At 44.4% G+C, this 545,301-nt stretch overlaps 17 protein-coding genes, 1 long non-coding RNA gene and 3 pseudogenes across 52 annotated transcripts; 11 read left to right on the top strand and 10 right to left on the bottom strand.

The window, feature by feature from the left end:
- Window positions 1–6,817: 6,817 nt before the first annotated feature.
- On the top strand, window positions 6,818–31,221 carry LOC308605838 (uncharacterized protein; the record flags this gene model as incomplete). The annotated part of the gene is made up of 5 exons (XM_081216102.1): window positions 6,818–6,868; window positions 20,251–20,442; window positions 20,480–20,686; window positions 21,957–22,086; window positions 28,832–31,221. 5 exons carry the CDS (start codon window positions 6,818–6,820, stop codon window positions 30,883–30,885), a joined length of 2,634 nt encoding a protein of 877 aa, XP_081072228.1. The 3' UTR covers window positions 30,886–31,221.
- A 38,336-nt stretch (window positions 31,222–69,557) lies between these two features.
- Window positions 69,558–98,061, top strand: LOC308606599 (zinc finger protein 418-like). 2 transcript variants are annotated; one of them, XM_081217693.1, is made up of 6 exons: window positions 69,558–69,804; window positions 84,020–84,108; window positions 85,705–85,795; window positions 91,479–91,795; window positions 94,015–94,141; window positions 95,187–98,061. In XM_081217693.1, the coding sequence occupies exons 4-6, from the start codon at window positions 91,763–91,765 to the stop codon at window positions 96,482–96,484; spliced, it is 1,458 nt and encodes a 485-aa protein (XP_081073819.1). In that variant the 5' UTR covers window positions 69,558–69,804; window positions 84,020–84,108; window positions 85,705–85,795; window positions 91,479–91,762; the 3' UTR covers window positions 96,485–98,061. The 2 variants fall into 2 exon arrangements, with proteins under 2 accessions (XP_081073819.1, XP_081073818.1); XM_081217692.1 differs by lacking the exon at window positions 84,020–84,108.
- Window positions 98,062–118,019: 19,958 nt separating this feature from the next.
- On the bottom strand, window positions 118,020–127,690 carry LOC308606596 (zinc finger protein 552-like). 10 transcript variants are annotated; one of them, XR_014013844.1, is made up of 5 exons: window positions 127,232–127,603; window positions 125,773–125,899; window positions 124,316–124,386; window positions 121,726–121,818; window positions 118,020–118,090 (listed from the first exon to the last, which is right to left on the bottom strand). XR_014013844.1 is itself a non-coding variant. In XM_081217682.1 (4 exons), the coding sequence occupies exons 1-4, from the start codon at window positions 127,262–127,264 to the stop codon at window positions 122,994–122,996; spliced, it is 246 nt and encodes an 81-aa protein (XP_081073808.1). In that variant the 5' UTR covers window positions 127,265–127,603; the 3' UTR covers window positions 120,771–122,993. The 10 variants fall into 10 exon arrangements, 5 of the variants coding, with proteins under 5 accessions (XP_081073808.1, XP_081073812.1, XP_081073811.1 ...); XR_014013847.1 differs by lacking the exon at window positions 118,020–118,090 and adding an exon at window positions 122,600–122,682 and having other exon boundaries at window positions 120,771–121,818; XR_014013843.1 differs by having other exon boundaries at window positions 121,726–124,386.
- Window positions 127,691–127,933: 243 nt separating this feature from the next.
- Window positions 127,934–417,829, bottom strand: LOC308606583 (zinc finger protein 154-like). 6 transcript variants are annotated; one of them, XM_081217646.1, is made up of 5 exons: window positions 417,794–417,829; window positions 169,189–169,318; window positions 164,871–164,920; window positions 153,689–153,892; window positions 127,934–129,532 (listed from the first exon to the last, which is right to left on the bottom strand). In XM_081217646.1, exons 1-4 carry the CDS (start codon window positions 417,824–417,826, stop codon window positions 153,785–153,787), a joined length of 321 nt encoding a protein of 106 aa, XP_081073772.1. In that variant the 5' UTR covers window positions 417,827–417,829; the 3' UTR covers window positions 127,934–129,532; window positions 153,689–153,784. The 6 variants fall into 6 exon arrangements, with proteins under 6 accessions (XP_081073772.1, XP_081073768.1, XP_081073771.1 ...); XM_081217642.1 differs by lacking the exons at window positions 127,934–129,532; window positions 417,794–417,829 and adding exons at window positions 143,815–148,712; window positions 150,119–150,242 and having other exon boundaries at window positions 169,189–169,308; XM_081217645.1 differs by lacking the exons at window positions 127,934–129,532; window positions 417,794–417,829 and adding an exon at window positions 143,815–148,712 and having other exon boundaries at window positions 169,189–169,308.
- Window positions 190,743–192,590, bottom strand: ZSCAN4 (zinc finger and SCAN domain containing 4; the record flags this gene model as incomplete). The annotated part of the gene is made up of 3 exons (XM_081216611.1): window positions 190,743–191,812; window positions 191,905–192,070; window positions 192,195–192,590. The coding sequence occupies 3 exons, from the start codon at window positions 192,588–192,590 to the stop codon at window positions 191,055–191,057; spliced, it is 1,320 nt and encodes a 439-aa protein (XP_081072737.1). The 3' UTR covers window positions 190,743–191,054.
- On the bottom strand, window positions 209,273–218,240 carry LOC308606598 (uncharacterized protein). Of its 4 annotated transcripts, XM_081217691.1 has the most exons (5): window positions 217,976–218,240; window positions 217,312–217,350; window positions 217,034–217,134; window positions 216,583–216,709; window positions 209,282–211,552 (listed from the first exon to the last, which is right to left on the bottom strand). In XM_081217691.1, the coding sequence occupies exons 4-5, from the start codon at window positions 216,614–216,616 to the stop codon at window positions 210,237–210,239; spliced, it is 1,350 nt and encodes a 449-aa protein (XP_081073817.1). In that variant the 5' UTR covers window positions 216,617–216,709; window positions 217,034–217,134; window positions 217,312–217,350; window positions 217,976–218,240; the 3' UTR covers window positions 209,282–210,236. The 4 variants fall into 4 exon arrangements, with proteins under 4 accessions (XP_081073816.1, XP_081073814.1, XP_081073815.1 ...); XM_081217690.1 differs by lacking the exons at window positions 217,034–217,134; window positions 217,976–218,240 and adding an exon at window positions 217,599–217,622 and having other exon boundaries at window positions 209,273–211,534; XM_081217688.1 differs by lacking the exons at window positions 217,034–217,134; window positions 217,976–218,240 and adding an exon at window positions 217,599–217,622 and having other exon boundaries at window positions 209,275–211,552.
- LOC308606524 (vomeronasal type-1 receptor 1-like) lies at window positions 220,492–223,259 on the top strand (the record flags this gene model as incomplete). The annotated part of the gene is given in 4 exon segments (XM_081217462.1): window positions 220,492–220,534; window positions 222,353–222,474; window positions 222,478–222,505; window positions 222,508–223,259. Coding segments are annotated over 4 exon segments (945 nt in total).
- Window positions 224,994–543,206, top strand: LOC308606595 (zinc finger protein 154-like). Of its 8 annotated transcripts, none has more exons than XR_014013842.1 (5): window positions 224,994–225,332; window positions 225,958–225,996; window positions 226,174–226,274; window positions 226,599–226,725; window positions 236,618–237,866. XR_014013842.1 is itself a non-coding variant. In XM_081217679.1 (5 exons), the coding sequence occupies exons 3-5, from the start codon at window positions 537,991–537,993 to the stop codon at window positions 542,696–542,698; spliced, it is 1,491 nt and encodes a 496-aa protein (XP_081073805.1). In that variant the 5' UTR covers window positions 534,356–534,708; window positions 535,645–535,821; window positions 537,985–537,990; the 3' UTR covers window positions 542,699–543,206. The 8 variants fall into 8 exon arrangements, 6 of the variants coding, with proteins under 6 accessions (XP_081073803.1, XP_081073807.1, XP_081073806.1 ...); XM_081217679.1 differs by lacking the exons at window positions 224,994–225,332; window positions 225,958–225,996; window positions 226,174–226,274; window positions 226,599–226,725; window positions 236,618–237,866 and adding exons at window positions 534,356–534,708; window positions 535,645–535,821; window positions 537,985–538,023; window positions 539,955–540,081; window positions 541,368–543,206; XM_081217678.1 differs by lacking the exons at window positions 224,994–225,332; window positions 225,958–225,996; window positions 226,174–226,274; window positions 226,599–226,725; window positions 236,618–237,866 and adding exons at window positions 534,356–534,708; window positions 535,447–535,821; window positions 537,985–538,023; window positions 539,955–540,081; window positions 541,368–543,206.
- LOC308606587 (uncharacterized protein) lies at window positions 285,093–301,700 on the top strand. Of its 3 annotated transcripts, XM_081217658.1 has the most exons (3): window positions 285,093–285,498; window positions 286,740–286,866; window positions 297,566–301,700. In XM_081217658.1, exons 1-3 carry the CDS (start codon window positions 285,466–285,468, stop codon window positions 299,242–299,244), a joined length of 1,839 nt encoding a protein of 612 aa, XP_081073784.1. In that variant the 5' UTR covers window positions 285,093–285,465; the 3' UTR covers window positions 299,245–301,700. The 3 variants fall into 3 exon arrangements, with proteins under 3 accessions (XP_081073784.1, XP_081073785.1, XP_081073786.1); XM_081217659.1 differs by lacking the exon at window positions 286,740–286,866; XM_081217660.1 differs by lacking the exons at window positions 285,093–285,498; window positions 286,740–286,866 and adding an exon at window positions 295,801–296,048.
- On the top strand, window positions 306,993–323,499 carry LOC308606577 (uncharacterized protein). The gene is made up of 3 exons (XM_081217624.1): window positions 306,993–307,206; window positions 308,475–308,601; window positions 317,699–323,499. Exons 1-3 carry the CDS (start codon window positions 307,174–307,176, stop codon window positions 320,428–320,430), a joined length of 2,892 nt encoding a protein of 963 aa, XP_081073750.1. The 5' UTR covers window positions 306,993–307,173; the 3' UTR covers window positions 320,431–323,499.
- ZNF134 (zinc finger protein 134) lies at window positions 357,293–380,154 on the bottom strand. 3 transcript variants are annotated; one of them, XR_014013849.1, is made up of 4 exons: window positions 379,896–380,154; window positions 372,771–374,525; window positions 358,848–358,965; window positions 357,293–358,355 (listed from the first exon to the last, which is right to left on the bottom strand). XR_014013849.1 is itself a non-coding variant. In XM_081217700.1 (2 exons), exon 2 carries the CDS (start codon window positions 374,422–374,424, stop codon window positions 373,288–373,290), a length of 1,137 nt encoding a protein of 378 aa, XP_081073826.1. In that variant the 5' UTR covers window positions 374,425–374,525; window positions 379,896–380,154; the 3' UTR covers window positions 372,735–373,287. The 3 variants fall into 3 exon arrangements, 1 of the variants encoding a protein (XP_081073826.1); XR_014013850.1 differs by lacking the exon at window positions 372,771–374,525; XM_081217700.1 differs by lacking the exons at window positions 357,293–358,355; window positions 358,848–358,965 and having other exon boundaries at window positions 372,735–374,525.
- On the bottom strand, window positions 364,294–372,155 carry LOC308606523 (vomeronasal type-1 receptor 1-like; the record flags this gene model as incomplete). The annotated part of the gene is made up of 4 exons (XM_081217461.1): window positions 364,294–366,391; window positions 366,878–367,240; window positions 369,718–369,893; window positions 371,979–372,155. 4 exons carry the CDS (start codon window positions 372,153–372,155, stop codon window positions 366,121–366,123), a joined length of 987 nt encoding a protein of 328 aa, XP_081073587.1. The 3' UTR covers window positions 364,294–366,120.
- Window positions 384,461–385,728, top strand: LOC308606608 (nucleophosmin-like; annotated as a pseudogene). The gene has a single exon. The product of its transcript is annotated as a nucleophosmin-like (transcript).
- Window positions 423,649–424,486, top strand: LOC308606605 (large ribosomal subunit protein eL6-like; annotated as a pseudogene). Its single transcript has one exon. The product of its transcript is annotated as a large ribosomal subunit protein eL6-like (transcript).
- LOC308606522 (uncharacterized protein) lies at window positions 436,410–451,198 on the top strand (the record flags this gene model as incomplete). Its single annotated transcript, XM_081217460.1, has 4 exons — window positions 436,410–436,658; window positions 437,692–437,818; window positions 443,305–443,390; window positions 450,893–451,198. Exons 1-4 carry the CDS (start codon window positions 436,626–436,628, stop codon window positions 451,196–451,198), a joined length of 552 nt encoding a protein of 183 aa, XP_081073586.1. The 5' UTR covers window positions 436,410–436,625.
- On the bottom strand, window positions 455,345–463,529 carry LOC308606521 (uncharacterized protein; the record flags this gene model as incomplete). The annotated part of the gene is made up of 4 exons (XM_081217459.1): window positions 463,213–463,529; window positions 460,272–460,310; window positions 458,204–458,330; window positions 455,345–456,903 (listed from the first exon to the last, which is right to left on the bottom strand). Exons 1-4 carry the CDS (start codon window positions 463,513–463,515, stop codon window positions 455,345–455,347), a joined length of 2,028 nt encoding a protein of 675 aa, XP_081073585.1. The 5' UTR covers window positions 463,516–463,529.
- On the top strand, window positions 469,271–489,796 carry LOC308606070. Its single transcript, XR_014013769.1, has 3 exons — window positions 469,271–469,403; window positions 472,017–472,136; window positions 489,539–489,796. It is a non-coding gene; the product is annotated as an uncharacterized lncRNA (long non-coding RNA).
- LOC308605687 (mitochondrial import inner membrane translocase subunit Tim8 A-like) lies at window positions 478,016–478,321 on the bottom strand (the record flags this gene model as incomplete). Its single annotated transcript, XM_081215978.1, has 1 exon — window positions 478,016–478,321. The coding sequence occupies exon 1, from the start codon at window positions 478,259–478,261 to the stop codon at window positions 478,016–478,018; it is 246 nt and encodes an 81-aa protein (XP_081072104.1). The 5' UTR covers window positions 478,262–478,321.
- Window positions 493,895–502,594, bottom strand: LOC308606069 (uncharacterized protein). Of its 3 annotated transcripts, XM_081216549.1 has the most exons (6): window positions 502,356–502,594; window positions 501,685–501,721; window positions 501,244–501,347; window positions 499,437–499,475; window positions 497,376–497,502; window positions 493,895–496,079 (listed from the first exon to the last, which is right to left on the bottom strand). In XM_081216549.1, the coding sequence occupies exons 4-6, from the start codon at window positions 499,467–499,469 to the stop codon at window positions 494,563–494,565; spliced, it is 1,677 nt and encodes a 558-aa protein (XP_081072675.1). In that variant the 5' UTR covers window positions 499,470–499,475; window positions 501,244–501,347; window positions 501,685–501,721; window positions 502,356–502,594; the 3' UTR covers window positions 493,895–494,562. The 3 variants fall into 3 exon arrangements, with proteins under 3 accessions (XP_081072675.1, XP_081072674.1, XP_081072673.1); XM_081216548.1 differs by lacking the exon at window positions 501,685–501,721; XM_081216547.1 differs by lacking the exons at window positions 501,244–501,347; window positions 501,685–501,721.
- ZNF550 (zinc finger protein 550) lies at window positions 508,370–526,377 on the top strand. Its single transcript, XM_081216392.1, has 4 exons — window positions 508,370–508,586; window positions 514,963–515,089; window positions 516,155–516,250; window positions 522,821–526,377. Exons 1-4 carry the CDS (start codon window positions 508,560–508,562, stop codon window positions 523,810–523,812), a joined length of 1,242 nt encoding a protein of 413 aa, XP_081072518.1. The 5' UTR covers window positions 508,370–508,559; the 3' UTR covers window positions 523,813–526,377.
- LOC308605686 (atlastin-2-like) lies at window positions 512,031–513,305 on the bottom strand (annotated as a pseudogene). The gene has a single exon. The product of its transcript is annotated as an atlastin-2-like (transcript).
- Window positions 543,207–545,301: the final 2,095 nt, after the last annotated feature.

Below are 545,301 nucleotides of genomic sequence, written 5' to 3'. Positions count from 1 at the left end.
TAAATGAGGCGTCTCACAACCCACGATCTGGGTCAGCCCCCACGGACGTATATGCATCGAGGAGGGGGCTGCTGGTTACTGAGGTCTCCATGTGGATTCCCCAGTGGGAAATAATCTGGGCAACTTGCTAAAGCTCCTTGAGCCTCAGTTTGCTGACTTGGACATAGAGTTGTTAACTTTGGCCCCTGGGAGGATCAATGAAAGTAACAAAACACTGAGCACTTAACACCTGAATTCCAGGGTTTGTATTTTAAGCTTGTATGTGGCGTATTTATTTAAAATTTTAATAGAAAATATTTTCATAAGTTTCCTTTTCACAAGTCTCTTATTGTACTTAACTCTAATTTATTGGTATCTTTATTGTATTAGTAACATTCTCATTTTGTTCCATTTTTTAGAGTGCCATGTAAGTTAACATAAATGCCATGTAAATATACCGTGAAATTTTACTCAATCCATATGTGTATCATTGTTATAGCGTATTTCTCCTGAATCCGTTTACTCTGTGAGATTGAGAGCACACTCATCAATTGATGGATTATCACAGAAATAGTTTGATTCTTTTTCAAGTGTACTGAGAGATCTCTTACTTCTGTTTGCCCTGATAAATTAGTTCTCTTCAGATCCTCTTTAAACTTATTTCATTTATTATGCTGAAATGCAAAATGACCAATTCTATTAGAGTATGTTATTTCACATACCAGATAGTCTTTTCACGTAAGTTTTTTTTGTTCATTAGTTTTTTTTCCTTCCCCTGAAACTCAATGCAAGTTTTGTTTATTTAAAAATAGTTTATTTAATATGATGTAAACAACAGATAACTACTTAGAAAACATTCTTATTTCAATGAATATTCATTTGAATGTACTGGAAAGGTTGCAAGTAAGTTTTTAAAAAATCCAGTTCAGTGAAATGTGGCTGGTAAAAGTATGTGATAAAGTAAGAAATATATAATTCTATAAGTATTCTACAGTCAGAATGTTTTGGAAGCATTTAAAATTATCAGTCCACTTTAATTCTGGCTGGTTATGGGTAGATTTTGATATCAAAACAAAATTTTCACAAATTAGATTATTGTAAAGTAATTGGATAGTTTTCACAAAAATTGCCTGTTGCAAAATGTTGCCCAGTGTTTTTGTGGTTTTATGGATACTGAAAATATTACAGGCAATTTTTTTTACGTTATACACATTATTTTTGTCATTTAAATTTTTAGTTGTTACTGTATTTTGCCGCAGCAGTGAAAGCCCAGAATCCTAACCACTAGGCCATCAGGGAACTCCCCACTTGAATTTTTATTTACAAAAATCAAAAGTATATTTTGTGGCCTTAAATTGGGGCTTAGCTTGTAATGACTTGCACACCTCAGTTTATTAAAAAAGAAAAATCTTTTTTTACATTTTTAATTGAAGTATAGTTGCTGTACAGTATTATATAAGTTACAGGTGTACAATATAGTGATTCATAATTTTTTTTTTCTTTTTGCAGTATGCGGGCCTCTCACTGCCGCGGCCTTTCCCGTTGTGGAGCACAGGCTCTGGATGCGTGGGTCCAGCGGCCATGGCTCACGGGCCCAGCCACTCTGCGGCATGTAGGATCTTCCCGGACTGGGGCACGAACCCGTGTCCCCTGCATCGGCAGGCGGACTCTCAACCACTGCGCCACCAGGGAAGCCCCTGATTCATACTCCATTTGTAGTTATCAACTATTGGCTGTATTCCCCGTGTTGTTCACTATATCCTCATGGTTTAGTTTATACCTAATAGTTTGTACCTCTTACTCCTCTACCCCTCTATTGCCCCTTCCCCCTTCTGTCTCCCCTCTGGTAACCGTTAGTTCTCTATATTTGTGAGCCTGTTTCTTTTTTGTTATATTCACTAGTTTGTTGTATGTTTAATATTCCACATATAAGTGATATCATACAGTATTTGTCTTTCTCTATCTGACTTCACTTTGTTTGATAATCTCTAGGTCCATCCATGTTGCTGCAAATGGCAAATTTCCTTCTTTATGGCTAAGTAGTATCCCATCATACATTGCATTGGCCAAAAAGTTCGTTCGGGTTGTTTTGTAAGATGCTATGGAAAAACCCGAATGAACTTTTTGGCCAACACTATATATACCATATCTTTTTAAACCATTCATCTATTCATGGGCATTTAGGTTGCTTCCATATCTTGGCCATTGTAAATTATGCTGCTGCGAACATTGGGGTGCATGTATCTTTTTGAATTAGTGTTTTTGGTATTTTTGGATATATACCCCAGAGTGCAATTGCTGCATCATGTGGTAATTCTGTTTTTAGTTTTTTAAACCTCCATACTGTTTTCCACAATGGCTGCACGGATTTACGTTGCCACCAACAGTATGAAGGTTCCCCTTTTTCCACACCCTCTCCAGCATTTATTATTTAAAGGCTTTTTGCGTTTTTCTTTTGCCTTGCTGTGCGGCTTGTGGGATCTCAGTTTCCCGACCAGGGATTGAACCCAGGCCACGGCAGTGAAGCCTGGAATCCTAACCACTAGACCACCAGGGAACTCCCTATTTGTAGACTTTTTGATGATAGCCATTCTGACCTGTCAGCCTTTCTCTGTACACTTAACCCTCATTTGAAGCCCAGCCCCAGTGGCCCTTCATCTCAGGTCCAGTTGCTATATCAGAGAGCCACTGTGCCCATGAACTAATCTGCCAGCCTGGCTGAAGCACCCCAGGCACCACCAAGGTTCACAACAAAATCCTCGTGATTCTGTAGAGCAGTGAATAAACAGCAGGCTTCAATGTCATCTTGCCTCAGTTACAACTGTCTCCACACCCGTCTCATGTCCACACATTCCTCAGAAGCCTTGGCCACCTGACAAATTATCCTCTCTCCCACACCAGTGCTTATGATGCCCCCCACCTTCACCCAGGTACCCAAGCTCTCTATGCACTTGTGGCACCCACCCTCCTCTTTCTGATTTCCTATTGGCATTACCATCATGTTCAGGATTCCTCCTACTAATATTAACAAAAGCTCCCCCTGGTCCACAAACCGTCCACCACGTTTTGTAGATGTGTCCATCCAGAAACCCTTCCCATAGTTCCAGACCTGTGTGTCCAGCTGCCTGCTAAATAACTCCACTCTTTTGTTCTATGAAATATCTCATACCCTCAACTTGGCCAAAAAGGAAACTGCTGATATCCCTAATGAGAATTATTTCCACTATGGAACACCCAACACAGGTGATGGAGCTTCCATCCTTCCACCTCCCAACACGAAAAATCTTGGTGTCATACCTGACTCCTACCTTACTTTCTCTCAACATCACAATCCGAAAAACCATGCTGTCCCGTTTTAGAAATTTATTTATCTTTGGCTGCGTTGGATCTTTGTTGCTGCACGCAGGCCTTCTATAGTTGCGGTGGGCAGGGGCTACTCTTCGTTGCGGTGCTCAGGCTTCTCATTGCGGTGGCTTCTCGTTGCGGAGCACGGGCTCTAGGCGCGTGTCTAGATCACAGGCTCAGTATTTGTGGTGCATGGGCTTAGTTGCTCCACGGCATGTGGGATCTTCCTGGACCAGGGCTCGAACCCGTGTCCCCTGCATTGGCAGGTGGATTCTTAACCACCACACCACCAGGGAAGTCTGGCTGTCCTGTTTTTAAAAACTGATTCAAAAATTCATTAACTTCTCCCACCTCCACAACCACAACAATTGCCCACACCGACAGCACTCACCCCAATGTCTTGGAGGTGAAACCAGCTGGAACCCTGGATGTGGGATTTCCACCAGGCAGATTTCTGGGGGCAGCACCCATCCAGCACAGTTGCAGGGATAGGACCACTACTCCAGTGGGTCTGGAAGGCAGAGCATTAAGCCAAAAAGGATTATTTATGAGCCATAAGATCTCATGATGTTTGCCTTGCTAGGTTTTGGACTTGTTTAGGAACCCTCCTTTATTTCCCATTTCCCCCATTTGTAATGGAAATGTCTATCCTATGCCTGTCCCACTATTACATTTTGGAAGCATGGAACTTTTGGTTTCACAGCTGGAGAGCAGTTTTGCCTCAGGGTTGATTGTACTTTGAGTCTCATTCATATCTGACTTAGATGATATGTAGATGAGTCTTTGAACTTTCTAATATCACACTAAAACTTACTATAAAGTTACACTTTCTTTCATGTTTCCTTTCTGTGTTCATTGAAGAGTGTAAGCTGCATGAAAACAATAGGTTTTCGTCTGTCATGGTTCTCATGCACCTGAAACAGTGCCTGACGCTGAGTATTTTGTTCAATGAAAATTTATTAGAACCGTGAATAAACATGACACCCGAAATTCTTGTTCACTTTTACTAGTCTGACTACTCTTAACGTCCACTCCAATTCTTTCTCCAAGCCGGTATTAATGTTTTCAAGAATAAAAGCCCTACCAAAAGTTCTCTCAAGTGTTAACTGTCTTCAACATCATCTGCTATTTCCCCAGAGCGATATCTGCCCCTGTCTTTGAATAACTACATAAATATTAATAACTTTCCAACACCTGCATTTCAAAACTTCTTCTGATATTATCTCATTTCCCCATGAAAAACTCTACCTGCAATCACTGGAAAATGATAATCACTTACCAGCAAGGACACGAGATCATAAGCTTAAGATGTCCTCCTTTATATGAGTGTTCAGATACTCCCTTCCACACGTTCTGCGACTCTGAAAGTTGCAGCTATTGGCCCATACCAAAATGACATTAGTTAAGTTGCTCTCCGTTTGAGATAGATGTCTGTACACTAAAAGGAATTGAGTTTATGTTAGGAAATGGAATAAGATATATGGATGAAAGTGTTTCTTAATGGGTAGGACACAATCACCGACTCTATAGGCAAGAGAGAAGCTTTGTGTGGAACCAGAGGTAAAACTCCTGCTTGTCCACCTAATTTAAAATATCCATCTTCTTTCTTCACAGTCATGGCCCTGTACGGACTGATTTCTCTTGCTCATAGCCTATCATAATACCACTCAGAAAACTGACTATGGCTTCAGATACATGCACTTGAAGAACAGTTATATAATGTGTCCAGCTACGCGCTGAGTCATGTCTGAATGACTCTAATAATATGGCCATTTAGATCTGTACATTTGAGAGCATCTCAAATAATATTTTTACTTTCTGAGGGCTGACTGAGCATCACGAAGTCTGAAATTTTGTCACTTTGCTGCACTTAACAACGAACAGAGCCCCTCCCTTCCTCGAGGTAGGATGACTGCTTTCCAGCATCCCTCCCAGTGCCGCAAAAGTTCTGGTTGGTCAGAAAGGAGAACCCCCTTTGCGGCGACATCTAAAGCCCCGCGAACTACATTACCCGGAAGATCCTGCGCCGAGATGAGCCAAGGAACACCAGGATAAATGCATTTCCGGGAGAATTCTTCACGTCAGGCCGGGACTTCCGGCCTCCTCCTCGTGGCGGCCACTTTAACTGCCCTGGGTCTGTTCTGGCTACGCGGCAGCTGGGTGACGGGACTGAAAAAGCGCGAGAGGAGGCGCTGTCCGCGCGCCACAGAGGCGGGTCTGAGGTTCGGCGACACCGCCCGGAGTGCCCCACATCAGGCCCGGGAGACGGACTGCCGTGCCAGCGTCCCACCTCCTCTCTCGCCGCTCCCGGCCGCGCTCCGCCCACGGACTGCTATGGCGTCTGCGGCGGCGGCGCTGAGGGACCCTCCTCAGGTAGACGCTCGGCCTCCGGGCCCTCACCGCCCTCACCCCACCAGACACTAAAACCCCGAGAGCGGGGCGCCTGCTCATGTACCCTCAGCCCAGGCTGTGTCCAGGACTGTGAGGCGGTCTGGGTGGGGCCCTGTTTCCGACAGTGTGATGGCGCGTGGGAGAGGGTGGCAGGCGGAGGGACCGGCAGGTGCAAAGGCTTGGAGGTCGGGCTGAGGCGGGAGGATTCGGGAAACCTGGGGTCCATCTGATGTCTGCAGGAAACAGAGTGAGCCGGAGTGGCACCTGGACCGGCAGAGAGGTTGTTCCTTTTTCTGAGGGCCCTGGGGGCCGTGGAGGTTAGTGGACAGAAGAGGGACACATTATGTGTTAGGGTTTTAAAAGTTATCAAAATGCTGCTCAGAGAGGGAGCAGACTGGAATGTGGGTGACGAAGGCATTGAGACAGAGAGAATAGAGCCTTTGTCCAAGGTCAGAGATCTGGTAAGAGGCAGCTCTAGGATTGAGACACAGACGTTAGTAAGTTACCCGAGGTCCAGGTTCCGGGGTCGGGTGTGGATACAGGGGAGTCCTGCGCACATGGAGCCCAGCCATGGTTGCCTTTCACTTCCCACGTGTTCTGAACGTTGAAAAAGCACTTAGGGATCCTACACAAGACAGGAAAGGGTGTCCCAGTCCCTCACTGGTAATGACACCACCCGTAGGGTGGCTGGGTATTGTGTCTTGAGAGTCTTCCCTTGATATATTCTCAGCTCTTAGCTGTGCGGGCCCTGAGGATATTCTCAAGCTGGGGGTCCTGTGTGCAGGACAAGGGTAAATACAGGTGTTCACTTTCCTGACAACCTGTATAAACCGTTGGAACCTGTATGGAAGGTTATCCCAGGAACAGATACTAGCATGTGCAAGTGCTTGGAGGTGTGACTGAGTTGGGAACAGGGTACAGGAGGTCTTCGTTCTTTCAGTTAGGAACAAAGAGCAGGGGACCTGGTAATCAGGCCTGTGATGTGGCTGTCTGAGAAGTTGGGCATCATTTATGGAAGTAATGAGAGATTTGAATAAGAGGAAGTGTTGGTACTAATCAGAGTTCAGTAGGCTGCATTTGGCTGGAGAGAAGAGAAAAGACTATGGAGTTAAGGAGGCAGCGAGCCCAGGAAGAGGTTACTGTTGTAATCCAGGTGAGTGTTGAAGGAACAGAACTGTGGCCATGAATGTGGGAGGCAAGTTTGGATTCTAAGTACATTTTTTAAAAAGAGCCAAGTAGATTTTTGGATGTCGTAGGTAAGGGAGAAGTTAAGGATGACTCCAGGGTTTTTGGCCCTAGGAGCTGAAGGAATGGATCCTTCATCAACTTGGATATGACAGGTGCAGTATGTTTATTTCCTTGTGCGTATCAGAAATTTTGTTTTGGGCTTTTTATGGGTCTGGGGTGTTTCAGAGAACAGTGAGTGGAGCCATCAAATGGGCAGCTGGACATATATGTCTAAAATTTAGGGAAGGTCTCAGGATGGAGACTTACAAGAGTGGTGGCTATTATAAGGACCAGAGCAGAGATGTGGATGACATTTCGAAAGTAGAATGCAGGTTAGAGTGGTAATGCTATCAGTGGGTCAGAAAGACTAGGGTGCATGCCGAGGAGTGGGTCTCTCGCTTAGCACCTGGTTGAGGTTCCTGAGTATAACAAACACAGGTGAGAGAGAGAATGGCTCTGGTTGGTCTGGGAGAGAAAATGATCTGGCAGGTGGCCAAGGCTTCCATGGGATGAATGGGTGCAAAATACGTGGTTTGGGAGGCAGAGAAATAATTGAGACAGTTTGACACTGAGGCCAGGGCTCCTGCTAATTCACTACTGTCCAGATTCTCCAGAATCGTGTAGTGAGCCTTGTTGGGGTCAGGAGTGTTGTAGTCTTGCTGGTGGATAAGATCCAGGGTAAATGGAGTCATTTGTGAAAGTCGTTATGCCTGGCAGGGAGATTGTAAGGGCTGGGGTTGTGAGGAAGTTTGAGTAGAGAGAGGAGGGTTGTGACTGTTGAGGGGACAGGCAATCAGACAGCGCATCACAGAAGTAGAAGAATGTCATGGGTGTCTGTAATTCACATGTGGTTCTGAGTGGCTAATATTGAAGCAAGGATCAGAAGCAGGTGGAGAGCCCTTCAAAGCACCATGAGGGGCTTTCCCTGGTATGGGGATTCATCAGAGGTCTGGGATTGTACTGAATAGTTTTTGAGTGTCAAGCAGTCTCGAAGGAAACTATGGGCCAGGTATATGGTTAAGTCCAGGGAGATACCTGTATTGTAGAGCAGGAAGGTAGGCAGCTCTGTGGGAGTGTAAACCTGGAAAATGATGATGTTAGAGAGTGAGAGTCTACGGAATAATGTGCACATACATAGGTAATGTGAGCTTATGGCCCCACAGCCCTGGTATTGGGGACTTAATGGTGAAGCATGAGCCCGGGTTTGACAGTGTCTTGTATGTACAGTCTGGGAGACTCCAGGGGAATTGCTTGGCAGGAGGGATGGGGCTCTGCTTGCCAGGCCCAGAGCTTACATGGCATCTATATGTCCCCCTGTCTGTTATTGCTGAGGGCTGAACAGTGATTAATAGGACCTGAGGAGAGAGTGAGCATCAGTGGCACCAGGTCCTGGTATCTCCTCTGTGGTGGGGAGATTGGGAGGAGGATGATAGTGGGGTAGATGTGTGACGTGATGGACTGTGGGTTCTCAGAGTGTTCATTGTTTCATCCGTCCCCACGTTGACAGGACAGTATGACCTTTGAGGCCATTGCCCTGTACTTCTCGTGGGAGGAATGGAGGCTCCTTGATGAGGTTCAGGGCACTTGTACCACGATGTGATACTGGACAACTTTGCACTCATATGCTCCCTGGGTAAGACTCTCACAGCCTTCCCAGTGACCTGGAGGGAGCTCTGTATTCTGGTTCAACCCCCTTTTCTGCGGGGATGCTCTGTCTTTGTGACGTGTGGACGTCAGGCACTGCTTGTTTCCCCAGCTTTCTGAGTAGTTGCTGTGGTAGGTATGCCTGGGTTGTTCGCAATTCCTTCTTCTCTCCCCTGCAACCCCAATATTTGCTGTACCGGATCCTCACGGGGAAGAATTTGAGGTCTAGTTCTGCAGTGCGTTTAATGATCTGTACCATCTTGTAACTGAAGATTTGTGCTTCTCGAGCAACAACTTCCCACTTGTCCCATCCCACAGCCCCTGGCCTTCTACTCTCTGTTTCTGTGAGTTCAACGTTTTTGTTTGTTTTAAATTCTACATGTAAGTGATATCATACATTATTTGGCATAACGTCTGTCTGGTTCATCCATGTTGTCCCATATGGCAGGACTACCTTTGTTTTTAAGGCTAAATAATATTCAAGACGTTCATGTGTATGTGTGAGTATATCACACCTTGTTTATCCAACCCTACGTGGATGGACACTCAGGTTGTTTCCATATCTTGTGTATTATCCATAATGCTGCTGTGAACGTGAGAGTGCAGGTTATCTTTTCCCCTTTGGATTTCATTTCTTTTGGCTATATTCCACGCAGTGGGACTGCTGGATCATATGATAGTTCTGTTTTGAATTTTTGAGTAACTTCCATACTGTTTATTCATAATGCCTGTACCAGTTTATCTTGCTACCAAGTATACAAGGGTTCCCTTATCTGTATACCTTTGCCAACCCTTAACTCTTTCTTCCTCCCTCCCTCCTTCCCTCCTTCCCCTTCCCTTTTCTTTCTTCCTTCCTTCCTTTCTTTTCTTTCTTTCTTTCTCTCTCTCTCTCTCTCTCTTTCTTTCTTCCCTTCCTTCTTTCCTCTCTCTCTCTCTCTCTCTCTCTCTCTCTCTTTCTTTCTTTCCTGGAGTATCGTTGCTTTACAGTATTTTGTTAGTTTATACTGTATAGCAACGTGCATCCGCTATACATATACATATATCCCCTATTGTTTGGATTTCCTTCTCATTTAGGTCACCATAGAGCATTGAGTAGCATGACCTGTGCTATACAGTATGTTCTCATTAGTTACCTACTTTATACACAGTATCAATAGTGTATATATGTCAATCCCAATCTCCCAATTCATCCCACCCTCTTGTCTTTTTGATGATAGCCATCCTAACAGTTACATAGTAATATCTCATCGTGGTTTGGATTTACATTTCCCTGATAATTAGTCAGGAAGAATAATTTTTCATATACTTGTTAGCCATTTGTGTATCATCTTTGGAATAATGCCTAATCAGATCCTCTGCCTATATATATATATATATATGTATGTATGTATATTTTTTTGTAAAAACAGGTACAAAGTTTATTGCTAGAGACATAGCACAACAGCAAGTGGGAGAGCACACCAAGAATGAACTTTAGGATTCATGTTCTATTTCTGTGAAAAATTCCATTGTGATTTTGATAAGAATTGCATTGAATCTGTATATCGCATTGGGTAGTGTGGACATTGTAACATTATTAATTCTTCCTATACAAGGACATTGGATATCTTTTCATTTATTTGTGTCACTTGCTTTTATCAGTGTCTTATAATTTTCAGAGTCCAGATCTTTTACTTCCTTGGTTAAATTTATTCATATGTATTTTATTGGTTTTGGTATCGTAAATGTGATTGCTTTCCTAGTTTCTTATTCTGATATTTCATTCTTAGTTTATAAAAATGCAACTGATTTTTGCATATTGAATTTGTATCCTGTAAGTTAACTGAATTTGTTTAATATTTGTAACAGTTTTACGGGAGAGTCTTTAGGGTACGCTATATATAAGATCATGCCTTCTGCAGACACAGTTTTACTTCTTTTATGATTTTATTATTATTACTTTTTTCTCTTGACCAAGTGTTCTGGGTAGGCCTCCCAGAACAATACTGAATAGAAATGAGGACAGTGGGCATCTTTTTTTTTTTTTTAATAAATTTATTTATTTATTTTGGCTGCATTGGGTCTTCGTTGCTGTGTGCGGGTTTTCTCTAGTTGTGGCGAGCGGGGTCTACTCTTCATTGTGGTCAGCAGGCTTCTCATTGCAGTGACTTCTTTGTTTCAGAGCATGGGCTCTAGGCGCGTGGGCTTCTTCATTGCAGTGTGTGGGTGCAGTTGTTAAGAATCCACCTGCCAGTGCAGGGGATATGGGTTCAAGCCCAGGTCTGGGAAGATCCCACATGCTGCAGAGCAGCTAAGCCTGTGTGCCACAACTACTGAGCCTGTGCTCTAGAGCCCATGAGCCACAACTACTGAGCCCACATACCCCAACTACTGAAGCCCGTGTGCCTAGAGCCCGTGCTCCGCAACAAGAGAAGCCACCGCAATGAGAAGCCTGCACACTGCAACAAAGAGTAGCCTCCGCTTACCTGAACTAGAGAAAGCCCGCATGCAGCAATGAAGACCCAAGGAAGGGAGGGCGGGAGGAAGGAAGGCAAACGATGGCTGTATTTCTCTGTGCTGTAAAATATATCCTTGTTGCTTAGCTTCTTGGGAGATTTTTGATTAATGATTCAGTTTCCTTACTTGTTACTGACCTATTCAGATTTTTTTTCTTCATGATTTAGTGTTGCTAGGTTGTTTGTTTCAAAGAATTTCTTCTACTTTATCCAGTTTGTTGGCATTTAATTGTTCATTATAGTTTTTTATGATTTTTATGTATCTATAATATCAGTTGTAATATCTCCTCCATTTCTGATTTCATTTATTTGAGTCTCCTTTTCTAATTTAATGTAGCTGAAGGTTTGTCAATTTTGGTTCTTTTCAAAAACCAGCTCTTAGCTTTGTTAACCTTCCTATTGTTTCTTCAGTCTGTATTTTATTTCTGCTCTGACCCTTGTTATTTCCTTCCTTCTACATTTGAGCTTAGTTCTTTTTTTTCCTAGTTCCTTGTGGTGTAAAGTGAGTTTGTGTATTTGAGATTTTTCTTTTTCCTTAATATAGACATTTATTGCTATCAGGTTTACTTTTAGAAATTCTTCTGCTGCATCACATAAGTTTTGGCATGTTTTGATCCATTTTACTTTGTCTCAAGATAATTTTACTTTTCCTTCTGATGTTTTTTCTTCAACACATTAATGGTTCAGGAATGTGTTTTTTGTTTGTTTTTTGGGGGTTTTTTGTGGTACGTGGGCCTCTCACTGTTGTGGCCTCTCCCATTGCGGAGCACAGGCTCCGGACACGCAGGCTCAGTGGCCATGGCTCACGGGCCCAGCCGCTCCGCGGCATGTGGGATCCTCCCGGACCGGGGCACGAACCCACGTCCCCTGCATCGGCAGGTGGACTCTCAACCACTGCGCCACCAGGGAAGCCCTGTTTTTTTTTTTTTTTTTAAAATATTCATTATTTATTTATTTGGTTGCATGGGGTCTCAGTTGCAGCATGTGTGCTCCTTAGTTCAGGCTTGCCAGCTCCTTAGTTGCAGCACATGGGCTCCTTACTTGTGGCATGTGAACTCTTAGTTGCGGCAAGCATGTGGGATCTAGTTCCCTGACCAGGGATTGAACCCAGCCCCCCTGCATTGGGGGCGTGAAGTCTTATCCACTGTACCACCAGGGAAGTCCCAGGAATGTGTTGTTTAATGTTCATATATGTTTGAACTTCCCCACATTCACAAATATATTATGTTACTGATTTTTAGTTTCCAACCCTTATGGCTGGATAAGATTCTTGATATGATTTCAGTCTTCTTAAATGTGTTAAGACTTGTTTTGTGACCTAACATATGATCTCTCTTAGAGAGTGTTCTGTGTCCACTTGAATGTATTCTGCTGTAGTTGAATTGCATGTTCTGTGTATGTTTGTTAGGTTGAGGTGGTCTAAAGTTCCATTCAGTATTTGGTCAATGTTTGAGCTAAAATGTCATTAAATATTTCCTTATTGATTTTCTATGTGGTTAATTTACCCATTCTCAAAAGATGGGTATTGGAGTCTGCTAATAACTATTTCATTGCTTTCTTTTCTACTTTCCACTTTCTTAGTGTTTGCCTTATACATTTAAGTGCTCTGGTGTTAGATGCATATTACTTATAATATGTTCTGTTCTCTTGATGAGTCAAAACCTTTATCATTATTTAATGACTTTCTTTGTCTCTTGTGGTAGGTTTTGAGTTGAAGTTTATTTTTCTTGTCTAAATGTAGGCTATTTATAAGTAAAAGCTACTGTTTTTTGGTTTCCATTTGTATGGAGTTTTTTTCAATTCCTTCTCTTTCAGCCTATTTGTGTCCTTAAAGCTGAAGTGAGTCTCTTGAAGGCTTTATCCTCAGCCACTGTGTGTCTTCTGAATGGAGATAATTTTGTGAGGACTTTCTAATTGCCATATTGTTAATTTTTGTAGTTCCTTAGTTCCTTTTTTTCTTTCTCACTTTCTTCCTTTGTGATTTGATGGTTTTCGGTAGCAGTGTTCTTTGATTCCTTTCTCTTTCTCTTTTGTGTATCTACTGTAGGTTTTTGCTTTTGTGTTTACCATCAGGTTTGCATGAAACATAACAGTATTTTAAGCTGATAACAACTTAATGTCAGTTCTATACAGAAAGTCCTGTTTTAGAACCCTCCTACACTGTTGGTGGGAATGTAAGTTGGTGTAGCCACTGTGGAAAACAGTATGGAGGTTTCCCAGAAAACTAAAAGGATTACCATGTGATCCAGCAATCCCTCTCCTGGGCATATATCCAGATAAAACTATAATTCAAAAAGATATATGCACCCAAATGTTCATAGCAGCACTATTCACAATAGCCAAGACATGGAAACAACCTAAATGCCCATCAATAGATGAATGGTTTAAAAAGATGTGGTATATATTGGGTTGGACGAAAAGTTCATTTGGGTTTTTCCGTAACATCTTATAGAAAAACCCAAACGAACTTTTTGGCCAACCCAGCATATATGATGGAATACTACTCAGCCATAAAGAAGGAAGTTTGACATTTGCAGCAACATAGATGGACCTAGAGACTATCATACTAAGTAAGTCAGAAAGAGAAAGACAAATACCATATGATGTCACTTATATGTGGAGTCTAATATATGGCACAAATGAACCTATCTATGAAACAGTAACAGAATCACAGAGATAGAGAACAGACTGGCGGTTGCTAAGAGGGAGGGGGTTGGGGAAGGGATGGAGTGGGAGGTTGGGGTTAGCAGGTGTAAGCTGTTTTATTCCTTAAAATTTATTTATTTATTTGTTTATTTTGGCTGCGTTGGGTCTTAATGGCGACATGCGGGATCTTTGTTGTGGCGTGCAGGCTTCTCTCTAGTTGTGATTACGGGCTCCAGAGCGTGCGGGCTGTACAGTTGTGGCATGTGGACTACAGAGTGCATGGGCTCTATATTTTGCAGCATGCAGGTTCTCTAGTTGAGCCACGTGGTCTTAGTTGCCCCATGGCATGTGGGATCTTACTTCCCTGACCAGGGATCAAACCTGCGTCCCCTGCATTGGAGGTCAGATTCTTAACCGCTGCGCCACCAGGGAAGTCCCTGCATTTATGTTTTTGGTGTGACAGTATATATCTTTTTATACTTGTAGTCATTAAGAAATAATTGTGGCTGTAGTAATTTTTAATATTTTTGTCTTTTGTCATTTATGCTAGTATTAAATGATTACCACACCACCATGTTACAGTGTTAGCATATTCTGAACTTGAGTATATACTTAACCTTTACCACTGTGCTTCATATTTTTGTGTACCTTTCTGTTACTAATTAGTGTTCTCTTTTCAACTTGAGAAGCTCCGTTTAGCATTTCTGGTAAGGCAGGTTGAATGGTGATGAACTGTCTCAGCTTTTGTTTGTGCAGGAGAGTTTTTATCACTCCTTCATTTCTGAAGGACAGCTTTGCCAGATAAAGTATTTCTTAGTTGCTAGGTTTTTTTCTTCCGCATTTTGAATTTAATGTCCCACTCTCTCCTAGGTTGCATGGGTTCTTCTGAGAAATGTGCTTATAGCCTTACAGGGCTCCTCTTATATGTTATGAGGGTTTTTTTGCTGCTTTCAAAATTCTCTGTCTTTGACTTTTCAAGCTTTCATTTCACTGTATCTCAGTGAAGATCTTGTTGGATTGAATCTGGATGGGGACCTGTGCGCATCATGTACCTGCATGTCCACACCTCTCTCTTGATTTGGTTGATTGTTTCCACCACTTTTTATTTAAATAAGCTTTCTGCTCCTTTCTCTGTCACTTCTTCTTGTGGCACTTCCACAATGCGAATATTATTTCCCTTAATGGTATCCCATAATTTGCATAGGCTTTCTTCAGTCTTTTTTCCCTCTGGCTGGATAATTTCAAATCAACTGATTCAAGGTCACAGACTTTTCTCCTGCTTGATCAAGTTGGCTGGTCTCTGTTGTATTTTTCATTTCATTCATTGTGTTCTTCAGCTCCAAAATTTAATTCCTTTTTCTTTTTTTTTTCTCTATCTCAGAACTTCTTGGGGGTTTTTTGGTTTTTGTCTTGGCTGCACTGTGTGGCATGCGGGATCTTAGTTCCTTGACCAGGGATGGAACCTGTGCCCCCTGCAATGGGAGTGTGAAGCCCTAAGCACTGGACTGCCAGGGAACTACCATTCTTGGAACCTGTTGATTTGTTTGTGTATATTTCTCCTGCTTTCATTGAGTTTCTGTTTGTGTTCTCCTGGAGCTGGCTGAGCTTCCTTAAAACATTTATTTTGAAATCTTTGTCCAGTTGTTTATAGATATGCATTTCTTTGGGTTCATTTGCTGGAAACTTACGCTCCTTTGGTGATGTGTTGTTTCCTTGATATCCCATGTTTCTTAGAGGCTTTGGTTCATGTTTCTGCATTTGATGGATCAGTCACATCATCCGGATTTTCAGACTGGTTTTGGTAGGGAAAGACCTTAACTTGGGTTGGTTACAAGATCACTGGTTAGGTGGGGTGTGGCACTTTGGGCTGTCAGAAGGGACCAGTCGTGTAATGGCTCTGCAGCTGTCAGCTGAGGGCAGGGACACCAAAAATTATAGGGATTCTCAATAGCCAAGTCTGCAAGGTGAACTCATAGGTACCTTGCCCTGGTGACCTGGAGGGTGTGACGTCAGTACTGTGTTCAGAATCTCAGTGAATCGTCAAGGCAGGAGGTTAGTTTCTGCAACTTTTCCATTGCATTCAGTCTGGCTGACCTCGGATGTTACGTTGCCTGTGGGGTCTGCCTGCAGGATTGCTTAGGGAGCTGTTGAGGGTAGAGGGCTAGTCATTCTTTACTTAATTCTTTTAATCTAGGAAAACAATGAACAGGTCAGGCAAGGTGTGTGCATTCAGGAGAGCATAAGTCAGGAGTTAGTTTAAATTGTTTAGTGATCTCATTCCTTTAATTAGGTTCTTTCAAGGTGAGGGGGGACAGAAATGGGCAGACAGGAACGGGGCCAAAGAGCAGCTTTCAATTGACGTGATTATTATTTCCTTTGTGATTCCAGGGACTTTTCTACAGTTGAGAATTTGTATTGTCTGTGTTAGCATTCTCCGTAAAAACAGAAGCAGTAGGATATATAGATACAGTTCCATATCTGCGAGTTCTGCATCCCAGGATTCAGCCAACCCCAGATGCAGAACCCCGACATCCAGAGGGCCAACTGTGCTGGGCCATCTTATGTAAGGTAATTGAGCATCTGAGGATTCTGATATCCAAGTGGTGGAGGCTGGAACCAGGTCCCTGTGGATACATCCCCTGAGGGATGACTACGTTAAGAGGACGTTTATTGTAGGAATTGGTTATGGAAGTTGAGAAGTCCCACAACCTGCTCTCTGCAAACTCGAGAACCAGGAAAGCTGCTGGTGTCATTCAGTGCAAGTCCGAAGGCCTGAGAACCAAGGGCCTGCTGGTGTAAATCCCAGTGTGCAAAGGGCCAAGATCCATGAGCTCTCGTGTCTGAGGGCAGGGGAAGATGGGCTAGTTCTGCACAGACACTAACAGCGAGTCCAACACATTCATCACAACAGCCTTACCGTAGACTTTCCCATGAGACCAGAGTGCTGCTCTCATCCAGGTGAGACAAGCACCATAAGCACTGGCTCATTCTGGTGACTATGTGTGTCTCCTTTTCCTTGCTGTCTTCTATTCTTTTGGATAACTGATGATAAACCCACACCATCGTCTGATGAGCACCTGTGCTCTGGTGTCTTCAGGCTTCTGGCAATTCATCTGCTTCCTGCTCTTTGACAGTGACACACAAGTTTCTCAGTTCTGCTTTGTCTGTTGGGCAAGGAGAACAGAGGTTCCAAGTGTAGTCTCTGGGTTATAAGTTCATTCTGGAAGATCTCAATATTTAAATAATCAACTTTATATATTTGTAGGCTCACATTTTTTCCTGTTTACCCAACTGGGACATTTTGATTCAAAATTGAATAACGATGATGATAACTGCTTCATACTACATATAGTGTATAGAAACATGAATGGTACTAATAACTATTTAAACATAATTATGTAAATTGTATAGTGTTATTCACTAGAGGTTCAAAGAATTTTATAATATATATAGGAATGTTCAGGGTAGAAAACCACTGCTGATTTGAAATTTATGTTGACACCTAGAAGATTTAATTTACAAAGCATTGTAGGAAAAAATATGTTTCAATGGAGAGAAAAAGACTTGGGAATACTCTGAGTTGGAAAGGTACATGTGGAGTTCAAAGAACAGAAGGAGGACCTGTTTAGGGTATTGTGTGATGGGGACAGTGGGTAGCAAAGAAGCAGAGAAAGTAGGTATCTGAGGTTATCTCGAGGATCAGGATGAACACAGTTTTTTATCGGGGAGACAATGGCTTTGTGAGGGATTAATCAAGTAGGACAAATAATCATAATTGTTTAAGATAAAAGGTGCTAAGTATTGAATTTATTTTATTAAACTATATTTTAACACCTTTTAATGTTTGTTTCAGTTGAAAGCTTTCTATTTGTTTTAAAAAGTTAGTAGTGGTTATGCATTTATGGAATTTAGAGTATTCAGTGGGCAGCTTCTGGAAGTTATGTTTGGTTTTTTTTTGCGGTACGCGGGCCTCTCACTGTTGTGGCCTCTCCCGTTGTGGAGCACAGGCTCCGGACGCGCAGGCTCAGCGGCCATGGCTCATGGGCCCAGCCACTCCGCAGCATGTAGGACCCTCCCGGGCCGGGGCACAAACCCGTGTCCCCTGCATCGGTAGGCGGACTCCCAACTACAGTGCCACCAGGGAAGCCCCAGAGGATACTTTTAAAAGTTGAATATTCTTTTCCTCTTTATTACCCAGCTTTAGTAAGCTACTTGTCTTTTATTACCACTAACATATATTAACAGAATACTTGTCATAGGTTGAAGCCCTAACGTACAATGGGATTGTAGTTGGACATAGGTCATTTACAGAGGTAATTAAGGATAAGTGAGGTCATAAGAGTGTGGCTGTATTCCATTAAGACTGGTTTCCTTCTGTTGACAAAAACTCAATTAACAATCAAGTTAAGAAGAAAATAGTGAATTTTATTCAAGCCAAACTGAGAATTATCACCCAGGAGACAGACCCTCAGAATCTCTGAGATCTGTTCTGCCTTTTAGAAGTTGAAGGCACAAATATTTACATTTTTCAGACAAAGGATTGTACAACAGAATGACATACTGACATTTTACATAAAGTTCATAGGCCAAGTAAGCATGTACAAAGCGAGCAGTGAGTCACCATGACCCCCAACAGAGTTTGGAAAGAATGCTAATCTTTTAAGAAGTTCCATTGCTAGCATCAGAAGAAAGGGAAAAAAAATTGATCTTTACATTCAAGAAATCATTCCCATCTTTGAGGAAGACTAGTTAGTGTGTAATGTACATGCACACTGCACATTAAGGAGGTAGGGAGGCCAAAGAAGAAAATTTTATGTTTAAATTTTCTTGTCCTTCCTTAAAATGTAAATTTTATTTCATCACTTATAAGAAGAGGGATAGACATCAGGAGTATGCTCACAGGGAGAAAAGGCCATGTGAGGACACAGCACGAAGTGGACTACCCAAAAGCCAAAACAGAAGCCTCAGGAAAAATTAAACCTGTTGACACCTTCCTCTTAGACTTCCAGCATCCAGAGCTGCAAGAAAATAAATTTCTGTTATTTAAGCCACCCAGTCCATACTGTTACTGAACCAGTTTCATGTGACCTACGCACAGCAAGCCAAACGCTGAGACACTGTGGTTTGCAGCAGAGAAACTGTTTATTCACAAGGCAGCCAAGCAAGGAGAAGGAAGGACAGATCTCAAATTCATCTCCCCAAAGCTGAGGGGCTAGGAATATTTATGAGATAAAGCTTGGCAGGGGTGAGGATGGGGATTGAAGATATGGAAAAGGTGCAGTAATTGTCATTCTGCACAGGTAAAAGTAAGCTACAGACTTCTTCATGAGATACATGTTCAGAAAGTGGCAGGCTTAGCTTGTTCTGAGGGTGGGCTTTTGGTCCTCTGACATCAAAAATCATCTAGCTGGGGACTTCCCTGGTGGCATAGTGGTTAAGAATCCGCATGACAAAGCAGGGGGCACTGGTTTGAGCCCTGGTGTGGGGAGATCCCACATGCCGTGGAGCAACAAAGCCTGTGTGCCACAACTACTGCCTGCGCTCTAGAGCCTGTGAGCCACAGCTACTGAGCCCACATGCCACAACTACTGAAGCCCATGCACCTAGAGCCCGAGCTCTGCAACAAGAGAATCCATGGCCACAAGGAGCCCGCGCACCACATCGAAGAGTATCCCCCGCTCCGCTCGCCACAACTAGAGAAAGCATGTATGCAGCAATGAAGACCCAACACAGCCAAAAATAAATTAATTAATTAACTAAAAAAAAAAAGTCACCTAGCCAACACTTGCACTTGCCCAGTTGGGGAGTCAGTGGTCTTAGCAGTTTTAACCAACTTGAGCTCAAACTGGACACAGGTGACTCCAATTTCCTAAAAAGCAACTTGGCAAAGATCTTATTGTTTAGGCTATTTGATGCTTGGGAGTACGTGCACGTTTTTGTAAAAGCAAAGTGAGGTTGATCAGTGAAGGCAGGTTACAGTTTATTTTTTATTAATGGCTTATGACTACCCTCGGATTCAATAGTATTCAAATGTTATGGCAACCCTAGCAGACTAACACAGTTCTCATTCAATATTTTCTTGTCACCAAAAAAATAAATGAGCTCAACACCCAAAAAAATATAGTTAGGCCTAACTATATTTACAACACCACTCCTGCCGTCACAGTAAAATCGACCATCAGAAGATTGAAGGAATTGAAAGACCAGTAGAAACAGCACCATTTGAAACTCTGCTGCCCTTTAATAAATGGGTTCATTTTTGTAACAAAATTTAAATATATATATATATTTATATATATATATAGTTAGGGGACACAATTGTTAACAATTCTAAAAAGGCCACAAAACTAAAAATTAGCATACAATTTAGGACGTTTAGTTTGGCAGTTGCTATTTTACTTCCACTTCTGTTGATCCTGTTGATTTTTGTTTCCACTTCTGAAAATGACTGATAATACAAGCAAGGGAGCCGTTTTTATGGGAACCAGCAGAGGCTGAGCTCCTGCTGGTCCACCTGCTTCAGGGGGCTGCAAAACCAACGCTCGCGTTGAACAGTATCAACTCGCTTCGCTACGGGCCCCCAGAAGGCCCCTGGCCGAGAGGCCGCAGTTACAAACCCACGACCAATCAGGGTGAGGGGTTCCCGCGCGTGCGCATCGCGTCGGGGCGGGACTTCCGGCGTCGTCCTTTCGGCGGTCATTTTCGCTTCCTTCTGGTCGGTTTGGCCTCTGGAGTTTTGTGTCAGGTTCTAGGTGACGGGACGGAGACGGTCCGAGAGGAGGGTCTGTCCCCGCTACACAGAGGCGCGTCTGAGGCTCGGCGACGCAGCCCGGGGTGCCCTGCGCCAGGCCCGGGAGAGTGACCGCCGTGCCCGCGTCTCGCCTCCTCTCCCGCAGCTCCCGGCCCCGCTCCGTCCACCGAGTCCGATGGCGGCGGCGGCCCTGAGGGACCCGCCTGAGGTAAACGCTCGTCCTCCGGCCCCTCACCGCCCTCACTGCACCAGACACTAGAGCCCCGAGTGCAGGACGCCTGCTCACGTGCCCTTAGCCCAGGCCGCGGTGTCCAGGACGTGAGGCGGCCGTGGGTGGCGCGTGGGCGAGGGTGGCAGGCGGAGGGACCGGCAGGTACAAAGGCTTGGAGGTCGGACTGAGCCGGGAGGATTCGGGAAACCTGGGGTGCATCTGATGTCTGCAGTAAAGAGAGTGTGAGGGGGAATCACGCCTGGGCCGGCAGAGAGAGAGGTTGCTCCTTTATTCTGAGGGACCTGGGGGTCACGGAGGGCTGTGAACGGACGAGGAGCGGTGTGTGTGCGGGCTTTAAAGGTTTTCAAACAGCCGCTCAGAGAAGAGAACGAACGGCTTGGGTTGGAATGGGGGTGACGGAGAGGCACAGGGAGCTGAGTCCTCGTCCGAGGCCACAGGATCCGATGAGAGGCAGCCGAGGTTGGTCAGGCAGCCTGAGGTCGCTAGGTTCCAGGGCCGGGTGGGGGTGCGAGGGGGTCCTGCACACACGGCGCCCAGCCATGGTTGCCTGCCTTCTTCGCCCAGGTTCTGAAGGTTGAAGAGGCACGTCCGGAGCCTGTGTAAGGCAGGAGAGGGTGTCCCAGTCCCTCCCTGGTTCTGGGTGGCTAATACTGAAACAGGTCAGAAGCAAGGCAGGCAGGGCTTTCCCTGGCTCTGGGCTCCCTGGAGAACTGGGGTCGTACCGGATCACGTCGGATTTTGTTGAGCGCTCTGTGGGTGCCATGTTCCAAGTCCCGGGGTGGGTCCAGAGAGGTGCCTGTGACGTGGGGCAGGAAGGCGGTAGGGCCGTGGGAGGGCGGCTGTGAGGCCTGGAGATGTGAGAGAGGTTTGGTCGACCGAACGCCGTGCACAGCAAGGGCAGGTGTGAGCTGAGGGCCCGCAGGCCCTGGTGTGGGGGTTAGGGGTAAAGATGAGCCCATGTTTGGCCGTGTCTTGGAGGCACAGTGTGGGAGACCTCAGGGGAGTTACTTGGGGGAGGGAAGGGACCCTGCAGGCCAGGCCCCGAGTTTAGATGGCGTTTATCCCCCCGGCCACCGCCTTGTGTTGCTGAGGGCTGAACACAGGGAGGAGAGATCAGGCATCACGGGCACCAGGCCTGACGTGGGGAGCTCGGATGGAGGAGGACCGTGGAATACACGTGTGAGGAGATGCATTGTGGGTCCTCCGAGAGAGAATGTTGATGTTTCATCTATCTCATTCATGACAGGGTGGTGTGACCTTTGAGGACATTGCCCTGTACTTCTCCTGGGAGGAATGGAGGCTCCTCGATGAGGCTCAGAGACGCCTGTACCGGGATGTGATGCTGGAGAACTTGGCGCTCATATCTTCACTGGGTGGTAAGAGCCTCACCCTCCCCAGTGACCTGGGCTGGGCTCTGTATCCTGCCTCACCCTCTTTTCTCCAAGGTGTGCTCCGTCCTTCTCACATCTGGACCTTGGGCACTGCCTGTTTCCCCAGCTTTCGGGGTCGTTGCTGTGATAGGTAGGGCTGGGTTGTTTGCACTGCCCCCTTCTCTCCCCATAGCCCCAGTACAGTCCGTACTCAGCCCTCGTAGGGATGGATTTGAGGTCAGCAGTCTTGCAGTGAGGCTAATGGATTGCATCTTACTTGCCCTTTCCCTGGTCAGGTGGTGAATCCAGGTCCATGGCACTTCTGTGTCCCAGGTTTTGTTCTTTCTTATCATCTGACATTTCCTTCTGCCTCCATATGCCAGGAATTGAAGGTATTGTCATGACCATTACTTACTTGGATCATGGGCTGTTTTCCAAGGCTGTCCTTTATGGTTTTACTTGTAGTGTTTAGATCTCTTTTCTTTTTTCTTCTCCAGGTTATTGAGGTATAATTGACAAATAATACTGTATATATTTAAACTGTACAGGGAGTTCCCTGGTGGTCTAGTGGTTAGGATTCAGCGCTTTCACTGCCGTGGCCTGGGTTCAGTTCCTGGTAGGAGAACTGAGATCCCACAAGCCACGCGTTGTGACCAAAGAATAAAAAAAAAAAAGGTGAAATGTAAAAGTAAGTGTACAGTGTCATGATTATATATATACATACACACATTGTGAAATGATTATTACAGTCAAGTTACTTAACACATCCAGTACCTCACATATTATATTTACATTTCCTGTGTGTGTGAGAACCCTTAAGATCTACTTTGTTAGCGCATTTGAAGTATACCATACAGCATTATTAAGTATAGGCTCCATGCTGTATTAGATCCTCAGAGCTTTTTCATCTTATAACTGACCAGCATCTCCCCATTTCCCCTAGACCGCTCGGAGCCCCTGGCATTCCACTCTTTGTTGCTATGGGTTCAACTTTTTTTTTTTTCAAAATTCCATATATAAGTTTTAGCATACAGTATTTATCATTCTCTGGCTTACTTCACTTTGCATTATGCCCTCCAGGTTCATCAATGTTGTCACAAATGCACAATTTCCCTTTTTATGGCTAAATAATACCCCACTGCATATAAATACCAAGCTTTATTTACCCATGCATCTGTAGACAGATACAGGCATATTGCAGGTTTGGTTCCAGACTACTGCAGTAAAGTGAGTATCACAATAAAGCAAGTCACACAGACTTTTGGTTTCCCAGTGCATAGGAATGTTATGTTTACATTGTACAGTAGCCTGTTAGTGTTCAGTAGCCTTATGTCTAAAAAAACAACGTGTATAACTTAGTTAAAAAATACTTTATTGCTGGGCTTCCCTGGTGGTGCAGTGGTTGAGAGTCCACCTGCCGATTCAGGGGACACGAGTTCGTGCCCCGGTCCGGGAAGATCCCACATGCTGCGGAGCGGCTAGGCCCGTGAGCCATGGCCGCTGAGCCTGCGCGTCCAGAGCGTGTGCTCCGCAACGGGAGAGGCCACAACAGTGAGAGGCCCATGTACCGCAAAAAAAAAAAAAACACAGTAGAACTTCTTTCAAAATTGGAGTCAGGGGCCTCCCTGGTGGCGCAGTGGTTGAGAGTCCACCTGCCGATGCAGGGGATACGGGTTCGTGCCCCGGTCTGGGAGGATCCCATATGCCGCGGAGCGGCTGGGCCCGTGAGCCATGGCCGCTGGGCCTGCGCATCCGGAGCCTGTGCTCCGCAACGGGAGAGGCCACAACAGTGAGAGGCCCGCATACCGCAAAAAAAAAAAAAATTGGAGTCAATCTTCTCAAACCCTACTGTTGCTTTATGAATTAAGTTTATGTAATATTCTTTTTTTTTTTTTTTTTTTTCGGTACACAGGCCCCTCATTGTTGTGGCCTCTCCCGTTGCGGAGCACAGGCTCCGGACGTGCAGGCTCAGCGGCCATGGCTCACGGGTCCAGCCGCTCCACGGCATGTGGGATCTTCCCGGACCAGGGCACGAACCCGTGTCCCCTGCATCAGCAGGTGGACTCTCAACCACTGTGCCACCAGGGAAGCCCAATGTAATATTCTAAAGCATTTGTCATCATTTCAACAATCTGCACAACATCTTCACCAGGAGTACATTCCATCTCAAGAAACCACTTTCTTTTCTCATCCATAAGAAACAACTCCTCATCTGTTAAAGTTTTCTCCTGAGATTATAGCAATTCAGCCATCTTCCAGCTCCACTTCTAATTCTCTTGCTTTTTCCACATCTGCAGTTACTTCCTCCACTGAAGTCCTGAACCCCTCAAAGTCATCCAGAGAGTTGGAATCAAGTTTTTCCCAACTCCTGTTAATGTTGATATTTTGACCTCTTCCCATGATTCACAGCTGTTCTTAATGGCATCTAGAATGGTGAATCCTTTCCAGAAGGTTTTCAATTTACTTTGCCCCGATCCATTAGAGGAATTACTATCTATGGCAGCTGTAGCCTTGTGAAATGTATTTCTTAAGACTTGACAGTGTGAACTACTTGATCCATGGGCTACAGAATGGATGTTGTAGTAGTAGGCATGAAAACAACATTAATCTTGTACGTCTCCACCAGAGCTCTTGGCTGACCAGCTGCATTGTCAGTGAGCAGTAATATTTTGAGAACATTTTTTTTTTCAGAGCAGTGGGTCTCAACAGTAGTCTTAAAATATTCAGTAAACCATGTTATAAGGAGACGTGCTGACATCCAGGCTTTGTTCCATTTATAGAATGTATGCAGAGTAGATTTAGCATATTTGTTAAGGGCCTAAGATTTTCAGAATGATAAATGAGCATGGCTTCAACTTCCAGTCACCAGCCTCCTTACCCCTAATAAGAGAGTCAGCCTGTCCTTTGAACCTTTGAAGCCAGGCATTGACTTCTCCTGTCTAACTGTGAAAGTCCTAGATGCCATCTTCTTCCAGCATAAGACTGTTTCATCTACATTAAAAATGTGTTGTTTAGTGTAGCCACGTTCATTAATTATCTTAGCTAGATCATCTGGATAACTTTGGTACGGCTTCTACATCAGCACTTGTTGCTTCACTGTGTGCTTTTTTTTCACCTTGTACTTTTATTTTATGGAGATGGCTTCTTTCCTTAAATCTCATGAACCAACCTACGGTAGCTTCAGACTTTTTTTTTTTTTTTTTTTTTTTTGCAGCTTCTCACCTCTCTCAGCCATCACAGAATTGGAGAGAGTTAGGGCCAGACTCTGGATTAGGCTTTGGCTTAAGGGAATGTGTGGCTGGCTTGTTGTTGAATACAGATCACTAAAACTTTCTCCATATCAACAATAAGGCTCTTTTGCTTTCTTATTTGTGTGTTCACTAGAGTAGCACTTTTAATTTACTTCAAGACCTTTTCCTTTGTATTTATTGATACAACTTGGTTAATACTGTTTGGTCCAAGAAGCCTGGCTTTCAGCCTTTCTTGGCTTTTGACTTACCTTCCTCACTACGCTTAATCATTTCTGGCTTTTGATTTAAAGTGAAAGACGTGTGAACCTTCCTTTTACTTGAGCACTTAGAGTTGTAAGGTTATTAATTAGCTTAACTTCAATATTGTTACATCTCCGGTAAGAGGGAGGCTTGGGGACAGGGAGAGAGATGGATTGGCCAGTTGGTAGAGCAGCCAGAACACATATAATGTTTATCTATTAAGTTTCCTGTCTTATATGGGCCCAGTTTGTGGCACCCTGAAACAAAGATCACTGATCACAGATCACTATAACAAATGTAGTAATAATGAAAAAGTTTGAAATATCGCAAAAAATACCAAAATGTGATGCACAGACACAAAGTGAGCACATGCTGTTAGAAAACTTGGGCAAATAGGCTTGCTTGACACAGGGTTACTGCAAAGCTTCAATTTGTAAAAAAAAAATGAGTTATCTGTGAAGCGCAATAAAACAAGGTGTATGGCTGTACTTACTTAGGTTGTTTCTAAACCTGGGCTATTGTGAATAATGCTGAAATGAACATGGGGGTGCAGATACCTCTTTGAGATATGGATTTTGTTTCCTCTGGATATACACATAAAATTGGGATTGTTGGACCATATAGTAGTTCTATTTTCAATTTTTAAGAAATTCCATACAGTTTTCCCTAATGGCTGTACCGATTTACAGTCCTACCAACAATGTAGAAGGGTTTCCTTTTCTTCACATCCTCGTGAACACCTATCTCTTGTCTTTTTGATAGTAGTATTCCAAACAGGTGTGAGGTGATATCTCGTTGTGGTTTGGATTTGCATTTCCCTGATGTTAGTGATGTTGAGCACCTTTTCATGTACCTGATGACCATTTGTATGTCTTTGGATAAATATCTATTCAGGTCCTTTGCCCATTTTTAATTGGATTCTTTCATTTTTTATTGTTGAATTATATGAGTTCTTATATTTTGTAGATATTAACCCCTTATCAGATAAACCCTTTGCAGGTATTTTCTCCTTTTCCTTAGGTTGTGTTTTCATTTTGTTTCCCTTGCTGTGCAGAAGGTTTTTGGCTTGATATACTCCCACTTGTTTATTTTTACTTTCATTGCTTGTGCTATTGGTGTCATCCAAACAAATCATTGCCAACACCAGTGTAAAGGAGCTTTTTCTCTGTGTTTTCTCCTAAATGTTTTACAATTTCGGTCTTATATTTAAAAATTTTTAATCCAATTCAAGTTAATTTTTGTGAATGGTGTAAGATAAGGGTCAAGTTTTCATTTTTTTTTGCATGTGGATATCCAGTGTTCCCATCACCATTTATGGAGGAGACTGTCCTTTATCCATTGTGTGTTCTTGAGGTGCCTATCAAAGATGAGTTATATAAGTGTGCCTTTATTTCTGGGCTCTCTATTCTGTTCCATTGGTCTATGTGTCTTTTTATGCAAGTGCCATCATGTGCTAATTACCATAGCTTTGTAATATTTTGAAATCAGGAAGTGTGATGCCTCTAGCTTTGTCCTTCTTTCTCAAGATTGCTTTGACTATTTGGGATTTTTTGTGCTGCCATACAAATTTTAGGATTGTTTACTCTATTTCTGTGGAAAGTGTCATTGGACTTTCCATTTGGATTGTTTTCAGTCTGTAAGTTGCTCTTGGTAAAATTAACAATATTCTTCCAATTTAAGAACACTGGATGACTTTCCATTTATTTGTGTTTTCTTCAGTTTTTTCCATCGTTGTCTTATAGTTTTCAGAATACAGATATTTCATTGTTAGTTTATAGAAATGCAACTGCTTTTTGCATATTGATTTTGTATCCTGCAGCTTTACTGATATTGTTTAATAGTTCTAACAGATTTGGGTGGGAGGAGTCCCTAGGGTTTTCTATATGTAAGAGCATATCTTCTGCAAACACAGACAGTTTTACTTATTTTGTGATTTTGATGCCCTTTTTTTTTTTTTTTCCTGATAACTATGTGTTCTGGCTAGGCCTTCCAGAACTGTGTTGAATAGAAATGTGAACAGTGGGCATCTTTGGCTTGTTCTGGATTTTAGAGGAAAGGCTTTAAGTTTTTACACTTTGCGTATAATATTAGTGTGGGCTTATTGTATATGGGTTTATCGTATTGAGGTACATTCCTTCTATACCTAATTTGTTGAGAGTTTTTAACATGAAAGAATCCTCAATTTTGTTTATTGCTTTTTCTGCATTTTTTGAGACATTCATATGATTTTTATCCTTCATTCTGTTAATATGGTATGTCATGTTTTTTGATTTGTATATGAGGAACTATCCTTGCATCCCAGGGATAAATCACACTTGTTAATGATAATAGTGTAAGATTCTTCTTCTGCAGTAAAAGCGCCAAGCCTTAACCACTGGATGACTGCCAGGGAGTTACCTAAATTTTTTTTTTATTATTCAATAGTGTAAGATTCTTCTTTTTTTTTTTTTTTTTTTTTTTTTTGTGGTACGCAGGCCTCTCACTGTTGTGGCCTCTCCCGTTGCGGAGCACAGGCTCCAGACGCGCAGGTTCAGCAGCCATGGCTCACGGGCCCAGCTGCTCCACGGCATGTGGGATCTTCCTGGACCGGGGCACGAACCCGTGTCCCCTGCATCGGCAGGCGGACTCTCAACCACTGTGCCACCAGGGAAGCCCTAGTGTAAGATTCTTCAACGTGCTGTTGAGTATTTGTTAGGAATTTCTATGGTCACCAAGGATTTGGGCCCGTAATTTTCCTTTCTTGTAGTTTGCATATCTTGCTTTTGTATCAGGGTAATGCTAGCCTCAGAAATTGAGTTTTGAAATGTTTCTTCTTAAGTGTTTTGGAAGAGTTGAGGAAGGATTGACATTAATTCTTCTTAAAAATCTTGGGTAGAATTCACCAGTGAATCTATCTCATCCTGGACTTTTCTTTGTTGGAAGATTTTTTTTATTAATGATTCAGGTTCCTTACTTGTTATTGGTCTATTCAGGTTTTCTATTTCTTCATGACTCATTGTTGGTACGTTGTCTGTTTCAAAGAATTTATCCGTTTCTTCTAGTTTATCCAGTTTGTTGGCATTTAATTGTTCATAGTAGTTTCTTATGACCTTTTTATAAATAGCCACTTCCCCAATGGAATTTCAGATCTCTTGTGTGGACGAGCATCCCACCAACTCATTCTTAGATGTCACACATCACATTTACGATGATGTTGCCCCCTCCCTATAAGGTCAACCTGTTTATTTGCATGTGTTTCACCAGCATTTATTTGCATTCAGGCTGCTGCTGTGGAGCAGAGAATGCAGGAGCACCCTGTCAACGAAGCATTTCTATAAGCATGTCACAGGCCAGGACTCCCGGGGCACCTTCGTTTTCCCAGAAGAGCCACCCCTGTAAGAACTGTAGTCCGGTCTTGAGAGGTATTTTTCACTTGGCTGAGCATGAAGAAACACAACACAGCCAGAAAGTGTTCGGGTGTAGAATATGTATGAAACGATTTCATTTTAGTGCAAACCTCCAGAAACAGCATATGGAAGAAAATTCCTTCAGAAACGCTGTAGTCAGGGCCTTGTTTGTGAAGAGCTGCAAATACCATGTGTCAGGAAAGCCCTTTACCTGTGAGGAAGTTGGGAAAGACTTTCTGGCCACCTTGGGACATCTCCAGCAACAGACCACTTACACCAGGGAGAAGCCAAACAAGATTGCCCAGCGTGAGGCAACTTTACAAAGCAGAGAAAGTCATTACAGCCAGGGAGAATGCAAGAAAGCCTTCAGCCCGAAACATGCACTGGTTCAGGACCAGGGTGTCCACCCTGGAAGACATTGTTTTGTGTGCAGTGAATGTGGGAAGACATTCAGGTACAAATCCTCATTTGTTGTGCACCAGAGAGTGCATACTGGAGAAAGGTTTCATGTGTGTCGTGAATGTGGAAAATCTTTCAGGCGAACCTCAACCCTCAATCTGCATCGAAGGATTCATAGTGGGGCAAGGCAGTACAAGTGCAGCAAATGTGGGAAATCCTTTAACCAAAACTTTGTCCTTATTTATCCCTGGAGAAGACACATTGGAGAAAATTGTTACTTGTGCAGTGAATGTGCGCAGTTTCCTAGCTGTAGATCCATCCTAATTCGACAACGGACAGTTCATACTGGAGAAAGGCGTTATGAGTGTACTCAATGTGGGATATCTTTTAGACGAAAATTTTACCTCATTGTACACTGGAGGGTTCACACAGGAGAAAGGCCTTACGATTGCAGTGAGTGTGGGAACTCTTTTAACAATAGCTCGGTGCTCGTCCTACACCAGCGAGTACATAAAGGGGAAAGGCCTTTTGCTTGCAGTGAATGTGGGAAATCTTTTACCAATAGCTCGGTACTCATTCTCCACCGGAGAGTTCACACAGGAAAAAGGCCTTATGAGTGCAGTGAGTGTTGGAAGTCCTTTAGTCATCAATCTTACCTCACACAGCACTGGAAGGTTCATAGTGGAAAAAGGCCTTATGAATGCAGTGAATGTGGGAAATCTTTTATGTCTGGCCGTGGCCTCCATTATCATCAGAGGGTTCACACTGGATTAAGGCCTTATGAATGTAGTGAATGTGGGAAGTCTTTTACCTCTCACTCTGGCCTTCGTTATCATCAGAGAGTTCACACAGGAGAAAGGCCTTATGAGTGCAGTGAGTGTGGAAAATGTTTTACCTCCAGCTCTGCCCTGTGTTACCATCAGAGGACTCATGCTGGAGATAGGCCTTATGAGTGCACTGTATGTGGGAAATGTTTTTCCTCTGGTTCCACGCTCATTAATCATCAGAGAGTTCACACTGGAGAAAGGCCTTATGTGTGCAGTCAATGTGGGAAATCTTTTTTCTCTAATTCCAACCTCAGTAATCATCAGAGAATTCACACAGGAGAAAGGCCTTATGTGTGCAGTGAATGTGGGAAATCCTTTATACAAAGGTGTTCCCTTCTTAAACACCAGAGAGTTCACACAGGAGAAAGGCCTTATGTGTGCAGTGAATGTGGGAAATCCTTCACCCAAAGATGTCACTTTCTTATACACCAGAGAGTTCACACAGGAGAAAGGCCTTACAAGTGCAGTGAATGTGGGAAATCTTTTTCCACTAGTTACAACCTCAGGAATCATCAGAGAATTCACACAGGAGAAAGGCCTTATTTGTGCAGTGAATGTGGGAAATCGTTTATCCAAAGATCTTACCTTCTTATACACCAGAGAGTTCACACAGGAGAAAGGCCTTATAAGTGTAATGAATGTGGGAAATCTTTTACCACTAGGAGGAACCTTCGTTATCATCAGGGAGTTCACACTGGATAAAGGCCTTATGAGTGCAGTGAATGTGGGAAGTCTTATATCTATAGTTCCATCCTCCAGGATCATCAGAGAATTCATGTAATCAAAAGGTCTTATGGGGGCTTCCCTGGTGGCTCAGTGGTTAAGAATCCACCTGCCAATGCAGGGGACACGGGTTCGAACCCTGGTCTGGGAAGATCCAACATGCCGTGAAGCAACTAAGCCTGTGCATCACAACTACTGAGCCTGCGCTCTAGAGCCCACGAGCCACAACTACTGAAGCCCAGATGCCTAGAGCCCGTGCTCCGCAACGAAGAGTAGCCCGTACTCGCCGCAACTAGAGAAAGCCCACACCCAGCAACAAAGACCCAACTCAGCCATAAATTTTAAAAAATAATAAATAAATATTTTTAAAAGGTCTTATGAATGCACTGTATATGGAAAATCGTTTAGAGCAAATTCTTATCTCACTGAACACTGTAGAGTTCACAATGCAGCAAAGCCTTTATGCATGCAGTGAATGGGTAAGTCTTTTTCATCTAGGTCCAGACTCTATTATCATCAGAGTGTTATGATCAGAACAGGGTCAAGGCCTTATGAGTGTAACGAATGTGGGAAATCTTTTCTGAAGAGTTTTTCACTCATGGAATATCACAGAATTCACACAGGGGAAAGGCCTTATGAGTGCAGTGAATGTGGGAAATCTTTTCTAGATTTTACTTCATCTTCAGATGGTTCACACAGGAGAAAGTAGTTATGACTACAGTAAATGTGGGAAATCCTTTAGGGATAATTCTCAATTAAGTCAGTACTGCAGACTTCACACTGGAGAAGGCCATTATCAGTGCACTGTATTTGGGAAATTATTTAGCCATAAATCTCACCTTTCTCGATACTGGAGACTTTATAACTAGAAAAAGTTCTTATGAGTGCAATGAGTGAAGGAAATCTTTTACCTGTATTTCTAGTCTTCATTATCATTAGAGAGTTCATATAGGATGAAGACCTTATGAGTGTAAGGAATGTGGGAACTCTTTTTCCCATAGGTCAGCACTCATTTGACATGGGAGAGTTCACACAGGAGAAAGGCCTTATGAGTGCAGTGAATGTGGGAAATCTTTTATCCAAAGATGTCACCTAATACACCAGAGAGTTCACACAGGGGAAAGGCTTTGAGTGTAGTGACTGTGAGAAACCTTTTACTACTAGGTCTGGCCTCCATGATCATCTGAGAGTTCACACTGGAGAAAAGCCTTATGAGTGCAGTGAATGTGGGAAATCTTTTTCATCTAGGTCTGGTTTCCGTTAACATCAGAGTTCACAAAGGATCAAGACCATATGAGTGTAGTGAATGTGGTAAATCTTTTATCTGTAGTTCCATTCTCCATGAACATAAGAGAATTCACACTAACAAAAGGCCCTATGAATGCACTGAAAGTGGGGAGTCCTTTAGAGCAAATTCCTATCTCATTGAACACTGTAGAGTTCATACTGGAGAAAAGACTTATAAATGCAGTGAATGTGGGAAGACTTCTTCGTCTAGGTCCGGTCTCCGTTATCATCAGAGAGTTCACACAGGATCGAGCCCATATGAGGGTAGTGAATGAGGGAAATCTTTTCCCCAGAGCTCTGCAGTCCTTCACCATCAGTGTTCACAGAGGTGAAAGGCCTCAAGTGTCTGGTGAATGTGGGTAAATCCTTTACCTCTAGTTCCACCCTTTATTCATATCAGAGAGTTCACAGGAAAAACCCTATTTGTGCCAGGAATTTGGGAAATTCTTTCCTAAAGAATTTTCCTCATTATACATGGTAGAGTTTACACTGGAGAAAGGCCTTGAGCATGCAAGGAAATGTGCAATTTTCTAGTTCAGGGTAATGACGTTGGAAGAAACTGAGGAGCTGCCCATCTGAATTCAATCTCATATATCCAGTTGTCCACAGGGGGGGATACCCCTTAAGTTTCAGTTACATGGGAAGCATGTGTGGCTATATTGCACTTTGTAATCTGTCCAGGGCTTTTCCCAGATTTATGTCGCTGCCCGTTTCTGTGGCCATTTTACCTCTATCACCTGGCAGTTCCACACCATGGGCATCAGTCACCAGCCCAGTGCGCTCAGGGAAACTGAACTCTGTTCTTCCAAGTGTTGGAGCAAACCAGGAGTGGTAGCCCAGTCCCTTAGGGGTTGGTGTTCCCCTCTCTCTGACTACGTGTACAAAAGCCTGAAGGAATGTTGGCTCAGAGAACGTCATATGAATTCAGCTGACAATGTGCAGAGAAGGACAGCCTTTTCCAGGGACATTTTCTCACATGCTCAGTTTTTCCTTCTAGCAAGTCACCAGCCCTAACTGTGCCACACATTGTTTTGGTTTGTATAATATGGATGCCTTACTGTTTAAGTCCTATTTTGTTTTGGGAGTTCTTTGTACTGCTAGAGGGTTTTTATAAGGAGATTTGGGCTCCACAGGCATGGGCCTCAGGGAGGATAGTACGACGGCAAAAAGTGGCTTGCCATTTTTGGCCAAATTTGCATTGGTGCCAGTGAAGTCGTAGGAGAGAGGGCAGGGCTTTTTGGTCCTCATTTGAAGCATGGATGCTACGAGTTTTAGGAGACTCAGACATCACCCTGAAGAGGAGTAAGATGTGACAACCTCAAGTTCTTGGAGCAGCATGAATTTTTTCCCCGTTCACAGCGGGTATCACGAGAGATGTCAGCACTGTTGAGAGGCATCTCCCCTGGTCATGGAAAGAGCATGTGCCCTGATGTCCACAGTTCCATGGGTGACAGTCACTGGTTGTAAGTCTACAGGGGTCGGGGGAAACTGAAACTGCTACAGAAACTGGGTTAGTAGGGAGCGGAGAAGACAGCAGCCAGCTCATTGGAATGTGCCTCTTCTGAAAGTGCGTCCAGGGCTTCCCTGGTGGCGCAGTGGTGGAGAGTCCGCCTGCCGATGCAGGGGACGCGGGTTCGTGCCCCGGTCCGGGAAGATCCCACATACCGTGGAGCGGCTGGGCCCGTGAGCCATGGCTGCTGAGCCTGTGCGTCCGGAGTCTGTGCTCTGCAACGCGAGAGGCCACAACAGTGAGAGGCCCGTGTACTGCAAAAAAAAAAAAAAGTGCGTCCACAGATGTCTTTGTGACGATGACCGACGTGCAGGCTCAGCGTGTACACAAATCTCAGGACCTCCAGGCATGTGTATCTTTTGTAACTGAGGTCATTGTCAGAGAAGATAATTGGAAAGTTTTGTGGATTTTTGTAACCTTGTAATGTTCGCCTCAAGGCCGTTGCTACATAGGCAGAAAAAAGGTAGAGAAAAGTAGTCCAGGGATGTGGCTCTTGTGAGCCAGCCAACATTCCTGTTGACTGAAGTGGAAATGTCCTTTATTACTCGCCAGTGTTTGCTGAGGCAAGACTGACACCCAGAGGGCATGACAGAAAGATGGTGGAGTCAGTATAGGGCTGTCAAATCTATTTTCCAAAAAAGTGGGGCATACAGATTTTGTTTATCTTAAAGTGGTTTTTTTAAAGCTTTATTTGGGTGTAATTTACATGTAGTAAAGTACACATATTTAAAGTGAAGTATTTGGTAAATATTGACATACACATGATACCTGTGAAAACATCATCACAGTCATGGTAATGACCATATCTGTCACCATGTATTTGCCTGATGTCCTTTTACGGTCTCTGTGTCCCTGCCCTTTACAGCCCTCCAAGCCACCATTGATTTATTTTCCATTATAATAGATACCTTTACGTTTTCTATAATTTATATGATGGTATCCTTAAATGTTTACTCTCTTTTTTCTGGTTTCTTTTATATTTTGTAATTATTTTGTTATATGATGTTATATTTGTTATACAGATGTTATGTGAGTAGTTCATCCCTCCCTTTTATCTTCTTTTTTGGTTCAGTACTCTTATCTTTAGATATACTGCTATTTGTCCATTCACTTGTTTATGTACATTTTGGATATTTCCAGATTTTAACTGTAGAAAATAAACTGGTGCAAACATTTGTGTACAGTTCTTAATATTGATATTTGTTTCATTTATCTTTTGTTCAAAAAATTAGATTGTAGTGTCTGAATCATGAGGTAGGTGACTATTTAGCTTTTGAAGAAACTAACAAATTCTGACTAAATAATTGTGTTTTTTACATTTTTACCAGCACTGTATGAGGGTTCCATTTTCTCCATATCCTAGCGAATACTTATTTGGTCTGTCGTTTTTAATTTTAACCCTTTTAATAAGTTTGTTACTCTATCTCACTGTTGTTTTCATTGTATTTCCATAAGAATTCATGATTAGCATTTTTTCGGATGTTTGATCCCTTTTTTCATTTGCTCTCGTAAAATATCCATTTTTATCTTCTATTTTATGAACTTTGGCTATTTTTTTTTAAACAAGTAGGACATTGAAACAACAAAGATGTGTATTGGAGTGTCATCCACTTTCACTTGTTGAATAATGTGACTGTTTTATGGAAGAAATGCTTTCAGTACTGGAAGAACATGCCCTGAGTTTTTTCAGTTTTTTTGTTATGCATGTTGTAATGGACACATGTTACCATACACTTTTAAGATTAATTTGCCCTGGGAATTCCCTGACGGTCTAGTGGTTAGGACTCTGCTAGGGCCTGGGTTCAATCCCTGGTCAGGGAACTAAGATCCCACAAGCCACGCAGTGCAGCCAAGGGGAAAAGAAGAAAAAGATTAATCTGCCCTAATATGTTGTCCATCAGTTTCTGAAGTCCAGACAGTGAATAATGACCTTGTTTTGTAGGGTTTGTACATTTTCCTGCTCCATTATGGGGGTTGGTGGGTTGGAGCAGGACTCTTAGATAGACTAAATGACATCAGGATGAACAGTACATTCTTTGAGTCTCCAAAGCCCGATATGGAGGGAAATAGGAGGGCAGGGATCAGAATCTCCAAGCCTGGGTCAGGCAACCTGGGTTTGTAGCCCAGATGTTGGATTCACATCCTGGATCCCGTTGCCTTGGCTCACAGATAAATGAGTCACTTACCTTCTCCCCTCCCCCCACCCTCTGTAAACAGGGATGAGGAGCATCTTGTCCCCTGGCCTTTAGATGAGCTGCAGAGACAAAGCACCCATTCCCCGTGAGGTGGGTACGCCTGTGGTGACACACCGAGCCCAGCCACCCTGCACTCCTCCTGACTAGCAGTCCGAGCTGATGCCGTGGAGCCACCCTCAGGAGGCCAGTGCTGCAGGGCACTGAGGTCTCGAGTGGGTTTCCCACCAGAGAATCTTTAGGTGACTTGTTGGAACTCCTTCAGGTTCAGTTCCTGACAGGGATGTGCAGGCAATGATGGCATTCAACTTGTTCTTTGTGAGGATCAATAAAAGGAAGAGGCGGACTTCCCTGGAGGTCCAGTGGTTAAGACTCCGTGCTTCCACTGTAGGGCGCACGGGTTTGATCCCTGGTCAGGGAACTAAGATCCCACATGCAGTGCGATGTGGCCAAAAAAAAAAAAGGAGACCAAACAGAGGCAGACCACTCGAGATTGGTAGGTGGCAGTTTTAATGGACAAGGGAACTTATGAGCCTTGTCTTGGGTCTTGTCTTGGCTACAAGATGTGTGGCTTTCCCCATACACCCACCAAATCTTTTGTTTTTATTCTTCCTTTCGTTCCTTCCTCCCTTCCTTTCTTTTCTTTCATGCATGCTGTGCCGGGTCTTAGTTGTGGCATGCGGGATCTAGTTCCCTGACCAGGGATTGAACCCGGCCCGGTGCATTGGGAGCACAGAGTCTTAGCCACTGGACCACCAGGGAAGTCCCCACCCACCAAATCTTAAAAGTTAGTATGGACGCCCTAACTGGATTCAGCCACATACACTGTCTAGGTAGTCTCAACACCACATTTCTGTCTGAAGGCTGTATCCTTGGAGAAGCTTCTGGAAGTGGAGAAGGCAAGTGATTGCACATTCCAAGGACAGCAGAGTGACTGAGGGGCCTCCAATTGCCCAGGTCCAGCCTGGGGCTTACCCAGCAGTCACGTCTTCTCAATGACCTCCTCCGACACTACCCACCACCCCGTGACCGGCTCTGCAATCTCCCGAGCTCCCCTCTTCCGCAGCTTGCCCACATCCGTCGGCCATGGCTTTCTGTCACATGGAGGTGGCTCATTTGGCAGATACCTGGCTGTGCTGAAGGCAGATGCCTAAGCAGCAATAGAGGCACAGGCAAGAAGAAACAGACTGACAGTGTTCCCAAACTCAGTGTCAGTTTTTTCCACCAAGAACTCGTGAAAGTTGGCTTCTGTCATCGTGTGACTTCAATATGATGTTAGCCAACTCATGGGGTATGAACATGCCACATTCTGTAGTTAATGGTGCACACGCCTCCTTGAGTGGTAGTAATAACGTCCACGGCCTTCCTACTTTGGAGGACAGCTTTTCTATTTAGAGATATTTAAGTTTTCAATAAAGACAGGCTTTGTTGGCTGTCATTTGAGGCTGCCTGGGTGGATTTTCTAAGAGCTGCTATGTGTGCTTTAACACCCTCCAGTCCGATGGAGGGGGATCACACCAGTGGGAAACAGAATGTACCCACCTAGAACTGTGGAGAGGGAGGTTGGCAACTGTTCCTGTGGGGTGGATTCTCCCTGTGCCCAGGGAAAACCCAGGGTACAGCAGGCTGCCACCCAGGTGGAAGCCATGGCCAAAGATTAGTGCCACACGACCATCAGGTCCCATTTAGGGCCACCCAGTGAATACGTGACCAGTGCAACAAGTCAGTGACAAACTAGCTGCTGTACTTCAAAATGATGGAGTGACTGCACAGTTCCAGTGATGTCCATCCCCTATCCCTGGCCTCATTAGGTTGGTTCTGTTTAGATTTTTCTGTTCCAGCATAGGGCTGTCTGGGTGCTCAGATGTCCATAACCTGGGGTAAGTCACATAAACCCCTCCCATTCTGCACACAGCCACCCATGGCTCTAATAATGTTTTTGTTGTTGTTTTAAATGATACTTGCGGGCTTCCCTGGTGGTGGAGTGGTTGAGAGTCCGCCTGCCGATTCAGGGGACACGAGTTCGTGCCCCGGTCCGGGAAGATCCCACATGCCGCGAAGCGGCTGGACCTGTGAGCCATGGCCGCTGAGCCTGCGCGTCCGGAGCCTGTGCTCCGCAACGGGAGAGGCCACACAACAGTGAGAGGCCCGTGTACCACAAAACAAAACAAAACAAAAAATAAATGATACTTGCAGTCAGTTTGACAGGCTGCCTGGGTAGTTTGACAGAAAAAGAATACTCTTACCCATTGTTATGGGTCGTATGCCAAAGGCCAGGTCTCTGGATCAGTATTGATAATGTCAGATTGTTGACCTGAAACAAATAGACTGTCAGATATTTCTTCAATAAAGATGGGATTAGGGACTTCCCTGGTGGTCCAGTGGTTAAGAATCCACCTGCCAATGCAGGGGACACAGGTTCAATCCTGGTCAGGTAACTAAGATCCCACATGCCACGGGGCAACTAAGCCCACGCACTCTGGAGCCCCCATGCCACAATTAGGGAAGCCCTCATGCTGCAGTGAAGATCCTGCATGCCACAACTGAGACCTGACGCAGCCAAATAAATTTTAAAAAAGATGGGCTTATTTGGGATCAGCAGAGAGTTACAAATCAGGGTCCATAACTATGGCAAGGCACACGCTATTTCCTGCATGGCAAGGGCAGGGGAACACGTTTTTTTAAATTTATTTTATTTATTTTTGGCTGCATTGTGTCTTTGTTGCTGTGTGTGGGCTTTCTCTAGTTGTGGCGAGCGGGGGCTACTCTTCATTGCAGTGCGCGGGCTTCTCATTGCAGTGGCTTCTCTTGTTGTGGAGCACGGGTTCTAGGCACACAGGCTTCAGTGGTTGTGGCACCCGGGCTCAGTAGTTGTGGCTTGCGGGCTCTAGAGCGCAGGCTCAGTAGTTGTGGCGCACGGGCTTAGTTGCTCCGCAGCATGTGGGATCTTCCTGGACCAGGGCTCGAACCCGTGTCCCCTGCATTGGCAGGCGGATTCTTAGCCACTGAGCCACCAGGGTAGCCCTGGAACACTTTTATAGAGAGGAAAAGGGAGTTGGGAGGGCTGTAGTAAACAAAGAGTCCATGGCTGTTCATTGGCTGAGTCTTTGCCAGGAAAGGAGTCTTTCTTCTTCCTGTTGGACATTGCAGGGCATGAGAGCTCCCCTTTCTAGTCTCCAAACTGTATTTAATTGAGGCTTCCGTTTATTGTTTTACATTTACCTTTTTTTTATAAGTTAATTTTTTTATTGGAGTACAGTTGCTTTACAATGTTGTGTTCGTTTCTGCTGTACAGCAAAGTGAATCAGCCATACATATACATATAACCACTCTGTTCTAGACTCCATTCCCATATAGGTCATTATACAGCACCAAATAGAGTTCCCTGTGCTATACAGTAGGTTCTTATTAGTTATCTTTTATATATAGTAGTGTGTACACATCAATCCCAATCTCCCAGTTTATCCTCCCCCCCACCCCAGCCCTTTCCCCTTTGGTAATCATAAGTTTGTTTTCTACATCTGTGACTCAATTTCTGTTTTGTAAATAGGTTCATTTGTACCATTTTCTTCAATCCCACATATAAGCGACATCATATGATATTTGTCTTTCTCTTTCTGACTTACTGCACTCAGTGTGACAATCTCTAGTTCCATCCATGTTGCTTCAAATGGCATTTTTTCATTCCTTTTTATGGCTGAGTATTATTCCATGGTATATATGTACCACATCTTCTTTATACATTCATGTGTTGATGGACATTTAGGTTGCTTCCATGTCTTGGCTATTGTAAACAGTGCTGCTGTGAACATTGGATTGCATGTATCCTTTCGAATTACTGTTTTCTCCGGATATATCCCCAGGAGTGGGATCGCTGGATCGTATGGTAGCTCTAGTTCTAGTTTTTTAAGGGACCTCCATTCTATTTTTCACAGTGCCTGCACCAATTTACATTCCCACCAATAGTGTAGGAGCGGTCCTTTTTCTCCACACCCTCTCCACCATTTATTGTTTGTAGATTTTTTGATGATGGCTATTCTAATGGATGTGAGGTGATACCTCATTGTAGTTTCGATTTATGTTTCTCTAATAATTAGTGATGTTGAACATCTTTTCATGTACATTTACCCTTTAGAACAAGATCCTTGACGGCATCACCAAGCAAAAAGCAGATTTTCTAGTTTCAGTGGCTTTTTGTCCCTCAGTGTCAGGAAAGAGCTTTTTTGGCTGTAGTATCTCAAGTCATATGGAAACTGCACAGATTAAATACCTATTAAGGTCACACTTAAGTCTTAGGCACTTTTTTTTTTTTTTTTTGGCGGTACGCGGGCCTCTCACTGTTGTGGCCTCTCCCGTTGCGGAGCACAGGCCCCGGACGCGCAGGCCCAGTGGCCGTGGCTCACGGGCCCAGCTGCTCCACGGCATGTGGGATCCTCCCGGACCGGGGCACGAACCCGTGTCCCCTGCATCGGCAGGCGGACTCTCAACCACTGCGCCACCAGGGAAGCCCAAGTCTTAGGCACTTTTATCTCAAGTTGATATGTTATCAAGATCATAAACCTTGGAGATCTTATGAAGCATTATGCTATCACCAAAGGTTTGGTGACAAATTTCTAACAGGCCTGCTCCAGATACCTTGGGAAAGCTGCCTCATCATATGCCCTCTGTTTCAATTCTGGGAAATCTTTTGTTTTGTTTTGTTTTTTGGCTGTGCTGGGTCTTAGTTGCAGCATGCGGGATCTTTAGTTGTGGCAGGTGGGATGTACAGGCACTCCCACACCCAACAGTTGAATTGATGTTTTTTTGTCGGGCAAGTGAGTGGGCCCACTGTATAAAGGAATTTCCACTAGGTGCTCTTCCCATGACCAGATACCACGTGAGCAGCAGATGCCTTAGGTGAAAAAGGCAGATGTGTAGTAGCACCTTGCCTGGGGAGGTCTTCCTCTTCTGTAAGAATTACACTTGTGACCTGATCGATAAATGGTAACATGGCTGCAGCTTTAGGAATTTGACCTGGCTGTGCAAACCATATGTGTTGGCCCAGGGAGGGAGCTCTGGCAGGCGTGAGGAGATGGACTGGGGGTGGATACGCCCCGCCCTGCCTTCTTCTTTCTCTCAGCGGTGCACATTTCTTCCAGGTATGATGCATTTCCACAGGCCCAGCTTGCAGTAGGCTGACCCGGTCCCAGTGGAGTCTTAGAATAGTAGCTCCCATTCACCCAGGGGTGTTAAGTAACTCACCCACCCCAGCGGGACATGCCACTGCAAATCGCAGTAGATAACTCCTTTCCCAGGCGTGCTGGGGCACACTGATCCGTGGTGAGAGTTGGGGTCAGTGGCTGTTTCCCACGACTTCCACTCCTTGGCAGGGACCCCCAGTCTGGCACATGGGGCAACAGGCCCTACTGGTTGACCATTCAAACGTATTAAAGCCTGGGACAGTACTTTAGTTCACCCAGCCAGGTGGTCTCACCTGTTAGTGATTTCATCTGCTGCTTTAATACTCCAGTTTTCCTTTCTACCAACCCTGCTGCTTGCGGGTTACAGGGGAGATAGAACCTCCACTCAATGCCAAGTTCTTTTGCTCAGTCTTGCACGTCACGACCTTTGAGATGTGACTCCCGATCACCATCTGTTGGATGAGAGTATGCATGCATGTGACTCAGCCCCTCCAATTCCCTGCTAGTGGCCAGCTGGTTTCCCTGGCACCAGGAGGCAGCTTGGGTTAAACCCGACACAGTGTCCACCAAGGCGTATTTAGAACCTTCCCTCGCAGGGAGGAGGCCAGTGTAATCATTTGCCAGCCACTCCCTGGTCAGCAACTCCATAGATGGCCCCAGACTCCTTTGACAGTTGCCTTGGACGTCGTTGTTTAGAACACCCTGAGAAAGCCCTTCCTTTTTCCTTTCTGTTTCCTCCTGGTTGTTGTCAAGAGAAAGCCTCTGTGTGATGCTGTCTCTAATGCCCCTCCCCGCCCCCGTTACTAATTTCCCTTTTCAGCAGAGGGAGCAGGCCTAACAAGCCCCGTGAGCTCCCTGGGATGGTGGAGCATTATTTTGATTTCATGAGTGTATTTTCATGGTGAACTTCATTTGTGAGAAGTCAGGCTTGTTTTCCTAATTAGCAGAGAAGCAAATACGCTTCTTAGAATACAATCTAAAAAAAAAAAATACAATCTATTTAAGACGGTGTACATCAGTTTAAAGAGAATAAAATTAGTAACGATTATCACAGCTAAGGTCCCCTTTTCCTTTCAGCTGTCATACTGTAAACAGTGACCTTTCTGTGATCTATTTAGTACCACATTAGTGCTTTTTTTTTTTTTTTTTTTTGGTACACGGGCCTCTCACTGTTGTGGCCTCTCCCGTTGCGGAGTACAGGCTCTGGACACGCAGGCTCAGCGGCCATGGCTCACGGGCCTAGCCGCTCCGCGGCATGTGGGATCTTCCCGGACCGGGGCACGAACCCGTGTCCCCTGCATCGGCAGGCGGACTCTCAACCACTGAGCCACCAGGGAAGCCCCGACTGTACTTTTTTTTTGGCCTCACCACGTGGCATTGGGGATCTTAGTTCCCCGACCACCAGTCGAACCTGCACCCCCCGCAGTGAAAGCATGGAGTCCTAACCACTGGACCACCAGGGAAGTCCCTGACTGTACTTTAATACTGTTTTGTTTTTTTTTTGGCCACGCTGCTCAGCTGGTGGGAACCTTAGTTCCCTGACCAGGGATTGAACCTGGGGCCACAACAGTGAAAGTGCGGAGTCCTAACCACTGGACTGCCAGGGGATTCCTGCTAATACATTTATTTTTAAAGCACAGGTGATTCTCACCATTTCTCATTCCTAATCGTTATATTGTGTTTTACCATTATGTATGTTCCTGAGGTTTTGACTACCGAATTGGTGTTTTGGGAACAGAATACCAAGTTGTGTTTCTGCACATCTCTTTCCAATTCCATGTTGTGTGATGTTGTGACAGCTTGAGATGGGCCGTGGAGGGAGTATTTACATGAGAGATATTGACAAACACTACCAACCCAGGCTTGTTCTATTGACATTTAGACTTTAGAAAGTGATGAACAATATGTTAATAGAGCAGATTACACTAAAGTGTACAGTGTCTATGGCTGTTACATTATGAATAGCACAAAACATTGAGGATATAGTCTTCAGTTCTCAAAAACAATTGTTATTAAAAAAAAATGTTATAGGCTTGTGCCCCGTCGTCCAATTTATAGTTAAAGCTTTAACCCTAATCCAACTGTATCTGGAGTTAGGGCATTCAAAGAAGTAATTAAGGTTAAATGAGATCATTCGTGTGGGGCTCTAACACAACATAATTACTGTTTTTATAATGAAAGGGAAAGACACCAGGGAGGCAGTCACACAGAGAAAAGCCACGTAAGGACGCAGCAAGATGGCGGCCATCTGCAAGCCAAGGAGAGAGGCCTTAGGAGAAACCATCCTCGATGGCCCCTTGAACTCCGTCTTCTAGCTTCCAGACCCAGATCCAGATTCCTCTGTGCGTAGATGCATAGAGAGAGCGCCCTCTGCTGTCTCTTCCTCTTCTTACAAGGACACTAGTCCTGTCAGATCAGGCCTTATTTACCCTGAACTACCTCCTTAAAGGCCCTATCTCCAAATATAGTCAAATTGGGCATTAGGCCTTCAAATAAGAATGGTGGGGCTTCCCTGGTGGCGCAGTGGTTGAGAGTCCGCCTGCCGATGCAGGGGACACGGGTTCGTGCCCCGGTCCGGGAAGATCCCACATGCCGCGGAGCGGCTGGGCCCGTGAGCCATGGCCGCTGAGCCTGCATGTCTGGAGCCTGTGCTCTGCGACGGGAGAGGCCACAACAGTGAGAGGCCGGCGCCCTGCAAAAAAAAAAAAAAAAAAAAAAGAGTGGTGGCAGGGGGTAGGAGAGAGATAATTCAGTCTATAACACAGTACAGTACTAAGGTAAAGGCCTTGACCCCATGTGAACATTCTGATGTCTTAGGGGGAATTCCCTGGCAGTCCGGTTGTTAGGACTCTGGGCTTCCATTTTAGGGGGCACGGGTTCAATCCCTGGTCGGGGAACTAAGACCCCGCATGCCGTGTGGCATGGTTAAAAGAAAGACAGTTGATGTCTTAGGAAACTGGAGTTGGAAGCAAAGGATTTGCTACAATCCCTGCACTCATAGGACCCTTCTCCAGTGTGAAGCCTAGTGTTTAAAACAGATTTAGGCTCTGTTGGGACTTCCCTCATAGGGCCCTTCTCCAGTGTGAACCCTAGTGTTTAAAACAGATTTAGGCTCTGTTGGGACTTCCCTCATAGGGCCTTTCTCCAGTGTGAACCCTAGTGTTTAAAACAGATTTAGGCTCTGTTGGGACTTCCCTGGTAGTCTAGTGGGTAAGACTCTGTGCGCCCATGCAGGGGGCCCGGGTTTGATCCCTGGTCGGGAAACTAGATCCCACATGCCTGCCACAACTATTTGGTGCAGCCAAATAAGTAAATATTTTATTTTAATTTTTTCAAATAAATTTATTTATTGATGTATGGCCGCGTTGGGTCTTCGTTGCTGTGCGTGGGCTTTCTCTAGTTGCGGTGAGCGGAGGCTACTTTTCGTTGTGGTGTGCAGGCTTCTCATTGTGGTGGCTTCTCTTGTTGCAGAGCACGGGCTCTAGGCACATGGGCTTCAGTAGTTGTGGCATGCGGGCTCAGCAGTTGTGGCTCGCCGGCTCTAGAGTGCAGGCTCAGTAGTTGTGGCTCACGGGCTTAGTTGCTCTGTGGCATGTGGGATCTTCCCGGACCAGGGCTCGAACCTGTGTCCCCCGCATTGGCAGGTGGATTCCTAACCACTGTGACACCAAGGAAGTCCCTAAATAAATATTTTTTTAAATAATAAAATAAAACAGATTTAGGCTGTATAGGCAAGAAGGGCGAATGCCTTTCATATGGATTTCAAACTTTCTGTGCCTCAGAGGGGACAGTTTGATGGTGGAAAATAGGTTCCCAGTTTTGGCCAAGAATAGGTTGCTGTCCATGGGCCTCCTGGGAAAGAGGGCTGGGCTTTGTGGTCCTCATTCGGGACCTGGATGCCATGAGTTTTAGAAGACTCAGAGGAGGGGTCAGTGTGACAATCTCAAGTGCTTCTGGGAGCAGCATGAATCTCCCCCCCTGTTCACAGGGCCTATAAGCACTGATGAGGGGAATGTCTTCTTCAGGTCTTGCCAAGAGCCGTGTCCCCTGACGTCCAGAGTTCAGCAGGTGATGTTCACTGGTTCTACGATCACAGGCTCATGGGCAACCATAATTGGTACAGCAACAGGGGAATAATAGGGAGTGAAGGAAACTGCAGCCGGTTGGATATAATGAGGAAGATGTGGGTGAAGGTTTTCAAAAGATACAAATGTCCAGTTAGAAAATAAATAATTCCTGGGCTTGTAATGTACAGCCTTGTGGCTAGAGTTAGTAACACCATATGACCCAAATGTAAGACTGGAAACCAGAAAACTCCTAGAAGAGAACATAGGTGGAACACTTCGACATAAATCATAGCAATATTTTTTTTTGGATTTGTCTCCTAAAGCAAAGGAAATTTAAAAATAAATAAATAAATAAACAAGTGGGGCCTAATTAAACTTTAAAACGTTTGCACAGCAAGGGAAACCATTGACAAAACAAAAAGAAAACCTACTGAATGGAAGAACATATTTGCAAGTGATATGACCGATAAGGGGTTAATATCTAAAATATATAAACAGCTCATACATCCATTTCAACACCAAAAAAAAGCAAACAGCCCAATTAAAAAATGGGCAGAGGATCTGATTATGCATTTTTCCAAAGAAGACATACAGATGTCCAGGAGGCACACGAGAAGATGCTCAACATCACTAATTATTAGACAAATACAAATCAAAAGCACAATGAGGTATCACCTCACACAGGTCAGAATGGCCATCATCAAAAAGTCTATAAATAATAAAGGCTAGAGAGGGTGTGGAGAAAAGGGAACCCTCCTATACTTTTGGTGGGAATGCAAATTGGTGCAGTATGGAGGTTCCTTAAAAAACTAAAAATAGCACTACCAGACGACCCAGTAATTCTACCCCTGGGTATTTATCCTAAAAAAGGAGACACTCATTCAAAAAGATACATGCATCCCTTTGTTCGTTGCAGCACTATTTACAATAGCCAAGATATGGAAGCAGCCTAAGTGTCCATCAACAGATGAATGGATAAAGAAGGTGTGGTGCATATATACAATGGAATACTACTCAGCCACAAAAAGGAGTGAAATAATGCCATTTGCAACAATATGGATGGACTTAGAGGGTATTATGCTAAGACAAAGAAAGACAATATGTATGATACCACTTATATGTGGAATCTAAAATATAAAACTCAGGAATTCTGTGGCAGTCCGATGGTTAGGACTTGGTGCTTTCAATGCCAGGGGACCCTGCTTCAATCCCTGGTTGGGGACTAAGACCCCACAAGTCATGTGGTGGGGCCAATAAATAAATAAAATATAAAACTCACCCCCCTCTTGTTTTCCAGAGGTAATCTCTAGTCCCCATGCAGACAACATCATTGCTCTTACAGGTGAAATGATAATCGCTTCCCATCAAGGCAGTGATTGTGGAGTCCAAAACCTTAACCTCAGTATTCATGCGTCCACTTTCCACATCTGCACATATGCTAGCGCTGCAGCTACCATCCTGGCAGCAAATGTAAATTTGGGAAGTGACCACTTTTCCCAGGTAAGTATCACATTCTTGTAAGGATAGATCCTATCTCAGAAAATTAAATAATAAATGCTGTATCGAAAAACAATTCAGATTCTTGGATTTGGAACAGAAATACTGACAAAGAGAGGCAGAAGGGATGTATTCTGAGGGTCCCGGAGGCATGGCCACACCTCATCCACTTGCTTTAGGGCTGCCTAGTATCTCTCCTCCATGTTTCCTCTCATAACCTGTCTGTACTTTTCTGCCTCTTTTCACTGACTAAACACTGAACCTCATAACATCTATTATATTAGCTTAATTCCACATGAAGTGAAGAGCAAGACTGTTTTACTTGTAATTTTTTGTGGACATGCAGTGTCTTTTTAGTAATAGTTGGCTGTGCATATTGTAGTCTTTTGGGTGGATGATTTTCAAATGGATCCTTAGGAGAATTTTAGTAACATGTCTGAAGAATGCAAGAGCAAAAACTTCCTGCCCCATTTTGTGAAAGGAAGAATACACTTAAACATGTGAACAAAAGAATGTAAGTTAAAGTAGTAAGGTAAGCAGGGATGTAAGGAATCTCTAAATGTTACCATGTATGAAAACATATTTTATATGTGCATAGTATCTTCATTACTATTAATATTATGCTCCCTTCTCTCTAAAAATATTTCTGGTGACCCTGAATCAATATAGATTTTTATTTTTATTTTTTTATTTTTTATTTTTATTTTTTTATTTTTTGCTGTACACGGGCCTCTCACAGCTGTGGTCTCTCCCGCTGCGGAGCACAGGCTCCGGACGCGCAGGCTCAGTGGCCATGGCTCACGAGCCCAGCCGCTCCGCGGCACGTGGGATCCTCCCGGGCCGGGGCACGAACCCGCATCTCCCGCATCGGCAGGCGGACTCCCAACCACTGCGCCACCAGGGAAGCCCCAATATAGATTTTTAATGTGTCATCTAGAAATCATGAGATGGCTTATTCTAACCGTATTATGATCACTTTCACTCCCTAATGGGTATCTTCCTAATCCTTCTTGTGGAAATTGAAATTTTCTCGGGTACCTTAGAAAATAAAGCACAAATGTCCTAAGGAATCTGTTGTAGCCAATAAATTAATTTTATGTTTTATGCATCTTGACTGCAATTTTTTTTATCCCGTAAGGATAATAAGGACGATATTCACTCAGATTCGACCAAATACACAAAGCAACTAATTTCAGGCCTTGAACGGTGGATAGCACAGGGCCGTAACCTTGAGGGCTGTAATGAGAGGTCAGGTGCAGAGAGCCAGTGAATCCTAGCTTTCTCCTCCAGCAGAGGCATCCTCATCACTGGCCTCAGAGGCTGAGTCTCCACTCCTTCCTCCAGAGTTTGATACCCTCTGTGGCACCTGAACAGTGCCAACTCCAGTGTCAGGACAACCTCAGAGACCAGTCCAGGACAGAACACAACCAGGATGATAGGGCTTTTGTTGCTGCCTCCTGGACTTCATGGTGGGCTAGAAGGCCAAATGCAGCCCCAACCTGCATGACAAGATGGATCTGGATCCCAGGTCTTGGGACAGCTTCCTTATTCCCTGGACTTAATGCCAGCAATAACTTGTTCTGGGATTTGGCCTGGGGGACCTGGAATGCTGAGAAACTGGCCTAGGATGATGCCAGGTGCCTCAACAGAGTTTCCCATAGCCTAGAGGAGGGACCTTGCAGGGAGCAAGGGGAGATCAGTTCTGGCCTGGTTCCTGCCCTCTTGTAGAAGCCAGCCATGGAACATGCAGACAATGAAATGCAAAATAGGCAATTTGAGGTCTACTAAGTGTGGCAACAAGGAGGCATCAAGTGTGAAATGAGGAAGTAGGCTTAGGATGTCTAAGATATATTGCTAAGTGAGAAAAGGAAAGTACAGATCTGTATACAAAATACGTATGACTTCATTTTTCCTAAGCCAACAACTTTTATGGGAAAATATCTGAACACAGACCCACACAGAATGACACACATAAATGCAGACCCAATTCTAAAAGGATAATACTATAGTGCAAACCTCAGCTATTCCATTTATTTTTGCAATCCTCTCTACTCTGAATGTCCTCTTTAACTCTTCCTCCAACTGGGATGTGGTCAATGTTTTCAAGAATGAAGAAGGATCACAGTTTGGAGACAGACTCTTCGGAGTGACCGTTCTTGTTGGGTACTGAGCTTAATTCAATGTCTTCTCAGACATCACTGCTAAAACTTCTCGGAGATCTTAACTTTTTTCACCATTCACTGATGTTTCACCAGAACTATTTCTGCTACCATCTTTGAATCACTACTTAATTGTTATTAATAGCTTTCTATAATTTGCATTTTACAGCTGCTTTTCTGAGATAATTTCAATTCCACGTGGAGGTCAGTCCCAGTAATGACTAGAAAAATAATCATTATTTTCCAGCAAAAAGATGAAATCATCTGTTTAAGATATTCCCAATATTTCGGTTGTTAAACAAAAGTCAGCTGAGTAAATTTGAAGATCTAATTGGCTTTATTAGGTGATTCATGTATTGGATAGCATTCTAGCTAGCAATTAGAAGGATGCTCTAAGGGGCTGCACAAGATGGAAGGTTCTTATAGGCAGAAGTGGGGTGGGGCAAGGATGTTGCCAAAAAGAAAAGGATTATTTTAAGGCTGAAACATCTTTGGTGGGGAAGGGAATGGCACAGGTTTTGTCATGCTCACTGCCTCTGCTTCCTCAGGGGGAAGATAGAGAGGCCCACAGATTACCTCACTGGTGCCGGCCAAGAAATTCCAAACTGGTTGATGATGATTACGTTTCTCAGAAAGGTTGAAACTGCAATTAGGTTAGGTATTAAGTCTAGTTTTGGAATTATGGTCTTTAGCACAAGTGATGTCATTTTGGGCCTGTGGTTTTTCTCTTTAACAAGGTGTTGAGAGCATGTTTTGCTATATGTTCCACATTGTTTCCTTATTCTCTGTTTGAGATTGATTTCAGATTCCTGAAGGAATTGAATATGTGTCAGGATATGGATTAAGAGATATTCAGTAAATAAGTGTTTCATAATTGGATACAATTATGAATTATAATGGAGGAGAACTGTTTTATGCAGGAATCACTGATGGAGATCCATCTTTCCACTCCTGCTTCAGGCTGGTGAACATCCCTCTTCTATCCTCCATGCTCTGGCCCTATCTGGAGTTGTTTTTCTCTTGTCCCTGACCAAATGTACATGGACTGACAAAAAATGAATCTAAAGCTTGAGAGTGCATACCTTTGAACTACAAAACAATAATGTTTATTAGCTTCAGCTTCCAGTGGAGTCATTTTGTGTCTTAATTACTGTATGGAATGATACATGCCTTTAGATTTGTGACCACTGAGAGCATCTCAAATGATATTTTTAGACTCTGGGAACATGCTGAGCTGCTTCACTGAGTCTGAAATAATGTCTCCAAATGAAACTGAGTCCCCCTCAAACGGAGTTCCCTTACAAAGTTTATGATTAATCTCTGTATCCAAAACCGTATTCCCTTTCTTATCCCCTATAACCTCAATCCTGGGCTAACTGAACACTAATCAACCAGAATCAGATGACTAAAATTGCTGTTGTCAATAACATCACTGTAGGCACTAAAAATGCTCTTATAGATATCATTAACATACAAACTCAGGTTGTTTATGTAGAGCAAGATTAGCTAACAGACCCCGGAGCCATGGGCCACGTGGCCAGAGAATTATAAGCCAGAGACATCCTGATTCCCATATCCACGATTAAGAAGTGTCACAAGATAATTAATCCTTGCCTCTTCTTCTTCCCCTTTAAAAAATACCCCTAGGGGCCTCCCTGGTGGCGCAGTGGTTGAGAGTCCGCCTGCCGATGCAGGGGATACGGGTTCGTGCCCCGGTCTGGGAGGATCCCATATGCCGCGGAGCGGCTGGGCCCGTGAGCCATGGCCACTGGGCCTGCGCATCCGGAGCCTGTGCTCCGCAACGGGAGAGGCCACAACAGTGAGAGGCCCGCATACCGCAAAAAGGAAAAAAAAAAAAAAAAAAAAATACCCCTAAGTCAGGGGCTTCCTTGGTGGTCCAGTGGTAAAGACTCTGCGCTTCCAATGCAGGTGCGCTAACAATGCAGGGGGTGCAAGTTCGATCCCTGGTGGGGGAAGTAAAATCCCACATGCCGGGTGGCATGGACAAAAACAAACCAACAAACAAACAAAAACACCACCCCTAACTCAAAGACCGCATGGGAGTGGGTCTGACGCCTGTCTTCCGCTCCATTCCTTGGTGCCCTGCAGTAAGTGTTGTTCTTTCCTAACCACAACCAGGTGGCAGTAGACTGGCTTTGTGAAGCCAGCGGACCATTTGGTAACACACACAGCAGCACTCCCACAGATCTTAGTATGGTCCTTTTATGAAGAACAAAATCTGTCCTTAGAACTGGAGTCACTGTTTTCCTGTTTTCCGGCACCGCTCATTGTGGGGTTTAGCTTTTTCTCCTGAAAGTCTGGTAGGTTCGTGCATTTATGTGAACTACATTACCCAGAATGCTCAACGGAAAAGGGCAGTATGAGTAACCAATGAGTTCTCAGAAAATAGGCAGTTTCCGTTTGAGGCGCAACTTGTAGGGGCGGGACTTCCGGCCTCCTCCTCAAGGTGACCATTTTAACTGCTCTGCGTCAGTTCAGGTCCGGAGCTCCGTGTTAGAAACGGGGTGACGGAACCGGGAAGGTCCGAGTAGAGGCATAGTCCCCACTGCACAGAGGCGGGTCTGAGGCTCGGCGACGCCGCCCGTGGGTCCCGCGCCAGGCCCGGGAGAGGGGCCGCTGTGCCCTGGTCCCACTTCTGCCGCGGCTCCCGGCGCCGCTCCGCTCACAGAGTCTGATGGCGGCGGCGCTGAGGCACCAGCCTCAGGTAAACGGTCGTCCTTCGGGCCCTCACCCCACCAGGCACTAAAGCCCCGAATGCGGGGCACCTGCCCATGTGCCCGCAGGCTAGGCCGCGGTGTCCAGGACGGTGAGGCGGTCGTGGGTGGGGCTCTGTTTCCGACAGTGTGATGGCGCGTGGGAGAGGGTGACAGGCGGAGGGACCCGCAGGTGCAAAGGCTGGGAGGTCGGATTGAGCCGGGAGGATTCGGGAAACCTGTGGTCCATCTGATGTCTGCAGGACACAAAGAAGGTGAAGCGGAGTCATACCCGGACTGTCAGGCTGAGGGTTGTATTTTTATTGTGAGGACCTAAGAAGGCATGGAGAATTTTGAACAAAAGGGGAACAGGATTTACATTAGCGTTTTAAATGTTTCCTAAGGCCCTTCAAAGGAAAAACAGATTTGAGGGGAGTGGTGAGGACATTGAGGCACTCGGAGGTTGAATCTTTGTTCAAGGCCATACAGCTGGTAAAGGGTGATCCAGAGCACCGAGGAACAGGGGTCAGACGACCAACCTGACGTCGTCTGGCTCCAAGGCCAGGCAAGGAAGGATACAGGGTGGCATGAGCCTCAACGTTTCTAACCCACCGTTACATTCTTCTAAGGCCTGTCTCTTCCCACAGAGTCCAAAGGCTGCAGAAGTACTTATGGAAACAACAGGTATGGTAGTGGGTGTCCTAGTTCCTTCCTGGCTCCAACCCTCACTCAGATGCTTTCTGGTTTGTGGTGTCCTGGGACTCTTCTGTGCCATTTTCCCAGTCCTTGGGTCTGGGGACCCTAGAGAAACACCAATCCCAGGGTCCTAAGTCTATATCAGGGGTGATATGGAGGTGTTCTCATTTCTGGAGACTAGTGTAAACTAGTGTGGAAGGTTAACCCAGGAGCTGCTACCAGGATATGCAAATACTTAGTGTTAAAACTGAGCTGGGAGTGTTCAGGAACCACAGGTCTCCTTTTCTGGTATGAACAAAGAAAAGGAATATAGGATGACTGCCTGAGAAATTAGACATCTATTTTGGAGGTATTGGGAGGTTTGGATCAGAGGAGGGAGGTGATATTTCCAAGGTCTAAAAAGGCTCCATCTGACTGTAAAGTGGAGAACAGACTGTGGGAGTGAGGGAGGAGCAAGGTGGAGGCTACTGACATAGTCTAGGTGAGGGTTAATGGGCCAGGGCTGTGGTTTAGGAGATGTGGTTGGAGTCTGGATGCATGTTCTGAAAAGGGGCAACTAGATTTTATAGTATGGATGATGAGAGAGTGAAACAGAGAACTCAGGGATAACCCCAGGGTGTTTGGTCTTGGCAGCTGTAGGGATGGAAGCTCCAACTGAGATGAGGAAGTTGGTAGTAGGAGTAATAATCGCTGGGGGTATCAGGAGCTTTGTTTTGACCATGTTAAGAGTCTGAGGTATTTCAGAGACCAGTAAGTGGAGGCATCAGATTGTCAGCTGGACTCACAAGTTGGGAAATCAAAAGAGGGGTTCAAGTTGAAGACATTCAAAAAGTGGTAGCTACTATGTGGACCCAGGTAAGTGACCTGTGGTCACAGGAGGTATAATCTTCATGTTACCATCCTAAAGCTGTTCAGGAAGCAGGAAGTGGAGGATAGAGACTGACCACTGGTTCTCTTGCTTGAGTACCTGAGTGATGGTTTTGGGTTTCTTAAGTGCAATTGAGGGAGGTATGTGGCCATAAAGGTAGGGTGTATCAGACATAGAGAGCCTGGCAAGTGGCCAAGGCTTCCAAGAGAAGAGTAGATAGGAGATGGATGTCAAGGCATAGGAGTGTTTGAGGCAAGATGACATGCAGACCAGAGCTATTTCTTATTCACCACGCTATGGACTCACCAAGATTCTGTGAGGACTTTGCTGGGGCCTGGAATGTTTCAATTAGCCTGGTGGATATGGTCAGGGCAAGTATGGTCATTTGTGATAATTAATAGGACTGGGGTGGTTGGTAAGTGGGACTGGGCTTTGAATGAGGGTTAGATGGACAGAGAAGGCTGTCGTTGCTGAGGGACAGCAAGAGCAGCACAGAAATGGAAGAGGGCCATGGGCATCCAACATCGACAGGTGGTTCTGTGTGGCTTACTCTTAGGCAAGGAATAGCCATACAGGGAGGGAGGCCTTCATAGAAGGATTAGATGTTTCCACCCCCAGTGGGAGCCATGGGAGGTCTAAGCCAATATTGAATCTTGTTTGAATTTGCCAGGCAACTCTGGGTGCTTTCTGCAAAGTTGTATTTTTAAGGCCTAAAATAAAGGCCCATTATCATGTGCTGCCTTGACATCTAATAAAACCTAGAGTGGCTCAAATGGCCTGAGTGTAAGTTCCCCTCTCGAATTGGTGATCTTGGATAGGGTCTCCCATTTTATTAAGGAGACCAGAGCAGTTCCTGCTCTTAAGAAAAACTCAACTCACATTGGCGGAAATTCCCTGACGGTACAGTGGTTAGGACTCGGCACTCTCACTGCTGGGGCATGGGTTCGATCCTTGGCTGGGGAACTAAGATCCTGCAAGCTGTGTGGCAGACCCCCCCAAAAGGAAAGAAAGATCAAATTAGCTTTATTCAACAATTCATGCTTTGGGTAGCATCCCATCTAGCAAATAGAAAGGAGCTCCACTGAGCTGTAGGAAAGGAAAGGTTTTTAAATGTGGAAAGGGGGTGGAAAAGGGAAATTATTAGCAAAGAATGCATTGTCTCAGGCAAGGTTGCCCTCCAGTGGGGAACGAAAGGGGTCTATTGGGCGGATTACCTCACTAGTTCTGACCAGGAAATTCCAGGTTGATTAGTTAAAGGTTACTTTCCTGGAGGTTGAAACCGCAGTTAGGTTAGTTATTGAATATTAAGTCTTGGTTTGCTTATGTGGGGTTTAGCACAGTGACTCTGTTTTCACCTGCCATCTCCTTTTTAACATGGCTAATCTTTTTTAAGTGGGTTTCAGTTCTCTACTGGCCTGCAGAGTTTTTCAGACAAGCCACTTGCATCATCCTCTAGGAACCAGGTTGTACCCCGACCTCTTGATCCTACAAAACTTCCACTGCACAACCCCTCGTGGTTTTTTTCTTTTCCAGAGTACAACATGCATGTGTCCCTGTATGGTATGTGATGTCCTCCTCTCCCAGGCTGTATCTCTAATTAATAAACTGTTGTTGATCTCATCTGTCCAGTGTCAGGTGTCGTGTCTTCTGCATCGCCATAACCCTAGGACAGGAATTCCAGTGGGGTAAAGAGGAGGTGATTAAAACAAAAATAACATATAGAGAGGCCAGGGAGATGCCTGTGCTGTGGGGCAGTGAGGCGTGGTGGCCATGGGCGTGTGGCTCTGGTGTTGAGGGATGTGCAAGTCATGTGTACTTGGAGTGTGTCTGATGGCCCCAGGGCTCTGGTGTTGAGACTTTTGTGCCTTTGGTTGTGTTGGGAATAGCTTGACAGGAGTAGGTGGATGCGTCTTCGCCAGGCCCACAGCTTAGACACCTGTGTCTCCACCCGCCACTTGTTGCTGATTGTTGGACTTCATGACCAGTGAGCCCATAAGGAGAGGACAGCACAAGTTGCACCAGGGCCTGGTTTGTCCCCTGAGTTGGGGGGCTTGGGAGAAGGATGGGCGTGGGGTAGGTGTGTATGGGATGCATCGTGGGTACGCAGAGCAGAGCTGTTTATGGTTTTACCTGTTCACCACCATGACAAGGCACTGTGACCTTGGAAGATGTGGTTGTGTACTTCTTCTGAGAGGACTGGAGTCTCCCTTACGAGGTTCAGAGACATCTGCACCGTGATGTGATGCTGGAGAACCTTAAACTTAAAACTTCCCTGGGTAAGGTCCTCACACCCACCTCTGTACCGTGAGGTATTCCCTGCTCTCTCTTTTTTTCCTAGAGCCTGATCTGCCCTTCCTACATCAGAACCACAGAAACTGCTTCCTTCCTCAAGTCCTTAAGTAGGTGCTGTGGTTGGTTGGGATAAGGTGTGTGCACTGCCCTCTCCTCTCCTTGAAAAGCCGCAACGCCTTCCCTGCAGCTTCACAAAGAATGATTCAGGGTCAGGCATCTACTGGTCACTATAATTGATTCTATTTTGCTTGCCCTATCCCTGGCCTGGTAACTGTCCAGATCTAAGGTACTCCAGTACTCCAGATCCTATTTCTTTCCTCGAGCTGACATTTCCTCATGCCTGCTTATGCCAGGAATTGCCATCACTGATGTGGTTACTAATTACGTGGACCATAGTCTTTTCTTGCAAGACTCTCCAAAGTTTTCTGTAATAGTTTTCTTTCCTGTGGCCTGTTGTGTGCTGAGTTGTTCTGGCCTAGTACTGGCTGCACTTTTGTAATGTCTTTAAGTACTTGCATCACGTGGTTGCCATGTATATTTGCTCATCTTGGGAGTAGGATAGAGAGCCTTCAGTGGTTCACAAATGGCTATTAATCCAGCCACAACAAGATGGGTCAGGAGGCTGCTGGTTTTGAGTGGCGCCTTGGGGAGGGCATGATGTCAGGGCTGTGTTCAAATTATAGGAGAAACTCACTGTGTTTGATTAGTATTTTGTGCCAGTTCTAGTGGCCACACCTCATTTCTGGTGTTCCTTCCCCATTCTTGACACTTTGCTGACTTGTCAACTCTACTTGTCACTTCTACTTTTACATCCCATGCAGGAGTAATCCTCATCTCTCTGGACTGTTACCTGCTTTTCTTACTGCTCCATCTGCAGTGTCCTCCAACATTGACCTTTACATATTGTGTCATAGGTGAGGTGTGCATATACCTTTAAATAGTCCTTGAACACAGGCTACTCTATTGCAGTTGGATATTCTTGGTCCTGGACGTACTCTTCTATTTAGTGGTCATGTGTCACCAGCAAATAAGAGCCTGCTGGAAGTTATTTGCAGAGAAACCAGTTGTAGGCCCTGCTGTCCTCCAGATACCCCATCCCACAGTTGTGTCCTTCACCTTGTGAGACTTTCCCCATTCTGTGCTCTTTATTCCCTAGTACAGCAAAGCAGCCTGATTCTCAACCTGCATCACCTCCCTTGTCCTGAAAACAATCCCATGGACTTGTCCTGAGTTTGTTAAACACACTCTTGTGTTCCAGTGGCCCCCTCCAGCCATATACTGTGTTATCTGCCATCATCTACAAGAATGCATTATAAAAATATACATGGCTCTGCAGTGTGAAGAGGCAACATGAGGTTTTCAGAAGGCAGCTGGAAGAGCAGATGAAAGACAGAAATACAACTGCACTATAAATTTTAGGTTTCATAACTATATCAAAACACACATCCCTTCTTCTGGGTTCCACTAAATAATATGAAGTACAAAGAGAGAGAAAATGACATCTAGGACCTGTCTTGACTTCAGCTCAGTAACATTTCCTCTTCATTTTGCCAGGAGTAAATCCATATGGAGAAGATTCCAAGTCTGGGAAGCCACTCTAGATGGCTCATCATTCTCCTGTGTTCCCTTTTCATGGAAGTTTAGTACAAGGTCACTGCATACATTTAGTAAATTATCTGTGACCAGGTATGTTCTTGGATCAGAAAGATAGCGAACAAACACATGGGGTAAAGCCAAAGAGAGTAATATAGCAAACAAAGGAGAGAGAAGTGAGAGAGAGGAAATGAGCTATGAATTATGGTAGAAATCACACATAAATGTCAGGAAGTGGCACAATTCTGAAAATGAGAGACTGTTATAGAGTTATATATATGGTTTTTGAACATGGAAAGCAATGTATAATATTTTTTTTTTTTTTTTGCTGTACGCAGGCCTCTCACTGTGTGGCCTCTCCCGTTGCGGAGCACAGGCTCCGGGAGCACAGGCTCAGCGGCCATGGCTCACGGGCCCAGCCGCTCCACAGCATGTGGGATCTTCCCAGACCAGGGCACGAACCCGTGTCCCCTGCATCGGCAGGCGGACTCTCAACCACTGCGCCACCAGGGAAGCCCAATGTATAATATTTTAAGTCAATTACTTCCTCAAGGTGTAGAGAATGAGAAGCAGTTCATTAGCAACAATAGGGAGCAAGCTATAAAGAGTGAAACTACAATCTATGCTCATGAAAATCCAGATTCTTAGACAGATGGGACAGTATGATAAGTCTTCAGCAATGAAAATTAAGAACTGACATAACTGCAAGTCAGGAACTGAAGGAAAGTACATTTTCTAACACAATTGAAGTGAGATGGACTTCAAAGGAGAATAATCAAAATAGAATTCTAATAGAGGTTTATTTTGCTAAGCCAACAAACTCTCCCTGGGCCCTGATATTAGGAGAATTGATAGGAGCAGTGTTTGGAAGCAGTGTGGATTCACAAAGAGAAGAAAGTTCATTCAAAAACAGCAGTAATAGGAACGACCTGACACTGCTGTGCTCCGTGATGGGGTGTTACTCTCTGAATCCCAGTCCATGGGGGCTGTAAACCTGGCACTCCCCCTCCCATCAGGACATCTGAGGTTCTTTTACTATACAGAAGACATGGCAGGGCTATGCACTGGGGATCTGAATGTATGTGACTAGAATCCTCTTGCACCTTCTTTCTAGAATCATGAGCTTATATGCTAAAACTCTTCTTAGATTCAGCATACACTTGGATGACAATATTGCATCTTCCTGTCCATGAACATGGAATGTCTCTCCATTTATTTAGTTTTTCTTTGATATCTTTCATCAGAATTTTATAGTTTTTCCCAAATAGTTCTTGTATATGTTTTGTTAGGTTTATACCTGAGTATTTCATTTTGGAGAGGTGCCAATGTAAATGGTAATGTATTTTTAACTTCAAATTCCATTCATTCACTGCTGGTGTGTAGGAGCAACCTTGCTATATAATTGCGTACTGGATTGAGGATTTGTGTTGTTTTTGATTCTTTCAGATTTTATACATAGACATTCGTATCATTTGTTTACAGAGACAGTTTTATTTCTTCCTTCCCAATCTGTATACCTTTTTATTTTATTTTCTTATCTTACTGAATTAGCTAGGACTTCCAGGACAATGCTGAAAAGCAGTGGGTAGCAGGACATCCTTGCCTTCTTCCTGATCTTATTGGGGAAGTTTTGAACTTCTCATAAGTAATTATTATGTTAGCTGTTACATTTTTGTAGATTTTCTTCATCAAATTGAGAAAGTTCCCCTCTATTCCTAGTTTGCTGAGAATTTTTATCATAAATGACTGTTGGATTTTCTCAAATGTTTTTTCTGCATCTATTGATATGATCCTGTGATTTTTCTTCTTTTAGCCTATTGTTGTGGTGGATTACATTAATTTGTATTTGACTGTTAAACCAGCCTTGCATACCCAGAATAATCCCACTTGGTTGTGGTGTATAATTCTTTTTACACATTGTTGGATTTGCTTCTGTGCTCATGAGCGATATTGGTCTGTAGTTTTCTTGTAATGTTATTGTCTGGTTTTGGTATTAGAGTAATGCTAGCCTCATAGAATGAGTTAGGAAGTATTTCCTCAGCACTTTTCATCTGGAAGAGATTGTAGATAATTGGTATAATATCTTCTTTAATATCTGGTAGAATTCACCAGTGAACCCATCTGGGCCTGGTGCTTTGGAAGGTTATTAATTATTGATTCAATGTCTTCAATAGAAAGTAAGAATAGGGCTTCACTGGTGGTGCAGTGGTTGAGAGTCTGCCTGCCGATGCAGGGGACATGGGTTCGTGCCCCGGTCTGGGAGGATCCCACGTGCCGTGGAGCGGCTGGGCCCGTGAGCCATGGCCACTGAGCCTGCGTGTCCGGAGCCTGTGCTCCGCAATGGGAGAGGCCACAACAGTGAGAGGCCCGCTGACCACAAAAAAAAGAAAGTAAGAATAGACAATCTGAATAGGCCTTCTTATTTTATTTTTTAATTTATTTATTTCTCTCTTTTGGCTGCATCACACAGCATGTAGGATCTTAGTTCCCCGACCAGGGATTGAACCTGTGCATTGGGAACACAGAGTCTTAACCACTGGACCACCAGGGAAGTCCCCGGCCTATATCTTTTAAATAAGTTAATAAATGCCAAAAAAAAGCATTTGAGAAAATCCAACACCCATGCTCTCCTGTTTTCAATTTCATTAGTTTCTACTCTAATTTTTATTATTTCTTTTTCTGCTTTGGGTTTAATTTGCATTTCTTTTTAGAGTTTTCTAGGATGGAAGTTTAGACTAATGATTTTGTATCTTCTTTTTATGCTGTAACTTTTCCTCTAGGCACTGCTTTCACTGCAACCTACAAGTTTTGACAAGTTGTGTTTTCATTTAGTTCCAAATAGTTTGAAATTTCTCCTTGACGCATGTGTTATTTAAAAGTATTTTTTTAAATCTCCATGTATTTTGGGATTTTCCAGCTATCTTTTTCTTTTTGATTTCTACTTGAATTCCATTGTGGTCTGAGAGCAGACATTGTATGACTTCTATTCCTTTAAATTTGTTAAGGTGTATCTTATAGCCCAGAAAATGGCATAGTGAATGTTCCATGTGAGCTTGAGAAGAACATGTAATCTGCTCCTTTTGGATGAAGTAGTCCATAGATGTCAATTATGTTAAATTGATTGAAGGTGCTTTGAGTTTAAATATGTCCTTAACTGATTTTCTGACTGCTGGAGCTGTCCATTTCTGGTAGAGGGATGTTGAAGTCTCCCAAATATAATAGTGGATTCATTTATTTCTGTTCGTCTGCAACTCTAGGTCCGCTTTCACACTCACAAAGCAGAATTAATCTCCTTCTCATAGTTTCCATCTGACTTCCTCTATATTCAAGCCGCAACAGGAGATTGTCAGTTGGAGTCTTTCTTCTTTTTTTTTTTTTTTTTTGGAGTCTTTCTTCTTACACTTCAGATCTGCCTGACTTCCACTTCTGTCTTAGCCAGAACAAGTTCTCTACTTTTAAGAGCTCATGTGATTACATTAGGCCAACCTGAATAATCTCTATTTTAAAGTCAAACGATTAGCAACTTTAATTACATCTGTAAAGTTTTTTTACCATGTAACATAACATATTTATGGGAGTAACCCCAGGAGTCAAAGTTCACAGCCATCAAAACTCTGCCAACCACAGTCTCTTTTCCTAATTCACCTTTGGGTTTTATAGCAGATTTCCTACTTTATCTTCTCAATAGTAAGTCTGAAATTATTTTATTTATATAAATCTACTCCCAATTTATCCACACAACTCAGCCATGAGATAAATATCCACATATAACTGCAACCACCATTGTATGGCACAACTTGACTTAAATTCCAGGTTTTCCATGTTCAACACAATGTGATTAAGCAACAGTTTGCTTGTAAGTATATCTGATGATCTCTGCTTTTGTTTTTTTGAAATTAAATGCATCATTTTGGGTAAGATCTTTATTTTGCTTATTTATTTTCATTTTATAGACTAACCTTTTGCTCTTCTCATGATATTAACCTGGGTGCTCACTCTCTGGGTCTGTGAAGAATTGATACTGATGCTGCCTGTGTGTTTAGGTCTTACTCTTGTCCCTTATGACAGGGACCTCGTTAGGAAGAGACCTAGCACATACGCCTAATATCTACCAATGTTCTACACGATGAATACTTAGGCAATGATGATGATGACACAAAAAAGTCTCCTACGGTTCTTGCTCTACAGTTATTAGATTTTCACACAGACACACATACATACACAACAGCTAAGTTTATTAACTGTACAACATGATAATTGTTTACTATTCATTAAGTGGAAGTGGATTATCATAAAGGTCTTCATTCCTGATGTCTTCATGTTGAGTAGGGTGAGGAGGTGGAGGAAGAGGAGGGATCAGTCTTGCTGTCTTGGAGTGGCAGAGGTGATAGGGGTGGAGGAGATGGAAGGGGAGGCTGGAGAAGCAGGCACACTCAGTGGAACTTCACAGAAATACATTATTTCTGTCTGACAAATATTGTATGATTTATCATTTCACTTTACATGAGGTCCTGGGAGTCATCAGAAAATAGAATAGTGGTTGCCAACATCTAGGGATATGAGGAAATAGGAAGTTATTGTTTCATGGGTACAGAGTTTCAGTTTGGAATGATGTAAGAATTCTGGAGATGGATGGTCTTGATGGTCGCGCAGCAATGTTAATGTACTTTCTGCCACCAAATTGTATATTCAAAATCGTTAAAATGGTGCATTTTTCATTATATTTTACCATAATAAAAAATGTAAAAATAATAATTACTCAAAGATGACTTTCTAAAATGTGTGTGTTATTTACTAATGAAGTTCAGGGATTTCCTGATAATACCATTTAGGAAATTTTCAGTGTTTTGGAGTTCTGAGTTAGGAAGTGTTGTGGAAACATAATTATAAATAAAATGTCCTGTTAACCCAGAAAACCTCTGCACATGAAGAGAAAGAAAACATTTTTTTTCTGTTGAATAAGCATTAAAGCAGAATGTGATGTGCATTACAGGCAATCTAGTAAGAAGACTGTGAAGTAAGAAATCTCACCCTTTTATATAGCCAGGCAATACAATCTGTTACATAGGTGTTTTTGAGATAAATGAGAACTAGTTCTCAAGTTAGATGATTTTTGACAGTACCAGTTTTCATATAATTCATGATAAATTTACCATGTAATTGGGGTGGCCACTGGCATCTGCTAAGTGTCTTTATCTAAAAGAAAATTAAATTTCTTATACCTTTATGACAGGAGGTATTTTTATAAATTAGACCCAGGCACCTGCTGAAGTTAGGCTCCTACTCTTCCACAAAAACTGAAACATAAGGGTACTGTCTTCCGTGATGGTTGAATTTCGAAGAGCTGTCTCTCAGGGCCTGGAGAAAAAGATTCCCAGATTGTAAAACTGGCAAAAGGCATATATAGCCTTTAAAAATATTTTCTTATATCATAATGGGCAAAGGAAGAAAAAACAAGTTTTTTTCAAGTAAATGCCCTAAGAAAAAGTGGATGTGGTGATGAAACTCTCCTTTATTTTTATATAAAATATAAAATATAACTCTGCTTATAAAATATAAGCAGATTTATTATTCTTTTATAAATTTGTATTTACAGTTACAAAACTCAGTGCTAATTTGAACTTTAAGCTGATCCCCAAAAGATTTATTTGCATTTTCTTTTTTTTTAATTTATTTAAAAAAATTTTTTTGTGCATTGGGTGGTCTTTGTTGCTGCACGCGGGCTTTCTCTAGTTGCGGCGAGCAGGGGCTCTAGGGAGCGGGCTTCAGTAGTTGTGGCTCGCGAGCTCTAGAGCGCAGGCTCAGTAGTTGTGACACACAAGCTTAGTGGCTCCGCGGCATGTGGGATCTTCCAGGACCAGGGCTCAAACCTGTGTCCCCTGCATTGGCAGGTGGATTCTTAACCACTGCGACACCGCCGCCACCGGGGAAACCCCTATTTGCATTTTCTAAGCATGTTGGTTGGGTGAAGTTCCTTTCGAATGCAGAGGAAAAAGTCCTAGGGATATGTGGGCTTCTGGAGGCTCTTGAAGACTGGAAGAACTGAAGCGAGTTCAAGAATTGTGTGTGTCCCCATGTAACCCATTTTCTTTATTTTTGAAACTGCTACCTGGCCAAATGCTCAGTACTGTGAACTACAGTAGTAGTTGTAGTAGATGAAAGGTGAGAAAAATTTCAGAGGAGACATAATGGGTCACTTGAGTGTTTATTCATGTAGGAGAAATAAGATTCGTTAAAAAATTCAATGAAAATAAATTATTTTTTAAAGATTGTATTTTTTAACCATTTAACTTCAGTTTTAAGTACTAAATGAATATTTTTAATGAAATACAAGTAATTTTTAGCAAAATTTGACATCCATTAGCACCTAAAAGCAACTTTCAAAGACCTACATTTTCATGTAGTCTTTATTGTCCATATTTAATAATCATTTGTCTTTTGTTATGACTAACTTATAAACAATACTTGGTAATTGAAAAATAGTCTTACCTGTGGCTAAATGTGTAATTCTGCGGTTCTGTGGTGTCTGCTTTACTTCAAATTGATTGGAAAACTGTTTTAATCTTTTTATATTTAATCATGTAAAATGCTTTTTAATGTGTGCTGATATGAAGCACATAACTTGTCTAAATATTATTTCAATCCAGAATATTTAGGTAATGTGGTTGTTATTAATGATAACTTTTGCTGAAATAAGTTATATTTATTACCACCAATAGAGCATCATAGTAACATTACCTCCCAGAATGAGTTTTTCTTTTCAACTTTACTTTATATTCCTGTAGTAAATTAAGACTCTGCATGGATTTTTTTCAATAGTTTAATTTGACGGTTTCCTATTATTTACAGACTCAAAGTTTTTAGTAATTGCTCAGTGACTTATTCGATGGTCTCTTGAATGTGGTGCCATTACCTTGAAATTTGAGTCTTTTTATTCTTTTCACCAACAAATGTTGACTTTGAAATCTGTCCTAATTTAAGATCCTCAAAATTATCTGTTGTTCCCTTACCACATTTTTCAAAAGCATAAATATTATGTGAACTTTTTTATGCCTATTATAGTGCAGTGATCTGTGAGGAGCCTCATCCTCTCCTGCTCCCACAACTTTACATGGTATTTACATAGAGAAACTTGTGGTCACTTAAATATATGCAAATTAACAAATCAATGTCAAAACTTATTACTGCAGAGACTGAATATGATTTTGGTAATGATTCATTCTTCAAAATTGTTTTATGATTCTATATCTTAATAGATGTAAAAGACATCAGAAGAAAATAAAGCAATTTCCTTCACTCTTTGATCTGAACACACTCAATACTTCAGTATAGGAATGAACACAGCTCATAGTGCTTCTAACTCTCCATTCTCTGTTCTTTGCAATCCTTGCATGTGTTTCTTCTTACACTATCTGTCAGTGGGTTCTACATTAGCAACAAAATGAAAATTAAAAAGGTTCACCTTAGAGGATATGGCTGGCGTCCTGATCAGTGTCACTTGGGAAATCTCTCATAACTGTAAGTCAGCTTATTATTACATAACTATAAGGAAATTGGGTTTGGAGATGTATATTTTGTGATGCGTCTGTTAGAATCCAAAACCTAACTCCAATTTGTAAAAGTGTTAATAAAGTCCTACACTGAGTTTTAGTTTTTGAAACCCTCAGAACCACTTTGGGTTTTTTCAAGTGTGTTGTAGGTTCTGGTTGTGATACAGTAACAGACTGACCCACACCCCTACCATAAACGACTATAAAAGTGGCAAAATACGCGGAGTTCCTGCTTTGAGGCGTGGGATGGCACACAGCACAGGGCTGTGAGCTTGAGGGAAGGGCAGCACAGTGGGTGAGGTCACATCCTCCCATCCTCCTGCCAGGGCACTTTCTAAACCTGCACGGGGAAATGGAGCCCAGAAAGCAGAGGTGGAGGGACTAGAGCTCAGAGCCCAGGGCTGTAGAGGCACCTGGAAATTCTGTGGCTGCATCTTTTCAGGGGGCCCTACCCAGGCAGAGGTGTTCTGAAACCTCAGGCTGGATCTCCCAGGGGCAGAGACCCTTGCTCTTGCATCAGAGGTCAGGTGTGGACAGGTGCCACCAGTCACTGCATCCCAGCTTCCCCCTCCAGAGGCAATGTCCTCACCTCTGGCTCAAAAGCTGAGGCCCCATGTCCTCCTACTCCAGAAGCTGATTCCCCACCTGTGGCATCTGAGCAATGCTGGCCCCTCTCTTGCACACGTGTCCATGCCATCTCAGGGACCTGCCCTCTGGTCAGGAGGTGGCCTCTTGGACCCACATTTGTAACCTCAGCTGGATCTGACTCCTGGGACATGATTGTCAGCCTCTAGACCTTCAGGCCATCACTACTTGGTCTGATTTTTCTGCCCATGGGGAACATCATTGGGATTGGACTGGCACTTGAGGACTCTGGTCACCTCTGAAGAATTTTCTTTGGCCTTGGAGAAGGGCCCATACAGGGACTGAGAAGCGAGAGTAGCCATGAGCCATGAGCCCACAGCAGCTGGCCAGCCATGGTACATGCAGAAGATAAAATGCAAGGCAGTCTTTAAAAGGAGGTAGCTTTAGGTCTACAAGGTTTTGAGAGAAGGAAGTATCAGGAAATATTGGGTGTAAAATGAGAAACTAGCTTTACATTACATTAGTTCCAGATGTACAGCATAGTGATTCAGGGGGACTTCTGTTATTGCAAGAAACACAGTGACCTGGTCCACAGAAACTTCAATGGTGCCATGGAATATTCTTGAAAATGTATCAGAATCACCCGGAAGACTATTAAAGCACAGATTCTAGAGCCTGACCCACAAAATGTCTGCTTCACTAGGTTGGGTTTTGAAATGAAAATGAACGTTTCATGGTGAAGGTCCAGGGATCAGACTTGAAAACCAGGGTTCGATGAAAAATTACGCTTCCTGGTTCCAGGCCTTAATCCACCAGAGTGGAAGTCTGCAGACGCCCAGAGGCGGAGCCAAGGTTTCTCACACATCCCCTGAGTGTCTTTGAAGGTACATCTTTTTGTGTGTGTGTGTGGTACGTGGGCCTCTCACTGTTGTGGCCTCTCCCGTTGCGGAGCACAGGCTCCAGACGCGCAGGCTCAGCGGCCATGGCTCACGGGCCCAGCCGCTCTGCGGCATGTGGGATCTTCCCGGACTGGGGCACGAACCCATGTCCCCTGAATCGGCACGCGGACTCTCAACCACTGCGCCACCAGGGAAGCCCTCCCTGAGTGTCTTTGCAGTGAGCAAGTCCGGCTAATGGCCAACTTGGCTAAAGTCCTAGCCAGGCCCTCCACTGCCAAGGAGCCCTGTGAGGCTCCACCCACCAAAGCTATCTAGCCACGTGCTTATTCTGGCTAGAATTTATTCCCAAAATTCCCATATAGTTCTTCCTCATCTCCTTCACGTTTTTGCGCAGTGATTACTCAGCTCTGTAATCTGCATACCACACTCTACTTCTAAGTACATTCACCTTATGTTCTTTCCATTATGCCTCCTACATTGAACATACTATATGACTTAGCATTTCTTCTTTCATGATTCCTGTGTCCTCCTGAATATTATGTAACCTCTAGGAGGGCAGGAGTCTTTGTCCCAATGTCTCCCACGCGTCTGCAATAAGTTCTTGAAGCCAAATATTTACTCATTGATCATTTGTCAGAACAGTGACTAAACAAGACACTTTGGCTTCAGCTTCCCTGTGTATTTTTGCAATTCCATGTACTCTCAATGTCCGTTTAACTTTTCCTGAACGCTCATATTGCATAATGACTTCAAGCATGAAGAGGAATCACATTTTGGAGACAGTGTTCAGAGCGATTGTTCTAGTCACATGTTCAGCTTAATTGTACCTTTTCTCAGACATCACTGCTAAAACTTCTCTAAGATTTTCACCTTTTTACCATCCACTGATACTTTCTCTGAGACGTTTCTGACACAATCTCTGAATCACTACATAGTCACTAATAGCTTTCTGTAATTCGAATTTTATAACTTTTTCCCAGATAATATCAATTCCTCATGCAGAACAGTCTCTGTAATCACAGGGGAAATGATAACCACTTCCAAACAATGATATGAGATCATGTTTTAAGTTACCCTGTGCATTTTGGGGTTCAGAACATCTTTTTCATACATGCTCCACCTGTGAACACCGCACCCATTGTCCCATATCAATACAGCATATCTTTCATTGTTCTATTTTTGAGATTGATGTCAGATTCCCCAAAAGAAGTTAACTATCAAGCTATCCAAAAATTTACTAAATGGATAAAAATATTGCTTACTAAATTGGGCACAGTAATTTACTATGCTGTTAGAAGTATTTTCTGAAGTGACTACAGAGATCCACCTGTGTACTCCTGCTTTGAGTAGCCCAGCATCCCTCTACTGTCTTTCCTGTCATGGCCCATCTGGAGTGTTTTTTCTCTTCTCCCTGACCAAACATACAGAGACTGTTAAAACTGAGTCTAACACTTCATAGTGTATAGATTTAATTCCAACATGGTAATGTTTATTTTTCATTATTAATTTATTTTTATTGAAGTATAGTTGTTTTAAAATATTAGTTAGTTCCAGGTGTACAACATAGTGATTCAGTATTTTTATAGGGACTTCCCTGGGGCGCAGTGGTTAAGAATCCGCCTGCCAATTCAGGGGACGTGGGTTCAAGACCTGGTCCGGGAAGATACCACATGCCGTGGAGCAACTAAGCTCGGGCGCAACAACTACTGAGCCTGCACGCTAGAGCCCGCGAGCCACAACTACTGAGCCCATGTGCCACAAGTACTGAAGCCCGCGCACCTAGAGCCCGTGCTCTGCAATAAGAGAAGCCACTGCAATGAGAAGCCGGCGCACCACAACGAAGAGTAGCCCCTGCTCTCCGCAACTAGAGAAAGCCCGCACGCAGCAACGAAGACCCAATGCAGCCAAAAATAAATAATTAAACTTAAAAATATATATTTTTATAGATTATACTCCATTTAAAGTTATTAAAAACAGTGGCTATACTTCCCTGTGCTATACAATATATCCTGTTGCTCATCTATTTTATACATAGTGAAACTGAGCAGGACCCTATTGGGCCTTCCCCAGGACAGACACCCCCAATTCCCATGTCTCCTGACTTTCCCCCCCACCCTTCCTCCCGTCTTGCTGCACAGCTTGTGGGATCTTAGTTCCCCGACCAGGAATTGGACCGGGTCCCTCAGCAGTGAGAGCGTGGAGTCCTAACCCCTTGACCGCCAGGGAATTCCCGACCTGACTCTTGTTAATAGAAAAGTTTTAGCCTCCTAGGCCTTTCCCGAATTCCAAAAAGCAAAATCAGAGAAGTGAGAAAATGCAGAAACAAAGGAAAGCAGTCAAGCAGACAAAATAATAATAGTTTAGCCATAAAATAAGGCCAAGGACCTTTAGTTCCTCCTCAAGGGCTATAGATAATATCTTGAGTCATATCCTTGAGTTGTTTTGCAGAAACTAAAACCACCACCAGGTGGAAGAAGTTAACTGCGTGCTGACAACCAGCACATAGACCCCAGACCAGTTGGAGCCAGAAAACTGATAATTGAGCTTCCGAAAATATCACCATTACCTCATCATCAACCAGAGAATTGTGCACAAGCTGATCACACATCCTGCCACCCTCCCTCCTCACACTGCCTTTAAAAACCCTTCTTTGAAAGCCATTGGGGAGTTCAGGTCTTTTGAGCATGAGCTGCCTGTTCTCCTTGCTGGTGCCTGCAATAAGCCCTGTACTTTCCTTCACCACAACCGAGTGTGAATGGATTGGCTTTGCTATGCATCAGGTGAACAGCCCAAATTTGGTTTGGTAGCAATAGTAGTTTGTGTCTCTTAATCCCATACCCCTATTTTGCCCCTCCCCCATGAAATATTTATTAGCTTCTGCTACCAGTGGACACATTTTATCTATGAATGACTAGGAATGATATGTACATTTGGATCTCTGTCCTTTGGGAGCTTCTGCAATGATATGTTTAGTCTCAGGGAGCATGATTAAGTTCACAGGGTCTGAACTAATACATCTCCAACCTTGGATGAACGTCTGCAGGCAACACAACATCCCCCAGAAACCCTGGGTACTACCCCTTAAGCATGGACAAGTCTCTGGGACTTCCCTGGTGGCACAGTGGTTAAGAATCCACCTGCCAATGCAGGGGACATGGGATTAATCACTGGTCTGGGAAGATCCCACATGCTGCGGAGCAACTAAGCCCATGTGCCACAACTATTGAGCCTGCACTCTAGAGCCCGTGCTCCGCAGCAAGAGAAGCCCGCGCACCCAAAGGAAGACCCAAAGCAGCCAAAAATAAAAGTAAATAAATAAATTTTTTTTTTTTTTTTAAAAAAGGACAAGCGCCTTCTAAGTCCTTTGGCCCGCTGACTCCATTTCCCAGCGCCCCTCAGGGGTCTAAGATTGCCAGTAGTCCACGCGCGGGAACTACATTACCGAGAATGCTCTGCGTCGCTCAGCCGCCTTGCTGAGCCAATGAAGGCTCAGAACAGAGGCGTTTCCGTGAGGGTTGCCTAGCGTGGGGCGGGACTTCCGGCGTCCTCCTCCGGGCGGTCATTTTGGCTGCTCGGGTGTGTTCATACGGACACAAGTTCTGGAGCGTTTAGTGGGGCTGACGGGACAGGACCGAGAAAGCGAGGGGGCAGTCGTTGTTCCCGCTGCACAAAGGCGAGTCTGAGGCTCGGCCGCGGCGCCGCCCGAGATGATCCGCACCTGGGCCGGTTTAAGAACCGCCGGCCCGCTCCTGGCCCCGCTCCGCCCACAGGCCTGGATGGCTGCGGCCGCTCGGAGAGACCCGCCTCAGGTAAACGCTCGTCCTCGGGCCCTCACCCCACCAGACACTAAAGCCCCAAGTGCTCTCGTCCCTGCAGCCGAGGCTCCGATGTCCAGGACGGTGAGGCGCTAGTCTATGGGCTCCTGTTTCTGACAGTGGTCAGCACCTCAGCTTTCCTGTTTAATTTTACTGTCGGGGGTGTGCTTAGGTGTGGGAGAGGGTTACAGGCACAGGAACCGGCCTGTACAAAGGCTTGGAGTTGCGACTGAGCCGTGAGGATTCGGAGAACCTGGGCTCCGTTGTGCCTGGCGAGGAACAAAGTTTGAGGCGGAGTCGCGCCTGGAATAGCAGGCTGAGGCCTCTGCCTGTATTCTCAGAACTCTGAGCGCTGCGGCAGATTTTAAACCAAGGGGGGACACAAACTACATTAGGCTTTTAAAAGTTTCCCAAAGGCTGTTCAACGGAGGAACAGACTGAAGGAGGAGGATGAAGTATTAGGGCACCAGGAGGTTGAATCTTCGTTCAAGCACACAGAGCTAGGAAGGTGACACACTGAGGCACGGAGGTTAGGCATCCAGCCCTAGTTCACCAGGCTCAAGGGCCAGGCGTGGGCACACAGGGGCCTGAACCCACTGAAACCTGACATGGTTATATTCATTCATCTGTAATCTGTCTCTTAAAACCTGGCTGTAGAAGCGCTCATGGGACCTATACCGGTACGTGTAGAGTGTCCCAGTCCCTTACTGATCCCTACCCCCACCCATATATTCTCTGTATTGTGGTGTCGTGGTATTCGTTAAGGACCCAAGCTCAGGATCCCGAGTCTACGAAGGATTATATGGAGGTATTTCCATTTCTAGCACCGAATGTAAACGGATGTGGAAAGGTTATCCCAGTACCAGGATGTAGAAATGTTTAGAGGTGGAGCTGAGTTGGGATCGTTAAGGTCTCCTTTCCATCCGGTGGGAAGACGGAGCAGGAAGACAAGGTTCGGGACTGGAATGGTTGCCTGAGAAGTTGGGTATCTATTCTGGAGGAGACAGGAAGTTCGGATCAGAGGAGGGGAATGATCTTACCTAGGTCTTTTTTTTTTTTTAATAAATTTATTCATTTATTTATTTTTAGCTGCATTGGGTCTTCGTTGCTACGTGCGGGCTTTCTCTGGTTGTGGCGAGCAGGGGCTACTCTTCATTGTGGTCAGCAGGCTTCTCATTGCGGTGGCTTCTCTTTGTTGCGGAGCATGGGCTCTAGGCATGTGGGCTTAGTAGTGGCTCGTGGGCTCTAGAGCGCAGGCTCAGTAGTTGTGGCTCACGGGGTTTAGTTGCTCCGCAGCATGTGGGATCTTCCCGGACCAGGGCTCGAACCCATGTCCCCTGTATTGGCAGGCGGATTCTTAACCACTGCGCCACCAGGGAAGTCCCTTACCTAGGTCTTAACAGGCTGCATATGGCTGCATAGTGGAGAACAGATTGTGAGGCTGAGGGAAGAGGAAGGGAAACTAGGCTGGAGGCTGTTCTAGTAGAGGCCCCTTGAGGGTTCATGGAACGGAGTGGTAGCTTAGAAGTGGCTGGATTCTGGATGTGTTCTTATTAAGGGTTCACTAGATTTCTTAATGTGGAAGGGAAGGGATGGGTCTTGTTCTGCTTGGGTTGCTATAACAAAATACCATAAGCTAGATGACATATAAACACCAGGAGTTTATTTCTCACAGTTTTGGAGGCTAGAAGTCCAAGATCAGGATGCCTGCATGGTCAGGTTCAGATGAGGGCCTGCTTCCTGGTTCACGGACACCATCTTCTCACTGTGTCCTTACGTTGTGGAGAACGGAGAGAGGAGCAGGCTCTCCCATGACATTTACAAGGCTGCTGATCCCATTCACGCGGGGCCTGCCTTCACGACCTCATCCAGTCCTAATTTCCTCCCAAAGCCTCCGGCTCCTAATACCATGAAATTGGGAGGTTTTGTGTCAACTGTAAATTTTGGGGGGACATAAACATTCAGTTTTATAACAGTGAGAGAGTGAAACAGATTCAGAGATGAATCCAAGTGGGTTTTTTTCCCTGAAGTATTACATAATCGACTTCTATGAGTTTCAGGTGTACAGCATAGTAATTATTTTTGTACATTACAAAATGATGACCATGATAAGTCTTATTACTGTCACCATTCAAAGTTATTACAATATCATTGACTATGTTCCCTACTCTGTACATTACATCCCTGTGACTTACTTATTTTGTACCTGGAAGTTTGTTTTGCGGTTACCATGAGGTTTTGATACAGCAGTCTCTCTCTATATATTGTTTTAAGTTGCTGGTCTCTTAATGTCAAATGCATTTCCAATATCCTGCATTTGTACTCTCTGCTTCTCATGATTGCTGGTTTTGACATCATATTTGTGTGTGGATAATTTCCTACTTTGACTGTATGTTTACCTTTACCGGTGAGCTTTCCCATTTGTAATTTTCTTGTTTCTAGTCCTGGCCTTTTCTTCTAGAGAAGTTCCTTTAGCATTTGTTGTAAAGCTGGTTTGGTGGTGCTGAATTCTCTTAGCTTTTGCTTGTCTGTAAAGCTTTTGACTTCTCCATTGAATCTGAACGAGAGCCTTGCTGGGTAGAGTATTCTTGGTTGTAGGTTTTTCCCTTTTCGGGCCTGCAGAGTTTCTGCTGGAAAATCAGCTGATAACCTTATGGGGATTCCCTTGTATGTTATTTGTTGCTTTTCCCTTGTTGCTTTTTTTTTTTTTTTTTGGCTGCAGCTTGCAGGATCTAGTTCCCCGACCAGGGATTGAACCTGGGCCACAACCATGAAAGGGCTGAGTCCTAACCAAACCATTGGACCACCAGGGAATTCCCAAGTTCTGTATATTTTAGTGATGTATTTATTTTGCTCTCAAAAGATGCTGAGTTGGGGCTTCCCTGGTGGCGCAGTGGTTGAGAGTCCGCCTGCCGATGCAGGGGACACAGGTTCGTGCCCCGGTCCAGGAAGATCCCACATGCCGTGGAGCGGCTAGGCCCATGAGCCATGGCCGCTGAGCCTGCGTGTCCGGAGCCTGTGCTCCGCAACGGGAGAGGCCACAACAGTGAGAGGCCCGCGTACAAAAAAAAAAAAAAAAAAGATGCTGAATTGTACATTAGAAAGAGTACATTTTGCAGTATGTACTACAGAAAATTAAGACAAAGGTCAGAGAGCTATTATTATTATTATTATTTTAAATAGGGTTGTCATGAAAGGGCTCTAATGAAGACATTAGGCCAGTAACTTGAAAGGATTGAGCAGCAAGCACTCCATGTGGCTATTTGAGAACAAAGAAATTCAGGCAGAGAGATCTGAAATTATAAAGCTCTCTGGTGTTTGCTTAGGTAACATCAAAGTAGTCCCATTTGGTTTTGTTAAAAAACAATTCAACCAAGGAAATTTTAAAGATCTTATTGGCTTTATTCAGTAATTCATGAATTGGGTAGCATCCCATCTAACGAATGGAGCTCCGAAGAGCTATGAGAAAGTTACACTATAAAAGAGCTTATTGTTTGTGGTAAGGATACCTTTCTTTAGGCGACGGCAGGCAGGGGTGTATCAGGCAGATTACCTCACTAGTGCTGACCAGGTTAATTCCAGATTGACTGATTTAAGATTTGGTTTCTAGGGGAGGCTGAAACTGTAATTAAGTTAGGTGTTAATTCTTGGTTTGGTGAGTGAAGCTCAGTTCAAGTGACTCCATTTTGGGCCAGTTTTCTCTTTTTTTAAACAATTTTTAAAAATTTAATTTTTATTTTATTTTTTAATATTTTATTTATTTATTTATTTGGTTGTGCTGGGTCTTAGTTGTGGCAGGCAGGCTCGTTAGTTGTGGCTCACCAGCTCCTTAGTTGTGGTATGTGGGCTCCTTAGTTGCGGCAGGCGGGCTCCCTAGTTGCAATTCAAGGGCTCCTTAGTTGCAGCACGTGGGCTTTTTAGTTACAGCAGGCGGGCTCCTTAGTTGCAGCCATGGGCTTCTTAGTTGCAGCACGTGGGCTCCTTAGTCGTGGCATGCAAACTCTTAGTTGCAGCATGCATGTGGGATCTAGTTCCCTGACCAGGGATCGAACCCAGGCCCCCTGCATTGGGAGCATGTAGTCTTAACCACTGTGCCACCAGGGAAGTCCCTTTAATTTTTATTTTATATTGGGGTATAGTTGATTAACAATGTTGTGTTAGTTTCAGGTGTACAGCAAAGTGGCTCAGTTATACATACACATGTATCCATTCTTTTTCAGATTCTTTTCCCATATAGGTTATTATAGAATATTGAGTAGAGTTCCCTGTGCTATATAGTAGGTCCTTGTTGGTTATCTATTTTAAATATAGTAGTGTGTATATGTTAATCCCAAACTCCTAATTTATCCCTCCCCTCCCCCGCCCCCACCTTTCCCCTTTGGTAACCATAAGTTTGTTTTCAAAGTCTGTTTCTGTTTTGTAAATAAGTTCATTTGTATCATCTTTTTAGATTCCACACTTCAGTGATATCGTAGATATTTGTCTTTCTCTGTCTGACTTCACTTCGTGTGATAATCTCTGGGTCCATCCATGTTGCTGTAAATGGCTTTATTTTGTTCTTTTTTATGGCTGAGTAATATTCCATTATATATTTACCACATTTTCTGTATCCATTCCTCTGTCATGGACATTTAGGTTGCTTCCGTGTCTTGGCTATTGTAAACAGTGCTGCAGTGAACATTGGGGTGCGTGGGTGAATGTATCTTTTCTTTCTTCCTTCCTCCCTCCCTCCCTCCCTTCCTTTCTTCCTTCCTTCCTCGGCTTTCGTGATGTCACTTCCCCCACCAGGAATTGAACCCTTGCCACGGCAGGAATCCTAACCACTAGGCCACCAGGGAACTCCCCTGCATGTATCTTCTCGAATTACGGTTTTCTCCAGATATATGTCCAGGAGTGGGTTTTTAGACAATTTTAGGGAGAATACGTTTTGTGAAACAGAAGTAGTCTTCTCAAATTTACAATATTTTGATTTGACATCCATGATGCTAGGGCTTTGGGAGATCTTTCTTTTTTCTTTATACACAAACCACACTTCAATTTTAGATGGATGCAGTATCATCTCCATGGTATATCATAAGCTGTTTGCAGCAGATGTCATAATTCCTATTTATATTTCTAACTGAAACTCTCCTTATACCACAACCACCAGTTAGGGGAGTAGAATTGCATCCTACCCCAGTGACTGTTGGCACAGTTTCACTTACTGCCTGGAGCATATGCTGGCTTAAAGAGAGAAGACTTTCAGAATCACCAGCTTGGGTCTCAGATACATTCTCTGCTCTTTAGAGATGTAAAGTCCTGGGTTCGACCATCACTGTTCTAAGATTTCAGTGTTCCCATTGACTAAAAAGACTCCACATGGAGATTTCCTTTTTAGCCTTACCACCTTCACTTAGTTGGGGAACATTTGGAAAATCTAGGACATCTTCCCCTGAACTGTCTTAATAATTATCAATATTTCAGTACTTTCAGGGAAAAGAGCTCAGTCAGTATAGATCTGTCATTTAAAACTTCCCAAACCCTGTTTACAGATTTCACCTGAACTCCTGTGCACATACGTTGTCCCCTGGACCAGCAGCCTTTTTCCATCTCAGGTTCTTTTCCTCTCCAGATTGCAGTTCTTGGCTCACCATGTTTATTAAACTGTTGGCCAGGCCCGTGACCCTTCATCGTCAGCTCATTACGTTCCCCAGGGTTACTCCCCTCTGTCGTGCTAGTCTGCCCCCGCCCCCCTCAGAAAGAACACAGAAATCACCATCGGAAAACACTTTCTGCCTCCTAACCTAAAACCAATCATTTACCTCTAATGCCAGCTAAGGACCATGCCCCCATGTCTTAACTTCTCTGTGGACTGGTTCTTTATCAGATCTCATGACTGGTGACCTGTTTATTACTGCTCTCTCTCTCAGTCTCTTTTTAAACTAACATTATAAACACTTATACCTTCTAAAAATAGTTTTTTTCTGGGACTTCCCTGGTGGCACAGTGGTTAAGAGTCTGCTCCCAGTGCAGGGGGCCCAGGTTCAATCCCTGGCCAGGGAGCTAGATCCCATAGATCGGCTCAGCTAATGCAATGCTCAAATCCTAACTTTTAAAAAAAGTTGAGTAAAAGCAGAAAATTAAATCTCAAAATAAAATTTCAGAATTAACATTGAGCAATTACTTCTTAATAATGGAAGTGAAATAATTCACCCACACACATGCTGCAGCTAAGAGTTCGCGTGTCACAACTGGGGAGCCCCCCTGCTGCAGCTAAGACCCGGCACAACCAAATGAATGAATGAATGACTAATTTTAAAAACTAAAACTAGTTTTTTCTCTCTTCGTGATCCAGTACATTTCCTGATCTACCGTCTCTTTCACCGTTTACAACTGAACTTTTAAAGAGCATTTTTTTTCTCTCTTTCAATTACCTCAGCTATGTAGCTCTACTCATTCAGGTTTGGTTTATTAGCCTCACAGCTCCATCGTCATTAACAAACTCCTGAGTCCAGTGGTAACTTCCAAGGTTTTGTTTAAATGTCCTCTCAGAAGCTTTTGCCACAGTTGACATTTTTATTCTTAATTTGAATTTGTCGGGTCCCCTTTTTCTCCCATCCCTTTAATATGGGACTGCCCAAGAGCTCAGTCACGTCTAAATTCTCAGTCTTCACTCACAGTCTATTGTGATTTCATGCAGTGTCATGACTGTAAATAGCACTATAAGCCCCAAACTTGCAAGTGTACATGTCCGTAACATACCTCACTTTGAAGCTCCACAGTCATCTGTAGAATAGACCTTTTCTTTGAATTCTAGTAGACATCACCAACTCAACATGTTAAAAAACATTTCTCCTGAGCTTTCCAGTTCTTCCTGGTCATAGCTTTCCCTGTCTCAGTTGGTGCCGATTCCATTCTTCCATTTGCTGAGGCAAGCCAAACATCCAGATACTATCCTTGATGCAGTCTTTTTCTGAACCCCACATGCAGTCATAAGACATCCTGTTGGCCCTGCTCTCAAAACTTATCCAGAGTTTGACCACTTTCCATAACCACTTCTGCTACCAGCCTGGTCAGAGCCAACATCCTTTCTTACCTGGATTTCTTCAATAGTAGTCTCTATGCTCCCACCCTTATTCTTCTGCAGTCTTTTCTCAGCTTACCAGACAACATGGCCTTTCAGCGGATGAGATAGAAAATGTCAGTCTTTTGGTCAAAATTCTGTAATGACTACCATTTTCTTAAGAGAAAATTCAAAATCTTTACCAGGACCCTATGGAGCTTCATGTTCCTTTCTGACCTCTCTCTCTGTTTTGTTTATTTGTTTTTGTTGTTCTTGTTGTTTTGGCTGTGCCGCACTGCTTGTGGGATCTCAGTTCCCTGACCAGGGATTGAACCCAGGTCCCCTGAAGTGGAAGTGTGGAGTCCTACCCACTGGACCACCAGGGATTTCCCGCTGACCTCCTCTCTTAAACTTTCTGCCTCACTCAACTGGTTTCATGTACATGGGCACCTGAGTTTGCCTGGGACATGACATGACCCTGGCTGTTTCTTTTGCTTGGATCATATGCCCAAAATGTTCACATGGATTATTCCTTCACCTCTTTTCAAGTGTTGTCTGAAATATCCAACTGTCAATGAGGTCTCCCCTTACTAACATTTAATATTGCATCACTTCCACTAATTGGGCTCCTTTTTTCTCCTAAGGTACCTTTATCTTATTACATATTGTATAGTTTATTTTTTTAAGTACCTTTTAAAAAAATATTTAATTTATTTTGGCTGTGCTCGGTCTTAGTTGTGGCACACAGGATCTTTGTTGAGGCATGCGGACTTCTTAGTTGTGGCATGCGGACTTCTTAGTTGTGGCATGCAGACTCTTAGTTGCACATGCAGGCAGGATCTAGTTCTCCGACCAGGGATCGAACCCGAGCCCCCTGCATTGGGAGCACAGAGTCTTACCCACTGCACCACCATGGAAGTCCCTGTTTATTTATTTATTTTTTTTTTTTTTTGCGGTACGCGGGCCTCTCACTGTTGTGGCCTCTCCCGTTGTGGAGCACAGGCTCCAGATGCGCAGGCTCAGTGGCCATGGCTCACGGGCCCAGCCGCTCCACGGCATGTGGGATCTTCCCGGACCGGGGCACGAACCCGTGTCCCCTGCATCTGTTTATTTTAATTATTATCCAATGTCCACCTTTCTTAGCTATCTTGGTTCTCTAATTATGAGTCTCATTTCCTGACATAGCTCACCCACTGAGAATAATGTGACATACTTTAGGTGCTGAACACATATTTATTGAGGCAGCGAATATGGGTTTGACCCCCTTCTTCATGTTCATTTCTAAGACTCTGGCAGTTTTTACTTAAATGGTTTTTTCTTTTCCTCTCCCTTCCAGGCTATAATTTTGCAAGGTTTTCCAAAATGAAAACTGAATAATATTTAGGGAAAAAACTCCTCAGATTGGCCTTAAACAGAGCCAGACCTTTTGCACAGATTCCTTCTCTCACTACTCAGACCTCACCTGTCTTTTTCACCTGATCTTTTCAGGCATGTCATATTTGGTGGTACCCAGCATTATGTCTTATTTCTGAACAATTTGCACATGCTTCTAATATTTAACCATGATAATACTTTTTGAAAACCTGTAATTTTGGAAGGAACAAAAGTTGTACATGAGGTGCCATACTGCATGTTTATCCATGAATGATACCAGATATTGAGACAGTTTTGGTATATTGGAAGTCGGTAAGCTTCTCCTAATAATAGACATATATTTGCCTGCAAGGTGTTTTAATTGAACCTCTATTAAAAATTGTTATTTTAGATAAGTCTGAATTTTTAAAAAGTTTTTATTTTATATTAGAATATAGTTGATTAACAATGTTGTGTTAGTTTCAGGTGTACAGCAAAGTGATTCAGTTATACATAAACATGTATCTATTCTTTTTCAAATTCTTTTCCCATTTATGTTGTTACAGAATATTGAGCAGAGTTCCCTGTGCTATATAGTAGATCCTTGTTGGTTATCTATTTTTAAATATAGTAGTGTGTATATGTCAATCCCAAACACCCAGTTTATCACCACCACCCCCACCCCCCAGGCCACCTTTCCCCTTTAGTAACCATAAGTTAGTTTTCTTAATAGGTGAGTCTGTTTTCTATTTTGTAAATAAGTTCATTTGTATCTTTTTTTTTTTTAGATTCTGCATATGAGTGATATCCTATGATATTTGTCTTTCTCTCTCTGACTAACTTCACTTAGTATGGTAATCTCCAGGTCCATCTACGTTCTGTAAATGGCATTGTTTCATTCTTTTTAATGGCTGAGTAGTATTCTATTGTATATATGTACCATATCTTCTTTATGCATTCCTCTATCAATGGGCATTTAGGTTGCTTCCATGTCTTGGCTGTTGTAAACAATGCTGCAATGAACATTGGGGTGCATGTATCCTTTCAAACCATGGTTTTCTTCAGATATATGCCCAGGAGTGGAATTGCTGGATCATATGATAGCTCTATTTTTAGTTTTTTAAGGAACCTCCATACTGTTCTCCATAGTGGCTGTACCATTCTATTGGGTTGGCCAAAAAGTTCGTTCCGGTTTTACAGAAAAACCCTAACGAACTTTTTGGCCAACTCAATACATTCCCACCAACAGGGTAGGAGGGTTCAATAACAGTCTGAGTTTGATGACCTGGTGGTAATAGAAGTGAAAACTTGGTGAGAACTATGAAATAACCCACAGAATTGGGTCTTCTCTTCCCTATTTTACACCTCTGCTAGCATGGCTGACTAAGGTCAGCCTCTCCTGAGGTTGAAGGGATTCAGTATTTTTAATTTTGCTAAGGAAAAATGATGAGAAAGAATAATATTATTAGAATCCAATGTGATATTATCTGAATGTGAGAGGTTTTGAGATATGTTACACTCCAGAATAAACGGATAACATAGAAAATGGAAAACAAACTCAACGTGACTAATTATTAATATAAAAAAATTTTAAATAATAGTACAGAATATTTTAAAAAACCTAGAAAAGTGAGGAGGGTAATAGGAAAAAACCCACAAGAACTAATCAAACAGCTACAAATGGACTGACTCACAGCTGAAATCATTTCATCTATAATCCTGCTCCATTTCCCTCCAGCAACTGCTTATGCTAAGACAAACTCCAAAAGTTGTATCACTACATCCCTAAATACTTAAGTAAGGGAATTCCCTGGCAGTCCAATGGTTAGGACTTCACGCTTTCACTGCCGAGGGTGTGGGTTCAATCCCTGGTCAGGGAGCTAAGATCCCACAAAACATGTGGTGTGGCCCCCCCAAAAAAGAAAAAAAAAACCTTAAGTACGTGTACCTATAATAGACAAGGACTTTTTTTGTTTAACTCAATTGTAGTATTTTATCATATGTAACTATAAACAATAATTTTTCCATATTATCCAGTACCAAACAGTATTCAAATATTCCTGAATGTTTATATTTTGACAGGTTCCTTTAAAGAAACATGAAATCACTTCTTATCTGTTATTATATTTTATATCTTTTGATTTTATAATCTTCTATGGATAACTCCCTTTTTAAAATTATTTATTTATTTATTTATTGCTGTGTTGGGTCTTCATTGCTGTGCGCAGGCTTTCTTTTTAGTTGAGGCGAGCGGGGGATATTCTTTGTTGCTGTGTGCAGGCCTCTCATTAAGGTGGCTTCTCTTGTTGCAGAGCACAGGCTCTAGGTGCGCAGGCTTCAGTAGTTGTGGCTCGTGGGCTCTAGATCGCAGGCTCAGTAGTTGTGGCGCACAGGTTTAGTTGCTCCACGGCATGTGGGATCTTCCCAGACCAGGGCTCGAACCCATGTCCCCTGCATTGGCAAGCGGATTCTTAACCACTGCACCACCAGGGAAACCCAATAACTCCCTTTTATACATTAATTTTTTTTGTTTGAAAGAGATTATAATCCATGTAGAATTTTCTGATACTCTGATTTGGCTTACTGCCTTCTCATGATGTCTTTTAATGTGACGTCCCATGCTTAATATTTCCTGCAAAAAGGTAGTTATTTTAGAGATGAGATCAGATTCAGAATTATTCATTTTTCTCTTTTGTAAGATTATGATCAATGTAGTCAGTGTGTCAACTGCACCTGAGTCACTCTGTCATCTAAGGGCTTTAGCAGCCATTGATAATTATTTCCTGTACCATCAATGTAGGTGATGGTTCTCCCCTCCCTTTTCCTGTATTAGGTGGAACGTGTTTTTTACAGACAAGAAAGGTATTGGAGGAGAAGTCCAGATAGAAAAAAAATATGCAAAAATATCTGCATTCTTTTTATCTCTCCTTTCTCAGTGTGATGATTTGATCCTTTGCCATTCTCCAAATTGAGGGGTTTTTTTTTTTAGTAGTAGTAGTATTAGTAAACATAAAGGATTTTTACAAATTTATTCTTTAATCCATTGTAGATACAGTTGACCCTTAAACTGTGGGGATTAGGAGTGCCGAACCCCTACACAGTTAAAAATTTGTGTAACTTTTGATTCCCCCAAAACGTAATTACTAATAGCCTACTGTTGACCAACACATATTTTCTATGTTATATGTATTTTACACTTAAGGGTAGAGGAAAGAAAATGCCGTTGAGAAAATTATAAGGAAAAGAAAATGCATTTCCAGTATTGTACTGTATTTTTGGATGGCCGCCAGGCATGTGAAAAGATGCTCAACATTGTTAATCATCAGAGAAATGCAAATCAAAACCACAGTGAGATATCACTTCACACCTGTCAGAATGGCTATCATCAAAAAGACCACAGGATTTCCCTGGTGGTGCAGTGGTTAAGAATCTGCCTGCCAGTGCAGGGGACACAGCTTCGAACCCTGGTCCGAGAAGATCCCACATGCTGCGGAGCAGCTAAGCTGTGCACCACAACTACTGAGCCTGTGCTCTAGAGCACGCAAGCCACAACTATGGAGCCCATGTACCACAGCTACTGAAGCCCGAGCGCCTAGAGCCTGTGCTACACAACAAAGAGAAGTCACCAATGAGAAGACTGCACACCGCAACGAAGAGTAGCCCCTGCTCGCTGCAATTAGAGAAAGCTCATGTGCAGCAAGAAGACCCAATGTAGCCAAAAATAAATAAATAAATAAATAAACCACAAATAACAAGGATGTGGAGAAAAGGGAACCCTCCTACGCTGTTAGCGGGAATGTAAATTGGTGCAGCCACTGTGGAACAGAATATGGAGGTTCCTCAAAAGAACTAAAACTAGAACTACCATATGAACCAGCAATGCCACCCCTGGCTATTTATCCAAACAAACAAACAAAAACCCACTAATTTGAAAAGATACATGTACCCCAGTGTTCATAGCAGCATTATTTACAGTAGCCAATATATAGAAGCAACCTAAGTGTCCATCAATAGATGAGTGGATAAAGAAGATGTGGGATATATATAAATGTATATATCTTTGATATATGTATTATATATATTATGTGTATATATTTAATAGAATAGAATACTACTCAGCCCTAAAAATAGTGAAGTTTTGCATATGCAACAACATGAATGGACTTGGAGTGTATTATGCTTAGTGAAATAATTCAAAGAGAAGGGTAAATACTGTATGATACCACTTACATGTGGAATCTAAAAAAGAAGACAAACTGGTGAAGATAACAAAAAAGAAACAGGGACTTCTCTGGTGGTCCAATGGTTAAGAACCCGCCTTCCAATGCAGGGGACTCAGGTTTGATCCCTGGTTGGGGAACTAAGATCCCACATGCCGCAGGGCAACTAAGCCCGCTAATTGCAACTATTGAGCACTTGAGCCACAACTGGAGAGCTCGCGTGCCACAACTGCTGAGGCCTCAAGCCACAACTAGGACTCGATGCAGCCAAAAATTAAATAAATAAAAATATGTTAAAAAGACTCACAGATATAGAGTACAAACTAGTGGTTACTAGCGAGGAGAGCGAAGGGGAGGGGCAAGATAGAAGTAGGGGATTTAGACGTACAAATGACTACGTATAAAATAAGCAACAAGGATATATTGTACATAAGGGATATAGGCAATATTTTATAACTGTAAATGGAGTATAACCTTTAAAAAGTGTGAATCACTATGTTGTACACCTGAAGCTTATTGTAAATCAGCTCTACCTTAATTAAAAAATAAGATAATGTGAAAAAGAAATTGATATTTATAGGTATAATAATTCATGTGTTAATAATAAAGCAGCAGTATGATTGCTTCATGATAGCCTAGCCTATACACTAATGAATGAATGATCATAAAATTCTTATGGCATACAGTATTACAGTTATATTCATACGAGTTACCTGTGATGACAGGTTGATATGCAGTTTCTCCAATTAAGAGAAAAGGAGAGAGATACTATATAATAATATAATTATTTGAAAGCAAAGTTATAAAACAGTAAAAAACTAACACATTATTAATTTTATATTAAATATCACTCACCTTATTCCTATGTAAGGATGGGCTATCCACTTCAATACAAGTCTTTTTTTTTTTTTTTTTTTTTTTTGGCTGCCCCGCGCATCATGCGGGATCTTAGTTCCCTGACCAGCGATCGAACCCGTGCCCCCTGCAGTGGAAGCGTGGAGTCCTAACCGCTGGACCACCTGGGGATACCTCAATACAAGTCTTGCACACAGTGTTCTACATGATGAATACTTAGGCAATGATGATGATGACGCAAAAAAGGTCTCATACAGTTCTTACCGTACAGTTATTAGATTTTCACACAAAGACACACACACATACACAACAGATAAGTTTATTAACTGTAAGTCATGATGATTATTTACTGTTCACTAAGTGGAAGTGGATCATCATAAAGGTCTTCATCCTTGGTGTCTTCATGTTGAGTAGGCTGAGCTGGGGAGGAAGAGGAGGGATCGGTCTTGCCATCTGGGGGCGGCAGAGGTGATAGAGGTGGAGGCCGGAGAGGCAGGCACGCTTGGTCGAACTTCACAGAAATACATAATTTCTGTCCGACTTCTTTACTTTTTCATTTCTTTAAAAATGTTTCTGTAAAAAAAAAAAAAGTTTCTGTATGGTACCAATCCTTCTTCCATTGTTTGCCTTAGTTTCAGTGCCTGTATCATACAAGGGTCCATGTCATAAAAGAAGTCAAAAGAAGTCTTGAATACTCAGAACGCTTCTGCCAGATTGTCTAATGTCAATTTATTTTCAGGCCCTGATGCTTCTACATCACCTTCCTCATCGTCTGGCACTGGTTCGGAAGCACTCGTCTCCATCAAGTTGTCTTCGTGAATTCCCCTGGTGTGGTGTTCAGTTAGCTCTTGAATTTCTCCAAGATCCATATCTTGAAACCCTTCACCTTCACACCCTTTTTTTTTGTCATATCCACAACCTCTTTCATGATTTCCTTGATTGGCTTTGTTTTATTTATTTATTTAAACTTATTTATTTTATTTTGGCTGTGTTGGGTCTTCATTGCTGCATGCCGGCTTTCTCTAGTTGCAGCGAGTGGGGGCTACTCTTCATTGTGGTGCGCAGGCTTCTCATTGTAGTGGCTTCTCTTGTTGCAGAGCATGGGCTCTAGACACATGGGCTTCAGTTGTTGCAGCACATGGGCTCAGTAGTTGTGGCGCACGGACTTAGTTGCTGTGTGGCATGTGGGATCTTCCTGGAGCAGGGCTCGAACCTGTGTCCCCTGCATTGGCAGGTGGATTCTTAACCACTGCGCTACCAGGGAAGCCCGGTTGGCTTTGTTTTAAACCCTGTGAAGTCATCTGGACACAGTTTTCTCCAGTACGAATTTATTATTTCAGGCTTTATGGCTTTCACAGCTTTTTCTATAGCAACAATAGCATCTTCAATGGTGTAAACCTTCCCAACTTCCATGATGATTTCTTTATGGGGATTCTCTTCCATAGCATTGATAATCTTTCCATAGAGTACTGTATGTAATGGGGCTTACAGGTTGTTATGGTCCCCTGATCTAGAGGCTGAATTAGAGGCATGTGTTTGGGGGCAAGTAGACCACTTTAAGGCCTTTGGTGTTGAACTCATTGATTTCTGTGTGACCAGGGGCATTGTCCAATTTAAAAGAACTCTGGGGCTTCCCTGATTAGGAGGATGCAGCATGATTTATTCAGTCTCCCATTGATAGATACTACGTTGATTAATCTTTGTTATTATAAAATAATCGATACTAAATAGCTTTGTTATTACAAGACTTGCTCTTGTTAAATTAAAACAATTTGCTGTGTGAGCAAATCAATTTTCTGGTAGATTCAAATAAAATCAGTCTCTAACATACTTTCTAAATTGATGGAGTAGTTTCTACTAACATTACTTTGCATATTATCTTCATTCAGACTGGGTTGGGATCCTTGGAAATTCCTCATCTTTATAACTTTGTAACTCAAGTTGGGGCATGGGTTTAGACCTCTGTGGGTCAGTTGGTCTTTGCTGATAAGTTGGTTCTTTCTCTAAAGGGATCATCTACCAATGGCATGTTTTGGATTGAATGATGCTGGAAGTGAACATGTCTTCTGTTTCACAGAAAGGGCATGGAGCTTTCCCCCAGCATGACTTGCTTCCTGAGTACTTTCTAGGTCATTAACCTTTGTCCCAGTACCTCTTTGGGAATCAAATTCTTAGCTCCATCCACTGAGTACATTGGCTTCTCCTATTTCCTCGACTGTATCCTGAAACTCCTGGTATATATTAACATTCCTGTGAGAGTAGTGAGGAGCAGAAACAGAAGTATGGGGGGGGGAACATATGCATATCTTCCTGGGATATTCCAGATAGATTGAGAGGAAATATCGTCTGTATCTATGATATTGATGTAATGTGTTTGAGCCTTGAAGTCTGGGCTAATGACTCTATTGTCTTTGTTCTTTACAGATACAAGCAGTAAGTCCAATACATTCTCAGCAATAGACTTTCTTCTGGACCTTCCTATGAAGCCAGAACCACATGCACCATCCTGATCCTGGTGAGCATGTTTGGCTTTTTTACTTATTCACTTCTGTTTTGTCCTTTTAGATGGCCCTAGTTGTAAACCCAAGCTGTTGGCTGATGAAAACATTTCTTCACTTGTATCTTTGTTTCTCAACATTGTGTCCCTTTGTGCTGATTAGCAGTGACAACCCTGTCTCTAAGTTCTGTTTGTCTGCTGGGTAAGGCAAACATCGTTTTTTCCAAATATGGCCTCTGGGCTCTAAGTTCCCTCCAGGACATTCAATCGTGTATTTAATAAATTTTTCTTTTTATGTTTATAGTCTTATAAACTATGCCAGTTAATCTGTTGGGAATTTTGCATCCACTATTGAATAACAATTGAAATAACTCATAGTAGTTGTAGGATACAAAAGAAACTGTCGGGGAAAGGGGAACCCTTCCAAGGCCGAAGAGTGAGCTCTTGTCTTACACTAGGAAGTGAATTGTCCGAGGAGACACACGTGCTCACAAAGCAAGAGACTTTATTGGGAAGTGACGCCTGGGCAGAGAGCAGGAGGGTGAGGGACCCCAGGAGGACGGCTCTGCCACGTGGCTCACAGCCTCAGGTTTTATAGTGATGGGGTTAGCTTCCAGGTTGTCTCTGGCCAGTCATCTCACTTGGCCCATAGTCTGACTTAGGGTCCTTCCTGGTGGCTCACACATCTCAGCCAAGATGGATCCAGCGAGAAGGGCTCTGGGAGGTTGGTCATCTCCTCCCTCTTTTGGCCCCTCCAGGTTAGTTTTCGGGTTAGCTTTCTGCTGCCGCACCTTGTTCCTTATCGGAACCTCCTGTTGTGAGACAGCTCAGGCAAGCGGGCCTGGCCAAGGCAGGTGGTTTTGGTCACCAATTCCCTAACAAAACTATTGTGTTGTAAATAATTATTCAAAGATGTCGCTCTAAAGTAATGTATGGCTTTTTCAGGTTTTGGGAGTTTGATGGTAGAAATCCCATGCTGATTTGAAATTTTTTTTTTTTAAATAACCCCAGTTCTTTAAGGGAAGGGCTCTGATTCTGCTCCTTTATCTTTTTTTTTAATTGGAGTATAATTATTTTACAATGTTGTGTTTCTGCTGTACAAGAAAGTGAGTCAGCTGTATGTATACATATATCCCCTCCCTCCCTCCCTCCCTCCCTCCCAGGTCCCACCCATCTAGGTCATCACAGAGCACCGAGCTGAGCTCCCTGTGCTATACCGCTGGTTCCCACTAGCTATCTGTTTTACACATGGTAGTGTATTTATGTCAAACCTAATCTCCCAACTCATCCCACTGTCCCCTTCCCCTTCTGTGTTCACACATCCATTGTCTATGTCTGCATCTCTGTTTGTGCCCTGGAATTAGGTTCATCTGTACCATTTTTCTAGATTGCACATACATGCATTGATATACAGTATTTGTTTTTCTCTTTCTCATTTCACTCTGTATGACAGACTGTAGGTCCATCCACATCTGTACAAATGACCCACTTTCGTTCCTTGTTATGGCTGAGTAATATTCCATTATATATATATATATATATATATATATGTACCACATCTTCTTTATAGATTCATGGATAAAGTGTCAGTGGACACTTAGATTGTTTACATGTCCTGGCTATTGTAAATAGTGCTGCAGTGAACATTGGGGTACATGACTCTTTTTGAATTATGGTTTTGTCAGGGTATATGCCCAGTAGTGGGATTGCTGGGTCATAGGGTAGTTGTAGTTTTAGTATTTTAAGGGACCTCCATACTCTTCTCCATATAGTGTAGGCGGGTTCCCTTTTCTCCACACCCTCTCCAGCATTTATTGTTTGTAGATTTTTTGATGATGGCCATTCTGACCACTATGAGGTGATACCTCATTGTAGCTTTGATTTGCATTTCTCTAGTAATTAGTGATGTTGAGCATCTTTTCATGTGTTTGTTGGCCATCTGTATGTCTTCTTTGGAGAAATGTCTATTTAGGTCTTCCACCAATTTTTTTTTTCCCACCGATTTTTTGATTGGGTTTTTTTGATATTGAGCTGCTTGAGCTGTTTGTATATTTGGGAGATTAATCCTTTGTCAGTTGCTTCATTTGCAAATATTTTCTCCCATTCTGAGGGTTGTCTTTTTGTCTTGTTTATGGTTTCCTTTGCTGTGCAAAAGGTTTTAAGTTTTATTAGGTCCCATTTGTTTATTTTTGTTTTTATCCTCAGTACTCTAGGAGGTGGGTCAAAAATTTAGGTCTTTAATCCATTCTGAGTATATTTTTGTGTATGGTGTTGGGGAGTGTTCTAATTTCATTCTTTTACATGTAGCTGTTCAGTTTTCCCAGCAACTCTTATTGAAGGGGGCGTCTTTGCTCCATTGTATATTCTGGCCTCCTTTGTCATAGATTAGGTGACCATAGGTGTGTAGGTTTATCTCTGGGCTTTCTAACCTGTTCCATTGATCTATATTTCTGTTTTTGTGCCAGTACCATACTGCCTTGATTACCATAGTAGCCCTGTAGTGTAGCCTGAGGTCAGGGAGTCTGATTCATTTTTTGTTCTAATTCTGTGAAAAATGCCATTGGTAATTTGCTAGGGGTTGCATTGAATCTGTAGATTGTTTTGGCAAGTATAGTCATTTTTACAATATTGATTCTTCCAATCCAAGAACATGGTATATCTCCCCATCTGTTTGAGTCATCTTTGATTTCTTTCATCAGTGTCTTATAGTTTTCTGAGTACAGGTCTTTTACCTCCTTAGGTAGGTTTATTCCTAGGTCTTTTATTCTTTTCGTTGCAATGGTAAATGGGAGTGTTTCCTTAATTTCTATTTCTGTGCATTAATTTTGTATCCTGCTACTTTACCAAATTCATTGATTAGCTCTAGTAGTTTTCTGGTGGCATCTTTAGGACTCTCTATGTACAGTACCATGTTATCTGCAAACAATGACAGTTTTACTTCTTTTCCAACTTGTATTCCTTTTATTTCTTTTTCTTCTCTGATTTCTGTGGCTAGGACTTCCAAAACTATGTTGAATAATAGTGGCAAGAGTGGACATCCTTGTCTTGTTCCTGATCTTAGAGGAAATGCTTTCAGTTTTTCACCATTGAGAATGATGTTTGCTGTGGGTTTGTCATATATGATTGTTATTATGTTGAGGGAGGTTCCCTCTATGCCCACTTTCTGGAGAGTTTTTATCATAAATGAATTTTGAATTTGTCAAAAGCTCTTTTTGCATCTATTGAGAGGGTCTTATGGTTTTTATTCTTTAATTTGTTAATATGGTGTATCACATTGATTGATTTGTGTATATTGAAGAATCCTTGCATCCCTGGGATAAATCCCACTTGATCATGGTGTATGATCCTTTTAATGTGTTGTTGGATTCTGTTTACTAGTATTTTGTTGAGGATTTTTGTGATACCTTTGTCTAGTTTTGGTATCAGGGTGATGGTGGCCTCATAGAATGAGCTTGGGGAAGAGTTTGAAAAGGATAGGTGTTAACTCTTCTCTAAATGTTTGTTGGAATTAGCCTGTGCAGCCACCTGGTCCTGGACTTTTGTTTGTTGGAAGATTTTTAATTACAGTTTCAATTTCATTACTTGTGATTGGTCTGTTTATATTTTCTAATTCTTCATGGTTCAGTCTTGGAAAGTTGTATGTTTCCAAGAATTTGTCCGTTTGTTCCAGGTTGTCCATTTTATTGGCAGAGTTGCTTGTAGTAGTCTCTTATGATCCTTTGTATTTCTGCGGTGTCAGTTGTAATTTCTCCTTTCCATTTCTTTTTTTTTTTTTTTTTTTTTTTTTTTTTTTTTTTTTTTTTTTTTTTTTTTTTTTTTTTTTTGCTGTACGCGGGCCTCTCACTGTTGTGGCCTCTCCCGTTGCGGAGCACAGGCTCCGGACACACAGGCTCCGCGGCCATGGCTCGCGGGCCCAGCCGCTCCGCGGCATGTGGGATCTTCCGGGATAGGGGCACGAACCCGTGTCCCCTGCATCGGCAGGCGGACTCTCAACCACTGCGCCACCAGGGAAGCCCCCATTTCTTTTTTTAAAAATATTTATTTTTGGCACACAGCCTTCTCTCTAGTTGTGACACGCTGGCTTGAGTGTGTGGCTCAGTAGTTGCAGCGTGCGGGCTTAGTTGCCCCACGGCATGTGGGATCCTAGTTCTCCAACCAGGAATCAAACTAGCATCCCCTGCATTGCAAGACCATTTCTTTATTTTAAAAAAATTACTTACTTAATTTTTTTTTGGCTGCATTGGGTCTTTGTTGCTGTGTGCAGGCTTTTCCCTAGTTGCAGCGAACAGGGGCTACTCGTCGTTGCGGTGCTTGGGCTCTAGCGCACGGGCATCAGTAGTTGTGGCCTGGGGGTTAGTTGCTCCACGGCCTGTGGGATATTCCTGGACCAGGGATCGAATTCCTATCACCTGCATTGGCAGGCACATTCTAACCACTGTGCTGCCAGGGAATCCCGTTTGCTCTTTAGCTCTTCTAGGTCCTTGTTAAACATTTCTTCTATTTTCTCGATTCGTGATTTTGGATCATCTTTACTATCATTATTCTGAATTCTTTTTCACGTAGGTTGCCTATTTCGTCTTCATTTATTTGGTCTTGTAGGTTTTTACCTTGCTCCTTCGTCTGTAACATATTTTTTTTGTCTTTTTTTTTTTTTTTTTGATGAGTGGGGCTGTGTTCCTGTCTTGCTGGTTGTTTGGCCTGAGGTATCCAGCACTAGAGTTTGTAGGCTGTTGAGTAGAGCCAGGTCTTGGTGAGGAGCTCAGGTCTGACTCCTCATTCCTCACAAGTTTCTGCTTTTAATCAAATAAGGGATGTTCTGGGAAGGTTTCTTTCTTCATGTGTTGATTCTCATCTGCCTCCAGCTCAAGATAATCCCTATGCCAATGTGGCATATTTTGGTCCCCTGCCTTTGTATCTGATAAATTCAGCAGAAACACTCTTTCTCATAGTAAGAGTTGCCTCTTTGCAGGGAGGGTCTTATCAGCTAATCAACTGAGGATGTGAAAGTTTTCTCTGGGGGGTTTATCTAATGTATTCAGTCTTCAGAGGCTCTGTGTAAGCACTTAGTGGCTTACCTAGATGGTCCTTTGAATAGGGCTCCATTATGTGGAATATAAAACCTGTTGTTTCCCCAAGAAAATTATGAGCTTTGTAATGTTTTCTAAATCAAGATCCCAGAAGTTTTCCTTGGTGCAGTTATTATATTTTTTCAAGAATTCACATATTTTGGAAATGTTCTTAGTGCTGATGAAGTCACGCAATGGTTTGTGCATGCACATGCACTTGTAGGGAGTGCTTGTCCCTTGTCAGTTTACATGGTATTTTTAGCTAGAACTTCTTAGCGTCTTTCATACCAAATGATTTATATACATGTAGATTAGCAAATCACTGTCACTAACTCGTTCTCACAGAGAGTGGGTGTGATCTTTGGCAGCTCAATTCAAGAGTAAATACCTCAAGGGAGTTCCCTGGTGGTCCAATGGTTAGGACTCTGTGCTTTCAGTGCCAAGGGCGGGGGTTCCAGCCCTGGTTGGGGAACTAAGATCCCACAAGCTGCAAGCCATGGCCAAAAAAGTAAATACCTCAAAATATCCTTAAAGGTTTTATATCTTCATCCATTTAAACTCATTAAGTAGATAAAATATACAGCAGAGTTTTACCCACTGCTTTAATTCAGTGTCTTATTTACTCTTTAATTCAGTGTTTTATTCACTGCTGTGAGAACTACATTGCCCAGAGGACCCTGAGCCAGCAAATTCACGTCAATGAAGGTCCAGGACTGGGGCATTTCCATGCGTGCCATTGTGTCAGGACGGGATTTCCGGCATTTTCCTAGTGGCAGTCTGTTTCCTACTCAGAGGTTCCACAGCTCTGGGTCTGGTCCGAGGTGACCAAATTAAAGAGGAGACACGACCAAGAGGAATTGTTGTCCTTGCTGCACAGAGTCGGATCTGAAGCACTGGGTTGCTCCACCCACAGACTCCGATGGCGGCGGCTGTGCTGAGGGACCCGCCTCAGGTAAACAAACGCTCGTCCTCCGGGCCCTCACCACCCTCACTCCACCAGACACTAAAGCCCTGAGTGTGGGGCGCTTGCTCCCGTGCCCGCAGCCCAGGATGGTGAGGCGGCCATGGGTGGGGCCCTGTTTCTGACAGACTGTGTGATGGCACGTGGCAGAGGGACACAGGTGGAGGGACCGGCAGGTGCAAAGGCTGGGAGGTTGGAGGATTCAGGAAACCTGTTCCTTTAGGGAACAGAGCATTGAGATGGAGTGGCCCCTGGATTGGCAGGCTCAGGGGGTTGTTTCTTCATTCTGAAGGCCTTGGGAACTGTGGGGAATTTCAACAAAGAAGACAAATGAAGTTTTCCAAGAGGCTTTTTAAAGGAAGAACAGACTGGAGAGGTTTGATGACAGTGAAGCACAGGGCGACTGAGTCCTTGTGCAGGTCACATAGCTGCTAAGAGTCAGCACTGAAGCCTAAATCCCAGAGTTCAGACAGCCTGAGGTCTCTTTGCACCAGTGGTGAGCAGACCTATAATGGAGACCAGAGCCCACTGAGCTCCACCATGGTTGCCTGCCTCCACTGGCCTCTGCCCAGTGGTTCCCATAACAGTTGAAGTGCTTTTAGAATCTACACAAGTAAGGGGAGGGTGTCCCAGGGTCTCACTGATCATGACCCTATGAATGTGGTGTCTGGGGTTGTGGTATCCTGGGACCCTGGAGAAACGTCAACCGAGGCTGGAGGTTATATGGAGGTGTTCCCAATTCCAGAACTTAGTAAAGTCGTCAAGGGCATAGGTACCAGTATGTGCCAGATGCTTGAAGGTGAGGCCAAGCTGGGAATATTCAGGGAATGTAAGTCTCCTTCTGATGAGAACAGAGCAGGGAGGCAGGACTCAGGCCTGGAATGTCTCCCTGAGAAGTGGGTGTTGATTTTGGAGGTGGTAGGAGCAGTGGGGGGATTGGGTCCTAAGATGGAGGTGAACTTACACATGCCTTAACCTATCCCATCTAGCTGCAGAGAAGAAAGGTCTAGAAATTTGAGACAGTTCAGCATTAGACACACATGGGTGGGGCTTTCTGTCACATTCAGGAAGGGGAATGCTTGTCCTGGTGGTAATATTATTAACAGGTCAAGAAGAAGAAAGTAGGTGTCAATTCTGGGTCTCTTTCTTGGGCACCAGGTTGGAGGAAGTGGTCTCTCAGACCTAGGTAAAAGGTTTTAAGAGACGTAGCCATGGAGGAAGGAGAGGATAATCTAGCAGCCATGGTTTCCAAGGGAAGAGTAGACAGGAGGTGAATGCAGAGGCCCAGGAGTAACTGAGGCAGGAGGACCCTGAGGATGGGGCTGCTGCTTATTCACCATTCTTGACTCACCAGAATTTTGTGGTGACCTTCTGTGGATCCTCTGAGGCTGGTTGATGAGCTCAGGGATGAATAGGACACCCGTGAGTTACAGGCAGAATTATGACCCCCTAAAGTCTTATGTTGAAGTATTTATCCCCAGTAACTCAGCATGTGACTGTGTTTGGAGATAGGGTTTTTTATTAATATGAACCCTCATCCAACATGTCCAGTGTCCTTGTAATAACAGGAAATTTGGGCTCAGACACAGAAGGAAGACGAAGTGAAGTCAGAGGGAAATGATAGCCATCAATAAGCCAAGGATTGAGGCTGTAAACGCAACCAACCCTGCCAACACTTGAACTGTCAGAAAATAAATTTTTGTTGCTTAAGCTAGCCACCCTGTGGTACTTTGTTGTGGTAGCCTTAGCAGGAGGTGGGGTCCTGCAGAGGTCTGTAGTAGCAAGGCACTCTCAATGCTGTATGATGAGTAACAGGGAGAAAAATGGAATTCCTGTGGCTGTGGGGATGCACTTATGGGGTACACAGATGCCAGAGGTGCTAAGAAAGATGTGCACACAGCAAGGGAGCATGAGCTGATGATTCCACATCCTTGGTTTGAGGGACTTAAGAGTGCAGGTGGAGTCTACATTTGGTTGTACCTGGGAGGTACACTCTGCAGTATCCCAGGGATATGTCCTGGCTGGGGGCTAGTGGGGCCTTGCAGGCAGGACAATGAGGAGAGAGTGACATTAGCGGCACCAGGGCCTGGTGTCGCCTCCGAGTTGGAGAGCTTGGGAGGAGGGTAAGCATGGGATAGATGTGTGGGTGATGGGTTGTGGGTCCTTGGGAGAGAGGCTTTTTGTGATTTCATCTCTCCCCATCATGGCAGGGTAATGTGACCTTTGAAGACGTGGTTGTGTACTTCTCCTGGGAGGAGTGGGGGCTCCTTGATGAGGCTCAGAGATGCCTGTACCACGATGTCATGCTGGAGAACTTTGCACTTGTGACCTCACTGGGTAAGGCCCTTGCACCCACCCCAGTACCTTGGGCTAGACTGATCTTCTCACATTTGAACAGTAGGTCCTGTCTCCTTTCCCAGTTCCCTGGCTGGGTCCTGTGGTTGACAGGGCTGGGCTCTTGTCTGTGCCAGCAGTTGCCATTGCTAATATATTGACTACCTTTGGGGACGATGGGCTTTTTTTTGCCATGCCCTATGACTTGTGGGATCTTAGTTCCCCAACCAGGGATTGAACCTGGGCCCTCGGTAGTGAAAGTGCAGAATCCTAACCCCTGGACTGCAAGGGAATTCCCATGGGCTATTCTTATAATATGCAGAATTGCTCTGGGCCAATGCTAGTCCATCACCTGTCCTGTCGTTGCCTTAGGACTCAGGTCCCAGGCAGTTGTTCAACTGGGGTTCAGAAAGAAGAGTGCTGGGATGGACATGACTCCAGCCATGGCGAGATGGGCTCAGAGCAGGTCTCTCTTTGGTGAATGGCAGCTGACAGAGGGCATGACATCAAGATGGTGATGCCAGTGACCACACCTCATTTCTACCTTTCCTTCCTTACTGTGGACACTTCTATAACTTCTGATTCTTCTCTGGGTCCCTGGCTGTCCCCACCTTTCTACCTTCATGTGTCACCTTTTCTCTACTGTTCCCCCTACAATGTTCTCCAAGATTAAGTCCCACATAATGTGCTGCAAGGTATGCACATAACATTAAATAGACTTTGAATACCATGTAGTTGCAACCATATCTTCCTGGGCCTGGATACTTGAACACAGCACTCAAGGCCCTCCTGAAGGGTGTTGGCAGAGACGTGAATTGGAGATGTTTCTTCCTGTGCTGCACACCACCCTGACAGCCTCCATCTTGCAAGGGCTCCCTACTTCTTAGGGCTTTCAGAGACCCAGTACTGCAAAGCAGCTCTTTCATCAACCTCATATTGAAAACAATCCAGTGGCTTTATTCTTTGGTGTGTCTGACACATTCGTGTTGGGGCTGCCCCCCCACCATCAAAGACAACATGCATTTCACCAGCATTTCTGTGCTTTCAGGTTGTTGGTATGGAATGGAGGATGAGGAGGCATTTCCTGTGCAGAGTGTTTCTGTAGAACAAATGTCACTGGGCAAGACTCCAACTCCAGATCCATCCATTCAGAAGACTCACCCCTGTGAGAAGTGTGTCATGGCCGGGAGAGACATTTTGTATCTGCCTGAGTACCAAGGATTGCATCCTGGGCAGAAATCATACACCTGTGAGGCATGTGGAAAACAATTTTGGTTCAGTCCAAACAGTCACCAGCACCAGAAGCACAATGATGAGAAGCCATTCAAAAGGGACATAGATAGGGCCTCATTTGTGACGAGCTACAGGTTCCATGTTTCAGGGAAGACCTTTACCTGCGAGGAAGTTGGGAAGGATTTCCTGGCTATGTTGAATCTTCTTCAGCATCAGGCCACTCTCAAAGGGGCAAAGCCACACAGCAGCTTCAGGTGTGGGGAGTCCTTTCATAGTGGAAAAAGTCATTACAAGTACACTGAGTATGAGAAATTGTTCAGCTATGAATACACACTTTTTGAGGATGAGCAACCTCACACTAGAGAAAGTTACTATGACTGTGAGAAACCCTTTAACCAAAGCTCCATCCTTATTAATTGCCAGAGACCTGACACAGAAGCCAGGTCTTATGAGTGCAGTGAATGTGGGAAATCCTTTAGCCAAAGCTACAGACTCATTCAACACCACAGAAGTCACACTGCAGCAAGGCCTTATAAGTGCAATGAATGTGGGAAAGCCTTCAGCTACAAATTAAGACTTGTGCAGCACCTACAAATTCACACTAAAGTGAGGCCTTATGAGTGTGGCGAATGTGGGAAGTCCTTTAGCTACAGCTCCACTCTCATTAAACACCAGAGAGTTCACACTGGAGCAAGGCCTTATAAGTGTGGTGAGTGTGGGAATTCCTTTAGCCAAAGCTCCAACCTCATTCAGCACCAGAAGATTCACAGTGGAGCAAGGCCTTATAAATGTAGTGAATGTGGAAAATCCTTCAGCTACAAATGCAAACTTGTGCAGCACCTGCGAATTCACACTGGAGAAAGGCCTTACGAGTGTGGGGAATGTGGGAAATCCTTTAGCCACAGCTCCACTCTTAACCAACACCAGAGAATTCACACTGGAGCCAGACCATATAAGTGTGACGAGTGTGAGAAATCCTTTAGCCAAAAGTCCAACCTCATTCAGCACCGGAGAGTACACACAGGAGAAAAGCCTTATGAGTGTGGGGAATGTGGGAAGTCCTTTAGTCAAAGCTCCCACATCATTCAACACAGAAAACTTCACAGCAGATAACCTCATGAATACAGTGACTGGGAGAGAACCAGTTACAGCCAATGGTCTGTAATTAAACAGAAGTTCACAGCCTGGATAAATTTTATTCGTGCAGCAAAGTTGGGAAAACCTTCATCTAAGGGTCTCTGAGACCTACAGGGAACATGGGTTTTCAGTGTACTAGAGTGTCTTTGTGAGGGAGCCATCTGCTTGACATTGAACCTCATACAGCTGAGCATCCAGGGTGGGAAGTTTCCCCAGGAGTTGTAGGTTTGTGGAAAGCTTTTAGGATCCTCTTTGTATATTCTACTGCTGGCTCCATTGCCTGAATTATGTATGTCCCTTCCAGTTTCTGTGGCAGAAGCCTCACCTTTACCAGTTAGTAGTTTCCAGGTTCCAATAGTATGTATGTCCCTTGTCATGATCAGGGAAGGCAGGTGTCTCTGTCCCACTCTCTACAGAACAGTAGGAGGAGTTTTTTCAAGGGAGGAAGCACCTCTAGTGCCTCTCTGAGAAGTATAAATCAGTTCTTTTCCCACGGATATCTATCACATAATGCTGAGCACTACTGTGGGGAAGCTGTTCCCCAGGTACTGCAAAGGAACCACGTGCCTTCATGTCTAGAGCTGGGTTTTCTGGTGTTTGTAAGACGGGGGTGAGGCTGGAATGTAAATTCACACACAGTGGATGTGATTCATATGCACTGGAGGAGGCTGTGGCAGTGAGAGAGGTGTGCCTCTTCTAAGGTGCCTTCACAAATGTTCAGTGACTGTGGCTACATTGTGTTGGGTGAGGTGTACATGCCATAGCTGTGTTCTTCCTGTCATTGGCAGAGCTAATAAAGTGTATATTTGTGTAGCCTCCCGGCTGCGCACTCTTAAGGATACTGCTGCATGGAGACGAAAATGAGAAGAGACAGAGGGAGAGAGTTTTTGTGACCTAGCGGCTCCTGCCAACTCAGACATGATCTTTATGAATACTGTCTGCCCTTCCCCAGCTTTCTAAACCTCTGGTTATGAAAAAAATGGGGGGAATTAGATTTCTATTTAAACAAATCCTTACAAAGGTTTATTGACATATAATTGATTTCAGTTGTACAGTGTGGTCAGTTTTGACAGTGTAAAAACCATGAAACCATTAAAAATAATCCTGATGGTTGTCATCTGTAATTCAGTTACTTCCCTTTTATTTTTGGCCACACCACACAGCTTGTGGCATCAAGCCTGGGCTGTGGCAGTGAAAGCCCAGAATCCTAACCCCTCAGCTACCAGAGAATATACCCTTTTAAAATGTCTTTCTGCCCTCACATAAATTAGTTTGTTTCATAGAATTTTGTTTACTTTTTAAAAATTGTGTTTTCCCTCCATGCTGCCTAATTGTTTTCTGATTCATAAATGTTTGCTTATGTAAGGTACTTCATTCTTTTCATTCTTTTTATAGCTGAGTACATATCCTCTAGATGAACCACAATTTGTTTACCCACTTTTCTGTTAATGGCCATTTTGGCTTCCAATTTTCGGCTGTTACAAATAAAGCCTTATGTGTATACACAATGGAAAGGAATGGGCAATAAAGCCGCCTTTTTTTTTTTCATGTTAGGGGTATAACTTGTTTCATCTAGCCCCACTATATTAAATGAATTATGTAACACATAAACCTCTTCAGAGTCCATTTCTAAGATGTAAAAACCTTTCAATAGCTTCAATATCAGTGCTCAGACTTCCCACTATTAAAGCTTTTGTGTTTCATAAATCTCTTTAACCTATAGGTAGGTAGATAATTACATCTTTGAAGTTCCCCAATCATTCCACTGGAGTTTGCAATATGTTTGCAATATTCTATGTGGTTTGTTGGGTCTCTCAACTATTAACATGCTGACCACCCCACCAATTTGAAGAGATTAGGGTGGGCAAGTTGAAATTCTTGATGGTGCACAGCTGTTGCATTGTTTTTACTACCACAGCTCCACACAGCCAGGCAATTTTTTCAGGTACTGTAATGTGCAAGAATGTGAGGAACTCTCCTTCCTTCCTACACCCTAATTCCCAACCCTTGTGGTGTAAATTTGCAAAGGAAGCATGAACCCGTGGAACACCCCCATCCTTCCCTTGGACCCTAATAAAGGCAGCTTCAGGTCCATGCTCCCTCTCACCCACAACCTCACTGTGGCATGCCCCTAGGGGTGCCTTCTAGGATCTGTGAGTAATGTTCCTCAACTTTGATAGTTTTGAAGTGCTTCCTACCACCTCTTGTAGTTCTCTTATCATGATCAGAGGTAGGAAGCACTTCAAAAAACTAAGAGAACTGCAAGGGGTGGCCTAGCCACAGTGTTGGTTAGCCCTGGTGGAGGTATAAGTGTTTTCCAGGTGAGCCTTGGGCATCCCCAGCTGAGAGTCACTGCTGCCACTAGGCTGGGAACCAGAACATACTAGCCTCAAAGTGACTTGAAAGGAATGAAAACCTGTCAAAAAGTACCCCCCCCAGAGCACTCCACAGCTATAAGCAGAAAAAGAATCACAACCTGTAAGTACACCAAGGGAAATATTTGAGCCCTGACTTTTGCAAGACTTTAACTGTAGTGGTAAAGTGGAATAGAATACTACATAAAAACAGGGGCACTTCCCTGGTGGTGCAGTGTCCACCTGCATCACAGTTTACTCCAACTCCATCCAGTAATATCTTTGAATGAGGAGGAAGGGATTGGGAAAGTACTAGGGGAAAAAAAACGTACGTTTTTATATGTTTGCTTTAAAAAGTGCCCTGGGGATTTGATAGATGGACTTAAGTCAGCCAGGATTAGCTAGGAGAAAACATCTAAATCCGTGAAAACTACTTGGTGTCAGGGAAGAGTCATCAAAAGATGTTGAGATCTGAGAAGTAACCCCACACTGGCTGTGTTGAATTTGTCAGCCCTCAAAATTTCTTAACTTTCACAGTAGAAACTTGGAAGGGAGAATAAGAAAAAAGCCAGCTTCATGAAACTGGCCCAAAATGGGGGAAATGCATATCAAAGCACATTTGTCACTTTTGAACACACCTACTTAGAAATCCTTACTGTGTGTGCCACAACATTATTCTAAAAAATAATTTTAATTATGAAAATTAATAAAATTGTTAATAGGATGAAAGTTTCTAAGGAGAAATGCTGATTTAGAGTAACAAGTGCAGGGGATTGGGTTCTAAATTAAAGTTTGGGGGAAAAGAAAGCCTCATGGGTAGGGCTTCCCTGGTGACACAGTGGTTGAGAATCTGCCTGCCAATGCAGGGGAGAGAGGTTCAATCCCTGGTCCGGGAAGATCCCACCTGCCACAGAGCAACTAAGCCCGTGCACCACAACTATTGCACCCATGTGCCAACACCTACTGAAGCCTGTGCACTTACAGCCCCCCTGGCTCCACAGTGAGAGAAGCTACAGCAATGAGAAGCCTGTGCACTGCAAGGAAAAGTAGCCCACACTCACCACAACTAGAGAAAGCCCGAGCAAAACAACAAAGATCCAACACACACAGCCAAAAATAAATAAAATAAATTTATTTTTTTTAAAAAGCATCATGAGGTAAAGGATGTTCCAAATCCACATTTGATTAAGGTGAGGGCATGAGATTTGGGGGGGTGGGAGGAAACACCATGGTAACATGCTTGAGGCCAGAATATACTTTCAACTGTACAAGGAAAATAAGGCCAGTGCAGGTCAGAGATGTCACTGGGCCACAGATAAGAGACTATTCCACTGCAAGGATTCAGACCTTTGGAGCAGAGTTATATTTTTGGCTGGGGTCGTAGTACTTTGAGAGCACATCCTTTCAAAAGGGAAGCACACAATAGGGAGCCCAGCTTACGAACCGAACGCAGAAAGGAGCGAATTGTCAAGGGGAAGAGAGAGATGCCCCCTTAACCAGAGGTGGTGGAATAGGCCCTGTGAGAGCACCGCCAGCCGCGCACCCGGGAGGTACGCCCCCACAGCAACAGATCGTCAAGCAACACTCAGAGACGCATAGCCCCAGGAGAAAACCGGGCCCACGAGTGAGTTCAAGCTGTGAGTGTCCACCAGACCCCACAATTCACGTGAATTCTCGCAGTTAGCGGCGTTAGCGGCGTTATTCATAACTGCACCAGCAGAGGGACCCCACCGCCAAGAGTCAGACAAACTGCTGGTGGGGAACCCCCACCCGCACAACCCCAGAGGGTGCGGGTCAGGAGGCGCGAGGAGACCTCTAAGGAGTCATAGGGTTTGAAGCCAGGGTGTGCAGCACGACCTTAGGAACCAGCCGACCAGCCCACAGTCGCCCACGATTTTCCGCCTCACCCGCGGCGCAGAGCGCACACTGCCGGCCGGCCGCAGTGTCCTGGCTGCGGGAGGGAGAGGTGGGGCGGAGTCCACCTACCGGAACCTCACGCGAGCCCACTGCCCAGACCATGGGGCCCACCATGGGCCTCCCCGCACAGCTTGGTCTGGCCCGGTTCCCACCTCCAGAGCCTGGAGACCCGGCTCCAGCTCCCCCTTGGCAGCCGGAGCCCCGGCAGGGGCTGGTCGTTCTGGACGGGTGGCCGCGGCCTCTCCCCCATGAATCTGCAGGTACAACCTCCGGAGAAAGCACGAGGCGCGCCCGCCCGGGAAGATCCCGCCAGTCCCCCGGAACTCCGCTTCGGGCACCGCGGCCGAATCCCATCCCCTGAAGACGTTGCCCGAGCTCCAGAGAGGAAGAGAGAACATAAAACGTGGCTGCCAAATGGCGCCCGACAACCGGCACTAACGTCAGCGGGACGGATCCGGATCCCGGACCGACGAGGGCGCACCACCGGCCCCCTGGGGTGCTGGACCTAGTCCCGGCTTACCTCGGAGCATATCTCTCAGCCCGGGACCGTCACTCGTGTCCAGCTCCACTCGGCAGCAGGAGGAGCCCCGGCGGAGGCTGGTCGTTCTGGCAGGGCGGCCGCGGCCTCTTACCCCCGCCATGAAGCTGCAGGTACAACCTCCGGAGAAAGCACGAGGCGCGCCCGCCCGGCACGACCGGGACGATCCCGCCAGTCCCGCCGGGCTCCCGGAACTCCGCTTCGGGCACCGCGGCCGAATCCCATCCCCTGAAGACGTTGCCCGAGCTCCGGAAGGGAAGGGAGAATATAAACGTGGCTGCCAAATGGCACCCGACAACCGGCGCTAACGTCAGCAGGACGGATCCGGATACCGGACCGACGAGGGCGCACCGACGGCCCCCTGGGGTGCTGGACCTAGTCCCGACCTACCTCGGAGCGCATCTCTCAGAACTGGACCGTCACGCGGGTCCAGTTCCCCTCGGCAGCCGGAGGAGCCCCGGCGGAGGCTGGTCGTTCTGGCCGGGCGGCCGCGGCCTCTTCCCCCCCGCCATGAAGCTGCAGGTACAACCTCCGGAGAAAGCACGAGGCGCGCCCGCCCGGCACGACCGGGACGATCCCGCCAGTCCCGCCGGGCTCCCGGAACTCCGCTTCGGGCACCGCGGCCGAATCCCATCCCCTGAAGACGCTGCCGGAGCTCCGGAAGGGAAGGGAGAATATAAACGTGGCTGCCAAATGGCACCCGACAACCGGCGCTAACGTCAGCAGGACGGATCCGGATACCGGACCGACGAGGGCGCATCGCCGGCCCCCTGGGGTGCTGGACCTAGTCCCGACCTACCTCGGAGCGCATCTCTCAGAACTGGACCGTCACGCGGGTCCAGTTCCCCTCGGCAGCCGGAGGAGCCCCGGCGGAGGCTGGTCGTTCTGGCAGGGCGGCCGCGGCCTCTTACCCCCGCCATGAAGCTGCAGGTACAACCTCCGGAGAAAGCACGAGGCGCGCCCGCCCGGCACGACCGGGACGATCCCGCCAGTCCCGCCGGGCTCCCGGAACTCCGCTTCGGGCACCGCGGCCGAATCCCATCCCCTGAAGACGTTGCCCGAGCTCCGGAAGGGAAGGGAGAATATAAACGTGGCTGCCAAATGGCACCCGACAACCGGCGCTAACGTCAGCAGGACGGATCCGGATACCGGACCGACGAGGGCGCACCGACGGCCCCCTGGGGTGCTGGACCTAGTCCCGACCTACCTCGGAGCGCATCTCTCAGAACTGGACCGTCACGCGGGTCCAGTTCCCCTCGGCAGCCGGAGGAGCCCCGGCGGAGGCTGGTCGTTCTGGCCGGGCGGCCGCGGCCTCTTCCCCCCCGCCATGAAGCTGCAGGTACAACCTCCGGAGAAAGCACGAGGCGCGCCCGCCCGGCACGACCGGGACGATCCCGCCAGTCCCGCCGGGCTCCCGGAACTCCGCTTCGGGCACCGCGGCCGAATCCCATCCCCTGAAGACGCTGCCGGAGCTCCGGAAGGGAAGGGAGAATATAAACGTGGCTGCCAAATGGCGCCCGACAACCGGCGCTAACGTCAGCAGGACGGATCCGGATCCCGGACGGACGAGGGCGCATCGCCGGCCCCCTGGGGTGCTGGACCTAGTCCCGGCCTACCTCGGAGCGCATCTCTCAGCCAGGGACCGTCACTCGGGCTGCCCAGAATGGCACCAGCGAGTTCCCGGGAGGACTCAGAAAAATTTTGCAGCAGGCAGTGTACACCTAAAACCATACAAAGATTCATGAAGAACAACGGGTGAAATTTTTTTTTTGGCTGAGCCGTGTGGCTTTGCGATCTTAGTTCCTGAATCAGGGGGATGAACCCGCGTCCTTGGCAGTAAAAGTGCCGAGTCCTAACCACAGGACTGCCAGGGACTGCCCGGATATTTTAATTCTATCATTTTGAGCAGAGGTCTTTCTAAAGCAAAAAAAAAAAAAAAAAGCCCAGAAGACATGAAGGAAATAATTTATAACTTGACCACATAGAAGTTTAAACAAAATCTGTCTCTGCATCGACCATAACAAAGTTCAAAGACAAAAAATGGATGTGGGGAACACTGGTGCTGATGTACATGGAGTGATAAGAATACTGATTTCATCATTACTTACCATAAAAAATAGGGGAGGATTAATAGCCTTTTACTAAATAAACTTCCAGCATATCTGTACAATACAACAGTATGAAAGAGAGAGAATGTGTGTGTTTGAAGTGAGGTTAATGTTGATGGTTAACTGTTCCATGAAAAATTTTTTTAAGGTGCAGAATTTCCTTTGGTTTGGTTTTTTGTGTTTTTTTTTAAGTACATGTATTTATATTTTAAAAGGTAGATAGGCAAAGAAACTAGAATCGCTACAGCAATTTCAAAATCCAAGAATAACGTTGCCCATAATTTAAGGCTTATTTATAGAGCTGATAGAGACCATGTGATGTTTGCAGTCAGACACGTTGATCAATGGAACACAACAGAGAGTCAAACAAATATGCCTAAGCCCAAGTGATTTTTGGCAAATGTGCAAAAGCAATTCACTGGAGAAAAAATGGCTTCTCTATGGTATGGGCAATCGGACATCCACAGCAAAACACAAAAGCAAGCAAGCAAACAAAAAAACCTTAACCTAAACACCTTAACTTCACACCTCGTACAAATTCAAAATGGGTCACTCGGGCTTCCCTGGTGGCACAGTGGTTGAGAGTCCGCCTGCCGATGCAGGGGACATGGGTTCATGCCCCGGTCCGGAAAGATCCCACATGCCGCAGAGCGGCTGGGCCCGTGAGCCATGGCCGCTGAGCCTGAGCGTCCGGAGCCTGTGCTCCGCAACGGGAGAGGCCACAGCAGTGAGAGGCCCGCGTACCGGAAAAAAAAAAGGCTCACTCCCGTTAATGTAAAATTTAACACTAGAACACACTTAAGAGGAAAAAATTCCAAGGAAAAAAAAATGGGGATCTAGGGTCAGGCAAAGATATTTTAAAATCTGACACCAGAAGTGTGATCCATAAAAAGAAATAGAGACATTGGAAGTTTTCAAAATTTAAACCCTAGGCTGTGAAACACCTTCTGAAGAGGATGAAAGGACCAAGGACTGAAGCAGGGTGAAAACATGAGCAAACCACACATCAGATATGAATATGAAAGAACTCTCAAAACTATTATCTTTTTAAAAAAAATCCAAATACAAAATAGACAAAACACAGAACAGGCATTTCACCCAAGAGGAAGAGATACGATTGGATGGCAAATAAGCGCGTAAAAAGATATGAGGCATTTCCTGGGAATGCAAGTGAAAATCATAGCGAGATACCTGGACACATCCATCAGAATGCCTTAAACAACATACAGAATGGTAATAAAATACTGATGAGGTCGAGGAGAAACCCAGTCATTCACCCATCACTGGTGGTAATGTAAAGTGGTACAGCCACTGTGGAAAACACTGTGTCGGCTTCCAAACACACAAATAACAAAAAACAAAAAGCTTTGCAAGTACTGTACAATCCAGAAACTCAACCCCCAGTCAAATAAAAATAGATTGTCAAGTAAAGGATTGACTCAGAAGGTCTAGAATATTCAGAACCAGCACATTCCAAGGAAACGTTGGGCCTTGGCTGGCTCCTGGGAAGCCCTTGGAATGCCTGATGAATGTCCTTATTTAGTTGGGGACTTGGATAGTTGAGGCTAACAGTGTGATTTATGGCAGGGGCCTTGGGCCACGCGGTATCAGTTTGAGCTCCAGGAAGTCAGCTTTGTGGGGTCCTGTGAGTCCTTCTAGGGAGCGAAGCATCAAATCGGAGGGTGGTCTGGAGGACCCCACCTATTCCCCCGCCAGACAACACTTCATGAAAAATGAAAAATCCTAGACTTGAATGGTCTCAGCACCTCTGTTCATCAAAGCCCCAAACTGGAAACAACACGGATTCCTTCAAGGAGTGACTGGTTACAGAAATGGTTGCTGGCAGGGGTAGTCGTGGAAATAGAAGTGTTTGGATATACATAGCGAAGGAAGAATGGACAGGACTGGGCAATGGGTTGTCTATGACATGGGGACATACAGGATGAGGAAGCGCTTCTGGAGTTTGGAAAAGAGTCACTACGTGAACAGTGGTACAATCCATTCAGACAGGGGGAAGTCTGGGGCGTGGCCAGGGTAAAGAAGAAGCAGAACAAGATTTTAGGGTTGGACCACTTTTAATATATCATTTCTGTGAGGCATCCAAGTCAGAAAACCAACTAGATGGTTGTATATCTAATTCTGGAAAGAGTTGAAATCTGGGGTTTATAAACATAGAGTTCTTAATGCCTTAGAAATGGACTAGACCACTCAGAGGTTATTTATATTTTTAATCATATCGGTAATAGACTGTAGGGCCCAGCGTGGAGCAACAGATGCACTTCAAGTTTTAACACCCAGGCAGAGGAGCCTATGGCGGTAAACAGTGCTGTGGAGGAGCATCAAGAAAGGCAGTAGTGAAATGAGAAACCTCTGGTTGTCAGGAGCCAGAGATAACAGTATTCCAAGAAACCAAGATTAGTGAGCCACTTACCTGAACTGCTCTGAAGGAAACCAGGACATGTCACCCCAAAATATCACCCACTGTTTGGCACATCAATTATTTTGAATTCCAGGCACTTATGACACAGCAGATGCAGGAAGGATGCTCTGACACTCCTTTTTCTTCCTGAGAGCAGGAGATAAAACTCCCATGTGAAAGGTACCCTCCCTGTACCAGGAGGAAGACATTCTTAATCACCAGAGACAGGAAATATGAGTGGGAGAATTGGGGACTGAGCAGTTTGTACCAACAAAACTTTACTAATCTCATGCCTATCTTCCTAGTTCACTTCTTCACCATGAACTACCCACAGCCCAAACCCCTTTGTCTTGTCAAATCTTCACAAATTGATTCTTTGTCTAAAAGCTTCCTGTTCTTGTCACATCTTTGGGTCTTTGATCTCTCATGAAAGCTCCCATGTACATGTAAACATTTAATAAAATGTGTGTGCTCTATTAATCTGTCTTTTGTCAGTTTCAACCTTAGGCCCAGTCAGAGACCCTAAAAAGAGGGAAGAGAATTTTTCCTTCCCTACAGCTATTAGAATGTCCAGTAAGATGGTAAATGGAAAGTGAGCATTAGATGTTCACCAAAGAAGTCATTGGTGTCCATGGCAAAAGAGAGCAGTATTTGGAGTCATCTGGTGGGAAACTCTGTATACAGTGAAATAAAGAGCAGATGTCAGGTGAAGATATTGAAAGGTTATATGTTAAACAGGCAAGTGTTCACAAAAGTTCAACTCTTTATTGTTTTGTTTTTTTAAAGAGCAGTTTGGGTTCACAGCACAACTGGAGTACAGCTTGTTCCAATATGCCCCCTCCTCTGCCATCGCTGATTCCCACCACCCCCACAAATAAGAGAGAGAAAGGGACCTCAGAGCCTTCCCCTTCTCTACCATCCTATCAACATTCCGCATCAGTGTGTTGAGTCTACATGCATTAGGGTTCACTCTTGATGTACATTTTGTGGGTTTTGACCAATCTATCTCACCATTATAGTATCATAGAGAATAGCTTCCATCTTAAAAATCCTGTGCTCCCCCTATTCACCCCCACCCACAACCCCCGACCCCCTACAACGCCTTGCAACACACTGATCTCTCTACCCTCTCCAAACTTTTGCCTTTTCTGTAATGTCATACATAGTTGGAACCATAAGGTATGTAACCTCTTCAGATTGCCTTCTTTCAGTGAGTAATATGCATTTAAGGTTCTCCTCCCGTCGCCTCACTGTTCCATAGCTCGCTCACTTCTTTTTAGCACCAAATAATTCCTTTTTATGAATGTACCCATCTGTGTCCATTCAACTCCTGAGTGACATCTCGGTTGCCTCCCAGTCCTGGCAGTTATGAAAAAAGCCACTGTTAATGTCCACGTACAGGTTTCCGCTGTTTATGGTGGTGCGTGTGTGGGTGTGTATATATATATATATATATATTTTTTTAAGTGTCTAGCTCAAAACAAGACTAGTTCCTCCTACATTTATGTCTTTTACCTCACGTTTGGCTTTTGACAGAAAGAAGGACATTTTTCTGAAATGATGGGGCTGGGGAGGCTGAAGTATAAGATGGGTGCAGGCCCATGCATATTCCTTTCTTATGTGGTGGGAAGATGACTCTTGCTGTTTGGGATCTAATTTCTCTGTGAACGATCAGGGAAGATACCAGGCGTAAAGAGGAAAAGTGAAGGTTAGAAAAACATGGAGAAGATTAGTTATAGATGCCGGGGTCTCCAGCACATGAACCTAAAAGATTTCTGGATGTGTACGGTAGATTTGGTGTGTAGGACTTTGAATTTACAGTGCTACCAGCTAGCCACTTTTGGATGTCACACACCACCTCCTCACCACTAGAAAGAAGATGGATAAACATGATTGAACCCCACAAATGGCACCTCTGAATCAAGACGGGTGCTCTCTTTGGGCAAACTGTGACTCTAAGTTCTGATCCCAGGGTTGTTTTATTTTACTTTCTGTTTTGTTTTTGGGCCGCGCAGCTTTTGGGATCTTAGTTCCCCAACGAGGGATTGAACCTGGGCCTTCTGCAGTGAAAGCACCAAGTCCTAACCACTGGACCGCCAGGGAATTTCCCCCCCCCACCAAGGGTTGTTTTAAAGACTGAACTAATAAGAGTTTACACAAGGAGGATGTGAATGTACTTAATGCCACTTACAAATAACAAAATGATAAATTTTATATGATACTTTTTTTTTTTTTTTGCGGTACGCGGGCCTCTCACTGTTGTGGCCTCTCCCATTGCAGAGCACAGGCTCTGTGCAGAGCACAGGATGCGCAGGCTCAGCGGCCATGGCTCACGGGCCCAGCCGCTCTGCAGCATGTGGGATCTTCCCGGACCGGGGCATGAACCCGTGTCCCCTGCATCGGCAGGCGGACTCTCAACCACTGCACCACCAAGGAAGCCCTATATGATACATACTTTAAACCACAATTCAAAACAGAACACCCTCTCCCTGACTCAGACTAAGGGAGTTCCTGGGTCTATCAGAGTCATTGGCAGTGTGGAAAACCAGGGGTCAGCAAATATAAATATTTTCTTCCTCTTGAGGTGAATAAAAATTGTAAAAGACAGTAGTTGTGCATGCTGTAATTCAAAAAAAGGAAAGGTAGGGGTTAATTTTAGCATTTAAAAGCATACACTGTCCACCTTTCAAAGTATTTACACTACAAATTACATGTAATTTCTTGGTTCAAGCAGTGCTTGGAAACTTGCAGAGTAACTGAGCCTGCTGCCAAATCTTTTGTTGGTGTCCATGTCTGCAGACTGTGTGACCCAAATGGGGTTAAGACTGGGGTGGGGGAAGAATTTTGGAGTTTATGTCCATATTTAGTATGTGTAAGAGAGGAAAATGATGTTCCCTCTAGAACCTTCTGAGTTTTTGGCTGTAACAAAAAGACGGATCAAGAAGAGAAAAACAAGGGCTTCCCTGGTGGTGCAGTGGTTAAGAATCTGCCTGCCAATGCAGGGAACACGGGTTCAAGCCCTGGTCCGGGAAGATTCCCACATACCGTGGAGCAACTAAGCTTGGGCGCAACACCTACTGAGCCTGAGCTCTAGAGCCCGCAAGCCACAACTACTGAGCCCACGTGCCACAACTACTGAAGCCTGCGTGCCCAGAGCTTGTGCTATGCAACGAGAAGCCACAACGAGAAGCCTGCGCACCGCAATGAAGAGTAGCCCCCGCTCACCGCAACTAGAGAAAGCCCTCACACAGCAACAAAGACCCAACACAGCCATAAATAAATAAATAAATAAATTTATAAAAAAGAAAAGAAAAAAAAGCAATTTATGAATGAGTGCAGTGCACACCCTGTGGGAGAAACCTAAACCAGAAGTAACTCAAAATGGAGGCTCAGAACTCCAGCTTTTATAGCAACTTCAACAAAGAACAATAAAGTCGTAGAGAAATGACAGGAGAGAGGAAAGCAGTTTTAGGCTTCCACAGGGGGCAAACTGTGGGAAGCGAAATATATGGAGGAAAACTAATGGACTAAGGTATTGTTTGCAGATTCCTCTGGTGCCATCTCTGGGTTGATAAGAATGTCTTCTTTCCTTCTTCTCTAGGGAAGATAACATCCACGTGGGAGTTCTATGTCCTGCTTTAAGGAAGAAAAAGAGTCAGAGTGTCCTTGTGCCTGCTGTTTCTTAAGTGCCTTGAACTCAAAATAATCAATGTAAGGACTTCCCTGGTAGCCCAGTGGTTAAGACTCCTCGCTTCCACTGCAGGGGGTGCGGGTTCGATCTCTGGTCAGGGAATTAAGATTCCACATGCCGCGCCGCATGGCCAAAAATACATTAAAAAAGAAAAAAAAATCAATGTGCCAAATTGGGGTGACATATTTTGGTTCACCCCCTTCTCAGGGATAACTGTTCTCTCGTCACAATATAAAAATATAACGTGTGTTCACTGATGTGTGTCTGGGCCTTACGGCCTGGTCTAACGGCTCCACAGTGAGCATCTTCTACAGGCACAAGAGGCAAGTATGATATATTCACAGCACCCAGCACTGCCCCAGATTCTCCCGAGACCAGAGCCACCCAAACCATCCTGGTCCTGATGTGCACCTTTGTCACTTTCTACTTGCTTTCCTTCATCTTGGTTCTTTACATGGTGCTATTTGATAATCCAAGGGTATGTCTGATAAATACTGTTGCATTTGTGGAGACATGTTTCCCCAATGTTTTCCCTTTGTGCTCATCAATAACAACAACTCTGGCTCCAGGCTCTATTTCCTCTGCTGGGGCAAAAGGTAATTTTCTCTAAATCTGTCACAAGACCTGACGGTTTCTGTTCTTTACAAAATATTCATATGTCCATTCATCCATTAGGTAAGGCTAAGCCTCTACTATGGGCCAAGTACTATTAGGTAATTCAATTACCTAAATTAGACCAGTAGTTCCAGCCCTCGCAGGGATTGCAATATATTTCAATGATCTTAGGACACACATTTTTCTTCCTTCTAACAGCTCTAAAATTGGGAGATATCATATACTGAATAGCATCTTATACTTGTGGCTGAGCAGTTGTGATATTGAGTTCACAGGCTTCATCCTAGTCCTAGTGCTTCAACTGAGTGTGGCAAATCACAGCAGGAGAAGTTGCCAAATCCTTCAGAATGTAAGCAATTTGAAAGTAACAAAGGACTCCAGGACTGACTCCTGTATCATATAAAACTATCATTAAGGCACCTTATTACAGCATTTTTCTTTCTGAAATGCCTATAAAATAATGGTCTGTTTTACACTTGGTGGTATCTTAGCTTTGGTTTAAAAAAAAAAAAAGATAGTTTAGCCAGGACACAGTCTTTAAGCATACATCTATACAAATTATTACACAACTTAAATTACTGTAAATGCTGGGAGATCAAGTTTAGGTGACTATGACAAAATACAACTACTGGACTTGACCTAGTCTGAAGGCTCAAGAAAAGATACCTTGAGAATGTATTTCTGTGTATGAAAAAAATATTCTGCAATAATTTACTGTATGTTGAGTGTTGGGAAGAATATTCCAGTGAGAGAGAGAAGTGCCTGTGAAGGGTTGGTGCTGGGAAGCTGTGTGAACATTCAGGAAAGACAGAAGGGGCTGAGACACAATAAAGGATACTTCATGTCCAGACTCTGAACTAAGGAGACAGAATAATTTGTAGAGAGACTTCCCTGGTGGTACAGTGGTTAGGACTCCGCACTTCCAGCGCAGGGGGCATGGGTTCGATCCCTGGTTGGGGAACTAAGGTCCAGCATGCTGTGCGGCATGACCGAAAAACAAACAAGGAAAAAGAAACAATAATTTGTGGAAATAATAACTTAGCTGACCCATAAATCCAATGTATGCAATTTATAAATTTGAAATCATTAGAAATTAAATCTTAGGTCTTATTAAACTACAATATTGTGATGACATTTTTTACATGGTGATAAAATCAGCAAGAAGATGTAATTCCATTTCACAAATAAAATTATTCAATTTAATTTGTTCAAAAAGTCAAATTGACAAGGACATTGTACAAATTTTAAAAACATGTAATTTGTAAACATCTACATACACAAATCAAATGTCTAAAGCCTCTTGAAAGCAAATCTCTGAGGCTCTCCTGCTTCATCTTATCTAGTAACCTAAAAGTCAAGGCCATTATTCAAAATCACAGTTCAACAATTTTTCCTTCAAAAACACCTTTCACTTTTTTTTTTTTTTTTTTTGCGGTACACGGGCCTCTCACGTTGCGGAGCACAGGCTCCAGACGCACAGGCTCAGTGGCCATGGCTCACGGGCTCAGCCGCTCCGTGGCATGAGGGATCCTCCCGGACCAGGGCACAAACCCGTGTCCCCTACATCGGCAGGTGGACTCTCAACCACTGCGCCACCAGGGAAGCCCTCACCAAGATTTTATGTAGCAATATAAAGAGCGGAACCACACAACACTGTAAACTAACTGTACTTCAATAAAGGATAAATAAATAAATAAAAAGAGCCAAACCTCTGTAAAGCATTAGAAGATTAATGGTTATCTTTCTTTCATCCTATGTTAGGACAATTTTTTCCCAGATATTATCAATAAGTACTTTTCACAAGTATTTTTTTCTTTTTAAAATTTATTTATTTATCTTTTTTTTGGCTGCGTTGGGTCTTCGTTGCACACAGGCTTTCTCTAGTTGCAGCAAGCAGGGGCTACTCTTCCTTGCGGTGTGCGGGCTTCTCACTGTGGTGGCTTCTCTTGTTGCGGAGCACGGGCTCTAGGCGCACAGGCTTCAGTTGTTGTGGTGGGCTCAGTAGTTGTGGTTCGTGGGCTCTAGAGTGCAGGCTCAGTAGTTGTGGCACATGGGCTTAGTTGCTCCATGGCATGTGGTATCTTCCCGGACCAGGGCTCGAACCCATGTCTCCTGCATTGGCAGGCAGATTCTTAACCACTGTGCCACCAGGGAAGTCCCATTGTTTCCTTTTTAACTGAGTTTTGTTAACCTCCAAATGTATTTCAATCAGGTCTAGCAGACTTTTTCAAACCATGTTTTGCAACCCTTGGCTCAATCAAAAGATGGAGTGACTAATCCGTGGAACTGTGTATGCACAGGAGAAAAATGAATGATTTAACAGACTTTTCTTTTCCCATCTGGAATCTGAGAAGTCTTGACAGTGTCAGAGATTTGAACACGACCAGGCTAAACATCCATTATCCAGCAATGTGTCTCCTCCACAAGGAAGTTGCAAACTCAAGGGACACTGAGGTATTTCAGCCAACTCAGAATACTGTAGAGGGAAGCAAAAGAATGGAAGAGAGGGCTACAAACAGGACAAAGAGGGACAGGGTTTAGGTGGATTCCCTAGTGAGGACGTTTTAAGCTTATAAAGCCATAGTTCCCTAAGTGGGCCCTGTAATACTTTTTTCAAGACAAAAAAGAGATAAAAATCTGATTAACCAATGGCCCTCTCTCTATACTTGGTATGAAGAGGATTCCAAATGCCATTTGGACTCTGACTGCCTCCCTGATTTTTTAGCGAAGGGTATTTTGTTAGGCAGATCCATGTGTATTACACTGTTTCAATCCACATCTATTACACTGTAATGTCAATTACACTGTTTCCCCATGTGTGAAATACAAATTAAATATGAGACTTAATTCTCCCTGATACAAATTAAATATGAGGCTTAATTCTCCCTGTTGAAAATGGGGAGATTCTCCATTGTCTTTTGTCAGAGCATTTAGCTTAGAGAACTGCTAAGCACTTCCTTATCTCTTTAAAATGCATCCCTTTGAATACTAGATAGGACTTTTGTCAGTTGGGCTTTTTTGTTTTTCAGATTCATGACCCAGAATCGTCTTTCTTAAGAACCTAGGAGCCATTTCTTTAAAATGGAAACATCTTTAGACCCAGCTTCTTGAAATGCAAACATCAAGGGAGCTAGCTCACCTATCTCCCAGTCCCGAGGGAGGGTAGGAGCCTAACCTCGGTGGGTGCCTTGCTCCAATTTGAAAACACTTCCCGAAGTAGTTTGTCTTTCCTCTAGATAAAGCCGATTAGCTAACACAGATGGTCACCCCAAGCACCAGGTATAGTTCGGGTAAACCATCTGTGACAACGGATGCTGTCAACCAAAGAATGTTGAGGCAAAGTCAAGCAGAAGTGTTTATTGGGGTCCAAGAATTGCAACGCAGGATACACAGATTCGGGTAGCAACCCAAATAGTGTCCTACTAGGGAGTGAAAGTCAGGGGTTTTTAAAGACAAAAGGGGTAATGTCTACATAATTCAAAGTCTTGATTGGTGCTGGCGGCAGAAAGCTAGTCTTGGCTAAGCATGTTTGGTTGCTAAAGGTGTCACTAAGCAAAAATGTTACTGGAGCAAGGTACTTTTGCAGAGTTCTTGAAACACTTGTGGTTTGGCCCATTCCAGTTCATGTTTCACCTGGTGAGGACATGCGTTAAGGCCCACTTCTTTAATGGCCTCTCAGCTCCGTTTAAAAACCCCTTGACATTAAGCGACTCCATTTTATTTCATCTTTCACAAGGCTGTCAAGTCCTCTTACTTGGAGACTAGTTATATTTATCTTGAAAACATGTAAGTAATGGGTTCTATATGCTTGTCTATATAAGGGAGTAAGGTTTTTTCGGTTATTTTTCTGTCTTTGCAATTTCTTAGCAGATGGCTTCAGATGCACATCATCCTGCTTTAATACTGACCCAATAATGTGGTATAATGAGAAATTTATTTCGCCTTTGTTCCCAGATCCTGGCAGAGCTTCTAAAACCCTTGCAATTTCCTGAGTGACAGGAATATCTTTACTCACTCATAACAGGTCCCTTCTGTTGTTGTAGTTGCAGCACGTGGGCTCTCTAGCTGTGGCTTGCGTGCTCAAGTAGTTGTGGCACGTGGGCTTAGTTGCCCCACGGCAGTTGGGATCTTAGTTCCCCGACCAGGGATTGAACCCGTGTCCCCTGCATTGGAAGGCAGATTCTTTTTTTTTTTTAATTTTATTTATTTATTTTTGGCTGCCTTGGGTCTTTCTTGCTGCATGCAGGCTTTCTCTAGTTGCGGCGCGCGGGGGCTACTCTTCGTTGCTGTGCGTGGGCTTCTCATTGCAGTGGCTTCTCTTGCTGCAGAGCACAGGCTCTAGGCACGTGGGCTCTAGAGCGCAGGCTCAGTAGTTGTGGTGCATGGGCTTAGTCGCTCCGCGGCATGTGGGATATTCCTGGACCAGGGCTCGAACCTGTGTCCCCTGCATTGGCAGGCGGATTCGTAACCACTGCACCATCAGAAAAGCCCAGAAGGTGGACCACCAGGGAAGTCCCAAGAGGTCCCTTTTGAGCACAACTGAATTTATGCTTCAAGAGGTGATTTAGGTTGGGGGTCCTAAATAGCCCCACCCACTGACCTCCAGGAAGGGGGGTGTGAGGAGAGAGCTGGAGTTTAAAGTTCTATACAAACTCTTGAACAAGATTTAAGGAGCTTCCAAGTCTGTAAACGTACTGGGAGGGTGACAGACATCAGTTCCATGAGGACAGATGCTCTTGTGCTACAGACCCTTCCAGAACTCGCCCTATATACTTCTTCATCTGCCTATTAAATTTATGTACCTGTTTCCCTGAGTTCTGTGAGCTGCTCTAGCAAAATAATGAAAGTCCAGGAGGGTGTCATGGGAACCTCTGATTTATAGCCAGTCGCTCAGAAGCAGAGGTAACAACCTGGACTTTTGAAAGATATCTGCAGTGGAGGAAGACCTGTGGGACTGAGCCCTTCACCTGTGGGATCTCATGCTATCTCCAGGGAGATAATGTCAGAATTGATTGCTTGGTGAGGTTAGAAAACATGCACTGCAAACAAAGTGTTTTCTGTCTCTACCACCTTTGTGGACAGGATCTGTGGGTTGGGAGATTTAGTTTTTATTTCCCCAACAGTCACCATCACGATCTACCTGCTGGGACGAAATCTCAATCACTCATCTCATCAATATCTTGTGTACAGGAAATACGAGGAAAAGGTGATCACTAAACAGTATCAGAGATTCAACAAACCACACCTAGAATATGACAAATAACTCAGCAACTTCAACAAATAAATAAGAAGAATAAAAAAGGTAGGTGGAACTTATAGGTGAAGAGACTTATGAGACAGCTACTGAAAGCCATAATACATTTTGGATCCTAACTGCGATTAATCTGACTTAGGAAACACACAAACTTTTGAGATAATTAAGCAGTGATAACATACTTATCATATTTTAAAATATTTTTTGTGTGGTAGCAGCTATTGGGGTTATGAAATAGCCCTCACATTTAAAAAAATGCATTCTCAAGAAGTTATGCATTAAATGATGTAATGTCTGAGATCATAAATTAAATAATCCACTAGTGTATGTGAAGATGGACAAAACAAGAATGGCCATTAAATGATAAATAACGGTGGAAGATTGAGGAAGCCTTCATTGGGTGTCATGATATAGTTTTTCCTATTTCTGTATATATTTGAAAATAGCTGTAACAAAAGATAGAATGTGTCTTAGTCTGTTCTGGCTGTTATAACAAAATATCACAGCCTGGATGTTTTATAAACAATAGATAATTACTTCTCACAGTACTGGAGGCTGGAAGTCAGAGATCAGGGTGCTTAGCATGGTCAGCTGAGGGTCCTCTCCAATGTTCTGATTTTTTGCTCTGTCCTCACAAGGTGTAAGGGGTTAGGGATCTCTCTGGAGCCTCTATTATGAGCCACTAATCCATTCATGAGGGGTCCACTCTCATGATTTAAGCACCTCCAAAAAGCCCAGCCTCCCAATACCATCACCTATGTGGGTCAGGATTTCAACATATGAATTTGAAGGGAACACAAACATTCAGATCATAGCAGTGCCAGTGTATCAGAAATTTAATCTGTTCAGAAGGATGAAATAAAAAGGGCAGGAGGGTACCTCTGGTTTCTGGTCAAGCATATATAAAAAGCTGGCATTTGCCACTCCATCCTAACAAGCAAAAGGCTAAACAAGCTGAAAAAATAAACAATTCTTCTTAGATTCTTAAATGAAGTGTGGTCACAGGGCAAACCACCATCCCCAAATTGGAGAGACTGAAAAGGTAACACAGAGAATCACAAGTTACTGAAGCAGAAACCCACAAGCTGAAACCACTGTGGTAACCAATGCTAGGACAGGGAAACCTGAACTGTAATTGACAAATTCCTCTCAGTGGGGACAAATCTGAGAGAGAAGAACTCCAGGGGAACCCAGTCACGGGGAAAAAAAACCTACACTTCTGTTGAGTTTTATCTCCTAGAGTTCTACCTGTTTCTCGCAGTGAATATCCGAGAAAAATCCTGTCATACTCCCAGCAGGGAGAAAGGAAAAGGAACCATTTTCAAATATGCCAAAGCATTCTGTTCTTTATGCAAAGTCTGTTCCAGGAGAAAATTTTAAAGCAGAGCCTTAGGTTTTATCAGAGCCTAAATGACTGGGGGGAAGGAAAATACCCAACTCGAGCCCACTCTAGCCATCCTGTTCCACCTTAGAGGAGAGACTGAAAAGGCACATGTGACGTTCACAGTCCAGTAGGAAAACCTCACTAAAACACTGGGACCTACGTTGTGTGTCAAGTTAAAATATTTTTTTACAGAAAACTTAAACCCACAAACAAAACGTCCAAAGTTTGGAAATTTTTAAGAAAACATTTCTAAAGACCTAATAGGTTAAAGAGGAAGTTATAATGCAAAAAGAAAAAGAAATACTGAGACCTAATCATAGGACTCTAGAACACTTCTCCTCTCCCCATACCTTAAAATCATTTAAAAGACCTATTTACAGCAGTTCCTTTTACTGAGCACATCATACTTAGCTATCAAGAAAAAGCTGTACGGCATAATAAAAACGTTTTTAAAAGTTTGAAGAGAAAAAAGAAAAAAAAAGTTTGAAGAGACAGAGCAAGTATCAGAACCAAACTCAGAGAAGTCACAGATGTGGACTTGAGACCAGGAATTCAAACCAATTATGAGTAATACGCTTAGTGCTCTATTGGATCAAGTAGACAGCATGCAAGAACAGACATGCAATGTAAACTGAGATGGAAATTCTAAAACAGAACCAAAGAGAAATGCTAGTGAGCAAAAATTCTGTAACAAAAATGGTGAATGCTTTTGATGAGTTTAATTCGTAGACTGGATGCAGCTAAGAAAAGAATCTGACTTGAGGATATCTCAATAGAAACCCCCAAAACGGGGAGGGGCGGGGATTGAAAAACAAAACAGAATACTCAAGAATTGTCAGACAACTACAAAAGCTATAAATTATGAGTAACAGGAATAACAGAAAAAGATAAAGCAACTGAAGAAATTGAATCAGTAATTAATAACCTCCCCAAACAGAGTACACCATACTGAAATGGGTTCACTGGTGTATTCTAGTGAACATCTAAGGAAGAAATTATACCAATTCTCTACTACCTATTTCAGAGGCTAGAAGCAGAGGGAATAATTCCTAACTCATTTTCAGAGACTAGCATTACCCTAATACCAAAACAAAAGATACTACAAGAAAATTTCAGACCAATATTGCTCATGAACATTGATGCAAAAATCCTCAACAATGAACTACCACCACACATCTATTAGAATCCAAAATCTAGAACACTGAAAACACCAAATGCTGGTGAGGATGTGGAACAACAGAAACTCTCATTCATTGCTGGTGAGAATAGTGCAGACACTTTGGAAGACACATTGGCAGTTTCCTAGAAAACAAACATATGCTTATCAGCAATTGTGCTCCTTGGTATTTACCCAAAGGAGTCGAAAACTTATGTTCACACAAAAACCTGTACATAATCACAAAAAAACCTGAAGCAACCAAGATGTCTCCTTCAGTAGGTTAATGTATAAATGGTGGCATATCCAAACAATGGAATATCATTCGGTTTTAAAAAAGAAATGCACTATCAGGCCATAAGAAGACATGGAGGAACCTTAAGTGCATGTTACTAAGTGAAAACAGCCAATCTGAAAAAGCTATATACCGTATGATTCCAACTACATGGCATTCTGGAAAAGGCAAAACTATGGAGATAGTAAAAAAGATCAGTGGTTCCCAGGTAATGTGGGGACAAAGCAGGGATCAATACACAGAATAGAGGACTTTTAGGGCAGTGAATCTACTCTGTGTGACACTATAGTGATGCAACGTATCATTATAAATTTGCTCAAACTCAGAATATACACCACCAGCAGTAAATCCTAATATGAACTATATAGACTCTGGGTGATAAAAATGTATCAATGTAGGTTCATAGATTATAAGATTATAAGGTTCATCGATTATAAGATTATAACAAAAGAACCACTCTGGTGGGGGATGGTGATAATGAAGGAGGTGATGCATGTGTAAGGGCAGGGCACCTTCCTCTTAATTTTGTTATGAACCTAAAACTGCTCTTAAAAAATAAAGTCTTTAAGTAAAAAAATTTAAAATGTAAATATGAAACAAAACATTGGACCAAGGGGTTACTAAACGTGGGTTTACTTCCAATCCTGCTACTAACTAGCTGTGCAAGTCACTCACTTCCCCTTCCTGGGCCCTAATTTACTTATCTGCGAAAGAAGAAAAATGGGTCTCATGACATCTAACGTTTTTTTCTGTTCTAACTTTCTATGGATAATGCTAATTGTTCCTTTCTATTTTAAAGCTACAAATACCCTCAAAACCTACGTAGGATTTTGTATATCAGATCAAATAAAATGGAATATGGCCACACAGACACACACAAAAAAATATCTATGAAAATGAAAACAAAAAGATTAGGAAGTGAAAAGTTTTGAAGATTTGTTTTTTAAACAGTTTGGTTCAGACATGATTGATTTAAACTGCTCATATTTAAAATATCCATTTTGACATTTATACACTTAGAGTATCAAAACTAAGAGTTTCCTCCTGGCCTTTTAAATTTATCCTTCTCACCATATGAAATTACCCTACCTGCACATACTCTACCCTCTGTAATGGCTATTTTCAAATATATCCCAAAATGGAAAAGACTAGTAAGAAGTAATGATTCTGTCATTATTTATCATTTTATGGTTGTTCTTATTCTCTATATCCCAATGCACTTAGTGGTTTATTTCTAATCGCAGACATCATGTCACTTCATATATAACCCCTTCAGAATGTGTTTCTAAAATGTAAACGCCCTTATATAACTCCAATAACTTTGTTCCATAAAATCAAAATACTTAAAATTATGATAAACTGTTGTAAGTGCTGAATTTTGTCAACTGTATTCATTATTTAATGCAGACTGATTGCAATCTGGATACAAAATTTATCTTAGGCAATAACTAGGTGTGTCTTACATGTTTTTTAACCACTATGTACAACTTTCCTTTTTTTTTTTTTTTGCAGTACGCGGGCCTCTCATTGCTGTGGCCTCTCCCGTTGCGGAGCACAGGCTCCGGACACGCGGGCTCAGCGGCCATGACTCACGGGCCCAGCCGCTCCGCGGCATGTGGGATCTTCCCGGACCAGGGCACGAACCCGTGTCCCTTGCATCGGCAGGCGGACTCTCAACCACTGCGCCACCAGGGAAGCCCCAACTTACCATTTTTTAATTCATATTATTCACTTGATGAAGCTGCTAAGCCAATTGTTCATTAGAATTTGCCACAATCTAAATTTGGTTTATTGAGTCTTTCAAAATGTTTAACATGCTCACTCTTCTTCCATATTTCCTGTACACAAGCTATGTTCAACATTATGAAATATCAGGGAAATGCAACTAAAATGACAGTGACATAATGCTATATATTTACTAAAAAAGTCAAAAATTTAAAAGCTAACCATATCCATTTTAGCAAGAATATGGGAGAACTGGAACTCTCATACACAGCTAATAAGCATACAAAAGGAAACAATCATTTTAGAGAACAATTTGGTGTTTCTTAAAGTTTTATAGGGCCTTCCCTGGTGGTACAGTGGTTAAGAATCCACCTTCCAATGCAGGCGACACAGGTTTGAGCTCTGGTCCAGGAAGATCCCACATGCCGCAGAGCAACTAAGCCCGTGTGCCACAACTACTGGGCCTGCACTCTAGAGCCCACGAGCCACAACTACTGAGCCCGTGCGCCACAGCTACTGAAGCCCACGTGCCCTAGAGCCCGTGCTCTGCAACAAAAGGAAGCCACCGCAATGAGAAGTCCACTCACCACAAGGAAGAGTATCCCCCACTCGCCGCAACTAAAGTCTGCGCAGCAACGAAGGCCCAATGAAGCCAAAGAAAATAAACAAAATAAATTTTAAAATTATATATTCACCTACACTCTGATTCAGGTATTGCATTTTGACGTGTTAACACAAGAGAAAGGAAATATGTCAATATGAAGAACTGTATCCAATTTCTGTACCGCTTTTATTTGCAATAGTCAAAACTGGAAACAATTAAAATATCCATAAACAGATGAATAAATAAATAAATAGTGGTATAGCAATACAACACACTTTTCAATAACATAAAAAGGATGAACTACTCATGTAAGCACCATGAACTGCAAAATAAATATGCCACATGAGGGCACCCAAGGAAAAAAAAGACTAAACACTTTATGATTTCAATCATATAAAATTCTAGAAAATGCAAACTAATTTGTTATAACGAAAAGTAAATCACTGGCTGCTTGGAGGACAGAGATTATTAAAGGATTATTAAAGGTAAGTATGGGGGTGACAGAGACGTTTATTATCATGATTGATGGTTTCATGGATTTATATAGATATCAAAAATTATCAAATTGTATAGTTTAAATATAGATATTTACTGCATATAATTTATACCTTATTAAAACTTTAAAAATATGACTCAACTTAAAATTCTGGATTTCCTACTCTAGAAAATCAGTTTTGGCAACCATACTGACTCAATGGGCAGGCTCAGCACTTGCCCCAGTGGCAGCAAAAATAGGTGAGAAATTTTTGAAGTGGAAACAAAGACTATTTCCACTTCATTCAACAGGGATACTGGATGGGTCAAAAATACCATATCACTAGACTAAGAATCTCTCTTCTCTCGGTCCTTGTTTTCCTGTTTGCACAGCAATGGCCTTAGATGAACAGCCCATAGAAGCCACAGGAATCCACAAAACGTTTTGATTATTTTCTCTGACAAGGCCTTCAGCTACACAAGATATACAGTTCTGGACCTCTTGAGAATTTCTGTAGCTGCTCATCCTTCACAACCATAGTGACTAAACGCTGTGAGTGACCTTTTAAAAGAGGCACATTCTAACCATTATGTTGTAGTCTCCTCCACTCTCTATTAATCCAGTGTTTCTGTAACAATTATCACTTCCCTGGCCCCTTTAATCTTAAAATCATTGATGTTACCCTACAGAATTCAGGACATCAGGGCACATAGCTCCGCTGCAGGACCTGGGGAACAGATTTCCCTCAACAGTGCTGAGCAGGATGAAATATCGCCTGTGAACAAGAGAATAAGTTTATGTTGCTCTCAAAAGCACTAAAGGTTGTCACAGCAACCAAAAACAGCCCCCTCCTCAGTTTGAACTCTGAACCTACAAAACATCATGGCATGCCATCTAAAAATTAAGACCACAAAGCCCTGCAGTCTTTCCTTGAAGGTTTCGAGCAGCAATGCAACCTAGGCCAAAACTGGAGAGGCATATTCTGCCATCATACTGTCCCTGCTGAGGCACACAGTTTGGGATCCTGACCAGAGCAGTTCATCTCTTCAAGCCAGCAAACCCAGTTTACAACAAACCACCCCATACAGTGAACAGAACCCCTAAGATTAATGGTGACTTAAACAATAAGACCTTTATTATTATACAAACAAGAGCAATGGGAGGCAGACTGTTCCCCAGTCTTGGTGACTTGGAGGCTGGAAAATCCCATCACTAGAGTCTCATGAGATCAATAATATCCCTGAAAAATGTAGTCCATCTTTTCAAATCACCAACGGAGTCCTCTAGGCCAAAACTGGGTAAGGTCCATGATTTAACTCATGAGGGAGGAAAAAAACTGGGAAAGACTAAGTGTTCAAGCTACTCATGAATCATCCCACAAATGGGAGAGCACTGGGGTTTCCTTCCCTGAACACCCTAGGTTGGGTGAATGTTGCATACTATGGGCATCTCCCAGGTGGTTAGAGGTGAAATGACTTCTGCTACAGAACTGGCAGCGACATAAATCTGGCAAGGGCCCTGGACAGGTTAAAAAGTGCAATGCAGCTCCCACATACCTGGAATTTAAGTGGATGTTTGGATATATGTGGTTCAATACAGGCAAATGGCATCTTCATAAGGGATCTCCTCCTGTGTTACACTGAACAAAGAAATCATATATACCTGCACATTGAAGGTAGTTCTCCCATTTGAAATCTGTGGTATCCCATGAGGTAAGTTCTTCAGCAGAAGGCTTTCTCACATTCACTGTATTGTAAGTTATAAGGCCTTTCTCCACTGCGAATTCTCTGGAGTGTACCGAGGCTAGACTTTGGCCAAATGATTTTCCACATCTGCCATACTCATAAGGCTTTCCTCCAATGTGACACTATGGTGTTTTAGGAGCCTGGAGATGAATTTCCCACATTCAAATGCACGTAAAGCCTTTCTCCAGTGTGAACACTCTAGTGGTCACTGAAGTTGGACCTATGGGTAAAGGATTTCCCACATTCACTGCACTCATCAGGCCTTTAACCAGTGTGAACTCTTCGGTGTTTAATGAGGCTGGAGCTATGGCTAAAACATTTCCCACATTCGCTGCACTCATAAGGCTTTTCTCCAGTGTGAATTCTCCTGTGTTTAATCAGGCTGGAGTTTTGAGTAAAGGATTTCCCACATTCACTACACTCATAAGGCCTTGATCCAGTGTGAACTCTCTGGTGTTTCAAGAGACTGGAGTTGTAAGTAAAGAATTTCCCACACTCGCTGCACTCATAAGGCCTTTCTCCAGTGTGAACTCTCCGATGTTGCAGAAGTGCAGAGCTTTGGCTAAAAGATTTCCCACATTCGCTGCACTTATAAGGCCTTTCTCCACTATGAACTCTACGGTGCTCAATGAGGCTAGAGTTTTGAGTAAAGGATTTTCCGCATTCACTGCACTCATAGGGCCTTGATCCAGAGTGAACTCTCTGGTGTTTTATGAGACTGGAGTGGTAGGTAAAGAATTTCCCACACTCACTGCACTCATAAGGCCTTTCTCCAGTGTGAACACTCCGGTGTTGAAGGAGTGCAGAGCTTTCGCTAAAGGATTTCCCACATTCACTACACTCATATGGCCTTTCCCCAGTATGAATTCTCCGATGTTTAATGAGGTTGGATTTGTTGCTAAATAATTTTCCACATTCGTCACACTCATGAGGCCTTGCTCCAGTGTGAACTCTCCGGTGTTGAATGAGGCTAGAGCTCTGCCTAAAGGTTTTCCCACATTCCCCACACTCATAAGGCTTTTCCCCAGTATGAACTCTCCAATGGTCACTGAGGCTGTAGCTTTTGCTAAAAGATTTCCCACATTCGCTGCACATGTAGCATTTTTCTCTAGTGGGGACTCTTTGGTGCTGAAAAAGCATGTGTTTGCAACTAAAGTCTTCAGTACATTCTCCAGAGTTATAATGAGTTTTCCCCCTGTGAAAGGCAGCTCCACACTCAGTTCCCCTGTTTGACTTCTCCCTGGTGTATGTGGACTCCCCACGGGAAAGAGACTTCCCTGACACAAAAAATTTGCAGTCTTTCATAAATGAGGCTCTGTCCACGTTGCTTCTGAAGCATTTTTCTCCAATGTTCTGCTTTTGGTGCTGAAGTTTTGCACTGAAATACAATTGCTGCTCCCACGCCCCAATATCGTACAGTTTCTGCCTCTGGTGCTCAGTCAAGTGCAAAATGTCTCCCAAGTCCGGGCCGCATATCTCACAAAAATGGGCCTTTTGGGTAGACACACCTGCCTTGGGAGTACTGACCTGTGACATTCTATGTACAGAAATGCTCTGTTCAGGAGGTGCCTCTTCATCCTCCGCTCCATGCCAACAACCTGAAAGCAAGTAACGCTGGTGAAGTGCACATTGACTTTGGTCGGAGGGGACAGCTACTACTAAAGTGTATGTAACAAACCTAGGAACCTGTTCATGGGATTGTTTGCAGGAGCAAGGAGTTGGTTCCAGTTGAGGATGGGGCTGCTTAGCGCTACTGAGCTATAAAGATCACAGAATGGGAGAGGTCTCATGAGGTGAAGGACACAACCTTGTGGTGGACACAAAAAGAAGAGACAGGGTATGCAATTCCTTCTTCTACAAAGAACTTTGAAAAGGAACTTGTCTGCTGGTGACACATGAACACTGTATAAAAGGGTTGTGCCAAGACCCAAGAAAATACGACTATATCAGGGCAGCTGGTCTTTAAGGACTGTTTAAGAATGTGTGCACACCTCATGAAACAATACATAGGGGGACTTCCCTGGTGGTCCAGTGGTAAAGAATTGCCTTCCAATGCAGGGGACCCAGGTTCGATTCCTGGTCGGGGAACTAAGATACCACATGCCACGGAGCAAATAAGCTAGCACGCCACAACTACTGAGCTTGCACGCCTCAATGAGAGAGAGAAAACCCGCACGTCACAACTAGAGAGAAACCCACGTGCCGCCGCAACTAGAGAGAAGCCCGCGCACCACAATGAAGACCCGACACAGCCAAAAATAAATAAATACATAAAATTTTTAAAGTAAAAAAAAAAAAAAAAAAAGAATATATAGGGGCCAATGCAGAAAGCACTGCAGTTGTAGTAGTGAGAAAAACGGGTGAGAGAGGAGTCCAGAGATGTGAGGTTAACCTCAGGTTGGAAGTTAAAAGTAGCAGTGACAATAGAGATGACGAATTGGCCAAGTGTCAAGAAAAGGGAAGGAAGACAGAAATGAAGTGTGGCCACTGGCATCAAAATTCTGGTCAAACACAGTAAGTTTCTGGCATGATTTGAATACAGCATTGTCATCATGCCCTCTATGTGCTATTATGCAGGACCAGGCTCCCTCTGAGTCATCTTGCTTGATTCATATACATACTGTGAACCTCTGTGGGCTCTCCAACCCAACCCCACTCCCTCACTGATCAAATACATAACACCTTGACGATACAAGAAGCAAGGGATTTGATATCCTACGATAACCATAATGGAAAATAAAGAATTTTTTAAAAAGAATAATAATAAAAAAAGAACTGTAAGTCAACAGGGAAGCGAATGTTGGGCATGCTAAAGGAAGGAGAGGGCAGTGCACAAACCTCAGCCCAACGAACCACAGCACCAACCCAGGGAACTAAGGAAGGAAGCAGTGCCCATGGTCCTGATGTGAGGACAGACTGCTCCTGGGGAAAAAAGGAAGGGCAGAGACTAGTTCAAGGCACAGAGGTGGGTGTGACAGCCTTACCCAAGGAAGTTATAAGTGCCAAGTTCTCCAGCATCACGTTGTGGTACAGGCATCTCTGAGCATCATCAAGGAGATCCCATTCCTCCCAGGAGAAGTACACGGCCACATCCTTGAAGGTCACACTGCCCTGGCAAGATGGAGATAGATGAAACCACAAACAGCCCCTTTCTCAGGGACAACAATCCATGCCCCATGCCCATCCTCCTCCCAAGCTCTCCAACTCAGAGGAGAAACCAGTCCTTGGCACCATTGGTGCCACTGTCTTCAAACGGTCCCACTGATCACTGGAACCAGCCATCAACAAGAAGAGGTGGGTGGGCAAGTAGGTATCTAAGCTGTGGACCTGGCATAGAGGGATCCACACACTCATGCCAGGCTATTCCACTGGTGTGGCCAAGGTCACAGAAGTCTCAATACCAGGGCCCTGGGGTCATCAAGCATACTCCCTCTTCAAGTACACATAATCTTTGAGACTGGATCCCACAGCCCATGCCTATGGTGGTCACCACCTCACTGTCCCACACCCCAGACTTCCAGACCTGTGTATTTAGCTGCTCACTTAATTCCTCCACTTAATGCTCTAGGCAACATCTCAGAAGCTCCTGATATCTCTGGGGAATATTACTCCTACTACCAACTTCCTCATCTCAGTTGACAGAGCTTCTATTCCCACACCTGCTAAAAAAACAAAACAAAACAAAAAAACCAACCCTAGGAATATCCCTGAATCCTGTTTTACTCCCTCATGGTTCACATCAGAAAATATAGTTGTCACTTTTAAAAACACACATCCAGAATCCAATCATACCTCCTAAACCATGACTCTGGTCCACTGACCCTCACCTGGATTATAGCAGTAGCCTCCATACTGATATTTCTTACGCCTTCCTCCAACCCACAGTCTATATACTTCATGCAACAGCCAGATGTAGCCAGTTAAGACGTTGGTAATACTACCTTGCCAGAAACGGAAACACCTTCACATAACCCTGGCCTTAAGGTTTCTCCAGGGCTTCCAGACCCCAAACTGGGGGCACGGCACTTACGAGTCGCAAGAAACCACAATCCAGAGAACATGTGGGTGGAGGTCAGGGCCAGTGAGGGAATGGGGCACCCTCCACTTGGCTGTGCTGTTTCCAAAAAGCGCCTCTGCAGCCGTGGGAAACGCGGAAAAAGCCAAGTCTTGAGCAATGAGTCTATGGCGGGGTTCGATGGGCTCAGACCTCCCTATACCCCTGCCTGACCCTGAAAACTGGGACTCACGGTAGCTATTCAACCTCTGCTCCTCAGTGATCGGTTCTCCTTTTACCAGGTGTCCCTCCGCCTGTCACCCTTGCCCACGCCCCACCACCATCCCGGACACCGCGGCCTGGGCTTCGGGCACGTGAGCAAGCGCCCCGCACTCGGGGCTTTAGTCTGGTGCGGTGAGGGCGGTGAGGGCCGGAGGACGAGCGTTTACCTGAGGCAGGTTCCTCAGCGCCGCCGCCGCCATCGGACTCTGTGGGCGGACCGGGGCCGGGAGAGGCGGGACGCAGGCACGGCGGACCCTCTCCGGGGCCTGGCGCGGGGCCCCCGGGCGGCGTCGCCGAACTTCAGACCCGCCTCTATGCCGCGGGGACAGCCGCTCCTCTCGGACCTTCTCAATTCCGTCACCTCGAGATGGACCCACAATTCCCAAATCTCTCACACTGGTCAAACAAAACCAAGAGTAGCTAACATGGCCGCTGTGAAAAGGAAGCCAGAAGTTCCGCCCTGGCAGCCTACGGCCTCCTGTCTCTAAGCGTTCATTGGGTAGCGTTCCTGCCGCTCGATACTGGGCGTTCTGGGTAATGTAGTCCCAACAGATCCACACATTGAGGAGACTGGGCTTCCTGCTGGAAAGGATTAGCTCTGCCAGGAGGGGAGTTGGGAAAAGATATATCCAGGTGAGCTTCGCCCCGCCTTTAAAGGGATCTTAATCCTATTTTTGCCAAATGCTCTCTGCAGCTGATCACCCAAGTGTTTGGAGACATATCGTTTCGGACTCGGTGAAGATTGGCATGCTCCCAGAAGCTAAAAATACTATTTCAGGGAATTCCCTGGAGGTCCAGTGGTTAGGACTCTGGCTTTCACTGCTGAGGGCACGGGTTCAATCCCTGGTGGGGGAAATAAAATCCCGCAAGCCGCGGGGCACGGCCCGGGGGTGGGGGTGGGGTGGGGGAGGGTGGGGAAGAGAGGTTCAAACAAACAATTTCAGATGCCCCCAAAGACTACAAATCCAAACGAACATATTTTTATAGAGTTAGACACAAAATGTGTTTGTTAGCGGAAGCTAATAAACATTATCTTATTTCAATTCAAATGCATGCACTCCAAAGCATAAAGTTAGTTTTCCAGTCTATGTACATTAGGTCAGGGGCAAGAGAGAAAATACTCCAGATCGTGTTCTGTCAAGGAAGACAGAGGAAGGATATTGGGCCACCCTGAATCAGAAGTACAAAAATAGATCTAACAGCGCCTCTCCTTGACTAAACTTTAGTCAAGCCCCTTCTAAGCTTTTTTTCTTTATTTATTTTATTTTATTTTTTTATTTTATTAGACCCAGTCTTTAGGCCTTGTCCTCAAGAGCAAGAATTCTGCTAAGTTGGTTTGGCAAGAATTTCCCATCCTCAATGTCTGATAGCCACTGATATCTGATGAAATTTCCTCATCCCTCACCATCACACAGGCAATACCTGATCACACTGACCTACACCTTCTGCAAGAATTGTTTAGGTCAGTTTAGGAAGAATTTCCCTGCTCTCTTAGTAATTTTTTATCCACTGACACCACCCCCCTTCCTCCTTGGCTACAAATCCCAACTTTTTTACAAGCGTCTGAATAATTTTTCTTTAACAGATCTAACCAGAGTTGTAAAAATATACAGGGAAGCTGAGATGTCATATTTAGTCCCTGGTTTCACTAATGATCAATGAGCAAATAGTTGGTTTTAGGTATTTACTGTAGGGACATGGGAGACATTGGGTCATAACAGATAACAAGACCCCTGAATTCATAGGACTTACATTGTACTCAAGGAAGAAAGATCAGAAACAGAAAAGACTAATTGTATAATATGTTATAATGTGGCAGACAAATTGGGAGAAGGCAAGGTATCCCGAGAAGTACAGTATGGAGTATAATACTACACAGCACAGAAAGGGAGACCTTTTTAATAAGAGGGCCTTTGAGAAAACACTTGAAGGACGTAAGAGATGAGCCCTCTGGGTACTTTTGCAATAAATTTTGGGGAGAAGAAGTAGGTGACCACGTTGTTCAGTGGGTGGAGGCTTCACAGGTCTCCTCAGCAGTGCAGAGTGCAGGATACCAGCCCAGCTGGCCATTCCTCTCCTTTGCTCACTGCAGAGACACTCAGGGCATGTGGGTAACAAGTCTTGGCTCTGCTGCTCAGAGCCAAAATTGAAAATTTCCACTATGGTGAACTGGGGCCTGAAACCAGGCATGCTCACCTTTCCTAGAACCCTGATTTTCAGAGTTTGATCCCAGGACCTTCACCATCAGTGTCACCAGGAGACTCATTAAAAATGAACATGCTCGGGCTTCCCTGGTGGCACAGTGGTTGAGAGTCCGCCTGCCGATGCAGGGGACATGGGTTCGTGCCCCAGTCCGGGAGGATCCCACATGCTGTGGAGCGGCTGGGCCCGTGAGCCGTGGCTGCTGGGCCTGCGTGTCCGGAGCCTGTGTCCAACAGGAGAGGCCACAACAGTGAGAGGCCCGCGTACTGCAAAAAAAGAGAGAAAAAAAATGCACATGCTCAATTCTGAACCCAGACCTGAATGAGGCACTCTGTGGGCCAGGCCAAAGAATTTGTGTTTTAACAAGCTTCCAAGTGATAATGATACATGCTCAAGAAATATCCATCATTCCGCTCTGTATTCTGCAGAGACATATACCTGCATTTCTTGCAATTTACAGGTGTTCTGTCTAAATATGTAGGATTTTTTTAGCTGAAGTTGGAAAAAAAAACTGGATCAGTACATATTTGATTCCTAAATATAAGAGAAGTATAAAATGTTTTGTAGTGTTTATGAAGATGTTCTACACCATATACAATTATAAAATAGAATGTCAAAAGTGTCAGATAGGGCCTCCCTGGTGGCGCAGTGGTTGAGAGTCCGCCTGCCGATGCAGGGGATACGGGTTCGTGCCCCGGTCTGGGAGGATCCCATATGCCGCGGAGCGGCTGGGCCCGTGAGCCATGGCCGCTGGGCCTGCGCATCCGGAGCCTGTGCTCCGCAACGGGAGAGGCCACAACAGTGAGAGGCCCGCATACCGCAAAAAAAGAAAAAAAAAAAAAAAAAAAAAAAAAGTGTCAGATAATTAAACCTCCTGGAGGAAAAACAAAGCTTACAGTATAGGGTCACTTTAGGATTGCTTCTGCACATGGATTGCTATCTGTGTGTTATCTATATGTTAAACTATAGTCCTATACAAGCTGCTTTTCTTAGTAAAAATAAAGTCATATTTCATATACAGATATGCACTTTGCTTTTCTCACTTAACTATGTATCTTGGAGGAGTTACCTGGTAGCGCAGTGGTTAAGAATCCACCTGCCAATGCAGGGGACATGGGTTCGAGCCCTGGTCCGGGATGATCCCACATGCCATGGAGAAACTAAGCCTGTGTGCCACGACTACTGAGCCTGCTGTACTCTAGAGCCCGCGAGCCACAACTAATGAACCCGCATGCCACAACTGCTGAAGCCCGTGCGCCTAGAGCCCATGCTCCACAACAAGAGAAGCCATCACAATGAGAAGCCCACTCACTGCAAGGAAGAGTAGCCCCTGCTCGCTGCAACTAGAGAAAGCATGAGCGCAGCAACGAAGACCCAACGCAGTCAAAAGTAAATAAATAAATAAATTTATTTTTAAAAAAAGAGCAGGGAAAAGAGATGAGATTCCATATGTAAGAGCATTTATGCTATTAAAACAAAACCAAACAAAACTATGTATCTTGGAGCAATCCTTTGGTAAGAACTTGCTGTGAGGCATGATGCCCTTAATGTTCCTGCCCACCTCAGATTACTGATTTAGTCACAAACATGTAAGGGGCCTGGGACAATCTACTGTGTGGGATTTACTATATTTTGTAGCTTTGATAACAGAGTGAAGTGGAATTTGTCCTGTAATTGGAGGAGGTTTTCGTGTTGTTTTTGTCTCTTATGACCAGTGGTTCAAAACTGAGTGTGAGATAATCACATTGAGTGGCCTGGAGTTATGGTTTCCAAACTCTGGGCGGATAAGAATAACCTGATGACATTTTGAAAAGAACATTTCAAGCCTCTCATATTGGAGAATGCTAAAGAGGAGACCCCTTCAAAGGCCCCTAGAAAGCTCTGGTTGGTGACTGGTTGCTAGAGGAACCAATTTTGTGATTAGAGTTTAGAACTGTCAGCCCCCTCTCTCCCCACCTCCTGGAAGAGAACCTGGAGTTTCAGTTAAACTCCAATGGTCAGTGATTTAATCAATCATGACTAGATAACAAAGCCTCCATAAAACCCCTAAAGGATGGGGTTCAGAGAACTTCCTGGTTGGTAAGCAAGAAAGCATCAATGGGCTAGGAGGGTGCGCATACCAAGCTTCTCAGGGCAGAAGCTTCTGCTTTGGGACCTTCCTAGACATTGTCTTCTGTACTTCATCATCTGGCCTGTTCATTTGTATACTTTGAAATAGCCTTTGTAATAAACAGATTAGTAAGTAAAAATGTTTCCTTGGCGCTCTGTGAGCTATTCTAGCAGATTATCAAAGCTGAGCTAGGGTGGTCATGGGAACCCCCTGATTTGTGGTCAATTTGGACAGAAGTGTGGGTAACCTAGGGATCCACCTTGGATTGGGCAGTCTTGTAGGACTGAGCCCCTAAGCTGTGGGGTCCGTGCTAAGTCTGAGCGCCTAGTTTCAGAACTGAATTAAATTGTAGGACACCCAGTTGGTGTGTGCAGAGAATTGGTTGGTGTTAAAAACCCCACATATATGAAGCTCTGACTTCAGTGACCATCAGAGAGTTCACACAGGAGAAAGACCTTATAAGTGTGACCAATGTGGGAACGCCTTTAGCCACAGTTCCAACCTCACTCAACACCAGAGTTCATACAGGATTGGGCCTTATGGGTGTGTTAAATGTGAGGAAGCCATAAGCCAAAGGCCTTACCTTCTTGATTACCACAAAATTCACACAGGAAAAGCAACTTAGACATGCAGAAACGTCATATGTCCTCCTTCAGTATAACAACACTCAAGGAGGTGCCTTTTGAGGGTGCCATCTGCCTGAAGTGAACTTCATACATCCAAACATCAACATAAATTTCAGATATGTGGAAGGCACACTTTATGTTTTAACCTTCCAGATTACTGGAGTCCTTGCCAGATTACTGTCCTGTCAGATCTAAGGCAGAAGCCATTCACCTCCACCACCTGGCAGGTGCCCAGATTGTGCATCATGTACCCACCCCAGTGTGTTTGGGGCATGAAAACTCAGTGTCTTCTCATTCTCTCAGGGACTTCATGAGAAGCTAGAGTACTCTCCTTTCTCTCTGATTAGTTAGGGCAGGGACTTGACCCAGTTGTGACCAAGAGGACTCCATCTGAATTCTGCTGGTGACTTGTAAAGATGGACTACCTTTTCTGGGGATTTTGTTGGTCTCACATGACTCTTGTGATGGAATTCCCAGCCTCCAAGTCACTGACCCAGGAACAGCCTGCCTGCATTGTTTTGGTTTTCTGCTATAACAAAGGCCTTAAGGTTTCCGTCACCTTTAATCTCAATGGTTCTGTTCACTTTAAGGGGTAGTTTGAGAACAACTGGGTTCTGCCAGAATAAAAGAAACAGATTTTGTGGGATCCTGACCCTCGTGTGCCTCATGGGTGGATGGAATGGTGGCAGTGCTCCTGCAGGTCTGGGCCTGGTTTGCTTGCTTGGTCCTAATTTGGAGGCTGAATGCTAGTATTTTTTGTGGTGACAGAACTTATCCTGAGGAGGGAGCAGTTGTGACAACCTCCAGTACTTCTGGGAACAACATGAAATTGTTCTCTTATTCACAAGAGATACTGCATCCTGCTCAGCACTGGTGAGAGAAGTCTGTTCCCTAGATCCTGCAGCGGAGCCATGTGCCCTAACATCCAGAATTCTGTATGTGTGGTAGTATCCTTGGTTGAAAGATTATAGGGGGAATGATAATAATTACAGGAACAGCTGATTAGTAGAGATCACAGGAGACTGCAGAAACTGGCTGGAATATGCCTCTTTTAAAAGGGTATCCACAGTGTTCCAGGCACCATGGCTGTGAAGGATGAGCAACTGCAGAAATTCTCAGGACCTTCAGAACTGTGTATCTTGTATAGCTGAGGGCCTTCTCAGAAAATAATCTAATGGTTTTATGGATTCCTATAAACAGCCGGGCTTCTCTGGGCTGTTCACCTTAAGGCCATTGCTACACAGACAGGGAAACAGGGAGGGAATGACCAAAGATCTCTTAGTCCGATGATGTGGCCTTTGTGACCCAGCCTGCATTCCTACTGACTCAGCTGTAAATGGTCTTCATTGCTCACCAATATTTGCTACTACTGAGGCTAGGCACCGATCCCAGAGCATTACAAGGGATATGGTGGTGTTAACATAGGTTTGCTAAACTTTATTTTTCTAAAACAGTAAGAATTTTTTTGTTTCTTAGCGCTTTTTAGGTACAGTTAATAAACAATAAATTGGGACTTACCCGGTGGTGCAGTGGTTAAGAATCCGCCTGCCAATGCAGGGGAAACGGGTTCAAGCCCTGGTCTGGGAACATCCCACATGCCACGGAGCAGCTAAGCCCGTGCACCACAACTACTAAGACTGCACTCTAGAGCCCATGAGCCACAACTACTGAGCCCATGTGCCACAACTACTGAAGCCCGCACACCTAGAGCCCGTGCTCTGCAACAAGAGAAGCCACCGCAATGAGAAGCCCGTGCATTGCAACAAACAGTAGCCCCCACTCACAGCAACTAGAGAAAGCCCATGTGCAGCAACGAAGACTCAAAATAGCCACACACAAAAAATAATAATAAATTGTCCATATTTAAGCTGTACCATTTGATAAGTTTTGACATTCATATAAACCCATGAGACCATCGAACAATCAAGATAATTCACCTATGCATTACCCAGTATTTACCTCATGCCCTTTAATAATCTCTTTCTCTCTGCCATCCCTGGCCTTCCAGGCAAGCATTGATCTATTCTATAATAAAATATTTTGCATTTTCTATAACTTTATATGAATGGAATTATAAAATGTTTAGTCTTTTTTCCCCCGGGTGTCCTCCTCAGGCAGTGTATTTATTTTGAGATTCATCAGTGGTTCTTATGTGGGTAGTTCATTCCTTTTATGTTGTTGAGGAGTATATCACTATATACTTGGATATATCACTATTTGTTTATTCCTTCATCTGTTTTTTGGATATCTGAATTGTTTCCAGTTTTTGGCTATATCAAACAAAATTGCTATAGACATTTTAATACAATTCTTCAATACTGATATATTTCATTTCTCTTGTGCTAATACCTCAGAGCGCAACGCCTGAGTTACAGGTTAGATAAAGGTATAACTTTTCAAGAAGCATCAAACTGTGACCTGGCACAATTGTTCCCTTTTGTATTCCTGCCAGCAGTGAGAGACTTCTAGTTCTTCCGTATCTTTGCCAATGGTGTGTATGGCAGGACTTTTTAAATTTTGACGCTTTTTTTTTTATGCGTTGGGTCTTCATTGCTGTGCACAGGCTTTCTCTAGTTGTGGGACTACTCTTCATTGTGCGGGCTCCTCATTGCCGTGGCTTCTCATCTTTCTTTCTTTTTTTTTTTTTTTTGCGGTATGCGGGCCTCTCACTGTTGTGGCCTCTCCCGTCGCGGAGCACAGGCTCCAGATGCACAGGCTCAGCGGCCATGGCTCACGGGCCCAGCCGCTCCATGGCATGTGGGATCTTCCCGGACCGGGGCACAAACCCGCGTCCCCTGCATCGGCAGGCGGACTCTCAACCACTGCGCCACCAGGGAAGCCCCGCCATGGCTTCTCTTGCAGAGCACCAGCTCTAGGCACGCGGGCTTCAGCAGTTGTGGCACACAGGCTCAGTAGTTGTCACTCACAGGCTCTAGAGTGCAGGCTTAGTGTTGTGGCGCACGGCCTTAGTTGCTCCACGGCATGTGGGATCTTCCTGGACCAGGGATCGAACCTGCGTCCCCTGTATTGGTAGGTGGATTCTTAACCACTGCCCCACTAGGGAAGCCCCTTGATCCTTTTTTATAAAGCCTTTTTTAAAAAGTTAATTAATTTATTTATTTTTGGCTGCATTGGGTCTTCATAGCTGCACACGGGCTTTCTTTAGTTGCAGTGAGCTGGGGCTCCTCTTTGTTTCAGTGCGTGGGCTTCTCATTGCAGTGGCTTCTAGTTGAGAGCACGAGCTCTAGGCGCACGGGCTTCAGTAGTTGTGGCACACGGGCTCAGTAGTTGTGGCTTGCGGGCTCTAGAGTGCAGGCTCAGTAGCTGTGGCACACGGGCTTAGTTGCTCTGTGGCATGTGGGATCTTCCTGGACCAGGGCTCGAACCCGTGTCCCCTGCATTGGCAGGTGGATTCTTAACCACTGAGCCAAAGTTCAATTTTGACCCTGTTAATAAGTGTGTGTAACAGTATTTCACTGTCGTTTTAGTCCCACTTCCCTGATGTTTCAGGATGTTGAGCATTTTTCATTTGTTAATTTGCCACCTGTATGTCTGGTAAGAATGTTCATATCTTTGCCTGTTTTTTAAAAATGAATTTTGGATATTTTTCTTTTCATTAACCAATTAGAAGACAGTGAAACAATAAAGACTTATGTTGCAACTTCATTCATTCTTCAGTGATGTGACTTCTTAACGAAGGAATAATTGTATTTACTATTCTGGAATACTGGAAGATATCTACCCTACCTTATTTATTTATTTATTTATTTTGGGGGGTACGTTGCAATAACCACATATAACTTACAGCTAATTTTAAGTTTAATCTGCATTTTTAATATATTCTCCATTACTTTAAGTCTAAATATTCAACAATACAATAAATAAAAGGGAGTTCCCTGGCAGTCCAGTGGTTAGAACTCTGTGCTTTCACTATCGTGGCCCAGGTTCAATCCCTGGGCGGGGAATTGAGATCCTGCAAGCTGCACAGCAAAAACACAAAAAGCAAAAAACCAAAAACCCCAATAAATCAAGCCATACTTTGTAGTGTTGCCAGTTTCTCTGCTGTATATATTCCCATCAATGGCCAATTTAAAACTGTCAATATGAACTCACTGACCATGGAGCTGGAAAAAGTTCCCAGTAGCACACCAATGTAGTCTATTTCCACCATACTAATTCAGTAGCCACACATAACCTCAAGAATATAGAAAAAAATGAAATGTGAAATGATTAGGAAGTGAAAATTTTTCATATATATATTTTTGAACTATAGTTGATTTAAAAATTAGTTTCAGATGAGGGCCAGTGATGTGTTTGGGGTGACACTGATGACCCTGTTAGGGATACCAGGGTGATGGTGCTGCTGTCCATGAGAATACTATTCACAGGAGAGAAGCGAGTTTGCAGGGGAGGCACTGCATGCCCATGGGGAAGGGGCCGGGTTCCTCAGGTTGAAATGTCAGGGTGTGGTTACATGATGGTTCAGTGCTCAGCAGATGATCTCACAGAAGAGGTATCTGTGGGTCTGGCTGGAGTCCCCAGATGTTTCTGTCAGGGCGCGGATACAAGGTAAGTAGGTGAGGGCTTCCCTGGTGGCACAGTGGTTAAGAATCCGCCTGCCAATGCAAGGGACACGGGTTTGAGCCCTGGTCCAGGAAGATCCCACATGCCGCGGAGCAACTAAGCCCGTGCACCACAACTACTAAGCCTGTACACCACAACTATTGAGCCTGCGCTCCAAAGCCCGCGAGCCACAACTACTGAACCCGCATACCACAACTACTGAAGCCCATGCGCCTAGGGCCTGTGCTCTGCAACAAGAGAAGCCACCACAACGAGAAGCCCGTGCACCGCAATGAAGAGTAGCCCCCATTTGCCGCAACTAGAGAAAGCCCGCGTGCAGCAACGAAGACCCAATGCAACCAAAAATAAAAAAATAAAAAATTTTAAAAATTTAAAAATCTTTACAAAACCCAAAAAAACAAAGGAAGTAGGTGAGCTGAATCAGAGCAGTGTTGACTAAATCTTCCCTAACTCAGCCGCTTGGCAGATGTGTGCCCTTGTCAAAGTCATCCTCTCTGAGCTGCAGCTCCCTCCTTTGAGAAGTGGAATTAATAAATTGTTCCTCTGATGGATAATTTGGGGGCTGGTAAATGAGGTAATCCTCAAGAGAACTCCACAATGTTAGCTCCCTATGAAAAGAAGGGTGCAGGCAGTTATGGGCTGAATTGTATGTCCCCAAATCCATATGTTGAAGTCTTAACATCCAGTACCTCAGAATGTCATTGTATTTGGAAACAGGGTCTTTAAAAAGGTAAAATAAAGTCACTAGGGTGGACCCTAATCCAAGGTGACTGTTGTCCTTAAAGGAGGAGGAAGTTAAGGACTTCCCTGGTTGTCCAGTGGTTAAGAATCTGCCTTCCAATGCAAGGGACGTGGGTTCAATCCCTAGTAGGGGAACTAAGATCCCACATGCCTCAGGGCAACTACTGAGCCCACATGCCTCAACTAGAGAGAAGTCCGCGCACTGCAACTAGAGAAGCCTGTACGCCACAACCAAGAGCCCGCGTGCCACAACAAAAGATCCCGTGTGCCACAACTAAGACCCAGTGCAACCAAAGAAAGAAAGAAGAGGAAGTAAGGATACACACACAGAGAGGGAAGACAATGTAAAGACACAGGGGGAGGGGGCTTCCCTGGTGGTGCAGTGGTTGAGAGTCCGCCTGCTGATGCAGGGGATGCGGGTTCGTGCCCCGGTCTGGGAAGATCCCACATGCCACGGAGCGGCTAGGCCCATGAGCCATGGCCTCTGAGCCTGTGCGTCCGGAGCCTGTGCTCTGCAACGGGAGAGGCCACAACAGTGAGTGCGAGGCCTGCATACCCCCCCCAAAAAAAAAAAAAGACAGGGGGAAGATGGCCATCTACAGGCTAAGGAGAGCAGTATCAGGAGAAAATGATGCTGTTAACCCCTTGATCTCAGACTTCTAGCCTCCATGTTTGTGAGAAAATGTCTGTTGTTTAAGCTTCCCAGTCTGCGGTACTTTGCCATGGCAACCTTAGCAAACTATTACAGGGGCCATCAGCATCCAGGAAGGAGAAGGTTTGAGGGAACCCCAGGGAGGGGGGAGGCTGAGAAGGACACTGAGAGGAGCCTGAGGGAACCAGAGGGAGGGGCTTTCTTGGGGTGGAAACAGGCCAGGAGGGAAGGGGGACACAGTAGGTCAGACTCCGTGAGACACTGGGCTGTGGGCTTGGGAGTGATTCCTGGATCCCCACCCCTCGCTGGGGGTTGCAACAAGAGACTCTCCCTCTAACCCCCACCCCAGGTTCAGTTTCCCCCAGTACGAAATGGGGAGAAGGAGCAGACCTGCCTCAGGGGCTGCTGGAGGATGCTTAAGAGCTCGTGGGCCTAGGGAAGGGGCTCGGAGTGAGTCCTGATCGTCCTGAAGGGAGGGGGGAATAGGGGCAGCCGTGCCTTTGGAGAGAGGGGCCGAGTGCCACTGGGGCTGGGGGTTGGGGTGAGGGGGTGGATGGGGTTTACAGCTGGCTCTTACCGAAGCTCTGATCCCTAGTGGACAGTCCCCAGGTGGTGATGGGGGGATGCACCACCAAGAAGAATTTGAACACCTTCAGATGGATTGTATCCAGCTTCTACTCTCCATGCAATTTTACTATGTTTTAGTTATTGTCTGTTTTCAGGCTGGGTTAAACCATTTCTCTGCTGAAAAGCTACAGCCCTTGAAAAAAAAGCCGACTGATTTTGTTTCCAACCTGGGTTATCCCAATGTTTATATCAAGTGACTGTGTCACATGGGAACCATTGTAAAAGAACCCTGTAAGGTGTTTCCCCTGACTCAAAAACTACACTGTCCACGTTACCGACAATCTTCTGGAAAAGTCAAAAGGATCAATGGCATCCTCAAATTAAAATCAGCAAAACTTTCAGAAACTTCAGAAACTCGAGCTCCCTGACCACTAGCCCTTACACTCACATAGTCCATTGACAAATCAGTTATCCCCTATGAATTACTAACTGGAAGGCCCATGTGTCTAGGGATTTCATCTCCAATACTAGATTCTGCCCTGCTATATGCAGACATGGCAAAATATTCCAAGGAACTCATGTATCACACCCAGTCCCAATCACCAACTCGTTAAGGCCACCTCCTGAAATTTTTTTTTTTTTTTTTTTCCTGCGGTACGTGGGCCTCTCACTGTTGTGGCCTCTCCCGTTGCAGAGCACAGGCTCCGGACGCACAGGCTCAGTGGCCAAGGCTCACGGGCCCAGCCACTCCGCGGCATGGGGGATCTTCCTGGACCGGGGCACGAACCTGTGTCCCCTGCATCGGCAGGCGGACTCTCAACCACTGCGCCACCAGGGAAGCCCCTACTTTCTTTTTTATTTATTCATTTTTTTGGCTGCATTGGGTCTTCATTGCTGCGCACAGGCTTTCTCTAGTGCAGCGAGAAGGGGCTCCACTTTTTTACGATGCACAGGCTTCTCACTGCAGTGGCTTCTCCTGTTGTGGAGCATGGGCTCTAGGCACGCAGGCTTCAGTAGTTGTGGCACATGGGCTTCAGCAGTTGTGGCACATGGGCTTACCTGATCCACGGCATGTGGGATCTTCCCAGGCCAGGGATCAAACCCGTGTCCCCTGCACTGGCAGACGGATTCTTAACCACTGTGCCATCAGGGAAGTCCCTATAAAATGTTAATGTACTCTTAAGGGATAGAAAGTGCTGTTCTTCTGACAAATAACGTTACTCTCTCCTTGGAACCTTAGGGTGTGAAGATGGCTCCTGCCTGCTCACAACATGAGAATCAGCGAAGTGTTTAAAAACTGTTACATGACAACAAGACTCCAGTGGGGCAGTCAGTAGGGGAACACGTTCAGAGGGAAAATGTGTCCCACCAGAATTATACCAAAGTATATTTTCAGGATGAATTTCTTATTTCTGCCCTCTTTTGGAATAAATTATTTTTCTACTTTCTATGGAAAAAAAAAAGATGGATGGTATCAAGGAGAAGCTCTAGCAGCTTGTAGAAGGAACTGGGTTTGTACAGGGTGGGATGGGGTGGATATAGCACACTCTGCATCTAACAGGAAACAGCCCCTCACTTTATGTATAAATTTTTTTAGGGTCTCACTTCCAAAACCAGTAACAGAGTAATCGTCCCCTATCTTATCTATTCCTTAAATTTCTGTTTAACTCATATCTTGGTACAAAAGGAAAAGATACCCATCTCTGTCTGACACCACAAGGGTGAGCCCATGGTGACAAGTCGAGTCTGTCTTGTGATTTGGATGAGGAACTCAAGCCTTGAGCTATAGATTTATTATTCCCTAATCCCCTTTCCCACCAGGCCACTCATTTTCAAGTCATCTGCAAATGTATGACAGTGGCTGGATGGGGTACTGAGGATAACTTTTAAACAATATTTGCCCCAATTAACTGTCATTAAAAACAAGTACAACTCATGTGACAATACCCAAAGAAGCAATTGGGAGAACGTGGGAGAGCGACTTTTCCAAGAATCCTTGAAGTGCCCAGGGTTATCACAGGGAGGGAAGCAGAAGGCATGGAAGCCTGACAATTAGGAGAGTGGAAGCCATTTACTTGGCTCTGTTCCGATTTGGGATAACTCACAGGGGTTTCTCCAACACTTAATTCCCTGGGAGATGTCATAACTCAGAGGAACATCATTAGTAAGTGGCATGGAAGAGGGGGATCCATAGATATTATGTGTCTACCTTCATTCAAGCAATATTTTCTAAAAGCTTCATAGTTAAAAGAATCATACACATGTAGAGAGTGCAGATTTACACAAACCTCAACTAACAAGAAACTTAGGGCTTCCCTGGTGGCGCAGTGGTTAAGAATCTGCCTGACAATGCAGGGGACACAGATTCGAGCCCTGGTCTGGGAAGATCCCACATGCTGCAGAGCAACTAAGCCTGTGCGCCACAACTACTGAGCCTGTGCTCTAGAGCCTGCGAGCCACAACTTTTTTTTTTTTTTTTTTTTTTTTTTACGTTACGCGGGCCTCTCACTGTTGTGGCCTCTCCCGTTGCGGAGCACAGGCTCCGGACACACAGGCTCAGCAGCCATGGCTCACGGGCCCAGCCGCTCCGCGGCATGTGGGATGTGGGATGTGGGATCCTCCCGGACCGGGGCATGAACTCGTGTCCCCTGCATCGGCAGGTGGACTCTTAACCTCTGCGCCACCAGGGAAGCCCGAGCCACAACTATTGAAGCCTGCACGCCTAGAGCCCGTGCTCCGCAACAAGAGAAGCCACAGCAATGAGAAGCCCGCTCACCACAACGAAGAGTAGCCCCCGGTTGCCACAACTAGAGAAAGCCCACCCGCAGCAATGAAGACCCAACACAGCCAAAAATAAATAAATAAAATGAATACATTAGAAAACAAGGCAAAAAACTTATGATAAACATTGAATAAAATATAAGCTTTTAAAAAAAAAGAAACCATGTTAGAGAAAACTAGTTATGATGAATGAGGTGCAAATACGAATCCCCAGTAGACAGAAAGAACTAAATGTACGAACAATTCAGACATTTTAATGAGATCTGGATGACTGGCATAGAATATCACCTGCCTTGTGAAGAGTACATTTTCCTGAGTCACCACATCAATGGCGCTACTCACAGAAGCCTGAATCAAGCAGTGATGGGGATGAAGAGGGCTCCAAGACAGAGGAATAGACAGACACAAACAAGTGTCGATGATCAGGTGCCTGATGCATCCCTGAGGTGGGTTCAGGGCTGAAGAACACCTGCAGAAATATGCACTAAAATCCTGCCATTTCCTTCCATCCCCATTCAGCACTTGACATCAGGCTAAGCACAGCCCTGCCTGGGGACTTTTCTTCCAAGATACTTTGTAGTACATGGGAGTGCAGAGTACTGGGAGACAGTACTGAGAGTACAAGAGATGACAAACTGGGCAATGACTGTAACCAAAACCAAACTTTAGAAATCTGGTCTTAGTTTAGAGGGACGACCAGGACCCAGGACCAGCTTTTCTTCTTCAAAAATTTTCTCAAAAGAAGACGAAGGGCTTCCCTGGTGGCGCAGTGGTTGAGAGTCCGCCTGCCGATGCAAGGGGACACAGGTTCGTGCCCCGGTCCGGGAAGATCCCACATGCCATGGAGTGGCTGGGCCCATGAGCCATGGCCGCTGAGCCTGCGCATCCGGAGCCTGTGCTCTGCAATGGGAGAGGCCACAACAGTGAGAGGCGCGTGTACCGCAAAAAATAATAATAATAATAATAATAATAAATAAAAATAAACTATACTGGGCTTCCCTGGTGGCGCAGTGGTTGAGAATCTGCCTGCCAATGCAGGGGACGCGGGTTCGAGCCCTGGTCTGGGAAGATCCCACATGCCGCGGAGCAACTAGGCCCGTGAGCCACAACTACTGAGCCTGCGCGTCTGGAGCCTGTGCTCCGCAATGAGAGGCCGCGACAGTGAGAGGCCTGCGCACCGCGATGAAGAGTAGCCCCTGCTCAGCGCAACTAGAGAAAGCCCTCGCACAGAAACGAAGACCCAACACACCCAAAAATAAATAAATAAATTTATTAATAAAAATAAAAAAAATAAACTATACTAATAATTGGGTCTCATAAACCATATTAATACAATAAAATCCATGAGATATAACTGTAGATGAAGAGGGAAAAGAATTTAGGCAAAAATAAGACAGGGCAAAATTGAAGGGGCATTTCTGGAAAGACCAGTAGGGACATGGCATTACTCTTCAACTGTGAGAATAAACTCCTCCCTCTTTGGGAGGCTTTTCTACAAAGCAGTGAGGGAGGGTTTTGCCAAGGTTTAGTAAAACACTATAGATTTTGGCACAATTTAAACTGAGTCAACAGCTTAGAAAACAGAGGTTTGGGCATATGAAATTTTACTGTCCACAATCTGCCCAGGTCACTGATATCTTACAGCTCCATAAAACTGCCTCATGGCAGGCAGAGAAGAACTGGAGAACTGGTGTTTCTCCTAGTGAGGAAAATGGAACTAAAATGGGGCTAGGAGCTGAGACAGGAGTTTACTGGACGTGTTGACCAAAAGAACCAAGCAAAGAAGATCAGGAGAACCTGATTCAGATTGAAAAATGGGGTGGAGTGGGGGAGTTCATGGATTTGAGAATCAGGTGATATCTAAGAGGTCATGTCTTAGGTGTTGAAGAAAACTAGCACACAGAGAATGGGACAGGAGGGGACTTCCCTGGTGATGCAGTGGATAAGACTCCGAGTTCCCAATGCTGGGGGCCCAAGGTTTGATCCCTGGTCAGAGAACTAGATCCCACATGCATGCCACAATTAAGGAGCCCTCCTGCTACAACTAAGACCCAGCACACCCAAATAAATAAATAAATATTTTTTTTTTTTTTAAATAGAGGCTGAGACAGGAGAAGAGTCACTGAACATATTACATAATTGGAAGAACATTTAAGAGTGACAATGAACTCCAGGGTGTGCCCTCTGTGGATTTGTAGATGATGTTTCTCCGTCTAAAGCCATGTTTGTCCCCTTCTAGGTAGTCGTTTAACTCATACAATTCTTTTACCATCTCACACATCCCCTCTGGCCCCTTCTTCCAGCAGTTTCATTCGCCTGCATTGTGGAATCCATCCCCAGGTGTCATGTGCTCCCCAGACTCTCCTTTAAAAAAGAAGAGTCCTTCTCAGACCTCAAGTTCCTCCCCACAAAGGCCTTCTGGCAACTCGCTTCCCACCCATGAGAGTTTAGTATGGATGGTACCACCACCAGGGGGACACCCCGGACACTGCCACTGATGTCATCTCAAATGCATCCCTGGCCCTCACTGCCACACTCATGATTCATTTCCAAGGTCCTGTCAGTTTTCCTTCTAAACACCACCTTTTAAAACATTGACTGTATCAAGTGTTGGCTACCTTGTAGAGGAACTGCAACTCTCATACACTGTTGATGGGAAGACAAAAGGGAACAACCACCTTAGATCACTGTTTGCGTATCTTAAAATGTTAAATATCTACCTACACTGCAACAGTGTGAGTTATTTACACATTGGAAATAAAACATATATCCATATAAAGAACTGAATGCAAATATTTAAAGCAGCTTTATTCATAATACCCCAAACCTGGAAATAATCCAATGTCCATAAACAGATGAATGGATCAACAAAGACGTTATCCATAGAACAGAAGACTATTCAGCAATAGAAAGAATTAACTACTAATATAAGCATCACTGTTGAATTTAAAAATAATTGTGCAGCATGAAGTAAATCAGTTTTAAAAAAAGAGTGTACATCTTATGATGCCTACTTAAAATTATAGAAAATACAAACTCACCTATTGTAAAGGAAAGTAAATCAATGAATCAATGATTGTCTGTAGGGCTGAGGAGAGTAGGGAATGAGATTCCAAAAGGGCATGAGGTAAATATATGATAGATAAATTTACTTTCATGATTGTGATGGTTTCACAGCTTTACATGTATGTCAAAGCTTATCAAATTGTACCCATTAGGTAAGTGCACTTTGTTGCACATCAACTATACAAACCCATGTTGTTCAAGGGTTACTTTAACGCTTGCTACATCTTAGGAAAGCTTTAAAAAGTGGTTCCAAATAAAAGCGTAGATGTCCCACTTCTCTTGGAAAATTAGGCTGGCGACCCTGTATGGTCTCTACCGTCTCTCTCCTTGTGCCCTGGGAAGCACAGCCTGGCCTCGGTGGCAGCCAATATGGGCAACAATGAAGGTTGCTGCCAGGTGAATCAACAGAACTGCTCACTGGGTCACACAAGACACATCCTTGGACTACAGGACTGCCCTTCTCTCTATCCTTGTTGTCCCACTAGTAGAGCAATGCCCTTGAGGGAACAGCCCAGAAAGGCTATAGGAATCCACAAACCTCAGCTACAGGAAATACAGGTATGAAGATCCTGAGACTTTCTGTACACCCTGATCACACAGGAACGGTCACTGGAGCATCTGTGGACGACCTTTTAGAAGAGGTACATTCCATCTAAGTTACTGCAGACTCCTCAACTCCCTATTAATCCAGTGTTTCTGCACCAACAAAACCAACCCCCCCGAAAACCAAGTCCCCCGGTAAATTTATGATTAACATCTCTACACAAAACTGTAGTCCTTTTCTTGTCCTGACCCTGTTCCCCTCAGGATTGAGGAGTATCAAATAAAAGCAGGACCCTGCGGGCCCTCCTGGGTACAAAAGCCCCTCCACGTGTCCCTTGTTTGTTAGTAGAAAGAGGTTTTAGTCTCCAAGGTCTTCCCTGGGTTCCAAAGAGCAAACTCAAGCAGTTCCTAATTAGGGAAGTGAGGGAATACAGAAACAAAGGAAAAGCAGTCAAGGAAGAAAAGTAATGACAGCTTAAACAATAGTTCAGCAATAAATCAGAGTCCTTGTTCCTCCTCAAGTGATACATATAACAACCACCTGACACATATCTTTGTGCTGTTCGGCAGAAACCAAGACCCCCACCCAGGTGGAAGATGGTAACTACATGCTGTCCGCAAGCACATAGACCCCAGACTGGTTGGAACTAGCCGGCTGATGATTAAGATAACTAAAACATCACCCTGTTACCTCAATACTAAGAAATCAGAAGAAAGTCCACGAGCTGCAACACTCAAACCAAATGTTGCCTTTAATAACCCTTCCTTGAAAACCATTGGGGAGTTCAGAACATTAGCTGCCCATTCTTCTTGCTTGATGCCCTACAGTAAATGCTGTACTTCACTTCATCACAACCTGGCATCAGTAGATTGGCTGTGCTGCACATGGGCAAGTGGACCCGAGTTTGGTTCAGTAACACAAATTACGGTTCTACCTGACCCTTGTAGTCTAACAATAAATGACACTGAAAATGTCATTGAAAATTTGTATATCGTGGCACATGGCTCCTTTATAGGACCTGGGGATGAGGTCCCCTCAATGGTGCTGGGAATTATGTGAACAAGGGAATAAAATTCATGCTGGTCACAGAAGCACTGGGGGTTCTCACAACAAAGGCCTCCTCTTCAGGGTGACTTCCGACCTCTCCGAAAATCCTGGCACCAGTCCACCAATTAGGACCACATAGACCTGCAGTCTTTCTTTCGAGGCCTTGAGAAGCAATGCAAATTTATCTGTTCACCTCTACATGCTAACAGATCACAATTTTGCTTCCAAACCCCCATGGAAGAGAGAAAAGAACCACCAAAATGAAAGGTGCAAGAAGAAGCCTTTACAAAAGATCACAAACCGGAGCAATGTGCAGCAAGCAGTTTCCAGGTTGGTAAATTAGAACCTGGAAAAATTCATCACAAGTATGACGTGAGAACAATAATATCCCTGAAAAAGGCAGTCCTTCTTAGCAAGCTGAGGATAGGTCCTTTGGACCCAACCTGGGCCAGGTCCATTCCCTAAAATCAGAGAGAAAGGAATGAGGATCCTGCTAAGGGTTTGGGCTCTTCATAATTTCCTCAAGCAGATGGGAGAACACAGAATTCAGCTTTCCTGAGCCTGTTGGAGTGGTGCCTGATGTACAGGGGTGAAATGGCTTCAGCCACAGAAAGTGGCAGTGACATAAATCTAACAGCAGCTCTGGAAAGGTTACAAAGTATAATGCATCTCCTTAAAGCCTTAGATGTAACTGAAACTTATGAGCAATCTTGCGTGGTGTATGTCTGAATAAAAGAGGTTTAAATTCAGGTAAATGGCTCTCACACAGTCTCCTCCAGTGTTGCTATACTAAGTGAGGAAATAAGACATTCCCTGTACATTTAAGGCTTTTCTCCAGCATGAACTCTCCAGTGTCTGAGGAGGTTAGATTTGCGGCTAAAGGATTTCGCACATTCACTACATTCATAAGGTCTTTCTCCCGTGTGAACTCTCTGGTGTTGAATGAGGTCAGATTTGTGGGTAAAGAGTTTCCCACATTCACTGCACTCATGAGGCCTCTCACCAGTGTGCCCTCTCTGGTGTTGAATGAGGCTAGAACTTTGGCTAAAGGATTTCCCACACTCATTACACTCATATGGTTTTTCCCCAGTGTGAACTCTCTGATGTTGAATGAGGCTAGCACTTTGGCTAAAGGATTTCCCACATTCCCCACATTCATAAGGCTTTTCTCCAGAATGAATTCTCCGGTGTTGAATAAGCCCAGAGCGTTGTCTAAAGGATTTCCCACATTCACTGCACTCATAAGGTCTTGTGCCAGTATGAATTCTCTGGTGTTGAATGAGGTCAGATTTGCGGGTAAAAGATTTTCCACATTCAGTGCACTCGTAAGGTCTTTCTCCAGTGTGAACTCTCTGATGTTGAATGAGGATAAATTTGCGACTAAAGGATTTTCCACAAACACTGCACTCGTATGGTCTTTCTCCAGTATGAACACTCCGGTGTCGAATGAGGTTAGAGAACTGTCTAAAGGGCTTCCCACATTCACTGCACACATAAGGCCTTTCTCCACTGTGAATTCTCTGGTGTTGAATGAGCTCAGATTTGCAGCTAAAAGATTTCCCACATTCGCTACACTCATAAGGCGTTTCTCCAGTGTGAACTCTACCATGTCGAATGAGATTAAAAGTTTGTCTAAAGGCTTTCCCACATTCACTGCACTCATAAGGTCTTTCTCCAGTGTGAACTTTCTGGTGTCGGAAAAGGCTAGAACTTTGTCTAAAGGACTTCCCACATTCGCTGCACTCATAAGGTCTTTCTTTAGTGTGAACTCTCTGGTGTTCGATGAGGTTGGATTTGGAGCTAAAGAATTTCCCACACTCACCACACTCAAAACGCATTCCTCCAGTGTGCTGTCTCTGGTGGTGAATGAGTTTGGACTTGTGACTGAAGACTTTTCCACATTCACTGCATTCATAAGTTCTTTCTCCAGTGTGAATTTTCTGGTGTTTTGTAAGACTAAAGTTGCGGGTAAATAATTTTCCACGTTCTCTGCATCCATAAGGCTTTGTACCACTGTGAATTCTCTGGTGTTTAACACGGCCAGAGATATGGCTAAAGAATTTCCCACATTCACCACACTCATATGGCCTTTGTCCAGTGTGAATTTGCTGGTGCTGAACAAGTCTGTAGTTGCAGTTGAAGACTTTCCTACATTTGTTACACTCATAAAGCCCTTCTTTAGAGCGGACACTTTTATCTTGAACAAGTGTGTGGTTGTGGCTGGCAACTTTTTCACATTCACCCCACTTGTAATGACTTTTTTCACTGTGAAAGGCCTGTCCACTCTTGCTGCCACTCTGTAGTTCCTCACTGTTGGGTGTGGCCTGGTGCTGGAGAAGGTCCAAGGTGGCTGGGAAGTCCTCCCCAACCTCCACACAGGTGAAAGGCTTCCTTGGCACAAAGAAGTTGCAGCTCCTCACAAGCGAGGCCCTGTCCACATCTCTTTTCCAGGGCTTCTCTCCACTGTCATGCCTCTGTTGCTGGCGAAGGTTTGCAATGAAACAGAAGCATCTCACATATGTGCCACCCAAGTCTGGTTTCTGCAAAGGGTATACTGTTTGGTGCTCAGCTTGCTGCAAAATATCTTTTAAGATGGGGACACACATCTCACAGGGGTGGGTCTTCTGGGTGGATGGACCTGCCTTAGAAGCCCTAACCTGTGACTCTCCTTCTACAGATATACTCTGCTCAGAAGGGGTCTCCTCATCTTCTGTTCCATGGCAACAACCTGAAAGCAGAGAAACACTGAGGAAATGCATGTTTACTTTGGTGGGAAAGTGAAGCCCCATTACAAAGGTGTGTCAGACACAACAAAGAATGAGCCATGGGTTTGTTCTAAAACCAAGGAAGCTGGGGGCAAGCTGAGGTAGTGGCTGCTTGGCAGCAGTGGGCAGGCCTCTGAAGATCACAAATAGGGGAGACCTCACCAGACAAAGGACACAAGGATGGGTTGCACCACACAGAGCAGAGGCAAGGCTTCCAACTCATTCCTCTGACAACAACCTTCAGCTGTGGGGCAGGCTGGTCGTGTCCTGCCCCAGTAAAATCCAAATGGAATCGAGTAGCTGGCGTTCAAGGAATATTTAAGGATTATGTGCACACCTCATGATACATGTGCAGGTCAATGGGGGAGAACACTGCAGAGGGAGCAGTACAGAGGAACAGGTGACCCATGGAAGCCACAAAGGTGAAGGCAGTCAGGAGCTGGAAGTCACATATGAAATAATGTCAGCAAAGTGTCTAGTATGGGGAAAAGGAAGAAATGAGGTGCAATCAGTGGCACTACTGGTCACTGGGCAGGCTCCTGGTTTGATATGAAAACAGCCATGATGTCATGTCCTCCCCCAGCTGTCACTCACCAGGCCCAGGCAGGCTCTCCTCTGACACCATCTTACCATGTCTACTCTGTGAAACAACCAGGGTTCTCTCTGCACCCTCCATTGTACAACTACTCAGAACCTGAATAACGCAAGTCTTATGAAAGACAGAATAGGTGAGTGGCCAGCACTGGCCTAGAGCAACTTGCCATATGACATATTCAGTAAAGAAAACATTACATATAATTAAATACATATAATTGAATCACTTTGCTGTACACCGGAAACTAACACAACATTGTAAATCAACTATAGTTCAATTTTTTTAAAAAAGTCTGTAATAAAATGAGATATTCCTGGAAAAGAAAAAGAAAACATTACAAAAAACAACTAAAGGATAGTCTTAAAAAAACAGCCCATGGATCATGTAAGTAATGACCATGATCTTGCACAGGCAGTCACAAAGAACGGTTAGCTAGAAGAAGAGGGAAGAACTGGAGGCCATGGAACTGGACATAGTCACTCCACCAGGGAGAGGGCAAGCAAGTTGGGATTCATTAAGCCAACTACAAGATTCCTGACTCCCAGACCCATCTCTGCACTTTTGGAGGCAACAGGTGTTAGGGATGCTTGAGGAGTCCATTACTCAGGGCATGACACACAGCTCAGTGCTGGCATCCACAGCACATCTGACAAGAAAGTAGAGGAAATTAGCAGAGCTCATGATCCAGCTGTGGAAAAGATAATGCTAACTCCAGGGAAAAAAGGAAAAACAGGACATCATCTCAGAACACTGGAAAGAGTGTGAAGGTCTTACCCAGGGATGCTACAAGTGCAAAGTTTTCCAGCATCACATTGTAGTACAGGAGTCTCTGAGCCTCATCAAGGAGCCCCCACTCCTCCTGGGAGAAGTCAATGGCCACATCCTCAAATTTCATACCCTGTCATGATGGAGACAGTTCATTCTGCCGTCAGCGTCTCTCCTAGGAGTCCAAGTTCATCGTGCCACGTTCCCCACTCCCCCCACCCTCTGCCCCAACCTATCCTCTGCTCACTGTACTCCTCACCTCAGAGGAGATACCAGGCCTTGGGGCCATTAGAATCACTCTCTCCTTATATTCCCACTGATAGTGTGTCTTCCCACAGCAATAGGCAGAAGAGCAGATAGGTGACATCTGATCTCTGGGTCTTGCATGTAGCCCACATCGCCTCTTGTCAATAAGGTGGGTGTCACAAACATAGGTTAGGGAGAGACACTGGCCACAGGGAGGGTGTTGAGTGATCTGACACTGGTCTTTCCTTCACCCTTATGACCCCAACAACGGGGTTCTAGGGCCATTAGTTCACACTACCTCTGCACATGCACATAATTCTTTGAACCACACTTTGCTCCCACAGCCGCATTCCCGCAGGAACAACTTCAAAGGTCACACAGCCTTGCCATGATGGGGATAGTTCATTTCATGACCAGCATTCCCCCTTAGGATCCTAATTTCACCACCTCCCCAATCTATCACTTGCTTACCCCTCTGCCTTCCCCACCTCAGTGAAGATTTCCAAGCTCAGGTGGCACTGATACCCACTGTCTCATCATGGTCCTATTGATCACTGTGTCAGCCCTCAGTAACAGGCAGGTGGGCAGACAGATGTCATCTAAGCTCTGGACCTAGCACGTAAAGCCACAACACCCCACTCTTCTCAGGCAGTTCCCCTGGGGTTCCCCAGATCATTTCTCCCAGACACCACCAATCCTGGGCTCACCCTTGACTCTTATGCCAACACCAGGGCCCTGGAACCACGCGTTCACGCTCTCTCTCCATGTGCACATCACCCTTTCCACCACAACTCTCTCACAACTTCACTCCCACAGCCACAGCCCCCGCCTGCCCTACACGAAAATCATCTCCTCAGCCTCTCTATTCATTACTCAGTATATGTGATCCACAGAATGCCTGACAAATTCAAACACGATCAAGTACGATCCTAGATGGTGACGGCCCCCACTGACAAAGGCAGCCTTGAGTCCTGCTATGAAGGCCTCCTTCCTTGACTGCCCCTTGCTTCAACCCCACCCACTAAGAACCACGTCAGATCTCAGATACCCATGGCCCTACTCCACTTGTGCTGCACTCGAGGAACCCTCACCACTCACAGCTTTCCTTTCTCCACCTAACCCTCATTCAAGGCCCAGCGCCTGGCCATTTACATCATCTGTGAGTTTCCCAGATGACCCCTTGTGTCCCCAAGCCAATCTGCCAGCCTGACTAGAACACCCCAGGTCCCACCAAGGGTTACAACTAAACCCTAGTGAGTTGGTAGAGCAGTGAATAAACACCAGCTCGTCTGAATTACTCCTGATGATGCCTCTGCATCCACCTCATGTCCACTGATCCTTCAGAAGCCTTGGTCGCATGCCAAACCATTTACCCTTATAACCAACCCTCTCTGTGATTCACTCCTTCACCCACGTTGTGACACCCACCTCCCACAACCAGGGGTCCAAGCAGGAAACCCAGTCCGCAGGCCCATTCTCTTCTTCCTAGGCTGTTATTACCATTATCCTCCTGACCAGGACTCCCCATACTAAAATGATCTACAGCTCCTCCCTGGTCCACACTGTCTACTACCTTTTGGATAAATCTCCATCCCAAACTCCTCCTCAGAGTTCCAGATGCCCACAAACTGCACTCTGAAACGCCTCATATCATTAAGAGGGCAAGAATAAAACTTCTGATATCCCCAGTGAAAATTACTCTTACTATGGACTTCCCCGTATCAGTTGGTAGAGCTTCCCTCCTTCCACACGCAAAATCCATACTTTCACTTCATCCCTGACGCCTTCTCTCAACCTCAAAATTAGAAAATCCAGCTTGCCATACCTAACACACCAATCCAGAATCCAGCCACGTCTCCCACCTCCATGGCCACCACCCCGGTCCGCCTACCAACACACTCACCCAGAACACAGGAGTATCCTTCTCCCCGGTCTTCCTATCACCTCCCTGATGCCAAGACTGTTCTCCACGCTGCAGCCATAGGGAGCCTGTTGAGACCTGGCTCAGATCACCTGTCTCCACTGCTCCAAATTTCCCATTGCTCCTATCACCTCCAGAAGAGACACCCAATTTCTCACAAAGCTGTTCCAGGGAATTCCCTGGTGGTGCAGTGGTTAAGAATCGGCCTGCTAATGCAGGGGACACGGGTTCAATCCCTGGTGTGGGAAGATCCCACATGCCATGGAGCAACTAAGCCTGTGCACCACAGCTACTGAGCCCACAGAGCACAGCTCACCTAGAGCCCATGCTCCACAACAAGAGAAGCCACTGCAATGAGAAGCCCACGCACCACAAGGAAGAGTAGCCCCCGTTCACTGCAACTAGAGAAAGTCCGCGCGCAGCAATGAAGACCCAACGCAGCCAAAACAAAAAACAAAAAAAACGCTGTTCCAGACCTGCCTCCTGCTCCACTGCTCTCAGTTCCCACGAGAAAGAAAAGATCCCCGCACGTCCCTGAACCCTCCCTCGCCTCCCCTCCAGGCCTTTGCACATTCTGGTACCTATGCCAGATCTGGTACTTTCCTCATCTCATTCCACTCGTTGCCCAAAATAGGAACCATTCTACATAACTCTAGGCCTGGTGTTTGTTCAAGGCCCCCACCCAAGGCCTGGAAGAGTGGCAGAACAGTACCAGGACGCTATTACCCCAGAGACCACAAGGGTGGGGTGAGGACTAACGAGACCCTGAAATAAACTCCGCAAACCAGTTACAGGAATCTGTGGAAAAAGAGAGGTTGTTTGAGCGTTTGACCACCACGGCCAGCATCCTTGGGCCCAGACCGCTAAGTACCCTTGGCCAGCCCAGGAGCCAGGTGAGCTCGAGATGTCTGAATCACCTCCGGGCCCCAGTCCTGAGAGCAGACTCTTGCCAGCTGTGTAATCTTTTACAGGATTCGACCTTTCCCGTATCTATTCTCTCTCTTCTCGTCTGTTCTTCCTCTGAGCAGCCTTTGGAAAACTATTAGAATCCTATCTCAGTGTCCCTCTTTTGCTCACACACTTTGCTGACAAGAAGCTGTCAGAATGAAAGTAAATCTCCTCAGGCACAACTTCGCCTCACATTCTTTGTGTCCTGCAGACATAAGATGGACTCCAGGTTTCCCGAATCCTCCCGCCTCAGTCCGACCTCCCAGCCTTTGCACTTGCGGGTCCCTCCGCCTGTCACCCTCTCCCACTCGCCATCACACTGTCAGAAAAAGACCTACCCACGACCGCCTCATCGTCCTGGACACCGCGCCCCGAGCTGCAGGCACATGAGCAGGCGCCCCGCACTCGGGGCTTTAGTGTCTGCGGGGGTGAGGGCGGTGAGAGCCCGGAAGACGAGCGTTTACCTGAGGCGGATCCCTCAGCGCCGCCGCCGCCATCGGAGTCTGTGGGCGAAGCGGAGTTTGTGAGGCGTGGAGGTCCCGATCTCAGCCTGTTACGGGTCACCCGGAGGTGCGCCGCCGCCAAGCCTTGGACCCGCCTCTGTGGAAGCCTCTGACGCCTTCTCCTTTAGGACCCCTGGCTCCGAGCCTCCGAGTGGGCGACCCGACCTGAGAAAGACCAAAATGACCGCCACAAGGAAGACGCCAGAAGTCCCGCCCCGAAGCGAAGCCCACGTACGGAAATACCTCTGCCCTGGGCTTTCATTGGCTCAACTCCGCCACCATTGGACGCATTGCCCTCTGGGTAGTGTAGTTTCCACAGCTGCGCAGGAGGAGATTCCCGGCGTTCACCTTGGCCAAGAAACGTTCTGCGCAGCACGGAGAAATATAGCCATTATTTTGTAATAACTTTAAATGAAGTACACGCTATAAAAATATTGAATCACGGGACCCCTGGCGGTCCAGTAGTTAAGACTCCGCGCTTCCACCGCAGGGTAAGATCCCACATATCTCTTGACGGGGCCAAAAAAAAAAAAATTAAATCACTATGTTGTATACGTGAAACCAATATAACATTGTAAATCAGCCATACTTAAATTAAAAAAAGAAAAAAAAAAGGTTCTGGGGCACTGAGAGTGGCGCTGGGAAATGACTAACCTTGGGGGGAAAGGAATGTGATTATCCCTTTTTAAAGGGGCGGTTCGCGCGTTTCTGGGGAGTGTTGTCTGCCACAGATCATTTGTTTAGAGACATTATTCCGGTCTCTGTAAGCTCAAAATGGCCCCGAGGCTAAAAAGATTATTCCAATTATTTCCAAAGGCTACAAATGCGAGCGGACATGTTCTCAGACTCAAAATGCATCCGCTCTTAGCTGGAATGTAATAAACGTGTTCTTGCTATTCAAATACATACAGTTAGAAGTGTTGGTTGTTTCTTAACTCTGTATGTTTAGTTAGGGCCATGACTTGGAAGATGAGTAACGATGTTTAGGCCTCCCTGAAATAGGAGGACAAGAAGTTGTCTCTGCCTCTTGTTTCCCAGAGAACATCTCTCATGCCTGTATCCTCACTGATTGTGTCTAAACCATAAAGCAGAACTGTCTAGCCACTTAATATTTCTTACTCAATGACCAAAGATATATCCAGTTCCTTTAGGAATCTGACATCTATCTCAAATGGAGAGCAACTTATGAAATTGTTTTGGTATAGTGTAGTGCTTGCTCAATGAGTGATAGTGTTCTCAGGCAGAGGGCATGTGCAAAAGGGGCATCTGAACCCCATTATCTCATCTCCTTGCTGGGAGGGGGTTATCATTTCTCCAGTGATTGTTGGGACTGTTGTGCATGAGGAATAGATGATACCGAAAAAAAGTTGTGAAATGCCAATTATAAGGAACTATTTATAATGATTATGTAGTTAGTCAAAGATAGTGGCAGAGATAACTCTGGGGAAGCATCTGAGAAGGGTGAAAAAAGTTAAGACCTCAATAATTTTTATTAGGAGATACTAAAGTCTGAGAAGAGGTGAGTTAAGCTGAGTTCAATTTTTTTCCCTGATTTAAACATTTATTTTTATTTTTATTGACGTATAGTTGATTTATAATATTATGTTAGTTTCAGGTGTACAACAGTGATTCAAAATTTTTATAGATTATACTTCATTTAAAGTTATTACAAAATAATGGCTGTAATTCCCTGTGATGTACAATATACCCTTGTTATTTATTTTCTACATAGCAGTTTGTATCTCTAAGTCCCCTACCCCTATCTTGCCCCTCCCCTCTTCCCTCTCCCCACTGGTAACCACTACTTTGTTCTCTGTATCTGTGAGTCTGTTTCTGTTTTGTTATATTCACTAGTTTGCTGTATTTTTTGGATTCCACATATAAGTGATGTCAAACAGTATTTGTCTCTCTCTTTTTCACTGAGCATACCCTCCAGGTCCATCCATGTTGCTGTAAATGGCAGAATATCATTTTTTATGGCGGAGTGGTATTCCACTGTGTGTGCGCATGCATGCATGTGCGTGTACCACATCTTTTTTATCCATTCATCTGTTGATGGGCACTTAGGTGGCTTCCATATCTTGGCTACTGTAAATAATGCTGCTATGAACATTGGGTGCATGTACCTTTTCAAATTATTATTCTTGTTTTCTTTGGATATATACCCAGGAATGGAATTGCTGGATCACATGGTAGTTCTATTTTCAGTTTTTTGAGAAACCTCCGTTCTGTTTTCCACAGTAGACATTAACTGCTCTGGGACATCCAAGGAATGGGGAAACAATCACGAAAATCCAACAATAACAGCAGCAGCAGCTGAGTCTCCATGAACCTCACTCTGCACCTGCCCCGGGCTGAAGGCTTCACGTGCCATGATAAAGGGACTGTCCCCAGTTCTGCAGCTAGACTCCCAGGTTTGAATCCAGCCTCTTGAATCTGATACTTGTCTGTGGTGTGAACTTGGGGGACCCACTTCATCTTTGTGATCCTGGATTTCCCCAGCAATACAGTAATAGCTCCCAATACCCAGAGTGCTGTGAGAATTAAAAAGAAATGCTCAAAATGCAAATCCTGGAATCCTGGAATCCCGGTACCAGTATGGGCTGTGTTTTGTTGCTTTGACTGACCCTCACAGAGGCTACGGTGAACACCTTCATCACCTCCCTGTCACAGTCAGTGAAGTAAATCTTGGGGAACTCTAGAGTGGCCCACAGATTCCCTGGGATTCCACAATGAGACCTCAGTAACCTGAAGCCACGTCCTCCAGTGGATCAGAGGGTTCTAGGAAGCCCCATTTTTTCTCACAAGCACCTGAGGACAGAAGGGCCCAGAGGTATATGGCTTGGGGATATCACCTGCAGGTGTGGCTGGTGGTGTAGCCACTGCCCACAGAACGGGCACCTCAGCTCCTCCAAAGGCCTGGGCGCAGGGCTGCTCTTTATCCCCATTTTACACAGGAGACAACCCAGAGAGTGGATTGTTTTGCCTGTTGTCCCACTGATGGCTGGCGATGAGATTTAAACCCACGTCGTATGGCCCACGTTTGGGGAGTCTGATCACTGACCTATTCTTTGGCTTCCAGAAGGGCTTCGGAATGTCTATCCTAATACCACCTGGTCCACCTTTCTTTTTTTTTTTTTTGGCTGCATTGGGTCTTTGTTGCTGCACACAGGCTTTCTCTAGTTGCAGCAGGCAGGGGCTACTCTTCGTTGTGGGCGCAGGCTTCTCATTGCAGTGGCTTCTCTTGTTGCAGAGCACGGGCTCTAGAGCGCAGGCTCAGTAGTTGTGGCATACGGGCTTAGCTGCTCCGGGGCATGTGGGATCTTCCTGGACAAGGGCTTGAACCTATGTCCCCTGCATTGGCAGGCGGATTCTTAACCACTGTGCCACCAGGGAAGTCCCACACCTGGTCCACCTTAAAGTCCTGCTCCAACGCACCAATCCCCAAGATAGACCAGGAAAATGGGTGAAAACTACAAAGCAGGGCTTTATTATATTATTAAACGTCTAACTTAGGAAAGTGATGAAGTGTGTTAATAATGCAGATGAATCTATAATGCAAATTAATTAAGTATGATAAATATGAACATTACATCGTGTATAGCATACAAATCTTCAAAAATTAATTTATTTTATTTACCTATTTGGCTGCATCGGGTCTTAGTTGTGGCACGTGGGATTTTAGTTGCGGCATGCAGGATCTTTCATTGCAGTGCGTGGGCTCTCTCTAGTTGTGGTGCGCAGGCTCTAGAGCATGCAGGCTTAATTGCCCCACTGCATGTGGGATCTTAGTTCCCCAACCAGGGATCGAACCCACGTCCCCTGCGTTGGAAGGCAGATTCTTAACCACTGGACCACCAGGGAAGTCCCCAAATTTGCAAAAATTAGGAAATATTTTTCCGGAATTGAAAACAATTATTCCATAAAGCAAAAGAATCACTTACATTATTCAAGGAGTAAAATGGGTAAAATTCCAATATATCTTTGTTATTTCACTGTCCTATTTGTTAAAAGGAAACAGCCCTAACTCATAAAGGAAAACAGCCCAAATGATATGAGCACACATTTTACCAAAGACATACAGATAGCATATACACATCCGAAAAAGTGCTCGTCATGAATCCTTAAGGAAATCCAATTAAACCAACACTGAGATAGCATGACAAACTTACTAAGAGGGCTAAAATTGGGGACTTCCCTGGTGGCGCAGTGGATAAGACTCTGTGCTCCCAATGCAGGGGACCCGGGTTCGATCCCTAGTCAGGGAACTAGATCCCACATGCATGTCACAACTAAGAGTTCACATGCCACAACTAAGGAGCCTACCTGGCACAACTAAGACCTGGCACAACCAAATAAATAAATAAATATTTTTTTAAAAGGAGGGCTAAAATTAAAATAATTAAACAAATCAGGATTCACTAGGATGTGAGGAAATGGAACCCTCATACACTGCTGGTAGGAATGCAAAAAGATAGTCATTTTAGATCAAAATTTGTTAGTTTCTTCCAAAGTTAAACATTCACCTACCCTATGACTCAGACACTGCACTCAAAGTTATTGACAAAAGATAAAATATATTCATTTTAAGAAATGTACACAAATGTTTGTATCACGTTTATTTTTAAATTGTCAAAAATCTGGAAATAACCCAAATGTCCATAAACAGATGAATGAATAAACAAATACCGATTTACCCAAAGATAAGATTACTCAGCAAAAGAAAAGGTGAAGTATTCACATAATGTCATTGATGAATCTCAAAGTAGTTATACAACGTAAAGTAAACCTGGAAAAGGGGTAAATATTTAATGATTCCCACCATATAAATTCTACAAAATGCAAAGGTATTAATTTTAAGTGAAAGTAAATCGATGATTATTTGGAGGGAGGGAAGGGCAGGGAGAGATTATAAAAGGACATGAGGTAAATATACAGCAATGGATATGGCCATTATTATAACTATGATGGTAGTTTCACAGGTTCGTACCTACATCAAACTTATCAAATAGTATACTTTAAATTATGTGTACAAGAAAATGTATAAAGTTTAATTCAATGTAAATTATACCTTTAAATTAAGCTATAAAAAATGCCTTTACATTTCACAAATCTGTGCATCCCTTTTAAGAAAATAAATTTGGGGATGCTATATTGACCACCATGTCTCTCCTCATGCCCTCTGAGAATCAGTCTTGCCTCAGTGGAAGCCAACATTGGTGAGCAATGAAGGACGTTTCCAACCACGTCAACAGGAATACAGACTGGGCCACAAAGCCACATCCCAGGACTACAGATCTCCATTTTCACTACCTTTGTGTTCCCGCCTCTGCAGTAACAGCCTTAAGGAGAATATCAGTGAGAGACTACAGGAATCCACAAACCTTTACATGGGAGACCAGTGGTGAGCTTCCCTGAGCACACTGGGATGGTGACTGATGCAAACTGTGGGGACCTGCCAAGTAGTAAAGGTAAAACGTCTTTGGCCATAGAAATTGGCAGTGACATAAATTTGGCAAGAGCCCTGAGCAGATCAGAGTATAACAAGCCACACATGCTTTCATATAACTCAGACTTAGAGGGGATCTCCTAACTGTGAACATTTGTACAAAACTGAACTCAGATAGATGGCTCCTTTAGTGCCATTATAATCAACAGGAGAATCGCACATTTCCTAAAAAGATAAGGCCTTTACACAGTGTGAACTCTTTGATGTTGAAAGAAAGATTTTTTTGTTGAAGGATTTCCCACATTCATTACTCTTACAAGGTGTTTCACCAGTGTGAACTTTCTGATGACAGTGAAGTCTGGAGCTGAAAGTGATAGATTTCCCACATTCATTGCACTCATAAGGCCGTTCTCCAGTGTGAACTCTGATAACCACAGAGGCCAAACCTACTAGTTAAAGTTTTCCCACATTCACTGCACTTATAAGGCGTTTCTCCAGTGTGAACTCTCTGATGACAATGGAGGCCAGACCTAGCAGTAAAGATTTCCCACATTCATTACACCTATAAGGCCATTCTCCATCATGAACCCTCTGATGATAATGGAGGCCAGTGCTATAGGTAAAAGACTTCACATTCACTGCACTCATAAGGCCTTTCTCCAGTATGAACTCTCTTATGATCATTGAGGCCAGACCTAGCAGTAAAAGATTTCCGACATGCACTGCACTCATAAGGCCTATCTCCTTCGTGAACTCTCTGATGATAACGGAGGTCTTTGCTATAGGTAAAAGACTTCCCGCATTCATTGCACTCATAAGGTGTTTCTCCAGTGTGAACTCCCTGATGATAACGGAGGCCAGACCTATCAGTAAAAGATTTCCCACATTCAGTGCATTCATAAGGCCATTTTCCAGGGTGAACACTCTGTTGCTGAGTAAGGATGGAGCTATAGCTAAAAGACTGTGCACATTCACTGCACACATATAATTTTTCTCCAATGTGACTTTTTTGGGGATAAACAAGCAAAGATTTATAGCTAAAGGATTTCCCACATTTGTTGCACTTGTACTGCCTTGCCCCAGTATGAACTCTTTCATGTTGACTGAGGGTCAAGCTCCAGTTAAAAGATTTGCCACATTCACCACACATGTAAAGCCCTTCTATAGTGTGGACTTTCTGATGCACAACATACAAGGATTTGAACCTGAATGCTTTCCCACAGTCCTGGCACACAAAGACACTGTCTTCCAGTGTGGACACCCTGGTCCTGATCAAGTATGTTTTGGGGGTTGAAGGCTTTCTTGCATTCACCTCAGGTATAATGAATTTTTCTTCTTTGACAACTCACTCCACACTCAGAGATTTTGTTTGGCTTCTCCCAGGAGTGAGTGGCCTGTTGCTGGAGGTGTCCTGACAAGACTAGGAAGTCCTTCCCAAGCTCCCTGCAGGTAAAAGGCTTCCATGACTCCTGGAAATTGCAGCTCTTCACAAGTGAAGCCTTGTCTACACTGCCTAAGAAGGGTTTTTCTCCTATGTGATGCTTCTGGTGTTGTTTGCTTGACCTGAAATAAAAACATTTTGCACATGCCCCACACCTCGAGTTCTGGCTGTGTTGTGTTCCCTGCTGCCCAGCCAACTGGAAAATGTCTCTCAAGACTGGACCACAGGGCTTCCCTGATGGTGCAGTGGTTAAGAATCCACCTGCTAGATAGCAAAGATCAACCAAACTAAAAGCTGGTTCTTTGAGAAGATAAACAAAATTGACAAACCATTAGCCAGACTCATCAAGAAAAAAAGGGAGAAGACTCAAATCAATAGAATTAGAAATGAAAAAGGAGAAGTAACAACTGACACTGCAGAAATACAAAAGATTATGAGAGATTACTATAAGCAACTCTATTCCGATAAAATGGACAACCTGGAAGAAATGGACACATTCTTAGAAATGCACAACCTGCCAAGACTGACTCAGGAAGAAATAGAAAATATGAATAGACCAATCACAAGCACTGAAATTGAAACTGTGATTAAAAATCTTCCATCAAACAAAAGCCCAGGACCAGATGGCTTCACAGGTGAATTCTATCAAACATTTAGAGAAGAGCTAACACCTATCCTTCTCAAACTCTTCCAAAATATAGCAGAGGGAGGAACACTCCCAAACTCATTCTACGAGGCCGACATCACCTTGATACCAAAACCAGGCAAGGATGTCACAAAGAAAGAAAACTACAGGCCAATATCACTGATGAACATAGATGCAAAAATCCTCAACAAAATACTAGCAAACAGAATCCAAGAGCACATTAAAAGGATCATACACCATGATCAAGTGGGGTTTATCCCAGGAATGCAAGGATTCTTCAATATACGCAAATCAATCAATGTAATACACCATATTAACAAGTTGAAGGAGAAAAACCATATGATCATCTCAATAGATGCAGAGAAAGCTTTCGACAAAATTCAACACCCATTTATGATAAAAACCCTGCAGAAAGTAGGTATAGAGGGATCTTTCCTCAACATAATAAAGGCCATATATGACAAACCCACAGCCAACATTGTCCTCAATGGTGAAAAACTGAAACCATTTCCACTAAGATCAGGAACAAGACAAGGCTGCCCACTCTCACCACTCTTATTCAACATAGTTTTGGAAGTTTTAGCCACAGCAATCAGAGAAGAAAAGGAAATAAAAGGAATCCAAATTGGAAAAGAAGAAGTAAAGCTGTCACTGTTTGCAGATGACATGATACTATACATAGAGAATCCTAAAGATGCTACCGAAAAACTACTAGAGCTAATCAATGAATTTGGTAAAGTAGCAGGATATAAAATTAATGTACAGAAATCTCTGGCATTCCTGTACACTAATGATGAAAAATCTGAAAATGAAATCAAGAAAACACTCCCATTTACCATCGCAACAAAAAGAATAAAATATCTAGGAATAAACCTACCTAAGGAGACAAAAGACCTGTATGCAGAAAACTATAAGACACTGATGAAAGAAATTAAAGATGATACAAATAGATGGAGAGATATACCATGCTCCTGGATTGGAAGAATCAATATTGTGAAAATGACTCTACTACCGAAAGCAATCTACAGATTCAATGCAATCCCTATCAAACTACCAATGGCATTTTTCACAGAACTAGAACAAAAAATTTCAAAATTTGTTTGGAAAAACAAAAGGCCCCGAATAGCTAAAGCAATCTTGAGAACGAAAAACGGAGCTGGAGGAATCAGGCTCCCTGACTTCAGACTATACTACAAAGCTACAGTAATTAAGACAGTCTGGTACTGGCATAAAAACAGAAAGATAGATCAGTGGATCAGGATAGAAAGCCCAGAGATAAACCCACGCACATATGGCCAACTTATCTTTGATAAAGGAGGCAGGAATGTACAGTGGAGAAAGGACAGCCTCTTCAATAAGTGGTGCTGGGAAAACTGGACAGGGACATGTAAAAGTTTGAGATTAGATCATTCCCTAGCACCATACACAAAAATAAGCTCAAAATGGATTAAAGACTTAAATGTAAGGCCAGAAACTATCAAACTCTTAGAGGAAAACATAGGTAGAACACTCTATGACATAAATCACAGCAAGATCCTTTTGGACCCACCTCCTAGAGAAATGGAAATAAAAACAAAGATAAACAAATGGGACCTAATGAAACTTCAAAGCTTTTGCACAGCAAAGGAAACCATAAAGAAGACCAAAAGACAACCCTCAGAATGGGAGAAAATATTTGCAAATGAAGCAACTGACAAAGGATTAATCTCCAAAATTTATAAACAGCTCATGCAGCTCAATAGCAAAAAAACAGACAACCCAATCCAAAAATGGGCAGAAGACTTAAATAGGCATTTCTCCAAAGAAGATATACAGACTGCCAACAAACACATGAAAGAATGCTCAACATCATTAATCATTAGAGAAATGCAAATCAAAACTACAATGAGATATCATCTCACACCAGTCAGAATGGCCATCATCAAGAAATCTAGAAACAATAACTGCTGGAGAGGGTGTGGAGAAAAGGGAACACTCTTGCACTGCTGGTGGGAATGTGGATTGGTACAGCCACTATGGAGAACGGTATGGAGGTTCCTTAAAAAACTACAAATAGAACTACCATATGACCCAGCAATCCCACTACTGGGCATATACCCTGAGAAAACCATAATTCAAAAAGAGGCATGTACCAAAATGTTCATTGCAGCTCTATTCACAATAGCCCGGAGCTGGAAACAACCTAAGTGTCCATCATCGGATGAATGGATAAAGAAGATGTGGCACATATATACAATGGAATATTACTCAGCCATAAAAAGAAACGAAACTGAGCTATTTGTAATGAGGTGGATAGACCTAGAGTCTGTCATACAGAGTGAAGTTAGTCAGAAAGAGAAAGACAAATACCGTATGCTAACACATATATACGGAATTTTAAAAAAAAAAATGTCATGAAGAACCTAGGGGCAAAACGGGAATGAAGACGCAGACCTACTTGAGAATGGACTTGAGGATATGGGGAGGGGGAAGGGTGGGCTGTGACAAGGCGAAAGAGAGGCATGGACGTGTATACACTACCAAACGTAAGGTAGATAGATAGTGGGAAGCAGCCGCAGAGCACAGGGAGATCAGCTCGGTGCTTTGTGACCGCCTGGAGGGGTGGGATGGGGAGGGTGGGAGGGAGGGAGATGCATGAGGGAAGGGATGTGGGAACAGATGTATATGTATGACTGATTCACTTTGTTATAAAGCAGAAACTAATTAAAAAAATAAATAAATAAACTTAAAAAAAAAAAATGAAAAAAAAAAAAAAAAAAAAAAGAATCCACCTGCTAATGCAAGGGACATGGGTTCGTGCCCTGGTCTGGGAGGATCTCACGTGCCACAGAGCAACTAGGCCCATGTGCCACAACTACTGAGCCTGCACTCTAGAGCCCATGAGCCACAACTACTGAAGCCCGTACGCCTAGAGCCCGTGCTCCACAATGGGAGAGGCCACCATGGTGAGAAGCCCATGCACCACAGCTAGAGAAAGCCTGTGCACAGCAATGAAGACGCAACACAGCCAAAAATAAATAAATAGATAGATAGATAGATAGATAGATAGATAGATATTTTTTAAAATATATTTAAAAAAAGACTGGACCACACATCTCACAGGGGTGGGTCTTCTGGGAAAATGGAGCTGGACTGGGAGTTCTGGCCTGTGAGATTCCTACAGAAATGCTTTGTTCAAAGGGTACCTCTGCATCCTGTGCTCCACAGCAGCAACCTGAACCAAATAAATACTGGTAAAGTATACGCTGACATTATAGGAATGGGGCAAGCCCATCACAAATGTGCATCCGTCACATCTAGGCATGGGTCCAGGGATACTTTTGAAGACAAGCAGGTTGAACTCTGAAGAAACGGCTGCTGTGCATTGCTGGGCTCCTAAAGTCACCGAACGGTGGATACCCCACCAAGGGAAGGACACAAAGACAGTGTATAACACAAGGAACAGAGGTAGGGTTTACAACTTACTCCTCTGTCATTGGCTTCCTACAGAACCATTCCTGTTGGTTGACATGAGGCTGTGTAGAAGAATGTGAATGTACCCATCCCATGAAAATCAACTCTAACAGAGTAGATACTGTTGAAAGTCAATATAAGGATATATACACACCTCCAAGCACAGCATGTGTGGCCTGACGTTGGAGAGCACTACAGGGAGACCTGTCAAAGAAATGGTTGAGATGTGTGGTTTAGAGAGATGGAGATTACTGCTGGAAGGAAACCAGAGTGGAAATGGTAACTACTAGAACTGACAAGTTGGCAAAGTATCAACAATGTGGACGAACAAATGGCAATGGGATGTGGACACAGGGAATGGAAACAAAACACTGGTTGAATGCGACAGGTCTCTGGTATGGTCTTACACACAGCCCTGGTGTCACACCCCCGCCAACTGCCATTCACCAAGGCCAGGCTCCCTCTGAGCCCACTCTTCCATGACTGGAGTCTTGTCTATCCTGTGATGCACAAAGGATTCTACCCCCAACTCCTAGCTGAGCAAGTACGTGGGACACATGATGCAAGTCCTAAGAGAAAAACAGCGCAAAAGAATGGCCAGTACTGTCCCAGAGCAACTCAGCACAAAAAAGACCAGAGAAAAGAGATCTATGTGAGTGATGCCAGCGAGATGACAGAATAAGAGATACTAGCATTCATTCCCCTTCCAAAAACAATTAGACGGCTCTCAGTGAATAAAAATAGCCCTGGGGTGGGTGCGGGGTACAGCATAAGTGTCCAGTTAAGACAAACAGCAACACAGTGGAGCAAAAGAAGGAGAATACCTGCACAGAAAGGATCTCTGGGAAAACTGGCTTAGCAGAGATGCCTGGATGGTTAGGATCAAGGTACGTAAGTGAGAGCTACTTGTGTCAGCCACTGGGCTTGTGCCATCATGGTCCCTAGTGGCCTGCTCTGTGGAGGACCCTCGCAGGCTTTGTCACTGACAACAAAGAACCCTTCCGATAGCAGCAGACTCCCCAGTTTTCACATTAGAGGATCCTGTAGAGTTCATCAGCATGGATTCCAAAGGAAATCCCCTTAGCCATAACATCCTCAATGGGAGAAAAAGAGGTCAGTGGATTCCCAGCAGTCTTTGTTACCAAAGACTCCAAAAGCCATTGCCACCACTGCATACTACTGCTGCCATGGTCACTGAGGACCCCTACAGTCTTCACCATTCTGATCTCAGCTGACAGATATGCACAGAGACTATACTCCCAGGGTCTTCACTGGAGTCAAAACCACAATACCCTACCCAGTCAGCACCCTTGCATTCACACGTAGGTGAAGCTATTTCTCTAACCAAAATTCACCCCAAAAGGTTGAAAGAAATGACTGATTCAGCACACGTACACACATCAACACAAGGATAAAAGAAACATGAAAAACAAGGAAACATGATACCATCAAAGGGACATAATAATTTTCCAGTAGCCAACCTCAAAGAAATGGAGATCTACGAAACATCAAAGGATTCAAAATAAATGTTTTAAGGAAGCTCAGTGAGGGGGCTTCCCTGGTGGTGCAGTGGTTGAGAATCCACCTGCCAATGCAAGGGACACGGGTTCGAGCCCTGGCCCAGGAATATCCTACATGCCGTGGAGCAACAAAGCCCGTGCACCACAACTACTGAGCCTGCGCTCTAGAGCCCACGAGCCACAACTACTGAAGCCTACACACCTAGAGCTCGTGCTCCACAACAAAAGCCACTGCAATGAGAAGCCCGCGCATTGCAATGAAGAGTAGCCCCAACTTGCCGCAACTAGAGAAAGCCCGAGCGCAGCAACGAAAGCCCAATGCAGCCAAAAATAAATAAAATAACATTTATAAAAAGGAAGCTCAGTGAGCTACAAGAGAACACAGATAGATAACTCAACATGATAAGGAAAATGATACAGGAGCAAAACAAGGAGTTCAGAGAGACAGGAATCATAAAAAGAATCAAACAAATTCTGAAGTTGAAGAATACAACAAATGAAAAGAAAAATGCAACAGACTATCAACAACACACTTGGTCAAGCAGTGGAAAGAATATGTGAACTCAAACACAGGTCATTTATCATCCAGCCAGAGGGGGGAAGAAAGTGAAGTCAGCATAGGTAAACTATGGAATACCATCAAGCAAAAAAATATTTGCATTATTAGAGTCCCAGGAGAAGGAGAGAGAGAAAGAAAAAGTGTCAGAAAGTTTAAAGAAATAATGTCTGACTTCCCAAGTCTGGGAAGAGATGTGGACACCCAATTCATGATGCTCATAGGTCCCTGTACAGATTCATTCCAAAGAGGATATTACCAAGACACATTATAAACAAAACTGTCAGTAAACAAGCAAACAAAGCCAAACAGAATTTTGAAAGCACGAAGAGAAAAGAAACTCCTTCACACAGGGAACCCTCATAAGGCTATCAGTAGATTTTTCAGCAGAAATCTTGCAGCCTAGGAGAGAGTGGGATGATACACAGTTGGTCCTCTGAATCTGTGAATTCTAAACCTGCAGATATGGAGGGTTCACTCTGTTCACTGTACTATGCCATTTTATATAAGGGACTTAAGCAATCCACAGATTTTGGTATCCACAGGGGCTCCGGGAACAAATATCCTGTAGATACTGTATTCAAAACACCGAAGAAAAAAACTGCCAAACAAGAATACTTTACCTAGCAAAGCTGTCCTGCACAATTAAGGAAAGACTTTAGACAAACAAAAGCTGAGGGAGTTCATTGACACTCAGCCTGACTTCTAAGAAATGCCAAAGGGAGAAGAGACTACTTAGTCCTGGGCCTTGCACATTTGTCTTTCTCTCCATCTGAACTCAAGGCCTCTGTTGCAACCATGCTCCACCAGATCACTGGTCAGGCCAAGAAGCATCCTAGCTTGATCCCCCTCTTTGTATTTATTAGAGTGGGAGGTACTGGAGCAGCATTGTATGTCTTGCACCTGGAGTTGTTCAATCCAGATGTCAGCTGGGACAGAAAAAATAACCCAGGGAGTTCCCTGGCAGTCCAGTGGTTAGGACTTGGCATTTTCACTGCTGTGGCTGGGGTTCAATCCCTGGTCTAGGAACTAAGATCCCACAAGCCGCCCAGTGTGGCCAAAGAGGAAAAAAAGAAAGAATAACCCAGAACCCTGGAACAAACTGGGTCCCAATGATCAATACAATTTCTACTCAGTGAATGTCAATTACAGCAAACTGAAGAAAGAAGTTCCAGACTTCTAAATGAAATGTTTCACTATAATGCTTCTTAGAATGAAGGTCTTCCAGAAGCCATCTGCACAATTTTCCACTTAACCAGGAAATATTTCCCCTCTAAATGCATGAAATCACGTTGGTGTTTTGTGTTGGGTTTTACACTGATTAATAAATATCTGAAACTTGAAAAAAAAAAAAAAAAAGCCAAAGGGAGTTCTTCAGGCAGAAATGAAAGGATAATAAATAGAAACATGAAAACATAGGAAAATATAAAACTCACTGGTAAAACTGAGTATGTAGTAAAATTCAGATTACTATAATACTGTGTTGGTGGTATTTAAATCACTCAAGTATAAAAGTTAAAAACAAAAGGATTAGAATAATTATAGCCAAAATAATTTGTTAATGGGTACACAATATAAGAACATGTGAACTGTGACATCAAAAACATAAAATGTGGTGGTGGCAGGGAGAGTAAATTCTGAATGATGTCAGGAAAACTGAATATCCACAGGTAAAAAAAAAATGAAACTGGACCCCTGTCTTATACCACTTACAAAAACTAACTTGAAATAAATTAAAGACTTAAATGTAAGACCTAAAAACGTAAAATTCCTTAAAGACAACCTAAGGAAAAAGTTCTGTGAAATTAGTCCTAGCGATGATTTTTCTGGATATCACCAAAGCACAGGCAATGAAAGCAAAAATAAACAACTAGGACTACACCAAATGAAAATACTTCTGCATAGCAACGCAACAATCAACAACAAAAAAAGGCAATCTACAGAATGGGAGGAAATATTTGCAAGCCATGTATCTGATAAGATGTTACCATCCAAAATATACAAGGTATTCAAAAGACTTAACAAAAAAATAGAGTTAAAAAATGGGCAACGGACGTGGAGAGAATACATACAAACAGCCCACAGTTATATGAAAAATGCTCTTCACTAATAAGGTAGACTTCATTAGGCTCACTACAAGATTATATACCTCAAATCCTTACCTATTAGAGATCAGTACAGCAGATATTAAGCTACAAAAGAAAGGAGAGAGCAGTGTAAACAACCCAGCCCTGGCTATGACAGTAACTACTCAGAAAGCTAGGCAAGGAAGCAGTTCCCATGGTCCATATGTGAGAAGAAGACAACATCCTCTGAAGAAAAGGAAGGGAGGAAAGACAGAGCCCAGTCCAGGTAACTGGGAAGAGTAAGGGGAAAAAAAAGAGTAAGGGACTTACTCTTCAGCGAGGATACAAGTGCAGAGTTCTCCAGCATCACTTCGAGGTACAGGCGTCTCTGAGCCTCATCAAGGAGTCCCCATTCCTCCCAGGAGAAGTACACGGCAATGTCCTCAAAGGTCACACCACCCTGTCATGATTAGTACAAATGAAACTATGAATATTCTCTGAGAACCCACAATCCAACTCCTCACACATCTCCACGATCATCCTCTTTCAAAGCTCCCCACCTCAAAGGAGATACCAGGCCCTGGTGCCACTGATGCCCACGCTCTCCTCAGGGTTCCATTAACTACTGTGCTCAGCACAAAAGATTGGGGGGGCGGGGGGCCTCAGCACATAAATGCCATCTCAGCTCTGGGCCTGCCAAGCAGTTCCGTTGGGGCCTCCCAGATTGTGCCTCCAAGACACAAATTTGGGCTCATGCTTCACCCTTAAGGCCCCAACTCCAGGGCCTGTGGACCATCAGCTCACAATTCTCTCCTTGTGCACATCACTGTGTAGACACATCTCTCACATCTTCAGACCCCACAGTTGCACTTGCCCATCTCTGCCACCTTCCTGCCCCACACCACAGACATCTCCCTGGACTCACCCATGTACTTGGCAAATGGCATCCAGAAGAGTGCTTGAAAATTACTAACATTATTTATACAACACCAGTCCTCTGATGGATCCCACAGCCAGGTAAATTCTCAATGCTGCTTTGATGATGGATGTTGCCTGTGATCTTTGTTTCAATATTAACCACCCAGAGCCACATGTGAATTTCAGATATCCATGACTCTCTTCCACTCCCATGCTGCACTTGCTGTCCATTCAGCCACCACAACCTTCTGCTCTCCACTCAAACTTCATTAAAAGCCCAGTCCCACATGCCCGGCACAGTGACTCTCCCAAGTCCATATTCGCCCCAGACCTTATTCACTAGCAAGAATGAAACATCCTACAACCCATCAAAGCTCACCACCAAATCCTGGTGAATTCATACAGGACTGAATTAGCAGGAGCCCTGCCGCAGTGTCATCTTGTCTCAATTACTCCTATGCCTCCTGGACATAGGAGCAGCTATCTCCAGGCCATTCATCCCCTGGAAGCCTTGGCTACTGGCTCGATCAGCCTACACCATTCCCACTATCACCCCTCTCCCTAATCTCTTTCCGTGAGGTCCAGCAACCCTAATAGTGTCAAGAAAGAAAACGACTCTTAGTATGCACCCTAGTCCTTCTGACTCTCCAACAGCGTTGTCACTAAAACCTGCATTCCCTTCCTAAACAACATCCACAGCTCCACCCTGGTCTACAGAATAGCCACCACGTTTGAAAGTCTCCCTCCTGAAAGCCTTCTCCAGATTTCCAGACCTGTGTGTCCAACTGCCCACTCCACTAACTGTTCTCTGAAACTTTGCAGAGTCTTAACAGGACCAAAACAAAACTTCTGATGTTCCCGAGGAAAATTAACCTACCACCAACTTTCCCATCCCAGTTTGTTGGAGCTTCCATCCTTTCAGCTGATAGGATGAAAAACTCTAGGGTCATCTCTGGCTCCTCCTTTTTCTCCCTCACCTACACCATCCAAAGTCTACTCAGCTCTTTCATTAAAAATGGACCTGGAATCCAACCTTTTCTCCCAGCTCCATGGTCATAACTCTGGTCCATCAACACTCATCTGGATTATAGCAGTAACCTCCTCCTGAATTCCCTGCCACCTGCCTTAACCCCATAATCTCTCCTCCACTGTGTAGCCAGGTGGAGCCTTTTAAACCTAAATAAGACCAACTCCTTTCTCTTATACAAATCTCCCATTATCTCCGTAATAGATGCCCAGATGCTCAGGCAGCCACATGACAGGCCTGGTTCTTGATTCCCTGCTCTTTGTTCTTAACAGAAAGAATGGAGACCTACTGTACCCTGTTCCCAACTCAGTCACACTGAGCATTTGCTCATGCTGCTATATGTTCCTGAGATAACTCCCAAACCATATGTTTACACTGGTTGCCAGAAATAGGAACACCACTATGTTACCGATTGGCCTGCATTGGGGTACTCCCAGGGTCCCCACAGGCAAGAGACAGGAAATCAGCAAGGGAAGTGCCTCAAAACACCACAATTCCAGACACTATACCGCTGATGTCAGGACTAGTGAGGGCCTAGGACATGCTCTCTTTCCTTGTGTAAATTCCTTAAGTTCTTTTTTAACCTCCAGAATATGTGGGAAGAGGAAGGAACCATGGCTGGGTTCCATGTGCACAGGACTCCCCCGTATCCCCACCCAGCCCTGGAACCAGGTGACTTCGGATTAATTTACTAACCTCTGTGTTTCAGTCTTCAGAGCTGCCTATTACCAGATCTCTGACCCTGGACAAGGACTCTACTTATCTGTGCCTCACTGTTCTCATCACGCACATTCCCGACTGTTCCCTCTCTAAGCAGCTTTTTGGTAAACTTTTAAAACTCTAATATAGGGGCTTCCCTGGCAGTCCCGTGGTTAAGATTCTGCGCTTCCACTGCAGGGGACTTGGTTTCTATCTCTGGTTGGGGAACTAAGATCCCACATGCCGAGTGGTGCGGCCAAAAAATAAACAAATAAATAAAACCCTAATACGGACTGTGTCCCTCTTCCATTCACAACTCTCCATGGCTCCCAGGTCCCTCTGTTTGCCAGTCCAGGCGTGAATTCCCCTCACACTCATTGTCCCCTAAAAACAAAGGCTGGACCCCAAGTTTCCAGAAGCCTTTCGGCTCAGTCCTACCTCCAAGACTGTACACATGCCGGTACCTCCGCCTGTGACTCTCTCCCACGAGCCATCACACTGTCTGTGAGAAATAGGGACCCCATCTTCCTGGACACCGCGGCCTGGGCTGCGGGCACGTGAGCAGGCGCCCCAAGTGCTCTATAGCCTCTGACACGGTAAACAAGCCCGACGGAAACCAAGCGGCCTCAACCAGGAAGTAGCCGGAAGTCCAGCCCTGACACGCTTCCTAAGACCGGAAATGCCCCTGTCCTGGTCTTTCATTGGAGCAACACCGCTCTTCTTCTGGTGCAGTGTGTTCTGGGCAATGTAGTTCCCATAACTCCACAGGCCCGCGGGAAGGGGCGCTCCTCATCCGCGCCCGCGGAGAAAAAACCCTGGGCACCTCGAGGGACGCTGGGAAAAGGCGTCCAGGCTTCAGGAGTGAAGGGAGGGGCTTCCTTTCCTCTTAAAGAGGCCGAAGGCGGACTGCAGGGGAGTGTTGTCTGCAGTTCATCAGCCCTGTAAAGTATTTAGAGATGTAGGTGGGGAAAGTTTCCTCTACCCAGTTTTTACCTTTTGAGCTCAAGCTCTGTAACAAAAGGCAATAACAAGAGAAAAACAAACAGGAGTTTATTGACATGTTTATACATACATGAGAGAGACAGGGTTGAGTAACTCAAAGAATTGGGTTAGACACAGGGAGATGTGAGGGCTGACATCTGCAGGCAGAAAGAACCGCGGCCTTAGAAAGGGCCGCAAGTTTGGAGAAGGCGCAGTTACTCTCCGGCTCCACTGTTACCGCTAATATAAGTAATGTTTGTAAAATTCTTACCTAATAAATAATTTAGGACATTAAAATAAAGAAGTGGCTTAGAATTCAATCTTATATAATACCTTCGACAAAGAACAATACATTTGAGGTGTAACAAAGAAAAGAAAAAATACTTGAGTCTCTAGGGATGCCAAATAATGTGGGAAAGTAATGTTGGATAAGAGCTAGTGTTAAAAAAAAAAAAGAGGGCCTCCCTGGTGGCGCAGTGGTTGAGAGTCCGCCTGCCGATGCAGGGGATACGGGTTCGTGCCCCGGTCTGGGAGGATCCCATATGCCGCGGAGCGGCTGGGCCCGTGAGCCATGGCCGCTGGGCCTGCGCATCCGGAGCCTGTGCTCCGCAACGGGAGAGGCCACAACAGTGAGAGGCCCGCATACCGCAAAAAGAAAAAAAAAAAAAAAAGAGACAAAGGCCCAAAATGGAGTCACTTGTGCTAAACGCATGTCAGCATAGCAAGACTTAATATCTGAATCTAACTGCAGTTTTAGCTTCTCCTAAGAATGTCATCTTAACCAGTCAGTCTGGAATTTCCTGGCCAGCACTAGCGAGGTAATTTGCCGGCTAGACTCTTTTTATCCCCCAAAGGAGAGTGCCCTTCGTGAAATAATCTGTTAACCTTAAAAATAAAATAGGGGCTTCCCTCATGGTGCAGTGGTTAAGAATCTGCCTGCCAGTGCAGGGGACACAGGTTCAAGCCTTGCTCTGGGAAGATCCCACATGCCACGGAGCAACTAAGCCCGTGCACCACAACTACTGAGACTGCTCTCTAGAGCCCACGAGCCACAACTACAGAGCCCACGTGCCACAGCTACTGAAGCCCGGGCGCCTAAAGCCCATGCTCTGCAACAAGAGAAGCAACCACAATGAGAAGTCCGTGCACCACAGTGAAGAGTAGACCCTGCTCACCGCAACTAGAGAAAGCCAGCACACAGCAACAAAGACCCAACACAGCCAAAAATAAATTAATTTTTTTAAAAAATAATAAAATAAAAGTTATTTTACCAGCAGAAATGGGTTTATTCAGAAATAGCAGAGAATTATAAATCAGAACAAGCAAGCAATGGCAAAAACCATAGGCAAGTCCAACAAAGGAGAGGGATGTTATTTTACAGAGAAAAGGGAGGAAGTCAGGAGGCATTATTTTGAAAGAAAGTCTATTGGAGAAAAGTGAGAGTTTAGGGTAATGAGGGTTTCTCATCGGTGGAGTTGCTGGGGTACTAGGTTTCTTGTAGGAGATGCAATGTACATCTTTTCCTGTTGCAGCCTGTAACTGATGACTCTTTCCTGTTGATGATTCTTCTGTTGGGGTTTATAATTGACAATTCTTCCTGTAGTTGATGTCCAGTAGTACTTCCTGAGAGCTCCCCTTCTGGTCTCTTGACCACATATTAGTGAGGTTTCCCTTTATCAATGTTCACAAATTCGTTCTTTATGACCTCCTTGTCTCACCCCGCTCTCTGCCCTTAAAAACCTTTCCTTTTCTTTTTTTTTATTTTTTTTTTTTATTTTTATTTTTTTTAATTTATTTTTATTTATTTATTTATTTATTTTTGCGGTAGGCGGGCCTCTCACTGTTGTGGCCTCTCCCCTTGCAGAGCACAGGCTCCGGATGCGCAGGCTCAGCAGCCATGGCTCACGGGCCTAGCCGCTCTGCGGCATGTGGGATCTTCCCAGACCGGGGCACGAACCCGTGTCCCCTGCATCGGCAGGCGGACTCTCAACCACTGCGCCACCAGGGAAGCCCCAAACCTTTCCTTTTCTGTAGCCCTTTGGAACTCCTTTCTAATCGCTAGATGGGATGGTCCCTGATACATGAATCATTCAATAGAGCCAATCAGATCTTCAAATTTAATCAGCTGAATTTTGTTTTTTGCCACTAGTTAGCAAAGTTTGTTATGTAAATTCCTCTTGTGCTGTCTCCAGGCTAATAAGGGTCTAAAGTTGCCTCTGGTGATTAATTTTTGTCCTTTGTAAATTTATGTCTTGCTTTTAGGCAAATAGGGGGAGAACACAGTGCCTTTCTTGCATTAACTGCTTCTTAATTTCCTTTAGTTCAAAATAAATATGTCAAAAAGGCATATTTTTGGGTGAAATGAAAAGGAGGTCATGTTTCAGGGATGGAGTCAGATTCTCACAAGGAAACTAAATAAATGATCAATAGGAATGGGCAAAAGACCTAAACAGACATTTCTCCAAAGGAAAAAAAATTGGGCTGGCCAAAATATTCATTCGGTATTTTCCATAAGATGGCTCTGATAGTGCTTAGTTGTCTTTAACTTCATTCGAAACAATTTTGTTAGATTGTATCATGAGAGCTGTGGTATCAGAGTGCATTAAAAAAAAACATCAAAATTGGTGAATATTTTTGCAGCCATTTTAATATTGAAGATGGAAGAAAAAAAGCAACATTTTCGGCATATTATGCTTTATTATTTCAAGAAAGGTAAAAACACAAATGAAACACAAAAAGGAAAGATGTGTGCAGTGTATGGAGAAAGTGCTGTGACTGATCAAATGTGTCAAAAGTGGTTTTCAAAGTTTTGTGCTGGAGATTTCTTGCTGGATGATGTTCCATGATCAGGTAGGACACTCAAACATGATAGCAATCAAACTGAGATATTGAGAACAATCAACATTATACCATGCAGGAGATAGCTGACATACTGGAAATATCCAAATCAAGTGCTGAAAGTCATTTGCACCAGCTTGGTTATGTTAATCGCTTTAATGTTTGGGTTCCACATAAGTTAAGTGAAAAAAAACCTTCTTAGGCTTCCCTGGTGGCACAGTGGTTGAGAATCTGCCTGCCAATGCAGGGGGCACGGGTTCCAGCCCTGGTCCGAGAGGATCCCACATGCCGCGGAACAACTAAGCCCTGTGCCACAGCTACTAAGCCTGCGCTCTAGAGCCTGTGAGCCACAACTACTGAGCCCACGTGCCACAACTACTGAAGCCCACATGCCTAGAGCCTGTGCTCTGCAACAAGAGAAGCCACCACAATGAGAAGCCTGTGCACTGCAACAAAGAGTAGCCCCTGCTCACTGCAACTAGAGAAAGCCCATGCACAAGAATGAACACCCAATGCAGCCAAAAATAAATAAATTAATTAAATAAATTTATTTTTTAAAAAAACCTTCTTGACCATATTTCCTCACGTGATTCTCTACTGAAATGTAATGAAAACATTGTGTTTTTAAAACAAATTGTGATGGGCAATGAAAAGTAGATACTGTATAATAATGTGGAATGGAAGAGATCATGAGGCAAGCAAAATGAACCACCACCAACCACACCAAAGGCCGGTCTTCGTCCAAAGAAGGTGACAGGTATATGGTGGGATTGGAAGGCAGTCCTCTATTATGAGCACCTTCCAGAAAACCAAATGATTACTTCCAACAAGTACTGCTCCCAATTAGACCAACTGAAAGCAGCACTCGACGAAAGCGTACGGAATTAGTCAACAGAAAACACATAATCTTCCATCAGAATAACACAAGACCACATGTTTCTTTGATGACCAGGCAGAAACTGTTATAACCTGGCTGGGAAGTTCTGATTCATCCGCCATATTCACCAGACATTGAACCTTTGGATTTTCATTTATTTCAGTCTTTACAAAATTCTCTTAATGGAAAAAAATTCAGTTCCCTGGAAAACTGTAAAAAGCACCTGGAACAGTTCTTTGCTAAAAAAGATAAAAAGTTTTGGGAAGGTGGAATTATGAAGTTGCCTGAAAAATGGCAGACGGTAGTGGAACAAAAGGGTGAATACACTGTTCAATAAAGTTCTTGGTGAAAATGAAAAATGTCCTTTATTTTTACTTAAAAACCAAAGGAATTCTTGGCCTACCCAATACACATGGTCAATAGACAAATGAAAAGATGCTCAACATCCTTAGTTATGAGAGAAATACAAATCAAAACTACAATGAGGTACCACCTCACACCAGTCAGAATGACCATCATTAAAATGTCTACAAATAATAAATGCTGGAGAGGGTGTAGAGAAAAGGGAACCCTCCTACACTGTTAGTGGGAATGTAAGTTGGTGCAGCCACAATGGAAAACAGTATGGTGGTTCCTCAAAAAACTAAAAATAGAACTACTATATGATCCTGCAATCCCACACCTGGGGCATATATCCAGACAAAACTATAGTTCAAAAAGATATATGCACCCCTGGGCTTCCCTGGTGGCGCAGTGGTTGAGAGTCCGCCTGCCGATGCAGGGGACATGGGTTCGTGCCCCAGTCCGGGAAGATCCCACATGCCGCAGAGCGGCTGGGCCCCTGAGCCATGGCCGCTGAGCCTGCGTGTCCGGAGCCTGTGCTCCACAACGGGAGAGGCCACAACAGTGAGAGGCCCACGTACTGCAAAAAAAAAAAAAAAAAAAAAAAGATACATGCACCCCTATGTTCACAGAAGCATTATTCACAATAGTCAAGACATGGAAACAACCTAAATGTCCATCAACAGATGAATGGATAAAGAAGAGTGGTACGTATATACAATGGAATACTACTCAGCCATAAAAAAGAATGAAATAAAGCCATTTGCAGCAACATGGATGGACCTAGAGATTATCATACTAAGTAAATCAGAAAGAGAAAGGCAAATACCATATGCTATCACTTATATGTGGAATCTAAAATATGACACAACTGAACCTATCTACGAAAGAGAAAAAGACTACCAGATATAGAGAACAGACTTGTAGCTGCCAAGGGAGAGGGGGGATGGGGGAAGGAAGGAGTGTGAGTTCGGGATTATCAGATGCAAAGAATTATATATAGAGTGGATAAATAACAAGGTCCTACTGTATAGCACAGGGAACTATATCTAATATCCTGTAATAAACCATAATGGAAAAGAATATGAAAAAGAATATATATATATGTATAACTGAATCACTGTCCTGAATAGCAGAAATTAACACAACACTGTAAATCAACTATACTTCAATTTAAAATAAATAAATGGACTTTCCTGGTGGTGCAGTGGTTAAGACTCTGTGCTCTCAATGCAGAAGGCAAGGGGTTCGATCCCTGGTCAAGGAACTAAGATCCCACATCAATTAATCAATCAATCAAGAAAATGTAAAATGGTCCTAAGGATTCTGAAGTAAAGCAAAAATAAAATGGAAGAGACTAGAGAGTTTGGGGCAATTCCCCCTCCCCTGCCCCCACACCTCGCAACTTTTGGATCTTAGTTCCCCAACTAGGGATTGAACCTGGGCCCTTGGCAGTGAGAGTACGGAGTCCTAACCACTGGACCACCAGGGAATTCCCTGGGGCAACTTTAGAAGGGGCAGCCTGGGAAGGCCTATCAGAGGAGGGAATACAAGAATGAGTCTAGAGTGAAGTGAGGAAGGAAGCCATGTGGATGACAAATTAATAAAATATTCAAGTTCTGACAGTGATACGGCTACAATGAGAGAAACACAGGGCTTCCTGGGCATTTACATCCAAAGGGACATTTCTACACACTATCATCACTGAACAATTTAATTGATTCACTTTCCAAATATAAGTAATTGTCTTAAACAGGAAAATAGATTATTAGAATCCAGTTCCTCTTGCTGTTAAACACATGGCAACTACAAAGATAAATCTAGTGATGTTCTCAGTTCCCGGCCTGTCCTGCAACCTTCTCTGATCTAGCAGAGGAGTGGTCATTCTCAAAATTCTTCTCTAGTCCATCTTTGCCCACAAGCTCAACCCTTCCTCTGACCATGACCTTAGCTGTGTAGAGGTTAGGTGTACCACCCACCAGCAGACAGCAGCCTCCAAACAAGTCAGGGCCTGACAACCAACTAGTCTATGGGCCAGCCATGCCCACCAGACTGCCCACAATATTCTATTTCTTTTTTCTTTTTAAAAAAATTTATTCATTTATTTATTTGGCTGCATAGGGTCTTAGTTGTGGCATGCAGGATCTTCGTTGCAGCGTGCGGGATCTTTAGTTGTGTCGTGCGAACTTTTAGTTGCACCACGAATGCGGGATCTAGTTCCCTGACCAGGGATCCTGGGCTCTCTGCACTGGGAGCTCGGAGTCTTAACCACTGAACCACCAGGGAAGTCCCTCTATTTCTTTCTTAGACTGACTATCAGTTTTTCATCGACATTATCTAATTGCTTTTTACATGCCAGTAGAATGCCTGTTACATGCCTGTAGTAAAAAATATAATGCAAGGGACTTCCCTGGTGGCACAATGGTTAAGAATCTGCCTGCCAATGCAGGGGACACGGGTTTTAGCCCTGGTCCAGGAAGATCCCACACGCAGCGGAGCAACTAAGCCCTTGTGCCACAACTACTGAGCCTGTGCTCTAGAGCCTCCGAGCCACAACTACAGAAGCCCATGCGTCACAACTGCTGAAGGCCCCGCGCCTAGAGCCTGTGCATCACAACGAGAAGCCACCACGATGAGAAGCCTGCGCACTGCAACGACGAGTTGCCCCTGCTTACCGGAGCTAGAGAAAGCCCACGTGCAGCAACAAAGACCCAACGCAGCCAAAAATAAATTAATTAATAAATTTAAAAAATATATATATACATACAATGCAAGAGGCTTCAAATTTTAAAAAGAGTTTATTTGGAGTCTTAAGACTTGCAATTCAGGAGACACAGATACAGGCAACCCCTAAAGAGTGTTCAGGGAAGAAAGAGTCAGGGGCTTATAAAGCAAAAAGCCCTGAGGTTGTTAAAGTTGCCTGGTTGAGAATTGACATTGACTCTCACTCAGAAAATAGTTGTCCTTAAGGAATCCTGAGTTATTTTAGGGTAAGGGTCAGATAAATAGCTTGAGTTTCTGACAGGTATTCTCTACGACTTCATCAGGTCAAAAGGTCAGAGTCCATCCAAATGAGACATGCATAACTCACACTCCCTAAACATGCTACAGCAGCATGTTTCCCAAGTGCAGCATTTTGACATATTAAATATCTTAATAAGAAACAGACATATATGTATAATCGAGACAGGAAGACAAGAGCGTGCCCATCTTGGAAAATGACTGGGGGATGGCCTTGAGCAAACAGGCCCAACACCTGAAGACTTCGGGTTTTTTTGGTTTTTTGCGGGGGGAGGGGTGCTTCACCACGTCACCTTTGGAACCCAGGCCCCCTGAAGTGGAAGTTCGGAGTCTTAACCACTGGACTGCCAGGGAATTCCCCAAGGCTCTGGTCTTTGAGTCAATAACCAGAGACCCATAGGACTAAAAGATTAGTTCTATCTCTGTTCCACTGATGTATGTACATAGTTTTCAAAGGACAAAAGCGGGGCTGTAAATCCGCCATGTAAGATATAAAGGCCTGACACACATTCCTAAGTTGTTTTTGCAGGAAGCAGACCCGCCCCCGCCCCCGACTCAGGCACTCAGGATATTGGCCCTGGGTAGTTAAGGTGCAGATTAAGGGAATGATTTCAATGGGCCCAGACTCTTGCTTATTCCCATATATAGAAAAGCGCTAAATTCCTTAACTTGAGATATCTGCTTTTCTTTATTTTTTAATTTTTTTGAATTTATTTTTGGCTGTGTTGGGTCTTCATTGCTGCACGAGGACTTTCTCTAGTTGTGCCAAGTCAGGGCTGCTCTATCTTTGCGGGTTCCTCACTGTGGTGGCTTCTCTTGTTGTGGAGTACAGGTTCTAGGTGCACACGCTTTAGTAGTTGCGGCACGCGGGCGCTAGAGCGCAGGCTCAGTAGTTGGGGTGCACGGGCTTAAGTTGCTCCGCGGAAAGTGGGATCTTCCCGGACCAGGGCTCGAACCCGAGTCCCCTGCATTGGCAGGCGGATTCTTAACCACTGCGCCACCAGGGAAGTCCTGCTTTTCTTTAATTAACAGTAATCTTTTGATGTTCCGACTACATAGTCTTTGTTGCAAAAACTCCTCTAGATCCTGGCTCCTCCCTGACCTTTTCAACTATCTGAGAGGCTGCCTCCCGGGCTTGAAGTCCTCAGAAAACCCGCCAAATAAAGCAGAATTCTCAACTTTTAGGTTGTGCATTTTTTTTCAGTCAACATGCGTGTGAAGAGCCCTCTGCTTTTCATTTAGTTCTCTTTCAGACCAGTGTCTTGGTCAGCCGACTGTGTGCTGGGCTCAAGGTGGAGGCGGACGCAGCCGTTGGACATAATGAAATTGTGGCTGAGAGAAACCCCTCCCATGGGAGAGGTCCGTGGAGCTGACAGAAGACTGCGCCCCCTTGAGGACTGTGCAGGCAGACGGTGAGGGCTCTGGGATTCAGAGGAATGAGGGAAAACGGTCATGATTAGAATTCAAACAACGCAAACAGCAGCAGCAGCAGCAGCAGCTGAGCCTCCCTGGTCCTTGCTGTCTGCCACCAGCCCTGGTGGGGCGTGAAGCGCTTCACGTGCCCTGATAAAATGTTTAAACCCAGCTCTGGGATCAGTCTTGGGAGTTTGTATTCAGCCTCTAGACACCAAAACTTTCCTGCTGTGTGACCTTGGGGAAGTGTTGGGCTACATCCAGCAGTCCTGCAAGCCCTGTACTTGCCCAGCCTCAAGAGTGAGGAATGCCTGAGGTCAGCGGCAGAGACATCGCTGGTCTAATAGGTGGGGGGATCTCACCCACCTGAAGCATAAAGTTCTTGGAGCCACAGCCCACGGTGTGCAGCAGATGGCGGGCAGGACAGGGCAGCTGTCTTCGCTACCAGGTGTCGACTAAAGAAATACATACAACCTATAAGTTGAGAGTTCTGTTTTATTCAGTGGAAATGTTTCGAACCTGAAGCCCGGGTGGCAGCATTTCAAGTAACCCTGAGAGAACTGCTCCGGGGAGGCGAGGGGGGAAACAGGATGCACAGGAGTTCTGCAACAAAGGGCAGGTGCTAGGAGCAAAAGATTACTGTGAATAAAAGAAAACTAGGGACTCCCCTGGTGGTGCAGTGGTTAAGAATTCGCCTGTCAATGCAGGGGACACGGGTTCGAGCCCTGGTCCAGGAAGATCCCACAGGCCACGGAGCAACTAAGCCCGTGCGCCATAACTACTGAGCCCACATGCCGCAACTACTGAAGCGCTCACGCCTAGAGCCCATGCTCCACAATAAGAGAAGCCATTGCAATGAGAAGCCCACACATCTCAAGGAAGAGTAGCCCCCGCTCGCCGCAACTAGAGAAAGCCCGCGTGCAGCGACGAAGACCCGACGCAGCCATAAATAAATAAATATATTTTAAAATAAAAATTCAAAAAAGAAAAGAAAATTCAAAATCTCAAATTAAGGAATTTAATGCTTTTCTGTGTATGGGAAGATGCAAGAGTCTGGGCTCACTGCAATCATTCCTTTGATATGCACCTTAGCTACCCAAGGCCAGTGTCCTGTGTTTTCTCACCCTGAGTTCCCTCAGGCCTCACTGTGGGGAGTGGCTGCAGTCTGATGGCTGCTAGATAGCAGGTATTCTCTGTTTCCTTCCTGAGTTCCCTCGGGGCTCACCAGCTCACCATAGGCTGTGGCTGCAATCACGGATGACTGTGACATCCCTTACTGACATGGCAGGAAGTATTCCATTTCTCACAGGGAAGAGGGAGGTTGCCTGTTCCAGGAAGAACTGACATCAGGTTGGTTCACCGGTTGCCAGGAAAACTGGCAGAGGAGCACTCCCCTCACAGTCCCTTTGATAAACTGTCACAGTGGAGAGAGTCCTAATCTAAAGATTAGAACAGGGACTTCCCTGTGGTCCAGTGGTTAAGACTCTGGGCTTTCACTATCACGGCCCTGGTCGGGGAACTGAGATCCTGCGAGCTGAGGTGATGGGGTGTGGGGTGGGGGGAGTATGTAGGCATTTACTGATTAGGCTTTATGATTAAGAGGGAGGTCAGTCAGGTGAGTGGGGTGTAGGTGAGGCAGGGACTGATCGGGCAGGGGATGTACAGAGAGCAAGAGAGCAGCCATCCGGCTGGGCCTCATTATACAGGCAAACACTTCACTTCTCTGACCCTGCATTTCCCCCAGAAATCTGCTTCTCCAGGTAGGTTGCTGTGAGAAATGCTCATAATGAAACCGAGCAGGACCCTGCAGGGTCCTCTGAGGTACAAAACCCCTTCTTATGTTTGTTGGATTCCCTGGTGGTCCAGTGGTTAAGACTCCATGCTTCCACTGCAGGGGGCACGGCTTCTATCCCTGGTCAGGGCAACTAGAATCCTACATGCCTTGTGGCTAAAAAAAAGAAAAAGAAAAAAAAGCTTCAGCCTCCTAGACCTTTTCTGAGTTCCAAAGGGCATATCCATACAGTTACTAATTAGGGAAGGGAGGGAATGCAGAAACAAAGGAGGAGCTGTCAAGAAAACAATAGCACAGGGATAAAACAGGGTCCTGGTTCCACCTCAAGGGATATACATAACAATATATTTTGAGTTCTTCTGCAGGATCTGAGGCCCCCACCCATGTGGAGGATGGTAGCTTCTGGCTGAACACAAGCACATGGACCCTAGACTGGCTGGAACCAGAAGGCTGATGACTGAAATTCCTGAAAGACCACCCTGTTATCTCATCACCAACCAATCAGAGGAGGGTTACACACCCTGCAGCCCACCCCCAGATTTTGCCTATAAAAACTCTTCCCAGAAAACCATTGGGGAATTTGGGCTTTTTAAGTAAGTGTTTCTGCAAACTGTATTGATCCTTCTGATCTCGGGTGGCCATGGCCTGCAGCGGCTTGAAGCAGGATTTCCCTTCCCCGGACAGAGAATGAATTCAGTTAGGCTGCAGCAGCAAGAGCGCTGAATCTTAGCCACTAGACCAGTGGCCAGTGACAAGGCCCTCAGCAGGAAGTCCCTTTTCTTGTCATTTTAGCAAAGTTATATTGTAACAAACTTTTAAACCAGGCACCCCCATGCTCTACTAATCTCCGGCCCAAGCACACCTTTTCAAGTCTTTTAATCACAGAATACCTTGCCTAACTTGTCATTTCTTTCTGTAGATCAAAGAAGCAGAAATGAAAAATAAGTAATTAACAGATGACCAGATCTCTTCTCTAGCTTCCCCTTCAATGATCTCACAAACAAACTGTGTGAACAAGATAACATCTAGGGGAAGATCACAAGAAGTCCACTGTAAGGTCAGCTGGCCCGAGGCAGGTGATGCAAACAAATTCACCGGTTGCATCAGCCCGGGGACTTTCAGCCTTCCCGCTCTTGAGAGGGGCAGAACTAACGGTCCTACAACTGATGCAGCTGCTGTCCGATATTGCCACAGCACCCGAAGAAAACCGCCAGATGAGGACTAATCCACACCAAGAGCGCTCTGCCCACCCTTTCCTTTCTACCCCCTGTAAATCCCACCCAAGCCCTCGGCCCTGCCCTTCCGGACCGGTGAACCTCGCCCGGGAGCGCTCCCAAATAAAGCTAATTTAAAGCTCTTTGTTTCACGGTGCCATCCGTTATGGCCAGGCCTTACATCCACGAGCCTGCATGCAGTGGAGGATGGCAAAGACTCTGATCTGCCGTCTTGAAACCGTACACCTCAGATTGGGACTTGAACCCACGTGCCAGGAGGACTTGAACCTGGCCAAAACTCACAGTCTTCCAACTGAGATCGCACACCTGGCTTCAAGACTTAATGAAGCTCAGGTTCTTGATGTCTAATCGCAGAAAGAATTCAGTGATAGACAAAGTGATAGGTAAGAAGTGGATTTATTTAGAGAGAAACACGCTCCACCAGACAGAGCGTGGGCCATCTCAGAAGGTGAGAAAGGCACGAGGGTGTGGGGTTGTCAGTGTTTATAGTGGTGGGTAATCTCTTATAGGATAATGAGTGGGAGGGGTATTCCAGTTATTTTGGGAAGGGGCAGGAATTTCCAGGAATTGGGCCACCACCCAATTTTTGATCCTTATTGTCGCCTTAGGACTGTCATGACACCTGTGGGTGTGTCATATAGCTCACTGATGTGTTACAATGAGCATATAATGAAGCTCACGGTCTAGGGGAAGTCAACTTGTCCACCATCTTGGACCCATTTGGTTCTAATCCATTTATGTCATGTCCTCGGGCTGTGTCATCCTTTCAAACGCTGTGCCCTGCCCCCTTCCCCCCTGTTGCAATCTCAGTGATTAACTGAGATGACGTCCCTACTTTCCTTTAAAACGTTCATGGCCGAGCAGAATCTCTAGAGGTGGTTTTTGGGGGATGCTGAGTCCACCATCTCCCCGGATTGTCAGCATTCTGATTAAAGGCACCTTTCTTTTCTATGGACATTTGTGAGTATGTAATTGATTTTGTAAGCTGCGAGCAGTGAGACCTCCATTGGATAACAGCATGTGGAGGCTCCAGGTCCCCAAGCCCAGCCAGGCCTCCGTATAGGTGCAGCCCAGAGAAGGCACAGAGACTCTGGGAGGAGGCACAGTGCCCCTCACCCCTGATGCCCCCCAAGTTGAGGAGGTCTGGCAGCAATTAGAGCAGAGTGATGGAAAGCACTCTTGGAGTGGTGGGCCTGAGGAGCATTTCCCGGGACAGACCTGAGCTGTACATGCCCAGGGTGCTCCCCCTAGTCATTCTCTGTCCTCCCTGGACACCACCGGCAAGCTAGCACTAGGGCGGCCATGCCCCACAGTAACTGTGTCGTCAGAGCAGGTTGGGGGTGGGGGTGTGGCCAGTGCATCTTCTCCTTACCTGCTATGGAAGCCCTGGGATCAGGCCCTCCCATTCTCTCCATTTTGCACAGGAAGAAACCGAGGCCCAGAGTGGGGGTTTCTCTTGCATGTGCTAAGTAAATGCCCAAGACAAAGTCAGATGACCAGTGTCCTCAGGACAACAAAGTAGACGGAGAAGATCTTAGAGTCTGGGGTGACTTCCCAGGAGGCAATCAGAGGACTGTCAGGAAAGGACACAAGTCAGTCTGGGATGAAGTGAAGGAGCCACGTGGATTACAAATTAATAAAAAGAAAATTCTAGGAGTTCCCTGGCAGTCCAGTGGTTAGGACTTGGCGCTTTTACTGCCTTGGGTCTGGTTCAATCCCTGGTATGGGAACTAATATCCTGCACCTCATGCCGTATGGCCAAAGAAACCCAAAAACAAACAAAAAATCTTACAGTGATCAGGGCTGTGGTGAGGGTAAACAGGGTCACAGCTAGAGAGTAGCCTTAAGCCTTATTTGGGTTTCCATAGGAAGGGATACAATGCTCCTACACATAATCACTATTAAATATTTTAATGAATTCATTTTTCAGTTATAAATAAATATCTTAAAGAGGAAACTGGATTCACAACTGTTAAGAGGTAAGCCAGCTCCACTTGGAATAAACAGAGGGCAACCCACCTGCAGAGAAAAGTCCAGTGACCTTCTTGGTTCCATTCTGCACAGGAACCCTCTGTTTATGAAACTGTGGGCCTCAGATTGGGACTTGAACCCACGTTCTTTTAACTGAGATCACACACCTGGTCTCAGGACTTAACGAAGCTCAGGTTCTTGATGTCTTGTCACAGAAAGAATTCAGTGAGAGACAAAGTGATGGGTAAGAAGTGGATTTATTGGGGGGGGCGCTTCCTTGGTGGTACAGTGGTTAAGAATCCGCCTGCCAATAAAGGGGACATGGGTTCGAGCCCTGGTCCAGGAGGATCCCGCATGCCGCGGAGCAACTAAGCCCGTGAGCCACAACTACTAAGCCTACGTGCCACAACTACTGAAGCACATGCACCTAGAGCCCATGCTCCACAACAAGAGAAGCCACTGCAATGAGAGGCCCGTGCACCACAATGAAGAGTGGTTCTTACTCGCCGCAACTAGAGGAAGCCCATGCATAGCAACGAAGACCCAACACAGCCAAAAATAAATAAATTAATTAATTAATTTAAAAAATATATATATATATTTTAAAAAGAAGTGGATTTATTTAGAGAGAAACACATTCCACAGACAGAGTGTGGACCATCTCAGAAGGCAAGAGCGGCACCAGGGTATGGGGTTGTCAGTTTTTATAAGGGTGGGTAATCGCATAGGCTAATGAGTAGGAGGAGTATTCCTGCTATTTTGGGGAAGGGGTAGGGATTTCTAGGAATTGGACAACCACCCCCTTTTTGGCCTTTTATGGTTGGTCTCAGATCTGTCATGGTGACTGTGGGTGTGTCACCTATTGTGCTGATGTGTTACAATGAGTATATACTGAGGCTCAAGGTCTGGTGGAAGTCAACTCATCCGCCATCTTGGACTTATTTGGTTCTAATCAGTTTGGGTCGTGTCCTTGAGCTATGTCGTTCTTTTAAAGGTTGTGCCCTGCCCCCTTCTATCCCATTTCATTTAGAAGCAGAAACTCCCCAAATGTTTTAGTCTGGACTCGTAGCTGACTCTCCACCTCAGTCGAACGCACAGAAGGTTACCAGTGGGAATCCACCTTTGTATTGTTGAACTCTGCATATAATCACTGGGCTTGGAGCTAGGTGGAGGCCAGGCACTCATTCTATTTATGATTTTGGTACCTGTGTGATGCCAAGTAGAGTCAGACAGGCAGCTGGTGTGTCAGGGAGACGTGTCAACTGTGCATTTAACCTGCAAAATCCAAGCATATTGGTTAAGCAGAGGGTGTGAGAGAAAGAGCTGTTTTTTTTTTTAACTTATTTATCTTACTTGCTGATTCCAATAAACTGTATCCCGGGGGTCCAGGTATTAAAGTCAGACCAGTCACAAAACCAAGCATTTCAGAAGACATGGACATTCAAGATCTTTTGTATTGCTAATGGTGCTACAATGGGTAAAAACCACTTTGAAAAAGTTTGCCGCTGGGTATTGGAAAAATACTTGTTTCTCCTTTACTCACACTCTACTGCCATACTCAACACTATTTTTTTTCATTGAAGTGTAGTTGATTTACCATATTATATTAGTTTCAGGTATGATTCAATATAATAGTAATTCAATATTTTTATAGATTATACTCCATTTAAAGTTATTACAAAATAATGGCTATATTTCCCTGTGCTGTACAATAGACACTTGTTGCTTATTTCTTTTATACATAGTAGTTTGTATCTATTAATCTCCTTCCCATATTGTGTCCCTCTCCCCTTCCTTCTCCCCATGGGTAACCACTAGTTTGTTCTCTATATCTGTGAGTCTGTTTCTATTTTATCATATACATTCACTTATTTCTTTTTTTTAGATTCCACATATAAGTGATAACATAGAGTATGTATCTTTGTCTGATTTATTTCACTAAGCATAATACTCTCTAGTTCCATCCATATTGTTGCGAATATCAGAATTTCCCTCTTTTTTATGACTGAGTAATATTCCATTATATATATATATATACCACATCGTCTTTATCCATTCATCTGTTGATGGCACTTAGGTTGCTTCCATAACTTGGCGATTGTAAGTAGTGCTGCTATTAACATTGGGGTGCATGTCTTTTTGAAGTAACAACACTCAACACTTCTGACACCAGAAGTGTGGCTGTTTTCTCACACCAACCAATTGTCTGTGGCACCAACTGGGTGTCCTACAATTCAGTGAATTCTGACACTAATTTGGCTTAGTGAAAATCCCTCAGGTTAAGGGCTCAGTCCCATATGATTGCCCCCCACTTCAGAGGCCAATTGCAAATAGTGGGTACCCATGTTACCCACAACTTCTGTCTGAGTTGGCTGCAAATCAGAGGTTCCCCTAACTGCCCTCCTCGAATTGGATTATTCACTAGAACGGTTCACAGAATTCAGGGAAATACTCACTTACTTAAACAGTTTATTATATTAAAGGGTATGATAAAGGATACAGATGAACAGCCAGACAGAGTTATAGAGGGAGAGATCAGGAAGGGCCCCGAGCACAGGAGCTTCTGTCCCTGTAGAGTAGGGGCATGCCACCCTCCTGGCACATGGATGTGTTCTGCAACCTGGAAGATCTCCAAGTCCTGAACTTAAGAATGCATGATCCATTATTAACTCAAATCTCCAGTTCCTCTCCACTTCCAGGGATGCAGGGGTGCAGTGGGGCTGAAAGTTCCAAGCTTCTAATCATTATTTGGTCTTTCTGGTGATCAGTCCCCATCCTGAAGCCATCCAGGAGCCCACCAAGCATCACCTCATTTAAAGCCAAAGACACTCCTTTCATCCAGGAAATTTAAAAGGATTTAGGTGCTCTGTGTCAGAAGCCAGGGTCCAAGATCAAATTTTAGAACAAAAGATGCTCCCAGGGGAATTCCCTGGAGGTCCAGTGGTTAAGGCTCCACTCTTTCACTGCACTGTGGGTGCGGGTTCGAGCCTTGGTCAGGAAACTACAATCCAACAAGCCCCGCGTCGCAGCCAAAAACAAAAACAAACAAAAAGCTCCTAGTGCTCTTATCTCTTAGGAAAATACAAGGGTTTTGGGGGCACTGTGCTGGGGAACCGGGCAGAGTCCAATATATATATATATATATATATGTATATATATATATATATATATACATATATATATATATATATACATATATATATACATATATATATATATTTGCTGTAATTTCACTACCCATCTCCCAGAGGTCTTTCCAAAGAAAAGCCTTCTTTCATACCAAGATTTGCAAGAATATTCACCAGAGTAAAATACCTGGAGACAGCCCAGGAAAGAGGGTGGATGGATGGGCTTCTCCACATAGTGGAGCATTGTCCCAGCCCGATAGCAAGGGAATCAGAGAAGTGTCACAATTTACCCCGCAGAATGCCCCTGTTCCAGTATTCAGTCCATTTCTATAGGGCACCTTCTAGTTTCTCAATGAGACTGAACCCTAATTTCCTATTGAAGCCAGATCACAAATGTGTTCACAATAACTATCATGTGAGCTTTTGCCTCGACTGTACACAGAATCCGTTTTCTCCAAACTGCTCTTTCAAACTGGTTTTGCAAATAAGCCTTCCCTACCCCCACACACTCCATCTACTGGAAGAAATGCATGGAAAACATTGGACTTTTCTGGTATTTGTTAATAAAATTGCATTCTGCAACTTTCAGTCACCATTCTTCTTTAGGTCCAGTTTAGCTATTAAATTGCCAGTAAATTATATGATTACATATTATTTAAATACAAAGGGTCCCTTTCGTCACTTAAGGCCTCTTTCCAAGTTTCCATCTCCGCTCCCCACCTTTTTAGGTGCCTGTGGCTGAACTAGAGATAAAGTGTATGGACAGAGGACAGGGCAGCAAGCAGGGAAAGTCTCGTTGGACCACTGAGCTTGGAACTCACTGCCTTATTGTAACCGAAAGTGGGGTCCGGCTGCTCGCCACTCAAAAGCCAATAAAGAGGCCAGGTTGGTGGAAAGGAAAGTGCTTTATTTTGGGTGCCGGCAACCGGGGGATGGGGAGGGTGGACGGCTGTCCTAAGGCTGACTCCACCCACCCCACCCCCCCGCGACAATCAGTGGGCAAGAGCTTTTACAGACGGAGGGAGGGGACCACATGCAGAAACAGCACAGTCAACTCTAACAGTCATCTTGAAATTGGGCATCTGTGCTCTGATCAGCGTCATCTTGATTGTTTTAAGCACAGTTAGCCTTCAGGTTCAGGGTCCGTTCTTTCACCATTTCTTTGAGGCCAATTCTCGGAATTGTGGCAGCTTATGTCATGGCTACAGCCTGGTTATCATGCTGTTAACTTCTTCCACCTGGTGGGGGTTTCAGTATCTACAAGAGAGCTCCCAGGATATGGCTCAGAATATTATCTGTAGTCCTTAAGGAGGAACTAAAGCTCCTTGATTTTTGCTTAATGACTAAACAATTAATTGGTCTCCTTTGACTGTTTTCCTTTGTTTCTGCATTTTCTCACTTCTCTGATTAAACTTATTCTTTTGCTAAAGATTTTCCACAGACAAAAGCAGGCTGAGGACATGGGGGGGGCAAGGACCATAGGATCCTGCTCCGTTTCATTCTCACGTGGGACACACGCCAAAATTTTAAAGAATAAACACCAACATAACACATCCAGATGCTTTTCTACTCACTTGAGATACTTTAGTGAACAAAACTGAGAAATTCCCTGCTCTTCATAAACTTACTTTTTTTTGGGGGGGGTGTGAAACAATAAATGGAGAATACAATCAGGAAATTACATTCTTTTTTTAAAATTGTCTTTATTTATTTTCTTTCCTTTTTAAATTTTTAATCTTATTTAATTATTATTATTTTTGGTCGTGCTGCAAGGCATGTGGGATCTTAGTTCACCGACCAGGGATGGAACTTGTGCCCCCTGCAGTAGAAGTGCGGAATCTTAACCACTGGACCGCCAGGGAAGTTGCCAGTTTTTAAAAATTATTTTTATAAAGTATATTCTATAGAGCAGTACTATGGAAATAAACATACACACATACATAATTTATATACATCACATTGGGGCCATAGCCAAGGAAGCTTTTAGTGTGGAGGGAACACTTTTGAGGGCAATTTTCTGGTGAAACCTAAGGTGGCGGTGGTAGGTGGAGGACTGGCGGAAGCGTCTCTGGCAAAGGGAACATACATAGGGCTTCTCTCCCGTGTGGATTCTCTCGTGAGCCCGAAGGTTGGTTTTGTGGCTGAAGGCCATTCCACACATGTTGCACATGAAAGGCTTCTCTCCTGCATGAATCCTCTGATGCACATGTAGGTCTGATGCCTGGAAGAAGCCTTTGCCACACTCGGCACAAATGTATGTCCTCTCATTATTGTGTCTTTTCTGGTGAACTTTTAACCGAGAGGGATACCTAAAGATCTTGGGACACGTCTCACATTTATATACTTTTGGGGCTTCGTGGAATCTTTCTTGGTGTTCCCCACGTGCAGAGTTCCCCTCAGTGCTCTGATGCATAGAAACAGGCTCAAGGGTGACCTGGTCTGCCTTGAAGAGAAACTCTGGTTCCACCTCCACAAGGACATCTTGATAGGAGGGTCCTTTCAGGGATCCTTCCTGGGACCTGGAGGGGCCTGGACCTGCTCTTCTGGAGCTGAGTGGATTCTCCAAATAAACACCTCCTTCTTCAGGCCTCAGACTGTTCTCTTCTTGGATAATGAGTAGGAAAGGTATTTGATTGTTTGGACTAGTAATACGGTCATTTACTTGACAAGTTTTCAAAGAAATGTTGCCACCATTTTCTTTACCTTCACTTTCTGTAGTGGGGGAAAAAGGGACTCAGTGAAGTTATGCCCAAGAAAAAGTCCACACAGATCATCCCTCTGGTACCTGGGCTTTCCCCACTCACTTTGTCTTGTTTCCAGGGAAGTATCTTGAGGAGTCCAGAAAGGTGTCCCCATGTTCTCTCTTGCTGGAGTTCCTGTCGACAACTGTTTTGTGAAGTGAACAATGACTTCTCTTAAGGGCGTATTCTCACAAAAGAGGGCTTCCTGTCCCTGCATGTGGACGTGGACCTGTGAACAAAGCCTGATTACTATCTATAATAACTTCTTTCTCTACTTCCAGGCAACTCCAACAGACTACTTATTCCTTACACCCCTTTGTCCCTCACCCTGGGAGTCAGAACCCTCTACTTACTAAGCCAGGTGGCTTCATGCCATCATCGGTGAGATCTTCCATGAATTTCTCCAGGTTTCTGCCACTTGCATTCCATTTCTCTTGTAAAGTGGACCTGTCACAGCAGTGGCCATTGATCATAAACTGTTCCAGGACCAAACGAGAAATTATTTCATCCTTGCTGTGTTTTTCTGGCTGCAGCCATGAGTGAAATAATTTATAGAGTCTTTGCAGCTCCTGCCTTGCACATGAGTTATTGCTGTTTTGAAATAAGCTGAGCTGAGTGTTCCGGAACTCAGAGATCCCCTCTCTCTCCTGGATGGCAGATCCTTGGCTGGGTTTAAGCTCTAGATCATCTGACCCAGGATCCTTCCTGGATGGTTCATCTTGAAAGGAGATTCTGAGGTCTAAAGCCATTCTTAACAAGAATTCTCAGAGCCGCAACTTCAGGAATTCAATCTCTGCTGACTTGTTTCTTGGGGGATCTCTTTCAACAACTGGTGGATGTTTAAGAACTGCAAGCTAGAAATAGAAGAGATATGTAATAAATTACAACACTGGTATAATTGAAAAGCAACAAACAAAATTCAGGTTCAGTTGAGTTCATGGATGAATTCTACTAGACATTTGGTGAATACACAAATGGAGAAAAGCACAACCTCATCAGTCATCCCAGAAATGCAAAATAAAACTACAACAACGTGCTACAAAATACCTATCAGAATCACTAAAATAAAATAGAGATAGCATTGGCATGGATTGGAGCACCTGGCACTCTCAGTCACTGCTAGTGAGTACTCACGTTGGAAATGCTTTGACTAGTATGTGCTAAATCTGTATTTATGCATTCCCTGTGACTCATCAGTTTTACTCCTCGGCATGTACTCAACGGAAGAATATACTCATGTGCATCAAAGGCATATACAATAATGTTTCTATCAACATAATTCATAATATTCCCATGCTGTAAATACTCTAAATGTCCAACATTCAATGGGACAGATTACAATTAATTGATGTAGAGGCATATTTGATAGCAATGAGAAGAAATTCTTCATGCAACAACATAGAATAACCACAAAACAGAATGTCAAATGAAATAATCCAGGCACCAAACCATACATTTTTTTTCTTCTCGTTTATGTTCATTGAAAAGCATATAAATACTATCAATATTATTTAGGATGTTGGTTAAAATTTTGGAAACAATAGTAGATCCTGGGATAGGTACATATGGAGGGCTCCATAGGACGACCCCATCCCAGTTTGCCTGGGACTAAAGAGAGAGTTCCTGTGATGCTGTACCTCCAATTTTAGCTGGCGATAGTCTACCTCTTGATCTTGGAGGTAGTTACACACGAGTGTTTCTCTGTAAAAATCCATCAAGTTATATACTTCACTTTTCCTTTTTTCTGTATGTGCATTACATTTCAATTTTAAAAGTTCAATTTTAAACAGTAAATAGCGTCTTAAGTTGTAATTGGACATGATTTAACTGAACAAAGGCGATCTAGTACAAAGATGTTCTTTCAGTCATTATAAGAAAACAAGGGGCTTCCCTGGTGGCGCAGTGGTTGAGAATCTGCCTGCCAATGCAGGGGACAGGGGTTCGAGCCCTGGTCTGGGAGGATCCCCCATGCCGCGGAGCGACTAGCCCCATGAGCCACAAATACTGGGCCTGTGCGTCTGGAGCCTGTGCTCCGCAACGAGAGGCCGCGATAGTGAGAGGCCCGTGCACCGCGATGAGGAGTGGCCCCCACTTGCCGCAACTGGGGAAAGCCCTCGCACAGAAACGAAGAGCCAACACAGCCATAAATAAATAAATAAATAAATAAATTTTTTAAAAAAAGCAAAATTCCTTTAAAAAAAAAAGAAAACAAAATATTACAAACAATTGACAAGAAAGTGAATGAAATAGGACAGGCTGGAATCCATATACGTGATTTCATCTTGTGTTAGAAACTCCTACATCAGACACAAACATCTGCAAAACCACCTCAGCTACACCCCGTGTCAGCCCAATGATACATTCCTCAGGAAATTTTCCGTTTACTTTCACCTCTTTCTTTTTTCCAATTACCCTTCCTTATGAAAAACATTTATCTTTGCTTCACTGATCTTATCAAAGTTATAATTTTATATTGATCTGTTTCTTTCTTTTTTAAAATAAATTTATTTATTTATTTTTGGCTGCGTTGTGTCTTTGTTGCTGTGCATGGGCTTTCTCTACTTGCGGCGAGGGGGGGCTACTCTTCGTTGCGGTGCGCAGGTTTCTCATTGCGGTGGCTTCTCTTGTTGCGGAGCACGGGATCTGGGCACGCCGGCTTCAGAGCACAGGCTCAGTAGTTGTGGTGCACGGGCTTAGTCTCTCCACGGCATGTGGGATCTTCCCGGACCAGGGCTCTAACCCATGTTCCCTGCATTGGCAGGAGGATTCTTAGCCACTGCACCACCAGGGAAGTCCCTATTGAGCTGTTTGTATTGCCTATCTTTTTCTACTGGAGTGTAGGATTCAGAAGAGAAACTGAGTTTGTATTATTCAATATTGATTTGTGACTGCAAATCAATGATCTGGGCAACCACAGGCATACCCCTTGGGATGTCAAACAGATAAAAGATTTAATCCTCTTTCTATATCATTGCTGTGTGTGTGTGTGTGTGTTTATATATAGTCAACATTTCAAAGACTTGTATTATTATTATTATTATTTTTGTCCACACCACGCAGCTTGCAGGATCCTAGTTCCCCCAACCAGGGATCGAACCCACACCCTTGGAAATGAAAGCACGGAGTCTGGACCACCAGGGAATTCCCAGTTTTTTTTGTTTTTTCTTTTGGCTGCGCCACGCAGCATGTGGGATCTTAGTTCCCCAGCCAGGGATGGAACCTGTGCCCCCTGCATTGGAAGCTGGAGTCTTAACCACTGGACTGCCAGGAAAGTCCCTGGATTTGTTGATTTTTTTTTAAAGCAAACATCGTGCCACAAAATCAGAAAATGTGGGTGTTTGTTGGGATATGTGGGCTCCCAAATACCTAATTAATTTCTGTTAACTGACATCATGTTTTGTGTCAACCTCACCTGCTGATCTGATCAAACTAGTCACCCTGATCTCATCAATGAATGAGGCAAAGATGACCTAGGCAAAACCCTATAGGAGAAAGTTGAACACATCCTTGCCTTCCCCTAATCCACTTATCACACCTATTTAGTCAACCTTTTTAAAATGTTAATCTGCTCAGGTCATGCTCCACTGCTCCACTTAATTCCCTCCATGGCTCCCTCTTGCTCTCAGGGAAAAGCACTAAGTCCTTCGTCGTTCCACCAGGCTTTGCCTGGGCCTGTCCTCACCCTTCCCACCGCACCTTAGGTGCTGTGGCTGGTTATCTACATCCAGGTATACTGGTCTCTATTGTTTTTCTTTTTTCTGTATAATCCATACCTCCTCATTCATGTGGGACTCCCCACGAGTTCTCTCTCTCTCTCTTTATTTTTTTGGCCACACCACATGGCATGTGGGAGTTTAGCTCTCCATCAAGGGATCGAATCTGTGCCCCCTGCATTGGAAGTGTGGAGTCTTAACCACTGGACGGCCAGGGAAGTCCCATGGGTTCTCTTTCTGGACTACCCCAGGCACACACAGACCACATGGTCACATTTGCAGACATGCACTCAACTTCACACAAACAAGGCCACGGAGCACTATTATGGCTAGGACCCTGGAATTCAAAATTGCCATATTTAGAATTTTCATCACAAGAAAAAGGAATGTAATGATGAATGCTGACAGATGTTAACTAGACTTACTGTGATCATTTCCCAATACATGCAACTATTGTATCATATGCAGTACATCTGAAATTAATGCAATGTTATATGTCAATCATATCTCAATAAAAAACAAAACACAACAAAACCCCCCCAGACTGCCAATGTTCTCGACCTGGAGCCTGGCATTTACAAGCTGTGTGACCCCAGACATGTTACTCATCAGGCCTCCATCCTTGTCATGGGGGCTCTGATCTCTAATGACACCCAGCTCAGAATTGCCATGGGAGCTAAATGAATTGATCCATGTGATGCATGTGGAGCATTCACTGGTAACTGACACACACCCTTTCATTTTCAGCCCCACCATCATCTCAATCGGTCGTGGACCTCCTCTGCCACAAGATGCAATAAAACTGAATTACTAGAACATAAAGTTAAGGAACAGCAATGCCAGACTAACAGACTTGCCGAGGAGAAGTCTACTTCCGTCAGGCCAGAGTTTGCACAGCCAGAACAGCTGTCACAACCGACCATCCCCCATGCCTGAGACACATCCATCTCTTTGTACCTAGGAATCTTCTCCCCACAGCTATGCATAAATATACACGCATGCACACTTGCACACACACATGAAACGGGAAACTCACCTCTTCCAGAAGACTGAACTTCAGACTGGGTAATCTTGAGCTGAAGGCTGAGGACTCACCGTGTGACTCACTTTCTGAACTGGGTTCATCTGATGTGCCTTCCCAAGGCTCCTCCCTTTTATAGGATCAGGGACAATAATGCATTTAAAGACGTGATTGGATAAAGTGTAACTGTTGATGGAATCTCTGTTGGAATCTTCATCAGCTGCAGCTCCAGCTTTCCAGTATGGTATTATATAACAGCCCTGGGCCTGGGGCAATAGGCCACAATCAAACACACATATTTCTGCAGTGAAATATAACAACATTCACACTTAAGTGTGGATATAATGTTTAATCTCATCTCATGTCAAATTTTGTCCTATGTGAGTCTTATACAAAGTTAGCACTTTCCAATTTTCCAAGACTTGTGGATTGCAAGTGAAGCAGAAAACAAGGCTAAGATTCTCTCCTTCTGGGAATTTCCTGCTGGTCCAGTGGTTAGGACTCTGCACTTTCACTGCTGAGGACACAGGGAACTAAGATCCCTCAAGCCGTGTGGCACACTGCGGGGGTGGGGGTGGGGGGATTCTCTCCTCCTGTGCATCGGGGCTGGTGAGTCAGAGGGTGCCCCAGGACCCCAAAGGACGGGTTCCTAATCCAACAAAGAAATTGTAGGGGCTGAAACCAAGATCATTTAGTGGGAAGGGAAAGAGCAGTTCTTATTTTACGTAAAGAAAGCACACGATGTTTGATGGACTTGTGGGGACTGAGGAAGAGGAGGGGGTTAAAATGGGGAGAGGCTCCTGGTTTGAAAATGTGGTGGGAGGGGTGGGGTCTTACACTCACTAGGGGGAAAGCAGGAGGAAGAGATTTTAGGAAAACTCAGCACATCTGTTTCCTGACTTCTTGTGGAGTGAGTGACCACCTGGAAGATGAGAGAAGAGATGGGGAAGCAGATGGAATGTTTTTTGGAGAGAAGGGACTTTTGCAGTCGTCCTAACATTATCTGCTTTCAAGTTGTATCCAGAATCAAACCACGTTTTACCCTGCACGGCCCAGGCCCCATCATCCTTCCCTTAGATTAATGAGGTCAGCTCCTAACTGGCTTCCCCTCCTCCCAGTAGTCTTCCTTCCTTTCTTTTTCTTTTTTTTTTTTTTTTTTTGCGGTACGCAGGCCTCTGACTGCTGTGGCCTCTCCTGTTGCGGAGCACAGGCTCCAGACACGCAGGCTCAGTGGCCATGGCTCACGGGCCCAGCTGCTCCGCGGCATGTGGGATCCTCCCGGACCGGGGCGCGAGCCCGCGTCCCCTGCATCAGCAGGTGGACTCCCAACCACTGCGCCACCAGGGAAGCCCCCCTTCCTTCCTTTCTTTTCTTTTTTTTTTGGCTGAGCCACAAAGCTTGCAGGATCTTAGTTCCTGACCAGGGATTGAAGCCGGGGCCACGGCAGTGAAAGCACGGAGTCCTAACCACTGGACTGCCAGGGAATTCCCACACAAGTCTTTCTATTCCCATAGCAGCCATCATAGGGACCCTGTTATAACTGAGTCTGGACACGTGCCTCCTCTGTGGAAGCTCCCCAGTGGCTTCGAGTTACTTAGAGCAAGGCTCAGACTGTCTCTGGTAAAAAAAAACTTTGCCGCTCCCCGTGCCCTCACAGTTTCACAAAATTCAATAAAGCCAAATTATCAGGGACTTCCTTAGTGGTGCAGTAGTTAAGAATTCGCCTGCCAATGCAGGGGACACGGGTTCGAACCCTGGTCCAGGAAGATCCCACATGCCGTGGAGTAACTAAGCCTGTGCGCCACAACTGAGCCTGCGCTCTAGAGCCCATGAGCCACAACTACTGAGCTCACGCACCACAACTACTGAAGCCCTCATGCCTAGAGCCCATGCTTCGCAACAAGAGAAGCCACAGCCATGAGAAGACTGCTCACTGCAACGAAGAGCAGCCCCCACTCGACACAACTAAAGAAAGCCTGCGTGCAGTAACGAAGACCCAACGCAGTCAAAAATAAATAAATAAATACGTAAGTAAATAAACAAATTAAAAAAAAAAGAAAAGCGGTTTCATACTCGCTTCGGCAGCACATGTAATAAAATCGGAACGATACAGAGAAGATTAGCATGGCCCCTGCACAAGGATGACACACAAATTAGGGAAGTGTTCCATATCTTGTGCCCTTCCCTACCGTCCTGAAACCCTTTGCCAATTCACACACACACACACACACACACACACACACACACACACACAGAGAGAAAAGCGGTTTCAGTTACCACCTACATGGCCTCGGTTCAGTCATTACCAGCTGTACCAGCTTCAGACTGTGGTGCTGGAACAGACCGTGATATCTGGCAAGAGGGTCTGAGGAGAGGTCAGGCAGATCAGCTGCCCCTGGGCTGTCAGGCCATACCCTCTCATCCCGCAGACTTTTGGGATGACAGCTCAGGAGACGCCTCCACCCTGGCTAAGTTAAGATGAAAATAGATGAGCCTGGCCACCTAGTGTGGTGAAAACTGGGCTCACTTCCCTGGCCCATCTCCTCATTTCATACTCTTGCATCTGCCAGGGCATCTGGCCTGACCTTGGCCATTCCTCCATACACACACAGAGCAACTCATACATCCAGGGAAAAGTAACTAGATACGGAAGAAGAATCGCAACCTCAGAAAAATCATAGTAAGCAACATATGTTATATAGAATAAAGAATTGGAAGTACAAAGAAATTAAAATAAGTGGATAAAATAATCCAGGACATGAGGAAAGAAAAAAGCCACAGGAGCAAGAAGATATGCTTCAAAAAAACTGGGAAAATGTTGGTTATGGAAAACATTGATAAAGAAAGGACTGAGTAGAATACATAGGAGGATGGGGATATTTAAAGAATGAATCAGTGAGTCCGATGATCAGATTGAAGATGACATCTAAATGGCCAAGGGCAGGAGAATGAAATAGAAAGCATAAAAGAACAAAAGTTGTGATCCACCTGCGGGAAGGGATTTTCTCTGCTTTATGCCTCTGAAACAGTGGTTAACACCTATTGCTATTAAATACTAGTTGTGGGATACATAAAAAAAATGGAACTAGAAACACCAAGATCTGAATCCAAGTAGTCTCCAAAAGAGGGGGAAAATATGTGATGCCTGGGCAGGAGACATGCGGCGGTGGGGGGGAGGGTGGGGTTCAGCAGTCTAAGTCAAGTGCAGACATGAGATCCCTTTTTTTCCCCCTAAATTATCCTTTTTTGCTTTTTAAAAAAACATCTTTATTGGAGTATAATTGCTTTACAATGGTGTGTTAGTTTCTGCTATACAACAAAAAGATCAGCTATATGTATACAAATATCCCCATATCCACTCCCTCTTGCGTCTCCCTCCCACCCTCCCTATCCCACCCCTCTAGGTGGTCACAAAGCACCGAGCTGATCTCCCTGTGCTATGCAGCTGCTTCCCACTAGCCATCTATTTTACACTTGGTAGTGTATATATGTCCATGCCACTCTCTCACTTCGTCCCAGCTCACCCTTCCCCCTCCCCGTGTCCTCAAGTCCATTCTCTACGTCTGCGTCTTTATTCCCAGACACGAGATCCTTGAGTTGCTGGACTCTGAAGGGCATGGTTGGAAGTGGCCAAAGTTTAGGGATGAGGCAGGACGACCCATGTGGGTGAGTCAGGGGACGAGAAGACAGAGGCACAGGTGACCGCTGTTGGGGGCACCATGAGGATGTTACCTGAGGGCATATGTATAGAGGCTGGCAGGAGTGGTAAAGAGGCCAGAATGCAAGAAGGCAAGGGTCCTGGGAATTCCCTGGAGGTCCAGTGGTTAGGACTCTGCACTCTCACTTCTGAGGGCGTGGGTTCGATCCCTGGTCGGGGAACTAAAATCACACACACACACACACACACAAATCCAAAAAGAAAAAAAAAAAAAGGCAAGATTCCTAATCAGGAAATGGCACAGCTCATTTAACTTGAGGGGGTGCAGCAGGGTCTCTCCCATCTCCCAGTGGCCCTTAATCTTGAGCCATTTAGTATAGCTCAAAGACAGTTACCGACTTGGGTTCTTGGATTTTTGCCTTTTTTTTTTGGCTGTGTTGGGTATTTATTGCTGCGTGTGGACTTTTAGTTGCCGTGCGTGGGCTTATTGTGGTGGCTTCTCTTGCTGTGGAGCATGGGCTCTAGGCACGTAGGCTTCAGTAGTTGTGGCATGCGGGCTCAGTAGTTGTGACTGGCTTAGTTGCTCCACCGCATGTGGGATCTTCCCGGACCAGGGTTGGAACCAATGTCCCCTGCATTGGCAGGCGGATTCTTAGCCACTGTGCCATCAGGGAAATCCCTCTTGGATTTCTTTAATCAATAGAAATTGGTTAAGAGGCCAGGGACTTCCCTGATGGTCCAGGGGTTAAGACTCTGAGCTCCCAATGCAGGGGGCCCGGGTTTGATCCCTTGTCAGGGAACTACATCCCACATGCATGCTGCAACTAAGAGTTCACACGCTGCAATAAGACCCGGGGCAACCAAATAAATAAATAAATTTTAAAATAATTTGAAAAATAAAAAGAAATTGATGAGGACAGATGAGAAATTTAGGCAAGGCATTATTGGGACTTGTGCTGCAGCAGGAGGGAGCAAAAACAAGTAATAGATGCACTTGCTCTCTCCTCACGAAGAGGTGAGCTGGTCTCTTAAATGGGGGGAAGAGCAGGAGTGGATTAGTGGGTCTGCCTGCCCCCTTGGTGGTTTTCTGTGCAGGTATCATGCATAGTACACTGCTTTTGCTCCTGGCAGGCAGTCACCTCAAAGGTGGCAGTTGGATTTTGGCCTTTTCATATCTTATTGTTTATAATTTGCCCCAACTTCTCATGCATATATTTATTTTTAGTCCCTTACAGTTTCTTTGTATTCTGCTGTTCAAGAAGACGTTTGTCCAGGTGCAAGTACTGCAGTAAAGGGTCTCAGGTCCCAGGTCCCAGCCTGTCTCAAGGTGAGGAGCGAATCTTTCATTATGTCACCTGCAGTGGCCTATCAGAACTGGGCAGCTGAGGGCCAGATCCCAGTCTTTCTTTTGTTTTCCTGTTGGATGTTAAGCCTTTCAGTAGAAAGGCTTTTGGTCTCTCTAAGGCTGTTGTTGATATAGATGATGCACACATCCATACTTACTATAACGCTTTGAAGTTGATGGGGGGTTTTCCCCCGTATCAGTTTATTCCTTAATATTGATGGAGAGTATTCCATTTGTAAATATAACAATTTCTTAACCATTCATCTGTAGATAGATGTTTGTTTTTGTTATCTAGTTGCTGGCTTTGAAGAATAAAGTTCCTGGAAACGTGCCAATATGTACAAGAATTTTTGTGGACACAGGTTTCCATTTCTCTTGTAGTTATACTTAGGAATAAGTGGATGATTAACTTCATTAACTGTGTTTCCAAATTTATTTTTACTATTTTGCATTCCTACCAGCAATGTGTGAGAGTTCCACTTTTCTTCACATCTTCAACACCTAGATATTGTCAGTCTTTTAATGTTACCATTAAAATGAGTGTGCAGTGGGACCTCACTGTGGTTTTCACTCATATTTCCTTAAATAATAATACTGAATATTTTCATGTCCTTACTTATGATTCATGTATCATATTTAGTGAAATATGTGTTCAGATGTTTTGCCTATTTTTTTAGTAGTGTTGTTTACCTTATTACATGTTCTGCATACCTACCTTTTGTCAGATATAGGTTTTGTAAATACTTTTTCTTAGGCCATAGATAAGATTTTTTTTTTCATTTCCTTATCAGTACCTTTTGAACTGTAAGAAATTTTAATTTTATTAAAGTCTAGTTTATCATATTTTTCTTTTATGGTTTGTGTTTTTTTCCCTATGTAAGAAATCTTGGCCTAAAGCAAGAACAAAGAGCATTCTTCCTGTTATATTTAAGATGGTATATATTTCCATCTCTTATATTAAGGTTTATAGCCCATGTTGAATTCACCTGTGAATATTTTGAGGGAAGGGTTGAGGTTCTTTACTTTTATGCATGAGGATATCACAGTTTTTCAGAATAATTTGTTGAAAATATTATCCTTTCATTTTTTTTTTTAATTAATTAATTAATTTATTTATTCTTGGCTGTGTTGGGTCTTCGTTTCTGTGCGAGGGCTTTCTCTAGTCGTGGCAAGTGGGGGCCACTCTTCATCGCAGTGCGCGGGCCTCTCACTGTCATGGCCTCTCTTGTTGCGGAGCACAGGCTCCAGATGCGCAGGCTCAGTAGTTGTGGCTCACGGGCCCAGTTGCTCTGCGGCATGTGGGATCTTCCCAGACCAGGGCTTGAACCCGTGTCCCCTGCATTGGCAGGCAGATTCTCAACCACTGTGCCACCAGGGAAGCCCCTATCCTTTCATTTTTAATTTGGCAACTTTTTTGAAAATAAATTAATGACATGCATGTAGCTCTATTTCTGGACTCTTCCATTGCTCCATTGTCTATCCTTTCACCAATACCACACGGTCTCATTACTATAGCTTCATAGTAAGTTTTGAAATCAGGTCTTTAAAGTCCAAATTTGTTCTATTTAAGAAAATATAAAATGCTTTGACTATTATAAGCCTTTTGCATTTCCATATATATTTTGTTATTTTTTAAAAGAGAACATATTATTGTCTTCATAATAAAAAAAGATGAAGCTTGGAACTGTATTGCTTGGCCTTGTATCTTCTTTTCTCAATTCACATGTGAAGCAAGGCAGTGTGGGCTAGTAGCTAAGTGCTTGGACTCTAGAGACAGACTGTTTTTCTAATTCGTCTGAGCTGTGCCATTTACCAACTGGCTGACCTTGGTCATGTCCATTCTCCTCAGTACTCAGGATTCACATCTGTAAATGTGGGAAAATGGGACACTGAACTGTACAGCTACACAGTGCAATGAAGACCCCATCCAGGTGCGAAAGTGAAGAAAAATTCCCTGCAAAGAGAAAAGCATGTATCAACACCCCAAGGTTAGTGAGAGCTTGGCTTGTTGGTAGAGTGAAAGACTGCAGGGCTGGAGCAGGAGACTGGTAGGTAGTGAGATGAGCAGGGCAAGGGCTGCTGCATGTATTTGGGAGTCTATGATGAGAAATTTGGATTGTATTCTTACTGCTCTGGGAAGTTGTGGGGATTTAGCAAGACAAGACACATGCTCTGTTTTATTTTTTTCAATGTCTTATTCCAAAATAACTGTATATTCACAGGAAGTTGCAGATATAATAGAGTATCTTTCACTTAGTTTCCTCTGTGGTAGCAACTTATGTAACCTTAATGTCAAAACAAGGAATTTGACATAGGTTAAATCCTCGTATCTTTTCCACAGTTCACCGTTTTTACGTGTGTGTGTGCTTGCGTGTAGTTCTATGCAGTTTTTTTTGTTTGTTTGTTTTTTTGCGGTACGCGGGCCTCCCACTGTTGTGGCCTCTCCCGTTGCAGGGCACAGGCTCCGGACGCGCAGGCTCAGCGGCCATGGCTCATGGGCCCAGCTGCTCCGCGGCATGTGGGATCTTCCCGGACTGGGGCACGAACCTGCGTCCCCTGCATCAGCAGGCGGACTCTCAACGACTGCGCCACCAGGGAAGTCCCTATGCAGTTTTATCACGTGTAGAACCACGTAGGCACAACCACAATCAGGATACAGATTTTTTTTTGGCAGGAGGCCAAAAGGTTATATGTGGCCCCCAAATGCAGATACTACAAGTCATATAAAGAGAGGGAAGTCTGATATGGAGGAGGATATGCCTGCAGAAGTGAGAAGTATTTAGGGAAATAAAACCAATAGACCTTGGGGGCTAAAATCTTGAAAACAGCATTTGACATGAGCAACCAAGAATTAATATATTGCCAACAGGAATTTTGGTCAGGACCTTATAGTGACCATCCTAAATGGCTGGAGTATTTTTTTTTTAATTAAAAAACTACTGGACATCCAGGGAAGTCCCTAGAGTTGGTATTTTAAAGGGAAGGCCAGGGAAAGTTGCCCTTTAACTACATAAGCAATAGAGTAGCCCTTAGGCACACTGGATGAAGCTAAGAAATCCACTGGGGTGGCATGAAGCTGAAACATGTGGGGCAGTAGCCAATCTGCTCTCTGTAAGCACAACGATGAACGTATGCCTTGCACAAGTGTCTAGCAAATCCCCTCACGAGGGATGTCATCAATGTAGCACCATACTTGGGTGTGTGGGGACAGCTGGATCCAATTAAGTTCTTGTCAGTTGAGGTTGTATGTGATGGCTGAACCGTTGCGGTATCCCATGGGCAACTAAGTAAAGGTGTATAGTACTGAGTTCCTATGTAGGCGAAGGAGAGGCTGTTAAAATAGGCACTGGCTAGAATACATCTAAGAGCAAAGTATTGGCCTGTGAAGATTGAATGGCACATTCACTTGAATTATGTGAGGTATAGGGGCTTCAATGGATGGGATCAATGTAGCTGTAATCCACCATGAGATGCCATTCCTCCTAGGACACTTAACATCTATGGTGGTGTCTCAGATCTAAATAAAATTGGTTACTTCTCACTTTAAGTTAATGAACCTGATCTGTATGTCAAAGATATTCTTTTGATATGTCTTCAACATGATTTCTGGTCATTTTATTTTCTCATTTGATGTGTTATTTTTGTCTACTAATTCCTTTTTTTATTTCATGTTTAAATTTACTTGGAAAAGTTCGTGTAAATACACGAGGATAAATTTAACACATACACTTTCCTCCCCACCTGTATATGTATGAAACGAATCAATTATGGTTGAGGATCCTTTCAGTAACACTTGGATTTGCTTACATACAGTAGCATCTGTTCTCACTCTCCGGATATGACCTCCTGGCTGTTTGATTCATTCCCATAGTGCTCTTTTAGCCCCTGCCAGATGCCTGTATACAGCTGCACGATTGTAGCTCGTGAGATATGCCCTTCAAGATCCTGCCCCAGAACTGTGCCCAATAGGCAACTATTTTCTTCCCAAAACATTAGTGCTAATTATATTTGTTATTACAGTATGCACCAAATATGGACAATAGGTAGGTGACAAAGACAAAAAGATAGAGAGAAAGAGTCTTCAATAAATCCTAGTTTATCTGCACTGGATAACTTTAGAAATCAGGGCCTAAAATCTGCTCCTCTGTTAAATATGGGTGATAATATTGAGAATGTCTAGAGCTAATAACACTTTAAATTATAACTGTGCTCCCTCTGACTGTTCTAAAATGTACTGAAATTCCCCAATCACTTTACAGAACCCCAATTATTATGAATTATGTTGGATTACTTATGGCTTTTCTGTCAACAAGAACAAAGACACAAAATACTAGAGGATTCATACTGAAAACAGCATGGTTTTGACTCCAAAATAAAATGCTGGAAAACTGCATCTCAACTTTTAATTTATACGCTTTTTTTTTTTTTTTTTTTGGCCATACTGAGTAGCATGCGGGATCTTAGTTCCCAGACCAGGGATAGAACCCACACCCCCTGAGGCGGAAGTGCAGAGCCCTAACCACTGGACCGCCAGGGAATTCCCTAATATGCATTCCTTCTGATCCTTTGTGAGAAAAGCATTTTCAAAGTTTGGGTTTTTTTTTCCCTCAAGAACTGCCTGTACTTGAAATATCTTGCCTGCTCTACTTTTGTTTCTTGCATAATTGAAGTAGTGAATTGAATAATTTAACTGAATAAGTGCCATTATTATATCAATAGATTGTCTTTTGTTTCCAATGAAAATTTTGGTTTCAGGGTGTAAGCATATATCAAAACATCAAAATGTACACCTTAAATACATGCAGTTTATATGTTCAGTCAATTATACTTTCATGAAATAAACATTCAAACTTGTTACTTCCTAATAATTTTATTATGTTTTATTATCATTTGTGTCCTACAGGTTATTGTAGCTACTGGAACAGTATGGTGGAGTTAGAATGATGGACCTCTGGCAACTTTTCCCAACTCCATGTTCAGTGACATCATGTTGGCAGTTTGAAATTGGCCATGGTGGGAGTATTTATATCAGGGAAATTGGAAAACACTACAAAGCAGGACTTAACTGTATTATTGAAAGCCTAGACTTAAGAATATAGGAACAGGGGCTTCCCCAGTGGCACAGTGGTTGAGAATCTGCCTGCCAATGCAGGGGACACAGGTTCGTGCCCGTCTGGGAAGATCCCACATGCCGTGGAGCAACTAAGCTCGTGTGCCACAACTACTGAGCCTGTGCTCTAGAGCCCGTGAGCCACAAATACTGAGCCTGCATGCCGCAACTACTGAAGCCCGCATGCTTAGAGCCCGTGCTCTACAACGAGAGAAGCCACTGCAATGAGAAGCCCGCGCACTGCAACGAAGAGTAGCCCCCACTCGCCGCAACTAAAGAAAGCCCGCGTGCAGCAACGAAGACCCAACACAGCCAAAAATAAATAAATAAAATAAATAAATTTATATAAAAAAAGAATATAGGAACAATGCAGATTAAAATTGTAAGTATATGGTGTATGCGGTAATTACATTGTACAGAATGCACAAAAATTGAGGAACAAAAATGAGATTACTTGTTAATGAAAAGGGAAATAGTCACAACATAAAAAAGTAAAATAAGCGTAAGATATAAACAGATATTTTACCAAGTAGGTAAACAGATGGCAAATAAACACATGAAAAAAATGTTCAACACCATGAATCCTTAGGGAGATGTAACTAAAACTACTGCTTCCTTACTAAAAGTATAAATTCGAAAGACTGATAATACCAAGTATTGGCAAGAATGTGGAAGCATTTTACATAAACCTGGTGGGTATACAAAAGCAAACCATAATTTTAGGCCACCATTTGGCAGTTTTGTAAGTTAAACATTCACCTATTCTATGACTCAGGCATTATACTCTGAGTTACTAACACAAGGCAAGTGAAAATACATACATTCATATAGAAATACATACAAATGTTCTAGCACCTTTACTCACAACGGCCAAAACTGGAAGTAACCCAAATTCTCTTAACCAGACAAATGAATAAACAAATGGTATAAGTATAGAAAAGATACTACTCAGCAATAAAAAGAATGTACTATGGATCATTGAAGAATCTGAAAATAATAATGAACCATGAATGAAACCAGAAAAAAAAAGTAAACATTTTATGAATAAAATCATATAAAATTCTAGAAAATACAAAATAATCTATTATAAATAAAGGTAAATCAATGATGGCCTAGAGGCCTGGGGTGGAGAAGGGCCTGAGGTAAACTGGGGGTGAGAGACGTTCATTATTGTGATTATGATGAGGTTTCATGGGTTTATATGTATGTAAAATTTAAATTGTATACTTCAAATAGATACAGTATATTGCATGTTGACTATACATGAATAAAAATTTACAAAATGGTTCAAAAGAAAAATATAGATATCCTACTCTTTTCAGAAAATCAGGCCTGGCAATCCTATATTGCCTCTCTTTTCTGATGACCTTGGAGGAGCAGCCTTGCCTTAGTGGTAGCAAATACTGATGAGTAATAGATTCCTTCCCACCTGAGTTAACAGGAATGCTGGCTGGTCACAGAGCCACACTGTGGACTAAGGCAGCGGTCCCCAACCTTTTTGGCACCAGGGTCCGGTTTCGTGGAAGACAGTTTTTCAACAGACATGGGAAGGGTTGGGGGTGAGGTGGGGTGTGTGATGGTTCAGGCAGTAACGTGAGCAATGGGGAGCAGCAGATGAAGCTTCACTCACTCGCCCACCGCTCAGCTCCTGTGTGCAGCCCGCTTCCTAGCAGGCCGAGGATCGGTGCCGGTCCGAGGCCAGTGGGTTGGGGACCCAGGACCAAGGGATCTCCTTTCTCTTTATGCTTGTTTCTCTGTGTAGCAATGGCCTTTAGCCGAACATCCAAGAGAGGCTATAGGAATCCAGAAAACCAATAGTTTATTTTCTTTCACAGTGACCTCAGCTACAAAAGATACACTTGCCTGGAGGTTCTGAGAATTTCTGGGCATCTGTGCCCACTGATACTGCACAGTCACAGTCAATGGAGCATTTGTTGATGCAATTTTAGAAGGGGCACACTCCATCTACTCCACTGCACTCTCCCCCGCTCCAGGGTTCCTTTACCAAGATGGTTCCCCCTGGCCCTAGTCTTACAGTGGCATTATCTAGTGAACTCTGGGGATCAGGGCATGCGGTTCTTTTGCAGGATAACTGCTGAGCAGTATGTGATATTTACTGTGAATAAGAAAAACATTTAAAAAATTAAAAAAAAATACTAACCGAAAAAAAAAAAAAAAGAAAAAAAAGAAAAACAATTTGTGCTGTTATCAGAAGCACTGGAGGCTGTCGTAACTTCCTGGCTCCTCAGGGTGTTTTCTGAGCCCATAAAAAACCCTGATACCCAGTCCACAAATTAGGACCCTGAAACCTTGCAGTCTTTCCTAGGAGACCCTGGGCAACAATGTACATTACGCCAAAACCAGAAAGAGAGCTATATTCTTTTTTTTTTTGTGGTACGCGGGCCTCTCACCACTGCGGCCTCTCCTGTTGCGGAGCACAGGCTCCAGACGCACAGGCTCAGCGGGCAAGGCTCACAGGCCCAGCCGCTCCGTGGCATGTGGGATCCTCCCGACCGGGGCACGAACCGCGTCCCCTGCATTGGCAAGCAGATTCCCAACCACTGCGCCACCAGGGAAGCCCGAGAGCTATATTCTTAATCATACTGACATGTGAGGCACACAAAGCATGGGACCTCCACGAGAGCTGTGCAGTCCTTAATGCTGGTAGAGCCCAGTTGTTTTCAGATCACCTCACACAGTGAATAGAACCCCAAGAGCAAAGGTAGCTTAAACATTGATGCCTTTATTATTACAAAATGCAGAGCAATAAGAGGCATGCAGTTCCCAGCTTCGTGACTCGGAGGCTGGGAAAATCCAAGAGAAGTGTCACCAGAAACTAACGTGTCCCTGAAAATGCAGTGCTTCCCGACAAGTCACTAATAGAACTCAGACAGGGTCCACTGGGCCCAGACTAGGTCGGGTCCAGGCCCTACTTTGGAAATGAGAAGGGAATGAGGACCCCATAAGAGCTAAGACTACTCATTACTTCCCCTGCAGATGGGGATGGGACACAGGTCAGCTTCCCTGAGTATGTTGGGAGGTAACTTTTGCACACTGTGGACCTCCCAGGTGATAGAGGTGAAATGAATTCTGCCATAGATGGCACTGACATAAAGCTGGCAAGGGTCCTGGGCAGGTAAGAAATTATAACACAGTTCCTTAAAGATTCTCACATACCTGGAACTTTAGGGCAATCTCCCCATTGCAGACTTTCGGATATATGGGCTTTAATTCAGGCAGATGGCTCCCTCACAACTTCTCTCCTCCTCTGTAATTATACTAGAACTGTACATCCCAGCATATCTATGGCTCTTCACTAGTCTGAAGGCTCTGGTATTGAATGAGATCAAATTAGCAGCTAACAGATTACCTTCATTCACTGCACTTGTAAGATATCTTCCACTGTGAACTCTCTAATGTTGAATGAGGCTGGAACTTTGGCTAAAGGATTTTCCACAGTCCCCACACTCACAAGGCCTTTCTCCAGTGTGAATTCTCAGGTGTTCAACGAGGTTAGATTTGCAGCTAAAAGATTTCCCACATTCTCTTCACTGATGAGGTCGTTCTCCAGTGTGAACTCTCTGGTGGTAAATGAGACTAAACTTTCGGCTAAAAGATTTCCCACATTCATGGCATTCATAAGGCCTTTCTCCAGTATGAATTCTCTGATGTTGAATGAGGATGGATCTTTGACTAAAGGATTTTCCACACTCTCCACAATCATAAGGCCTTTCTCCAGTGTGAACTCTCAGGTGGTTAATGAGGTTAGATTTGCAGCTAAAGGATTTTCCACATTCCTGACACTCATAAGGCTTTTCTCCAGTGTGAACTCTCAGGTGGATAATGAGGTTAGATTTGCAGCTAAATGATTTTCCACACTCCTGACACTCATAAGGCCTTTCTCCTGTGTGGACCTTCCGATGTGAACTGAGGCTAGAGCTCTGCTTAAAGGATTTCCCACATTTACTGCACTCATAAGGTCTTTCTCCAGTATGAAGTCTCCTGTGGTGAATGAGTGTGGAGCTTCGGCTAAAGGATTTTCCACATTCATCACACTGATGAAGTCGTTCTCCAGGGTGACCTCTCTGATGCTGAATGAGGTTGGATCTTTGACTAAAAGATTTTCCACATTCCCTGTATTCATAAAGTTTTTCTCCAGTGTGAGCTTTCCTATGGCTCTTGAGGCTGTAGCTTTGGGTAAAGGACTTCCCACATTCATGGCATTTATAAGGCCTTTCTCCAGTGTGGACTTTCTGGTGCTCAATGAGGTTCCATCTTCGGGTACAGGCTTTTCCACATTTGCTGCAATTATAAAGCCCTTCTCTAGTGTGGACTCCTTGATCCTCAACAAGTTTGTCTGTGCGGCTAAAGGCTTTCCTGCCTTCTCCCCAGTTGTGATGCATTTTTCCACTGTGAAACACAGCCTCACACTCATTATTGTTGTTTGGGTTCTCTTCAGTGTGAGTGACTGGTTGATGGAAAAATCTCGTGCTGGCTATGAAGTCTTTCCCCATCTCTCTACAGGAAAAGGATTTCCCTGACACACAGGTTGTGTGGCTCTTTATAAACAAGGCTCTGTCCACAGAACTTCTGATGGGTATCTCTCCAATGTGCTGCCCTTGATACTGTTGAAGGTTGGCAGAGAAATAGAATCGATTCCCACATGTGTATGGTTTCTGCCCAAGATGTGTGCCCTGGTGCTCAGGCAAGTGTGAAGTATCTCCCAAGATTGGGCCACACATCTCAAAGGGCTGGGCCTTCTGGGGAGACGAACCTGCCTTGAGAATACTGATCTGTGACACTCCTTCTACAGAAATGCTCTGTTGAGAAGGTGCTTCCTTATCTTCTACTCCATGCCAACAGCCTGAAAGTAAAGAAGTGACGATGAAGTACATGTTAACCTCATTGAGAGGGAGCAAAATCACCACAAATGTAACTCGACACATCAAAGAATCAGTCCATGAAACTGTTTTCAGGAAAAGGAAGTTGGGGTCAGCTTGAGGAAGCAACTGCTGTGCCCTGCTGGGTCCCTAAGGTCACAGGATGGTGCAGGCCTCACTAGGCACAGGACATGAGTAAAGGGTGTGGCCCAGGGGAAAGGCATATTCTACAGCTTATTCTTCTCTCAACAGCTTTTCTTTTTTTGGCCATGCCATGCGACATGCAGGATGTTAGTTCCCCAACCAGGGACTGAACCCGTGACCACTGCGGTGGAAGCGTGGAGTCTTAGCCACTGCACTGCCAGGGAAGTCCTGTCAATGGCTTTTAGGAGGATTATATCTGCTGATGACATGTGATGCTGTCCAGAAGTCTTGTTCAGGCCCAGAAAAATCTGACTGAAAAAAAGGTAACAGGTGTTTAAGGATTATTAGACACATGCACTCTTTAGGACACTACAAAGTGTTTAAAAGCACTGAGGAGGGAACAGTGTGAGGAATCAGTGAGGTAAATAGTCCAGAGAGATGGGGAATAGTCTCAGCTGGAATTAGAATAAAAATGACTAGTATTAGACATGACAAGTCAGTAAAGTGTTAAGAATGGAGAAGGAAAGATGGAGGTGAGGTGTGGCCACTGGTGATGGCATCACCAAAACAAAATTAAAACAGGACAGTGTCGGGCTTCCCTGGTGGCACAGTGGTTGAGAGTCCGCCTGCCGATGCAGGGGATACGGGTTCGTGCCCCGGTGTGGGATGATCCCACATGCCGCGGAGCGGCTGGTCCCGTGAGCCATTGCCGCAGAGCCTGCCCGTCCGGAGCCTGTGCTCCGCAACAGGAGAGGCCACAACAGTGAGAGGCCCGCGTATCGCAAAAAAAACCAAAAACAAAAACAGGACAGTTTCTTGATATGATTGATATGAACCAAGCCCTGAAGTCATGTCTTCCCCCAACTGCTATTTATCTGGGTCAGGCCCCATCTGGGCCCATCTTGTGGAGAATGGGATCATATCCATCCTGGGAAGCACAGAGGACTCTTCCTCTATCCCCAGCTGAGCTACTGCATGAGAGATGGATGATACAAATCCTAAGGGAAGGACAGGAGAAGTCAGTAGCCAATACTGTCCCAGAAAACTCAGACACAACAGATCACAGGAAAGATATTTCAAATATTACAAAAAGTACCCACGGGCACAGCTAAAGGGAAGGTGGCAGAGTAGTAAAACCAGGTATTTTCCCACCTGGACAAAAACTACAATGGTAGAATCAATCTGATGTAACTACTTTGCAATAAAAAATTGCTTAAATTTAGGTCAACTGCAGCTGTTACTACTACCCTGATATTAAAAAACAGGCAAAGACACTACAAGAAACCTACGGGGCAATATATTTGATGATTATCGGTACAAAATTAATCAACAAAATACTAGCAAACTGTATTCAGCTGCATAGTAAAAAGATTATACACCATAAACACCTGGGATTTATTTCTAGAATGCCAGGATGGTTCAAAATACAAAATTAATCAGCGTAATATGTCATTTTAACAGTAAGAAAAAAAATTATTATCACCTCAATCAATGTACAAAAACCATCTCACAAAATTTATCACCCTTTTATGATGAAAATACTCAACAAACTATGAATAGAAGGAAACTAGCTTAACATATTGGAAGCAAAAAAATTAAAACCCACAGCAAATATTAAACTCAATGGTAAAAGACTGAAAACTATTCCTCCAAGATCACTAATAAGAAAAGAATGCCAGCTTTCACCACTACTATTCAACACAGTATTAGAAATTCTAGACATAGCAATTAGGCAAGAAAGACAAATAGGCATCCAAAAGAGAAAGGAAGAAGTAAAGCTCACTACAGCTCATGACATCTTAAAGATTCCACCATAAAACTGTTAGAATAATTGAAGTTTGCAAAGGAAGAAGATATAAATACAAAATGAAAAAAATCAGTTATATTTCGATACACTAACCATGAACAATCTGAACGGGGAACTAAGAAAACAATTCCACATATAAAAGTACCTGTCAAGGGACTTCCCTGGTGGTGCAGTGGTTAAGAATTCACCTCCCAATGCAGGGGACGTGGGCTGAATTCCTGGTCAGGGAACTAGATCCCATGTGCATGCTGCAACTAAGAGTTCGCACGCCACACCTAAGGAGCCCACCAGCTGCAACTAAGCTAAGATTTGGCACAACCAAAAAAAAAGTACGTGTCAAAAGAATAAAATACTTAGAAATAAACTTAACCAAGGAAGTAAGATTTGTACAGTAAAAACTATAAAACACAGCTAAAAAAAAATACAGACAATAAATGGAAAGATTTCTATACTCATGGACTGGAACACTTAACACTGTGAAGATGTCAATACTATCCAAGCCATCTAGATATTCAATGCAATTCCTATCAATATTCCAGTGATGTTTTCTGCAGTAATAGAAAAATTCATCCTAAAATTCATATGGAATCTCAAGGGACACCAAATTGCCAAAACAATATTGAAAAAGAAGAACAAAGGTGGAGGAGTCACAATTTTAAATTTCAAATATTACTGAAAAGCTACAGTAATCAAAACAGTGTGATACTGGAATCAAGGCAGACATATAGACCAATGGGATAGAATAAAGAGCTCAGAAGTAAACTCTCGCATATGCAGTCAAATGATTTGCAACAAGGCGGCCAAGAACATTCAATGGGGAAGGACAGACTTTTAACACATGATGCTGGGAAAACTGAATATCCACATGCATAAGAAGGAGGTTGGATGGATACCAGGTATACAAATTAACTAAAAATGCATCATGGGCCTCCCTGGTGGCGCAGTTGTTGAGAGTCCGCCTGCCGATGCAGGGGATACGGGTTCGTGCCCCGGTCTGGGAGGATCCCATATGCCGCGGAGCGGCTGGGCCCGTGAGCCATGGCCGCTGGGCCTGCGCATCCGGAGCCTGTGCTCCGCAACGGGAGAGGCCACAAGAGTGAGAGGCCCGCATACCGCAAAAAGAAAAAAAAAAAAAAAAAAAAAAAAAATGCATCAAAGATCTTAAGAGCTACAACTAGAAAACTCTTAAGAAAACATAGTGGAAAAGCTTCATGACACCACATTTGGCAATGATTCCTTGGATACGACAAATGCACAAGGAACAAAAGAAATACAAACTGGATTTCATCAAAATGAAAACCTTTGGTACATCAAAGGATGCTATGAACATAATAAATGGCAACTCATAGAATAGGAGAAAATATCTGCAAATCACCTATCTGATGAAGGGTTAACATTCAGAATATATAGAGAATTCCTAAAACTCAACAACAAAAAAACCAAGCAACTTGATTCAAAAATTGGCAGAAGACTTGAACAGACATTTCTCCAAAGAAGATATACAAATGGGCAATAAGTGCATGAAAAGATGTTCAACATCACTAGGCTGTCAAGGAAATGCAAATCAAAACACAATGAGATACCACTTCACATTAGTTAGGATGGTTATTACTCAAAAAAAAAACCAGAAAAGAAGTGTAGGCAAGCATGGGAGAAATTGGAACCTTTGTGAAGCTGCTATGGAAAACAGTATGGTGATTCTTCAAAAAATTTAAAAAAGAACTCTCATAAGATGCAGCAATTCTGATTCTGGGTATATACTGAAAAAGAACTGAAGCAGGGACACTAAAAGATATCTGCACACCCATGTTCATAACACCATAATTCACAAGAGCCAAAGGCAAAAGCACCCAACTGTCTACTGATAGAATAATGGGTAAACAAAACGTGGTATATACAATGTTATTCAGTCATAAAAAGGAAGCAAATTCTGACACATACTACAACATAGATGAACCTTTAAGATATTATGCTAAGTAAAGTAGGCCAGACATCGAAGGAGAACTACTGTCTGATTCGACCCACATGGGATACTCATAATAGGAAAATTCATATTTACAGAAAGTAGAATGGTGGTTGTCAGTAGATGGGGTAAGTTACTGATTAAGGGGAACAGAGTTTCAGTCTGAAGATGAAAAAGTTCTGTGCATGCATGACTGGATAGTTGCACAATGAGAGTGTACTAAATGCCACTTAGAAATGTAAATATTCTGTTTTGTATATTTCGCCACAACTAAAATAAAGAGATTTCCCTGGTGGTCCAGTGGTAAAGAATCCACCTTACAATGCAGGAGACATGGGTTGGATCTCTGGTTGGGGAACTAAGGTCCCACATGCTGCAGGGCAACTAAGCCCACGCATCTCAACTACAGAGCCCACGCGCTCTGGAGTCCACACGCCACAACTGCAAAGCCCACGTGCTCTGGACCCCGTTTGCCACAACTAGAGAGAGAAAACCTGCATGCCACAACTAGAGAGAAGCTCACGTGCCACAACGAAGAGCCCGTGCACCACAATGAAGATCCCGCGTGCCACAACGAAGACAAGGGGTAGCCAAAAGAAAATACAAGATAAATAAATAAATTGATTAAATATTTTAAAACAAGAGAAAGACACATAAACCTTTACAAAATAAAGTAAAAAGAACCTAAGCAAAAGACCTCTCAAGAACATTTGTGTAAGCAGTGACTATGAAAGTGACTACAATTCCTGACACAGTCAGGAAAAAAATAAATGTAAGCTATAGGAAGGGAGACATACCAGGGTGCCATGGTGCTAGACAGTCACCCAGAGAGGGAAAGGGCATGACAGGTGGGATCCATTAGGCTGACCTAAAGAACAGCGAGACCTAATCCTTCCCTGTGAAGCTTCGGGGCAGGAGGTGCTGGAGTGCTAAGGATGAGAAGTAGGCATGCACTCAGCTCACCCCTTGAACCACAGCACATACCCAGGCAACTGGGGAAGGAAGCAGTGCCCATGGTTTAGGTGGAGACATACCTGACCCTGGAGAAAAGAGAAAGGCCGAGCCTTGCCCAGGGCATAGGGGCAGGTGTAAGAGCTTACCCAATGAAGATGTAAGTGCAAAGTTCTCCAGCATCACATCGTGGTACAGGCGTCTCTGAGCCTCATCGAGGAGAGCCCATTCCTCCCAGGAGAAGGACAGGGCCACATCCTCAAAGGTCACACGTCCCTGCCAGGATCGAGACAGATGACGTCGTCAACAGCCTCACTCCTGAAGGCCCACAATCTATCTCCTCACACGTCTACCCCATGTCCATCCTCCTCCCACGATCTCAGAGGAGACCCCAGACCCTGACGCCATTGGCGTCTGCTGCCTTCTCAACTCCCACGAACCACGTGCTCACTCTGCAGCCAGACGGAGCCTGTTAAGACCTAGATGCGGACACCTCCCTCATCTGACCCAGACCTCCCACTGCCTGCACAACAGATGCCGAACCTCACAGGCACTCGTTCCAAGTCTGACTCTTACTCCCCACACCCAGCTTGTTCTCACCAGAAAGGAAGGAGACCTGCAGTTCCCTGAACCAGCTTAACCTCGCCTCCAAGCACTTCCCGTTTTTGTGATAAGCTTCCACATCTCCTTCCACTGGGGGCCTGAAATGGGAACCCCTCCATCAAACCCCCGGACTCAACTCAGGACCCTGAGCTAGGATTCCCTAAGGTCCCCACACCCAAGGGCTGGGAAAATGGCAGGTGACAAGTCTCATGACACCACAAATTTGGAGAAAATAGGGGTTGGGACCAGCGACGGAGGACGAAACCGCCACTTACCTGATTAGGTTCCAAAAGCACTTCTGCAGCCATGGAAACCTGTGGGAAGAGGCAGGTCTTAGAGGGAAGTCAGCATGGCATCCTACCAGGGGCTCAGGCTTTCCCTGCACCCCTGGGGGTCACCAGAGCCAGGTAATCTCGGGCCGACCATCTAACCTCTGTATTGACTCTCGGCAGTTTTGTGTCCTTGGGGAAAAAACCCCAAGCACCCTCTGCCTCAATGTCCTCAGCAGCCCTACAATTTGTGCTTCCACTGAACAGACTCTGGGGATTTTTTCAAACTTAACTTGGATCATGTCTCTTTTCCGCAAAAATTTCCATGGCTCCAAGAGCCCCAAGAAGGAAGGTACAACTCCTCAGCCTGTCACTGCAGGTGCGACTCTACCCACACTTTGTTCCCTGCAGAAGCAACACGGACCCCAGGTTTCCCCAATCCTCCCGGCTCAATCCGACCTCCCAGCCTTTGCACCTGCCGGTCCCTCCGCCTGTGACCCTCTGCCACGCGCCATCACACCGTCTGTCAGAAACAGGGCCCCACCCACGGCCGCCTCACCGTCCTGGACACCGCGGCCTGGGCTGCGGGCACGAGAGCAGGCGCCCCGCATTCGGGGCTTTAGTGTCTGGTGGGGTGAGGACGGTGAGGGCCCGGAGGACGAGCGTTTACCTGAGGCGGGTCCCTCGGCGGCGCCGCCGCCGCCGCCACCTGAGCCACAAACCGGGGCAGAGAGGGGACAGCCGAGCGTCCCGAACGGACCGGGCACCAACGTCTCCAGACCGGCCCCGCAAGCGGCGATGTGCCCGACTATAGAACCGCCTCTAGTCACTGGGGACAAAGCCTCTTCCCGCGCCTTCTCTGTCTGTCACCTCAATGCCGACTCTGCGCTCTCGGCCTTCTGACCCCGAGGACCGCCAAAATGACCGCCACAAGATACAGGAAGTCCCGCCTTCGCCCAGTGCGCCCTCCCGGAAATGCCGAAAGCCTGGATGTTCATTGGGTGTTCGTCGCTGCCGCTCAGCGCATCGCTTTCTGGGTAATGGAGTTCCCGCCGCCACACAGGCCCGCAGGAGCGGCGCCTTTGCTGGAATCTCCCAGGGAAAGGGTCTAGCAATGCCCCGGGGCTGCTCAGAGCTGTAGGCCTTGTTCTTCTAGGTCGGAGAGAAGCTTCGCTTCCTCTCAAAGCGGCGAAGGCCAGTTTCTGGGGAGTCCGAAGTGCATTTAGAAATCCTTCAATGCTATTGATCTCTGAAGTGTTTAGAAATTCGGATTCCATGCGAACATTTTCTGGTGGATGTGAACATTGTCTGGTAGATGCAAGTGATTATACATTATCCTATTGTCCTGTAAATGCACGCAGACTGAGGCATTAAAGTCATTTTTGTGAGCTTTTGTACGTTTTGTCCGGGAATTTAAAGGAAAAAAAAAAAAAATCACCTGGGCCACAGTAGACAAGATAGAGGAGGCATATTGGACGGCTCTGACAAAGCCGGATGTGGTGGGATCCGGGCCTCTCCTTTCTGGTAGTCAATGATTAATGATTATGCCCAACTCAGTGAGAAACACCATAAAACATTAAATCATTTTATCTAAAAAACATAAATCTGGGGCTTCCCTGGTGGCGCAGTGGTTGAGAGTCCGCCTGCCGATGCAGGGGATACGGGTTCGTGCCCTGGTCCGGGAAGATCCCACATGCCACGGAGCGGCTGGTCCCGTGAGCCATGGCCGCTGAGCCTGTGCGTCCGGAGCCTGGGCTCCGCAATGGGAGAGGCCACAACAGTGAGAGGCCCGTGAACCGCAAAAATATTTAAAAAAACAAAAACCATAAATCTCTTTTACATATGCACATTCCTTTTTGTACTACACAGCTGACAGTTTCTCTTGTATGAAATGTAACATTGGCTATTGTTTATTAAGGAGTACTACTCTCTGTACATTTATAAAATAGAAAGTTGTTGATAAACAAAATTCAACTGACTACATGTTAAAGATCTAAATGGGGGCTTCCCTGTTGGCGCAGTGGTTAAGAATCCGCCTGCCAATTCAGGGGACACGGGTTCGACGCCTGGTCCAGGACGATCCCACATGCCGCGGAGCAACTAAGTCCCTGTGCCACAACTACTGAGCCTGTGCTCTAGAGCCCATGAGCCACAACTACTGAAGCCTGCACACCTAGAGCCCGTGCTCTGCAACAAGAGAAGCCACCGCAATGTGAAACCCACGCACCACAACCAAGAGTAGCCTCTGCTCCCGGCAACTAGAGAAAACCAGTGCGCAGCAACCAGGACCCAACGCAGTCAAAAATAAATAAACTAATTAATTTTAAAAAAAGAAATAAAAAGTTTTTAAAAAAATTAAAAGTAAATAATCATGAATATATCTCTAAAACATGGAATTCATTCATGAGCAGAACATGTATGTACTTTTCACACCTACAAAAATAACAGTGACATCAAACACATGGTCAGAGTTTACACATAACAAATTTCCTCCCCCCCCAAAATTTCCTTTTTAGATCATTTGAATCACGATCCAGTCATTTTGTCTTTTAGACCACTTGTAATTAATATTTCTCCCTCCTTCAAAACTTTTTTTTTCATGGAGAAGAAAATGGATCATTTGTACAAGATCATTTCCATCATTCTACTATCTAATTGCAGCTTTTTTATATGGCCTAACACATCCTTCCAAATGGCCAATAAATGCATAATTTGCTCCAAAGGGTGGTGTAATGTAGGTTCAGATTTTTGTCAAGGATACTTCCCAGGTGGTACAATGTCCTTCTCATTGCCTACAATGGAGGGCCATTATGAAAGGCTGTATGTAGCCCTTTCTGTGACATGACTGATCATGAGGATTGATCAGCATGACCATGTGCCCCAATATCAATTTCCCACAGCGTGTCATCAGTTGGTTGCAGCTGTCACTGATGATCATTCTGTAGATCCACTACTATACTAGAGGAAGTAGAATGTTAATATTCTATTACCATTTTTGTATTTTCACTTAGAATCCTTCTACAAAAAACTTTTCTGCATCCTCTATTTGATTACCTTGAAATAGTCTGTACTGGAAAGACAGTAGAAATCATTCATATTTCCCTTTATTTTTCTGTTTCCAGAATAAATAGTCAATTCCTTAACTTTCTGAAAGGCTTCTGACTCTGGCTTTGTAGCATTACGAGCATGTGGTTATTTAAAGTACTTGATGCGTTTAAAAGTTGTCCAGGTAATTTTCTTTGAGATTTAATTTGTACCATAACTGTGGAGGGGGATGATTTTCAAGTTGAATCCTTTGGCATCCTCATTCTCACGTGACCCCAGTTGTGTGGTAGACTGTCCTTGTGTCCTGGATCGAATAGATGTTCCATCTTGAACATTTCCTGCACTAGATCTGGATTTGGCAATTTTTTTAAGATGCTATTTTCTTTCATGAGAAAGTGCATTTGGAGAACACAGCCTGAGTAATTTGGATGGTAATTACTCAGGACAGGGCTATCATGTGTAGATCCCTTTAATGAGAGGAGGTAGAATATACATATATAGTTTAAACATGGTTTAAACAAATACAGATCAAGTTTAAGTTCATTCTTCCAAACAAGTTTAAAATGATATAATTTTTACTTAAATTGTTTCCTTGCAATTTTTCTAACTTTTGATTAAACTGTGACGAATCTCTTGTATAATGTACTTATTAATTTTAAATATAAATATTTTCTTGAAATATAAACATGAGTAAATTTTTTAAATCTCCGTAGGGATTTTCCATAGATATGTTTCAGTACAAATGTATAGCCAAAACTATTTTTAAAAATGTACTTGGGGAATTTCCTGGCCGTCCTGTGGTCAGGACTCTGTGCTTCCACTGCCAGGGGCCCAGGTTGGATCCCTGGTTGGGGAACTAAGATCCTGAAAGCAGTGCAGTGCAGCCAAAAATAAAAAAAGTACTTTAAGTATTACTATTTTGTATGGATAGACTACAACTTTATTACACAATGAGATTTATATATTTGTTTTACTTTTATCATTAAATTTGATTGATTGTTTTAATTTCATTTTGATATAATATAGTTTAATAAATAAGTAAAATATTTATATTTACCCCAAAGTCAAAATTATAATTGAGGTAAATTAATTCAGATATATCTAGTTTATATTCCTGTCCCTCCACATTGTTTAATCTCTGCCCGTCTATATCATTACTTATTGAAGGTTATAGTTCATTCTTTAATTGTTTTTAATGTAATTGTATAGATAGATAGGTAGAGAGAAAATGTGTATTTATCTACATTATTTACATTCTTATTCCTTCACAATCATAAGAATAATTGTAGAATACTAAACATCTCCTAACCCACTTGCCTTTTCTCACATAAGAATATATCCTGAAGGTAATTTCATACATGGAGGGAAATGATCTTCATTTGGTTCATGGCTGTAGGAAAATATGTTCTGTGAATGGTGCATCCTTTATTCAAATACTCCCTCATATGGACACTTGGATGAATTCCATCATAATACCTTACTTAATAACCACTGCACCCATAAGTATGTACTCCTATAATCCAGTTAAAGTAAGAAAATGTGTTACCAAAAGAGAGGAAATCATGTGCTATGTTCAGCAGTAGATACAGCTGAGCAGAAGAAGGTGACACATTTATGTTCATTTATCTTTCTAGCATTTATTCATTTATTTCTATCTCAAATTAAAATCAATATCTCCTAGATATGAAAGTGAAGGGTTGGACTTCCCTGGTGGTGCAGTAGTTAAGAATCCACCTGCCAATGCAGGGGACACAGGTTCGAGCCCTGGTCCAGGAAGATCCCACATGCCGTGGAGCAACTAAGCCCATGTGCCACACTACTGAGCCCGCGTGCCACAACTACTGAAGCCCGCATGCCTAAAGCCCATGCTCTGCAACAAGAGAGGCCACCGCAGTGAGAAGCCCGCATGCCACAGCAGAGTAACCCCTGCTCACTACAACTAGAGAAAGCCCGCCGAAGACCCAACAGCAGCCAAACATAAATTAAAAAAAAAAAAAAAAAGAAGTAGAAAGTTACGGGCATGCCAACCTGGAAATGGAAATCATCTTCCTCACTCAGACTGGAGATGGGATCCTGGGAAACTCCTCCCTCCTTTGTCTTTTAAACTTCACTTTGTTGACTGGATAGGAGTTGAGATCCACAGATCAGATTATCAACCACTGGCCTTAGCCAACAACTTGTCTCTCTTCTCCAGAGGGATCCCAAAGACAACGGCAGCTTTTGGATTGAAATATTTCCTGGATGATGCTGGATGTAAACTTGTCTTCTATTTACACAAAGTGGCCAGAGGGGTTTCTCTCAGCACTACCAGTCTTCTGAGTGGTTTCCAGGCCATTAAATTTTGCCCCAGAACCTCTTTGTGGGTGGACTTCAGAATTCGATCCACAAAGTGTATTGGCTTCTGTAGTTTTCTTTTCTGGATCCTACAACTCTTGGTAAATGTCTGCATTCCTATTAGAGTAATTGGCCCAAGAAGTAGCAAAAATATAAGTGTAAAAACAAATTATGGATACCGTTCCCCACTCATGCCTGATAAATTTATCAGCTTATTACGTGCAGTTATATTATCTTACATGGATGTTATATGTTTGGGCTTCATGATCTGGACTAGTGGGTACATGGTCCTTTTCCTGCATAGGCACAAGCAACAAGTCCAACACATTCACAGCAACAGACTCTCCCCCAGACCTTCCCATGAGGCTAGAGCCACACGCACCACCCTGATTATAGTGAGCTCCTTTGTCTACTTTTATTGTCTCTCTTCCATTTTGAGTCTTTGCATTACTCTTATTGTGAATCCAAAGCAGTGGTTAATGGACACGTCTGTGCTAATAGCATCATTTTCCCTGCTTTCCTTTGTGTGCATCAGCAGTGACACCCATGTCTCTAAGTTCTTCCGTGATTTCTGAACCAGGAAAAAAAGTTTCCTAATCTAGCTCAAATAGCTATAAGTCTTCTGATTTCTCCAGTTGGATCAATATTAATTTGTATTTTTAATTTTTTAAATTACATGATTCTTGGTCCAAATTATTCTGCTAGAATTGGTGATATAATAGTAAGTAAGAACAACCCTCGTTAAATGAGCAGACAAGAGATCTATACACAAATTATGAATTCCCTTTTACTAAACAAACAAAAAAATAGGAATATATATATATATATATATATGAATACACAGGAAAACACAGAGAGATACATTCATGTGCAGACAGAATTCAAAAAAGTTACCATGGCATAAACATTGCTTTTCTCCACAAGATAGAATTATCAGACTTTTCACCTTGTTAAACGAGAAACAACAGCCTCTAAATGGAATCACTCATGCTAACACCAAGACTTAATACCTAACATAGCTGCACTTACAACCTTCCCCAGAAATGTAATCAGAAGCACTAAGTGTGGAATTGTCTGGTCGGTACCAATGGGACCATTTGTCACATGGGCCCTCTCCACTTCTCAAAGGAAGATGAGGTAACCCACCTCAAAAGAACTTTTTTCTCCAAAGGGAGATGACCTTATGTGAAATAAAGTTTTTTCTGTTTATGACTTCCCTGTGTTGCCTTTAAAAACCTTTCTCTTTCCGTGGCGCTTTGGAGCTCCTCTCTACTTGCTACATATGATGCCGCCAGATTCATGAATCATTCAATACACACATTTAGATCTTTGACATGTAGTCAGTTGAATTTTGTTTATCAACAACTTTCTATTTTATAAATGTACAGAGAGTAGTACTCCTTAATAAACAATAGCCAATGTTACATTTCATACAAGAGAAACTGTCAGCTGTGTAGTACAAAAAGGAATGTGCATATGTAAAAGAGATTTATGGTTTTTGTTTTTTTAAATATTTTTGCGGTTCACGGGCCTCTCACTGTTGTGGCCTCTCCCATTGCGGAGCCCAGGCTCCGGACGCACAGGCTCAGCGGCCATGGCTCACGGGACCAGCCGCTCCGTGGCATGTGGGATCTTCCCGGACCAGGGCACGAACCCGTATCCCCTGCATCGGCAGGCGGACTCTCAACCACTGCGCCACCAGGGAAGCCCCAGATTTATGTTTTTTAGATAAAATGATTTAATGTTTTATGGTGTTTCTCACTGAGTTGGGCATAATCATTAATCATTGACTACCAGAAAGGAGAGGCCCGGATCCCACCACATCCGGCTTTGTCAGAGCCGTCCAATATGCCTCCTCTATCTTGTCTACTGTGGCCCAGGTGATTTTTTTTTTTTTTCCTTTAAATTCCCGGACAAAACGTACAAAAGCTCACAAAAATGACTTTAATGCCTCAGTCTGCGTGCATTTACAGGACAATAGGATAATGTATAATCACTTGCATCTACCAGACAATGTTCACATCCACCAGAAAATGTTCGCATGGAATCCGAATTTCTAAACACTTCAGAGATCAATAGCATTGAAGGATTTCTAAATGCACTTCGGACTCCCCAGAAACTGGCCTTCGCCGCTTTGAGAGGAAGCGAAGCTTCTCTCCGACCTAGAAGAACAAGGCCTACAGCTCTGAGCAGCCCCGGGGCATTGCTAGACCCTTTCCCTGGGAGATTCCAGCAAAGGCGCCGCTCCTGCGGGCCTGTGTGGCGGCGGGAACTCCATTACCCAGAAAGCGATGCGCTGAGCGGCAGCGACGAACACCCAATGAACATCCAGGCTTTCGGCATTTCCGGGAGGGCGCACTGGGCGAAGGCGGGACTTCCTGTATCTTGTGGCGGTCATTTTGGCGGTCCTCGGGGTCAGAAGGCCGAGAGCGCAGAGTCGGCATTGAGGTGACAGACAGAGAAGGCGCGGGAAGAGGCTTTGTCCCCAGTGACTAGAGGCGGTTCTATAGTCGGGCACATCGCCGCTTGCGGGGCCGGTCTGGAGACGTTGGTGCCCGGTCCGTTCGGGACGCTCGGCTGTCCCCTCTCTGCCCCGGTTTGTGGCTCAGGTGGCGGCGGCGGCGGCGCCGCCGAGGGACCCGCCTCAGGTAAACGCTCGTCCTCCGGGCCCTCACCGTCCTCACCCCACCAGACACTAAAGCCCCGAATGCGGGGCGCCTGCTCTCGTGCCCGCAGCCCAGGCCGCGGTGTCCAGGACGGTGAGGCGGCCGTGGGTGGGGCCCTGTTTCTGACAGACGGTGTGATGGCGCGTGGCAGAGGGTCACAGGCGGAGGGACCGGCAGGTGCAAAGGCTGGGAGGTCGGATTGAGCCGGGAGGATTGGGGAAACCTGGGGTCCGTGTTGCTTCTGCAGGGAACAAAGTGTGGGTAGAGTCGCACCTGCAGTGACAGGCTGAGGAGTTGTACCTTCCTTCTTGGGGCTCTTGGAGCCATGGAAATTTTTGCGGAAAAGAGACATGATCCAAGTTAAGTTTGAAAAAATCCCCAGAGTCTGTTCAGTGGAAGCACAAATTGTAGGGCTGCTGAGGACATTGAGGCAGAGGGTGCTTGGGGTTTTTTCCCCAAGGACACAAAACTGCCGAGAGTCAATACAGAGGTTAGATGGTCGGCCCGAGATTACCTGGCTCTGGTGACCCCCAGGGGTGCAGGGAAAGCCTGAGCCCCTGGTAGGATGCCATGCTGACTTCCCTCTAAGACCTGCCTCTTCCCACAGGTTTCCATGGCTGCAGAAGTGCTTTTGGAACCTAATCAGGTAAGTGGCGGTTTCGTCCTCCGTCGCTGGTCCCAACCCCTATTTTCTCCAAATTTGTGGTGTCATGAGACTTGTCACCTGCCATTTTCCCAGCCCTTGGGTGTGGGGACCTTAGGGAATCCTAGCTCAGGGTCCTGAGTTGAGTCCGGGGGTTTGATGGAGGGGTTCCCATTTCAGGCCCCCAGTGGAAGGAGATGTGGAAGCTTATCACAAAAACGGGAAGTGCTTGGAGGCGAGGTTAAGCTGGTTCAGGGAACTGCAGGTCTCCTTCCTTTCTGGTGAGAACAAGCTGGGTGTGGGGAGTAAGAGTCAGACTTGGAACGAGTGCCTGTGAGGTTCGGCATCTGTTGTGCAGGCAGTGGGAGGTCTGGGTCAGATGAGGGAGGTGTCCGCATCTAGGTCTTAACAGGCTCCGTCTGGCTGCAGAGTGAGCACGTGGTTCGTGGGAGTTGAGAAGGCAGCAGACGCCAATGGTGTCAGGGTCTGGGGTCTCCTCTGAGATCGTGGGAGGAGGATGGACATGGGGTAGACGTGTGAGGAGATAGATTGTGGGCCTTCAGGAGTGAGGCTGTTGACGACGTCATCTGTCTCGATCCTGGCAGGGACGTGTGACCTTTGAGGATGTGGCCCTGTCCTTCTCCTGGGAGGAATGGGCTCTCCTCGATGAGGCTCAGAGACGCCTGTACCACGATGTGATGCTGGAGAACTTTGCACTTACATCTTCATTGGGTAAGCTCTTACACCTGCCCCTATGCCCTGGGCAAGGCTCGGCCTTTCTCTTTTCTCCAGGGTCAGGTATGTCTCCACCTAAACCATGGGCACTGCTTCCTTCCCCAGTTGCCTGGGTATGTGCTGTGGTTCAAGGGGTGAGCTGAGTGCATGCCTACTTCTCATCCTTTTCACTCCAGCACCTCCTGCCCCGAAGCCTCACAGGGAAGGATTAGGTCTCGCTGTTCTTTAGGTCAGCCTAATGGATCCCACCTGTCATGCCCTTTCCCTCTCTGGGTGACTGTCTAGCTGCATGGCACCCTGGTATTGCTCCCTTTCTGTACCTCACATTTATTTGTTCCTGACTGTGCCTGGAAGTGAAGTCACGCATAGAGTCCATGCTTACACAAAAGGTCTTGAAAGATCCTTTGCTAACATTCTTTTTACTTTATTTTAGTTGTGGTAATTTTGCGAAACAGAATATTTACCACTTCTAAGTGGCATTTAGTAATTCTCATTGTGCAACCATCACAATCATGCATCCACAGAAGTTTTTCATCTTGTAAACTTCAACTCTGTACCCATTAAACGGTAACTTCCCCCATCCACTCACATGCACCATTCTACTTTCTGAATCTGAATTTGACTATTCTGAGTGTCTCATATTGGCGGAATCATCAGCAGTTTTTTGGTGTGGCTTTTTTGACTTAGCATACTATCTTACAGGTTCATCTGTGTTGTAGTATGTGTCAGAATTTCCTTTCTTTTTACGGCTGAATAATATTCTATTTTATGAATGTACCACATTTTGTTTACTATTATTCCATCGGTGGACACTTGAGTGCTTCTACCTTTTGGCTCTTGTGTATAATGCTGTTATGAACATGGGTGTGCAGATATTTAGTGTCCCTGCTTCAGTGTTTTTGGCTATATACGGAAAATTGGAATTGCTTCATCTTATGATAAATGTATCTTTAATAGGATTTAAATTACAGCTGCCCAAAGGTTCCAATTTCTCCCATCCTTGCCGACACTTCTGTTTTTGGGGTGATACCATCCTAATTGGTGTGAAGTGGTAGCATAGTGGGTTTGTTTGTTTTGTTTTTGTTTTTTAAAGCAGGTATGTTTGTTTATTTATTTATTTATTTTTGGCTGCATTGTGTCTTCGTTGCTGGGCACGGGCTTTCTCTAGTTGTGGCGAGTGGGGGCTACTCTTCGTTGTGGTACGCGGGCTTCTCACTGGGGTGGCTTCTCGTTGCAGAGCATGGGCTCTAGGTGCACGGGCTTCAGTAGTTGTGGCATGTGGGCTCAGTAGTTGTGGCTCGTGGGCTCTAGAGCCCAAGCTCAATAGTTGTGGTGCACAGGCTTAGTTGCTTCGCAGCATGTGGGATCTTGCCGGATCAGGGATCGCATCCGTGTCCCTGGCATTGCCAGGCAGATTCTTAACCACTGCACCACCAGGGAAGTCCTGGTATCATAGTGTTTCGATTTGCATTTCCCTCACAACTGGTGATGTTGAGCATCTTTTTGTGTGCTTATTACCCTTTTGTATGTCTTCGTTGGAGTAATGTCTGTTGAAGTCTTTTCCCAAGTTTTGAATCAAGTTGCTTGATGTTTTTGTTTTTGAATTTTAGGAATTCTCTGTATATTCTGGATATTATTTTTTTGTCAGATATGTGACTTGTAAATATTATCTCCCATTCTGTAAGTTGCCGTTTTACTATGTTCTTAGCATCGTTTGATGTACCAAAGTTTTTCATTTTGATGAAGTCCAGTTTGTTTTCCTTTTTTTCTTTGTGCCTTTGATGTCGTTTCCAAGGAATCACTGCCATATGCAATGTCATGAAGCTTTTCCTCTGTTTTCTTTGAAGAGTTTTATATTTGTAGCTCTTAAGTTTAGATCTTTGATACATTTTGAGTTAATTTATGTACCTGGTGTCCATCTAATTTCATTCTTATGCATGTGGTATTCAGTTTTCCCAGCATCATGTGTTGAAAAGCCTGTCCTTCCCTGTCGAATGGTCTTGGCCTCCTTTTTGAAAACCATTTAACCATATATGTGAGACTTTATTTCTGAGCTCTTTATTCTGTGCCATTGGTCTCTATGTCTGCCTTGATTCCAGTATCACACTGTTTTGAATACCGTAGCTTCACACTGATACTTGAAATTTAGAACTGTGACTCCTCCAACTTTGTTCTTCTTTTTCAATATTGTTTTGGCTATTTGTTGTCACTTGAGATTGCATATGAATTTTAGGATGAAATTTTCTATTACTGCAGAAAATGTCATTGGAATTTTGACAGGGATTGCATTGAGTCTGTAGATGTCTTGGGGGTCATATCGACATCTTCACAATATTAAGTTTTCCAATTTATGAGCATAGAAGTCTTTCCATTTACTGTCTTTAATTTTTTTTAGCAGTGTTTTATACTTTTTAGTGTGCAAGTCTTACTTCCTTAGTTAAGTTTATTTCTAAGTATTTTATTCTTTTGATAGATACTTTTTTTTTTTTTTTTTTGAGGTACGCAGGCCTCTCACTGCTGCGGCCTCTCCCGTCGTGGAGCACAGGCTCCAGACGCGCAGACCCAGCGGCCATGGCTCACAGGCCTAGCCGCTCCGCGGCATGTGGGATCTTCCCGGTCCGGGGCACGAACCTGCGTCCCCTGCATCGGCAGGCGGACTCTCAACCACTGCGCCACCAGGGAATCCCTGATAGATACTTTTATAAGTGGAGTTTTTTTCTTAGTTTCCTGTTCGATTGTTCATTGTTAGTGTGTAGAAATACAACTGTGGAAAACTGCCGCCATGTCCTGCGCGCCGTCTGCCGCACATGGTGGGGTGTCGATCCAGGACCTTGCTTCATACGTGTGGAGGGAAGCCGCCCTTCCCCTGAAGTTAGTTATGACTTACAGCAATTGGGTAAACTACACCTGTGCATAGAATTGAAACATTTTTCTTTTCTCTCTGCCTGGTGCCTCCAGAAATTGGGGACTCTTGGGTTCCAAGCAGCCTTATCAGGGGAATGGAAAACGTTGGCTCCTGGCATGTGCAGGAATCTCAATATTTGGGGGACTTCTAGAAGAGAAAAATCCACCAAGGCATAATCTGGTGGCAGGCCTTTGGCATGGCTTTCCTGGCCTTTTGGGAATTCAGTCTGACACTCCTTCTGAGGAATTCCACCACAACTAGTTTGGAGAAGCCTAGGTGGTCAGTTGACCACACTTGTTTTGCAAACAGATTAGTTTCGATTTGGCTGTGTTTGGTGGAGATGAGGGTAATTTCAAGGAGAAAAAAGGCTATGTTTTAGTGGATATTAAAACCTAGTTCTGTTAATTGAGGTTTGTATTTATGAAAGTTATTGTGTTAGCCATACTTTTGCTCTGATGTTCTGGATGGAAAGAAAATTATCTAGTGAAATTGTCACAGAGTGTGTGACAGTGTGTGTCACATGAAGTGTGACACTGCTTGCTTTAAGTCTGCTACTAAAAGCACATGTACAATGCTTGTGTGACAATTGGGTATAAGAAATATATGGTCTAGGGCTTCCCTGGTGGCCCAGTGGTTAAGAATCCACCTGCCAGTGCAGGGGACACGGGTTCGAGCCCTGAACCAGGAAGATCCCACATGCCATGGAACAACTAAACACGTGCACCACAACTACTGAGCCTGTGCTCTAGAGCCCACGTGCCACAACTACTGAAGCCCACGTGCCTAGAGCCCATGCTCTGTAACAAGAGAAGCCACCACAATGAGAAGCCCACACACCACAATGAAAAGTAGCCCCCACTCACCGCAACTAGAGGAAGCCCGTGTGCAGCAAGAAAGACCCAATGTAGCCATAAATAAATAAATAAACAAACAAACAAACAAATAAATAAATAAATAAATAAATAAATAAATAAATAAATTTAAAAAATAGAAAGAAGTATATCGCCTATAAAGTGTTTGCGCATTAACATTCCTCTGAGCCTGTTCATAGGATCTGATTGGTTTTCCCCCACCTTGTATGACTAGGCAAATATGTAGGAGGCCTAGCACCGAGGGACATGATCTGAACCTGGGGTAGGAGCCAGCACCCCAGCAGAGAGGGACGGATAGTTTAGTCGTCAATGCTTTCTACTGAGAGATTTGCAATCAGAAGGGGAAATGGTGGAAAAATCTCCATGTGTTGAGGTATAGGGAAGTCATTCTGGCTTAACTTAAATTTTACTGATCAGAGCAGCCTATTTGTGGTCTTTCAGACATGCATTGTACATCTGCTTTGGCCATTGAGGAAGGCAATGGATTTGAAAGTCAAAATGGAGTAACTTGTTCAGACATCCAAGGTGAAACTAAGGGGCCGTTGTATACATGATTTTAGTCACGTTCTTGTGTTATTGAAAGTTGAGGTTTTGAACTGTTTTACAGACTAGGAGAAAAACCACAGGCAGGTGTATTATCTCAGAATGTGGTTACTGCTTGTGTTTTGCTTAATTGTCATAATCTCCCCTGTGTTGTGCCTGTTAGATGTCTTAAATTTCATCTCTAGCCTGAAGGAGGAAATCTATTCCACGACTGAGCCGCAACACTGGGCTCACTGCAAAGTGAATCTAATTGCTGGGTCTCCAGCGAGATGCCATTGTCAACCTTCTCTGGACTTCCATGAAAAATTGACCTGGCTACTATGACTATGTGAGGACTACTGACAATGGGGGAGAAAGACTCTCACCATATTCCTGTCCGCATGCCGTACATCAGAAGGAGCCCTGTTGAACTAAGATCTCGCATGCTTCGTGGCACAGCCAAAAGTTAAAAAAAAAAAAAGAAGAAGGAGGACCCCTGTTGGTAAACATTACTATACAGCTGACTGCCCATGAGCCTCCCTTGGCTATGCTGTGTGGGATGGAATAGGCTGGCTTCTGGACACACAAGTCCAACTAGTGGGATTAACTGTTTTTTGTTTGGAAGGATCTAATGGGTCCACCCTAATGGCACTCAACCTAGCATGGGGAGACAGATCTGTAGTGTGACTGCTGACCCTTGGCTAGGCCACCAGAATGTTTCCTTAAAATCCGGACCTCCCTATGGGGGTAGCTCTGGGTTTGTGAAAACCCAGGGTGGCCTTACCTTCCTTATAACTGGACAGGGCACTCCTACTATTGACTCTCTTTCCATTGACCTGGTAAGCTCTTGGCTCCAAAATTTGCCCACATCCTGGCAAATGACTCTTCTGAGCATAGTAGGTATCTTGATACTCTGAGGCTGCTGCTGTCTGTATTGTGTTTTTAGTTATCTGGTTGCAGTGCCCCCTACATACTTGACCCCAGGCATATCGTGGAAGAGGGTAGACCAAGATTGTAAGGGTCGTGCAGTGTGTGTAGGGGTAGAGTGTATGGTCAGGCCCCTCAAGATGGCTGTTCTCTTGCTCTCGGTACATCCCCTGCGCGACCAGTGCCTGCTTCCTCTATACCCTACGCACATGACTGACCGACCTTCCTACTCACTTGCCGCAGGCCCCAGCTAGTGATCATTCTTATCACGGGGTGGTGAGGGGTTTGCCTCTCTACTGGTTTCCCTGGTAACTAATGAGACCGCCTGATGCCAGCCCCCCTATAACTGGTAATCTTCTGTTCCCCCTGGGAGCGAAGACTGCTGTCCTGTCCTGCCCATTGTCTGCTGCACAGGGTGGGGTGTCACTTCAGGACCTTGCTTCAGATTTGTAAGCTCCCCCATCCATTAAACCATTGATGTCTCTGTTGCTGGGAGGAAAAAAAAACAAAAACACAACTGTTTAATTCTTTTTTTTTTTTTTTTTGCCACACTGCCTGGCTTGGAGGATCTTAGTTCCGGACCAGGGAGTGAACCCAGGCCTTGGCAGTAAAGCGCTGAGTCCTAACCACTGGACTACCAGGGAGTTCCCACAACTGTTTAATTTGTATCCTCTTCCTTTGCTGAATTCATTTATTCTAACAGTTTTGTGGTGGACTCTTTAAAATTTCATGAGCTACGGATGCCTTTTGTCTTTCCTGCCTAATGCTCTGTTTAGAATTTCCAGTACTATGTTGAATAGTAGTGGCAGAAGCTGGTGTCCTTTTCTTGTTTCTGATATTGTAGGAATACTTTTCAGTCTTTCACCGTTGAGTATAATATTTGTCATGGATTTTAAATCCTTTGCTTTTATTATGTTAAGCTAGCTTCCTTCTATTGATAGTTGGTTGAGTATTTATATCATGAAAGGGTATTAAATTTTGTCATGTGTTTTTTGTGCATTGATTGGGGTGTTATTTTTTCCTCATTCTGTTAATATGATATATTACACTGAATTTTGTATCTGTTTTTAAAATATTTATTTATTTTTTGGCTGCATCAGATCTTAGTTGCAGCACGCAGGATCTTCCTTGCGGCATATGTGATCTTTCATTGTGGTGCGTGCTTCGTTGTGGTGTGCAGGCTCAGTAGCTGTGGCTTGAGGGCTTTAGTTGCCCCGCGGCATGTAGGGTCTTAGTTCCCTGACCAGGGATCGAACCCGTGTCCCCTGCACTGGAAAGTGGATTCTTAACCACTGGAACACCAGGGAAATCCCTGAATTTTTTATGTTGAACCATCCTGGCAAGTTGTGTCTTGTAGAAAGCATATAGTTGGATTATGTTCTTTTATCCATTCTGCCAATTTCTCTTTTGCTCAGAAATTTTATTCCATTGACATTTAGAATAATTACTAATGAGGGGGAAATTACTTCCGTCATTTTGCTATTTGTTTTCTACACATCTTTTGGTCTCTTTTGTCCCTTGTTTCCTCATTACTGTTTTTTGTGTTCCACTGATTTTTTGGTAGTAAAATGTTTACATTTTTTGTCGTTTCTGTACTTTCTACGCTATTTTTTCTTTGTAGTTACCATGGAAATTACATTTACCATGCTAAAATTATAACACATTATTTGAATTTATACCCTTTTAGCTTCAACGATATTTTAACAAGGGTGAAAGGGGGTGGAGGTTGATAAATTGGGAAATAGGGATTGATGTATACACACTACAATATATACAATAGATAACTAATAATAACTCACTGTATAGCACAGGGAACTCTGCTCAGTACTATATATACTTATATGGGAAAAAAATCTAAAAAAGAGTGGATTTATATATATGTATAACTGATTCACTTTGCTCTACAGCAGGAACTAATACAACATTGTAAATCAAGTATACGCCAATAAAAATTAATTTTAAAAAAACAATATTTTAACAAAATGCTCTGCTTCTATATAGCTTGGTCCCCACCCCTTTCAGTTATTGATGTTGCAAAATTACATCTTTATATGTTGTGTATCCAGAAACTTAGACCAGTCATTGTTTTTTATGTATTAATCTCTTAAATATTACAGAAAACAAAACGTAGAGTTATAAACTCAAGTTATTATAAAAGTGCTTTTATAATTGTCTATGTATTTACCTTTATCTGAGACCTTTGTTCTTTGTTTACTAACTAGTGTTCTTTCATTTCAACCAGGAGTCCCTTTAACATTTAATATTATTTGTTAACATTAAAATTTTATATATATTATAATATTATAAAGAATATTTCATTTTTTGTGCAGGACACATCTAATAAGAACTCCCTCAGCTTTGGTTTATCTGTGATGTTTTAATTTTTCCCTCAGTTTTGAAGGACGGTTTTTCTTGATATAGAATTCTTGGTTGACAGATTTTTTTTCCCCTTCAACACTTGGAATATATCAACCCACTGCCTTATGACCTGTGTGGTTTCTGATGAGAAATCTCTTCATAATCTTGTTGGGGATCGCTTATATGTGATGTGTGCTTCTGATTTGCTGCTTTCAAGACTCTCTCTTTGCCTCTGGCCTTTGACAGTTTGATTCTAATGTGCTGCATGATGAGTCTCTGAATTTATCCTGCTTGGAGTTTGTTGAGCTTCGTAGGTGTTTATATTTGTATTTCATCAGGTTGGGATGTTTTCAGTTGTAATTTCTTCAAATAAGGTCTCTGCCTTTTTGTCTCTGTTTTACTTCTGGATGTGTACATTGTGCTTGTTGGTCTACCTGATGGTATCCCACAGGCCCTTATGCTCTCTTTGCTTCTGTTCAGTATTTTTTCTTTCTGTTTTCAGATGCAGTATCTTCAAATTCACCGATTGTTTCTTCTGACTGCTCAGATCTGCTTTTGAATCCCTCTAGTGATTTTTTTTCAATCAGTTATATTGCACTTTTCAGCTCCGATATTTTTTTGGTTTGCTTATGTTTCTATGTCTTTATTGGTATTTCTGTTTTGCTCATGCAACATTTTCTTAACTTTGCCTACATATATATATATATATATATATATATATTTTTTTTTTTTTTTTTTTTTTGGCCACGTGGCACATAGGATCTTAGTTCCCCGACCAGGGATCGAACCCGTGCCCCCTGTAGTGGAAGCATGGGGTCTTAACCACTGGATCGCCAGGGAAGTCCCTGCCCATATTTTCTTTTAGCTCTTTCTGCATCTTTTAAAATAGTTGTTTTCAAGTTTTTCTCTAATAAGTATGCCATTTGGTCTTTCTGAAGGATGGTTTCTATTGATTTGTGGGGGTTTTTTTTCCTTAGAAAGGGCCATGCTTTCCTGTTGGTTTGTATGTCCTGTGATTTTTTTTGTTGTTGAAAAATGGGTGTTTGTGTCTTACATTGTGGTGACTTGATATTCAGTTCTCCCTCTTCCTAGGGTTTGCTGGGATCTGTTTGTTTGTCTTTCTGTTTGTTTGTTTAATGGCTGTAGGGTGTCTCCATCCTGGAGATCAGTCTGCGGTATAAAGTTAAGGTCTACTCAGGTTTTTTTCTTACCCAGATATGCATGGTGACTTTGTAAATTCCCCTGTATATATGATTGATTTTGAGTGCCTTAGTCCTTGAATTTCTGCCTATCAAAATGGGACTAAGAGAAAAATGATATGAGGGGGGTGGACGGAATAGATGCCTGCCCTTTAAATCCCCTGTGAAATTGCTTCAGCTAGTGAGGGGAGGGCCTTTGCAACATTGGTAGTGTGGTTTACAACAATGGCTGCCCAACTCTGTAGCACTACCATCATTAGAAGCAGCAAAAAGAGCACAGATTTTTGATATTTGGAGGACAGATGCCTTATTGCCCATCCTGGCTCCTAGAAGCTTCTCCAGGAACACATACATGGTGCTTGCCCCAGGGCTCAGAGTTAGGGGAGTTGGAGGATGAATACCATTACCATGCTAAAAGCTGAAAGTGATCAAAATTAAAGCAGTTTAGCATTGCAGAGGGGTTCCATCAGATTGATTCTACCAGTATAGTTGTCCAGAAGGGAAGACACATTGCTGGTTCTTACTTTTCTGCTCTCTTACCTCTGTCTGTCCTTAGGAACTTTTTTGTAGTATTTAAATAGCTTTCTGGTGGTCTGTTGTGTGCTGAGTTGTCTGGGACAGTATTGGCTACTGACTTGTCCTGTCATTCCCTTAGGAATTGGGTCCTCTTGGTCTCATGCAGATCCTCAGGTGGGGCTACAGAAAATGTCCTCTGCTTCACAGGATGAACGTGACTCCATTCTCAACAAGATGGGCTCAGAGCAGGCCTGACACAGATGAATGACAGTTGAGAGAGGACATCACTTCAGGGCTTTGTCAAAATCATACCAAGAACCTGTCCTGTTTAATTGTGTTTTGGTGCCATTGCTAGTGGCCACACCTCACTTCTACTTTCTCTTCTCCATTCTTAACACTTTGCTGACTTGTCATTTCTACTAGTCATTTTTATTCTGACTCCAGCTGAGAGCTACTCCCCACCTCTCTGGACTGCTTACCTCACTTATTCCTCACACTGTTCCCTCCTTAGTGCATTCCCACTTCGTAGTGTCCTAAAGTGTGCACGTGTCTAATTATCCTTAAACACTTGTTACCTTTGTTCCACTCAGATTTTTCTGTGACTGGACTGGACTTCTGCACAACATCCCATGTCGTCAGCAGATATAATCCTGCTAAAAGCCATTGACAGAAGAATGAGCTGTAGGACATGCCTTTCCCCCTGGGCCACACCCTTTACTCATGTCCTGTGCCTGGGGAGGCCCGCACCATCCTGTGACCTTAGGGACCCAGTGGTGCACAGCAGCTGCTTCCTCAAGCTGACTCCAACTTTCTTTTCCTGAAAACAGTTTCATGGACTGATTCTTTGATGCATCAATTTACATTTGTGATTGTTTTGCCCCCTCTCAATATGGTTAACTTGTACTTCACCATCACTTTTTCAGGCTGTTGGCATGAAGTGGAAGATAAGGAAACATCTCCTGAACAGAGCATTTCTGTAGAAGGAGTGTCACAGATCAGGACTCTTAAAGCAATTTCATCTCCCCAGAAGGCCCAGCCCTTTGAGATGTGGGGCCCAATCTTGAGAGATATTTTGCACTTGCCTGAGCACCAGGGAATGCATCTTGGGCAGAAACCGTACACGTGTGGGAAACGATTTTATTTCACTGCCAACCTTCAGCAGTCCCAGGGGCAGCACATTGGAAAGATACCCATCAGAAGTTCTGCAGACCGAGACTTGTATATAGAGAGTTGCACAACCCACTTGTCAGGGAAATCCATTATCTGTATGGAGATTGCGAAGGACTTCTTAGCCAGCGTGGGATTTTTCCATCAACAGGTCATTCACACTGAGGAGAAGCCAAACAACAGTAATGAGTGTGAGGCTGTCTTTCACAGTGGAAAAAAGCATCAGAACTGGGGAGAAGGCAAAAAAGCCCTCAACTGCATAGACACACTTGTTGAGGACCAAGGAGTCCTCACTAGAGAAGGGCTTTACGAGTGCAGCAAATGTGGAAAAGCCTGCACCCGAAGATGTAACCTCATTCAGCACCAGAAAGTCCACACTGGAGAAAGGCCTTATGAATGCCATGAATGTGGAAAATTCTTTACCTACCTTTCCAGCTTCATTATACATCAGAGAGTTCACACTGGAGAAAGGCCTTATGAGTGCAGTGAATGTGGGAAATCTTTTAGCCAGAGCTATAGCCTCAATAGCCATAGGAAAGTTCACACAGGAGAAAAACCTTATGAGTGCAGGGAATGTGGGAAGTCTTTTAGTCAAAGATCTAATCTCATTCAACATCAGAGAGTTCACACTGGAGAAAGGCCTTATGAGTGCAGTGAATGTGGGAAATCCTTTAGCCAAAACTTTAGCCTCATTTACCACCGGAGAGTTCACACTGGAGAACGGCCTCATCAGTGTGGTGAATGTGGGAAATCCTTTAGCCGAAGCTCCAGCCTCATTCACCACAGGAGACTTCATACTGGAGAAAGGCCTTATGAGTGCAGTAAATGCGGGAAATCCTTTAAGCAAAGCTCCAGCTTTAGTTCACATCGGAAAGTCCACACAGGAGAAAGGCCCTATGAGTGTGGGGACTGTGGAAAATCATTTAGCCATAGTTCCAACCTCAAGAACCACTGGAGAGTTCACACTGGAGAAAGGCCTATTGAGTGCACTGAATGTGGGAAATCGTTTAGCTGCAAATCTAACCTCGTTAAACACCTGAGAGTCCACACAGGAGAAAGGCCGTATGAGTGTGGGGACTGTGGAAAATCCTTCAGCCAAAGTTCCAGCCTCATTCAGCACCAGAGAATTCACACTGGAAAAAGGTCCTGAGCACATTGAATGTTGGAAAAAATTTTCAGCTGCAAATATAACCTCATTCAACACGAGAGACTTCACACTAGTGAAGGGCCATAGATAGCTGGGATGTGCAGTTTCCTTCTAGTATAATTACACTGGAGGAGAGAAGTTGTGAGGGAGCCATCTACCTGAATTAAAGCCCATACATCCAAAAATCTGCAGTGGGGAGACTGCCCTAAAATCCCAGTTATGTAGGAATCTTTAAGGAGCTGTGTTATACTTTATTTCCTGCCAGGCTCTTTCTAGCTTTATGTCACTGCCAGTATGACAATTCATTTCACCTGTGCTACCCAGCAGGTTCACACAATGTGCAAAAGTTACCTCCCAACATGTTTAGGGAAGTTGACCTCTGTCTCATCCCTGTTTGTGGGGGAAGTAATGAGTAGCCTTAGCTCTTGTGGGATCCTCATTCCCTTCCCATTTCCAAAGTAGGGCCTGGACCCGATCCAGTTTGGGCCCAGTGGACCCAGTCGGAATTCTATTGGTGACTTTCCAGGAAGGACTGCATTTTCAGGGACATGTTTGTTTATGGTGACACTTCTCTTGGATTTTCCCAGCCTCCGAGTCACGAAGCTGGGAACTGCATGCCTCCTATTGCTCTGCATTTTGCAATAATAAAGGCATCAATGTTTAAACCACCTTTTGTCTTGGGGTTCTATTCACTGTGTGAGGTGATCTGAAAACAACTGGGCTCTACCAGCATTAAGGACTGCACAGCTCTCGTGGAGGTCCCATGCTTTGTGTGCCTCACATGTCAGTATGATTAAGAATATAGCTCTCGGGCTTCCCTGGTGGCGCAGTGGTTGAGAGTCCGCCTGCCGATGCAGGGGACACGGGTTCGTGCCCCGGTCGGGAGGATCCCACATGCCACGGAGCGGCTGGGCCCGTGAGCCATGGCCACTGAGCCTGCGCGTCCGGAGCCTGTGCTCTGCAACGGGAGAGGCCACAGTGGTGAGAGGCCCGCGTACCACACACACACCCCCACACACACACTATATATATATATATATATATATATATATATATATATATATATATGTATATAGCTCTCTTTCTGGTTTTGGCCTAAGGTAAATATATTGTTGCCCAGGGTCTCCTAGAAAAGACTGCAGGGTTTTAGGGTCCTTATTTGTAGACTGGGTATCAGGATTTTTTTTTTTTTTTTTTTTTTGCAGTACATGGGCCTCTCACCACTGTGGCCCCTCCTGCCGCAGAGCACAGGCTCTGGACACGCAGGCTCAGCAGCCATGGCTCAGGGGCCCAGCCGCTCCGTGGCATGTGGGATCCTCCCAGACCGGGGCACGAACCCGTGTCCCCTGCATCGGCAGGCGGACTCTCAACCACTGCGCCACTAGGGAAGCCCCGGGTATCAGGATTTTTTGTGGGTTCAGAAAACACCCTGAGGAGCCAGGAAGTTATGACAGCCTCCAGTGCTTCTGATAACAACAAAAATTGTTTTTCTTATTCACAGTAAATATCACATACTGCTCAGCAGTTATCCTGCAAAAGAACCACATGCCCTGCTCCCCAGAGTTCACTAGATAATGCTACTGTAAGACTAGGGCCAGGGGGAACCATCTTGGTAAAGGAACCCTGCAGCGGGGGAGAGTGCAGTGGAGTAGATGGAGTGTGCTCCTTCTAAAATTGCATCAGCAAATGCTCCATTGACTGACTGTGCAGTATCAGTGGGCACAGATGCTCAGAAATTCTCAGAACCTCCAGGCAAGTGTATCTTTTGTAGCTGAGGTCATTGTGAAAGAAAAGAAGCTATTGGTTTTCTGGATTCCTATAGCCTCTCTGGGATGTTCACCTAAAGGCCATTGCTACAGAGGCAGAGAAGCAAACAGAGAGAGAAAGGAAATCCCTTAGTCCAGGGTTCCCTAACCCACTGGCCTTGGACCGGCACTGATCCACAGCCTGTTAGGAAGCGGGTTTCACAGCAGGAGCTGAGTGGCGATCAAGTGAGTAAAGCTTCATCTGCTGCTCCCCATTGCTCACGTTACCACCTGAACCATCACACACCCCACCCCACCCCCCAACCCCCCTCCCCTGTCTGTTGAAAAATTGTCGTCCACGAAACCAGTCCCTGGTGCCAAAAAGTTTGGGGACCGCTGCCTTAGTCCACAGTGTGGCTCTGTGACCAGCCAGCATTCCTATTAACTCAGGTGGGAAGGAATCTATTACTCATCTGTATTTGCTACCACTAAAGCAAGGCTGCTCCTCCAAGGTCATCAGAAAAGAGAGGCAATATAGGATTGCTAGGCCTGATTTTTGTTTGTTTGTTTTGTTTTTTGGCTGTGCCATGCGGCTTGTGGGATCTTAGTTCCCTGACCAGGGGTTCAACCCAGGCCACGGCAGTGAACCACTGGACCTGTCAGGGAAATTCCCCAGACCTGATTTTCTGAAAAAAGTGAGAGATGTAGATTTTTCTTTTGAACCATTTTGTACATTTTTTTTTTTTTTTTTTTTTTTTTTGCGTTATGTGGGCCTCTCACTGTTGTGGCCTCTCCCGTTGCGGAGCACAGGCTCCAGACGCGCAGGCCCAGCAGCCATGGCTCACAAGCCCAGCCGCTCTACGGGATGTGGGATCCTCCCAGACCGGGGCACGAACCCGCGTCCCCTGCATCGGTAGGCAGACTCCCAACCACTGCGCCACCAGGGAAGCCCCATTTTGTACATTTTTATTCAGGTATAGTTGACCTGATATACTGTATCTGTTTGAAGTGTATAAATTTTTACATATAAAACCACAAAGCCTCATCATAATCATGATAATGAACACGTCTATCATCTCCAGTTTACCTCATGCCATTTTATAATGTCCTTCCTCTCCCCCACCCACAGATCACCATTCATTTACTTTTATTTATAGTAGATTAGTTTGTATTTTCTAGAATTTTATATGATTTTATTCATGAAATGTTTACTTTTTTTGTCTGGTTCCATTCATGATTAATAAATATTTTTTTTGTGTGTGTGTGTTATGCGGGCCTCTCACTGTTGTGGCCTCTCCCCTTGCGGAGCGCAGGCTCCGGACGCACAGGCTCAGCAGCCATGGCTCACGGGCCCAGCCGCTCCGTGGCATGTGGGATCCTCCCGGACCGGGGCACGAACCCGTGTCCCCTGCATCTGCAGGCGGACTCTCAACCACTGCGCCACCAGGGAAGCCCCAATAAATATTTTGAGATTCTTCAGTGATCCGTATATAAGCAATTCATTTTTTTGTTTCTGAGTAGTTTCTTTCCTATACTTATACTATTTTTTATCCATCTGGTTATGGTCACTTGGGTTATTTCCAGTTTTGGGTATTGTAAATGAAGGTGCTAGAACATTTGTGTGTAATTCTATATGTATGTATATATTTTCACTTGCCTTGTGTCAGTAACTCAGAGTATAATGCCTGAGTCATAGAATAGGTGAATGGTTAACTTATGAAACTGCCAAACTGTGACCTGAAATTGTTGTTTGCTTTTACATACCCACCAGGAGCATGTAAAATGCTTCCACATTCTTGCCAATACCATGGTCGGTCTTTTGAATTTCCTTAAATTTTGAATTTAAGCAACCAGTAGTTTTTTTTTTTTTTTTTTTTTTTTTTTTTTTTTTTTCTTTTTTGCGGTATGTGGGCCTCTCACTGCTGTGGCCTCTCCCGTTGTGGAGCACAGGCTCCGGACGCGCAGGCCCAGCGGCCATGGCTCACGGGCCCAGCCGCTCCGCGGCATGTGGGATCCTCCCAGACCGGGGCACGAACCCGTATCCCCTGCATCGGCAGGCGGACTCTCAACCACTGCGCCACCAGGGAGGCCCAAGCAACCAGTAGTTTTAATTGCGTCTCCCTAAGGATTCATGTTGTTGAACATTTTTTTCATGGTTTATTTTCCATTTGTATATCTTCTTGGTAAAATGTCTGTTCATATCTTTTGACTATTTTTCTTTTCATTAACAAATAAATAGCTTATTTTTATCCTCAATTTTTTTGCGTGCTACATACAATGTAAGTACCACAAAAACCATGTACATACTTTAATCTGCATTATTCACATATTCTTAAATCTTGACTTTGAATAATATAATGAAGTCCTGGTTTGTAGTATTTTCCAGTTTGCCTGATACAAATACTGCCACCATGGACAATTTCAAACTACCAACAAGGTGTCACTGAGCATGGAGCTGGGAAGAGTTCATAGAGGTAGATCCTTCTAATTCCAGTAGCTACAAATAACCTGTAGAACACAGATGATAATAAAACATAGTAAAATTATTAGGAAGTGAGAAGTTTTGAATATTTGCTTCATGAAGGTATAATTGACTGAACATATAGACTGCACATATTTAACGTGTACGTTTTGATGGTTTAATAAACGCTTACACCCCGAAACCAAAATTTTCATTGGAAACAAACAACAATCTATAATAATGGCACTTATTCAGTTAAATACTTCAGTTCAAGAAACAAACAGAGCAGGCAAGATGTTTGAATACAGGCAATTTTTGAGAAAAACTAACAACCTAACTTTGAGGATATTTTCCTCACAAAGGATCAGAAAGAATGCATATTAAATTAAAAATTGAAATGCAGTTTTCTAGCAGTTTATTCTGGAGTCAAAACCATAGTCTTTTCAGTATGAATCCTCTGGAAGTTTGTGTCTTTGTTCTTGTTGACAGAAAATTCACAAGCCAACATAATTTATAATGATTAAGGTTCCATAAGTGGGAACTTCAGTAAATTTGAAAACACAGGGAGCATACTTATAGTATAAAGTGTTATTATGCTCTAGCATTCTTAGTATTATCATACATATTTTAGATGTTTGCAGGCATCTGGCAGAGGCTAAAAGAGCACTATGGGTATGAGTCAAACAGCCAGAAGGTCAGATCACTGGAGTGAGAAAAAATGTTACTATATGTAAGTGAATCCAAATGTCTCCAGAAGGATCTACAGCCATAAATGTGTTTCCTTTCAGACTCATACAGGTGGGGAGGGAAGTGTTTGTGTTATATTTACCCTCATATGTATTTACGTGAACTTTTCCAAGTAAATTAAAACACGAAATAACAAAAGGAAGTAGTAGGCAAAATAACACAATTTAATCAATTGAATGAGAAAAGGTCAGAAATCATTTTGAAGACATATCAAATAATACCTTTAACATACAAATCAGGTTCATTAACTTGAAGTGAGAAGTAACCAGTTTTGTTTACATATGAGACACCACCATAGATATTAAGTGTCCTACGAGGAATGGCATCTCATGGTGGATTACTGATACCCTGGTCCCATCCATTGAGGCCCCTATACCTCACATAATTCAAATGAACATGCCATTCAATCTTCACAGGCCAATACTTTGCTCTTACATGTATTCTAGTCAGTGCCTATTTCAACAGCCTCTCCTTCACCTATACAGGAACTCAATACTATACACCTCTGTACTTAGTTGCCCATGAGGTACCTCAGTGGTTCAGCCATCACATACAGCCTCAACTGACAAGAAGTTAATTGGATCCAGCTGTCCTCAGGCACCCAAGTATGGCACTACATTGATGACATCCCCTCATGAGGGGATTTGCTATACACTCATGCGGGACATATATTCATCATTGCACTTGCAGAGAGCAGACGGGCCACTGCCTGACACAGATTTCAGCATCATGCCACCCCAGTGGATTTCTTTTTTTTTTTTTTAATATATTTATTTATTTTTGGCTGTGTTGGGTTTTCATTGCTGTGCACGGGCTTTCTCTCATTGGGGCGAGTGGGGGCTACTCTTCGTTGCGGTGTACAGGCTTCCCATTGTGGTGGCTTCTCGTTGCAGAGCATGGGCTCTAGGTGCCCAGGCTTCAGTAGTTGTGGCACGTGGGCTCAGTAGTTGTGGCTTATGGGCTCTAGGCACGCAGGCTTCAGTGGTTGTGGCACACGGGCTCAGTAGTTGTGGCTCATGGGCTCTAGGTGCACAGGCTTCAGTAGTTGTGGCACACGGGCTTAGTTGCTCTGCGGCATGTGAGGTCTTCCCGCACCAGGGCTCGAACCCGTGTCCCCTGCATTGGCAGGCGGATTCTTAACCACTGTGCCCCCAGGGAAGCCACCCAGAGGATTTCTTAGCTTCATCCAGTGTGCCTAAGAGCTACTCTATTGCTGATGTAGTTAAAAGCAACTTCCGATTTTGTCAGCTTCCATCAATGTAAGACAGGCCAAACCTATTGGATCTTTCTGGCTTCTAGAGGCAACATATTCTCCATTGACTACTAAGGCTTATTTACGCAGTCACCCAGAAATCAGCCCACTTTGGGACCTTTACAACAGAAGGTCCTAGAGTCAGTTCAGACGGCTGGCCATACAACGGGCGCTTCTTTTGGTGCCTCCTGGAGACTCCAAGGTGGAAGCTCTGGCACCCACCTCCTATGCTTTGTAGAGTCTCTGGGCCCAGGATGGCAGTAAGTTGCCCAGGGGCTTCTTGTGCAAACTTCTGCCTGTTTCAACTTCACATGACATGCTGTGACGGCCACAACTGCGGGCTGCTTACTGAACTCTCTTGGAAAGAAAGGCTTTCACAGGACCTGAACCTGTGATACTCTGCACCCAGATACCCATTATTTCCTGGGCCATGAAAGCAACACCCCATAAACTCAGAGTAACCATCAAGGCCTTGATACATGATGGAGCCATTCCTGGAGCTCTGGTGTATCCCACTTGCAGGAAGAGGTAGCCTTCCCTGTCCTCAGGCTCTTGCCAGATGCCACAGTGCTGAAGGAAACAACCCTTCTCCTGGACCCTTGGCTACCTGGGCATTCACTTAGGGTCAACTAAGTAAACAATGGGACATCACATACTTTATTTACAGTAATGTCACCAGTACATGTGATGGAGCTCTCTGGAGGGCTCCATTCAAAAAATTTTGGATACTGTTCCTCAGTCATGTCAGACAGTTATCCTGGCTGCTTATAGGCATTCATATTTTCTTCCCTGGATGTTATTGTTTGAGCTTCATGATCTGGACTAGTGGGTACATGATCTTCATCCTTCACAGGCGCAAGCAGCGAGTCCAACACATTCAGAGCAACAGAATTTCCCCACACCTTCCCATGAGGCCAGAGCCACATGTGCCATCCTGATCCTGGTGAGCTTCATCGTCTGTTTTTGCTGTCTGTCTTCCATTTTGAGTCTTTGTGTTGCTGTCATTGTAAATCCAGGCCAGTGGCTGAGGGACATCTCTGCTACTAGCTTCACGTTTCCCAGCTTTCAGCCCATTTGCGCTCATCAGCAGTGACACCTGTGTCTCTGAGTTCTTTGATTTCTGCACCAAAAAAGAAAAAAAATGTTTTTCCTACTCTTGTTAAAGATCTATAAGGTTTCTCTTATTTCAGCATTTGGATCAATTATTCATTTTCTTTTCTTTTTATTATTTATTTATTATTTTTAAAAAATAAATTTAATTAATTAATTATTTATTTAAACACTCGAACGACCTTTAATGTGCTTACAACGAATCACTTTACAAAACGCACGAACACTTTCTAAAATGTAACTTTGGACACAGTACACACATTAAAATAACAATATCAAAAACCATGGTTGCATGGTCTGATCCTCTAAAACGGACTTTAGGAATCTCTGAGCAATTTACTAGGATTCTAAATGTTCATCCAATGAGCCTAGCTACGTTTCTACAGATTTGAATGTTGCACTGAGAACAGCTGCTCAAAGATGAGTTCCCTCTGTCAATCTCCACAGTTTTTCAAGGTCAAGTTACCTGTGAGCCCATTTGCATCCTCACTCCTGAAAAGTGTGCTATGAAGTAAACCAGCAGGATGTATTGGGCGGAAACTGATTCCCAGGACACGTATGGATAAGCAAGTCAAACATTAAACATTCTATTTGAAAGAGAAAAAAAGCCAAGAAAGATGTTCCAATACACATCGTTCAAGGAATAGGAGTTTCTACTAAAATATAAAAGTTGCGCAGCAGCAGTTACAACTTTTAATGGTATTTTGTTACCTGGGAAGACATATCCTGCCAGATATCTTGCAGGGAAAACTTTCAAGAGAGGTCACACCTAATCTATCCCATATACTTAAAAATGGCCAAATCTGAAACTCACCAAGTCCTTTTAGGGAAGAGGAAATTGGGCCACAGAAGTTAGGTGCCATCGTTTATGGCCGTCAGGAGTCAGCATTTTATTCACTAAGCCCCTGGCTGAAGCACTCTATCCTTTACTGCAGGACTTCTTGCTAAAAACCCACGCCATCAAATGTCCCCCTGCCCTAACCACAAAGTGGTCTGCAAAGTTAGCCACCTACTCCTTTGTTTTCCTTGAGGCCAGATTATCACTGGCCAGGACTTCTGTATAAGGACCTTCCCCACACTTGAAGTGGTGTACTAAGTCAGCCGCAGGCCACGTTCTTTAACGTTTTCTCTGTTGGGATTACTTCTCGGCCCTGGGCCAGCACCTCCTCTGAACCTCTCTGGCTGGCCAGCCCTGGATGTTCTAACTGTCCTAACAGAGGGGCGTCCACAGGGTAACCTGAGCCAACGCTGACTGTGAAGGTGATGTTGACTTCAGAAAGGTTTGAAAAGCAGTGTAGGATCTGCAAGCCTGTGTGAACGGTTCAGGTTAAAATATTCGCGTTCAGAGTAGTATCAGCAGATAAGAGAGGAAGAGAGTGTGTGTAATGGTCTAATTCACCCGCGTGAGTCAATCACACTTAGTAAGGAGGTGGGGCTAGAAGTGAAGAACGGAGAGGAACATTGAGGTGAGAGAGACAACAATGGAAAAGCAATGGTCAACTCCAAGTCCAGAGGAACGGAAGTGCCTCAATTTGTGCGCCTGCAAAATATACACAGTGATCTGCCAACTGTCTTGTTAATATGCCATGTTGCCTCTGGGATCCTTAGGAGGAAGTAGTGAAGGGCCCAACATTTCAGTATTTTTCAGTGATAATTTCAAGCTCTGTAGCTCCAGCTCTTAGACAGTAGCGCTCTGATTCTATTATGTCCTGTCCTTCTTTTGAACTTTTTCCACTTTTCCCTGCTTTTGGTGATTCTTTCTCCATCTTGTTTTTATTCGGCATGGCTGGTGCGGATCACCGCCGCCGCTCAGGCCGCCTGCCCCTCTCAGCAGCAGATCCCCCGCCCCGGCGGCCGCCGCCGCCGCCGCCGCCCGGGGACTGAGTCGTTCGCTCACTCACGGTTCCTCTTTCCCAGGCTCCCAGAGGTGGCGGGCGGCGGCCTTATTTATTTATTTTGGCTGCGCTGGGTCTTCGTTGCTGCGCGGGCTTTCTCTAGTAGCAGTGAGCGGGAGCTACTCTTCGTTGCGGTGCACGGGCTTCTCATTGTGGTGGCTTCTCTTGTTGCAGAATATGGGCTTTAGGCACATGGGCTTCAGTAACTGGCACGTGGGCTCAGTAGTTGTGGCACACTGGCTTAGTTGCTCCACGGCATGTGGGATCCTCCCGGACTAGGGCTCGAACCCGTGTTCCCTGCATTGGCAGGCGGATTCTTAGCCACTTTGCCCGCAGGGAAGCCCTCCTCTGTCTTTTCCTGTGGCCACACCTGAGTGACCATCTCATAAATCGTACAAAACTCTTTTCATAGAAATTTCCTTTATTAAATGTCTGGTGGTTTGTACCATCCAGAAAATATCGTCTTTTATCAATTCTCCACGGAAAATTCGCCTGTTCATTTTTTATTTATTTTTAATTTTGAAATTTTTTATTTTTTAAATAATATTATACTAGTTTCAGGTGTACAGCATAGTGATTCAGTATTTTTACAGATTATACTCCATTAAAAGCTACTACACAATAGTGGCTAAAATTTCTTGTCCTATACAATATAACTCTGTTGCTTATCTACTTTATACATAGTAGTTTGTATCTCTTAATCCCATACGCCTAATTTGCCCCACCACCCTTCCCTCTCTACTTTGGTAACCACTGGTTTGTTTTCTATATCTGTGAGTTTGTTTCTATTTTGTGTCATTCATTTGTATTGTTTTTAAATTGCACATAAATGATATCGTACAGTATTTGTCTTTCTCTGTCTGACTAATTTCACCAGGCACAGTATTCTCTAGTTCTATCCAAAGTGCTGCAAATGGCAAAATTTCATTCTTTTTATGGCTGAATAACATTCCATTTTACACACACACACACACCACATCTTCTTTATCCATTCATCTGTTGATGGGCATTTGGGTTGCTTCCATATCATGGCTATTGTAAATAGTGCTCTGGTGAACTTTGGGGTGCATGTATGTTTTCAGATTAGTGTTTTCATATTTTCCCGGAGATATACGTAGGAGTGGAATTACTTCATCATATGGTAGTGCTATAGTTTTCTGAGAAACGTCCAAATTGTTTAACATTGGCTACACCAATTTACATTTCCACCAACAGTGTAGGAGGGTCCCCTATTTTTCCACATCCTCTCCAACATATTTTTAGACTCTTTGCTAACAGCCATTCTGACAGGTTTGAGGTGATATATCATAGTTGTTTTGATTGCGTTTCTCTAATAATTAGCAATGTTGAACATCTTTTCATTTGCCTGTTAGCCATCTGTATGTCTTCTTTGGGATAGTGTCTACTCAGGTCTTCTGCACATTTTTGATGAGATTATTTATTTTTGATATTGAGTAGCATGAGCTGTTTATATATTTTAGGTATTAACACCTTGTTAGTCATCATTTGCAAATATTTAATCCCATTCCATAGATTGTCTGTTTGGTTTGTCAATGGTTCCCTTTGCTGTGGGGAAGCTTTTAAATTTAATTAAGTCCCAGTTGTTTATTTTTGCTTTTATTGATTGATTGATTGATTGGCCACACCGTGTGGCTTGTGGAATTGTAGTTCCCGGATCAGGAATTGAACCCGGGCCCTCATCAGTGAGAGCGTGGAACCCTAACCACTGGACCGCCAGGGAACTCCCTGCTTTTATTTCCTTTGCTTTAGGAGACAGATCTAAAAGAATATTTCTCTGAGTTATGTCACAGAGTGCTCCATGGAGCATTTGCTTGGCTTGGGCACCCCTGGGCCGGGGCACATGGTGAGGCAGTCACAGTCAGACCTCTCCCTGCCCTGCCTTGGGGACAGGACCCTTGGTCTCTCACAGCTGATCAGTATGTCCCCTCTCTAGCACTCCTGCTCTGTTTTGGCATTGCTCCACAGGGAGAAGGCAGGGCCTGTGCGGTTCCTCTACATGTATGGTGGGTAGGTGATCTGTGGCCAAGCAGCTAGCCTCAGAAATCTGGGCTGCTTCTGATGTCCCGGTGAAGTAAGTGCCAACAGTGGTGGACGCAGCCCCACCCGGGCTCTGCCGTGGGATCCAAGGGCCTCTGCATCTCAAGGTCTTTTCTCTAGTCTTGGCTGCCCTGAACCTGGTGCGATGCTCTGACATGGAGGTGACAGGCCCAGACATTATCAGGTAGGTAAATGGATCCTTCACAGGAAAGCCATCAATGTTGTTTCCCAGTAGAAGGATAGTCCTGGCCATTGAGCGTGGCGTGCAATGTATGAGCAGGAGGGGTGACAGAGGGTGAACTAGTGTTCTTTGAGTCCCCAAGCTGGACTGGGAGGGAAAGAGGATTACAGTGACCAGACTCCCTTTGTCCTGAAACAGGCAACCTGACACTGAATCCCAAATACCTGTCCATCGCTGGGAGATCACAATGAGAAGACACACCCTCTCTGTGCCTCAGATTCCTCCCTCAAAATGGTCCATTTGCTGCTCGGTGACTACACTTGCGTCTTCCCAACTGTTACCACCCCAAACTCCTCCAACCCCAGTGCCATCCTCATTCGCTGCATTCATAAATTCTTTCTCCACTGTGAACTCTCTGATGTTGAACCAAGTGGCACCTTTGGATAAAAGATTTATCACATTCGCTGCATTCATAAAGTCTTTCTCCACTGTGAACTCTCTGATGTTGAACCAAGTGGCACCTTTGGATAAAAGATTTATCACATTCCTTGCACTCATAAGGCTTTTCTCCATTGTGGATTTTCCTATGGGTATTGAGGTTTTGTCCTATGCTAAAAGATTTCCCACATTCACTGCACTCATAAGGCCTTCCTCCAGTGTGAATTCTTCAATGTATAAGGAAAGTGGCTTTATGAGTAAAAAATTTTCCACATTGGCTGCATTCATAAGGCTTTTCTCCAGTGTGGATTTTCCTATGGACAGTGAGGTACTGGCTTTGGCTAAAGGATTTCCCCACATTCACTGCATTCACAAAGCCCTTCACTAGTGAGGACTCTCTCATCCTGAACAAGTATTTCTGTGTGGCTGGAGGCTTTCTCCCCAGCTGTGATGACCTGTGATATCAACATGAGATGTAAACTTAAGGTCTTCTCAATCTTCAATAGATAGACTTAAATAGACTCCAGAGTTCCAAGAGTTAACATTAGTTAGATTCTGTAAGTACAAGTATTGTTTAGGTGAAGAGATGGAATCTGTCGTACATCCTTCCCTCTGCCTCCATTGGAGCTTCTTTTTGTAGTATTTAAATATTGTCCCTTTTTGTGTGCTGAGTTCCTCTGGGCCGGTGTTGGCCACTCACATGTCCTACTGTTCTGTTAGGACTTGTATCATTTGCCTCCCATGTAGTTGTTGAACTGGGGGTGGAGAGTCCTTGGTGCTTCACTGGATGGACATGACTCTGGTCTCAGCAAAAAGAGATCACAGGTAGCATGGCCAAGATGAATGGCAGCTGGAAGAGCTTCATATCAGGTCTGTGTTCAAGTCATTCCAGAAACCTATCCTGGTTGAGTGTCATTGCCAGTGGCCACAAATCATTTCTCTTGTCCCTTCTCCATTCTTTTTTTATTTTAAAATTTATTTATTTTTGGCTGTGTTGGGTTTTCGTTGCTGCGCACATGCTTTTCTCTAGTTGTGGCGAGCGGGGGCTACTCTTCCATGTGATGCACAGTCTTCTCATTGCGGTAGCTTCTCTTCTTGCAGAGCATGGGCTCTAGGTGCGTGGGCTTCAGTAGCTGTGCCATGCGGACTCAGTAGTTGTGGCTTGCGGGCTCTAGAGCTCAGGTTCAGTAGTTGTGGCACACGGGCTTAGTTGCTCTGTGCCATGTGGGATCTTCCTGGACCAGGGATCAAATCCATGTCCCCTGCATTGACAGGCGTATTCTTAACCACTGCACAACCGGGGATGTCCCGCCTTCTCCATTCTTGATATTCTGCCAACTTGTCATTTCTACTACTTCAATTTTTATTCTGATTCCAGCTTGGAATTAATTCCCTATCACCTCTCTAAGCCACTTATCTCATGTGGTCCTCTCACTGTTTTCCCCATAGTACCTACTGACATTGTTTATGTCCTGAAACACATAGGTATCCTGTAATATTCCTTGAACATCAGATACCTGTTGCAGTCAGATTTTCTGGGGCCTGGACATACACTTGTGCACAGAATCACAGGTCAGCAGTAGACTTGTTCCTGGTAGAAGCTATTGAGAGGAGTGAATTGTAGAACATGCCTTTCACCCTTGGGCCACATCCAGTCCTTGTTTCCTGTGCTTGGTGAGGCCTCCTCGATTCTGTGACCTTAAGGCCCAATTTGGTAGAGAAGTTGCTTCCTCAATTTGACCCCAACTCCATTTCCTGAACACAATCCCATGGACTCGTTCTTTCATGTATCAGATGTACAATTGTGATGGTGTCAGTCCCCCGTAACAAACTCAACGTGGACTTCACAGTTGTTTTCAGGTTCTTGGCATGGAGTCGAGGATGAAGAGACACCACCTGAACAGACTGTATCTGGAGAAGGAGTGTCACAGATTAGGACCCCCAGCACAGGTTTGTCTCCTGAGAAGCCCCAGCCCTGTAAGATGTGTGTCCCAGTCTTCAGAGATATTTTGCACTTGCCTGAACACCAAGGAATAAATAGGGGGCAGAAAGCATACACGTGTGGGGAATGTGGGAAACAGTTCTATTTTACTGCAAACCTTCAACAGCACCAGAGGCAGCACGTTAGAGAGAAACCCTTCTGATGTGATGTGGGGAGACCCTCGTTTTTGAAGAGCTGCACAGTCTACGCATCAGGGAATCTCTCTATGTACAGTGAGACTGGGAAGGAATTAGTGGCCAAAATTGGACTTCAGAAACAGGTCACTAATACCAGGAAGAAACTGAACAACAGTAAAGAGTGTGAAGCTGTTTTTCACAGTGGAAAAGGTCATCACAGCTGGGGAGAAGGTGAGAAAGCCTCCAGCCACACAGAAATACTTGTTCAGGGTGAGAGAGTCCTCACTAGTTAAGGGTTTTGTGGGTTCAGAGAATGTGGGAAAGCCTGAACTCGAAGAACTAACCTTATTCACCACCAGAAAGTTCACACTCAGAAAGGCCCTATGAATGCAGCCAATGTGGAAGTTTTTACCCACAAGTCCAGATTCTTTGCACATCAGAGAGTTAACTGTGGAGAAAGGCTTTATGAGTACAGCCAGTGTGGGAGATCTTTTAGCCAAACGAAGTACCTCTGCCCACTGGAAAATTCACACCAGAGAAAAGCCTTATGAATGCAAGGAATGTGATAAATCTTTCATCCAAAAGTGGAACTTAATTGAACATTAGAGTTCACAGTGGAGAAAGCCCTTATTAGTGCAGCGAATGTGGGAAATCCTTTGGCTAAGGACAGCTTCTGCGTATCTATAGGGAAATCCACACTGGATAAGAGCCGTATGAGTGCAAGGAATGTGATAAATCTTTCACCCAAAGGTACCACTTGATTCAACATCAGAGAGTTCACAGTGCAGAAAAGGCCTTATGAATGCAGCGAATATGGATGGCACTGATGTTGGAGGAATTGAGGTGAACAGGATGGGAAGAAACTGTGCAGTTATTATGTAGCAAATAGACCCTTTCTAGGGAGGAAACTGAGGCACAGAGAGAATGTATCATCTCTTTGTGATCTCTCAGCAATGGACACGGATCTGGGATTCAATGCCAGGTTGCCTGGTTCAGGATATTGTGGGGGGGTCTGGTCACTTCACTTCTCCACCCCCCACACCAGTTTTGGGGGCTGAAGGAACATCTTCTCTATCCTGACACTTCTGCCCCCCCCATAACCACCCCTCCCCCACCCTATTGAGTCCTACTCATACCCCAGCCCCATGCTGATGGACAGGAGTATCTTGTCTCTGGGAACCAACATTGACTTTTCTGTAAGTGACCCCATTTATCTACCTATCCTAACCAGTGCTCAGATTCGGTTATTATGATTCTCATTTGTGAAAGAAGGTGTGTGCAGCCCAGAGAGGTTGAGGGACTTCCACAAGGGCTCACTACTGCCAAGCCTTTGATGAGAGTGGTTCCTCTACACACTGCACCCATCCACTGGCTTCTCTCCTGCCCCTCCGAGCAGGGCCTCCATTTTCTGTGTTCTGACCATGAACCACCCACACCTGGCGTCTGCATCTCAACTAGGGTCTCCAGCTTCATTTCCACCAGTGCATATCTGCCGGAAACACCCTCCCACTTGGGAAGTTCTCCACAGGGACAGCAGCACTAAGCCAGGCACTCTAGACTGGGTCATTGGTGTCACCCCAGATTTGACATGGGCTCCATCGCCATATGCAGTAATTCGTTTCCAAGGTCCTGTCCATCTTCTTCATAAACCCACATCAGGATGTCCCTGTTGCCCCATTATGCAGTTGACCCACTCATGTTCTGGGAAGTGTGAGAGACACTGAGAATTAAGAATGTCCACTGTGGCCCTCATGTGGCCTGGTCCCCGAGGCTCTTCCTCCTAACCCCTCTACCCATCATCTCAGTGATCCTCCCCCACCATCACCGAAAAATATAAGTCACCAAACAATGATTGTTAATCAGCAAGAACTTGCCCACCCTTCTTTGGGACCCACACTTGACCAACCTAACTTAAAAGCTAAGTCTTAATGCAGGCAGACATCTCCAATGAAGACTGTAAAATGGCACTATGAAATCATTATGATTTTAATTGTATTTCTCTCAGGATTCTCATTCTTTTAAAATTAATTAATTAATTTTTTGGCTGCGTTGGGTCTTCCATTGCTGTGCCCGGGCTTTCTCTAGTTGCAGCGAGCAGGGGCTACTCTTCGTTGTGGTGTGCAGGCTTCTTATTGTGGTGGCTTCTCTTGTTGCGGAGCGTGGACTCTAGGCATGCGGGCTTCAGTAGTTGTGGCACGCAGGCTGTAGAGTGCAGGCTCAGTAGTTGTGACGCACAGGCTTAGTTGCTCTGCTGCATGTGGGATCTTCCCAGATCAGGGCTTGAACCCATGTCTCCTGCATTGGCAAGTGGATTCTTAACCACTGCACCACCGGGGAAGCCCCATCTCTCAGGATTCTTGATGTTGAGGGTTTTTTTTTCCTCAAAAAATGCTCTTTATTCATTCACATATATTATTGCATTTAATGCTCACTTCATACCCATGAACCGAGGAAGCAGAAAGATAATTCCTTCACAGATGAAGAGTTTGAGATCCATAATAAAGTCCTTCTTCCCAATTAGCAGCGAGTGAACAGAAGATCAAAAACCACCTCTCCTTTCAGCTCTCCAACTTCACCCTTCTTTCTTGAAGACAATGGAGTGTTCCACCCTCATTTTCACATATGTTTATTGTTATTAAAAATTTCTTTAGCAACAAACTTGAAGTATAACCAAAAATCCATACTTCAAAATGTATAGAAATTATATTTACATATAATTTTTCACATTAACTCATTCAAAGTGTAACTCTATTATATTACAGGTGTTGGTTGAAACATCTGGGCATCTTAGCATTTTGTCTTCATATCATGCAAACTAAGTCCTAACCAGGACTTAGTGTGTGTCCTGTCTGGTTAAATTTCTATTCCTATCTTTTGCCTACTTTTATTTTGTGAGATTCGCCTATTTTCTCTTTTTTTTGACAAATAGGAGAGCGGGGAAACAACAAAGACATCTGTGAGATTTCACTCATTCACCAGTAATGTGAGTGACTTTTTTTCTGAATGTAATTGTAATTTGGAATAGTGAAAGCATAGGTTCTCATGTTTTCCTCAATTTTTTTTTTACTATGCATGACGTAATGACCACATACATTATACATGTTTAAGATAAATCTGCATTATTAACATATGCTACCTCAGTCCTAAGTCCAAACATTCAATTACACAGTAAATTAAGCCCTGTTTTGTAGTGTTTGCCAATTTCCAACCATAGCCAATGTCAAATTGCCAACATAAGGTCACCAAACACGGAGTTGGGAAGCATTGCCAGTAGGCCACCATTGTATACTTTTTCCACCTTACAGGTTCAGCAGCAGCAAATAATTTTAGGAATGTAGTTACCATAGTAGAATGATTATAAAGTGACAGGTTTTGCATATTTGTTTTAAAAATCGTTTCCTGGATGTGTAGTTGACTTAGAATAAATTGCAAGTATTTGAAATGTACATTTTGGCATTCTGATACTTGTGCACACCCCTGAAACCAGTTTCCTCCTGCCATTTTAAATTCATCCTCAACATTAAAATTGCTGTTGCAAGGGACTTCCTTAGTGGTCCAATGTTTAAAAATCCGCCTTCCAATGCAGGGGACCCGGGTTGGATCACTGGTCAGGGAACAAAGACCCCATATGCCGTGGGGGCAACTAAGCCCGCGTGCCACAACTAGAGCGGAGCCCGGGCGCAGAAACGAAAAATCCTACATGCCACAGCTAACACCCTATGCAGCCAAATAAATAAACAATTTTAAAAAATTACTGATGCAAGAACATATTCTACTTTTGTGATGATTATTTTCAAATGTTTATATAAACGGAATGACTGTTGGATCCTACCCCTATGTTAGATCATTTATCATATCATGCACACTTTTGTACTTGTGTAACATCATGTACGTAGTGGTTTTTAAATGTATAATTCCAAGTATCATGTCATTGAATACATAATTTCTTAGCATGTATTTCTAAAATAAAAGAGCCCTCACATAACTCTGGTAACTTTATTGCCATGAAAGTATTCTAAATATTACTGCATGTCAGCACAACTGGTGACACAGTGTGTTAGATTTTGAATGCTAACAGCCTTCAATGCTGCCTGGACGTACAAGCTCATGTGCCACAGCACAAAAGATGTGTGACAGAAATGAAACCTTCTTGGGAAAATAAAATGGGAGGTGCTGACCCAGCATGGCAGGTGTGGCCACACAAACACTCCAGGTAGATTGTGGGACAGGCGTGTGATAGGGATGCTCAACATTCTGGCGTGTGGGCCACACACAATCACACAGTTCTCCTGGATCCATGTGATGAGGTGGGTGCAGACTGGCTTAGAAAGAATAGCCTCTCCCACATCACTGCAAGTTTGATGATGCACTGATGGTGTTCAGTTCAGGGACTGGGTCACCACCTTGTTACAAGCTGGAGATTCACACCTGTGAGCAGCTTTATCAAGCAAAGGACTTGGGCAGGGGTTTTACAGGGTTTATGTGAGGTGTCAGCCTGCATTCAGCCCTTAGCATTTGGACGAAGGTTTGTCAAGGGTGAGTCCTGAGGAGTTGTGGGCACGTTCTTGCTGATTAGCAATCATTCGGTGATTTATGTTTTTCTGGTGGGTAGGAGGAGCTGTAAGGAGATGGGTGAGGGGGTTAGGAGGAAGAGCCTTGTTTACAGGGAGAGTGCTGCAGTGGACATTCTTCGTCCTTCAGGGACCCTCAGAGGGTTCGAAATACTTACCAGGACAATTTGTACCCAGGCACATTCTGAAGTGGGTTCATGAAGAACATGGACACGACTTTGGGAACAAATCACTGCATATGGCATATGGTGGAGGTACGTGTCATATTTGGGGCGATGCTGGAGACCCTGTGTGGTTTGTTGGGTTCGTGCTGCTGTCCCTGTGAACAACTTCACAAAAGGAAAGGTGTTTGCAGGTAGATGTACACTGGGGGAGGTGGAGCTGGAGACCATGGTGTGGATGCAGACGTGAGGTGTGGGTAGTTCATGGTCGGGACACAGCTGATGGATTCTGTGCAGGGAGGTGCACAAGAAAAGCCAGTGCACCTGTGCAGTGTGGAGGATGCACTCTCATCAAAGCGATGGCAGCTGAATGCCATTCTGGAAGTCCCTCAAACTTTCTGAACTGCAGACCCCTCCTTTCACAAATGGGAAAAATAATAATAGATTCTGAGCACTGGGCAGGTTGGGTAGATAAGTGGGGTCATTCACAGGAAAGCCATCAATGTTTGTTCCCAGTGAAAAGATAGTCCTGTCCATCTGCATGGGCTTCAGGGAATGAGCAGGGCTCTTGGGGAGCAGGGGACAGAGGGTGTCAGGATGGACAAGGTGTTCTTTGAGTCCCCAAACCTGCTTGGGGAGTGAAAGAGGACTACAGTGACCAGACTGCTTGTGACCTGAACCAGGTGACCTAACATTGACTCCCAATTCCTAGTCCATTGCTGGGGGTTCACAAGCAGAGCAGAAGATACCCTGTATGTGGGCCACAGTTTCCTCTCAAGAAATGGTCCATTTGCTGCAGGATAAATGCCCCTACATCCTCCCACCCTGTTACCACCTAAACTACAACCCCAGTGCCCTCCGTGACCTTTCTGATTCCTGCTCCATCTGAACACCCTGGGTCCCCTCCCACAGTTCCTTGGGTAGGAAATGGGGCTTTTCAAATCCCCTTCACAGCATTTGTTCCCTTTGAGCAGCCACAGCAAGGAGCAGAGGCTGCAGAGTCTAGAGACCTCTTCGTGGATTCTGCTGAGTCCCCTTTGGGGTTGTGACCTGGAGGAAGTCCCCTCTCAGCCCTTCCATTTCTTCAGGTCTGAAATGGGGACATTATCAATACCTCCTATGGATTTAGAGGACTGTGGAGGGTACACGTGTGATGCAAGTCCCTCAGTGCCCAGGTGGCTCCCTAGGTGCCGTTTTGGGTGGTGCGTAAGGATCCCCCCAATACTCTGTCTTTGTCTACAGAAAGTAAATTTATGTTTGACTGAAATGGATTTAACAGTGTTAAGGGAAAAATTTATTCTGACACTTGTTAAAATGGTAAGGAATTCTTTATGCAGAACTATCAATATTTTGGATAGGTGTCAAGCTTCTGACAATATAGGTGAAATATTGAGTTCAGGGGCTTCCCTGGTGGCGCAGTGGTTGAGAGTCTGCCTGCTAGTGCAGGGGACACGGGTTCGAGCCCTGGTCTGGGAGGATCCCACATGCCACAGAGCAACTAGGCCCGTGAGCCACAGCTACTGAGCCTGCGCGTCTGGAGCCTGTGCTCCGCAACAAGAGAGGCCGCGATAGTGAAGGGCCCGCGCACCGCGATGAAGAGTGGCCCCCGCTTGCCACAACTAGAGAAAGCCTCGCACAGAAACGAAGACCCAACACAGCAAAAATAAATAAATAAATTACTAAAAAATTAAAAAAAATAAAGAGTCCTTTAAAAAAAAATATTGAGTTCAACTTTAAGACAGCTGAGGATTTAGAGCCAAGTAGTGGAGTGAACGGGTCAGTGGATGGAAAATTACCAACAGAAAACAGGGTAAGGGGTGTTCTTGGTAAACCAACTTAACAATCTTGCCATAGAGGTCAGATATTGAGGATAGGAAATGGGTGTTTGATCAGATATCACTGAGGGAGTTATTCTTACTAAGCGGGCTTTGCAGATTTCTTGATGAAACTTGGCTAAGCAGGCCCTGCAAGGATGGGTCAAAGACCAAGATCTGTGGGAAAGAACGCTCAGAGGAGTCTGACTAAAGCTTAGGCAAAGAGAGAGTCTTTTTCAGTCTCTGGTGTTGAAGGAAGTGACCTTTTGTCTCCCAAACAATATAGGTTCATTTTTCACTTGGTTGTTTTTGTTCATTATGGACCGGCTGAGAGGAAATCAAGGTGGCAGTGTAAGAGGACATGAGCTCACTTCTCCACATGAACACATCAAAAATACATCTACGGTGGAACAATCTTCACTGAAAACTAACTGGAAACTGGCAGAAGGACTTCTGTACAACCAAGGCTCTAATCATCATACACACGTAATCCGGCAGGAAGGGAAGAAAAGCACTGGGGTCTAGAGATATGGGACTCAGGGGAGAAGGGAGATCACATGGGCAGACACCCACCCTGGGCAGTGAGCTGATCGAGCCACAGACTGGGTGACCCAGTCCTGGGTTCTTTGTGGTAGAGGCAAGCCTCCTTACTGGTTGGAGGACCAGTGGGACAGAGAGAAAAGTTGGAGGAGCCTGGACTCTGTTTGGAAGGAGTGTGCATGCTCCCACCTGGCCCTGGGGCCGGGCAGAGAGAGGTCCGCTTCAGCAGCTGCCGGTTTCCAGTGAGCAGGTTCACCACACACCCCGGCCAGAGCAGAAGAAATGCTCTGGCTCCACTAACTCCATGCCCCAACATGTCGCTGGATCTGGGGCAGTCAAGACCAGGGAAAGACGCCATTTATGGATGAAGAGGCAACCCAGTCCCAGGGCAGAGCCCAGGTGGGGCTGCAGTGGCCATTGTGGGAACTTGCTCCACTGGTACATGAGAAGCAGCCCACATCTCTGACGGTAGCTGTTTGGCCGCAACTCACCCACTCCACCATACATGCAGAGAAACCACACTGGCCCTGCCTTCTCCCTGTGGAGCGGTGCCACAGCAGGGCGGGAGTGGCGGAGGCTGAAGACACTGGTCAGCTGGGAGAGAGTAAGGGGTCTTGTCCCAGAGGCAGGATAATATATGAATAATGGCCCAGCCTGAAGACCAAAGAAAGAGCCCAGAGACAAGGACAGAGACATCAATGGTTTAATGGATAGGGGATCTTACTTATCCAGAGCAAGGTCCTGGAGACACACTCCCACCATGGTCTGCAGACAAGAGGCAGAATGTGACTGCAGTTCTTTTTTACTGGGGGGGGGGTGGTGGTGGCAGAAGGAGGTTACCTGATGTAGAGGGAATTGACGTGAGGTTGGCTCATCAGTTCTCAGGGAAACCATCACAGGAGAACAGCACTCACAGCACCTTTGTTAAACTATCAATGTGAAGAAGTTATGATCTAAAGATTAGAACAATCACTACCTATGGCTAGGGCAAGAAGGTAGGCATTCACTGATTAAGCCTTATGATTAACAGGGAAGGTCAGCCATGTGAGTAGGGTGCAGGTGAATCAGACTGGTGGGGCAGGGATGTACATAGAGCAAGAATACAGCCATTTTGGTTGGCCTGATCATCCGTCAGTGTTTCTCACTGACTTGGGCACAATCACTGACTATACAGCCAGGAGAGCCTTTGCTGGGGGGACCAAAAGTAGTGCTTTCCCTCTTGTTTAGCTGCATCAGGCCTGCCCGATATCTCCTTTCCAGATTCCCAGTCAGGGTCCTGTCTTTTTTCTTCTCCCTGACCATAGCTTACAAAATGACTCTAGCACTTCAGGGTGCACGCATTTCAAGAGCAATAGGATGTTTATTTACTTTTAGTGACCACTGGATGTCGACGTGGTTTGGCTTCAAGGAGTCTGAGATTAAATAAATACTCTGAACTATCCCCCCTTTCCCTCATGTATCCCCACCCAGACCTTAAGAGGGATGGAGCCGCTTCCTCGCCGCCCCACCCGAGCTGATTTCCCAGCGCTCCCCTCGGAGCTGTTTGGCTATTTTCCTGGTGCTTCCAGTGTGGGGCGCCACTGCTTCAGGCCATGGAACTACATTACCCAGAAAAACTTGCGCTAAGGGACCGTTCATCCAATAAAAATCTAGAAAAGAGGCATTTCCGGGAGGGGAACATCTGGGAGGGGGACTTCCGGTGTCTTCATGGCGGACATTTTGATTGTTGATGTGACTGTAGACCTGGTCATTAGCTCCGCTGGGCGGTGTTGGGAACGAGGTGAGGGGCCCAGGAGGCGGAAGTGGAGGGTTTATGCGCACCACACAGGGGCGGGTCTTAGGGACGGGGACGACGCCGCCGCTTGCGGGGAGTAACCGTGCCGACTCCGACCCGGTCGGTGGACTGTGGCCGCTCCGTTCCGCGCAAAGGCTCCGATGGCGGCGCCTGCGCTGACGGACCCACCTCAGGTAAACGCTGCGGTCTCCGGGTTCTCGCCTGCCCGTTTTCCCACCGAAATACGAACGCCCCGAGTAAGCGGCGCCTGGTCACGTCTGGTCCAGGACAGTGAGGGCTTCAGGGGTGGTTTATCTATTTCTGACCACCAGTGTATGCGGTGTGAGTGAGGCTTGGAGATGCAACTGAAGCAGGAACATTCCGGGGACGTGTACTCCGTCTTGTTTCTGCGAGGAGCCAAGTATGAGGCCAGGCTGCATCTGGAGTGGTAGCTGAGAGGTTGTACCTTTCTTCTTAGGGCCCTCGGAGCGGTGGAGAGTTTTGAGCAAAGGAAGGACACGATCTGAGTTAGGCTTTTAAAAATTCTCCAAAGCCTGTTCAGTGGAAGAAAAGACTGTAGGTGGGTGATGAGGACTTTGAGGCGGAGGGAAGTTGTGGCTTTTCCAAGGTCACAACTGATAAACGGTAGCACTGGGGACGGAGGCAGGGAGGGGAGACTAGCCAGTGAGCCCGAGGTTACCTGGCTCTGGTACCGCCATGGGGCCAGGGAAGGCCTGAGCCCCTGGAGTACCACCGTGGTCACTCTCTTCTATGGCCTGCTTGTTCTCACAGATTCCCGGGGCTGCCGAAGCACTTTTGGTAAATGGAGGTTGTCCCAATCCCTCACTTGTTTTGACCCCCACGCACACATTCTCTGTGTTTGAGGTGTCTTAGGGCTCTTCACCTGCCATTCTACTAGCTTTTTGGTTTGGGGACCCTGGAGAACCTCATGCTCTGGGTACTGAGTGCAGGCCCAGACGTTCTATGGAGGGAGTATGGAAGGTTACTCCAGAACCCACACCAGTATGTGGAAGTACTTTGAGGTAAGGTTGAGTTGGTTTAGGTAATTGCAGGTCTCCTTTATTTTCTGGTGAGAATAAACAGCACAGAAGGGCAGGATTTCGGCTTCAAATGACTGCCTGTGTGTTCTGGAGGCAATGCGAGGTTCAGATCAGAGGAGGGAGGTTTTCTCCCCCAGGTCTCAAGTGGCTCCATCTCATTGGGCAGTAGGGGAAATGTGTGGGAAGTTGGATTGTGGGTTTTCAGGAGTGAGACCGTTCATGGTTTTATTTGTCCCTGTTATACCAGGGTAGTGTGACCTTTGAGGATGTGGCCGTGTACTTCTCCTGGGAGGAATGGTGTCTGCTTGATGAGGTTCAGATACACCTGTACCTTGATGTCATGCTGGAGAACTTTGCACTTGTATGCATGCTGGGTAAGGCCCTCACACCCACCCCTATCCTCTGAGCTAGGCTCTGCCTTTCTTCTCTTCCTCAAGGGCAGCTCTGTCCTTCTCATCTGGAACATGGGCACTGCTTTCTTCTTCAATTGCTTGGTTATGTGCTGTGGTTACTATGGCTAGGCAGGGTGTATCCCTAATCCTTAGTGCCCGAACAGCAGTAGCCCCAAAGTTGCAGCTAAGGATTCAGGGTCAGTAGTCTTTTTTTGCTGATTGTTTTTAATTTTATTGAAGTATTGTTGATTTACAATTTTGTTTTAATTTCTGCTGTACAGTAGGTCCCTGGTTATCCATTTATAATATAGCAGTGTGTACATGTCAGTTCCAAACTCCCTAACTATCCATCCCCTTCACCCTTCCCCCCTGGCATCCACAAGTTCATTCTCAATGTCTGTGAGTCTGTTTCTGTTTTCTAAATAAGTTTATATGTATCAACTTTTTTTTTAGATTCTGCATATCTTTCTCTTTGTGACTTAACATCACTCAATATGACAATCTGTAGGTCCATCCATGTTTCTGTGAAAGGCATTATTTCATTCGTTTTAATGGCTGAGTAATATTCCATGGTATATAAGCACCACATCTTCTTTATCCATTCAACTGTCGATGAACATTTAGTTTGCTTCTATGTCTTGGCTATTGTAAACAGTGCTGCATCGACCATTGGGGTGCATGTATTCTTTCAAACCATGTTTTTCTCTGGATATATGGTGAGGAATGGGATTGCTGGAATACATGGTAACTCTATTTTTCGTTTTTTTTTTTTTTTTGAAGAGCAGAAAAAAAAATTTATTTATGGAAAAGTCATGCTTTTACTATGACCATTGCATTTTTGTTTGCCATTGCTCTTACCTTTAATTGGTACTCTTGCAGTCTATTTTTCGTTTTTGAGGAACCTCCATACTGTTCTCCATAGTGGCTGTACCAGTTTACAGTCCTAGCAGCAGTGTAAGAGGTTTCCTTTTTCTCCATACCCGCTCCTACACTTGTTATTTGTAGGCTTTTTAATGATGGCCATTCTGAGTGGTGTGAGACTGTACGTCATTGTATTGGAGTTTTTTTTTTTTTTTTTTTTTTTTCGGTACGCGGGCCTCTCACTGTTGTGGCCTCTCCCGTTGCGGAGCACAGGCTCCTGACGTGCAGGCCCAGCAGCCATGGCTCACGGGCCCAGCCGCTCCACAGCATGTGGGATTCTCCCGGACCGGGGCACGAACCCATGTCCCCTGCATCGTCAGGCGGACTCTCAACCACTGTGCCACCAGGGAAGCCCTACCTCATTGTATTGAATAGTTTTGATTTGTATTTTTCTGATAATTAGCAATGATGAGCATCTTTTCATGTGCCTATTGCCCATTTGTGTTTTTGCTTTAGAGAGATGTTTATTTAGGTCTTTTAGGTTGTTTGTTTTTTGTTATTGAGTTGTATAGCTGTTTATATATTTTGGAAATTAAGCCTTTGTCAGTCACATTATTTGGAAATAGGATATCTTTTTGTTTTCTTTATGGTTTCCTTTTCTGTGCCAAAGCTTATAAGTTCGATTAGGTCCCATTTGTTTATTTTTGCTTTTATTTCTGTTGCCTTGGGAGACTTTCATGGTCAGTAGTCTTGCCATCTGCCTGATCGATCCTTCCTTGTTTGCCCTCTCTTTGGCCAGGTGACTGTCCAAATGAATGGTACCCAAGTTTTGCTCCATTCTTGTACCTGACATATTTTTGTGCCTGACTGTGTGACAGTGTTGTCACTGACGTGGTTACTACTAAAACAGACCATAAGATGTTTTTGCAAGATCTTTTTTCAAGATTCCAATTTCTCTATATCCGCGCCAGCATCCGGGTTTTTGTTTCTTTTTATTTTTTTAACATTTATTTATTTATTTCAGTTTTGCCAAGTCATAGTTATGGCAGGCGGGTTCCTTAGTTCCGGCTCACTTGTTCCTTAGATGCGGCTTGCAGACTCCTTAGTTGTGGCATGTGAACTCTTAGTTGTGGCATGCATGTGGGATATAGTTCCCTGACCAGGAATCGAACCCTGACCCCCTGCGTTAGAGCGCAGAATCTTTACCACTGCTCCACCCAGGATGTTCCAGCATCTGTTATTTTCTGTTCTCTTGTTTTGTTTTGTTTCGGCCTTGCTGGGGGGGCATGCAGGATCTTAGTTCCCCAAGAAGTGCTGACCAGGGATCGAACCTGCGCCCCCTTCAGTGACAGCGTGCAGTCTTAACCACTGGACTGCCAGGGAGGTCCTTGTTATTTTCTGTTCTTTTTATCATAGCCATCCTAATGGCGGTGAAATGGTATATTTTTCCCATTTCAATTACATCCCTTTCAGTGTGCTTATTGGCCATTTGTACAGGTTTAGAAAAATATCTGTTCAAGTCCTTTTTTATTTATTAATCAAGTTGGTTTTTTAGTTGTTGTTGAATTACAGATTTATCCATGGATTCTGGATATGAATCCCTTTTTATATATGCGTTTTGGAAATGTTTTCTCCCAATCTGTGGTTTCTTTCTTACTGTGTTTATAGTGTCCTTTGGGGTTAAAAAGTTTTTCATTTTTTTCCTTTCTTCCCCCAGCTTTCTTGGGCTATAATGACACATAAGTTTGTGTAAATTAAAGGTATGTGACCAAAATTGTTCATTTTTATGAGGTCCAATTTGTTTATTTTTTGTTTTGTTGCTTTTGCCTTTGTTGTCAAAGGCAAGAAATCATGGCTGAATCCAACGTTTTGAAGCTTTTCTTGTTTGTTTTTTCTAAGAACTTTTTAGTGTTAGCTCTTACGTTTAGGCCTTTGATAATATTTTGAGTGAATTTTTGTGTATGGTGTTAGGTAAGGTTCTAATTTCATTGTTATGCATGTGGGTATCCGGTTTTCCCAGCGCCATTTGTTGAAAAGGCTGTCCTTATTCAATGGAAATCATCCTCTTGTTAGTAATTATTGCATCATATATTTGAGGGCTGATTTTTAGACACTCTAGTCTCTGTTCTATTCCATTGGAGTATATATCTGTCTTTATGCCAGTAGCACTTTATGCTGTTTTGCTTACTGTAGCTTTGTAAGAAAGTTTGAATTCATGTGTTGTGAATCCTTCAACTTTGTTGTTTTTCACAATTGCTTTGGCTGTATCGAATCCCTTGAGAGTCTATGTGAATTTGAGTCTGAATTTTTCTATTTCTTGAAGGCGTCATTGTTTTTGATAGGGATTGCATTGAATCAAAAATTCCCCATCTGAGTGTTAAAATTGATGAACTTACACGAACACATCATTATCACTCAAAATCTAAAGTTTGCGATAGGGTTCACTCGTGGTGGTGTACATTCTTTGGGCTTTGATAAATGTATAATGACATGTATTCACTGTTATAGTATCATACAGAATGTGTTCAATTTTCAACTAAAAATTCGCCGTGCCCCACCTGGTTATCCCTTCTTCCCCCATACTCCTTGGTATCCCCTGATTACTTTTTTAGTGTCACATTAGTTTCTCCTTTTTGAGAATGTCATATCCTTGGACTCATACAGTATGTAGCCTTTTCATCTTGGCTTCTTTCACATAGTAACATGCATTTTAAGTTTTCTGCATGTCTTTTCATGACTTGATATCTTGTTGCAGTTTAGTTGTAAATAATGTTGCTGATCTCTGGATGTATCATGTTTATCCATTCATCCACTGAAGGACTTCTTGATTACTTCCAAGTTTTGAAATATGAATAAAGCTACTGTAAATATCTGTTTGAAGGCTTTTGTGTGTATGTCCATTTTCAACTCCTTTGTATAAATACCACAGAGTACAATTGCTGGAGGATATAAGATTATGTTCAGTTTAGTAAGAAACTACCAAACTGCCTTTCAAAGTGGACTCTACCATTAAGCATTCCAATCGGCAATGAATGAAATTCCTGTTGCTCCACACCCTTACCAGCATTTGGTGTTCTCAGTGTTGGGATTTCGGCCATTGTATTGGTATCTGCTTTTGAGTTTAATTTGCATTTCCGTGCATCTTTGTATGTACCAAATTGTTATGTGTATATCTTCTTTTAATAAAGTGTCTGTTAAGGTGTTTTGCTCATGTTGTATTTGGGTTGTTGTTTTCTTACTGAATTTTAAGGATTATTTGTACTTAACTTTTAGGCCTATGATCCATTTTGAGTTAATTTTTTGCGAAGGCTGTAAGGTCTGTGTCTAGAATTCATGTCTTGGCATGTGATGTTCGGTTGTTCCAGTACTATTTATTCAAAAGACTTCATTTTTCTCCATTGTATTGCACTTGTCATCTGTCAAAAGTCAGATGAGTGTGTTTCTGTGGATCTGTTTTTGCGCTCTCAATACTGTTCATTGATAGTTTCTCTATCCTTTCAACAATACCACACTGGCTGGATTACATTTTGTTTTTTGGGGGATTCTTTTTGCCATGCCACGCAGCTTATAAGTTCTTAGTTCCCCAGCCAGGGATTGAACCCTGGGCCCTCAGCAGTGAATGTGCGGAGTCCTAACCAAGGAGTGCCAGGGAATTCCCAGGCTTGATTACCTTAGATACTAAATCTTGTTTTTCTTTTCCTTTTTCTTTTTAAGATACTAAGTCTTGAAGTTGAGTAGTGTCAGTCTGCCACCTTTGTTCTTCAGTATGGTGTTGGCTATTCTGGGACTTTTGCCTCTCTGTATAAACTTTAGGATCAATTTACTTATGTCCACAAAATAATTTGCTGGGATTTTGATTTGGATTGCATTGAATCTAGGTGCAGTCTAGGTGAAATTGGGAAGAACTGACTTCTTCACAGTAGTGGGTCTTAATATTTATGAACGTGAAATATCTTTCCATTTATTTAGTTCCGTTTATTTAGTTCCTTGATTTCTTCATCAGAGTTTTGGAGTTTCTCTTATGTAGATTTTCTTTCTTTTTTTTTTTTTTTAGAAATTTATTTATTTATTTTATATTTATTTTTGGCTGTGTTGGGTCTTCGTTTCTGTGCAAGGGCTTTCTCCAGCTGCGGCAAGCAGGGGCCACTCTTCATCGCGGTGCATGGGCCTCTAACTGTCGCGGTCTCTCTCATTGTGGAGCACAGGCTCCAGATGCGCAGGCTCAGTAGTTGTGGCTCATGGGCCTAGCCGCTCCACAGCATGTGGGATCTTCCCGGACCGGGGCACGAACCCATGTCCCCTGCATTGGCAGGAGGATTCTTAACCACTGCGCCACCAGGGAAGCCTGATTTTTTTCTTTTTATATTTATTTATTTATTTATTTTTGGCTGCGTTGGGTCTTTCTTGCTGTGTGCGGGCTTTCTGTAGTTGCGGCGAGAAGGGTCTTCTCTTCATTGCGGTGCACAGGCTTCTCATTGTGGTGGCTTCTCTTTTTGCGGAGCATGGGCTCTAGGCACATGGGCTTCAGTAGTTGTGGCACGTGGGCTCAGTAGTTGTGGCTCACGGGCTTAGTTGCTCCACAGCATGTGGGATCTTAACGGACCAGTGATCAAACCCACTTCCCCTGCATTGGCAGACAGATTCTTAACCACTGCGCCACCAGGGAAGTCCCCTCTCATGTAAATCTTGTATATGTCTTGGTAGATTTATAATTAAGTGTTTCTTCCTCTCTCTCACTTGTTTAGGGGGGTGTTAATGTACATGGTCTTGTGGTTTTTTGGTTTTTTTTTTTGCGGTACGTGGGCCCCTCACTGTCGCGGCCCCTCCCGTTGCGGAGCACAGGCTCCGGACGCACAGGCCCAGCGGCCATGGCTCACGGGCCCAGCCGCTCCGCGGTATGTGGGATCTTCCCAGACTGGGGCACGAACCCACGTCCCCTGCACCGGCAGGTGGACTCCCAACCACTGCGCCACCAGGGAAGCCCAGGTCTTGTGTTTTAATTTCAAATTTCACTTGTTTATTCTTGATGTATTGGAAAGTGATTGACTTTTGTATAGTATCCTTGTATCCTGAAACTTGGTTATAATTGCTTCCAAGTTCCATGATTTGTTTTGGGGTTTTTTTTTTTTTGGTCTATATTTTGGTTTTTACATAGCTGGTTTTATCATCTGAGAATGAAGGCAGTTTGATTCCTTCCTTCCCAATCAGTATAACTTTTATGTAACTTTCTCCTATCAGTCCATTAATTATGACTTATACTATAAAGTTGAAAGGGAGTTGCCAGAGGGAACCGCCTTGCCTTCTTCATCTTATTGGGAAAGTTTCTAGTTTTTCTCTAGTTTTTCATCTGGTAAAGGTGATAGTTATAGGGTTTATTTAGATTGTCGAGTTGAGGTTTTTTTTCTCTTTTTAGTTTACTAGGAGATGGAGATTTTGATCATGAATATTGGTTGGATTTTGCCAGATCTGGTTTTCCGAATCTGTTGATGAGATCATGTATTGGTTGATTTTTTTTTCTTTTTTCTTTTTGGCTGTGCCACAGCTTGCAGCGTCTTAGTTCCCTGGCCAGGGATTGAACCTGGACTAAAGCAGTGAAAGCGCCAAGTCCTAACCACAGGACTGCCAGGGAATTCTCACATATTTGTATTTAAAGTGGGTTTCTGGACTTCACTCATGGCACATTGGTTAAGAATCCACCTACCAATGCAGGGGACATGGGTTTGATCCCTGGTCCAGGAAGATCCCATGTGCCACAGAGCAGTTAAGCCTGTGAGCCACAACTACTGAGCCTGTGTGCTGCTACTATGGAAGTCCATGTGCCCAGATCCCGTATTCTACAAGAGAAGCCACCACAATGAGAAGCCTGCGCACTGCAACGAAGAGTAGCCCCTGTTCGCTGGAACTAGAGAAAGCGCGCACGCAGTAAGTTGATACAGCCACTATGGAGAACAGTATGGAGGTTCCTTGAAAAACCAAAAATATAACTACCATATGACCCAGCAATCCCACTACTGGGCATATACCCTGAGAAAACCAGAATTCAAAAAACTACATGTACCACAGTGTTCATTGCAGCACTTTACAATAGCCAGGACACGGAAGCAACCTAAATGCCCATCGACAGTTGAATGGATAAAGAAGAAGTGGTACATATATACAATGGAATATTACTCAGCCATAAAAAGGAACAAAATTGAGTTATTTGTAATGAGGCGGATGGACCTCGAGTCTGTTATACAGAGTGAAGTAAGTTAGAAAGCAAAAAACAAATACCATATGCTAATGCATATACCTGGAATCTTAAAAAAATGGTACTCATGAACCTAGGGGCATGACAGGAATAAAGACACAGATGTAGAGAATGGACTTGAGGACACAGGAAGGGGGAAGGGTAAGCTGGGATGAAGTGAGAGAGTAGTATTGACATATATACACTACCAAATGTAAAATAAATAGCTAGTTGGAAGCAGCTGCATAGCACAGGGAAATCAGCTCGATGCTTTGTGACGACCTGGAGGGGTGGGATAGGTAGGGTGGGAGGGAAGCTCAAGAGGGAGGGAATATGGGGATATACATATACAGATAGCTGATTCACTTTGTTATACAGCAGAAACTAACACAACATTGTAAAGCAGTTATACTCCAGTAAAGATGTAAAATAAATAAATAAAGTGGGTTATTTTGAGAGAACATATAGCTGACTCCTGCTTATGGATTCACTCTGAGAATCTCTCTTTTCATTGGTACATTGAGACTATCAGTGTTTAATATATTGATATAGGTGGATAAATATTTAATGTATTTGTTACCATTTTCTACCATTGCCCATATTCTTTGTTCCTATGTTACTCTTCCACTCTTGTTTTTATTGTTTAGATCGACCATCTTGTATGATTGCATTTTCTCTCCTTGTTAGCATATCAGATATACTCATTTCTTTTCATTTTTTTATGTAGTTTTGCTAGAGTTTGCACTCTGTATTTACATCTGATTGAAGTCCACTTTCATATAACACTGTATGGCTGCCTTGGTAGTTTGAATACCTTATAATTTAAAAAAATCCTAATTGCTTTCCTGTATTATATTATTGTTCTCATTTGTTTTCATTTTACATAAGCATACATAAGTGGGTGTGTTTAAAAATGCATAATGGGGCTTCCCTGGTTGTGCACTGGTTGCGAGTCTGCCTGCCAATGCAGGGGACACAGGTTCAAGCCCTGGTCTGGGAGGTTCCCACATGCTGTGGAGCAGCTAGCCCATTTGCTACAGCTGCTGGGCCTGTGCTCTGGAGCCCGTGAGCCACAACTACTGAGCCTGCATGCCACAACTACTGAAGCCTGTGCACCTAGAGCCTGTGCTCCGCAACAGGAGAGGCCACTGCGATGAGAAGCCTGTACACCGCAAGAAAGAGTAGCTTCTGCTCACCACAACTGGAGAAAGCCCACATGCAGCAATGAAGACACAATGCAGCCAAAAATAAATAAATTCATTAATTAAAAAATGCACAATGGAGTATACAGTTACTATTGTTCCTTAGAAGACATGCATATGGGCAACAGCTACATGAAAAGATGCTCAGTATCACTAATGGTCAGGAAATGCAAATCAAAACCACAATGAGGATTTCCCTGCTGGTGCAGTGGTTGAGAATCCACCTGCCAATGCAGGGACACGGTTTCGAGCCCTGGTCTGGGAAGATCCCACATGCCGTGGAACAACTAAGCCTGTGAGCTACAACTACTGTGCCTGCACCCTAGAGCCCGCGAGGCACAACTACTGTGCCTGTGTGCCACAACTTCTGAAGCCCACGCGTGTAGAGCCCGTGCTCCGCAGCAAGAGAAGCCACCGCAATGAGAAGCCCGTGCACCACAACAAAGAAAGCCCCTGCTTGCGGCAACTAGAGAAAACCTGTATGCAGCAACGAACACCCAATGCAGCCAAAAATAAATAAATAAAAGAAAGAAATTTATTTAAAAAAATCCACCTACCACTGCAGGGGACGCAGGTTAGATCCCTGATCCAGGAAGGTCCCACATGCTGCAGAGCAGCTAAGGCCCTGTGCCACACAACTGAGCCTGCGCTCTAGAGCCCATGAGCCACAACTTCTGAGTTCGAGTGCCACAACTACTGAAGCCTGTGCACCCTAGATCCTGCGCTGCAACTACTGAGCCCATGTGACAGAACTGCTGAAGCCTATGCACTCTAGGGCCTGTGTGCTGCAATTATCGAGCCTGCATGCTGCAACTACTGAAGTATGTGCGCATAGAGCCCATGCTCCGCCACAAGAGAATCCACCACAATGAGAAGCCCGCGCACCAAAACAAAAGACTAGCCCCCGCTCACTGCAATTAGAGAAAGCCCACATGCAGCAACAAAGACATAATGCAGCCAAAAATAAATAAAAAGTAAGGTAAAAAAAACCACTGTGAGATACCACCTCACACATGTTACAATGTCTGTTGTAAAAAAGCCAGGAAATAAGTGTTGGTGAAGTTGTGGAGAAAAGAGACCCCTTGTGCACTGTTGGTGGGAGTGTACATTGTTACAACTACTATGGAAAACTATGGAGAATCCTGACAAAATTCAAAAAGGAACTTCCATATGGTCCAGCAATTCCACCTCTGTGTATTTATCCACAGGGAGTGAAATCATCATCTCAAAAAGATATCTGTACCTCAGGTTTATTGCAGCATTACTTACAATATTCAAGAGATGGAAACAACCTAAGTGTCCATTGATGGATGAGTGGATCTAACAAACACGTGGTATATGTGGCATATTATTCAATATTATACAACCATAAAGAAAGATGGAAATCTTGCCATTTGCCTCAACATGGATAGACCTTGAGGACATTATGCTAAGTGAAATAAGTCAGAGAGAGAAAGACAAATCCACTTGTCCCACTGTTTCCATGGAGGATTGGTTCCAGGAGCCCCTGCATATACTGAAATCTGTGGATGCTGAAGTCCCATAGTCAGCACTCTGATTCTGAAGTTTTCCCATTTGTGGATTCATCCAACTACAGATCATGTGATCCTGTGTATATCTGTTGAAAAGTATCCATGTACAAGTGGACCCAAGCAATTTTAACCCATGTTGTTCCAGGTTTAATTGTACAACATGAGTATACTTACATGTTGAATCTTTAAAACAAGAACAACACCAAACTCAGATACAGACAAAGGATTAGTGATTGCCAGAGTGGGGCAAGGTGGTTAGATGAAATGAGTGAAGGGTGTCAGAAGTTACAGACGTCTAGTTATAAGATGAGTAAGTCCTGGGGATGTAGTGCACAGCATAGTGACTCTAGTTAACAAAACTGTATTGTACATTTAGAAGTTTCCAAAGGGTAGATCTTAGAAGTTCTCATCAGAAGAAAAAAAATGTAATTATGTATGTTAACTAAACTTATTGTGGTACTCATAGTAGTGTATACATAAATCATGTTGTACAACTTAAAGAAATACAATGTCCCATGTCAGTTTTATGTCAATGAAAGTTTTTTATTCTCTTAGGGTCTTCCTTTCTCTATGAAACCCAAATTTGTGATCTATGTCATTTTTTCTCTCTGAAGAACTCCTTTTAATATAGTCCCACACTTTTCTGTGTCTAAGAACGTGTTTATTTCATCATCAGTGTTGAAGATTTATGTTGCTGGTTACCAAATTCTAGGTTGGTGATGTCCCCTCCCCCTTCCCACTTTGAATATTTTACTCCATTCAGTTCTTATTTCCCTGAGTTCTGAGGATAATTCAAATGTAATTGTTTTTTTTTTTTGGCTTCTCTTGGGAAAGGTGTTGATTCCTTTAGCCTCTTTTAGTATTTTTTTTTTCTGCACTTGAATGTGATAAGCCTAAGATGTAGTCTTTTTGGCATTAAACCAGCCTCATGTTCCCTGAGCTTTCTGGATCTGTTGGTTGATGTCTGACATCATTTTGTTAGAAATTCTCCATCATTATTGCTTCAAGTATTTATTCCGTTTCTTTTTTTCTTTCTGTTTGAGATGTTTCCATGTGTGTATGTTAAACCTTTTGTGGTTGTCCCACGGATGTTGTATATTCGGGTGTTTTTTATTTTTATTTTTGTATTTTTTCAGTTCATTTTTCAGTTTCAGATGTTTCTCCTAACAGAAAAAGAAGCTCAAAGATTCTCTCCTCAGCTGTGTCCAGGGTATGAATAAGCCTATCACAGTCATTCTTCATTTCTGTTATGGTGTACTTGATCTTTAGCATTTCTTTTTGGTCCTTTGTTAAAATTTTCATCTCTAGCTTACATTTCCCTTCTGGCATTGTATGCTGGCTGCTTTATCCATTAGTAGACACTAATTAGCATATTAGTCATAATTATTTTATATTCCCAATGTGATTGTTCAGACATCCCTGTGATATCTGATTTTGATTCTGAAGCTTTGTCTTTTCAAACTGTTTTGTGGGACACTGCAGATCTTCAGAAGATGCCATGACTGCAAAAGAGTTAGATCAATTAGATTCTGCCAGTACAATAGTTGTTTAGGTGGGGAGATGCATTCCTAACATTTTATACTCCATCCATTGTACATCCTTTCCTCTGGCTCCACTGGATGTTCTTTTTTTTGGCCCCGCTGCGTGGCATGCCCGACCAAGAATTAAACCTGTGCCCCTTGCATTAGAAACAAAGAGTCTTAACCACTGGACCACCAGGAAAGTCCCTGCACCAGACATAAAATGTAATATTTATATATTGTGTATTGTGTACTGAGTTCCTCTGGACCAGTGTTGGCTATTCAGCCATCCTGACTATGTTAGGACTTGTATCATTTGTGTCCCGTGTAGTTGGTCAAATCGGGACGGAGAGTCCTTTGGGTTTCATGGGATGGACGTGACTCTGGTCTCAGCAAAAAGCCTCAGAAGTAGCCTGATTAAGGTGAATGACAGGGCTTCCCTGGTGGCGCAGTGGTTGAGAGTCCACCTGCCGATGCAGGGGACACAGGTTCGTGCCCTGGTCCAGGAAGGTCCCACATGCCGCGGAATTGCTGGGCCCATGAGCCAGGGCTGCTGAGCCTGCGCGTCCAGTGCCTGTGCTCCACAACAGGAGAGGCCACAACAGTGAGAGGCCCACGTACTGCAAAAAAAGAAAAAAAAAAAAGATGAATGACAACTGGGAAAGGCCTTGGTATTAAGTCTGTGTTTGAATGACAACTGGGAGAGGCCTTGATACTAGGTCTGTGTTTAAGTCATATCAGGAAGTATGACTTCCTTTTGACTAGTGCCATTGTCAGTGGCTACAAATCACTTCTCTCATCTTTCTCCATTCGTGACATTCTGCCAACTTGTTATTTCTACTACTTCCCATTTTTATTCTGATTGCACCCTTGGATTCATTCCCTACCACCTCTCTAAACCACTTATCTCATGTGATCTTCACACTGTTTTTCCCGTAGTACCTACTGACACTATTTGTGTCCTCAACGTAAGGGATCCTTTAATATTTCTGGAATGCCAGACACCTGTTGCAGTCAGATTTTCTGAGAGCTGGACATACACTTCTTTTTTTTTTTAACATCTTTATTGGAGTATAATTCCTTTACATTGTTGTGTTAGTTGCTGCTGTATAACAACGTGAATCAGCTATTCGTATACAAATATCCCCATATCCCCTCCCTCTTGCATCTCCCTCCCACCTTCCCTATCCCACTCCTCTAGGTGGTCACAAAGCACCGAGCTGATCTCCTGTGCTATGCAGCTGCTTCTCACTAGATATCTGTTTTATATTTCGTAGTGTATATATGGACATACACTTCTGTACAGTATCCTAGGTCACCAGGAGATGCGGTCCTGGTAAAGGCCATTGACAAAAGAGTGAATTGTACAAGATGCGTTTCGCTTTGGGCCCCATCCAGTCCTTGTGTCCTGTACTCGGTGAGAACAGCTGCTTCTCAATTTGACCCCAAATTCATTTCCTGAACACAGTCCTGTGGACTGGTTCTTTCACTTGTCAAATGTAGACTTGTGATGGCCTCACTCCCCCCAATAAACTCAACATGAAATTCATCATCGCTTCTTTGTTTTCAGGTTCTTTTCCTGCAGTTGAGGATGAAGAGACGTCTTCTGAACATAGTGTTTCTGCAGAAGGAGTGTCACAGATGAGGACCCCCAGGGCAGGTTCATCTCCTGAGAGGGCCCAGCCGTGTAAGATGTGCGTCCCAGTTTTGAGAGACATTCTGCACTTGGCTGAAGAGCAAGGAACAAATAGGGAGGAGAAAGCATACACATGTGGGGCATGTGGGAAACAGTTCTATTTCACTGCAGACCTTCAACAGCACCAGAGGCAGCACATTAGAGAGAAACCCTTCAGTTGTGATATGGGGAGACCCGCATTTTTCAAAAGCTGCACAATCCATATAACAGAGAATCTCTCTACCTACATGGAGATTGGGAACAACTACATGGCCAACATGGAACTTCAGCCACAGGCCACTAATACCAGGAAGAAACTGGACAACAGTAAGGAGTGTGAAGCTGTTTTTCACAATGGAAAAGGTCATCACAGCTGGGGAGAAGGCAAGAAAGCCTCCAGCTACACAGAAATACTTATTCAGGATGAGAGAGTCCTCACTACTGAAGGGTTTTGTGAGTTCAGAGAATGTAGGAAAGCCTTCACCCAAAGAACTAACCGTATTCAGCATGAACAAGTTCACACTGGAGAAAGGCCTTACGAATGCAGCCATTGTGGAAAATTTTTTAGCCACAAATCCCATTTCCTTACACATCAGAGAGTTAACTGTGGAGGAACGCTCTATGACTGCAGTGAATGTGGGAAATCCTTTAGCCTAAGGAAGTACCTCAGAGCACATAGGAAAATCCACAGTGGAGAAAAGCCTTATGAATGCAAGGAATGTGCTAAATCTTTCATCCAGAAGTGGAACTTAATTGAACATCAGAGAGTTCACACTGGAGAAAAACCTTATCAATGCACCCAATGTGGAAAATTTTTTGCCCGCAAATCCAATTTCCTTGCACATCAGAGAGTTCACACTGGAGAAGAGCCTTACGAGTGCAATGAATGTGGGAAATCTCTTACTACTAGCTCTGGCCTCTATTATCATCTGAGAGTTCACACTGGAGAAAGGCCTTATGAGTGCAGTGAATGTGGGAAATCTTTCACTACTTGGTCGATCCTTTGTAATCATCAGAGAATTCACAGTGGAGAAAGACCTTTTGAGTGCAGTGAATGTGGGAAATTCTTTAGCCGAAATGAACAACTCAGTGCCCATATGAATGTTCACACCGGAGAAAAGCCTTATGAGTGCAATAAATGTGGGAAATCGTTTACGAGTAGGTCGAACCTTTGTAATCATTGGAGAGTTCACAGTGGAGTGAGGCCTTTCGAGTGCAGTGAATGTGGGAAATTCTTTAGCCAAAAGGCACACCTCAGTGCCCATAAGAAATTTCACACTGGAGAACAGGTTTATGAGTGCAATAAATGTGAGAAATCTTTAACTCCTAGGCTGAACCTCAAGTGTCATCAGAGAGTTCATACTAGAGAAAGGCCTTATGAGTGCAGTGAATGTGGGAAATCTTTTGTTGCTAGGAGTGGCCTCCGGTATCATCAGAGAGTTCACAATGGAGAAAGGCCTTATGAGTGCAGTGATTGTGGGAAATCTTTTACTGCTAGGTCGAGCCTTCATGATCATCAGAGAATTCACACTGGAGAAAGGCCTTATAAGTGCAGTGAATGTGGGAAATGTTTTACTGGTAGGTCTAGCCTTCTTCGTCATCAGAGAGTTCACAGTGGAGAAAGGCCTTATGAGTGCAGTGAATGTGGGCAGTCTTTTACTAGTCGATCCTCTCTCTATGATCATCACAGAGTTCACACTGGAGAAAGGCCTTATGGGTGCACTGAATGTGGGAAAGCCTTTAAGCAAAGACAGCTCCTCCGCATCCATAGGAAAACCCACATTGGAGAAAAGCCTTTTGAGTGCAAGGAATGTGGTAAATCTTTCACCCAAAGGTGCCACTTGATTAAACATCAGAGAGTTCACACTGAAGAAAGGGACTTATGAATATTGCGAACGTGGCCCGCAGTGACATTGAAGGAGTCTGGGTGGTAAGAGGGTGAGAAGAACCCATGCAGCTAATGGACCCTTTCTAGAGAGGAAACTGAGACACAGAGATGATGTGTCATCTGTTTGTGATCTCCCAGAAATGGACAGGGATCTGGGCTTCAATGCCAGGTTGCCTGGTTCAGGATATCAGGAGTCTGGTCACTTCACTCCTCCCCTGCCCCCCACCCCCAGGTTTGGGGACTGAAAGAACACCTTGTCCGTCATGACATTTCTGTGCCCTGACCCCCACACCAGGAGCCCTGCTCATACCCCAGCCCCATGCTGATGGACAGGATTATCTTTTCTCTGGGAACCAATATTGATGACTTTCCTGTGACTGACTCCATTTATCTACTCAACCAATCCAATGCTGTGATTCAGTTATTATAGGCATTTGTGAAAGAAGGGGTGTCCAGCTCAGAGATGTTGAAGGACTTCCACAAGGGCTCACTAATGCCAGGCCTTTGATGAGAGCGGTTCCTCTACACACTGCACCCGTCCACTGTCTTCTCTCCTGCCCCTCCGAGCGGGGCCTCCACTTGCTGTGTCCTGACCATGAACTACCCACATCTGACATCTGCACCACTACCAGGGTCTCCAGCTTCATTTTCACCAGGGCACATCTCCCGGAAACACCCTCTTGCTTGGGAAGTTCTCCACAGGGACAGCAGCACTAAGCCAGGCACTCTGGCCTGGGTCATTGGTGTCACCCCAGGTTTGACACGGGCTCTACCGCCATATGCAGTGATTCGCTTCCAAGGTCCTGTCCATCTTCACATACCCACTTCAGGATGTCCCTGTCGCCCTGTTATGTGGTTGACCTGCTCACTGTTCTGGGCAGTATGAGGGGCACGGAAGGACTAAGAATGTCTAGTGTGGCCCTACGTGACCTGGTCTCCAAGCATCCTCTTCCTAAGCCTCTGATCCATTGCCTCACTGCTCCTCCCACTGCTCCAGAAAAATGTTAACTCACCAAAATGATGATTGTTAATTAGCAAGAACTTGCCCTCCCCACCTTGGGACCCACACTTGATCAACCTACCTTAAAAGCTAAGAGTGAATGCAGGCTGACCCCTCCCATGAAGACTTAAAAACCATGTATAGGGCATCCCTGGTGACGCAGTGGTTGAGAGTCTGCCTGCCGATGCAGGGGACACGGGTTCGTGCCCCGGTCCGGGAGGATCCCACATGCCGTGGGGCCGCTGGGCCCGTGAGCCATGGCTGCCGAGCCTGTGCGTCTGGAGCCTGTGCTCCACAATGGGAGAGGCCACAACAGTGAGAGGCCTGCGTACTGCAGAACAAACAAACAAACAAAAAAAACCATGTATAAAAAAGTTATGATTTTAGGGACTTCCCTGGTGGTGCATTGGTTAAGAATCTGCCTGTCAATGCAGGGGACACGGGTTAGAGCCCTGGGACGGGAATTTCCTACATGCCACAGAGCAACTAAGCCTGCGTGCCACAACTACTGAAGCCTGTGTGCCTAGAACCCGTGCTCCGCAGCAAATAGAAGCCACTGAAATGAGAATCCCATGCACTACAACGAAGAGTAGCCCCCACTCACTGCAACTAGAGAAAGCCCACGCGCAGTAACGAAGACCCAATGTAGCTATAATCAAACAAACATAAATAAATAAATGTATTTTTTTAATTGTGATTTTAATTGCATTTATTTCAGGATTTTTTTTTTTTTGACCGTATCACACAGCATGCATGATCTTAGTTCTGACCAGGAAATTAACCCATGCGCCCTGCTGTGGAAGCCTGGAGTCCTCACCACTGGACTGCCAGGGAATTCCTTTTCTTAGTATTGTTGATGTTGAATTTTGTTTTTCATGTGTCTATTTTTCACATGTGTGTCCTTTCTGGTTAAATTTCTATTCCTATTTTTGCCTACTTTTATTTTGTGAGATATGGCTATTTTCTCTTTTTTTGACAAAAGAGAGCAGGTAAACAACAAAGACATCTGTTAGATTTCACTCATTCACCTGTAATGTGAGTGATTTCTTTTCTGAATTTAATTGTAGTTTGGAATAATGAAAGAATATGTTCTCAACTTTTTCTCAATTTTATACTATGCATAATGTAATGGCCACATACATTATACAGGTTTAGGAATAATCGGCATTATTAATATATGCTACGTTAGTGTTAAGTACAGACATTCAGTTACACAGTAAATTTATCTCTGGTTTGTAGTGTTTGCAAGTTTCTGTGCTGTAAATATTCCAACCGTAGCCAAGGTCAAATTTCCAACATAATTCCACTGAACATTCATTTGGGAAGCATTGCCAGTAGCCCACTATTGTATTCTTTTTCCGCCATTACAGGTACAGTAGCCGCAATTTTAAGAATGTAGCTAATAAACCATAGTAGAATGATTATAAAGTGATAAGTTTTGCATCTTTGTTTTAAAAATCATTTACTGGATGAATAGTTGACTTAAATTTTGCCTATTTAAAATGTAAATTTTGACATACTTGTGTACGGCCCACCAACCAGTTTCCTCCTGCCATTGTTAATTCATCCTCAACATTTAAATGACTGATGCAAGAGCATATTCTACTTTTGTAATAGCTATTTTCAAATGTAATTTAAATGGAATGACTGTGTTGGCCCCTTCCTGTATCTTACATCATTTATTGTGTTTATGCACATTTTTTTGTGTTTGTGTATCATGATTTACTTGGTAGTTTTTAACATTTATAATCCTAAGTATCAAGTCTTTGAATACATAATTTCTTAGAATGCATTTCTAAAATAAGAGAGCCCTGGGACTACCCTCGTGGCACAGTGGTTGAGAATCCGCCTGCCAGGGACTTCCCTGGTGGCACAGTGGTTAAGAGTCCACCTGCCAATGCAGGGGACATGGGTTTGATCCCTGGTCCGGGAAGATCCCACATGCCACTGAGCAAGTGAGCCTGTGTGCCACAACTACTGAGCCTGTGCTCTAGAGCCCACGAGCCACAACTACTGGAGCCCCTGCCCCTAGAGCCCGTGCTCTGCAACAAATGAAGCTACCGCAGTGAGAAGCCTGCACACCTCAATGAAGAGTTGCCCCCACTTGCTGCAACTAGAGAAAGCCCGTGCACAGTAACGAAGACCCAACACAGCCAAAAATAAATAAATTAAATAAATTAAATAACAAACAAACTGAGAGTGGGACTTCCCTGATGGTCCAGTGGTTAAGACTCCAATGCAGGGTGCACTGGTTCGATCTCTGGTCAGGGGACTAAGATCCTACAGGCTGTGTGGCAAGGCCAAAAAGAAAAGAAAAACAAACTGAGACCATGAGACCACCTCACACTCATTAGGATGGCTAATATGTGATATATATATTTGTTGTGAAAAATGTAAGTTTTTAATCTAATGTGTTTTTTTTTTTTTGCTGTACGCAGGCCTCTCACTGTTGTGGCCTCTCCCGTTGTGGAGCACAGGCTCTGGACGCGCAGGCTTAGCGGCCATGGCTCACAGGCCTAGCCACTCCTTGGCATGTGGGATCTTCCCAGACCAGAGCACGAACCCGTGTCCCCTGCATCAGCAGGCGGACTTTCAACCACTGCACCACCAGGGAAGCCCTCTAATGTGTTTTTTAATTGAGCATTTATTTTTTAAAAGAACTGTAGAATTGCTGATGTTCCACATCTGGTTAGACCTTATAATGGCCTTGTCAGTATTCTTTGGACAAAATTAGAATTTTGGACTGGATTTATAATATATGTTAGTACCAAACATTACATATATTTATTGTTTCTCCTCCCAGCATATGCCTCCTCTATTTCTGCATTCCAAACATGGTGGATATCTTCAGATCTCTGATAACTCTGTGAAGTTATGTGTAAGGCTCTAGAGGTGCTTTTTCATCTACCTGGAACTCCTGAATCTGAATATGCTTTAAAAATTTGTTTTTAAAGTAACCATATAAGATACAAGTACATAAAGACACAAACTTTTATATCTAAATTTCCTGTTTCTTTCCATAGTACTTAATTACTTAATGAAAACTTTCCCAAGAGTTGCTACTAGGTAGTAAAGTATAAGTAGATTAAGTAAATTCTGTATAACTAGATAAAATTTTCATTTTCTGCATATTAGCTCTAGAAATGCCAGAATTTATCTGTTCTTATTCACCAATATATCCCAATTTATGAATGAAAATTGAAAGCCCCTTAGCCAATCACCTTTTCATTGTATAATTATTTGTACCTGACCATCACCTAAGTTAAAAAAGAAAATTGGGGACTTCCCTGGTGGTGCAGTGATTAAGAATCTGCTTGCCAATGCAGGGGACATGGGTTCCAGCTCTGGTCCAGGAAGATCCCACATGCTGCGGAGCAACTAAGCCCATGCGCCACAACTACAGAGCCTGTGCTCTAGAACCCACGAGCCACAAGTACTGAGCCCATGTACCACAACTACTGAGTCCCGCGCATCTAGAGCCTGTTCTCCGCAACAAGAGAAACCACCACAATGAGAAGCCCGAGCACCTCAATGAAGAGTAGCTGCCACTCACCACAACTAGAGAAAGCCTGCGCGCAGCAACAAAGACCCAATGCAGAGAAAAATGAATAATAAATAAAAAATAAATAAATTAACAAATTGAGGTCCAGAACTCTCAAGTGGCTGAACTAGGGAGGAGTCGATCCCAAAATTTCCCTTAAAAAATTAATTGATTCACTGCAGAAATAAGAAGACAAATGTTTAACAATATTAGGAAAATAACCTTTTTGGAGCAGAAATCATAGAAGAACCTAGAGACACCAGTGTCACTGCTGATGAGCACAAAGGGGCTGAAAGTTGGGAAATCCGGAGCTCGTAGCACCGATGTTTCCATCAGCCACTGGCCTGGATTTACAATTACAGTAACACAAAGACTCAAAATGGAAGAGGGACAGTAAAAAGAGATGAAGAAAGTCACAGTATAAGGATGGTGCATGTGGCTCTGTCCACGTGGGGAGGTCTGGGGTAAAGTCTGTTGCTGTGGATGTATTGGGCTCACTGCTTGTATCTATGCAGGACAGATCTCATGCACCCACTAGTCCAGATCTTGAAGCCCAAATAACATCCAGGGGATAAAATATGAATGCATGTAATAAGCCGAGATTTCTGTCTGATGTGGCTGAGAAACTGTATGTAAAAATTTTTTTTCACACATTTGTGCTGTTTCCAGGACCAATCACATTCATAGGAATATAGACATTTACCAACAGCTGAAGGAACCTGAAAAGGAAAGTAAAGAAGCCAATGCGTTTGGGGAGATTGAATTCTGAAGTCTATCCACCAAGGGGTTCTGGGGCAAAACTTAATGGCCAGGAAGCCACTCAGAAGGCAGGTAGTGCCGAGAGAAACACATGTGGCCACTCTGTAAATACGAGACAAATGTACACCCAAGATCATAGAGGAAATGTTTCAATGCAAAAGCTGTCATTGTCTGTGGGATCCCTCTGCAGCAAAGAGCCAAGTTGTTGTTGGGGAGGCTAATAAAATAGTCTTGTTCAAGCTTCAGAGACAACAATAGGCTTTTGACTAAAGAAAGACTCTGAAAGAGCTACACATCAAGCTGCTAGACTACATGCAGGTCAGCAGAAACGGTGCTAGTCAGTCTTAGGATCCAACAGAAGGGAGTAAGTCACAGAGCTTTCTGGGACTTGGGAATCTGACCAGTTCCCGGAATTCAGCGAACATTCTGAGACTTACAACTAAAGTATCAGAACATTTGCGATAATAGAGCTGCGTACTTGCACGCAAGCTGATGACTATCAGCTTGCGGCTTGGCGTTAAAAGCAGGTCTCCTTTGGGCAGCACTCTGAAGTCCCACCCGTGGCATGGACTCACCGCCCGGGACCTTCCCAACTGGGACTCCAGATTGCTGTTCAAGGGAATTCCTAGCTGCCACTTGGATCTGGAAGTAGGTGTCGGCCCAGTTCGGTGATGTATGCTCTGTTATATACTCTGTTAATATTATTCCTCTCCCTCTAATGATTTGTATATTGAAATTTATATACTCTGTTAATATTCTTACTCCTTTCCCTCAAATGATTGTATATTGAAGTTAAGTTAAATCACTTTCTATTAAAGATTTGATTGAAGCTGTTTATTCATGTGAGACGAGTGGTTATTTTGCCAGAGAATCCAACAAACCTTAAAACTGAAAGCAGGCTTTTGGTAAAACAGTTGTTGGCCAAGATCAGTTGGTTGACAGTCTTATCAGTGGGTCTCAACTTGTAACTGGTGAGCAAGGTGAAGTTATGAAGACAAAGGCAGGAGGAGTTTTCTAGGACCCCAGCTCCAGTGTGAGTGAGGAACATAATCCCTATTTCCAAGTTGGCATGCCCATCACTTTCATATCTAGGAGATATTGATTTTAATTTGAGACAAAGAAATGGTAGAAAGATAAACAAATGTATTACCTACTTCTGCTCAGCTGTATCAGATAAATGGGCACTGAGTAATCTGGAGAAAGTAAATCTTGCCTAAATACAGGTTCTTCTAAGCTCAGCCAGTTATTCAATTGTTTTTGATAGTTATATTTTTTCCAAAAAACAGAAAAATCTATCTTGGGTTAGGAATCCACCAATATTGATAATTTTGTAAAGTCTATATTAAGAAAATTGTGCATTGCACACGAAACTGCTCTGTTTTCAGTGAAACCTCTGGGTAGCCTCTGTACATCAGATCAAACCATTTTCAGTAATAGATAAAAATGCGGAAATACAAAGTGAAATATGATCTAAAGATTAGCACATTCACTAGCTGGGGCCAGGATAAGTAGGTACGCATTGACTGATTAGGCCTTATGATTAAGAGGGAAGGTCAGGGAATTCCCTGGCTGTCCAGTGGTTAGGACTCCACCCTTTCCCTGGGTTTGATCCCTGGTTGGGGAACTAAGATCCCCAAAGCCACACAGTGCGGGCCAAAATAAATAAAATAACAATAGTAAGGGAAGTTCATTCATGTGACTAGGGTGTAGGTGAATCAGACTGGTGGAGCAAGGAATGTACAAAGAGCAAGAGAACAGCTATCGTCGGTGGCTTGGTCATCAGTTTTTGTCACTGAATTGGGCACAATCACTGACTATGCAGTCAGAAGAGCCTTTTCTAGGGAGACGAGAAGCAGTGCCCTTCCCTCTTGCCGAGCAGGCCTGTCCAAAATCTCCTCTCCATATTCCCAGTCAGCGTTCTGTCTGACTTTTTTCTGGTCCCTGAACAAAGCCCACAAAATTACTTTAGCTCTTCAGGCTGCATGCATATAGGATAATGTTTAGTTTTTGTTCCTGTTACCAGTGGGTTTAAACGTGGGATGGTTTAAAGGATTCTGAGATAATGTCCAAACACTTCATTGATAAGTAGCATTAAGGACTCTTAAATGCTCTTAACACTCCCCGCCCCCATGGGTCCCCCGCCCCATTAATAAGGCTGGAGCCCCTGCCCAGCCCTAGAGGTCATTTCCCAGTGCTCCTCCGGGTGCTTCTTGGCTTTTTCCCAGGTGCTTCCCGGTGTGGGGCTTCCTTCCTTGAGACTTTTGCACTACATTACCCAGAAGAATGTGTGCTAAGGGGCAGCGACTTTCATCCAATGAAAATCGAGCAAGGGGGCATTTCCAGGAGGGCGAACCTCCTGGAGAGGGACTTCCGGCTTCTTCGTGGCTGCCATTTTAATTACGGTGGAGTCTCTGTAGATGCTCAGGGGCTTGTGTGTGCGGTGTTCGGAGCGAGGTGACAGGCTAAGAGGCGCAAGAGGAGGCTCTGTGCGCACTGAACCGCGGCGGTTTTGAGGGTCGGGGACAGACCCGTGCGGTGTCCGTGCGGAGTGGGACCCGGTCGGTCAACTGTCGCTACTCCTTTCCGTCCAGAAGTTCCGATGGCGGCGCCTGCGCTGAGGGACCCGGCTCAGGTAAACGCTGCGTGTTCCGGGTTCTCCCCGGCCTGTTTCCCCACCCAGATACGAACGGCCCGCGTGAGAGGCGGCTGTTCACGTCGCTTTATCCCAGGCGCCGGGTCTAGGACTGGGAGGCCTCCAGGGGTCTTTTCCCTTTTTCTGTCTGCGTGAGACTTGGAGATGCAAATGAAGCAGGAACATTCCGGGAACCTGGAGTCCATCTTGTTTCTTCAAGGGAGAAAGTTTGAGGCCAGGCTGCATCTGGAGTGGTAGATGAGAGGTTGTACCTTTCTTCTCCGAGAGGAAAGCCCTCTGAGAAGGGCTCCGAGAGCCCTCGGAGCGGTGGAGAGTTTTGAGCACAGGAAGGACACCATCTGAATTAGGCCTTTAAAAATGTGGAAGCACAGACTGTAGGGGGTGATGAGATCATTGAGGCACAGGGAAGTTGTGACTTTTCCAAGGTCACAGCTGGTAAGAGGTAGCACCGGGGACCAAGGCACGGAGGAGAGGTTTGCCAGTCAGCCAGAGGTTTGCTGGCTCTGGTACCCGACAGAGGTCCAGTTTTGAGGACAGAGATGCCCTTGGGGAAAAGAGAAAGGCAGAGCCTAGCTCAGAGCATAGGGGTGGGTGTGAGGGCCTTACCCAGCATGCAGACAAGTGCATGAGCCTCTGGAACACCGCCATGGTCTCTTTCCTCCATAGTTTGCCTTTTCTTGCATGTTCCCAGGCTGCAGAAGCACTTGGAGCAAGTGGAGGTTGTCCCAGTCCCTCGCTTGTTCTCACCCACCACGCACACATTCTCTGTATTGGAGGTGTATTGGGGCTCTTCACCTGCCATTCTCCCAGCTCTTTGGTTTGGGGACCCTGGAGAACCCCATGCTCAGGTTCCTGAGTGCAGGCCGGGTCCTATGGAGGGGGTTCCCATTTCCCAACGCCAGTGGAAGGAGGCGTGGAAGGTTACTCATGAATCCAATACCAGTATGTGGGAGTGCTGTGCGGTGAGGTGAGCTGGGGTAGGTAAGTGCAGGTCTCCTTTTTTCTGGTGGGAATAAACAGGGAAGGGCAAGAGTTAGACCTGAAATGACTGCCTGTGTGTTCTGGAGGCAATGCGAGGTTCAGATCAGAGGAGGGAGGTTTTTTCCCCCAGGTCTCAAGAAGCTCCATCTCATTGGGCAGTAGGGGAAATGTGTGGGAATGTGGATTGTGGGTTTTCAGGAGTGAGACCGTTCATGGTTTTATTTGTCGCTGTTTACCAGGGCAGTGTGACCTTTGAGGATGTGGCCGTGTACTTCTCCCGGGAGGAGTGGCGTCTTCTCGATGAGGTTCAGATACACCTGTACCTTGATGTCATGCTGGAGAACTTTGCCCTTGTCTGCATGCTGGGTAAGGCCCTCACACCCACCCCTATCCTCTGAGCTAGGCTCTGCCTTTCTTCTCTTCCCCAAGGGCAACTCTGTCTTTCTCATCTGGAACATGGGCACTGCTTTCTTCTTCAATTCCTTGGTTCTGTGCTGTGGTTACTATGGCTAGGCAGGGTGTATCCCTATTCCTTAGTGCCGGGACACCTGTAGCTCCAGAGTTTGGCAGGTGAGGATTGAGGTTCACTCGTCTTGCACTCAGTCTGATAGATCCCTCCTTGCTTGCCCTCTTTGCCCAGGAGATTGTCAAGATCCATGGCACCCAAGTTTTGCTCCATTCCTGTTCATGACATTTTTTTGTGCCTGACTTCGCAACAGACTGTTGTCACTGACACGGTCGTTACTAAAACAGATCATGAGCTGTTTCTGTAAGACCTTTTCCCAAGGTTCCAATTTCTGTTTATCAACACTGGCATCTGTTAAGCATTCCGGTCAGCAATGAATGAAATTCCTGTTGCTCCACACCCTTACCGGCATTTGGTGTTGTGAATGTTTGGATTTTGGCCCTTCTTACAGGTATGTAATAGTGTGTACTTTTCAGTTTAATTTGCATTTCCTCGCATCTTTGTATATGCTAAATTGTCATCTGTATATCTTTTTTTTTTTTTTTTGGCTACGTTGGGTCTTGGTTGCTGCACATGGGCTTTTTCTAGTTGCGGCAAACGGGGTCTACTCTTCATTGTGGTACGCGGGCTTCTCATTGCAGTGGCTTCTCTGTTGCAGAGCATGGACTCTAGGCACGCGGGCTTCAGTAGTTGTGGCACATGGGCTTCAGTAGTTGTGGCTTGCAGGCTCTAGAGTGCAGGCTCAGTCATTGTGGCACACAGGCTTATTTGCTCCGTGGCATGTGGGATTTTCACGGACTAGGGCTCGAACCTGTGTCCCTGCATTGGCAGGCAGATTCTTAACCACTGTGCCACCAGGGAAGTCCTGTATATCTTCTTTTAATGAGGTGTTTGTTAAGGTGTTTTTTTTTGTTTTTTGTTTTTTGTTTTTTTTTTTTTTGCATTACGCGGGCCTCTCTCTGTTGTGGCCTCTCCCGTTGCGGAGCACAGGCTCCGGACACGCAGGCTCAGCAGCCATGGCTCACGGGTCCAGCCGCTTCGCGGCATGTGGGATCTTCCCGGATCAGGGCACGAACCCGTGTCCCCTGCATCGGCAGGCGGACTCTCTACCACTGTGCCATGAGGGAAGCCCTGTTAAGGTGTTTTGCTCATTTGGTATTTGGGTTTTGTTTTCTTACTAAGTTTTAAGAGTTTTTTGTATTTAGCATTTAGGTCTGTGATCCATTTTGAGTTAATTTTTTGTGAAGGTTTGTGTCTAGAATTCATTTCTTGGCATGTGATGTTCGGTTGTTCCAGTACTATTTATTCAAAAGACTTAACTTTTCTCTATTGGATTGTGCTTGCTCATCTGTCAAAGGTCAGTTGAGTGTATTTCTATGGGTCTATTTCTGGGTTTTCAGTACTGTTCATTGAACAGTTTCTCTGTCTTTTCAACAATATCACACTGGCTTGATTACTTTGGATACTAAGTCTTAAAGTTGAGTAGTGTCAGTCTGCCAGCTTTGTTCTTCTTAAGTTTTGTGTTGGCTATTCTGGGACTTCTGCCTTTTTGTATAAATTTTAGGATCAGACTATTTATGTCCACAAAATAACTTGCTGGTATTTTGATTTGGGTTGCATTGAATCTATAGATGAAGTTGGGAAGAACGGACATCTTGACGATACTGGGTTTTCCTGTTTATGAACGTGAAATAGCTTTCCATTTATTTAGTTCTTTGATTTCTTTATTAGAGTGTTTGATTGTTTGTTTGTTTTTTGGCTGCACTGCGAGGCCTGAGGGATTTTAGTTCCCCTACTAGGGATCGAACTCGGGACCATGGAAGTGAAAGCATGGCGTCCTAAGCAGTGGACCGCCGTGGAATTCATGATTTCTCTAAGTTTTATAGTTTCTCTCATGTATATCTTGTACCTGTTTTGGTAGATCTGTAACTCAATAACTCAATATTTCTTTCTCTTGCTCTCTCTTTTTTTTTTTTTTTGAGCGGGTGCTAATTTACATGGTATTGTGTTTTAAATTTCAAATTTACTTGTTCATTGATGATGTATAGGATGTAACTGACTTTTGTATATTAAGCTTATGTCCTGAAAGCTTGCTATAATTGCTTCTTAGTTCCAGGAATTTTTTTTTCCTCTATTTTTTGGGTGTTTTACATAGCTGGTCATGTCATATGAGAATGAAGACAGTTTTATTCCTTCCTTCCTGATCAGTATGCCATTTATATAACCTCATCTCATTGCCTTTGTTTTGACTTCCACTATAAAGTTGAAAGGGAGTTGTAAAAGCGAACATCCTTGCCTTCTTGATCTTAGTGGGAGAGTTCTAGTTTTTCTCTAGTAAGTATGATAGTAGCTATAGGGTTTTATTTAGTATATCAAGTTGAAGGTTTTTTTTCAATTTTTAGGTTATATCATATGGAGATATTTTTTTTTCTTTTTTTGCGGTTCGCGGGCCTCTCACTGCTGTGGCCTCTCCCATTGCGGAGCACAGGCTCCAGACGCGCAGGCTCAGCGGCCATGGCTCACGGGCCCAGCCGCTCTGCGGCATGTGGGATCCTCCCGGACCGGGGCACGAACCCGCGTCCCCCGCATCGGCAGGCGGACTCTTTTTTTTTTTTTTTTTTTTTTAATTATTTATTTATTCATTTATTTATTTTTGGCTGTGTTGGGTCTTCGTTTCTGTGCGAGGGCTTTCTCTAGTTGCGGTGAGCAGGGGCCACTCTTCATCGCGGTGCGCAGGCCTCTCACTGTCGCGGCCTCTCTTGTTGCAGAGCACAGGCTCCAGACGCGCAAGCTCAGTAGTTGTGGCACACGGGCCTAGTTGCTCCACGGCATGTGGGATCTTCCCAGACCAGGGCTTGAACCCGTGTCCCCTGCATTAGCAGGCAGATTCTCAACCACTGCACCCCAGGGAAGCCCCATATGGAGATTTTTAACATGAGTGGCGGTTAGATTTTGTCAGATCCTTTTACTGCATCTATTGAGGAGATCATGAGTTGGTTTTTAACCTGTTGATGACGTGGTTTATATTAATTGATTTTTTAATGTTAAGTCAGCATCGTATAATGTGAATCATTCTCAGTTGGTCATGGTGTATAATTCTTCTGTCCTCCCTCCCTCCCTCCTTTCCTGCATTGGATCTTCGTTGCTGCACACAGGCTCTCTCTAGTTGCGGCGAGCGGGGGGGGGCTACTCTTCGTTGTGGCGTGCGGGCTTCTCATTGCAATGGCTTCTCTTATTGTGGAGCACGGGCTCTAGGCACGCGGGCTCAGTAGTTGTGGCTTTCAGGCTCAGTCATTGTGGCTCACGGGCTTAGTTGCTCTGTGGCATGTGGGATCTTCCCAGACCAGGGCTCGAACCCGTGTCCCTGCATTGGCAGGCGGATTCGTAACCAGTGCGCCACCAGGGAAGCCCTCCTTTTTCACTTTGATATTAGTAATTTGTATCCTCTCTTGTTTTTGTGACTAGGCTGACTAGCATGTTTTTGATTTTAGCATTTTAAAGAACCAGCTTTTTTTTTGACTTTGTTGATTTTTCTCTACTGATTTTTTAAATTATTTCTTTTCTTCTTCCATTGTATTTCATTTTCCCCTAGTTTCCTAAGATAGAGGCACAGATGTCTGATTTTAGTTTTTTCATCTTATCTAATATATGCATTCAATGCTACCGATTGCCATATAAACACTGCTTTCACTGCATTGGCATTTTTTTGTTTTAAGTTTATTTTTGGGTGCGTTGGGTCTTCGTTGCTGTTTGTGGGCTTTGTCTAGTTGCAGTGAGTGGGGGCTACTCTTCGTTGCGGTGCACAGGCTTCTTATTGTGGTGGCTTCTCTTGTTGCAGAGCACGGACTCTAGGCGTCCGGACTTCAGTAGTTGCTCAGTAGTTGCAGGCTTAGTAGTTGTGGCACATGGGCTCAGTTGCTCTGCAGCATGTGGGATGTTCCCAGACTAGGGCTTGAACCCGTGTCCCCTGCATTGGCAGGCAGACTCTTTTTTTTTTTTTTAACATTCAGCTTACTTATTTATTTATTTTTCAGATGTTGGGGGTAGGAGTTAATTAATTTATTTATTTATGCTGTGTTGGGTCTTCGTTTCTGTGCGAGGGCTTTCTCTAGTTGTGGCAAGCGGGGGCCACTCTTCATCGCGGTGCGTGGGCCTCTCACTATCGCAGTTTCTCTTGTTGCAGAGCACAGGCTCCAGACGCGCAGGCTCAGTAGTTGTGGTAGTTGTGGCTCACGGGCCTAGTTGCTCTGCGGCATGTGGGATCCTCCCAGACCAGGGCTCGATCCCGTGTTCCCTGCATTAGCAGGCAGATTCTCAACCACTGCACCACCAGGGAAGCCCAGCAGGCAGATTCTTAACTGCGCCACCAGGGAAGTCCCCGTCTGCATGTTTTGACAAGTGCTGTGTTTATTTCTTTCAAAGTACTTAAAAATTTATCTTAATATTTTGTCTTTGATCCATGTTTTATTTGGAAGTGTATTGTTTAATTTATCAGTGTTGTGCAATTTTACAGCTGTCCTTTTGTTACTGGTTGCTGGTGTAATTCCACTTTGTTCTGAGAACTGACCTTGTATGTTTTCTATTCTTTTAAATTTGTTAAGGTGTGTTTTCTGGCCCAAGATGTAGTCCATCTTGTGAATGTTCTATGTCAGTTTGAGAAGAATATTCTGCTGTTTTTGAATGGAGTAGCCTAGTAATCTGTAGGTGACTGTTACATCCAGTTGACTGAGGATGGTGATCCTCAGTTTACCAGCATCCTTATGGATTTTTTGTTTTCTGGATCTGTTCATTTCTTATAGAAGTGTGTGGAATGAAGTCTCCAAGTGTTATAGCAGATTCATCTATTTTTTACTTGTAGGTCTGTTTTGCCTCATATTTTGACATTGTGTTGTTAGACGCAGACATGTTAAGGATTGTTGTGTATTCTGGAGTATTGACCCCTTTACCATTGTGTCATTCTCATTATCCCTGATTATTTTGCTTATGTGAAATCTGCTGTGATATCAGTATAGTTACTACCACTTTTCTTTTTTTTCTTTTGATTTGTGTTGACCTCTTTTTCTGTATTGACATACTTTTAATTTACATGCATCTTTTTTTTTAAGCATCTTTTTTTTTTTTTTTTTGCGGTATGTGGGCCTCTGACTGCCATGGCCTCTCCTGCTGTGGAGCACAGGCTCCGGATGTGCAGGCTCAGCGGTCATGGCCCACGGGCCCAGCCGCTCCGCGGCATGTGGGATCCTCCCGGACCAGGGCATGAACCCGCGTCCCCTGCATCTGCAGGCAGACTCTCAACAACTGCGCCACCAGGGAAGCCCTTTAAGCATCTTTTTAAATTTTTTTTAAATTTTTTGTTGTGCTGGGTCTTAGTCGAGGCTTGCGGGCTCCTTAGTGGAGGCTCACTTGCTCCTTTAGTTGTGGCACGTATGCTCCTTAGTTGTGGCACGTGTACTCCTTAATTGTGGCTGGTGGGGTCCTTAATTGTGGCCGATGGACTCCTTAGTTGCAGCTCTCAGGCTCCTTAGTTGTGGTGTGTGAACTCTTAGTTGCGGCATACATGTAGGATCTAGTTCCCAGACCAGGGATCAAACCCGCGTCCCCTGCATTAGAAGGTGGATTCTTTTTTTTTTTTTTTTTTTGCAGTACGCGGGCCTCTCACTGTTGTGGCCTCTCCAGTTGCGGAGCACAGGCTCTGGACGCACAGGCTCAGCAGCCATGGCTCACGGGCCCAGCCACTCCACGGCATGTGGGATCTTCCCAGACCGGGGCACAGACCCGCGTCTCCTGCATCGGCAGGTGGACTCTCAACCACTGAACCACCAGGGAAGCCCAGAAAGTGGATTCTTAACCACTGCACCACCAGGGAGCTTCCTCTATGTGCATCTTTGTACTTAAAGTGGGTTTCTCAGAGGCAACATATAATTCAGTATTGTTTTTTGATCCACTCTGATAATCTCTCTTTTAACTGGTGCATTAAGACTATCGATGTTTAATATATTGATACAGTTGGATAGACGTCTAACATATTTGTTACCATTTTCTTTCCATTGCCCTTGCTCTTTGTTCCTCGTTTAGTCTTCCACCTTCTTTGTGTGGTTTTAATGAAGCATTTTGAATGACCCTTTTTCTCTCCTTTGTTAGCATATCATCTATACTTGTTCCTTTTCATTTTTTATGTAGTCACGATAGAGTTTCCAATATGTATTTACAACTAATTCAAGCCCATGTTCAAATGACACTATGTGGTTTCGTGGGTAGTTTAAAAAGCTCATAATTTTAAAAAATCCTCATTTTCCATCTTCTCCATTGTATTATTGTTGTCTTTTGTTTTAATTTTACATAAACATACATATATGGGTATGTTTAAAAATACGTGATGGAGTACACTGTTGCTATTGTTGTTTTGTACAAACTGTTAGATCTAAATAGACAGTTTTCAGAAGAAGATGTAAATGGTGACCTTCTACATGAAAAGGTGCTCAGTATCACTAATGGTTGGGGAAATGCAAATTAATACCACAATGAGATACCACCTCACACCTGTTATAATGTCTGTTATGAAAAAGACAATAAATAAGTACAGGAGAAGATGTGAAGCAAAGGGACCCCGTGTGCACTGTTGGTGGGAATGTACATTATTTCTACCACATGGAAAAGAGTAGAGAATCCTTACAGAATTAAGAAAGGAACTACCATATGGTCCAGCAGTTCCGTCTCTGTTTATTTAGGAGAGTGAAATCATCATCTCAAAAAGATATGTGTACTCCATGTTTATTGCTGCATTATTTACAATATCCAAGACATGGAAACAACCTAAGTGTCTGTTGATGGATGAGGTGGATAACAAACACGTCTTATATATGGAATACTATTCAGTTTTATTCAACCATTAAAAAAAGAAGGAAGTTTTGCATTTACAGCAACATGATTGGATTTTACGGGCATTATGCTAAGTGAAGTAAGTCAGAGAGAGAAATCCTGTTGTCCCTATGTTTCCACAGAGGATTGGTGCCAGGATCCCCTGCACATACTGAAATCTGGGGATGTTTAAGTCCCATAGCTCTGTGATTCTGAAGTTTCCCATTGTTTTAAAAATATTAATTAACTAATTATTTATATTTATTTTGACTATGTTGGGTCTTCGCTGCTGCACGCGGGCTTTCACTAGTTGCAACGAGCAGGAGCTACTCTTGGTTGTTGTGCTCAGGTTTCTCATTGCAGTGGCTTCTCTTGTTGCGGAGCACGGGCTCTAGGCGCGCGGGCTTCAGTAGTTGTGGCTTTCAGGCTTCAGCATTTGTGGCTCGCGGGCTGTAGAGTGCAGGCTCAGTAGTTGTGGCACATGGGCTTAGTTGCTCCGTGGCATGTGGGATCTTCCCAGCCCAGGGCTCGAACCCATGTTTCCTGCATTGGCAGGTGGATTCTTAACCACTACACCACCAGGGAAGCCCAAGTTTCCCATTTTTGGATGCATCCAACTAAAGATCATGTAGTGCTGTGTATTTATTGGAAAATATCCCTGTGTAAATGGACCCAAGCAATTCTAACCCATGTTATTCAAGGTTTAACTGTACTACGTGATTATACTTACATGGGAAATCTTTGAAAAAAACAGCAAAAACAACACCACCAAACTCGGATGCAGACAACAGATTAGTGGTTGCCAGAACGCGGGAAGGTGGGTAGATGACATGGGTGGAGGGTTTCAGAAGTTACAGACTTCTAGTTATGATTAAGTCCTGGGGATGTAATTCACAGCATAGTGACTTTAGTTAACAAAACTGCATTGTATATTTAGAAGTTTTTAAGAAAGTAGATCTTAAAAGTTCTCGTCAGAAGAAAGAAAATTGTAAGACATAATACAACTGAACTTATGTGGTAGTCATTTCAGTGTGTACATATATGGAATCATGTTTTACAGCTTAAGGATATATGATGTTCCCTAACAATTATGTGTCAGTAAAATATTTTTTATTCTGATGCTCTTCCTTTCTCTATGAAACCCAAATTTCTGATCTATATCATTTACCATCTCTTTTTTTTTTTTTTTTTGGCCATGCTGTGCCACATGCGGCATCTTAGTTCCTCGACCAGGGATCAAACGCACGCCCCCTGCAGTGGAAGCATGCATGGTAACGGCTGGACTGCCAGGGAAGTCCCTTCATCTCTCTGAAAAACTTCTTTTAATATATTCCCACAGTTTTTCTGTATGTAAGAAAGTGTTTATTTCACCATCACTGTTGAAGGGTAATTTTTGCTGGATACCAAATTCTGGGTTGCTGAAGGTCACTTCCCACACCCACCCCAAGTGCTTTAAATGTTTCACTTCATTCTCTTCTTGTCTGCATGAGTTCTGAGGAGAATTCAACTGTAATTGTTTTTGTTGCTTCTCTGTGGGTAAGGTGTTTATTGCTATGGCTTCTTTCAGGACTTTTTTGGTGCATTTGAATGTGATATTCCTAGGTGTAGTTTTCTCGCATTAAACCTACTTGATGTTCTCTGAGCTTCCTGGATCTGTGCTTTGGTGTCTCATAGTAATTTGGTGGAAATTCTCCATCATTATTGCCTCAAATATTTTTTCCGTTCCTTTGTCTCTTTCTCCTTTTGATGTTTCCATATGTGTATGTTAAACCTTTTGTAGTTGTCCCACCAATATTGGATTTTTTTTTTTGTCTTGTCCCTTTTTCTTTTAAGTTTTGGAAGTTTTTCCTAAGAGAACATCAAGCTCAGATTCTTTCTTCACCTATCTCCAGCTTATAAATAAGCCTATCACAGTCATTTTTCATTTCTGTTATGGTGTTCTCGATCTCTAGCATTTCTTGATTCTTTGTTAGATTTCCCATCTCTTTGCTTACATTGCCTTTCTGCTCTTGTATGCTGTCTGCTTTATCCATTTGCAGACATTAATTAGCATATTAATCATAATTGTTTTATATTCCCAGCATAATCATCCCAACATGCCTCTGATATCTGATTCTGGTTTTGAAGTTCCGTCTGTTCAAACTTCCTTTTGTGGGACACTGCAAATCTTCAGCAGACTCCATAGTTGCGAAAGAGTTACATCAGTTAGATTATTCCTGTTTAGGTGAGGAGATGGATTCTTAACAGTCTGTACTGTATCCACCGTGCATCCTTCCCCACTCTGGCTCCACTGGACGTTCTTTTTGTGGTATTTAAATACCGTTCCGGGCTTCCCTGGTGGCGCAGTGGTTGAGAGTCTGCCTGCCGATGCAGGGGACACGGGTTCGTGCCCTGGTCCAGGAAGATCCCACATGCCACGGAGCAGCTGGGCCCGTGAGCCATGGCCGCTGAGCCTGCATGTCCGGAGCCTGTGCTCCCCAACAGGAGAGGCCACAACGGTGAGAGGCCCGCGTACCGCAAAAAAAAAAAAAGTAAATATCATTCCTTGGTCTATTGTGTACTGAGTTCCTCTGGGCTCATGTTGGCCACTTACCTGTCCTGACTCTGTTAGGGCTTGTATCATTTCTGTCCCATGTAATTTTTCAGCTGGGGATGGAGAGTCCTTGGTGGTTTCATGGGATGGATATGACTCTAGTTTCAGTATAAAGAGCTTACAGATAGCCTGGTAAGATGAATGGCCGCTGGGAGAGTGCTTGTTATAAGGTCTGTGTTGAGAAGTAATACCTGGAACGTACCTTATTTGACTAGTGTTTTAGGGCCATTGCCAGTGGCCCCCAATAACTTCTCTTGTCCTTTCTCCTTTTTTTTTTTTTTTTTTTTTTTTTTTTTTGCTGTACGCGGGCCTCTCACTGTTGTGGCCTCTCCCGTTGCGGAGCACAGGCTCTGGACGCGTAGGCTCAGCGGCCATGGCTCACGGGCCCAGCCACTCCGCGGCATGTGGGATCTTCCCAGACCAGGGAATGAACCCACGTCCCCTGCATCGGCAGGCGGACTCTCAACCACTGCGCCACCAGGGAAGCCCCCTTTCTCCGTTCTTGACATTCTGCTAACTTGTGCTTTTTACTACTTGCCTTTTTTTTTTTTTTTTTTTTTGACCATGCCCCACAGCCTGTGGGATCCTAGTTTCCCAACCAGGGGTTGAACCCACACTCCCTGCATTGGAAGCATTGAGTCTTAACCCCTGGACCACCAGGGAATTCCCCACTTCCCATTTTTATTCTGACTCCAGCCTGGGATAATTTCCCTACCACCTCTCTAACCCATTTATCTCGTGTGGTCTTCACATTGTTTGCCCCTTAGTACTTACTGGTATTGTTTATGTCCTCAACCATGTATATATCCTTTAATATTCCTTGAACACCAGCTACCAGTTGCAGTCAGATTTTCTAGGGCCTGGAAATACACTTCTGCATAGTATGATAGGTCACCAGTAGATGTGGTCCTAGTGAAAGCCATTGACAGAGGAGTGAATTGTCGAACTTGCCTTTTGCCTTGGGCCACATCCAGTCCCTGTGTCCTGTACTTGGTGAGAGCACCTTCTTTCCCAATTTGACCCCAACTCCATTTCCTGAACACAATCCTGTGGACTGCTTCCTTCAGGTGTCAGATATACAGTTCTGATGGTGTCACTCACATCCAATAACGTGAACAAGAACTTCACCATCACTTCTTTGTTTTCAGGTTCTTGGCACCGGGTCGAGGATGAAGAGACACCTTCTGAACAGAACGTATCTGCAGAAGGAGTGTCACAGATCAGGACTCCCAGCGCAGGTTCATCTCCTGAGAAGGCCCAGCCCTGTAAGATGTGCGTCCCAGTCTTGAGAGACATTTTGCACTTGGCTGAAGAGCAAGGAACAAATAGGGGCCAGAAAGCATACACATGTGGGGCATGTGGGAAACAGTTCTATTTCACTGCAGACCTTCAACAGCACCGGAAGCAGCGCATTAGAGAGAAACCCTTCAGCTGTGATATGGGGAGACCCACATTTTTCAAAAGCCGCACAATCCATGCAACAGGGAATCTCTCTACCTACATGGAGATTGGGAACAACTACGTGGCCAAAACTGGACTTCAGAAACAGGTCACTAATACCAGGAAGAAACTGGACAACAGTAAGGAGTGTGAAGCTGTTTTTGACAGTGGAAAAGGTCATCACAGCTGGGGAGAAGGTGAGAAAGCCTCCAGCCACACAGAAATACTTGTTCAGTCTGAGCGAGTCCTCACTTGTGAAAGGTTTTCTGAATGCAGCAACTGTGGGAAAGCCTGCACCCAAAGAAGTAACCATAGTCAGCACCAGAAAGTTCACACTGGAGAAAGGCCTTATGAGTGCAGCCAATGTGGAAAATTTTTTACCCACAAATCTAGTTTCCTTACACATCAGAGAGTTCACAGTGGGGAAAGGCCTTATGAGTGCAGTGAATGTGGAAAATCTTTTACTACTAGGTCTGGCCTCTATTATCATAGGAGAGTTCACACTGGAGAAAGGCCTTACGAGTGCAGTGAATGTGGGAAATCTTTTAGTAATAGGTCGATCCTTTGTAATCATCAGAGAGTTCACAGTGGAGAAAAGCCTTTTGAGTGCAGTGAATGTGGGAAATTCTTTAGCCGAAACGGACACCTCAGTGCCCATAAGAAAGTTCATACTGGAGAAAAGCCATATGAATGCCATAAATGTGGAAAATTTTTTACTGCTAAGACGAGCCTTCATTACCATCAGAGAGTTCACAGTGGAGAAAAGCCTTATGAGTGTAGTCAGTGTGGGAAATCTTTTACTACTAGTTCTGGTTTCTGTTACCATCAGAGAGTTCACAGTGGAGAAAGGCCTTTTGAGTGCAGTGAATGTGGGAAATCTTTTACTACTAGTTCTGGTCTCTATTATCATCAGAGAGCTCACAGTGGAGAAAGGCCTTATGAGTGCAGTGAATGTGGGAAGTCTTTTACTACTAGTTCTGGTCTCTGTTATCATCAGAGAGTTCACAGTGGAGAAAGGCCTTATGAGTGCAGTGAATGTGGGAAGTGTTTTACTGGTAGCTCGAGCCTTCATCGTCACCAGAGAGTTCACAGTGGAGAAAAGCCTCATAAGTGCAGTGCATGTGGGAAATGTTTTAGTATTATATCTGATCTTTATGTTCATCAGAGAATTCACACAGGAGAAAGGCCTTATAAATGCAATGAATGTGGGAAATGTTTTACTGATAGGTCAAGCCTTTGTCGTCATCAGAGAGTTCACACTGGAGAAAGGCCTTTTGAGTGCACTGAATGTGGGAAATCCTTTAGCCGAAGACACCTCCTCCATATCCATAGGAAAATCCACACTGGAGAAAAGTCTTGTGAGTGCAAGGAACGCAATACTTATTGAAAGGTGCCACTTCATTAAACATCAGTTCACACTGGTTAAAGGGCCTTAGAATATAGCGAATATAGATGGGACTAATGTTCAAGGAGTTTGAGATTGTAACAGGGTGGGAAGAACCCCTGCAGTTACTGTGCAGCAAATGTACCCTTTCTTGGGACAAACTGCGGCACAGAGAGAATGTATCATCTGTTGTGAACAGCGATCTGGATTCAATGCCAGGTTGCCTGATTGAGGACATGGGGAGTCTGGTCACTTCAGTCCTCCCCCCCACCCCCGCTTCCCCCGTTGAGGACTCAAAGACACGTTGTCCATCCGGACACTTTTGCCCCCCACCCCAGGAGCCCTGCTGATAACCATAGCCCCATGCTGATGAATAGGCTGTCTTTTCTCTGGGAAACAACATTGATGGCTTTCTTGGAAATGACTCCATTCATCTACCTAACCAAACCAGTGCTCATAGTGTTTTTATTCACATTTGTAAAGGAAGGCATGTTTAGCCCAGAGATGTTGAGGGAATTCCACAAGGCCTCACTACTGCCAGGCCTTTGATGAGAGTGCTTCCTCTACACTGCACCCTTCCAGTGGCCTCTCCTGCTTCGAGCAGGGACTCCCATTTGCTTTGTCCCGACGATGAACTACCAACACCTGATGTGTTCTTCTCCTCCTGGGCCTCCAGCTTCATTTTTCCCAGTGTACATCTCCCTCCTACAAACACCCTCCCTCTTGGGACATTCTTACTGTCCAAGCCAGGCACTGTGGAGAGGATCACTTGGAGTCACCCCAGATGTGACACTGGCTCCACTGCCATATGCAGTGATTTTGTTTTCAACATCCTTTCCTTCTTCATAAACCCACTTCAGGATGTCCTTGTTTCCCCGTTATGCAGTTGACCCGCTCACTGTTCTGGGCAGTGTGAAGGACACTGAAGGACTAGGAATGTCCACTGTGGCCCTCACGTGGCCTGGTCCCCAAGGCTCTTCCTCCTGATCCCTTTTACCATCCCCTTACTGCTCCCCCCCGCAAAATGTAAGTCACCAAATAATGATTTTTAATCAGCAAGAACTTTCCTGCCCCCCTTTTGTGACCTACATTTGACCTACCTAGCTTAAAAGCTAAGACTGAATGCAGGCTGACCCCTCCGATGAAGAGTGTAAAATCGCAGTATAAAATCAGTATGATTTTAATTGCTTTTTTCTCATGGTTCTTTTTTTTTTTTTTTTTTTTTTGGTGCACTTTGTGGCATGTGGGATTTTAGTTCCCCAACCAGGGATTGAACCCTTGCCCCCTGCAGTGGAAGCGCAGAGCCATAACTAGTGGACTGCCAGGGGATTCCCTCAGGATTCTTGAGTTTGAGTTTTTTTTTTTTTTTTTTTAATGTGTTTTTTACCTGCATGTCTTGTTTTGATAAATTTCTATTTCTGTCTTTTACCTGCTTTTATTTTGTGAGTTTTTGTCTATTTTCTCTTTCCTTGACAAGTAGGAGATCAGGGAAACAACAAGGGTTTCTGTGAGATTTCACACATTTACCCAATGTGAGTGACTTCTGCATGGAACTGTAATTTGGCATAGTGAAAGAATATGTTCTCAATTTTTTCTTAATTTTGCTCTTATGCATAATGTGATGGCCACATACATTATATATGTTAAAGACAAACCTGCACTATTAACATATGCTACCTCAGGTTTTTTTCCTTTTTTTATTCTCAGTCCCCCCCCCTTTTTTTTCCCCACACCACACAGCTTGTGGGACCTCATTTCCCCGACCAGACATCAAACCCAGGCCCCAGCACTGAAAGCCCAGAATCCCAACCACTAGGCCACCAGGGAACTCCCATATCCTACCTCAGTCTTAAGTCCAGATATTCAGTAACACAGTGAATGAAATCCTAGTTTGTAGTCTTTGCCAATTTCCCTGGTGTAAATACTCCCAGCATAGCCAATGTCAAATTGCCAACATAATGTCACTGAATACGGAGCTGGGAAGCATTGCCAGGAGCCCACCATCGTATTTTTCTACCTTACAGGTACAGTAGCCACAAATAATTTTAAGAATGTCACTAATAAACCATAGTAGAATGATTATAAAGTGACAGGTTTTTCATATTTGTTTGAAAAATCGTTTAATGTATGTATAGTTGACTGAAAATAAATTACATGTATCTTAAATGTGTATTTTAACACTGTGATACTTGTGTAAAGCCCTGAAACCAGTTTCCTCCTGTCATTTTTAATTCATCCTCAAAATTAAAAATACTGATGCAAGAGCATATTCTACTTCTGAAATAACTTTTTTCAAATGTATATATAAATCGAATGACTGTAGGAACCTTCCTGTATCTTACATCTTTTACTGTATTTTTGCAGATTTTTTGTGTTTGTGGTTTACTTAGTGGTTTTTACAATTTATAATCCCAGGTATGTCTTTGAATACATAAATTTCTTTTTTTTAAATTTATTTATTTTTGGCTGTGTTGGGTCTTCGTTGCTGCACACAGGCTTTCTCTAGTTGCAGCAAGCGGGGGCTACTTTTCTTTGCGGTGCATGGGCTTCTCTTGTTGTGGAGCATGGGCTCTAGGCGCATGGGCTTCAGTAGTTGCAGCACTTGGCATGTGGGATCTTCCCAGACCAGGGATCGAACCCATGTCCCCTGCATTGGCAGGCAGATTCTCAACCACTGCACCACCAGGGAAGCCCCTGAATACATAATTTCTTAAAATGTGTTTCTAAAATAAAAGAGCCCCTTCATAACTCCAGTAACTTTATTACACACGAAAGTATTCTAAATATCAGCACAACTGGGGACACTGTGTGACAGATTTTGATTGCTAACACACTTCGATGCATCCTGTACCTACAAACTCCTGTACCACAGCACAAAGGATGTATGACAGAAGTGAGAACCTGTTTGGGAAATAAAGTGGGAGGTGCTGACCCAGCACAGCAGGTGTGGCTACAAAACTCACAAATACTCCAGCGAGATTTTGGGGCAGGCATGTGATAGGAATGCCCAACATTCTGGTGTGTGGGCAGCACGTAATCTCCCAGTCCTCCTGGATAATGTGTGATGAGGTGGGTGCAGACTGGTCTGGAAAGAACAACCTCTCCCACATCACTGCAAGTATGATGATGCACGGATGGTGTTCAGACCAGGGGCTGGGTCACCACCTTGTTAAAACCTGGAAATTCACACCTGTGAGGAGCTTTGTCAAGCAAGCAGAAGGACTTGGGGCTTTACAGGCTTTATGGGAGGTGTCAGCCTGCATTCAGCACATAGCAGTTAGACTTAGGTTTGTCAAGCATGAGTCCCGAGGAGATGTGGGCACATTCTTGATGATTAGCGATCATTATTTGGTGACATTTTTCTGGTGGGTAGGAGGAGCAGTTAGGCAGTGGGTCCTAGAGTTAGGAGGAAGAGCCTTGGGGACTGGGAGAGGGCTACAGTGGACATTCCCAGTCCTTCAGTTTCCCTTACAGTGCTCAGAACAGTGACTGGGAAAATTTGGACACAGGTACATCATGAAGCAGGTTCGTGAAGATGGACATGACCTTGGAAACAAATCACTGCATGTGGTGGTGGAGGCCTGTGTCACATCTGAGGTGAAACCGAAGACCTGTGTGTGTTGCTGGGCGGTGCTGCTGTCCCTGTGAAGAACTTCCTAAGAGGGAGGCTGTTTGCAGAGAGGTGGTGTGCACTGGGGATAGTGGAGCTGGAGGCCCTGGTGGAAATGCAGACGTCAGGTGTGTGTACTTCATGATTGGGACACAGCAGATGGAGTTCGCGCTGGAAGGGCCCAAAGAGATGCCATTGGACAGGTGCAGCGTAGAGGAATCACTCTCATCAAAGGTCTGAGAGCTGTGTACCTTTGTGAAAGTCCCTCCACCTCTCTAAGTTGCAGACTCCTTTCACAAACTGGAGTAATGATAATTACTAGGTATCACTAGGTAGATTGGGTAGGTAAATGGGGTCATTCACAGGAAAGCCATTAATGTTGGTTCCCAGTAAAATATACTCTTGTCCCTCAACATGGGGTGTAGGGTATGAGCAGGGCTCTTGGGTGGAGGGTCACAGGGTATCAGGATGGGCAAGGTGTTCTTTAAAGGAGTCCCCAAAGACTGAAAGATTGAGTTCAACATTAAGTAAAGACAGCTGAGGATTTATAGCCAAGAAGTAGAGTGAAGGAGTCAGTGGATGGAAAATTACCAACAGAAAACAGGGTAACGGGTGTTCTTGCTAAACTGACTTAATCTTGCTATTCAGATCAGATATCAAGGGTAGGAAATGGGTGTTTGATCAGATATCAATGGGGGAGTTAACTCTTACTAAACTGGCTTTTCAGGTTTCTTGATAAAACTGGGCTAAGCAGGCTTGTCCCCCAAACAATATAAGTTCATTTTTCATTTGGTTGTTTTTGTTCATTATGGACCAGCTGAGAGGAAATCAAGGTGGCAGTGTAGGAGGGCATGGAGCTCACGTTCCCCCACGAACACATCAAAAATACACTTATTTGGAACAATCCTCACTGAAAACTGGCAGAAGGACTCCTGTACAACCAAGGCTGTAAGAAACATATACATGTAACTGGGCAGGAAGGGAAGAAGAGCACTGGGGTCAGGAGGGGGGATCACTTGGGCAGTGAGCTCACTCCCTGGGGAGGGAGTGGCTTGAAGTACAGACTAGGTGTTCCAGTCCTCGTGTCTATGTTGTGGAGACAAGCCTCCTTGACGGGGTGGAGGACCACTGGGACAGATAGAAAGGCTGGAGGAGCCTGGATTTTGCTTGGGAGGAGCAAATGCCTGTCCCTGCGGCCAGGCAGAGAGAGGTCTGCATTAGCAGGTTTTTGCAGGTTTCTGGTGGCCAGGATCTTAGCACACCCAAGTCACAGTGGAGCACATGCTCTGGCCTCACTAACTCCATGCCAGAGCACGGGACTGCATGTGTGGCCGCCAAGACCTGGGAAAAGAGTCGACCTTTGGAAGCAGAGGCAACCTGGTCCCAGTGCAGAGTCAGAGTGGGGCTTTGGTAGCCATTCTTGGCACTTACTCCCCAGGTATATCAGAAGCAGCCCAGTCTTCTGACGGCAGCTGGTTGGCCACAGCTCACCCACCCCACCGTCCATGCACAGAAACCACAGGGGCCTGCCTCCTCCCTCTGGAGTGGTGCCGCAACACAGAGGGAGAGAGAGTGGAGCTGCGGATCAGCTGTGAGAGAGCAAGAGGTCTTGTTTCCAATGCAGGGCAGAGAGAGGCCTCTAGCAGCTGTTGAATTCACTATGATCACTTCACCATGGTCCCCAGTCCAGTGCACCCTGTCCAAGCCAAGACAATGCTCCAGCCCACTGCATGCCACAGTGCAGCACTGGATCTGGGGCAGCCACAACTGGGGAAAAAGACTCTAGGTTGCATCTGAGCATAGCCACAGAGGCCTACACAGGCAGCATACCAGACCCCTGTATGCACGAAAACCCCACGTGCTTCAGCGCTCCTGTGGCTAAAGTCCCAGTGTGGGGAGAGGGAAGGACACACACTTAATGGGAACAGAGCCAGCCCCAGCCCAGCCCTCATGGCTTCTGTTCCTGCAACTTGGGATCAGGTCTCACACCCGGTGCTGGCTGTAGTCCCTGAGTCTCCAGGCTCAGCCCTTACTGTGGTGATAGCTGCCATCACGCTCTGAGGAAAGACGTGACTTGCACCCACATCACATCCAGCCCTCCCACCAAAAGCATTGGGTATATCCACTCTGCATAGTCATAGTCCCTCAGAAGGACACTCCTTCAAGACCCCAAAGGGAAACTGTATCACCTAAGTTTATAGAGGTAGAGAAAGTTAAATAAAATGAAAATTGCCAATGAAATACTCTCAATTGGGAGAAAGAGAAAACCCCTGAAAGAATAAACAATGAAACAGAAATAACTGTTACAATGTAAATGATTCAAAACATTGGTAATAAAAATATTAACTGAACTAGGAAAAATAATTGACCTAAACGCTGGACATTTTAACAGAGAACTAGAAAACAAAAGGAGACCCAATGAAAAATAAAATACTTCAAGGGAGTTCTCTGGTGGCCTAGTGGTTAGTATTCTGGGCTTTCACTGCTGTGGCCTGGAATCAATCCCTGGTTGGGGAACTGAGATCCAACAAGCTGCGTGGAGCGGCCAAAAAAAAAAAAAAAAGTTCAATGGCTCAAATAAAAAGCACGCTAGCAGGAATGAACAGCAGAGGAAGAGATACAGAGAATGCATAAGTGGTCTGGAAGATAGAATAATGGAAATCACAGAATCAGGAAAGCAGACAGAAAAACTATTTTTTTAAATGAAAGGAATGTACAATATCTCTAGGATAACGTTGTGTTCCAATATTCGAATTATAGGGGTTCCAGAAGGAAAAGAGAGGGAGCATGGGAACAAAAATATTTTTCAAGACATTATGGCTGAAAACTTCCTTTACCTGAAGAAGGAAACTGGTATTCAGGTACAGGAAGTATTGATACACAGGATCCCAAACAAGATGAACCCAAACAGACCCACACCAAGACATATCATAAGAAAATGGCAAAAGCTGAAGACAGAGTTCTCAATGCATCAAGAGAAAAAGAGTCATAAACTAGGGAATCCCAATAAACTAGGGAATCCCAATAAACTAGGGAATCCCAATAATGCTATCAGCTGTTTTCTCTGCAGACACTTTGCAGGCCAGAAGGGAATGGCAGGATATATTCAAAGTGCTGGAAGGGAGAAAGCTGCAACCTAGGATACTCTACCCAGCAAGATTATCATTTAGAAGAGGAGAGATAAAGAACTTCCCAGATCAGCAAAACCCAAAAGAATTAATCAATACTAATCCTACCATAATAGAAATGTTGAAGAGTCTTCTCTAAATGGAAAATAAGTAATAATCTTCAGGAAAGGGAAAATCCCACTAGGGAAGGCAAATATATAGTAAAGAATGAAGGTCGTTTAAATAAGCTGGTAAGTAGATTTTTTTTAAATGTAGACGGAAGTAGAACTACACACAACAGGATAAGCACAAAGATGTAAAATATGACATCAAAAACACAACTACAGTAATTATTATTTTTTGGGGGGGGGCCTGTAACATGACTTGTGGGATCTCAGTTCCCTGAACAGGGATGGAACCCTGCCACGGCAATGAAAGCGCTGAATCCTAACCACTAGGCGAGCAGGGATCTCGCCAGAAATCAACTACAATAAGAAAAACGGGAAAAGAACAAATATGTGGAGTCTAAATAACATGCTACTAAAAAACCAATGGGTCAGTGAAGAAATCAAATGGGAAAGCAGAAAATATCTTAAGACAAATGTAAACTGAAGCACAACACTCCAAAATTTATGGGATGAAGCAAAAGCAATTCTAGGAGGGAAGTCTATAGCAATGCAGGCCTCAAGGAACAAGAGACATCTCAAATAAATAGCCTAACCTACTACCTATGAGAATTAGAAAAAGAACAACAAACCTTCCCCGCTCCCTTAAGAAAATAGGAGCCCCTTTCCCGCCCTAGAGGTTTTTTTATTACAGTGTTTCCGTGGTGCAGCTTGGCTTTTTCTCGGCGATTCAGGTGCGGGTAACCTTCCCTGAGTACTTGGCACTACATTACCCAGAAGACTTTGCGCTAAGGCAGCGACGTTCATCCAATGAAAATCCAGGAAGGGGGCATTTCCGGGAGGGCGAACCTCCGGGAGAAGAACTTCCGGCGTCCTCGTGGCGCCCATTTTGATCGTGGAGCTAGTCGGAAGGTCGGAGTGTTCGGTGATGGGAGCGAGGTGACGGGCCAAGAAGACGCAGGAGGAGGCTTTGTACACACTGCAAAGGGACGGCCTGACTGTTGGCGACACCGCCGCCTGCGGGGTGCATCGGTACAAAGTCCGACCGGATCCCTCGACTGTCGCCACTCCTCTCCTCCCAGGAGCTCCGATGGCGGCGACTGCGCTGACGGACCCTGCTCAGGTAAATGCTGCGGGCTCCGGGTTCTCCCCTGCCCGTTTCCCCACCCGAATACGAAACCCCTGATTGAGAGGCGTCTGGTCCAGGACAGTGAGGCCTGCAGGGGTGGTGTCCCTATTTCTGACCACCGTTGTAATGTGGTCTGAGTGAGGCTTGGAGATAAAACTGAAGCAGGATATTCGGGAACCCGGAGTCCATCTTGTTTCTACGAGGAACGCAGTTTGAGGCCAGGCTGCACCTGGAGTGGTAGATGAGTGGTTGTGTTTCTCTTCTTAGGGCCCTGGGAGCGGTGGAGAGTTTTGAATAAAGGAGGGGCACAACCCGAGCTAGGCTTTTAAAAATAATCCAAAGTGTTCAGCGGAAAGCAGAATGTAGGGGAGTGATGAGGACATTGAGGCAGAGGGAAGTTGTGGCTTTTTTCAGGGTCACAACTGGTAGGTGGGAGCGCTGAGGATGGAGGCACAGAGGAGAGGTTAGCAAGTCAGCCCGAGCTTACCTGGCTCCGGTACTGGACACAGGTCCAGGGAAGGTGTGAGCCCCTGAAGCGCTGCCTAGGTCACTTTCCTCCATCGCCTGCCTTTTCCCACAGATTCCATGGACTTGGAGAAGCACTTTGGGCAAGTGGAGGTTGTCCCAGTCCCTCGCTTGTTCTCACCCCCCACGCACACACTCTCTGTATTTGAGGTAACTTAGGGCTCTTCACCTGCCATTCTCCCAGCACTTTGGTTTGGGGACCCTGGAGAACCCCATGCTTGGTTTCCTAAGTGCAGGCCAGCTTTTGTGGAGGGGGTTCTAGTTTCCCACCCCTGATGGAAGGAGGTGTGGAAGGTTACTCCTGGAACCGGTACCAGGATGTGGCAGTGTTTTTTTAATGTTGTTTTTTTGGCCCCACCACACGGCATGCGGGATCCTTAGTTCTCCCACCAGGGATTGAACCTGTGCCCCCTGAAGTGGAAACTCGTAGCCTTAACCACTGGACCACGAGGGAAGTCCCTGTGGCAGTGTTTTCAGGTGAGGCTGCGCTTGTTTAGGTAAGTGCAGGTCTCCTTTTTTCTGATGGAAATAAACAGGGAAGAACTGGAGTTAGACTTGAAATGACTGCCTGTGTGTTCTGGAGGTACTGGGAGGTTCAGATCAGAGGAGGGAGGTTTTCTCCCCCAGGTCTCAAGTGGCTCCATCTCATTGGGCAGTAGGGGAAATGTGTGGGAAGTTGGATTGTGGGTTTTCAGGAATGAGACTGTTCATGGTTATATTTGTCCCTGTTATACCAGGGCAGTGTGACCTTTGAGGATGTGGCCGTGTACTTCTCCTGCGAGGAATGGTGTCTTCTTGATGAGGTTCAGATACACCTGTACCTTGATGTCATGCTGGAGAACTTTGCCCTTGTCTGCATGCTGGGTAAGGCCTTCACACCCACCCCCATCCTCTGAGCTAGGCTCTGCCTTTCTCCTTTTCCCCAAGGGTAGTTCTGTCCTTCTCACATCTGGACCATGGGCACTGCTTTCTTCTTAAAGTTAAGCGCTGCGGTTACAATGGCTAGGCAGAGTGCATCCCTACTCCTTAGTGCCATGAAACTTGTAGCCCCAAAGTCTTGCAGGTGACCATTCGGGTTCAGCAGTGTTGCAGTCCACTTTAGAGATCCCTCCTTGCTTGCCCTCTCTTGGGCCAAGTGAGGGTATGGATCCATACTACCCAAAGTTTGCTCCATTTCTGCACCCAACATTATTTATTTATCTATCTATCTATCTATCTGTCTGTCTGTCTATCTATCTATTTATTTATTTATGGCTACATTGGGTCTTCATTGCGTGTGGGCTTTCTCTAGTTGAGCCGAGTGAGAGCTACTCTTCTTTGTGGTGTGTGGGCTTCTCATTGCAGTGGCTTCTCTTGTTGTGGAGCACAGGTTCTAGGCATGTGAGCTTCAGCAGTTGTGGTGTGCAGGCTCTATAGCGCAGGATCAGTAGTTGCGGTGCTTGGGCTTAGTTGCTCTGCAGCATGTGGGATCCTCCCGGCACAGGGGTTGAACCCATGTCCCCTGCATTAGCAGGCAGGTTCTTAACCACTGCACCACAGGGAAGTCCTTAAAATATTAAATAAGGAACTACAGTATGATCCAGCAATTCCAGCTCTGTGTGTTTATCCAAAGGGTGTGAAATCATATCAAAAAGATATCTGGGGACTTCCCTGGTGGCGCAGTGGTTAAGAACCCACCTGCCAATGCAGGGGACACAGGTTCGAGCCCTGGTCTGGGAAGATCCCTCATGCCGCGGAGCAACTAAGCCTGTGTGTCACAACTACTGAGCCTGCGCTCTAGAGCCCATCCTCCGCAACAAGAGAAGCCACCGCAATGAGAAGCCCATGCACCACAACGAAGAGTATCCCCTGCTCACCACAACTAGAGAAAGCCCGTGTGCAGCAACGAAGACCCAAAGCAGCCAAAAATAAATAAATAAATTTATTAAATAAAAAAACAAGATATCTGTACCCCCTGTTTATTGCAGCATTATTTACACTATCCGAGACATGAAAAGAACCTAAGTGTGCATTGATGGATGAATGGGTAACATATGTGCTGTATATGGAACACTACTCAATATTGTTCAGCCATTAAAAAAGAAAGAAATCCTGCCATTTGTAATAACATGGATGGACCTTGAGGGCATTATGCTAAGTGAAATAAGTCTGACAGGGAAAGACAAATACAGTTGTTTGCCAGTTTCCAGAGGATTGATTACAGGAGCCCCTGTATATACTGAAATCTGCAGATGATGAAGTTTCACAGTCAGCCCTGTGATTCTGAAGTTTCGCATTTGTGGATTCATTCAACTACAGATCATGTGGTGCTGTGTTTATTTAATTAAACGTAACCATGTGTAAGTGGATCCATGCAGTTCTAACCCATGTTGTTCAAGAGTCAGTTGTACTCCATAATTACACATACATGTGGAATCTTTTCCTTTTGGCTGCAACGAGTCTTAGTTGCGGCACGTGGGATCTTCATCGAGGCATGCAGAATCTTTCGTTGGGATGCTTGGGCTCTTCGTTGCGGCGCAAACTTCTCTCCAGTTGTGGTGTGCAGGTTTTTCTCTTCTCTAGATGTGGTATGCAGGTTCCAGGGTTTGTGGGCTCTATATTTGTGGCACACAGTTTCCAGTTGAGGTGCGTGAGCTCAGTAGTTGTGGCGTGCGTGCTTAGTTTTCCCGCAGAATGTCAGATCTTAGTTTCCCCACCAGGGACTTGAACCTGCGTCGTCTGCATTGGAAGGTGCATTCTTTACCACCGGACAACTGGGGAAGTCTCTGGAATCTTTAAAGAAAAAAAAAACCACACACACACACCCCCTCCCCCCAAACTCAGAGACAAACAGAAATTAGTGGTTGCCAGAGTAGGGGGTGGGTGAACAGGGTTAGATGAAATGCGTGAGTGGTGTCAGAAACTACAGACTTCTAGTTGTAACGTGATTAAGTTCTGGGGACGTAATGCATAGCTTAGTGATTATAGTTAATTATACTGTATGGTGTATTTCAAATTTGCTTAGAGAGTAAATCCTAAAAGTTCTCATCAGAAGAAAAAAATTGTATTGTGGTGTTAACTAAACTTATCGTAATCACTGCACAGTGTATACACGTATCAAATTATGTTGTACAGCTTAAACAAATACAATGTTCCACATCAATTCTATGTCAGTGAAACTTTTAAAATTCCACAGTGCTCTTCTTTTCTCTGTGAAAGCCAAATTTCTGATCTGTATTATTTTCCATCTCTCTAAAGAACTTTTTTAAAATGAATTCTCATGATTTTTGTGCACCTAAGAAAGTGTTTATTTCACCATCACTGTTGAAGAGTGAAGAGTAATTTTATTGCATTCTGAATTCTAGGCTCACGTTGACCACCCCCCCACCCCACCCCTGCCAAACTTTAAACGTTTCACTCCTTTCTCTTGTTTGCATGATTTCTGAAAATTCAGATGTTATTCGTTTTGTTGCTTCCCCATGACTAAAGTGTTTATTCCTCTGATTTCTTTTGGGATTTTTTTTTTTTCTGTATTTGAATGTGATATGCTTACGTGTAGTTTTTTGTTTTTTAAAAAATATATATATTTATTTATTTATGGCTGTGTTGGGTCTTCGTTTCTGTGTGCGGGTTTTCTCTAGTTGCGGTGAGCGGGGGCTACTCTTCATCGTGCTGTGTGGGCTTCTCATTGTCGTGGCTTCTCTCGTGGAGCACAGGCTGTAGGTTCGCAGGCTTCAGTAGTTGTGGCATGTGGGCTCAGTAGTTGTGGCTTGCGGGCTCTAAAGTGCAGGCTCAGTAGTTGTGGCACACAGGCTTAGTTGCTCCGCAGCATGTGGGATCTTCCTGGACCAGGGCTCGAACCTGTGTCCCCTGCATTGGCAGGTGGGTTCTTAATCACTGTGCCACCAGGCAAGCCCCAGATTAGGTGTAGTTTTTTGGCATTAAACCTGCTTGATGTTCTCTGAGCTTCCTGGATCTGTGGGTTGGTGTCTGACATTAATTTGGTGGAAATTCTCCATCATTATTGCTTGAAATACTTTTTCTATTCCTTATTCTTTTTTTCCTTTTGATGTTTCTATATATGTATGTTAAAGCATTTGCAGGTGTTATACAGTTTTTAGATACTTTTTTTTTTAGCCCTTTTTCTCTTTGTTGTTCAGTTTTAGAAGTTTCTACTACAAGAACCTCAAGCTGAGAGATTCTTTCCTGAGCTGTGTCCAGTCGTAATAAGCCCATCCTATTCATTCTTCATTCCTCTTCTGTTCTTTTTGATCTCTAGCATTTCCTCTTGGTTCTTTATTAGAATTTTCATCTCTGCGTGCATTGCTTTTCTTGCCTTGTATGCTGTCTGCTTTATCCATTAGCAGGCATTAATTAGCGTATTAATCATAATTGTTTTACATTACCAATTTGATCTTTCCAACATCCCTGTGATTTCCCTCCCTCCCTCCTTTCTTTCTTCTCCCCCCTCCCCTCCCCTCCCCTCCCCTCCCTTCCCAGCATGCAAGATCTTAGTTCCCTTACCAGGGATCGAAACAGTGCCCCCTACAGTGGAACTGTGGAGACTTAACCGCTGGATCCCTAGAGAAGTCCCTCCCTGTGATATCTGATTCTAGTTCTGAAGCTTCCTTGGCCTTTTCAAATTTTGATTTTTGGCCTTTTAGTTGGCCCTGTAATTTTTTTCTTTGTAACTGGCATGATGTATTCCCTAAAAGGAACCATTGTAGATAGGCCTTTATTGATGTGTTGGTAAGATGTGGAGAGCAGAAGCATGCATGTTGCTGTTAGCATTCATATTATATTTAATTTTCAATCTTTTAATGAGCCTGTGTGTCTGGATCCTGAACTTCACAACTTCTTCTCAATTTAATTTTCCCTCCCTTCGTTGGGACAGGATGGGTATTGGGGGCTGTAGTTGGGTATTTCCTCTTTCCCAGGTAAGTTAGGCTCTGATAAAATGACAGTAGGTTAGGCTCTGGTTAAGTAGTTTCTGCTGAGGGCAGGCTTTGTTAAGAACAGAATGTTCTGGATATTTTGTTTTTCTAATCTTCATCATTTCTTTTTTCAGAAGGCTTTGTTTAGTTTGTTTGTTTTGTAGTTCCTCAAGTTGTAAAGGTAAGTTGTTGATTGATGATATTTCTTTGTTTATATGTAAGCATTTATAGATGTAAATTTTCTCCTTAGTACTGCTTTTGTGGCTTTCTATAAGTTTTAGTATGTTATATTATTGTTTTCTTTAGTCTCTTAAGTATTTTCTAGTTTCCTGTTTTTTTTTTTCATGGACCCATTGGTTGTTTCAAAGCATGTTTAATTTCCAGAAATTTGTGGATGTTTAAGTTTTCCATATGTGTTTGATCTCTATCTTCAGTCTGCTTCAGTCGGAAAGGACAGTTTGTATGATCTTTATCTAATTTAAACTATTGTTCCTGTCTATTGCTGAGAGCAGAGCATTGACGTGTCCCAATACTATAGTAGAACTGTTTCTCTTTTCAGTTCTGTAAGGTTTTGCTTCATATCTTTTTTTTTAATTTATTTATTTACTTTTGGCTATGTTGGGTCTTCATTCCTGTGCGAGGGCTTTCTCTAGTTGCGGCAAGCGGGGGCCACTCTTCATCGCGGTGCGCGGGCCTCTCACTATCGCAGCCTCTCCTGTTGTGGAGCACAGGCTCCAGATGCGCAGGCTCAGTAGTTGTGGCTCACGGGCCCAGTTGCTCTGCGGCATGTGGGATCTTCCCAGACCAGGGCTCGAACCCGTGTCCCCTGCATTAGCAGGCAGATTCTCAACCACTGCGCCACCAGGGAAGCCCTGCTTCATATCTTTCGATTGTCTACTGTGAGGTGTGTATATGTACTTATTTTTATTTATTTATTTATTTATGTTTGGCTGCGTTGGGTCTTTTTTTTTTTTTTCTTTTGCGGTACACAGGCCTCTCACTGTTGTGGCCTCTCCCGTTGCGGAGCACAGGCTCTGGACGTGCAGGCTCGGCGGCCATGGCTCACGGGCCCAGCTGCTCCACGGCATGTGGGATCTTCCTGGACCGGGGCATGAACCCGCATCCCCTGCATTGGCAGGCAGACCCCAACCACTGCGCCACCAAGGAAGCCCTTTTTAAAAATTTATTTATTTTATGTATTTATTTTTGGCTGCATTGGGACGTCATTGCGGCATGCAGGCTTTTCATTGTGGTGGCTTCTCGTTGCAGAGCATGGGCTCTAGGCGTGTGGGCTTGAGTAGTTGTGGCACATGGGCTCAGTAGTTGTGATGCACGGGCTTAGTTGCTCCACGGCATGTGGGATCTTCCCAGACAAGGGATTGAACCTGTGTCCCCTACATTGGCAGGCAGATTCTCAACCACTGCACCACCAGGGAAGTCCCTAGACTTCTTTATTGTTTGATATGAATAATAGCCACCCCTGTATTCTGTTGGTTACTAGTTGCATGAAACATTTCTTTCTAACCTTTCATTTTCAATTTAATTGACTTTTGTCAACAGCATACAGTTGGATCATTATAAAAAATCTGTCTTTTGCTTTGAGAGTTTAATCCATTTACATTTAGAGCAATTACTGATAAGAGGTATTTTTGGCATTTTGCTCTTTGTTTTCTGTATGCCATAGCGCTTGTTGTTCCTTATTTCTTGTTATTTTCTCCTTTTGTATTCAGTTAAATTTGTTTAGTGATATGTTTTCTTTTTGTTTTGTTTTGTTTTTGGCGGTATGCGGGCCTCTCACTGTTGTGGCCTCTCCCGTCGCAGAGCACAGGCTCCGGACGCGCAGGCCCAGGGGCCATGGTTCACGGGCCCAGCTGCTCCACGGCATGTGGGATCTTCCCGGACCGGGGCTCGAACCCGTGTCCCCTGCATCGGCAGGCGGACTCTCAACCACTGCGCCACCAGGGAAGCCTTAGTGATATGTTTTCATTGTCTTTTCATTTCCTTTGTGTACATTCTATGATGATTTGTAGTTACCATGGGGATTACATTTTATACCCTACACCTACCAGCATACTAATTTTAAGTTACACCAGCTTACCATCGATAACATTACAAAACCATCTCTGCTTCTGTAATGCTCTATCCCCACCATTTTCTAGTATTGATTTTACTAAATTACACACTTGTATGCGTCGTGTTTAACCTCAGACGACGGTTTCTTTAAATGCATGATCCTCTGCAATCAGGTAGAAAAAGAAAAAGTGCTGTTATAAACTTACAATCACAGTAGCTTTTATAATTTTCTATGGATTTACCTTTATCAGAGATCATTATTTCTTCATATAACTTTGAATTATCGTTTAGTGTTTTTTTCATTTCAACCTGAAAGAATCCATTTAGCTTTTGCTGCAAGGCAAGTCTAGTGTTAAAGAACTTCTTTAGCTTTCGTTTACGTTGGAATATGTTAATTTTCCTTAGTTTTTGAAGGATGTTTCCCTGATGTAGGGTTATTGGTTGACATGTTGTTTTCCTTCAACAATTTAAATATATCAGCCCACTGCTTTCTGGCCAGATTTCTGATTAGAAATGTGCTGATAACCTTCTTGGGGATCCCTTGTCTGGAATGAGTCACTTCTCTCTCTGATTTCAAGATTCTTTGTCTCTGCATTTCAACAGTTTTATTATAATGTGCTGCAGTATGGCTCTCACAGTCTATTCTGCTTGGAGTTTATTTAGATTTTTGGATGTTCCTATTCATATCAATCCATAAGTGTGCTATGTTTTTCTGTTCTGAATCCCTCTAGTGTTTTTAATTTTTTTTTCACTTCAGCATTTGTACTTTTCAGTTCCCAAATTTCCTTTTTTACAATACTTATACTTTCTATCTCTTTATTGTTATTCCTACTTTGTTCAGGCAACACTTTATTTTCCTGTACACCTGTTTTTTTTAGCAATTGTACTTTTCAGTTCCCAAATTTCCATTTTTACAATACTTATACTTTTTCTTTTTCTTCTTTTTTTTGTAAAGTTATTTATTTATTTTTGACTGCATTGGGTCTTTGTTGCTGTGCGTGGGCTTTCTCTAGTTGTGGCGAGCAGGGGCTACTCTTCATTGCGGTGCATGGGCTTCTCGTTGCGGCAGCTTCTCTTGTTGCGGAGCACGGGCTCTAGGCACGCGGGCTTCAGTAGTTGTGGCATGTGGGCTCAGTAGTTGTGGCTCATGGGCTCTAGAGCGCAGGCTCAGTAGTTGTGGTGCACAGGCTTATTTGTTCTGTGGCATGTGGGATCTTCCCAGACCAGGGCTTGAACCCGTATCCCCTGCATTCGCAGGCGGATTCTTAACCACTGCGTCACCAGGGAAGCCCTCTTTATTGTTATTCCCACTTTGTTCAGGCAACATTTTTTTTTCTGTACACCTGGGTTTTTTTTTTTTTTTTTTTTTTAGTTACTTGAACATCCTTTAGTCAGTTGTTTTTAAGTCTTTCTAGTTAGTTCGCCATCTATTTTTTGTGTACCTGTTTATAAGTTACAGTTGCGGTTGATTTGTTATTTTTCTTTGACTGCATCATACGTTCCTGTTTCTTTGTATGTCTTCTGAGTTTTTGTCATTGTAAACTGAGCATTTGTATCTTATAATACCGTAACTCTGGAGATCCTATATTCACTTTAACAAGGGTTTGCTGGTGGGGGCTTCTCTTTTTTTTTTGATGTTTTCAGGTGACTCTTTTCTGGATATCAACATGAGGTGTAAACTTAAGGCACACTTTTCACTGTGCCTTTCTTGGGGGTGCACTATGACTTTTAAAATTCCTCCATATAAGTGGCTGATTTTGAATGTCTTTAGTCCTTAAATATCTCACTCTCCAAAAGTGAAAAACCAGAAAAATGAAGAGCGGGAAAAGAGACACTGGCCCTTAAAATCAGGTGGGGAGACGGATTCATAACACCTTGTACTCCATCCATTGTTGGTCAGGTTGGGAGTGGATTCCTAACACCTTTTACTCCATCCAGTGTTTTTCAGGTAGGAAGATGGATTCCTAACCCATCCCCTGTTTTTCAGGTGGGGAGAAAAACACCTAACATTTTGTTTACATTTTGTTTCCTACCATCCACTGTACATCCTTCTCTCTGGCTCCACTGACGTTTCTGTTTGTAGTATTTAAATCCCGTTCCTTTGTCTGTTGTTTGCTTAGTTCCTCTGGGTTTGTATTGGCCACTCACCCATCCTGACATTCCATTAGGCCTTGTGTCATTTGTGTCTTATGTAGTTGTTCAACTGGGGATGGAGAGTCCTTGGGGCTTCACGGGATGGAAATGACTCTGGCCTCAGCAAAAAGAGCTCACAGGTAGTCTGGCCAAGATGAATGGCAGCTGGGGGATGGCTTGATATCAGGTCTGTGTTTTAAGTCATATCAGGAACATATCTTGTGTGATTAGTGTTTTAGCCCTATTGCCAGTGGCCCCAAATCACTTCTTTTGTCTTTTCTCCATTCTTGGTACTCTGCCAACTTGTCATTTCTACGACTACTCATTTTTATTCTGACTGCAGCCTGGGATTTATTCCCTACCACCTCTCTAAGCCACTTCTTTCATGTAGTCTTCACATTGTTTTCTCTATAGTACTTTATGACATTGTGCAGGTATTGTTGAATGGCACTAGGCAGGTATACTTTAATGTTCCATGAATACCAGCTACTGTTTCAGTAAGATTTTCTGGTGCATGGGCATATACTTGTGCACAGTATCACAGATCAGCACCAGATGTGGTCCTAGTGAAAGCCATTGACAGAGGAGTGAACTGTAGAACATACCTTTCACCCTTGGGCCACATCCAGTCCTTGTGTCCTGTGCTTGGTGAGGCCTCCTCAATTCTGTGACCTTAAGTCCCAATAATGCAGAACAGCTGCATCCTCAATTTGACCCCAATTCCATTTACTGAACACAGTCCCGTGGATTGGTTCTTTCATGTGTCAGACATACAGTTGTGATGGTGTCACCCCCATCCAACAGCGTCAACATGAATTTCACCATCACGTCTTTGTTTTCAGGTTCTTGGCGTGGAGTCGATGAAGAGACACCTTCTGAAGAGAACATATGTGTGGAGGGAGTATCACAGATTAGGACCCCCAGGGCAGGTTCATCTGAGAAGGCCCAGCCCTGTAAGATGTGCGTCCCAGTCTTGAGAGACATTTTGCACTTGGCTGAAGAGCGGGGAACAAATAGGGGCCAGAAAGCATACACATGTGGGGCATGTGGGAAACAGTTCTATTTCACTGTAAACCTTCAACAGCACCGGAAGCAGCACATTAGAGAGAAACCCTTCCGATGTGATGTGAGGAGACTTGCATTTTTGAAGAGCTTTACAGTCTACGCATCAGGGAATCTCTCTGTTTACAGTGAAATTGGGAAGAAATTAGCAGCCAACATGGGACTTCAGCAACAGGCCACTAATATCAGGAAGGAACGGAACAACAGTCACGAGTGTGAAGCTGTTTTTCACAGTGGAACAATTCATCGGAGCTGGGGAGAAGGCAGGAAAGGCTCCAGCCACACAGATATGTGTGAGAGAGTCGTCACTAGTGAAGCGTTTTGTGAGTGCAGCAAATATGGGAAAGCATGCACCCAAAGTTGTAATCTTATGCAACACCAGAGAGTTCACGCTGGAGAAAAGCCTTATGAATGCAGTGAATGCGGAAAATCCTTTAGCCGAAGCCACCACCTCAGTGTGCATAGGAAGATCCACACCGGAGAAAAGCCTTATGCATGCAAGAAATGTGCTAAATCTTTTCTCCAAAGGTCCAGCTTCATTCAACATCAGAGAGTTCACACTGGAGAAAAGCATTATGAATGCAGTGAATGTGGAAAATCTTTTAGCAAAAAGTCCAATTTCCTTCAACATAAGAGAGTTCATACTGGAGAAAGGCCTTATGAGTGCAGTGAATGTGGGAAATCCTTTATCCATAGATGTCAACTTTTTATGCACCAGAGAGTTCACACAGGAGAAAGGCCTTATGAGTGCAGCGAATGTGGGAAATCCTTTATTCATAGATGTCAACTTCTTATACACCAGAGAGTTCACACAGGAGAAAGGCCTTATGAGTGCAGTGAATGTGGGAAATCTTTTACAGTTAGGTCTGTCCTGCAAAATCATCAGAGAATTCATACTGGAGAAAGGCCTTATGAGTGCAGCCAATGTGAGAAATCCTTTATCCATAGATGTCAACTTCTTATACACCAGAGAGTTCACACAGGAGAAAGACCTTATGAGTGCAGTGAATGTGGGAAATCTTTTACAGCTAGGTCTGCCCTCCAAAATCATCAGAGAATTCATACTGGAGAGAGGCCTTATGAGTGCAGCCAGTGTGGGAAATCCTTTATCCATAGATGTCAACTTCTTATACACCAGAGAGTTCACACAGGAGAAAGACCTTATGAGTGCAGCCAATGTGGGAAATCTTTTACAGCTAGGTCTGGCCTCCAAAATCATCAGAGAATTCATACTGGAGAAAGACCTTATGAATGCAGCCAATGTGGGAAATCCTTTATTCATAGATGTCAACTTCTTATACACCAGAGAGTTCACACAGGAGAAAGGCCTTATGAGTGCAATGAATGCGGGAAATCATTTACAGCTAGGTCTGCCCTCCAAAATCATCAGAGAGTTCACACAGGAGAGAGGCCTTATGAGTGCAGTGAATGTGGGAAATCCTTTATTCATAGATGTCACCTTCTTATACACCAGAGAGTTCACACGGGAGAAAGGCCTTATGAGTGCAGTGAATGTGGGAAATCCTTTATTCATAGATGTCAACTTCTTATACACCAGAGAGTTCACACAGGAGAAAGGCCTTATGAGTGTAATCAATGTGGGAAATCTTTTACCGCTAGGTCTGGCCTCCAAAATCATCAGAGAATTCATACTGGAGAAAGGCCTTATGAGTGCAGCCAATGTGGGAAATCCTTTATCCATAGATGTCAACTTCTTATACACCAGAGAGTTCACACAGGAGAAAGGCCTTATGTGTGCAGTGAATGTGGGAAATCTTTTATTCATAGATGTCAACTTCTTATACACCAGAGAGTTCACACAGGAGAAAGGCCTTATGTGTGTAGTGAATGTGGGAAGTCCTTTATTCATAGATGTCAACTTCTTATACACCAGAGAGTTCACACAGGAGAAAGGCCTTATGAGTGCAGCCAATGTGGGAAATCGTTTACTGCTAGGTCTGGCCTCCGAAATCATCAGAGAGTTCATACTGGAGAAAGACCTTATGAGTGCAGTGAATGTGGGAAATTGTTTATTGTTATTTCTGGCCTTATTAAACATCAGAGAGTTCACACAGGAGAAAGGCCTTATGAGTGTAATGAATGTGGGAAATCTTTTACTGCGAGAGCTGGCCTCCAAAATCATCAGAGAATTCACACGGGAGAAAGGCCTTATGAGTGTAAGGAATGTGGGAAATCTTTTACTGCAAGATCTGGCCTCCAAAATCATCAGAGAGTTCACACAGGAGAAAGGCCTTATGAGTGTAAGGAATGTAGGAAATCTTTTACTTCTAGGTCTGGCCTCCGAAATCATCAGAGTGTTCATACTGGAGAAAGGCCTTATGAGTGCAGTGAATGTGGAAAATCTTTTAGCCAAAGACAAATCCTCAGTACCCATAGGAAAATCCATACTGGAGAAAGGCCTCATGAGTGCAAAGAATGTGGTAAATCTTTTATCCAAAAGTGCAGCTTAATTCATCATCAGAGAGTCCACCGTGGAGAAAATACCCTATGAATGCAGCCAATAAGGACGCCACTGGGGTTTGGAGGAGTTTGACATGGTAACAGAATGGGGGGAACAGGTGCAGTCATCATGCAACAGATGAACCATTTCTAGAGAGGAAACTCCGGGTGAGAGAACGGGTGTCATCTGCTTGTGAATTTTTAGCAATGGACAGGGATTTAGGATACAGTGCTAGGTTGACTGGTTCAGGCCATGAGGAGTCTGGTCACAGCGCTCCTCTTTCACTCCCTACCCTGTTTTGGGGACTCAAAGAACACGTCCATTCGGACACCCTCTTATCACCCCCACACAGACACAAAGAGGCCTGCTCAGGACACCCCCTCCTCCCCACATGTGACTTGACAGGACTGTCGTTTCACTGGGAACAAATATTGATGGCTTTCCTATGAAGGATCCGATTTATGTACCCGATAATGATCTGGTCCTGCTAACTCCATGCCACAGGTTTGCAGTGGATGTTTGGCAGCCAAATTCGAGGAACAGACTCAGCCTTGGGATGTGGATGCGACCCACTCCCAGGACAGAGAAAACTAATCAATATAGAACACCACATTAACAGAAGGAAGGATGAAAAATAACATGAGCATCTCAGTAGACAGAAGAAGCATTTGACAAAATTCAGTATCCATTCATGATGAAAACCCATCCAGGTGGGTATAGAGGGAACATATCTCAATAGAGGCCATTTATGACAAAACCACAGCAAACATCATACTGGTGGAAAATTGAAAGGCTTTCCCCTAAATTCAGGAAGAAGAGGATGCCCACTCCCACCGCTTCCATTTCACATAGTATTGGAAGTCCTAGCCCCAGCAATCAGACAAGGAAAAGCATCCAAATTGGAAGGTAAGAGGTAAAACAGTATTTTCAGATAACATGATACTTTATATAGAAAACCCTAGTGTCCACCTCAAAACTCTTAGAACTAATTAACGAATTCAGCAAAGCTATAGTATATAGTACAAATATACAGACATCTGTTGCATTTCTGTACACTAATAATGAACCATCAGAAAAAGTAAAAAAAAAAATTGCTTCAGTTTGCATCAGAAAGAATAAAATACCTAGTAGCAAATTAACTGAGGGCTTGAAAGACATATATTTAGAAAACTATAAAACAATGAAGAAGATTGGAGATAAAGAAATGGAAAGATATCTTGTGCTCTTGCATTGGAAGAAGTAAGATTGTTAGAATGACAATACTACGCAAAGCAATCGTGAAACGGACAAGACATAATGGAGTTAGAAAAACTATCCGAAGTGAGGCAAAGGAAGAACACACGTCTGTTGTCATATGTGTTCAGTGTCTCAAGAAATACAGCAGCAATCTTGTGAGTAAGGCATATTCTAGTAAGTGGGATATATTCATGTCCAAGACATAAAAAGGAGTCAGTCCTTATGGAAGCAATATTATAGTTGATGGAAACTGCACCTAGGTAATTAGATTTCATGCAATATTAGAATGAGATGCTCCTATGAAAAGGGACAAAAAGAGCAAGTTACAGTTGAGGAAAAACGGGGGTTTGGGATGGGTTGAAAGAGTAAATAGAGTATCCAGAGTAGGACTTTAGTGAAGGTGGACAGTTGTGGAAATACTGTGTTAAGGAAGGACAGCGTGCTTTCCTCTTTTCCAATTGTTAAATGTTCATTTTCTTTATTAGGACTTCTGGCATATTAGGGAATACCAGTGTAATGCAGAGAACTGCCATCCTACTGATCTCAAGCATCCTATTTATGTCCTTTATATCTAGTCTTTTCAGTCCAGAACCATATAAAGTTGCACAAATTACATTTATTTCTCATCTCCCTTTAATGTCCATTCTGACACAATCTCTCTGATTTCCTTCAAGTTGTTTTCCCTTGGTATTTTTTATACAATACATGACAATTATTTTGTAAAATTTCCCTCACTTGGTATACAGTAAGGTATTCTTATAAATAGATTCAGATTATGTGGTTTATTGTTTTTATTGTTGCTGTTTTGCTCCCGTCCAAGATAATACAAAAGTGCTGCCTTGTCTTTTTCAGTATACCAAATCAGGAAACATGATGTCTGTTTTCCCAGTATTGGCAGTGTTTCCTTTGATCACTTCTTTATGGTGATATCCTTTGGATTTTGTTCCTACTACACTGGGAGGCTGAAGAAGGGGTGTAGCAAGATGGTGTGATCATCTATTTGTTTCTAAATGTCTCTGGCTTCTGTGTGGAGAGTGAACTTAGGAGGGAAGAACTGCTGTAGGAGAGAGGACAGACGCCTTTGTGTAGTTGGGAGCCCTTTGATGATGGACCGGCCCAGGATGGTGGCATTGGAGATGGTGAGGACAGGATGACCTGGGACACATTAGGAGGCAGAGTTGGCAGGACGTGTGCATAATTGAGATGATGGGGTGAGTCCCAGAGAATGATTTTTTTTCCCTTCAGTCCTCAAGAGCGAGTCGTTGCAGTTGTGGGCCTGAGGCTTAGCTTGTTCTGTTAGATTTCTGGATCAGCTGTCAGCTATGTTGAGTAACTGCAGCCAGAGTTTCCGATGCCTGGGACATAAAATAGGCAGGACTGCTCCCTGACAGTTATTTGGGTAGATGAGTTTTATGTGGCCTTGCTTTCCTTGGGCCTGCCAGGGTTAGATGAGGCTGGATAGGAAGACTTGTGTGGTGGTGGTGTGTATCTGTAGCATCTGTAGCTGTATGTGTTTGAGCCTGCCAGGGAACATTAGTTATTCTTTGAATAGAAATTCAAAACTTGCCCTCAGACTTCACTTGATGAAAATTAAATCCCTTGCTAAGGAAGTTTAGGGCCATCCAAAAGTACTGACAGCTACTTTGAATGTTTATTTCAAGCCATTTTTTTTTTTTTTTTTTTTTTTGTGGTATGCGGGCCTCTCACTGTTGTGGCCTCTCCCGTTGCGGAGCACAGGCTCCGGATGCGCAGGCCCAGCGGCCATGGCTCATGGGCCCAGCCGCTCCGCGGCATATGGGATCCTCCCAGACCGGGGCACGAACCCGTATCCCCTGCATCGGCAGGCGGACTCTCAACCACTGCGCCACCAGGGAGGCCCCTATTTCAAGCCATTTAATGTAATTGTTGATATATTTGGGTTGAAATATATCCTTTTATTTTGTGGATTTCTTCCCCTGCCCCTTGTTCTTTATCTTGGCTTTAAAAATTTTTTTAACCCTCTATTTATTAGTTATTTGTAATTCAATTTTCTTTACTTCTAGCTTTGAAAATATATACCTTTATTCTATTTATTGTTTAAGTGCCAAATCACTTATTTAACACATTAGAGCACAGAGTTATAAATACATTTTTTTCTTTGTTCTGCATATTACAAGGGGTTTAAAACATTAATTTTTCCCATAGGAATATATGTTTTTCAAGATATGCATAGGGATTCTGTCATTCTAAATCTGTAAGGAAATATTACTCATGCTTTACACAATTAGTGACATGTATGTCAATCAACACATGCATTTCTCTCTTCAGTTATCATTCCTTTTGTCATCACTGATCTTTCAACTGGAATTACAATCCATTGTTCATTGTCCTTGAATAGAACTTTTAATGTTGATTTTTCCGGGTTAATTGTGCATTAATTTTCTCATTTCAAATCGTTTTGTTTCATCCATTCTTGAAGGACATATTTGCTGTATATAGAAATCTTGGTTGGCAGTTTTCTCTAAAGCAGTGGGGGGGAGGTCATATTGACCTTTCTCCTTCTGTGGTTTTCTTAATCTTTTTGAGCTTAAGATATTCTGTATGCCAAGGTGCGCTATTTTGATGTACTTTACTCTGAACCTGTCAAGATCAAAAGGAAATAGGGAATGACTCCGCTCCCCTGCCCCACCTCCTTAGTAGCACAGCAGGTCCCCCTATGGGTTTATTCTTACAGGAGATGCAGAACCACAACCAGTTCCCTGGTAAGGGGGTCCTAACCTTCTGCCCTCTAGTCCAAGTGATCTTCATCTGTCCCATTCTGTAATTGTTGATTGTTGGTCTCCAGCAGCTATTACCTTCATGGATTTCGCCACATCTGGGGGCTGCTTTTCCAGACACCCTGACTTGGGAAGACGCTGGGGGTTCCTGGGTTACTGAGTTCATGCCAGTTCTTGCTGGGGTTTCTCAGAAGGAGTCAGGCCCAGGTGTGCAGGGTGGAGGGTCCTATGGGCGCCCCACAAGGGCTGGTTCGCTCGTGTCTCTTCTTGCTCCCGTGTCCTAGAGGGAACCTGTTGAGGCCTTTTCCTTTGCGGACCCATGTGCACCAAGTCCAGGGGCACCACGTGTGATCTGAGGTAAGCTATCAGAGGAGTCAGTGATAAAGGAAGAGAGCTAGGTGGTCTCCAGGGTGGGGGATAGGGGAACCACAGACTCCCAGAGGAGGGCAGGGTGGCCTGGGGACACGGGGGAATCCTGGAGATGGTGGCACCACACAAAGGTGGGCCATACGAAAGACCCCTGGGCTGGGATTCCTCCCTGGTCCCACAGGCTGTGTCCCCCATGCTCCCTCAGGCTTGGCCCAAGATACGAAATCCAGAATGTTTGCCCAAAGGCTGAGTCCTTTTTTTTTCACTGCCATGGCCCGGCTCCCTCACAGAAGTGCACCCCTGAGTGGCAGTGACCAATCCCCCTCCTCCTGGCTGAATCCTCCTTCAGGGCCCAGAGGCCACGTGCGCTTTGATGAGGAAGAAATAAAAGAAGCTTTGTGGCCCTGGGTCCACGCTCGAGGGTCTTGGTCCACTCCGGGATGCCCCTGCCCTAAGGGGTCCCGAAGTGGGGTTTCAGGCTCGGAGCCATCACTTCCACACTCCCGCCTGGACAGCCTTAAGACAGTCTCCCAGGACGGGAAGCATCCTTGACACTGGCCTCAAGACACCCCCCCCCCACCCAATCCTGGCTCAGTCAGCCACAGGAACTGATCTTTGTCCTGAGGCTGAGGAGGTAGAAATGCGGCCTGACCAGCAGAGATGGACCCCTGGGCATCTGCATACAGTTTCTGTGCCTTGAAGGAGGGACCCTGCAGCGAATGAGGGGCCTTTGGTTGCTCAGAGCCAGACTCTGGTGTATACAGACAAGACAATAATGCAGGCCCTGAAGGAAGGGGGCCGTTTGTAAGTAGACAAGTGGTCTTCCTAAGGAGCTGTCAGGTGCAAGATGTATTGCTAAATGAGTGACAGAGACATCAATGTTTTAATGGATATTGGATCTAAGTCATCCAAAGCAAGGTCCTGGAGAGACACCCCATCTTGGTAGGCAGGCAGCAGGCAGGATGTTTCAGCAGTTTTAGCTTCTGAGAAGGAGGGAATTGACATCGTGCTGGCTCATTGGTTATCAAGGAAAGCAGCAGAGAGCATGCTCCTCACATCCCCTCTGATAACACTAAGTGGAGAGTTTCTGATGTAAAGATTAATAACTAGCTGAGGCCTGGGCACGTACCCAGGTGTTTGCTGATTAGGGTTTATGTTTAAGACGGAAGGTCAGCCATGTGAGTAGGGTGCAGGTGAATCAGACGGCTGGACCAGGGGATGTACAGAGCAAGAGGACAGCCGTGGTGGGTGGCCTGATCATCCATCTCTTGCTGAGCTGTGCACAGTCATTGACTATGCAGACAGGAGAGCCATTTCTGACGTGACCAGAACCCGCGATCTCCCTCTTGTCCAGCTGCTTCAGGGCTGCCCAATATCTCCTTTCCATATTCCTGGTCAGGGTCCTGTCTTACTTTTCTCTTGTCCCTTGCCAAAGCTTACAAGATGACTAACGCTTCAGACCGCATGCGTTTCAAGAGCAATAGGATAATGTTTATTTGCTTCCTGTTACCAGTGGATGTCAACTTGGGTTGGCTTCGTGGAGTCTGAGATAACATCCAAACACTTCAGCAATCAGTAGCATTATAGAGCCTTAAATGCTCAACACTCACCGGAAAGTTTCCCCGCCCCCGTAAGAAGAACGGAGCCCCCTACACCCCCACACCCCCGCCCCCGTAAGAAGAATGGAGCCCCCTACCCCCCACCCCGCGCCCGACTCCCGCCCTAGAAGTCGTTTCCCAGCGTTTCTCGGGGGCTGCTTGGCTGTTTTCAAAGTGATTCAGGTGTGGGGCCCCGTGCTTCCTGAGGCCTTTGCACTACATTACCCAGGATAACTTGCGTTAAGGCAGCAACGTTGATCCAATGAAAATCCTGAAAGGGTGCATTTCCGGGAGGGCAAACCTCCGGCAGAGGGCCGTCTTCGTGGCGGACATTTTGATTGCTGTGGCGTCTGGGCAGCTCGTCAGAAAGTCGAGGTGTGTGATGTTGGGGGTCAGTTGACGGGGCAAGAAGGCACAAAAGGAGGTCTTGTGTGCACTGCACAGGGGTGGGTCTCGGGGCCAGGGAGACCGCGGTCTGCGTGGAGTATCCATGCCGAGTCCGACCTGGTCACTGGGCTGTGGCCCCTCCGCTTGGGGACTCGGTGGCGGCGGCCGTGCTGAGGGACCCGGCTAAGGTAAACGCTGCGTGCTCCGGGTTCTCCCCTGCACGTTTCCCCACCCAAATACGAACGGCCGGCGTGAGAGGCGCCTGTTTACGTCTGGTCCAAGACAGTGAGGCCTTCAGGTGTCGTGTCCCTATTTCTGACCACCAGTGTAATGTGGTCTGGTGAGCCTTGTAGACGCAACTAAAGGAGGAACATTCGGAACCTGGAGTCCATCCTGTTTCTGGGAGGAACGCAGTTTGAGGCCAGGCTGCACCTGGAGTGGTAGATGAGAGTTGTACCTTTCTCTTTGGGCCCTGGGAGCGGTGGAGAGTTGGTTTTATATAAATGAATGAATGATTATTCATTCGTTTACTCATTCGTTTATTTATTTATTATTTGATTGATTGCTGCGTTGGGTCTTCGTTGCTGCGCGGAGGCTTTCTCTAGTTGCGGCGAGCCAGTGCTACTCTTCCTTGCGGTGCGCAGTCTTCTCATTGCGGTGGCTTCTCTTGTTGAGGAGCCACGGGCTCTAGGCACGTGGGCTTCAGTAGTTGTGGCTCGCGGGCTCTAGAACACAGGCTCAGTAGTTGTGGCGCACGGGCTTAGTTGCTCCGCGGCACGTGGGATCTTCCCGGACCAGGGATTGAAGTGTGTCCCCTGCATTGGCAGGCGAATTATCGACCACTGCACCACCAGGGAAGTCCCTGTGGAGAGTTTTGAGCATAGGAAGGACATGATTTGAGTTAGGGTTTTAAAAATACTCCAAAGCCTGCTCAATGGAAGAACATAATGTAGGGGGTGATGAGGACAGTGAGGCAGAGGGAAGTTGGGGCTTTTCCAAGGTGCCACCTGGTAAGCGGTAGCACTGGGGACTCGGGCACAGAGGAGATGTGTGCTGGTCAGCCTGAGGTTACCTCGTTCTGGCGCCGCCAGGGGGCCAGGGAAGGCCTGTGCCCCTGGAGCACAGCCCTGGTCACTTATCCTCCATCGCCTGGAGGAATCCCACAGATTCCAAGGGCCAGAGAAGCACCTTCGTTAAATGGAGGTTGTCCCAGCCCCTCACATGGTGTGACCCCACGCACACATTCTCTGTATTTAAGAAGGGTCTTGGGGTTCTTCACTAGTCATTTTCCCAGCCCTTTGGTTTGGGAACCCTGGAGAACCCCATGTTCAGGTTCCTGAGTGGAGGCCGGTTTCTATGGAGGGGGTCGCATTCCCCACCTCAAATGGAAGGAGTTGTGTCAGGTTACTCCTGGATTCGACACCAGTTGTGGAAGTGCGTCAAGGTGAGGCTGAGTTGGTTTCGGTAAGTGCAGGTCTCCTTTTTTTTTTTTTTAGTGGAAATAACACAGAAGAGCAGGATTTCTGCTTTAAATGACTGCCTGTGTATTCTGGAAGCAATGGGAGCTTCAGATTAGAGGAGGGAGGTTTCCCTCCCAAGGTCTCAGGAGTCTCCATCTGGTCGGGCAGTAGGGGAAATGTGTGGGAAGATGCATTGTGGGTTTTCGGGAGTGAGACTGTTCATGGTTTTATTTGTCCCTGTTATACCAGGGCAGTGTGACCTTTGAGGATGTGGCCGTGTACTTCTCCTGGGAGGGATGATGTCTTCTTAATGAGGTTCAGATCCACCTGTACCTTGATGTCATGCTGGAGAACTTTGCCCTTGTCAGCATGCTGGGCAAGGCCCTCACACCCACCTCCATCCTCTGACCTAGGCTCTGCTTTTCTTTTCTTACCCAAAGACAGCTCTGTTTCTCACATCTGGACCCTGGGCACACTTATTAAATTCCTTGGTTGTGTGCTGTGGTTACTACAGCTAGGCTAGTGCCTCCCTACTCCTTAGTGCCTGGACACCTGTAGCCCCAAAGTCTTGCACGTGATGCTTCAGGGTCAGTAGTGTTGCAATCAGCCGGGTAGCTCTCTCCTTGCTTGCCCTCTCCGACCAGGCGAATGTCACAATCCACGGTACCGAAGTTTTGCTTCATTCCTGAACCTGACATTTATTTGTGCCTGACTGTACAACAGTCACTGACTCGGTCACTACTGAAACAGACCGTGAACCTTTTCCCAAGTTTCCAATTTCTCTGCATTCACACCAGCATGTGTTATTTTTTTTTCATAATAGTCGTCCTAATGGATGTGAACTTGTGTATCTTTTTCATTTCGATTGCATTTCCATAATGGTGTGCTTATTGGTGTGTTTATAGGTATATCTTTAGAATAATTCAGGTCCTTTTTCCTTTTTTTTTTTTTTTTTTTTTTTGCGGTACACGGGCCTCTCACTGTTGTGGCCTCTCCAGTTGCGGAGCACAGGCTCCGGACGCGCAGGCTCAGCGGCCATGGCTCACGGGCCCAGCCGCTCCACGTCATGTGGGATCTCCAGGACTGGGGCACGACCCTGCGTCCCCTGCATCGGCAGGCGGACTCTCAACCACTGCGCCACCAGGGAAGCCCCCTTTTTCCACTTTTTAATCAAGTTGGTTCTTTGGCGGTTGTTGAGTTCAAGGCATCATCCATGTATTCTGGATATTAATCCATTGTTGTATACCTGATTCGGAAATATTTTCTCTCATTCTGTGGTTGCTTTTTTACTGTGTTCATAGTGTCCTTTGATGTACAAAAGTTTGTCTCTTTTTTCGCTTCCGCCCCACCCCCAGCTTTATTGAGGTATAATTGACGCATAATGTTGTGTAACTTAAAGGTATCCAACAAAAATTGTTCATTTTTATTAGGTGCAGTTTTTGTATTTTTTCTTTTGTTGCTTGTGCCTTTGTTGTCATAGTCAGGGAATCATAACTGAATCGAACATTTTGAAGCTTTTCCCCTTTGCTTTTTCTAAGAATTTTATAGTTTTAGCTCTTATATTTAGGCTTTTGATATATATATATATTTAAAATTTATTATTTATTCATTTGGTTGCACTCTTATTTATGGCAGCTGGGCTCTTTACTTGTGGCTTGAGGGCTCTTTAGTTGCGGCTCACAAACTTTTAGTTGTGGCACGCATGTGGGATCTAGTTCTTCGACCAGGGATTGAACCCGGGCCCCCTGCATTGGGAGTGTGGAGTGTTAACCACTGCACCACCAGAGAAGTCCCAAGGCTTTTGATATATTTTGAGTGAAATTTTATATGTGGTATTAGGTGAGTTCCCAACTTCATTCTTGTGTATGCGGGTATCCAGTTTTCCCAGCACCATTTATTGAAAAGGCTGCCCTTATTGAATAGTAATGGTCCTTTGGTCAAAAGTTATTTGATCATAAATATGAGGGTTTACTTTTAGACTACTCCCTGTTCTATTCCATTGCTGTGTATATATGTCTTTATGCTAGTAGCATAGTATTTTGCTTCCTGTAGCTTTGTAGTAACGTTTGAAATCGGGTGGTGTGAGTCCTTCAACTTTGTTCTTTTTCATAATTGCTTTGGCTATATGGAATCCCTTGAGAGTCCATTTGAATTTTTGGAAGAGTTTTTCTATTTTTTGAATATGTCATTGGGAGTTTAGTAGGTATTGTATTGACTCAGGAATCCCCCAAGCAAGTATTAAAATTGATGCGTCTATACTGACACATTATTATCACTCAAAATCTGAAGTTTACATTAGGGTTGACTCTTGGTATTGTACATTCTATGGGCTTTGATAAATGTTTAATGATTCGCATTCCCCATTATAGAGTGGTTTCAATAGTTTTCAGTGTTTCAATCCTTTGTGCTCCACCTGTTCATCCTTTCTTCCCCTGTACTCCTTGGTAAGCACTGATTTTTTTTTTTTTTTTTTTTACTGTCTGTATGTTTTCCCTTTTCTAGAGTGTCATATAATTAGAGTCATACATTATGCAGCCTTTTCATCTTGGTTTCCTTCACTTAATAACATGCATTTAAGTTTTCTGTTTTTCTTTTCTTTTTAACCCCCTGCCACGTGCCTTACAGGATTTTAGTTCCAGAACCCGGGCCATGGCAGTGACAGTGCCGAGTGCTAACCGCTGGACCGTGAAGGAATTCCCTTGCATGTCTTTTCATGACTTGATAGCTCATTCCATTTCAGCTCTAAATAATGTTCCCGGTATCTTGATTTATCTTGATTGTCCATTTATCTGCTGAAGGAATTCTTGACTACTTATAAGTTTTGGCAGTTATGAATACAGCTACTGTGAATATCTGTGTGAAGGTTTTTGTGTGGATGTGTTTTCAACTCCTTTTTTATAATACGAAGGAGTACAATTTCTGTATGATGTGTAAGAGTTTAGTTTTGTAGAATACTGCCAAACTCTCTTTCAAAGTGGGCTGTACCGTTAAGCATTTCAGTGGGCAATGAATGAAATTCCTGTTCCTCCACACCCTTAGCAGCATTTGTGTCAGTGTTTGGATTTGGGCCATTCTTTTTTTTTTTTAATAAATTTATTTCATTTATTTTATTTTTGGCTGCATTGGGGCTTTGTTGCTTTACGCAGGATTTCTCTAGTTGTGGCGAGTGGGGGCTACTCTTCGTTGCAGTGCATGGGCTTCTCATTGTGGTGGCTTCTCTTGTTGCGGTGCACAGGCTCTAGGCACGCGGGCCTCAGTAGTTGTGGCACATGGGCCCAGTAGTTGTGGCTCACGGGCTTAGTTGCTCCGAGGCATGTGGGATCTTCCCAGACCAGGGCTCGAACCCATTTCCCCTGCATTGGCAGGCGGATTCTTAACCATTGCGTCACCAGGGAAGCCCAACTTGGGCCATTCTTATAGGTATGTAATGGTATCTCTTGAGTTTAATTTGCATTTCTTTGCCTCTTTGTATATGCTGAATTGTCATATGTACATTTTCTTTTAATGAGGCTTGTCTATTAAGGTGTTCGGCTCATTCTGTATTTGAGTTTTTGTTTACTTGCTGAGTTTTAAGTTTTTTTGTATTTAACATTTACGTATATGATCCATTTTGAGATAATTTTTTTGTGAAGGGTGTAAGGTTTGTGTCTAGATTTTTTTTTTTTTTTTGGTATATGATGTTCAGTTGTTCCAGTACTGTTTATTAAAAAGACTTCCTTTTTCTCCATTGTATTTCCTTTGCTCATCTGTTAAAGTATATTTAACAGATGAGTATATTTAAAATATTTGAGTATATTTCTGTGGGTATATTTCTGGATTCTTGGTACTGTTCATGATTAGTTTTTCTATCCCTTCAATAATAGCAAACAGGCTTAATTACTGTAGATACGAAGTCTGGAAGTTGAGTAGTGTCAGTCTGCAAGCTTTGTTCTTCTGCAGTATCCTGTTGGCTATATTGGGACTTTTCCCTCTCTATATGAACTTTAGGAGTTGTGTATTTATATCCACAAAATAACTCGCTGGGATTTTGATTTTGATTGCATTGAATCTATAGATGAGTTTCGGAAGAACTGACATCTTGAGAATAGTGAGTCTTCCTATTTTAGAATGTCAAATATTTTTCCATTTATTTAGTCCTTTGAATTTGTTCATCAGAGTTTTATAGTTTCCCTCACGTAGATCTTGTACATGTCTTGGTAGAGTTATAACTAAATATTTCTTTCCTTTCTCTCTCTCTCTCTCTCTCTCTCTCTCTCTCTCTCTTTTCTTTTTTGGTGCTATTGTGCATGATAGTGTGTTTTAAATTTCAAATTCACTTGTTCATTTCTGGTTTATAGGAAAGCGATTGACTTTTGTATATTAACCTTGTGTCCTGAAACCTTGGTATAATTGCTTTTCGGTTCCATGATTTTGTTCGTTTGGTCTATTTTTCGGGTTTTTTACATAGCTGATCATATCATCTGAGAATGAAGACAGTTTTATTCCTTCCTTCCCAAGCAGTATACCTTCTGTATAACCTTATCATCTCATTGCATTAGTTATGACTTCCAAAGTAAAGGCAAAAAGGAGTGGTAAGAGGGAACATTTTTGCCTTGTTTTTCATCTTAGTAAGAAAGCTTGTTGGTGTTCTCTAGTAAGTATGATGATAGTTATAGGATTTTATTTGGATTAACAAGTTGAAGCTTTCCTCTTTTTAATTAACTAGATGTTGGAGATTTTTATCATGAATGGGTATGGGATATTGTCAGATCCTTTTTTCTCTATCTATTGATGAGATCATGTGCTGTTTTTTAACCTGTTGAGGACATGGATGATATTAATTTTCAAATGTGAAACCACCCTTGTATACCTTGCATCAGTCCTACTTGGTCATGGTGTATGATTCTTTCTGTATAGTTTTTCCATAAATTTCCTAATATTTTGTGAGGATTTTTGCATCTGTGTTCATGAGAGGTATTGGTTTACAGTTTTCTTGTAATGTCTTTGGTTTGGTATTAGAATAATACTGGCCTCTTAGAATGATTTAGGAAGTATTCCCTCTGTTTCTGTCTTCTAAAAGAGATTGTAGGGAATTGTATAATATCTTCCTTAAATGTTCATCAGAATTGACCAGTGAACCAATCTGACCCAGTTGCATTCTGTTTTGGAAGGTTATTATTTATTGATTCAATTTCTTAAATACATGTAGACCTATTCAGATTTTCTATTTTTTCTTGTGTGGGTTTTGGTAGACTGCGTCTTTCAGGCAATTGATCCATTTCATCTAGTTATCAAATTTATGGTTTTGTTTGTTGTCATATATTTTATTGTTGTCCTCTTAATGTCCATGGTATCTCTAGTGATGTTTCTTCTTTCATTTTGATGTTAGTAATTTGTGTTCTCTCCTCATTCTCTTCAGTAGCAATAATAGAATGTTTTTGATTTTATTGGTCATTTTAAAGAACCAGCTTTTCTTGGCTTTGTTGATTTTTCTCTCTTGGTTTTAATTATTTCTTTCTTTCTTCCTCTGGATTTAATTTTCTCCTAGTTTTTAAGGTGGAAGCACAGATGATTGATTTAAAATTTTTCTTTTTTGTTAATATAAGCATTCAATGCTATAAATTTTCCTATAAACACTGCTTTCACTTCATCCACGTATTTTGAAAAGTGGTATGTTTATTTCTTTCAAAATACTTAAAAATTTATCTTGAGATTTCTTCTTTGATCCATGTATTATTTGTAAGTGTATTCTTTAATTTCTCAGTATTTTGGAATTTTTCCAACTATCTTTTTGTTACTGGTTTCTAGTGTAATTCTGTTGTGGTCTGAGAGCAGATGTATGATTTCTGTTCTTTTTTACAATACTTATTTATTTTTATTTTTGACTGCATTGGGTCTTAGTTGCTGCACATGGAATTCTCACCAGTTGTGGTGTGTGGGTTTTCTCTCTCTAGTTGTGGTGCGTGAGCTCCAGAACGCACGGGCTCTGTAGTTTGCGGCCCTCAGGCTCTCTAGTTGAGGGCGTGGGCTCAGTAGTTGCAGCTCATGGGCTCAGTTACCTTGCGGCATGTGGGATCTTAGTTCCCCGACCAGGGATCAAACCCACGTCCTTTGCACTGGAAGGCAGATTCTTAACCACTGGACCACCAGGGAAGTCTCAATGATTTCTGTTCTTAAATTAAATTTGTTAAGCTGTGTCTTTTGGCCCCAGATGTGGTCTATCTGGTGAATGTTCTATGTCAGCTTGAGAAGACTGTCTCTTCTGCTGTTGTTGGATGGAGTAGCCTAGTAGTCTGTAGGTGTCGTTTTATCCAGTGCATTGATGATGGTGCTCCTGAGTTCAACAAATCCTTACGAATTTTCAGTTTGCTGGATCTGTTCATTTCTGGTAGAGGGAGGGATGATAAATGAAGTCTCCAGCTATTATAACAGATTCATCTCTTTCTACTTGTAGTTCTGCTTTGCCTCATATTTTGACATTCTGGTTTTAGGTGCAGATATGTTAAGGATTGTTGTGGATTCTGGTGAATTGACGTCTTTATCCCTGATAACTTTGCTTCCTTTAAATCTGCTCTGAGATTAATACAGTTACTACCACTTTTTTTTTCTTTTTTTCTTTTTTTTTTTTGCGGTACGCGGGCCTCTCACTGCTGTGGCCTCTCCCATTGCGGAGCACAGGCTCCGGATGCGCAGGCTCAGTGGCCATGGCTCATGGGCCCAGCCGCTCTGTGGCATGTGGGATCTTCCCGGACTGGGGCACGAACGTGTGTCCCCTACATCGGCAGGCGGACTCTCAACCACTGCGCCACCAGGGAAGCCCCACTACCACTTTTTAAAAAATTAGTGTTAACCTGTCTTTCTCTATCCATTTACTACTTTTTATTATCATTATTTATTTATTTATTTATTTATTGGCTGCATTGGGACTTAGTTGAGGCGGGCGGGCTTTCTCTAGTTTCGGCAAGCGGGGGTTATTCTTTGTTGCAGTGCGCAGGCTTCTCACCGTGGTGGCTTCTTTTGCTGCGGAGCATGGGCTTTAGGTGCGCAGGCTTCAGGAGTTCTGGCACACGGGCTCAGTAGTTGTGGCTCACAGGCTCTAGAGAGCAGGCTCAGTAGTTATGGCACACAGGCTTAGCTGCTCTATGGCATGTGGGATCTTCCCGGACCAGGGCCCGAACTCTTGTCCCCTGCATTGGCAGGCGGACTCTCAACCACTGAGCCAACAGGGAAGCCCTATCCATTTACTTTTAATCTACATGCATCTTTATGTTGAAAGTGGGTTTCTTGGATGCAACATATGTTACCTGTTTTTTGATTCACCCTGGTAATCTCTCTTTTAATTGGTGCATTGTGACTACTGAGGTTTCATACATTGATATAGTTGGATAAATGTTTAACATATTTGTTAACATGTATGATTCATCCTCCTCCTTCTCTGTTCCTGTTTTAATATTCCACTCTTCTTTTTGTGTTTTTTATCGCATATTTTGTGTGATTTCATTTTCTCTCCTTTGTTAGCATATCAGACATACTTGTTTCTTTCCATTTTTTTTTATGTAGTTGCCCTAGAGTTTGTGGTATGTATTTACAACAAACTGAAGTCCACTTTCAAATAACAGTATATGGCTTCATTGGTAGTTTGAATACCTCATAATTAAAAAAATCCTAATTGCTTTCACTCCTCCATTGTATGATTACTGTTATTTGTTTTGATATTACATAAACCTTCCTAAGTGTGTTGTATAAAAATGTATAATGGAGTGCACTGTTGCTATTGTTGTTTTGAACAAACTGGTATCTGTTAGATCTGAGTAGACATTTTTGTAAAGAGGACATGCAAATTGTGAAGATACTTGAAAAGATGGTGACTATCACTAATTTTCAGGGAAGTGCACATCAAAACCACAGTAAGATACCACCTCACACCTGTTTTAGTGTCTGTTATCAGAAAGAGAAGAAATAAGTGTTGGTGAAGATGTGAAGAATAGTGAGCCCTTGTGCACTGTTGGTGGGAAAGTACATTGTTGCAACCACTATGGAAAAGAGTATGGAGAATCCTTAAAAAATTAAAGAAGGAACTACATTATGATCTAGCAATTCCACCTCTGTGTACTTCTCCAAAGGGATTAAAATCATTATGTCAGAAAGATATCTGGACCCTGTGTTTATTGCAACATTATTTACAATATCCAGGACATGGAAACAAGCTAAGTGTCCATTGGTGGATGAATGGCTACCCAAAATGTGGTTTTTATGGAACATTATTCAATATTTTCAACCATAAAAAAAGAAGGAAATCCTGCCATTTGCAACAGCATGGATGGAGGGAGCTTCAGCAAATTATGCTAAGTGAAATAAGTCAGACAGGGAAAGACAAATACTGTTGTCCCTCCGTTTCTGCTGAGGGTTTGTTCCAGGAGGCACTGAATATACTGAAATCTGCGGATTCTAAAGTCCCATAGTCAGCCCTCTGATTCTGAAGTTTTGCGTTTTCAGATTCATCCAGCTACAGATCATTTACTGCTGTGTGTATTTATTGAAAAATATGAGTGGACCCTCGCAGTTCTAACCCATTTTGTTCAAGGTTCAACTGTACTATATGATTACACTTAAATGTGGAATCTTTAAAACAAACAAACAAAAAGCCAAACTCGGATACAGACAACAGATTAGTGGTTGCCACAGTGGGGGAAGAGGAGGGGGTGGATAAAATGGGTGTAGTGTGTCAGAAGTGAGAGACTTCTAGTTATAAGATGAATAAGTCCTGGTGATTTAAGCACAGCATAGTGACTCTAGTTAGCAATACTGTGTTGTGTATTTGAAGTTTGATAAGAGAGTAGATCTTAAAAATTCTCATCAGAAAAAAAATTAACTATGTTCACTAATTGTAGTAATCATTGCACAGTGTATACACGTGTCAAATCTCCTTATACAGCTTAAACAAATACAGTGTTCCATGTCAATTGTATGAAAATGAAATTCTTTAAATTCTCTGATGTTCTCCCCTTCTCTATGAAACCCAAATTTCAGATCTATATCTTTTTTCATCTCACTGTAAAACTTCTTTTTATAAATTCCTGCAATTTTTTGTGTCACAGGAAGTCTTTATTTGAACATAAGTTTTGAAGGGTAATTTTGCTGGATACTGAATTCTAGGTTGGTAATGTGTGTGTGTCATCTTCACTCCACCCCCGTATTTCAAATGTTTCACTCAATTCCCTTATGGTCTGGGTGAGTTCTGAGGAGAATTCAAATGTAATTCTTTTTGCTGCTCTTCTGCGGTTAAGGGGTTTATTCCTCTGGCTCTTTCAGGAATTTTTTCTGCATTTGAATGTGATATGCCAAGGTGTACGGGGTTTTTTGTTTTGTTTATTGGTTTTTGTTTTTTTTGTTTTTTTGCATTAAACCTGCTTGTTGTTTTCTGAGCTTCCTGGATCTGTGGGTTAGTGCCTGACATTAATTTGGTGCAAATTCTGTACCATTATTTCTTCAAATATTTCTTCTGTTCCTTTGTCTCTTTCTCATTGTGATGTTTCTGTGTGTGTGTGTATCTTTAAAAATATTTATATATTTATTTATGTGGCTGTGCTGGGTCTTAGTTGCTAGATGTGGGATCTTTAGTTGCGGCATGTGGGATCTAGTTCCCTGACCATGGCTCTAACTGAGGCCCCTGTTTTGGGAGCACAGAGTCTTATCCACTGAACCACAAGGGAGGTCTCTCTATATGTATATGTTAAACCTTTTGTAGTTGTCCCACAGTTCTTGGATATTGTGTTTAACTTTATTTATTTATTTATTTATTTATTTATTTATTTATTTATTTATTTTTGCCGTACGTGGGCCTCTCACTGTTGTGGCCTCTCCCGTTGCGGAGCACAGGCTCCGGACGCGCAGGCTCAGCGGCCATGGCTCACGGGCCCAGCCGCTTTGCGGCACGTGGGATCCTCCCGGACCAGGGCACGAACCCGCGTCCCCTGCATAGGCAGGCGGACTCTCAACCACTGTGCCACCAGGGAAGCCCTTATTTATTTATTTTTTTAGTCCTTTCTCTTTTTAATTTTTTCCTAATTTTGGAAGTTCCTCCTAAGAGAACATCAAGGTCAGAGATTCTTTCCTCAGCTGTGTCTTATCTTTCTTTATCCATTCACATATAATCTGTAAGCATCTGTGGGTTTAAAGTGGGTTTCTTGGAGACAACATATAATTGAGTCATGTTTTTAGATCTACTCTGGTAATCTTTCTTTGAATTGCTGCACTGAGAATATTAATTTATTGATATAGTGGAATAAGTATCTAATGTATTTGTTACCATTTCCTATTCATTGCCATTGTTCCTGTTTTAATCTTCCACTCTTCTTTTTATGATTCTAATCGAGTATTTTGTATGATTTCATTCTCTCTGCTTTGTTAGCATATCAGTTGTATTTCTTATTTTTTTTTATGTAGTTGCCCTGGCATTTACAATATGTTTTTACAGCTAATCTAAGTCCACTTTCGAATAACACTGTATGGCTTGACAGGTAATTTGAGTACCTTCTAATTTTAAAAAATCCTTATTACTTTCCTCCATTGTATCATTGTTGTCATTCATTTCACTTTTACAGAAGAATACATACTGTGTGTGTGTATAAAAACGCATAATGGAGTACACTGTTGCTAGTGTTATTTTGAACAGTGTTATCTGTTAGATTTGAATAGGCTTTTTCCATAGAAGACATGCAAAAGGCAAACAGATACATGAAAAGATGCTCAATATAACTAATGGTTGGGGAAATGCAAATTAGAACCACAATGAGATACCACCTCACACCTGTTATCATGTCTGTTATGAAAAAGACGAAATAAGTGTTGGTGAAGATGTGGGAAAAAGGGACCCCTTGTACACTGTTGGTGGGAATGTACATGGTTGCAGCCACTATGGAAAAGAGCATGGAGAATCCTTACAAAATTAAATAAGGAACTACAATATTTTCTTGCAGTTCCACCGGTGTGTGTTTATCCAAGGGGGCTGAAGTCATCATCTCAAAAAGATATTTGTACCCCATGTTTATTGCTGCGTTGTTTACAATATCCAAGAGGTGGAAACAACCTAAGTGTCCATTGATGGATTAATGGATAACAAACATGCATATATGGAATACAATTCAATATTATTCAGCCATAAAATAAGGAAATCTTATCATTTGCAACAACATGGTTGGACTTTGAGGGCATTCTGCTAAGTGAAATAAGTCAGACAGGGGAAGACAAAGTTGTCCCTCCATTTCTGCAGAGTATTGATTCCAGGAGTCTCTGCACATCCTGAAATTTGAGGATGCTGAAGTCCCATAGTCATCCCTCTGATTCTGAAGTTTCACATTTGTTAATTCATCCAACCACAGATCATGTAATGCTGTGTGTACTTATTGAAAAGTATCCATATGTGAGTGGACCCATGCAGTTCTAACCCATGTTGTTCAAGGGTCAGCTATACTACCTGATTACACTTACATGCGGAATCTTTAAAAGCAAACAAAACAAAACAAAAAACCCCACCAAACTCAGATACAAATAACAGATTAGTTGTTGCCAGAGCCGAGGAAGTGGATTGGATGAACTAGGTGAAGGGTGCCTTGGATGAACTAGGTGAAGGGTGCCAGAAGCTACAGAGTTTTAGTTATAAGATGAATAAGTTATAAGGTTATAAGTTTATATATGGATAAGTTATAGTATGAATAAACCTTTTATAGTTGTTCCAGAGTTTTTGGGTATTCTGTTTTTTTGTTTTTGTTTCTGTTTAATGGAAGTATACTTGATTTACAGTGTTGTGTTAATTTCTGCTGTACATCAAAGTGATTCACATATATACATTATTATTTATGTATTATTTCCCCCATGGTTTATTACAGGATATTAATTATAGTTCCCTGTGCTTATACAGTTGACCTTGTTGTCTATCCATTCTATATATAATTTTTTGCATTTGCTAATCCCAAACTCCCACTCCTACTCCCCCACAACCCTCCCCCTCCCCACTGGCAACCACATGTCTGTTCTCTGTGTCTGTGAGTCTGTTTCTGTTTTGTAGATAAGTTCATTTGTGTCATATTTTAGATTCCACATATAGGTGATATCAAATGGTATTCGTCTTTCTCTTTTTGACTTCAACTAGAGTACGATAATCTCTAGTTTCACCTATGTGGCTGCAAATGGGATTATTATTTTTTTTTAATGGCTGAGTAGTATTCCATTGTATACATGTACCAGATCGTCTTTATCCCTTCATCTGTCGGTGGACATTTAGGCTGTTTCTATGTCTTGGATATTGTGAACAGTGCTGCTATGAACATAGGGGTGCATGTATCTTTTTTTTTTTAATCTTTAAAATTTTTATTGGTTGATGTTTAATTCCGATATCAGGTGACTAATTTAGTCAATTCTTTTTTTTTGAATTTTATTTATTTTTTATACATATATACACTAATATGTATAAAATGGATAACTAATAAGAACCTGCATGTATCTTTTTGAATTATAGCTTTTTCTGGATGTATGCCCCAGAGTGGGATTGCTGGATCATATGGCAACACTATCTTTAGCTTTGTGAGGAACATCCATACTGTTTTCCATAGAGGCTGCACCAGCTCACATTCCCACCAACAGTGCAGGAGGGTTCCCTTTTCTACACATCCTCTCCAGCATGTTATTTGTAGACTTTTTTTTTTTTTTTTTTTTTTGCGATACGTGGGCCTCTCACTGTTGTGGCCTCTCCCGTTGCAGAGCACAGGCTCCAGACACGCAGGCTCAGCCGCCATGGCTCACGGGCCCAGCCGCTCTGCGGCATGTGGGATCTTCCCAGACCGGGGCACAAACCTGCGTCCCCTGCATCAGCAGGCGGACTCTCAACCACTGTGCCCTCAGGGAAGCCCATGTAGACTTTTTAATGATGGCCATTCTGCCCTGTGTGAGGTGGTACCTCATCGTAGTTTTGATTTGCATTTCTTTTTCTTTCCTTCCTTCCTTCCTCCCCTCCCTCCCTCCCTTCCTTCCTTCCTTCCTTCTTTTAGTCCTTTTTCCCTTTGTTTTACAGTTTTGAAAGTTTCTACTACAAAAACATCAAGCTCAGAGATCTTTCCTCAGCTGTGTCCAGTCTATGAATAAGCCCATCACAGTCATTCTTCATTTCTGTTCTGGTGTTTTTGATCTCTGGCATTTCTTTTTGGTTCTTTCTTAATATTTCCATCTCTCTGCTTACATTGCCCTTCTGGTCTTGTATGCTGTCTGCTTTATCCACTAGCAGGTACTAATTAAGATGTTAATTGTGATTCTTTTATATTCCCAGTATGATCATTCCAACATCCCTGTGTTATCTAATTCTGGTTCTGAAGCTTCCTTTGTCTCTTCAAACTTTGTTTTTTGGGGCACTGCAAATGTTCAGTAGAATCCAGGGTTGCAAACTAGTTACCTCAGTTATATTCTGCCCGTACAATTGTTGTTCAGGTGAGGAGATGGATTCCTACACTTGGTTCTCCATCTGCTGTACTTCCTTCTCTCTGGCTGTACTGGAGGTTCTTTTTGGAACACTTAAATATCATTTGTTTGTCTGCTGTGTGATGGATTCCTCTGGGCCAGTGTTGGCCACTCACCTGTCCTTACTTTCCATTAGGACTTGCATCATTTGCATCCCATGTAGTTTTTCAGCTGGGGGTGAAGAGTGCTTGATCCTTCATGGGATGGACATGACTCTGGTCTCAGCTTAAAGAGTTCAGAGGTAGCCTGGATAAGATGAATGGCAGCTAGAAGACGGCTTGACATCAAGTCTCTGTTCAAGTCGTTTCAGGAACGTTATCTTGTGTGACTAGTGTTTTAGTGCCGTTGCCAGTGGCCCCAAATCACTTCTCTACTACTTTCTCCTTTCTTGACACTTTGCCAATTTGTTATTTATATTACTCCCATTTTCAGTCTGATGCTAAGCTAGAATCTATTCCCTGACACCTCTCTAAACCACTTACCTTGTGTGGTCTTCACACTGTTTTCCCTGTAGTACTCAAGGCATTGTTATGTTCTCAACTACGCAGGTATCCTTTAATATTTCTTGGACACCAGCTATCTGTTCCAGTCAGATTTTCTGGGGGCTGGACATACACTTCTGCACAGTATTGCAGGTCACCAGGAGATGTGGTCCTGGTAAAAGCAACTGACAGAGGAGTGAATTGTAGAACTCGCTTTTTTTTTTTTTTTTTTTTTTTTTGGCTATACGCGGGCCTCTCACTGCTGTGGCCTCTCCCGTTGCGGAGGCCAGGCTCCGGACGCGCAGGCTCAGCGGCCATGGCTCACGGGCCCAGCCGCTCTGCGGCATGTGGGATCTTCCCGGACCGGGGCACGAACCCGTGTCCCCTGCATCGGCAGGCGGACTCTCAACCACTGCGCCACCAGGGGAGCCCAGAACTCGCTTTTTGTCTTAGGCCTCAGCCAGTCCTTGTGCCCTGTACTTGGTGAGAGCAGCTGCTTCCTCAGTGTGACCCCAACTTCATTTCCTGAACACGATCCCTTGGACTGTTTCCTTCACGTGTCAGACATACAGTTGTGACGGTGTCACCACCCCCAGTGGAGTCAACAAGAACTTCACCATCACTTCTTTGTTTTCAGGTGCTTGGTGTGGAGTCAAGCATGAATAGAGCATATCTGAGGATGGAGTGTCAACAGATGAGGACTCCCAGGGCAGGTTCATCTCCTGAGAAGGCCCAGCCCTGTAAGATGTGTGTCCCAGTCTTGAGAGACATTTTGCACTTTGCTGAAGAGCAAGTAATAAATAGGGGCCAGAAAGCATACACATGTGGGGCATGTGGGAAATAATTCTATTTCATTACAAACCTTCAACAGCACCAGAGGCAGCACATTAGAGAGAAACCCTTCTGATGTGATGTGGGGAGACCTTCGTTTTTGAAGAGCTGCGCAGTCTATGCATCAGGGAATCTCTCTACCTTCATGGAGATTAGGAAGGACTTCATGGCCAACATGGGATTTCAGCAAGAGGCCACTAATACCAGTAAGCAACAAAACAACACTAAGGAGTGTGAAGCTGTTTTTCACAGTGGAAAAGGTCATCACAGCTGGGGAAAAGGCAAGAAAGCCTCCAGCCAGACAGAAATACTTGTTGAGGATGAGAGTCCTCACTAGTGAAGGGTTTTGTGAGTTCGGCAAATGTGGGACAGCCTGCACCCAAAGAACTAACCTTATTCAACACCGGAAAGTTCACACTGGAGAAAAGCCTTATGTGTGCAGTGAATGTGGGAAATCTTTTATCTAAAGGTGCCTCTCATTCTACATCAGAGTGTTTACATTGGCTAAAAGGGCCGTATGAATGCAATGATTCAGGAAAATCTTTTATCTGCCAGTACGGTTTCCTTACACATCAGAGAGTTCACACTGGAGAAAGGCCTTATGAGTGCAGTGAATGTGGGAAATTCCTTTAGTTGAAGCTGTGACCTCAGTAACCATAGGAAAATCTACACTGGAGAAATGCCTGGTAAGTCCAAAGAACATGGAGAATCTTTTAGCCAAAGTTCAACCTCATTTATCATCAGCGTTCTCACTGAAGAAAGGCCTTATAAATGCAGCAAATATGGGAAATTGTTTAGCTGAAACTTCAGCTTCATGCAATGCCAGAGAGTTTACAGTAATGAGAGACCATAGAAATGTCGTGAGTATGGGAAATCCTTCAAGCATAACTCGAGGTGCCTAGCTTATCAGAAAGTCCACACTTGGTAAAGGCCTATGAGTGTGCTGAGTTTGGGAAATCCAGCCTCATTCAACACTAGGAAGTTCATACTGGAGATAGGCCTTTTAAGTGCAAAGAATGTGAAAATCTTTTAGCTGGAGGTTCACCCTCATTCAGGACTGAAGAGTTCACAGTGGAGAAAGACCTTATGAGTATGTGGGAAATCTTTTATTTGAAGCTTCAGCTTCAACCAACACCAAAGTGTTCACACTAGGGAAAGGACTGAGATGTACAGGAATGCACAATTTCTTTAATAGAATTACACTGGAAGAGAATCCCTGTGATGGGGATGTCTTCTTGAATTGCCTCTCATATACCTGGAGGTGTGTCTATGGTGGGGAGATTCCTCATACATCCCAGGTATATGGGGAGCTGTAAGGATCTGAGTTGCACTTGCTAACGTGCCCAGGTGTCTTAGAAGATTTATATTTGTGCCAGTTTTTGTGGCTACAGCGATTTCACCTCCGCCACCTGGCGTGTCTAAACAGTGTGCGTTCTTCATCACCCCACCATGTTTAGGGAAGCCAATCTCTGCCCCCTCCCCATTTGTTGGAGGAAAGCGTCAGTAGTCTTAGCTGTTCTGGGATCCTTATTCCCTTCTCTCTGATGATATTGGGCGGGACCTGACCCAGATTTGGCCGAGATACCTCAATTTCAGTTCTGTTCGTGGCTTGCTGAGAAAGACTGCCTTTTCAGGGAAATGTTTCATGTGATACTTGCAGCTTCCAAGTCACCAACCTGAGAATTTTCTGTCTCACAGTGCCTTGGGGTTTGCAATAAACTAGATACTGTTCAAGCTGCCTTTGATCTTGGTGTTCTATTCACTGTGTGAGGTGGTTTCAAAATAGAATTTGGCTCTGCCAGTGTTAAGGGATGAATAGCTTTTAGGGGAATTCCATACTTTCACTCAGAGGAGAGATAATGATGGAAGAACATAGCTGTCTTTCCAGTTTTGGCCTAGATCCAAAAGCTGCTGCCTTGGGCCGCATTGTTGCCCAAGGCTTCCTAGGAAGGACTGTAGGATTTTGTGTTTCTACTTCTGGGCTGGATGCCAGGATTATTTTGTGGGCTCAGAAAACATTTTGAGGAGGTGGGAAGATGTTGTGACAATCAGTGCTTCTGGGAGCAACATGAATCGTTTTTCTTGTTCACAGAATGCCCATTACTGCTGCTGGGAATCCCTACCCCAAATACTGCAAAGGAGGCATGTATCCTGGTACCCAGAATTCAGTAGGCTAGTGTCACTGTAAAAGTACAGAGGTAAGGGGGCACAATCATTGGTACAGAAACACTTGATTAATAGAGAGTGGAGGAGACTGCAGCCACGTAGATGGTATGTGTCGCTTATAAAAGTGTGTCCACAAATGTTCCAGTGATTGTGACTGTAGGATCAATGTGCACAGAAGCTATTAGGATCCCTAGGCATGTTCATCTTTTATTTATTGTCAGAGAAGTTTTTGTGGATTCCTGTAGCTTCTGTGGGATGTTCCCCTCAAGGCCATTGATGCACAAGGAAGAAAACAGGCTTAGGTGAAAGGGGGCTCCCTTAACCCAGCCACGTGGGTTTGGGATGCAGCCATCACTCCTGGTGACTGGGATGGAAAAGAACTTCATTGCTCACCATCAGGAACGAGAGTCAATACAGGGTTGCCCAACGTGATTTTATGAAGACAGTGGAGGTCTCAATGTTATTTTGAACCCTGTAAAGCTTTTGTCAATACAGGTGATGTGTAATGAACTGCAGTTGTTTAAAGTGTAAAATTTTTTTGGACATACATATGAACCCATGAAATCATCATCATGGTAATGAATATATCTGTCACCCCTTATTTACCTCATGTCCTTTGGAAACCTCTCCTTCCCCTCCTCAGCCCTCTAGGCAACTATTAGTTTGCCTTTATTTATAATAGACTAATCTGTATTTCTAGAATTTTATTTGAATTTATTAATAAAATGTTTTCTTATTTTCTGAGTTCGTTCATTGTATATAATTATTTTGAGATTTCTTCAGTGATGCTTATGAGCAGTTCTTTCTTTTTTTCCCGAGTATTACCTTTTCTATGGATAACCATTTGTTTATCCATTCACCAATTTATGGGCATTTGGGTTATTTCCAGCTTTTTGGCTATTGCAAATGATGCTGCTATGGACATTTGTGTTTAATTCTTTATATGTGTATATGTTTGACTTCTTTTGAGCCAATAACTCAAAGTATCCAGAGTCACAGGATAGATGAAGGCTTACTTGTGACTGCTAGACAGTGGTCTAAAATGGTTGTTCGATTTTGCATACCTATTAGGAATGTATGAAAGTTTCAGTTCTTCCCTATTGTTACCAATACTTATTATGGTCAGTCTTTTGAAATCACCCTTTTAATAAGTGTGCAATAGTTTTAATTTCATTTCCTTAAGGATTCATGATGTTGAGCATTTTTTCATGTGTTTATTTGCCACCTGTATGTCTTTTTTAAAATGTCTGTTTTTTTCTCTATTTACTTTTTTATGGATTGTGGCTATTTCTCTCTTAATTAGCAAAGAAACAGGTCATATTTTCCTCATGCTATGCACAGTGTAATGCTCACATACACTGTACACTTTTATTTATTTTTTAAAAAATATTTATTTGGCTGTGCTGGGTTTTAGTTGTGGCATGCGGGATGTTCATTGCTCCGTGCAGGATCTTTGTTGCAGCATGCGAACTCTTAGTTCTGGCATGTGTGATCTAGTTCCCTAACCAGGGATTGAACCCGGGCTCCCTGCATTGGGAGTATGAAGTCTTAGCCACTGGACCACCAGGGAAGTCCCACTTTTAAGTTAAATCTGTATGATTCACATATTCTCCATCATGTTCCTGACTTCAGACATTAAATAATACAGTACATTAAATCCTGGTTTGTAGTGTTTGCCAATTTCCCTGGTGTAAATACTCCCACCATGACCCAATTTCAAACTGCCAGTGTGGCATCACTGAACATGGAGTTGGATAAAGTTGCCAGTAGCCCACCATTATACTTTTTTTAAACTTTATTTATTTATTTATTTTATTTTTCGCTGTGTTGCGTCTTCGTTGCTGCGCATGGGTTTTCTGTAGTTGCGGAGAGCGGGGGCTACTCTTTGTTGCCGTGCACAGGCTTCTCATTGTGGTGGCTTCTCTTGTTGCAGAGCATGGGCTCTAGGTGCATGGGCTTCAGTAGTTGTGGCTCGTGGGCTCTAGAGCGCAGGCTCAGTAGTTGTGGCCCGCAGGCTTAGTTGCTCTGTGGTATGTGGGATCTTCCTGGACCAGGGCTCGAACCCATGTCCCATGCATTGGCAGGCGGATTCTTAACCACTGCTCCACCAGGGAAGTCCCTTGAATATTTGTTTTTAAAACAATTTATTGGAAGTGTAATTGACTTAACATATAAACTGCACATATTTAAGGTGTACATTTGGTATTTGATACATACTTAACACTCTGAAACCAAAAATTTCCTCCTGCCTTTAAAAATTCATCTTTATTAACATAAAATGATGATAAAAGGACATTCTACCATTTTTTTTTTTTTTTTTTTTTTTTTTTTTTCTTTTTGCGGTATGCGGGCCTCTCACTGTTGTGGCCTCTCCCGTTGCGGAGCACAGACTCCGGACGCGCAGGCTCAGCGGCCACGGCTCACGGGCCCAGCGGCTCCGCGGCATATGGGATCCTCCCAGATCGGGGCACGAACCCGTATCCCCTGCATCGGCAGGCGGACTCTCAACCACTGCGCCACCAGGGAGGCCCTATTCTACCATTTTTAATGAGTATTTTCAAATAAATACAAAAAATGGAAAAAAATTTTGAAGCCTGGTTAATCCTTCCCCCAATACTCCATCTTTATTTATTACATCTTTATCTCTGTTTTTTAAACTTTATTTATTTATTTTATTTTTGGCTGCGTTGGATCCTCGTTGCTGCCCACGGGCTTTCTCTAGTTGCAGCGAGCGGGGGCTACTCTTCATTGTGGTGCGTGGGCTTCTCATTGCGTTGGCTTCTCTTGTTGTGGAGCATGGGCTCTAGGTGCACGGGCTTCAGTAGTTGTGGTGTGTGGGCTCAGTAGTTGTGGCTCGTGGACCCTAGAGCTCAGGCTCAGTAGTTGTGGCACACAGGCTTAGTTGCTCTGCAGCATGTGGGATCTTCCCGGACCAGGGCTCGAACCCGTGTTCCCTGCATTGGCAGGCGGATTCTTAACCACTGCGCCACCGGGGAAGCACCTTTATTTTTTACTAATGATTATTTCATTAGTTCATTAGTTCATTTTTCATCTGTCTCCATGCAGAGTGATTATTTTATTTTTTGTTGTTGGTTTTTTGTTTTTGTTTTGGCCACACCAAGGGGCATTTGGGATCTTAGTTCCCTGCCCAGGGATTGAACCCATGCCCCCTGCAGTGGAAGCACAGAGTCTTAATCACTGGACTACCAGGGAAGTCCCTTATTTTTAATCCTAGACATCATGTGATTACCTCTTCATAGTGCATTTTTAAAATATAAGGCATCCTTCATAACTTCAATAACATCCACAGAAAATTAAAAATATTTTCAAATACAGTCCCCCAGGTAATATGTTGCATATATCCTATTCCCTGTAAATTTTGTTTAGTGGTTAAAGATGAAGCCTATAGCAGTATTCACTAACCACTTGATCGGGGTTTTGCCTTCCCTGCGGTTTAGCAGAAGTGATAGGAGATTGTTGTACTTGATAGGGAAGGATGCCGATGTCTGTAAAGGTGTACATTCTTCTCAGCATTGGACATTTATTATCGTTTCCTTGATAAGCAAGAGCTGTTATTGTATGTCATAATCCCAAAGTGTTTTCTGGTACTGGTTCTGTGTGAATTTAGTCTTCATTTGCTTGCACAGACATGGGCATCTTGATTATGATATTGGATGCGCATTATGTCTGGGCATTCTTTATTTAAAAATGTTTTTTTAACCATTAAAAAAAATTGAAGTGTAGTTAATTTACAATGTTGTGTTAGGTTCTGGTATACAGCAAAGTGATTCAGTTATATATGTGTATGTGTGTGTTGTGTGTATTCTTTTTCAGATTCTTTTACATTATAGGCTTTTACAAGGTATTGAATATAGTTCCTGTACTGTACAGTAAGTTTTTTTTTTTTTTTTTTTTAGATTCCACATATAAGTGATATGATATGATCATTGTTTTCCTGGTGGTTAAGACTTCACCTTCCAATGCAGAGGGTGCGGGATTGATCCCTGGTCGGGGACCTAACATCCACATGCCTCATGGCCAAAAAACCAAAACATAAAACAGAAGGAATATTGTAAGAAAGTTAATAAAGACTTTAAAAATGGTCCACATTAAAAATATATATATATATATATATATATATATATATGGTAATCTCTAGGTCCATCCATGTTGCTGTATGGACTTTTTTTTTTTTTTGGTTGCACTATACAGCTTGCGGATCCTAGTTCCCTGACCAGGGATCAAACCCAGGCCATGGCAGTGAAAGCGTGGAGTCCCAACCACCAGACTGCCAGGGAAGTCACTGCATGGGCAGTCTTTAAATGAGATTCCATAGGTACTGAATCTTTACTTGTTTGATGGCATTGGTTGGTAATATTGTGTTTAATCTCATTTGAAACAAGATTTCACCCATGATAGTATGGAGACGTGTGGCCTATAGGCAGTATCATGGAGGCTGACTTTGGTGGAAGAGGAGTTATTAGTGGCAACAGAGATAGGAGGTGTACTGGCCTCAGTGTTGATATCTATCATTGTGGTTGGTGGGAGTGATCAAGCCAAATAGCCAACAACATGGTTCCCATTGATCCTGATCTGACGCTTGTGTGGTTCCCTGTGGTGTGCTTGAAGACAGTGCAGCTTACCGTGGATCAGTTAGTCCACCAATGGATGTGTAGTCCACACAGGGTTGGAATTTCTCGGATAAGGAAGGGGTATAGCAACAGAGGAAGGATTAAAGTAGGGGGTCATCCAGAGGCCAGTAGTAGGGCATTTGTTTGTCCCTTGGGTATCACCCAAATGGTGTCACTTGTTCTGGGGGTGATTAGTTCCACTTCTTGATGTTGAAATCAGGTCCGGGTTGTTCCACAGTGCCTTTAGTGGAGCAAAGTACATGGTTGGCAGATTAGGTTGCCTCTTCAGAGAGTAGTGGTGGGGTTTTTTTGGCTTGCTGGATGATAAGTGAACACAGGCTGAGGATGGTCCCAGAGCTAGTGGTGCACTTAAGGTCCACACTGGGATCCAGGGAGAAGCGACTGGGCTCTGGATTCTCTATGAGGGAAACGTGAAAGTACGAGGTGGATGTTCCCTTGCTGGGGGTAGCAATATCGGGGCTCTTGTGTCTGGGAAAACTGGAAACTGCATTTTATGGCGTGGGTGTGTGCATCAGCAAAGGTCCCCATGGCTCAATTGGTGGTCTCCTCATTTCCCATGCATTTAAATATAGTATAATTATGTGATAGATGTCTGGATTTAATGTAGTGACAATTATGGACAGTATTCTTGACCAACTGGGGGATCGTCTTCCAGGTTCTCTCAGCAGCCCTATTTTAAATTCCCATTATATCATTCTGTGATACCAGCTGCTGTACAATGATAGGGTAACTGAAGAACACAGGAGTATTTTTTTATTGAGGTGTAATAGACATATAGAAGTGTATTAGTTTCAGGTGTAATGTAATGATTTGATATTTGTATATGTTTATTTCAAAATGATCACCACACTAAGTCTAGTTAACATCTGTCACCATACATAGTTACAAAATTCTTTTTCTGTGATAACTTTTCAAAATTCTCTTAGAAACTTTCAAATATTCAATACAGTATTATTAACTATAGTAACCATGCTGTACGTTATATCCCCATGACTTATTTATAAGTGGAAATTTGTGCCTTTTGATCCGTTTTACCCACCCTCCACCTCCTGCCAGTGGCAACCACTGATCTATTCTCTGTATCTATGAGTTTGGTTCTTATTTTTGATGTTTTTGTTTCTTTAGATTCTGCATATAATGAGATTATATGATATTTTTCTTTCTCTATCTGACTTATTTTACTTATCATAATACTCTCAAAGTCCATTTGTGTTGCCCAAAATGGCAAGATTTCCTTCTTTTTTTTTTTTTTGCGTTACATGGGCCTCTCACTGTTGTGGCCTCTCCCGTTGCGGAGCACAGGCTCCGGACGCACAGGCTCAACAGCCATGGCTCACGGGCCCAGCCGCTCCGCGGCATGTGGGATCTTCCCAGACCGGGGCACGAACCCGTGTCCCCTGCATCGGCAGGCGGACTCTCAACCACTGCGCCACCAGGGAAGCCCTTCCTTCTTTTTTTTTTTTTTTTTTTTTTCTTTTTTGCGGTATGCGGGCCTCTCACTGTTGTGGCCTCTCCCGTTGCGGAGCACAGGCTCCGGACGCGCAGGCCCAGCGGCCATGGCCCACGGGCCCAGCCGCTCCGCGGCATATGGGATCCTCCCAGACCGGGGCACGAACCCGTATCCCCTGCATCGGCAGGCGGACTCTCAACCACTGCGCCACCAGGGAGGCCCCCCTTCCTTCTTTTTTGATGGCTGAATAATATTGTTGTGTATGTGTTTGTGTATGTATCACATTTAAAAAAAAAAACATTTATTTACTTATTTGTTTATTTGGCTGCATTGGGTCTTAGTTGCGGCATGTGGGCTCTTTGTCGTGGCCCACCGGCTTCTCTCTAGTTGTGGTGCAGGGGCTCTAGAGTGCTCGGGCTTTGCCGTGCATGGGCTTTGTTGCCCCACGGCATGTGAGATCTTACTTCCCCGACCAGGGATTGAACCTGCATCCCTGCATTGGAAGCGTGGAGTCTTAACCACTGGACCACCAGGTAAGTCCCCTGTATCACATTTTCTTTATCCATTCATCCACCAGTGGACACTTAGGCTTCTTCCATGTCTTGGCTACTGTAAGTAATGCTGCACTGAACATGGAGGTGCATATATCTTTTTTCATTTTTTTTCCAAATAAACACCCAGAAATGGAATTGCTAGATCATATGGTAGTTCTATTAATTTTCTGGCGAAACTCCATACTGTTTTCCAATTTACATTCCCACCAACAGTGCACAAGTGTTCCCTTTCTCCACATTCTCACCAACGCTTATTTGTTTTATTGATCATGGGCATTCTGAGAGGTGTTAGGTGGTAAATCATTGTGGTTTTGATTTGCATTTTCCTGGTGATCAGTGGTGTTGAGTATCTTTTCATGTTCCTCTTGGCCATTTTTTTTTTTTTTTCCCTCTTGGCCATTTGCATGTTTTCTTTGTAAAAATGTCTATTCAGATCCTCTGTCCATTTTTTAATTGGATTGTTTGACTTTTTAAAAATAGTTATTATATGAGTTCTTTATATTTTTTATTCTTTTTTATGCAATTGTAAATGGGATTGTTAGATTAAATTTTCTCTGATAGTGTATAGAAATGCAACTGTTTTTTGCATATTGATTTTGTATACTGCAACTTTACTGAACTTGTTTATTAGTTCCAACGGGCTTTTTGGTCTTTAGTCTTTAGGGTTTTCTATGTATATAATATGTCATCTGCAAATAGTGACAGTTTTACTTCTTCCTTTACCATTTTGATGCCTTTATTTCTTTGTCTTGCCTACCTGCACTGGCTGGGACTCTCAGTACTATGTTGAATAAAAGTTGTGAGAGTAGGCATTCTTGTCTTGTTCCTGCTCTTAGAGGAAAAGCTTTCAGCAATGCTTTTTTAATGGCCAGTGTTGTGTTTGCCTTGTGGTGACGTGGGAACCTATATCTGACTGTATAACTCGTGGAAGTTCTCAAAGGGGATAAAAGCTGTTTTGTTATCTCCTCAGTAATATTATCAGAGGTTAGTACCTTGCATGGGTAGGCCAGGAGGAGACCAGAATAGGAATCTCCAATTGTTAAGGCATGTTTAATGGCTCCTTGTGCTGTAGGAAGAGTACCCATGAAGTCTTTTTGCGGCGTTTGGTGTCCTGTCCACTCTGTGAATTTATCCTCCCATATAGTAGGCCTAGTGTCTAGTTTCCAGGTATGTTACACAGTCTCTAATGGCTTTATGTAAATCATGCTCTGTGGATCAGTTCCTGTATTAACAGTCTATTCCCATAATCCCCATAATGCCCCATTGCTCTGATCTCGCATGTACTCATAGATAGAAGAAACATGGTGGTTTGTCCTGAAGTTCTGTGGCTCCCCTCTACCAAGAGGCTTACCTGCTTTGGTGGTTTATTTAGTTTGCCAGCTTTGGCCTTGTATTGTGCCTCCTGCATGCCTTGTTTGGTGTGAGCTGACATGTGTTGCCCCAGGATTGGCAGAGGGGGAGCCACTGTGGTGATTCCTCCCACCCCATTTCGCCTTGTATTTTCCTGCCCTAATTTTGCCAAAGTCTCAACCAAAATAGTCCACTATCCACTGACTAGAAGTCAGTAAAAATATGAACGTTAGGGAAATGTTTATCCAGAGCATGTGGTACCAGTAGGAGAATTACATGCACTCTGCTTATTCGACACTGTGGTCTATTCCCCACGTGGAAATCGGAGTGAGTGAATAGTGGGGATAGACTGCATTGTATGAATTCCTTACACCCTGTGCTTGCTCCATTGGTAAAGGAAGACCATTGCCTTTCTTATTTTGAGAGCACTAATGTTCATCCTCTGGTCCCCACTGAACAAGAGGTAGAGTCATTACTGGAGGTTTTGGCAACTTAGTGTCTGTGGTGGAGGGTATGCTGCTACTTCCTCTTTGAGTGCCTCATGCAGCAGCACCTGTTTTAGCTTGGTATATACATTTTATTTTATTTTAATTTATGTATGTATGTATGTATGGCTAAGTTGGGTCTTCACTGCTGCACATGGGCTTTCTCTAGTTGCGTTGAGCGGGGGCTTCTCTTGTTGCGGAGCACAGGCTCTAGGCGTCCGGGCTTCAGTAGTTGTAGCACGCGGACTCAGTAGTTGTGGCTCGCGGGCTCTAGAGCGCAGGCTCAGTAGTTGTGGTGCACGGGCTTAGTTGCTCTGTGGCATGTGGGATCTTCCCGGACCAGGGCTCAAACCCATGTCCCCTGCATTGGCAGGAGGATTCTTTACCACTGCGCCACCAGGGAAGTCCCCCCCAAACATTTTTTTTTAAGTTACTTAAAGTCTTACTATGTTCTGTGGATAGGCCACATACCTATTACATAATGAGCCTTATATGTTTTATCATAAATTTGCCTTTGAATTTTAGGACTTTTTTTTTTTTTTTTTTTTTTTTTTTTTTTTTTTTTTGCGGTACGCGGGCTTCTCACTGTTGTGGCCTCTCCCGTTGCGGCGCACAGGCTCCGGACGCGCAGGCTCAGCGGCCATGGCTCACGGGTGCAGCCGCTCCGCGGCATGTGGGATCCTCCCAGACTGGGGCACGAACCCGTGTCCCCTGCATCGGCAGGCGGACTCTCAACCACTTGCGCCACCAGGGAAGCCCGAATTTTAGGACTTTTTAAATTACATTTTAAGTGAAGTGAGCTTTCAGTTCTTATTAAAAGTAAAAACTGTAACACATGATCGACCCATATACATCTAGTTTTCATTTCTGAACCTCCAAGCTTGTATTGTTTATGCATCTCTATGTCATTCATCTTATATGGGTTTCGGGTTCATTCTAATACGGATTTTTAAAGCAATTTAATACATACACATGTGTGTATTCATATTCATTCAGAATCCTAAGAAAATTGTAGCATACTATGCATTCTCTTTCCCATCTCCTCTTCTTTTCCGGAGATAACTTCATACACATGTCTAGAGAGGTTCTTCATTCAGTTTTACAAATGTTGATATTCTGTTGTGTGAATGGTGCATTATTTATTAAAACATCCTCTTTTAGTTGTATGTTTGTTTCCAACATGGGATTCTAATTACTAGGCTTTGAATCCATAAACACATATTAATGCCCATTTAAAATGAGAAGGTGGGGGACTTCCCTGGTGGTTCAGTGGTTAAGAATCCACCTGCCAATGAAGGGGACACAGGTTTGAGCCCTGGTCCGGGAAGTTCCCACATGCCACGGAGCAACTAAGCCTGTGCTCCACAACTACTGAGCCTGCACTCTAGAGCCCGCCAGCCACAACTACTGAGCCCACATGCTGCAACTACTAAAGCCCATGTGCCTAGAGCCCATGCTCAGGAACAAGAGAAGCCACCAGAATGAGAAGCCCGTGCACCGCAATGAAGAGTATCCCCCACTTGCCGCAACTAGAGAAAGCCCGCAGGCAGCAACGAAGACCCAATGCAGCCAAAAATAAAAATAAACAAATATTTTTTAAAAAGATGGAGTTGGGTGGGGCCTGCGGATACCGGAACCCGGATGTGCGGTTGCCTGGAAACTACAAGTTTTCCGCTTGAATGTATTCGCTCCTGTTTTGTGGGCCTATGTCTGCCCATATTAACTACATTCCCATCTTCCCTTGTAAGATTACATTATGTACGGAAATGAAATGAGCCTTAAGGCTTAGACTCGCCTCCTTGGAATTCTCAGTGGGAGGACAGAGACAATATGAAGATTTGAGAACTGCTGCTAAACATACATAAAAACTTTTTATGGAGGTGCTCCTACAATTTGCTGATTTGCCATAGTAAAGCACATTATGCGAAAGACAGGATGTAAACGTGAACATTTTAATGGGGTAGTTGTGTCTGGTGGGGCAAGGAGAGTGCCAGTTACACTATTCACTTGTATTTAAATTTCTTCACGCGGTAATGTTCTGTGTTTGAAATTAAATTAAATATGATCACCTCTGAGTGCACAGAGCTGAGGAATGTCTCACATTATTTACTGGATGTGAACTTTGGAAGACAGGGATCTCACCTCGGTCACTCCCTGCTCTTTCCTCTGCAGGGCTGACAAGTATAGAGCCCACAGGAACAGGAGATTTCAGTTTCTTGCATTTCAGACTGCAATTTCAAATTCCACAGTCAGGGTTCACACTTCCCCAATTTTATCAAGAGAAAAATGTTTTAAAGGTTTAGATCATTTGAATCAGGATCTCAGCATTGTTACCTACATTGCATTTACCTGTTTTGTCTTTTAGGCCTCTTTTAATTTCTTTTCTTTTCTTTTTTTTTTTTGAAGAAAATGGGTCATTTGTTTAGGATCATTTCCACCAGTATACTAGCTAATTGCAACTTTTTTTTTGGGGGGGGGGTGCCGCACAGCCCGGTTTGTGGGATCTTAATTTCCCAACCAGAGATCAACCCAGGTCCATGGCAGTGAAAGCCCAAGTCTTAACCATTGGACCACGAGGGAATTCCGTAACTACTGCCTTTTGATGTTGCCTAACGCATTCTCTCAAATTGCCAACAAATGCAGAATTAGCTCTAGAGGATAATCTAAATCAGGTTCAGCTTTTTGTCAATCGATACTTCAGAGGTAGTGCCGTGTCTTTCTCATTGACTACAGCTGGGTGCTATTATGACATGTACATAGCTCTGTGATGCGACAACTGATCAGTCCATGTGCTTCCCCAATACCAGTCTCCCACCAGCCTGTTGCTTGCTGGTTTCAGTTGCTACTGATGATCATTCTGTAGGTCTATTATTAGAGGAAGCAAAATGTTGATATCCTATTTCTAGTTGTGAATTTTCACTTAGAATTCTGTAAAGAAGACCTTTTCCCCATTATCTATTTGGTTACCCTAAAGTAGTCTGTACTGGAAAAGCAGGAAAAATGATTCCTATTTTCCCTTTATTTTTCAGATTCCAGAATAACTAGTCAATTCCTTAAACAATGTAGCTTTCTATCTATTAGGAGAATGTGGATATTAAAATACTAGCTGTGTTTAAATCTTGTTCAGGTGCTTTTCTTTGATGTTTATTGGGGAGTGGGATTCTATTCAAGTTGAATCTTGTGGCATCCTCATCCTAAAGTGACCCCAGTCCTCTGATAGTTTCCTTGTGTCCTGGTTTGTATAGATTTTTTTTTTTTTTTTTGTGGTACGCGGGCCTCTCACTGTTGTGGCCTCTCCCATTGCGAAGTACAGGATCTGGACACGCAGGCTCAGCGGCTATGGCTCACGGGCCCAGCCGCTCTGCGGCATGTAGGATCCTCCCAGACCGGGGCACGAACCCATGTCCCCTGCATCGGGAGGCGGACTCTCAACCATGCACCACCAGGGAAGTCCTAGATGTTCTATCTTGAACATTTCCTGCTTGAGATCTGGAATTGGCAATTTTTAAAAAGACACTATATTCTTTTAGTGAGAAATTGCATTTGAATAACACAACCTGAGTAACTGGGATGGTAAGTGCTCCAGAGAGGACCATCATATGTAGATGTGTTTAATGGAAAGAGGTAAAATAAATATACATGGCTTAAATCAAATACGGATCAAGTTAATATTTATTCTTCCAAACAAATTTAAAGTTATACAGTGTTGACTTAAATTCTTTTCAATTTTTTTCCCTTTTGATCAAAGCCCCAGTTTCCACTGTGTACTATACTTACTTATTAATACCAAAATATTAATATCAATATTTTGTGAAAAACAAAATTACACATAAAATGTTAAGATCTTTATTGGTATTTTCTATGCATATATTTCAGTAGAAGTATACAATCAAAATTTATTTTTTTAAATATACTTGAAATATTACAATTTTGTATGGATAAACTACAGACTTATTATATGGTCAGTTTTATATGTTTTGTCATAATTTTGTCATTGAATTTGATTGTTTTAATTTCATTTTGATATATTTTTGGATAATTATATATAAAATATGTATTTTTGTCCAAAATTCAGAACTATAACTCAGGTGACTTTGCATATGTCTAGATTCTGTTCCTGTTCCTCCATACTGTTCTGTCTCTGCCCCATCACTCTTTTAAGATTCTAGTTAATTCTTAAATATTTTAAAATATTAAAATATGTAAGTACTTAAAATGCAGTTGTATATATGTGCATGTGTGTTTATTTACATTTATTTATATTCTTATTCCTTCACAATCATAATAATTGTAGAATACTATACACTCTCTACCTGAGGAAGTAAAAAATTTTTTTAAATAAATTTTATTTATTTATTTATTTATTTATTTATTTATGGCTGTGTTGGATCTTCGTTGCTGCGCGCGGGCTTTCTCTAGTTGCGGTGAGCGGGGCTGCTCTTTGTTGCAGTGTACGGGCTTCTCACTGCAGTGGCTTCTCGTTGCAGAGCACAGGCTCTAGGCACACGGGCTTCAGTAGTTGTGGCACATGGGCTCAGTAGTTGTGGCTCGAGGGCTCTAGAGCGCAGGCTCAGTAGCTGTGGCACACGGGCTTAGTTGCTCTGTGGCATGTGAGATCTTCCTGGACCAGGTCTTGAACCCGTCTCCCCTGCATAGGCAGGCAGATTCTTTACCACTGCACCACCAGGTAAGTCCCAGAAGTAAAATTTATACTTTAAGACAGGACAAGAAAAATTACACATAAAATTCTTTGTGTTTTTTTGAGCCTCCTCCCTCCCTCCCTGATGTGCAGTGTGCGTCTGCATTACACATTAACCAGAGCTCCTCAAGGTGGAAGTGCCTGCTCAATCGTAAAGATCAGTTTTTTCCTTTCTTCTGCACTTAGCAGTGTAACTTCTTAAAATGGTGTTCATTCCCAGCTCTCTAGGGGGTCATGGTGACTTGCTGTTTGCTTTGTATGTGCTTACCTTGACTTTGTATCCTTGGTGGACTTTATGTAAAATATCAATATGTCATTTTGATGTACAATCCTTTCTCTCAAAAATGTATATGACTGTGCCTTCAACTTCTAACAGGCAGAACAGTTCTCAGAGCTTTCTGAGAATCTGCTTCCCAGCTTATAATCTTCAGCTTGGCTTGAATAAAATCCCCTTTTTTTTCTTTTTAACTTGATAGTTAATTGAATTTTTGTGGACATAACTCACCTGTGTTTTTTCACTTAAGAATATATCCTGGGGATTTCTCCAGCAGTCCAGTGACTCTGTGCCTCCACTGCAGGGGTCACAGGTTTAATCTCTGGTCAGGGAACTAAGATCCTGCATGCTGCATGGCCAAAAGAAAAAAAGAAAGAGAATATATCCTGAAGGTAACATCATGCGTGGGCATCGTAAGGAGGACCTTCATTCAAATTATGCCTGTAGAGAAAGACGGTATGTGAATGGTGCATCATTTATTCAAACAGCAGCCTTTATGTAAAAAAATCAATGTAGATGAATTTCATAGGGATTCCAGTTAATTTTTCATATGGATTCCAACTGATTTTTTAAAATTAATCAACTTTATTTTTGGCTGCATTGAGTCTTCATTGCTGCATGTGGGCTTTCTCTAGTTGCGTTGAGTGGGGGCTCCTCTTCATTGCGGTGCGTGGGCTTCTCATTGTGGTGGCTTCTCTTGTTGCAGAGCACGGGCTCTAGGCATGTGGGCTTCAGTAGTTGTGGCTCACAGGCTCTAGAGCGCAGGCTCAGTAGTTGTGGCACATGGGCTTAGTTGCTCCATGGCATGTGGGATCTTCCCGAACCAGGGCTTGAACCTGTGTCCCCTGCTTTGGCAGGTGGATTCTCGACCACTGTGCTACCAGGGAAGCCCCCAACTGATTTTTAACAGTTGCATAATCAATTAAATGGAGGAATGATATCCTACACAACAATTCAAATGTAGCTGGAGCAATTGGACGTTCATATGAAAAAAAAACAACTGACCTCAACCTAAGCCTCAAACAATATACAAAAATTAACTCAAAATAAATCACAAGTTTGAATCTAAATTGTAAAACAATTTAAAGAAATTTAAAAGAAAACATTTAAATTTCTAAAAATAAAATAATAATAAAATAAAAAATAATTCAAAAAAAATTTTTTTTAAGAAAACATAAAAAAATCTTTCTCACCTATGACTAAGCAAAGAGATCTTAGACATGGCAACTGAAGTACAATCTATGGGGAAAAAAGTTAACTTCCTCAAATTAAAAAAAAAATTTTCTATTGAAGAACTGTGAAGAGGGTGAAAAGGCAAGCTACAGAGTAGGAGAAAATATTTGAAAACAAAATACTCAACAAGAGCCTTGTTCTTAGAATATATAAAGAGCTCTTAAAATTCAACAGCAGTCCAACAGGAAAATAAACAAAAGACAGAGCCTGAAGAAGAGAAACAGATAACAGATAAGCACATAAAATGACATTCAATATTATTAGGCATTAGGGAATGCAAATTAAAACCAGAATCAGATACATATATCAGAATGGCTAAAATGAGAAAAAATAGTGATGACACTAAATGCTGGTGAACGTGAGAAAGTGAAAGTTTTATACCTTTCTGGTGAGAATATAAAATGATGCAGCCACTGTGGAAATAGTTTGGAAGTTTTTTACAATAGTAGAAATGCACTGCCCTTATGACGCAGCAATTGCATTCTTAAGTATTTGTCCCAGAGAAGTGAAAACATAATAATACAAAATCTGCACACTGTACAAATGGCAGCTTTATTTGTGATAGTCCCAAACTGGAAGTAACTCAGTTATCCTTCAACAAGAGAATAGTTAAATGAATAATGATATAGCCATAGCGTGGAATACTAAACAGCAGTAACCTGGGATGACTGTTATACATGCAATGACTTGGCACGGATCGTAAGTCCATTATACTGAGTTTAAAAAGCCAAGCTTAAGAGGTCACAAAGTATAAAATTCCATTTGTATAACGTGTAACACAACCCAATTATAATGGTGTCCTGGGACTGGGAATGTGGGGGTGGCGGCGGGGGGAATAGGTAAGGTGAGGCTATAATGGTAGCACAAAGGAAACTTGTGGTGACAGGAAAGTTCTGCATCTTGAATTTGGTGGTATTGCATAGAACTATACACAGGTACACATACACACAAATACATATAAAACTGGTGTAATATGAAAAAACCCTGTGGATGGTTGCAACATCCTTGATAGTTTAGTACATTTTTACAAACTGTTGCCATTGCAGAAAACAGCACAAAGGTACATGGGACATCCCTGTACATTTTTTTTTTTTTGCAATTTCATATGAACCTACAATTATTTTAAAAGTAAAAATCATATGTGTGTGTGTGTGTGTATGTACATATATGTGGATATACACACATACACATACAGGATGATGGAGAAGCAAGTGTGATGTATCCAAATAACATAGTGTCACTTGGCAATGAAAAGAGATGAACCCAGGAGCTCCTTGGCGGTCCAATTGTTAGGACTCCACACTTTCCCTGCCGAGGGCCCAGGTTCAGTCCCTGGTTGGGGAACTAAGATCCCGCAAGTGGCATGGCACGGTCAAATAAATAAATAAAATGTTAAAAAGAGAGAGAGAGATGGACCCTTGATCTACATTGACATGGATGGATTTCAAAACTGCTGAGAAAGGAGCCTTACCAACAAGAGTACATACCAAATAATTTCATTTATATAGAGTTCTGTAATAAGTAACCTAATCTTTGGTGGAAAAATAAATTCAAACCGTTGTCTTCTTTAGGACTGGGGGTGAGGGCTGACTGGGAAGGAGCATGAGAGGACTCCCTGGGTGACAGTAATGTTCTATGTAACTCGGTAAATATCCATTTACAATCAGAGGATTTCACTGTATCTATATTTTATATCAAAAGGATGGACTGTTAGGAATTCCCTGGCGGTCCAGTGGTTAAGACTCCGGGCTTCCGCTACTGGGGGACTGGGTTCGATCCCTGGTCGGGGAACTAAGATCCTGCAAGCCACACAGCAAAGCCAAAATAAATAAATAAACTGTAAACAAATATTGAACTCCGTTGTTAGCATGCTGAATTATTTACGGGAAGTGTACAGATGTGTGTAATTTACTTTGAATGTATAAAAAATAAGATGGATTAATGGGTGGATAGAGGACCATATCCAGGTGCTAAGTTCACAGCTGTCCCTTATGAAATTTATTCTATTTTGCTGTTTATTTGAAACCTTCACAATAAAACGGGAAAAAATCAATTGCAGATGGATTGCATATGGATTACAGAGGGATTTATCCTTAAATGGAAAAAACACTCAATGGATATAATTCATATGAACAAAACCTCTTTGAATTTCTGAATTACATTTAAGGGTGTAAAAAGTGTTCTGAGACCAAAAGTTTTGAGAACTTCTAGCCTAGAGAAATATTTGCTTATATGCATTATAATATGTAGACAAAAACGTGTATAGTATCATTGTTGTACCTGTCCCAAACTGGAAGCAACCCAAAGGCTCAGCAGCGGGAGAATGGCTAGATAATTTATGACAATATAATTCTTACCAGCAGTGAAAATGAGTAAGACAGAGAACATGCAGTGACATGGACGACTCTTAGAGATTTATTGTGTGAACGAAGTTGTGAAAGATTGCATAAGATATGATTGCATTTATAGAAAGGTATAATACAGGAAATTTTCGACTATATGTCAGAGAATTAGACTCTACAGGGAACACTATCAGGAAAAACCATTAAATGATGTCCTAAAAAATAGAGGATTGGGGCCTCTCTTGTGTCTCTGGAAGCCACTTAAGAGGCAGATAGGGTTGAGGGACATACCCTCCCGCCACTCTGAGAAAACAGAAGAGTTTACAGGAAGTATTTCAATCCAAAAGCTGCCATTGTGTGAGGGATCCTTTTTGAGAAAATAACTAAAGGTCTGGCTGAAGCAACTTGATGAAGAATCAAGTTTGTTGGTCTCCCTTTGTGCCCAGTGAAAAGCATGTTGTATATTATGGACAATTGTGCAAATCTGAATCTTTCCTTAATGCAGGGGAGAAAGAGTTCATGCATTTTACTGTTGTCCATTCCGTACGTAACTAAACGTAAATTTAAGTTCATTAGTTTTAAATATTATTTGTCAGGCTTAATCGAATTTCCGTTTTGCTTCACAGTCTATAAGCTCCCAGGGTCATCGCAGCATGTGTAACAGCAGCGTCTCCTGCAGTGCCTTACCTTACTGAGGATTCTCAAAAAAGTGATTGAGAGTTATGACCCCTATACCATGAGGAAGAGCTTTGATTACACCCTGAAAACCTGGTACTGTGTCTTGGAATCTAACAGGATGAAAAAGAGCAAACTATAGGGCACCCCACTAATCTCCAAATACCAGGTAAGTTCTGTGTGATTTTCCAAATTGAACAGGAACTACACCTGAGAGGTTTTTTATTTATTTATTTTTTTTTTTTGTGGTACTCGGGCCTCTCACTGCTGCGGCCTCTCCCACTGCGGAGCACAGGCTCCGGACACGCAGGCCCAGCGGCCATGGCTCACGGGTCCAGCCGCTCCACGGCATGTGGGATCTTCCCGGACCGGGGCATGAACCCGTGTCCCCTGCATCGGCAGGCGGACTCCCAACCACTGCGCCACCAGGGAAGCCCGAGAGGTTTTTTTTTTTTTTTCTTTTTGCGGTATGCGGGCCTCTCACTCTTGTGGCCTCTCCCGTTGCGGAGCACAGGCTCCGGATGCGCAGGCCCAGCGGCCATGGCTCACGGGCCCAGCCGCTCCGCGGCATATGGGATCCTCCCAGACCGGGGCACGAACCCGTATCCCCTGCATCGGCAGGCGGACTCTCAACCACTGCGCCACCAGGGAGGCCCCCGAGAGGTTTTTTTTAAAAAAATATATTTATTTGGTTGCACCAGGTCTTCGTTGTGGCAGGTGGGCTCCTTAGTTGTGGCATGCGCACTCATAGTTGTGGCATGCATGGGGATCTAGTTCCCTGACCAGGGATTGAAACTGGGCCCCCTGCATTGGGAGTGCGGAGTCGTACCCACTGTGCCACCAGGGAAGTCCCTTTTCTCTTTGTTGATGTGGACCATTTTTAAAGTCTTTACTAAATTTGTTATAATATTGCTTCTGTTTTGGTTTTTTGGCCCCGAGGCATGTGGAATCCTAGCTCCCTGACCAGGTATCTAACCCACAGACCACTGGGGAAGTCCCCATCTGAGAGTTTTTTAAATCTCCTTTGAGCAGATCTTGTTGCTGCTGGAAAATCTAAAATGAACAAGGAAAGGATAAACAGAAGCAAGGAGTAGCAAGGACTGAGTAAGAAGGGATCTGAGCAAAGTCAGTATTTACTGTTACTTTGAGGTGGTTCTGCCTGGGAGGGGATCCCATCAAGGTAGGGTAGGAATTGTTTCCTCTAGGGATGCATCATGTTCCCATGTAAATTGAGATTAATCAGAGTGGAATCAAGCCCTAGACCACAATTTTCATTTTATAGTTATGAATTGGAATAGAAAGTGACCCAACGTTTGCAGTCTGCAAATGTCAGCTGGCAACCTTGGTTTACTAACTGGAAAGCATTTGGATTGGTTTGACATGAAAAGTACTCACCCCTTTCCCAAACCTAAGTCCTGTGAGAACTGAAGTAATATGGGAGAATTAAGGATTCTTCTTTGTCTACTGTGTATTCACAGGCAAAAAGAATATTAGGGATAAACAATCAGGACCTACTGTATAGCACAGGAAACTATATACTCAGTATTTTGTAATAACCTATAAGAAAAAGGAATCCAAAAAAATAGATACATGTTAACATGTATGTGTAACTGAATCACTTTGCTGCACACCTGAAACTAACACAACACTGTAAATCAACTATACTTCAATTAAAAAAAAAAGAATATTAGGGAATATATGAATTTCTATTAAAAAAAATGGAAAAGGTAAACCCAAAATAGTGTGAGCAAGCTTTATAGTGGAAAAATTTGGTGCACAATTGTATACACATGTGTGTGTATATACATTCTCAAGAAATGAAATATATTGCCTCTGCATTCAATCTGATACAATAGGATGTTCTGTTTGAAATACATAGAGGAATTCCAGCCTCACACAGTTAATTGTGAATATCCCATGAAGTCTTTGGAAGACTCCCCTATACATTCATAGGAGAATAAGACTGAGTAAAGAAACTTAAAAAAAAAAAAAGAAATGAAATATAATTCCAGTGGTAATACAGAAAAGCCAAAAAACAAAAACAAAAACAGTGCCCTGAGTATCTTACATAAAATAAAATCTTAAATTGAAATTCTTTTTTTCTTTATTTTTTGGTGGGGGAGGCCCACACTGCGTAGGCATGTGGGATCTTAGTACCCTGACTAGGGATACTATTTCTGTTTCTATTCATTTATTTACTTATTTAGGCTGCATGGGGTCTTCGTTGCTGTGTGCAGGCTTTCTCTAGTTGTGGCGGGGCGGGCAGGCGCTATTCTTTGTTGCGGTGTGCGGACTTCTCATTACAGTGGCTTCTCTTGTTGCGCAGCATGGGCTCTAGGCGCATGGGCTTCAGTAGTTGTGGCTCGCAGGCTCTACAGCGCAGTCTCAGTAGTTGTGGCGCACAGGCTTAGTTGCTCCACGGCATGTGGGATCTTCCTGGAACAGGGCTCAAACCTGTGTTCCCTGCATTGGCAGGCAGATTCTTATCCACTGCGCCACCAGGAATATCTTATACTATTTCTAAATATCCTCAGCCATTCCTGAAGGACGTGGTAAAACTAGGTTCACAGTTTTTGTATAACTATTTACATATAGGTCCCGATTTGGCTAAATCTAATAGGGCAGTTTCTGTTTTTTTGGGTTTTTTGTAATACAATTTTTAATACATTACCTTAATCAAAACTGCCTCAGGGACTTCCCTGGTGGCGCAGTGGTTGAGAATCTGCCTGCCAATGCAGGGGACACGGGTTCGAGCCCTGGTCTGGGAAGATCCCACATGCTGCAGAGCAACTAGGCCTGCGAGCCACAACTACTGAGCCTGCGCGTCTGGAGCCTGTGCTCCGCAACAAGAGTCCACGATAGTGAGAGGGCCGCGCACTGCGATGAAGAGTGGCCCCCGCCTGCCGCAACTAGAGAAAGCCCTCGCACAGAAACGAAGACCCAACACAGCCAAAAATAAATAAATAAATAAATAAATAAACAAACAAAAAAACTGCCTCGGAGATGGGACTTCCCTGCCAGTCCAGTGGTTAGGACCGTGCTTCCATTCCGGAGGCATGGGTTCGATCCCTGGTTGGGGAACTAAGATCCCACAAGCTGCGCGGTGCTACCTCAGAGAACTGGCACTTGATAGACATTTGCATGTGAATAATAAAGAAGGAAATGGGTAATTTAGTGCCCTGTAGAGGACAGATTGATTACACCCCATGAAGAAAAGAGCAATCTTCGCAAAGCGTAACTTAGAGACATGCGTGTCATGGGTGATGAGCACGAAGGGGTTGAGAGTCGGGAAACATAAAGCCACGAACACAGATGTGTTCACCAGCCACTGGGCTGGACTCACACTTAGGACTTGCACAGAAAGTCAAAACGGAGGAAAGAGAATAAAGTAAAACAAAGAAGCTCACCAAGATCAGGATGGTGCGTGTGGCTCTGGCCTCGTGGGGAGGTCTCGGGGAGAGCCTGTTGCTGTGAATGTCTTGGACTTGCTGCTTGTGTCTGTGCAGGACAAGGACTGTGGAGCCACTAGCCCAGATCATGAGACACAGAAATACAGTCAATGAAAAATATTATGCTTGCCAGCAGTGAGCTTGTAAGTTGGGAGTAGGCCCAGAACAGTATTCATATACTTTTTCCAAACTTATATTTTTGGTATTGCTTGGGCCATGCACCTTTATAACAACATGCATATTTACTAGGAGATTCAGGATCCAGCAAGAGGAACAGCAGAAGCCAATGTACTTTGGGATTCTAATTTTGAGCTCCATCCACTTAGAGCTACTGGGACAAAATTGTTTTGTTTTTCATTTTTTGTTTTTTTTGCGGTACTCAGGCCTCTCACTGTTGTGGCCTCTCCCATTGTGGAGCATAGGCTCCGGACGCGCAGGCTCAGTGGCCATGGCTCACGGGCCCAGCCGCTCCGTGGCATGTGGGATCTTCCTGGACCAGGGCACGAACCCGTATCCCCTGCATCGGCAGGCAGACTCTCAAACACTGCGCCACCAGGGAAACCCCAAACTTATATGTTTGGTGTTGCTTGGGCCATGCACCTTTATAGCAATATGTGTATTTACTAGGAGAGTCAGGATCCAGCAAAAGGAACAGCAGAAGCCAGTGTAGTTTGAGATTCTAATTTTGAGCTCCATCCAATTAGAGCTACTGGGGCAAAGCTTTAAGGCTTGGAAGCCACCAAGGAGGCAGGTAGTGCTGAGGGGAACCCCTCTGGCTACTCTATGAAAATAGAACACAAGTTTATATCCAGCAACGACCAGGAAATATTTCAGTCCCAACGCTGCCACTTCCTGAGGGATCCCTTTGGAGAAAAGAACTAAGCAGTTGGCTAGGACAAGTTGGTTGAGGATTTGGTCTCTGGGTCTGAGACCTCATCCAGTGATCGAAGTGAAAGTATAAAAGCAAAGAGGTGAGGAGCTTCCCAGGATCCCAGCTGTCGTCTGAGGGAGGAGGATAATCACCCAGTCCAGGTTAGTAGAAACGATCACATCAGTACCTGAGGGGTATTGTTTAATTGGAGTCAGAAGAATCTGAAAAAGAAAAGAAAGACTATATTAAATCTTATTCCCAAAAGTGTTCAATGCTTAACCTGACATTAAAAGAAAACTGAGGGCTTCCCTGGTGGCACAGTGCTTAACAATCCACCTGCCAATGCAGGGGACACGGGTTCGATCCCTGGTCCGGGAAGATCCTTCATGCCGTGGAGCAACTAAGCCCGCGAGCCACAGCTACTAAGCCTGCGCCCCAGAGCCTGCAAGCCACAACTACTGAAGTCCGCACACTTAGAGCCTGTGCTCCAGAACAAGAGAAGCCATCACAGTGAGAAGCCCACGTACCACAGTGAAGAGTAGCCCCTGCTCACTGCAACTAGAAAGTCTGTGCAGAGCAATGAAGACCTGGTGCCACCAATTAATAAATAAAATTTAAAACAAAAAACCTGAGAATGTCTTTATGAAAGCAAAGGTTTTTTTTTTAATTGAAGTACTTTATGTAAAAGCAGTTCTGAAAACAATGTAAAAGTAGGGTACCAGCAGACATACTCTGCCTTATACACAGACTGTAAAACTTTGCAGCTGTAACAAATGAATCTGGAAATTATCTACACACTGTTATGGAGTTATCATCAAAATGTATTTTAACTGCAGTAAAAATCAGGGTGCAGGGAACTTCCCTGGTAGCGCAGTGGTCAAGAATCCGCCTGCCAATGCAGGGGACACAGGTTCGATCCCTGGTCCGGGAAGATCCCACATGCCGCGGAGCAGCTAATCCCATGCGCCACAACTACTGACCCTGTGCTCTAGAGCCCATGAGCCACAACTCCTGAGCCCACGTGCCACAACTACTGAAGCCCGTGTGCCTAGAGCCCATGCTCTGCAACAAGCCACCTCAATGAGAAGCCCGTGCACCACAATGAAGAGTAGCCCCCGCTCCACGCAACTAGAAAAGCCCATGCGCAACAACAAAGACCCAATGCAGCCAAAAATAAAATAATAATTTTTTTTTAATGCTGTGGAAGGGGCTAGGTGGAAGCACAGAAACCATGTAGAAGATTCTGAGTGTGAGATGATGGTGCTTCTGACTTGGAGGGAGCAGGGTAGATGATGAAAAGTAGTCAAACCCTGGTAACTTTGGAAGGTGAAGGCAATGGGACTCCTATGTGATAGACGTGAGGAGAGAAACAGAGGCTTCGAGGATGAGTCTGAGAATTTTTGCCTGGGCAGCTGGAATATGAGGTGCTCTTGAAAGAAATAGGGGAGGTTGAAGTTGGAGTAGATTTTTATTACTTTCTAAAATTTTAATTATTATTTCTTTTTGCCCACAGCACATGGCTTGCAGGATCGTAGTTCCCTGACCAGGAATCAAACCGCTGCCCTCGGCAGGGGAAGTGTGGAGTCTTAACCACTGGACTGCCAGCGAAGCCCTTGGAGTAGGTTTTTAGGGAAGTAGAAACTTTGGATACATTTTTGTATGGTACATGTGATGTATATAGAATTAGTACTTTATTTTTAAGTCTTTATTGAATTTGTTACAATATGCTTCTGTTTTATGTTTTGGTTTTTTGGCCCCAAGGCATGTGGGATCTTAACTCCCCAACCAGGGACTGAACCTGCACCCCCTGCATTGGAAGGCCAAGTATTAACCACTGGACCGGCAGGCAAGTCCCAGTACTTTATTTTGTTTAACAGGTAAAGAATTATGTTAGGGGGAAAATTAGGGTTGGCTTCCAAAAATGCATTTTCTATATTAAAAAATAAAGTCAAGGGCTTCCCTGGTGGCGCAGTGGTTGAGAGTCTGCCTGCCGATGCAGGGGACATGGGTTCGTGCCCTGGTCTGGGAAGATCCCACATGCCACGGAGCGGCTAGGCCTGTGAGCCATGGCCGCTGAGCCTGCACATCCAGAGCCTGTGCTCCGCAATGGGAGAGGCCACAACAGTGAGACGCCCGCGTACCGCAAAAAAAATAAATAAATAAAGTCAAGATTTGGAAAAATAAAAGAAGGAGCTTGGTTATGAACCTATTCAGTCTCAGGTACCTGCCAGACATCTAAGGATCATGTTCAGTAGGAATTAGGTACAAGTCTGAAATTTGGGAGAAGTAACTTGGCTGAATACATCCATTTGAGAACTGTTAGATGGTATATCAGTCGTAAGACAGGGTGAGATCCCACAGAAACGAAATAAGAGTTGAGGATAGCAAAACAGGGAGTACAGAAAAGTCTCTTGAAAATCTGTCACACAAACGTAAGAGACATGAAAGCAGCAAGGAGCACATTTGGCCAAGGAGTAGGCAGAGTATTGTTTATAGAAAAGACAATTTGTAAAAGAAAAAGACAGCATCACTGGTTCAAATCAAGCGCGATCTCATCAACCACAGGGTCAGATCCAGATTGGTCATTTTCTCCAGGAAGTTCTATCCCTTGTGCTTTCCCCACGTGAAGCTGTTGTGGTACCTGCAGGTATTGTATTACCATGTTTTCACAGTAAGTTGCATCTTTAATCACCTGAAAGATGATCATCTGTATCCCAAATTATGACAGAGTTTTGAATTTCCTAAAGTTTTGTTAAGGATGTTTTGCATTTATGTACATGTGGGTGTTGGTCTGCAGTTTGCTATTAATAGTACTGCCTGATTTTGGTATCAAGTTAAAGCTAATCTCACAAAACTAGCTGAGAAGACTTCCATCTTAAAAAAATAATAATTTGAGTGGAATTGGAATTATTTCTTCCTTAAATGACTAGAAGAAGTCACTAGTCATCTTGGCATGAAATCATAGAAGGAAAATTTTAAACTACCAATTCAGTATCTATAATACAGGGCACTTCAGATTACTCATTTCTTCCTCAGTGAACCTGAGTAGTTGGAGTATTTCAAGAAATTTTTTTCTCAATTTCCGGTTTTTGTAGAGTTGTTGGAAAGTGTTTAAAATATCACATATAGGGACTTCCCTGGTGGTGCAGTGGTTTAAGACTCCATGCCTCCAATGTAGGGGGCCTGGGTTTGATCCCTGGTCAGGAAACTAGATCCCACACGCATGCTGCAACTAAGGAGCCTGCCTGCCACAACTAAGACCTGGCGCAACCAAATCAATAAAACATCACATATAATCCTTTTAATGTCTTTAGTGCTGCTACCCCATCTTTCATTCTTCATGTTGGTATTTTTTCTCTTTTTTTCTGATCAATCTACCTAGAGATCTATCAGTTCTCTTGATTCGAAGGACAGTTTTGGAGTTCACTGATTTTTCTCTATTTTCTATTACCTATTTTATTAATTTCTGCTCTTTATTCTTTCTTTCCTTTTGCCTCCTTTGGTTTTTAAATTTTTTATGTTTTTCTTTTAATCAAAGGGCATGGTTTATTTATTTATTTGTTTATCTATCTATGGATGGCTGCCTTGGGTCTTTGTTGCTGTGCATGGGCTTTCTCTAGTTGGAGTGAGTGGGGTCTACTCTTTGTTGCAGTGCGTGGGCTTCTCATTGTCCTGGCTTCTCTTGTGGAGCACGGGCTCTAGGTGTGCAGGCTTCAGTAGTTGTGGCACATGGGCTCAGCAGTTGTGGCTTCTGAGCTCTAGAGCTCAGGCTCAGTAGTTGTGGCTCATGGGCTTAGAGCGCATGAGCCACAACTCAAGCCCACATGCCACAAATACTGAAGCCCACGCACCTAGAGCCCATGTTCCACAATGAGAAGCCATCGCAGTAAGAAGACTGCACACTACAATTAAGAGTAGCCCCCACTCGCCTGAACTAGAGAAAGCCCGCATGCAGCAACAAAGACCCAAGGCAGCCAAAAATAAATTAAAAAAAAAATGCCTTAAAAAAAAATTTGCTGCGCATTTCCCAAATCATCAAGTCTTGGGGTCTTTTGTTTTTCACGTCTTCCCTATATTTACTTTTCCCTATCACATTTTACTATAATCAGTAAGAAGAAACGAGGCCACAACTTTTAACACTTTTTAGAAATGTCCTCAGCTAAATGTCCATAAAAAGACTTGCACGTGAATATTCGCAGCGGCTTTATTTTTGTTTGTTTTCTTGTGGTATGCGGGCCTCTCACTGTTGTGGCCTCTCCTGTTGTGGAGCACAGGCTCCGGACATGCTGGCTCAGCGGCCATGGCTCACAGGCCCAGACGCTCTGCGGCATGTGGGATCCTCCCAGACCGGGGCACAAACCCGTGTCCCCTACATCGGCAGGCAGACTCTGAACCACTGCGCCACCAGGGAAGCCCTTTTTTGTTTGTTTTGCGGCAGCTTAATTTTTAATATTTAGAATCTGGGGTGGGGGGTAAACTCCAAATATCATTTAAGGTAAATTGATACGGTGTGGTATATCCATACAGAACATTACTCAGCAATAAAGAGAATGAGCTATGGATGATTCTCAAAATAATCATGTTGCAAGACAGCAGACAAAAGTAAATAAACTTTTAAGGTTCCACTTAAATAAAATTCTAGAAAAGGCTAATTTATCTATACTGAAAGTCAATCAATGGTTGCCTAGGGATGGTAGGTAAAGTATTAGGAAAGGCACTGAGAAAGGGTGATGGACATATCCGATATCATGACTAGACAATTTCAAATGTGTATACATGTATTAAGGCTTACCAAACTAGTGTGTGCAGTATACTGCATGTTGACTACAGTTCTATTCTGTCCCAGGGTTCCTGCCCATGCAGCAAAGACATCAGCTGAAGTGCCCGAGGAGGCACAGAAATCGAGGAAAACTGCGTTCTTTGCTCTGCCAGCCCCAGACAGCATGACCGTCTCCACACATGAGCTCATCCAGCGATAGTGACTTGAATGTTTGTGGATGTGTTTTTAGCATGGGCACACCCATTCTCGTTTGCAGCAGTCTCTCCAATCCCAATGATTCACACCCAGTGTTTCTGTATCAATTTTGTTTCCTTCCTGGACACAGTCAGTCTTACAGCCAGTGACTCCTGTACCAGATTCTGGCCTTCAAGGCATATGGCACTTGGCAGGTCCTGAGGAACAGCTGCCCCTCAACAGTGCCAGGGAATGTGGGATATATGGTGAAAACAAGACACTGAAGCCATGCTGCTCCCAAACATGTTGTAGGTTGTTACAATACCACCCTCCTCAAGGTGATGTCTGGACCCTCTAATAACTCTGAAATCCAGACAAAATCAGGCCCACAAAGCCCTGAATTCTCACCCAAGCTTTTGTCAGCAATGGAAGTTAACACCAAGATTGGACTGAGAACTGTTCTCTGCCAACCTGCTGTTCTATTTGAGGCACACAGTTGAGAGCCCACCACAAACAGTTTACCTCTTCAGTTTGGCAGAGTCTAACGGTTTCTAAACCACTCCAGCCACTAAAAAGAACCTCCGAGATTAAAGGTGGCTTAAATAATAAGGTATTTATTACCACACAAACCAGAGCAACATGAGGCAAGTAGTTACCCAGCCTGGGTGACTTGGAGGCTGGAAAAATTCATCACAAGTATCACATGAGACCAACAATGTCCATGAATAAAGTAAACCTTTTCTGCTACCAGAACACAGCTCAGATCATCTTGGCTAAAGGTGGATCATGTCCACACCTTTTCCAGTCAGAGGGGAGCAAATGAGGACCACCATTTAATTCAGGTTTCTTATAATTTCCTCCAGGGATTGAAGAGAGTATGAAGTTCTGCCTCCCCTAAAAATATTAGGGTAATTAAGCTGGTTGAGTTGAGATCGTTTCAGCCACAGGCACTAACAAATTTGGCAAGGAACCTGAGCAGGTCTCAAAGTGCAACATAGCCCCTGAAAGCTTCCCTTGCACCTGGCATTCATAAAATACTCCACAGTATTAACGTCCAGATATATGTGGTTCAACACGATTGATGTCTCCTTCTCTAAAGGCAGTCACAGAGCTCCTCGCCATGAGTTCTGTCGTGTTGGAAGCACTCCTAAAGCCTTCCGGCAGTGTGAACTTTCTGGTGCCTAATGAGATGGGAGCTTAAGCTATATGATTTCCCACATTCATTGCATTCATATGGCCTTTCTCCAGTGTGAACTTTTTGGTGCCGAACAAGGTGGGAGGTTCTGATGAAATCTTTCCCACATTTGCTGCACACAAAAGGCCTTTCGCCTGTGTGAACTCTCTGGTGTGCAATAAAGTCAGAGCTTCGACTAAAGAATTTCCCACATTCAGTGCACTCAAAAGGCCTTGCCTCAGTATGAATTCTCTGGTGTTTAATGAGGGTGTATTTGTGGCCAAAGGATTTCCCACATTCACTGCAAACATAGGGATTTTCTCCAGTGTGGATACTCTCATGCTGAACAAGTGTGGATTTGTGTCTGAAGACTTTCCCACAATCGTGGCACTTATAAGGCCTTGCTCCATTGTGAACTCTCTGGTGTACAATTAGGTTGGAGTGATGGCTGAAGTATTTGCCACATTCGCCACACTTATAAGGCATTTCTCCAGTGTGAATTCTTTTGTGCTGAGTAAGGTTGTCCTTGCGGCTAAAGGCTTTTCCACATTCACTGCACTCATAAGGCCTTTCTCCTGTGTGGATTCTCTGGTGCTGGACAAGTGTGGCTTTGCGGCTGAATGCTTTCCCACATTCACTGCACTCGTAAGGCTTTTCTCCAGTATGGATTCTCTGGTGCTGGACAAGTGTATCTTTGCGACTGAAAGCTTTCCCACACTCGCTGCACTTGTAATGCATTTGTCCAATGTGGTAGGCCTCCCTGCTCTCAGTGCTCCTTGTTTTCCTCTTGCTGTGGGTGGTCTTTTGCTGGTGACTGCCCAAACTGGTCTGGAAGTTCTGCTCCTTCTCACATGCAAAGGGCTTCTCTGACAGGTGAGGTTCTTCACAGGCCCTACAGTTCTTCACAAATGAGGTCTTGCCTTTGTCTCCTCTTAAGAGTTTCTCTACATTGTACAGATTCTGGTGCTGGTCAAAGTTTGCACTGAACCAGAATTGTCTCCCACATGCCCCACATGTGTAAGGTTTCAGTCCATGGTGTGTTTCTTGGTGTTCATCCAGGTGCAAAATATCTTTCAAGATTGGGCCACATAAGTCACAAGGGTGAGCCATCTGGGTCGATGAATCTGCCTTGAAAGTATGAACGTGTGACACTGCTACAGAAACACTCTGCTCTGAAGGTGCCTCTTCATTCTCCACTCCATGCCAACAACCTGAAAGCAGAAAAGTGCTGCTGAACAGCATGCTGTCTTCAGTGGGAGTGGGCGATCCCATCACAAATGTGTATCTAGCATCTAGCATACTCAGGATTGAGTCCACACGGTTGCTGGCAGGACAACAGCCTTGGGATTAGGTTAAAGAAGGAGCTGCTGTGCAGTACTGGACTCTGTGGGTCACAGAATGGGGAAGGCCTTACAACAAAGACACAGGATGGGGTGTAGCTGAGAAGAGGCAGGCAAGATCTCTGACTCACACCTTGCAAATGACTTTTAGAAGGGCCTTGACTATTGGTGACAGGTGAGTACTATCCAGAAATGTTATGTCCAGGCCCAGAAAATGTGATTTAAAATGAGTAACTGGTATTCAAAAACTATTTAAGGACACGTTTATGTTTCATGACACATTAGCATTGTCCAACAGACGAGAGCACCACAGAGTGAGCAGTAGAGAGCACTGATGAGTGGGGTGGGCAGCCCTGGGTCACAGACCAGAATAGAAGTGAAAAGTATGTAAAGAGTCCACAATGGGAAGGAAAAGAGAAATAAGGTATGGCCTATAGCCTGGGCATCTAACAGCAGTGGGCATAGGACAGGTTTCTGGTGCTATTTGAACCCACCCTTGAAGTTATATCCTGCCTAGGCTCCCACTCACCAGGGCCTGTCCATGTCTCTTTTATTGTGGCTAGTCAGGACCTCTCAATCAGGCACTCATCTTTCCCCTGCTACAGTTCAGCAACCACAGAGGATCTAGAAGATATAAGTCACACAGGAAAGACAGGGCAAGCGAAGAGGAAAGCAGTGGCCCAGGGTAGCCCACCCAGGAGAGATTAAATACAAAATGAAAACCTTAAAGGAACAATCCAGTGGGCCCCACAATCAGTGACCATAACTGTAATTCATGACAGAGATAGGCCCAGGGGAATGTCAATTAAAGAAAGGGGACATAACCTGGAGCAAAAATGCATCATGAGTGTAAACAGAGCTATCCACCCAGGAAGAGGCCAGGCAGGGTAGTATCCACTGGGCTGACCATAGGACTCTTGACCTTCAAATCCTTCCTGGCAATTTTGGGGCCACAGAAGTCGGGAAGCATAGTGAGCATACCCAGCCAAGACCTGGCACCCAGAGGATGTATGTGAGGGAGTGCCCACGGTCCAGCTATAGGAAGGAAATTGCAACTTCTAGGGGAAAAACAGGAAGAGCAGAACATAGCCCAGAAAACTGGGATATGCAGGGCCTTACCCAGGAAAACCGTAAGAGCAAAGCATAGAAGGCACTGCATTGTGATATAAGAGTCTCTGAGCTTTATCAAGAGGTCCCCATTGCTCCCAGGAAAAATACACAAACACACCCTGAAAAGTCACATGATCCTACATGAACAGGACAGGACAGGAACAGCAGGATTCCCAGTGTATCCAACACACTTTCACATTCCTCCCCAGCTCCCCAACTCAAGACAGCAGGCCCTGGTGTAATTGATGCCTCCTCGTTCCTCATTTTCCATTAATCATTTTGCCCAGCCTAGAACAACAAGCAAGTGGACAGATAGACACTGTATAGTCTGGGCCTGGCAGGCAGGAACCAACCCTTCTCCAGCCAGCTAGTTCTCATGGGATCCAGAGGTTATGCCTCCTATACACAAATGTGACCTCCACGTTCCCCTTGAGGCCCTCAGTACCTGAGCCCCCAGGCCATGAATTCAGATTCCATCTCGACGGACACATCACTCTTTAGACCACACCTCCCTCATCATCTAAGGAGGCTCCCAAAGTAGGTACCTCCCAAATGTAAAGCTGCACATGGCATCCAGAGAATGCTTGGTTAATGCATCCAGGGTTACATCCAGCCCCAGCCAATGGCCTCCACTGCCATAGGTATTTCCAAACTCAGCTTTTAATTTCTTCCTTCCTTGATTAAACTCGAGCAATTCAGAAGCACATGCAGATTATGAGGTAAAGCCAGACCTTTTCCACCTCGCTACTGCATGCTGGGGATACTATACCCTCGTCAGTCACAGGCTTAACACTTACCACTAAGCTCTCATTCAAAGCCCATCCCTACTGGCCCTCTACCCCAAGCATAGTGACTCTGCAGCTGACCCAATTTAGCTCTGAACTAACCCACCAGCTCGACTGAAACTCCCCAGTCCCCACCAAAGGTCACCACAAAAACCTGAAAAGCACACAGAGAGGGTCAGAAGCACCACCCTTGGTCTTTCATGTCGTCTCTATTACTGTTTTACCTCAGCATTCGTCGCATGTCTACTTTCTCCCTTTCGTCAACTGCCAGATCCTATCTTCCCTGCTCACCATGGACACTAACCTCCCTTTTCTTGCCTCTAAGGTAACTCTTACTTCCACTCCACTGTGCCCACTTCCTTTCCAGACCCCCAAAGGCACTGCCACCATGACATAAACGTTCTCTCTCTAAATCTGATACACAGCTCTACCCTAATCACATACTGGCTGTCAACCTGTGGATGTCTCCAACTTGAATCCCTCCTCTGAACCCCATACCCAGGTCCACTTGATACGTCAACTCAGATGTCTTTGGACCACTGCAGATTCAACATGATCAAAACCTAACTAAGGATATTACCTCTGAAAGTTACTCTCACCACCAACTTCACTATTTCAATTGAGAATTTTTTCCTCCTTATGTCTTCTCAGGGAAAAATCTGTGGGGTCATCTCTGACTCTTCCCCGTCTTTCTCTCACACTCCACATCAGAATATCTGGTTGGTCCTACTTTAAAAATAAAAACAAACAAACCCCACCAGAATCCAAGCACTTGTCTCTTACCCCGTAGTCACCACTCTGGCCCAGCCTTCATCAGCAGTCCTCTTTACTACCCCCATAGTCTTTTCTTCACTGTGCAGCCAGAGAAACCCTGACCAGGATAAGGTCACTCCCTTCTCTGGTCCAAACTTTCCATGGGTCCCACCACTTTCAGAACAGAAGCCCAGCTCCACAGGCTGCCATTTCAGAGCTGAAACCTGTCCCCTGCTCTCTGATCACTAAACATAATGGAGAACTAAAGTTCCCCAAACAAGACCAGTTCAGTCTCAAGTGATGTATTTGCACATTCTGGTTCCCATGGGCACTGTTCCATACTTCTTCCCATTGCTTGCTGGAAATGGAAACCCTTCCATATAATTCCAGAATAGTTTGCAGGGCACAAGGCCTTTGGTGACACCAGGATCCCAAACCCAATGGCAGGCAGAAGGGTAGGTTAAGATTCCCAAGACACCATTATCTGCCATAATGGGTTGCCAAGATCATGGAGAAGTAGGCTAGGTTGACTGAGGACCTGTACACTTCGCACTCACCCATGCAGGGACCTTCATCGCTTCTGCCACCACAGCAGTCTGGCAGGAAGAGGGGGCTGGGAGTGACAGGTCACCACGGGGGGGATCTCGGAGACTGCACTGTTCCTCTCACCCCCGCCCTGCCCATTGGTGAGGAGGATTTCAGTCTAACTTAAGATACTCAGACCTTAGTGCTGCTTCCTACCAGCTACGTGACCACGATCCAAGACTTCTCTGTGTTCTCACGTACACAGCAGTAATGGTGGTATCCATCTAATAGGGCTGTTTGTATCAGACGTGTTAGTACGTGTCAAGTACCTTTGAATTAACTTTTACCGTCCACATGCTTAACAGTTGTGCAAATGTTTTTGGTTCGAATAAAGTACGTAATAGGTTCTTTTAAGTTCTGGGTTTGTTTTTAAGTCTTTAATGAAACTTGATATTTAAGACTTTACATTGTAATCAAATACTTTAGAGACAAGTTTTTCAATCAATTAAGCAGTGGTATAAGTTTATCATACCTAAACATTTTTAATTTTTAACTGCCTGTTAATGTATACTTTCCAGGTATACACTAGATCCTTTCACCAAACCAGCCTACCTGGTATATATTCCTCTGAAGGTGAGCATGCTGGTGGCCCTTCATTAGAGGTGTTCATCATCTCTCCTCACCTGAGGAGTCAGGGAACTGATGTAACAGTGCCCTAGATTGGGGGGAGGCTGCTCCACTAGCCTGGCTGACTTTTCTTCGGCTCCACAGAGGGGCATGCTGAGCCCACAGAGGGGCAAATTTATAGCACCTTACACCTTGCTCTCCATCTCAGGTCAGGTTCCTAATACCCTACAGCCCTCTCCTCCTGCTGACACCAGCCATAACCCTTTCATATTCCAGGACCTCTCCTTTCTGGAGGAAATCTCAGGGACGTCCACCCCTTTTCCCCGTACTCACTCACCTCAGGGACCACATAAACTAACAACCTTAACATTCTCCCCCTAAACCTCATCTCCAGGCTTTGATAAGACCTCACTCCTCAGAGGTCTCCAGCCCACCTTGTTCTGCAGAACTCCAGACCAGCATATCCAAATGCCCATGTGACGCCTCTACTGTGAAACACTATGGATTTACCATGTCCTGAGTCCAACTCCTGTTCCCCCTGAAAGGTGCTTCCCTCGTCCAACTTACCCATTTCCATCGTTTCAGATGTTCAGGGGAAAAACAAAACAAAACTTGGGTGGTTCTTCACACCCCTTTTGCACTCACAGACGTATCTAACGCACCAGAAAATTCTGTTGGTTCTACCTTTAAAACCTCTCCAGAATTTAATGATTTATCCAGTCCCAATCCCTCCCCTGCCACTGCTCTGGTACAGCCGCCACCACAACGTTCCTGGAGTTTGTGGCCTCCTCGCCGGTCTCCCTGCCTCCAGCCTCATCATCTCCACCCCACCCTAGTTTGTTTTCCCCTGAGCTTTGGGAATACTTTAAAAAATCCCTGATCACGTCATGTCCCTCCACGGCTCCCAACGTCCTCCTAATGAAAGCACTCGCCTCACCTTGACGTTCCAGGCATGACTACAACTCACGCTCTCTGCTTCTTGAACATGTGAACACTCCAGTCGCCCGAAATTTCCCGACTCAGTGACAACCCGAAGTCTTTGATCCCGCTAATGGCTCGGCGGGGTACCACTCTTAAACGCCTCACCACACTGGCTATTAGAAAAGGCGGCTTGGGCTTCCCTGGTGGCGCAGTGGTTGGGAGTCCGCCTGCCGATGCAGGGGACACGGGTTCGTGCCCCGGTACGGGAGGATCCCACATGCCGCGGAGCGGCTGGGCCCGTGAGCCATGGCCGCTGAGCCTGCGCGTCCGGAGCCTGTGCTCCGCAACGGGAGAGGCCACAGCAGTGAGAGGCCCGCGTACCGCAAAAAAATGGCGGCTCCATCCGCAAACGCCCTGGAGTCTGGGCCAGAAGAGCCTCAGTAGGCACCACTCACTCGGGGTCCTACGATTCGAAGGTGGGGGAAGGGACGCGTCAAGATCCGGGGAACGCAGCACCCACCTAAGCGGGTCCGTCCCCAAGGCCGCCGCCATCACAGCCCGGACCACACAGATTCGGGGGGGATCCCAGGTCGGAAACCGGACACAGCTGTCGCTCGGCCAGGCGGCGGAATTCTCGCGAGCGCTGCCACCACCGAGCCACTCTGCATCGAGGACAGGATAGCCTCTCGCGCCTTCTCACTTTCCGTCACCTCTGAATCGAACCACGACTACCGACGTTACGCTCTGATGGCTCGACCAAGAGCCAACAAAATGTCCGCCGCGAAGATGCCGGAAGTCCCTCCCAGACGACTTCCGCAGTACGGAAATGCCCTTACGAGTGCCGCCGCTGCGCGGCGCACGGGCTTCTGGGTAATGTAGTTCCCGCTGAGCCATCAGCGCAGCGACTCGTTGACGCCCTCGCGTGGAACCACAAGGGACACTGGGGCCTCGCGGCTCAGAGGACGGGGCGGAGCTTCACTCTTCTTAAGAAGCCATCGCCCAGTTTCCGTTTAGTGTACTCTGCAAGGATCGAAGACATGTTTAGAACTGTTCTCTCAGATATTCCCCAAAGCTACAAAACCTAATGGGCACACCACATCAAATGTCACTTTGGGTACACTCATAGTCCACTCATATTTCCTTGTTTTTTAAATACTTACAGATGGAAGAGAGAAGCAAAGATGTAATTATGAAAAAATAAGTAAATTATACGATATGCTGTATGATGATAGGTGCTTTGGGGGAAAAAAGCTGGATGTCGGAGAAGAGCAGGGAATGAGACGGTGTAATATTAAATAGAGTAGTAATGAGAAACCTCATGGATACTTCAGGCAAGACTTGAAAAATGATGAAGAAGTAAGTCATGTGGCATTTTTGTGCATATCCAAGAACTGTATCAGCCAGTGTCATGTCCTAAGCAAAGCCAGGTGCTGATGCCCATGGAACTAGGTGAGTGAGGAAGGGAGTTTTAAAAAGGAGGTCAGGGACTTCCTTGGTGGCACAGTGGTTAAGAATCCTCCTGCCAATTCAGGGGACACAAGTTCGAGCCCTGGTCCAGGAAGATCCCACATGCCATGGAGCAACTAAGCCGGAGCGCCACAACTACTGAGCCTGTGCTCTAGAGCCTGCGGGCCACAACTACTGAAACCCACGCGCCTAGAGCCCATGCTCTGCAACAAGAGAAGCTACAATGAGAAGCCTGCCAAAATAAATAAGTAAATTTTTTTTTTTTTTTTTTTTTTTTGCGGTACGCGGGCTTCTCACTGTTGTGGCCTCTCCCGTTGCGGAGCACAGGCTCCAGACGCGCAGGCTCAGCGGCCATGGTTCACAGGTCCAGCCGCTCCGCGGCATGTGGGATCTTCGCGGACCGGGGCACGAACCTGTGTCCCCTGCATCGGCAGGCGGACTCTCAACCACTGCGCCACCAGGGAAGCCCAATAAGTAAATTTATACGAGGAAAAAAAGAGGAGGTCAGAGAGACTTCCCTGCTGGTCCAGTGGGTAAGACTCTGTGCTGCCAATGCAGGGGGCCTAGGTTCCATCCCTGGCTGGGGAACTAGATCCCATGTATGTGCCGCCACTAAAGATCCCACATGCTGCAACTAAGACCTAGTGCAGCGTAAATACATAATTTTTTTTTTCTTTTGCGGTACGCAGGCCTCTCACTGTTGTGGCCATTCCCGTTGTGGAGCACAGGCTCTAGACGCGCAGGCTCAGCGGCCATAGCTCACGGGCCTAGCCGCTCTGCAGCATGTGGGATCTTCCCGGACCGGGGCATGAACCCGCGTCCCCTGCATCGGCAGGCGGACACTCAACCACTGCACCACCAGGGAAGCCCTAAACAAATATTTTTAAAAATTCAAAAAAAAAGGAGGTCGAGAGGAACATGGGCTAAAGGCCTGTGAAGTGCCTCAGGGTCTTGTAAAGCTTTTGAATTTTCTTTAAGTAAAAGAAGAAGTCTTTCCAGGATTTTAATCAAAGATGGACACTACCTGACTCATTGTGTTAAAGAGTCATGTTGGCTGGAGAGTTGAGAATAGACTGCAAAAAAACAAGCATAGGATAGAGAAAATCAGTTAGATGACCATTGCAAAAATCCAGGTAGAGGATGGTGCTAATCAGGCTGGGGGCAGGCATAGTGATGAAAAGTGGTGAGGCTCACGACACATTTTGAAAGTGGACCCAATCAGATTTCCTATGGGCCTGGTTCTGTGGTATGAGAAAAAGAATGAGTCAAGGATGATCCCTAGATTTTTTAGTCTCAGCAACTGGAAGGATGGGGTTGGCATCGACTGAAAATGGGAAAGCTGTGACCAGAGCAGAATTAAAAGAAAGCTCACACTCTGAAAACACCACATGCTGGTGAGGATGTTTAGCAACAGGAACTCTCATTCATTGCTGGCTGGAATGCAAGTGGCACAGCCACTTTGCAAGACAGTCTAGCAGTGTCTTAAAAAACTAAACATAGACTTACCATAAAATCCAGAAATTTTGTTCCTTGGTATTTACGCAAAGGAACTGAAAACGTTTGTCCACACAAAAACCTGCACATCATGGATGTTTATAGCAACTTAATTCATAACTGCCTATGTTCCATCTTGGAAGCAAGCAATATGTCCAGGAGGTGAATGGATAAATAAACTGTGGTACATAAAGACAAGGAAATACTATTCAGCTCTAAAAAGAAATGAGCTATCAAGCCACAACAAGACATGGAGGAAACTTAAATGCATATTACTAAGGCAAAGAAGCCAATCTGAAAAGGGTACGTACTGTATGATTCCAACTCTGACATTATGGACAAGGCAAACCTATGGAGACAGTAAAAGTATCAGTGGTTACCAGGCCTTAGGCAGGAGGGAGGGATAAAAAGGTGTAGAATTTTTAGGGCAGTGAAACTCATCAAAGATGTCTATCTGTAATAAACAACATTGCCAGCAAGGTGATTAGATAAAGAGCCAGGCTGCCTTTCCCACTGGGGCTCCTTTGCTTTAGGAGCTGTTGCTTGATTTCAGTAACTGACCATTTGGGCTACTTGTTTTTTTCTCTTCCTGTGCTTCAAACTCCTACTCTTATGTTTTAAATTCCCCAATAAAGAGTGAGCCCATGAAACCCTACACCCCCACTCTCGACCACAATAAAAGCAGAACCCCAGGCCCATGAACTCTCTCCCCCCTTGACCTTGCTATGTGGATCCGGATGTGCTATGTAATTTCCAGGTTTGTAAACAATAAACCTATATGGACTTCCCTGGCAGTCAATTGGTTAAGACTCCACGCTTAACACTGCAGGGGGCGCAGGTTCGATCCCTGGTCAGGGAACTAAGATCCCACATGCTGCACGGCCAAATAATATCAATCAATAAATAAATGTAGTAAAAAACTGTTTAAAAATAATAATAAACCTGTATTTTTTTTCAGTTTCCTGGATATTGCTGAAGGGCATCTTGCAATCACAATAAGAACCACAAGAGCCAGTCCAACCACAACATTCCTCACTGACAAACTGAGACCAGCTCAGAACAATGGATACATGCCACTATACATTTATCCAAACACATAAAATGTACACCAAGGGTGAACCCTAATGAAAACCATGGTCATTGGGTGATAATGTGTCATTTTAGGTTCATCAATTGTAACAAATATATCATTCTAGTGGGGGGTGTTGATAATGGGGGAGGTTATGCATATATGGGGGCATGGGATATATGGGAAATTGCTGTACGTTCCTGACAATTTTGCTGTCAACCTAAAACTGCTCTAAATAATGTTTAAAAAAATTTTTTTAATGAAAGCTGAGGAGAAGTTTGAAGGTGTTGAGTCTGTTATGTCCACCAGATGTCCAGGAATAGGTTACAAAGTAGATCATTAGAAAATCACTGGATTTTTGGATGGAGATATACATTTGGAAGTTTTGAGCTTAAAATGGTATTTACAACCATGCCATTGCATAAGATTACCAATATAATGTGTATAGGTTGTGTTAACGTCCCCTACTATGATTGTGTTACTGTAGATTTCCCCTTTTATGGCTGTTAGTATTTGCCTTATGTATTGAGGTGCTCCTATGTTGGGTGCATAAATATTTACAATTGTTATATCTTCTTGGATCGATCCCTTGATCATTATGTACTGTCCTTGTCTCTTGTAATAGTCTTTAAAGTCTATTTTGTCTGATATGAGAATTGCTACTCCAGCTTTCTTCTGATTTCCACTTGCATGGAATATCTTTTTCCATCCCCTCACTTTTAGTCTGTATGTATCCCTAGGTCTAAAGTGGGTCTCTTGTAGACAGCATATATACAGGTCTTGTTTTTGTATCCATTCAGCCAGTCTGTGTCTTTTGGTGGGAGCATTTAATCCATTTACATTTAAGGTAATTATCGATATGTATGTCCCTATTTCCATTTTCTTAATTGTTTTGGGTTTGTTATTGTAGGTCTTTTCCTTCTCTTGTGTTTCTTGCCTAGAGAAGTTCCTTTAGCATTTGTTGTAAAGCTGGTTTGGTGGTGCTGAACTCTCTTAGCTTTTGCTTGTCTGTAAAGTTTCTAATTTCTCCATCAAATCTGAATGAGAGTCCCTGGTCTGATTCCGTCCTGCGTGACTGTTCTTTCGAACGGTAGTCTTTTATCTCCGTCCACTTTCTCTCCCACCGAAGTGCGTGCCACCAACCCATGGAAGATTCGATGGACATGGACATGAGCTCCCTGAGGCCCCAGAACTAGCTTTTTGGTTGTGAACTAAAGGCCGACAAAGATTATCACTTTAAGGTGGATAATGATGAAAATGAGCACCAGTTATCTTTAAGAACGGTCAGTTTAGGGGCTGGCGCAAAGGATGAATTGCACATTGTCAAAGCAGAGGCCATGAATTATGAAGGCAGTCCAATCAAAGTAACACTGGCAACTTTGAAAATGTCTGTGCAGCCAACAGTTTCCCTTGGGGGCTTTGAAATAACACCACCTGTGGTCTTACAGTTGAAGTGTGGTTCAGGGCCTGTGCATATTAGTGGACAGCACTTAGTAGCTGTGGAGGAAGATGCAGAGTCAGAAGATGAAGAGGAGGAGGACGTGAAACTCCTAAGTATATCTGGAAAGCGTTCTGCCCCTGGAAGTGGTAGCAAGGTTCCACAGAAAAAAGTAAAACTTGCTGCTGATGGAGATGAAGATGATGATGATGACGATGATGATGAAGATGATGATGATGATGACTTTGATGATGAGGAAGCTGAAGAAAAAGCTCCAGTAAAGAAATCTGTACGAGATACTACAGCCAAAAATGCACAAAAATCAAACCAGAATGGAAAAGACTCAAAACCATCAACACCAAGATCAAAAGGTCAAGAATCCTTCAAAAAACTGGAAAAAAACTCCTAAAACACCAAAAGGACCTAGCTCTGTAGAAGACATTAAAGCAAAAATGCAAGCAAGTATAGAAAAAGGTGGTTCCCTTCCCAAAGTGGAAGCCAAATTCATCAATTATGTGAAGAATTGTTTCCGGTTGACTGACCAGGAGGCTATTCAAGATCTCTGGCAGTGGAGGAAGTCTCTTTAAGAAAATAGTTTAAACAGTTTGTTAAAATTTTCCGTCTTATTTCATTTCTGTAACAGTTGATATCTGGCTGTCCTTTTTATAATGCAGAGTGAGAACCTTCCCTACTGTGTCTGTTAAATGTTGTCCAGGTTCCATTGCCAAGAATGTGTTGTCCAAAATGCCTGTTTAGTTTTTAAAGATGGAACTCCACCCTTTGCTTGGTTTTAAGTATGTATGGAATGTTATGATAGGACATAGTAGTAGTGGTGGTCAGACAAGTGGAAATGGTGGGGAGACAAAAATATACATGTGAAATAAACTCAGTATTTTAATACAGTAAAAAAAAAAAAAATCTGAATGAGATCCTTGCTGGGTAATCTTGGTTGTAGGTTTTTCTCCTTCATCACTTTAAATATGTCCTGCCACTCCCTTCTGGCTTGCAGAGTTTCTGCTGAAAGATCAGCTGTTAACCTTATGGGGATTCCCTTGTGTGCTATTTGTTGTTTTTCCCTTGCTGCTTTTAATGTTTTCTTTGTATTTAATTTTTGATAGTTTGATTAATGTGTCTTGGCATGTTTCTCCTTGGATTTATCCTGTATAGGACTCTCTGTGCTTCCTGGACTTGATTAACTATTTCCTTTCCCATATTAGGGGAGTTTTCAACTATAATCTCTTCAAATATTTTCTCAGTCACTTTTTCTCTTCTTCTTCTGGGACCCCTATAATTCGAATGTTGCTGCATTTAATGTTGTCCCAGAGGTCTCTGAGACTGTCCTCAGTTCTCTTCATTCTTTTTTCTTTATTCTGCTCTGCAGTAGTTATTTCCACTATTTTATCTTCCAGGTCACTTATCCATTCTTTTGCCTCAGTTATTCTGCTATTGATCCCTTCTAGAGTATTTTAAATTTCATTTATTGTGTTGTTCATCATTGCTTTGTTTCCTCTTTAGTTCTTCTAGGTCCTTGTTAAATGTTTCTTGCATTTTCTCTATTCTATTTCCAAGATTTTAGATCATCTTTACTATCATTATTCTGAATTCTTTTTCAGGTAGCCTATTTCCTCTTCATTTGTTAGGTCGGGTGGGGTTTTACCTTGCTCCTTCATCTGCTGTTTTTCTGTCTTTCCATTTTGCTTATCTTACTGTGTTTAGGGTCTCCTTTTCGCAGGCTGCAGGTTCGTAGTTCCCATTGTTTTTGGTGTCTGTCCCCAGTGGCTAAGGTTGGTTCAGTGGGTTGTGTAGGTTTCCTGGTGGAGGGGACTAGTGCCTGTACTCTGGTGGATGAGGCTGGATCTTGTCTTTCTGGTGGGCAGGTCCACGTCTGGTGGTGTGTTTTGGGGTGTCTGTGGCCTTATTATGATTTTAGGCAGCCTCTCTGCTAATGGATGGGGCTGTGTTCCTGTCTTGCTAGTTATTTGGCATAGGGTGTCCAGCACTGTAGCTTGCTGGTCATTGAGTGAAACTGGGTGTTGGTGTTGAGATGGAGATCTCTGGTAGATTTTTGCCGTTTGATATTATGTGGAGCTGGGAGGTCTCTTGTGGACCAGTGTCCTGAAGTTGGCTTTCCCACCTCAGTGGCACAGCCCTGACGCCTGGCTGGAGCACCAAGAGACTGTCCTCCACATGGCTCAGAATAAAAGGGAGAAAAAATAGAAAGAAAGAAGGAGGATAAAATAAAATAAAGTAAGATAAAATAAAGTTATTAAAATAAAATTAAAAAATAATTATTAAGAAAAAAAAACTTTTAAGTAAAAAAAAAAAAAACAACATGGACGGACAGAACCCTAGGACAAATGGTGAAAGCAAAGCTATACATACAAAATCTCACACAGAAGCATACACATACACACTCACAAAAAGAGAAAAAGGGGAGGAAATAATCTATCTTGCTCCCAAAGTCCACCTCCTCAATTTCGGATGTTTCATTGTCTATTCAGTTATTCCACAGATGCAGTACATCAAGTTGATTGTGGAGCTTTAATCCGCTGCTTCTGAGGCTGCTGAGAGAAAGTTCCCTTTCTCTTCTTTATTTGCACAGCTCCCGGGGTTCAGCTTTGGATTTGGCCCTGCCTCTGCATGTAGGTTGCCTGAGGGCATCTGTTCTTCGTTCAGAAAGGATGGGGTTAAAGGAGCCGCTGATTCGGGAACTCTGGCTCACTCAGGCCGGGGGGAGGGAGGGGTACGGAGTGCGGGGCGAGCCTGCGGCGGCAGAGGAGAGCATGATGTTGCACCAGCTTGAGGTGTGCTGTGCGTTCTCCTGGGAAAGTTGTCCCTGGATCACGGGACCCTGGCAGTGGTGGGCTGCACAGGCTCCAGGGAGGGGAGGTGGGGATAGTGACCTGTGCTCGCACACAGGCTTCTTGGTGGCTGCAGCAGCAGCCTTAACGTCTCATGCCCATCTCTGGGGTCCATGCTGATAGCTGCAGCTCATGCCCGTCTCTGGAGCTCCTTTAAGCAGCGCTCTTAATCCCCTCTCCTCACGCATCAAGAAACAAAGAGGCAAGAAAACGTCTCATCTCTTCAGCTCCAGACTTTTCCCAGACTCCCTCCTGGCTAGCCGTGGCGCACTAACCCCTTCAGGCTGTGTTCACGCCGCTAACCCCAGTCCTCTCCCTGGGATCTAAGCTCTGAAGCCCGAGCCTCAGCTCCCAGCCCCAGCCCATCCCGGCGGGTGAGCAGACAAGCCTCTCAGGCTGGAGTGCCAGTCGGCACCAATCCTCTGTGCAGGAATCTCTCCGCTTTGCCCTCCACACCCCTGTGGCTGCGCTCTCCTCCATGGCTCTGACACTTCCCCCCTCTGCCACCCACAGTCTCCGCCTGCGAAGGGGCTTCTAGTGTGTGGAAACCTTTCGTCCTTTGCAGCTCTCTCCCACTGGTGCAGGTCCTATCCCTATTCTTTTGTCTCTGTTTTTTCTTTTTTATTTTGCCCTACCCAGGTACATGGGGAGTTTCTTGCCTTTTGGGAGGTCTGAGGTCTCTTGCCAGTGTTCAGTGGGTGTTCTATAGGAGCAGTTCCACGTGTAGATGTATTTCTGGTGTATCTGTGGGGAGGAAGGTGATCTCTGCATCCTACTCTTCCGCCATCTTCTCCTTTCTCTGTATAGGTTGTGAAGAGAGAAATAACTGCTGATTGAGCTCCTGCTTATTACAATATTAAGGGAATGCATTTTAAAAAACAAAGCCAGGGAGTTCCATTGTGGTCCAGTAATTAGGATTCCTTCTGGGCTTTCATGCTGTGGCCCAGGTTCAATCCCTGGTCAGGGAACTGAGATACTGCAAGCTGCAAAACAAGCCAAAAAAAAAATTTTTTTTTAAATTAAATTAAAATTAAAAAAACAGGGCTTCCCTGGTGAAGCAGTGGTTGGGAGTCCGCCTGCCAATGCAGGGGACACAGGTTCATGCCCCAGTCTGGGAGGATCCCACGTGCCGCGGAGCGGCTGGGCCCGTGAGCCATGGCTGCTGAGCCTGCGCATCTGGAGCCTGTGCTCCATGACAGGAGAGGCCACAGCAGTGAGAGGCCCGCATACTGCAATCAATCAATCAATAAAATAAATCCAGTATATTAAGAATACAAAGGAAAAAAATGGTGTCAAAAGCTCCTGAAAGGAACTTTAAGGAAAATCTTAAATTCATTAATGATGATGGAGTTGTGAAGATAAAAACTCTCATTAGAATGATTAGAGAACTACATAGGAGTTGAGGTAATAGAAACAAAAAGAGAGAGAAAATGCTCATAAAAATTTAGTCATAAAGCATGAAGGAGAGAAATGGTAGAACAGAAAACGTACTAGATCATAGAGGGAAGGGTAGCTATTTTATGAAGTACACACATTTTATTGATGCTATTTGTAAAACAGATTAAAAGACTGAAGATCAGTGATGGGTGGTTTATCATCAATAGATTTACAAAACCAAGAACAAAACTTCTCAGAAGCTAAGTCATGGGAAAATCATCCTTAGATGGCATTAGTGGAGGGACTGACCCTAAATTGAGGGGAGGCATCACTACCTTCTCAACATAAGGAAGCCCATAAGATATTTGTTTTAGATTTGGGAGGCAGAGGGTATTGTCAAATAAAATCAAATAATGATTTTCTTTTCTCTGTATAAAGGCAGAATGTTAATATAGATAGAAGTAATCCTGGGGGAACTTTATATAAAGTAACAAATAGTTTTAAGATTCTTGAGGTTTTCGGTGCATATATTAAGCTAGGAACACCAAGCTGGACATGCAAGTAGAAGTGGGGAAGGTGCTGCTGGAATAGGGGACAACTGGAGCATTCAGGTAAAGTCCTTGACCAGGATTTGGAATCTTTTAAATGAGAGATCAGTAATGACAGCTCTTTAAGCAGATGGACTAAACATTTATAGATAATTAGTAGGACTAATTAGTAGGATAATTCAGGCTAGAAGAGGTCCTAGGTTATCTGGACATTCCCCAACTGATGTGAAGTTTGCAGGTGGTGGCAGTTAGTAAGGCTAATAAGTAATCAAAATATGGAGTCTTTTTAGCCAACACGAGCAATGGAATGTTAGAGCAGTGATTGTTGAGCTCAGGAATTATGTAGCTCTGAAGAGCAGAGAATGTTTGTGAACTTGATGATGGATCTGGCCTTCCCCTGTATCTGCATCTTATGCTCCCTGCAGTAAGTGGCTAGCATGTGCAACTGGGCCAAGGGTTATTGGGGTAGGGTGCAAGTATACTTCCCTAACTGCTGGGATCTAGTGGTTGTGCTGTAAGGACAGTTCCCATTAGAACCATAAATAGGAATTATGTGTTCCACTATAAACGGCCTATGACACACCATGAAGATGCTACTGAGTTCATAATAAGATTTCAAGTGGGGTGAGTGTACAAAGCAAAAGTAAGATTTTAAGAAGCCCTTAGCATTCTGGATGTCAGAGCAAAGAGTGCAGATTTAGGGTAAAAAAACAAAAATAGGGACTTCCCTCGTGGTCCAGTGGGTAAGACTCCATGCTCCCAATGCAAGGGGCCCAGGTTCAATCCCTGGTCAAGGAAGTAGATCCTGCATGCATGCTGCAACTAAGAGGCCCGCATACTGTAACTAAGATCCTGTATGCCACAACTGGGACCTGGCACAGCCAAAATTAATTAATTAATTAATTAAAAAATAAATATTAGAAAATGAAAACTTAAGATTAAAAAAAAAATCTTAGAACTACAGTTCAGCTCTGCAATATGTGTTCCCTTCAAACAAAAGGGAACTTATAGGCATAACTCATTTTATTGTGCTTTGCAGACACCGAGTTTTTTTTTACAGATTAAAGGTTTGTCGCAACTCTGCAACAAGCAAGTCTATTGGTGCTGTTTTTTTCCAACAGCATTTGCTCACTTTATGGCTATGTCACATTTTGGTACTTCTTGCAACAATTCAAACATTTTCATCATTATTATATTTGTTATGATCTTTATCAGTGGTCTCTGATGTTACTATTGCAAAAAATTATGACTCACTGAAGGCTCAGGTGATGGTTAGCATTTTTTCTTTAGGAATAAAGTACCTTTTAAATAAAGTATGTCCATTGTTTTTTCAGACATCATGCTATTGCACACTTAATTGACTACAGTATAAACATAACTTTTATAAGCACTGGGAGACCAAAAATTTCATGTGACTTCCTTTACTGCAATATTTGCTTTACTGCAGTGGTCTGGAACCGAACCCACAACATCTGAGGTACGCCTATAGTGAGGCTCTTTGTAAGAGATGGTGGCTGAGCAAATGGAACATGGAGACTGCAGCAAAGGTTCTCTGGGCTGATAAAAGGTGGAAATTGTGCAATGAGGAAGTCACCATCAATGGTCTTAATAAAATTTCCATGCAGAGACGATCCTAAAATGTATCTCCAAGTTTAATGGTAAATATTGATTTGAAGATTTTTAAAACTGGTTTTTTTTTTTTTCTTTTTTCTTTTTGCGGTACGCGGGCCTCTCACTGTTGTGGCCTCTCCCGTTGCGGAGCACAGGCTCCGGATGCGCAGGCCCAGCGGCCATGGCTCACGGGCCCAGCCGCTCCGCGGCGTATGGGATCCTCCCAGACCGGGGCACGAACCCGTATCCCCTGCATCGGCAGGCGGACTCTCAACCACTGCGCCACCAGGGAGGCCCTAAAACTGGTTTTAACATTTAAGAATCTCACAATAATTTCAGAGCCAAAGAAAGATTAATCAGCACTTTGTATTTTCCGAATTCACTTTAGATTATCAGGCTTCAATAATGTCATGTTGCATAATTTAAGTGCTACTGATTTCTCACTATACCTGGGAACAATTATCACATCCTAGATACTGCAGTTCCAAAAGTACTGTAGTTTACAACAGCTGTGCTGTCTTGAGTGTGGTCTTTGGGCCTACAAAAAAAACCCCTGGCATCCAAGGTACTTATTAAGACCACAGATGCCAGGAGTCTTTCCCAGAAGGCCTTGTACATTGTATGGCTTTTTCTGACACCAAATATGTCATTCCAACACCAATTCTCCAATTCTCCAACACCAACTGGGTATCCTACAATTCAATTCTGACACTAACTACTTGGAGTTAGTGCAGACCCCACCCATTAAGGACTCAGTCCCATGAGACTGTCAACCACAAAATGAGTCCCAAGGCTTCCCCCACTTCTGCCAAGTCGACTACAAATCTGGTTTGATAATTTGCTAGAATGACTTATAGAACTCAGGAAAATGCTATACTTACAATTACAGTTTAATATGAAGGACACAAGTCAACAGCCAGATAAAGAAGTGAGGTCAAGAAGAACCCCAAGCACAGGAGGCTCTAACCCAGTGGAATCAGGGTATACCCCCCTTCCTGGTTGGATGTGTTTATCAACATGGAAACTCCCCAAACCATATTGTTTAGGGATTTTTTACTAAGGTGTCATTACATAGGCACAGTTGACTAAATCACTGGCCATTGTGATTGAACTCAATCTCCAGCTCCTTCCCCTCCCCAGATGTCAGGGGTGGGGCTTAAGAGTTCTAACCCTCTAATATCTGGTGACCAGCCCCCATGCTGAAGATCTGTACAGGCCTCCACCTTGAGTCATTTCATTATCACACAAAAAAACACTCTTATTACTCAGGAAATTCCAAGGGTTTTAGAAGATCTCTGCCAGGAACTGGGGACAAACATCAAATATTTACTTTTTTATTTTACCACAGACAGGAATACAGCTTAGAAAAAAACTGCAGTAAGACAGACTTTCTTACACCATACTGTTCCCCGAGACCCTCATGAAACCTGTCCACCTGTTCACACTAGCAAAGCCAAATACTATTTTTTTTTCGAATTCTGTTTTCAACTACCCCACATAGTGAATAAAACTGTTAAGATTAAAGGTGACTTAATAAGATTTTTATTATTGTACAAATCAGAGCAATATGCAGCAGATCGTTCCCAGGTTGGTGACTTGGAGGACAGAAAATGCTTCAAAAGTACCAGCCCTAAGACCAACAACGCCATGAAGAACAAAAACTTTACAGGCCACCAGCAGTTCCCAGACTGGGTCCTTTGGGCCCAAACTGGGTCAGGTCCATGCCATAACTAGTTAGAGAGAAGGGAATGGGAACTCCCTAGGGGCTTGGATTACGATTTCCTCTAGAGAATGGGAGAGAGAGCACAAACATCTGTCTTCTCTGAGCATGCTGTGGTGACTGATGCACACTATGAGGACCTGCCAGATGGTAGAGGCGAGTTGACTTCTGCCACAGAAACTGGCAGTGACTTAATTATGGCAAAGTTCCTGAGCAGGTAAAATATGAAATGCCGCTGCTGAAAATTTCTCACATACCTGGAACTCATGGCAGATGGCTCCTCATAGAGGCTCTCTAGTGCTATCAGACTGAGCAAAGAGATAGCACATTCTCTGAAGGTCTAAGGCCACTATCTTATGTAGATTTCCTCATGCAGAAGGTATTTTTTCCACATTAGCTGAATTCCTAAAACTTAGATCTGAGTTGTGAGATTTTGGTGTTGAATCAGAGCAGACTGTTAACTGAAGGCTTTCTCATGTTGGCTGTACTCTTGAGGCCTTTATCTAGTGTGAAGTTTATGGTGCTGAATGAGGCTGGAGCTTTGGCTAAAGGATTTCCCACATTCACTGCATTCATACGGCCTTTCTCCAGTGTGAATTCTGCGGTGCTGAATGAGGCTGGAGCTTTGGCTAAAAGATTTCTCACATTCACCACATTCATAAGGCCTTGCTCCTGTGTGAACTCTCTGGTGCTGAACAAGGATGGAACTTTGTCTAAAGGATTTCCCACATTCACTGCATTCATACGGCCTTTCTCCAGTGTGAATTCTGCGGTGCTGAATGAGGCTGGAGCTTTGGCTAAAAGATTTCTCACATTCACCACATTCATAAGGCCTTGCTCCTGTGTGAACTCTCTGGTGCTGAGCAAGGATGGAACTTTGTCTAAAGAATCTGCCACATTCAGTACACTCATAAGGCCTTGCTCCAGTGTGAATTCTCTGGTGCCGAACAAGTTTGGATTTGCACCCAAAAGCTTTCCCACATTCGGCACACTCATAATGCCTTTCTCCAGTGTGAATACGCTGGTGCTGAACAAGTTTATATTTGAACCTGAAGGCCTTCCCACATTCACTGCATTCAAAAGGCCTTTCTCCAGTATGAAGTGTCTTGTGCCGAAGAAATGTGTGCTTGTAAGTGAAGGTTTTCCCACATTCACTGTACTCATACAGTCCTCCAGAGTGAATTCTTTCGTGCTGAACCAGTGTATGTTTGCGGCGGAAGGCTTTCCCACATTCACCACACTTGTAAGGACTTTTTCCACAGTGAAAGGCCTCCTCACCGCCAGTACTGCTATGTATATTCAGTACCGCTTTGGGAGTGGCCTGGTACTGGAACAGGCCCACAGTGTCCTTTCCACCCTCCTCACAGGTGAAAGGCTTCCCTGACAAATAGATTCCACAGCTCTTCACAAAGGAGGTCCTGTTCATACCCTTGCTGCAGGGTTTTTCCCTACTGTGCTCCTTCTGGTGTTGGTGAAGATTTGCCCTGAAACAGAGTTGTTCCCCACATGCTACCCATGTACACGATTTCTGCCCAGTATATGTTCCTTGATGCTCAGCCAGGTACAAAACGTCCTTCATGACAGGAACACACATCTCACAGAGATGAGCTTTCTGGGTTGACTGATCTGGCTTTAGAGTCCTGATTTGTGGCATTCTTTCCTGAGAAACACTCTGTCCTGAAGGAGCCTTGTCATTCTCTATGCCACACAAACAACCTGAAAACAGAAAAATGCTAGTGAAGTATGTGGGGACTTCACTTTGGGGACTGGTGGCAGCCACATCACAAATATGTGTCTGACACACCAAAGAATGAATACATGAGGTGGTTTTCAGGATGACGGAGTTGGAGTCAGGACGAGGAAGAGGCTGTTTTGCAGTACTGGGACTCTAAAAGGTTACAGAAGTAGGGAAGCCTCACAAGATGAAAAAATGTTAAGAATGTGATGCAGCACAGTGAGGAGAGGCAGGCAGTTTTCAAGTCCCTCCTCACACCTTGAGCAGTGCTTTAGCTGCTGCTCACATGTGAGTGTTGTACAGAAATTTTTGTCCAGGGATAGAAAAATCCATTTGCAAATGACTAGCTGGTGTTCAAAGACTCTCAAGGATATGTGCACACCACCTGTCACATGTGAGCCGACACTGGAGAACACTGCAGAGGTAGCAGTAGAAGAGAATAGGTAACAGGTGGAGGCAGGGAAGCTGGGTACAGGCAGGGGCCAGAAGTCAGAGTTGAAGTGATAAGCTGGCCAAGCATAAAGAATGGGGAGGAAGAGATGGAAATGAGGTGTGGCACCCAGCAGTGGCGCCAGAACATGAGTTTGAACAGGTTCCTGGTAGGATGTGAACACAACTCTGATGTCATGTCCTTGCCAGGCCCCCTCTAGCCCATCATGCCACGGTGGGCCATTCTATGAAGCACCCAGGACTCTCCCCTACAACCCACATGAACTACATGGGACTTAGAAAATTCAAGTCCTAAGGGACAGACAGGACAAGCAAGTGGCCAGTTCCAGCCCAAAAGAAACATCACATAACAGAGCACAGAAAAGAAAAATGTAGGTTACAAAAAGAACCTCAAATGAGGGTATCACAAACACAGCTCATGGTGCACCTAACTAGTGCCCATGCCAATTCTTGGCACAGGCAGGCATGAAAGAACTGTCAGAAGAAGGGAGCAAAACCTAGAAACCATGGATCTGGAAAGTCACCCAACTAGGGAGGAGGCAAGCAAGATGGGACCCATTTGGCTTCCTACTAGGCTTCGGAGCAGCAGGTACCAGGTCTCCAAGGAGAGAAAAGGGCAGTGCAAACAACCCAGCCCTAGCAACAGCAGCACCTTCCAAAGAAACTAGGAAAGGAAGTAGTCCCCATGGTTTGGACGCAGGAAGGACAGAGCAGTCCCTAAGGGAAAGCAGAAAGGCAAAGTCTAGCCCAGGTCATAGGGGTGGGTGTGCAGGCCTTACCCAGTGAGGATATAAGTGTAAAGATCTCCAGCATCACATCATGGTACAGGTGTCTCTGAGCCTCATCAAGGAGACTCCATTCCTCCCAGGAGAAGTACACAGCCACATCGTCCAAAGTCACACTGCCCTGTCATGATGGGGACAGATGAAACCACTGGTGCTCTCTCCTGAGGACCCACAATCCATCCTGCACACATCCAGCCCATGCCCAAGTTTCTTTCAGGCTCCCCACTTCAGAAGAGATACCAGAACCTGATGCCATTGGTACTGCTCTCTCCTCATGGTTCCACTAATCACTGTGCCCAGCCCTCAGCAACTACAGACAGGTAGGCAGAGAGATGCCATCAGAGAGATGCTCAGGGACAGAACTGCATGGCTCCATCTCTTCCTGCCAGGCAATTTCCAGGGGGTCTTCCATATCATGTCTCACAATAAAATGTGGAGTCAGCCATCACCCTTAAGTCCCCTGTACCAGGGCCCAGGGGCCATCAATTCATGATCCCTGTCTCCACATGTACCAGACCCCACAGCTGCATCCTCGCAGCCACTGCCAACTCCCTGTCCCACACTACAGTCATCTTCCTGGACTCACCCCAGAGAACCTGGCAAATTCAAACAGAATCCAGTTCTACCCAAGACCTCTGATGGATCCCAACACGATTTGAAGGCCTTTCTGCCTGTTTCTAATTCTAGCTTCAACATTAGTCATACAGACCATATGTGTATTTCAGATATCCATAACCCTCTCCTATTTCTAGGCTGTACTCATTCCCTCAGCAGCCACAATCCTCCTCTCTCCAACTAACCCTCATTAAAATCCCAGCCACAATGGTACCCACACTGAGCACAGTGATTCTCACAGATGACCATATTTGCCCATTATGTTATCTACATTATCTACTGAAACATCCCACCAAAGCTCACCACAAAATTCTAGCAAATGCATATTATCTCTATTAGTTCTCTGCCTCTGCATCTGTCTGTCTGCTCTTCCTTTGGAAGTCTTGGACACCTGCCAACACCTCCGGCCCCACACATACTCCCTTCACGGCTATTTCTCTCCCACATCTGTGTTTATGATGTCCATAACCCCCAACCAGGTGTCCAAGCAATAGATCAATTCTTGGAACCCATAGACTTCTTTCTGACCTGCTAGTAACATTATCGCCACGGCCTGAATTCCACCTTCTAAATACAATCCATCGTTCCACACTGGTGCAGACACTAGCCACCACTTTCAGCTGTCTCCATCCCGAACCACACCCCAGATTTCCAGACCTCTGTGTCCAGCTGCCCACCTGATGCCACGACTCCTTTGTTTTCTGAAAAATCTCATAATTTTAACACAGCCAAAACCCAAAATTCCTGATACCCCCAATGAAAATCACGCTTACTACTGATGATCTCATCTCAGTTAATGAAGCTTCCAGTCTTTCAGCTGCTAAGACCAACAAAACTTTAGTGCCATCACTGACTCTTATCGTTCTCTCTCCCACCCTCAAAATCAGGAAATCTGGGGGCTTCCCTGGTGGCGCAGTGGTTGAGAGTCCGCCTGCCGATGCAGGGGATATGGGTTCGTGCCCCGGTCTGGGAAGATCCCACATGCCGCGGAGCAGCTGGGCCCATGAGCCACGGTCGCTGAGCCTGCGTGTCCGGAGCCTGTACTCGGCAATGGGAGAGGCCACACAACAGTGAGAGGCCCGCGTACCGCAAAAAAAAAAAAAAAATCTGGGCAGCGCTTCTTAAATAATGGATCCAGAATCCAAGCACGTCGTGCAGCTCCGCAGCCACTACTCTGGTCCGTGAACACGCACAGGCCTTCTGCGGCACCCTCCTCCCTGGTCATCCTTCCTCCTCCCACTCTGTAACCCGATGGAGCCTGTTGAGGCCTAAGTAAGATCGTCTCCCTCCTCTGTTCCAAGTCTCCCATTACCTCCACAATAGGCGGCCAACGTCTCAGCCAGCCACATTACAAGACTGACTCCTGTACCCTTGCTCTCTGTTGCTAAAAGAAACGAGACCTGCTGTGCCCTGTTCCCAGTTTGTGGACACACTACCAAACATTTGAACAGGCTGGTACCTGTTTCTGGGATAACCTTCTACACCATTTTTCACAGCTGACCAGAAAGCAACTCTTCCATGAAACCCTTGGCCTGGACTAGAATGTGTCTAGAGGATTTCTCCCAGGTCCCCAAACCCAAGGGCTGGGAGAATGGCAGGTGAAGAGTCCCACGACACCACAATCTCAAGTTCATATGAGTGAGATCCAAACCAGTGAGGGCCTGGGACACCCTCCACTTCCCTGTGTAGGTTCCATAAGTACTTCCTCAGCCATGGGGACCTGTGGGCAGAAGCAAGCCATAAAGGTGTATTTCAAGGGGCTCAAAACTCCCTGTACCCCGTGCCAGCCCTGGAGGCCAGATGACCTTGGGCTACAAGACTGAACTCTGCTTCAGACCTCAGTCCTGCCTCTTCCCAGTTCTATGTTGGACAAGGACTCAACCTCCTTGTGCCTCACGACCCTCATCATCCCCATTCCAATCTGTTCTCCCTCAGAGTAGCTCTAGGAAAGCTTTTAAAACCCTAAATCAGACTATATCCCTCTTCTCTTCACAACCCACCATGGCTGCCAGGGTCCTCAGAACGGAGGTACAAAACCCTCAGCTTGACAGTGCAGGTGTGAGTCCACCTCACACTCTCCACTCCATGCAAATACAACAGTTCCAGGTTTCCCGAATCCTCCCGCCTCAGTCCCACCTCCAAGCCTTGCACCTGCCGGTCCCTCCGCCTGTCACCCTCTCCCACGCACCATCACACTGTCAGAAAGAGCCCATCCACGACCGCCTCACCATCCTGGACACCGCAGCCTGAGCTGCGGGCATGTGGGCAGGGGATTTAGTGTCTGGTGGGGTGAGGGCGGTGAGGGCCCGGAGGACGAGCGTTTACCTGAGGCGGGTCCCTTAGCGCCGCCACCGCCATTGGACTCTGTGGGTGGAGCTGGGCCGGTAGCGGCGGGAGAACAGAGGGGACCCAGCCACGGCTGGCCCTATTCAGGGTCTGACGCGGGACACCCCGGGTGGTGTCGCCGAACCTCAGACCCGCCTCTGGCCAACGGGGACACCTCCACTCAGACCTCCTTAGTTCAGTCAACTCAGCCCCCACGGAGCGCTCCGGAACTAGAACAAATCCAGAGCAATTAAAATGGGCGCCACGAGGAGGCGGCCGGAAGCCCCACCCCGATGAGAAGCGCATGCGCGGGAATGTCTTTACCCTGGGTTTTCACTGGCTTAGACATGCTGCCTCTCGGCGCACAGTCCTCTAGGAAATGTAGTTCTCAGAGGTCTAGCTAGGGCTCCAGCTGGTGGTCCCACCCCCACAAACCCAGAAGCACTGCGAGGGATCTAACTAGGCTGGAGGGGAGGCTTTCGTTACTTCTTAGAGTGGCTGTAGGGAGACTTATGGGGAGTGTTGTCTGCAAGTAATCACTAAAAGTTTTCAGAAATACTGTTTCAGACCCCATGAAGCATGTTCCCAGACGGTAAAAGTAATATTATAGGTGCTCCCAAAGTCTACAGATACATACTGGGCATATACCCTGAGAAAACCGTAATTCAAAAAGAATCATGTGGTATTCCCTGATGGCGCAGTGGTTGAGAGTCCACCTGCCGATGCAGGGGACATGGGTTCGTGCCCCAGTCCGGGAAGATCCCACATGCTGCAGAGCAGCTAGGCCCGTGAGCCATGGCCACTGAGCCTGTGTGTCCAGAGCCTGTGCTCCGCAATGGGAGAGGTCACAACAGTGAGAGGCCTGCGTACCGCTAAAAAAAAAAAAAAAAAAAAAAAGAATCATGTACTACAATGTTCATTGCAGCTCTATTTACAATAGCCAGGACATGGAAGCAACCTAAGTGTCCACTGACAGATGAATGGATAAAGAAGATGTGGCACATATATACAATGGAATATTACTCAGTCATAAAAAGAAACAAAACTGAGTTGGTGGATGGACCTAGAGTCTGTCATAGAGTAAAGTAAGTCAGAAAGAGAAAAATAAATACCATATGCTAACACATATATATGGAATCTAAAAAATAATTTTAAAAAAGGTTCTGAAGAACCTAGGGGCAGGACAGGAATAAAGATGCAGATGTAGAGAATGAACTTGAGGACAAGGGGAGGGGGAAGGGTAAGCTGGGACGAAGTGAGAGAGTGCATGGACTTATATATAATACCAAATATAAAATAGCTAGTGGGAAGCAGCCGCATAGCACAGGGGGATCAGCTCCGTGCTTTGTGTGACCACCTAGAGGGGTGGGATAGGGAGGGTGGGAGGGAGACGCAAGAGGGAGAAGATAATGGGGATATATGTATATGTATAGCTGATTCACTTTGTTATAAAGCAGAAACTAACACACCATTGTCAAGCAATTATACTCCAATGAAGATGTTAAAAAAATAATTAAAGTCTACAGATACAAACGGACAAACAATTCCATAAAGTCACTTAGACATAAAATATGTACATTGTTAGTGCCAACTAAAGAATGCTGCTAGCCATCTGGATCTATAAGGATTGAGTCATTAGCCACTGCAGTCACTGATCCCAAGCACACCCTGAAAAAAGATCAGGGCAGAGATAAGGAATGAGGCACTCTGTGCTCTGGGAAAACTGGCAGAACAGGCTTTCAGAAAGTTACATTTTTTGAAGAGAAATTTTTTATGAACCTGGATTCTTGCATCTTCCCATACTTAGAAAAACACTAAAACCATTAACTAAAATTCCTCGTGACTAGAGGCATGTGGGATCTTAGTTCCCTGACCAGGGATGGAACCTGAACCTCCTGCACTGTTAAGTGCAGTCTTAACCACTGGACAGCCAGGGAAGTCCCCTGACCTCCCTTCTTTTCTCTTCAGAACAGTTTCTCAGAGCTATCTGAGAGGCTGTCTCCTGGGCGGTAGTTCTCAGTAAGATACTGAATAAACTTGACTCACAGCTTTTATTTATTATTCTTTACATGCACGTAACCAATGCAGGGGATACAGGTTTGAGCCCTGCTCCAGGAAGATCCCACATGCTGCAGAGCAACTAAGCCCCTGCGCCACAACTACTGAAGCCCACGGGCCTTAGAGCCCATGCTCCACAACGAGAAACCACTGCAATCAGAAGCCCACGCACCGCAACAAAGGGTAGCCCCTGCTCTCTGAAACTAGAGAAAGCCTGTGTGTAGCAACGAAGACCCAATGCAGCCTCAATAAATAAATGATGCCTTTAAGAACAATAATAAAAGAAAGGAAGAAATGCAATACATGTCCTGCGTCCAATTTGTGCCTTAGGAGAGGCAGTCCATGGGCATTGCCAGGGTGAAGATTTTAGTGTAAGGGGTGAAGTCAACTCCAACTTCGAGGTCTCGGGTTGGGACAACGTCATTTGAACTGTTATCATCTGAGGTGATGTCATCTCCAGCAACGAGCTCCTGGGCCAGGATGATGTTGTCTGGGATGTTGGATGGGAGTGTCCCTTCTAAGAGGGTACCCGCTTGAATTGATGTGGACCATAGCATTTGCCATGTTTAGTTGAAACAATGGCTTCCTTGGACGGTTGGAGTTTCTTGAAAATTGATAAAAGTACTCAGACCAGTAGCAGAAAAATCAAGTCACAAGAATGGTGTGCAGCTGCACTTGACAGGTTTTTGGTTTATTCGTGGAGGAAGTTTAGGTTCAAATTATAACTCCGAAGTGAAAAAGGAATGTCCTGGCAAGGCCTCATATTGTGGCGTTAATGCATGTGGAGACGTGTGATTTTGATTTAACTGTGAGGCAACAGATTCCTAGAGGTTCTTGCTATTTTTACCGAGGGGGCAATTTTTAAGTAATGACCCAACAGTTTATAATAAATGTGGAGACGTGGCCATTGTGAGCCAGGTCATCCCATGCTAAGATTCTTGCCTGAAGTTTGCCCAAGGGTGTTGTCCCTTGGGTCCTGTGCTTTATCAGGGATGTCCTGGCTAAAGGATGGAAAGAAGCAACATTTCACTGAGCTCCACCATGTCTGATGGTTGGCAGTGCTGTTCATCTTCCACTGCAGTTCACAAAGTTAATCCCAAGGGGCTCTCCATGTAGACAAGGGGCCTGAATGGAGGTGACCTTCCAGCACCATGGAATCTGGCAAATGACTAACGACAGAGGATGCCACCACTCCTACAGGTGGAATATGCCAGAGGTTCCAGGTTTGTTTCCAGGCTGGTTTAATCTATGGAGGCCTCGGTAGCTGTGCTGAGCTTGGACTGTGTTGTTTCCATGACTCAAAGTATGGTGGGCAGCTGAATACAGAGTCACAGGCTCAGGGTCTGTGAAAGCCTCTATTTCCAGAAGACCCAGGAGGTAGCCAGTCATCGGTGGTTTTAATGGCAGACAGCATGGGCAGAGAAGGCCAGCTTCTTGTATCAGAAGCCCTTGGTCAACTTACAGCCATCATGTGTCCAGACTCCACAGCAGGGTTAAGGAGAAATTGCCAAATCCTCTATGGTAGAGTTTCTGAGAGCACTATCAGGAATGCCTGCTGATTTTAATTTGGAAGTAAACTTTGTAATGACGAATATGTTGGAGTAGCCGGGAAAAGGTGTATTGTATCCCTCTTAAGGTAGAAACCAATGCAGCAGAGGCTATTGAAACAGGCACTGAAGAGAATATGTCAGCCAAATCTACAGAGCAAACACTATTCACCCGTTGTTGATTGAATAGAATCAGTCACTTTTACAGGGTATTGGATATGGAACCTTGATGGACAGGTCCACAGCATTAAGGTTGCAGTAATCTATCAAGTGGTGCTCATTATTTTTGTCAGATTTAAGAACAAGCAAAATTGGACTGTAAATGGAGAAGCAGTGGGGTATAATCACCATTTTATTACACATAAGTTTTAATCCTTGAAGGTCCTGTTTTGACTTACATGGGGTCACATTTATCAAGCCAATTTGTAAATGTCAAAGTCTTAATTTTAATCCATTTCTATTGTGCCAGAGCATCTATGCCCAATATGGAATATCTGAAAGCAATGGGTACTGTGACTATGGGAGACTGAGGCAAGGCTATGTCAGGGAGGGGGAAATGTCCCCCTCTACCCCTCTTGAGTTCTTGTGGCTGGAATAACAATAAAGACACAAGGGACTTCCCTGGCCGTCTAATGGTTAAGACTCCATGCTTCCACTGCAAGGGGCGTGGGTTAGATCCCTGGTCCAGGAACTAAGATCCCGAATGCCACTCAGTGTGGCCAAAAAAAAAACCAAAAAAACAAAAAAAACAACCTGACACAAGACAGATTAACAGGACAAAAAGAAACACTTTAATTCATGTGCACTGAGGTCTCATAGGAACATGTCTCTTCCGTCAGTGTTTCTGTTCTAATCCCAAGTGTGAAATGTGAAACAAAATGGAGTCACTTATGTCAAGGCTTTTAAAATGGTGCTGGGGGCTTCCCTGGTGGCGCAGTGGTTGGGAGCCCGCCTGCCGATGCAGGGGACGTGGGTTCGTGCTCCGGTCCAGGAAGATCCCACATGCCGCAGAGCGGCTGGGCCCGTAAGCCATGGCCGCTGAGCCTGCGCATCCGGAGCCTGTGCTCCGCAACGGGAGAGGTCACAACAGTGAGAGGCCCACGTACAGCAAAAATAAAATAAAATAAAATAAAATAAAATGGTGCTCGGGGACTTCTCTAGTGGCTCAGTGGTTAAGAATCCGCCTGCCAATGCAGGGGACATGGGTTCGATCCCTGGGCGAGGAAGATCCCACATGCCATGGAGCAACTAAGCCCATGCACCACAGCTACTGAGCCTGCAAGCCACAACAACTGAAGCCCACACACCTAGAGCCTGTGCTCCGCAACAAGACAAGCCACCTCAATGAGAAGCCCGTGCACCGCAATGAAGAATAGCCCACCCTTGCCGCAACTAGGGAAAGACTTTGCACAGAAACGAAGCCCCAACACAGCCATACATACATACATACATACATACATACAATAAACAAATAAACAAATAAAAACAAAAATAAACAAGTAAATAAAAATGAATAAACACGTAAATAAAAAATAAATGAATAAATAAAAATAAACTAATTAATTAATTATGAAAAAAATGGTTGATGATAAATTTAATGTTATGTATTTTTTACTACAATACAAAGAAAATAACCTTTAAAACAAATACAGATAAGTCTTTAAAAGTAGAGAAACTACGACTTCCCTGGTGGCGCAGTGGTTAAGAATCTGCCTGCCAATGCAGGGCACACGGGTTCGAGCCCTGGTCCAGAAGGATCCCACATGCTGTGGAGCAACTAAGCACATGCGTCATAACTACTGAGCCTGTGCTCTAGAGCCTGCGAGCCACAACTACTGAGCCCGGGTGCCTAGAGCCCGTTCTCCGCAACAAGAGAAGCCACTGCAATGAGAAGCCCGTGCACCACAATGAAGAGTAGCTCCCACTCGCTGCAACCAGAGAAAGCCCGCGCACAGCAACGAAGACCCAACGCAGCCAAATATAAAAATTAATTAACTGGGCTTCCCTGGTGGCGCAGTGGTTGAGAATCTGCCTGCCAATGCAGGGGACATGGGTTCGAGCCCTGGTCTGGGAAGATCCCACATGCCGCGGAGCAACTAGCCCCGTGAGCCACAATTACTGAGCCTGCGCGTCTGGAGCCTGTGCTCCGCAACAAGAAAGGCCGCGATAGTCAGAGGCCTGCGCACCGCGATGAGGAGTGGCCCCCACTTGCCGCAACTAGAGAAAGCCCTCGCACAGAAACGAAGAGTCAACACAGCCATAAATAAATAAATAAATAAATTAAAAAAAAAAAATTAATTAACTAAAAAAACAAAAGTACTTGTAACGTCCAGCAAAACCCATCAAAAATATAAATAAAGGGCTTCCCTGGTGGCACAGTGGTTGAGAGTCAGCCTGCTGATGCAGGGGACATGGGTTCATGCCCCGGTCTGGGAGGATCCTACATGCCGCGGAGCGGCTGGGCCTGTGGGCCATGGCCACTGAGCCTGCGCGTCCGGAGCCTGCGCTCCGCAACAGGAGAGGCCACAACAGTGAGAGGCCCGTGTATCGCAAAAAAAAAAAAAAAAAAAATTAACTAACTAATTTTAAAAAGTGGAGAAACTATCCCAGCTGCAGGGAGAAAGTTGCAGACATCAGAGTCAGAGATATGGCGGTATGATAAGGGCGTTTGATGGTTTTGAGATAACAGCTTTGTGCTAGGACGGGAGAGGAACCATAGGAGCTAAGGACAGTACACGTCTGACAGCCAGCAACCTTAGTCCTGATTTAGCAAGATGGAAAGGTCAGAGCTGTCAGTCACACAAAAACCTCTTTGAAGAAACTGGGACTTCGCAGATGCCCTCAACACAACCAGAGAGCACCTAGGGAGCTAAGAGTCCTCAGTCCTACAACCACATAGAATTGAACTCTGCCAACAACCGAAACAAGCAAGAATCTGGTTCCCCAGAACCTCCAGAAAGGAACACAACCTGCCAGCATGCAGGAATACCTGGAGCCCCAGGGACTGGGGGAGAGCTCTGCCTCTGGGTGACTGCATTAGTGTCCAGATGACTCCTTTCCACACCTGCATGGATGCTACCCCTGCAGTTACTGTCCTGGCATCAAACATCAATTTGATTCTTCTGACTCCAATTAAACAATACCCCTCAGGTACTGATGTGATCGTTTCTACTAACCTGGACTGGGTGATTATCCTCCTCCCTCAGACGACAGCTGGGATCCTGGGAAGCTCCTCACCTCTTTGCTTGTATACTTTCACTTCGATCACTGGAAGAGGTCTCAGACCCACAGACCAAATCCTCAACCAACTTGTCCTAGCCAACTGCTTAGTTCTTTTCTCCAAAGGGATCCCTCAGGAAGTGGCAGCGTTGGGACTGAAATATTTCCTGGTCGTTGCTGGATATAAACTTGTGTTCTATTTTCATAGAGTAGCCAGAGGGGTTCCCCTCAGCACTACCTGCCTCCTTGGTGGCTTCCAAGCCTTAAAGCTTTGCCCCAGTAGCTCTAATTGGATGGAGCTCAAAATTAGAATCTCAACCTACACTGGCTTCTGCTGTTCCTTTTGCTGGATCCTGACTCTCCTAGTAAATACACATATTGCTATAAAGGTGCATGGCCCAAGCAACACCAAACATATAAGTTTGGGGTTTCCCTGGTGGCGCAGTGTTTGAGAGTCCGCCTGCCGATGCAGGGGATACGGGTTCGTGCCCCGGTCCGGGAAGATCCCACAAGCCACGGAGCGGCTGGGCCCGTGAGCCATGGCCGTTGAGCCTGCGCGTCCGGAGCCTGTGCTCCGCAACGGGAGAGGCCACAACAGTGAGAGGCCCACGTACCGCAAAAAAATAATAATAATAAAAAATAATAATATATATATATATATATACACACACACACACACACACACACATATATTTGGAAAAAGTATATAAATACTGTTCTGGGCCCACTCCCGACAGACGTACAAGCTCTTAGGTTTTTTGTTTTGTTTTTTTTTTTGCCATACGCGGGCCCCTCACTGCTGTGGCTTCTCCCGTTGTGGAGCACAGGCTCCGGACGCGCAGGCTCAGCGGCCATGGCTCACATGCCCAGCCGCTCCGCGGCATGTGGGATCTTCCCGGACCGGGGCACGAACCTGTGTCCCCTGCATCGGCAGGCGGACTCTCAAACACTGCGCCACCAGGGAAGCCCCAGCTCTTAGCTTTTGACATGCCTTCCTCATTAAGCTTAATCATTTCTAGCTTCTGATTTAAAGTGAAAGACGTGAAGTGACTCTAACCTTTCACTGGAACACTGGAGGTTATTGTAGGGTTATTAGTTGGCCTAATTTCAATATTGTTGTTTCTCAGGGAATAGGGAGGCCAAGGAGAGAGAAAGACAGGGGAATGGCCAATCAGTGGGGCAGTCAGAACACACATTTATCAATTAAATTCACCATCTTATAGGCGTACAGCTCATGGTGCTCCAAAACAATTACAATAGTAACATCACAAAAACAAAAAACAAAGTAACAACAAAAAAAAACCAACTGGGAATTCTCTGGCAGTCCAGTGGTTAGTACTCTGTGCTTTCACTGCCGAGGGCCTGGATTCAATGCCTGGCCAGAGAACTAAGATGTCACAAGCTGCATGGCACAGACAAAAAAATTTAAAAAGTAATATCAAAGATAACTAATCACAGATCTCGTAAGAAGTATAATAATAATGAAAAAGTTTGAAAACTTGTGAAAATTACCAAAATGTGACACAGAGATACAAAATGAGGAAATGCTGTTTGAAAAATGGTGCCGATAGATTTGCTCAGTGCAGTGTTGCCACAAACCTTCAATTTATTAAAAACAAATACAGTATCTGTGAAGCACAATAAAACAAGGTACGTCTGTAGTCTGCCTTAAAGAACAAATATATTTTTGAGAAAATTGATAAAATTCAGCACTGATAAATATTTATCACATTTTAAAATATTTTTATTTTGTGTGAGAAAGTTATTGTTATTATGGAAATACTCTTACATTTTAGAAAAGCATTCTCAAGAAACTATGCATTAAACGACACGATCTCTGGGTTTTAAGTAAAAGAACCCACTAATGTGCATGAGAGATGAAACGCGAATGACTATAAAGAATGACAGAAGATTGGGAATCCATAAGACAGTCTTTTCTACTTCTGTATATATTTGAAAATAGCAATTACAAACAGTAGACTATATCCTGTATCAGAAATATTGTAAGTTGAAAAGCACAAATTTAAAAAGGGCTTAAGGAAATTTTATGCATCAAACCATCAAAATTGACATTTTTAATATATACATAAGTCAATTAAATATCAATTAAACTCTTTTAAGTTACAAATATTGAAACATCATGACTCTAATCATTTCTCTGTTTAGAATGGTGTGATACTGCCAACTCTTCCAACTCTATTCAGTGACATCAGGTTGATAGCTTGAAATTGTTCATGGTATTTATACCAAAGAAACTGGCAAACACTACAAGCCAAGGCTTGATTTATAGTATTACTGAATGCAGTACATTGAATGTCTACACTTAGAAAAGTGATGGAGAATATGTTAATAATGCTGATGAAACTTAAATGTTTGGTATAGGTGTCCATACACTGTGCATCCCATCAAAAAAAAAAAAAAAGTAAAAAATAACAAAATAGTCTTCCAATATTCAAAAACAATTATTCCATGCAGCAAAGAAGTCACTCCCATCATTGAAGAATAAGTAAAATACCAACATGTCTTTGTTGTTTGTCTTATTGTAACTAAAAAGCAAATAGCCAAATTCACAAAAAAGAAAATAGGACAAAGAAAAGAATACACATCTTACTAAAGAAGATATACAGCAAACACATGAAATAATGCTCAACGTTGTAAATCCTTAGGGAAATGCAAATAAAACCAGTGGATTACCTCTACACACTTATTTTAAAAGGGTAAAATTAACAAGTAACCTTACCAGGTATTGACAATGGTGTGAAGGAATTGGAAGCCTCACACACTGCTGGTGGGAATGCAAAAAACCACAAACATTTTAGATTAGTTTGGCAATTTCTTAAAAAGTTATACTATTCACCTACCCCATGACTGAGGTACTGCACTCTAAGTTATTAATACAAGAAAAATGAAACATATCCATATAAGTAATTGTAAACTAATGTTCATATCAGCTTTTATTTACAAAAGCTAAACACTGGAAATAACTGAAATACCCATAAACAGATGAATGGATGAACACAGTCAATTATACATGGAAGAGAAAGCTTCCATTTCTAAGCATTCTTAGAAATAAGAATGTTCATGTCAGTACAATGAATGATTCACAAAGTAATTATGTAGCATCAATGAAGCCAGAAAAAAAAAAGTAAACACTTTATGATCAATCATAACATTCTAGAAAATGCAATCTATTGTAAAGGAATGTAAATAAATGGTTGTCTGTATGGCCAGGGAGAGCAAGGAGACTAGAAAAGGGCATGAGGAAAATATGCTGGTGACAGATATGCTCATTATCATGATAATAATAATGGTGTCACAAGTGTATACATGTGAAAACTTATCAAATTGTACACTTTAAATATGTACAACATTTCTATGCCCATTATACCATCATGCAGGTTTAAAAAGTGGTTCATAATAAAAATCTAAATATCCCACTCTTCAGAAAATCACTCCACTATCTCATTCCTCATGCCTTGAGGTGCAGCCTCTCCTCAGGGACAGGAAATACTGGCAAACAGTGAAGGCCATTTCCGGCTGAGTCAAGAGGACTGCTGACTGAGTCACAAAAACCACATGCCTGGACCACAGTATCTCACCATCCTTCTTCTGTTGCCTGTATAGCAATGGCCTTGAGGTCAACAGCTCAGAAAGGCTAGAGTGATCCCTCAAAACCCTTATTTTGTCTGCCAATGACTTCACAACATAAACATACCTGGAGGTCCTGAGATTTCTGGACACACTCATCCTGCAGTCATTGTCAGTAGAACATTTGTGGATGTACCTTTAGAAGCAGTACGTTCCACGTAGCTTGCTGCAGTCTCCTCCACTCCCTAGTAACCAGTGTTTCTGTACCAATTGCGGTCTTCCCTGCCCCTGCAGCCTTATAATTATGGACACTAGCCTATGGAATTCCAGGTATCAGGGTATACGGTTGCTTTGGAGGAGAACTGGGGTTAAGATTTCCCTCAGTAGTGCTGGCCATTGTGTGTTATATCCCCTATGGGCAAGAAAAAAAAAGAATCCATGCTGTCTCCAGAAGAACTAGAATGCACAGACCTCTAGTATCCAGGCAAAAAATTCTAACAACAAAGTAGTCTTTCCTAGGAGGCCTTGGCAGCAATGCAAACTAGGCCAAAACGAAAGCCCTATATTTGGCCATCATACCATGTCCTCTGAGGCACCCAAAGTTTGGATCTCCACAAAACTCATTTACCCCTCAAGTTGACGGTCCTATTGTGCTTTCAAACTATTCCACACAGAGAAGAGCATTTCCAAAATTAAGGTGCTTAAACAAAAAGGCCTTCATTATTACACAAACCAGAGCAACATGCAACAGGCAATTTCTGGTTGGGTGACTTGGAAGCTGGAAACATTCATCACAACTACCCGAAACCAACTGTGTCCCTGAAAAAGCTAGTTCTTCTCTGCAAACTGCCAGCAGAACTCAGCCAGCGTTCTCAGGGCCAACACAGGTCAGGTCCATGCCCTAACTTGTCAGAGAAAAGGGAATGAAGACTCCATAAGGGCTCAGGATACTCACAATTTCCTCCAACAAACGGGACAGCACAGAGGCCAGTTGCTCTGAGCATACTAGGCTTGTGACTGATGCCAACTGTGAGGGCCTGCCAGACGCTAGAAGTGAGATAGTTTCTGCCACAGAAACTGGCAGTGACCTTGGGCAGGTTACACATGCTTCCCACACAACCGTGAAATTTCCGGTGAATCAATCCCTAGTCTGTGGATATCCCGACGCGAGATTCGATTCACGCAGATGGTTCCTCACAGAGGCTTTCCTCCAACACAAGGATGCTAGGTAAGAAAAAAGCACATTCACTGCATGTGCAAGACCTTTTTCCAGTGTGAACTCTTTGGTGTTGACCGACGTCAGATTTGCAGGTAAAGGATTTCCTATACTCATTGCACGTGAGCTCTCCTGTGTCGAAGGAGACCAGAGCTCTGAGTAAAGGATCTCCCACATTCACTGCAATCAAAAGGTCTTGCTCCAGTGTGCACCGTCCGGTGTCGAATGAGGTGAGTTTTGCGGCTAAAGGATTTCCCACATTCATTGCACTCATAAGGCCTTTCTCCAATGTGAATTTTCTGATGATAACGAAGGGCAGAACCACTGGTAAAAGATTTACCACATTCACTGCACTTATAAGGTCTTTCTCCTGTGTGAACTCTCTGGTGTATGTTGAGATGATTTCTTTGGGTAAAGGATTTCCCACATTCACTGCACTCATAAGGCCTTTCTCCTGTGTGAACTCTCTGGTGCTGAATGAGGACAGATTTCTGGCTAAAGGCTTTCCCACATCCACTGCACTCATACGGCTTTTCTCCAGTGTGAACTCTTTGGTGTTGAATGAGGACAGATTTCTCACTGTAAGATTTTCCGCATTCGCTGCACTCATAAGGCCTAACTCCAGTGTGCACCTTCCGGTGTCGAATGAGGTGGGTTTTGCGGCTAAAGGATTTCCCACATTCACTGCATTCATAAGGCCTTTCTCCTGTGTGAACTCTCTGGTGCTGAATGAGGACAGATTTCTGGCTATAAGATTTTCCGCATTTGCTGCACTCATAAGGCCTAACTCCAGGGTGAGTTCTCCAGTGTTGAATGAGGTGGGTTTTACAGTTAAAGGCTTTCCCACATTCACTGCACTCACAAGGCCTTGCTCTAGTGTGAGCTCTCTTGTGTCGAAGGAGGCCAGAACTTTGGCTAAACGATTTTCCACATTGATCACATTTATAAGGCCTTTCATTAGTGTGAATTCTCTGGTGTTTAACGAGGATGGATTTCTGGATAAAAGATTTCCCACATTCGCTGCACTCATAAGGCCTTTCTCCAGTGTGAACTCTTTGGTGTTGAATGAGGTCAGATTTCTCACTGTAAGATTTTCCACATTCGCTGCACTCATAAGGCCTAACTCCAGTGTGCACCTTCCGGTGTCGAATGAGGTGGGTTTTGCGGCTAAAGGATTTCCCACATTCACTGCACTCATAAGGCCTTTCTCCTGTGTGAACTCTCTGGTGCTGAATGAGGACAGATTTCTGGCTATAAGATTTTCCACATTTGCTGCACTCATAAGGCCTAACTCCAGGGTGAGTTCTCCAGTGTCGAATGAGGTGGGTTTTACAGTTAAAGGCTTTCCCACATTCACTGCACTCACAAGGCCTTGCTCTAGTGTGAGCTCTCTTGTGTCGAAGGAGGCCAGAACTTTGGCTAAACGATTTTCCACATTGATCACATTTATAAGGCCTTTCATTAGTGTGAGTTCTCTGGTGTTTAATGAGGATGGATTTCTGGATAAAAGATTTCCCACATTTGCTGCACTCATAAGGCCTTTCTCCAGTGTGAACTCTTTGGTGTTGAATGAGGTCAGATTTCTCACTGTAAGATTTTCCGCATTCGCTGCACTCATAAGGCCTAACTCCAGTGTGCACCTTCCGGTGTCGAATGAGGTGGGTTTTACGGCTAAAGGATTTCCCACATTCACTGCACTCATAAAGCCTTTCTCCAACGTTAATTTGCTGGTGCTGAACAAATCTGTATTTGCATTTGCTACACTCATCAAGACTTTCTCCAGCGCAGACTCTCTGGTGGTGAAGTATATGAGTGTTGCCAAAAACTTCCCTGCATTCAATCCACTTGTTATGACTTTTTCCATTGTTTAAGGCCTCCCCAGACTCAACACTGCTGTGTGGCTTCTCACTGTTGGGAGTGGCCTGGTGCTGATGAAGGCCCAAGGTAGCTAGGAAGTCTTTTCCATCCTCCCCACAGGGGAAGGGCTTCCCTGACACATGGAGTCTGCAGCTCGTCACAATCGAGGCCCTGTCCACGTCCATGTTAAAGTTTTTCTCTCCATTGCCATGCTCCTGATACTGGTGAAGGCTTGCATGCAACCAGAAGCCGCTGGACCCCCCACCAACGTACGGTTTCTGCCCAAGATGTGCTGCCTGGAGCTCAGTCAGCTGCAAAATGTCTTTCAAGACTGCGACACACTTCTCACAGGGATGAGTCTTCTGGGTCGATGGAACTGACTGAGAAGTCCTGACCTGTGACTCTCCTCCAGAAACACTCTGCTCAGAAGGGGTCTCCTCATCCTCTGCTGCACACTGACAATCTGAAAGCAGAGGAATGCTAATCAAGTGCTCATGAATCCATGGGAATGTTTTCAGGATGAGGCACTAATTCGAAGGGAGGGCTGCTCTGCAGTACTGGGCCTCTGAAGTTCACAGAAGGGGGTAACTTTCCAGGACAAAGGGCACAAATACAGGGTGTAACACAGGGAGGAGAGGCAGGATCACTTACTCCCTCCTCTGTCAACAGCCTTCAGCAAGATCTTGTCAGCTGGGAACATGTCCATACTGTGCAGAAGGATGGATGTGTCCAGGCCCAGGGAAATACAATTGGAACTGAGTAGCTAGTGTTCAAGGACTATTTAAGAATGTGTGCACACCTCACAACACTTTACAGGCATATGTCGTTATCATGGCACTTTGCTGTATTGCCCTTTGCAGATACTGCGTTCTGGTTTTTTTCTTTACAAATTGAAGGTCTGTGGCAACCTTACATCCAGCAAGTCTATCAGTGCCATTTTCCCAACAGCATTTGCTCACTTTGTATCTCTGTGTCACATTTTGGTAATTCTCACAATCTTTCAAACTTTTCCATTATTATTATATTTGTTATGGTGATCTGTGATCAGTGATCTTTGATGTTACTACTATGACTCACTGAAGGTTCAGACAATGGTTAGGATTTTTTAGCAAAAAAGTACTTTCAAATTAAGGTACGTATATTGTTTTTTAGGCATAATTCTACTGCACTTAATACACTAAAGTATAATGTAAACATAACTTCTATATGCACTGGGAAACAAAAAAATTCGCGTGACTCACTGTATTGCAGTGGTCTGGAACTGAACCCACATCTCCAAGGTATCTGGATAAGTGTAAGTCACTGTGGGAGAAACTACAGATGGTGCAGTGGAGAGGGACATGATGCATACAGGTCTGAAAGGTGGGGACAGTCAGAAACTGGAAATGACAAATCAGAAAAGTGTCAAGTATGCAGAAGAAAGTGTAGAAATGATTTGCGTCCAGTGGCACTTGCACCAAAACACTGGTGGACACAGGGTAGGCTCCTGGTATGATTAAACACAGCCTCATTTTCATGCCCTCCCCTCGCCCCCCCTCCAGTTGCCACTCACCAGGACCAGGTCTCCTCTGAGACCAACTTGCCATGTTCACCGTGTAAAGCAATCAGGGCTCTCCCCACACCCCACCAGTTCTGTAACTACGTGAGACTGGAATGAAACTAGAATGTCCTTAGGGAAAGACAGGACATGTGAGTGGTCAGCACTGGCTCAGAGCAACTCAGGAAACAGCAGACCCCAGGAAAGGAAAGAATATTACAACAAAATCCCAAAACAGGGTTTTTCAAGAAAAGCCTATATGTAAATAGTGACAATGACAATGCCTGCAATCCTGATATAGGCAGTCACAAGGAAGTCTTAAAATTAAGAGTTCTCATCACAAGGAAAAAAAAATGTGTAACTCTATATGGTGATAGATGTTAACTAGACTTACTATTGTGAGCATTTTGCAACATATACAAATACCAAATCATTGTATAATACCCCTGAAACTAATATGTCCTATGCCAATTATATCTCAAGAAAAAGAGGAAAGGGGAAGAATCTGGGGCACAAGGTACCATAGATCTGGATACAGCCATCTTGCCAAGGAGAGGACAAGAAATGTGAGCTCTATTAGGCTGACTGCCAGACTGACTCGCAGACACTTGCCTGCATTCCTCGGGGTATCAGACATTGGGGCTGCTTGAGGAGTACAGTGCTCGGGGCAATGTACACAGCTCAGCACTGGCATCCACAGCACATATGCCAGGCAAGTGGGGAAGTTAGCAGAGACAATGGTCTAGCCATGGAATGGAGAGAGCTGCCTCTTGGACAGGGGGAAAGACAGAGGACAGTTGAGGACACTGGGAGGAATATGAAGGCCTTACCCAGGGATGTTGTAAGTGCAAAGTTCTCCAGCATCACATCATGGTACAGAAACCTCTGTTCCTCATCAAGGAGCCCCCACTCCTCCTGGGAGAAGTAAATGGCCACGTCTTCAAAGGTCACACAGGCCTGCCATGATGGGGACAGTTTGCTCCGTGATCAGCTTCTCTCACAGGACCCCAAGTTCGTCCACCCACCCACTCATACCCTGCTCACCGCCCCCTGCCAGTTCCTCATCTCAGAGGAGATACCAGGCCCTGCTATCACTGATGTGCACACTCTTCTCACGGTCCCTTTGATCACCCTGTCCACCCACAGCACCAGGCAGGTGGACAGACAGATGATATCTATGCTCTGGGCCTGGCACACAGGGAAGGACTCTCTCTTAAGAGGCCATTCTCCTAGGATCATGCCTCCCAGACGTAACCCAGTGTGTGGGCTCGCATTTCACCCTTATGTGCTCAGTGCCAGGGCCCTCAGGCCATCAGCTCACACTCCCTTTCCACATCACTCTTTGTACAACGTCACTCTCTCAGTCACCACCTCTTTCCTGCCCTGCAACGTAGGCATCTGCCTCTCCTTCCCATGTGTCGCAGAACACGTGGCATAGACAGGATGCTCGGCAAATTCAAGCAGGATCCAACTACCCAGATCTCCACTGGCCCCCACGGCCATTGGCAGTCCTGCCTGACTGCTCCTTGCTTCCACCTCAGCCACCCAGAACCACTTGTGCATCTCATACAGTCATGGCCTTCCTCCACATGAGCTACACTTGATGTGCTCTCCCGTCACAGACTTCCTCTCCCTTCCTAACCATCATTCAAAACACAGTCCCAGACACTTTCCACTCCAGGTCCAGTGACTCTCCCAGATGACCACTTGTGCCCCTTAAACTAATCCACCAACCTGACTAAAACCCCCCAGAAACAGAAGGTCGCAGCATAGAGCAGTGAATAAGCAGGAGACCTGGCCTCACTGTCAATCCTGCCTCAACCGCTCCTTTGCCGCCATTTCCGTCTCAGGTGCGCTCATCCCTCAGAAATCTAAATCACCTGGTAGCTCATCCTCTTTCCCACACTGTTCCCACGACCACTTATCTCCTTCACCTATGGTTGTGATGTCTATCATCCTCTACCTTGGTGCCCAAGGACAAGGCCCAGCTCTCAGACCCCACTCTCCCCTTCCTGGGCTATTATTAACACTATCATGACCAAGATTATCGCCACTAAATGTGATCCACAGTGTTATGGGCTGAATGTATGCACCCTCCCAAAATTTGTTATGTTGAAGCCTTAACCCCAAATGTGATGGTAGTTGGAGGCATGGCCTTTGGGAAGTAATCAGGTTTAGATTAGGTTGTAAGAAGGAATCCTTATAAGAGGAAGGCAGGCATCTCTTGCTCTGTCCACCTCCTTGTACCAAGAAAAGTCTACATGAAGATACAGGGAGAAGGGAACCATCTGCAAGACAGGAAGAGAGTCCCCCACCAGGAATCCAACCTGCCAATACTCTGATTTTGGATTCCCAGCTCCTAGAACTGTGAGAAATAAAAAGTATTCTGTTCTAGCCGTCTAAGCCAAGACACACAGCTCTACCCTGGTCCACATACTATCCACCACCTTCTTCAGGTGTCTGTCCTGAAACCCTCCCCAGAGACCTAGACCTGTGTGTCCAGCCGCCCACTTAATACCTCTACTGATTTGTTCTCTGAAACATCTCATACACTTAACATGGCCAAAACAAAAACCCTAATACCAATTGAAAATTAATCCTGGGGCTTCTCTGGTGGTGCAGTGCTTAAGAATCTGCCTGTCAATGCAGGGGATGGGGGTTCGATCCCTGGTCCAGGAAAATCCCACTTGCCACGGAGCAACTAAGCCTGTGCACCACAACTACTGAGCCCGCACACCACAACTGCTGAAGCCCGCGCACTCTAGGGCCCACGGGTGGCAACTACTGAAGCCCATGTGCCTAGAGCCCATGCTCCACAACAAGAGAAGCCACCACGATGAGAAGCCCACGCACCGCAACGAAGAGTAGCCCCCCACTTGCCACAACTAGAGAAAGCCCAGGCATAGCAACGAAGACCCAACGCAGTCAAAAAGAAATTTAAAAAAAAAAAGAAAAAGAAAATTAATCCTACTACCAAATTCCAGATCCCAACTGATGGAGCTTCCATCCCTCTGGCTGCTACACCCCAAAACCTTGCGGTCATCCCTGACTTCCACTCTCACCTTCACAATCAGAAAATCTGAGCAGATCTAATGAAAAAACTGAATTCAGAATCTAACCATGTCTACCACCTCCAAGGTCACCACACTGGTCCACATCATCAAGACTCTCCTGGACTGCTGCAGTAGCGTCTTCCCTGGTTTTCCTACCACGTTCCTCACCCGCCGCCCCATTCGGTTCTCCATTCTGCAGTCACAGGGAGCCTGATAAGAGCTGGGTCAGATCACCTCCCTCCTCCGCTCCAAACCTCCCATTGTTCCCATCACCTGCAGAATAGACATTCAACTTCTCAGAGCGCCATTCCAGGCCTCACTCCTGCCCCCTTGCTCTCTGTTCCCATGAGAAACAAAGGAGACTTGAGATTCCCTTGAACTAGCTCAGTCTCCCCTGCAAGCACCTGCACATTCTGGTACCAATACGCGAGGCAACCAGTCGAACCCTCTGAACAGCTTTTGGAAAACTTCTGAAAGCCCAAATCAGGAAAGTCCTTTTCTGTTCACAACTCTCAATGCTCCCGGCCTCCAGAAAATGGCAGCCTGGCATCCCAAGCGCGACTCCGCCTCACCTTCGCTGTTCCCTGAACACACAAGGCAGATCTCGGAGTTCCCGAATCCTCCCGGCTCAACCCGACCTCCAAGCCTTTGCACCTGCCGGTCCCTCCGCCTGTGACCCTCTGCCACGCGCCATCACACCGTCTGTCGGAAACAGGGCCTCACCCACGGCCGCCTCACCATCCTGAATACCGGGGTCTGGGCTGCGGGCACGTGAGCCGGCGCCCCGCACTCGGGGCTTTAGTGTCTTGTGGGGTGAGGGCGGTGAGGGCCGGAGGACGAGCGTTTACCTGAGGCGGGTTCCTCAGCGCCGCCGCCGCCATCGGACTGTGGACGGGGCGGGGAACGGCGGGAGAGGAGGAGGGACGTGGGCACAGTGGACCCTACCCCAGGCCTGGCGCGGACAACACCTCCTCTCCGACCTTCTCGGTCTCGACTCGCCGCTGCGGAACCTGAGACCGAGCGAACAGCCCCCAAACGCCTACAAAACGACCGCCACGAGGAGAATGCCGGAAGTCCCGCCCCTACGCGATGCTCTCGCAGGGAAGTGCCCTCCTCCTGAGCTTTAATTGGCTTAACGCCGAAGGCCCCCGGCGCAGCGTCCTCTGGGAAATGTAGTTCCAACAACTCTGGGACCGAGCGTGGAGCGCTGCTCACCTGGACCGCCCGGTAAAGTGGCCCGGTTAGAGCACCTGTACAAAGATACCAGAACCCCGAGATAAAAGTTTGGGACATCGGCTTTTCTATTTCAACCATCTTGAAGACTGTGGAGGCCCGCTGGGAACAGGACTTCTAAAGGACAAATATGCCTGGAAGGCTGTGGTCCAAGGCCATTTTTGCTGGCTATAAGCCCAGTCTCCGGAACCAGAGGGAGCACATAGCTCTTAAAATTGAAGGGGTCTGGGACTTCCCTGGTGGCGCAGTGGTTGAGAGTCCGCCTGCCTGTGCGGGGGACACGGATTCTGTCCCTGGTCTGGGAGGATCCCACGTGCCGCGGAGCGGCTGGGCCCGTGCGCCGCAACTACTGAGCATGCATGCCGCGACTGCTGAAGCCCGTGCTCCTGGAGCCTGTGCTCCGCAGCAGGAGGGACCACCACAATGAGAAACCAGAGCACCACAATGAAGAGTAGCCCCCGCTCACCGCAACCAGAGAAAGCCCGCACGCAGCAACGAAGACCCAATGCAGCCAAAAATAAATAAATAAATTTATATTTTTTAAAAAATTGAAGGGGTCTACGCTCTAAATGAAACAGAATTCTAAATATCCATGCAAGAAACGTGCTTACGTGTACAAAGCAAAGAAAACAAAGTAACTCCTGGTGGAAAACCGAACAAAACCAGAGTAACATGGGGAAAGGTAGCTTGTGTTCACGGAGACAGTGGCATGGTTCTTGCCGAATTCCCAAGCAACCTTGCTGCCAAGGCCGTGGACACAGAATCTGTGTGATGCCATACCCCTCAAGGATTTAAACTTATTGAAAAATGAATAAATTAAACTGTGAAAAAACAAAACAAAACAAAAAATTGGGGGGACACCAAAATCTGATCTCTTTGATGAGAAGTGATTATCATTCCTACTGTTATAGCAGAGATTGCGTGGGCATGGGGAGCTGAGATTATTCCAGAAAAAGTTGTGAAGTGAAAATCACTGAAAGCCACTAATGATTATGTACTTATTTAAAGATAATGGCTGGATAGCTCTGGGAAAATATCAGTAGAGGATTAAAAAACAAAAGTTAAGATCTCAAAGAAAACTGAACAGGACACATTGGAGTCTGAGAAGAGACAGTTATCTGAGCAGTGGCTATGCTAAAACTTTGGCCACTCAGGATTTTGTTTTAGAAATGTGATTATTTTTTCATTCGTGAAAACATTAATACTTTGAAGTATAGCTTAAAAGGACTTTCAAAGTAGCCTTAACAGTAAAAAGCAAAAATGGATGTGGAATCTAGGGTGTCATGTTTAATAAATTTTATTTATTTATTTATTTATTTATTTAGGGGTCTTCGTTACTGCGTGCGGGCCTTCTCTAGTTGCCCAGAGCAAGGGCTACTCTTCATTGCGGTGCGCGGGCTTCTCATTGCGATGGCTTCTCTTGTTGCGGAGCACAGGCTGTAGGTGTGCAGGCTTCAGTAGCTGTGGCTCGCAGGCTCTAGAGCGCAGGCTCAGTAGTTGTGGAGCATTGGCTTAGTTGCTCCATAGCATGTGGGATCTTCCCGGACCAGTGATCAAATCCGTGTCCCCTGCATTGGCAGGCGGATTCTTAACTGGTGCCCCACCATGGAAGTCCCTCAGTTCTTTAGTAAATGTTCAGTGAGCATCTACTGAGTTTCAGGCACTACTGTAGGTGCACAAGAAAAGTCAGAAAACAAGACAAACAAGCCTGCCCTTGTGAGTTTTCGACCATTTAAGGAACACAGACAGAAAACATGAAAGAAGTGCTAAATTAAAAGTACATTAGAATGAAAGAGAAGAGGTGAAGATGTCCTCTTAGGGTCCTGGGATGCAGGTAAGTCTGGGTTACAAAGTTGGGGCGGCATTTGGCCACAGTACTTTGAGGATAGCAGGAAGCCTTGGTGATGGTTACATTGTCCTGGACAGGTCCTGCTCCCTCAGGCCAATCCCGAGATTGTCTCAGCAGTTGTGTGGTAAAGGGCTGGCACTGTTCTCAGCCAGAGTCCAGGGCTCACCCTGGTGGCTTGACCCCCACACAGGACCCCTCTGCCAGCTTGGACAACTGGGAAAAGTGGAGACTATGCCCCAAGTGTGACAGGTGGTAAAGGAACTGGACAAAGCTTAATGGCCTAGAAGTCACTCAAGAGGCAGGTGGTGCTAAGGGAAACCCCTCTGCCCGTTCAGTGTAAATAGAACTTTACATCCAAAATCATACAGGCAATATTGTCATCCAAAAGCTGCTATTATCTGAGGGATTTCTTTGGAGGGAAAGCACCAAAGAGCTGGCCATGACCTGCTGATTAAGAATCAAGTCAGTGGATGGAAGAATGTATACAGAGACCAAAGTGAAGTTATACAGATAAAGGAGTGAGAAAGTTCCAAGCATCCCAGACTTAGTCTGAGTGAGGAAATTAATACTCACATTTAGATTAGTAAAAACCATTATTTTTAAATTTAGAGGGAAGGTCGGAGTTTGATATTATTGCAATCAGAGGACTCTGGAGACTATAAAATATTGAGTACCTGTTATTAGAGCCAGTAAATTTGTTTGCTCTCCTAACAATTATTCCAACTTAATATAAATGTTAAAAACAGATTTTTTCACAAACACAAAACTATTTTTGCAGCATTTTTGGTAATAACCAAGATTGAATAAATCAGGGTGCATCCTCCTAAGAGAGCACTGGGCAGCTGTGGACATGAGGAGTAAGTTATTTCAACTATGCAGACCTAAACTGTCAGTAACTATCAGAATACTTTGTGCAGTTAGCTTTATTTTGGCAAGAAAGTGAATATAATTCATATAGTTTATGCATTTCTATATATTTATGTATTTATATCTTAATAATGGAAAAATAAAAACTGTATACAAGGGGCACCTGTGAGATGAGAAGTATAGTGTTCAGAATGTACTTGTTTTGTTTTTGTTTTAGAATTATGTAATTATAGTGCCTGAATAGATATAACAAAATAGTTTAAGATATAGTCACATAAATGAAAACAAAACTAAAATAAACCTGTGTACCAAATTTTGGATTTAACCAAAAAAGAGGAATTATTTCCAATGAAAACTAAAGTCAATATGACAGTGTTCTACATTAATAAATAAGAGAAGGAAATAAAGATCAAACATTTCCATGACAATATTTTCAGTAAAAAATTTATTTAAATTTTGAAATTACATACAGGTTGTTTCTAAAAACTTCTTAAAAGAAATGACATATGGACAGATGTACAAACAGGAAAAGGCAAAAACATAGTGTGCTCTTTTTCCTAGTTTTCTCCTAGTTCTGACCAAGTTTTTACTGTGTCACCAGGTCATCCAATCCAGATTTCTTTTTTTAAGTTAAAAAAGTTGCAATTAAAACACTATGTGAGGGCTTCCCTGGTGGCGCAGTGGTTGAGAGTCTGCCTGCCGATGCAGGGGACACGGGTTCGTGCCCCGGTCTGGGAGGATCCCACATGCCGCGGAGCGGCTGGGCCCGTGAGCCATGGCCGCTGAGCCTGCGCGTCCGGAGCCTGTGTTCCGCAACGGGAGAGGCCACAACAGTGAGAGGCCCACGTACCGCAAAAACAAAACAAAACAAAAAAAAACAAAAAAAACCACAACACTATGTGAGGAGTGACATCAGCAAAATGGTGGACTAGTAAGCTCCAAGCCCTCTTTCCCCCAAAGAGATTAAAAACAAAACTGTCAACTGAGAATTCTATACCTGGCAAAACTCCCTTTAAAAAATGAGGGATGAGCTTCCCTGGTGGTGCAGTGGTTAAGAATCCATCTGCCGGGCTTCCCTGGTGGCGCAGTGGTTGAGAGTCCGCCTGCCGATGCAGGGGACACGGGTTCGTGCCCCGGTCCGGGGGGATCCCACGTGCCGCGGAGCGGCTGGGCCCGTGAGCCATGGCCGCTGAGCCTGAGCGTCCGGAGCCTGTGTTCCACAACGGGAGAGGCCACAACAGTGAGAGGCCCACGTACCGCAAAAACAAAACAAAACAAAAAAAAACAAAAAAAACCACAACACTATGTGAGGAGTGACATCAGCAAAATGGTGGACTAGTAAGCTCCAAGCCCTCTTTCCCCCAAAGAGATTAAAAACAAAACTGTCAACTGAGAATTCTATACCTGGCAAAACTCCCTTTAAAAAATGAGGGATGAGCTTCCCTGGTGGTGCAGTGGTTAAGAATCCATCTGCCGGGCTTCCCTGGTGGCGCAGTGGTTGAGAGTCCGCCTGCCGATGCAGGGGACGCGGGTTCGTGCCCCGGTCCGGGGGGATCCCACGTGCCGCGGAGCGGCTGGGCCCGTGAGCCATGGCCGCTGAGCCTGAGCGTCCGGAGCCTGTGCTCCGCGGCGGGAGAGGCCACAGCAGTGAGGGACCCGCGTACAGCAAAAAAAAAAAAAAAAAAAGAATCCATCTGCCAATGCAGGAGACATGAGTTCGAGCCCTGATCCGGGAAGATCCCACCTGCTGCAGAGCAACTAAGCCCATGTACCACAACTACCGAGCTAGCGCACCACGAATACTGAGCCTGCGCTCTAAAGCCTGTGAGCCACAACTACTGAGCCCACGTGCCTAGAGACCATACTCCGCAACAAGCGAAGCCACCACAATGAGAAGCCCATGCACGGCAACGTAGAGTAGCCCCTGCTCACCGCAACTAGAGAAAGCCCGTGCACAGCAATGAAGACCCAATGCAGCCATAAATAAATAAATAAATAAATAAATAAATAAATAAAAATTTAAAAAAGAGCATATATGTATTTAAAAAAAAAAGAGGAGAGGGCTTCCTTGGTGGTGGTTAAGAATCCACCTACCAATGCAGGGGACACAGGTTCGAGCCCTGGCCCAGGAAGATTCCACATGCCACGGAGCAACTAAGCCCGTGCACCACAACTACTGAGCCTGCACTCTAGAGCCCGCCAGCCACAACGACTGAGCCCACATGCTGCAACTACTAAAGCCCATGTGCCTAGAGCCCATGCTTCGGAACAAGAGAAGCCACCAGAATGAGAAGCCCGTGCATCGCAATGAAGGGTAGCCCCCACTCGCCGCAACTAGAGAAAGCCGCATGCAGCAACGAAGACCCAACGCAGCCAAAAATAAATAATAAATTATTTTTTTTAAAAGTGAAGGAGAAATAAAGACATTACCAGATAAACAAAAGCTGAAGGGAGCTCATTACCACTACACAGGTAGGGATTTTTATGTTTTGTGCCCGACTATATCCCCAGTTTTAACACATACCTGCATTTGATGGTAACACATGACATATATGTCAAGTTTAAATACATATTCCAGGTGGAGAGGGTGAGGGCTTAATGGGAGGTAGCAACGGTGCAGAGAGGAGAATCAGAATGAATCGCAGCAGAACGTAGGGAGTAGAAACCTCAAGACTGCTTCAGCACCCCGCCCAGATGGTGAACCTATTAACATCCTTTAAAATGAAACAGAGGGGCTCTTTCCCATCTTGCAAGATGGCAGGTGAAAAGGCTGAGAAACCAGATACTAAGGAGAAAAAACCTGAAGCCAAGAAGGCTGAGGCTGGTGACAAGGTTACAAAGGTGAAGCAGGCTAAGAAGGGGAAGCCCCACTGCAGCTGAAACCCTGTCCTGGTCAGAGGCATTGGCAGATATTCCCGATCGGCTATGTATTCCAGAAAGGCCTTGTACAAGAGGAACTATTCAGCATCTAAATCCAAGGTTGAAAAGAAAAAGAAGATGAAGGTCCTTGCTATTGTCACAAAACCAGTTGGTGGTGACAAGAATGGTGTTACCCAGGTGGTTAGACTTTGCAAAATGCCTAGGTATCATCCTACTGAAGATGTGCCTTGAAAGCTGTTGAGTCACTGCAATAAGCCTGTGAGAAAACTGCGCACTAGCATCCCTCCTGGGACCACTCTGATTATCCTCACTGGGCGCCACAGAGGCAAGAGGGTCATTTTCCTGAAGCAGCTGATCGGTGGCTTTGCTACTTGTGACTGGCCCTCTGTCCCTCAATCGAGATCCTCTGCAGAGAACACACCAGAAATCTGTCATTACCACTTCCACCAAAATTGATACCAGTGGTGTGAAAATCCCAGAACATCTCACTGACGCTTACTTCAAGAAGCTGCGTAAGCCCAGGCACCAGGAAGGTGAGATCTTCAACACACAGAGAGAGAAATACGAGATTACAGAGCAGCGCAAGGTTGATCAAAAAGCTGTGGACTCACAAATTCTGTGAAGAATCAAAGCTGTTCCTCAGCTCCAGGGTTACCTCCGCTCTGTGTTTGCTCTCACAAACAGAATTTATCCTCACAAAGCAGAGTTCTAAACTTCTTACAAAGAACCTAATTAAATAACTCAGTCCATTTCATTTGTGTCTTTTCTCTCTCTCTCTCTTTTAATCTGCCTGAAGGTGTGGTATGACTCAGCCAATTTGATGGGATGTTAGCCTCTACTAAAAGGAGTGGGATTGGACGGGAGTGCTATCAGCTGCAGTGGAATCCCCTCTTTGGATCAACATTCTTAGCTTCCTAAGTGTCTTCTCAGCTTTTTCACAAAGCACCAACCAATACAAAGTAGTGGCATTTCCCCAGCCATCACTGAACAAGTCAGTATTAACTGTACATGGATAAGAAACAACTGTGGGCTCTTCAGGCCACAAACTTCCCTCCCTTTCCATGAATTAACATCCATTTCTGCCCAATTCAGTCCTTCTCCAGAGTCATTACTATTAGTTTCTTGTGTATCTAGTTTCTTAAAGCATACACAACAAATTAGTATAATTACCTTTCCCCGTTTTTAACCAAAAACCCCATGTGCAGTACATGCTGTTATACAGATAACAAGTGAATTTGATTATTCCATAGGAAGTGTCCATCTTTACTGCTGCATAGTATAGTAGTGCATTCTATGGATAGTTGGGTTTCCATCATTTGTAATTATACAGGTTTCCCCTGCTATCCAAAAGTAAGAGTATGCCTCTGAAACCTTCTGTAAGCCAAAATGGCAAAAAGTGAAGAAATTACCTTATGACACATCTTGCTAAAAGAGGCATAAATGGGATAAAACACAGATGCTCACAGACAATTCAAAGTGATGGCTCTGGATGCTGAGATGCCAGAGTGTAGTTCCCAGGGAAAGAGCTTGGCAGTGCCACTCCCACTGCCCAGACATGCTGCCGTCTTTAGTGGCTCTCTGCAAAACAAACTGCTGTTTTTCCCCTTTGCCTTTTTTCATAAATGTGAAAATCTCGATTTTTTTCCAGTTAACAAAGACAGGTACAAATGAAGTTCTTTCGGTTATAGCAAACTTTCAGAAAGTACTGGGTACCGGAGTGCGATGTAGTAACTTGAAGTGTGCATACAGATGAGCAAGTACCAGGTAAGAATTAGCTTTTTCCTGAGTCAAAGGATTTAGGCAGTTTTGGTAGATGGTGCCAAACTGCCTTCCATGGAGGTTGTACCAATTTATACTCATGTATAAGAGTGCTTGTTATCCTACAGGCTCCCTAAAATGATGGGTCATTAGACTTGGGTTTTTGGCAACAGATAGGTGAAAAATGACTGATGGGTTTTTTAAGTTGGTTTATTGATAATTTACATTTGGTAAAGTTGATTTTTTTGTGTGCAGTGTTGTGGCATCTATACAGTTTGGGAAGCACCACCACCACCAAAGTACCTTCATGTTTTTTCAAAAGTCAGTTTCCACTCCTAGTAACCACTGATCAAATTTTTGTTTTCCTAGTTTTGTCTTTTCCAGCACACCATGTAATATGTTTTTTGGCATAATATCTGTGACATTTGTTCACATTTTAATGGTTCAATAGTTCTTTTTATTGTCAGTCAGCATTCTATTGTATCAATGTATCACTGTTTATTCTAAAATATACCCATTGAAAGATATTTGGGTTGTTTATAATTATCGGAGATTATGAATAAAGCCACTATAAACATTCACATACAAAAAGAAAAAATTAAACAGTGGGGACTTCCCTGGTGGTCCAGTGGGTAAGGCTCTTCATTTGCAATACAGGGAGCCCAGTGTTCAATCCCTGGTCAGGGAACTAGATCCCACACACTGCAACTAAGATTTCGCATGCTGCAACTAAGAAGTCCACATTCCACAGCAAAGACCCCACATGCCACAACCAAAACCCAGAGCAGCCTAAATAAATAAATAAATAAACTAATTAATTAAATACTAAAATTAAACAGAAAAAAAGAAATGACTAGTAGAATAGTAATACCAAAAAATTATATTGATGAAGCAAAATATAGTAAGAGCTATAAGGAAAGAAACAGAATTACTATTAAGAGAAATTAGAAATTAATTTGTTAAAAAGTTTGACCATCTTAGAGTAAGAATGAACAGTTTGTATTAGAGACAAGAAAGGCTTTTAAATACAAATTTTGCCCTCCTTACTGACCACAGTTGACCCTTAAGAACTGTAGTCATTCAATAGCAAATAAAGGCTCTTAACCTTCCTCTGATTAAAAACATTCTACAGGAGCGTAATTGGAGTTAATTAAGAAAATGCCGGACTTCCCTGGTGGTGCAGTGGTTAAGAATCTGCCTGCCAACACAGGGGACACGGGTTCGAGCCCTGGTCGGGGAAGATTCCACATGCCGCGGAGCAACTAAGCCCGTGTGCCACAACTACTGAGCCTGCGCTCTAGAGCCCGCATGCCTAGCGCCAGTGCTCCGCAACAAGAGAGACCACAGCAATGAGAAGCCCGTGCACCGCAACGAAGAGTAGCCCCCGCTCGCTGCAACTAGAGAAAGCCTGCGCACAGCAACGAAGACCCAAAGCAGCCATAAATAAATAAATTTATAAAAATAAAAAAAGAAAGAAAATGCTTCTCTCCAAGAAAGGGATATGAAGATACTCAGCACAGAGTTTGTGGTCTGAATATTGGTTAAACCAAACTGTTTAATGTCTTGTAAGTGGTACACTAAGAACCAAGAAGTATCTGAGATCTTTATACTGAATGGAGGTGAGATATTATTGGAATTAGGATATTAAGTACATATAAAACATGCTTGTACTTCACAGTAACATTTATATCTGGGGATTCTTCATATCCCTGATCATTCCTGCCATTTGAAACTTGCAAACATTCAGTCATGTTTTTCTTATGTGACTCAGTTCACAATATGGGAAAGGACAATCATCTCTTTCAGTGATGAGAGAAATTTAGAGAAAAACTCCTATCAACTTCCACAAGCAAACTGCACCTGCAAAAGAATTTTTAATAGTGTATGTCAACAATGGCTATAGAGATGCTAAAAGAATGCTCAGTAGCTGTGAGTTCAACACACTCTTTACTGATCTTCAATGCATGTGTAGTGAAGGCTTTAGAATGGATGTGAGGATCAGTCAGTTTGGTCAGAAATGAAAGAGGAATTCAGACAGGCTATCAGAGAGAATGTGGAGAAGAAAATCAGGCAGCCATAAAGCAAGTAGACAAGGGTGACATATGTCTCTGGGTCCCTCTATTTTCTCACAGCTCTGGGGGCTAGAAGCCTGAGATCAAGATGTCAGCAGGGTTGGTTCCTTCTGAGAGCTGTGTCATGACTTTCCCAAAACTTCTGATGATTTGCTCACAATCTCTAATGATTCCTGTTACACAGAAGCATCAACCCAATCTCTGCCTTCATCTTCACCTGGCATTCTCTTCTAAGGACTGTATCCAAATTCTCTGTTCTTATATGGATTCCAGTTATATTGAATTAAGGGCTTACACTACTGCATTCTGACCTCATCCTAACTTAATTCTGGTATTTGTAACAGACGAATGCCACAGACATAATAATGTTCAAAACAAGGAAGACACAAAAGAGAAAATTTTATAGGTCACCATTTACTTCCACTCAATTACAGTCAAAACAAATCCATGATGATAGTGTAAATAGTGGCTACCATTGTAGGAGGAGCTATTGACAAGGATGGGCCACCAGGAACCTACCGAAGTGTTGGAAATATTCTAAATTTTGATCTGAGTAAAGAATATTTTGGTTTATACATGTGTAAAAATCTAAGTGAACCCATAAGATTTGTGTGCATCATTGTACATTTTAGTTAAAAAATGAAATAAAGAGTAAATGGAAGGAATTCCCTGGCAGTCCAGTGGTTAAGACTTCGCACTTCCACTGCAGGGGGCACGGGTTCACTCCCTGGTCAGGGAACTAAAATCCCGCATGTGGTACAGCTAAAAAACAACAACAAAAACAAAACACAAAAAGAGTAAATGGGATTAAAAAAAGGAACAACACACTTCCCTTTCAAGAACTACTCAACTTCTTCTAATAGCTTGATTTTATGAGTAAAGTCAACACAATTTAAAGGTCATTATAGATCCAAGAATAGTTTTGTTGGCTTTATTTTTCATCCAATCGGAGCACAGTTTTTGTTAAGTAGAGGTGATTAAGATAGAGAAGATCCAGGAAATAAATGAAGCAAATTTGCAGAGAAGACACGAGAAAGTATGATGCATACTCTGTTATAGCAATTGGCCATGGCCTGATGCAAGACTTCTACTGTGGAGAATAAGAAGGGAAACAGAAGTTCCGAAACAGATATAGGTGAATCTTTAAAATTGATGACCAAGGAATAGAAGTGTATAGACTTTATTTCCACAAGGTGCTGAGATCAGGCAGGATGATCACAATGCTAATGACAGCAGGGATCAAAACCACTAATTCACCCACAACATCAGGCTGTGTTCTGTGCTCTTCTCTTAAACATTTTATCCTAATAACAATCTCGCATAGTAGATGCCATATTACCCCATTTTAACAAGAAGGAAACTGATGTACAGAGTTCATTAACTTGCCCAGGGTCACACTGCTCAAAAGTAGCAGAGCTGGGATTTGACACCATGTGGAATGGCTCCAGACATGTGTTCCTGGGTGCTACACTAAGGAGGAAACAACTCATAGCAGCTGTGTGGGGCCAACAGCCATGGAGGAAGGTAGACATGAGGTAAGGGGGAAGTGTGAGTGGGAGGATTTAATGGTCGCAGTGGTGGGGGAGAGGATGATTTGCTGATGATTTTGGTCCAAAGAGGACATCTCGCAGACATCAACTATCATCTACTCTCACCCCACATTTCAGAAAAGAAAGGACTTTCGTTTTTGTTTTTTTGGCTGCATTGGGTCTTCGCTGCTGCGCGCGGGCTTTCTCTAGTTGCAGCGAGTGGGGGCTACTCTTTGTGGTGGTGCGTGGGCTTCTCATTGCAGTGGCTTCTCTTGTGGCAGAGCACAGGCTCTAGGCGCAGGGGCTTCAGCAGTTGCAGCACGCGGGCTCAGTAGTTGTGGCTCGCGGGTTCTAGAACACAGGCTCAGTAGTTGTGGTGCACGGGCTTAGTTGCCCCCCAGCATGTGGGATCTTCCCAGATCAGGGATCAAACCCGTGTCCCCCGTATTGGCAGGTGGATTCTTAACCACTGTGCCACCAGGGAAGTCCAAAGAAACGACTTTTACCACCAATCACATTCTCTGCAGATCTAAGACCTTTCTTAAGTGTGAACTTTCTAGTACTAAAAAAAATGTGAGACCTGGAAATGATGATTTCCCACATTTGCTTCTATGGGACCTGTCCATGGTGTGACCTTTCAGTGGGGAATTAGGCTGCAGTGTTTTCTAAATGACTTCTCACATTTGCTGCATTTATAAGGCCTTGATCCAGTGTGAGTTCTCTGGTATTTAACGAGGCTGAAGTTTTGTCTAAAGAATGTCCCACATTAGCTATACTCTAAAGGCCTTTTGCTGCTGTGAGTTCTCTGGTGCTGGACAAGTTTGTATTTGTACATAAAGGTTTTGCCACATTCCCCACACTCATAAGGCCTTCTCCAGTGTGAACTCTCAAATGGTCACTGAGATAGGAGTTTTGGCTAAAAGATTTCCCATATTCACTGCACTACCAGTCAGGCCTTTCTCCAGTGTAGACTGCCTAGAGCTGAACACATGAGAACTTGCTGCAAAAACCTTCCTGCATTTGCTAGACTCTTAAAGCCTTTTTCCAGTGCAGACTCTCAGATGGTGATCAAGGATGTCTGTGTGTTTTTCAAATCCTGCATTTTAAATTGTTTCAGTACATAAGTGAGCTCTGGATCCTTCCCTGCTATATTATCAGAAATAACAGCTGACTTTAACTCTTACCTTAAAATTATATGCTTCTCTCCTGGGTTCATGTTCTCTCAATTTTGATGCATTAAGAAGTGTCGAATAGGGCTTCCCTGGTGGCGCAGTGGTTGAGAGTCCGCCTGCCGATGCAGGGGACGCGGGTTCGTGCCCCGGTCCTGGAGGAGCCCACGTGCCGCGGAGCGGCTGGACTCGTGGGCCATGGCTGCTGGGCCTGCACGTCCGGAGCCTGTGCTCCGCAACGGGAGAGGCCACAGCGGTGAGAGGCCCGCGTACTGAAAAAAAAAAAAAAAAAAAAAAAAAAAGAAGTGTCGAATAAAGAGAGGCTCTGGGGGACTTCCCTAGTAGCACAGTGGTTAAGACTCCACACTCAGGAGTCTTAACCAGGGGGCTAGGGTTGGATCCCTGGTCAGGGTGCTAGATCCCATATGCATGCCACAACTAAGGAGCCCACCTGGCGCAACCAAATAAATAAATTAAATAAATATTAAAAAAGAAAAGAGAGAGGATTTCAGTAGTTCTTGACCATAACAGATCATGAATTCACAGTCAGGAATATTAATCCTTTGTATCTAATAAATATTTTATATTCTTTCAGAAAGATTTTTAAAAATGTCTTTGTGGCTGGGAAGCAGTGATGTGATCAGGCGCCCCTCACTCTTAGGACACGAGTGGGGGTAAGGTAGGGTGAGGACCTGCAGGACGCTGTATTTACCTGAGCTGGGCCCCTCCACGCAGCGACCGCCATCGCAGGTGTGGGTCGAGCGGGGTCGTAAGGGGCGGTGGAGAAGCATAGGGACGAGGGCACAGCTGTTATCCACCACCGCTGACCTTCAGATATGTCGCTGTGCAGTTGGGAAGGGACAACTTTTACGCTCGAGCCTTCCCGCTCTCGTCACCTTGGGCCCAACACCGCATTCCTGAAGCTGTGACAGAGCGCACAGACGCAACAGCAGACAAAACAGCCGCTACCTGAGCGACGCTGGAAGTCCCGCCCCAAGCCTGTGGTCCAAACCCACCCCCCATTACCCAGTGTTCATTGGCTTAGCGTCTCTTCCGCTTAGCAGAAGGCATTCTGGGCTGTTCCCACAGATCCACAGACTTCGGCAAGCGGCGCGCCGCATCATTGACAGGGAACACAGGTTAAACGGCCCCACTAGGGACACTGGGAAGTGGAGCTGCCAACTTCCGGGCGTAGGGGCGGAGCTTAACTCCTTCTTAAAGAGGCCGAAGGCTGATTTCTGGGAATCTTGTCTGCAGATCTCAACACCGAAGTGTTGAGAAAGGAATCACTTCGGCCTTCTTCAAGCTCAACTACTTCTGAAGGCTAAAGATATGATTTCAGCGGCTCCCAAAGTGGTGCATGGACACGGACACATCATTCTACAGAGTCACTCAGACACAACGTGGGTCTGGCCCTCCTACGTTGAAGAGGATAAACATTATCTCCTTGCTCTTCACTTGCCCATAGCCTGAAGCATTGGAGTCAGTCCTTGGACGGGTTCAGTGGGTTGGGTCAGGACGAGAGAGAAAAGACTCCAGGCTGGTTCCATCCCAGACAAAAACATAGAGGTATGCACCAGCCACTGGCCTGGAATAGCAAATAGACGCATCCAAATAGACAAAAGAGAAGACAGTGAGTAAAGGGGGAAAAGGAGCTCATAATGATCAAGATAGTACATGTGGCTATGGCCTCAGCAGAAGATCTGGAAGATGTGTTGGACTCGCTGCTTGTGCTTGTGCATGTGCAGGCAAAGGGCTATGGAGCCACTAGTGCAGACCATTAGGCCTAAACACACAAAGTCAGTCGTGAAGAATATTACTGCAACTACAAACTTGGTAAGTGTGTCTGGATTCAGTGAGAAACAATATTCATAATTTATTTTCACACTAATTTTTTAACTTTTATTCTTTTATTTTTATTAATTTATTTTTTGTCTGCGTTGGGTCTTCGTTGCTGAGCACGGGCTTTTCCTAGTTGGCTGTGAGTGGGGGCTACTCTTCATTGCAGTGCGCGGGCTTCTCATTGCAGTGGCTTCTCTTGTTGTGGAGCACGGGATCTAGGCGCGCGGGCTTCAGTAGTTGTGGCGCACGGGGTTAGTTGCTCCGCAGAGTGCGGGATCTTCCCGGGCCGGGGCTTGAACCCGTATCCCCTGCATTGGCAGGCGGATTCTTAATCACTGCGCCACCAGGGAAATACTTCACACTAATATTTTTGCTGTGCTTTGGGCCATTCAGATTGATAGAAACAAAGATATTTACCAAGAGATGCAGGACCCAGCAAGGGAAACAGCAGAAACCAATGTACCTTGGGGATCTCATTCTGAGCTCCACCCACCTAGAGAAATTGGGGCAAAGCTTTATGGTCTGGAAGACACTGAAGAGGGGATTAGTGGTGAGGGAAACCCCTCTGGCCACTCTGTGGAAATAAAAGAGAAGTTTACACCCAGACTCATTCAGGAAATATTTTGGGGGCTTTTTGTTTGTTTGTTTGTTTTGCGGTAAGCGGGCCTCTCAACGCTGCGGCCTCTCCCGTCGCGGAGCACAGGCTCCGGACACGCAGGCTCCGGACGCGCAGGCTCAGCGGCCATGGCCCACGGGCCCAGCCGCTCCACGGCATGTGGGATCTTCCCGGACCAGGGCACAAACCCGCGTCCCCTGCTTCGGCAGGCGGACTCTCAACTACTGCACCACCAGGGAAGCCCCTGCAAACCACTTTTGACATGTTCAATCAGTCACAGCACCTTCTCCATACACTGCACAAATCTTTTTCTGCATTTCAGTTGTGTTTTTACCTTTCTTGAAATAATAAAGCATAATATGCCAAAAAGGTTGCTTTTTTCTTCCATGTTCAATATTCAAATGGCTACACAAAAATTCACCAATTTTGATAAGTCTTTTTTTAAAATGCATACTGATATGACATCTGTCACATACAATCTAACAACGTTGTTTCGAATGAAGTTAAAGACAACTAAGTGCTACTATAGCCATCTTACAGAAAGAAACAAACGAACTTTTTAGCCCACCCATTATTTTCAATATTTTGCTTCTACCACCACTAGCTTAAAAAAAAAATCAAACCAAATGGAAAATGTGTATCCATTGAGAAATAATCCCCCATTCCCCTCTCCATCCAGCCCCTGGAAACCGCTAATCTACTTTCAGTCTGTACAAGCTTGTCTATTCTAGATATTTCTTACAAGTGGAATCATACAATATTTTTCCTTTCATGTCTGGCTTTAATCGTTTGGCATGTTTTGAAGGTTCATCATATTGTGGCATGTATCAGAACTTTATTCCTTTTCATGACTGAATAATATTCCAATGTATGAATGTACCACATTAAAAAATCTATTCATGTGTTAATGGACACTTCAGTTGTTTCCACCTTTTGGCTATCGTGAATAATGTTGCTATGAAAATTGTTGCACACGAATGTGTTTGAGTCCCTGCTTTCAATTCTTTCAGGTTTCCCAAGGAGTAGAATTGCTGAGTCCAGTGGCATTTCTGTATTGTTTTTGAGGAGCTGCTAAACCGGTTTTCATATTATTAAATTGTTTTTCACATTGCAGCATTTTACATTCCCATCAGCAATGTGCGAGTGTTCCAATTTCTCCACAGCCTCATCCATACTTGTTATTTCCCCTTTTCCCCCCATAGTCATCCTGGTAGATGTAGACTGGTATCTCACGGTTTTGATTAGAATTTCCCAGGTGTATAATGATGTTGACATTTTACTGAAAAACAGGAGTGTTTTACTCCTGTTTTTATTGATCCTTTATTTTACAGTAATTTACTCCTGTTTTTCATGATCCTTTTCCTCCATTTTCCCCTCTCTTCTGACCTCCCATCAGTGAACAAACATGGACTGATACCTACTTTCTTAACGGGGAAACTCCTTTTCGCCCACCACCTCCTTAAAGCTTTATCTGTTCCATTTTCTGAGGCTCCCTGGCTCCTCTTCCCCCCTGCCCAACCCAGTCGGACTTGCAGCCCACATGTTAAATTCCTTTCCTCATAGTGTCTCTTCTATTCCCCAAATAAGTCAGGGAAAGCCATCTTTCTTTCTGTGAGTAAACTGCACATAGCAAAACTGATTCCAACAGGATGTAGACATATCCTATTAGGAACAGAGGTAGTATATAATATGACTTGAGCCTGTCATTTTGGGATTTTCCTCCCCTCTTATTCAGCTCAAAAAATAATTTCCCTAACTCCAGTAAGTCTCTTTCTAGAAGGGGCTCCTAATCAAATCAGATTTCTTCCAGCCTTTAAATTATTTGGAAGTTTCATGCTGTACTATGTGGATTTCCATGTAGTCAAACCTCAGGGCAGAGGAGGAGGCTTGAATTCCTGTGTGGACCTGACCAAAAATGGTATGTGAGCAATGAAGATGCCTCAGAAATCTGCATGGGGTCACTAGGGTGTCTGCAAGAAAGCTAAACTGTGCCTGTTCAGCGTGAGACTTCACAGGGATGCATAGAGAACTGCGGCTAGGGCTGAGAACTGGCCGGAGATTGCACAGGCTGCACAGCGCCGGTGATATTAGAATCCTGACCGACCAGAGTGGGGATACCTCTCTGAACACCTTAGGTGGTCAGCGTAGACCCCAGAAAGGCTTCACCTAGGAGAAACAGGGTGCCCTAATATATATGCTCCTACCCTGGTCAGGCAGCATTGCAGCAGCTTGTGGAGGGGCCAGGAGGGAATGAGAGCAGCAACGATCCCCTAGCTGCCTGCATTTAGGCTTTGACGGTGTCCTACCTCCCCATAGGGGTTTCCTAGTCTAGGAATTCTCTTCAAGTACTTTACAACCCTCTCTTTTAATAACGGGATGAGTTATGCTTCAGCAGAATCGCGCATTGAATTGTGTTGCTTTTCCAGGCACCCCGACTCTGGGAAGACGTGCAGGTGGGGGCGGTGGGGGAACCACTGCCAGCCTACCCCATCCACAGCAGGGCCTCCCTCAGAAGGACCCTAGCCCAAGCGCAGGCTGGTCTAGGGTCCTCCCTGTGCTCCACGCTGGGGGGGGCGGTCCTGCGACAATCTCTCCCTGCTCTCGTGTTCCAAGGGAACCCCGTTAGTTCTTTTCCTTCAGGAACAGATGCACTTCAAGGCAGCGAAGCCACGTGTGATCTGAGGTCGCATCTTGGAGAGGACAATGAGGCCTAGGCACAGTGGGTGTTGCAGGAGGGACAGGCTGCAACTCCGGACTCTACAGTGCCCGCTGGCTGCGAGCTGACAGTGACTCAGGCAGAGAGGAGGGGGGCGCGGAAGCCGGAGGAGACATCCAGGGAGAGTGGGCACCTCCGTGGACGTCTTTAATGGCACTCCTCTTGGGGTTGAGTCTCCATCCCTGGCCGCAGAGTCTGCGTTCTCCCCTTTTCACCTTAAGGGCCGAATCCCAACTTTCACACGCAGCCGCCAGGGGGCGCCGGCCGGTCCGGGAGAGACGCGGGCTGCGAGCTGCCCTGGGGGCTTTCCCCGGGGGAGAGCAGGGAGCTGCAGGGACGCTCAAAGGGCCTCCGGACCCCGCGGAGGCTCCCAGGTTCACCAGAGTCCTCCTGGGAGGGGTCAACCTGGAGACCCCTGAAAGTCTCCCCCGGCCCCTCTGGGCTTCAGGCGCGAGGTCTCTACTGCTGGTCCCAGGACGAAGGTCCTCACCTCCCCCTACAGAGGTCAAGCGCACACCCCGGTCGCCAGCGACAAGTCCGCGCTGCTCTCCGGGAGCCGATTCCCCGCCTGACCCCCTCGAGGCAGAGTCTCAACTTTTCGCCTACAAAGTCAACTCCCGACCTTTCCAGGCGACCCCCCAGGAGGCGCAGCCAAACCTGCCAACCCTGATCTGGTCAGATCACGAGCCTGTTTTGCGGTCAGGGGTCGGAGAGGGGTGGGAGCGGCTCTCACACCAGGGAGGGAACTCAGGACTTTTCGCAAAGGGTGCTGACTGTATCTTCCCCCAACCCCCGCTGGTGGGGCCATGGGAACTACGCTACCCACAATGCCGGAGGACGGGGGCCAAGACTAGCAGCCAATGAACGCCCGAAAGCAGGGCGTTTTCTCGTTCGGACCAGAGGATGTGGGTGGGACTTCCGGCGCCGCTGTTGCGGCAGTCACTATCGCTGCTCCAGTGTCCAACCGTGATACGAGTCCTTTAGGAGAGCGGAGTCAGGATCGGGTTGACCAGAGAGAGGAGGATTTAGAGGAGAGGTTGTTCCCACTGCACAGCGGCGAGTCTGCAGAGCCACGGCGGTAGATGACGATTGTACACGAGTTCCGTCTCTGTCGCCCACCACCTAAGACCCCGCTCCTCCCAGACTCCGATGGCGGCGGCCGCGCCGAGGGACCCGCCTCAGGTAAACGCTCGTCCTACAGGCCCTGACCGCCCTCACCCCACCAGACACTAAAGCCCCAAGTGCGGGGCACCTGCTCATGTCTATGCAGTATAGATCCCTGTGTCCAGAAGAGTGAGGATCTCATGGGTGGAGCTCCCATATCTAAAAAACTGTGATGAGATGTTGGGAGAGTGTTACAGGCAGAGGGACCGGTTTATGTAAAGTCGTGGAGGGGCGATTGAGCCAGAATCATTCCCACTTGGAATGGCAAGGTGAGGAGTTTTAATCTCAGGACGCTATGGAGGGTTGTGAATAGAAGAGGCACGTGGTGTGAGTTAGGCTTTTCAAATTTTCCAGAAGTTGCTCAGAGTAAGAACAGACTGGAAAGGGGATGAAAACACTGAGGCCCAGGGTGGTTGAGTTTTTATCCAAGATCATACAGTTGTAAGAGCACTGAGGACTGAGGCTCAGAGATAATGCAGTCATCCCAGGTCACCTTGCTCCAGGGCTGGACAGGGGTACAGGGAGGCCTGAGCCTACTGAGCCTGCCATGGTTCCATCCCTCTAATGGCCTCCCTCTTCCTACAGACCCCCATGACTACAGAAGTGCTTATAGACTGTACAAAGGTGAGTGGAGGATATTCCAGGCCTTCAATGGTCCTGACCCACCCTTTGTCTCTGGGATTGTGTCCTGGGATTTTTCTAGTCCATACACCTGGAGACCCTGAAGAAACCCCAAGCCCACATTTCGTTGTCTCTGGGAGGCACAATTTGGGACTCCAGGGGAATTACCTGACAAGAGGGCATATGCTCTAATGCCAGGCTCAGAGTTTAGATGGCGTCTCCCTTCCCATATGCTTGTTGTTGGGGTGGGCAGACACAGTGATCTTGATACCATGAGAAGAGAGCAGGTATCTGAGGCCCCAGGGCCTGATATTTCCTCTAAGATGGGGACACTGGAAGGAGGATGAGCAGGGGATGGATGTCTGGGTGAAGGAACTTGGGGTCCTAGGAGAAAAGTTGATCATGGAATGATCTGTCCTCATCCTGGCAGGGCTGTGTGACCTTTGAGGACGTGGCCATTTACTTCTCGCAGGAGGAGTGGGGGCTCCTTGATGAGGCTCAGAGACGCCTGTACCACAAGGTGATGCTGGAGAACTTTTTACTTACAGCCTCAATGGGTAAGGCCCTCACCCAAGGGTCCTGGTCTCTATCTTATCTTCTGTCCCCCAGAGGCAGCTCTGCCCTTTCCACAGACAGACCATGGGCTCTGCTAACTTCCCCACTTTCTTGGCATATGTGTTGTGGATACCAGTGCTGAGCTGTGTGCACTGCCCGCCCCAAGTAGTTCTAAATCCTGTTGCACCAAGCTTGCAGGGAAGGATCTGGGATTTAGGAGTCTTGCAGTCAGCCTAAAACAAAGCATCTCACCTTGTTTGCCCTCACCCTGGCAGAATGAATGTGTCCAGATCCATGATACCTGGTGTCCCAAGTTCTGATTGAGTCGGTAATTTTAATGATATATATAATTAGTATTTAACAATACATATATATGATATATAATTTTTACTGATGTTAGGTATGGGGTCCTGATGGATGGGACCACAATATTATAGTAATCCACCATGAGGCACCTTTAATTTTTCCAGATTTAAGGACAGACATAATTGGGCTTTAGAATGGAAAAGCAGTGAGGATAATCACCCCTTCATTTATTAGATTTTCTATAATAAGTTTTAATCCTTGAAGGCCCTGTTTTAACATACACTGGGCTATATTAACTATTTTAACTGGGTGGCCTGTGAGGTACCATTTTATTAAGCCAATTTGTGTCAAAGACTTATGTTAATTTAAATTTATTATTCAGCATGTTAGAGCAGCTGTACCCAATATGGGATAGTTTTGGGTAATGGGTGCTATGACATTGGAAAATTTAAGAAAAGCTACAGTTCAAGTGAGACATACCTATTTTTGTCTGTTTTGTATTTAGTTACATTCCTAAGAGTATACAGTTATGGTGTGTAAAAATAGTGTAATCCCAGGACTTCCCTGATGGTCCTGTGGTTAAGACTCTGTCCTTCCACTGCGGGGGGTGTGGGTTTGATCCCTGTTGGGGAATTAAGATCCTGCATGCTGTGTGGCCAAAAAAGTAATGGAATCCTCTTATATAATTTGAGCCCCACTAATAATTACATTTACGAAGTTTGACCATTGGTCCCTTTTAGTAAATGTTAAAAGTTATTTATTTATTTATATTTAAACCATTGTACTGAGGAATGATTGATATTTAAAAAGGTGTACACATTTCCTGGATACAACTCAATAAGTTTGGGAATAAGTATACATCCTTGAAACCATCACCACCATCAAGACCATAAACATATCCACTGCCTCCCACCCCTTTATTATTATTATCATCATTATTAATTTGTGTGTGTGTGCGTGTGTGTGTGTGTGTGTGTGTGCGGTAAGAACACTTAGGTTGCTTCCATATCTTAACTATTGTAAATAATGCTGCAATGAACAGAGGGGTGCATATATCTTTTCAAATTACTGTTTTTGTTTTGTTCAGAGAAGTACCCAGAAGTGGAATTGCTGGATTGTATGGTAGTTCTATTTTTAATTTTTTGAGGAGTCCCCATATTGCTTTCCATAGTGGCTGCAACAATTTACATTCCCACCAATAGTGCACAAGTGTTCCCTTTTCTCCACATCCTCACCAGCACTTGTTATTTGTTGTCTTGTTAACAGCCATTCTGAGAGGTGTGAGGTGATACCTCACCTCACAAACAAAATGGTTTGATTTGCATTTCCTTGATGGGTAGTGATGTTGAACATTGTTTCATGTGCCTGTTGGCCATCTGTATGTCTTCTTTGGAAAAAAGTCCATTCACATCCTCTGCTCATTTTTTAATTGGGTTGTTTGTTTGTTTTTTTTTGATATTGAGTTTACTCAATATCAAACTCAATAAATTGAGTTTATTAAGTTTTTAATCCATTTTGAGTTGTTTTTATGTATGGTGTAAGGTAAGCGTCCAATTTCATTCTTTTGCATGTAGATATCCAGTTTTCCCAGCACCATTTATCAAACAGGCTACTCTTTTCTAGTTTGTATTCTTGGCCCCCTTCGCAAACAGTAGTTGACCATATATGCAGAGGGTTATTTCTGTGCTCTCTATTCTGTTCCGTTGGTCTATGTGTCTGTTTTTATGCCAGTACTATACTATTTTGATTACTGTAGCTTTGTAATATATATAATTTGAAATCAAGAAGTGTGATGGGGCGTCCCTGGTGGCGCAGTGTTTGAGAGCCCGTCTGCCGATGCAGGGGACACGGGTTCGTGCCCTGGTCCAGGAAGATCCCACATGCCGTGGAGCGGCTGAGCCCGTGAGCCATGGCCGCTGAGCCTGCGCGTCCGGAGCCTGTACTCCACAATGGGAGAGGCCACAACAGTGAGAGGCCCACGTACTGCAAAAAACAAAACAAAACAAACAAACAAAAAAAAGTGTGATGCCTCTAGCTTTGTTCTTCTTGCTTAAGAATGTCTTGGTTATTCAGGGTCTTTGGTGGTTCCATATGAATTTTAGGATTTTTTTTTTCTACTTTGGTGAAAAATGCCATTGGAATTTTGAAAAAGGTTGCATTGAGTCTGTAGATAGCTTTGGGTAGTATATTTAAGAATATTAATTTTTCCAATCCATGAACAGAGGACCTCTTGCCATTTATTTGTGTCTTTAATATTTTTCATCAATGTTTTATAGTTTTCAGTGTAAAGATCTTTTCACCTCCATGTTTAAATCTTTTCCTAAGGGTGTTTTTTGTTTTGTTTTTTTATCATCATAAAAGGAATTGGTTCTTAGTTTCTTTTTTTTTTTTTTTTTTTCGCTGTACGCAAAAAAATTTCTTCCTTTCTGGTTTGGATGCCTCTTATTTCTTTTTCTTGCCCAGTTACTCTGCTTAGGACTTCTAGTACTATGTTGAATAGAGGTGGTGAGAGTGGTCATCTTTGTTATGTTCCTGAGCTTTGCAAAAAAGCTTTCAGCTTTTCACCATTGAGTATGATCTTGGCTGTGGGCTTGTCATATATGGCCTTTGTAGTTGTCAATAGGAACCCCAGCATTATGTTGTATATAATAAAAACTTTCTGTATCAAGTTTGTTGAGAGTTTTTATTATGATAGGATGTTAAATTTTGAGATATGCTTTTTCTATATCTATTGAGATGACTATCTGATTTTTATCCTTCTTTCTATTAATGTGGTATATCACATTTATTGTGTTTGCTGAAATGTCTTTGCATCCCAAAGGTAAATCCCAGTTGAACATGTATAATACTTTTTAAAAAAAATATATTTATTTATTTATTTACTTTTGGCTGTGTTAGGTCTTTGTTGCGGTGCACGGGCTTCTCATTGTCGTGGCTTCTCTTGTTGCGGAGCATGGGCTCTAGGCGTGCAGGCTTCAGTAGTTGTGGCACATGGGCTCAGTAGTTGTGGCTTGCGGTCTCTAGAGCCCAGGCTCAGTAGTTGTGGCACACGGGCTTAGTTGCTTTGCGGCATGTGGGATCTTCCCGGGCCAGGGCTCGAATCCGTGTCCCTTGCATTGGCAGGCAGATTCTTAACCACTGCGCCACCAGGAAAGCTCTGTATGATACTTTTAATGTGCTGTTGAATTTGGTTTACTGTATTTTGTTGAGGATTTTTGCATCTATGTTCATCAGGGATATTGGCCTTTGATTTTCTTGTGTTGTAGTGTTCTTATCTGAATTTGCTGTAAGGGTGATACTGGCTTTGTAAAATGAGTTTTGATGTGTTCCCTCCTCTTCAGTTTTTTTGAGGATTGGTATTAAATGTTTCATAGAATTTACCAGTGAAACGATCAAACCCTGGGATTTTCTTTTGGGGGAGGTTTATTATTACTGATCCAATATCCTTACTCATTATTGGTCTTCTCTGATTTTCTATTTCTTCAAAATTAAATCTTGGTAGGTTGTATATTTCTAGGAATGTATCCATTTCTTCTAGGTTATCCAATTTGTTGGTATATAATTATTCATAGTAGTGTCTTATGATCCTTGTATTTCTGTGGTATCAATTGTACTGTTTCCTCTTTCATTTATAATTTTATTTATTTGAGTCCTCTCTTTGTTTTTCTTAGTCTAAGAGGTTTGTCAATTTTATCTTTTTCAAAAAATCTTAGTTTTGATCTTTTCTATTGTTTTTCTAGTCTCTATTTTATTTCCACTTTTTTTTTTCTTTTTAAAGAAGATGTTGGGGGTAGGAGTTTTTATTTATTTATTTATTTATTTTTGCTGTGTTGCATCTTCGTTTCTGTGCGAGGGCTTTCTCTAGTTGTGGCAAGCGGGGGCCACTCTTCATCGCGGTGCGCGGGCCTCTCCCTATCGCAGCCTCTTGTTGCGGAGCACAGGCTCCAGACGCGCAGGCTCAGCAGTCGTGGCTCACGGGCCCAGTTGCTCCGCGGCATGTGGGATCCTCCCAGACCAGGGCTCGAACCCGTGTCCCCTGCATTAGCAGGCAGACTCTCAACCACTGCGCCACCAGGGAAGCCCTATTTCCACTTTTATCTTTACTGTTTCCCTCCTTCTGCTAACACTGTGCTTAGTTTGTTCTTTTTCTAGTCTTTGAAGTGTGAAGATAGTGTCTTTACGATCTTTCTTTTTTTCTTAGTGTAGATATGTATCTGCTATAACCTTCACCTTTTAGAACTGCTTTTGCTGGGTCCCATAAGTTTTGGTATTTTGTGTTTCCATTTTCATTTGTCTATATATATATATATATATATTTTTTTTTTTTTAACATTACGCGGGCCTCTCACTGTTGTGGCCTCTCCCCTTGCGGAGCACAGGCTCCAGACGCACAGGCCCAGCGGCCATGGCTCACGGGCCCAGCTGCTCCGCAGCATGTGGGATCTTCCCGGACCGGGGCACAAACCTGTGTCCCCTGCATCGGCAGGTGGACTCTCAACCACTGAGCCACCAGGGAAGCCCTGATTTCCCTTTTGATTTCATCTTTGACTCGTTGGTTGTTCAAGAGTGTGTTATTTAATTTCCACATATTTGTGAATCTTCCAATTCTCCTCCTGTCATTATTTTCTATGTTTATCTTATTTTGGTCAGAAAAGATATTTGATACGATTTCAGTTTTCTTAAATTGGTTAAGACTTGTTTTGTAGCCTACCATATGATTTATCCTGGAGAATTTTCCCTGCAGTCTTGAGTAGTGTGTATTCTGTATTCGATGAAATGTTCTATATATGTCTGTTAGAACCATTTGGTTTATAGTGTTCAAGTCCACTGTTTCCCTGGCCGTGAAGGGTTTTTGTTTGTTTGTTTGTTTGTTTGGTGGTATGCGGGCCTCTCACTGTTGTGGCCTCTCCCGTTGCAGAGCACAGGCTCCAGATGCACAGGCTCCGCAGCCATGGCTCACGGGCCCAGCCGCTCTGCGACATGTGGGATCTTCCCAGACCAGGGCATGAATCCGTGTCCCCTGTATCGGCAGGCGGACTCTCAACCACTGTGCCAGCAGGGAAGCCCGTGAAGGTTTTTTAAGATGTCAAAACATCATATTATACAGAAAGTTTAAAAAAATACATGACTAATACTCTCCCACCATAATCAGCATGATTCACAAATATTTCTCTTCTTTCAGTTTGTTTGCATGGAACAGAGAAGAAAGAGACACCTTCTGAGCAAAATGTTTCCCTAGAAGCTTTGTCACAGGTCAGGACTCCAAAGGTAGGTCCAATCAGCCAGAAGGCTCACCCCTGTGAGAAATGTGTCCCAATCCTGCAAGACATTTTGCACTTGGCTTACCTACCTGGGCAGAAACCATACTTGACTGGGGCATGTGCAAACCTACGACAGCTTCAGAAGCATTTCAGTGCAAAGAAAAGTGACATGGATAGGGCATCATTTGTAAAGAGTTGCATATTCCATGTGTCAGGGCATCCCTTCACTTGTAGGAAGGTTGGAAAGGACTTCCCAGCCACTTTGGGTCTTCTCCAGCACCAGATCACTCCCACTGGTGAGAAACCCAACAAAATCACCAAGTGTGGGGAGGCCTTTCATGGTAGGAAAAGTCATTACAAGTTGCGTGAATGTGGGAAAGCTTCCAGCTACAAACAGAGTCTTATTTACCACCCAAGAGTCTCTACTAGGAAAAGGGTTTATGAGTCTAGGAAATATGGGAAAGCCTTGTGCTGTAAGTACTCACTTGTTCAGCTCCAGAGAGTCCACACTGGAGAAAGGCCTTACGAGTGCAGTGAATGTGGAAAATCTTTTAGGCAAAGAGCCACCCTCATTATACACCACAGAGTTCACACTGGAGAAAGGCCTTATAAATGTGGCGAGTGTGGAAAATCCTTTAGTCAGTGCTCCAATCTTATTGAACACTGCAGAATTCACAGTGGAGAAAGGCCTTATGAGTGTGAGGAATGCGGAAAAGCCTTTGGGTGCAAATCCAATCTTGTTCGGCACCAGAGAACCCACACTGGAGAAAAGCCTTATGAGTGCAGCGAATGTGGGAAATTCTTTAGACAAAGCTTCACCCTTGTTCAACACCGGAGAATTCACACCACAGCAAGGCCTTCTGTGTGTGTGCAGTGTGGGAAATCCTTTAACCAAAGAGCCACTCTCATTAGACACCAGAGAGTTCACACTAGTGAAAGGCCTTATGAGTGTGGGGCATGTGGGAAAGCCTTTGGATCCAAATCCAAACTCGATTGGCACAACAGAAGTCACACTGGAGAAAGGCCTTATGAGTGTGCTGAATGTGGGAAGTCTTTCAGACAAAGCTACAGCCTCGTTGAACACCAGCGAATTCATAGTAGAACAAGGCCCTTTGAGTGTGGCCAGTGTGGGAAGTCCTTTAGCAGAAGAGCCATCTTCACTAAACACCAGAGAATTCACACTGGAGAAAGGCCTTATAAATGTGGCGAGTGTGGGAAATCCTTTAGTAGAAGCACCAGCCTTATTCAGCACTGCAGTATTCACACTGGGGCAAGGCCTTACGAGTGTGGGCAGTGTGGGAAATCCTTCAGGCAAAAGTCTGTCCTTATTCAACACAAGGTCGTTCACACTGGACAACGGCCTTATGAATGTGGCGAATGTGGGAAATCCTTTAGCCAGCGCTCCAGCCTCAAATCTCCACCGAAAATTTCACACCAGGGAGAGGCCCCATGAATGCAGGAAGTATGGGAAATCCTTTACTCCCAACAGCTCACATTGTTTAGTACCAGGAAGTCCACACTTTGAGAAAGGCCTCAGACCTCAAGGAATTGCTGTCTCCTCATTCATTATAATAGCACCAGACACCTTCTGTGAGGGAGCCGTGTGCCTGAAATTGAACCTCATACTTGCAAATATCCAGAGGGGCGAAATTCCCAATGAGTTCCAGGGACCTGTAAAGCTTACAGGAGCTACATTCCATGTTCTAAGCTCCCCAGGGCCCTTGTCAGAGTTACATCTCTGCCATTGTCTCTGGTAGAACCCACCTCACCTCTCCTGCCTTGCACAGTACTTCATTGGTCACCCTGATGTGCCAATACAAGGCCGATGTCTGTGCTCTCTCCTATTCCCTGGAGGAAATCTTGAGTAGTCTGTGCCCTTACATTTTCCTATTTCCAATTGATTAAGTATGAATCTGACCCTTCATCAAAATTGTTGGTTTCACATGACATTTGTGGTTGATTTTCCTGCCTCAAAGTCACCAACTGGTAATTGCCTTCTGCCACGCCCCCCCACCATTGCTCTGGTTTGTGCAGCAATAAAAGTCTTATTGTTTAATCTACCTTTAATCTCAGGGGTTGTATTCACTGAGGGGGGTGGGTGGAAAACAGAATTGGCCTGTTTGTATGAAGGGATGGGCCCTCAGCCTCTTGTGCCTCAGCAGAGACAGTATAATGACAGGAGAATAGTTTTCATTCCAGTTTTAGCCTAATTTGCATTGCTCCCCAAGACCTCCTAGGAACTAAAATAATGCTTTGTGGTACTAATTTGAGACCTGGAAGCCTACCTATTGTATGACCACAGGTTACCCTGATGAGGGGTCACTTATTTTGGCAAGCTCCAGGGCCTTTGGGACTGCCATGACTTTGTCTCATATTCCCAGAGGGTGTCCTATAATGCTCAGCACTGTTGAGGGGACCAGGTTCTACAAAGGAACCAAGTGTCCTGATGTTCATAATTCTGTGGACTGGTATCCCTCTTCACACTACAGGAGCCGGGTTTCAACCATACTTGGTAGTGAAATCCTGGGTGGGATTAATAGTCAGTGGAAGAGCATGCAGCGAATTAAATGGAGTGTGCCTCTTCTAATGTGCATCCATAAATCTTCCAGTGACTATGGCTGTGAGGAATCACAGACCCTTCAAAGGCTGTGTACCTCCTATAGCTGAATTCATTGTCAGCAAATAATCTAAAGGTTTTGTGAATTCTCGTTGTCTTTCTGGGCTGGTCAACTCAAGTCCGTTGCTGTAAAGGCAGGGAGATGAGAACAGAGAATGGAGATCCTGTTGTCCAGGGATGTGTCTTTTGTGGTCCAGCCAGCGGTCCTGTTGTCCCAGACTGCAGCGGCCTCCATTGCTTGCCCGTGTTTCCAGCACTGATTCAGGGCTGCCCTTCCCCAGGAATGGGAAAAAATAGAATGGAGTCAATACCGAGTTGTTAAACCTTCTGGTTTCCAGAAAGAGGGGGAGGTCCAGATTTTTTTATTTTGAACCATTTGTTTTAGAAACTTTATTGAGGCATAATTGACATGCAGTAACCTATACATATTTAAGGTGTATAGTTTGAAAATTTTTGCCATATGTATAAACCCATAAAACCATCAGAATCACGATAATGAACATAACCATGATTCACCTCGTGCCCCTTTACAATCTCTCGTTGCCCTTCCCAAGCCTACGGGAGTCCAGTGATTTACTGCCTTCAACAGTAAATTAGTTTGCATTGTCTAGAATTTTACTTGAATTGAAGTATAAAAGTGTTTGCTCTTTTTTTTATATATTTTTCATACTGCCTAATTATTTTGAAATTCATCAATGTTGCTTGTATGAATAGTTCATTTTTTTACTGTTGATTAGTATTCTTGTCTATGGATATGCTACTATGTGTTTATCCATTCATCTGCTAATGGGCAGTTGGGTTGTTTCCAGTTTGGTGTTGTTAGAAATAAAGCTGCAATGGACATAGGCATACAGTTCTTTATATGAATATGTGTTTTAATTCTCTTGTGCCACTACTTCAGAGTATGTGAATGTTTCAATATTTAACAAACGGCCAAATTGTGATCTAAACTGGTTGGACCCTTCTGTGTTCCCACCAACAGTATATGAGAGCTCCTATTCCTCCACATCCTGCCAATACTCGGTATTGTCAGTCTGTTTAATTTTAGCTGTTTTAACAGGGGTGTAATAGCATCTCACTGTGATTTTAATTGCAGTTCTCTGATGTTTCATGATGTCCAGCATTTTTTTCCTGTTTATTTGCCACTTGTATATCTTCTTTAATGACTGTTACTACCAGTTGCTTATTTTGAAATGGATGTTGGCTGATGTTTCCTTTTCCATTAATAAATAAAACACATATGTCTAACAAAGACAGGTGTTGGAACTTCACTCATTCCTCAGCAATGATGTGTCATCTTTACTAAAAGGAAGTATTATTGTTGAATACTATCAGAATATTTTCTCAATTGTTTGTTGCTATTCTGGGAGTGTAACACTCCCAGAGGGTATATACTTTCAAGCGTTGTCTACCTTCCTAACATATTCTCCATCACTTTCGTAAGCCTAGCCATTCAAATAAACAAGGCCCATTTTGTAGAGTTTGTCAGTTTCTCTGGTGCATCTATGCACATCCTGGCCAATTTCAAGTTGCCAAAAGGATGGCACTAAACATGGATTTGGGAAGACTGTGCAGTAGCTCAGTATTATAATGTATTTCCACCATGCTGATGGAGTGGTCACAAATAACCTCAGGAATATATATGAGTAAAACATAGTAAAATAATTTGGAAATGACAACTCTTTTTTAAAAATTAATTAATTAATTAGTTTTATTTATTTATTTTTGGCTGCATTGGGTCTTCGTTGCTGCATGCAGGCTTTCTCTAGTTGTGGTGAGTGAGGGCTACTCTTTGTTGTGGTGTGCAGGCTTCTCATTGCAGTGGCTTCTCTTATTGCAGAGCACAGGCTCTAAGTGCTTGGGCTTCAGTAGTTGTGGCATGTGAGCTTCAGTAGTTGTGACTCGCAGGGTCTACAGCGCAGGCACAGTAGTTGTGGCGCATGGACTTAGTTGCTCCACGGCATGTGGGATCTTCCCAGACAAGGGCTCGAACCCGTGTCCCCTGCATTGTCAGGCGGATTCTTAACCACTTCACCACCAGGGAAGCCCCAACCCCATCACTGTTGATCAACTCATGGCCATTCTTGTTTCACCTGTCCTCACGCATATAACTGGGTTGTGTTACTTATAATCCCAACATCTTGTCATTCAATGTCTAATCTCCTCAGAATGTACTTCCAAAATGTAAGGACTCTTTCATAATCCTAATAACTTTCAGACAAAATTTTGAGGTGTTAAAAATATTTTTTCGGGACTTCCTGGTGGCGCAGTGGTTAAGAATTCGCCTGCTAATGCAGGGGACACGGGTTCTATCCCTAGTCTGGGAAGATTCCACATGCGACAGAGCAACTAAGCCCATGCACCACAACTACTGAGCCTGCGCTCTAGAGCCTGCGAGCCACAACTACTGAGCCCGTGTGCCACAACTACTGAAGCCCACGTGCCTAGAGCCCATGCTCAGCAACAAGAGACGCCACCGTAATGAGAAGCCCGTGCTGTCTGCAACTAGAGAAAGCCAGCACACAGCAACGAAGACCCAATGCAGCCAAAAATAAATAAATTTAAAAATATATATATATTTCCAGTATTCAGTTTCTTTTTCAGTTTTCAAAAAAATATGTTCGTTCTTTAAGGCAGTCAGGTCCAAAATGGATCTATATGACTTTTAGTAGATGTATCTGGGAAGTCTCAATTCACTTATAGATATCACTTCATTTTTAAAAATTCTTGGGCCATTCATTTGTTGAAGTTGCTCAGTCGTTTGCCCATCAGAATTTGCCATGTTCTGGATTTGGTGTGTGTGTGTGTGTGTGTTTGGTGTGTGTGTGTGTGTGAGAGAGAGAGAGAGAGAGAGCTCCGCCCTGGGCTGTTCTGTGCACGGTCCTTCCAGCGCCCCAAGTCCGCGCTGGAAAATCACCTGCTGGGGGCTCCCAGTCAGTCAGCCTAGCGCCCTGGAGGAATGAACCTCTCTCACCTCCCCAGCTCGGACTTGCGCTCCCCCAAGAAGCTCACCCCACCCGGTTCCCCGGAGCTGACGATCTTGTCCACAAAACGTGCCCCCTCCACGCGTCTCCCGAGCCCTAGCTCAGAACTAGGCTAACGATCTGGTTAGATACCCTTGCATGCAGCTTCCGAAAATTCTGCCGGAATTTGACAGTAACACTAATATCCTCACATAGGCCGAGAAAAAAAATAATAAATGCGCCGTTTCCATTTAAAAAGTTTAACAAAACAAAACCCAGCATGGAAGTCGATTATCCTATTCTCTTATTTTGGACACCCCCCGACTTTCTCCTTCCAAACGCAGTGACAATCCTAGTACTGCTCGGGCCCGGGGGCTTGGGGCGACGGGGTGAGGGTCTGCTTCCACCGTTCGCACTGAATTAGGACTAACATCGGAAATGGGGGTCGGGGCGCATTCCTTCCGGGACCGCGGCTTACCCCCTTGCAGTCATGGACCTGTTTCTTCTATACATGAGACCCAGAATTGTTCTGGCTCTCTCCCTACACTGGCAAAAAGGCGCCCCCACCCCACCCGGGGCACAAGGGTACGCCTTGAACACGTGCGAGTGTCCCGGGCGCTCTGAGCGGCCCCGTCTGCCCCGTCCTGCATCTCCTGGCGGGCTGTACCCGGGAGCGGCTCCCGCCTGCTCCTCCCCCAAATTAGGTAATGCCCAAAGGAGGTCTACGTCAGCAGGCTTCACGGACGTTCCTTGCCTTCTTGGGGGAGGTCATCCCCGAAGTCTCTCAATTTGGGGGCTGCACGAGACCCTAACACCCCATTACTTAAACGCTCCTATGATAGAGGAACACAGGCAGACGGGTGGCAGGGGCTGCGAGAGAAGCGAGGGGGCCCGCACGCCACCCCTCCGGCGCCGCGATGCTTTACCCCCGTGACGTAAGGGCTCGTTCATAAACACTGTTATAAAGCGTGGAGGCGGTGCCGGGTGCTCCCTGCCTCTGGGCTGCTAGCTCCTCAGGCGGGCACCCAGCCGCTGGCCTGATGGGCAGGGACCGCGCCCCGTCCCGGCCCCGCTCCAGCCCCACCCTACCACCACCCTGAATTCTTCCCGCTTCAACGCATGCCACGCTTCAACGCCCGCTACCGCGTGGCGTGCTACCGCGTAGTATCCTCCCGCTGCTACATCGCTTTCCGGGCCGCGGACAGTTCCTCCTGCTGTCACTCCCTGGCCGAGTCCTCCGGCACTGGCTCTCCCGACCATGCGCAGGAAGGCTGGGCTCGCGAGACTCGCGGTTCGGCGTCCCTCCTTCGCCGGGGAGGGAGGCTGCCCCGGCCGGAGCATCCCGGTCCCCGGAGCCCTGGACTTGCTGGAAGCGCACGCACGCTTGTCCGGGTAAGAATGGTCCCTTCTCCGCGCAGTCTCTTTCGGAGCGCTCCGGCCCGCGCGCTGTGGCTTGTGTCCGGCGGGAGCCGAGCAAACGCGTGCCAAGCAGAGACTCGCCCACAGGAGCCCGGCTCCCCGGGGAGGCGGCAGAAAGTGGGCGCCCTCCCTCCGCTGGCAGCCTGGAGCAGGCAGGAGGGGCGGGGAGGAGGGGAAGCGGGCGGGTGTGTAAGGCGGTTCACCGATAAAAAGCGAGTTCACTCGGGAGACTCTGGAGGGGCTCCTGCGTCAGTACAGAAGTCGGGTACATTTATAAGAACCCCCTTTCGAGCCGGTGATGCCGAGGGAATAATGGGAACGCAGTCGCAGGATGGAGGAGAAAGGCAGTGCGCGGCAGAATTCTTGGGAGGAAAGGGGGAGACCTTCCATCCAGGATGAGGGGCATATAAAGAGAAATGAGCAGTCCAGGACAGTTTCTCCTCCCTCTCACCCCACCTGTATCCAGAACCTGCTTGGTCCCCTCAGCTTTCCCCTTCTGTTTCCTTCTAGGACTTGTGCACAGACCTGGCCGGCTCCAGTGCCAACCTCATCCCAAGGGTGACTGCCATCCGGACCAGCCCAGACCTGCAGTGGCTGGTACGGCCCACTGAGGTGTTCTTGGCGGCCCCATCACACAAGATTCCCCCACCCATACGGAGTTCTTCTGGCCTGGATGGGGGTTATCCCGTGAAGACCATGGCAGGAGGGAGAGCTCAGGAAGGGCAAGGTGGAACAGGTGAGGAGTCGGTGGGCACCTTCTCTCTGGAGGGAGGGCTGGCGGGGCAGCACTGGAGGAGATGGGGAGCACGGGGATAAAATGAGGCCACTGATGGAATTCACTACACATCCTGAACTGGCAACCCTGGCTCAAAGCCCTTTCCATCCCAAGTGAGACTCTGATAGTTCCACCCCAAGAAATAGCCTAATAGTTTATTCTTTAGTAGGTTCCTATCTCATGCTTGTAGACTGGGCTCTCCTTTCACTTGCTGAGGATCTTGTAAAAAGAAAACTTTTCGTATCTATTTTAATACTTTTGTTCGGTATGTGTATTTTCTTAAACAATGTCTTTTTATGGTCATATAGTTGATTTACAATGGGTTAGTTTCTGGTGTACTGAATCGCTTTGCAGTACATCTATCAAAATATGAAAAAATATGTAAAATATATATATACATTTTACAAAATTATATACGTAAAACATATTCTCTTTCAGATTCTTTTCCATTGCAAGTTATTACAGGATACTGAATATGGTTCCCTATGCTATACAGTAAATCCTATTGTCTATCTATTTATATATAGTGGTGTGTATCTGTTAACCCCATACTCCTAACTTATATACATCTTTATCCATTCATCTATAGATGGACACTTGGGTTGGTTCCATGCCCTGGTGATTGTATATAGTGCTGCTATGAACATAGCGGTGCACTATCTTTTCCAATTAGAGTTTTCTCCAGATGTATGCCCAGGAGTGGGATTGTTAGATCATATGACAACTCTTATTTTTAGTTTTTTAAGGAACTTCCATACTGTTCTCCACAGTGGCTGCACCAATTAAATTCCCACCAACAGTGTAGGAGGGTTCCCTTTTCGCCACACTCTCTCCAGCATGTATTATTTGTAGACTTCTTGATGATGGCCATTCTGACCAGTGTGACATGGTACCTCATTGTAGTTTTCATTTGCATTTCTCTAATAATTAGTGATGTTGAGCATCTTTTCATGTGCCTGTTGGCCATCTATGTACTGCCAGGGAATTCCCATTTTGTCCATTTCTCGATTGGGTTGTTTTTTTTGTTGTTGTTGTTAATTTTATTTTTTTGTTTTGATTTTTAAAAAATAAATTTGATTTTTATTTTTGGCTGCATTGGGTCTTTGTTGCTGAGCGCAGGCTTTCTCTAGTTGTGGTGAGCAGAGGCTACTCTTCATTGAAGTGCGCAGGCTTCTCATTGTGCTGGCTTCTCTTTGTTTTGGAGCACGGGCTCTAGGTGCGTGGGCTTCAGTAGTTGCAGCACGCAGGCCCTACAGTGCAGGCTCAGTAGTGGTAGGGCATTCATATTTGATTTGATATTAATTTCTTCTGCTTTCTCTGGATTTCTTTTTTCTTTTCCTAGTTTCTGAAGGTGGAATCTGAGTTCCTTGATTTGACACGTTTTTTTCTATAAGTGTTAAATGTGGGATAAATTTTCCCTGAAGTACTGCTTAAGAAAACGCCAGTAGGACTTCCCTGGTGGTCCAGTGGTTAAGAATCTGCCTGCCAATGCAGGGGACACGGGTTCGATCCCTAGTCCAGCAAGATCCCACATGTGGTGGAGCAACTAAGCCCATATGCCACAACTCCTGAGCCCACACCCTGCATCTACTGAAGCCCATGTGCTCTAGGGCCCACGTGCCGCAACTACTGAGCCCATATGCTGCAACTACCGAAGCCCTCATGCCTAAAGCAACAAGAAAAGCCACCGCAACGAAGAGTAGCCCCTGCTCGCTGCAACTAGAGAAAAGCCCATGCACAGCCACGAGACCCAGCGCAGCCAAAAATAAATTTAATAAATTAATTTTAAAAAGAAAGAGAAAAGAAATCGCCAATAAAGGGAATGCCCTGGTGGTCCAGTGGTTAAGAATCCGCCTTCCAATGCAAAGGACGCAGGTTCAATTCCTGGTCAAAGAACTAAGATCCCACATGCCGCAGGGCAACTAAGCCCATGCCCCTCAACTACTGAGCCCGCGCGCTCTGGAGCCCATGGGCCACAACTAGAGAAGCCTGCGCAACTAAGAGCCCATGCACCACAATGAAAAGATCCCGCATGCTGCAGTGAATACCCTGCGTGCCACAACTAAGGGCCAACGCAGCCAAATAAATTAAAAACAAAAAAAGAAAACCCCAATAAACTGTTCCCTGCCAGGGCTGCTCCAACCCAGCTGCCCTTCCAAGGCACTCACCAGGGAGTGCCCCTGGTCTGGGCCTGCTCCAGAACAATAAGCAGCTGTCCTCCTTTTTTTCTAATATGAATATTTTAATAATGGATCAAATGTATAGTATTTCTAATAGCTCTTTTAAATAAATAAATTTATTTATTTATTTTTAATTTTGGCTGTGTTGGGTCTTTGTTGCTGCACGCAGGCTTTCTCTAGTTGCAGGAAGCGGGAGTTACTCTTTGTTGTGGTGCTCGGCCTGCTCATTGTGGTGGCTTCTCTTGTTGCAGAGCACAGGCTCTAGGCCTGCAGGCTTCAGTAGTTGTGGCACACGGGCTCTAGAGCACAGGCTCAGTAATTGTAGTACACGGGTTTAGTTGCTCCACAGCCATGGGATCTTCTCGGACCTGGGCTGGAACCATGTCCCCTGCATTGGCAGGCGGATTCTTAACCACTGCGCCACCAGGGAAGTCCCTCTAAAAACTCTGTAGATGTTTATAAGATCAAGAAGGATTGCTTCTATCCTTAGTTTAATATCTCTCTAACTGTAATAGCTATGAAAAATTCAGAAATTGAAATTTTTAAAAAAAGTTTCTATTCACAATATCATTCTATGTAGAAGATACCTGGGGATGTTTAAGTTATACAAGACTTATAAACAGAAAACTAAAAAACATTGCTAATAAAAATTAAATAAGATCTAAATAAAAGAAGATATATCATGTTTATGAATTGGGACACTCAGTATGCCTTTCTAAATTGAAGATTAAATGCAATTCCAGACAAAATCCTAGTTGGTTTTTGGGATGTTCAAAATCACAAGTGGATTCTAAAATTCACATGGAAAGGCAAAGGACTAAGAATGGCCATAACAACTTTGAAAAAGAAAGTCCAAGGAGTACATGACCTTGATTTCAAGGCATATTATAACAACAAATTATTCAACACATGAAAGGATTGGCATAAATAAAGTAGATAAATGGAACAGAAGATAAAGTTCAGAAATATACATATGACTGACCTTCAAAGAAGATACAAAAGCAATTCAGTGGAGAAGGTATTTAAGTCAGTATCACTGCAGCAACTGGGTATCCATATTTTAAAAAGAACTTCCAAAAATGAACTAAATATGAATTATTTACATCAATAAAAAAACTAGGGCTTCCCTGGTGGCGCAGTGGTTGAGAGTCCGCCTGCCGATGCAGGGGACACGGGTTCGTGCCCCGGTCCCGGAGGATCCCATATGCCGCAGAGCGGCTGGGCCCGTGAGCCATGGCCACTGAGCCTGTGCGTCCGGAGCCTGTGATCCGCAACGGGAGAGACCACAGTAGTGAGAGGCCCGCGTACCGCAAAAAAAACCCAAAAAAAACCCAAAAAACTAAACTTTAAAGTTTCAGAAGGAGACATAGAAAAACTTGTCTTTAAATTTGGGAAACATTTTTCATTTATTGATAGAACACTCAAAGCATAAACAGTAAAAGAATAAATGGACAAGTAAGACTCCATTAAAGCTGAAAACTTTTTCTCTGGAAAAGCTACTGAAATGAGAAGACCAATTCTGGATGAAAATAACGTCAGATATTTCCATTAGAGAACCTTAATCAATAATCCATGAAGAAATGTCAAAACTCAGTAATTAAGATGACAAATCATATGAACAGAAATTTCAAAAAACTATGAATGGAAATTATCACATGAAAAACCACTCAACATCATGTCAATAGGGAAATACTAGTTAAAATCACTAGATACCACTATACACCTCTTACATCACTGAAGTTAGAAGCCTGACCATACCAAGTGTTAATAAGAATGTAAAGAACAGGAACATACGTTCTGGTACTTCTGGTAAGACTGTAACAGGATACTACCACTCTACGAAAGTTTGGCTCCACGTAAGTTAAATTTTCACTTGCTCTGTGACACCTACTCTATATGCTGCTAGATATTAACTCAAGTGAAGGAAAGCATAAGTCTGGAGAGCATTTCTCCACTGTGAACTTTCTTGTTTTTTATGAGCCTGGAGCTGCCTGCAAAGAACTACACTCAAGGTTTTCCTCTAGTATGAATTCCCTGGTGGGCAATAAGACTTCTTCTGTAGACAAAGGCTTCTCCACATTCACTGCACATATAAGGCCTTTCTCCAGTGTGGATTCTCTGGTGGACAACAAGACTTCTTCTGTAGACAAAGGCTTCCCCACATTTACTGCACGTATGAGGCCTTTCTCCAGTGTGGATTCTCTGGTGCTCAAGAAGACTTGTTTTGTAACTGAAAGGCTTGCCACATTCATTGCAATTAAAAGGCTTTTCTCCAGTGTGGACAGTTTGGTGCCGAACAAGTGTATACTTGAGCTTGAAGGCTTTCCCACATTGATTACACTCATAGGGTCTTTCTCCAGTGTGGATTCTCTGGTGCTCAACAAGTTTAATTTTGACCTTGAAAGCTTTCCCACATTCACTGCACTCATAAGGCCTTTCTGCAGTGTGAACATTCTGGTGTTTACAGAGGGCGGAGCTGCTTGTAAAGAACTTGCCACATTTACACCCATAAGCCTTTTCTCCAGTATGAATTCTCTTATGCACAACAAGACTTCCTTTGTAGACATAGGCTTTGCCACATTCACTGCACATATAAGGCTTTTCTCCAGTGTGGATTCGCTGGTGATCAAGAAGCCTTTTTTTGAAGATGAATGACTTCCCACATTTGCTACACCCATAAGGTTTTTCTACAGTATGGATCCTCTGATGCACAAAATTTTTTTTGTAAAGGAAGGGCTTCCCACATTCACTGCTCTTACGAGGATTTTCTCCAGTGTGGACTTTTTGGTGCCGAACAAGTGTATCCTTTTGAAGGAAAGCTTTCCCACATTGATTACACTCATAGGGTCTTTCTCCAGTGTGGATTCTCTGGTGCTCAACAAGTTTATATTTGTGGGCAAACACTTTCCCACAATTACAGCACTCATAAAGCCTTTTTCCTGTGTGAACCTTCCTATGGTGAGTAAGACTGGAGGTGAGTCTAAAGAACTTCCCGCAGTCACTGCACTCATAAGGTTTTTCACCAGTGTGAACTCTCAGGTGCTCCGTGAATTTATACTTCTTACTGAAGGCTTTGCCACATTCGCTGCACTCGTAATGCCCTTGCCCAGGGTGAGAGCCCTCCCTGCTCTGCCTGCTTCTACCTGGGTGCTCTCCATCGTGGGAGGACTGGTGCTGGGGAAAGCCCAAGCTGCCTAGGAAAGCCTTCTCAACCTCTCTGCATGTGAACATATTGTCGGGTAAAAAGACTTTGCAGCTCGTCAAAAGCAAGGCCCCATTCTCCTTGCTTCTGAGGTGTTTCTCTCCACTGGGCTGCTTCTGGTGCTGCTGTAAGTGAGAAGTGAACATTTTCCCACAGGCCCCAGAAGAGGACGGTTTCAGCCCAGGATGCACTCCTTGGTGCTCAGCCAGGTACAAAACAACTTTCTCTACCAGGGCACCCATATCCAAAGTAAGAGTCTTCAGGATAGATGGGTCTGGATTTGGATTCCTGTCTTGTGTCACTAGTTCTACAGAAACACATTGTTCAGAAGCAGCCTCCTCAGTACCTACTGCACAGCAACACCCTGAAAGCACAAAAATGTTGATAAATGGTATGGAGACTTTGGTGGTACAGGAGTCCACTAGAAATCTGTGCATGACACATGTAGGTATAAGCCTACATGGGTTTGTTATTAAAACAAGGGAGAAAGGGTCAAGTGGTAGAAGGGGATACTGTGCAATACTAGGCCTCTGATGGTCACAGAACAAGACATGTCTCAAACCAGCAAGAACACAGGATACCAGGATGTCGCGCCGTGCCGGGAGGAGAGGCTAGAACAACCCACTCCTCAGCCAATGGCTTTCAGCAGGATTTTCTGGTGGTGACAAGTGTCAGCTCTGTAGAATGTGTTTCTCAATCCAGGAAAATGCAATTACACCTGACTATCAGTGTTCAAAGACAATATAAGTAAACATGCACCTCTCATGATCCATTAAGGATATGCATATACAATATACAAAATACATAAAATTGGAGAACAGTGCAGAGAGGGGGAAAGGAGAGGTGTGGAGGACACTAAGGTGGAAAACAGGGGTCAGAAATCACAGTAGAAATGAAAAGTGGGCAAAGTGTCAAAATGGGGAGAAGTGGAAGAAAGAAATGAAGTATGAGCAGGATGAGTCTTGACATTGAAAGAGGAAAGAGCAAAGCACATTTCCCTGTAGGATTAGAACTCATCAATGATATCCTGCCTTCCTACAGCTCCTACTCACCAGGTTTAGGATGCAATTAACCCTCCTCCTATGACTAGAGGCCTACCTCGTCAGGCACCCAGGGTTGTCTCCACCCCTCAGCTCAGGCTGGGTGACTATGAACCCTACCAGATCAGAGTCCTCAGAGGAAAACAGGGCCATTAGGAGAAAGACACTGGCCCAGAGGGAACCAACCAAAGACAGATTTCAGGAAAAAAAATGTATCACTAGAAGAACCTTAAGGAGTCTTGCAAAAATAATCTAGAGTTGACCACAAATGCTGACCATGTAAGTGTCTGTAATTCCTGACACAGGCAGTGCAAAAAAAAAGGGTTAGAATATGTGACACGGATCTTGCACACATTTGAACAGTCAACACACCTAGCAGTGGCAAAGCTAAGTGGCATCAGTTGGGCAAGCTTCAAGCCTCTGAGACCAAAGCCTTCTGTGAAAGGCTTCAGGGCCTATGGTACAGGGCTGAACACACACAGGGTGGGGGAACACAGCTCAAGTGCCAGGAAATCGGGGAAGTAAGCAGTGTCCAAGGTCCAGGCTGGGAAGGATGGAGTGAGCCATGCAAAAAGAAGGGCAGAGTCCCATACGGGGCGATGGTGTGGGAACAGGGGTCCTTACCGAGGGAGGCTATAAGTGACAGGTTCTCCAGCATCACGTCACAGTACAGGAGTCTCTGAGCATCGTTAAGGAGACTCCACTCCTCCTCAGAGAAGGACACAGCCACATCCTCAAAGATCACATGGCCCTGTCATGAGGGGGACAAGTGAGTTCACAGCAGCCTCTGCAATCAGGACCCCCAGTTCATGGTCGTCCACCCCAGTGACCTAGCTCAGAGGACACACCAGGTCCTGATGCCACAGGAACCTGCTAGTGTTATGTCATTCAGTTAAAACACAAGAGGGAGACAAGCAGTCTCACAAGACGCTCTGGGGCTGCCACACAGACCCCCAGCCACTCTCTTCAGAGTCGACTCTCCTGAGATCACACAGATCACATCACATAGAATGACACTTGTGCTCAGCCCCCTGGAGTAAAGCCTGGGGACAAGGGCCCTGAGTCCATGCTCACACTCCCTCCCTCTCCACTGCCCAGCCCTGCAGGGTCACAGCTCCCTCACGTGCCCGACCGTGACCCCACCCCACCTTGGCCCCAGGCCTTCGGCACCTCATTGTGTTCCCCATGTGCCACCCAGCAGGCAGTGTTTCCCCAGGCCTCTGCGGGACCTGCTGCTACAGGCGGTCCCAGCACTGCTTTCCGTCCCCCCACCTGGCCCTGATCCCTGTTCCCACGTCAGCACCCAGACATCGTGAGGGGTCAGATGCCCGGAGCCCTCGTCCTCCACAGTGTCCCACGTGCTGACCCCACACCACTCACCCCTTCCACCCTCTGCTCCTCTCATTCCAAGCCCAGCCCCCCACCCCCCAGCCCAGCCCAAGACTCTGTCCCAGCTGCGCTCATCTGCCCTCAGCTGGTCTGTCGTCCAGTCTCACTCTCTTCAGGCTCCAACCACAGTCATCACAAGACTCTGAGCCTGTGGAGGGGAAACAATGCCCCAGGCCTTACCTCCCTGTCATCTGACCTCCATTCCTGCTTTGCCTCTCAATCTATACCTTATCCACCCCTTCAACTCCCGTGCCTCGACCAGGACCTCCCCCGAGGCCACTCCCACCCCCCACACACTCATGGTCACTGCACTGCCTCGTCCATCTTAGTGATGATAGCCACCCCTGTCCCCATGCCCAGGGAGGTGAGCCAGTCCACGGAGAACACCCTCCCAACCCTACAACTTTCATGGCACCCACACATGACCTGAGGGCCTGGAATCTGACCTGGTTCACATGCCATCCACCTGTCAGGGGTATCTTCAATCCTGAACCCCACCTTCCCTGAACTCCAGGTGTGTTTCCAGTGGCCCACCTGACACCTCCTGTGAGACACCCCGGCAATAGCTCAGACTCAGCCTGGGGACACGGAACTCTGGACAGTCCTTCTGTCCATTACTCCTACTTCTGACTTCCCGTCTCAGACATGGCGTCCCCACCGTCACCTAGAGGCAAACATCCTGGGGTCATGTCAGACTACTCTCTCTCATCCTGTACAGCAGAAAATCAGCTGTACCACAAACGAGATTCAGAGACTCACCTCCTCTCCTGCTACAGAGCCATTGCCAGGATCCAGTCACAGTCGACATTCACCAGGACTGTGCCTTCCACTGGGCCCCTGGCTCCACCCTCACCCCACCCCCCCACCGTCTTCCTCCTCTGGGCAGGCAGAGCAGCCTCTTCAGACCCAGCGTCAGATCACTTCCCTCCTCTGCGGCCAACGTGGCATGGACCCGCCCCCTCAGGAGAGGCCCAGCTCCTCAGGCTGCCATCCCAGAAATGACTCATGCCCCCGAGTCTTTATCAGCCCAAGTCATGGGTCCTGCAGTTTCCTGAACACTCCCCTCTCAATCTCATCTCCAGGCTGTGCCCAAGGACATGTCACCACTTGACCTTCTCCACTGGACACATGGGAACACCTCTGTACAACTTCTGGCTTTGATTAATGATCCTGTGCCTGAGATGATGCCAGAGCCCAGACCTAAGGACCCATAATCCCAGGACAACACTGTCCCCTATATCTGTGTGTGAGGACCAGGGGTAGGGATGACGTCTGGGTAGGTACTGGGGCTTCTTCCACTTACCTGTCCAGGGACCATAAATGCTCCTGCCACCATGGGAACCTGGGAAGAGGGAGGATCTGAGATAAAGGTGATTATGGTGAGGATGAGGCTGAGCTGTTTCTTCCCTTCCTTTTCCTGGACATGAGTCATCTGAGGCTGACCTCTGACCTCAGATCCTCACTCTTCAGAGCTATATCTTGACAACTCGATAGGCCTAGACAAAGACTCAACGTCCTTGGGACTTCCCTGGCAGTCAAGTGGTTAAGACTTCAAGCTTCCACTGCAGGGAGACCAGGTGCCATCCCTGGTTGGGGAACTAAGATCCCACATGCCGCGGGGCGTGGCAAAAAAAAAAAAAAAAAAGACTCACCCTCTTTGATTCTCAGTGTCTTCATGTAAATGGCAACACTTAGGATGTCTGTCTCATAATGTGTACATACCAAATGCATTATTACTTCTCCCATGCTGAGATTCAGCTATTACAGAACACAGGATTAAGATTTCTATAAATGTTTTTGAAAATTAGGTTTTTCTTGTCTTTCAAGGCTTTCTGAGACAAAGTATCTTTTTTCAGCCACCAGTTATCTAATTTTATGACACCACCCTGGTGCCCTACAATTCATTCCTATTATTACACTACCTGAACTTAGTGACAGAATTCACAGGTTTAAGGCATCAGGCCCATAAACTGCCCTCTTTTGAGAAGCCAGTTCGGATCCCTGGTCCCCAGGCTACCAGGACTTCTGTCCCCCTTGGCTACAAATTCAGGGTTTCCCATGAACCCCTCCTCGGTTTTGATAATTTGCTGAAATGACCCATGAAGTTAGGAAAACACTTTTCTTACTTTTTCTAGTTTACTATAATGTATACAACTTAGGAACAGTCAAATGGAAGCGACCTCTAGGTCAGGGTCGGGGGGGATGGAGGGCAGCAGGGGGTTTCCAGGCCCTTTAAGTACAGGCCACCCTCCCAGCACTTCCACTATTTCAATGTGTTCACCAATCTGAAGGAACCTTGAATTTCATTGTTCAGCAGTTTTTATACCTAATCTCCAGCTCCCCTCCGATCCTTAGGAGATGCCGGGTAGGTCTGGGAGTTGAAACTTCTAATCACTTGTTTTTTCTAGAGAGCAGTCCCATCCTGAGGGTATCTGGAGAATCTACCCTATGTCACTTCATTATAATAAACTTCCACGTGATAAAAGGGGCTAGTTGTGAATAACAAAAAAACAGTCCTAATTCCCAGGCAATTCTAAGGGGTTCAGAGCTCTATGTGAAGAACTCAAGACAAAACCTAAACATATATATATTATTATAACACATATATTCTTATTTTAGGCAGCTATTACTTGCTTACACAAGATTAACTTGCTAACTCTGTACATTTTTAACCTTGTAGTTTCCTGGGAGAGCTGAGGCAAGTGTGCCCTTGACTGGGTCTGGGCTGCTCCACCAGCATGGCTGATCTTTTTCTGACTCCACAAGGAGTGGGCAGTCGGCTGAGTGTTCAGAACAGTGAATCTACACAACCTCACACCTCCTTCTCCATCTCCATCCCAGGCAAGGCTCCTTACTCCTTATACCCTTGCTTCCCCAGAAAGCCCTGGAACCACAGGACCCTCCCATCTTCAGGCAGCCTCAGAAAGCCCCACCCACTCTGCCCTGCCCTCCAGCCCCAGGTCTCTCTACTTTCATCTGAGGTCCCCTTGCACAGAAAAGTGACAAGACTTTCCCTCCTAAATTTGAGTCCAGACATAGCCAGAGTCCAGGACTTAGGCTGTCACCACATGGACATTTGAGCCAGCGACCTCCTCCTCCAATTCCAGATTAGGGACTCCAGCAGCCCCTATGTCACCAATTGGCCCCGACTGTTAACTCCTTCCTTTTTTTTTTTTTTTTTTTTTTGCTGCCCCACACGACTTGCAGGATCTTACTTAGTTCCCCCACCAGGGGTTGAACCCAGGGACACAGCAGTGAAAGAGCCAAGCGCTAACCACTGGACCACCAGGGAACTCCCTCCAAAATCCAATTTTAATCTCTCCCTGACATGTCTTCCAGATGCTCAGCCAAAAGAAAAACTTTATTGTCCTTTACTCTGTTCTTTTGCTTAGAACAACATTCATTGCCAATTATCTTGCAGGTTTATTACGAACCTTATTATTTGTATTCCTTTGTAAAAAAGTAAAACAGAAATCTCAGTTAGAGTTGGCACACCAGAAGGGGGAGCCCTCACTGACCTGAGACAATAACAGTATCCAAAAGGAAGAAGACGACTCCCTTCTCTCCTGGAAAGGACTCAGGCAATGAAAAGCCATGGACTCTTTGGTGACTATAGCCCTTCTAACTTCCCTCTTTAATCTCTATAAAAGTGTTAGTTCATCATGGCCGCACATCTTAATTGCAATTCCCTGATGATCCCGAAAGAAACCTCATCTTTGCAGAAGAAATAGCCGGGAGGCTATTTGTTTCAGGTCAACAACTTCCATAGGCACCTCTCTGGTCCAGAAGCCACCTTACTCTCTGGAGTGGAATGCACTGGGTTCTTCCAGGTCTCCCTGCCTCCACCCTCAGCTCCCCCTTCCCAGTCTGTTCGCCCCTGGGCAGCCTCTGAAATACTTTAAAACTCTAACTCAGAGTGTCTTCCTGATTTATTCACAACCCTCCATGACTTCCAGAATGCCCAGACTGTTGACTCCTCCATAATGCCACGTCTCTGCAGAAGGGACTCCAACCCCAGGTTTCCAGAATGTTCCCTGCTCTTGTGACTCTCCAAGGATTTGCACGTGCCAAGCCCCCAGCCTTTAACACTCTCCACACGGCCTGTCAGAAATAGGGCCACCACACACGCACACCTAAAGTTCTGGAGACGGGCCTGAACCGCAGTGCCCTGAACAAGAGACCCTCATTGGAGGCTTGAGGATTCGGGTCACGATCTTGGGGTGGGGGTGGGGGGCAACAGTCACCTGGGGCGGGTCCTGTAGCGCGCTGGTTGCCATAGGACCCGTTGAGCGCGGCGGGATAATGGTGGTAACGTGGCCCGAATATTCCGGAAGCAGGTTCCGCATCCCGCTCACTCCCGCGGAGTGTGGACGGCGTCCCCTCGAGCTTTTTCCAGTTTCCATTACCTGGACTGCAGCCAGTGATCTAGAGCTTTGGGTCCTGCAAACGCAGCAAAGGCCCCCAAACCGCCGCCAACAGGAAAGACACCGGAAGTCCGCCCCCTCGTATTTCAAAATCCCGGAAGAACCTCTGTTTGGGGTCTTCATTGGTGCGGAGAACAAGCCGATCCGCGCACAGTCTTCTAGGTAATGTAGTTCCCCTCACGCCACCGAGTGCGGTGCGGACGAGACCCACCCCCAACCTGTTTGGGCACTAATGGGCCAAGTCGGTGCGGGAAGGACAAATTGAAAACGCGTCAAGGGATTTCCCTGGCGGTACAGTGGGTAAGACTCCGGGCTTCCACTGTAGGGGAGGCGGGTTCGATCCTTAGTCGGGGAAATAAGATCCCCCAAGGCGCATGGCGGGGCCAGGAAAAAAAATGTATTTACAGCACCTGAAACTAAGGGAACCTTGTAAATCAACTATATTTCAAATTTTAAAAAAATTAAATAAAAACATATAAAATTAGAACCAGCAAAACCTGTATCCATAACCTTTATAAAATTCTGCTTTAGCTCGTATTTCTCAGCATAAAACCTGATATAGGATTAGAAAAAAATGCATTCCTGTTGTGAAAAGACTGAGACAAGCTACAGTCCTTATTTGTTGTTTTTGTTACTTTATGAAAATCTTGGAAGAGTCTTCAAGTAAGAAAAATCAATTCAATAAGATTTTGGAATGAAAAAGGGAATTATACGCAACAAAATATCTCGGTGTGCTTCATTATTGGGTAAAATAATAACTACATAGATAACATTAGTCTATCGTTGATACTGTCCACCTCAGTAAACCTGAGAGGCAGTAATCAAGCACAACACATTTACTTGGGATCACAGAATTGCAATTCGGGACACGCATTCAAGTAGCAACCCAAAAGGTATTCTGCTAGGGAGTAAAATTCAGGGGATTTTAAATGAAAAGAGAGTTTTGTATTACAGAATTTTAATTGGAATTGGAGGCAGAAGCTAGTCTTGTTTGAACAGGATTGTGTACTAAGGCTATCCCTAGAGGGAAGTAATAGTCCATTAGTGTGACAAGTTGTGTTATTGCAGTCCTTGGAATATTTGCAGGTTGGCTTGGATCAAAAGTTCATGGTTTCACCAGGTGGGGAGGTGCAGGATGTCCACTAATTAATAGCCTCCCAGCTCCAGGTTAAAACCCCTTGACATCAGTAATTCCATTTTATTTCACATTCTACAACACTATTAATTTGGCATGCCTTGAAGGAGTTCTCAAAGCAAATATAAAAATTTTCACAGCATATGCACAAACTATATGATAATAGCAGCCTTCTTTTATTTAAAAAAAAATTAAAATTGAAACAAGAAAAAAACCCTTTAAGAAGATATTGAGCTGCCTATAATTTTTAAAGAGTTAATATATAAATAATAAATTCAATAAGTACTACTATTTTTTTAAGTACTACAAATTAAAAAGAGGAAGATTTAAAACCTGAGAAGGCAATATTCTTTTTTTTTTTTGGCTCCACTGCCTGGCTTGCATGATCTTAGTTCCCCGCATAGGGATTGAACCCAGGCCCACGGCCGAGTCCTAACCACTGGACCACCAGGGAGCTACTGAAGGCAACATTGTTTTATTTATTTATTTATTTATTTATTTATTTATTTATTTATTAATTATTTTTGGCTGCACTGGGTCTTCGTTGCTGCGTGCGGGCTTTCTCTAGTTGCAGGGAGCGGGGCCTACTCTTTGTTGTGGTGCACAGGCTTCTTGTTGTGGTGGCTTCTCTTGTTGCGGAGCACGGGCTCTGGGCACATGGGCTTTAGTAGTTGCATCACGTGGGCTCAGTAGTTGTGGCTCACAGGCTTCAGTAGTTGTGGCTCGTGGGCTCTAGGCGTGCGGGGTCAGTAATTGTGGCTCACGGGCTTAGTTGTGCCGCAGCATGTGGGATGTTCCCGGACCAGGGATCGAACCCGTGTCCCCTGTATTGGCAGGCAGATTCTTAACCACTGTACCACCAGGGAAGTCCCTACATTTATTTATTTATTTATTTATTATTATTATTATTATTATTATTATTCTTTGCGGTACATGGGCCTCTCACTGTTGTGGACTCTCCTGTTGCGGAGCACAGGCTCCGGACGCTCAGGCTCAGCGGCCATGGCTCACGGGCCCAGCCGCTCCACGGCATGTGGGATCTTCCCAGACCAGGGCACGAACCCGTGTCCCCTGCATCGGCAGGCGGACTCTCAACCACTGCACCACCAGGGAAGCCCCCTAAATTTATTTTTAACATAAGCCCCACCATATGATTTTTCTGGCAAATTTGTTCAATATATTATCCTTTCCCCCTTACATGCCTTTGGCAACTTTACTGGAAATAAATTGACATTATTAGGGTTTGTATATATCTACATTCTCTACGCTTTCCCATTGCTCTAAAGTTAGTGTAGATATACAGTAAATTCTTAAATAAGAAGAAAAATATTTTCATATTTGTTTTCAAAACATCCTTCATGCTGCTCAGCCAGCTGGTAAGTGTCTGTGTCCAGCCCTAACTCAGATCCTAATTCTGTTCCGAATGCCCATCCACGTCCTCAATCCAATGCATCCACTTGAATGTCTCAAACACACCATGAACTCATCATGAATAACAGAAATTCATTCCCAATTTCAGTGAATAGTTTTGCCATCCAAACAAGTTTGAAATTCAGATTCATCCTTTGGCCATAATACTCCACACACAATGCTAAGAAATTGTGACTGTATCACATAAACCTGTTCTGATGTCTGGGCGTCTCTCTTTTGTGTTTGGGTTCCAATGTTATTAGCGTTTCTCTCCAGGTACCAAGTTTCCATGCATCTTTTATCTATCGTATCAGCATGCACTGATGATAATTGGGTTGTTGATTATTTTATAAGCTGTTGAAACATTTCACCTACTTCTACTGCTATTTCTGCATTTATTAGCTAGAAATCCTCTGTAAAGAAGAGTTTTTCCATAATCTTCCGTTCAGTTACCTCAAAATACAGTTTGTAAAGATCAGGGAGGCAAGAGCTTGATCCCTCAATTCTATTTAGCAATTTTCCAGGATAATTATTTGGGCCACTAACATCATGCTCAAACAGTAATGAAATGTTTATCTCAGGGATAAGGTGCACCTGTTGCACACATGCTACCACTGTGATCGTGGTAGCCACTCTCCTAGTAGGAAAAAACATTTAGTAAGTGGCTCTTCTTTTCAGATAAGTCTCTTATTTTATTTTATTATTAAAAAAATTTATTTATTTATTTATTTATTTATTTAGGCTGTGCCCTGTCTTAGTTGCAGTGCGTGGGGTCCTCGTTGTGGCATGTTTAGTTGTGGCATGCGGGATCTTTTTTAGTTGTGGCATGTGGGCTGTTAGTTGCGGCTTGTGAACTCTTAGTTGTGGCATGGGAACTCTTATTTGTGGCATGCATGGGGGATCTAGTTCCCCGACCAGGGTTCGAACCCAGGCCCCCTGCATTGGGAGCACAGAGTACCCACTGGACCACCAGGGAAGTCCATCTTATTTTATTTTATTATTTATTTATTTAGTTGGCTGCGCCATGCAGCAAGCAGGATCTTAGTTTCCCGACCAGGGATCGAACCCATGCCCCCCGCATTGGGAGTGCTGAATCTTAAGCACTCGACTGCCAGGGAAGTCCCAGATAAGTCTTATATTTTAAAATTAATTTTATCTGTTTTAGTCCATTCGAACTGCTGTAAGAAAACATCATATATTGGGTGGCTTATAATCAACAGGCATTTATTTCTCACAGCTCTGGAGGCTGGAAGTCCAAACTCAAGTTCCCCCTGGATTCAGTGTCTGGTGAGAGGCCACTTCCTGTTTCATAGAAAGCCCCCTTTTTCTTGCCATGTCCTCACACTGTAAAAGCAGTGAACTTTCCGGGCCCTCTTTTATAAGGGCACTAGTTCCTTTCATGAGGGTAGAGCCCTTCTGACCTAACCACCTACCAAGGATCCTATGTCCTAATATCATGACATTAAGCATTAGGTTTTGAAAATAAGAATTGAGGGGGAAACAAACATTGAGACCAAAGCAGTATCTATTTCAGGAAATTGAGTTAGAAATATATGGAAAAAATAGTTGGACTTGCTGGGGTTTCAACAGAAACACTGAGATGTACTAATGCAGGAAAGAATTATTTTGTGTGGGACACAAGCAGAATGCCACATCACCTCCTTCCTACTTGGCATCCTGACAGGTATCATCCATTTCCTGTCATGATCTTGGCTTAACTCTTTTTTAATTGTTCCTTGATTGAACATACTGAAGCCTACAAAATTACCTCTGAAGCTTTGAGCTACATAAAGTTGAAGAGCAGTGCAATTTATTGGGAATTCCCTGGCAGTCCAGTAGTTAGGACGTGGCACTTTCACTGCCATGGCCCCAGGTTCGATTCCTAGTCGGGGAACTAAGATCCCCGAAACCCATGCAGCCCGGCCAGGAAAAAAAAAAAAAAAGCATGCAGTTTGTGACTGAGTGACATTGCAGTGTGTGCATTCAGGTTTTCCTTTGTGCTCCTGTTTGCTGAATGCAGTCTACAAAACAATATCTCCCTTTAAAGGGAATACATCTTCAAAAAACAGAAGGGACAAAATAAAGATACTTGGATAATAACATATGCTTAAAATTATAATTTATGTCAAAGCACCCTCATTAAAAAAAAATCTACCCTATATTTTCCCAACTTACTTTTGATGAACTTCATCAATTTATTTAAAAGTTTATAGAAAAGGGGCTTTCCTGGTGGCGCAGTGGTTGAGAGTCCGCCTGCCGATGCAGGGGATACGGGTTTGTGCCCCGGTCCGGGAAGATCCCACATGCCGCGGAGCGGCTGGGCCCGTAAGCCATGGCCGCTGAGCCTGCGCGTCAGGAGCCTGTGCTCCGCAACGGGAGAGGCCACAACAGTGAGAGGTCCGTGTACCGCAAAAAAAAATAATAAAATAAAATAAAAAATATTTTATTCATTCATTCATTCATTCATTATGTGTTACGTCTTCGTTGCGGCCCTCGGGCTTCTCTGGTTGTGGCGCGCGTGGTAGCGTAGTTCTTGTTCTACAGCCGGCCGGAGGAGGGTGTCTCTGTTCCTTCTAGGAGCCTGGGGCCCAGAGGCCTGGAGAGGAACTGGCAAAGGAAATGCAGAGGCTCTAATGAAGGAGGCGAGGCATGGGAGGTTCCTAAAGGGGACGATCCAGATTTCCCTGTTGTGTTTTTTGCGTCTTGTCATTTAAGATGCTCGGAATATAACAAGTGGACATACTGTATTGTAAATTCTTTAATGTTCGTATTCTGCTGACTCAACATCCCCACGGACTGGCTGTGAGCACATCCCCACCCCCCACCCCGGGTGACTGGGTACACCAGAGTGATGAGGCTGTGGCCCCAACTCAAGTTCCCCTTCTTGTCCTCCCATGACTTAGTGACATTCCAACCCACCAATGAAATCCCCTCATGACTTTTGCCTGGGTACTCCGCCCTGATTCCCAGTAATGGCACTTACCTAGGGGGCCCCACTCTTCTCCGCTCCGCGGCATGTGGGATACTCCCGGACCGGGGCACGAACCCATGTGCCCTGCATCGGCAGGCGGACTCTCAACCATTGCGCCACCAGGGAAGCCCCAATAAAATATTTTTTAAAAAAAGAACTGCACTACCCAGCAGGCTGTGCTTTGCGGGATGGCTGTGAGGGCCGGACTGATGGCGTCACAGAAAAAGGGGCGTTACTGGCTCTCGTCAGGGGCGGGACTTCCTGCGCCGGAGAAGCGGGCTTTTCTTTGTGGTGAGGCTGGTGTGTCCCCACCCACTACAAGCTCTTCCCGGGACTTAGGGACGGAGCGGGGAGGACAGTCAGGAGGGCCCACCTGTGCCTTTGTAAGACCTGGGGGAGGGTCAGCTAAGCCCGCTGGACCCACCGGTCTCCGGCGCCCTCACGTGGCCCTACGCTCCCCGCGGTGCGATGGCGGCGCTGGTGACCCCGGCGCAGGTGAGTGGACGGTGCGCCAGGCCACGCCCGCTCGGACCCCACCCACGTGGCCGAGGCGCGCTGCTGTGCAGGATGGTGGTGTCCTGTGAGTCCTCACCTTGTCCTCCCCAGGGCATTGTTTGTCGGAACCTCGGGATGAGGTCGCTGTGCTCCGGGTGAGAATCCAGATTAGGGGCTTCACGCGGAGGGTCCCATTTCTGTCAGTCAGTGGGACGCTGTGTGGTAGGGAGAGATGTGGTTTCTCGAATCCCCCTGACCCCATACCGCTGGCGTGGAAGGACCCGCAGGAAGGAGCGCAGGCCGCACAGTCCGGAGACCTTTCTGTGTGTTGCGGCCCCGCCCCTTCCCGAGTCTCGGACCTTGAGCAGCCTTCCCTGTTGCCCTTGGTTTCTGTTTTCTCGGGCACAAAACAGGAATATTAAAGTTCCTCCAACTGGGTTTGAGGAAACTAGAAAAAGCACATGGGTGACGTGTATCCCCCCGCGTCCAGCACGGTGCAGGGAGCATCGCTCTGGCTCTCTTTCCACGGAGGTGCCTCCTGAGCCTTTGTTGATGTTATAGGCTCATCCCTGGGGGAATCTGACCCTTGGGCTTCCCAGCTGTGTAACCTCTACAAAGATAAGGGCTGGGGTGGGGAAGAGGCAGGAGTAGCCTGCAGCAGCTTGGGGATTGCAGCCCTGCTAGGACAGACAAGGTGTCAGGACAGGCAGTGCGCCCAGAAGGCCAAGGAATTTGTCTTCCAGTTTACAGCCAGTGGAATTGGCTTCCCACTGAATCTGTTTTCCTGTTTGAGGTTCCGTTACATATGGTAAGTGGTGATAGTGTGCAGGAGTGTGGTGTCCCTTTGGACAGGAAAACACAAGAGGTCCTGGGTAACTCCATAGCCGTGGCCCTGAGTACCCTCATCATAGTCCTGATCGCTGTCAGGGCTTGTCTTATTTGTTAACTTCCCATTCACTTGGCTCCTTCTTCACTTTTTTTTTTTTTTTTTTTTTTTTGCGGTACGCGGGCCTCTCACTGTTGTGGCCTCTCCCGTTGCGGAGCACAGGCTCCAGACACGCAGGCTCAGCGGCCATGGCTCACGGGCCTAGCCGCTCCACGGCATGTGGGAACTTCCCGGTCCGACCCGCGTCTCCTGCATTGGTAGGCGGACTCTCAACCACTGCGCCACCAGGGAAGCCCTCCTTCCTCACTTTATATCAGACTCACTCCAGTGTGCTGTCCTGAAAGAGTCTTTTCGTGGTGCCCTGTCGAAAGCAGACTGTAACCTCTTGTCATCTTGCGCTATTTTCTTGACTTTGGAATCTTTGGGTCCCTGTGACATTGTCTTCTTCATTTATTTAGTTGCTTGTTTAGGATCTCTTCCTAGCCCCCGAGCGTGAGCACCTGTTGCTGCTCAAGACCTAGAACAACAGCCTGGGCTTATAAAAGGTACTCAACAAATGGTTCAGTGAATGAACGGGTCTCCCCCTCAGGTGTTTGCCTCACACTTATAATAAATACAGTCTTTCTCCCAACTATGGCCCACAGGACTCTCTCTACTTGAACTGCCCCTTGCTTACCCCCAAGCTTTTTTCCCTCCATTTTTCCCTCACTCACCGCACACGGCCAGGCAGTCCTGAACTTGTAAAACTCCTGCCCAGTTTGCAGCTTCAACCTGCACTTATCTTTGTCTGGGGCCCTGTTCCCAGATCTCTGCAGGGCTATCTCACCGTTCCTGTGCATCAGTGTCACCTCTTAGGATAGTCTTTTCCTGGCTGTTTTATAATAATTCTGGCTAAGATACCCCTGCCCCCACCTGCCAATCTTCTGGCAACTCTGTTCCTGCTTTTACTGGATGTTCAATTCCCACTTCTGCTCCTTAAATTTGAGGTTGTGGCTGATCTTCTAGAGCTGCCTGGGGCTCAGACCTCTGGCTGTGACACGGAGGTGATGATGGCATTTACCTCATGGGCTGTGGGAGGATTAGTAAGAGTCACAAAATACATTGAACACATAACTGTGCCAGGCAGTCCAGCATCTGCCATGTAAACATTTTCTCTTTAGTTCTCCAAACTGCCTGGTGAAGTGGGACTGATTGTTGTATTGATGCAGAATCGAGGCTTAGAGAAATGATGGGATGTCCTCCCTGTGGTCGCACTGGCAGGAAGTGTCAAATTCCAGAGTCTTGATTCAAACCCTGGAAGTCTGGCTCCCGAGCAAGGGATCTCATTGTGTAAAGGTCTCAACTTGGGGCAGGTGCACTGTGAGGACCAGGGAGGCTTAGGTGCTATCACTTTACTGTTACCATTGTTGGAATTATCATCATGAACATTTTCCCAGAGCATTTACCGTCTCTCCCCAGTCCTCAGGGAACACCACTGTCTGTGTCACTGTGACACTGTCTGTGTCATCTCCAGTGACTTCCTTCAGGGAGGCTTTTCTCTCAGCCACAATTGCATTATGTCCCAAGGTTGCATCTGCTTCCCCCTTGAGCCCAACACAGAACTTGGCGATCCGGAGGCCTCGGTGATTCAGGCCTGGGTCTCTCTGCATCTTCATCAGCAAGAGTGACAGGGTTGATCCCATCTAAGTGCACAAGGCCAACACCACTACCTGTGTTTGACTCTCCAGGTGGTGATGACCTTTAAGAATGTGGCTGTGACCAAGAAGAGTGGGGACAACTTGACCTGGACCAGAGGACTCTGTACCAGGAGGTGATGCTGGAGATCTGTGGGCTCCTGGTCTCACTGGGTAAGTGCTTAGCTCTCACACCTGTGGGGGACCCCACCTGCCTTGTTTCTGGGCTGATCAGGAAGGTCACAGGAGTCACCTTTCCTCCTCCCCACAGGTCCTGCAGTTTTCTGGTCCCTTCTCCTGCCTGGTCTCCCTGTGTCTGTAGCAGTGATTGGTGGGAAAGAAACAATGTCCTTCTGAACACCAGCCCCCATCCCAGTGCCCGGCACCCTCGGGCCTCAGTCTGAGGTCCCTGTTCCAGATTCCACAGGAGGGAAGCTGACTGGCCCAGCCTGGTGACATCAGGTGTCCCCACAGCCCAGTTAGCAGGGCTATTCTCAGAAGAGAGGGTGAGTCAGGCAGACCGCTACATGGCATTTGTCATCAGTGCCACCCAGGGATCTTCCTAAACAGCACAATCTCGGTTCAAAGGTCCCTGGTGTCTACATAATCCTCACATGTTTCCTGTGGCCTGGGCAGATTGTTATGTGGCAATACTTGGAGGACCAGGGAAAGATTCTCCAGGAAGCTGTATAGGCTCTGAATCATCGAACAACAAATAGGACTATTTGTCCCATAGCCTGGATTGATGTGTCCAGGAATCAAGGGGTAGATATGTGAGTGGTACCACTGACAGTTATCCATAGAGAGGCACTAGGGAAAATTTTTGCTTCCTGTCTTCCTGAAGCACTGATTGTATAGAGGTCTTAGTAGCAAAGGGAAGAGTGCTTTCACTACTGCAGTAGAATGATTCCATTGTCCTGGAGAGTAACACTTCCAGTCTGCCACTTTGCGCTACACATGCTTCTGAATCAACAGGCAAAGTAAGAGTTACTGTGCTGGCTCTGGTGATTGAATGTGATTATCAGGTGCAAATTGGACTATACTTCCCTCTGCTACTTGCACAAAGGAAGTGTGTGTCTGGAATGCAGAGATCCCTTAAGATGTCTTGTCATGATCTATGGTAAAGTCAATGGAAAACTATCCACAACCTACTTCAGGCAGGACAACTCATGGCCCAGACCCTTCAGGAAAGAATGCTTTGGTCACCCCACCAGGGAATAAAAAATGACCATTTGAGGGCTTCCCTAGCGGCGTAGTGGTTGAGAGTCCGCCTGCCGATGCAGGGGACATGGGTTCATGCCCCAGTCCGGGAGGATCCCACATGCCGCAGAGCAGCTAGGCCCATGAGCCATGGCCGCTGAGCCTGTGCGTCCGGAGCCTGTGCTCCGCAGCGGGAGAGGCCACAACAGTGAGAGGCCCGCGTACCGCAAAAAAAAAGAAAGAAAAAAAAAATGACCATTCGAGGTGCTGCTGAGGATAAAAGGAACATGGAATGGATTGTGGAAGAGCTACATATTACTTAGCTCATGTGACCATTAACAGAAGTGAGGATAGTAATCAGTAATGTCGTATTTCTTCCTAATTTTTGTCATGAATGTGTACAGCCAATATCTTTTTTGTTTTGTTTTGTTTTTTTTTGCGGTATGCGGGCCTCTCACTGTTGTGGCCTCTCCCGTTGTGGAGCACAGGCTCCGGACGCACAGGCTCAGCGGCCATGGCTCACGGGCCCAGCCGCTCCGCGGCATGTGGGATCTTCCCGGACCGGGGCATGAACCCGTGTCCCCTGCATCGGCAGGTGGACTCTCAACCACTGTGCCACCAGGGAAGCCCCAGCCAATATCTTTTTCTTCCTTCTTTCACCCCCTTGTCATTTAACAGAAGATGTGTTGACTTCACATCACAGTATTTAAGTATTGTTAAATTTATATCATAGTATTTGGTTATAGGATATCAAGGAGGAGAGTAAATGTTACCCAGGGAATCTGTCTCCTTTCTGAAGAAAGAGTTATTGTATTTTTGGTTGTACACAGTATAGTTGTATCATGACCTCGTTGTTGTCTTTATTTGGAGATAAGGAGTGGTTTAAGTTTGTATGGTGCCAAGTTGACAAGAGGTGGACTTGTGATGATTAATTTTATATATCAACTTGACTCGGCTGTGATATCTGAATATTGTTCAAATACCAGTCTAGATTTCACTGTGAAGCTTTTTTTTAATGGAGTAAATACCTATATTTTTATTTGTAATTTTTAAATTTATAGACCAAACACATGTGCGAAAAGAATGGCCTCAACTTAATGGCATGTTGTCCCTTAAAAAAGTAGAAAAATAAGACAAAGCCAAATTAAGCAAGACTTTGGTTCAATATTATACTGGAAATTTTAATAAAACTAGACTTCTATTCAGTATTGAGATGGAGGTTATAGTCACAATAATGAGGCAATAAAAAGTAAAATTACTCACATTGTTAAGGAAAAATTAAAACTGATCTATGGAGAAAACTCTATGGGATCTCCAAATAAAGCATAACCCAGAATAAACATATACAATGGAATACTACTCAACCATAAAAAAGAATGAAATTTTGCCATTTGCAACAACATGGGTGGACTTGGAGGGTATTATGCTAAGTGAAATAAGTCAGATAGAGAAAGACAAATACTGTATAATATCACTTATATGTGGAATCTTAAAAATACAACAAACTAGTGAATATAACAAAAAAGAAGCTGACTCACAGATACAGAGAACAAACTAGTGGTTACCTGTGAGGAAAGGGAAGTGGGGAGGGGCCATTCAAGGGTAGGGGAATCAGAGGTACAAACTGTGATGTACAACATAAGCTACAAGGATATATTGTACAACACAGGGAATATAGCCAATATTCTATAACTATAAAATGGAGTACAACCTTTAAAAATTGTGAATCACTATATTGTACTCCTGTAATTTATATAACATTGTACATCAGCTATACGTCAATAAAAAACAAAACATAACATTAACCAAAAAACCCTGCTAGAATGACTGAGTATCTGAAGCTTGAAGAATTCAAGATCCATATAAAAGAAGCCATTCTATTTGCTATAGCAGTAAACAGTTGAGAACTTCAGATCCCCCCTCCCCGCCCCAAATGTTTGTGTTGAAATGTACCAGGGACTTGTTTTAATCATGCACTGTGAGACATGCAGATATGGAAGTTATTATGAAGAGGGACATTTACACGGTTCCCTAGAAACAGGAAGCACAGCATGTCATACTGGGCTGCATATGCTGGGCCTCCACCTTCTGCTCAGGAGGCAGGTCAAGAAGAGCATGGCTCACAGCCTTGAAAAATTCTGGCAGACTCTGGGCTTCAGGGGTCATCCCTAGTTGCCACCCAGAAGAGGACCTTCACCCAATCATGAGGCACCTTTATGGCATCGGAGGACTTCCAGTCACCAGAATTGGGTTAAATGAATGTCTGTTCTTCATAAATCACCCAGTCTATGGTGTTCTGTTATAGCAGACCTATAAGACTAAGACAGTTTGAAATTTTTCAGCGGGCTCCGTTTTGGAAGGGTGGACCCTAGTTGTCCCATACCTAGCTCTGGTATAGGTACCAGAGCTAGGTACCTATACCAGAGCTAGGTACGGTATAGGGCAGAGAGGATTATTGGTTTGGTGTGTGAGTTTGATAAGGTTATGGTTGGGAGTGCGGGCTCCAGATTGGTCGGTTTTTGTATAACAAGCATGCTTATAGGGGAGGGATTTGTTACCTGCCGGAATTAGCTAGCTCTGAGAGGGATAGCCTCGCTAGGAATAAGGCCCCAAAGGCCAGAGTAGGAAAAATACAAAAAAATAAGAAAATATAGTCAGTACAATTAAAATTTAGCATACCATCAGATGTAGAAAATACATGCAAGATGGGTAAACAGAATTTTAAAAATTAGAGAAAAAAAAATTAAGACCCAAGTAAAAGGAGAGATATCTCACATTTATGGATTGTAACACTCAATATTTCCTTCTAAATTGATCTATGTGTTAAGTGAAATCCAAGTCAGAATCTCGGTAAGCTCTTTTTTTTTTTTTTTTTTTTTTTTTTTTTTTTTTTTTTTTTTTTTGCGGTACGCGGGCCTCTCACTGCTGTGGCCCCTCCCGTTGCGGAGCACAGGCTCCGGATGCGCAGGCTCAGCGGCCATGGCTCACGGGCCCAGCCGCTCCGCGGCATGTGGGATCTTCCCGGACCGGGGCACGAACCCGTGTCCCCTGCATCGGCAGGCGGACTCCCAACCACTGCGCCACCAGGGAAGCCCAGCTCTTTTTTTTTTTTAATAGAAATTGCAAAGTGGATTCTACAATGTAAATGCAAGTGCAAAGGACCAAGAATAGCCAAACAACCTGGAAATAAGAAAGTACTAGTGTAAATACAAATAAATAAATGTAAGGGAATAGGAGGTCTAGAAATAAACATACACACAACTGATCAGTTGTTTTTCAGTGAAGGAACAAAAGCAATTTGGTATAGAAAGAATGATTTGTTAGATCAGTGTGCGGTAGCAGTTGGGTATGCAATTGGGTATGCAAAGAGAACTTATAAAAATTAAATAACTATGGATCATAGACATATACAGAAAAACCTAAAACTGCAAGAGTTACAAAATACTGGGTTGGCCAAAAACGTTGGTTCGGGTTTTTCGGTAGCATCTTACAGGAAAACCTGAACGAACTTTTTGGCCAACCCGATAAAACAGGAACACAGGTTTTGACCTTGTGTGGAAGTCACATGCCCTGCGTCCTCTCCAGTATTGCATGTGCTGACTCTACACCAGTCACACCTTTTTTCTACCTCCTCTCATCCAAAGCCCAACCCCACCTCTCCCACCACAACCCAAGAGACTCCCTGCTGACCTCATTTACTCTTGTCTTTTCCATTATGGTTTATTACAAGATTATTGAATATAGTTCCCTGTGCTCTACAGTAGGACCTTGTTGTTTATCTGTATATAGTAGTTTGTATCTGTTTATCCTAAGCTCTTAATTTATCCCTCCCTCCACTCCCTTTCCCTTTTGGTAACCTTAAGTTTGTTCTCTGTATCTGTGAGTCTGTTTCTGTTTCTGTTTTTTTTTTTTTCTTGTAGAATCTTTTATTTCAGTGATTAAAAGAACGCACTAAATGGAAACTATGCTGATTTACATTAGGCATGCACCTCTACCTGAAACTGCTGTTAGTTTTTGAGTGGCCTAAATCTTTATAACTTATTTTTTCATTTAGGCACATCTTTAAATTTTTTTGGACCCCAATATACAGGGTAAGTTAACTTCTTCCTTGTGGCAGTTTAGTATGAGAATTATGTTCACTGGCTAGATTCCTTTAACCACAGGGCTCTAGACTCTCAGGCTACCTGTACTAGCTCAAGACTGTACTTTATATATAGATATATAAGTGAATCACAGTATAAGGGAGAGAGAGAATCTAGAAAGGTGAAATGTACTGTATGAATATTCCATACATCTTTTTTTCCAGCACTGATAGTCAAACACTAGATAAGGAGGGCTACAGTCAAGTACCAAATTACTCTTCCCCCACTGCTGCCTTTCTGAGAGACACAAAGATGTATGTCAATCTCTCTAGAAATATGAAACAAATCCACACAAATAGATTGTTACCTATGTGGTCCCACTATCAAATTATAGAGCAGTTCCACTATTAAAATTGTAGGGAACAGTTAATGGGACTATGAGAAAAGCTTCATCCCACATACAGTAATATACATCTAGTAGAATTTTTCATTCATCTGTCATTTGTTTTCCCAAGATTAGCATTAAAAAACACAACCCCAAACACATTTGACCCTCAAACACCCCCACACACAAAAATTGGTCTTTGATCATTCTCAGATGACAGGATGTCCCAAGAGTAACAAAGGTGGGAGCCGATCCCCCCATAGCCTTTTCTTCAACCATCCCATCAACTGCTCTTCATTTCTTGAACTACCTTCCTTTTCCAAAGAGGTAATGCTGAGGTCAGTCAGAACGGCTTTTTAGAAGACTGGCTTGGACTTCTGGGTCTGTTACAGTCGATTCAAGTTGAATTGGCTTGTATCAATGAAGCGCCCAATGCAGTTCACAAAACAGGCCTCAGCCGGACTGTCCAACTTTGGCCCAGGCTTGTCTATGCACTTTTCCCAACAAAGTTTCGTCATCTGGTGCACCAGCTGCTGAAAGCGCTGCTTCTGAGTCTCTACCTCCATGAAATGCTGCAGCTGCCAGTCAACCGAGCCCAAACCCACTGCGGAGGAAGATGAGGAGGAATCCATCCCAGTGTGGCCATGCGTGCCGAGGCGAACTCCGCACCAACTCACCAACCTTCACGTCTGCTTCTGTTTTGTTTTGTTTTTTAAGATTTTTAAATATTTATTACCATTTATTTTTGGCTGCATTGGGTTTTCGTTGCTGTGTACGGGCTTTCTCTAGTTGTGGCGAGCGGGGGCTACTCTCTGTTGAGGTGCGCGGGCTTCTCATTGTGGTGGCTTCTCTTGTTGTGGAGCACAGGCTCTAGGCGCGCAGGCTTCAGTAGCTGTGGTTCGCATGCTCAGTAGCTGTGGTTCGAGGGCTCTAGAGCGCAGGCTCAGTAGTTGTGGCGCATGGGCTTAGTTGCTCCATGGCATGTGGGATCTTCCCAGACCAGGGCTCGAACCCATGTCCCCTGCATTGGCAGGCGGCTTCTTAACCATGGTGCCACCAGGGAAGCCCCTGTTTCTGTTTTGTAATAAGTTCATTTGTATCATATTTTAGATTCCACGTATAAGAGATATCATATGGTATTTGTCTTTCTCTTTCTGGCTTACTTTGCTTAGTATGATAACCTCTAGGTCCATCCATGTAGCTGCAAATAGCATTATTTCATTCTTTTTTTATGGCTGAGTAGTATTCCATTGTGTGTGTGTGTGTGTGTGTGTGTGTGTGTGTGTATATACACACATCACAGCTTTATCCTTCCATCTGTTGGACATTTATGTAGTTTCCATGTCTTGGCTATTGTAAATAGTGCTGCTGTGAACATAGGGGTGCATGTATCTTTTTTTTTTTTTTTTTTTTTTTTTATTTATTTATTTATTTATTTTTTATTTATTCATTTATTTATGGCTGTGTTGGCTCTTTGTTTCTGTGAGAGGGCTTTCTCTAGTTGCAGCAAGTGGGGGCCACTCCTCATCGCGGTGCACGGGCCTCTCACTATCGCGGCCTCTTGTTGCGGAGCACAGGCTCCAGACGCGCAAGCTCAGTATTTGTGGCTCACGGGGCTAGTTGCTCCGCAGCATGTGGGATCTTCCCAGACCAGGGCTCGAACCCCTGTCCCCTGCATTGGCAGGCAGATTCTCAACCACTGCGCCACCAGGGAAGCCCGCATGTATCTTTTTGAATTAGCGTTTTCTCCAGATATGCCCAGGAGTGGGATTGCTGGATCATATAGTAACTCTATTTTTAGTTTTTTAAGGAACCTCCATACTGTTCTCCATAGTGGCTTTACCAGCTTACATACCCACCAACAGCACAGGAGGGTTTTCTTTTCACTACACCCTCTCCAGCATTTATTTGTTGACTTTTTCATGATGGCCATTCTGACCCATGTGACCACATTATAGTTCTGATTTGCATTTCTCTACCAATTAGTGATGTTGAGCATCTTTTTATGTGCCTATTGGCCATCTGTATGTTCTTTGGAGAAAAGTCTATTTAGGTCTCTGTCCATTTTTTTGTTGGGTTATTTGTTTTTTGTTGTTGTTATTGAGTTGTATGAGCTGTTTGTATATTTTGGAAATTAAGCCCTTGTCAATCACATTGTTTGCAAATATTTTTTCCCAGTCCGTAGGTTGTCTTTTCGTTTTGTTCATGGTTTTCTTTGTTGTGCAAGAGCTTATAAGTTTGGTTATGTCCCATTTGTTTATTTTTGCTTTTATTTCTTTTGCCTTGGAAGACTGACCTAAGGAAACATTGCAACGGTTTATGTCAAAGAATGTTTTGCATATGTTCTCTTCTAAAAGTTTTATGGTATCATGTCTCATGTTTAAGTCTTTAAGCCATTTTGAGTTTATTTTTGGGTATGGTATGAGGGAGTGTTCTAACTTCATTGATTTACATGTGGCTGTCCACCACCACTTCCTGAAGAGATTGTCTTTTTTTCCATTGTATATTCTTGCCTCCTTTGTTGAAAATTAATTGACCATAGGTGTGTGGGTTTATTTCTGGGCTCTCTCTTCTGTTCCATTGATCCATGTGTCTGTTTTTATGCCAGTACCATGCTGTTTTGATGACTATAACTTTATAGTATTGTCTGTGGTGTGGGAGGGTTATGCTTCCAGCTTTTTTCTTTTTCCTCAGGATTGCTTTGGCAATCCTGGCGCAGTGCTTAAAAATCTGCCTGCCAGTGCAGGGGACACGGGTTCAAGCCCGTGTCTTTTATGGGTCCATATAAATTTTAGAATTTTTTTGTTCTAGTTCTGTGAAAAATGTCATGGGTAATTTGATAGAGATTTCATTGAATCTGTAGATCGCTTTGGGTAGTATGGCCATTTTAACACTATTAATTCTTCTAACCCAAGAGCATGGGATAGCTTTCCATTTCTTTGAATCATCTTCAGTTTCTTTTATCAGTGTTTTATAGCTCTCAGCATATAAGTCTTTCACCTCCTTGATCAGGTTCATTTCTAAGTATTTTAATTTTTTTTTAACCCCACATTTTAAAATTTATTTATTTTTGGCTGTGTTGGGTCTTCGTTTCTGTGTGAGGGCTTTATCTAGTGGTAAGCGGGGGCCACTCACTATCGCAGCCTCTCTTGTTGTGGAGCACAGGCTCCACACGCGCAGGCTCAGTAGTTGTGGCTCACGGGCCTAGTTGCTCCACGGCATGTGGGATCTTCCCAGACCAGGGCTCAAACCCATGTCCCCTGTATTAGCAGGCCGATTCTCAACCACTGCGCCACCAGGGAAGCCCAAAGTATTTTAATTTTTTTAATGTAATTTTAAAAGAGATTGTTTTCTTACTTTCCCTTTCTGATATTTCATTGTTAGTGTAAAGAAGTGCAGCTGATTTCTGTGTGTTAATCTTGTATCCTGCTACCTTGCTGAATTCATTTATCAGTTCTAGTAGTTTTTGTGTGGAGTCTTTAGGGTTTTCAATATATAGTATCATGTCATTTGCATATAATGAGAATTTTACATCTTTCCTTTCAATTTGGATACTTTTTATTTCTTTTTCTTGTTTGATTGCTCTGGCTAGGACTTCCAATACTATGTTGAATAGAAGTGGTGAGGGTGGGCATCCTTGTCTTGTTCCAGATTTTAGCAGGAAGGCTTTCAGCTTTTCACCATTGAGTATTATGTTGGCTGTGGGTTTGTCATAAGTAGCTCTTTTTTGGCTGCGTTGGGTCTTTGTTGCTGCCCGCGGGCTTTCTCTAGTTGCAGTGAGTGGGGGTTACTCTTTGTTGCAGTGCGTGTGCTTCTCATTGTGGTGGCTTCCACTGTGCCACCAGGGAAGCCCCAAGGACTTAAATTTAAGATCCCAAAACCAAAAACTCTTTAGAAGAAAACATAGGCAGTAACCTCTTTGACATCAGTCTTAGCAATATTCTTTTGGATGTGTCTCCTCAGGCAATGGCAACAGAAGCAAAAATAAATAAGTGGGATCACATTAAACTAAATAGCTTTTGCATAGCAAAGGAAACCACCAACAAAATGAAAAGGCAGCCTACTGAATGGGGGAAGATATTTGCAAATGATATATCCAATAAGGGGTTGATAATCCAAAATATATACAGAACTCATAGAACTCCATATTTTAAAAAAAATTTTTTTTAACGGGCTAAGGAGCAGAATAGACATTTTGCTGAAGAAGACATACAGATGGCCAGCAGGCACATGAAAATGTGCTCAACTTCATTACATGACAGAAATGCAAATCAAAACCACAATGAGATACCACCTCACGCATGTTAGAATGGCTTATCAAAAAGAAACAACAGGACTTCCTAGTGGCGCAGTGGTTAAGAATCTGCCTGCCAATGCAGGGGACATGGGCTCAAGCCCTGGTCCAGGAAGATCCTACATGCCGCGGAGCAACTAAGCCCATGCGCCACAACTACTGAGCCTGTGCTCTAGAGCCTGTGAGCCACAACTGCTGAAGCCCATGTGCCTAGAGCCCGCACTCCACAACAAGAGAAGCCACTGCAATGAGAAACCCACACACGGCAACAAAGAGTAGCCCCTGCTCACCACAACTAGAGAAAGCCCGCATGCAGCAATAAACGCAGCCAAAAATAAATAAAATAAATTTTTAAAAAAGGAAACGAGTGTTGACCAGAATGTGGAGAAAAGGGAACCCTCAAACACTGTTGGTGGGGATGTAAGTTGGCCCAGCCACTGTGGGAAACAGTATGGCGGTTCCTCAAAAATCTAAAAATAGAACTATCAATGGTTGAACAATTACACTTCAGGGAATTTGAAGAAAACAAAAACACTAATTTGAAAAGACATATGTACCCCTATGTTCATTGCAGCATTGTTTACAATAGCCAAGATATGGACGGAACCTAAGTTTATCAGTAGATGAATGGATAAAGATGTGGTATGTATATGTGTTTATCTATGTATAACACACACAATGGAATATCACTCAGCCATAAAAAATAAGAAATCGTGCCATTTGCAACAACATGGATGGACCTGGAGGGTGTTATGTTAAGTGAAATAAGTCAGAGAAAGAAATACTATATGATTTTACCTCTATGTTGTATCTAAAAAACAAAACAAATGAACAAACAAAACAGAAACAGACTCATAGATACAGAGAACAAACTCGTGGTTACCAGAGGGGAGGGGGCTGAGGGGATGGACAAAATAGGTGAAGCAGTTTACAAGGTAGAAACTTCCAGATATAAAATGAATGTCATGAGGATGTAATTTGCACATAGGAAATATAGTCAATAATATTGTAACCAGTGCTCAAACATAGTAACTGGTCTTACTGAGGTGATCATTTCATAATGCACAAAAATAATGAATCAATGTTATACACCTGAACCTAATATAAACATAAAAAAATAATGAATGAATGCAACAAAAAAGAAACCTCTCACAAATTTTATTCTGTTGAGTGTTTTTTTCTATTCAGTTCAAAATACTTTTTCCAGCGTGTTTTTTGTTTTATTTTTTTAATTGGTGTATGTGTGAGGAGAGAGAGATGGAGAGGAGAGGGAAATCAAAGTAATACAGAAGGGATCTTCTTTTATCTTATAAAATGCTTCTACAAAAGTGCTACTGCAAATGTCATGCCTCTTTGTGCCTTATAAAATACTTCCCAGCACATTGTGAACTGCTCTATGCACTTTTATTCATTGTTACATTGGTGTTTCTCTCTAGTGAAATAAATCAAGAAAATAAATATATAACGTTTGGGAAGGAATAAAGACTTTATCACTAACCACCTTAATTATTTCCTCAAATTTCATATACACCTGACTCCTACTATGGAGACCCAGTTTACTATTGCAATGCTTCCCTACTCCCTATACTTTTCTTCACTCTATGTGGTTCTTCTTTTCTCTTTCCCTAAGACCTATTATTACCGTCTAAGATACTATGTAATTTAACAACTTAGCACATTGCTTGTTGTGTGTTTCCCTTAACCAGAATGCAATTTCCATGAGGAAGCATTTTTTTACTTACCATGTTCTGTGCACTCATATATATCAAGGAATGTGCCTGACAAGGTACACAATGAATATATGTTGAAGCACTGAACAAACATGAAAACCGGAAGTTCCTGTTCATTTGTAACATTGTTTGCTATGTTTTCCAACACTGCTCATTCCTGTCTCACCCAATCAGTTTCAATACCTTCAAGGGTTCTCAGGAATGGAAAGAAGTCATACTTTGCATTCAAACGCTGAATTGACTAAGAACGATGGATAGGATGTGCTCAGTGTTTTTCTTTCTTGTCTCAGCTATTAGATTTCAGTGTCTTCTGCCCCTTTTCCATTAGGATTTTTATTTCCAAAGTAATTTCTTCCCTATCTGTTCTGCTCTCCTGTTAAGATATCTTTATTAATCACTTTTCATAGCTTTCAGTGGTTGCATAACTCACAAATGTTTTCCAGAAATGATCTCAAATCCCTTTGCAGACACTATTACTGCAATTACAGATGAAGTGATTAACCACCTTGCAGCAAAAAGATGAGATCATGGCATTTCAAAACCTTTACCCAGGGTTCAGAATCCCCCCTTTCCACACCTGCAGCCACTGTTCTCACAGCAAACAACAATTGGGTTAGTAGCTTTTTCTTTTTCCCTCCAGATAGGTTTCACATTCTCTTAAGGAATGTATTTCAGGAAATCTATGAAAATTATAGATTCATAGATTTAGAAATAATTAGGCGGGACTTCCCTTTATGGCACAGTGGTCGAGAATCCGCCTGTCAATGCAGGGGACATGGGTTTAATCCCTGGTCTGGGAAGATCCCACGTGCCGTGGAGCAGCTAAGCCCGTGTGCCACAACTACTGAGCCTGCACTCTAGAGCCCTTGAGCCACAACTACTGAGCCCCCGTGCCTAGAGCCCATGCTCTGCAACAAGAGAAGCCACCACAATGAGTAGATCCCACATACCATGGAGCAACTAAGCCCATGTGCCACGACTATTGAGCCTGTGCTCTAGAGCCTATGAGCCACAACTACTGAAGCCTGCGTGCCTAGAGCCTGTGTTGGCAACAAGAGAAGCCACCACAATGAGAAGCCTGTGCACTGCAACAAAGAGTAGCCCCTGCTCGCCTACTAGAGAAAGCCTATGCACAGCAACAAAGACCCGACACAGCCAAAAATAAATAAATGAGCATTAAAAAAAAAATTAGGCTTTCTGAGGTTGAAATATAAAAAAATTTAGAGAGACAGATAGCAGACAAACAGACAAAAACAGGAAAGGAAAGACATTTGTTAAGGGAACCAGAGGCTATCACCACACTTGTCCACCTGCTTCAGGGCTGCTGGAGATTTTCCTTTCTCCTGTTACCAACCCTCTATGAAAACATCTCTCCCCTAGTAAGCACACTGAACCTCACAGGTTTCACTGTAAAGACCTTGCTACAAGCATGTGATGAGCAGTAAGACAGGGAAGATGGGTTTCCAGATGCTGAGTTTGAGAATGATAGCTGCTGCTATGCGTAAGTGCTTTTGGTGGTGTTCCTATATGTTTTGCAAAGGGGGGGAGGGGCATGTATTGTTAGCCAAAGTCTAGTATGTTTCTAAATTTCTCTCAGTTGTAAAAGTTAACATTCATTTTCATTCAGAGAAAATAAAGTCTCATTTATTTCGCATTTATAGAAACAAATTTTATGTGAAGAAAAACATGTTAGCAAACCAGGTTCATTTGCCCAATGTGCAGCAAGCCAAATACTGAGATGTGGAGGTTTGCAGCAGAGAAAGGGCTTATTTTTATTTGTACAAGGTAGCCAAGTGAGGAGACTGGAGAACAAATACCAAATACACCTTTCGGGAGATGGGGAACTTGGGCCATTTATGGGTGAAGAGTGTAGTGTGGTCAGTGGTATAGGGAAGGTGATTGGAGGCAGCAAAAAGGTGAAATAATCATCCTGTGCAGGCACAGTGGAGCTACATGCTTTCAGGGACACGTGCAAATTCAGGAGGAGTTGGTATGAAACGTTTGGGGGAATTTGGGCCTGTAAAGTTGAAGGTCATGTATCAGACAACCAAGTCTATTCTGTGCATACTTGGTTTGGCCACATTGGTTTCATCTATTTTCAGCCACTTTTGTTGTGTTACAAGCCAAGGTGTTTTTAACTAGCTGCTGTATTATCTCCTGTTCTGTCAGACAAGTTCAAGAATTTCTGTTAGTCACCAATTTCTGTTAACCCTATGGGGCATGGTTTCAGGATGTGTTTTTTAACCCTATAGGGCACAGTTCCAATCCCCCACCTTTTTTTTTGAATTTTATTTATTTTTTTATACAGCAGGTTCTTTTTTTCTTTTTTTTTTTTGCGATACGCAGGCCTCTCACTGTTGTGTCCTCTCCCGTTGCGGAGAACAGGCTCTGGACACGCAGGCTCAGCGGCCATGGCTCACGGGCCCAGTTGCTCTGTGGCATGTGGGATCCTCCCGGACCGGGGCACGAACCTGTGTCCCCTGCATTGGCAGGCGGACTCTCAACCACTGCGCCACCAGGGAAGCCCCAGCAGGTTCTTATTAGTCATCAGTTTTATACACATCAGTGTATACATGTCAATCCCAATCGCCCAATTCATCACACCACCCCCACCCCCCATCTTTTGATCATTCCTCAGTCTTAAGGGAAGAGGGGCAATGACCACTCTGGCTACTTCCTGCAGAAGAGAGGCATAGGCCTGATATGGGCTTGAGGAATGAAACTGTTTCTTATTTGATTGCAAATACTCATGATTCCCTAGATGAGGCCAAGGCTTTGGTTCTGGGCCATTATGTTCATATGGGTTGGGGTTTTGGGTTTAAACATATGAGACAAACAGCAAGTAGAGTTCTGACAAGAAGGAATATAAATCCTAGCAAGCATAAAACAACACCACCTAGTTAAGTAATCCCTCTAATATAGACCTTATTCCTGATGGGATCCATGAGCATATATTTCCTAAGAGATTGGATCCAGGAAAATAGTCCTGGAAACCAGTTTGGACCCAGTACTTCTGGGATATTTGCTGTAGCCAGTAGTCTGTTGCCTGATTTTGTCTATATGAGTTTCCACTTCAGCTGAGGCATTAATGTATACATGACAAGAGGTATTAGCAATAGCACAAACTTCACCCTGTTCAGTTAGTATATAATCTAGAGCTATACGATTATCTAGGACTACTTTGGCTAATGAGTCAACTTTTTCCCAGAGTACATCTGAAGTTTTTTTTTTAATCATAATCATAGTGAAGTTCAGGATGGCCAAAAAACTCATGACAGACACAACCAAGGGGTCAGCATGATTACATACAGAAAAAGGTTTTAGATTACTTAGCCAACATCTAGAAAGATTGCCTGTTTTTCCCAATGTTTGAGAAATCCTAATTATTCTTCTAAACCTGGAAGGCTAAAATCACAGAGGAAACATAGCAAAAGAAAAGAACACTCATTCTGGTGATCTAGTGAGCTAATTATTTGTTGCTTGGCCTTGGGGCATTACCTTCTGAAGAATTTTACTTTGCCAAAGTCACCACTGTAGCCATCCCACTAGGAGCACAGATACCCCAAAAAGATTAGAGTTCCTCAGTCATAAATGTCAGGCATGCAGTTAGGTTAACAGTACTATAAAGCCAGCAGACAATCCTATTGACTGAACAAGAGCTTTGGTACCATTCACCTTAATTTCTTTTTAAAAAATATTTTATTTATTTATTTTATTTATTTGGCTGTGTTGGGTCTTAGTTGCAGCACATGGGATCTTTCATTGTGGTGCGTGGGCTCAGCAGTTGCAGCACACAGGCTCTCTAGTTGTGGTGAACAGGCTCTAAAGAGCGCGGGCGTAGTTGGCCCATGGCATGTGGGATCTTAGTTCCCCGACCAGGGATCGAACCCACGTCCCTTGCATTGGAAGGCAGATTCTTAACCTCTGGGCCACCAGGGAAGTCCCTCACCTTAGTTTCTTTCTCGTAACTTCCTTCTGAAAGCAACTTAAGATCTATTGGGGTTCACTGCCCATTCAGAGAAGTCAGTATCGGGGATCTGGAACCAGCCAGGATTCGGATATTGGTCATGGTTTTCTTCAACAGCGTGGTTTCTGTTCCATGTGTCGTTCCTTATGAGGTCTGGCCCAGCAAATATGGACTGGCCTTCTGGATGCTTAGTTTTCCAGTATTTCAGTAGGACCCAGTCTCCAGTACGAGTTGCAGGGGAACATTTGTGGGAAATATTAACCTGCTGGAGGCAAACTTACATATAGCAGTTAGAGTGGTGGCCATTAATTGTACAGACCTGAAAGTGTCTAGTTTCTTAATTCGAGTTCCTTCCAGGTTTCCTAAACCATTTCTGGAACATAGAAAGGGTCTCCCACACAATATTTAAGGCCCTTTCAGCCTTGCCAAAAAAAGATTTCACTTTTTGCGGTACAGGGAATAGGAGGTGCAGGGCCGACTGAAGGGCATTACCCGACTCCTCTGCTGAGGATGTAACCCCCGGACAGCAGCTGTAAGTCTGGCTGAGGATGGAACCCCTGGACAACAGCTGTAAGTCTGAAAACCAAGACAGCACAGAAATTCTTGCTGTGGCCATGTACACCAGAATATGGAGATACCTGAGGGTAGTTAATTTCAAAGTTTGAAGTGACATATTTATGGTTAGGATAGAATATGCCCCATAAAATGTTACAGGGAAGACAGAGACTGAGTAAACAGAAATTATGGGGACTATTTAAATAAATTATTACAGGGCCCAGTGTTTGTAATTACACGTGTGCCAACAATAGAATGACGGTCAAGGACCATATTCGTTACGGTATTTTTTTGTTTGTTTCTCAAACTTTTAACGTGTCAAACTGTGCTACCACATATATTAGGCTTCCATTTTATTTTTTATGTTTTACTGAAGGTATTTCAAGGGTCTCAATAGGCCTTGTGAATTTCTGTTGGATTTTTCATAACTTGGTGGTTTTCAGGAACACATACAATGCATTGCTGTAGAACTGACTCTGTGAAGTTTTCTCCAGGATATATATATATATATATATATATATATATATATAGAGAGAGAGAGAGAGAGAGAGAGAGAGAGAGAGAGAGAGAGAGAATGTACAATATTATATGTTTTAGGTGTACAACATAGTGATTCACAATTTTTAAAGGTTATACTCCATTTATAGTTATTATAAAATGTTGGCTATATTCTCTCTTGTACAATATATCCTTGTAGCTTATTTATTTTATACATAGTAGTTTGTACCTCTTAATCCCCTATCCCTATTTTGCCCCTCCCTCTTCCTTCTGGTAACCACTAGTTTGTTCTCTTTACCTATAAGAATGTTTTTTGTCTTATTCACTAGTTTATTTTTTATATTCTATACATGAGTGATTTCATACAGTATTTGTCTTTCTCTGACTTATTTCACTTAGCATAATGCCCTCCAAGTCCATCTGTGTTGCTGCAAATGGTAAGTTTTCATTCTTTTTTATGGCTGAGTAGTATTCCATTGTGTGTGTGTACACACACACACACCCACACCCACATCTTTACCCATTCATCTTCTTTTTTTTTTTTTTTTTTTTTGCAATACGCGGGCCTCTCACTGTTGTGGCCTCTCCCGTTGCGGAGCGCAGGCTCCGGACGCTCAAGCTCAGCGGCCATAGCTCATGGGCCTAGCCGCTCCATGGCATGTGGGATCTTCCCGGACCGGGGCACGAACCCGTGTCCCCTGCATCGGCAGGCGGACTCTTAACCACTGCGCCACCAGGGAAGCCCACCCATTCATCTCTTGATGGACAGTTAGATGGCTTCCATATCTTGGTAATTGTAAATAATGCTGCTATGAATACTGGGGTGCATGTATCTTTCTGAATTAGTGTTTTTGGTTTTTTTCAGATATATACCCAGGAGTGGAATTGCTGGATCATATGGTAGTTCTGTGTTTAGTTTGAGAAACCATCATACTGTTTCCCAAAGTGGCTGCAACAATTTACATTCTCACCAACAGTGTCAAGAGTTCCCTTACAAGGATGTATTCTTAAGTGAAAAACTATGGTCCAGAACAGTGTATAAAATATACCATGTTTTCTGAGTCAAGTAGAAGAGTATAAATATAGGGACAGAGATTTAACAGATTGGAAGGACAGGAGTGAAAGTGATGACATTTTCTTGTGTTGTAGTTTTGAGTTTGTACAAATTTAAGTATTTTCCATAAAGTTTAAACAAACAATGCTCAATCAAAATGGAATTTTAAAATCCATAACATCAAAAGTAAAATGGAAGAAAAATTGAGAGAGATTGTTTGTTGCCTTGATGGTATATCCAGGATAAAGAAAGTGGCTTAACCCAGAGGGATATCAACTATATCCCAATATAAAATAAAACTTAAAAAAAAAGAGGGATAAAACCACACACGTGAGTACAACTAGAGGAATCTGAATAAGATCAGGCGATAGTATCAACGTCAGTATCATTGTTGTGATATAATATAGTCTTACTATTGGGGAAACTGGGTAAAGTACACACAGGATCTCTCTGATTCCTTACCTTCCCTTTCCCTTTGCTTCCCTTTCCCTTCCTTTCCTTTGTCCTCTCCTTTCTGTGCCACAAGGTGTGCAGGATCTCAGTTCCCCAACCCGGGATTGAACTTGGGTCACGGCAGTGAAAGCACCAAATCCTAACCACTAGACCACCAGGGAACTCCCTCTCTGCATTCGTACCCTTGCATGTGAATCACTGATTTTCACAATAAATACTTCAATTAAAAAATCCAAAGGAGGGAATTCCCTGGTGGTCCAGTGGTTAGGGGGCGTTCTCCAAGATCTTATCGAATATTTGTATGAAGTTGTCACTTCTGTCTGGAGAGATCCTCACCAGTTGTGAAGTGTTGCTTCTCTGGGATGCAGACTTTGTAAGGGAGGAGGAGTGTAGTGTATCAATGTCATTATTCAGTTTAACTTTATACACCAGTGGGTTCATTCAAAATATTCATAGTGAACATTATTTTTATAATACTATTTAAGGTTGAAGTAAAAAATATCACCAGTGTGATGAAAATAGGTTACAAAACTAGAAAATGAAGCAAAATAAGGGACAAAGGAAAGAAGCAGAAATCTTGATAAGAATCACAAGATGAAGTTAAATAACAAAAACATATGCCAGTAGAATTTCCCTGGGAATTTGGGAGTGTGCATAAATCTGAGTGTCTAACAACCATGACATTGCTTAGGTTGTGGATCAGTCCACTCTTAATGACCTCCAGTGAGTCACAGGTAGTAATGATTGACCACTTCCCCTGATCATAGAGGTTCTGCAGAGACACAGGAAGGGTCTAAATTAAATGCCCTGTTCTCACTGAGTGCAGGGTTACTCCATTCTTCTAAGAGGATGTCTGGTCCAAATTTTTATTTTCTGTTTAAGAAAATTATCTTATAAATGGGACATGTCATTGAGATGAAATCACAATAAGGCAAAGATGATAAGAGATATATATATAGATGACAGACATACAGATGACAGGAGAATGGATCCACTTCTATAGGTGAGGAATGGAAACCAAGGCCCTAGGAGGGTAGAGAGTGTCGGTTACTATGATAAAGAGGACATCCAAGTACTTGAGATGCAATGAACAGCCTTCCGCCAAGGATAAAAATTTAGAGACACATCATTGAAGTCTCCATGACACGACATGCCCCTCATCAGCAGATACCACACAGACACTAGGCCTCTACTCAGAGTAGGAACTCATCTTCATCTTATTACTCACAACCTACCTTATCTTGAAGCCTCTACAGTGAACCCTGTTTATGATCAGTGTGTTTAGTGAGAAGCCAGTGAAACAAGTTGCAAAACAATGCAACTGAGGAGAGAGGGGAAGTGTCAGGCACTCCTAATGCACGTTGATGAGGGGCAACATGACTCAGCAAATGCCTTTCCTGATTTTATGGCTTTGTTCTTATCTGTCTATATCTATGTATCTATATATATATAACCTTCCTAAGGCGGTTCCTTTTTTATTGTCCTGACCTTAGGAAGTGAAATTTATTTTAAGAATAGTTATTCTCGGGTTTCCTGACATAAATGTTTTCTAAGAATCAGATACCTGAAGAGATACTTACCAAATGCGTATATGCTCCCATAACAAGGATGCCATGGCAGCATCTGAGTGTGCAATGGGGACACGGAAGCCTGAGATAAAGGTTTAGAACCCCACGATGTCATCTGCTCCTTGGAAGTGATTACATCACCTGTAAGTGCACTGACAGTGTCTGCATATGGAGAGGAGACAAACTCTGAAAAACATTTGCGACTGTGTAACTACCCAGAGCTATTAAAAGTACTTAGGGTTTCCCTGGTGGTGCAGTGGTTAAGAATCCGCCTGCCAATGCAGGGGACATGGGTTCGAGCCCTGGTCCGGGAAGATCCCACATGCTGCGGAGCAACTAAGCCCGTGCACCTAGAGCCCTTGCTCCACAACAAGAGAAGCCATCCCAAAGAGAAGCCTGCACACCGCAACAAACAGTAGCTCCCACTGGCTGCAACTAGAGAAAGCCCGCGCACAGCAACAAAGACCCAAAGCAGCCAAAAAGAAATAAATAAACTAAAAAAATAATAATAATAAAAGTGCTTAATGAGATAGATATCCATGAGGAGTGGCAGAAATTGATGGTGGAAAACTGGTTTTTGAAATAATCAAAATCCCACTGGAATGTGAGGAAAAAAAAAAAACACCTGACATCTAATAAGTGAGAGAAGGAAACCACTAAAATGCCTACTGGGGATTTTTTAGTAGATTTAAAGGCTTTTCACAAAACATAATTTCTTCCTATAACTCAGAGCATTCATGATAGTAAAACTGAAGGAAAAGGCAGGGTGAGGAGAATTAGAAAGTATACCCACAGTTGTGCAAATGAATGTTAAATGTGCATTATCATTTTGTTCCGTATTTTAAGATGTCAGTAGGTACCACATGGGGGACTTGCCCAGCGTTCTAGTGGTTAAGACTCTGCGCTTCCATTTCAGGGGGCAAGGATTTGATCCTTGGTCTGGAAACTAAGACCCCACATGCCACGCAGTGAGGCCAAAAATAAAAAAGTACCGTATGTGTTTCAGACATGTTTCTAGGAATACAGAATATCAGTGCACAACATGTAAATACATATTTTCCTACTGGAAGTTACTCTGTATTTGATAGAAAGATAAAATAAGCAGTTCATCTATGATATTAAGTTGCATAGTATAATAGAAGGTGATGGGTCCTAAGGAAGTAAGAAGGTCAGCGAATGGGTGATGAAAAAATTATGAGTTTATGATGGGTTGAGGCACTAAAATGAGTTTCCACATTTGGATTCATAGTGAAGATGAAAACTGAGGACCTATTTTAGGTGGTTTCTTTCTTCCTTTCCAGTTGCTACATATTCATTATTTTGCCGTTTTTTTTTTCTCGTATTGAATGAAATTGGAACTCCAGGATGATACTGAATAAGAGAACAATGAGCAGCTGCCCTCCTTTTATTCTAATGGCAATAGTTTAATAATGGTTCAAAGGTATAGTATTTTTAATAGCTCTTTGTAGATGTTGTAGGATTAAGAAGGCTCACTTCTGTCCATAGTTTGCTATCTCTCAGTGTACTAGCACTGAACATTTCACAAAGAACAAAATTTTTTAAATTCCCATTCACAATATTATCAGATTTAGAAAATACATATGCAAGACCTATAAAAAGAAATCTAAAAACATTTCCATCCAAAATTAAATAAAATCTACATAAAAGGAGATGTATCATGTTTATGGATTGGGACACTCAGTATTTCTTTCTAAATTAAAGATCAGGAGAATTCCCTGGAGGTCCAGTAGTTAGGACTCGGCGCTTTCACTGCCCTGGCCTGGGTTCAATTGCTGATCAGGGAACTAAGATCCCATAAGCTGCGTGGAACAGCCAAAGAATAAAAATAAACTTAAGACTAAATGCAATACCAGTGAAACTCCTAGTAGGATTTTTTGTGCTGTATAAGCTGAAAAGTGGATTCTAAACTTCATATGGAAAGGCAAAGAACCAAGAAAGGCTATAATGACTGAAAAAAAGAAAGTCAAAGGAGTATACAACCTTGATTTCAAGACATACTATGAAAACAAATTAGTTAATACATGAAAATACTGGCATAAATAAAGTAGATAAATGCAACAGAATAGAAATTCCAGAAATAAACATATACATAAATGATTGACCTTCGATGAAGATACTAAAGCAATTCAGGGGAAAAGGTATAATCTTTTAAATCAGTATCACTGCAGCAATTGGGTATCTATATTTTATAAAATAACTCCCACAATTAATTGAAAATGATTCCTTTACATCAATAAAAACCCTAAACCATAAAAGTTACAGGAGGAAACAGGGGAAAAAGTATAAGAATGGACAAATTAGACTACACTAAAATTAAGAACTTTTTCTCTGGAAAAGTAATTGAAAAGACAACACCAATGCTGGAAGAATGTATTGCTAAGTATTTCCATTAGAGAACCTTAATAATTCATGAAGAAACGTCAAAACTCAGTAATTAGAACAGCAAATCAAATGAATAGAAATTTCAATAACAATATATGGAAGACCACTCAGCATCATGTCATTAGGGAAATGCAAATGAAAATCACTTGATACCACTATACACCTATGATGTCACAAAAATTAGAAACCCTGCACATATCAAGTGTTGGTAAGAATGGAAAGAATGGGAACTGGGGTTCTGGTGTTTCTGGCAAGACTATAAAAGGATACTACCACTTTAAAAAATTTGACCCCACATAAGTTAAACATTCACCTACTCTACAACACAGGAGTTGTGGTGCTAGATATTAACTCAAGTGAAGAAACACATAAGTCCAGAAGGCATTTCTCCAGTGTGAACTTTCCTCTTTTTTATGAGCTTGGAGCTACATACAAAGAACTACACTCATAAGGCCTTTCTCCAGTGTGGATTCTCTGGTGGACAATAAGACTTGTTCTGTAACTGTAAGGCTTCCCACATTCATTGCACTGAAAAGGCTTTACTCCAGTGTGGATTCTCTGGTGGACAATAAGACTTGTTTTGTTACTGTAGGGCTTCCCACATTCACTGCACTGAAAAGGCTTTGCTCTAGTGTGGACATTTCGGTGGCTAACAAGTGTATTCTTTAGTTTGAAGGCTTTCCCACATTCATTACACTCATAGGGTCTTTCTCCAGTGTGGATTCTCTGGTGCTCAGCAAGTCTGATTTTCCTCTTGAAAGCTTTCCCACATTCGCTGCACTCATAACGCCTTTGTGCAGTGTGAACATTCTGGTGTTTATTGAGGGCAAAGCTGCTTATAAAGAAGTTCCCACATTTCTTACACCCATACACTTTTTCTCCATTGTGAATTCTCTGGTGTACAATAAGACTTTTTTTGTTGACATAGGCTTTCCCACACTCACTGCACATATGAGGCCTTTCTCCAGTGTGGGTTCTCTGGTGGATAATAAGACTGGTTTTATAACTGAAGGACTTCCCACATTCGGTACACTTAAAAGGCTTTTCTCCAGTATGGATCCTCTGGTGCACAAGAAGTTTATTTCTGTAAAGGAAGAGCTTCCCACATTCACTGCATTTATGAGGTTTCTCTCCAGTGTGGACCTTTTGGTGCTGGACAAGTGAATCCTTGCGGGCATAGGCTTTCCCACATTCATTACACTCATAGGGTCTTTCTCCAGTGTGGACTCTTTGGTGCTGAACAAGTTTACATTTGTAGATGAAGACTTTCCCACATTTACTGCAATCAAAAGGCTTTTCTCCTGTGTGAACTCTCCGATGATGAGAAAGACCCCCCCTGAGTCTGAAGAACTTCCCGCAGTCACTGCACCCATAAGGTTTTTCTCCAGTGTGAACTCTCAGGTGCTCCGTGAATTTATACTTCTTACTGAAGGCTTTGCCACATTCGCTGCACTCGTAATGCCCTTGCCCAGGGTGAGAGACCTCCCTGCTCTGTCTGCTTCTACCCGGATGCTGTCCGTCATGGGAGGACTGGTGCTGGGGAAAGCCCAAGCTGCCTAGGAAAGCCTTCTCAACCTCTCCACATGTGAACATATTGTCAGGTAAAAAGACTTCACAGCTCGTCAAAAGCAAGGCCCCATTCTCCTCGCTTCTGAGGTGTTTCTTTCCACTGGGCTGCTTCTGGTGCTGTTGTAGGTGAGAAGTGAACATTTTCCCACAAGCCCCAGAAGAGGATGGTTTCAGCCCAGGATGCACTCCTTGGTGCTCAGCCAGGTACAAAACGTCTTTCTCTACCAGGGCACCAGTATCCGAAGTAAGAGTCTTCAGGATAGATAGGTCTGGATTTGGATTCCTGTCTTGTGTCACTTGTTCTACAGAAACACATTGTTCAGAAGTAGCCTCCTCAGTACTTACTGCACGCCAACACCCTGAAAGCACAAAAATGCTGATAAACTGTATGGAGACGTTAGTGAGACAGGACCCCACTACAAATCTGTGCATGACACATGTAGGAATAAGCCCATGGGTTTGTTATTAAAACAAGGGAGAAAGGGTCAAGTGGTAGAAGGGGATACTGTGCAATGCTAGGCCTCTGATGGTCGCAGAACAGGAAATGTCTCAAACCAGCAAGAACACAGGATACCAGGATGTGGCGCCGTGCCGGGAGGAGAGGCTAGAACAACCCACTCCTCGGCCAATGGCTTTCAGCAGGACTTTCTGGTGGTGACAAGTGTCAGCTCTGTAGAATGTGTGTCTCAATCCAGGAAAATGCAATTACACCTGACTATCAGTGTTCAAAGACAATATAAGTAAACATGTACCTCTCATGATACATTAAGGATATGCATATACAATATACAAAATACATAAAATTGGAGAACAGTGCAGAGAGGGGGAAAGGAGAGGTGTGGAGGACACTAAAGTAGAAAACAGGAGTCAGAAATCACAGTAGAAATGAACAGTGGGCAAAGTGTTGAAATGGGGAGAAGTGGAAGAAAGAAATGAAGTAAGAGCACGATGAGTCTTGACGTTGAAAGAGGAGAGAGCAAAGGACATTTCCCTGTAGGATTAGAACTCATCAATGATATCCTGCCTTCCTACAGCTCCTACTCACCAGGCTTAGGATGCAATTAACCCTCCTCCTATGACTAGAGAGGGGCCTACCTCGTCAGGGACCCAGGGTTGCCTCCACCCCTCAGCTCAGGCTGGGTGACTATGAACCCTACCAGATCAAACTCCTCAGAGGAAAGTAGGCCATTAGGAGCAAGACACTGGCCCAGAGTGAACCAACCAATGACAGACTTCAGGAAAAAAATGTATCACTAGAAGAACCTTAAAGAGTCTTGCAAAAATAATCTAGGGTTGACCACAAATGCTGACCATGTAAGTGTCTGTAATTCCTGACACAGGCAGTGCAAAAAAAAGGGTTAGAATATGTGACACGGATCTTGCACACATCTGAACAGTCAACACACCTAGCAGTGGCAAAGCTAAGTGGCATCAGTTGGGCAGGCTTCAAGCCTCTGAGACCAAAGCCTTCTGTGAAAGGCTTCAGGGCCTATGGTACAGGGCTGAACACACACAGGGTGGGGGAACACAGCTCAAGTGCCAGGAAATCGGGGAAGTAAGCAGTGTCCAAGGTCCAGGCTGGGAAGGATGGAGTGAGCCATGCAAAAAGGGCAGAGTCCCATATGGGGCAATGGTGTGGGAACAGGGGTCCTTACCGAGGGAGGCTATAAGTGACAGGTTCTCCAGCATCACGTCACAGTACAGGAGTCTCTGAGCATGGTTAAGGAGACCCCACTCCTCCTGGGAGAAGGACACAGCCACATCCTCAAAGATGACATGGCCCTGTCATAAAGGGGACAAGTGAGTTCATAGCAGCCTCTGCAATCAGGACCCCCAGTTCATGGTCGTCCACCCCAGTGACCTAGCTCAGAGGACACACCAGGTCCTGATGCCACAGGAACCTGCTAGTGTTACGTCATTCAGTTAAAACACAAGAGGGAGACAAGCAGTCTCACAAGACGCTCTGGGGCTGCCACACAGACCCCCAGCCACTCTCTTCAGAGTCGACTCTCCTGAGATCACACAGATCACATCACATAGAATGTCACTTGTGCTCAGCCCCCTGGAGTAAAGCCTGGGGACAAGGGCCCTGAGTCCATGCTCACACTCCCTCCCTCTCCACTGCCCAGCCCTGCAGGGTCACAGCTCCCTCACGTGCCCGACCATGACCCCCACCCCACCTTGGCCCCAGGCCTTCGGCACCTCATTGTGTTCCCCATGTGCCACCCAGCACGCAGTGTTTCCCCAGGCCTCTGCGGGACCTGCTGCTACAGGCGGTCCCAGCACTGCTTTCCGTCCCCCCACCTGGCCCTGATCCCTGTTCCCACGTCAGCACCCAGACATCGTGAGGGGTCAGATGCCCGGAGCCCTCGTCCTCCACAGTGTCCCACGTGCTGACCCCACACCACTCACCCTTTCCTCCCTCTGCTCCTCTCATTCCAAGCCCAGCCCCCCACCCCCCAGCCCAGCCCAAGACCCTGTCCCAGCTGCGCTCATCTGCCCTCAGCTGGTCTGTCGTCCAGTCTCACTCTCTTCAGGCTCCAACCACAGTCATCACAAGACTCTGAGCCTGTGGAGGGGAAACAATGCCCCAGGCCTTACCTCCCTGTCATCTGACCTCCATTCCTGCTTTGCCTCTCAATCTATACCTTATCCACCCCTTCAAATCCCGTGCCTCGACCAGGACCTCCCCCGAGGCTACTCCCACCCCCCACACACTTATGGTCACTGCACTGCCTCGTCCATCTTAGTGATGACAGCCACCCCTGTCCCCATGCCCAGGGAGGTGAGCCAGTCCACGGAGAACACCCTCCCAACCCTACAACTTTCATGGCACCCACACATGACCTGAGGGCCTGGAATCTGACCTGGTTCACATGCCATTCACCTGTCAGGGGTATCTTCAATCCTGAACCCCACCTTCCCTGAACTCCAGGTGTGTTTCCAGTGGCCCACCTGACACCTCCTGTGAGACACCCCGGCAATAGCTCAGACTCAGCCTGGGGACACGGAACTCTGGACAGTCCTTCTGTCCATTACTCCTACTTCTGACTTCCCGTCTCAGACATGGCGTCCCCACCGTCACCTAGAGGCAAACATCCTGGGGTCATGTCAGACTACTCTCTCTCATCCTGTACAGCAGAAAATCAGCTGTACCACAAACGAGATTCAGAGACTCACCTCCTCTCCTGCTACAGAGCCATTGCCAGGATCCAGTCACAGTCGACATTCACCAGGACTGTGCCTTCCACTGGGCCCCTGGCTCCACCCTCACCCCACCCCCCCACCGTCTTCCTCCTCTGGGCAGGCAGAGCCGCCTCTTCAGCGTCAGATCACTTCCCTCCTCTGCGGCCAACGTGGCATGGACCCGCCCCCTCAGGAGAGACCCAGCTCCTCAGGCTGCCATCCCAGGAATGACTCATGACCTCAGTCTTTATCAGCCCACATCATGGGTCCTGCAGTTTCCTGAACACTCCCCTCTCAATCTCATCTCCAGGCTGTGCCCAAGGACATGTCACCACTTGACCTTCTCCACTGGATACATGGGAACACCTCTGTACAACTTCTGGCTTTGATTAATTGTCCTATGCCTCAGATGACACCAGGGCCCGACCTAAGGACCCACAATTCCAGGACAACACTGCCTCCTATATCTGTGTGTCAGAACCAGGGGTAGCGATGACATCTGGGTAGGTACTGGGGCTTCTTCCACTTACCTGTCCAGGGACCATAAATGCTCCTGCCACCATGGGAACCTGTGAAAAGAGGGAGTATCTGAGGTAAAGGGGATTATGGTGAGGATGTAAAGGCTGAGCTGTTTCTTCCCTTCCTTTTCCTGGACATGAGTCATCTGAGGCTGACCTCTGACCTCAGATCCTCACTCTTCAGAGCTGTATCTTGACAACTCGATAGCCTTAGAGAAAGACTCAACGTCCTTGGGACTTCCCTGGCGGTCCAGTTGTTAAGACTTCAAGCTTCCACTGCAGGGAGCCCGGGTGCCATCCCTGGTTGGGGAACTAAGATCCCACATGCCGCGGGGCGTGGCAAAAAAAAAAAAAAAATCTCACCCTCTGTGAGTCTCAGTGTCTTCATGTAAATGGCAACACTTAGGATGTCTAACTCATAATGCATTATTACCTCTCCCATGCTGAGATTCAGCTATTACAGAACACAGCATTAAGATTTCTATAAATGTTTTTGAAAATTAGGTTTTTCTTACATGTCTTTCAAGGCTTTCTGAGACAAAGTATCTTTTTTTAAACCACCAGTTATCTAATTTTATGACACCACCCTGGTGCCCTACAATTCATTCCTATTATTACACTACCTGAACTTAGTGACAGAATCCACAGGTTTAAGGCATCAGGCCCATAAACTGCCCTCTCTTGAGAAGCCAGTTCCGATCCCTGGTCCCCAGGCTACCAGGACTTCTGTCCCCCTTGGCTACAAATTCAGGGTTTCCCATGAACCCCTCCTCGGTTTTGATAATTTGCTGAAATGACCCATGAAGTTAGGAAAACACTTTTCTTACTTTTTCTGGTTTAGTATAATGTATACAACTTAGGAACAGTCAAATGGAAGTGACATCTAGGTCAGGGTGGGGGGATAGAGGGCAGCAGGGGGTTTCCAGGCCCTTTCAGTACAGGCCACCCTCCCAGCACTTCCACTATTTTAATGTGTTCACCAATCTGAAGGAACGTTGAACTTCATTGTTCAGCAGTTTTTATACCTAATCTCCAGCTCCCCCCGATCCTTGGGAGGTCCCATGTGGGGATGAAAGTTTAACCTTGTATTCACCTTATTTTCCTGGTGACCAGTCCAATCCTGAGGTTATCTAGGGGACCCATGCTAAGTGAAACTCCTGTGTGATTACAGAGGCTACTTGTGAATAACAAAAAACAATCCTCAATCCAGGAAATTCAAGGGGTTCAGAGCTCTAGGTGAAGAGCCCAAAGCAAAACCTAAACATATGTATATTATTATAGCACAGATATATATTCTCATTTTAAGCAGTTATTACCTGTTTACACAAGATTAACTTGCTAAATCTATACATTTTTAACCTTGTAGCTTCCTGTGAGAGCTGAGGCACGTGTGCCCTTGGCTGGGCGTGAGCTGCTCCACCACCCTGGCTGACCGTTTTCTGGCTCCACAAGGAATAGACAGTCGGCTGCGTGTTCAGAGCACTGAAGCTACACGTCACACCTCCTTCTCCATCTCCATCCCAGGCAAGGCTCCTTACTCCTTATACCCTTGCTTCCCCAGAAAGCCCTGGAACCACAGGACCCTCCCATCTTCAGACAGCCTCAGAAAGCCCCACCCACTCTGCCCTGCCCTCCAGCCCCAGGTCTACTTTCATCTGAGGTCCCCTTGCACAGAAAAGTGACAAGACTTTCCCTCCTGAATTTGAGATCCTGGCTTGGCTGGAGTCCAGGACTTAGGCTGTTACCACATGGACATCAGTCGGCCAGTGTCCTCCTCCCCCAGTTCCAGATTACAGATTCCAGCAGCTCCTATTGTTACCTCAATTTTGGGATCTCAGAAACAGCATGTCCCGAATCCAGCTTTTAATCTCTCCCTAAAACTGACTTCTCACATCAGTCTGGTCTCAAGTCTTCCCAGATGCTCTGCCAAAAGAAAACCTTTATTGTACTGTAGTCTGTCCTTTAGCTCGGAGCCACATTCACAGCACCAGGAAATCCTACCAATTATCTTTAAAGTTTACTGGGAATCTTATTACTTAACTTCCTTTGTAAAACAAATTAATAAACAGAAACCTCAATTAAAGTTGGCACACCAGAAGGGGAAGCCCTCACTGACCTGAGACAATAACAGTATCCAAAAGGAAGAAGAAAGACTCTCTTCTTTCCTGGAAAGGACTTGGCCAATGAAAAGCCATGGACTCTTTGGTGACTATAGCCCTTCTAACTTCCTTCTTTAATCTCTATAAAAGTCTTAGCTCACCTTGGTTGCACACCCCAATTGCAATTCCCTGATGATTCTGGAAAAAAAAACAAAAAACCAAACCAAAAAAACCCATCTTTGCAAGTGAAATAGCGTGCAGACTGTTTGTTTCAGGTCAGCAACTTCCATAGGCACCACTCTGGTCCAGAAGCCACCTTACTCTTTGGAGCGGAATGCACTGGGCTCTCCCAGGTCTCCCTGCCTCCACCCTCAGTTCCCCATCTCCAGTCTGTTCTCCCGTGAGCAGCCTTTGAAATACTTTAAAACTCAGAGGGTCGTCCTGATTTATTCACAACCCTCCATGGTTCCCAGAATGCTGACTGTTGGCTCAGTTGACGCAGTCTGTTGACTCCTCCTTAAATGCCCTGTCCCTGCAGAAAGAACCTCCTGCCCTGGGGTGGGGAGGTCACTGGCGGACTGATGTCCATGTGGTGACAGCCTAAGTCCTGGACTCCCGAATGCTCCCGGCTCTTGAGCACCTCCAAGGCTTTGCACGGGCGAAGCCCACAGCCTTTAACACGCTCCACACTGCGTCACACAGCCTGTCAGAAATGGGACCACCACATACGCACACCCAAAGTTCTGGAAACAGGGGACTGAACCCCACTGCCCTGAGCAGGAGACCCTCCCTGGGGGCTTGAGGATTTGGGTCGGGGGGGCAGAACAGTCACCTGGGTCGGGTCCTGCACCGCGTTGGTTGACATAGGACCCTGTGGGCGCGGTGGTGCCAGGAGACGCGCGGGATAATGGCGGAGACCTAGGCCGAAAATCCCGGAAGCGGGTTCCGCAACCCGCTCACTCCTGGGCAGTGTGGACGGCGCCCCCTCGGGCTCCTTCCAGTTTCTCTAAGCTCCGCTCCACCGAGTGACCTAGAGCCTCGGGTCCTGCAGACGGCAGCAAAAGCCGCCAAACGACCGCCATCAGAAAGACACCGGAACTCCCGCCCCTGATTATTTCACAATCCGGAAGAGCCCTAATTTGGTGCCTTCTTTGGAGAGGAGAACAAGGCCGGTCCGCACCGTCTTCTGGGTAATGTAGTTCCCCTCGCTGCCGGTTTGTGATGTGAAAAGCCCCAGGGCATTAATGCACCTTGTCCTTGAGGGAAGTACAAATTAAAAACACATCAAAGTAGACCCAGCAAAGCCTTTATGTATAACCTTTACAAAATTCTGATTTAAGTCTCATTTCTCAACATAAAAGTTGATACAGGATTAGCAAAAAAGCACTCCAGTTGTGAAAAGGCTGAAAGTAGCCACAGTCCTACTTGTTGTTGTTGTTGTTTTATAAAAATCTTGGAAGAATTTTCAAGTAAGAAAAATCAAGTCAATAAGATTTTGGAATAAAAAATTAAAAAGGGAATTATATGCAACTAAATATCCCTGTGTTCTTCATCATTGGCTAAGAGAATAAGTATATAAAATTAGATAATGAAGTCTGTCGTTGATACTGTGGACCTAAGTAAACCTGAGCGGCACTAATCAAGCATGACACATTTGCTTGGAATCAAAGATTTGCAATTGCGGACACACATTCAAGTGACAACCCAAAAGGTGTCCAGCTGGGGAATAAAAGTCAGGAGATTTTAAAGGCAAAGAGGGGCTTGCGTTACAGAGAATTTTAATTGGAGTTGGCTGCAGAAGCTAGTCTTTGCTGAACAGGGTTGAGTGCTAAGCCCATCACTAGAGGGAGGTATAAGCCCATTATTGTGGCAAGTTGCAGGTGTTTTTGCAGTGTCCTTGGAATATTTGCAGGTTGGCCCAGATCAAAAGTTCATGGTTTCTAAAAAGAAACGAAACTGAGTTATTTGTAGTGAGGTGGGTGGACCTAGAGTCTGTCGTACAGGGTGAAGTAAGTCAGAAAGAGAAAAACAAGTACCGTATGCTAACACATATATATGGAATCTAAGAAAAAAAAATGGTTCTGAAGAACCTAGGGGCAGGGCAGGAATAAAGACACAGACGTAGAGAATGGACTTGAGGACACGGGGAGGGGGTAGGGTAAGATGGGACGAAGTGAGAGAGTGGCATGAACATATATACACTAACAAAGGTAAAATAGAGAGCTAGTGGGAAGCAGCCACATAGCACAGGGAGATCAGCTCAGTGCTTTGTGACCACCTAGAAGGGTGGGATAGGGAGGGTGGGAGGGAGATGCAAGAGGGAGGGGCTATGGGGATATATGTCTATGTATAGCTGATTCACTTTGTTACACAGCAGCAACTAACGCAACAATGTAAAGCAATTATACTTCAATAAAGATGTTAGAAAAATAAAACTTCATGGTTTCACATGATGGGAAAGTGCAGGAGGTCCACTAATTAATAGCCTCCCAGCTCCATGTTAAAATCCCTTGACATAAGTGACTCCTTTTTATTTCACATTTCACAACACTATTAATTTGGCATGACTTGCAGGACTTCTCAACCCATATGTAAAAATGATCACAGCATATACACAAACTATATCATAATAGCAGGTTTCTTTTATTTTAAAAAAATCATAAAAATTGAAATAAGAAGAAAACACATAAGATATTGAACCACCTATACTTTTTAAGCGTTAATATGTAAATAATAAGTAAATTCAATAAATACTACAAATTAATGAGAGGAATATTTAAAACCTGTAAAGGCAAAATTCTTGTTTGCCACTTGAAATTAGAATTACCAGAAAGAAACTAAATTTTCTAAAAATAAAAGAACCGTATTTTCCAAGAGGAAAAAATGCAAATGCAAATGAACCCAATCAGATTGATGAGACTCAGTAAGTCTGACGTTAGTAACTAAATGTTGGTAACACTGAAGATATTAGTAAATATCATAAACTAGCATTGGGTATCTATTAAAATTATTTTGCAGTAGTGTTTAGTATTATACATTTACTTTAAACCTGTGTCCCTTCATGCAAAAAGTACTTTCTATTGATATATGCACCACATAAACCAGTATATCAATCAGGGAACATGTCAGATAGCTCTAAGTAGCATTGCTATACCTGCCAAAAACAAGAAAGGAAGCAAAGAAATTAAAAATTCAAGAGTAGAATATAAAATTGAATTTAAAATATTTGGACCATAGAAATCTATCTTTTTTAAAAAAGGAAAAAAGTCTTGATATATGTGTTAAGGGAAAATTTCAGAGACATTAATTTTGGAATCCAGTTGGCTTTTATGTACTGATTCACAAACTGGGAATCATCCAGTGTAGCAAACAGGAAGGAGCTCCAAAGAGCTATTCAGAATGCACAGATTACTTCAGATTACTTACACAAAATTCCTGTCCTTGAGGACAAGGAATTCATACTAGGCAATTGCTGATTGGTCATAGCTGGGTTAAGTTTTCTTAAATGGGGTACAGGGAAGTTTTGGAGCTAGGTGTGAAAAACTAAAGCTGAGCAGGCGTATTCTGATTGGGTGGCCTTAGGTTTCCACTTCTGACTGAGCCAGATACTTACAAAAAATAGAAATTGAGGTAGGTTCCAGCATGGGGACTTGAGATGTAGCATGAGCCACCCTATCTTGGGATTAGTTTAGATATTTTAACACATAATGGGGGAAAAATAAAAGTAAAATCACAAATATTATATTGTTTTTTGGCTTTTATGAATAAAGCTGCTATTTTTGTGACTATTTCCACAGAAGTGTTTCTGAGTTATATGATTTAATTTTTCTTAAGGATATACCTGCAAGTGAAATTACTGTGTATATCATATGATATGTATATGTATACCATCTCAAAAGAGTACAGCTGTATTTTCTAAAGTTAATTACCGATTTCTATTTATTACTATTATTATTATATTTATTTATTTATTTTGGGGGGGCTGCATTGGGTCTTCGTTGCTGCGCATGGGCTTTCTCTAGTTGCGGCGAGAGGGGGCTACCCTTTGTTGCGGTGACTGGGCTTCTCATTGCAGTGGCTTCTCTTGTTCCGGAGCAAGGGCTCTAGGCACGCAGGCTTCAGTAGTTGTGGCACACGGGCTCAGCAGTTGTGGCTTGCAGGCTCTAGAGTGCAGGCTCAGTAGTTGTGGCACATGGGCTTAGTTGCTCCACGGCATGTGGGATCTTCCCAGACCAGGGCTCGAACCTGTGTCCCCTGCATTGGCAGGCAGATTCTTAACTACTGCGCCACCAGGGCAGCCCTATTATTATTAGTATTATTGGCCGCACGGCATGTGGAATCTAGGTTCCTGGACCAGGGACTGAACCCTCACCCCCTGCACTGGAAGCATGGAGTCTTAACCACTGGACCTCCGGAGAAGTCACCCAATTTCTATTCCCTCAAGAAATATATGAGAGTGGTAACTGTTTCACATCTTTAACAATTTGGTATTATCTGTTCTTGAATTCCAGTCATTCAAATGAGTGTGTAGTAGTGCTTCACCATGGCTTTAAATTGTGTTTACAATGGTGATTAATGACAAGGAACATATTTTCATTTTCTTCTTTACCATTTATACTTCTTTGGTGATGTATACCTTCAAAACTTTTGCAAATACTTTAAATTGTGTTATTTTTTTATTATTGGTATAAGGACTATTTACAAATTGAGAATCAGTCATTTATCACGTATATTTCTTACAAATATATTTCCCCAGGTTGTGACTTGAGTTTTCACTTTCTTAACTGTCTCTTGAACAACAAAGTTTTATTTTTGATTAAGCTTCAAATAATAAATTTATTTTCTTTGGTTGATGATATTTCTATCTTTTTAAATAGAGATCACCATCGTGCCAGGACTTGGCCCATTCTGGAGCAGTGCTGCATAGCTTTGTGGTTATACATTACAGACACCAGATGCAGCCAACCTGGTGGACAACTTTGTTCAGTTGCTCACCATATCCCTGCCTTTCAGCAAGTACATTTATCTCCCTGAGAGTTGATTTCATCCTATGGAAAATGATGCCTGTGAGGCACCTGCTTCATGGGGAGGCTGTGAGGAAAAGCCAAAATAGAACCATTTAGGGTGAGGCCCACAGGAAGAGATGCCTAAAACTTGCAGATGAAGATGCAAACCATGTTCCTGAAAAGGAGACCAAAGTATGTGTACACAAGGACAACCATGAGCTGACTGGATGTGTGCCACAGCTGGCTTCAGACTGCAAGGGAACTCCTGCCTCTGGATGTCTGTGGGAAACTCCTCAGTGTGGCCTCGTTGGGGGCCTGGTTGTTTCTTGCTCACATCAAGGTCCAGTGTGGGTCAGAATGGAGCTCTGGGGAGCACAATTGTTCAGGGACCCAGGTGCCTTCTCCTGTCACCATCTGGCTTTAAGTTTGCTCTGGCATCATCCTGTTTGCATAGGAGAAATGAGAGAGGAGGGCAGAAGTCATAACCACTTGCACACAGACAACCCTTCCACTCTCATGCCATCGACAGGAGGCCACACCTGGGTGCCAGTACTGGGACGTGTGGTTTGCTGTGTTCCTGAGGAGATAGGAAAATGAGCTTGGTTTACAATCCCATGGGATGCTGAGAACGTGAAGCTCACCTTGCTGGAGTCCTTTTCTAATTAACCTAATTAATTGGATCTGAAATATTCTGTTCATCAGTCTACTACTCTTTATTTATTTATCTATCTATCTATTTATTATTTATTTTTTGCGGTACGCGGGCCTCTCACTGTTGTGGCCTCTCCCGCTGCGGAGCACAGGCTCCGGACGCGCAGGCTCAGCGGCCATTGCTCACAGGCCCATCCGCTCCGCGGCATGTGGGATCTTCCCGGACCGGGGCACGATCCCGCGTCCCCTGCATCGGCAGGTGGACTCCCAACCACTGCGCCACCAGGGGAGCCCCCCAAACATACTTTTGAAGAACTTCATTAATTTATTTAAACATTTATAGAAAGCAAAGTTTTTCTATTGTCCACCTGTTTAAGGGACACCCAACCTCTTCTGCAACATCCTAGTAATGACCATGTGTGAAGTCGGTTCTCTCTAGACCCTGAGCAAACACGCTGAAACGCACAGAACTGTGAAACTTCAGTCTGCATGTATTTGAACAGTAGCAAGATAAAGTTTATTAGTTCACATCTATGACTGCAGGTACTTTGTATCTGAGTGATATCATGATATCCTCGGAGCAGGCTCAACCAATCAGGAGGAGAGCCCAGAGAGAGAGAGGGAGGCCCCCAAGACAAGGTCGGGCGGCGGGGGGCGGGGAGTACACAGGCAGATGTCAGGAGGGAATTTCATTGGTACCTTGTAATGTCACTAGGTCACAAGGGAGGACAAGGGGAGCTTGTGTCAGGGGCAACAGCCTCATCACTCTGGTGTACTCAGTCATCTGGGCGGGGTGCTCACAGACTGTGGGGATGGTGAGGCATCAGAATACGAAGTTTAAAAAATTTACCATACAGTATGTCCACTTGCTCAGTTAGGAGCATCTTAAATGACAAGATACAGGAAACACAACAGGGAAACTGGGTGTGTCCCCTTTAGAAACATCCAATGCCTTGCCTCCTTTGTTGGAGCCTCTGTAGGCCCTTTGCCAGCTCCAGTCTCCCGCCTCTGGCACCTTGGCTCCATAGAGCAGACTCCCTCTCCCGGGCGGATGCTGGACAAGAACTACATTACCCTGAAGGCTATGCTCCGCGGAATGGCTGTGAGCGCCGCTGTGACGACGTCACAGAAAAATGGGCGTTTGTGGCCCGCGTTGTCAGGGGCGGGACTTCCTGTGTCGCCAGGGAGGCCGTTTGTTCGTGACGGGGCCGTTGTGTCTCTATCTTAGGTGACTTCTACCTGGGTCGTCGGGACGGAGCGGGGAGGACAGGCTGGAGGGCCCACCTGCGCCTTTGTACGACCTGGGGGAGGGTCAGCTAAGCCCGCTGGACCCGCCGGTCTCCGGCGCCCTCACGTGGCCCTACGCTCCCCGCGGTGCGATGGCGGCGCTGGTGACCCCGGCGCAGGTGAGTGGACGGTGCTCCACGCCACGCCCGCTCGGACCCCACCCACGTGGCCGAGGCGCGCTGCTGTGCAGGATGGTGGTGTCCTGTGAGTCCTCCCCAGGGCATTGTCTTCGGAGCCTCGGGATGGGGTCGCTTGTGCTCCGGGTGGGAATCCAGGTTAGGGGCTTCACGCGGAGGGTCCCATTTCTGTTAGTCAGTGAGTGGGACGCTGTGTGGTAGGGAGAGATGTGGTTTCTCGAATCCCCCTGACCCCATACCGTTGGCGTGGAAGGACCCGCAGGGAGGAGCGCAGGCCGCACAGTCCGGAGACCTTTCTGTGTGTTGCGGCCCCGCCCCTTCCCGAGTCTAGGACCTTGAGCAGCTTTCCCTGCTGTTCTTGGTTACGTTTTGTTTTGTTTTTCTTGGCTGCGTGGTGAGGCATGCGGTATCCTAGTTCCCCGACCAGGGATGGAACCCGTGCCCCCTGCCTTGGGAGCGCGGAGTCTTAACCATTGACCGCCAGGGAAGTCCCTGTCCTTGGCTTTTATGCTAAAGTTCCTCCAACTGGGTTGAGGGAACTAGAAAAACCACATAGGTGACGTGTATCCCCCCGAGTCCAGCACGGTGCAGGGAGCATCATTCTCGCTCTCTTTCCACGGAGGTGCCTCCTGAGCCTTTGTTGATGTTAGAGGCTCATCCCTGGGGGAATCTGACCCTTGGGCTTCCCAGCTGTGTAACCTCTACAAAGATAAGGGCTGGGGTGGGGAAGAGGCAGGAGTAGCCTGCAGCAGCTTGGGGATTGCAGCCCTGCTAGGACAGAAAAGGTGTCAGGACAGGCAGTGCGCCCAGAAGGCCAAGGAATTTGTCTTTTAGTTTACAGCCAGTGGAACTGGCTTCCCACTGAATCTGTTTTCCTGTTTGAGGTTCCGTTAACATATGGTAAGGGGTGATAGTGTGCAGGAGTGTGGTGTCCCTTTGGACACAAAAACACAAGAGGTCCTGGGTAACTCCATAGCCGTGGCCCTGAGTACCCTCATCATAGTCCTGATCGCTGTCAGGACTTGTCTTATTTGTTAACTTCCCATTCACTTGGCTCCTTCCTCACTTTATTTCAGACTCACTCCAGTGTGATGTCCTGAAACAGGCTTTCCCTGGTGCTCTGTCGAAAGCAGACCGTGACCTTTTGTCTTCTCGCTCTATTTTCTTTCTTTTTTTCTTTATTTTTAAAATTTATTTTATTTTTAACTGTGTTGGGTCTTCGTTGCTGCATGCAGGCTCTCTCTAGTTGTGATCAGCAGAGGCTACTCTTCCTTGGGTTGTGCAGGCTTCTCATTGCGGTGGCTTCTCTTGTTGTGGAGCACAGGCTGTAGGTGCGCAGGCTTCAGTAGTTGTGGCTCACAGGCTCAGTAGTTGTGGCACACGGGCTCTAGAGTGCAGGCTCAGTAGTTGTGGTGCACGGGCTTAGTTGCTCCGTGGCACGTGGGATCTTCCCGGACCAGGGCTCAAACCCCTGTCCCCTGCATTGGCAGGCAGATTTTTAACCACTGCACCACCAGGGAAACTCTATTTTCTTGACTTTGGAATCTTTGGGTCCCTCTGACATTGTCTTGCTCATTTGTATCGTTGCTTGTTTAGCATCTCTTTCCAGCCCTAGACCGTGAGCGCCTGTTGCTGCTCTCTGCCAAGACCTAGAACAGCCTGGGCTTGTAAAGGGTACTCAATATATGGTTAAACGAATGGGTTGCCCACTCAGGTGCTCTCATCACACGTATAATAAGTACAGCCTCCTGCACTGTGGCCCACAGGCCGGCACTGGAACTACCCCGTGACTCCCTCCACGCTTCTTCCTCTCCCCTTCTTCCCGGTCTCACCGCACTCAGCCAGGAGGTCCTGAAATTGCAAAATTCCTGCCCAATTTGCAGCTTTTCCCCTTGCATTTTCCTTTGTCTGGGGCTCTGTTCCCAGATCTCTGTAGGGCTGTCACTCCCTGCTCTTCCTGTGCATCACTGTCACCTCTTAGGACAGTCCTTTCCTGGCTGTTTTCATTCTAGCTAAGGTACCCCTGGCTCCCACCTGCCCATCTTCTGGCAACTCTGTGCCATCTTCTGCTAGCTGGATGTTCAATTCCCACTTCTGTTCCTTTATATATATATAACAAAAGTGTAATTATGTACTCAACATAAATTACAGGAAAGAACTTTAAAATGCTACAGAAGACAAAGTCACTATAAACATTCCCTTTGAATTCCCTGGGGGGGTGAGTTTGCAGTGCTCAAGAAGGTAAATAACACAAACATATCAAACACTTCACAGTGTCTCTGCATCCACACCCCGACACGAGCCACAAACAGTCCTTCACAGAGACTGCACTCATGAGCCTACCACAGAACCAGAGTTTGTCATAAACTACAAAACGTTTAATACAAAATCGTGTTTATATATGTATAATTCATATACATGCCCTGTCTGCAATTTCAGAAAATAAAAGCTGCACACTGTAGAGACACTCTTAACTCATAGCTGTAGGCAACGTGTTTGGTTGGAATTTCTCCCTCAATAAAATTAATGGCATATTTTATGTACATGAAGGCTAAACTGCATAAAGACAGTTCAGTTTCCCAGATATGCATCTCCTTTTAGGACAGGTTTATAAATTTTAAAAGGCAAAACAAATGCACACCTCAGAGTCATTTTCTTAGCTACAAGAGTTATCATGTAATTTCTGTGAAGTTTCTGATACATGCATTTATGTAATACTGGTATTGAAGGTAGTAAAGCAATATGTACTTTTTTTTTTCTTTTTTTTTTGTGGTACGCGGGCCTCTCTCTGTTGTGGCCTCTCCCGTTGCGGAGCACAGGCTCCGTACGCACAGGCTCAGTGGCCGTGGCTCACAGGCCCAGCCGCTCCGCGGCATGTGAGATCTTCCCGGACCGGGGCACGAACCCGTGTCCCCTGCATTGGCAGGCGGACTCTCAACCACTGCGCCACCAGGGAAGCCCAGCAATATGTACTTTTAATGTTGTGGCTCAATAAAGGCTTCATTGTCATTCCAATCTGATTCTTGATACAGTGATTCATAACTTCTCTAAAAATTAAAATTTCAATGGGACACTGTGTTAAAGAGACTCTAAATAGATTTCTTAAAATATTTCCCTGAAATATCCTTTACATAAGACAGATTTCACTAACATTAGATTAAGTAAAAAGGGAAAAAAAAGAATTAAACATGACACAAGTGTGCATGAAAACTAATGCTCCTCAGCCAGTCTTCATGTCTTAGGAGCCATAAATAGAATGCTTAAAACCAACAAACAGTTTCACACTCTGTGGCAGCCATCTGTGAAGCCAGTTATACTAAACTACTTCTACAGTTGATTGTAAACTTTGGTTTATTTTTACTTGAGTTCTCATTGTACAGCAAGCATGAAAAGAAGAAAGAGTGGAGTCCATGAGGAGATGAACTGTCAGTCTGTCTTTAATCTGGCATGATGAGACACTTGTCAGTCAGGCCTGCTTTGATAGAGTTTGTTACAGACTGCCTTATGTTTTCCTCTGTCAAATTATCACCCAGGGGCTTCAATACCTGTTCCCCTAGTGTTTCAGCAATCTGATCAATCATTGTTCCAATTTGTCTGAACTCCCCAGAGTATGTAACATATGCCCAAGTACAAAGAGAACTCAGTGCTAACCTCATGACAAGGTTACACAGACGGCTATAGAGTTTAGGCCAACGAAGCCAGTCAGTCCTGAGATTATATACATAGCAAACATGACTGCAAACAGTGTGGCAAGCGTACGAGCAGCATAGAAGATATTTTTGCCATCATTGTACTTTATAAAATTTGCATAGGTTTCTTCTATTTCAGCCTCAAGCTGGTCCTGTTAACCACGGTAGAATTCATCTCCACCCATTTTTTTTACTGAACGAAACTGTTTAATTGCCACTTCCTTGAGGTCCAGGTGTTTTTGCTTCCAGATCTGAAGGTGCAATGTAAGGCTTGTCCCCACCGCCTACCTACTCCATACTTTCTCTCTTGCTCCTGCTACTGCAGCAAAATTATTAGCTTCAGCTGTTGCCTGAAGCATGGACTTCTTACATAAATTTTAATGTAAGCCTTAAAGTATTCTACAAGATCTCTACAAGTGACTTGTATCTTATCTCTTTTGCTACCAAATTTTCTGGGGCAAGTAGCACTGGAACCAGATTTCTAAGCTCGTTTAAACTCTTCATCAATATCTTTCAATCTCCCATCAAAACTAGGATTAGTTGCAACTTTAAGACTAGGATGTGGCAAAAGGAAGCAACCAAGATTTGAGAAACGATTGTGAATGTGCTTCCTTATATTCTGTAGCTCTTCAGGTTGATTTTGTTTTACCTGCAATCTCTTTTCAAGGAATTGTTTTCCATCTTCCAAACCATATGAATGTTCATAAGGATAACTCCAGTTTCGAATCAAAAACATTAATGTCTGAAATGGTTTCTGGTAGATTTCTTTCATTGCAAGTCTGCCATATTCTGTAAATAATTGCAAGTGTTGGAGATCATCTTCTTGAATATTTTGAGACAAATTATATACCTGGAGAGAGCTAGTCACAGTGCTTAGAGCAAACACTGTTGCACAATGTCTGATAGTTGACTGGCTATCAAAGGCACCCTGGGTATCCATTAGCAGCACAGCCACTTTTGTTCACTCCAGACATATGCCTGTTGTTTCTCTTTCACAACCAACTCGCCACGTAAAGCCAGTCAGTGGTTCATTGTTTCCACCAATCCAACTTTGAGAATCCTTGTTATACATATATCTAAGCATGAAGTCCAGTAGAAATGATTTCCCTTTACGAAAAGCTCCTGCCACTGATACCACGACTATGTGAAGATCTCTTATGTGCTCCTGTAGCAATAACTGCTCCAAAGCTTCTTCATCAAGCTCAAAATTACGGTCATCTTCATGTGCAAGAACAATCTGTACTGGACATGGTTTCTTCATAACCTCATCAGAGTTTCCTAGGTCGTCATCTTCATAATTCTCACCTAGGAGGGTCGTGGATGAGACGTGGTTAACCCAGGTGTTTGGGTTGCTGGTTCGCCTCTGGCGCCACGGCCCCTCGTGCAGCTGCTGCCTACGCACTGCCTCGCCACCCCCCCCCTTTTTTTTGCCACGCAACATGGCTTGTAGGATCTTAGTTCCCTGACCAACTTTTTAGCCTGGGGCCTCAGCAGTGAAAGCGTGGAGTCCTAACCACTGAACCACCAGGGAATTCCCCCACTTCTTTTCCTTAAATTTGAGGTTGTGGTTGATTTTCTAGAGCTGCCTGGGCCTCAGGCCTCTGGATGTGACATGGAGGTGACGATGGCATTTACCTTGTGGGCTGTGGATTAGTGAAAGTCACAAAATACACTGAACACTTAACAGGGCCAGGCACTCCACAGCATCTGGTGTGGGAACATTTTCTCTTTAGTTCTAAGAATTGGCATAGTGGGAATGATTGTTGTATTAATGTGGAAATTGATGCTTGGAGAAATGATGGGATGTCGTCCTCCCCATGATCACACTGCCAGCAAGTGTCAGATTTTATATATATATATAAATTTATTTATTTATTTTTGGCTGTGTTGGGTCTTCGTTGCTGCGCGCGGGCTTTCTCTAATGGTGGCAAGCAGGAGCTACTCTTCATTGCAGTGCGTGGGCTTCTCATTGCGGTGGCTTCTCTTTGTTGCAGAGCATGGGCCCTAGAGCACATGGGCTTCAGTAGTTGTGGCATGTGGGATCAGTAATTGTGGCTCACGGGCTCTAGAGCACAGGCTCAGTAGTTATGGCACTCGGGCTTAGTTGCTCCGTGGCATGTGGGATCTTTCCTGACCAGGGCTCGAACCCGTGTCTCCTGCATTGGCAGGTGGATTCTTAACCACTGCACCACCAGGGAAGTCCCAAGTGTCAGATTTAAGAGTCTTAATTCAAACCCCAGAAATCTGGCTCCAGAGCGAGGGATCTTTAGTCACTTTACCACAGCGTGTGAAGACCTCAGCCTGGGGCAGGTGCACCGTGAGGACCAGGGAGGCTCAGCACCTGTCACTTTGCTGTTACCATTGTTGGAATTATCATCATGAAAATTTTTCCCAGAGCACGCACCATCTGCCCCCAGTCCTCATGAAACACCATTGTCTGTGTCATCTCCAGTGGCTTCCTTCACGGGAGGCTTTTCTCTCAGCCACAGTTGCGTTATATCCAGAGGCTGCTTCCACCTCGCCCTTGAGCCCAACACAGAACTCGGCGATCAGCAGGCCTCGGTGGTTCAGGCCTGGGTCTCTCTGCATCTTCACCAGCAACAGAGTGACAGGGTTGATCCTATCCAAGTGCAAAAGCCCAACACCACTACCTGTGTTTGACTGTCCAGGTGTTGGTGACCTTCAAGGATGTGGCCGTGACCTTTACCCGGGAGGAGTGGGGACAGCTTGACCTGGATCAGAGGACCCTGTACCAAGAGGTGATGCTGGAGATCTGTGGGCTCCTAGTCTCACTGGGTAAGTGCTTAGCTCTCACACCTGTGGGGGACCCCACTGCCTTGTTTCCGGGCTGATCAGGAAGGGCACAGGAGTCACCTTTCCTCCTCCCCACAGGCCCTGCATTTTTCTGGTCGCTTCTCCTCCTGCCTGGTCTCCCTGTGTCTGTAGCAGTGATCGGTGGGAAAGAAACAATGTCCTTCTGAACACCAGCCCCCATGCCAGTGCCCAGCACCCTGGGGCCTCAGTTTGAGGTCCTTGTTGCAGATTCCACAGGAGCGAAGCTGACTGGCCCAGCCTGGTGAGGTCAGGTGTCCCCACAGCCCAGTTAACAGGGCTGTTCTCAGACGAGTGGGTGAGTCAGGGAGACCCCTACATGGCATTTGTCATCAGTGCCACCCAGGGATCTTCCTAAACAGCACAATCTTGGTTCAAAGGCCCCTGGTGTCTACGTCATCATCACATGCTTTCTGAGGCCTGGGCCGCGATCCTCCCCACGGCAGGAAATCATTTAGAAGGTGCACAGGAATGTCATGGAATGCCACAGGTGGACACCCTGCAAAAGCCAGTCCTTTTACCTTCTCTGTCTGGCACGCTGATTGTTGTCAAGAGAAAGTCTCAGATCACTGTGAGTGAGTATTCCATGGCCCCCTTTGTGGCTAATTTTTCAGTTCAACAGAGGGACCAGCCTCTAGCTCACAGCCCTGAGCCTTCTACGTGAACTTGCTAGGACCTTAATGCCATTATTTTGACTTCAGCGTTGTGGGGGGGTTTGTTTTTTTTGGAGTATTCCCAGGGTCCCGTGGCTGTGTGTGAAAGTGGCATGCCCCTTCATGGGGCTGGCTTCCACTGATGAAGTTCAAGGGAAGTGGTGTTGTATAGACAGACAGCACCACCCTCTACAGCAGTTGCAGCCCAGGAGTGGTGTTTGTGCTGTTGGATTCCCAGTCACAAATCAACATTTTCTTTACTTTGGGAGCCGCTACATTCATGGTCTTGTTCCTGTCATGAAGTGCCAGATAGGATGGAAGGGTTTCATTCTTCTCATCAAAACACCTGCATCCTGTTTTTTTTTTCCATCCACAGGGCATCCAGTTCCCAAACCGGAGTTGATCCGCTTGCTGGAGCATGGGCAGGAGCTGTGGACGGGAACGAGAGGCCTCCCACGTAGCATGTGCCCAGGTAGGAGCCAATAGCTGCTGGGCAGGTGGGTTCACAGCATCTTTGAGAATGCATGGGGACCAGTGCCTCTGAGCTGCTGTGTGAAACCCCCTTTGTGGGATCTGGTGGTTTCTCTCACATCAAAGTATAGTGTGCATCAGCTGGCCAGCTTGGGACCACACCATTATTTAGAGACCCAGGCACCTTCTTCTTCTTTTTTATTTTTTTAATTTTTATTTTCTCTTTTTATTTTAATTGAAGTACAGTTGACTTACACTGTTGTGCTAATTTCTGCTGTACAGCAAAATGACTCCGTTATACACATATGTATTTCTTTTTTTATATCCTTTTCCATTATGGTTTATAACAGGATATTGAATACAGTTCCCTGTGCTATACAGTAGGACCTTGTTGTTTATTCATCCTATATATAATAGTTTCCATCTGCTAATCCCAAACTCCCACTCCTTCCCTCCCCACGCACCCTCCTCCTTGAGAAACACAAGTCTGTTCTCTACGTCTGTGAGTCTGTTTCTGTTTCATAAGTAGGTTCATTTGTGTCATATTTTAGATTCCGCTTATAAGTGACATCATATGGTATTTGTCTTTCTCTTTCTGACTTATTTCACTTAGTGTGATAATCTCTAGTTGCATCTAGAGACCCAGGCACCTTCTGACGTCAACGTATAGCTCTGAGGTTGGTCCAGCATAATCCAGCCGGTGGAGGGGAAACAGCAAGGGATAGGGGACAGGTCACACCCAGATGCACGCATACTTTACTCCCCTGTACCCCACAGGCAAGGACTAGGCATTTGGCCGCAGCTGGGTGCTCAGGACTGGAGAGAGTGGTTTTGCTCTGGGCCCAAGGAGAAGAGCCAGTGGGCCTGGTTTGTACGACCTCTGTCTACTCTGCTCACCCTGCTCTCAGGAAGTCAGAGCGAGGCTAGTTTGTATGTGAGTGGGTTGTCTGAAGGTGTAATGAGATAATGCAGCAAACTGCTTAGTACAGTGCCTGGTCTATAGAGAGGGTCGACTAAGGTCAGTTCTTACAGTATCCATGTAATTGTCTTAATCAAAGTGAGTGGTGGTATCACGCATTTTTCCTGGACTTTTAGACTCAGAGGAAAAGGGGCCTTTCTTCCCCTTGAAGTTATGATCTATGCTATAGTCTCTATGGAACTCTTTCCCACCTTCTCCATCCATTTATCCATCCTCCTGTTTGTCCACAAGACACTCAGAAGCAGCCCCTTGCGCTGTACCTTCCTGCCCCTCTTGCCCTTAAGAACACCAAGTGGATGTCTGGCGTTTTCAGCCCCACATCTGTGCTGCTGACTGTAGCTTGAGTAATCCACAGCGAGTCACGGTCTCTCCTCTCTGTCGTCCTTCAGGCTTCTCAGGCCGCCTGTAAGTGTCTTTGGCCAGCCCCACCACCGATGGCTCTGTTCCACACGCCACCCCGCCCCCCATTTCCTTATTCCCAGATCTCCACTTTCGTGTCTCAGAGACCCCTCAAGCTTGTCATGCCTTAGAAGACCCCCCCGTGGGATCCTGCCCACTCCTGCCCCGTGCCCCGTTCTGAGAACATCCTGCCATCTAAGCAGATTGGAAGATTAGCAACACCTCAGCCAGCGTCTCTCTCCATCAAACCAACATCCGTCCATCCCCAGGCCTGCCCGTTTGAGATTATCCATGTGTCCTGAGTCCATCACCAGCACCCTAGTTCAAGCTCTCGTCATCTTTTTTTTAATATAAATTTATTTATTTTATTTTATTTATTTTTGGCTGCATTGGGTCTTCATTGCTGCGCACAGGCTTTCTCTAGTTGCAGCGAGCGGGGGCTACTCTTCGTTGCGGTGTGTGGGCTTCTCATTTGCGGTGGTGGAGCACGGGCTCTAGGCGCACGGGCTTCAGTAGTTGCAGCACATGGGCTCGGGGGCTCTAGAGCGCAGGCTCAGTAGTTGTGGCACACGGGCTTTCTTGCTCTGTGGCATGTGGGATCTTCCATGACCAGGGATCGAACCCGTGTCCCCTGCATTGGCAGGCAGATTCTTAACCACTGCGCCACCAGGGAAGTCCCTCTCGTCATCTTTTTTTTTTTAATAAATTTATTTATTTTATTTATTTATTTTTGGATCTGTTGGGTCTTCGTTGCTGCATGTGAGCTTTCTCTAGTTGTGGCAAGCAGGGGCTACTCTTCGTTGCCGTGCATGGGCTCCTCATTGCAGTGGCTTCTCTCGTGGAGCACGGGTTCTAGGCTCATGGGATTCAGTAGTTGGGGCACACGGGCTCAGTAGTTGCGGCTCACGGGCTCTAGAGCACAGGCTCAGTAGTTGTGGCACACAGGCTTAGTTGCTCCATGGCATGTGGGATCTTCCCAGACCAGGGATCGAACCCATGTCCCCTGCATTGGCAGGCGGATCTTAACCATTGCACCACCAGGGAAGCCCATAACTCTTGAAAGAGTTGTCTCATTTTGGAAATGATGGACAGTTGTCCTGTGGTGTATGTGGGGGATGGGTTCCAGTGCTCCCGCAGATACCAACATCCGTGGATGCCGAGGTCCCTTATGGTGGGCCGTCCCCCTCTATATGCACGGTTCCACATCTGCAGAGTCAGTCAGCTGCAGGTTATGTAGTATTTTGATCCATGGTTGGTTGATTTCATGGGTGCAGAGTCCACAGATACAAAGAGCTGAAATCATGTATGAGTGGACCTATGGGGTTTAGACCCGTGTTATCCAAGGATTGACTCTATATATTTGACTTCCATACCTTTTGTTTTAAAAATCTGCTTAATTTTTTTATATCGGAAGTATACAGTGATACATATAAATCCTTCAGGTTCAGCTTCACTTTTTCTTTTTTCAGTTTTTAAAAAAATTTTATTGCAGTATAGTTGATTTAGAATGTTGTGTTAATTTCTGCTGTACAGCAAAGTGATTCAGTTATACATATGTATACATTCTTTTCATATTCTTTTCCGTTATGGTTTAGCACAGGATATTGAATACAGTTCCTATAGTGCTATACAGTGGGACCTTGTTTTTTATCCATCCTATATATAATTGTTTGCATCTGCTAATCCCAAACTCCCAATCCATCCCTCTCCACCAACCCCCTTGGCAACCATAAGTCTGCTCTCTATACCTGTGAGTCTGTTTCTGTTTTGTAGGTAAGTTCATTTGTGTCATTGTGTCATTTTTTTTAGATTCCACATATAAGTGATATCATATGGTATTTGTCTCTCTGAGTTACGTTGCTTAGTATGACAATCTCTAGATCCATCCATGTTGCTGCAAATGGCATTATTTCATTCTTTTTCATGGCTGAGTAATATTCCTTTGTATGTATGTACCACATTTTCTTTATCCATTCCTCTGTCAGTGGACATTTAGGTTGTTTCCATGTCTTAGCTATTGTAAATAGTGCTGCTGTGAACATAGGGGTGCCTATAGCTTTTCAAATTAGAGTTTTGTCTGGATATATGCCCAGGAGTGGGAAATCAGCTTTACTTTTTACATATGTATAAACTGAGGTATCCTCCACCTCACCCAAAATTTAGACTATTCCCAGTTCTGTGGCAGGTTCCTGGTGCCCCATCCTTGTCAATAGCTTGTCCTGCAGTGTTACCCACTGTTTACACTCTAACACCGTGGATAGGTTTTATTGTTATTTTCCTTTTCGGTGAGGGGGCGTGCCTCAAACAACAGAAATGTATTGTCTCAGTTCTAGATGCTGGGTGTCTGCAAGGTTGGTTTCTACTGAGGCCACTCTCTTTGGCCTGTAGAATAAGATGGCTTGTTCTTGCTAATGGCATTGCTGTCATCCTAATTGCCCAGTACAACAATGAGAATAATAACATTAGACTTCTTCAGAGAATCAGAGCCAAAAGGAGATAAATCAGAGTTTTATTCTATTGATTAGGCTTTGTGTGATTGTGAGGGCTAAGCGATTTCAAAATCTTCAGGGCAGGCCAGTAAGCTGGAAGAGTAGATGCTTGCAGTCCTGAGTCTGGAGGCAGAATCCCTTCCCTCCCAGGGCATCTCAGTCTTTTCCCTTAAGGACATTGATTTTTTTTTTTAAAGTTTATTTATTTATTTATTTTTCTGGCTGCGTTGGGTCTTCATTGCTCCGTGTGGGCTTTCTCTAGTTGCGGTGAGCAGGGGCTACTCTTCATTGCACTGCGTGGGCTTCTCATTGTGGTGGCTTCTCTTGTTGCGGAGCATGGGCTCTAGGCGCATGGGCTTCAGTAGTTGCAGCACATGGGCTCAGTAGTTGCAGCACACGGACTTCAGTAGTTGTGGCTCACGGGTTCTAGAACGCAGGGTCAGTAGTTGTGGCTCATGGGCTTAGTTGCACCGCGGCATGTGGGATCCTTCCAGACCAGGGCTCGAACCTGTATTCCCTGCATTGGCAGGTGGATTCTTAACCCCTGTGCCACCAGGGAAGTCCCAAGGCCATTGATTGATCGGATGAGGCCCACCCACTTTAAGAAGGGTAACGTGCCTTTCTCAAAGTTTGATGATTCCAGTGTCAGTCATATCTGAAAAGTACCTCACAGCAACCTCCAGAATGGTGTTTGACCAAACAGCTCAGCACAGTAGCCAAGCCAAGTTGACATATAAAATTAACCACCATACATACTCGCACTGCGTCAAGAACTGTGCTGAGAACTTTACAGGCATTTTCTCATTTAACCCTCATGACACCCAGAGAAACTGAGAGTCCTCTAGTCTCTTAGGTGAGGAAATTATGACATAAAGAAGAAAGGAGGGGGTTTCCCTGGTGGCTCAGTGGTTAAGAATCTGCCTGCCAATGCAGGGGACACGGGTTCGAGCCCTGGTCTGGGAAGATCCCACATGCTGCAGAGCAACTACTGAGCCTGCGCTCTAGAGCCTGCGTGCCACAACTACTGAAGCCCGCACTCCTAGAGCCCGTGCTCCGCAACAAAAGAAGCCACCACAATGAGAAGCCTGCGCACCACAACGAAGAATAGCCCCCGCTCGCCGCAACTAGAGAAAGCCCGCGTGCAGCAACGAAGACCCAACGCAATCAAACATAAATACATAAATTTAAAGAAAATAAAAAAGAAGAAAGGAGGGACTTCCCTGACGGTCTGGTTGTTAGGGCTGTGCCCCACGACTGCAGGGGGCACACGTTTGACCCCTCATCAGGGAACTAAGATCCCACAAGCCGCTCCTCAAACTGAGGCATTGTGACTCCAGAGCTCTCCCTGCTAACACCACTCTAATGCCTCTCAACAGAGCAGAAACTCGTCTTTCATACTGTTTGACTTTGTGTCCCACTACCCCTTTTCTCCTGAGATTTTTATTCTCTTCTTCCTGTAACTGCCCCTTCAGGCTTGCCTTCACCAGGCTTCTGGTGCCATTTTCTTCTTGTAACTCTCTTTTTTTGCTGCTCTGTTTGGCTTGTGGGTTCTTAGTTCCCTGACCAGGGATCAAACCCAGGCCCCCTGCAGTGGAAGCACGGAGTCCTAACCACTGGACCACCAGTGAAGTACCTCTTTTTTTTGTTTTTTTAAAAAAATTTAAACAGTATTTTCAGTGTTTTATTTATCAACCACTTATATAGCACTTATTACATCCCAGGCCATTTTCTAGGCACTTTTTTCTTTTTTAATTGAAATATAGTTGATTTACAATGTCGTGTTTCAGGTGTATAGTAAAGTGATTCAGTTATACATATACATATATACATTCATTTTCAGATTCTTTTCCCTTATAGGTTATCACAAGGTATTTAGTATAGTTCCCTGTGCTATACAGTAGGTCCTTGTTGTTTACTTTATATATAGTAGTGTGTACCTGCTAATCCCAAACTCCTAATTTATCTTTCCCTCCCCCGAGCCTTTCCCCTTTAGTAACCGTGAGTTTGTTTTCTATGTCCGTGAGTCTGTTTCTGTTTTGTAAATAAGTTTATTTGTATCATTCTTTTTAGATTCCACATGTAAGTGATATCCTATGATATTTGTCTTTCTCTGACTCACTTCACTTAGTATGATCATCTCCAGGTCCATCCAGGTTGCTGCACATGGCATGACTTCCTTCTTTTTTATGGCTGAGTGATAGTACCTTTTCTTCTTAGAACCCTTAAGCACTCTCCAAAGGTGAATCTACCCATGCTTATTCCTTCCGTTTCAACCCAGTACCCCATCCTTCTTTCTTTCTGGCAACTCTGACGTCTGCATTAGGACCCAGCTCGCGGGACACCTCCCAGGGAAGATGACCTTTTTCTTCTCAGTCTTGCTAGGTGCCACTTCCCCACACTCTCACAGAACCAAGACATCAATCCTTGAGGCAGATGCTCTCCAGACAGTAGGATTGAAACTGTCCTCCCTCCCCTACTCCACATCCTCTGTCTCCCGGTCCAGCCTGCTGCCAGATTTTCCCTTCACTGGTGTCAGGGTACAAGGGTCATAAAAAGGAGCTGGAAATCTAGGATACATTGACGTCAAAACATAGCAGATATCAGAGGTGCTGCTTTCATCCGCATTTGTTCACTGAAGTGTTGCTTCCGTTTCTTCTGTGTTGCATCACCGAAAGTCCCCCTTTGTGTATTGGATTCTTTTCAGGTGACAGGGCAAAACGTCAGACCAGAGAGCTGGCTTTGTCTGAAGGAGGCTTGCTCCAGGGAAGCCTGACTCTGGGATCTTCAAGGGACTGCAGGTCGAGGCAAGCCAGGGATCCAGAAGGGCTTTTGGAAGTGCAGAAAGGTCAGCTGAGGCCAGAGACAGACGCCCACAAGGAGACCCATCCTGGGAAAACGAGCCTTGAAGATGATGGTTTGGAGGCAGATGATGGTGTGCACTCCAGGGCGTTCCAGGAGAGAGTCTCTCAGGGAGATGTTCTCTGTGAGCGTGACCCACAGGGACCAGGAAAAGGCCCCCTGATTCATAACCTCTACAAGTGCAAGCAGTGCGGGAAGAGTTTTAACAGGAAGTGGTACCTTGTTCGACATCAGCGGATTCACACTGGAATGAAGCCCTATGAATGCAACGCGTGTGGGAAAGCCTTCAGCCAGAGCTCAACCCTGACCCGGCACTACGTCATCCACACTGGGGAGACGCCGTACAAGTGTGCCGAGTGCGGGAAGGCCTTCAAACGCAGGTCGTACCTCCTGCAGCACCAGCCGATCCACACCGGGGAGAAGCCCTATGAGTGCGGTCAGTGTCGAAAGGCCTTCACCCACCGCTCTACTTTTATTCGCCACAATAGGACCCACACTGGAGAAAAACCCTTTGAATGCAAAGAATGTGAGAAATCATTTAGCAACAGAGCACACCTCATCCAGCACTACATCATCCACACTGGAGAGAAGCCCTACGATTGCACAGAGTGTGGGAAGGCCTTCAGGTGCAGCTCAGAACTCCTACAGCACCAGCGGATTCACACAGGGGAGAAGCCCTACGAGTGTGCCCAGTGCGGGAAGGCCTTTCACCGGAGCACGTACCTCATCCAGCACTCTGTCATCCACACTGGGGAGACGCCGTACAAGTGCGCCGAGTGCGGGAAGGCCTTCAAACGCAGGTCACACCTCCTGCAGCACCAGCGGGTTCATACTTGAGAAAAAGGCCTTCACCGCTGCTCCTCTTTTGTCTTTCATGAGGGGATCCACGCTGGAGGGAAGAACCCTTTGAATGCAGAGAATTCTGGGAAGGATTTTTGTCTGCTTTTCAAATGCACAAGTGGTCACGTGGGAGAAGATGCCTTGCGAATGCAGTGGAAAGATCAGAAGCCTTCGGCCCCTGCTCATCGTTCAGAGGATTCATTCTGTGGAGAAACTCAGCTCAAGAAGCCATGCCACCCGTGGGTCCATCCACCTCTGTCAACATCGAGAACATACCGGGGAAAGACGTTCTGAATGTAACCAGAAGGACGCTTCTCAGCCAAAAGAAAAGACTCGTCCTCGCCGCCTGAGAATGTGTAATGAAGAGGAACCACTTAATTATTGCCATGGGAAAACCTCCTGTGACAGGTCACCACTAGTCACGTAGAGTCATATTGGAACTTGACGGAGCTTGGGCTTTCCCTGTGAGGAAGCGCAGAGGAGACAGACTCAGGGGTCGTTGTGCGCTTATAACAACCTTCAGCCACAGGGCTCCCCCTTGGTTTGCACTTAAGCCATCTCAGCATTATGTTAAAAAGGAAACTAACAAGGGAATTCCCTGCGGAGTCCCATTGGTTAGGACTCCACGCTTTCACTGCCAGAGGACCTGGCTTTGAGCCCTGGTTGGGGAAGTAAGATCCCACAAGCCCCATGGTGTGGCCAATAAAGAAAAAAGAAAAATAACAAAGAGGTGGAGGGGATAGAGACAAAGACTATAAACGGAAAAAACAAATGCTTTTGTAAGCGCTTTCAGACTTTCCTGCCAAGCCTGTTGCAGTTTTTCATCAGTTCTGTTTTTTGGTGGGGCAATGTTTGAGGAAGCAAAGGACCCCATCCCTTTGTTTTTATGTGTTCACTACTCTCTTGTGTCAGGAAAGTTGGATGTTGAGGGCAGCTCCACCAACATTTGTTGGAAGGCTTTGTTCCGAACATCTCTAGCCATTGGCATAATTCTTTGTGAGAAATATGAGGGCTTGAGTCATGAGCTACTTGAACTTGTAAGAAATTAGAATACTGAAAATAACATCACACAATACTTGTATTTTATATCTAAGGAGAGAATGGTCCACATAGGGATCGCCGCATTAAAATGTGCACCCCTAAAGACGTTGAATTTTTTTTATAGGTAAACTTCTGTTCATCTGGTTTTAAATGCCTGATACTATCTCTCACTCTTTCTTCTTCTTCTTCTTTTTTTTTTAGTTTAAAAAGAAGTACGTTTATTAGTATATGCACACAGTTTGCAGAATAGAAACATTTAGGGCATTTAGGGAAATTCACTCAAATTCAACAAACCTCAGTGAAAATACGTTGTATTTGTTTAATGGCAGACAGGTAATTACTTGAGTCTATTAACTGGCTGCATTTTCAGTCTTCAATAGGTTCTTTTTTTTTTCTTTTAATTTTTTATTTATTTTATCTTTGGCCGCGTTGGGTCTTCATTGCTGTGTGTGGGCTTTTCTCTGGTTGCGGTGAGCGGGGGCTACTCTTCGTTGTGGTGCTCAGGCTCCTCATTGTGGTGGCTTCTCTTGTTGTGGAGCACAGACTCTAGGCACGCGGGCTCAGTAGTTGTGGCGCACGGGCTTAATTGCTCCACGGCATGTGGGATCTTCCCAGACCAGGGCTCAAACCCGTGTCCCCTGCGTTGGCAGGTGGATTCTTAAGCACTGCGCCACCAGGGAAGCTCTCAATAGGTTCTTTGAAAAGATGTTTAGCAAGGTGGAAGATAACTTGATCCATGTCACTTAGAGGCTTTATTTATCTATTTTTAAAAATTTTATTGGAGTATAGTTGATTTATAATGTGTTTCAGGTGTACAGCAAAGTGATTCAGTTATACATATACTCATTCTTTTTCAGATTATTTTCCCTTATATGTTATTACAAAATATTGAGTATAGTTCCCTGTTCTGTACCGAAGGCTGTTGTTGGTTATCTGTTTTATATATAGTAGTGTGTATATGTCAATCCCAGTCTCCCAATTTATCCCTCCCCCCCAATTCTCACTCTTGATTCCATTCTACGTGGGTTTTTTTCTTTTTCTTTTTTTTAATCATTCATTCATTCACTTCGATATTTATTGGATGCCAGAATCACTGTTCTGGGCACTTGAAAGGCATCACTGAACAAAACAGATTGAAAAAAGAAACAATCTTGCCCTATGGAGTTTACATAAGCAGCGTAATAAACAATAAAGTGTATAAAATACTAGAAGGTCATAAGTGTTACTGAAGGGAAAAAATGGAGCAGTGTAAGTTGAATGATACACACCAATCTGTGAGGGGATAAGAACACGTCATAATTTTAAATAGAATGGTTAAAGTGGGGCCTCTTCTCAAAGCTGACATTTATGCAAAAACTTGGGAAGAGAACAAGGTGCTAGCTATGTGGGTATTTGGAGAAAGTTCTCTCCATGTAGAGGGAACGTCCAGTTCAAGGGCTTTACGGCTGGGACATAACCTGGAATATTCGAGGCACATCAAGGAGGTGATGGAGCTGAATCAGTGATGAAGAGAGGGAATAGTAGGAGATTAATTCAGAAAGGAAATTGGGAGTCCAATTGCAGTCAAATGCTGCATAACACTGTTAGGGTCTTGGCTTTGACTCTGAATGAAACGGGGAGATATTGGAGGATTTGAAGCAGAGGAATGGCTTGATCTGCCATGTCTTTGAAGGGTCACACCGGCTGATGTATTGAAAGTGGTTTGTCGGAGGGTTTGTTTTCTTTCTTGTCTGACAGCAAGGTGCTCATCCTGTATGGCTGTGGCGTTCTGAGGTGAGTCCTAGTTCTTTTCTCTTTCCGCTGTTTCAGCCTCTCTAACCCTGTGGAAAGGACTGGACATTTCCAAGTCCCCCTCTGCAGCTTTCTAGCGGTTGAATTATAGGTAAAACCAGTAAAATAAAACACACATCCAAGTTAAATTCATGATAAAGGAGAAGGATCCTCCTTGTCCGATCTTATAAATGTTTGTGTGAAGTTTCTTTTTGTCTTTACAGAGTAAAGTGCCAGGGATTTTAACAGGTGAGTCCAGATGTATACATGCAGGTCTCGTGTTTGTATGGGTTTCACAGTTGCCACCATGGACTTACTCCCTTGTGCTGGCATTGGATATGAGTACTTGAAATTTGCCCTGAGATTTTTTTTTTCCTTTGAGGCTAGTTTTCAAGCTACACAAGATAATCAGTATTAACTGAAATAATGTGAAAAAAATGTGCCGTACAGGGGATTCCTTGGTGGTGCAGTGGTTAAGAATCCGCCTGCCAATGCAGGATACACGGGTTCAAGCCCTGGTCCAGGAGGATCCCACACGCTGCAGAGTGACTAAGCCCATGCACCACAGCTACTGAGCCTGTGCTGTAGAGCCCGAGAGCCATAACTACTGAGCCCGCGGGCCACAACTACTGAGCCCACAGGCCACAACTACTGAGTCCGTGTGCCTAGAGCCTGTGCTCAGTAACACGAGAAACCACCGCAATGAGAAGCCCACACACCGCAACAAAGAGTAGCCCCCACTCGCCACAACTAGAGAAAGCCCACATGCAGCAATGAAGACCCAATGCAGCCAAAAAGAAATTTAAAAAAATATATGCCGTACAGAAAAATATAAAATTATCATTTTCCTCACTCGGGGCCTTCTTCAGAGCCCCTTTTTTTTTTTTTTTTTGGCTGCGCTGGGTGTTCATTGTGGCGTGTGGGCTTAGTTGTCCCGCTGCGTGTGGGCTCTTAGTTCCCCCACCAGGGATCAAACCTGCATCCCTTGTATTGGAAGTCAGATTCTTAGCCACTGGACCACCAGGGAAGTCCCTTCAGGGCCTTTTTTTTTTTTTTTTTTTTTTTGGCTGCGTTGGGTCTTCGTTGCTGCGTGTGGGTTTTCTCTAATTGTGGCACATGGGCTCAGTAGTTGTGGCTCGTGGCCTCTAGAGCGCAGGCTCAGTAGTTGTGGCACACAGGCTTAGCTGCTCCGTGGCATGTGGGATCTTCCCAGACCAGGGCTCAAACCTGTGTCCCCTGCATTGGCAGGCGGATCCTTAACCACTGCGCCACCAGGGAAGCCCGTCATTTGTTTTGAATCTCAAAATTTCCCAGATTTGAGTCCATGGGAGTTCCTTTATGCTGGTTTGTCCCATTTTCATGTCACCATCACATTTTGTGCACTTAGCTCTGATGCAAAAGATATTACAGTTTCATCCTGCAAATTTCCTTTCTCTGCCAGGAATCAGTCTTTTCTCTAAGGAGATTTTCTTTTTGGTAGAGAAAGGTATTGAGAAATCAAGAACTGGGTCTTGGATGTGCTCAAGGACATAGGTGAACCATTGCTTCCGGGCCTTCTTTGACTACACTGCATTTAGGTTCACAAACACTACCCATGCCATGGCAAGATCCAAGTCATTAACTAAAGTTCAGGAAGTGTTTTAAACTTTTTCAATGTAAAGTTTATTTCAGGGGAATACACGAACATCAGCTGTACAATGTGATGACTGATAAATGCATTTATCCATGAAAAAACTTCCCAATCTAGGTATAGAACAATTCTGTGATGCCGAAAAATGCCCACTTGCCTGATTCCGTGAGTCTCTGAGAGTCATTCACTTTCTGATTTTTTTCAATGTAGTTGTTTTGCCTTTTCTTTCATTGGTATCTAAATTTAACCCGTACTGGGGAATTCCCTGGCAGTCCAGTGGTTAGGACTGGGTGCTCTCACTGCCAAGGGTCTGGGTTCAATCCCTGGTCGGGGAACTAAGATCCCACAAGTTCTGCAGAGTGGCAAAAAAAAAAAAAAAAAAAAAAATTTAACCTGTACTAGTTTTATGAAATAGAAGTATTTTATTGGAAATGTTAAATAGATTTATCAGTTTTAATTAAGGTTTTTATTGATACTTTTCCTGGGCTTTTTAATTAATTACCCAGGCATACCAAAATTATGCATACCATCCAGTCAGCTCATGGCTGTCCTTGTGTGCACATACTTTGGTCTCCTTATTCAGGAACATGGTTTGCACCTTCATCTTACAGCGTTAGGCATCTCTTCCTGTGGGCCTTGCACTAAAGGATTCTATTTTGGGTTTTCCTCACAGCCTCCCCATGAAGCAGGTACTTGACAGGCCTCATTTTCCATAAAAGGAAATCGAGGCTCAGGGAGATCAATGTACTTGCTGAAAGGCAGGGAACTGATGAGCATCCGAACCAAGCTAGAGACCCAGTTTGGCTGTACATGGTGTTTGTGCTGTATAACCACAAAGCTATGCCACATGGCTCCAGAATGGGCCAAGGTCTGGCACGATGGTGACCATGATGATGATGGGGATGGTGATGACAATGATGTTGATGATGGCAGCTGGGATTGTAACCATCAACAGACCCATTCATTAGGGAGCACCAGGTGCTGCCCTATGCACTTTTCCTACATTAACCTATAGACCCTCCTTCGGCCCTGAGCAGTAGCTACAACATTATCCTATTTTACCAAGGAGGAAACTGACACACAAACAGCTCATTGACTAGCACAGGGTCACACAGCGCGTAAGCAGTGAAGCTGGAATTTGACGCATCAGTCGGCCTCCAGAACTGGACTCTTGGGTGCTACACAAAGGAGGAAAGGACATGCAGCAGGAAGGGGAAAGTGGAGGTGAGGGGGCAGTGGGATCGGGAGAATTTAATGGGATAACAGAGGGAACCTATGGGGGGGGGGTGATTTGGTGATTCCCAGATGTTAGCAGTTCATGAACCACTAAAAAAATTTTTTAACTAGAAAGCTCACACAGATTTGGTAAAAACGGACATTTCACACCCACATTTCTAAAAATGACTTTTACCGGGAAAGAAGGCAGAGGATAGCATCTCACACTGGAGGGGCATCTTCTAATGTAAGTTGAGCTTAATGAGAGACTTAATGCATTAGCTGTATTTTCCTGACTTTGAGAGCACAGGGGTGTCAGAATTAAACGTGTGGTAATCAACAGTGCCTGGAACAGGCCTGACATGTGCTCAGTGTCAGTGGACATTAGTGACGGCCATTGATACCAGTGCTTTCAGTTTAAATGGATGTACTTTTTATTTAACTTAAGTAGATTTATTCCAGGAGGGAAACATGCATTACTCTGGTAAATTGGAAAACCAGTTTGATTGGCTACAAATGAAGACTTGCCCTCAAAACACAACAATGAAATTGAAATAATGAAATCAAGTCCCAGGGAACTCATGCTGCCTTCTGAAGCCTGTGAGTATAAAATTGTTCTCTCATAAAAGAGGGAAATTATTCACAGTCAGGGGAGTATCAATAGCCAAGCATGAATGGAGACTTCCTTTTGAAAACTTTAAGGCAGAAAAAAGGGAAAACGTTCATCTTCTCAGTGAGTCCATCATGGCATGTGAAGAGGGTAATTATAATCCAGGCAAACAATCAGAAATATAATACATGTTGGCAGAAAGAAAAAAAAATCCAATTGACGGTGCGTCCACTGCCGGGGGCCCGGTTCGATCCCTGGTCAGGGAGCTAAGATCCCCAAGCCACGCGGTGCGGCCACAACAAACATACAAACAAATCCAATTGAATAGTAACACACAAGGATAAGTAGACGATGTTAAAATAGTTTTTACAAATATCCTACATTTGTTCTTGGAAGTCTACAAAAGAAAGATCTTGATAAAGGTAATCCATGTACATCAGTCTGACCAATCAACATTTTATTTTCTTCATATTTATTTATTTATTTTCATATTTATGTATTTATTTAAGTCCCCCCACACAGTTCTTTATGTCAGAGAAAAAAAATGCAGTAGAAAAGATGACTTAGGAAAAATGCCTTTGTTTTTGGTTAAGGGTAAGGATTATTTAAAAACAAAAAGGTAGGACTTCCCTGGTGGCACAGTGGTTAAAAATCCACCTGCCAATGCAGGGGACACAGGTTCGATCCCTGGGAAGATCCTACATGCCGCCTAGCAACTAAGCCTGTGTGCCACAACTACTGAGCCTGCACTCTAGAGCCCGGGAGCCACAACTACTCAGCCCTCGCGCCTCCAGCCCATGCTCTGCAACAAGAGAAGCCACCGCAATGAGAAGCCCACGCGCCACAAGGAAGAGTAGCCCCCATCTCCACAGCTAGAAATAACCCGCGCAAAGCAACGAAGACCCAGTGCAGCCAAAAATAAATTAATTTATAAAAATAAATAAAAATAAAGAAAAACACAAAGGTCATCAACCAAAGAAAATAAATTAATTGAAGCTTAATCAAAATTAAAACTTTGCTTTTCAAGAGAGTTAAGAAAGTAAAACCTCAAGTCACAACCTACAGAAAGATATTTGTAAGAACTATCTCTGAAAAATGACTGTGATTCTCAATATGTAAATGGTCCTTATAACAATAACGAAAAATAACAATTCAAAATATTCGCAAAACTTCTGAAGGCATGTGTCACCAAAGAAGTATAAATGGTAAATAAGAAAATGAAAATATGCTACTCCTTATTACTCAGTATTGTAAACACATTTTAAAGCCACAGTGAGGGACTACTACACACTCATTGGAATGACTAAAACTCAAGCACTGACAATTTCAAGTTAATGAAGAGATGAAACAGCTACAACTCATATATTTCTTGAGGGAATACAAATTGATAAATAACTTTAGAAAATACTGTTGCACTGTCTTGTAATGCTATACATACACATATCATACAACACGGTAATCTCAATTGTAGGTATACCCTTAAGAAAAATTAAATCTTATGACTCAGGAATACTTCGGTGGAAATATTCACAGTAACAGCAGCTTTATTCATAAAAACCAAAAAACAATATAACGTTTGTGATTTTACTTTTTTTCCTCCCCATCATGTGTTAAAATAGCTAAACTAGTCCCAAGACAGAGTGGCTCATGCTAAGACCCAAATCTGAATGCTGAAACTTACTTCAATTTCTATTTCTTGCAGATATCTGGCTCTTTCAGGAGGGGAAGCCTAAGGCCAGCCAATCAGAATATGCCTGATGAGCTTTAGTTTTTCACAACCTTGTTCCAAAACTTCCCTGTGTCCCACATAAAGAAAATTAACCTTGCTATGACCAATCAGCTATTGCCTAGTATGAATTCCTTGTTCTCAAGTATTTTTGTCTATGTAATCTGTGCATTCTGAATAGCTCTTCAGAGCTCCTCTCTATTTTCTAGACTGGATGCTTTCCAGTTCATGAGTCACTACATAAAAGCAAATTATATCCCAAAATTAAAGTCTGTGAAATTTTCTTTTGACACATGTATTAAGTTTTTTTTCATAATTGTATAGGTTTGCATAGTCTGAATTTTTAAAATTTATTTATTTTTGGCTGCTTTGGGTCTTCATTGCTGCAAGTGGGCTTTTCTCTATTTGCGGCCAGCAGGAGCTACTCTTCGTTATGGTGCTCAGGCTTCTCATTGCGGTGGCTTCTCTTGTTGTGGAGCACGGGCTCTAGGCGCGGGGGCTTCAGTAGTTGCGACACATGGGCTCAGTAGTTGTGGCTCCCGGGCTCTAGAGCGCAGGCTCAGTAGTTGTGGTGCATGGGCTTAGTTGCTCCGTGGCACTGAATTTTTTAAATTAATTTTTACATTCAAATCTTGAAATCTTTCTTTGCTTCTTTTTTTTTTCATGCTTTTGGCAGGTATAGCAGTGCTACTTAGAGATATCTGGCATGTTTTCTTATTGATACACTGGTTTACATAGTGCATGTATCAATAGAAAGTATTTTTTGCACAAAGGGGCAGAGGTTTAAAGTAACTGCATAACGCTAAACACTTCTGCAAAGTAATTTTAATAGATACCCAATGGCAGTTTGTGATATTTACTAATTTCTTTAGTTTTACCAACATTTGGTAATGTCAGACTTCCTTAGGCTCATCAGTCTGATTGGTTTCATTTTCATTTTCCTAATGGAAAATAAAACTATTTTGTTAAAAATGTTGTTTGCTTTCATAATTCTAATCTGAAGTGGCATAGAAGAATTTTGCATCCTCAGGTTTTAAATCTTTCATTTGTAGTACTTATCGAATTTATTTATTATTTATATATTAAATCTTTAATAATTTATAGATGTCTCAATATCTTCCTAAGTGTTTTCTTGTCATTTCAATTTTTATTCTTTTAAACAAGTCTGCTATTATCATATAGTTTGTGTATATGTTATGATAATTTTTATATTTGCTTTGAGAAGTCCTGCAAGGCATGCCAAATTAATAATGTTGTGAAATGTGAAATATAAAGGAGTCAGTTCTATCAAGGGATTTTTAAAAAATTATATATTTATTTATTTATGGCTGCATTGGGTCTTCGTTGCTGCGCGCGGGCTTTCTCTAGTTGCGGCGAGCGGGGGCTACTCTTCGTTGTGATGCGCGGGCTTCTCATTGTGGTGGCTTCTCTTGTTGTGGAGCACGGGCTCTAGGTGCACGGGCTTCAGTAGTTGTGGCTCGCGGGCTCTAGAGCGCAGGCTCAGTAGTTGTGTCTTGGGCTTAGTTGCTCAGCGGCATGTGGGACCAGGGCTCGAACCCGCGTCCCCTGCATTGGCAGGTGGATTCTTAACCACTGCACCACCAGGGAAGTCCCCTGTCAAGGGATTTTTTTTTAACATGGAGCTGGGAGGCTATTAATTAGTGGACCTCCTGCACTTCCCCATCTTGTGAAACCATGAACTTTTGATCTGGGCCAACCTGCAAATATTCCAAGGATTCTGCAAAAACACCTGCAACTTGTCACACTAATGGACTATTACTTCCCTGTAGTGATAGCCTTAGCACTCAGTCCTGTTCGGCGGAGACTAGCTTCTGCCTCCAACTCCAATTAAAATCCTTTGTAATGCAAACCTCTCTTTGTCTTTAAAAGCTCCTTACTTTTATTCCCTAGCCCACCCCCGCACCCCACCACCACCCATCCCCAAACCCCCCACCCCCGTGAAAAATTGTCTTCCACAAAACCGGTCCCCAGTGCCAAAAGTGTTGGGGACTGATGGCCTAGCCCTACATCTTTTTTTGTTGCTACTTAAATGTGTGCCCCGAATTGCAATTCTTTGATCCCAAGATAACGCGTTGTGCTTCATTATTGCCTCTCAGGTTAATTTAGGTTGACAGTATCCATTATACAGTTATGTTTTCTAATTTCATGTATTTTTTTTTAGCCAATGATCAACATACTTTATTGCACATTATTCCCTTTTTTATTCCAAAATCTTATTAACTTGGTTTTTCTTATTTGAAAATACTTCCAAGGTTTTCATAAAAAACAAAAACAACAAATAAGGACTCTGGCTACTCTCAGTCTTTACACAACTGGAATGCTTTTTTTCTAATCTTGTATCAACTTTTATGTTGAGAAATGAGAGCTAAATCAGAATTTTAAGAAGATTATACATACAGGGTTTGATGGGTCTGCTTTGATGTGTTGTTCTTCCCGCACGGACTTAGCCCATTAGTGCCCCGGAGTTTGGGGGAGGGTCTCCTCCACCCCCGACTCGGTGGACCGAGGGGAACTACATTACCCAGGAGACTGTGTGCGGACCGGCCTTGTTCTCCACACCAGTGAAGGCCCAGAACAGGGCTCTTCCGGTATTGTGAACTAGGAGTGGGCGGGACTTCCGGCTCCTTCCTGAAGGCGGTCGTTTGCCTGCTTTTGCTGCCGTCTGCAGGATCCGAGGCTCAGGATCACTCGGTGGAGCCGAGCTTAGAGAAAGTGGAAAGAGCCCGAGGGGCGCCGTCCACACTGCCGAGGAGTGAGCGGGTTGCGGAACCCGCTTCCGGTATTTTCGGCCTAGGTCTCCGCCATTATCCTGCGCGTCTCCTGGCACCACCGCGCCCACGGGGTCCTATGTCAACCAACGCGGTGCAGGACCTGGCCCAGGTAACTGTTCCGCCCTCCCCGCCCCCCCCCCATCCTGACCCAAATCCTCAAGCCCCCAGGGAGGGTCTCCTGCTCAGGGCACTGGGGTTCAGTCCCCTGCTTCCAGAACTTTAGGTGTGCGTGTGTGGTGGTCCCATTTCTGACAGGCTGTGTGACGCATTGTGGAGCGTGTTAAAGGCTGTGGGCTTGGCCCGTGCAAAGCCTTGGAGGTGCTCAAGAGCCGGGAGCATTCGGGAAACCTGGGGTTCCAGTCATTTCTGCAGGGAACAGAGAATTTAGGGAGGAGTCAACAGTCTGGGTCAACTGTCAGCATTCTGGGAGCTGTGGAGGGTTGTGAATAAATTAGGAACACGGTCTGAGTTAGAGTTTTAAAGTATTCCAAAGGCTGCTCAGGGGAGAACAGACTGGAACAGACTGGGTTCTGAGGGTGGAGGCAGGGAGACCTGGGAGAGCCCAGTGCATTCCACTCCAGAGAGTAAGGTGGCTTCTGGACCAGAGTGGTGCCTATGGAAGTTGCTGACCTGAAACAAATAGACTGCCCGCTATTTCTTTTGCAAAGATGTTTTCCCACCTCCGCCCCTGTCCTCCCCCCGCATCCTCCCCACCCACCATCATTAGGGAATTGCAATTGGGGTGTGCAGCCATGGTGAGCTATCACTTTTATGGAGATTAAAGAAGGAAGTTAGAAGGGCTGTAGCCACCAAAGAGTCCATGGGTTTTTTTTTTTTTTTTTTTAAGAGTCCATGGCTTTTCATTGGCTGAGTCCTTTCCAGGAAAGAAGGAGTCTTCATCCTTTTGGATTCCGTTATTGTTTCAGGTCAGTGAGGGCTGACCCCTTCTGGTGTGCCAACTCTCATTGAGGTTTCTGTTTACTAATTTTTTTATGAAAGAATATAAGTAATGAGATTCTCAATAATTCTTAAAGATAATTGGCAGGATTTCCTGGTGCAGTGAATGTGGCTCTGACCTAAGGACAGAGTAAAGGACAATAAGCATTTTCTTTTGGCTGAGCATCTGGAAGACTTGAAACCAGCAACTGATGTGAGAAGTCAGTTTCAGGGAGAGAATAAAGTTGGATTCGGGACATGCTGCTTCTGAGATTCCAAAGTTGAGGTAACATAGGGGCTGGTGGAATCTGTAGTCTGGAATTGAAGGAGGAGGTCTGTGGCTCACTGATGTCCATGTGGTTACAGACTAAGTTCTGGACTCCGGCCAATTCTGAATCTCAAATTTAAGAGGGAAAGTTTGGTCACTTTTCTGGGAAAGGGGACCTGAGATGAAAGAAGAGAGACCTGGGGCTGGCGGGCAGCGCAGAGTAGGTGAGACTTTCTGAGGCTACCTGAAGATGGGAGGGTCCTGTGGTTCCAGAGCTTTCTGGGGAAGCAAGGGTATAAGGAGTTAGGAGTCTTGCCTGGGATGGAGATGGAGAAGGAGGTGTGAGGTTGTGTAGATTCACTCCTCTGAACACTTAGCCGACTGTGCATTCGTTTTTGAGCCAGCAAAAAGTGGGCAATGTTGACCAGTCATTGAAGCCCAGGCCCAGTCAAAGGCAGAGGTGCCTCAGCTCTCCCAGGAAACTACAAAGTTAAAAAGATATAGATTTAACAAGTTAATCTTGTGTAAGCAAATAATAACTGCTGAATATGTCTGTGTATAAAATAATAATTAATAAATACATATATATATATATATATATATATATATATATATATATATATATATAAAATTTAGTTTTTGCCTTGGGCTCTTCACACAGACCTCTGAACCCCTTGGAATTTCTTGGAGGTTAGGACTTTTTTTCACAACTAACCCCTTTTGCCACACAGGAGTTTATTACGATGAGGTGACTTAGAGCAGGGCCCCTAGGTAGACTCAGGAGGGGACTGTTTTTTCACCAGAAAAAACAAGCAATTAGAAGTTTATACTTCCCCCCACCCTCCCAACCCTGGGGCCTCCCAAGGATCAGAAGGAAACTAGAGATTAGGTATAAAAACTGCTGAAGAATGAAATTCAAGATTCCTTCAGATTGGTGAACACAGAAATTGTGGAAGTGCTGGGGGCGTGGCATGTACTGAAAGGGCCTGGAAACACCCTGGTGCCCTCTAGCGCCCCACCCCTCCAGGCCTAGATATCTCTTCCATTGGGCTTTTCCTAAGTTGTATCCATTATAATAAACCAGAAAAATAAGAAAACTGTTTTCCTAACTTTTGTGGGTCCTTTTAGCAAATTATCATAACTTAGGAAAGGTTCATGGGAAATCCTGAATTTGTAGCCAAGTAGAACAGAAGTACCATTAGCCTGGGAACCAGACATTGGAACTGGCCTCTTTAAAGAGGGCAGCCTGGGCTTCCCTGGTGGCGCAGTGGTTGAGAATCTGCCTGCCGATGCAGGGGACACGGGTTCGTGCCCCGGTCCGGGGAGATCCCACATGCTGCAGAGCGGCTGGGCCCATGAGCCACAACTACTGAGCCTGCGCATCTGGAGCCTGTGCTCCGCAACAAGAGAGGCCGCGATAGTGACAGGCCCGCGCACCGTGATGAAGAGTGGCCCCCGCTTGCCGCAACTGGAGAAAGCCCTCACACAGAAACGAAGACCCAACACAGCAAAAATAAATTAATTAATTAATAAAGTCTTACCCCCAACATCTACAAAAAAAAAAAATCAGAAATGAAAGATTATGAAGAAGGAAAATTTAAAAAAAAAAAAAAGAGGGCAGCCTTGTGGGACTGAGTCCTTAAACCTTTAAATTCTGTCCCTAACCTCAGGTAGTGTCAGAATATGATTAAAATGTCAGTCACCCAGTTGGTATCATAGAATCAGATCATTGGTGGTGGGAGAGACATCATATATTTGGTGTCAGATAGGGAATCACAGAAACTTCAAGGTATTGATTAAAAGTCACATTTATATAATGACTTGAAAGACATGTAGGAAATACCCAGTTTTCAAAAACATTTACAGAAACGTTAATCCTGTGTTCTGTAATAGCTCAGTCTTAGCATCAGATATGCACTAATGCATTTGATGTCTACACTAACATCATGAGATAGGCACCATAAATATTGCCATTATACACATAAAGACACTGAGTCTCAGGGACGTTGATTCTTTGTTCAGGGCCATAGAGTTGGCAAGTTATAGCTCTGAAGACTGAGGATCCGAGGTCAGAGGTCAGCCTCAGATGACTCATCTCCAGGAAAAGGAAGGGAGGAAACAGTTCAGCCTTTACGTCCACACCATGATCACCTTTATCTCAGATCCTCCCTCTTTTCACAGGTTTCCATGGTAGCAGCAGCATTTATGGTCCCTGGACAGGTAAGTGGAAGAAACCCCAGTACCTACCCACACGTCATCCCTACCCCTGGTCCTGACACACAGATATAGGAGACAGTGTTGTCCTGGGATTGTGGGCCCTTAGGTATGGGCCCTGGCATCATCTCAGGCACAGGATCATTTATCAAAGCCAGCAGTTGTACGGAGGTGTTCCCATGTGTCCAGTGGAGAAGGTCAAGTGGTGACATGTCCTTGGGCACAGCCTGGAGATGAGACTGAGAGGGGAGTGTTCAGGGAACTGCAGGACCCATGATGTGGGCTGATAAAGACTCGGGGCATGAGTCATTCCTGGGATGGCAGCCTGAGGAGCTGGGCCTCTCCTGAGGGGGCGGGTCCATGCCACGTTGGCCACAGAGGAGGGAAGTGATCTGACGCTGGGTCTGAAGAGGCTGCTCTGCCTGCCCAGAGGAAGAAGACTGGGGGTGAGGGTGGAGCCGGGGGCCCAGTGGAGGGCACAGTCCTGGTGAATGTCGATTGTGACTGGATCCTGGCAATGGCTCTGTAGCAGGAGAGGAGGTGAGTCTCTGAATCTCGTTTGTGGTACAGCTGATTTCCTGCTGTACAGGATGAGAGAGAGTAGTCTGACATGACCCCAGGATGTTTGCCTCTAGGTGACGGTGGGGACGCCATGTCTGAGACGGGAAGTCAGAAGTAGGAGTAATGGACAGAAGGACTGTCCAGAGTTCCGTGTCCCCAGGCTGAGTCTGAGCTATTGCCAGGGTGTCTCACAGGAGGTGTCAGGTGGGCCACTGGAAACACACCTGGAGTTCAGGGAAGGTGGGGTTCAGGATTGAAGATACCCCTGAGCAGGTGGATGGCATGTGGACCAGGTCAGATTCCAGGCCCTCAGGTCATGTGTGGGTGCCATGAAAGTTGTAGGGTTGGGAGGGTGTTCTCCGTGGACTGGCTCACCTCCCTGGGCATGGGGACAGGGGTGGCTGTCATCACTCAGATGGACGAGGCAGTGCAGTGACCATGAGCGTGTGGGGGGTGGGAGTGGCCTCGGGGGAGGTCCTGGTCGTGGCACAGGATTCGAAGGGGTGGATAAGGTATAGATTGAGAGGCAAAGCAGGAATGGAGGTCAGATGACAGGGAGGTAAGGCCTGGGGCATTGTTTCCCCTCCACAGGCTCAGAGTCTTGTGATGACTGTGGTTGGAGCCTGAAGAGAGTGAGACTGGACGACAGACCAGCTGAGGGCAGATGAGCGCAGCTGGGACAGGGTCTTGGGCTGGGCTGGGGGGTGGGGGGCTGGGCTTGGAATGAGAGGAGCAGAGGGAGGAAGGGGTGAGTGGTGTGGGGTCAGCACGTGGGACACTGTGGAGGACGAGGGCTCCGGGCATCTGACCCCTCACGATGTCTGGGTGCTGACGTGGGAACAGGGATCAGGGCCAGGTGGGGGGACGGAAAGCAGTGCTGGGACCGCCTGTAGCAGCAGGTCCTGCAGAGGCCTGGGGAAACACTGCCTGCTGGGTGGCACATGGGGAACACAATGAGGTGCCGAAGGCCTGGGGCCAAGGTGGGGTGGGGGTCACGGTCGGGCACGTGAGGGAGCTGTGACCCTGCAGGGCTGGGCAGTGGAGAGGGAGGGAGTGTGAGCATGGACTCAGGGCCCTTGTCCCCAGGCTTTACTCCAGGGGGCTGAGCACAAGTATCATTGTATGTGATGTGATCTGTGTGATCTCAAGAGAGTCGACTCTGAGGAGGGTGGCTGGGGGTCTGTGGGGCAACCACAGAGCGTCTGTGAGACTGCCTGTCTCCCTCTCTGTTTTAACTGAATGACGTAATGCTAGCAAGTTCCTGTGGCATCAGGACCTGGTGTGTCCTCTGAGCTGGGTCACTGGGGTGGACAACCATGACCTGGGGGTCCTGGTTGCAGAGGCTGCTGTGAACTCACATGTCCCCCTCATGACAGGGCCATGTGATCTTTGAGGATGTGGCTGTGTCCTTCTCTGAGGAGGAGTGGGGTCTCCTTAACGATGCTCAGAGACTCCTGTACTGTGACGTGATGCTGGAGAACCTGTCACTTATAGCCTCCCTGGGTAAGGACCCCTGTTCCCACACCATCGCCCCGCACAGGGCTCTGCCCTTCTTTTTGCATGGCTCACTCTGTCCTTCTGAGCCTGGACCTTGGACACTGCTTACTTCCCCGATTTCCTGGCACTTGAGCTGTGTTCCCCCACCCTGTGTGTTGTTCAACCCTATACCATAGATGTTGAAGCCTTTCACAGAAGGCTTTGGTCTCAGAGGCTTGAAGCCTGCCCGACTGATACCACTTAGCTTTGCCACCACTTGTTGTGTTGACTGTTCATATGTGTGCAAGATCCGTGTCACACATTCTAACCCTTTTTTTTGCACTGCCTGTGTCAGAAATTATAGACACTTAGATGGTCACCACTTGTAGTCAACCCTAGATTATGTTTGCAAGACTCCTTAAGGTTCTTCTAGTGATACATTTTTTTCCTGAAGTCTGTCATTGTTTGGTTCACTCTGGGCCACTGTCTTGCTCCTAGTGGCCCTGTTTCCCTCTGAGGAGTTTGATCTGGTAGGGTTCATAGTCACCCAGCCTGAGCTGAGGGGTGGAGGCAACCCTGGGTGCCTGGCAAGGTAGGCCCCTCTCTAGTCATAGGTGGAGTGTTAATTGCATCCTGGGCCTGGTGAGTAGGAGCTGTAGGAAGGTGTGATACATTGATGATGTACTCCTACAGGGAAATGTCCTTTCTCTACGACTGTTTTAGGCTTAAACTCATCATGGCTGTACCTCATTCTATCGTTCTTCCCCATTTTGACACTTTGCCCCTTTTACGTATCTACTGTGGGTTCTTTCTCCTGGCTCTTTCTAACTCAGTGTCATCCACGTTTCTCCTTTTCCTCTCATTCTGCAATGTTGTCTAATAGTCTCTTCTTAATGTATCTTGGGAGGTGAAAGTACTTATGTATTCCTTGAACTCTTGGTAGTCAGGTGTGAATGGTGTGAATGCCTTTTCCTGGAGTGGGACACACATTCTACCCAGTACACTTGTCACCACCAGAAACTCCTGCTGAACACCGTTGGCCGAGGAGTGGGTTGTTCCAGGCCTCTACTCCGAGTACAGTGCCATATCCTGGTGTCCTGTGTTCTTGCTGTTTATAAGATCTCTCCCTATTCTGTGACCATCAGAGGTCTAGTACTCACAGTAGCCCCTTCTGCCACCTGTCTGCCTCCCTTGTTTGAATCCTGCACCATGAGACTTCTTCTCTCATGTGTCATACAAAAAGCTATAATGGGCTGCTGTCCCACAAAAGTCTCCGTGCACTTTATCAGTATTTTTTTTTGTTTTCCTTTCAGGTTGTTGGCATGGAGGAGAAGCTGAGGAGGCCATTTCTGAACAATGTATTTCTGTAGAACAAGTGATGGAAGACAGGAATCCAGTGCTGGAGCCATCTATCCTGAAGCCTCTGACTTCTGATACGAGTGTCCTGGCGGAGAAAGATGTTTTGTACTTGTCTGACAACATGTTCACGTGCGGAGAGGTTGAGAAGGCTTTCCTAGGCAGCATGGGCTTTCCCCAGCACCAGCCCTCCCACGATGGAGAACATCCACGTAGAAGAAGGCAGAGCAGGGAGGTCTCTCACCCTGGGCAAGGGCATCACAAGTGCAGTGAATGTGGCAAAGCCTTCAGTAAAAAGTTTAAATTCACAGAGCACCTGAGAGTTCACACTGGAGAAAAACCTTATGAGTGCAGTGACTGCGGGAAGTTCTTTAGACACAGCTCCAGTCTTATTCATCATCGGAAAGTTCACACAGGGGAAAGGCCTTATGAGTGCTGTAATTGTGGGAAAGTCTTTGCCCACAAATATAAACTTCTTGAGCACCAGAGAATCCACACTGGAAAAAGACCGTATGAGTGTAATGAATGTGGGAAAGCCTTCCTTCGCAAGGATTCACTTGTTCAGCACCAAAAAATCCACACTGGAGAAAATCCTCATAAGTGCAGTGAATGTGGAAAGTGCTTCCTGTACAAAAATAACCTTCTTGTGCACCAAAGAATCCACAGTGGAGAAAGGCCTTATGGGTGTAGCAAATGTGGAAAGTCCTTTGTCTTCAAAAAAAGGCTTCTTTATCACCAGCGAATCCATACTGGAGAAAGGCCTTACATGTGCAGTGAATGTGGGAAAGCCTATGTCTACAAAGGAAGTCTTATTGTACATAAGAGAATTCACACTTTAGAGAAGGCTTATGGGTGTAACAAATGTGGGAAATTCTTTACAAGCAGTTTTGCCCTCAATAGACATGAGAATGTTCACACTGCACGAAGGTGTTATGAGTGCAGCGAATGTGGGAAAGCTCTCAACGGCAAAGTTAAACTTGCTGAGCACCAGAGAATCCATACTGGAGAAAGACCCTATAAGTGTAATGAATGTGAGAAAGCCTTCATGCGCAAGTATACACTTGTTCAGCACCAAAAAGTCCACACTGGAGTAAAGCCTTTTAAATGCAGCGAATGTGGGAAGCCCTTCACTTACAAAACAAGTCTTGTTGTCCACCAGAGAATCCACACTGGAGAAAGGCCTTATATGTGCAGTGAATGTGGGGAAGTCTTTGTCTACAGAAGAAGTCTTGTTGTCCATCAGAGAATCCACACTAGAGAAAAGCCTTATGAATGTAGTTCTTTGTAGGCAGCTCCAAGCTCATAAAAAACAAAGTTCACACTGGAGCAATGCCTTCTGGACTTATGCTTTCCTTCACTTGAGTTAATATCTAGCAGCACAATTCCTATGTAGTAGAGTAGATGAATGTATACCTTACATGTGGCCAAACTTTTCTAAAATGGTAGTACCTTTTTATAGTCTCACGAGAAGCAGCAGAACATGAGTTCCTGTTTTTTACATTTTTACCAACACTTGGTATGTTCAGGCTTTCTAATTTCAGTGATGTCATAGGTGTATCTAGTGATTTTAACTAACATTTCCCTATTGACACAATGTGAGTGGTTTTCCATGTGTTAATTTCCAACCATATTTCTTTTTAAAAAAATTTTTATTGGAGTATAGTTAATTTATAATGTTGTGTTTCAGGTGTACAGCAAAGTGAATCAGACAGCCATATTTTTTGAAATTTCTGTTCATATAATTTTGTCATCTTAATTACTGAGTTTTGATGTTTCTTCATGGATTATTGATTAAGGTCCTCTAATGGAAATATTTACCAATATTCTTTCAGACTTGTTCTTCTCATTTTAGTCGCTTTTCCAGAGAAAGACTTTATTTATTTGGCGGGGGGGGGGGGGGTTGGCCATGCTGTGGCATGCAGGATCTTACTTCCCTGATGAGGGATTGAACCTGTGCCCCCTGCAGTGGAAGCGCAGAGTCCTAACCACTGGATCTCCAGGGAATTCCTCAATATGAAGCTTAGAATCCACTTTTCAATTTGTGCATCACAAAAAAATCCTACGAGAATTTTGACTGGGATTGCATTTAATCTTCAATTTAGAAAGAAATACTGAGTGTCCCAATCTATAAACCTGATAGATCTGCTTTTATTTAGATCTTGCTTAATTTTTGTTAGCAGTCTTTTTTAGTTTTCTGTTTGTAGGTCTTAAACATCTCCAGGTAACTTAAACATCTCCAGGTATTTTCTACATCTTATGATATTGTGAAAGCGAATTTTAAAAAATCTTCAGTTTATGAATTGTTCATACCTATTACACTTAGAGAGATATAAAACTAAGGACAGAAGTGATTTTTTTTTAATTGGGTGACCTGTGGGACCTCAGTTCCCTGACCAGGAATTGAACCTGGGCCATGGCAGCGAAAGCCCAGAATCCTAACCACTAGGCCACCACGGAACTCTCTAGTAGTTATCCTTCTTAATCTTATAAATAACATCTACAAAGAGCTATGAGAAATACTATCCCTTTGAACCATTATTAAAGTATTCCCATTAGAATAAAAGGAGGACAGCTGCTCTTTGTTCTCTTATTCAGTATCATCCTGGGGTTCCAATTTCATTCAATACAAAACAAAACAAAGAACAAAATAATGAATATGTAGCAATTGGAAAGGAAGAAATAAACCATCTAAAATATGTCCACAGTTTTCATCTTCACTATGAGTCCAAATACGGACACTCAGTTTAGTGTCTGGACCCATCGTAAACTCCTAATTTTTTCGTCACCCATTCGCTGACCTTCTTACTTCCTTAGAACCCATCACCTTCTATTACACGATGCAACTTAATATAGATGAACTGCTTATTGTATATTTCTATCAAATACAGACTAAGTTCCAGTAGGGGAATATGTATTTACATGTTGTGCACTGATATATTCCATATTCCTAGAAACATGTCTGAAACACCTATGGTACATATTGATGACTTGAGATACATAACAAAACGACAACGCTCATTTAACTTTCAATTGCACAACTGTGGGTATACTTTCTAACTCTCCTCACCCTGCCTTTCTCCTCACCCTGCCTTTTCCTTCAGTTTCACTACCCTCAATGCTCTGAGTTACGGGACAAATCATATTTTGCAAAAAGCCTTTAAATCAACTAAAAAGTCCCAATGGTTATTTTATTGGCTTCCTTCTCTTATTAGATCTCAGAGGGGTTTTTTCCTCACATTCCATTGGGATTTTGATTGTTTATTTCAAAAACCAGTTTTCCGCCATCAATTTCTGCCACTTCTGATGCATATCTATCTTTTTCTTTGTGTGACATGCGGGATATTAGTTCCCTGACCAGGGATCGAACCCCCTCTCCTTGCAGTGGAAACGTGGAGTCTTCACCCCTGGATCACCAGGGAAATCCTGATATCTATCTCATTAAGCACTTTTAATAGCTCTTGGTAGTTACACAGTCCCAAATGTTTTTCAGAGTTTGTCTCCTCTGCAGACACTGTCAGTGCACTTACAGGTGATGTGGTAATCACTTCCAAGAGCAGATGACATCGTTGGGTTCTAAACATTTATCTCGGGCTTTCGTGTCCCCATTGCAGACTCTCAGTTTCTGCCACGGCAGTCCTTGTTATGGGAGCATATACGCATTTGGTAAGTATCTCTTCAGGTATCTGATTCTTAGAAAACATTTATGTCAGGAAACCCGAGAATAACTATTCTTAAAATAAATTTCACTTCCTGAGGTCAGGACAATAAAAAAGGAACCGCCTTAGGAAGGTTATATATATATAGATACATAGATATAGACAGATAAGAACAAAGCCATAAAATCAGGAAAGGCATTTGCTGAGGAAACCAGAGTCATGTTGCCCCTCATCA

This window comes from Mesoplodon bidens (assembly GCF_964165515.1).
Source record: "Mesoplodon bidens genome assembly, chromosome: 18".
In the NCBI taxonomy this organism is placed as follows: Eukaryota; Metazoa; Chordata; class Mammalia; order Artiodactyla; family Ziphiidae; genus Mesoplodon; species Mesoplodon bidens.
This window is presented reverse-complemented; position numbering and strand designations above follow the sequence as displayed.

Coding starts and splice junctions, on each gene's coding strand:
- LOC308606583 (XM_081217641.1), bottom strand. CDS start 417,826: ATGGCGGCGGCGGCGCTGAGGAACCCGCCTCAG. Junction 169,319..417,793: donor CGCTGAGGAACCCGCCTCAG/GTAAACGCTCGT, acceptor TAATCATGACAG/GGTGGTGTGACCTTTGAGGA. Junction 148,713..169,188: donor ACTTGTATCCTCGCTGAAGA/GTAAGTCCCTTA, acceptor CTCTGCTTTCAG/GTTGTTGCCATGGAACAGAA.
- LOC308606069 (XM_081216547.1), bottom strand. CDS start 502,388: ATGTCAACCAACGCGGTGCAGGACCCGACCCAG. Junction 499,476..502,355: donor CGGTGCAGGACCCGACCCAG/GTGACTGTTCTG, acceptor CTCTTTTCACAG/GTTCCCATGGTGGCAGGAGC. Junction 496,080..497,375: donor GTCACTTATAGCCTCCCTCG/GTAAGGACCCCT, acceptor TTGTGCTTTCAG/GGTGTTGGCGTGCAGTAAGT.
- ZNF134 (XM_081217700.1), bottom strand. CDS start 374,424: ATGGCTCACCCTTGTGACTTATGTGGCCCAATCTTGAAAGATATTTTG.
- LOC308606587 (XM_081217658.1), top strand. CDS start 285,466: ATGGCGGCGCCTGCGCTGAGGGACCCGGCTCAG. Junction 285,499..286,739: donor CGCTGAGGGACCCGGCTCAG/GTAAACGCTGCG, acceptor GCTGTTTACCAG/GGCAGTGTGACCTTTGAGGA. Junction 286,867..297,565: donor TGCCCTTGTCTGCATGCTGG/GTAAGGCCCTCA, acceptor CTTTGTTTTCAG/GTTCTTGGCACCGGGTCGAG.
- LOC308606598 (XM_081217688.1), bottom strand. Junction 216,710..217,311: donor TGCTTTTGGAACCTAATCAG/GTAAGTGGCGGT, acceptor CGATCCTGGCAG/GGACGTGTGACCTTTGAGGA. Junction 211,553..216,582: donor TGCACTTACATCTTCATTGG/GTAAGCTCTTAC, acceptor CTTTACTTTCAG/GCTGTTGGCATGGAGTAGAA.
- LOC308606595 (XM_081217676.1), top strand. CDS start 534,676: ATGTCAACCAACGCGGTGCAGGACCTGGCCCAG. Junction 538,024..539,954: donor CATTTATGGTCCCTGGACAG/GTAAGTGGAAGA, acceptor CCCTCATGACAG/GGCCATGTGATCTTTGAGGA. Junction 540,082..541,367: donor GTCACTTATAGCCTCCCTGG/GTAAGGACCCCT, acceptor TTTTCCTTTCAG/GTTGTTGGCATGGAGGAGAA.
- LOC308606596 (XM_081217683.1), bottom strand. CDS start 127,264: ATGGCGGCGGCGGCGCTGAGGAACCTGCCTCAG. Junction 125,900..127,231: donor CGCTGAGGAACCTGCCTCAG/GTAAACGCTCGT, acceptor CCATCTTGCCAG/GGCAGTGTGACCTTCAAGGA. Junction 124,387..125,772: donor GGCACTTATAACTTCCTTGG/GTAAGGCTGTCA, acceptor ACTTGCTTTCAG/GTTGTTGGCATGGAGCGGAG.
- LOC308606599 (XM_081217692.1), top strand. CDS start 91,763: ATGGCGGCGGCTGTGCTGAGGGACCCGCCTCAG. Junction 91,796..94,014: donor TGCTGAGGGACCCGCCTCAG/GTAAACAAACGC, acceptor CCATCATGGCAG/GGTAATGTGACCTTTGAAGA. Junction 94,142..95,186: donor TGCACTTGTGACCTCACTGG/GTAAGGCCCTTG, acceptor CTGTGCTTTCAG/GTTGTTGGTATGGAATGGAG.
- LOC308606577 (XM_081217624.1), top strand. CDS start 307,174: ATGGCGGCGACTGCGCTGACGGACCCTGCTCAG. Junction 307,207..308,474: donor CGCTGACGGACCCTGCTCAG/GTAAATGCTGCG, acceptor CTGTTATACCAG/GGCAGTGTGACCTTTGAGGA. Junction 308,602..317,698: donor TGCCCTTGTCTGCATGCTGG/GTAAGGCCTTCA, acceptor CTTTGTTTTCAG/GTTCTTGGCGTGGAGTCGAT.
- ZNF550 (XM_081216392.1), top strand. CDS start 508,560: ATGGCGGCGCTGGTGACCCCGGCGCAG. Junction 515,090..516,154: donor TGGGCTCCTAGTCTCACTGG/GTAAGTGCTTAG, acceptor TTCCATCCACAG/GGCATCCAGTTCCCAAACCG. Junction 516,251..522,820: donor CCCACGTAGCATGTGCCCAG/GTAGGAGCCAAT, acceptor GATTCTTTTCAG/GTGACAGGGCAAAACGTCAG.